Genomic DNA, 536,055 nt, shown 5'->3' on the forward strand with positions numbered 1-536,055 from the left:
GAGACTGATACACTGGCAGGGTCTGGGGGTCCCTGGGGGTCCACAGACATCGTTGTCATCCACCCAGAGATCTGTGGCCCGGCGGTGTGGGCAGGTGAGGGACAGTGGGCGGGGGCTGGCAGCCTTGTTCCCCCCCCCGCAGCAGCATCCCCCAGCTGCCCGGCAGCAGGAGGGGCGGGTGATGTCAGCAGGATACAAATAGCGGCGGCGCGGGTCCCCTCCCGACGCCTCCCGAGCTGCCGGCCGCTCGCCAGCCCCACTGCCTGCTCCCTGCTCCGGCCTCGCCGCCCCACGCCGCCGCCACCATGAGCCAGTCCTACTCCTCCAGCCAGCGGGTCTCATCCTACCGCCGCACCTTCGGTGGTGGCTCCCCGGTCTTCTCCCGCGCCTCCTTCGGGGGCAAGGGCAGCAGCGGCAGCTCCGTCACCTCCCGCGTCTACCAGGTGTCCCGCTCCTCAGCCGTCCCCAGCCTGTCCAGCTTCCGCGCCACCCGTGTGACACCCCTGCGCTCCTACCAAAGCGCCTACCAAGGTGCCGGCGAGCTGCTGGACTTCAGCCTGGCCGATGCCATGAACCAGGAGTTCCTCCAGACCCGTACCAACGAGAAGGTGGAGCTGCAGGAGCTCAATGACCGCTTCGCCAACTACATCGAGAAGGTGCGCTTCTTGGAGCAGCAGAATGCCCTCATGACGGCCGAGGTGAACCGCCTGCGGGGCAAGGAGCCCACCCGTGTGGCTGAGATGTATGAGGAGGAGCTGCGGGAGCTCCGGCGCCAGGTGGACCTGCTCACCAGCCAGCGGGCTCGTGTCGAGGTCGAGCGTGACAATCTGCTCGATGACCTGCAGAAGCTCAAGCAGAGGTGAGGAGGGGCTCCGGCATGTCCCTGTGGGCATCCATCTGTGCATCTCTGTCCCTAGGGATGGATGGTGGCAGAGCTCGCCCTGACAGCCCCTTGGGTGCTCACTGCTCTCCTTGTACCCCACTCTCAGAGTCCATCATGGTCCCGCTACCCTGTCCCCCTTTCCCTGTCTCCTGGGGTGGGAGAGCACCCCAGCTGTGTCTCTCTCACTGGCTGCACCCGCCTGCAGGGTACTTTGCAGGGTGCCAGGTCCTGGCATGGTGGCTGTAAGTTCTGGGAGAGAGAAGGGCACCTGAGACTCACTATGCCAGTGTGGGTGCTTCTTGATCCACAGTGTGGTGCAGGTGAGGCAGAACTGGCCCAGCAGTGTGGGGCAGGGCAAAGGAGATGCCCACAGCCTGGGCATCTCATCAGGGCACTCCAGCTGGCCACTGCTTGCCCTCGCCAGGTGCGCAGGCAGCATGCAGTGGGCAGGATGGCTCTGGCAGCAGGGGTGTTCCCCATGCCCTCCCTCACAGAGGAGCCGAGGACAGGCTGTGATGCCACGGGACCCCCAGAGTTGGGAGATCAGAGTGTCCCACTCCAGGGTCCCCATCCCTGCTCACACCAGGGAGGGCTGGCGAGCCCATCGGTGAGCTGAGCCCTGTGGGACAGACAGACAGATGGAGGCAGCTAGGCAGGCGGAAGAGAGGGGGAGGATGACCGGAGTGGGGGGGGTACTCCACCATCTCCGGACATCAAGGAGGGAGAGGAGGAAGCGGCCACACTTCCGCATGCCAGGGATGCTTCAGGACTGCCGTGGGTGTCCATGGTGCCCCGGAAGCAGCAGGGACCCCCCAAGGATGTTGTGGGTCTGGGTGGTGCCAGAGAGGGGGCTGGGGCCTGGCAGGATTAGCCACAGGGGCTGAGTGAGCCCCCAGGGACTGACCAGTGTGGGGGCACCAGGCAGCAGGGGCAGATGCTCAGGGACAGCCACTTGTTCTGATGCTGGTCTGCACCTTCCCTCCTGGCGCCTGTGCCCCGGGGACACCGAGTCCCCATCTCCTGGGGGTGACACAACCTGCTGCCTCCCCCCACGACCCCAGCCCCTTCCCCAGACAGCCAGCGCTGGGGTTCTGGTGGGGCAGAGCCCCTGATGCTGGGAGGCTGGGGGTGGGGGCATGGAGGATCTCTCAATGTCAGGGGAGGAGCAGGGCCAGAACAAACAGGTGTCAAGTTCCTGCCACCTTGTGTGCCAGCACTGTCCGGGGAACTCTGCCTCCTCCCCGCTGCCTTCCCCCTGACCGGCAAGCCTATGGCACTGCCCCTCCCCTGGCACAGCCCAGATCTCCAGCCCTGACCTTGGGCTCACACCCCAGCGATCCCTGCTCCATACCCCTGTCCCACAGCATCACTGAGACCTGCCTGTCCTGCTCTCCCTGGGACAGCTCAGCTGTTGGCCTTTCCTTGGGGCCCTGGTGCAGAATCCTGCATCCTGACCCCCCGGCTGCTGGCCACTCTCCCCTATAAGGGCCGGGGCAGCGTGCATGGCACCGAGCTGACCTCATGCCTTTGTGCTCTCTCCGGCGTTGACTATAATAGGGAATGGGAGGAAGAGCCCCTGGCCCCCCGCCAGCCCTCCTGCTGCCTGCCAGAATGCAGGACAATCCGCCGTCTTCCTACTGGGCCATGCTGGGCTCAGGGACAGCTCGGGGGGACATTGCCACTGGGGGACAGGGCTTCATCCAGAGCCCCCTAACCTCCCCTATCTGCCTGCAGGCTCCAAGAGGAGATCCAGCTGAAGGAGGAGGCTGAGAACAACCTAGCTGCTTTCAGAGCTGTGAGTACCCATCCCCCCCGTGCGGTGTGGGACTCCCACCTCCCCTTCCACCTCCATCTCCCCCCCGGCAGCCCAGCCCCAGCACCACGGCATGGCCCTGGGCACAGCTTTGCACCTTCCAACACCCGTGCCCTCACCCCACTCTTCACCACTACCCCTCACTCTGTGTTGCCCCAGGACGTGGACGCGGCCACACTGGCAAGAATCGACCTGGAAAGACGCATCGAGTCACTGCAGGAGGAGATCGCCTTCCTCAAGAAGGTGCACGAGGAGGTAGGTCAGGGGTGGCCTCCTTTTCCATAGGCACCCATGGAGCCAAGGGACAGAGCAGGTGCCCTAAGATGTCACTTTGTCCCCCCAGGAAATCCGGGAGCTGCAGGCTCAGCTGCAGGAGCAGCACATCCAGGTGGAGATGGACATCTCCAAGCCCGACCTGACAGCTGCGCTGCGGGACATCCGTGCTCAGTATGAGAGCATTGCTGCCAAGAACATCTCTGAGGCTGAGGAGTGGTACAAGTCCAAGGTGCAGGAGGTGTCAGGCTCTGGCCTGGCCCCGGCATGGGGGGTCCCAGCCATCCTGGTGGCCGTGCCCGCTGACCCTGGTCTCTCCCCAGGTGTCTGACCTGACGCAGGCGGCCAACAAGAACAATGACGCGCTGCGGCAGGCGAAACAGGAGATGATGGAGTACCGGCACCAGATCCAGTCCTACACCTGCGAGATCGATGCCCTCAAGGGCACGGTGAGCTGTGGGCAGTGTCAGGGGGACCCCCAGCTTCCCTGCGGGGATCTACTGCTCCAGGGCTGCTCAGGAACCTCTGGTACCTCTTTGTGGTGGGGGACTCTTCCCAGCTCTCTGAGTTGCTTCCATGGGGGGACTCATTGTTTCCATGGGGGGACTCATACCCCAAATTTGAGCTGCGCCTCCCCTAGTGGCAATCTGGGCCCCTGTGAAGTGTTTTGGCAGAGCCCCGGGGTCAAGGCGCAGATTGCAAAAGGTGCCCCAGCCTGGGAGGCTCCAGACAGGTGGGTGCAGGGCTCGGGGTGTCTGGTTGCAGGCTGGGAAGGTGATTGCAAACAAACAGGGCACAACAGTCCTGCTCTGGCACAGTCATGGTCACAGGAGCAGCCAGCAGCCACCAGTTGGCAGTGCCACCCTTGGGCAGTTGTCTGGTGCTCCTGAACCTCTCCGTGCCCTCCTGCTGGGGTAAGGTGGTTTTTCTGGGGGGCCTGGGCACTCAGACAGAGTGTGATGGGGTTGCCCAGCACCTGCCCAGCTTGCTCCTGCTAGACCCTGCTGCCCAGTGCTGGGCCGACGGAGGGTGATGGCCACCCGTCACGGTCCCACATCAGCTGGACCCAGCCCAGGGCTGACCACGGCTGTCCCCACATCCCTGGCTCTGCCCTAGGACCCGCCAGCATCCCCAGGTGACCCCTGGCCCCTCTGGGTCCCACACCTTGCTGAGCCCCCCTTTTTCCCCAGAACGACTCACTGATGCGCCAGATGCGGGAGATGGAGGAGCGCTTCGCCGGGGAGGCCGGTGGCTACCAGGACACCATTGCTCGGCTGGAGGAGGAGATCCGGCACCTGAAGGATGAGATGGCCCGGCACCTGCGCGAGTACCAGGACCTGCTCAATGTCAAGATGGCCCTGGATGTGGAGATCGCCACGTACCGCAAGCTGCTGGAGGGCGAGGAGAACCGGTGAGCAGCGGGGGGGACAGGACAAGGTGGGGGGACCAGAAGGGCCAGCTTTTTTGGGGGGCTCCCACCCCATGATCAGTTGCCCGAGGGTTGGGGCTGGCTGGCGCTGAGCTCTCCCCTCTGTGTCCCTGCAGGATCAGCATCCCCATGCACCAGACCTTCGCCTCCGCACTCAATTTCCGAGGTGAGCATCGCCCTGTGAGGAGGAGGATCTGGGATAAGACCCCAGGGGTCCCCAATGTGGGGGCAAATCTCCCTTCTGGGGGGCTGCAGCCAGGCTGGCAGATTAGGGACCCACGGGTGTCACACTGAGCCCCTGGTGTGGAGGCACTCGGTTGGGTGTTGTCATGAGCTGAGGGGGGGTTCAGCCAGAGCTCCTGAAGCCCCCCAGTGGTCCCAGACCCATGTCCCCACGGTCCCATCCCCTGTGTCCTCCCACCCACAGAGACCAGCCCAGAGCAGCGCGGCTCCGAGGTGCACACCAAAAAGACCGTGATGATCAAAACCATTGAAACCCGCGATGGGGAGGTGAGTGCAGAGTGGGACCAGGGGAGGGTGGTGGGGGCCGAGCACGGTGCCTGTCCCTGTGCTCGGGGCTCTGGTGCTGGCATGGCATGGTGTCTCACGGTGTCTCTCTCCCCACAGGTGGTGAGCGAGGCGACCCAGCAGCAGCATGAAGTGCTGTAGAGGAGGCTGCTCCGGCAGTCCACTGGCACCTTCTGTCCCTGCCTCCGTCCCGTTGCCAAGCCCCCTCCTGCCCCCCACCTCGGCCCCCAGTGCTCCCCTGGCACTGCCCGAGGGGTCCCCCCCGCGCAGCCGCCTCTGGGCCCCCCGCACCCCCGGGGCTCTCTCCTTTGGCTTCAAAAGGCTCGCTCTGCTTTCGCAGCTTCATAGCGGCAACGCCAGTGTCAGGATCAGGCCCGGGCCGGGGGGGCGGTGGGGCATGGGGACGAGGGAACAGGCAGGAGGGGCTGGGGGAGCAGGTGGTGGCCTAGGCCAGCTCCCCAGAGAGCCGGATGGTCCCAGCAGTGGGTTCTGGATCCCCCCTCAGCCCCCTCCCCGCACCGGGCACGGACTCAGGGTTCATCCCGCAGGAAAGGGCACCCGTCCCCCCGCGCCGGCACTGCTGGCCTCCCCGAAGCTCTGGGTGCATGGCGGCGATGCCAGGGATGGGGAGAAGCGGGGTCCGGGCCGAGTCCCCTGTTCTCCACCTGGCTCGGAGCCAGTGTGCTCCCAACCTGCATCCCTGCCCCGGCCCGGGGGGGCTGTGGCCCTGTGCTCCCCCGAGCTGCAGAGGCAGCTCCGTGGGGCAGAGGAGGGCAGCACCTGCCCCCCGCATCACAGGGACCCCCAGCAGCAGGAGGCTGCACGGGGCCAGGCTTGTGAGCCGAGAGGGTACCTGTAGGTGGACACAGGAGAGAGGAGGAGTGAGTGAGTGGGAGAGAGGGGGGAGAGAAGGAGACGAGCCGGAGAGAGGCCCGGGGGCCAGGGTAGGTGCCCCTACCCCTCGCCCCACTGCACCCCCACCCCACCGCGTCTACGTGACTCTTCAGGCGGCTGAAATAAACAGCGGAGCATCACCCCTTCTTCCCAGTGCATCTCTGGGGCAGGGATGGGATAGGGTGGTGGGGAGGCAACATCTGGGTGGCGCATCGCACAGGCCCCCAGGGCTGGGGTGGACGGGGAACCCAGCATCCCCCCGAGCCATCTCTTCCCTTGGCTGCTGGTTCCCTCCAAACCTGTGTATCCCTCACACTGAAGCATCCTGCTGCCTGTGGAGGTGGGTTTCCCCACTGAGTGAGGGAGCCCTGCTGGGGCTGGGGGCTGTGGCAGGTGAGCCCTGAGCAGGTTTGGAGGGGCTCTGGGTGACTGTCCCCTGTCACCCCCATACACCCAGGGTCCCACACCATGGCCCAGTGTCTCTCAGCCCCACAGCCACCCCCTTTTTGCCCTCACTTGGGCCAGCCCTGCCCCAGACCCACATCTGACCAGGACCTCTCTAAGCCCCTCCTCATCAACACCGACCTGCAAGCCAAGCCCCCCCTCATCCCAAATCTACCTCCTCCCCGGCACCCTGCAGGCATCAGCCCCACCACTCCATGCCTGCCCCCACCCAGTCTCAACCTCCAGCCTCAACCTGCCCCCTTCAACCACTCCTCCCCAACACATGTGCTCCCACTCCCTGTGGTCAGGGTGTGGGGGTCTTGGCTTTGTCTCCTTCATCCCAGCAATAGGGGATACAGCAGGGGAACCCAGGGTCGAGCATCCCACGAGGGAGAGAGATTCAGGGTTGCTCTGCCCCGGGGAGGCGTTGGAGGGTCTGCACCCCCCTGCCAGGCAGCAGAGCCCTGGGAGGGCAGTGGGCTTGGCAGGGGGTGCAGCTTTAGGGACAAAGCAGGTGCTGCTGCCAGTGGTGGGGATGGGGCTGAGGGGTCCCTGATGGAGAAGTCAGTGCGGTGAACCCAAATTTTGGCTGCGGGGCCGCCCAGTGCTGGGGGGAGGTGTCAAATCTCAAGGGCTGTCTCCAGCAGATGGCCCTGTGACATCGAAGACAGTCCCCACGGCTGCCCTGGGGAGGGACGACACCTCCCTCCTTGCCCGGCCCAGGCTGGCTGGGCCAGGGCTCTGCCCCTGGGGCTGGGGGGGGAACAGGCAGGGGACAGAGCAGCCCTTTGCCCACAGGGCAGCGCAGGCAGGGAAGAGCCCCCCAAGCCTCTCGCGGGCATGTCCTCCAGCCCCCAGAGACCCTGGTCTCTGCAGCCAGGCTATGAGTCTAGCAGGCCATCCCTCTCCGGTGTGCCCCAAGCCAGGGGGATCCTGGGATCTTCTCCTCGCTGGTGATGCTCCGCTGATGCTGGCGTCTTCAGGTTGGTGACAACGGGCTGTGCCAAAGCTGGCAGGGCTGGGCTGCAGCCGGGAAGCAGCATGCCCCGTGTCACTCGTGTCCTGCTCACCCAGATTTACAGCCCCCGGCGAGGGCGGCCAGGGCCAGGTGCCGAGATGTGTGCCATCGCGCCAGGAGCCGGGGAAGCCCTGCCTTGCCCGGGGGTGGCGAGGCAGCGTGTGGCACAGGCAGTCCCTGGTCGCTCACTGCCTGGGGTGCAGCATGTGGGAGCTGGCAGGGGGCATCCCAAACCCAAAAGTAGGGTGCTCCTGCTCCAAGCAGGGCTTGAATGGGGGGCTGGCCGGGAGCCATGCTGCCCAGGGCAGCAAGGCAGGGGCTCAGTGAAGAAATGGGGTTTCTCTCAATGACGGATTTGGGGTGAGCAAGGATGCAAGGATCCCCGTCTCTGCTGCCTGCTGGGGATGGGGCAAAGGGGCCCCGCGGGGCTGGCTCCTGCCCGGGGTCTCGCGTTGCAGGAAGCATGACGGTGTCCTTTCTCTCCACATGCCACCAGGGTCTCTCTGTCCCGATCCGGTGACACCGCCGGAGAAGGGGAAGGGGGGAGGAAGGCTGGGTCCCCCCCGAGCCTCACTGCTAATATGGAAAGGCGCTGGCCCCTTTCTATCTTTGCAAGTGGAGCCGGACTGCAGGGCTAGGGTGGCAGGCGCGGAGAGGGGGAGCCCGGCCAAGGAATGTGACATATCAGAGGCAGCTGCCACTTCGGGAGAGGGGGCAGAGGGAGCGCAGCTCGCCAGGGGCTGCGCGGGACGGGACGGGTGAGGGGGGGGACGCCACGGCCCCAGCGCTGGGACGGCTCAGCAAGCAGCCGGCACCCGCGGGACTCACACCCAGGCCGGCGGAGAAGCAGGTGCCGAGGCGCTGGGCGGGCTTGGGGTCGCAGCGGAGCATGGGGTGTGGGTGCTGCACTGCACCGGGTGCTCGGTGAGTGGCGGCTCAGCGAGCAGCAACTCGAGTGCCCGCCTAAAAATAGCCCCTCACTTGCCCACGGCGCTGCGACCTTCGGGGCTGCAGCCGGCGGGGGGGAGGCACCGAACCGGACGGCACCTGGGCCGGGGGCCGCCTCTGCCCCAGCACCCCTGGCAGGCACTCAGCACCCCCAGGCTGCAGGCAGGAGGAGAAGAGGGGCACGGCACTGCCAGCTCGGGTCGACGGGGGTCTCGGGCGTGGGCAGGGGATCTGTAGACCATGCATCGAGCACAGGGACGCGGCAGCATGAGTAGGGCCAGTGGGGAGCCCCGGGCAGCCCCGCCGAGCCCTGGCATCCCCCCGAAGCGTGCCAAGGTCACAACAGAGTCGGGGGTGCTCGAGGAGGGCCCGGCTTGCCCAGCGGCGCCGGTTTTTGCACGGAAGCTGAAGAATGCGGCAATCGGCACCGGCTGTGACATCCGGCTGCGGGTGGTGGTGGTGGGCAACCCCCGGCCCACCCTCCGCTGGTACCGAAACGAGGAGCTGCTGGCCCCACGCGAGGAGGAGTATGGCGCCCTCTGGATCCGGGACAGCAAGAAGGAGGATGCCGGCGTGTATACCTGCATCGCCGAGAACGAGCGGGGAGAGGCCATGACCAGCGCTGTGCTGGCCATCATTGACATGGAAGGTAAGGGTGGTGTGGCCACTGCCGCGGCTGCGCTGGCACAGCCATGGGCACGGGTTTGCCGAGGTTGGCAGCGGTGCTTTGCAGGCTCCCGCCACATGCCATGGGCAAGCCGGGCTGGGCTCGCTGCAGGCTGGGGTGCCCAGGGCCGGCAGCACCGGGGTGGATCTCTGGCCTGGAGCGAGCATGTGGCTGCAGTACCCGCTGCCAGGCCAGGCAGAGTGCCAGGGCCCAGCATGGAGGTGTCGGGAGCATGTGATGCCAAGCCTGCTCGGGGCAGGAGGAGAGAGAGAGATGCAGCTCGGGTGCGTGGCACCGGTGGTGCCACCCTCCGCAGCCACTGACACGGTCCTCGGTATCCCACAATGTCCCTGCACAAGCCACCCCCGTGCACTGGCTGCCCATGGACAGAGCTGCCTGTGGCATCGCCATCATAGCTGTACCAGGCACTGGGGCTGCACTGGGAGAACTGGGACCCTCTGTGGGGAGGAGCCTAACACTGCAGGAGGTGGGGCTGCCCAGTGGGTGGAGCCTGTGTCCTGCAGTGGGCGGGGGCTGATCGTTAATTAACCCAGAGCCCTGTAGCAGCCCCTCTGCTCATCCTCCCTGGGTGCAGCAGCTGGGTGTGCTCCTCTGGTGCACAGGGAGTGCATGAGGGCTGCTGTGGGCCATTCCATGGATGGGCCTCATCCTGCACAGGGTCCAGGCAGGTGTGGGGCTCAGTTGTCTGTGCCCCAGCAGGGATGCCATCTCCCTGGGGCACTGCAGGGAGCGTGTGGTGCTGGCTGGTGGCACCGCTCTGAGATGCGAGCTGTGCTGTCTGCATGGCGACAGTGAGGGTTGGGAGCGAGGGAGGCGGTGCTGAGCCCCGAGGCTCCGGGGAAGGAGCTTCACCAGGGGCTTTGCAGCACGGGAGGCGTGCTGGAGATGCTGCACCTTGAAGGGGAACTGGGTGGCAGTGGGGGACAGAAGGAACTTTCGCAGTGCTCAGGGGGAGCAATGGAGGAAGAGGAGTTACTCTGTGTGAGGCGGGAGGCTGGAGGAGCGGTGTTTGGAGGATGGAGGAAGGTTTATGTGCTGCTCATGGGCCTGGTGGAGCCAGGGAGAGCAGAGAAGTGTGCAGGAGGGGTCCTGCCCTGCTGTGGGTCTGTGCAGGGTCACTGTGCATCGTACCTTTGGGGACCGTGGCACTGCGCAGTCGGATGCATGATGCTGTGTGTGCAGAGTGGGAGACGTGCACTGCCCCAGGGGGTGGGAGCAGCCGGGGGACTGAGGCGAGGGGTGTGTGTGTCACCCTGCTCTCACACTGCGGTGTGCAGCTGCAGCTCTCCATAGCACCACCGGCCCAGGCCCCCCTGCCTCTGCCCAGCAGCACAGCACCTGATTTCCCCAGGTGCCCGTTCCCGTTGTGCTGACGCACTTGTCCCTGCTCCCGATTCCCAGCCACTGGCCCTCACTGCTGCCTTTCTGGAGCAGCTGAGGGAGGGATGGAGCAGCCAGGCTTGCCTAATGCCCGGGGTGAATGTCACCCTGCCCCAGGTGCTTAGCTGTGGGTGCACCGCCATTGAGAAAACAGCTGCCCAAAAAGCAGGCCCCAGGGCAGAGGTGCCTCTGGAGCTGCAAAGGCTCCGGGGCACTGGGCGAGGAGCGTGGCAGCCCCTGGTGTGGCTTTTCCCCTGCTCCGAGGCAAAAGGGACTCTGCAGTGTGCTACAACAGTGACCAGGGAGTACCATGTCCTGCCAGGTGCTGGAGATGGGTGCTGGTGTGGAGGTTATGGGATGTGGTGGGGGGTCCAGCCCTTCTGCCTGGCCCTGTTGCAGGGTGTTGGCACTCAGCGTGTTGTTCCCCCGAGGCCATTTTCTCCATGCTGGCAGCTGAGCGGTGAGATGGGTCATCATGTGAAATGGAGGAGCCATGCCACCGCTCTGCACCCGCCTGCCCTGACACCCTGCCAGGATGCGTGCTGTGACTCGCCAGCCTCCAGCATGGAGGCCCTGGCTGCTCAGGGGCTCCCCACACTCCCTGAAGAGATGCAGCTCTCCAGGGACTGTGGAAGTTCCACTGGTCGCTGTGCTGGGCGGGGACACCCCATCCTTGTTCCCTGGGGGGTCCTGTGAGCTGAGTCATCAGCCAGTTATGGGGCAAGGGGGATGTGTGCAAGGCCCCTGGGCTGGATGAGGTCTTTCTCTGGGCTCAGGGTCCCAGCCCCCCATGTTTGGAGGTATTGAGGTGCCCTTGTTCTATTTGCCTCTGCTGGATTGTGGTCTCCAGTGGGCACAGAGCCTGGTCCTCCACCTTCTCTTCACAGCGTGTGGGCCAGGATGTAGCTCTCTGTGGGGCCTGCATCAGCCCTCCCCAAGGTGGCTCAGGTCACTGCTGGTGGGGTGGGGGGGGCTCTGTGCTGCCCAGCTCCGTGCTCAGCCCCGGCAGCTCCTCCTGCACCAGCTCAGCATTCCCCCTTGCTCGCACGAGCCCGATTTAGCTCCTCTAATCCCTTGCCCTGAATCTGTCGCTCCACCCCACTAATGATTTTCTCCTGCTCTTCTCCCAGGTCCCTCGACCGCGTCAGTGCCCGGCGTGGGGAGCACACACGTGGGGCTGGCTGAGCAGCCAGACACAGGGTTTTCTGGGGGCCATCACCTCTGTCACACCATCCACACCATGTCACACCATCCCCACCATTGCACAGCGCTCTGCCCCTCTCCTGCTGCAGGTTCCTCCTCGTGCCCTGGTGGGGTGCATTGGCCCTTCTCACAGCAGCATTGGGCTGGTCCAGGGACTTCCCGGGTCCATCCAGTGACCCTCCAGACCCTTCCTGACAGCCCTGGTCCCCACCATGGCTTCGTCGTCCCCAGGCTTGCTACAGCCTGTATTACCTCTCAGCTGCATCTCCTGAATTTTTTCCCCATAAACTGGATTAAATCACCTCTTAAGAACCTGAGCTAATCTCCTAGAGCCCAGACCTCCCTCATCGTGCCAGGGTTGCTTGATCTTCCCCGTCAGGGCTGCCTCTTGTTTCAAGGTTGGATGTGTCTGTCTTGAGCTCTCAGCACAGGGTCTTGCTCCACTTGCCTCCACCTGCACTCAGCAATCAAACCGCCTTGGAACCTTTCCTCTGCCCAGAGAACAGCCTGCACCCGCCTGGATTTGGGGGCAGGGAAGGCAGCAGGGACTGCCTGTGTATGGCGGCCCTGCATGGCCCCTTCCCGTACAGCCCAGAGTTACAGTGGTACAAAGTGGGCATGCATTTATGGCTGGTGGTGCATGGCAATGGCACCCCGGTGGGGATGACTGTGCTGACAGTCTCCTCGGTGGCTCAGCACCTCTGGCCATTTAGCTGAGTGCCTAATTTTAGTCTCTTACTTCGCAGCGTTGTGCCCATGTTTAATGCCAACTGCCCCTTCCCTGTGGAGCCCCTGGAGCCCTGCTCAGGGACCGAACGGGACCTAAAACCTCCCTTTGCCATCTCCTCCCTCCCGTGGGACTCTCTTGGGCTGCCTCAGTTTCCCCTTGCTGTCCCTGGCTGTCCCCTCAGCCCCAGGGCACAGCAGCAGCTCAGAGGAGCCCAGGATGTGGCAAGGCTCCAGCCCAGGCTGCCGTGCCCCACCGTGGGGTGGGCACCATGCCCGGCTGTGCCAGCGCAGGGGCTGCCTCTGCAGAGCTGCTTGGCCGCTGCCACCCTGGGTGCTGGTCTCAGCAGGTGCAGGGACAGGTCCCCAGGGCTGGGCACTGTGGGGGGACAGGGCTGGACGTGGACCTCAGGATGCCCGCAGGCAGCGGGGCAGGCAGGTGGGCTGGCTGTGTGGCTGCTGGTCCCTGAGCACCGCCACATGCCCTGGGGCTGTGCCCATTGCCTGGGGCCAGGGGTGGCACCGGGACCAGCTCATGGACAGCTGCCAGAGACACGGGCTCCCAGCTCTGCTCCCAGCCACCTGGGCAGGGGGCTGGAGCATCGGCCACGCATGCTGGGTCCCCGTCCCGGGGTGCTGTGGACTGGGAGGGCTGTTCCCCAGCGAGCGGGGCGGCGGGTGCAGCTGTCCAGTCAGTCACCTCCACCCCTGCTCTCTCGCCCGCTGCCGGGGGGTTATTTTTGCTGAGGAATGTGCCGTCCCCTCGGATTCTGGCGGACTGCAGGGCTTGTGTTACAGGCAAGAGGCCGAGACCCGGGCCTGTGGGCGGGTAAATATAGCACTGCCGCTCAGGGCTGCGTGATGGGATGACAGCCTCTTCCTCCTCCCAAGGCTGCCCAGTGCTCCATGTGCCCCTCCTGACACAAAGTTGCTAGTTTGTGTCCTGGCATGGTGGCACTGGGAAGGGGCTAGCTACTTCTACCCTGCTGCCTGCACTGCCTGCTTATCCCCCTGCCCTCTGCATGCAGCCCCTCAGCCCCAGGTAGGGGGGATGCCAGGAGCGGGGCTGGCAGGGCTGGGACAAAATGCCTCTTGCCACCCTGCTCCGTGCCCAGGCACCCAGAGCCAAGGTCATATTGCTGTCCTGTGTCCCTGAGTCCTCCTCCTGCAGTGGGCACCGTGTGCTCGGGCATCCTTCTAGTGGCAGCAAGGGGAGGTGATGCAGGGCAGGGCACTTGGGTTGTCCCTAGCCCTCGGGAGAGGGGTCACAGCACAGCATTGCTCTTCCCCAGGGCCAGAAAACTGCTGCAGTGCTGTCCTGCCCCATGACAAGGGCCATCCCGCTGCATTTATTTCCCACTGGGGACAGGGCTGGGGATGATCCCCAACTCCCCAGGCTCCCAGCACATCCCTACCTCCCGCAGACAGTCCCCAGCAGCGTCAGGAGTCAAAAACACATGAAAGATTCATGCCCAGACCTCATCCTACCCGAGACGCTGCATGCACCCACTGCCATCAATTATTCAAGCCCCGAGACAAGGGGGCTGATGACTGGGGCCGGGTGGCTGGTGCTCAGCTGGTGCTGCGGTTGCAGGGGCAGAATCCATGCAGAGCTGTCGGGGAGGCCCAGCAAGGTGTGGGGAGCTGTGGATCGGAGCAGTGGAATTAATGCTGCATTTTGAGCAAGCGCTGCTACCTGCTTTGCTTGGGGCTGGTGTGTGTCCAGCAGGCGAAGCTGGAGCTGGGTGGCAACGGGGCCACCTGCTCTGGCTCTGCCCCTTGTCCATGCCATGGCCACATTGGCCCCTGTCCCCTGCCTTATGTCCCTGACCTGCAGAGGAGGAGGGCAGTGCCAGGGCTGCTCCTGGGCTAGGGCAGGACAGAGGGGCTGCCCTGGGTGCAGGCTGCTGTCACCTCCCACCGGACACCTGCAGGGAGTCTGGCTTTGCCCTTGCAGGGGGTTATTGCAGGTGCTGCTGCCTCTGGAAAAGACTTTCAGGCCCCACAGCAGGCGCAGCCCCTCGAAGGTGACCCAGCTGCTCCCAGGGTTGCAGCATCTCTGGGGCAGCCCAGAGCCACTCCTGGGATGGCCAAGCGGCAGAGCCACAGTCACAGGGAAGGGCTGTGTGCCTGGCCAGCTGCGAGCCGTGGCCGATAGGGCAACAGGCATGGCAGTCGGAGGATACCCAAATGACTGTGTTTCATCTGGGCACATGTGGTCCCTCCCTGGGGCTGTCCCTGCAGGTGCTGTGGTGGCAGCACACTTGCCCTGGCACCACCATGTGCCAAGCCCAAGCCCTGGTGCTCCTTCCCGGCATCCCTGACCAGGCTTTTATTCCAGTTGAGTCTGAAAAAAAGGCACAGGCTGTGCAGATTTGTGGCAGGGCCACAGGCATGTGCAGCCTGGGTGAGAGCACCTGGCAGGGAGACCCTGGGCACAGGGACCCTGGCAGACATGAGCCCCACAGCCCACCCCTTACCCAGCCCTGACTCAGGGGTACCCATCTCTGTCCCCACACAGGGCTGGGGGCCCCAGCAAAGTGCTCTAGCTCTGACAGGAGATTCCCTTAGTGCCAGCTCTGGCATTCGTGGGACTTGCCTGACGTGCGGGGTCTCCACGGAAACCCCGCAGCATCACTCGAATTGTGGGACTGTCAGAAATGTTGTATAAACAGCTCCTTTTGTACTGGGTAATTTGCAAGTTATTATGGAGCCATGAAAAGCCTCACGTTGGGAGTCATGGGCTGGGAAGGGAAGCTCAGAAAAGCTGCCAGAGCTGCCAAGCGTCATGGGGAGCGTGATGCCTGTGTGCAGCCCCACGTGGGGCAGCCGGCTCCCCAGGGGACAGGTGAGCAGCATGGGGACAAGTGCTGGGTGGGGAGGCCTCCAGCAGTGTCTCCACGGATGCTCTGCAGTGGGAGGGGGCAGCGCAGAAAGCCAGTGGGGCTGGGACCTTGGCAGCCTCTGCAGGAGCCTGGAAAGGGGATTGATGGGTGCCGTGGGGCTCAACGGCTTGGTGAACTGGTGATGCAGGACACCAAGAGCAGGGGGGGGCACAGCAGGCAGGAAAGGCCCTGCTGAGGCTGTGGGGCTGGGACTGCCCCTCCAGCTTATTTGCAATGTCACCCAGAGAACAGGGACAGGCTGGCAGAGCTGGGGACACTCGGCTGGGGAAGGTGTGCTGGGGTTATGCCAATACCCCGGGAGAACTAACAGGTCTTAATGGCCTTGACCAGCCTCACCGGGGTCCCCCACCCACAAATTCTGCCCACACCCCGGGAGCCCCATCGCAGCTCAGTCCCGGGCACCAAGTCCTGCCCTGAGCTGTGCCATGGGGCCTCACCCCAGCATGAGGGGATGTCTCGTGTGTGTCATGCAACACGGACAAGGACAATGGCCTACCTCCCCAGGTCAATCTTGTGCCCCACCAGCCACAAAGCCGTGATGCTAGCCCAGGGCTGAGCAGTCCAGCCCTGCCATCCCACATGGGTCCTGAGGCACCCGAGGGGCAGGGTGCAAGGTCTGTCTTAGGACACTGGGTGCCTGGGGCTGGAGGCTGTGTGGTTTGCCAGGGGGGCTCATGCCGTGGCATGAACAGTGCTGGGCCAGAGGGGTTGCTGTGAAAGACTGTGCCTGTATTAGCTCTCGTTTGTGTGCAGGCAGGTCAGCAGCGCTGAGACCCACACCTGTGTCTTGATAAGGGGACCCTTCTGCCTCGCTGGCGGCTGGAGGATGTGGGGGACTGAGTGGAGGCTGGCAGAATGCTGGTGAACCTGGATCCTGACTGGGCAGTGCCGTGGCACACCGCGGCTGTGCTGCTGCGTGCAGGGTTGTGGCAGAGGAACTGCCCTGTCTGGGGGCACTTTGGGGGCAGCATGTGGAGTGCAGTCGCTGGCGTGGTGCGGTGTGTTATTCTTGTCCCCGTCGGGGTGTGTGTGGAGCCGCGGTGGTGAGCTGTGCCCCACGTTGCTGAGCACGGGAGGGAAGAGCAGTCCCTGCCCCAGGCGGCAGGGCAGTATGGACCGATGACAGGGGACAGTGGTCCAGCCGCATTGCTGGGCAGGGGGCTGGCACCCCTGGGTGCTCTGGAGCCAAAGCCAGCAGGGGGGAGGACGTGTACCCGCCCCAGTCGCGCCCCCCCCCCTCCCCTCCCCGCGGCTGCCCTCGCCCCCCGCCACCTGTGCCCTGCCTGTCCCCCGCCGCTGTCACTGTGTGCCAGGGCTGGCGGGGAGGCGGAGGCGGAGGCAGGCGGGGGAAGGATGGAGGGAGGAGCACTCCAGTGATGCTTCATGCTCACAGCTCCAGCCCTCCCGGGAGCCCAACCTGGCGAGCCCCTTCCTCTCCCTCCGCCGTCCCCGGCTGCCGCCGGTGGAGGATGCTCGGAGCATCGCCGGCCCCCGCGGCGTGCTGACAGCGGGGACCCCGCCTGGAGCGGGCTGGCGTCCTGCCGGGCCTGAGCCGGTGTGACCGGGCCAGCGGGGCTCTGCAGAAGCATGAAGAAGATCTGGGTGAAGAAGCGTTTCCAGGTAAGGGCTCCGGGCTGCCGCGCCGGCGGGTGCCGGGAGGAGGGGGCAGTGCTGGGAGCAGGAGCGCATCGGGATGAGGATGAGGATGAGGTTGAGGATGTGGATAAGGATGGGGATGGGGATGGGGATGGGGATGGGGATGGGGATGGGGGGGTCCCTCTGGCCCTGCCGCTGCCGCCCGGGGCTCCCCAGGGCTTTGCCCATCACCGGCTCCAGCCCCGCTTGCAGAGCCACCAGCTGCCTGACTGTCCTCGCCAGCCCGGGCAGGAGGGGCAGAGGGCAGGTGCTCAGCACCGCCTGTGCCAGCAGCCAGGCTGGGACCCCCGCTGAGGGCTTCCCCCCACGCCACCCTCTCCCCTCTCTGCCCTCCGGAGCTGGGGCAGCAAATGGAGGCTGCTTCATGGCTCCCCCCAGCCCCGCTGCCGGTGGTCACGGAGCTGGAGACGAGGCTTTGCATGCGTCATCCCCTCCGCGTCAGGAGCATGCCTGGCACAGGCAAAGGCTCCTCCACGGGCCCCGCTGCACGCTCCGCCGCCGAGCGAGGAACAAGGACGTCACTTGGCCTCGGCGGGGGGTGGAGGATGGGGGGCATCTTTCCAGGAAGCCCCCCACCCCCGGCTCCCCCGGGGTGCACAAGTCCACCCCGCTGCTCCACCCAGCGTGGGCACGTAGCCTGCCTGCTGTCACCCTGCCTGGTGGACCAGCAGGGGCTGGGGAGAGGCTGTCACCCGCAGCCCCTTCCCAGGGGTGCAGGATGCGCGGGGAGACACAGGTCACCAGGGATACTGGGAGTCAGGTGTGGTGGGGGGTCCCTCCGGGGCCGGGTGGATGGCACTGCCTGGCTGTCCCAGCTGCCCTTGGGGACAGCAGGCCCAGGGGCTTGCCCGCATGGTGGGGCAGGGTCCTGCACTGCTGGCTGAGCACGGGGTGTATCAGGACACCCACAGTGGCTGTCCATCTGCACCAGGCAAGCCACCCACCGCTTCCCCACCTCACTCCATCCCTGCGCCCTGTCTGCCTGTCTCACACCAGTGGCACCAGTGCCATGTGGCTCCACATGCCAGGTGGTGGCAGGCTGCAAGGGCTGTGGTCCAAGGTCCCAGGAGCCCCTTCTTCCCCCTGACTCCCCTTGGCCCCATGGCCATGGTTAGGGACACCCTGTGCCAGGCCAGGGTGGGACCCCAGACCGGGCAGGGTGAATCTGTGCCTGGCACAGGGGAAGAGGCAGCGACAGGTCTCACCCAGGTGCTCTGGGGGCAGGACTGAAGCTGGTTGCTGATCCCAGCCAGCCCTTCTCCCCACCCCGGGCTGGGTGGGCACAGAGCAGGCTCCTGGGGCTCCCCCACCCCTTTTCCCAGGCTGAAAATGAAATCCAGGCAGGGAGCACACCTCCAATTCTTCAGCTGGCCCCTTTGCCCAGACCCCAACCCCACAGCAAGCCCCGAGCTGCTCCTGCCCCCTTTCCACCTCCTGGCTTGGGGGTGACCCTGCATCACCTAGCACTCACTCCCTGGCAAGCTGCAGGTGGGTGCTGTGCCCAAGGGGGGTCCAGGCTGCAGGGTGCCCTGCCTGTTGCAGGCAGAGGGGAGGGGGCTCAGCCACCCCATAGCTCTGGGAGATGGAACCCAGCCCAGGCCCGCTGGGTGCAGTCACCGTATTTGATGGGGAGCTGATGGCGCCAGTCCCTGGGGAAGCCACAGGAGCACCCGATAATGGCACTCAATTGCATTTTCATTTTTTAATGGGGGAATTATCCGCCGATGGTGCAGTTAATCACTCATCTATCTCTCGCTGGCCTGGAAGACGGGCTGCCAGCCAGAACCAGCATAGTCAGCCGAGGAGGGGAGGTGAAGCCTGGCTCAGCCTGAATACAAATGTGTCTCGTGCAGCCGCTGCCCTCCAGCCAGCACCGCATGCAGGCAGGGGGCTGGTGGGAGCCCCCAGGCGCTGCCCACGAGCAGGGGCTGCCGCTGCAGTGGCAGCAGCTTTGGGACATGAAAAATGAGCCTCCTGCCCTTCCAAGGGCAACTGACTGCTGGCCATGCTTGGCTGGCTCTCCCCGGGGGCTGGCTGTCTGTGACCCTGTTTGGGAGCTGTGGGGTGGCAGGAGAGCCTGGCAGAGCAAAGGGCTTCAAGAAAGCTGGATGTCTGGCCCTAGGCTCCATGCTGAGGAGACAGGGCATGGGGTGTCAGTGTCCTGGGGAGACCCCCAGCACCCAGACTGGCTGGAAAGGATGCTCAGCCCTGGCAGCCCAACCCTGCCTGTCTGCATGCCACATCCCCACTCCTACCTGCCCTGGAGATCACCCCATCCCTCTTTTCCTGGGAAACAGCATTGGTACAGGTCACCCTCAGCCAGTCCCTCCCTTGGCAAGCGGGTGCCCAGCTCTGGGCTGTGGCGCAGAGGGCAGCCAAGCTGGCAGGGAGCTCCTGGCAGCTCTGTCCCATGCTCAGGTCCCGCCTGCCTGCCCAGACAGCGCGGGCGAGCGCAGCTCCCACGCCTCCAGCCCCACACAGACGGGCCAGTCCCATGCCGCTTGTGCCAGGCAGCCTCTCTCGCAGCTGGCACAGCCTTGCCGGGGATGGGGGATGCTGTCCCCGTGCTGGGCCAGTGCCCGTGGTGGTGTCTGGGCCAGCACCTGGAAGACGCTTTGCTGGCCCAGTCCCCATGTTGGCACAGGTGGTGGCTTCGAAGGGGCTGCAGAGCATTTGGGCACCCACCTGGGCAAAGACCTTGCTGCAGGCGGTGCTGGCTGCAGGCAGCTGGGCTGCCCAGGGCCGTTGCTCCCTGGGCATGGGCTGTGGCACAGGGCTGGGGTGCACAGTGCCATCACCAAGGGGAGTGTGTGTGTGTGTGTGTGTGCACGCACAGGTGTGTGTGTGTGCGCGCATAGCTGGGCCTGTGCTACACGTGTCCACCTACACCCATCCATGTCTGTGTGCGCGGGGGTGTGTGCCTGGGGGTGTGTGAATGTGGGTACCCTGTGGGTGTGTGCCTGTGGGTACCCCGTGGGTGTGCAGCCGGGGGATGTGTGTGTGTGCGTGTGTGTGTGTGTGTGTGTGTGTGTGTGTGTGAGAGCAGTGCCGGGTGTGCCCTGCCAGCAGGAGGGTATGAGTGGCACCACGCATGTTGTGCCACTGTGTGTGTGAGCGACTGTGGATGTGAGCGGTGCCGCATGTGCCATGATGGGGTGTGTGCGTGCGTACGTGAGCAGGCACATGGCGCCGTGCCACGGGTAACGCTCTCTTCTCTTTTCCTTTGCAGAAGACCGGCCACTCACGGCGCTTCGGGCGCTTCACGCATGGTGCGTTGAGTTACCAGGACCCGGCTTCTCTCGCTGCCCCGAGTGTGCCGGGATGGGGTCCAGCCCCACCGCTGTGCTGAGGGGGCAGCGAGTGGAGGCTGGGCAGGGCTGGGCTGCATCTTGCCAGCCCCAAAACAGGGTCCCGGTCAGCTGGGGGCTCTCAGTGTCCCCCATGAGGCTGGGCTGCTCCTGTCCCTGCAGCTCCGGTTCCTCAGGGGCTGCCAGGCTGTCGTGACTGTGCTGGGGAGCGTGGTGCAGTGGCAGTGCATGGGGCAGCTGTCAGTGTGACGGACTGCAGAGGGGTGGTTTGGGGTGGGAGGGAGCAGCTTGACCCCCCACTACGCCATGACAGTGTGGTGGCGGGGAGCGGCAGTGGGGCAGAGGACACGTCCCTTGCCACAGGGGTCTGTTGTGGCAGCTTGCGAGGGTGGAAAGTCTGCCCCTCCCTGGCTGCACGGCGATGGCTTTCCTGGTATGGGATGTTAGGGTGATGCTGGTCTGGCCTGGCCACATCCTGCCCATTGGGAGGCTGGTGCCCTGCCCTCAGCACCCCTGCTTTATCAACCAGGGCTATGATGTGGGGCACGGCCGAATCATGAAGCACTTGCCACCGGTGGGGTAGGGGATGCACGTGTATGTGCCAGAGGGAGGGTGCTTGCAGCTGGGTGCTGCTGGGGGTGCTGGGGCATGGGCTGGGGGTCCAGCCCCAAGCTGTGGTGCCCTGCAGAGCACGAGGATGTGCGGGTGCTGCAGCAGTGAGGCCAGCCCGTGGGGCAGGTGCAGCAGCTCTGGGGACAGGAGGTGGCTGTCCTGCCAGGCAGGCTGTGGCTGTAGCACGGGGAGGGGATGGTGCCGTGCACTGCGCAGGTGGGATGGTGTGTGTGCAGAGAGGGTCTGTGTGCAGCACTGGAGATGTGCAGTGAACATGGGTGCAGAGTGGAGACGTGGTGGGGAAGTCTGGGGGTGCCAGACCTGTTTCCACACCCTGTGGGCGCCTCGCCTCTGACATGGGGCTGGGTAGGGCATGGGGTGCTTCTTGTGAGGTCCTGAGATGGGCAAACGCCCAGTCCTGGCCCCGTGCCTGGACCTAAAGCCCAGCACAGGGTGCCAGGCTCTCTGAGCTGGCATGGCCCACTGCAGTGCTGCCCCAGCAGGTCCCTGCCCTATGGCAGCATGGGGAGATGCTGGGGACAAGGTCCCTCCCTGCTGCCCCCCGCGTCTCCGCAGGCCGGGCCGATAACCGGGTGTTGATGTCTCTCTCTCTCTTGCTGCCCCTATGGAAGCGAAGTTTTCCGCTCCTGCAGGAAACAAAGCTACGGTAGGAAGACCCCTGCCCAAAGCCAGCTCTGTCCCCAGACTGGGCCCTGTGCCCCAGCCTGCCTCCCTGCCCCATCACCGCCGCTGTCCCCCTGCCCTGCCTCCCTGTCCCCACGCCGCCTCCACCAGCTGCGTTCCCACCGCTGGCACTGTCTCCCTTCCTCCCATCATCTAACGTTGCTCCCGCCCACTTTGCCTGCCTTCCCCTGCCTGCCCGTGCCCTGCTGGACTTTCCTACTCCCAGTCCTGCCTTTCCCTTCTGGCCGCTTGTCCCTGCAGGTCACAGTCATGGCCCCTGCCCTGGCGCTGCCTCCTCCCGGAGCTGCCCAGGCACTGCTCTCCTGCCCCTGGAGCCGGTGGGTCTGCAAGGGGAAGCACCAGCCTGGCCTGCTGTGCCTGTGTCCCCTCACTCCCTGCTCTCCCCCTCCCCCAGACTCGGAGACGGGCGAGGATGAGCCCAGTGACCCCCAGGTGACGCAGCGCAGTGAGCTCCAGGATGAGACGGCCTTCAGCACCCCCACGGGTGAGCAGGGGGCACCTGGCTGGCACCAAGCCCTGGCACTGGCTGCTGGGCATGGCCCCCAGCAAGGGCTCTGCTTTGGGGGTCTCCATGGCAGGGGGGAGCTGTGATCCACCCATACAAAGCAGGGAGGGCTTGGGGCAGCAGGGTGCTGCTTGGGACACCCTGGGACACCCCGGGACACCCCGTGACTCAGCCCTCTCTGAGCAGGGTGCTGGGCTGGTCCTCATGGGCACCTGGTGTTGGCTCACCCCTCTGCTTCCAGGTGGGTCCGACACCCTCGTGGACGCCTCCATGAACACGACGCCGACCTCGGTGCTGGCTCTGTCGCAGGCGGAGGAGCGCTCCAGCTGGTCGGGCAGCCAGCAGACCGTGGTGGAGAAGGAGACGGATGCCAGCCTCCCTGCACGGGGACCCTACCTCCGCCCTGCTGCCTGGCAGCAGCCGCAGGGAACCCCAAGGCAAGCAAACGCGCCGGCCCCGCGCGGCGCCGAGGTCCGGCACCTGGGCGTGGAGCCGCTGGTGCGGGCATCACGGGCTAATCTGGTGGGCACAAGCTGGGGGTCGGAGGATAGCCTTTCAGTGGCCAGCGACCCGTACGGCAGCGCCTTCAGCCTGTACCGAGGACGGGCGCTCTCGCTCCACGTGTAAGTAGCCGGGGGAAGCGCGTGGAGGGGACATTGCGCTGGGGCCATCTCCTTCCAACCCCCACAGCCATCTCCTCCCCTCCGCCCTTCTTTGCCTTCACCATGCCCGGATGAGGATCGGGGGCTCTGAGCAGTAGGCAGCCTGTTCCTGGTGACAAGGTGAGAGCAACCCAGGCCAGGGGGGGACAGGCCCTTCCGTGAAGTGGGGGATGTGGAGTGGCCTTTCTGCTGTGGCCAGGTTGGGGCTGGGGGTAACCCCTGTGCTGCTGCACGAGCTGCAGCATCCCACCCACAGGCTGTGCTGTGGGTGTCCCCCCGTCCTGCCCGGCTGCAGGAGCTCTGCGCAGCCCAGGGTGGGGGGACCTGGGGGTGTGTGGCAGCCTGAGGCACCCACTGGCAAGGCTCTGCCACCTGCAGTCCCCACCGCAGAGGGGTGGCATCAGGGGCCAGGGACATGCTGCCTTCCCAGGACCAGCTGATGTGCTCAGAGTCCCCGTCCCTCCCCACTGCCTTCGGACCCCATCCCCGCAGGCCTGCTCCTTCGACCTCCATCTTGCCCCTTTTTTTTGTTTGAGGCTGCTTGTTCCACCAGAACCTCATCTCCACCTTATGATTTCTGCACCACAATCGCCAAGCCCCGCCAGGGGCAGTGTGGGGGGGGTAGTACCTGCAGCAGCATGTGTGCAGGGAGGCCTTGTAGCTTCGGGGACCCTCTCTGCCTTGCAGAAGAACTGACCTGTGCCATGCTGCCTCGGCACACCAGGACACCCCAGCAAACTGGGGCACCCCGCAGACCCCAGTCCTGTCTGCATGGTGGCCCTGGGGAGGGGACTCACTGGGTATCCCAGCATCACTCTGCTGTCCCACATGAGTACGCCTGGGCAGGGGGACACCGCTGTGTCACAGGAGCTCAGGATCTCATCCAACCCAGCCATCTCCCAGTTGTCCCTGCGTAGCTGGATTCACTCGCCAGGGCCCCTTGAGGCTCTCTGGTCCCAGGGCTGCCCTGGCCACCTGCCCCTATTGCCGGGCCCCATTGGGCACCGTGGTGTGGGGCTGGGAGCAGGGATGCAGCCAGGCGGTGAGGGTGGGCTCTGAACTGTGATCCTCTGTCTCCCCTTGCAGCAGCATCCCCCAGGGGGGCTACCGGAGAGATGACCCCCAGAGTGGACCTGTCTCTCCAAAACCTGGCGCTGAGCCCCCGAGGTCCCCCGCTGCCCTGCCGCTGACTGCCAAACCACCCATCGTTCGCTCGCCGTCTCCTCGTGCTGGCCCATGCCTGCCGTCACCCGCTGGCGCGGCATCCCAGCCTGCTGCCCGTGGCCCTGGCGTCCCCTCCTTCACGCCCGTGACCCCCCGCAAGAAGTCGTCAGTGCCAGCTGAGTACCAGGACACTGTCCCCGAGGATTACGAGGAGAAGATCAAGAAGCCCAAGTCCTCGGCGTACTCACAGGGCAGCACGCAAGAGTCCCGTCCCCAGACACCCATGAGTGACGCCTCCGGCCGCATCTCCGTCCGGGCATCCCCCAAGCTGGTGCGCTCCGGCTCCAAGATCTTCGAGAGGCTGCAGTACTTTGAGGAGCGGCGGAGGAGCCTGGAGCAGGGGGACAGCTCCTTCCCTGCATACCCCTGCCTACCCTTGCGCAAGACGCGCTCCTTCGACCAGCCTGGCTCCGGCTCGCGCCGTGCCAGCGCACTGGGCGGCTCGCGGGAGGACGTGGGGGAAGGCGGCCGCTGGGAGCCGGGCGGCACGGCGGCCTGCCGGCGTCTGGCTTTCCGGCAGAAAGCCGCATCCTTCGACGAGCGAGGCAAGTTCGCTGGTCGTGTCTACGCAATAGAGCACAAGTTTGCGGAGGAGCTGAGCCGCATCAAGCGGACGGTCTCCAAGCAGCAGCTGCGGCGCTCCCAGGAGCTCTGCAAAGCCGGGCTGCCCCCGACACCCTCACCTCCAGCAGCCGGCGAGCCTGCCGGCCCCCGTGCCCCCTGCACCCCCTCCTCACAGGGCACCGGTGGGCGCAAGGCGCTGCCACCAAAGACCTTCCCGCCAGCAGAGAGCCCGCACGTCATCCAGCACCTGGCACTTTCCAGTGTGGCGCTGGTGGGACCCGACGGGGAGCCGGAGCCGGGGGGGCAGCGCGGGAGGAAAGCCCCGGCACGGGGCGGCACGGCAGCCAGTCAGTCCACCGAGGTGGAGGATGTGAGCGCCAGGAAGGGTCCACAGCAAGAAGGCACCGGGGAAGTGAAGAAGAAGGAGCAGTGGCCGTTAGCACAAGCCACCCCGCAGGGACGGGTGGCTCTTTTGCAGGCGGGGCCCGCTGAAGGCAGCCCGTGCCCGGACGGGGGCCCCGCCGGTGGAGCCCGTACCCCCGGGGCGGTGAACGAAGCCCTGGCCGCCCGGCTGGCTGTGCCCCACGGGCTGTACCGGCGGCCGGAGGCGCCCGTGGAGGTGCGGTTCCTGCCCTGGGCAAAGCCAGGAATGGAGCAGCAGGAGGCTCGCCTGGAGAGGAGCTGGGCAGGGCAGCACGGCCTGGGCAGGGAGGTGGAGAGAAGGCAGATGAAAGTGTCAGAGAAGAAAGAGAGTGGCCGGATGGCTCAAGAAGGCAGGAGCACTCGGAGCAAGGGGAAGGGGCGTCGAGCCAGGCCCACCTCTCCGGAGCTAGGTAGGGGCATGGCTGTCTGCCCTCCTGCAGGCACAGAGCTGGCCTGGCCAGCCCCTGAGTGAGACTGGGGACCCCCAACCTGCCCCTGGGAGGTGTGGGAAGCCCAGGCTGTACCAGAGAGCACAGGGGTGGGGCGGGGGGACACAGCTCTGGAGGTTGGGGATGTTGGCACCAACCAGTGCTGTAGGACAGACCAGCCTGGGTACCAGTTTGCTGGGCCTTGAGGTCATGATGCTTGCTGATGTCTCCGTCCCTCCTGCCTGGCACGGGAAGGATGCAGGGTGCTGACCTCTGGCACCCAGCCCTGGGCTGGTCTGGTCCCCCGGGGCACAGGACACCCATTGCAGCTTGGGTGCAATGTGGCTGGACTGTGCTCTGTGCTCCAGGCAGGATGTGCAGCCCAAGCATCCCCAGGGGATGCTGCAGTGTCTTGGCTGGGGGAGAGGTGCTCTGCCCATCCCAAGATGCAGGGGTGAGACCAGACTGTACCCAGTCCAGGAGATCCTTCCAGGCTCTGCTCTGGCCGGAGCAGTGCCAGACCCACGTGCCCAGGGCTCCTGGCGCAGCCCCAGGACCTTTGCTCGTGTGCTGGGGCCATGGGAGGGGAGGGAGCGGGGAGACTGATGCTGATGTGGCAGAGCAGAGCAGCCAGCACCCTGTGTGGGGCTGGGGCAGCTCGGAGCAGGGGCTGCAGTGGGCTGTACAACCCTCCTCCTTTCACACCCTGCTGTCGCCTCATCCCTTATGCTGTACAGGGATGTACAGCAGGCTGGACGCTCCCTGCCCCGTCCCGCTGCAGGCACTGTGCCATGGTGGCCCCTGATGTGGCCCTTTCCTCCACTGCATGGTCTGGGGACCTGCTGATGTTCCAGTGAGGGTGTGGGGCACGAGGTAGCAGGGGTGGGCAGTGGGCTGCGAAGCCCCTGCCTGCCTGCATCCAGCCTGGCGCGGCACAGGACCCGCTCGCTCCACCCTGCTGACAGCCACGGGGCCCGTCTCTCCCTGTCCAGAGTCCTCCGACGACTCCTATGTCTCAGCGGGTGAAGACCCCCTGGAAGCCCCCATCTTTGAGATCCCCATCCAGGACATGGCAGTGGCCGTGGGGGCGGAGGTGCTGCTCAAGTGCATTGTCACGGCCAACCCCCAGCCAGAAGGTGAGCGACCGCGGGGCTGGGGGCGTCAGGGGGTGCAAGTGTGGAAGAGGGGCTCCCTGCGTGTCCACATCCCACCCACTGAGCCGACTCTTGGGGCCACCTGTGCCATGCGGAGTGGGTCACGCAGCCCCAAGCTGGTGTCTCAGGGAGGTGATGTGTCCACCACGGGAGCACCCTTTTCACCCTGCCTCCCCCCAGGCAGGAGTGAAGACTTTGGGCACTGCCTGCCAGGGCAGGGTGCAGACAAGATGTCTGCTGTTTACCCTGTGCTGGGCTGGGCTGTTGGGAGAGCAGGAGAAGGGCTGCTGAGCACTGCACGGGCATGGGGGGGTGATGCTCTGGGCTGCTGTTGGGCCAGCTCAGGTGGTTCCTGGGGGCAGAGTCCCTGTGCCTGGCTCAGGGCCGATGGGGTCCGGGCATGATGTAGCCAGGATGTGGGCAGGGGCAGCTGAGCAGCCAGAGCCAGTACCAGCCTAGAGAGCTGGGAAGAAAGAAGCGAAGAGGCTTCGATTCCCTTCTCCAGCCTCCACTGGAGGACAGGACGATGCCAGGAATCAGAGAGGGGGCAGCCCCGCTCTCTCCATCAAGCTGTGGGAGCCAGGGGCTGCTCCCCATGGCAAAGGGGTCCCCCAGGCCAGGCAGAGGAGGGCCTGGCCTCACCAGGACCCTGCACAGACCCCCGGGGAAGCTTGGGCTCTCCTGCCCTCGAGTGACCCTCGCCTCTGCCGACAGTGTCCTGGAGGAAGGACGGGGTCCCGCTGCGGAGCAGCACGACGCGGCCCATCAAGGCGGAGGGCGAGCGTCATACCCTGCTGGTCAGGAGCGCCCGGGTAGCCGACGGTGGCCTCTACACCGTCACCGCGGCCAACGAGGTGGGAGCGACCTGCTGCAGTGCCATCCTCAGCGTGCGGCCCGGTGAGTGCCGGCGGCCGGCGGCGGGAGGGCGGCCGGCGGTGGGAGGGCCGGCGCGGCAGCAGGCTGGCTGCCAGCTCGGCCGCTGCTGTCACTGGGAAGAAAACGGCTTCCTTACCCTACAAGGCTCTGTCTGAACCAAAGCAGCTGACGTGATCCCGGCAAGCACAGAGGGATCCTGCCGTGGAGGGGGGGAGTGGGGTCAGGCTGTGAGCACCCCATGGCACCCAGCAAGCAGCCCACTGTCCGGCCTCCCCCACACCTGCCTGCGCCCCGTAGCCATGGGGATACCCCAGCCTGCCCTCCAACCTGCAAATTGTGGGGGTACCCCTGCCCTTCACCCCGCTAGCCGTGGGGATACTGCTGCCGCACAAACTATTAGCTGTGGGCATACCCAGCCTGCCCCCCCAGCTGCTAGCCGGGGGGCACCCAGCCTGCCCTCCGCCCTGCTGGCCGTGGGGACACCCAGCCCGCCGCAGCCCCACGGTGCTCCCCAAACCGAGGGTGTCCCTTGGGGAGCGTGCAGCGGCTCAGAGCCGCCCTGGGGGCTGGCAGCACCCAAAAATCCACCCGCTCCCTGGCGCAGCGGGGCTGCGCACCCCAGGGGCGGCCGCGGGCGGGCAGGGCCGGCCGGGGACACGGCGGCGGGGGGCCGGGAAGGGGCCCGGCAGCCCCCGGCCCGGCGACGGGCCCTCCCCCGCGCTGCTGGCCCAGCCCCGGGGGCCGGGCAGCGCTGGGGCGGGGAGGGCTCAGCGGGCCGGCGGCGCTGCGGGCGGGAGGCGAGCGCGGCCCCGGCCCCGGCCCCGGCCCCGGTAGCGGCAGCGGCGGCTCGACGGTGCGGCCCGGCCCGGCGCGGCTCGGCTCGGGGCGGGGGCTGCCGGGGCCGCGCCCCGCGGTGAGTGCGGGGGGGGGTGCGGGAGGGCGGGTGGCGGGGAGCCGGGGGTCGCCCCCCCCTCCAGCTCTCCGCCCTGGGGCTGCCCACGGGCATGGCGGGGGCGCGGTGGGGGGGGGCACAGCCCTCGCCCTGCACCGGGCAGCCCGCCCGCCTCCCCCCGGTAAGGGGAGGGGGGGTGAGGGCGCTCCGGCAGCCGGGCTGGAGGGGGGCCAGCACCCCCAGCGCGGCGGGGGGGTTCTGCCAGCACCCCGCGCCGCTCCCCACCCCCGGCTCCCGCCCGCTCCCCGCGGGTCCCCCATCCCCGCCGCGGGTGGGCTCCTCACCCACGGCGGCGGGTCCGGCCCCGCGGGGAGCGGGCAGGCGGCCGGGCGGGCTGCTGGGGGAGCGCAGCTGCCAATGTCACCTTCAGCCCTCGCCGGGTCGGGGCAGGGACAGCCATCCCGGGAATCCGGGCGGCTTAAGGATGGGAGCGCGGGCTGCTGCGTAAGAGCCACTTGAGCCCTGCTGTCGCCTTGCGGGATATCGCGTCCCCTTATCGTCCCGTGGAGTGCTTCTCACCCCCTCCCCCGGCGCGGCCCCGCACCCCTTCGCTGCTGGCTGCTGCCGAGCTGGGATGTGCCGTGGGATGGGTGTCCCCCGGCACCCCTGGGGTGCAGGGTTGTGGGGAGGGGTGCCCTGACCCACCTGCCCGGCTCTGGCTGCTGCCAGCTCCTTATCCAGCCTCTCCTGTGCTAGCCCCTGCCGTGGAGCGGCATGGCAACTTGGCACCCCCCCTCGGCCAGGCCAGCCCCATCACCTCCGACGAGGAGTACCTGAGCCCCCTGGAAGAGTTCCCCGAGTCCGGGACCCCCCAGCACCGACCAGCCATGAAGCTGCAGCCTAGAGCCGAGCACGGGGCTGCCCACGGCTCCCTGGAGAGCACCTTCAAGGCTGCACCCACCTTTGAGGTGAGCTGACAACCCACCCAGGACCTGGCAAAGAGGGAGCTGTGCCCTGTGACCACAGCCCTGTGGTCCCCAGTGCCAGGAGGTGCCAGGTCAGGCCTTCCTACCCCCTGATCTGGGGTGCTCCTGGCACCTAGGCTGCCTCCAACCCTCCAGCTCCCCTGGTACTCCAGGGCCGCTGTTGTGGCGGGGGACACACAGCCCTGGGTGCAGCGGTGGGGATGCGTGGCCCTGGGTGCAGGTGGGTGCTTGCTGCTCTCTGACCCCTGCTTCCCCAGGTGTCCCTGTCAGACCAGTCGGTGCTGGAGGGGCAGGATGTCAGCATGAGCGTTCGTGTCCGTGGGGAGCCCAAGCCCATCATTTACTGGTGAGTCCCGGTGCTCGCTGGGTCACAGCTGGGCAGGGAAGGAGGGGACAGGCACGGTGACTTTCCCATTTGGAGATAACCGGCTTGGACCTCTGGTCCTGAGCAGGGTTGGGGAGGAGAGGGGTCTTTTGGGGATAGTCAGGCTGAGTGTGCAGGGCTAGGTGTGACCATGCCACTCTGCCTGTGTCCCGAGCAGGCTGAGGAACCGTCAGCCGGTGAAGTACGGCCGCCGGCACCACGCGGAGGAGACGGAGGGGGCACGGGGGCTTTTCACACTGCACATCCTGGCGGCGGAGCGCACCGACACCGGCTTCTACACCTGCAAGGCCGTCAACGAGTATGGCACCAAGCAGTGCGAGGCCAAGCTGGAGGTCAGAGGTAAAGCTCCCTGAGCGCATCCTCCCCCCGGCCCTGAGGGGCCAGCTGGCTCCAGTGCCCTGCATGAGCTGTGTGGGGAAGGGGCCACTGCAGACCCCCCTTCGGCGGTGCTGCGAGAGAAGGGGAAGAGCGAGCCTGCCCTTCCCTGCTGCAGCGCAGGTGGGCACAGGCTGGGAGCAGGAAAGTGGAGCTGCATGCCTGGGGCTGCCCGCAGAGGCTGGCCCTGCAGCAGAAGGCAGGCTGCCTTGCTGCCCCGTCCAGATGTGCAGCCCCACGGCCCTGGGTTCCACCACCCAGCTGTGCCAGGGTCCCCACCGGCCTGACCCAGAGCCTGCTGCTCCTCACAGCCCAGCTTCACCCCACATCCCCCCATGCTGCCCCTGGCTGCGCAGGGAGGGCTTTTGCCCTTGGTGGCCCTGCAGGGGACATATCCCCCCTCCCTCCCTGCCCCAGGCAGCCTGCAAGCTGAGTGCCAGGCACAGGGTGGTTTGAAGAGGTCCCCCCTTGCCTGTTTCCAGCAATAGCCCATATGCATGGGACTGGGCTGTTCAGCCCCTTTCCCTTGCCGTCCCTCCCCAGCCCTGCTCTGGTCCTCGTAGGACCCCAATATGTGTGCAAATGGGGAGGGGAGGGTCCTTGGGACTGATAGCCAGGCTCTGTCTGGCATCCCCCAAGGCCAGGGAAGGAGCCTGCGGGGACGAGTGATGCTGCCTCCCTCCTCTTGCCCTTTGCTGTGTGTGCCCTGCTCCCCCCCAGCCCTCCCTGCTGACGGCTGCCTGAGCCCCCCGGGCTGCGCCCATCCCACCCCAGCCTTGGCTGCACTGCTTGTACCCTGCCGGGACCCCACTCCCAGCCTCCGGCAAAGCGCAGCGGCACAGGGGTGGGAGTGGGAGCCAGCCCCGCGCCCCACGGCCGGCAGGAGCTGGGCTACGGGGGTGACGGTCCAAGCCGCAGCCCTTCTTGGGGGGGCTCGGTGGGTGGCTCCGTGCCTTGGTGCGCACTCGCACCCCTCGTGCCGGTGCTGGCGTGTGCGTGCGTGCGTGCGTGCCGGCCCCCGTCGCTGCTGCACTAACCCTTCCGCTTGCTGACTGCGGTTTTTGTCTGTACGCAGGGGGAGTACGATAAGGGGGTGCATCTCTCAGAGCCGCGGCCGCGGGGCTCTTAGTTGGACACCTCTTAGGCAGTGGACCTCACCTTGTGTTATTACCTTCTGCTCCATCCACCGCCTCGTCCTGGACGCACCGCGGGGATGCGCGGGCCCTCGACTGCGGGCAGGGGCTCGCCGGATGGCCGGGGGAGGCGTAACCGAGGCGGGGTGGGGGGAGCGGCGGGGGAGCGCCAGGCACCCCCTCAGCCGGGCCAGGGCGGCCGTATGATGCTGTCTTGTCTCTTGCTCCGTCCGTTTGTCCCTGTCTGTGTGTCCTGGCTGCTCCTCTCCTTGCTACCCAGGGAAGGGGAGCAGGGAGCTGAGCCCACGGTCGCCACCGTGCCGGCCGGGGCTGTAGGGAAGGGGCTGCGGCACGGTGGCAGCTCTGCAACGGTCACCTCGGAGCATGGGGGACAGGAGACCCCGGGGACCCCCGCGGGGGGGCACCCTGCCCCAGCTGCAGGGGAGAGGGAGAGCATTGGCCCCTTTGGCTTCATGGCGGCCACTGGCCACCGTGAGACATCCCTCGCAGCCCCAGGGCTCGGGGTCTGCCCGGAGCACCCCCCAGCTCCGGGTCTCTTCTCTCCGGGGAGGGGGCTTGGTGGGGGGGCGGGCTACGAGGCCGTGACCCTTTTTTTTTGTAGCTCTAATAAAATCTGTTTGGTAAAGCGCTGTGTGGTGTGTTCCTGGCACGGACACCTCTCCTCACCCCCGGCCCCCTCCCCCGCTCAGCTCTGCTTTCCACATCCCGCCCCCCCCCGCCCCCTCCCGTCCTTCCCTGCTGCACTCCCTGCCCGCTGCACCGGGCCCCCTTCCCCGCATGGCCCCCTTGCCCCGCACGTCCCCCCCCCGCTCCATCCCCGCCACCTCTCATGGTTGCTTTTCAGTTGCTGAGACGCGTCTCTCTTTCTTTCTCTCTCTCCCCCCTTCCCGGGCAGCTCGCCCCGAGTGCCAGTCCCTGGCCATCGTGGTTCCCCTGCAGGACGTGGTGGTCGGGGCGGGGGAGCTGGCACTCTTTGAGTGCCTGGTGGCTGGCCCGCCAGACATGGACGTGGACTGGCTGTCCCGGGGCCGGCTGCTCCAGCCCGCCCTGCTCAAATGCAAGATGCATTTTGATGGGCGCAAGTGCAAGCTGCTGCTCACCTCTGTGCACGAGGACGACAGCGGGATCTACACCTGCAAGCTCAGCACCGCCAAAGGTAAGCGGCGGTCACGCAGCTCCCCGGGGCGGGTCTTGCTTGGGACTTGGGCCTATGGGGGTTGCTGGAGGTGGAGAGCCCCCCCTGCCCCTGGGTTTGGGGCTCTGGTCCCCCTGGGATGTGACTGAGTGCTGGAGGTGGGGACAGGGAGAGGTTGCTGCTCCAGGACCTGGGGAACTTCCCCCAGCTGGGAAAACTGGTGCGCATCAGTCCTCGGGCCTCAGCACCCTGAGCCCTGCAGCCCTGTCCCACCCCGCTCGGCTCCTCCACAGGCATGCATGCAGCTCCCAGAAATGTCAGGAGATGTGTTGGGACTGTGGCTGCGCTGGTGGGATGCAGCCTGGAGCCCAGCTATCCCTGATCCCTGGCTCCAGAGCCTCTGCACACCCAGTTCCAGTACCGACCTGTCTCTGCAGGCCTGGGAGGTGTCAGGGACAATGGGCAGGGGGTCAGGGTCACCCACCCTCTCCCACCAAGCCATCACTGGTGGCAGCTAAGGAACAGCAGCACCTGGCCTCTGTCCCATGGCGCTGACACCCTCCTGGGCCTGTGCATGCTGCACACAGCATCTGTCCCCCACAGCGGGACAGAAAGAAGGGTCCCTTTCCCATTTCCCAGCCTGCCCGGGCAGCCCCTCAGCAGTAACCCAGGCTGTGGTGGGAGCAGGGGACAGAAGCGTTCCCAGCACCCTGAGGCTGGTGCCCATGCATCCCTCCATGGCGGAGGCTGTATGCCTGCAGGGATTTGAGGGCAGCAGCAGATTTGGGTGCAGGGAGGTGAGGCTGTGCCTGAGCATGGTGTTAATCCCTACCCGGGGTGGGCAATGACACCATCAGTGCTAAGCAGTCCCTGCTGCACACCTCCTCATCTGGAGCACCCAGCCTGCGCCCATCCCCACGCTGCCCCTGGGTGCTGCATGTGCTGGTGCTTTCTGCTTCAGTATCACCCTGTCCCCAAGGGGCTAGGCCAGCCGTGATCCCCTGCCCTAGGGGGAGGACAGGGCATCTTCCCGCCCCACCTTGCTGCTGGCATCCGTACTGCTGTGAGGGGAGGGAAGAGGCACCCTGCTGCCAGCAGAGCCCCAGCCCTGGGCACAGGGACCTTGCAAACACTTGTACCCTGCCCCGTGCAGGGACAGAGCCTGGCACCCAGCGCCTCAGCCCCCACTGGCCTTCGGGTATACTCGGCTACAACCATGCTGGCTGCTGGGGCTGCAGCCGGGGGGGGTCGCAGGCTGCCTCCTGCCCTGCACACATGCGTGCTGTGGGGGGTCACCCCTACCCTCTCTCCTTTCAGATGAGCTGACCTGCAGCGCCCGGCTGACGGTGCAGCCCTCCGTGCAGCCACTCTTCACCCGAAAGCTGGAGGACGTGGACGTGGTGGAAGGACGGACAGCGCATTTCGACTGCATGATCAGTGGGACTCCCCCACCAGCGGTCACCTGGACCCATTTTGGTAACCCCCAAGCCCAGAGACCTTGCCCAGGGCCCTGCAGGGATACCTCTTCCCATCCCCTTGGGGGCTGCACCCAAGGGCTGGAAGAGGTGCTGGTGCTGATGCTGATGCTGGTGTGTGTCTCCATGCAGGCCAGCCAGTGCAGGAAGGGGAGAACATGCGGATTCAGCAGGAGGGGGGGCTGCACTCACTGGTCATCGTGCACGTGGGCCCCGAGGATGAGGGACAGTACGCGGTGACTGCCAGGAATGCCCACGGCCATGTGGAGTGCTCTGCTGAGCTCTACGTTGAGGAGCCACGGCCATCTGCTGCCTCCCAGATGTAAGAGTCGGGGAGTCTCTGGGATCTGTATCCCCCCTGCTTGCTCCTCCCCAGGATTTGGGGAACAATGGGCTTGTGCAAAGCCTGGGGTCAGGGCTGGGCTGGGGGCATCATTCTCCTGCCACGAGTGTGTGTGGGCTTTTGCAGCTCCAAGCTGGAGAAGATGCCATCCATCCCGGAGGAGCCAGAGCAGGTGGAGACAGAGGCAGAGTGCTTCACCATGCCTGATTTCCTGAAGCCGCTGCACAACCTGGACGTGGTGGAGTCGAAGGAGGCCGTGCTGGAGTGCCAGGTGGCCGGGCTGCCCTACCCCTCCATCACCTGGTTCCACAATGGCTCCCGCATCGACAGCACCGACGATCGCAAGATGATGCAGTGTAGGGCTCCCTGCCATCCTCCTCACCTTCTTGGGGTCCCACTGCCCTGCCCGCAGCACCCCAGGAGGAGGCATCACCCCCAAAACCTTCCCGTGAAGCAGGGAGGGGAGCTCTGCACCACTTGGCTGGCGGGGTCTTACCCATGTCCCCCTGTTCCTCCCCAGATAAGGATGTCCATCGCTTGGTGTTCACAGCTGTCAGTCACGCACATGCTGGCGTCTATAAAAGCGTCATCGCCAACAAAGTGGGGAAGGCCACGTGCTATGCACACCTCTATGTCACCGGTAAGCAGCAGCAGGTACCACTGGCGATGTGTGGCCACTCGCTGCCAGGCTGTGCCCCGGGGCAGTGGGTTCGTGGCCCTGTAGCGAGGTCCTAGGGTGATAGGATGTCAGGGCAGTTCAGGTTGGAGGGGACTTCAGGAGGTCTCTAATCCAACCTAAAAGCGGGGTCAGCTGGGCAGTCCTCACCTTGCAGGGTCAGGACCCATCCCTGCAGCCCCAGGTCCCACATGGGACTTGCTGGCAGCACCATCCCCATAGGGGCTGCCAGGCTGAGCCCCCGACGTCACTGGTCCCATCCATCCCCTCCAGCCTGTGTCTCCCGGGGCATAAGGCAGATGCCCTGAGGAGCTGTGGCAGTGGCCATGCTCACACCCCTGCCCACCTCCCCACGCAGATGTGGTGCCGACACCCCCAGACGGGCCCCCCACCGTGGCCTTGGTGACTGGCAGAGCCATCACGCTGACATGGAACAAGCCCAAGTGGCTGGACACCGCCATAGGTGAGGGGGCTGGGGATGGGCAGGGGCTGGGCAGGAGGTGGGCAATGCCGTGATGGGGTGCACAGACCAGCCCTATGCTGGAGGATCCACACAGACCCTGTCCCCCCTGCAGACCCCGACTCGGTGACCTATGTGGTGCAAATGCAAGTGCTGGGCACAACGCAGTGGCTGGTGCTGGTGGCTGGCGTGAGGGACACCACCTACACAGTGCACGGGCTCACCAAGGGTGCCCAGTACCTCTTCCGTGTCATCACCGCCACCCCCAAGACCAACAGCAAGCCGTCCCCACCTGTGGGGCCTGTGCAACTCCTGGACCGGGGTGAGAGGGGCAGCGGGGAGGGGATGGGCAGCTGGGGTGGAGGGGTCTCTGTCGCCGGTGGGGTAGTAAGCTGGCCAGGGCTGGGCGACGTGGGGTCCGGAGGTGGTGGTGATGATGCGTGTGGCAGGTCCCTACCTGGAAGAGGCCCCGGTCATCCTGGACAAGCCAGATGTGGTGTATGTGGTGGAGGGTCAGCCAGCCTCCATCACCATCACCATCAACCATGTGGAGGCCACCGTCACCTGGAAGAGGTAGGACATGGTGCTGTGCCAGTCGCCTGCCCCATGCCCAGCATCACCCCCCAGGGTGCACAAAGATGGACTCCTGCAACAGGTCCCCATGCAGCCCACGGTGGGTGGGGGGGTCCTTCCCTGGGGCTGGGCGTACACCCAAGGGTGATGTCCAGGGCTGTGAAGAGCTGAATGGGGCAGGGACTACTTTTGGGGGGGAATGCTGTCTGTGGGGTGCTAAGGGTTGTGAGCCATTCAGGAGGCAGAGCTAGCAATGGGGTGTGAGCGAGGGCTGCGGGGTGGGAGCCAGGGCCTGGGCTGTCTGTGGGTCAGGAGGTGGCCATGGGGCTGTAAGGGGGAGCTATCAGAGGGGCAGTGGGTGTGGGGCTGTCTGTGGGGCTGTGATGTGGCAGCTGGTGTGCCCACAGGGGCGGGCAGGTGCTGGGGGAGCAGGAGGGCATGTGTGAGATGATGATGCCGGATGACGACCAACACTGCCTGCGGCTGCTGCGTGCGGGCCGGGGGGCCGCGGGGCCGCTGGCCTGCGAGGTGAGCAACCGCCACGGCACTGCCTGCTGCACCCTCCGCCTCCACCTCGCAGGTAGGTGCCTCCGTGCCGGGGGGCCGTGCCCCTCTGCCAGGAGGTGGCATCGCCCTACGGTGCTCCAAGCCCATGTGCTGGGGGTGGGGGGGCATTACCCCTCAGGCTGGCACTGCTCCACAGTGCCCCATGCCCATGTGCCATGAGGGCACTGCCCCATAGCATGGCTCCATACTCTTAAGCCATGGGGACACTGCTCTATAGGGTGGCAACGCCCCACAGGACTGAAAACCCATGAACCGTGTGTTGATACTGCTGCCAGGTGTCTGATACCCGTATCTGACTTGGGTAGAAGTGTCCCATGTGCCTAGTGACCATGTGCATGGGGTGGCACTGCCCCATGGTATCCCCCAGCCATGTGCCATGGGTGGCACTGCTGCAGGGTGTCCTATACCCGTATATAATGGGGTGGCACTGCCCCACAGTACCCTGTGGCCAAGAGCAATGGGGGACACCTCCACAATGCCCCACAGAGGTGTCATGGGTGGCATTGCCCTACAGCACCCCACGTCCATATCTAAGGGGGAGATGCAACCCCACAGTGCCCCATGCCCATGTGCATGGCACTGCCCCATGGTGCCCCACACCAATGGGTGACTGCCCCACAGTGCTGCAGGCACATGCCGTTGGTGGCCTGCCCCATAGTGTCCTGCTCTCCTGTGCATTGGGGTGACACTGCCCCATGGTGCTCCATGCCCCTATACCATGGGCTGGCACTTCCTTGCAGTGCCCCACAGCCGTACACCCCATGCCAGTGGCAGGGGGGTGGCACTGCCCCATGGTGCCCCATGCCCTGTCTCTTGGCAGAGGCACCACGCTTTGAGTCCATCATGGAGGACATTGATGCCCAGGAAGGGGAGACGCCACGCTTCGCTGTGGTGGTGGAGGGGAAACCGCTGCCGGACATCATGTGGTACAAGGTGGGCTGGGACCCCCCCACCCCCTTCCTGACCCACAGCCCTCCCTGACCCACACCCTCCACTGCCGCACCTGGATCACTGCATTGGGCCTTTGGGGTTGGGTTCACTCCCAGTGATGCAGGATGTGCCCCATGTCCCATCCATGGGGAAGGTCAGGGGTGCTGGGAGCTGGTCAGGGATGGGACAAGACCACTCTGATGCCCCTGTCACCCCCAGGACGGGGAGCTGCTGGAGGAGAGCAGCCACCTGAGCTTCGTGTATGAAGACAATGAGTGCTCACTGGTGGTACTGGGCGCCGCTGAGCCCGACAGCGGCGTCTACACCTGCACGGCCAAGAACCTGGCCGGGGAGGTCTCCTGCAAGGCAGAGCTGGTGGTGCGGGCAGGTACGGCCGGCCAGCCCCCTGGCCCTGGGGGGCAGAGCCTGGGTGCCCAGCTTGCCCCCCGCCAGCGCTTTTCCTTCCCCCAGCCCAGCCCACTGTTGATGCCACCATGGAGGAGGAGGCGCTGCACAAGGCGCGACGCTTGACCGACTACTACGATGTGCATGAGGAGATCGGGAGGTATGGGGCCACCAGTGCGGTGGGCAGTGGGGCACCCCGGGCACCCCAGGGACAAGGGTGCTGGAGCCAAGCTGCACCCTGGGGCTCTGACTGGTGGGGACCAAGCCCCATGGTACACCAGATCCTGATGTGCTGGGGCTGCTATCAGCCGTTGATGGATGCTTTGGTGCCAGCTCAGGGTGGGGAGCCAGGGTGGCCGGAGCAAAGCCAGGCCTGAGGTCTCTCCATGGATGGTTCTGGAGAGCTGCCAGGGCTGCAGGCAACTCCCTGTGGAGTGGGCGCCTGCCCCAACTGCTCGGGGCAAGGGAGGTCTCTTGCTCGCCCACCTTCATATCCCCCCTTGCTCTTATTGCCGCATCACAGGGGGGCTTTCTCCTACCTGAGGAGGGTGACGGAGAAGAGCAGCCGGCTGGACTTTGCTGCCAAGTTTGTTCCTGGGAGGACCAAGGCCAAGCAGTCAGCACGGCGGGAGCTGCACATCCTCTCGCAGCTGGACCACGAGCGCATCGTTTTCTTCCATGACGCCTTTGAGAAGAAGAATGCTGTCATCATGGTCATGGAGCTGTATCCTCCAGGCTCTGCTCCGGGAGCGCAGGGGAGGAGGGGAGGCTTTTGTGGGGGCAGAGCAGGTACGGAGGATCTGGGTGCTCAGGAGGATTCAGGGCCCAGTGGGACATGGAGTTTCTGTGCTCCTTGACTGGGGCCCAGCTGTGCCGAGGAAGAGCTGCTGGACAGGATGGCAAGGAAGCCCTCAGTGTGCGAGTCTGAGGTGGGTGAAACCTGGGGAGGCAAAGTGATGGGGGAGGGAGGGAGCCTGAGAACACCAGGGTCTGTCCCAGCCCAGGGACATGCAACGCTCATTGTATCAGGCTACAAAGGGGGCTACAGCCCGCATCCGCCTCTGCACAGGGCCAGCGTGGGGCCAACCCATGCTCAGGGTGCCCCCCCCCCTCCCTCTGCTCTCTTGCAGGTCCGGTCCTACATGCGGCAGGTCCTGGAGGGGATCTGCTACCTGCACCAGCACAGCGTCCTGCACCTGGACATCAAAGTGAGTGCGGGGCTCTCTGGCCCCCTCCCACCCTGCATCTGCAGGGATGGGCTCCTGCCACACTGCAGGGGGCTCAGTCCTGCTACAGGGGACATCCCTTCCCTGGGGGGAGCCCCTGCCTCCTGCCAAGCTCCCCTCTGCCCCACGCTGTCCTGTAGCCAGAAAACCTCCTGATGGCGGATTCGAGCAGCGAGCAGGTCCGGATCTGTGACTTCGGCAATGCACAGGAGCTGACACCTGAGGAGCCGCAGTACTGCAAGTATGGCACCCCCGAGTTCGTGGGCCCTGAGATTGTCAACCAGAGCCCCGTCTCCAGCGTCACTGACATCTGGTAAGGGCAGCCCCAGAATGGACAGTGGGGTCCCCACTATGCCGGGAGGGACTGGGCACCCTGGAGGGCTTGTGCTGTGCTGTAACCACACTCTCCTCTCTGTAGGCCCGTGGGAGTCATCGCCTACCTCTGGTAAGTGCCCTAGTGGGCCCCCATGGGAGGGACATCCTTCCCACCCCCTTGCCAGTTGCAGTATTGGGTCTGTGGCCATGCACATCACTCCTTGCAAAATCAGCTTCCTCCCCGGCCACTCCTGCCTCTGCCCTCCCCATGGCACCGGCGCTGGGGTCCGGGGTGCCGTCCTCGGTCCCCTGTACTTGCCATGCTGTTTCCCATGTCCCCATGGCCCAATGACAGTGTCCCCTCCTTGGCAGCCTGACGGGGATCTCCCCCTTTGTGGGGGAGAATGACAAGACAACATTGATGAACATCCGCAACTACAACGTGGCCTTCGAGGAGAGGATGTTCCAGGGGCTCACCCGGGAAGCCAAGGGCTTCGTCATCAAAGTGCTGGTCAACGACAGGCTGTGAGTGTTGCGAGTTCCCTGTCCCCTGCCCCTCTGGTGTGACCCTTGTGTTTGAGGGAGAGTGGGGCCCCTGTGCATTGGGGTGCCCAAGGGCAGGCTGGCTGCACAGCCCTGCTGAGGTGCAGCACAGGCAGCCAGACTCTCCTGCCCTTCCCCGGGCTGGCCAAAGCCCCCCAGCCCAGGCGGTTGTCACCTGGTGGTGTTGGTTCACAGGAGACCCAATGCGGAGCAGACCCTGGAGCATCCCTGGTTCAAGGTGAGCCTGGGCAGGGACCCAGCACCCAGCGGCAGCGGGGTTCCGCTGAGCCTGCTGCAGGCTCTGTGGGACACCAATGTCCCCTTGCCCCACAGACGCTGGCCAAGGGGAAGGTCATCAGCACCGATCACCTAAAGCTCTTCCTCTCCCGTCGGAAATGGCAGGTGAAGGCAGGAGCTGGGGAGGGAGGGGGGCAGGCAGGGCTGTGTGCTGGGTGGGATGGGATGATGTGCACTGGGCAGGATGATGCCATGCCACCTGCCTGGGCCTGATCCAGCCCTCTCCACCGGCTGCAGCGCTCGCAGATCAGCTACAAGTGCAACATGGTGCTGCGGCCGATCCCGGAGCTGCTGGAGGACACGTCCAACCACCTCTCCATTGCTGTGCCCCGGCACCTCAAGGAGTCACCGGCACTGTCATCCTCCTCGGACTCAGACGACCTGGATGAGCTGCCCTTCATCCCCATGCCGCATCAGGTGGAGTTCTCTGGTTCCCGCATGTCACTCAATGAGATCCCCACAGATGATGAGGCCATTGGGCCATCCGAGGGGCCGTGGCTGGAGGGAGTCACTCCGGGGGATGTTTCTGCCATGGAGTGGCAGAGCCAGGGCACGGGAAAGCCCGGGGTGGCCCTGGGGAAGCGGCCAAGAGGCTCTGGGCCACGGCGGCCGTGCGTGGAGGCGGAGGCACCTGGATCTTCTGACGAAGAAGCCCCCGAAGCCCAGAAGTGGCCAGAGTACCCCCGCAAAGCCATGAGGAAAGGCTCCAGCCTGGAGTCCCCGGGGAGTGCCCGGCGGGGAGAACTGAAGAGAGGTGGCTCAGCTGACAGTGCCCTGCTGCTCCACCAGCCCAAGGGGACTGAGGAGGGGGCTGAGGTGGGCCGGGACCCCCGCCATGCCCTGGCCAAGGCGGCCTCCATGGAGCTGCCGCGGCGGAAGGGGGTCTGGGGGGAGGACGATCATGCCCAGCGCCTGGAGCTGATGCGCCAGCGGCTGCTGCGGGGCGGCCCTGGGGATGGCAAGGTCAGTGGCCTGCGGGGTCCCCTCCTGGAGACCCTGGGGGTTGGCCCCGACAAGAAAGTCCCGCGGCCGACCCGGCTGGAGCCGCCAGTGCCAGCAGTGCCACGGCTGGTGCGGGCAGCCTCCAGCGAGGCCACCTCACCACGCCTCCTCCCCCCTGAGCACCGGCTGCAGAAGAGCAGCTCTTTCAGCCATGGGGACGCCGAGCCTGTCGTCCGGCACCGCCGCTCCGGCGCACCCCTGGAGATCCCAGTGGCCTGCCTGGAGGCCCAGCGGCTCAAGGAGTCCCCCTCACTCTCTGCCCTCTCTGACACCCGGCCCCCAGCACCACTGGATGCCCCTGGCCCACCGACCGCCCCCGTGGCAGACATCACCATCCCTCGGGCCCTCGCCACCAAGGCTGCCCTAGGGAGGAGGCGCATCCCCGAGGAGCGTGGCCAGCTCGGGGCCGGTGCAGCTGCCACCATGGAGAAGAAGCCCATGGCCAGGGGACAGGAGGAGAAGACACCCACCAAGGCCGCTGGAGCCAGCAGGGAGGGGGCTGCCAGGATGGGAGCACCCACCCCACTGCAGCCCCTGGCTCCTGGCGCCCAAACCCCCAAAACATCTTCCTACGCCAAGGTCATGCAAGCCATGGGAGCCGTGCGAAGTGGGGAACCAGCCACAGAAGAAACCCCCCAATCCCCACTGGCCACTCCTGCTGAGCCTCCCGTGCCAGCACCAGCACTGACATCAAGGAGGGAGGTGAAGCCCACCGGCTCCTCCAGTTCCCTGCTCATCCAGGACATCGACTCGGAAGAGGTCTTTGAGGCCAAGTTCAAGCGGGGCCGGGAGTCATCGCTCAGCCGGGGGCTGAAGCTTCTCACCCGCTCCCGCTCTGAGGACCGGCACCTGGCCAGCCCCCCAGCCCCCGACGAGGGTATCTACCGTCCCACTCCAGCCGGCGTGCCCCTGGAGCTGCGCAGGGACCGGCCCACTGGGCTGGCGGCCAAGTCCAAGTCAGTGCAGGACCTGCACGAGGTGGAGAAGGACAGGGGCTTCCTCCGGAGGATGTCTGTGCTCCTCAGGCGGACCCCGCCTGCTGAAAGGAAGAAGAGCAGGGGGGAGGATGGAGGTGGTGAGACCCCATCCAGTGGGCGCCGCTTCTCCTGGAGCCTGGCTCTGGGCAGCTCCAAGGACCGGAGGGACTCGGAGAGCCTCAGGTCGGAGCCCGGGGGCGGTGGGGAGAGCGAGTCTCCTGTGGTGGCCGTGCGGAGGAAGATCAGTGCCACGGTGGAGCGGGTCTCTGCGCGGCTGCGCAGCCTGTCAGACGAGCGCCCAGAGGGTGAGGGGCCCAGGGAGCTCCGCCGCACTAGCTCTGAGGGGGAGAGCCTGAGGCCGGGCCCCCCCCCAGCACCCGCACCCTCCTCTGAGTCCCTGCGCTCCGAGGACAGCACTCGCTCCTCTGCCTCTGCCAAAGGTGAGTGACGAGGGGGGTCCTGCCAGCACCTGGTGGCCCAGCCACGCTGGGCACAGTGAGCATGGCCACTCTAGCTTGGCCCGGATTTCATCTGCCCTGGGTGCCTGCAGGTGGGGGTGAGAGCCAGAAGCGGTCCCGCTGGGAGCGCTGGGGGCTCTCGCGGAGCAAGAAGGAGAAGGTGGCCTCGCAGCCCAGCATCCCCTCCAGCCTGCTGCGGGAGGAGGGACCCATCACCGGCCGGCTGCACGCGCCCAGCGAGTCAGGTAGGTGCAGCCTGGGATGGGACGAAGGGTGCGCATCGCTGCCCCAGCCTGACCCCCGCTCTGTTTTCCAGATTTCCCCCCCATTTTCCACATCAAGCTGAAGGACCAGGTGCTGCTGGAGGGCGAGGCGCTGACCCTCTGCTGCCTGCCTGCCGGCAGCCCGACCCCCAGGATCCTCTGGATGAAAGGTGGGGGGGCTGCCTGCACTGCTTTGGCGGGTGGGTGCCAGGGGGGCACTGTAGCATCCCTCTCCTCTGTTCCCCCCCCTCAGACAAGAGGTCCCTGCAGCCGGACAATGCGTTGAACGTCGTCTCCTGCAAGGATGGCCGGCAGATGCTCACCATCGCCAAGGTCTCCAGGAAGGATGCGGGGCTGTATGAGTGTGCAGCTGCCAACGCCCTGGGCACGGCCATCAGCTCCTGCACGCTGGCTGTGGCACGTAAGGAGGCATGGGGGGGGACCTCGGGGGACGGCCTCGGGGACAGAGACCCAGGCAACGTACCCCGGGGCTGGGGACCGGTCGGAGCAGGTCACTTCAGCTCTGCTCTCCGCATCTGCAAGAGACTGGAACTTCTGAGGGGGGACAGTCTGGTTTTGCATGGGCACTTCCAATATCTCTGAGTCCACGTGTTGTGCTGCCCTCACGGCACAGCATCTCTGCCCTGCCCCTAGCCAGGCACCCAGCCCACCCTGCCTGTCCCCTTGCAGGGCTCCCCGGGCGGCCGGGCACCCCGGAGATCCCCCAGAAGTACAAGAACACGGTGCTGGTGCTGTGGAAGCCCGCGGAGAGCAAAGCCCCCTGCACCTACACGCTGGAGCGCAGGCTGGATGGTACGTGGGACTGCCCCCCGTCCTGCGAGAGCTGCAGCCAGAAAGATGGGCTCCCACGGGGACACCAAGCCAGGACAGAAGTGCCCAGTGTCTTTGCTGTCCCCTGGAGGGTTCAGTGGGGTCCCGGGTCAGGGGTGGGGGACAAGGGGGCTGCCCCTGGTCTGCCCTCGCCTCACCTTGCCCCCGCGCCGGCAGGGGAGCACGAGTGGAAGATTGTCAGCACCGGCATCGCCGACTGCTACTTCAACGTGACGGACCTGCCCCCTGGAAGCGCTGCCAAGTTTCGGGTGGCCTGTGTCAACAAGGCCGGGCAGGGCCCCTACAGCACCCCCTCAGGGAAGGTGCACCTCGAGGCGGCAGGTCAGTGAGCCCTGTCCCACGGGACATGGGGCAGCCGTGGAGCTGGCTGTGGGGGAGCAGACTCTGAGATGCACTGGGGGTCCTGGAATCCCAGGGGATCTTCCCCCCAGGGCTTTAGGGAATGGGGAGGTGCTTGCACCCCACTCCTGACTTACCCCTGCCTGGCTCATACCTCCCTTTGCTCCCTGCAGATGCCCAAGCTGCCCCAGCCAAGGACGTCATTGTCTCTGTCCCTGTCCCTGTCCCTGTCCCAGAGAAGGTGGCTTCCAGCCGGTCGACCCAGACACCCGTGGAGCAGCTGGAGCCACCGACCACAGGGGCCCCCCCCACCACACCACCCCCCAAGCACAAGGGAGAAGTGCAGAAGGCAGATGGGGCAGTGCAGGAGGATGTCTCCCCCGGGGTCCTCCAGCCCCCTGCGCCCTGTGAGGAGGGGTCACAGCCGGACCCTGATCTCCCACCCGACATCACCGTCTGCGTGCCCCCGGAGCTGATGTTCACCCCTCCTCGGACTGTCGCCTCGACCCACACAGACACCCCCATCCAGGGCTCTCCTGCACCCCCCACGGACACGTCCCCCCCACCCCAGGCTCCGTCTCCTTCCAAGTTCTCCCCCATTTCCCCAGTGTCGACCACCCCTGCCTCAGCCACCACGCTCTCTCCCACCTCCAACGCCGCACCCACGAGGAAGATGCCCCCCTACATGGTCACCTCCTTCGTTTCTATGCCCCCCACATCACCCCCTGTGCAGGAGCCCCCCCCCACTGCCCCATCCTCCAAGGAGCCCTCAGCCGAGAGCGGTGTCCCAGGGGTGAAAGACAGCACGGCGCTGCGGCAGGGCGTCCCCCAGAAGCCATACACCTTCCTGGATGAGAAGGCGAGGTGAGTAGCAGTGGGATGGGACGCTCTGCCAGGGGTGTCCCCCCCCAGCACCCCATGTGGGGGATGCCGAGCGCCTCCCTGTGCCGCAGGGGCCGTTTTGGGGTGATTCGGCTGTGCAAGGAGAACGCCACGGGGAAGCACTTCATGGCCAAGATCGTGCCCTATGAGGCAGAGCGGAAGCAGAGCGTGCTGCAGGAGTATGAGATCCTCAAGGCACTGCACCACGAGCGCATCATGGCCCTGCACGAGGCGTACATCACCCCCCGCTACCTGGTGCTCATCTGCGAGAACTGTGCTGGCAAGGAGATCCTCTACAGCATTGTGGACAGGTACAGGTGGGCACAGGGCTGCCAGGGACGGCTGCCAGCACAGGGCCACCCGCTCATGCCACTTGCCCTCAGGTTTCGCTACTCAGAGGATGACGTGGTGGGCTACGTGCTGCAGCTCCTGCAAGGCCTTGAGTACCTGCACAGCCGCCGCATCGTGCACCTCGACATCAAGCCGGACAACGTCGTTGTCTCAGGCATGAACGCCCTCAAGATTATCGATTTCGGCAGCGCCCAAACCTACAACCCCCTCGTGCTGCGGCAGCTGGGGCGACGTGTCGGCACCCTGGAGTACATGTGTGAGTGGGGCACCGGAGGTGTGGTGGCGTGGGGATGGGGACAGGGACAGATCTGGGGCACACTTGTGCCTGAAGTGTGCATGTGTGCCTGTGCACTGAGGGTCTTGGGAATGGGGAGGGGTTGAGGCGTCTTTGGGGAAGCTGGGGGGCGGGATTTGGGGTGCTGGGGGTGTCTGCTGAGGGTTTCTGTAGGGTTGCTGGGCTCAGCGGGAGAGTTTGGATGCTGTGGGGCAGTTGGGGTATCCTTGGAGATACTGGGCTCTGTCAGGGTATTGGGGTGTCAGGGCAGGTTGCTGGAGGGTGCAGTGGTGGGGTGCTGGGGATGCTCTGGGTGCTGTGAGTGCTGGAGATACTGCAGGTTTTGGAGGTGCTGGGAGTGATGCAGGTGCTGGCGATGCTGTGGGTGCTGGTGATGCTGTGGGTGCTGGGTCTGGGCCCCCAGCACATATGACAGACCTGCTCCCCTGCCTGCAGCACCAGAGGTGGTGAAGGGGGACCCGGTGGGCTCCGCAGCAGATGTCTGGGGCGTTGGCGTCCTCACCTACATCATGTAAGAGAAGGGGCTGGGGGGATGAGCACCCTGAGGTGTAGTCAGCCCCACCCAGGGCTCGGTGCCATGGGGGATGCCATGCTGGTGGTGGGCTGGGGGATGCTGTAGTCCTGCAGACTGGACACGGGGATGGAGACACCCTGGGCAGCTGTGGCTGTCCCAAACCAGGGATGGGTGGGCAGGGGGGTGCCGGGTGTCCTCCCACCGCTGCCCCCCAGCCTGTGCCACCTCCTCCACCCTCTCAGGCTCAGTGGGCGGTCGCCGTTCTTCGAACTGGACCCCATCGAGACAGAGAACCGCATCCTGGCAGGGCGCTTTGATGCCTTCAAGCTGTACCCCAACGTCTCGCAGAGTGCTGCCCTCTTCATCCGCAAGGTCCTCGCTGTCCACCCCTGGTGAGTGCCTGGCCCAGCCAGGGAGGACATGTGGTCCCAGACTGCGCCTGTGACTGGGCCAGGCGAGCAGCTCCCTGCCCCATGGGGCCCCTCCAGATATCATCAGTGGGGCCCTGGGGTCCTTCCCTGCTCCTGGAGAGGGCTGGAATCTCCTGAGCCCAGGGATCCATCTCTGTTCTTGGAGAGGGCTGGGACCCCCCGAATCTTGCAGGTCAGGGGCGGTGGCCAGGTTTTGGGGGGTGCAGTGGCAGTGGGCACCCCATGGCCCCTGACACAGAGCCACCCCTGCTCCAGGAGCCGCCCCACGGTGAAGGACTGCTTTGCCAACGCCTGGCTCCAGGATGCCTATTTGATGAAGCTGCGCCGCCAGACCCTGACCTTCACCACCAACCGCCTCAAAGAGTTCCTGGTGGAGCACCAGCGGCGCCGCGGCGAGGCCGTCACCAAACACAAGGTCTTACTCCGCTCCTACCATGGTGGCCAGCCGCCAGGGCCGCAGTAGCCAGTGTCTTGGCCATGGCCACAAGGGGCCGAGGAGCCAGAGGAACATTCCAGGGGCCGCGGGACAGGGCGGCCAAGGAGGAGCTGGGACACGCTGGGATGAGCCCACGGACCTCACACGCCGTTGCCAGGGATACTGGCGGCTGGCATCATTTTGGTGGTGCCGATGGAGAGGGGAGGTGCTGCCCCAGCCGGACCGGTGGTAGGGTCTGGCAGCGAGGAGGTGGCGGGAAACCTTGCTGCGAGGAACGGAGAAAGTGGCAGAGGGTCATGAGAAGGATGGGATGGGGACAGGGGAGTGGGAGAGCAGCCGCCAGCACGCCGGCCAGCCCTGGCCACACAGGTCCCGTCAGCCGTGTGCCTTATGCCACAGCCTGCAGCTGCCCCCAGCCATGGCACGGGGGTCCCTGCGCTCCCCCCAGTTTGCACGCCAGCACCTGAGGACTGAGGCTGCTCCAGCGGTTCCTGCAGAGAGGGGCCCGCTCACAGCCCCCCATGGCCTCCCGCCAGCCGGCACAGCCTGGTCCTCATGGCTGGGATCGGGGGCCACCAGCCCCCCACCTTCCGCTCCTCCCAGCCCCGGTCCTGGCAAGCGGGTCTGTGGCCCCAGGACTGACACCGGTGCCTTCCCCGGGGCTGTTGGCTGCGCCCCACGGTGGGGCAGGGGGGCTGGCTGGCACACCCCTCCTCTTTGCAGGGGGGCACCCACGTGCCACGCACACCTCCTGCGCCTGCTCAGGCCCACGCTGCTCACACTCTGCCCGCCCGGCTCTGGCCCTCGCCCTGTGCCCTGCCGCCAGCTCGCCCGTCTGTCCCCAGATCCCCCCCCTCCACCTCCCACCCGACCCCCCAGTGCCGTGGCATAGTCCCACAGGGCCCCTGCCGAGCCCTGCGCCCCCTCCTCGCCCCCTCCCTGGCTGGTGGCAGGATGCTCCCACACGCCGAGGCGCCCTGGGCGGGGGGACGGGGGCAGCGGTTGGGCACCCGCCTTCCAGCCACCGCTGTAGCGATAGGGCTTTATTTATTTTGACTTTGGGGAGAAGGCCTCTGTCCGTCCCCATCCCTGTCCCCTCCTCTCTGCCGGGCTCCGGAGTTGCCAGCGTCCCCACGGTTTGGAGCAAGCAACGTGCCAGAGCAGCAATAAAGACCCTGAGCAGCCGCTCCCGTCTCCGTGCCTCGAGGGGAGGGGAAGGGGGGGGTGGGCAGAGCTGCCACCGCGGGCTCGGCGCCTCAGGAGGGGCCTGTCCCAACACCCAGGGACACGAAGCCAGGAAGGCGCCCAGCTGGGGCCGGGCGGGAAGGAACCTGGAGAGCTGGGAGGGGAGGGGGGGGGGGGGTGCTGGGGGAGGCCCCTGCGCACGCGCAGCCTGTCGCCCTGCGGCGCGCCCCAGCAGGCAGCGCCCCGCCAGCGCTCGCGGGCACGCGCACGCGGCGGCTCCTTGCAGCGCCCCGCCCACCGCCCCGCCCCTGCAACGCGCGGGCGGGCACGCGCAGGCGCCTCCCGCCGCTCGGCGCCCCCTGGCGGTTGGGTCGGGCCCGGCAGCGCCGCCCGGCGGGTGCCGCGGGGAGGGGACGAGCCGCCCGGCGCGCTGACGTGTCCCGGCCACGTGTGCGGAAGCGGCGGCGGGCCCGGGCCGGGCTGCGGGGGCCGCCGGAGCGGAGCGGAGCGGAGCGGAGCCGCCATGCCGCTGAAGGCGGTGATCCTCATCGGGGGCCCGCAGAAGGGTAAGTGCGCCGCGCCCCGCCGGGCGTCCCGCCGGCGCCAGGCCCCGCCGACCCCCCGCTCTGCTCCGCAGGGACCCGGTTCCGGCCGCTGTCCTTCGAGGTGCCCAAGCCGCTCTTCCCCGTGGCCGGGGTGCCCATGGTGCAGCACCACATCGAGGCCTGCGCCAAGGTACTGGGGGGCCGGGGCTGGGGGGCCGCGGCCGGGCCAGGGCCACCCTCCCCACTCTGCCCCCTCCCTCCATCCCCCCCCAGGTGCCCGGCGTGAAGGAGATCCTGCTGATGGGCTTCTACCAGCCCCACGAGGCCCTCAGCCGCTTCCTGGTGTCGGCGCAGCAGGAGTTCAAGATCCCCATCAGGTGGGCAGGAACTCTTGCACCCCTGGGGTACCCTCGGCGGCACAGTTTGGCTCAGCCCCTCACCTGCCTCCACTGGGCTGGCAGCCCCCAGCCAGCACCTGGGCTGGCCCTGTCCCACCATGGCCTCCAGCGTTAGCTCTGCCAAATTTCCCTTGCCCTGGGCCCTGCCTTGGCTAGTTCCTGCTCCAAAGATGCCTCTCCAGCACAGCTCTGAGCTGCCATAGCTTTCCACCCCTCTGCCAAACATCTATGTGAGTCCTGTCGCTGTATGGCAGGATTATGTCTCTCCAGCCCCTGCCCGTCCATCCCTGCCCTGCTGCTGGTTGGTGTCAGCAGACACCCCCTTCTCTAAGCCCTCGCTTTTCCCTGCTTGGCTCACAGGTACCTCCAGGAGTATGCGGCGCTGGGCACGGGTGGTGGCATCTATCACTTCCGAGACCAGATCCTGTCAGGTGGTGCTGAGGCCTTCTTTGTCCTCAATGCGGACGTGTGCTCAGAGTTCCCCTTGCAGGAGATGCTGGAGTTTCGGCAGCAGCACGGGGATGCGCACAGCTTTGTCATTCTGGGTACCACAGTGAGTGGCAGTGCTGGGGAGCAGAGGAGCAGTGGTGCTCTGCCGTGGGCTTGTCGAGAAGCCAGTGGCTCCAGTGGTGGATGGGTCCCTGGGTGTGAGCTCCAGATCTCGTCTGCTCTGCTGCTCCACCATTGCTAACACATCCTTGTTCCGCAGGCCAACAGGACGCAGGCGCTGAATTACGGCTGTATCGTGGCAAACGCAGACACACAGGAGGTATTGAGGGCCTCAGGGAGCTGGGAGCAGTGTGGGCAGCAGGTGCTGCACTGTCCGTGTGGGCGCGTGTTGCCAGCCTGCCACAGAGGGTGTGACGCCGGGTGTGGGGGCTGCACCTCGGGACTCGCGTCTCTTCCTTCGCCTCCAGGTCCAGCACTACGTGGAGAAGCCCAGCACCTTTGTCAGTGAGATCATTAACTGTGGCATCTACCTGTTCACACCTGCCATCTTCCAGCACATCGGTGAGGTCTTCCAGAGGAACCAGCAGGAGCTAGTGCTGTGAGTGCCTCTCTCTGCCCCACGTCCCTCCCACCCCACTGCTTCCCAAGGCTGCAGCGGCACGCTCATCCTCCATTCTTTCTCTATCTTCTCTCCTCCTCTGCCATCACTCACTTGTTTCCTGGTCCTGCACCAGCTGTCCTTACCTTGGGTAAGTCTCCCTCTGTGTCTGCACTGGCTGCTCTCTGGTCTGGATCGTCCCTGGCAGTAACGCATGCTTTCCTCCCTGCTCCAGGCCACTCTGCAAGGCTGCTCTTTCCTCTGCTCCCCTCCTGGCCAGCTTGAGACTCCCCCTCTCCCGTCCTCTCCTCCCAACCCATCCTCATTCAGCTCGGGACAAGGGGCTGAGCAAGCCCATCACCTGGGAATGCTCTGCTCCCCCCTCCAGCTCTTTGCACCAGCCAGCCTGTCACCTGACATCTCTGCCACTACCCAAGCAAAAATCCAGCTGTACAGGGCTGTGTCACTCATATACCCACCTGGACTGGGTGGGGCTCTTGTACCATCAACTTCTGGCTCAGAGCTTATTTCAGCTGGCAGAGCCCCATCCCTCTGCTGCGCTGGGGCTCGGTGGGGCTGGGCAGGCCTAGCCTGACAGCTGGGGCTATCCCCACCTTTGGGGAGAAGTGCATGGCAAGGTAGGAGCCTAGGGTCGCCGGAGCCCCTGGATTTGAGGAGGGTAGCTGCTGAGATCCCTGGCTGAGACTGTGACTTGGGTGGGTGTCTAATGGGCCTCTCACTTGCAGAGAGGAGAGTTCCAATGGCTGGCAGCGTGCAGAAGTGATCCGGCTAGAGCAGGATGTTTTCACGGCGCTGGCTGGGAGCGGCAAACTCTACGTCTACAAAACTGATGGCTTCTGGAGCCAGATCAAGTCAGCAGGGTAAGGGCTGGGGCTAGAGCTGGTGCAGCAGGAGCATCAAGCAATCTGTACCGGGGATGGGAGAGGAATGTGCCCAGGCAGGGCCCTGGGGGTGGGGTTGCTGAATTCGGACCCTTCTCTGTCCTGGTAGTGCCAAAGAGGCAGTGACAGTCTTGCTTTTCCTCCCCCAGCTCTGCTATCTACGCCAGCCGCCTTTACCTGAACCAGTACAGCAAAAGCCACCCCGAGAGGCTGGCCCAGAACAAACCTGGAGGCCCTATCATCCGAGGTACCTCTTTGCCACCCCTCCCCACCTTGGGGGCTGCCTGGGGAGGCGGTGGGACCCACAGGCAGGACCTCCCCTGATCCGAGAGGCAGGTGCTCCTGTGAGCTGCCTCCCCTGACGCAGCTGCCTTGTGTTGCAGGGAATGTGTACATCCACCCCACGGCCTCCATCGACAGCACGGCAGTGGTGAGTGTGGGCCCAGGGGGCCCTGCGGCAGGGTGATGCTTGGGGGTGTTGAGGGTGCTGTTGCCCTCGACCTCATCACCTCCCTCTATCCTCACAGCTGGGCCCCAACGTCTCCATTGGGGAGGGGGTGACGGTGGGAGCTGGTGTGCGCGTGCGAGAGTCCATCGTCCTGCACGGCGCCTCACTCCATGTAAGTAAGGCTTGCCTGGAGGTGTGGCTGTCAACTCCTACCCCTTGCAAGGAGGCAGCAGCACCTTTCACTGCCCTCTCCTTGGCCCCAGGACCACACCTGTGTCCTCAATACCATCGTGGGCTGGGACAGCACCATCGGGCGCTGGGCCCGGGTTGAAGGAACGCCCAGTGACCCCAACCCCAACGATCCCTATGCCAAGATCGACAGTGAGACCCTTTTCCGGGACGGGCGCCTCACGCCATCCATCACAATCCTGGGTATGTCCCAGCTCCCCCCCAGCCACTGCAGCCCTGCCAGTGGGGCAGACTCTCTCCCTTCTTGCGAACCCCCTTGTGCTCTCCCCACAGGCTGCAGCGTCACTATCCCAGCTGAGGTAGTTATTCTCAACTCCATCGTCCTTCCTCACAAGGAGCTGAGCCGCAGCTACAAAAACCAGATTATCCTGTGAGTCAGTGGCTCGCTGGGTTGGGGGGCCCAGCACCAGCCACCCACTCCCTGCTGTGCCCCACAGCAAGAGCCTGTGCTGAGACTTCATCTCCTGGGAGGTTCCCAGCACCCCCAGGGGGTAAGGTGCAGGCCAGGAGCCCTGCAAGTGCCTGACTCCTATTCCAGAGATTAAAGCTGGTGAGCATCAGCCTCGCATGCTGCTTCTCTTGCAGCCCAGGGACCAGCCCTGGGACGGGGTGAAGGCTTCAGGAACAGCATGTGGCCCTGGCACTAGGCTGCACGCCTGTGCAGGGAGCCCTGGGCTGAGGCTGTTGAGGGAGCACTTGCTGCCTGCAGCATCTTGGGTCCAGCTTTGGGTCTTTCTCCAACAAAGGGCACTACCAGCACCATCTTGCCGCCCCTCACCAGGCTCTCCCTGCATCAGTTGCTGTCTGCAAGACCCTGGAAGGTCTTGGCCCATCTCAGAGACCAGGGAGCTTTGAATCTGCCTGTCCTGCAGCAGCAGCTGGTTGTGAGGATCCCAGTTCCAGCAGTGGGATTGCAACAGCACCGGGCTGTCCTAAGGGCACTGGCACACAGGGCTGGGTCGGACAGGCAGGCTGCTGGCCCTGGAGGGAGCTGCAAAAGCTCAGTATGAGCCAGGAGAGCTGTCAGCCCTGCCGAGCCTGCTCCTGTCAGGCTGAGACCTGCACAGGCTGCCTAGGCAGGGCTCAGGATGATGGCAGCGGGCCCCTGCCACCCCGGTGGGACAACAGCCTCCTCTGCACCAACATGGGTGCAGCTTGGAGGGGCTCACTGCATGTCTTCCCCTCTCACCAGCCACATCCCCAGGGCACCAGAGCAATCAACTTGCATGCAGGTGGCAGAGATCTACTGCCTCATTGTCTCAAAACAAAACATTTTTATTGAAGGCAGCTCCCTGCTGATCCTGGCACAGTCTGTTCTATGGTAACCAACATTGCCCTTTATCCACTTACCTCACCATCTTTGCCTCTGGTTTTGGAGCTCTCTGCTAAAGCCCTGCACTCCACTGAGGGCCCCATCACACCTCTTACCTTCAAGCAAGGCACTGCATTAGGGATTCTCCATCCATCCAGTACCACCCCAGCTCGATGGATTTGCAGCAAATCCTTGCTCCCAGCCCTGTGCCTTCCTGTGCCAGTTCTCCTGTGGTCCTGGGCGGGGATTAGCTGTTCCTTGGCTTTAAGCACATTAAACTACTTCAGTTTTGCCTCTGCCTTGGATGTGCTAATTTCCTTGCCGACTGGCAAACACCCTGTGCTGGGGGAAACTGAGCCAGAGTACTTGCTTGCAGGATTGTACATGAATTTTCTCGTATGTCCCACATCTGGCCTGGCTTTTAGTATGGACAAAGGTTTCTTGGCTGCTGGACGTGGCCCTAGGGCAGTTCTCAGCCCTGTTGTGTAATGCCCCTTTGCCTAAGCTCCCCTGGTAGTGGCTGTCCCTTGTGTAGAGTTATCTGGGGGACAAGCCCTTCCTGGGCTCTTGTGCCATTACAGCTTCATCCTGCTTCCCCCTCTTGGCAGGAGAGAGCTGTGCATCCCAGCCCTGCTTGGGCTTTGCAGCTCCAGCTCCGGGGCTGGAGGGGAGGAAGGAGTTAAAGGGGCCTCCGCTGAGGTGCCAGGAAGTCTGGAAACGCTTTAATAAGCTTGTCCTGCCCTGAGCAGCAGCAGCAGCTCTGATTACTTGAGGCCAACATCTGGGCTGAAAGAGGGGCCTCCCGCATCCTGGGCTCCAGGGCAGGGAGAGGAGGGCTCTGCCTGCCCTCCCCTCCCCAGCAAACGCAGGGGTTTTGGGGAGCACAGCTCACCCTTGCTGTCAGTACAGGTCTTGTCTGCCACTCAGCCAGGCTCTATCATGCCAGTCAGCCCCAAACCCTGGCACCCTGGCAGCAGCAGGGAGGGACAAACAGCAGCCACAGCCAACCTTGTTTTGCTGCAAAAAATTTAATACAAACCAGGCCTTAAGTACAGCGCTGGGACTGTGTCTCCACCCCTACAGCTGGGCAGAGCCAGCCCTGCTCCCCAGTCCCCAGGGAAGCAGAGCAGGGCTTGGAGCTGGGCACCACCAGCCCACGGGCAGCTGCCTGGTCCCGCAGGCTTTGCTCCTCTGGTGCCAGCTCCATGTCCCCGGGGACCCGCTGCCACAGGCTACACGGGAGAAGGGAAGAACCGGCCCACATTCCTCGGGGCTGGCCCCTGCCTGCATGGGGAGAGATGAGTCAGGGGTGCAAAGCGAGCTCCCCTGGGCCCCCCACCCACACCCGGCAGCACTCACAGGGGCCGGGTGGCTGTGCCCACGCAGCTCCGCAGGGTGCTGGGGAGGCAGCAGGTGCCAGCTGGGCTCAGCTGGCCCGGCTTGGGCTCCAGGGAGGTGATGGGGCGGAAGAGTGGCTCTGCAGGACAGAGTGGGGGACGCCTATCACACCCCAGCCCAGCTGCAGGCACCCAGGACCCGTCAGCAGCCACGGGGTAAGGGCAGGGAGGGGACCAGGGCTCCTGTGCCTCACCGTGTTCACCCCCCGGGGCTGGCATTGGCACCAAGTTCTCCTGCTCTGTCCCCAGGAAGCCTCTCCAGAAGTCAGGTGGCAGCGAGAGGAGCCGAGCCAGCACCTGGGCAGGGAGGGATGAAGGATGGGGATACTCACGACACCCGGGGTACACCCCGCACCTCAGGGACCCCCTCACCTTGCACTGCCGTGGCGTGTCCTCCATGATGGCGAGCGGCGTGGGGTTGGCCGAGCTGTGTCCCACCAGTGTGGGACCAAACACACGGGACAGGTTGAGGACATCCATCTTGCAGTCAGGGCTGTGCGACACCCTGGGAGGTGGGACGGTGTGAGCATGCTGCCCCCCGCCAAGGGCACCCCCATCCTCAGCCCAGCTTCCCTGCTCTGAGGCACAGAGCCAGGGCGAGGGACAGAGACCTGGGACATGGGGACAGACCCATAGGACCCTGTGCCAGGATGAGCCCCTCACCTGAGCAGGTGCAGCATGAGGAAGGCCAGGGTGTCCCTGTTGGCTGGGGGCAGCTTGCTCACCACGTGGCGCAGGGCTGTGCTGCAGGCAGCATCGTCCGGGATGTCTGTGGCAGCACCAGGGAGCAGTGTTAGGGGATGAGCAGCCCTTTCCCCCCGTGCCCCAATGCAGGACCCCCACTCACCAGCAGCCTGCAGGAAGGCAGGGTGGAGGCTGAAGGTGACCAGCGGCTCCTTGAGCCCCCGCAGAAAGTCCTTGAGCACCCCACACACCACATGGATGTCAGCCACGCTGCCGAGGGCGGGGAGCGTGCCCCCGGCCCGCAGCAGCCTCCGCTTCCACTCCCGCACCAGCTGCTCTGTGCCCGGCACCCGGTAGAGCCCTGTCTGGGGCACAGGGAGAGGGGCTCAGCCCCACAGGGACCATGGCATCGCCACCCCCACCGCCCTGGCCCCTACCTCTGTCAAGCCTCGTCTCTCCACCTCGGTCACACACTGCACCACCAGCGCGGGCACCAGGGGCGGCATGGGGGGAGCAAAGTCAGCCAGCACGCCCTGGGGAGGACAACATCGACCCACTCTGTGCCCGCACTCAGCCCTGCGGCCGGGGCGAGCAGAGTCCCAGCATCCCAGGACCGATAGCCCAGTGGCCCCACAGGGACATGGAGCAGCCCCCAAGCACCGCAGTGCCCCCCCCTTACCTCACGGGGCCAGGCGTGGTGGCGAGGCCGTGGTGTGCAGGGGCTGGGGCACTGCTCCCGGCACTTGGGGTGCAGCAGCAGCTGGCACTGGCGACACTTGATGGCAGCCTTCCCAAAGCGGATGCGGGAGCCGCAGGCACCGCATGGCTCAGGGCGGATCACCTGGAGAGGGGGAGCAGGGTCAGGGACCCCCTTCTTGCAGATACCCAGTACCACCCCTTCATCCCCCCCAAACCAGCCTCCACTGCCTCTATCCATCCCCTGGGCAGAGCTGGGCTGAGGGGGGATGGAGAAGAGCTTTGCCCCCCCAGACCCGATCCCCTGCCCAGCTCCTTTCTCCATAGCAGCCAAGAAGAAGGAGAGAGGTTGGGACACACACCGTTTTGGAGGTGAACTGGTGCTGGAGTGGTGGGAGGCCCTGTGGAGGCGAGGTGAAGGGGGTTGGTGCTGGCTGCCCCATGGAGCCAGCCTCAGTGTGGCTCTCCTGCCCCGGGGCACGGCAGCCCAGATCATCGCTGGTGCCCCACACTGTGGTCAGCTCTGCAGAGAGAGGAGGCAATGGAGGGGGCCCAAAAGGCAAATCACCCCAGCTCCTGGCTGGGATGTGGGGAAGCTTCCCATCTCCAGTGGCATTTGGCATGTCCAGATGACCACTGTACCCCCATGGTGAGGGCAAGCATCCCCCAGCAGATCCCCCCCCCTCCCCTGGGACAGCAGCACCCCGAGGCTGGTCTCACACCACCCACAAGCCCCCTCTTCAGCCCTTCCCATGACCTGCACGCATGGAGACACGATGTCCCTGGCGAGAGCGGCGTCGTGGCACCAGAGCAGTGGGCAGAAGGCTGCCAGCAGGGCCTGGGGCCTCGGCAGCAGCGGGCACAGGGGGGACACTCGCCTGCTGAGATTGGGGGTAGTGAGAACGTGCCTGGCTGCAGCCCCACAGTGCTCCAACATCTCCCCATGAGCTCTGCTCCACCTGCTCCCCATCCCTGCGGTTGGGCACAGCCAGGGATGCTGACACCATGGGTATGGGGAGATACAGGCACCCAGAGGGGACAGCTGAGCACCTCCAGACCCCAGAGCACCCTCAGGCCCGCAGGTGTGTGAGGACTGAAGGTTGTAGCATTGCCTTCTGGCACTGGGGCAGCCCATGCACCCCATCCCTGCCCAGGGAGCGCTGCAGTCCCTACTCACGGCATTGTGGGGTACCACGGAAGAACGGTGCCGCTTCGCCACCACCACGGGGCCAATCTGAGGGGCCAGGGACACGCGCTGGGGACAGAAAAGATGGGGTAAAGGGTAGGCAGGGACAGTCTTCCTGACTCTGCACCCCCCACCCCAGAGCACTCAAGCTAAGTGGTCTCAGCCCCACAAAAGGTGGGCACTGTGGGGACCCACAGGGACTCAGGCCCCGCCACCTGGGTCGGAGCCAGCCCTGGGGCTAGGGGAGGCCAGGCCAGGCCTGCAATGCAGAGGTGTGAGTGGAGCGGGGTGTGGGATGCCCGCACGTGGGGATGAATTATTGAGGAGACCTGCTGGGCCACGGTGGAGGGTAATGGAGTTTCTATTGATCGCGGGAGGTTTGCTGAGAGACAACGTTCCCAGCCCAGCATCAATAAATTAACCCCCCTGCCAGGCTCCTTGCAGCCTCCTGTGATGGGATGGAGAAGTATCTGGGCGCCCTAACCCTGCGTGGCCCAGGGCCAGCACCCCAGCCTGGGCTGCCGACCTGTGTGGGCAGAGGGTCCCAGGGGCACAGTGCAGGAGAGCAGAGCAGACCCGGGGGATCCTCACCCACGCAGGGGCATAGACCCCCCTCAGGACCAGCCCCCACAAGCTGCCACCTCCCAGCATTTCCCTCATACCTGCCTCTCCTGGGCTTTGCGCTTCAGGGTCCGCACCACCGTCATATCAACATCCTGAAAGGCAGTGGAGAGGCTGGAGTTGGCAGGACTGCACAGGGCTGGGGGCACCCCCAGCAACCATGCTCCAGCTCCGGCAGCAGCCCAGGGCATCCCGCCCCTAAACACGGCCATGCAAAGGGGCTGCCCCACTGCAGGAGCGGGGAAAACCTGCCCCATCACTGCTGGAGAGAAGGTGAACCCTGGGACTTGCAACAGGTCGTGCCTTACCACATCATCCTCTGTGCGGTCATAGCTGATGTCCGAGTGGGACAGGAGGGACTGGCAGGACTCATGCACTGCAGACGACCTGTGGAACGAGCTGGGGGTCAGCCCGGCTGGGGCAACCCACCCCCCAGCCAGCATCTACTTGTACAGCCACTCCTGAGAGCCCTGAGCTGGCACCTCTGCAGAGCCCAAGCATCCTTGTGCCCACCCAGCCCCTCGAGCCCAGCAGAGGTGAGGGGGAGAGGGGCACAGCCGAGTCCAGGGCTGCCCATGGGCTGGGACAAGGACCACCAGCCCTGCTCACCTCCTGCCCGGCGCCTGGGCCGCCCCGAGGCGCCGGCCGGCCAGGGCACTGAGGACAGAGCACTGCTCCCCACTCAGCACCCTGCTGCCCCACGGCTCCCGCATCAGGGACTCGAAGACCAGCTGAAGTTTGCGCTCCTGCAAGTGAAACAGGGTGGTGGTGAGCGGGCTGGGATCCCCGCAGCCAGCCCAAGGGGGTGCCCCTGTGGCCAGCCCCCACGACCTGCTTCTCCAGCTCAGCCTCTGCCCGGTGCCGCTTCTTCATCTCCACCTCCACCTGGTTCCGGGCGTGTTTGAGCTTCACCTCCAAGGCCGCCCGCTCGGCTTCCACACGGGCCAGCTGCTCCTGGGCCCGTCGCCCGTCCTGCTCCAGGCGGCAGCATCTCTGGCGTGTCGCCTCGAAGCACCGAGCGATCTGGATGTAGTCTGGGGGCAACACAAGTGGGTGGCCAGCCGGGATGGGGGGACCAGCCCCCAGCTCCCCCAGCCCCCACTGGGGGCAGAGCCGAGGGTCCAGGCTGTGCTCACCCACCTTCCTCCACGCTGCCGCCGAGCTCCAGCAGCTGCAGCGCCTGCTCCAGCCGAGCCAGGAGCCACCCGTAGCGCTGCCGCAGCATCCCGCCGCCCTGCGACGGGCCGGGACCCCCCCGCTCCTTCCCACCCCTCCCGGGGACCCCCCACAGCTCCCGCCCCACGCTCTTCGCCGGCCGCCGGGATCCGCCGCGCGCCCCCGGGACGGCGCAGGCTCCGGGGGCGAGGGGCCCTCCCGGCCGGCCTATGTGGGCCGGGGGCCGGGGTGGAGCCCGTCCCGGCTCCGCCTCCCGCCGCCACCGGGGTCCGACCCGCCGCCCCGACGGCTCCCGGCGCGGGGGAGCCCTCCCGGGAGCCTTGGGCGTAGGGTGCCCTGGGGTGCAGGGCAAGAGCCCGGGGTAGGATGAGGGTGCTGGGGGGGGGGGGTGGTGTGTCGCCTTTGGGGGTGGGCTGCCCAGGCACCGGGGGTACCTGATGAGAGCACCTGAGGCGTGCAGGCGCGGTGGGTGCGGGGTGTTCTGGGGGTGCAGGGGCGTCGGACGGGAGCACCGGGCGCGGGGTGCACTGGGGGGGTGCAGGGGTGCGGGAGGGGGCTGGCTCTCGGCACCGCGTCCCACAGCCCCGCTTCCCGGGAGCGGTGTGGGGGGGAGCCGGAGGAGCCGGCAGAGCCGGGGTCCTTGTCCGCTGCCCCCCCAGCCCTGCGCCCCGCATGCAAAGCGGCGGGCGGCGGGGGCCCCCGGCTGCCTGGGGCGGTGGGGACCCCCAGCACCGGGGCTCCCGGCCGGGGCCGTGTCCTGCAGATGGAGCCACCTCCCCGCCGCAAAGCCCAGCCGCTGCCCGGCGCTGCGGGGGGTGCTGTGCCCCTCGGGGTCCCCTGCCCAGGGGCTCCCGGGCCCCCCTCCCTGCCGTAGCCTCCTGGTCCTGGTGGCCCTGCGTTCCCGCCGGGGCGCCGGGCGGGGTTGCGGGGGGGCCCGGTGAACGGCAGCTCCCCCTCCTCGGTGCCTGTCCCGACCTGCTGCAAATACCGGGAATAGCAGCGGGGCTGGCGGCAGGGCTGGGCGTGCAAGCCCCTGCACACATACACACACACATCTCCCCTCCCACCCCCCCTCACCTGCCTTCACACCTCCCTGGCTGCCTCTGACCTGGAGAAGGGGTTTTGCACCCTGTGGGCATGCGACAGCAGGTCCCCCCCCCGGCACCCCGGTACCTCTCAGGGGTGGCTGTGGGTTCAACAGGCTCCTCTCCCCGTGCTGGTCCCACACGGGGCCCAGGCAGTGACAAGCAAGGGGCATGGGGGAGCACCCCCACATCCCAGGGATGTGTCTGAAGTGCTTGGTGAGAAAATAGCCTGGGTTCATCCTGGGCTATAGGGTCCAGGCAGCGCAGACCCCACCCCAAGGGCTGAACCTCATCGGGGTCACTGTGGGGCTGCGCGGTGCTGGGGACACTGGCCGCGATGCTGCCTGAGGGGGTGCTGCTGCCCTGGGCCCCAGGCAGTTCCCAAGGCAGGGTCCCCCCTGGGGACAGAGCCCACGGGGAGCTGGGACAGGCTGGCAGCACCCTGGCAGGGCTGAGCTCCATGCTGTGCCCGTGTACAGGGAGAAGAGGGTGTTTCTCAGAGAAGCTCCTTCCTCCCAAGGTTGAATATGAGTCAGGTTTTGGAGCGACTTTAATTACTGCTGGATCAATAGGCTCAGCATGGCCAAGGAAAATCCAATCACAGCCCTGGGGGCCTCCCTGCTCAGCCCTCGCTGCCTGCTCAGCCCTCCCTGTCTGCTCAGCCCTCCCTGCCTGCTCAGCCCTCTGCTGCCTGCTCAGCCCTTGCTGCCTGCTCAGCCCTCTGCTGCCTGCTCAGCCCTCCCTGCCTGCTCAGCCCTCTGCTGCCTGCTCAGCCCTCTGCTGCCTGCTCAGCCCTCCCTGCCTGCTCAGCCCTCCCTGCCTGCTCAGCCCTCCCTGCCTGCTCAGCCCTCTGCTGCCTGCTCAGCCCTTGCTGCCTGCTCAGCCCTCTGCTGCCTGCTCAGCCCTCCCTGCCTGCGAGGCACATGCTTCCCGGCTGTGGGTGCTCCCCAGCACGTGCCAGCCCTGAGAAGTGGGACCCCATCCTGCACATGGAGCCAGCACCTGCCTTGTTCAGCCCTAGCAGGGGACACGCATCCCCTGGGACAGGGCAGCAGCCTTGCAGGGCACAGCCAGTGGGTATGGGTACGGGGGACCCCGTGTACCCCTTCCCTCACCCGATGCATGGAGCAGGCCTGTGGTCTCCAGACCCACCCTGCACCCTGGGCACAAGCCCGGGAGCCCCCAGGAGGGCAAAGCAGCCCTGGCAGCCTGCAAGCAGCCCCCCTCATGCCCAGGGATGGGAGGGGGGAACTCACCACTCACCCTGTGCCCCCCCTGCCTACTACCCCCCTCCCAAGCCACCCCAGCTTGGCCAGGCGCTGCATAAATAGCTGTTTGTGTCTCCGCTTGGCCCCTGCGTGGGAAATAATATCGGCTGATGGAACATAATGCCCTGCTTCACATGTTCAATTTTATCATTTTCCGAGGCAGGCAATCTTCGTTTAAAGCTGAATGGGCTGGGGAATGTTAATGAAGCGCCGGCGCTGCTCTGCACCGCGCTTTATCTCTTCGAGAATAATTTGGGTGAGCTCGGAAATAGAGTTCCCAGTCCCAATTCAAGCGGCGGCAGCACCGCGTGCCGATAAAAGTGTAATTCCTGGCCGGCGAGTGGCCCTGAATACATGACAATTTAACCCTTGGGGCCCCACTGGGATGGTGCTTCCCGCAGCTGCCTGCTTGCCTGCATCAGGCCTGGCTGCTCTTCGTGCCCAGCACCAGCCTGAGCACTCAGCCCGGGCAGGATGGGGTCTATTGCTCCCTGTTGCCCAGGCCACGGAGCGAGGCGTGCAGCCCAGGGAGGAGAGATAAGAGGGCAGGAGCAGAGCAGGAGGAAGTCAGTCTCCCTGGACAGACAGGACCCCACAGGCAGATCTGCAGCACCGCCAGCCCATGGAGTGCCTGGGGATGGGGACTCTGCCAGGAGAGATCCAGGTATGCCCAGTCACCAGGGTCAGGGAGGGATAGGGAGAGGTGAGGAGCCAGGGAAGGGGGTAGGGCCTGGGCGAGGAGGCTGGAGGGAGGTGGGTTCAAGGCAGCAGCCCCACACATGAGCATCCTATCCTGGAGACTGGCCCAGCAGGGTGGGCACTCACAGGCTGAGGGCACAAGCCTGCCCCGATGCCTGAGTGAGAGGCTCCCCTGCGAAAAGCCCTGGGCCATGGTGCTGACTGAGGGGAGCGAGGCAAATTTACAGGAGGTGTTTGCTTTCTCCTTCCATGGAAGGAGAAATGCAGATTAGCAGGAGCAGGCAGCTTGGATCCCAAGGAGCAAGCCTTTGGTGGTCTGCCTGGTCCTGCTCTGAGCCTGGCCACAGGGCTGGCTCTAGCTCCCACCAGCCGTGCTCTGGCAGCGAGTCCCTGCACAGGGTGACCCTGGGGCTTTGCCCTCCCCATCCCGTGTGCAGCTCCCTTGGGCCCCAGACGCAGTGGACAGCACAGCACCCTCCAAGCAATGGTCCCCCATGTCCTAGACCACCTCACCCCGAAGATGCTGGGCAGGGGACACCGTGGCCTGGTGGGGGGTCAGCAGAGCCCCTCGGGCACCAGCCTGGGCCCCTCTGGTGGGTCACTGAGTGGGTACTGGGATGGACCCTTCCCCTGAGAATGAGCAGGGTGGGCAGGCTTCCAACACCGTTAATCAGGGCTGCGAGAGCCGGGATTAATGTGCACTCCAAGGCTCTCCAGTCCCAGCTGTGATCCAGCCCTCTGCTCTCAGCCAGAGCCGCCTCCACGCACTGAATTATCAGCCTGAGTAATTAAGTGGAGAGCTTTGTTTTAATGCAGACATCTGATGCCTTCGCACCGAGGAGCACAACAACTGTCGCGGGTGTTTATGCTCTGTGCAACACATCTGGCTCACAGGGACAAAATCCATCTCTGCTGCTGTGTGAGATTAAAGGGAACACAGCCTGGGTGTGGAGAGAGGAGGGACAGCTCGGCAGCCAGCATTGTGGGCAGGATTCGTCCTCAAGCATCACCCCACCAGCTCCCTGAACCCTGTCAGCAGGAGGCTGTGGTCCAGGGCTGCCCGGCAAAGCAGGCATCCCCTCCACTCCTCAGCACGCAAGGCAGCACAACATGCTGCAAGATGAGGGATAATTATGGGCTTGGAGATAAACAGAAATAGGGCAAAATAAAACATGGGTTTATCGGAGGTAGATGTTGCCTTGGCTCACCTGATACCTGCTGCTGATAAGGGAGCTGGCTTTTGGAGGAGGAGGGATGCAGATCTCAAACCAGCCGCTGTGCCACACAGAAAATTATTGCTTTGCACAGATTAGGGGATTAGCACCAGCGCGAGGAGCTGGAAAGAGGCTGGTGTGGGAAGGGGCCAGGCTGCAGGGAGAAAATATAGAGAGAAGGGGAGGGGCTGCTGATGGGACCACTGTACATGTGCCTCATTTAATAGCTTCCTCTGTCACCCCAAAAGTGGGGGGCATAGGGGGGATCTGCTGATGCCTCAAAAACACAGGTCTTCTCTCTCTGCTCAGCCCCCAAACCACTGGTGCTTTGCTTATCACACCCACTTGGGATGTCTGAATGGTCTCACGGATATTTGGAGCCTTTCTTATTGAGCAGCTTGGCTGGCCAGGTACCCGGGTGAGCTGTGCTTCCTTGAGCCCCTTCTCCACCATCTTCACCCAGCATCTTGCAGCTCCTGGGGACCCAGTGAATTTGTGGGCACTGCCAGCAGCAGGACTCCTTCACTCACTGCCCTGTGGCAGGGCTGTTTCCATGAGAGAGCCTGCCATCGCCTCCGGCACCTCCAGCCCCCGGCTCCTTGGCACTGGTGGACGGGGGAAGGGGCTGTTGGGGCTGAAGGGGATGGCAAGAGGGTCTCCTGGGTGAGGGGAAAGGAGACTCCAGCCGGGAGGGTAACTGCTGCACGTGGTGCTCCCAGTGTGAGCATCAAAGTAACCCCATCAGGAGAAAACGTTTTCAAGGAGAAATGCTTCAGCTAGTTTCCAGCAAAAACCCCACTGAGGGCTGCTCCCCCACTGAGAAAAATGTGCTGAAATTTGGCCTGGGACCTCTGACCCTGTGCTGATGTGGCCAAGGAGCAAATGCCGTTGCGGTTGAGCGAAGCCGCCTTGCCGAAGCTCATCTGGCTCCCCGTGGCGTTGAGCAGCCAGGACTGGCACAGGTCTGCTCCCCGGCAGGGCTGCCCGTGGGGACTGGGCACCAGGAGATGTTGCTCCTGGGCACAGTGACACTTGAGGGCCTTTGGCAGAATCTGGCAACAGAAATGGAGCTGGGGGAGTTCGGATGAGCGGCACAAAACCAGCCGGCTCTCAGGCAGCCAGGGGTAATTTGAGACTGGGAAATTTGAGCTGAAGCAGCAGGGGCTGCGCAGCCACCTCCGGGCAAGCAGGCTGATTTATTGCCTGTATGAGCCGAAATTGCCGCCCATGCTGGGCAGAGAGGCAGGACCAGATCCCCCGCCTGGAAATGCTCATGGCAGAAGATCAGAAGTGACGTGCAAAAGAGATGTACGGGAATGGCTTGAGATATCCCAGCCAGTCATGCCTGGCTGGGCATGACTGCTGTTCACGCTCAATGCCGCTTCCCAGCCAGAGCTCTGCAGGCAGAGCCCATGGCAGGAGCAGAAGAGCCCTGAAGCTGCAGGACAGCCCTAGGCACGTGGAAGTGGTGGCCCCGGCACTGGGCTGGCTACGGACATTGCCCAGACTGGGCATGGGGCTGCATCCAGTTCATCTGGATGCAACCCTGGTGCTCCCAGCACAGCCTGCCTGGGAGCTAGGTCACGGAACAGGAGCTGTTGTACTTTCACCTGGGGTGGGAGAAGAGGGGCTGTCCCCACTGGCACTGCATACAACGGTGTCACAGGATGCCACCATGTTCCTCTTGTACCCCGGGGACGCCCCATCACCCTCGCCTCCTTGACTGCACCCAGCCCAGGCAAAGAATGGCTGTCCCCGCCAACTGGAATTAATTCCCTGAGATGCTGTATCAAATGCTTTAATAAAATCCTGATATATCACACCTCTTGTCTCCTCTCCATCGATTCATTTAGCAATTTTACCCAAAAAAGGCAATCAAGTCGGACTGGGCAGATTTATTCTGTGTGAGCTCTGAGCACATCTTTATTGCTCCCCGTTCCCCTGCCCTTGAGGTCCTCAGAAGCATTTTTCTCTTAATATTTGTTCTATTATTTTACTAGGAATGAAGCTCTGTTGATGGGCAGTAATTGCCTGAACTGCCCTGCCTTCCCATGATGAAGATTGGTACCTTACTGGCGGCTGCCTCCAGCTTCCCTGCTCTCCTGTCCTTCTCTGGCAACATTATTGACTAGGAAAGTTCATTAACAAGCCCCTTAATGACCACAGCCATGCTAGCCCAGCCCACGACGCTAACCTCTCCCATGGTTTCCCTTGGTGGCTGCTTGCAGGAGGAGATGTTGCAGGATGCTTTCTACAGAGCTTCATGGGTGTCTGAGCTGCTTCTAAAACCCTGCTGACTCCCCTCGCCGGCAGATGCTGTCCCTGCATGGGCTCTCATCCTCGGTTTTGGGGATCAAACCCTCTGGGCAGGCTGTGTTGGCCAGGCAGTGCAGGGGAGGTCTAGGTCACTAGTGGTGGAGAGTTTTTGCGGGGTCCTGGGAGTATCCCTGAGGCTGCCTGGCCCCCCGGCAAGGCTCCCCCGTGACGGTGTTTGCTCTGCTGCCTGCCACCCCAGCGCCGGCAGCCTTGCAAGCCAGGCTGGCACCGAGCCAAGCACAATGCCGGGATTAGGCACTGCCTCCTGCAAATGAGTTGTTAATTATCATAATCTGGTAATTGAGAAAAATCTAATTATGCAAAGCTAATGGATTTAGAGATGTGCTGGGGAGCACAGGCCAGGGGAGCGCAGCTGGGCAGGGCCAGCATCGCCAGCCCATGGCTGCACACACCGCGGGGCCTTGCAGTGCCTTTTGCTCCACTCTGGGGCCCCGTTGGGCCAGGTCTGAGCATCCGCAGAGGAGAGCCCAGACCTATTGCTTGCATCCAGCCCCACCGGGCCTGGGCATCACCCTCTCCCTGTGCCCAGGGCATCCTCCTCTCTGATTTCCCCATCTTCCCTCCCAGGAGCTTCCTTCGTCTAGTGTGGGGAGCAGGCGGGGGGAATGCAGCCCCTCTCCCAAGTTTGGGCATCCTCCCTGATCTCGACCTGTCCTTCCCAGCCCCACAGACATGGCTCTTCTCTGTGTCACCACTCTGCCAGTGAAACAGCACTGCAGGATCTGCCCAGCCGGGTGCATGTGTGACAGGCCCCGTAGGGAAAGGCACTATCTTTTACTAGACCGACTGAGACGGTTCAGAAAGGGAGATGAGCTTTCGGGCACATGTGCTCAAAAGCAGCTGCTTTCCCCAGCTATATTGCTGGCTTCATAAAAGATTTTGCCTGTTCCTGCACACCTCGAGGGCAAGGGATGCTGAGCTGTGCCGGCCCCAGCACCATGACAGATCTCCTGGCCTCGAGGCAGTGCCATGCCAGAGAGCCTGGCAGCATCCCCACAGTGGCATGCAGGTGGTACCAGCACCTAGTGCACCCCTGGGGTTTGTGTCACTGCCCCCCGAGTGCCCTGCCACCCCCCACCCTCCCCCTGTGCTCACAGGAGCTGACCCCTGGCAGCTTTTGGGGGCGCAGAGGAGGTGCTTGAGCCCAAGTGTTCAGGAATTGTCACAAGAGTGACACTTGGCACCTTGGCTTCTTGGCCAGCCCAATGTCTCAGAGCTCTGCTACTGCAAGGCTAGTGCAGATCTTAGGGTCCCCCCACATCCTGGTGGCCAAAGAGCTGTTGCCCCCCAAGACACACTTGCCATGCACCTCTCCTGAGCCTGGGGCCATGCAGCCCTGCATGGGTGGCTCCTACATGCCCTGGCAGAGGGATGTGAGGAGTTTGCCCAGCTCTCCCTCCTTGGGAAGCCCACACTAAGTGCACTGAGGTGGTGGAAGTGAGCAGGACTCCAGCTAATTGCCTGCACACCCGGGGGACAAGCAGTGAGAGTGCCCTGAGCTTTCCAGGATGTTTCAGCCTCTGGCTCCGGTTCCTGCAGGATGCGGCGATCGCTAAGTGCGTCTGTGGTCTCAGCACTCAGCCAGTTTCCAACTCGGGGCAGGGTGCAGGCAGCACCACGCCACGCTGGTCCCGCCCCGGCACTGGCGCATGCTGCCTGCTGCACAGCCCAGCCTGCCTGCCCGTCGCCGTGCCGGTCATCCACTCCTCAAACCTCCCCCAGCACCTTCGGCTCAGTGCGGAGAGGCAGAGCCAGGCTGCAGCATGTGGCTGGAGGAAGCCCAGAGGGCTCCCCCACGCCCCTGGGGTCCCCCCAGGCCCTCAGCAGCCCTTCCCACAGGGGGCTGCCCCACTGGACACCCAGCATGCGATGCCCCGGCCCCACAGCAGCGCCCATGCAGCCTGGAGGAGTTTGCTGGCCGCTCCAGCCTCCACGGCATCCAGCACATCTTCCAGCACCAGCGCTACACTGTCCGCAACCTGCTGTGGCTGCTGGCCTTCCTGGGCTCGCTAGGCCTCCTCGTCCATGCCTATGCCAAGTGCATGGGCTTGTACTTCCAGTACCCCCACAACACCCAGCTGGAGGAGGAGACAGTGCGCAACAAGACCTTCCCCGCCGTCACGCTCTGCAACCTCAACCCTGTCCGCTTCTTGCAGCTCTCCGGCCACGACCTGTACTGGGCAGGGGAGATGCTGGGTCTCCTGGATGGGGCTGGCCGTCCTCTGGTGCCAGAGAGTGTGGAGGGGAGCAGGCTGGAGGCTCTGCTGGAGACGCTGGCCATGAGCGAGGAGGAGAAGAGCCGCCCCTTCGACTTGGAGGAGTTTTACGGGCGCGTGGGCCACCAGCTGGATCTGGGCGAGATGCTTGTCAGCTGCATGTTTGGTGACGAGGAGTGCAACAGCAGTGACTTCCAGACAGTGAGTGCCCAGTGGCAGGATGTCCCATCCTGGGGGACAGGGAGGGGTGGGTACAGCACCTGTGCCAGCACCCACAGTCCAGGGCACTGCTGGGGTGCTGACAAGGGGATCACAGGCCCCGGTGGCTGGGGATCAGGGAAGGGGAAAGCTGCCAGGGGCCGGTCTTTGCAGGCTGTATGGCTGCCTGGCTTGACGTGGGGTTTGTCAGGGCTGGGGTAGAGCCCTGTGCAGAGCAGGGGTGTGCTGGGCTCGGCTGCGCTGGGGATGCTCTGGCAGGGCTTGTGCCGTGAAGCCAGGTTGAGAGGCGCAGGAAAAGGGTGGGTTAGGGAGCCCAGCCCTGGGACTTGCCTAGCCTGGAACAGCCCCAGCAGAGGCAGGCTGTGACCGGCAGCCTTGCTCCAGCCCAACTGGGAAGCCTGGCTCCTTACCCCTCCCGTGGGCTCTGGGGGAGAGCCAGGGCTTTTGGAGGGAGGGAAGGTAAATCCCTGCCTGGAGGGCTTTGGAAGGGAGTGAAGCATATCCCATCCTAGCAGAGCGGGGGCCAGGGGATGGGTTGCATGCAGGCAGTAGCGTAAGTGATCAGAGAGACGCACAATCCTGCCCTTCCAGCCAGCATGGGGATATGTCTGTGGGCACTGGCACAGCGGGGTGGTGAGATCTACTGTTACGGGAGCCGAAAAAATTACAAAAGCTCATGAAAGTCCCAGTGATAGACATCATGCAAGTGCCCTGGCCTCAGCTGCTCAGCACAGGTTTTCATGATCCCAGCTTAGCCAAGGGTGACGGAGAGCCGCAGCCCTGGAGTAGGGGTCCAGTGAGCCACCCGTGCCCTGCTTGGATGGGGAGAGGCAATGCAGAGGAGCAGGGGCAGGCAGGGATGTGCAAGGACAGTGCTCCACGCCGGGAGCCAGCACCCCAGCCCTGCTGTGCCGCTGGCTGTCGGGCAGCCTGTGGGGCTGCCTATTCGTGCCTGCAGCCTCCCAGGGGCACCCAGTGGATGCCCACCGCTACCATGCTGGGCTCTCCAGGCTGGCAGCCGCTACTAGCTGGCAGATGCAGAGCTGCGAGTCGGGAGGGTCCCTAATTTAGCGTGACAGCTCCACTCATTGCACTAATGAGAACAAAACAGGGCTGCCGCACGGGCCCTGCGACCAGGTGTCAGGCAGCTGGTGGGTGGCCCAGCCGTGTGCCAGGAGAGTGTTGCCGGCAAGGGGGGACCTGCAGCTGCCTGCGTGGGCTAGCTCATGCAGGGCCATGGCCGCTGGCCAAAACAAGGCTCCTGCCACTGTGCCACCCTCCATCATCTCCCCATCAGCTGAGGAGCCCTCGGTGATCAGCCAGGTGCCACAGGGCTTAGGTGCATGTCACCCTGGTGTGCTGGAGCCAGACAGGCATTGCGTGGGGATGCAGGCAGGGCAGAGGCGATGCTCAAGTGGGAGCCACCACCTCCCCTTCTCTCCTCTTTGCTCCTGAGTCAACAGCTGAGGATTAAGGGGCTGTAAACAAGGGATCAATGGTGCTGATGGGAACATTTCCTGGTAATAGCTCTGGCCTGTAAAACAGAGCGCAGGGGGAGGAAGGGAAGGCTCTGCTTTCAGAGCTATTAACCCTTCCCACTTGCAGCCGTGCAGCTGGCTTCTTGGTGGTGAGGGCTTGGACTCGGGCTCTCTGGGGCCGGGCTGCATGCCCCAGGCCAGGCGAGGGCTGGGTGCTGTGTGGGGTAAAGGCTGTGCCCCGAGGGCAGCAGTGCCAGTGGCTCGAGGGGCTATTGCAGCCCTGGGGACTTGGGTAACCAGCTGTGGGCCAGGCTGCTGTGCCTGGGCTTGGGCAGGCACCCTGAGCAGAGCCGAGGCGATGTGCAGCAGCGTGCCTGGCCGCTGGGCACGCAGCAGGGTCAGCGTTTGTCGGCAGTGGGATGCTGAGCTGGTGATGCCGGAGGAGGCGTGCTGACCTGTGGCTGCAGGGCAGCTGGCCTGTGCTGCCCGGATGGCTGTGAAGAGGCAAGTGTCATCCCAAGGATTTGCTGCCAGCACTGACAGGAAATGTTAATGCCATCATAGAAGGATATTCAGCCCTGGTCCGTGGTGCATGGGAAGACAGAGGCTGCTGCGGGCAGATGGAGAGGTGGGAGCAGCCACTGCGGCATCTCCTGGTTCCTGAGCAGGGCAGAAAGTGCCTCCAATTCATCCCAGTAGCCCTGGGTGAAGAGGCTTCTTTCTGCTGGTTGCAGGGGAGGGTGCCCAGGTGCTTTTCCTTCACCTTCCTCAGGCACCCCCCAGGACACTTCTACCAGGGATCCCAGCCCTGCCTGCTCTTTTCACTGCCATCCCCCTGGGAGGAACGAGTACCCCAGCAGACTCCAGGCTCGGGCACCAGCCCTGCCCTGAGCTCACCCCCTGCCCATGTCACAGCTGCCCACCTCGTTGCCAGCCACCTTGCTGCCCACCTCCACGCACAGGCTGCCCTGAGGACACCACAGCCCTGGCACACGCACCTGGCTGTCTCATCACCCCATCATCGATGCCTGCGTGTGCCCTGCATGCACCCCTGCCTCAGCAGGACTCCCCATCACCGGTGCTGCCCCAGGATGCTGCCCTGTGGGCACACAGCCACACCGCAGCTTGCCCCACGCTGTCCCTACAGCCTGAGCAGGACAGCGGGAGGTGGGTGCCTGGCACTTGAGCAGATGCCTGCATCCCTCAGTGGACACAACCTGGACACGGTGCCCTCCACCCGCCCTGCTCAGGGCTGGCAGGTAAATGTCAGCCTATTTTTATCTGCTGCCCCATGGGGTGGCTGTTCCTTCCATTCGGATGAGGAGATGTACCTCCATTTTCCATCCCACTGGGGACCATGGTTATTCTCTCTGAAATTCACCTTCCCTGCTTCCTGGAGCCACCCTCCCCGGGGCTGGGCAGTGGGGGATCACAGACTAATCCTCCCAAAATGAGCCGGGCTGCAGTGGGCTCTCGCGTCATAGCGCAGCGGCTCCCAAGAGCATCACCTGCGGGCAGGGAGGGCCAGCTCCCCGCTCCAGGCTGGCAGGGGCTGCCTCCTGCCCGCGGCTCAGCTGGGCTGCATGGGGCCAGGCCGGCTGTGGAGGGTGGAGAAGGTGCTGGGGTGGAGAGGGGATGTGCCATGGGGTTTGCTTGGTGCTGACTCACTGTGGGGCTGGGGATATGGGACTTGGAGGACAACCCAGGCAACACTGAACAGCATCAGTGCATTGTGTAGCCAGCAGCACAGGTAGTGGGGCTGCAGTCGAAACACCCCCGTTGAGCACTGTCTGTGTAATTATACCTGTTTCCAGTGGTTTTCTCGGCCAGCGCAGTCCGAGGCACCGCCGAGGGGCTGGCGTGACGGCCACAGCCACGGCCACGCGCTGAGTGATGGTGTGTGTAATAGCAGGGCTGGCGGGTAATAGCAGCCTTGGAGTCCATCAATAACCCCACTCCCTGAAGGATGCCGCCCTCCCCTCTCTTGGCACAGCCGGCAATTAGTTACAGCAACGCTTGCCACTCTCCCCACCGCGCCGGCACCGGTAGCACCGGGGCTTTTGGCAGGACTGGGAGGTGGCTGCACAGGTCACCCAGGCACCATCACCTTCACTCCCACCTTTGTGCCTCAGACAAGAGCGGATATTTTAATGTTCTATTAATAGTTTTACCCCCTTAAATTATTGATCTGAATTTACAGCCAGAGCTGCCAGCTTAACAACAGGCTTTCTCAGGAATCAATCTGGGATCCTGCATAGGAGATTGAGGGCAGAGGGGAAGGAGGGGGGGGGTGCAGCCAGACAGGCTGAGGGCACAGCACAGGGCTGGGCATGGAGGGCAGCACGGCGTGGGGCTCCCCGGGCACCCCACTCACCTCCCGCCTCTGCTGAACTGTCTCAGGATGACGCTCTCAGTGCTTTTCCTCCATGGACGCCAAGCCCAGGCCCTTCCTTCCCAGCTGGCAGGCGCCAGCAGGCCTTGGGCAGCTGGCGGGGATGGCACCGCTATCTCTGCCGCCCAGCCGCTGCCTGCCTGCTCGCACCCAGATGCCTGTGGGAGCATCTGTGCTCAGGCTCACCTCCGTGAATTATTTAAAGCTTCCCCGAGTGCCACAGGAAGATAACGTCGGAACCGGGGATGGATGGGGAGCTGGGGATGCAGGGCAGCTGGTGGGCAGCTGCTCCTGCCTGCGCTTTGGGTCTGTGTCACCCCCGGACAGGTCTCTCTGCAGCCAGGCTGGCTTTGGGGATGGGGCTGACCCCTCCAGAGATGCTGACATGGGGCTGTGACCCTGGAGCTGGCGGGGGAGATGTGACTGGCACAGAAGAGGGGTGTGCTGCTCCTCCTGTGGGTACCCAGGACTGTCCCGAGGGTGCAGGTCATGCTGGGAGGCAGGGACCTGAGGCAGGCAGAGGCAGCAGGGCCAGGCAAGGTGCCCTGGTGTGGGGGTGGTGGGGAGGGTGGGAGGGGGCGCGCAGGTGGGGGAGCCCCAGGCCCTCTCGAGGCTGATTGCGGATCCGCCTGGCAGGGGATGCGGAACCTGCCGAAATAGCGGATTTAATTATCTCCGTGGAGCAGCGGGAAACCATCAAGCAGGGAGGCGGTGGCAGGTACACGGGACTGGGGTGTCTCAGAGGGGGGGCAGCAAGGGCTTGATCTAGCAGGGCTGTGCCCCCCACAGCCTCCAGCTCCACAGCAGCCACCCACTGCATCCATGGCAGGAGCCCCCTCCCACCTCCCCTGCAGGAGGGGCACATCCCCATGCTGCAGAGCAGTCCCCCCAAGTCTGGGTCCCCATGCAGTGCTGGGGACCCCCTCGGCCGTACACCCCCCCCTCCCCGACTCCAGCCCTGCTCAGTATGCTGCACGCTCCCTCTGGGCACTGGGCAGGAACTCTTCATTTCACACATCGTTTCCTGCTGCTGCTGCAGAGCCACCCGCAGTCCCATCCCCGTCCCCCCTCGGCTGTCCCCTATCCCCATCCCCTTGGCATCAGCCCCTCAGCTGGCCCCAGGACTGCTCACTGCATGGTGCTCTCCATGTGCCCTCAGCACTGCCCCTGGCCATCACACCCTGTCCCCTGGGCACCGTCCCTTTGTCACCACCTGCCATCCCCTTTACTCTCAGCACTAATCCCTGGCGCCATGCCCCATCCCCTCTGCGCTGTCCCCTTATCACTGCCTGCCACCCCTGTCCCCTTGGCTCCTCCAGTCCCCCCCACCCCCTTGGTCCCTCTCCTTGCCAAGCGGTGCTCCTCACCCCAAACTACCCCTGCCCGCTCTGCTCTGAGCCCCAGCTGGGGAAAACCCTGCTGTTCTCCCAAGAGATGGGCCCTGGGCATCCCAGCCAGCCTGGACTTGGGGTGCTCCTTGTTACCCTGGCTGCTGCAGCACAGAGGGGTGCCTGGACCCGCGGGTCCCCAGGTCTGGAAGAGTTAACAGGCTGGGCCAGCTTGCCCGCCTCACCAGGCAGGAGGGGCTGGTAGGTGAGGGAGCAGCGGGAGCAACCAGGAGTGATCAATACCGTGTGCTGGAGCCGCTCACAAATCGCAGCTTGGAACCATAAATCTCCCTCCCGTCACGGACGATGAGGATGAGAGGGGAGCTTATCTCCCGGCTGCGGCGCTGCCAGCTGCTCCTCCTACACGCGCCCGGCCACGCGCCACCATGGGACCACGCCAAGCCGGCTGGGAGCTGCAGCCTCCCGCCCTGCTGGGCACCCCACGGCCTCCACGGGGCGGCTGGTGGGTCCGTGGTGGGGAGGCTGGTGTCTCCCAGGCACGGGTATAGCTGGGCTGTGTCCATGAGGAACACCTTCGTGGGACCAGGCGTGTGGGTTCAGCCAAGGGCTGGAGGCTGGGGTGATGGGCTGGCTCTGGGCAAGACATCCCGGCCTGGCTGAAGCCACCCTGGCTCTCTCCAGCTGCTCCTGCCAGCTGCCTGGGATGAATCATACAGGGTGAGTGAGTCACCTGCCAGCCCCCACGGGCCACCTTGGCAGCAGTGCTCAGCAGAAGAATCCGTCGCTCTTCCTCACCCACCCCTCGACACAGGAGTGGGGCTGTCGCTGCTCGTCTTTCTGCAGTGGAAGAGCAGTGTGGGGGACATCCAAGGGCTTGGGGAGGGACAGACAGCACCAGGGACTCAGCAGGGTCCCCAAGAGTGACTCCAGTGCTCTGTGTGTCCCTTACCAAGCCAGATACCGGCTGACCCCCATCTGAGCACAAAATGCCCCAAGCAGGCTTGGACCACGGGCATGCAGCAAGCAGCCTGCCGCTGGTCTCTGGCTGGGATCAATTTAATCTGTCCAATCTGAGGAAATCCAGCTCAGCCAGTTCTGGAAAGCACCAGTGCCTGGAGCAGCAGACAGACAGGCAGGCAGGCAGGCAGGCAGGCAGTGTTCATGACCCCATCCCATGGCCCTGGCCAGCCTCCAGCTGCTCCAGTATGGCATGTCTGGTTGCTCGCTGGAGTTGAGGTGAGGCCAGGGTGGCTCTGGCTGCATCCAGCTCACCGCTGTCTCTGTGCCATCAGACTGCTGCCCAGAGCATCCCCCAGCTGAGCCAGCTAATGTCCCTGTGCCCAGGGGAGGGCACACATGCTGCTGCTTGCAGTGCTGTATTTGAGCCCAAGGGCTCCTGCCAGACAAAACCCAGCCCTGTGTAGGCAGCAATGGGCAGCAGTGCCCTGGCTAGGGGAGGACCAGGACCCATCACTGTCAAGGGCTGGCAGCTGCTGCCATTGTGCCTGAGAGACTGGGCTAGCGTGGGTGATGTGTCAGTAGGCCAGCATGGCACCAGCCATGAGCTGAGCCCCTGAAGCAGGCAGGGGGGATGCCGGGACCTTGTGCCTCCCCAGGATCTCCCAACAAAGCCCACTTGGGAGCAAAGGTCTGTGCAGTCAGCAGCTGAGCTGGGATTGATTTATTGATCTGGCATCCATTGGGGCAGGAGATGAGAGGGGCTCGGGCTTTGATCAGCCTCCCGCAGATGAGGCTGACATCAAAGACTGGTGCATGGGCAGCAGTGGCCTCTCTCTGGGACAGTGGGGAAATCCAGCCACTGTCCTGCTGGGCATGGCCTGGGCTGGGGACCTGGCTGCTCACAGGGACCTGGCGCTGGACTTCAGCAGTCAGAACTGGTACCCACATCCTTTCTGGTGGCACTGGGGAGGGGAAAGGGCTGGCAGGGGCCAGGGTATCCCTGGATGAAGCCGATCCCCAGGGAGGCAGCGGGTGCCATGGGGGTGGGCAGCCAGTCTCTCTCTCTGTGCTGCTGGCACTGGGGTGTCCGCCATCCCCAGGAGAAGCAGCAGACCAGGCTGCAGCTGCCTCCCAGAGGATGACGGGCAGTGGTGTGGGGCAGTGTGGGGTGGTGTGGGCCCCGTGGCTGTGCCTAGCTCTGCCCTGAAGGTGGAGGAGCAGGAGAGGTGAAGGGAGCAGGGCAGATGTTAGTGCAGCTGCTAAGCAGGGGTGACAGGTGGGATAAACGAGCCTGGGCTCTCCAGGGGCCAGTAAATTAGAATCAATAGGAAGCAGGAATAATTTATTTGTTTGATATCACCAGTTAATTAACTGGGCTGATGTGTGTGATGGGGAGTGGCAGGAACCCCTCCACCTGCTCAGCTGGTGCTTCTCCATGGGGGCTGGGAATGGCATGAGGGAGTCCCATCCCCATCAGCACAGCATCCGTCCCCACTCTCAGCAGTGGGGCAGGATGGGGACAGGAGGGAACGGCGTGTGAGAGCTCCCCACAATGGCCTGACCATAGGTGGCAGGGCACGAAGTGGGGAAGAGACATGCATGGGGACGCTGCGTGGCCAGAGGACCAGCAGTGTGCAGGGTCCCCAGCTCAGCATCCCCTGGGAGGCTGTGGGGAACAGGGCCTCGGGGCTGTGGGCACCGCCAGACCTCAGCTCCTGTACCTCCTGGCAGCTGCAGCACTGGTGTGGGCCACGTGCCCGCTCCACCAGCCGAGCGTGCCTCTGACCGGGGCCACCTCTGCGGGCTGCCTCCACCTCCTCCCACATCTGCTCTGTCCCCAGAGCAGCTGGTGGCCACTCCAGCAGGGCGCTCGTGCACGTGTCGCCCATGCTCTCAGCACGCGTTCTCAGCCCTGCTTCGCCTGTGTCCTGCCGGGCTCACACGTGTCCTTGGCAGCTCCAACAGAGCTGGCTGAAGACATGTCCCGAGGCAGCAGCACCTTGCTGGGGCACAGAGCCATCCCTGGACCCCCATCAGCGGGGTGCTAGGCTGTCCCTGCTCCACGGCCCTGCCTCGGCCCCCAAGCCCCAGGCAGCACCATCACCTCCCTCTGTTTTTTTTTTAAAGAATAACATTTCTGCTAAATACTTTAATCAGATTAGTAGCAGTGTGTCTGCAGTGCTGTTAAATCAATGCTCCCCAACACATCTCGGCGGCTAGAAATCAATTACTGTTTAAGCCGTGCCTTGGTCCCTGGCCTGCGATCAATATGGGAGATGTATTACTCTCCCGGAGTCTTTCCCACTAAAAACCTTTCATTTGTATAACAGGAGCTCAGGCAAAGTGCCGGTGCCCTCCCCTCCCACCTGCTCCCCAGGGACCAGGCAGCCCCATCCCAGCCCTGCTCTGGGCAGCTGCTGGGGTTTAGCTGGCTTGGGGCCTGGATGCCACTGGGTTAGGACAGTCCCTGCTCCATGGGGAGATGTGCAAGACTGGGCCAGCATGAAGGGGTCCCCCACACACTGGTGTGGCAGGTTAGAGACCCACAGGCAGGGGTGCCTGGAGACCCTGGGGCTGCCCAGCCCCTGCTCCAGTGTGGCTGTATCCCCTGCCTGCCCCAATGCCTGCTGCCCTGGCTTCTGCCCATCACTGCATCCCTGACCAGGGCACTGCCAGACCCAGGCACCCTACAAGGACGGTACCACTGCTGCCCCTCGTGCCCCTGCCCCAGAGCTTTGCCCCTCTGCAGCCCCCTCTCCCCACGGGGTTTTTTCCCCCCTCCTCCATCCTTGTCCCATAATTTGGAGAGTGAGCTCCATTATTCATGATAAGGATCTTTAATTAGCTGTGAATATTAATGACTTACTCTGTAATTAATCATGCTTTGCATGCTGGGGAGCAGGTAGCTCCCACCACCACCATGGTTAAGTATGGGTGGGGAGACCCGCTCCAGTGGCGGGGGCAGCCCTGGGGTCTCACCCCAAACCAGGTGAGAGGTGGGGCTGGGGGGAGGTTGCATGGGGTGCCGAGCTGTGACCCTGCATGTGGGGCAGGCGCTGCCAGCCTGTCCTACTGCTCTGGAGTCAGCACCCCCACCCACCCCATGTGACGATGGGGAGAAACTGGCCCTCCGTAAAGACACTGGCAGATTCCCAGTCACATGTCCAGCACCCAGGCCAGGACTGAGGGGTGCTGTGAGGCACAGTGGGGTGCTGCTCTCACCCTGCTACCTGCCCTGGTCCTGCTTCAAGAGCTGGGGGAAACCTGGGCTGTGCTGGAATCATATCCTCCTGCCCAGCTCCGGGGGTGCCTGCTGAGGGATGAGAAGTGACTTTCAAGGTGTCGTGTCCTCTTCTGTCAGTGCAGTGTGCTCCAGCAGGCTCCAGACTGGATCCTGCCTGGGGACTGCCAGGCCAAAGCACCTGCCTGCACAGGGCAGGTCTGCATTTGCCAAATCCCAGTCTCACCCCTACAGAGCTGCGGGTGCCCTGCCTGAAGCAGGCAGGCATCATCCTGCCTGCAGCTCCCTGCACTCTCTGCCGGCCTGCCTGCACACTTGGCTCCTGCTGGCAGGGAATCTGCATAGTCCCAGATCCTACCTGGTGGCTCTCACCTTTCCCTGCACTGAGGGGAAACTGAGGCACCAGGGCTGGCAGTGCAGGGAGAGCTCCCACGCTGGTGTCACATGCCTGTCCCCATCCTGGCACAACAGGGACATCCTGGGTGCCAGGTGGGAGTGCCAGGGCTGGGTGCCCCGGTGGCGGGTGGTGAGCTGAGGAGCCCGCTGCCTTCCAGAGTCCCCTGCCTGCCCGCGCCAAGCGCTCCCGAGAGGGCAGAGTTTGCTTAAACAGAGACAGATTTAACTATTTCCATTACAGCGAAATGATGAGGCCCATAAACTTTATGGCTCCGTGCGCGCGAGAGCGGCTCTAATGGCCTTCGCCATCTGGAGGAGACGGCTCCGTGGGGGACCCGCCGCCCGCCTGTCCGCCCGCCGCCAGGACCTGCGCGCCGAGCCAGCACCTTTCCGGCACCAGCACCGGCACAGGGCTGCCAGCACTGGCGGGTGGCCGATGCCGCTGGCTCTCCGGGCGGGTCCGGCTGTGTTTGACCCTGCTGTGATCCTGCCGTGGAACAGATGAGCTGGATGTGGAGGTGGCGGGGCTAACACTAGTATTTTTGGGGGTCCACAACCCTGCCTGCACCTACACCGCAGCGGGGTGATGGGAGAGCACCCCTGGGTGCCTCTTCCTCCCGCCTCTGTCCCACTGCTCTGCAGGGCCAGGCTGGGGGTAGGTATTCACTTTGGTCCTGCCTGCATCTCCAAATGCCGTGGCCTCCAGCACGCTCCTTCCCAGTTCTCCACCGGTGCCGTGCTGCAGGATCCGTCCCTGGCAGGAGCGGGCAGGGTGCCCGGTGAGGCCATGCTCTGCATGCCTGACCGCCCCTGAATAGCCCCTGCCTGATGCCTGCTGGCTGCTGATTGTGGCGGGGCCGCGGGGGGGCCGTGGGACACCAATTAGCCCCTACAAAGGGCTGCTGACGGTATCACTGCGATCCACGCAGGATGCTGCTGAGCTGGCGGTCCAGGCAGGGTGCTGAGGGCACAGCCCTCTCCTCTGGGTGGGTGGAGGGACGGACGGGTGCAGGTAAGGACATGCTAACCATCACCTCTGTGCTGCTAACCCTTGATTTTTGTGGCTCCCATGGCAGCACCCCCATGGCACAGAGCAGCCCCCCGTGACCATGGGCCAGGCTTGCCATGGGGGAGCAGGAGTGGTAGGTACGAGGCTACATGGCCACCGTCAGCCAGGGCAGGAGGGTGCTGGGGCTGCCAGCCCCGTGCTGTGAGTGAGGGCTGCTGGCACAGTGCTGCAGCAGAGGATTAGGTTTGGTGCAGGAGAGCCAGGCGAGATGCTTTGAAGTCTCATGAATATGAATCAGTGGCTTGGGGCGGGAGCAGAGGGTCTATGGCTAATCTCTCCCTTGCCATGGTGACAGGTATGACAAACAGCATGGGGGCCGGGAGGACAGGGTAGGGAGCAGAGAGGGGACAAGGGATGGGGCAGATCCAGAGAAGGGGGTGCTGGGGTGCTGTACCCGGGACTCTGCAGTGCACCCCGGGGAACCCCCATCCTTGTGCCCACCCCAGCTCGCCACCCCCCCACCCCGGCAGGGTGCTGTCCCCATGAATGCTGTCCCCAATAGATGCTGCCAGGCCCAGGGCAGAGGCAGTGGTGCAGGTGCTGGCAGTGTCTGGCTGGCACGGCACTGAGGGTGCCTGAGCCTGCCACCAGCGGCCAGGCAGGGAGTGCAGTGCAGGCAGCATGTGGCCCTGCGGGGCCAGCTGTGAGGGCAGCGTGCAGCCGCCTCGGCTCAGCCCTGCTGGGTGCTCAGGCAGGGGTGCAGGCACAGCAGGGGCTGGGGGACCACAGCTGGGGAAGGGACCCACCCCTGTCCCTGGCTCATCCCACCACCAGCCCAGCCCTGGATGAGCTGTTAGAGCCCCCACAGGGCCCGGCCGGGTCCCATCGATCCAGGCCCTGGTGCCATCTGCTCGGCAGTGCTGTGGCCCTGCCTGCTGTACGCTGGGCTCCATGGAGATGTCATGTTTGGGTCTGCTCCTCCTGTGACAGCCTGAAGCCCTCGGTGCTCTCCTAGGAGACAGTAACTAGAGCGGATGCTTGTTCCTAGCAGGACGTGACTGGGGCTTGCAGAAGAGTCTCAGAGATCAATTTGGAAGTTGTTTTGATACCGTCCTGGTTGCAGGATGGCAGTGGCAGCTGCTTGCTCAGCCCAGGGGACCGTGCATGGACAAGCACTGGCTGGCAATGCACAGTGGTGCTCAGTGAAGCTGTTTGGGCTCATACAAGCCACAGGACAGGCTGTCGACTTCACAGCCCCACGAAGACTGCAGGTGTTGGCAGTGAAGCTGCTGTTTGCTCCAAGGGGTGCCCGGAGCTGCTCTCGCTCCCAGCACCACAGCCCAGGATGCTGTGCCTCTGGGCTGGGGCAGAGTGGTGAGCAGGGAATGCCGTCCTGGTACAAAGTGCTTACTGAACGACAGGGAGGGGACAGCAAGGGCTGGAGCGATGTTGTGGCAGGAAGACAGACAAATGCAGAGCAGATGTTTAATTATCAGCACAGCATTCTTGGATCCTTGGAAATCTCTGCATCCAAATATAGATATTTTACGAGAGCATACGCTTCTGCTGAGAGCTGGAGCCGTAACACAGTGCCCAGAAGCCGGTTGCCCCAACTTCTCATGGACCATATATTGCCAGAGCTGGTGTGGTTTGCCTCTGCTGTGGATGGGGCACGCGTGGGGTGGGAGCTGGGCTGGAGACAGCCCCCAGGAACCATGTGCAGCTCTCGGGGATGAAGCTCTGCTGCAGGCTCGCAGCCCTGGAGTCACGGCCCTCCGTCCGTGCTGCTGCATCCCGCTCTGCAGGGACACGCTGAGATGCAGTGGCTGGCCCCCATGTCAAACAGGAGCCTGGCCAAGTACAGGGGCCCACAGGGACTAGAAACTCCCTTCTTACATTCATCACCTCTCACAGCTGGTCCCTACTGGCCCAGGCAACTTGTAGACATTTCTTAAAGTCCTTTGAGACCTTTGAGGTCTCTGTTTTATACTGTAAGAATTGCTGGGTGTAGGTATGCATGTCATCCCTGCGGACAGGCTGTTTCTCCTGTATCTCACATCCCTCCAGTGGCCCTTGGCTGTTCTCCAGCATGCCTGAGAGTGACCTGAGAGACCTCCATCAGCAGAGTGGTAGTTGGGGGAGGCACGGACAGGGCAGGCAGCAGAGCCACTCAGGGCTCTGGGCTGGCCCAAGATTGGCACACTGCTTGCCTCCTGGCTGCTGGAGGAGCTGGAAAGGCTACCTGCCCTGCCGTGGGCCACATGCCGCTGTAGGTCCCTTGAGCCTGGGATGTTCCGCAGGCCCCTCAAGACACCCCAGCTTGAGGCTGCAGCCAGACGTGGGGCTTGTCTCCAGCACAGAGCTCAGTGCCGTGTCTCTGCAGTAGCATCATTCAGGCAAGGGCTGGCTGAGGGCAGCCCCTGTCTCCCTGCCTGTGCGTGCAGGCACGGCGAACCCGGCTATGCTGAGTCAGCGACAGTGAGAAGAAGTGAGTCCTGGCTCGTCCTCACCCATGGGCAGGGGTGAAGGGCACCAGGGCAGAAAACCTTGAAGACCCCTCTCTGGCATCGTTGTGAGAGGTCTCTGCAACCCAGGGGAGCCCTCACGCCAGGGCTTTGCCCCAGGAGCAGGTTCGGCATGGGGGCACTGGGCTTCCCTGAATCCCCCACGCCGGTCCCGCAGAGCTGCTGGGGAGATGCCTGTGCTGAGGGAGGGATTTCCAAAGGCACATCAGGGATGCCAGTGGTCTCTCCCCAGCATGGCCAGCTCATCCCTGGCAGCCCAGCCTGCCTTCCCTACTCCACAGTCACTGTGTCCCCCGAGGCCATAAACATTTTGGATTCTGTGGCTCACCTGCTCAAATACCTTGCAGATTCAGGGCATGTTGTTGTCTTAAAATCTATCAGGTTTCCTGTCACCTCTTGGGGCCCATGAATCTGTGGGCTGGGACTGAAATGACCCTGTGGGGGAACAGCTCTGCGCATCCCGTGCAACACCTCCAGCTCCCAGCGCAGCTCCTCAGCCCACAGGTTTATAATTGCCCCAACCCATGAGAAACTGCTTCAGCCCCGCAGAGGGGAGAGCAGTCCCCGGCATGCTGGAACCGTCTACTCTTCCTCAGCTCAGTTGGAGCTCCCAGGGACATCCTGGGCATCGGGTACCACCTCCAGCCATGGCTGGTGCTGTGCCCTGGCTGCCAGCTCTGCCGACAGGCTCAGAGCTGGGGCAGGCAAAGGGCCTGTCACTTCTGCCAGCCTAATAAGCCAGGACTTAGAGGCCTGGCCATTTTTCTTGCTGCTGTCACGCCGCTTGGACACACTGGCTATATCCCTGCCCCACGGGAAGGGGGAATTAGTGATGCTGTGAGTGCCGGAGCCCCGCCGGGCAGCGGCAAACATGGGCTACACGTGCAGCCGACAGCCCCAAACCCTCATAAATCTCTCTCGTATGGCCCATGGCTCACCTAAGTAGATTTGATTTGTCAAATATTAAAATTAATTTAGGATTGAGTGTGGCCTGTGTGCGTGCCCTGCTCTCCTGCCTTCCCCCCGCCGCCACCTCTGCTCCTGCCCAATGCATCATCCCCAGCCCCGCGCTCTCACCCCAGCCGGGGCGCCGGGAGCCGGGATAAATCATCCTGCCGCCGCGCTCAAAGATGAGCCGATTGCTTGCTCGGTGGCAGGGGATCACAGGGGAAATCACACCGCGTGCCGCTCACTCCTTGCCGGGGGCGGGGGAGACGCCACGCTTAGGCAGAGATTTATTTATTTGCTTTTACTGGGCTGGGATTTTTTTTTTTTTTTTTCATCTCTCAAACGCCCACCAGGGAATTGCAGCCCCTGGAATATTAATGCCATGCAGGACGCTGGCTCGTTAAAATGTCACCTGGCTGTAATTTCTCCTGTGCTTATTATTCCCCGGGGAGCATGAGCTCCCATCCCTCCCTGCCCGCGGCAGTCCCGGCACGCGGGGCAGCCCTGCCCGTCCCCTTTGCTGCAGCACGAGCGCTGCTCCATCACGTCGCCCAAAATGTTCCTGGCCCTCTTCCACCACCGCAGAGGTGGGCTGCACCGCCTCCGGCATCTCCTGCTGAGCTGAGCCCCGGGGACCGATGCTGGGAGAGTGCCATCGGCCAGCACTAGCGTGGTGCAAACCCAGCCTGGCCAGTGCGAGGGACAAGGGGTGCCAGCTTGGGCAGGGAGGGGACGGGCAGGGGGTCAGCCAGCGGGCAGTGCCGGCATGGGCTGGGGGCAGGGTGGCACAGGGAACAGCTGCCTTAAGGAAACTTTGGCTCAGTTCCTGCAAATTAATGTTTTTTTCCCAAACAGTTTCCCGGCGCTAAGCGCGACGCGGGGAGCAATTATCTTTAGTGTCGATGTTATTACCATAAAAATTGCATTGAGGACTTTTCTCCTCCGATTAGAAAGTTAACGATCATCACTGCCTTCATTGTTCCCCGCACCGTGCTTGCTCTAATAAAGAGTCTGTGCACTTTACTTTTCACTTAGCATGAAAATTACCCAGCTGCTGCTGAGTGCGGCTGTGTAGCCCCCACGCTCACCTCCCAGTGACGGGCCCCTGGCACGTACCAGTGGGGAGCAGCCACCAGCACGCCGGGGATGGACAGGCTGACCAGTTGGCTTCCCCGTGCGGCGGGGGCCAGTGATCGGCTCGGGGTGGGGGATGCCAGCGTCGGGGCTGCCCACCCCACATGTGCGCATGGCAGTACCTAAGGGATGCCTTTCCACGTGTTCTCCTCCAGGGATGTGCTGTCAGCTGTCCCTGCCCATGCCCACCCACTGGACACCCCAGCCCCCTGAAACCCAAATCCATGGGGGATTGCCCCTGCTCCCCTCACCGAGAGCTTGGAGTGGCTGGGATGGGTCCAGCCTCGCTGCGGTGGCTGCACTCCCAGCCAGAGCCTCCGCCACGGCTCTCCGTCCACGGCCGAGCTGGGGGTCCCTCCTGGCCATGCTCCCGTTACCTCTCGTGGGCAGGGGTGAGCCCTGCTGCTGCCAGCTGCTTGCCTGCCCTGGCATGCAGGCAGCACAGCATCACTGCTCAGAGCGAGCCGGCGCTGTGCCTGCCTCTGGCCATCCAGGCTCCAGCACTCGCCGTCAGTCCCACCGCCTGTGATTTTCACAGAAAGTATTTGTATCATTTTGCTTGATATGAGCATAGCTCTTTAAATTCTCCAAGTGCTGTAAAAATCTTAGCTAATCTTCAGAGAGCTTTTTTTTTTCCGAAGCTCTTCATTACTCCCTAATTGTTCAAACTTCTCTTCTTTTCCTTCTGATTAAGAGCAGATTTTAAAAGTGCAGTTCAGTTTCTCAGCTATTTTCAAGTCAAATGGATTCCATCCCCCTCTCCATGTATTAATAACCTGTTCTCGTGCATCCCCCAGTGAGCCAGTAAAAGCCCTTCTGAGCAGAGACAAGGTGACAGCAGCACTCCGGAGGGAGCGATTGGAAGGGGGTTACAGCTTGGAGGGAAAGAGATCCATCCATCCAGCTATCTATCATCCACCCTGCTATCATCCATCTACTGGAGAAATAACATTTGCAATTCCGCTTTAGCTCTTCCTAATAATCATTAATATTTTTTTTTAACCTTCCCAACCGGTATCAGGAGAAGCGCTGCGGGGCTTGGGGGATGTGAGGGAAGGGGGGCTACGGAGGGGTAGTAGGATGGGTGCAGAGGCTGGTGTGTCTGCGTGCTGGTGTGCGGGATGGCTGCACTGCTGGGCAGCTGGATGAGGGGAAAGCAGGAGAACTCAGCACTGGTCCCCAGCATATCCCGCAGCAGGGTGGAGTGTGTACTGGGCTGGAGAAGTGTCTTTCTGAGGGGATTGCGGGATGCGGGGTCTCTGTGGGTGAAGAGCAGGTGCTGTGCCCCACACTCTGTCCCTGCCTGGTAGGGCGAGCCTGGTGCCAGTCCTGGGTACAAACGGTGCAGCGTGCTCACAGACAGCACCCAAGGGTGCAGCGTGCATCATCCCCTCACCATCCCCTGGGACCAGCCCCAAGGAGTCCCACTCGCTCCAGCTGGTAACACCAGACCCCCCCAGCAGAGCCCTGGCCCCCAGCCTGGATGGCCTGCCCAAGGAGACAGAACAGTGATGGATTGCAGCACTTACACATCTTCCCAGGGAGGAAATGCCAGGTCCTGCAGGGCTCCGTCACCTGTCGGCAGCGGGCAGGGCAGGACCGCGGCCATGCTGGGAGCAGGCGCTGATTTCCGATGAGTGATGCAGAGGGTGGGAGGGGGAATCCCAGTTGCCACTGCCCAGCCCAAGCGCTTCTTTCCTCTATTGGGCATCTTCCCTCTTTTTAGTTACCACCACACAACCCACCTCTGGCAGGGGCAACGGTCCCATAAAGTGCCTGTCTGGGGATGCCTGGAGGAGACCCCAGCACAGCCCAGAAGATGAGCCGCTGTGGTTAATGGTCCTGCTCTCCAGTGGGCTTCAGACCTGCCCCCAGGTTGGTTTGCACCATCTTCTAGCCACTTGCTGCTCTTAGACCATCACCTGCCAGTGTCAGTGATGATTAAAAGTTTTAGAGCTTGTGAGCCATCTCTTTGGTCACCAGGGTTCCTCAGAGCCAGGCTAAGAAACTCTGAGCTTTGGTGTCCTTCTGGATGGGCACGCAGCAGCCCTGAACCCTTGGCCACATCCACGGCAAGTCCAAGATGTCCCCTGTGTCCCACTGGAGAGATCTCTTCTTCAAAGGTCTCCTCATCCCTCTGAATGGCTCAGGTCACACATCATGGGCTGCCCAGGGAGGTGGTAGGGTCCCCATCCCTGGAAGTGTTTAAGAGTAGGGTCGACATAGCGCTGAGGGATATGGTGTAGTTGGGAACTGTTAATGTTGGGCTGATGGTTGGACTGGATGATCTTCAAAGTCTTTTCCAACCTAGACGATTCTGTGATTCTGTGATTCTGTGTGGGGCAACAACAGGGAGCTGATGGGGATGGGAGGTGGGAGAGCCAGCGGAGGAACCAGGGCCTGGCACCAGCACCTGGGAGAGGCTGCAGGCAGGGTTCCCCACACCAGGCTCAAACCTTCAGGAGATCCCAGCAGGGTCATGGATCTGGCTATGCCATGGGTGTCAGGATGCTGGTGGCCCAGGTGCGGGGAGAGCCGCTGTGTGCCGCCGTGCTGGTGTCCCCTCAGCTGGCCTGTCCCGGCAGATGGCAGCAGGGACACGTCACAGCCTGGCAGTGCAGGGGGACCTGCCTCACGCCCCGACCTTGGAATAATCTTCAGTAGGATTAAGAGCTTAAACATATCCGTGTAATTGCCAGGCCCCTGCTGAGCTGGAGAGAGTGTGAGTGCCAGCACGGGGAGGCAGTGCCCAGGCATGCCTCCCTCCCTCCCACTGCCTGCTGCTGTCTGCTGCCACCACTACTGCCACGGCCACCGCTGGGAGCCACCACCCTGACCATGGATGGCTAGGTGCAGGCAGGTGGCTCAAGAAGAGAGGGTGCTTGGCACGGAAAGGGATGGTGCCCAGGCACTGCCAGGGAATAAGCTCCGCAGTGGGTTCCAAAGAAGGATGCCAAGTGTGCAGAGCTCTGAGTGTGCTGCCCACACCTCCTCAGCATGGCCTCGGTCCTCCCAGGCACCCCTCTGGCACCCACCAGCTCTGCACCCAGGGAAGGACGTGAGGCTGCTCTTGTGTGTGCCTTGGGGAACAAGGGTGGTTGGCCAGGATGCCAGGGGCCTGGGAGGATGATCCAGAGGATTTTTTCCCCTGCCCGGGGGGAGCATGGTGCATGGCTGATGGTATCTGGATGTGTAGGGTGCTCAGTGTGGGTTTTCAGCACCCATCAGCAATCAGAAGACATTCAGGATTGGCAGAGGTGCCAGGGAGTCTCAGACACCCCTGAGAAGCACCCAGGTGCTGGGCTAGGGACCCCCAGAGCACCAGTGTGGCCCCTGCCCAGTCGTGACAGGGAGGGTGCCAGCACCCAGCCTGTCCGGCAGGCACGGAGTGGGGAGCTGCCATCCCAGCCCCCTCCCTGTCTGCCTAATGGTCCCTGACATTTAAATGAGATTTAGTGCTCAGCCCGATGCTGAATATTCATGAGCCCATGCGGCCCTGACAGCCCGGCTGGGGCTGCTCTCATGATTAATAATTTGTTTTTCCCTTTACTGTAAACCTCACCTGCACTCGCTGCTTGCTCTGGCACCACCAGCCCCGTCGCTGCCAGGGAGCACCCATGCCCTCGTCCAGTGGGTCCTTCACCTCCCTGCCCGCTGTGGGGCACTCACTGCAGGGCCGGGGAGCCCCCAGAGACCCAGCCAGGGGGGTGAGCGGCATCTGCCAAGCACCAGGAACCTCTCCATTGCTCCAAGTGGGCCAAGGCCTGTGCAAGGGGAGCCAGTGTCCTGACTGCTCCTCATCCAGAGACAGTCCTGGATGCCCGGCCTCTGCAAATGAGCCCTGGGTATCCTGCGTGGGCCACCACAGGGAGGGGTCTGCAGCCCACAACAGTGCTGTCCCTTGCCACCTCCCTGTGCCCTGATCTGGATGCCAACACAAGCCCATGGCGGTGGGTCCTGGAGTAATTCCAGTTGCCCCCAAATAGAGACACCCTGGAAAGATGCAACCAAGTCCCGCTGCTTGCATGCTGAACTCCATCTCTGCTGGCACCAGCCCAGGTGGTGCCGAGGCTGCCAGGCTCTCCCAGGTGGACAGGCAGCATCAGGCAGCCTCCCGCTGCAGCACAGCCACCAGTCCAGTGCCTGGGACCTGCTTTTGGTGCCATTTGCGTGGTTTGTGGCTGGTGCAGATGTTCCCACCGCAAACCCAGCATAGCAGTGCCCAGCCCTGCCTCGGACACCCTGCCCTCCCTTGCATCCATCCCCAAGATTGCTGCTCCCAGAACCCTCACTTCCCATCTCAGTGCCCTCTGGCTGCGGGACCAGCCCCGGGGAGGTCCCACATGACCTAGGGGAAACCGGGGTGCCAGGCTGCCATCTCCCCTCCAGCTCGGCAGCTTGGCTCCGGCAGCTCTGCGCAAATGGCATAAATATTCATGGCAAACCAAAGGAAATGTGACTGTCCCAGCTGATTACACGCGCCTGTCCTGAAGGCTGCGGCTGCTCCCCAGGTACTGCTGGTCAAGAGCCTGCCTCATGGCGAGGGGTGGCGAGGGCACCCCGTGCTGCCCACCTGCAGCGTGGCATGGGGCACGAAGCTGCTGGCACCCTGCACAGGACTGGAACAAGGGCTGGGGACATGCTTGGCCTCAGCCCTTCTGCAAGCTCAAACCAAGGATGAGGCTTTTCCAGAGAAGGTCCCAAGACATACCCAAAGCTTTCCCAGGGTGTCCCACCAGTCTTGCCACCAGGAACAGGGACTGTCCTGAGTGCAGCCATGGGATGCCCGTTCCCGGTGACACGTCACACCCCCTTTGGTGACCTGGCACGTTCAGCACTGCCTCTGTTCCCTGGTGCTTTGGGTAGATGTGGGCAGGGAGTGGGACAGAGCTCCCAGGAGGAGGCAGCCCAGCTGGGATCCCTGCACGCTGCAGAGATTAATCCCCTGCAGACCTGAGCAAGGTGCTGGGCTAATAGCCTGATTTATTCCTTCCCGTCTCTTCGGAGCACGCGAGGTTCCCCACTGTGTCCTGAACGACCTCATGCATAATACCATGCACAATCCTATTAACGCCGCCCCGCCACGCGCTCCCTGCTTAGCGCCGCCACTCGCCAATGCAATTTCCCCATGATATATGGGAAAAATAATTGAACTATATTTGAAAATATATTGAGAATTATGGCTCGCACCCAGCGGGATTTATAGGGACCATATTTCACAAAGCCACAGCCCTGCACACCAAGGTGCCCGGTGCTCCCAGGGAGAGACCCATGGACACGGCGGGTGCATGCCCAGGGCAGACAGGGGGGGAACAGGTCCCACCAGCGTCATGGGGTTCCGAGTGTGCCCGGGGCAGTCCGTGCAGGGCACAAGGGGGTCTGGCACAGCCCTGTGCCCTGGGAGCAGGGTGGGGGTGCCACGGGAGCAGACAGTGGGTGCAGCAGGCACAGAGCACCCAGCTGCACCGGGAGCTGAGCACCAGCAGCTGCAGCCATGGGTGCAGCCATGTGGGCACGACCACTGCCAGCCAGAGCTGGGCTGAGCTCAATCCCCTCCCAGCAGGAGGGAGGAAACGCTCCTGGCATCAGCTGCCAGCTCAGCTGCACGGCTCTGCTCGCCGTGCCAGGTGGCCAGTTAGCTGGTTGCTGGCGTCCCCTGGCCTGACACGGGGTGTCCCCTCGAGGGGCTGGTGGCTCCCCAGCCAGCTCAGCCCCTGCGCTGAAGAAGGCAGGGAAGGGACAGAGGGCTCTGTACAGAGCTTTGAAACCTGTGACCCTCCACAGCCACCTCTCTAGTCCCTTCAGCCCCAGCACTGCCCTGCCTCTGGCGTGGCATTTCCCTGCCTGGATCTGGATGCTCAATGTAGTGACATGGCTGGGTGCCCAGGGGCCACGTTCCTTCCCTCCTCATCCCCACCTCTGCCTCGCACACAGCCGCCCTGCTCCCTGCCCACATGCCCTGGGCACCCTTGCCCCAGCCCCCCCCCCCAGCCCAGGTTGCCATGCCAGGCACGTCCTCGGCACCGTGGGTGCCGCGGGGAACATTAATCTTTAATTTCCTGTCAAAGCCTCTCTCCAGAGAGAGCAGCGCCTGGCATGGGGGTGCAGCAGATGCCCGCTGTGATCGGGGGGGTAGGAGGCAGGCTGCCACGGGGCGCAGGGGGCTCAGCTGGGACACCCAGCCCTCTGCCATGTCCCACAGCTGCGTAACCCCACACCCGAGGCGGGCAGGGGAGCAGCAGCGGCAGATGTGTGCCTGCCTGCGGGGAGGAAGAGGAGAGAGGCAGCGATGCTGCCCAGATGGAGAAGCTCCCCCAGGGCCACCAGCTGCCTGGGCTGGGCAAGGAGCTCACCCTGGCAAGGAGCCAACCCTCTCCCTGGCCCTGGCTGACCTGGCTGCCCTCGTAGCTGCCCCTGCAAGTGGAGCACATGGGGATGGGGCATCTTTGTGAGCAGCTCCCAGGGCCATGGGGCCAGAGAGCCTTCGTCCCTGCGGCCCATTGAAGGGATCCCAGGGCATCGCTGTCTGGAGGAAACTCCCGGCGTGCCCTGGGGAAGGGGAGCTATAAATAGCCACCCGGCGCAGGGCGGAGGGGGACTGTTTGGGAAGCTGCTTTGTGATCAGGACAAAGAAGAGGCGTCTTTGCACTTGCTCTTCATTAGCTGCCTTCCTCTGGCTGGCCGGGCCAGGATGCGCTCGCATCGAACGACAGCAGGATGTAGCTGCCGGTGTCAAGGACGCGAACAATAAGGGCTTTAAATAGCAGCGCTGCCTTTGAAACCCGCTTGCCTGTGCCGTAGACTGAGCCCGGGAAAACTGTGCAGCACGAGAAGCTGGGGGATGCAGGAGCGGGGGTGCCTTTGTCCCCGGGAAGGGCCCCCCTGGTGACACAGCTGCTGCCCAAGGACAGGCAGTGCTGTGGCCAGGACACGCAGACCCCTGCCTGGGAGCAGCCCGGGATGCCTGGGCAGATCCACCCCAGCCCCTCTGGCAGCTCCCAGAGTGGCAGAATTCAAAGCTCCCCCTGCGCAGTCCCCGCAGCCCTGGGCATGCGGTTAATTAGCAGCACCTCCCCTCACTGCCAGAAAGGTGCCCTTTGGTTGCTGTCTGCTTTCCTCTCCCTCTGGCTCCAGGGCTCTGATCTCCTCCCTCCTTCCCACAGGAGCTGAAAGAGCCCAGGCAGGGGCTGTCGATGATGCCCCCCCCATGCTGGGCACAGAGGAACCTTTTCACCTCTGCCAGGATGAGTCAAACAGCCCCGCAGCGTCCGGCAGTGCTGGCAGGGATTTCGTGGCACATGAGATGGAGAAAGAAGGTGCCTGCTGTCTCAGGGAGCCCAGCTCTATGCTGTGCTGGGGCAGGACAGCCCCGGCCCTTACTTGGACATGGGGTTGGGTACCTGGGAGCTGCACATCAGGCTGATGGAGAGAGATCGGAGCCAGCGAGCCACGTGTGGGCACGTGCATGTGCACGGGGGGGCCCGGCTGCGCGTATTAGCAGGCCCTTAAATCAACACAGCACTTCAGACAGGAAGGAAATAGGCTTTGCCGACGGCAGGAGCGGCACTTGCTTTGTGCACATTACAGAACATCAGGAAAATGTCAAATTTACATAAAAATGATACAAACTCATTGGAAGAAACATGCATCCAATTATCGGCCCCAGTGCTGGCACGGCTCCGTAGCCAGAGGCTGGCCGGCCGGCTGGCTGCGAGGGACCCAGCTCTGGGGCACACATTTCATCTCTGGGTGTTTAACATCAAAGCAACAAACAGACCGGGCTCTGCTGGTCGTCCCACTCACCCGCTCCCTCCCGCCGGCCGCCCACCGTACCACAGTGCCCGGGCATGCCGGGTGCAGGGTCGGGGGTGGCAGTGCCTGGCCGCAGGTGGGTGGGGGCTTGCTCCTGCTTCTCCCAGGGCACAGTGGGGAAGGGGTCGAGCGGCTGCAGCACCCCCGTATGGCAGGATAATTGGGGGAAGGTGGGGGCATTGCTGAGCAGCCCGGAGTAGCAGGACTGGAGAGCTTGCTCGTGCAAAACCCTTTGGAGATTTTGCCAGCGCTGTCCCCGTGGCGTCTTCCCTCCCTGCTGCTGCCTTTCCTAGAGCAGGGCCGCTGGCATTCCCAGGGCTGAAAGAAGCCACATCTGACACGTCCCTCCTGCTGTGGTCGCACAGCCGAGCAGCATGGGCTGGGCACGACAGCCTATATTCACCCTGGGGCTGAAGGGAGCTGGACATGGGAACACGGGCAAGGGTGTCCCCTGTGAGTGCCCTCCAGCTGTGCCCGCTGCCTGCCCATGCTGGCATCCCACCTCGCTGCTCAGGATTGATGGCCCATCCTGCGGCCCCTTCCCAGCACGCTGAACGCTGCGTTTCTATCCCTGCCTCCCGCCGGGATTGATGTCTCACTGAGCGCAGGCAGCAGCCGTAACTCACTCCCAGGAGCGGGGCTCCCAGCTCGTTACTCACTGGGCACCGTCACCCCATGAGTTATGGCTCTGCCTCGCGCTGGGACACCTCAGCAGTGAGGGATCAGGGCGGGGGTGGACATGGCTGAGGCAGGGCTGTGACAGGGGACAAACCCCTCTCTCCAGCCATCCCATGGACTGGCAACCCCATCGCACCCACCTGCGACCTGCTGGCTGCCCCCATCCCTGGCAGCAGGGTGGGAAGTGGGCACTGGCAGCCCCCGAGGAGGGATGTCGGGGTGCTGGCTGGGGGCGGGGGGTGGCACGGCAGCTGGGATTCCCCGCGATGCTCCCGCCAGCTGGTGCCCAGGCTGCAGCGCGTGGGGGAGGCTGACGAGCTGTTAATTACAGGTGCTGCTTGGCTGGTGCAGCGCGTCTCTGCTGCTCGGCTGGCAGAGCCGTGCGGCGGGTGACACACTCCATGATAAATTGATATCCCGTTTAGCATCAATTTTCCCTTCTCTGGTGGCAGACAGCTGTGCTAATGGGATGGGACAAGTGAAAATGAAATAACAGGCCCTGAGCACACCGGCACGCGCCGCACCACCGGCCCTCCTGCACAGCTGTCGCTCCCTGAGAGACAGGCAGGACCCCACGCACCCTGGGGTGGGAGTGGGCCATGGGGCTGGCAGCCTGCAGGCAGGGCTGCCTTCATCCCCCCAGCAGCATGCTCAGTGCTGGCTGTAAGTGGCTTGCCAGGTTGCTGTTGCAGGCGTGGGGCAGGTTTGTGCCACACAGTGTGCCAGCGCCTGGTGCCGCCGCCGTCTGGTGTTTGCAGAGCACACGGCGCCTGCGGGGAGCTGCGCTCCACAGTGGGCTTTGAGGTGAGTGTGGGAAGAGGGCTGGTTGTGGTGTGCCCAGCTCTCAGTGGTCAGCATGGGGGTGCCTGATGTCTGCGTCCCTTTGGCGTTTGCAATGCATTTAGAAGGTGGTGCCTTGGCACGTTTCCTATTTATAGTGCAGCACATAACAACGAACCAGAGAAGCATTTGGTTGGCATTCAGTGCCCATGCTATGTTGGGTATTTGCAACGCACACAATGCCCGAGCTGATGTATGCAGCATCCACGGTGCCCACACCGCGTTTGACGTATGCAATAGCCCGTGGCACTCTGTACCCACGCTTGCACGCTCCTTTGGGCATGCTCAGCACCAGCTACACGCTTGTTATCAGGAGTGTATTTGTCAAATTGGTGCCTGCAGTGTGTTTGCGGTCATGGTGTGTGCAGCGCTTGATGCCCACGCTTTGCTTGATAATTGCAGAGTGCTCAGCACTTAATACCTGTGGCATCATTGTTATTTGCACAGTGCTCGCACTCAGCGTCGGCAGCGCTCAGCACATGCGGTGTGTTCGGGGTGCAGGACCCACCGCCACTGATGTTTGCAGCGCCTTCAGCACTTAGTGTCAGCTGTGGTTTCGTGTTTGCCAAGCGCTCAACAATCTCTGCAGGCAGCGTTTCATATTCAAGGTGTGCCCGATGCCTGTTAGATTTGGCATTTGCAGCGTAGTCAGTGCTCACACTCTGCGGTGTGCTCAGTGTCTTGGTCCCCGTGGTGTGATCAGTGTTCACGGCAGACTTCTGGCACTGCGGCCGGTGCTCAGCGCCAGTGCTGTGTGCAGTGCTTGCAGTGGGCTCAGCCTGCAGTGCCCACAGCGAGCTCCCGCTGCCCGCACGCTGCCCGCTCACTCCCACAGGTATGCCTGCTTGCTGCTTGCCCTGCATCCAGCCCCCAGTGCCGGATGCGCTGCTCGCTTGCTGCGTGCTTTGCGATCACAGCCCGTAGTGTGGTCGGTACAAGCTTCCTGATGCTTTTGCTATTTACAGAGCTTGCTGCACAGTGTTAGTGGAGCTTCTGCTATTTAGCCTGTCCTCGGTGCCAGATGCCAGCCCGCCTTGGACTAGCAGTGTGCTCTGTGTGCACTGCTAGCACCGGCTCTCACACTAGCAGTGCCATCAGCCTGTGGTTTCCCTGCCGAGGCTCACTTGGCAGCGCTCAGCACTCACAGCCCACCATGCATCCCATGCTCACAGCACAGTTTTCAGTGCCCGTGGCACACGTGGCACCGGCAGTGCCCTCAGTGCTTGGCATCAGCTGTCTGTTTGCAGGGAGCTGGCATTCGGTGCCTGAAGGCATCACATTTGCAATAGCCCAGCTCACATTTGGGGTCAATACTTCCAGGATGCTCGGCGGTCGGATGCTTTCCCTATTCACAGTGTGCTCAGGATGAAGCCCAGTGAGGTGTTGGACTTCTGCGGCGCGCTCCACACTTGGTGCCAGTGTTGTGCCCGGGGTTTGCAGCACACAGGACGCTGAAGGTGCCTGGTTCCGCAGTGCCTGGCACGGCACACGTGGCATGTTTGCTGTTAGCCATGTGCTCCGCAGCAGGCGGTACCCGCCGTGCCGTCAGCACTCATGGCCCATGCTGGGGCTGATTAATGTGGTGAGCTCGGCGACCAGCTGTGCGCCATACCCATGGTGCGCTCGGCCCCGGGGCCCACTGCTGGGCTGGATCCCAGCCCCAGGAGCTGGCCTCTGGGAACTTTCATTGGGACTTAACGGTGGCCTCCTCCAAATTCCAGCTTCACTGCAGACCTGGTCTGGCTGCCACCTCTCCACCAGCTGCCGAGGGGCAGGGGCAGTCCTGGCCTTGGCTCCCAGCCCCTTCGCCTGGCAGCCCAGGGAGGGCAGGCAGGGTGCCCCCGCCGCACGTGCCATTGGTGGCATTAAGGTTGAGGTTTTAATCACACAGATGTCAGGAAATGGGGAGCGATGGTTCCCATGGTAACGCTAACTCTGCCCCTTGCCCGCGGCGCGGCGGCTGTGCATGCACGGGGCCATCATGGGCACCATGTGGCTGAGCTATGGCTGCTCGGGGACCCATAACTTCCAATCTCCTGACTTGGGTGCATTTAAAACCTCAGCCCTATTGCTGCGCTGAGGCATCTCTGCTGGCTGTTTATGGCTCTGTTGTTTTTAGGAAAGGCAAGTGGGATGCAGGAGCTGCCTGGGCAAAGCGCTGCAGATGGGGCAGGAGGAGCGGTCCAGGGCTGGGAGGAGCAGAATGGCTCTGCCTGGGCACCAGGTGCCAGCGGCTGCAGGGCACGGGGCAGGACGGGGCCTGCGGGCACAGCCGAGCGTGAGGGAGCAGCTGAGCGATGTCTCTCAGAGCATGAAGAGCGGATCTGCATGCTCCGCTGGCTGGGCATGCTCCCATCCAGCTCCTTGCAGCCCTTGGGGCCGGGGCCAAGATGGAAGAGCTGTGGCGGGTGGGTGCCAGCCCTGCTGCCTGGTGCGGGTGCTGCTGGAGTGCCAGCATTACCTGTGCCCTGCACTGGGGCTACTCGCAGGCTGCCTAGAGAGCCTGGTGATGGGCTCCCCGCCACTGCTGTGCCAGGCCAGCCCTGCAGCATCCCACAGCCTCCTGCTCCCATGCCAGCGCAGGAGAGACCTGCTCCCTGGTTAAGGATCAGGGCTGTTCAGGATGGGATGGGGCTCTCATCCTCCCTGCGTGCTGTGGCAGTGCTGCACCCATCTGCACCCTGCCCCTCTGGCATGAGGCACAGCTCTGGGCATGTCCTCTTGGCTATGAGATGCCCTCCCAGATGTGCCAGCTGTGCCCGTACAGCTGTGTTCAGCAGCGCCCCTATCCATGCATGCAGCTGTGCGTGCCAACGTGCCAGTCCTGACGATGTGTGCCAGGGCTGGCACTGTCGAGGCAGGACGGGGATGCCCGGCCAGTGCTCGGGGGCTGCACACAGTGGCCAGGGCTCACCCCAGCAGGGAGCCCAGTGCCGTGGGGGCCTCCCACTGCTGGAAGTAAGGTGGTCCCCCAGGCTCAGCCCAGTTCATCCATCTGAGCATCCCTGCCCATGAGTCAGCAACTGCCAGTAGGCTGCCTTGGGGGCTCATGCTCCCCATAACTCCTTTTCCTCAGGAGATCTCCCAGCCTGGCCTATGACCAGGGAGGATTGTGGCCAAGGTGGGCTGCTGCCCTCCAGTCACTTTTGCTTGGCTGTCACTTGGGAGGGAAGAAAGCAGGGGATGCTCTGCTCACAGCAGGGCTGGAGGAGGCTTGACCATCTCCCGCAGCACTGGCTGGAGCATCTCACACCCCCAGTGCTGCCCTCCCTGCCTAACTGCTGCAGCTCCTGTAATGTATTCATCCCAGGGTGCCCCGGTGCAGCTGCAATATCATTATTGGAGTTTATTACACCATTAGCTTTAAAGTTTTATAAACCACCAGGCAGGTGACAAGTGGTGGAGGTGGGGGGGGGCTCACACTGCGGGCAGAGGGGCTGTGTGGGGATAGTGCTGGGGACTGTCCCAGCAGGGTGCTGAGCCCCATTTCCCTGCTGTGCTGGTGCTTTCACTAGTGGTGCAAGCCCAGTGGCACCCCAGGCACATGCCCTGCCGCTGAGCTGCTCGGCACAGCACGGCCACGTGCCAGCCTGCCCGGCTGCCCTCCTCAAGATGGCAGAGACCAGGGAAGATCAACCATCTGCAGCAATAAAAGGCTATAAAACCAAACGAGTGTCTCTGCACGCTGCAGCGATGGCTCCCAGGATGCTCTCCCCTTCCTAACAGCGCCGAGGGCAGGAGGGACCGCGCTCACCTCAGCGCCCCGTGCTCAGAGCTGGGGCTCCTGCTGCCACACAGCCAGTCTCCGGTCACGTCTGTGACGGCCTTTCCAGCCACAGGGGATGCGCTAAGGGCAGTGAGGCTATTTCTTTCATTCCTCCTGCTCAGGACTGGAGGGCAGCATTAGCCGAGCCTGACCTTCTGCCTGTTCACGGGCCAGCGAGCACTGCCAGACCCGAAGCCTGGAGATAGGTGCTGGGCTGAGCATCCTCGTGAAGGTGCTGAGCAGTCACTGTGCTGAAATGTGTGCCCATCCTGCTGGGAAGGGAGCTCTGCTTTGCCCTTCTCCATGGATTTGGGAGGCTTTTAGATGTGTTTTCTCTCAGTGAGGATGTTTGAGCAGTGCAATCAAGTGGCTGGCTCAGTTTGGGGGTGGTTTGTACTGACGAGGTCAGAGCAGAACACAAGTAGGGGATGCTGCTTGCTGCTGCTCCTCTTGCTTTCAGCCCAACAGAGTGGTGCAGCTCTGTGGCACGTCGGGTGTCTCAGAGACCAGGAGTGGGGGCTGCTGTGCACGGGTGGGCAGCCCTCAGCAGCTGCTGCCTGCTGCCTCTCCACGGGCACGGGGACAGGGGCTGGCTGGGATGGGGGCATGACTGAGCATCTCTGGATGAAGGAAGTCAGGAGGGCAACCAGCAAGTTCTCAGCTGCTCCCTGGGGTTAAATACCACAGAATCAGCCTGGGACCAGCACAGACCCTTTCTCCTATGAACCAGGCTGGGATCTGAACCATTATCCCATTGAGAGTCCATAGGATCTAACCCAGCTCTGACGCAGGCAGACATTGTCCTCTCAGCCACAGCGGATGCTCCTACACCCAGATCCTACTGAAACCCACTCCTTAAATTCCTGGAGGCAGGACCCCAAAAGCTGCATAAACCCAGCGTTTGTTTTTCTGGCAACAGCAAAAGGTGTCCAGGGCACCTTGTGTGAGCTTGTGCACACAGCTTACAAAAGAGATTTTGTAATTGAGGTTTTGCGCTTAATGAAGGAATAAATTGAATGGGAGTGTTGTCCTTAATTGGGGTGTTGCATTAATTAAGGTATTGCACTTAATTGGGGTAAAGCATTTAATAAGGTATTGTGTTTAATGGGGGTAGTTTACGTAAATGGGGTCAGTGCATTAATGGGGTGCTGCATTGTCGATACATCTGCCGGCCCTGGTAAACGTGTCATCTGCCACTGAGGGCTAAACTGGGGAGCCCAGCTCAGCCCAGCCACCGCCTGCCCAGGGGACTGGGGCCACCAGCAAGGCTGGTCTGTGGCACCACAGCTGCTGCCCTCCCCATCCCAGCACCATGTGGCTGGTGACGGTGTTTGTAGCGATGGCTCCTCTCCCTGCTCCGGTGCATACAGCTCCCTCCCGCCATTCCCAGCCCCGCTACTCCCCACAGCTGCAGGAGGACAGTCTGGAGGTTTTGGTGAGTGGGGTGCAAGCAGCATTACCACTCCCATGGCTGCCCCATGGCTGGCTCCATGACAGGCACTGGTGCCCGGCACGCTCATCACACCATCGCCAGCCCTGCTCTCCCGTAATTGGAGTGGACATCTTGTCATCCCACATCTCCCCACAGTCGAGGCGCTCGCCGCCCTCGCCATGGAGCCCAACCTGCCAGGCAGGCGCCGGCACCATGCCGGGGAAGCCAGGGGAGGAGTCTACGCTTGCTAACACGTCTGTTTGCAAGGGTGTCGGAGGATCCAACCAGCACGAGGCAGAGCCGGGCACTTCGGCCAGCTGGGCTCCGCAGTCACGTTTTCTTCAATTAGATCAAAATTAATGATTGCCCCAGATCCACTTCCCTCCAGGCACGGGGCTGTGGCCAGCACCGGCTTCAGAGTGTGTGAAGCTGGCGAGGAAGATGTGGCAGCCGGCTCACAGGCTTGGGCTGGCGGCAGAAGCGCCCAGCAAGCAGGATCCAGGTCCCGGCTAGCTTGGACTAGCAGGACACCAGGTGGGGGATGCCTGCTGGGGGTCTCCCCTCGGACAGGTCCCCGCTGCCTGCTTGGTGCTGTAACCATCCCATCACCTGTGTCCCCCACCTGCCCAGGCTGCCCCCACCATGGCACCCTTTGGTGCCTTGGGCTGATCCCCTGTGCCTGCACCAAGGAGCTGCAGCCCCCTCATGGCAGCAGCACAGCTCCAGTGCTGGAGTGTGGTGGGAGGTTGGGTGCTGGTAGAGCAAATAGTCAATTCATCATGGCAAGACAAGGAAATCTCAACCAAACCCTCACCCAGGACAGCCTGAAAATACAAACGGACGGGGTCTGTGTCTCAAAGGCATGAAACCATGGCAGGATCAGTCCCACCAAGCACCCCTCCAGGCTGTGGGCCAGCTTCTCCTACACGGAGGCTCCACCTAACCCCTGCTGCCTTCTACGGTGTGTCAGGGCCCTGATTCTCTAGAAAGCCCCCTCGTGTGCTCACAACAGTTATTTTGTCTACGGATGCAGTCTCTTAGTCTCCTCTGCTCTCGCCTAAACCCCCAGTGCCTCCAGCCGGTTTCCAGCACTGCTCTCTGTTATTGCCATCCTCTCTACTCTTTCCAATTAGTCTGGCTTTTTCTTGACGTTTGGTCCCGGACCAGGCACGGGGCTCCCGCTGAGGCCTCACCGCCAGCAAGTACTTCAGATGCCTTGAGAATGATGCTCCTCACGCAGCCCTGAGCAACGTCCTCCTTTCCACCGAGCTCAGTTCAGTTGCAGGGCAGCCAGACATCCCATATTACACTGGCAGATCCCATATCCCAAATGAACAAGGCTTCTCCTATTTTTTCATAGCTCCTGGCTGCTTTTCCAAGCAACTACCTGGCTGCCGGGCATCTGGAAGTGCAGCTTCTGCACACACAGATAACTGCACCTGCACAGTGCGTCCTGCCTGGGGGGTTCTGCGCGTCTTGTTTATTCACCTGGGACTGTCCTGAGTGTCCATGTTAAACTCAGACAAGCTGAAGCTTCTGCCCACTGCTGCACTGGGGCTCTGCCCTGACCTTCTGCTCACTCAGCAGCCGTGCCCTTCAGCCACTTGCCTTCTACTCGCTGGGCAGATTTGCTTCCCACCCCAGCCCAGCTCTTGGCACTTGTCCTTTTGAATTGGATCTGATTGTTTTCAGGCCATTTCTCCGATTTGTCAACATCATTTCGAATTCCAGTCCTGTCTTCCCTGGCGCTCGCAGCCTCCCCCCGTCATCTGGCGTAGCGCGTGGGCCCTGCGCCAAGCCCCCGCCGCTCAGCATCCCCCAGGGCTGTGAGGCGCAGGGGCAAAGAGGGGGGACCTCACTTTCCCAATCTGCCCATGAGCCCTCAGCTGGCTCTCCCATCTTGTCAGCTCGCTTGCGCGGTGGCTAGTGAAGTCAGCACTCCGGAGCCTGGGGCATTGGGCTGTTAGCATCGAACCCGAGGGCTGGATGTGGGAGCATCAGCAGGCACACAGGCTCTGCAACTGCTCGTGGTCAGGCAGAGGGGCAGCCAAGCCCTGCTGCACGCCGCAGAGTCCCTCTTCGTGGCCTCATGCCCCCTGTGAGCAGGCGTGACGTGCTCAGCCACAGGTGGGAGGCTCCGGTGCAGAACAGTGAGCCGCAGAGGTGCTGCCACTTGGCAGCACCAGCAGTTCCCAGCTGGTGCTGTGCTCGCTGCCTTGTCTGGTCCCAGGAGAAAGCAGTCCCTGAGCCCCGCTGTCTCCCCTCCTGGCCATGCTGTTTCCCTGCTCCCTGCCCCACCAGCCCCGTGTGTCTCCCAGCGTGCCCTCTCCCTGGGTGCTGGTAGCCGTGAAGTCACAGCCCTCCCTGCTCCGTGGCTGGCAGGAGTCCTGTCCTGCAGTCTCAGCTGGGGATGGGGCTTGTGCCTTGGGTGCTGCTCACTTGGGCATAGCTTGATCCCAGCCCAGCCTGGCTTCACTTCAGTCCCATGCCTTCGGTCATCCTGCAAGGCCATGAACCCCCAGCACCCACCTGCCCTTGTCGGGTGGCCAGGCAGGACCAGGGCACAGGAGGGGAGGAGAGGCAAGAGAGGAGGGAGGGGAGGACACATCTCTTTGGCCGCACAGCAGGGGACCATGCTGTGCGGAGGGGGCTGAGAGGTGTCCCCAGCCCAGGTGGCAGTTGCTAATGGAGCAAAAGATGGCCAGAGAGAGCAGAGGTCTGTGGTACCCATGGTGTGGGGGCACGGGCCATGCAGGGAGGTGACAGTCCTGCTCCCATACCACGGCTGTCCAGCACACAAAGGACACCAGGCTCCTGCCAGTCTCACACTCCTACAGATCTGTGCTTACGGGGTGGATGCTCCGTGCCCTCACACCTCTTACCACCACGGCCCTGCGAGATGCAGGCAGGGCCTCCGCACCAGGCTCTGCAGACCAAAGACCCAACACCGGCCATTGCCTTGCACTGCCCAACCTCGCCACAGCACCAGGCCCTTGCTGCCCACAGTCTTCACAGGGCCAAGCATCTCCCTGGCCCTGTGGAAGCAGCTCGGGGCTTGTGGCTGTGTGGCTTGGGGACACCCATGTGACACCAGTGCTTGGGCCAGCTGCCCAGCCCGCTCCCCACCGTGCCCCGAGCGGGGCATGCGAGGCTGGCACGTGCACGCAGCATCCCCTGGGCAGGGCAAGCGGGCGGCTGGGGCTGTGCGTGCTCCCTGCCGGAGGCAGCCTATCATGCCGTATTGACCTGCACGGAGGCAGGAACATGTGTGCCATGCACGGATCGATGGGAAGATTGAAGATGCATGTGCGCTTGCCGGACGACTGGGGAAAGCTTTGCCGTTGGCATCGGCAGCACAGTGAAGGTCACGCTGACCTGCGGCGCAGTCCCCGGGGAGAGGCGAGGCCTGTTGTCGAGCTCATGGGCAGCTGTCTCATCGCTTGTCCTCCGGGGACCCCGGCTTCCCGGCCAGGCACGCACCTCCTCAGCAGAGACACTTCTTCTGGTGGGGGGTGCCCACTGCTGGGCTTGTTCTGGAGGCAGGGAGATGGTGTTTCCCCCACTGCTCTGCTATGAGGCAGGGTCGCGGAAGGTTGCTTGACTTGTGGGTGTGGGGTCCAGCTCAGCCTTTCTAGCAGAGCTAACCCTCCATCACCAGCTGGGGAAACTGAGGCAGGAAGCCAGGCGAGATCACAACTTGCTGGCAGAAGGTGCTGTGCGTGGGGAGCAGCCAGACCCAGGCGCTGCGTGGCTCAGTGGTTGGTGCCGCAGGGTGAGCCCGTAACCGCCCCACAGCCCTGACCCCACTGAGCGATGCAGACAGCCCCACTGCTGCGGGCAGGATGGGCAGGAGGACACCCCGCTTCCCCCCTGCTGTGCATGGGGCAGTGCTGCCACGGGAGCTGGGTGCTGCGTGGGGCTGCGCACAGGGGCGGACACGAGTGTGCCGTGGAGGGAGCAGAGCCAGACCCGAGGAGATTCAGCGGGGCAGGAGGGGGTGAGGGTGACCCCGGCTCAGCCTTTCTAGCAGAGCCGGGCACTGCCTGCGGTGAACCCCCACTCCTTGTGCACTGCCGCGGGGAATCGCGGAGCCCAGCGCGCAGCACAAAGCGGGGTGGGGGGCAGAAGGGAAGCTGGGGGAGCCCAGCCCGGGCACCCCCGCAAGCGCGGCGGGGAAGGGGGCGGCGGACACGGGGGTGGGTGGCGGTGCTGCCGCCCTCCCGGCTCCGCGGCACGGAGGAGCACCCCGGGGGAGGTGCACCCCCGGCGCCCCGTGTTCAGCCCCGCTCCGGCGGCGGTGTGCCGGCCGGCTCTCCCGGCGGGGCCGGGAGCGGGACCGAGGGGTCTCGCCGCCCGCCGACTTGGGGCGCGGCGGGCCGTGGCAGGGAGGCGGTTAACGGCCAGGGAGCCGCCGAGGCAGGAGGAGTCCGCAGGCGGGCGAGCAGGAGGGGGCCGCCGGGCGAGCTGCCCGCAGGCTGCCCGCCCCCGCCGAGCCGCGCCGCGCCGCGCCGAGCCGCGCTCTGCCCCGGGGCGCACGGGCCGGCGGGGCACGGCGGGGCGCGGCGGCGAGCGCGGCGGCGGCGGCGGCGGCGGCGGCAGCGGGGGGCAGGCTCCGTGCCCCGCCCGCCTCGGCACGGCACGGCTCGGCACGGCTCGGCTCGGCTCGGCTCGGCGCGGCACGGCACGGCTCGGTTCCGCTGGGAACGGCTCGGCACGGCACGGCACGGCACGGCACGGCACGGCACGGCACGGCTCGGCACGGCTCGGTTCGGCTCGGCACGGCTCGGCACGGCTCCGGCAGCTCCCGAGCCATTCAAACAAGTGGCTCCGGCAGCACTTCGGAGCCGGGGCTGGGGAGAGGGCGCAGCGCGGCTCCCTGCCCCGGAGGCACCGGGGCCCTTCACACTGCCTCTTTTCTCTGGCGCTCGCTCTTTATTTGACGATGAAATAATGTTGACATGTCTTGAATTATTAAGTATTCCCTGGATTTTATTAGCACATGATGCCTAAATGCTGCCTGTATCTGCTGGGGTCTTAACCAGAGAGGAGCGAAGGAGAGAGGCAGAGAGACAGAGCGAGGGAGAGGAGAGAGAGGGGTTTTTGACAGCTGTATTTGTGCTGATAAGCGAAGGCACAAGGAGACGATCGACTAGTGAGACAAGAGGGAAGCGGCGGCTCGGAGCTGCTGAGAGGGGCTGCGCTTCCCTCCCGAGACGGCTCGGCCCTCCCGGCGCTGTGCTGGGGCTTGGGGGGGACCCGAGCCCCCTCCCAGTGCCTGGCCGGGCTCTCGGCCGGTGCCCGTGCCAGGAGGCAGCTCGCTGGCTGGGCACACCGGCCGCACGGGGCAGATGCCGATTGAGATCGTGTGTAAAATCAAATTTGCCGAGGAGGATGAGAAGCAGAAGGAGAAAGAAGAAGGGGATAAGGAGAGCCTGATCGAGGAGCCCGCCCGGCCTCGCTCCCGGGACCTGGCCGCCTTCGCCAGCGCCAGCACGCTGCACGGCCTGGGACACATCTGCCGGTCAGGGCGGCTGGGCGTGCGCCAGACCCTCTGGGCATTTGCCTTCCTGGCCTCGCTCGCCTTTTTCCTCTACCAGGCGGCCAAGTCAGCGCTGCTCTACCTGGAGCACCCCCACGTCATGGCCCTGGACGAGGAGGCCATCCGCGAGATGGTCTTCCCCGCCATCACCATCTGCAACATCAACCGCTACCGCCACTCGGCGCTCACCGACGCTGACATCTTCCACTTGGCCAACATGACCGGGCTGCCCCCCAAGGACCGGGACGGCCACAAGGCCACGGATCTGCTCTACCCCGACCCCGACATGGCCGACATCGTCAACCGCACCGGCCACCAGCTTGATGACATGCTCAAGAGCTGCAACTTCAGCGGCGAGAACTGCTCATCCCGTGATTTCACTGTGGTGAGTGCACGCCTGGCTCAGCTTCCCCGCGGGCCCCAGCTGGTGTGGGGGGCACCCACCCGGCCGCACCTCACGGGAGCAGGGCTCCCTGACTCACTCCGGCTGCTGAAGTTTGCATCTCTCTCTGTTTGAGTTTCCCTCCAAGTTTCACATGGAGAGAGAGAGAGGATCCTCCGTGGGAGCTCTTGGTTAGGGCTGTGCGCCGCAGGACCTTGCAGCCAGCAGGTCCGTGCCGGAGGGGTTCGCAGGCAGGAGCTGGGCAGGGGGAGCAGGGCTCAGTGGTCCCCAGGGCGAGTGTGCAGTGGGCAGGGGAGAAGCTGTGGTGTAGAGCCCAGCTCCAGCCTGCACTTCCCCCTGGGTGGAAGTGCTCTGTCACAGGGTGCTTTGTACAGCAAGAGTGGCTGGAGGCGGGGGGGGCAGAGACCCCTTTGCACATAGGGGAGCCTTCCTGCGTTTGGGGAGGTTTGTGCTGGGATGTGTGTGAATCTGGAGCCTGCCAGCGTTGCACACACACGTGTGCACACACAAATGCCGGCGGCTCCACTCCAGAGGCACAGCTACAGCTGGGCAAGCGGGGCGCTGCCCGGGGCTGCCCACTTGCTGCCCGGGGCTTGCGGGCAGGGCCTCCTCCCAGCAGTGCCCTGCCAGCCCAGGCAGCGAGCTCCCAGCCGGGTGCCACCAGCGTGCAGTTCTTGCTAATATTGAGCCTGGAATCACAAATCCCCGCTGTGGTTTGGGAAAATAAATGTGCTGAACGGGCGGAATACCTGATGGGACCCTTTTCAGACCGTAATGACTCTGGAAATGAGCCGCCTCTCTCCTACGGCTGCCAGGGGCTACTGCTCGGCTGGCTTGCTGCGCTCCCAGAAGCAGTGCTGCCAGCCGGAGCCCGCTCCACGCCGGGGAGGGGGATGCGATGCCAGGGCTGTGCAGCATGCTGGGGGGCGAGAGGAGGCTCTGTGGGGCTGGAAATGGCTGATGCAGCATGTCCTGTTTCACTTCATGCCCATCGGTACAATGTCTGCTTGCTGCGCAGGGTGATGCTGTTCCTGGGAAAGCACCCTTTTGGGGGGGCTTCCCTGTGCAGGGGGGTAGCGTGGGGCACTGCAGTGGGGTGGGAATGAGCAGGGAGCAGCGAGGGGGCAGCCCCACTCCTCTCGGGGTTTTGCTGGGCTCTGTGACTGCTCTACGCCAGCTGCCTGAGTTTGCCGGGGAGAAGTGTGGTTCAGCAGGACTGGGAGTGGGGAGCTCTGGGGCTGGACAGTCCTGCACATGGCTCGGCCACACTGGCTCCAGCTCCGGGGTCTGCCTGGGGGATCCTGCACAGCTTTGGCTTGCAGGGGAGGCAGCAAGCCCAGCCTTGTGCCGGGCAGTAGCTCGGCATGGCAATGGGATTTGGTGTGTGCTGAGCTGTGCTGTGAGGCTGGCAGGGCAGAGCTCAGGCGGATGGGGCTGGGTACAAGCTTCCCGCAGCGTGGACATGGTGTGTGGTGTGTGCCGTGCTGCGTGGCAGCAGAGGGTGACTGCCAGGACAGTCACCGGGACCTGGTTTCTCAGCGGGTGGCCATGCAGGACTAGCTGGCCTGCATGCCTCAGCTGCTTACAGGTCTGCCCTGGGGATGCCTGGGTAGCCGGGCTCTGCTGTGCTGGCACCCTGCCCTGGAGGAGGCTTCAGGCACGAGGATGGTTAGTGCTAGCTGACCCCCGGCCCGTGGTCCAAAGAAGGGGAGCTCAGAGCTCCCGCAGCCTCCACCTCTCTCTCTCTCCAGCTCAGCCTGGTCTTTGAGGCATCAGGGGCTGTCAGCAGAAAGGGGCATCCCTTTTATGCCTGAAGCTAAGGGGTGAACCTGGGTTAGGAGAGGCTGCAGGGCATGGGCATGGGGAAGGATGGGAGAAGATGTGACCTCTCTCTGCCGCATACCATGTCCCAAAGCCCTGCCAGGCAGCGGTGGGACTTGTCGAGGCTTCACACCGTTTGCAGCTGGAGCCTCCTACTCCCATTTCCTGAGCCAAATCGGTCCCTTGTGCCTCCTGGGAATGACTGAAACACAGTGTGAGCTGCTTGGCAGGCAGGGTGAGTCCCAGCTGTGATGTGTGGGCTTGGGTGCTCCTGTGTCTCCCAGCTGTGGCCCCGACACGGGAGCAGCCGGGCTGCCCTGCACCCAGCCGTCATGCGGCAGGCAGCTCCAGGCTTCAGTGGTCCCAGTCCTGTGTCCCCACGTCTGCCTTTATGTTCGGAAAGCTCTTGTACCCCCGCTGCAGTGGGTGGATACATGAGGCACAGCATGTCCTGGCAGTGATGGAGGGCTCCCAGACTGCAGCACATCCCTGTGGGGCAAATAACCCCTCCCAAGGCACCTAGCCCGTGGCGAGCAGCCCCTGGAGCAGAGGTCATGTCCCCAGGGATGCTGGAGAAGGGAAGGAGCTTTTCCTGCAGCCGTGCTTGCAGGAGTGCTGGAGTTCTTCCTTCCCTCTGGGCATGAGGTGGACTTATCCAGAGGCTGGAAGTTTTACAGCACTAGGGTGGCCAAGCTGTGGGGCCGCCGGCGGCTGGCTGCCTGCTCGGGAGCAGGAGCAGCGCGGAGGTTGGAGCGTGTCCCCCGCCGCTTGCAGCCTGTGCTCACACAATAAATAACTCGTGCGGATCCTTTAAGTAAGAGCTGCGAGTGGTAAATGATCTTCCCCTATTTAACGTCACAAATCCACGTTCTTTATGGGATAGCAAATTAAGAAACTATGGGGGAAAAAAAAATCCCCAGCGTAAGCATCTTCCGTGTAATAAAGCCCGGCCGGGCTGTAAATCTCCCGAGGCGGCAGGGACAGCCCTGAGCCGCAGCAAGGCTCCCCTGCAGCCCCGCTGACAAACGTGCCCCCTGTGTCGGCTGCCGGAGGGCTGTGACGGAGCCCCGGCAAAGCCTCTTCTGACCCCTCCGAGCTGTGCCGTGCTCCACAGCCCCCGGATCCCCGCTCTGCCCGGGGGCGCAGGGCCGGGCTGCCCCTGCTGCTGCCCGGTGCCCACCGGCACACTGGTTGATGCCTTGGTGAGGGCGGCGGGTGCGGAGCCCAGCCGCTGGGCGAGCGGAGCTGTGGTGCCGAGGGTGTGAAGCATGCAGCGCCGGCGTGGGAAATCAATAGCATTCTTTACGTGCCATTAAGCGGGAGGTTGGGAAGCGTCCCCATGGGGCTGGGGCTCAGCTGCGGCAGGTGGTTCATGCCAACCCTCACCCCTACGCCTGGCACCCCGCTACGGCCACAGCCCAAGGCCGGTGCTGGGCACTGTGGGAAGGGAGAGGCCTCCCAGCAGTGCTTTGGGGACAGAGGGGACAGGCAGCTGGGGTGTGCAGGGGTCTGGGGGCTGTGAGAGGAGGTGCATGGATGTGGTCCCCCCTGGCTGGCAGCACCATCCTGCCTGCTCGCCGACAGCGGCTGTGGCAGGAGGCTCCGCTCATGGCCGGGGGGGAGCCTTGTGCCTTTCTTAAAACCACGTCCCCTGTCAAAAGCCTTTTGTTTCTGATGTGTGGCTGCTGAAGCCAGTGCTGCCAGGGCTGGAGGTTGCGGGGGGAGCGGGGAGGTTGCTGAGAGCTGGCAGTGCCTCTCAGAGTTGGCACTGGCCCCAGCTCTCTGGGCAGGGCTTCCCGCCTGCCCAGGACGTGGGTGGTGCAGGGGGTCTCCCCAGAACCCCATGCAGACCCCTGAGAGGGAAGCCCCTGTGCTGAGACAGGGGGAGAATCCTTGGCTGGGGACACACGCACCCCGAGAGATCCTGGCTGGGGGGCAGGTGGCCAGGGGCAGCAGGCTGTCACCCCTGCCTCCTCCCAGCAAGGCTCTGCTGCCATCCTCACTGCAACCCGCACTGGTCCCGACGCGGGGACTCCCTCTGACCTTTCTGCCAGAACCGTACTTAATAAATGTCACATTTTCAGCCTATTCTCATGCTGGGCAAAAGAGCTGGACTCGCTTCTCACCTGCCCTGCTCTGCCTGATGCCTGCTCTGCTCCTGGCATTAACCCACCCCATTTCCCCTCTCCCCCTGTGCAGGGCTGAGTGTATCTTGGAGTGAGGGGGCTCACTGGTGTCCCCTCAGCTGCTCACTGGGCTCCAGGCACTGCAGGACCTGCCCTGGCTGGTTCACAGCGGGGCTCTGGGGCCAGGCAGTGTCATACAGGTCCCAACACATCATCCCCACTGGAGGGTGGCATGGCTGCAGCTGGGTTGGGTATCCTGCCATGGATGGCAGGGGCTGGCTGGGCTGGGGATGCTGTGTCAGTGCCCGGGAGAGCCTGGAGCATCCCTCGCTGATCCCATGCCTGTGAGCTGCTCAGCCAAGCCCAGCCGTGCCCATCTGGGTCACCACACTCCACTCACCGGACCCATGTCCTCCAGCCCCAGCCCAGTGCCTGAGCCACCTCCCTGGGGGCACACAACCCATCCGGAGCCCCCCATCCTCACAGCCTGGCCACCGTGCTTGTGCATCCCCAGGTCTGTGTCCCGGGTGGTGCAGACACACCGCAGGTTGGTCATGTTCCTGTCCAGAGCAGTGGCGGCAGCAGTTCTGGTGCCGTTACACATGAGCTTCACGGGCATGGCCCGAGGTGCTGCTTGTGCCAGAAAACGGGGGACTTTAATGCAATTCGTTGCCATTTAATTTTACACAATTCCTGCTGCTTAATCCACTGAGAAATGCTAATTTATACAATTCACGTCTAAAAATAAATGTCAGTCCAGCAGCTCCCAGCAGCGGGTAGCTGCTCCCACCAGCCCCCGCCAGAGCCTTGTGTGGGGACCCCAGCCCAGAGCCCACCCTGTTCCTGGTCAGCCGGGCTGCTGCTTCTCGCCCCATGGTGCCCGGGCTGCGGCAGCGTGTGGGTGGGTTTGGGGGTAATGAGGATTTGTGGTACTGTGGTGGGACGGTGAGGGGATGGCTGCACCTAGGGGTGTCACCGCAAAACCCCTCATCGTGGCGGGTCTCGGGGCACCATGGCAAGGTGACAGCAGGTGTCTTGGTGATCCAGCTGTCTTTTGGATGGGTGAGGGGCGTGGGACTCTTTGGGATTCCCACTCCCACATGGCTTCCTCCAGGAAAGACAGGCTCAGCCCTGCATGCGGTTGCACCCCAGGCGGCAGCTGGGGGTGGACAGAGCGAGAGGCAGGTCCCGGTGCGAAGGGCTGGTGTGGGGCCACCTGGGCTGTGTGTGAGCGGTCTGGCCATGGGTCGGGGCAGCCTCCGCCTGGCTGACAGGTATTAATTGGTCAGAAAGCAGCATTAATGAACGTGGGAGGGGAGGGGACCACGCACCCCTCCTGCCTGGGGAGTAGGAATGCATCATTAGGTCCCTAAGGAGGCTGCTCCGCAGGGGACAGGGAGGGGGTCGGATCCTGCGGGGAAGGGGACCGTGGCTGGGAGGAGCCTGTGCTCAGCTCCTCAGCCCCGTGGCTCTTGTCCCCGAGCATCCCCCTACCCTGCTGCCCTTCTCCCCAATCCCGCCGGCCCTTGCACCTCACCCCCGTGGCCTCCCCTCTCCCACACCTTTGTAGGCAGAGCCCCATGCCACCCCCATCCAGGTGGGGTGGCACTGGCACCAGCAGTGACACCAGGGAGGGGGTGCCGGGGCAGCGGGGTGGGCGGCGAGGGCTGTGGCTGTGGGTGCCGGCTCCCCACGGGAGGGGGCCGAGGCGGGAGAGCAGGGGGGTGCGGAGGCGACGCGGCGGGGGAGCGGAGATGCTGAAGGAGCCGGCGGCTTTCCCACCGTCTCCCTGATTGAGATCGGATCACCGTGAGCATAAAAAAGCTCTCTTCATAATTATATTTAATGAATTGACTTTAAAAGCTCTTACGCTCTTATCTGGGTAATTTAATATCACACACTTAATAAGCCTGTCTCCGATATGGGGGGGAGCCAGCGGCCAGGACGCCCGCGCCTGGTGTGGCTCCCCGGGGACGCGGGATGTGCCATGCAGCTGGTTCCACATGCCAGGCTGGGCAGATTGGGGGGCACTGCTGTCACCCGGGGCCAGGGCACCCATGGGTGCAGAGTGGGGTGGGAACCTTGGGTGACTGCGGGAGGGATGGGGCCAGTGGACCCATGGGGGCTTGGCCATGGGAGCGGGCACTTGCCAATGCGTGGGGCCACAGGGCTGTGGGGCCATGGGAGAGTGGAGCCACGGGGCTGTGGGGCTGACGGGGTGCTGGCTGGAGGGCAGGGAGTGTTCGTGGGCTGCACTGTGGCTGGCTGGAGAGGGGGTTCATGGGGTGCAGTGTGGCTGGCTGGGCATGGGGGCTCTGGGCATGGGGCAGGGCTGGCTGGGGTGCAGGCATGGTTTGCATGCTGCATGGCACTGTGGCTGGCAGGGCACTGCTGTGACCTTGTCCTTGATGCCAGCGTCACCCGTGGGGTGGCATTGGGGGCAGCCACGAGGCAGAGTGCACTGGGGGTGCTGGTGCCATGATGTGGTTGTCTCCACATGTCTCTGGCTTCGGCTGCCTGACTGCCTCGGGTAGCCAGCTGGGGTGGCATGGGGATAAACGAAGGTTTGTCACCACGAGCTCTGCCCCCCAGGCTCGGGGTGCCGGCTGCCTCCCTGCAGGCAGACATTGCTGCAGCCCTGGCAGGAGTTCCCAGCCCCCTGCCGCGACCCATCGGTGCGTGCAGGCGGACGCCTGTGGCGAGCCAGAGGGGCAGGCTCTGCTGTATGGAGCTGGGGGCCCAGGGGACAGCGGGAGCCTGTGTGTGGGCTGGGGCTGGGACCTGTGCTCCGTGGCCATGGGGGCAGCCCCCAGCATCCCCCGCACCAGGCGCTCGCTGGGCAGTGGGGTGGAAAGCCACCGACCGGGCTCGTGTCCCCTGCATGTCAGAGCCAGAGCTGCTGGGAGCTGGCCGGTCCCTCCAGCCTGGCACCACAACCCCAATCACCCTGTGCCCTTGCGTCCCTGATTCCCAAGTGATGGAAAATGGAGCGGCATCTCCCAGCATCCCTGCCTGCACTGCCCCAGGACCCATGTCAGGGACAGGGAGGGTGACAAGGGCAGGGTGCGTGGCGCTGGCCGGCAGCCAGCCATCCCCAGGCGCCGGGGTGCCTGGCAGTGCCGGGTGCCATGCCGGCACTCGGTGCCAAGGCCGGGCGGGCTGGAGGGAGATGCATGCCAAGGTGGCAGGGCGGGGGTACGAGGACACAGCTGCCACCTGGCCCCGCCAGGGGGTGGAGGACAACCCTGGGTGGAGTGGGGACCCCGGGCTCCCTGCCGCCGGCAGCATGGAGCACAGGGCAGCCGTGCCGGGTCTCCCTCCGCGGGGGAGCGGCTGGAGCAGGAGGTTTACGGAGCTGCACTAAGTGACGCAAATGGTTTGAAGCCCATAAAGAGAGACGGTTTTATGTAAGACGACTATATAAAGCTCTGCTGTTCTGCCATTGATGAGATATAGGCCTTTATTTATAGAAGGCAATGTTTGCGGTGCGAGCTCTGAAAGCCAGCCAGGGACCCGCAGATAGGGCGTCGAGTCATTTCACATGCAGCTGCCGTCGACACTGTTCACACATTAAAGAAAAAAATTAACAAGTTTGCAGCCAGTCAGGTGGAAAAAACAATAATTGTCGAAAACCGTATTTCCCCCTTTTTCCAATAACAAATAGCTGGAACGCTGCTGGGGAGGCTTGAGCTTGCTCTGGGAAAGGACCGGCTGAGGCTCTGTCTGGGCTGGGGGATGGAGCAGGCAGGGGGGAGGCAGCCAGGGGCAGGAGGAGGGCCCAGGCAGGGGATGCAGGAGCTGCTGCCAGCACCCAGGCGTCTGGCAGAGGGTGGACACCCTGCCTGGGCATTTATATGTCCAGGACGGGAGTAATAGCCTGTGGGCAGGGACGATGGTGCCGGCAGAGCAGCATGGTCATGTGGGGGCTGCGGGGGCAAACACCAGGGACTGAAGGTGCTCGCTGTGGACCAAGCCCCCCTCAGTTTTCCTGCCCAGTCCGGTGTTGCCTCTCCCTGCCTGTGCACACAGGGATGCTCTGAGGTTATTTCTTTGCCAGATGTGGCTGGGTTTTTACTGGAGAGCAAGCAGCGAGTCCCTGTGGTCAGAGTGCCCTGCCAAATTTTGTTTCATGCACGAAAGGAGGAAAAACTTCTCATGATTAATTGTGCAATAGGGGAGAACATGCATCTCTCTAACCTGCTCCTTGCCAGCCGCTGGCCTTTTCTCCCAGGCACTGCCTGACATGCAACCCCGGGAGGAGGCGGGGAGCTTGTCCCCAGGGCACGCTCCCTGCATGCACAACGCGGGTGAGAGGGCAGGAGGGTGCCAACACCTCCGCCACATCCTACCTCTGCAAGGGCCATGAAGGGGAGGAAAGCCAGCCAGGGCTGCACAGTGGGGGAGCAGTCAGGCTTCTGCTTGAGCAGCTCCTCTGCAGCTCCCCATGCCTTTCTGCGGGTGGCTGTCCCCTGCTTACGCTGCAAAACCTTCCCTCTGTGCTCTGAGCCGTGCCCCGGTGTGCTGCGCCAGCAGTGGTTACAGGCAGGGCGCTGCTGGCCCCATCTGCCCGCAGCTGCATCGACATGCCAGCAGCAAGCGGGAGGTGAGGATGCCCCGCCGCTGAGCCAGGGCACATGGCACCATGCAGTCGGTCTTGGCGGGGGGGGCGCTGGCCCTGCACCCTGACCTGCTGGGACTTGGGGCTCCTTCATGTTCCTGCCCTGTCCCTGGGAGACATCGCTGCCTGCACAGCCAGCCCTCCCCAGACACCCTCGTACAGGTGGGGAGGGTCCCTTGGTGGAGGCACCCCCAGTTTGCCGTGCCCCTCTCCAGGCACAGATGCAAGCTGGAACACGTATTGCACGTGAACGGCTGTTAAGCGCCAGCTAAGCTCGGCTGGAGTCAACAGGTTTTCTTCCAGCAGAACAAAAGGTTCCCTCCTGATTGCAGTGCTGGGAAGGCAAGCACAACACAGGAGAAAGGAGAGAGGCAGGAAAGCCAGAGGCTGGGAGGACCTGTGGGTGCCATGTCCCACGGGGGTCAGGGACTCCTCTTTGTGTTGGGGAGCTCAGCTGGGCTGGAGAGCCAGGCTAGCCCCTGCCCACGGTGGCTGGGCAGGCAGGGAGCAGGGGCTGGGGGGACACTCTGCTGGCCACCAGCCCCTCGGATGTGCAGGGCGGAAGGGAAGAGGAGGCATACGCCTCTTCAGAGCAGAGTCCCTGATTAATCACTAACTGCCGGCCCTCCAGCCAGCAGCTCATTAGCCGTTTAATTTCCCAGTGCCCGGCATGCTGGAGGGCTGTGTGGCTCTGATTGAGCCGGTCGCACTCATCTGGGCAGCTGCAATCAGGCTGTGGCCCTCCCGCCCCGGTCACAGGCACAGTTAGTGGCCATGTCCGCCGTGCCGGGGTGGGTGGGCAGCGGGTGCTGCAGGCGCTGTGGGTGCTGCGGTCAGGCATGGATGAGGCACATCGGTGACAGGGCTGCGGAGGGCTGGCGGGCAGCCCCCGGGGCAGGAGACATGCCCATGTCTCCTCCTGTATCCGGCTGTACCCCGGCTGTGCCTGGAGCGTCATGGTCCCCATGATGTCACCGGGCTGGGAGCGGCTGTCATCGGTGTCAGCGGCCGTGGCGAAGCGCTGCGCTCGGCTGCACAGGGTTATTTTGCCAGTCTGTCATCCCCGGGAGACAGTGGCCCTGGCACCCCGCACGTCCCCATGCTGTCCCGTCCTTCTGCCACCTGCACCCACAGGGTGGCAAAGCAAGGGCTGCAGGTGGTACCCGCGTCCCTGTCTGCACCCTGGTGTCCCTGACACTACCACAGGCTCTTTCTTGCCCCGGCTCTTCTTCCTCCCGGGCTGGGGCTCAGCCTGGGGGACCCCTCTGGGGATGGGCTGGGGGTGCTTACCTGGACTAGGGGAGCGGGACAGGAGCAGGGGGGAGCTGGGAGCCCCAGGAGAGCAGGCAGCAGCCGGGGATGCTGCCCATGGACCCCATACACCATCCTGGGCATGCAGAGGAGGGCACTGCCGTGCCTCTCAGCTGCAGGGGGGTGTCTGCAGCTCTGCCAACCCCCTTTGCCCTCCAAACCCTGCTGTGCCCTTCATTCCTGAGCTGCCATCCCCTCAATTTCTTCACAGCCCGAGGAGGGAGGGAGGGATTGCACAGCAGAGAGAAACATCTCCATCTGTCTTCAATGCTCCAGCGGCTGGAGCAGGGCAGGGTGGGAGCCTGCGGGTGTCCCCACTGCGGGGGGCAGTGGGGTGAGGAGGGATGGGGTGCATGTGGGGGCAAACCGGGGACCACTTTGGGGCTGTGACACCCACGGAGGAGGCAGGTCCGGCCCGGCATCTGCCACTGCTGCCCCCGGGAAAGGTATGGAGCAGCCTGCCTTCCTGGGCAGCACAGGACCGAGGGCACTATGCAAATCCAGATGAGATTGATGCAAGTATTAATTATGTCCCAGCAGCTCAGCTCCCACCCGGCCAGGCAGGGCACCGGGTGCTGTGACTGCTTGCACAGGACAGTTGGGTTTGCACTGGCAGTGTGTCCCCTGTGCATGTCCCCTGGGTCCCCAGCCTGCTCCGTCACCCCACTGTGCACCGTGCTGTGCCCTGCCAGGCCAGCACTGCTCTCCCAGCCCCATGGCACTGCCTGGCCTGGCGGGCAAAGCCATCACCGAGCAGGGAGGCGAGCAATCCGAGGCATGAGCAGCGTGAGCGCTGTCAAGCAGCCTGGCGTTCCTGACTCTGAGGTCCTGCTAATCAGAGAGTGTCTGCAATTACATGTGCTAATTACGGACAGAGGTTCACAGCAATTCCTGCCCTGCTGGCACAACGCTGATCACACCAGGGCACATTACTCCTGCATGAGGACAGGAGCAGATAACCAGGGCTGCTCAGCTGGCTCTTCCTGCCCAGCCCCATCCCATCCCATCCCATCCCATCCCATCCCATCCCATCCCATCCCATCCCATCCCATGCCATCCCATCCCATGCCATCCCATTGCCATCCTGTGCCCATTCCCATCCCATAACTATCCCATCCCCATTCCCATCCCACCCCATCCTATCCCCATCCCATACTGGACATGGGTCCAGCATGTGTGGTGCCATCCTTGGAGCCCCCACACCTGTGGCTGTGACAGCCACTCTGTCTCCGAGCACCTGGCTGATCACATCTTGGTGGAGTTGCTTTTCAGAGGGAGTTTTTCAGGCTCTGACCCCCTTGCGCAGCTGCCTCTCTGGCATCCTGTTTCCTTATCGCCTGACATGACCTTAGTTAACTCCCCCCGGTTGATAACACTCTGGACTTCTCCTCTAGGAGCTGTATTGCAGCATCATGTCCTGCCTCACCCACTCAGGGTCCGCTGCAGAGACTGCACAGGCAGCCTGGAGCGAGGCGGAGAGGGGACTGCGTGGTGCAGGCAGGGCAGGGCAGTGGTAGCTGGGGACACTGGGGTGACGTGGAGGGGATGGGGCAATACTGGAGGGGCTGGCTTGGTGCTGCATTGAGGATTGCAGGGGAGATGCTGACCAGGTGGAGATGGCTGTCCTGGTGCAGGGGTGGGCGTGAGGGCAGGAGGGGGACCTGTGCTGGTGCCCAGGGCAGGATGGCGTGGGCAGCAGTGCCCGTGGCAGCAACATCCATTCCAGGCAGGCAGAGGTGCTGCACAACAGCGTGGAAGGGGTCCTGGCTCTCCTCACACAGCTGCAGGCAGGGCACAGGGGCTGCTCGGTTGGGAGCCAGGCCGGGGGGCTCGGCAGGCTGAGCTGTCAGGGTCCTGCCACCCCAGGGGCTGCCAGCCTGCTTGGCCACCCCTCCACCGCCAGCCCAGGAGGATTGAAATGCTGGCACCAATTACTTTTGTAGCCACTTTATCTCTCATGCTTAGCAAATATTGGTGGAGGGGAGGTGATTCAATAGCGAGGTTTGCAGATGGGAATCTCGGCATGTGATCCTGCCGGCTTCGTGCCGTGCGGCAGTCGGCTGCCTCTGCCACAGCCACTGCTCGCAAGGGCTGAGCCTGGCTCGGGCACAGCCCGGGGCCAGCAGGGCTGCTCCCAGCACCTTCTCCCCACAGACTGGTTCCCAGCAAGGCACTGGTCTGAGCTTCACTTTGTTGCAGCTCATCTCTCATCCTCCGGCACAGGCAGCTTGGGCCTTGGAGCAGGGTCCCTGCTTGGGGGTCCTGTCGCTCAAATGCCACCAGACTTGTAAGCAGCTCTGCCCTGGCAGCATCCAGAGTGAGCCCTGCAAAAAGCAAAGGGTGCAAAATGCTCTCAGCTGGTCTCCTCCCAGCTTGCAGCCATGTAACCCTCCTCCCCACAGCTCCTAGTCCCTGTCTCAGGTGCTCAGCTCCCATCCCCAGGCCCCCAGCACAGGCAGCAGGTAGGATGCGGGCCAGTTGTTCCTGGGGCATGTTCTACGGACAGGGCGCAGTTTGTCCCTTCTGCTGATGCTGCCTGCAGATGCAGTGGGAATTGCATTTTCCTGAAGCTGGGCATTCAGTGGAGACCATGGGCATTATGGAAAGTGTGTACAGATACTGCTGCTCACAGCACGTGATGTATGGGCTGCTGCAGGCAGTGTACGGTCCTGGGAATGCAGCGCTGGCTACAAGCAGGGGGAAGGGGAGACAATCTGAAGGACAGAGGAGATGGGAGCTGCCAGTGCTGCTCCCCAGTGTGTGGGACGCAAAGGGGGCATGAGGAGGGGGAAGGAGTCCCCCAGCTGTAGGTGCAGATTGTCCCATCCCATCCCTGCCAGGACATGTCCCTGCTTCCATAGCAAACCCTGAGAGCCAGGAGGAGCTGGAGGGGGACTGGGGAGCTCCTGCAGATGCCGAGGACCAACACAAGGGCAATGTGGCCCAAGCATCAAGTAGAGGCAGACACCCCGGGAGTCCTGAGACCCCTCAGCCCACTGCTGCCCACGTGGCAGGCAGAGGATGGGGATACAGAGATAGGGGGACACGGGCTGTGAGGTTGTCCCTGCTCAATGGTGCCCATGCCTCCTCCCCTGTCTGGCAGCCCCAAGGAGGGACCCCCTGCCAGTGCCAGGGCACAGGGGCTCTGTCAATCAGCCCCTCCACCCGGGAGCACGCAGGCTGGGGAAAGCCAACCCCTATCATGTTTGTTCCATTGATTTAGCGCCGCGGAGAGGGTTTAATCAGCCTTTAGCCTGCACGCTCCAGCATTAAGAACAAATCCATTAGCCACGAGATAACCACAAAGGGTTGCGCTGAGGCTGGATGAGGTCCCAGCGCCTTCAAGATGCAAATTGGCAATCAAAGATCAAAGCCACGCAGCTCCCTAATCTCTACTAAAAGGGCTCAGCTATTAACGAGCCCTTTCCCGCTGGGCTGTGATCACCCCACTTCACTTGGGCCCCTGATGTGCTGGCAGGTTACACCATCACCCTGACCGGCCCCCCGGCCCCCTGAGTTGGCCCTGGGGCGGAGGGTGAAGCTAGGGCTCAGGCTGTTTGTTTGCATGTTGGTTTCTTTAGTTCTGATGTGCTGGAGTCAAATTCATGTTGGTGGAGAGAGAGGAGCCCCCAGCATCACTGGGGTTCAGCAGCTGGAGGGAAGGAGAAAGGGAAGAGGCGGGAGCCAGGATGGAGCAGGGTGTTGGGGGACCTGTGCTGGGCTTATGTGGTGACTTAGGGGATGGGGTGGGGGATGCTGGCAGGCAGCTCCCCCTCCCGCTGCTCAGGGATTTATCCTGGTTCAGCCCCTGCCTGGCTGCAGCAGGTGGCTCAGGGCAATCCCTGCTGGCCCCAGGGAAATCAGTGCTGGGGACCATGGTGGAAGGGTGGGCAGGCAGCAGGGTGTGGATGAGGGACCAGGGCAGAGCAGGGGGCTTTGGGGCTAAATTCCTCTTTTTGGAGTATTCCTGCATACCCCATGTCACCCTGGGGCAGGGAGTGCATGAGACCCTGTCTCCTGTAGCCTCCCTGCCAGCTCCCGTGTGGTGCTGGGGTCAGGCTGCAGGCTGGGGGGCTTTCCCCACTCCCTGCCCAGGCCATCCTGCCTGTGGTGGCTCCACGCACGGCTGCCACAGCAGCCCCGTGAGCCCTGGCCACCCTGCACCATGCAGGAGAGCTGCAAAGCTGCCGAGCTGTGACAGGAGCCGTGCTGTCAGCACCATCAGCAAATCTCTGGCAGCACAGATGTGTGCTCTCCTCAGCCTGGTCCAGGTCGGGGACCACCATTCCCCTGCATCCTGCTGAGATGGTGAGAGGCTGGGTGAGCACGCTGGGGCGGGTGGACAGGGGACCCATCAGCCCTGGCAGTGGGGAGCAGAAGGTCATGGGGAGCTCTCCTCCGTCCTGGGACCTGCTCTGTCGGTGGCCACTCAGTGAGGTGCTGCTCCTGGGTCTCATGGCACCCCCAGGCAGGCGACACAGCCTTGCAAGAGGAGCAGGCAGTGAGGTGCTGGCAGCACCTCAGCCAGGGTGACAATAAATCTTATCAGTGTAAACCCATCTGTAGGCAGCAGGATAACCCCTGTGAAAACCCAGCGAGTGTGGAGACTTCATCTGCACCGTGTCAGTGCTGTGGACTTACAGATAAATGCCAGGGCTGGAGGGACCATGTCTGTGCCGGCACCTGACAGCTCCCAGGAGATGGCCCCCCCTCCCCTCCTGCCCCCCTTTGCCCAGCGGCTGCAGGAGCTGCCAGGGCCAGGCTGGGAGTGACCCAGTGACATTGACCATGATGTGCCTGGTGGGATGAGCAGACGGAGCCTCTGGAGATGGTCTGGCACCCAGCAGGGGAACACCTGGATAGGTGAGGATGGAGGAAGGGGGACGAGGTGGCATTGCCCTGCCTGCTGTCCTGGCCCTGCTGTGTCCTACATGCACTGTCCCACGGAGCCCTGCATCCTCCATCCACCCATGGGGACTCGAGCATCGCGTGGGCTGGATGCCAGAGCATGTGTGTGGGGGCAACGACCAGGAAATGTGTGGCAGTGCCAGGCGTGAGCAGCACCAGGTGTGAGACAGCAGGCTCCGTGGGTGCAGCCTGTGTGCACATCCCTCCGTCTGCGCGTGTGTGTGTCCCCGTGCAGCCGCCCCGCTGCGGCTGGGCAGCAGGAGGGGACGTGCATGTGCCAGGCATGGGGGACGCGTGTATGCCAGGCGTGGGGAGCCGGCGTGTGCCAGGCGCGGGGAGCCGGCGTGTGCCTGCCAGCACAGCGGGCCTGGCGGAGGCTGCGGAACGAGGCGGGCTGGCAGCAGCGGGTGCCCCAGGCCAGCGCTCCCCAGCTCAGCTCTTACATCTCCTGGCGGTGCGGCCTGCGCAGCCGTGGGAGCAGCAATGAGATGGAGCAGCAGAAGGACGGCGAGATAAGGCTGCCTGCGCTGCCCCAGCAGATTAAACGCTGGGATTAAGCAGGCGGTGCCAGCTCTGCTGCCTTTTTATCTCACTGCTTCTCCCCTCTTATTCTCCCGCAGTCGATAGTGAACGGTCTCCGAGCTGTCAGCAAAGGAAATTGCTTGTTAACCCTTTGGGGACGGGCGGCGCAGCAGTCCCTGCACGGCTGCTTTCCAAGAGAAGTGGTCCCCAGGGCTGGCGCTGCCCAGAAAGCGCTGCCTGTGCTGGGCAGGAGGGCAGCAGGGACTGCGGTGCTGCGCGCTGCCTCCCCGCAGTGCCCCGGCATGTCAAGGGGAGTGGGGCAGGCCCGGTGGCGCCCAGGATCTGCTGCTGTCTCTCAGCCACCAGCATCCATCCAGCAGCGTGCAGAGGCACTGGTGTACCTGCAAGGCAGGGGACATCATGCAGTCCTGGGGTGCCCACAGGGTGACAGCAGCCAGGGAGCAGAGCTGCCTGAGCTCTACAAAGGAGCCCCGGGGACCTTGCATACCCCACTTTCAGGTATCCTTGATGTTCCCTGCTTTCTCCAGCCTGCAGGATGGATGGGCTCAGTGCTACATCTCTGCATCTAAACACAGGTCTGGGAATCCTTCCCTGGTCCTGGGGCCAAGTGGCATGGGCCAGCTGTGTCTGCACATGGTGCTGGGTCTCCTCCAGTTGCCAAGAGGAGCCCACTATCCAAAACCAGAATTACTGCTCTTTGTGTGTGTTTTGTTGGGTTTGCAGCAGAAAGGCTGAGCTGCAGCCCATCCCAGTGTTTATCGGTAGCGTGCTGTGCTGTGTGCCTGAGGGCAGCGTGCCCAGCGCAGGGGGTGTCTGATGATGGGAATCTGGCTGGAGAGAGCCGGCGGGTGCACAGAGTGATGGCAGGATTGCTGCTCAGCACAGTCCAAACCCAGGCCAGGCAGCATGTTAGCAGCTCAGCAAGCTCGCTCTGGCATGTTTGGGGGTGCAACTTTGGTGCACCTTTCCCATGGGGACCCTGAGCACCTCCTGGCTCTGCCCTGCAGTCTTCCCCATCTCCCTCCCGGGCGAGGCAGGAGGCAGAAACATGGGGCAGAAACCTCCTGCAGCCTCAGTACCTGACCCTCGTGCTTAGGGAGAGACTGGGGTAGGTAGGCAGCACGCTCAGTGTCTCAGAGAGTTTGCTGGCTGCCAACAGGCTGCAGTGGACTTCCCTGGCTCCTGCCCCCCTGCCTCTCTGCACCCCAGCACTGCATATTCTGTGATTCCCTTGGTGTTGGCTCCTTTACCTACCAGGTGACCCTTTTGGTGGGTGCTTTAAAGTGCTTAGTGCAGGCAAACCATATGAAAGCACACACTGCCGGGAGGTCTGCAGGGAGCAGGTTAGCCCCAGCCAGGGCAGTGGTCCTGACGTGGGTGGGATGCTGCCCCACAGCTGCTGTGGGATGGAGAGGGCAGAGTCAAGTGTCTGTGTGTGCCGGGGACCTCGCCGGAGCAGTGTGTGAGCCCTGTGCAGCCGGGGCTGAGGAAGCTGCTGGGGAGCTGGAGCAGATGCTGTGCCAGGCAGCCCGGCTGCGCAGGCAAGTAGAGCCTGAATCCGGAGAGGAAACCAGGAGCGATTGGCACGTGCAGGCTGGCAGGCTGGAGGCTGCGAGGGGATGGGATTGCTGTTTATAAATACATCAAGGGAGTAAACACAAGGGAGGGAAGAGAGCTATTTAAGCTAAGGGACAATGCTGGCACGAGAATAAATGGTACAAACTGGCCATGAATAAATTTAGATTGGAAATGAGAAGCTGAGTGAGATTCTGGGACGAATTCCCCCCAGGAGCAGCGGGAGGGGAATGCACAACTTTGCAATGGCACTTGCTCTGCTACTGGAGGAAGCTGTGTGCTGCGGTGCCTGCGCAGAGGGGCCAAGAGGTGAGCACCTGGGGTCCCTAGTCCCTTGCCTTTGTGTCGCTCTGGCTCTGTGTGGCACCAGCAGCACAGGCCCCTCTGACTCCTGCCTTGGCCGATGCAGGACTCCTGGCGTGATGGCTTGCAAGGGAGAGCTCCTTCCCTGGCACACGTGATGGGTGTGCTGTCACAGATGCTGCTTCTGAAAGCAGGATGGTCCCAATGTCCCCCTGCTTTACTGATGTTGCTGGCAGTGCTGGGGCAGATGTGTGGGGAAGGTGTCCTTGCCTGTGTGTGAGGTGCATCCCTCTGCCATGCATTGCATCCCCTTGATCCTGACCTGCCAGGAGCAGGGATGCCTGGTCTGGATCCTGCCCACTCCTGGGCAGCACTGGGCTTCACGCTGGCCCCAGTGCTGCAGCCAGGCAGTGACCTGCTCGCCCTGCCGGGCGCTGGGGCTCGGGTGCCTCCTGCCGCTCTGACCAGCTGGCAGCGCAGCCCGCAGCACAGCTGAGCACTTGTTATTCCGGCAGCGAGCCTGCTTGGCACGAGAGGGGCTCTGCCAGCCCCATGCACCCACATCTCTGCTGTTGGCTCAGGCCTGGCCAAGGGGGCTCAGCTGGCGCAGGCTGGCCTGTGGCACAGAGAGAGGCACATCTGCGGTGGCAGGAGGGGTCCCGGCCCCTCTGGGATGTGCTCGCAGCATCCCCCAGCCCTCCTGCAACCTCGCTGCTCTCCCTCCTCCTGAGGAAGTGGGTCTGGGTGCTGGGGAGGGTGCTCCAGAGCTTGGCCCTTCACAGGATGGGGAAAAGGAGCCCAGCCCAGCACAGGTGTGTCCCGCTCGGGGCCGAAGGTGCCCTGTTCCGCCGGGACTGAGGCTGCAGAGCCCTGTGCCCCACGGAGGTGGGAGCCCCGGCCCCACAAGCAGGGCTGCATCCCCCAGGAGCTGTCTTGGCAGCTCTGCGTGGGGCAGGGGGCTGCGCCGAGGGGCTGTCGGTGTGGGGGATGGTTGTGCTGCCGCTGGAGCTGGGGTTGAGCCAAACTGGCACCGTTCCCCAACCCCTGCTGGGAGCGGGGAAGGGAAATGGTGCGACGGTGCATGCGAGGGGACGTTTGCAGAGGCGAAAACATCCCACTGGCTCAGAAAATTGCTGCAGAATCGGGCTTGAAATGAGTTGAAATTGCTGAATCCAAGCGGATCTCATATCCCAGGCAGTTGCAATGCTGGCGTCAGCGCTGCAGCTTCCCTCCCGGGGCACCCAGGCGGGGCCTGTGGCCATGCCGTGCGGAGGGAGCAGACTTCTGGGGACGCGGTGGGGGGCTGCCATGGGGAGGGGGGGAGAGATGGGGAGGGGCTCCGGTAGAGCTGGGCTCCGGCCCGGATGGCCACAGCGGGGGGCAGGAGCAGAGAAGAGGGCAGCGTGTGTGTGTGTGTGTGTGTGTGTGTGTGTGATGTTGCCCCAGCTCTACCAGTGTTGCCCCAGTTTGGCTCCAGCTCCTGTTCTGTGTCTCCTGGCCAGGGGCATCCCTGTGCCTCCAGCCGCCTGCGCTCATTCAAGAAGCGTCATTTCCAATTTTGGAGGCTGCTTTCCTTTATACCACAGCCCTGCCCATGCTAACTTGCTCTCTGGGCTGGGGTACCTGGAGATCATCCTCAAGGTTACCCCTGGACTGGCATCCCCAGAGTGGGCAGCACTCCAATGTCTTCCTATTCCTGTTCCTATCCCCATCATGCCCCAGTGATGACTGTTCTCAGGAATGTCTCTATGTTGGGGTGCTTGCTCTGGATGCTGTGCCCATGCCCAGGGCCTGCCTGCCAGCTGAGTGTCAGAGCAGGGACATGGGAGCAGGGCTGGGGGTCCCAGCAGGGTTGTGGGAGCAGGGCTGGGTGTCCTGGGTGTGCAGGAGCAGGACCCGCTGGCGATGCATGTGCCACAGCTCATTCCCTCGCATGAAAACGTTTGGCTGGAAGCTTAGTGCGGCCTCTTGTCTCCTTGGAGCAATCAGGATTTGTCACTCCTTGCAATGTTTAATGTTGTCTTCCAGAGGCTAAATACCGTGGGGAGCCGTGTAAGCCACGGAAATACCTGCATGAGCTGGGATCAGCCAGAGCCTGGCACAGTGGACTGGCAGCAGCAGGGATGGGGGACTGGGAGTGTGTGGGGCTGGTCCTCACACCCCCAGTGCTCGCGGGTGGGCTGGTGCGAGCCACCGTGAGGATGCTGGGGGCCAGCACCTTGCTCCCATGGGGCTCCCTACTGCAGGGGGACAGAACAGCAAGCCCCAGGGTGTGGGGGAGTCTTGGGGGGTCCCGGAGCTGTGTGGATTGGCGAGGAGGATGCCAGGGTCTCTGGCAATCTCTGGCTGGGATCTGCCTGCTGAGGCACAAGCAGCTATTTCTGTCAAGGTCAGCGTGTCTCCACAGCAGAGAGCAGGGAAATGAGGAATCGTGTTGAGAAATTACCTCCCTAATGGGGTCTCCCCTGCACGTGAGCGCAGCGCGGGGATGCCGGTGTGTGGCAGCTGAGCGGGGAGACTGGCACACAGTGAGGGAATCCTGTCACCCCAGCCCTGAGACTGCAGCATCCATGGGTGCCTGGCAAGTGGAGCAGGATGCCCTGGGGCCTGTGCCCCAGGCACCATCCTGGCTAGACTCATGTGCTCCAGTCCTGCAAGGTGGTTTTCTGGGTCAGCTGCATGGAGGAAATCATGTCCCCAGTGCAGGCAGGCTGTCCTCTGCCCTTCCTCCTCCTCCTCCTCCTCACACACTCCCTGTTATCTAATTGGGTTTGTCATGCTGGAAAGGCAAAGCCCTTCAGGACTGTGCTGTGCTCTCGCCAGTGCAATTTCACAGCTGGCCCCAGCACCCTGGCAGCCGACAAGTGAGTAACTCTACTGGGTACCACAGGCACCCCTGCCCTCCCCACATGTCCCCGCAGCCCTGCCTGCCTGCCTAGGGCTGCAGGGGACCGGGAACAAGGCCATGGCCACTGCCGAACCTTCTCCTCCAGCTCTGCCCAACACTGGTCCCTGTCCCTGAGCTGTCTGTCCCCACGTGCCCCAGGCTCTGCATCCTGTCCTCATCCCTTGCCCTGCTCGAAGGTGATTGTGATGCTGCCCGGAGATGTCTGAACCAACACGAGATGGAAGCGTTCAGAGAAATGACATTTCCTCCAGCCTGGGAAGCTCATCCTCCGTTTAAAGAAAACTAATATAAAAGCTGCCCTGGTGTGCAAGGGGCTGATGCTATCAGGCTGGCAGCCTTCAGCTCTCGGAGCCACAATAAATCTCAGCGAGGAGCTGAGCCAGCTCGTGCAGCCCCACACAGATGTGCTGGCACAGGGAGGGGGGGGCCGAGCCTTGTCCCGGGGATGGTGCAGGGACACACAGGCTGGAGGGGACAGCTCAGTGTGGGGTGGGTGACCCACTGGTCTGGTCCCGAGGGTGCAGCGAGCAGGGAGCCCGCGGTGATGTTCCTGCACGCAGCAGCATCGTGCTCTGGGATGTGGGACCATGGGGATGGCGAGGGCTGCTCCACAGCCTGGACTTTGTGTCCCCGGGGAGCTGAGCTCTGTCCCGGGGGAGCGCTGCGGCCCCGCAGGAGCCTTCACCCCTCCAGCAAAGCAGGCAGCAGCGCTGGCACCCCGTGGGGGGTGGGATGGGGCCCGTCCTTCCCCCAGGGCCCGCCGTGCCGTGGGACCGGCTGCTCCCCACTGCTGCCCGGCCAGTGCTGCCGTCGGGGGGACTGGGATGCCGCGGCAGCCCCCCGCGCCGGGATTACGAGGGGAGCCAGGGAGCGCAGACGGGGGGGCGGAGCGGGGAGGGGGGCGCATCCTGCCTGGTCCGGCTCTGCCCCGGGCATGGCGAGGCCGGGCCAAGGGCTGCTGGGGGACCGGGGGGGGGGGGACGGGGGGGACGGGGCGGGGGGAACGGGGCACTGCCGCCCAAACGTGGGGCCTTGCTGCCCTCTGCCGGTACCCGGAGCCGCGGGGCCTCTCACCCGGCCGGGTCCCCGGGACGGCTGCGGAGCCGCGTCTGGCTCGGGCAGCAGGGCCGGCCCCACGGACGGCCCTGGGAGTCACTGCCGAGCCGAGCGGGAGCTGCCCGCTTTCCCGGCCCGCCCCCGTCACCAGCAGCGCGGCGGCCCTGGCTCGCCCCGGGGCTGCGGGGGCTGCGGGACCGCCCCCCCGGGGCCAGCCCACGCCTCGGTGGGGCTGGTGGCGAAGGCGGGTGCCCGGGAGCGGCGGCAGCGGGAGATGAGAGGCTGCCGGGGAGCGCGGTGCCGAGCTTTGAAGGAGCCCTGACAGGCTGTCGGGGCCCCGCCAGCCGCGCTGACAGCCCCGGTGCAGAGACACCCCCCCGCCGCCGCCGCTCTGATCACAGCCTCGCCCGTCACTTCAAAGCGCCCGCCGGGCTCAGGTGGGCTCCCACGCAGCCTCCCGCCCCACAGCCCCGCTTCTCCCGCCCCACAGGGCCCAGATCCACTGGGGTCCCCAGCTCCAGCGTGAGGGATGCCAGGGGACAGCATCGAGGACCAAGGTACATGTGGTCCCGAGCAGGAAGCAGTGGCTCCCCAGGCCTGGCACTGTTCTGCTTCTGTGGAGCAGGACCCCCAGCCCCAGAGCAGTGTGGTTGGGGACCTCAGGGATCCAGGCAGGGACCCAGGGGGGACAGCAGTGCCAGGGCTGGGGGCAATCTGGGGTCCACCATCCCTGGGTATGGGACTCACACAGGATGGCTGGGACAGGGCATTGCCATCTGGACACTGGTGCCCACCATACTGGGACACTGGGGGCTGCCAGTTCACCCTGCCTGGGGTAACACGACACACCCCCGCTGTCCCAGCCTGGCTCAGGGAGGAATTTTCCATTCCCGAATGGAGGTTGGGGGAAGGCGTGTGTTTGCAGCAGCCCCCTTCTCTCCCTCCCCTCGCCCGTCACCGGAGCAGCTCAGGAAGGCGCCTGCCACATCCGCCTCTGGCAAGGTGCAGAGCAAAAGCCTCCCGGGAGGGAGAGCTCCCTGGAGGGGACCAGGGACCCCAGGCAGGCTCAGGGGCAACCTGCACCCCACTTTTCAGAGAAGACGCCCTGCCTGCAGCCATGCCGCTGCCCCTTGCCTGCTGCCAGGACGGGGAAGCCCTGGCAGCAGCTCAGGATGGCAGCGCTGCCCCGCTCACCGTCGGCGTCCTGCGAGCCACCAGGATCCCAGGGCTGCACTACATGTGCACCCGACCACAGACCCGCCTGCGCCGCCTGCTCTGGAGCCTGGCCTTCCTGGCCTCCGCCGGGCTGCTGGCCACCGGCACCGCCGACCGCCTGCACCACCTGCTCTCACACCCCGTGCACACCCGGGCACGCCTCGCCCGGGCCCCGCAGCTCCGCTTCCCGGCTGTCACCCTCTGCAACCCCAACCGGGCACGCTTCCTGCACCTCACCAAGCCCGACCTCTACTCGGTGGGGCAGTGGTTGGGGCTGGCCCAGGAGAACCACTCGCTGGTGCCCGAGATGCTGGCCGTGCTGGGGGAGGACCGGCGCGCATGGCTGACGCGTCTCGCCAACTACTCGCGCTTCTTGCCGCCTCGCCGCTCTGAGCGCACCATGCAGAGCTTCTTCCACCGCCTGGGCCACCAGATCGAGGACATGCTGGTGGAGTGCCGCTTTGGGGGAGAGCGCTGTGGCCCCCAGCACTTCACCCCTGTGAGTCCCTGCCTGGCATGATTGCCCCATGGATGCTGGGAGTGATGCTTCACCCCTCCCCAGCAAGGGCAGCGTGGTGGGGAGAGGCTTAGATGAGCCCTTACAAGGGCCATGCAAGACTGTTTCCCCCTTCCAGCACCACCGTGGGGTTGGAAAGGGGTCCCTGGACCTCACCCGGCTTGCAGAATGCCTGCTCCCTCACCACCCCTTTCTCCATCCCCAGGTTTACACACGCTACGGTAAGTGCTACACCTTCAACGGGGACCGGAGGAACCCACGAGTGACCCGCCAGGGTGGCATGGGCAACGGGCTGGAGATCATGCTGGACATCCAGCAGGAAGAGTACCTGCCCATCTGGAGAGAGACCAGTGAGTGGGGCTGTGGTGTGGGCAGGGCACAGGCCAGGGGTGCTGCAATGGAGGGCTGCTGGGCAAACAGGGCATCCCGGGGAGGGCTATGGGGCAAGTGGGGCACCAGAGTGGTGCTGGGCCCCAGGGTGCAGGTGCTGGGTGGGTGCAGGTGTACAGACCCTCTGTCCTTCTCGCACAGACGAGACGTCATTTGAAGCTGGCATCCGGGTCCAGATCCACAGCCAGGACGAGCCGCCCTACATCCATCAGCTGGGCTTTGGTGTCTCGCCTGGCTTCCAGACCTTCGTGTCCTGCCAGGAGCAGCGGGTAAGGCAGGATGCCCCACAGCCCCTGGGGAGGTGCCCGCGGGTACCCAGGCTGGTGTGGCCCTGCAGCAATGCCCCTCTCACCCCGACAGCTCACTTACCTGCCGCAGCCGTGGGGGAACTGCCGGGCCAGTGTGCAGGGGGAGCAGACGCTGCCCGGCTATGACACCTACAGCATCGCTGCCTGCCGCCTGCAGTGCGAGAAGGAGGCTGTGGTGCGGAGCTGCCACTGCCGCATGGTCCACATGCCAGGTGAGGGGTGCGCAGGATGGTGTGGGGGCACCCCCCTGCCCCATCAGTCCTGCCCAGGGCTGCCCCGGCCCCCTACAGCCTGCACCCACAGGTCACCCTTGCCCCATCACTCTGCACCCATAGGTTCCCCCTGTCCATCCCTTTGCACCCAAGGGTCCCTCCTGCCCCCTCCCTCTGCACCCAGGGACCACCCCATCCTCTCCACACCTCAGCCTCTGTCCTACCCTCCTTACACCCCAGATCAGCCCCTTCCCTGTCTGCCTTGTACCCAAGGCCCACGCCTGCCCCATTGCCTTTGGGGAAGTGAGTTGAGGGTGAGGGGCAGAAGCGGGCCAGACTCCCAACCCCTGACCGGTTGCTTTTCCACAGGCAATGAGTCCATCTGCTCCCCCAACGTGTACATCGAGTGTGCTGACCACACGCTGGGTAGGTGCAGCAGCGGGTGGGAGGCTGGGGCCCAGCCGGGAGCCCCCAGGGAGGGGGCTGGGGGTGTGCACCCATGACGACGGGTGCATGCCCCCAGACGCAGCGGTGGAGGACAGCCAGGACCGCTGCAGCTGCCCCACGCCGTGCAACCTGACGCGCTACGGCAAGGAGATCTCCATGGTGCGCATCCCCAACAAGGGCTCGGCACGCTACCTGGCCCGCAAGTACAACAAGAACGAGACCTACATCCGGTGAGCTGTCAGTGCTGGGGTGTGCCCGGGGGGTGGGCAGGGGGCTGGGAACCTGGGGCTCCACACCCCACTTCTGGCAGCATGCAGGGAGCGGGTCCTGGCATGCATGGTCCCTGCAGCACCCACTGCCCAGGGGTGGCTGCCACTAGAGCATATCCCCCCTCCCAGCCTTCCTGCCAGCATCTCCCCACCCCACGGTCCCTCCTGGCCTGAGGCAGGACCCTTCCATTCACCACCACACCAGCCTGAATAACTCACAAGGGCCCCCAGAGTACCTGGGAGTGGAAGGCTGGGGTACAAGGGAGGATTGGGGAGCAGTGGGGGTGGGAGAGCCAGTGACCAGCCCTCCTTGCTGAATACTGTGGTGTCCCCCCACAGGGAGAACTTCCTGGTGCTGGACATCTTCTTCGAGGCACTCAACTACGAGGCCATTGAGCAGAAGAAAGCCTACGACCTTGCTGGGCTTCTCGGTGACTTCCCCCACCTCTCTGTGGGACCCTGAGGCGTGGAGCTCAGGGTCCCAGCCCTGGGAGGATGTGGGGCTGGTCGGGGAGGGACCACACAGAGCAGGAGCCAGCTAAAGGGCGGCATGCAGCTGGCTATCCCTGTCCCCCATGTCCCCTGCTCCCTCTGTCCTGCCGCCCCTGCCCCCGTGACCGCCCTGTCCCCCTCTGTCCAGTAGCCCTAGCACTGCCCGCAGCCCTGCTGGCCCACCCCAGGGTCCCAGCGGGCTGCACAGCATATCCCAGTGACGGTCTCCCCCTCCTCCTCCCCAGGGGACATCGGGGGGCAGATGGGCCTGTTCATCGGTGCCAGCATCCTCACCATCCTGGAGATCCTGGACTATGTCTATGAGGTGCGCTGAGCCTTCAGAGCTGTGTCTTGGCAGTGGGAATGGGTGAGGTGCAGAGCAGGAACTGGGGTTCCTGGGGAGGGGGTGCTGTGCATGGCCACCCCAGAGGGCTATTACAGCCCCCAAATCGGGGAACGGCCAGCAGGAGGCAGTGGGGGGAGGATGGGTCCCCCCAGCATCCCGTGGTGACCTGAGGACAGGGAGGGTGGCGGGCAGAGGTGCTGTCCCCACTGTCAGCCCTGCGTCCCCCAGGCAGGCAGGGGAGCTGGAGGCAGGTCCATGCAGACCAGGGTGCGCACACACGGGGTGCTGCCTGCATGTGGGTCTGGGGCTGACCCCCCCATCTGCACCCAGGTGATCCGGGACAGGGTGAGCCGGGTCCTGCGCCGCTCCAAGCCGCCCCTGAAGAAGCCGTCGGGCAGCATCGCCACGCTGGGACTGGAGGAGCTCAAGGACCAGGTACCCCCGTGGGCGTGGGCTGCCGGGGGCTGCGAGAACAGGGCCTGGGCAGCATCCACCCCTGCCCCTGGGGAAAGGGACCTCGTCCCAGACAGCATGGCTCCGCATTTGGTACCGTCAGGATGGGTGGCAAGGAGTTGCGTGCCCCCGGGGGGCGGGGGCGTCCTGGGGGCAGGTTGTGCTGGGCAGGGGGGTGGGGGGGACAGGGTGCATGGGGCCTGCACCCACCCCTCTGACTGCCATCCCTGCAGAGCCCCTGTGAGACGCTGGGCCGGCATGTGGAGGGCGCCTACAACGCGGGCATCCTGCCCAACCACCACCACCGCCACCACTACCCTCACCAGGGCGTCTTTGAGGACTTCGCCTGCTAGGCCAGCTCGAGACTGGGGGGGCAGCCCCCTGCCAACTCCCTCCCCACCATCCGCATGGAGAGGGACCACAGCACTGGGTGCGGCGGGCACAGGCCCCCGCCTCCCCCATCCCACTGCCAGGACTGGCCGCACCGTTCGCACTGCTGGAGCTGCCTCAGCGCCAGCACTGGCACCGGCACCGGAGAGGCCCCCCAACCCTTTTGCTCGTCCCCTCTGCTTGCCCCCAGCACGCGGGCTTGGCCCGTCTCAAGCACACGGTGTGGAGGGGGATGGGCAAGCTGGGGGGATTTCAGGGGGCAGGGGGGTGCGGGGAGATGCAGAGCATGCAGGAGGTAAGCTGGGGTTCCTGCAAGCCCCTCCAAGTCCTCCCCTGCTGACCCCTCCTGGGTGGGGCTCTCTGCCCTGCATGGTCCCCCCAGGAAAGAGACGTGCCTGGAACAGCTTCCCCCCTGCCCCAGGACCACCCCCCCCTTTCCTGCTGCAGGGCAGGGCAGCGTTGCAGGACACCCCTCTGAGCAGCATGGCCCCCCCGGCCAGCCCAGGGACACCCCACCTGCAGCCACACCTGCATGGCACCACCCTGACCCCTGGCACCACCACCACTGTGACACCCCCCCCGTCTGCCTGCCCTTCCCCAACCTCATGCAGCCTGCCAGGGCTGCAGCTCCCCCCTCATGGCTCTTCCCAGCCAGACCCCTGCACTGTGACACCCCCCACTCCAGTGTTGGCCCCAATAGCCCCCAGTCATTGCAGCACTGCAAACCTACTGCCTCCCGCCTCCTGCCCCCAGTCCACCGTGCCCCCCCCAGCCCTCCCTATCCTCTCCTTGCCCAGGTATTGCCCAAAGCGGCTCGTCCCTTGGTGCAGCCACCCAACACAGCCCAGGCGGCATGGCGGGGGGTCCTGCCCTCACTCCCCTGCCCATCGCCACTCTTTTGCACCATGCACGTACCCCTTACCACGCTCCCACCCCCCGGGTGCTGAGCACCCGCTGTGCCTCCCCCAGACTGTACATGGTTAGGAGGGTGCCCCGTGCCCAGCACCACCCGGACAGCCAGAGCCCAAACCGCAGGCTGGAGCCTCGGCCAGGACTGGCACCCACAGCCCTCCTGCCTGCCCTGAGATGGCAGGACCCACGGCAGGACCCATGGCAGGACCCACAGCACTCCCCCTGTCCAGTCTGACGTTGCCTCCTACCCCTCCACTGTAGCAGACACCAGCTCAGGGCAAACTGCCCCAGAATATCTCAGGAGGGGGTGCGGGCTGGCAAAGCCCCCCTCAACACACACACATGACAGAGAGGGGGACCCCAGGGCAGGAATTTGGGACCTCTGGGGGAGGCTGGGATTGAGCCAGGTGGCCCCTGGCCCTGCCAGTTTGGTCCCCATCCCTGGTGCTTGCAGACGGAACACGGCCATGTCGTGCTGTGGCCAAAGCCATAGATGCAGGAGGAGCCATCATCCTTGCAGCCCCCAAGGCCCCACACATGGGAGACGCAAGGCAGGGACCGGAGCACCAGCCTGGTGATGTGCCCAGCAGCCCCGGCTCTGGGTATGTGGGGCTCAACAGCCCCCCAGAATGTGCACCCACGTGGAAATGTGTTCCCCGTTGGTGCAAGCACCCAGCTGCGTGTGTCCCATGTCCCCCTGCATGGGGGGACACACAGCAAACCTCCCGGCAGGGCAGAGACAGCGGTGCCCCCCAGGGAGCCCCTCCAGAGCACCCCGTGTCAGGTCCCCATGGGATCCCCCCACACCCACCTGCAAGCAGGAGTGTCCCCAGAGGGGTGCCACGCGTTAGACCGGGGATGTGCCATGGCTGTGTCAGCCAGCCCTACACCAAGGTCTGTGGCGGGCGGCAGGGAGGTGCAGGATGTGGCTCCCTGCCAGCGGGAGCAGCGAGCCCCGGGTGGGGTGGGCACGGGCACCGTGGCAGGAGGGCCGGCACGAACGCTCTCGTGCTGGTGAACGTGAGAGATGTGTGTCACTGTTTTATAAATGTACAATTGCTCCCTAATAAAGAGGCACAAGTATGTCTGGAGCCGCCTGTGAGGGCTGGGGACAACAGGCAGGGCTGGGGGGGTGGGCAGAGAGGTGGGGAGCTGGTCCCACCCTGGGGGGAGGTGGAGGTTGGACTCAAGGAGCACTTTACAGCCCTGCACCCACATGCAGGTCACCGCGAGAGCCAGCATGCCGGGTCGCCTTGCCCGCTGCCCAGCTCTTTGAGCCTCAGCTTGCGGCAGAGGTGCAGCAGTTGCCAGCTGGGCACCAGCAGCGGGAACTGCCAGAGCCATACCCCAGCCCTCGAATGACTCCCTGGGGCAGAGCGGGCACCCCACCAGCACCCCACGGGGCTCTATCAGGTGGGGAGGATGGGATCCTGCCCCTCCAGAGGCTGCTGCAGGGTGAGGGGCAGATGGGAGAGCAGAAACGTGGGCTGGGGGTGCTTTGGGGGGTGCTCCACTGACCCTGTGCTGGAGCATCACCTCTGCCAACACCCAGGATCCCATGCAGGACCCACTGCCCTGTGAGTGCTCCCCCGTGGTACCCACGGCCCCTCCACTCCCATGCCTGTTACCAGCACCAGGCACAGTCCCTATCAGTTAAAGGTTGGTGCTTACACTGGCACTGCCCTCACACGGGGTCACCAGCACGGTGCCAGGAGCCGCCTGCTCCTCTGGCACCCGCTGTGGGTTGTGGGCCCCGTCCCTCGGCGGAGGGGCACGGTGCTGGTGAGATCCCAGGGCCACCATCAGCTGTCCCACAGTGAGACCTCCAGCAGGACCCCTATGAGTGCTGTGGGCAAGGGTGAAGGGGTGAAACCGAAACAGGGGAGGTGAAGGATGGGTGGAGGTAAAGGGGGGCCCCTCCTGGGGCTTTCCCCAGCAGAGGTGCTCCTCCAGCTCTTGCCTTCTCCAGACCCTTCTCCATCTGCCCCAGCCATCCTACAGCACAGAGAAACGGGACAAAGCAGGAGACAGGGGCTGGCCTCACCATGCAGGCTGCCAGCACCGGGCATCACAGGTTTCCCTCTAAACCAGTGAGGGCTGAAGATACCCAGGTTGGCTGGGTGCAGCTGGGACACAGGACCCCATCCCACAGCTCACACCATGCCCTGCAAGGGGAGCACTGGGGTTGGGTCCTAAAGGGAAAAGCAGGGAAATGGCTACATCCTCCACATATTTCATCACCTGGTAAGAGGATCAGGTCCTTTTTGGGGTCCTTTGGGATGAGGCTGTCCCTGCCACCAGGTCCTGGCCCATCTGTCCCTCGAGGATGCCCTGCCACAATGCCATCTTCATCCACACCAAGGCCGTGACTGGGAGATCATGCTGCCTCTTACTCTGCAGTGAAAATGTGTTGGAGGAGCTGAGAGGAGGAGAGCAGGATCGTGCGGCGAGCCCAGCGCACGGCGCTGCAGGTGCTGGAGGGCATGCTGAGGGAAGGACCGGGTCCTGATACAAAACCTGAAGGTCTTGGTGGTGCTGACTGGGGAGGGCGGGGAGGGCGAGGGCTGGGTGCAGTGTTATGCCATGCTCACCGAGATGCTGCTCTGGTGCCTCATCTCCCAGCTCCAGCAAGCAGCTTGCTGGAAAAAGCCCCACAAAGCCAGACCCTACGCCTACAAGAAAATAAAGGCAATTTTGGAGGAGCTGGACTGAAGCGTGGCCAAAGGAAACGCTGAGACTCATTTATGGCCCATCCCAGCTCCCCAAGGCTGCTGGCAAAGCAGCCTCAAGACAGGTCCTGGGAGCCCTGTAGTGGTGACCTTGCAAAGATTTAACATAAAATTATTTTTATCTGTTGCTCTCAGTGCCTCTGTTCTTTAATTTGGCAACTTCCCGGTGGCACATAGAGATGACACCTCCTGTAGGGTCTCCTACTGCCTCTAAACAGGATGGGCAGGTGAGGTGACCCCAGCATCCCCTCCTGCCTGCATCATGCCTGATGACCTGGTGCAGATGGCACAGAGCGGGCTGAGGAGGATCAGCGGGATGACCCAGATTTGGCACCCCAGGGCCAGCTCCAAACCCCAGCACTGTGGCCCCTGGGTGCCCCCTCCCATGCTGCACCCATCCAAGGGCCACTGGGGGTCCTGTCCTCCCCAGGGACAGGGCTGCTGCCACCCAGGGCTCGCCAGGCTGCAAAGTGACATCAGCCCAGCCCAGCGCTGCTTGAATCACCTGTAATGAGCCACATGAAATAGCTGGGGCATAATTAGAAGGGGATCTACTACAGTGAAACAGGCCCTTAATTTTAACAAGCACAGCTCTCTGGACAAATGCCAGGCACCTGACCGTGGCAGGACCCGCTGCACTGGCAACAGCTGCTGTCACCATAGAGGTGACAACCCTGGCAGACTCAGCTCCTGTGGGATACAGGGCTGGCTCCAAGGAGAGGGCACCAGGATGGAGCCACCGGTGAGGATCTCTTCTGCCCACAGGATGGGCATCTCCACTTCCCACCATGCCTCCACAGTCATGCACCACAATTACAGCTGTTCCCAGGGAAAAGCTGTGTTTCAAAGAAAACAAACCATCGGGCTGCGGAGCAGAGAGGCTGGAAGTGAGCCCTGAAGTGCGACGGGACACTGTCACCTCCTTCCCAAGCACTTCCTGCCCAGAAATGCTGGTGGTGACAGGCAACACCTGGAGAAAGGAGTGACCCTCAGCATGTCCTGATGAACTGAGCGCGCCAAGCTCGCTGCTTTGCTCCTGGTCATTTCCCCAAGACCCCTTTGCTGGGAAAACAGACCAGTGGTGCTCGTTGGTGGGGCCAGGCAGGGGACACACAGCCCTCGCTTTCCAGCGCTCAGCCCCTCACAGTGGGCAAGCAGGCTGGAAAAACCGAGGAGGCAATGAAAATCACAATTCAACCCAGCTGCCTGCCTCTCCCCCCCAGTCCCAGAGCTTTGGGTTCTTGCAGTCTCCCTGTGCTGGGGCTGTGTGTCCCTGCAGGGGAGTCCCCAGGCACAGCTGGGTGCGCTGACACCCCTGTGCAGGGAAATCCCCGCGGGCAGGCGCAGACCGGCAGCAGCCCTGCCTGCACTTACAGCTACCGTCTGTTTCTCTCTTCATGAAAAGGCTCTGATTTCCCTGAGCTTGGCCAGAAGAGCCCCTGGCCAAAACACCCCCACACCCTCCGGAAGGGCTTGGCAGCGCACTGGGCTGTGACCTGGGGCATTGGGCGCAGGCAAAGCCTGGCATCTCCCTGCCTGCCCCTCCTGCCTTTGCCTGCGGCCAGGAGGAAACATTTGCCAGGGTTGGGTTCTGCTCTGCGGCTGGCAGAGCTGCTCCTGCAGGACAGGCAGCGAGGCACCACTGGCCCTTCCCAATACAGGGACAAAAGGGCACTGTGCTTCCCCTTACCCTCCAGCACTCTCCTGGCACAGCCACGCTTCCCACACCCTCCCAAAGGTCAGCAACCGAGCTGATTAACATTGTCGGGACTGAAGTAACTCTGCTGTGGTGTTTAGCACAGCCAGAAGTGATCCAAGCAGGTCTAAAGGAGCAGGTTTTGCCTTCCCTGCTCACAGGCTCACTGCTGCATTTGCAGAGAGATGCCTGCATGACTGCACGGCAGAAAAATTTGTGGGGGGAGCAGAAGAGCAGAGCAGCAGCTTGGGTTTTCCCCTATTTAAGTCCCTTTCTTTGCCCTGTTGCAGGAAGTAGAGGGGAGGGGAAGCTCGCCCAGCCCCAGTGCACCCGGCCAGCTCCTCTCATGCTTTGCTCTGAACTGGCCCTTCATGCCTTCTTCCAAAAAAGTCCCCAAGAGGAACTTGCATTGCTCTTCTCAAATGTCATAGTGAGCCAGTAACGCCTTTAGAAAATTTTCTCGAGGGAAGCAGAAGTCTGTGGGCAGCAGACACGTGTTTTCTCCTGCCCCGTTGGGAAATTTGCCCTTTCACTGCTCTGACTGTACAACTGCGTCTGTGCAAAAATCCGTATGTCATATGGCAGTACCAGTCAAGCCTGAACAGGGATTGCAGAGTCCCTGTCTGCTCAGCTGCCCACGTCAGCACCCAGGGCTGCTCCTGCCTGCCTCTTTCAAGAGTGTCACCGTCCCGGTCCAGTGCCCTGCCTGCACCTGCCAACCCTGTGCAGGCAGGCAGGAGGCAAAGCGGAGTTGTGCCCATGTCCCCATCGTCACAGGTCTCTGCCGTTGCCCAGTGATCCCATTTACTTCAACCAGGCTCAGGAAGGTTGTTCTGGGCCCCAGCCAATCTGGCCAGCCCACTCCCATCACAGAATCCCTTCCCAAAGCTTTGATCATCCTTCCCCAGGGTTTCATCATGTTTTGATGCTGCAAATAACTGGCAAACACCAAAGCAGCTTCAAACCTTGCCAGCTCCTTATAAAAGAGAGCAATAACCATGCTGGGAGTGCCACAAGCACTGTCATTTGCTCGTACGTATGTCAGAGCAGGGGGAGCTTCAGTGGTGTTGATAGTGCAGAGCGTTAAGTATGCAAATAGATCTAACTCAGTCTGGGCAAACAGCAATGAAGAGGCAAGAGCAACTCTATCTAGACCATCTTGCAACAATTAAATGACAATTCTGCGTTTCTTTTTGCAGCCAGCTTGATTTGAAGCTGGTTTGCTTTATTACCATTTGGGTAATCTTCGAATGCCTAATCACATTCGACTCCTAGGTCTGCTTTTCAGAGGAGAAATGTATCTGTAATGCACCTGCATCCGCCTTGCTCCCTCTGTCCCAGATTCACATTTAAAGGGAATTAAGGATGTGCTTGGGGAAGATCAAAAATAGAAATACTCAGAGCAAGCTAACGGTTATCATCTGAAATATAATAAAATTATATTTATACATATAAGCTCCTACACCGTGGATATGAATACTGGAGCAGGAATACACGAATAAGGTATCTTTGGGGAAGGCATGCCACACAGCCCAGGGGCTTTCCGTGAGTTTTGCTGAGCACTAACAGCCTTAATAACTAACAGTGAGTAGGTTCAGTTAATTTTCTAGGGGATGTCTCTTTGATACATGTGTTTTGTGAACAAGTAAAACGTGATAACCAAAGGGCTGGTGAGAAGAGCACATGGGCCCATGAAAATCACACCGGGAGCAGGCAGCACAGGCAGGGGACACAGTGCCCACTTCTCATACTGCAAATAGGAGCTGTAGGTGGTGAAACAGTCCAGGGCAGCATCATGGTGCTCTGCGCAACCCAGAACTGAAAACCACAAGCTGCTGAGAAGCCCTGAGATGCAAAACAGCCCAGAAAAGGGTGAAACCAATGCAGAGAGGGCAGGTCCAGGCCTAATTATTTAACACAGTGCTTGGATGCAGTTTCTGGCCTGGGAGTTTCCTTCAGAGCTGATCCCAGATGCTGGAGGGCAGAGCTCACCCCACTTGGGCACCTGACCTCTGCTCTGACATGGGCCAGGGGTCCCCCATTACCCATGTAGAGCCCACGAAGGCTGTTATGGGGACAGAACAACTGGAACAACGCACAGCTGCACCAGCCCTTCACCATCTCCACCCGCAGCTGGGGCTGAGGATGGCTAGAAACCTGGTCAGTGGGACCACGAATTTATGGCACCAGGCGAGACAGGGGACTGCCCAAAGCTCAGCACGCTGGCACCAGGGCTTCCCGTGGCAAGGGGCTCAGCATCCTGCTGCACCACCAGTGACTGGTAGCAGGTAGCAACAGCAGGACAGCCCCAAGGGCACTAAGCATCAGAGGAGGTGCAGCACTCCTGCTGCAAGCCCCCAGGGGTTCAAGCTGGCATTTCCAAGTGTCTGCTTGGCCTAGTGCAAGCCAGCCTGTCCATAGCCAGTGGGCTCCCCTGGCCTCACTAAGGAGAGGCAGTCATCTCCCAGCTCAGGTAGAACACCCTGCAGGCAGCTTGAGGGAAGCAGCATCCCTTCGAGGAAGCAGTCCAGCCAGCTGCAGCCAGATTTTGTACAAGCATCCAGCACCTACCACCACACAGATCCCCAACGGGACACCCAGAGGTGCCCCAGGGAAGAATCACCCAGATCCACTGGTTCATGTCTCCATTTTATTACTGTAAATGCACCCCCCCCTCCTCTCCCCACTATTAAATACAAACCAGGAGCAGAGAGCGGCTCCTCAGTCGCCTTCTCCTTAGGAGATGCGCAGCCAAACCCTCTGCCATGCCCACCAGCGCCGGGCACTGCATCCCCCAACCCTGAGGGCAGCCCCGCAGTGGGGAGGGCTCCCACCTCTGTCAGGAGGCTCTCGTCCGAGGGCTGCGACCTCCGACGTCCTATCGATACTGCGAAGGCCAAAGCGGCCTGGGTCACGGTTCCCATGGGGAGCAGCTCACGGTATGTGAATACAGCAGGATTCCCTCTGGCACCCCCTGTGCCCCCACTGGCCCCAGGGGCCAAGTCCCCCCACCCTGACCAGCTGGGACTGCTCTAGCTCATTGCCAAGTGGCAAAACCCCGAAACCAACCTCTTTATTGCTCTTCTGGGGCAGGATGTGCCCCATCCCGCTGTCCTGTGGCGGGCGCAGGGATGCAGCCCTACCTGCACGACCGGGCCAACACTCCAAAGGAGCGAGGAGCACAGCCCTGTCCCGAGGTGCTGGGAGAACCACAACAGATCACCCCCAGCCCCGTGGCAGTAATGGCCCCGCAGCAGGCGGGCCTTGGGCTCTGTGTGCCTCCGGTCGAGGAGAGACAGCAAGGACAGGGCAGCCCATTGCCTCCCCGCTGGGCAGCGGGGCCAGGACGGAGGGATGGGGCTGGCAGCCAGCAGCTCTGGGGTGAGGAGCCAGGCCGAGCTCACAGCTCAGCCACTCCAACACCACCTTGCCCCAGGGTCTGCACAGCCACGGCTGCTCCGGAAGGACCTGTGCACCCCGCACTGGCAGACCCCGGCCTGGGCAGCCCCAGCGGGGCAAGTCATGAGCTCGGGCACCAGCTATCCCTGCAGGTGCCAGGAGGAGAAAGACAGATATGGGCAGCAGAAGAGGTGGGGTAGGCAGGCAGGCACGGCAGGGCCAGCCCCTCCGCACCCCGGGGTTCAGGTGCTGTTCCCCTGCTCCTGCTCGAAAAGCACCATAGCCAGCTGGGAGCGAGAGCCTACGCCCTCCAGACTGCTCTGCACACAGCGGTGGTAGATCTCCTCGCTGAGCCGGGGGTTGCAGGCCTGGTGCCGGTAGCGCTGCAGCAGGGCAGGCTCCACAGCCCGGAAGACATGGAGGTTGGAGTACTTGATGAACATGTCGTAGATGTCCAGGGTCTCCAGGATGTCCTCGTTCTCCTGCACGTCACCTGCCATGCGGGTGCGTGCTGCCATGTAGTCGGCGTTGTAGAAACAGGCTTCGTGGAAGACGTCGCGGTCGAAGCGCCCCGCGTCCCGCAGCAGGTCCAGCGTGGCAGGCGGTACCTGGTTGTGGTAAGCGATGGCAGGGTTGTAGCCCTGGAAGTGGATGGGGAAGAAGACCTGCCAGTTGTTGATGGTGTTCATCCGGCAGCGGTTCAGGAAGTCGACAGTGACCTCCGTCCCCACGCCAGCCACAAAGAAAAGCGTGTCCACAGGATGCTTCTTGGAGATGATGTCCATGACCTTGATCTGGGAGGGTGCATCTGTCTTAACACTGATCCATGGGATCTTCACCTCTGCATACTTGCGCTCATACTCGGTGATCTGGGCCTTCACGGCAGCGAAGATGTCATTCTGGGTGACCTGCTGGGCCTCGAAGGGGTCATAGATGAAGAGGAAGGTGAGCACCGCGTTCTCGCTGCTCTCAAAGGCGGCTGCCGCGTAGGCCTCCAAAAAGCGGGCAGCGTGGTCCCGGTCATGGGCCGTCAGCGGCAGGATGACGTTGATGCGGCTGGCCTCCGTCACGTAGGGCATGGGGATGATCTCCACCTCGCTGAGGGGCCGCACCAGGTGCACGCGCTTGGTGACGGAGCGGCTGTGCCCCTTCTGGGTGACCACCTCCACCTGGAGGTCCAGCGTGTACTCCATGCCACGCGTGGGGTCAAAGCGCCGGTACCCGTTCACCAGCTGCTGCTTGCGGACATGAAGCACCGGCTGGTACTTGCGGTTCAGCTCCTCCATGGCTGTGGCCACCACGTCGGCCACATCGGCCAGGTCCACACCGTGCAGCTCACACTTGGGGGAGCCATCCACACAGGCATAGACCTGCTCCTCCGTGAAGTAGTCCCAGCGCAGCACTTCGAAGCGGGTTTTGGGCTGGAAGGGGGGTGGGATGCCAACAGGCCACGTGGCACTGTGGTCCCCGTCAGCAGACAGGCTGCTGGCGTTCTGGATCTCCAGCTGCAAGAGGAGAGATGGAGTGAGAACCAAGGTGGGCACAGGTTGGTCTTCCAGCTCTGGGTGCAGGCAAGCTGACTCCTGATACTCTAAGAGATCAGCCCCTCCTGGCCCAAAGAGCAGAACACTCTGCCTTCAGCCTGACTCCTGTCAGGCACCTCAGGTTTCCTCCGAAGAGCACCCCAAATATAGCACACCACGTCCATCAGCAGGATCTGTGCCCTCTCCCACCCTGCCCAGCCTTTGCTGGCAGACCTCAGCACCCTGATGGCTCCATCACCCTGAGCCACCACCACAGCTCCAGGATCCATCCAGGTCCAAAGCTGCTCTCTAGCCAGCACCACTGCCCCTGCAGCCACACAGGCTCAGCTGATACCATCCCACAGCAGGTGCAGGTGAGAAACCCTCATATTAAAGCAGAGAGGTGACACAGAGTGGCCAGAAAGCCCACAGGGATGACAGGAGGAGCCCAGACCCTCCCAGCCAAGCCAGGTCTCACCTGGAGCTGCTGGATCTCCTGGTAGGTCCTCTCAAGCTCCACCTGTGCAAAGTACTTGTGCAGCCGGTACATCTGAAGGGGATCCAGCACAGGGTGGACAGTGAAGGCGCTCTGGAAACGGAGGTCAGTCTCCCGCTCAGGGTCCACGTTCTTCCCCAGCTCAAAATAGTGGTAACGCAGACCCTGTGCCAGCCAGGAGAGATGGGTCACAGCCAGCCCTGACCCATGCTCCCACCCCACAGGCTGTCAGCACCGCAAGCTCAAAGGATGACAGGGTGCAAGGGCTGGTCCCCCCAGGACGTGGGAGCCCACAGGGAGGGAGGCAGGCAAACACTCTGGGCCAGGATCAGGCTCTTGGAGGCTACCTCCACTGCAGGACCTACCTCGTGCTCCTCAGCACAGTTGACAGCTGTGTAGTCGATGATGCAGCGGCCCAGCCACTCGTCGGGCCGGGCGCTGAGGATGTCATTGCGACAGCTCTCCAGGTGCTGCTGCAGAAGCAGGAGGAGGCTGCGGGACAGCAAGTAGCCAAACCCCCCATAGCAGTAGCGTCCCTCGGTGTCCCCACCGATGAACTCCTCGGGGCGGCCCAGGTAGAGGTGGGTGTCGATGCTGAGGTGGGCGACCAGGCGGCTGATGCGGTGTGCCTCTGTGTAGGTATCGTCCTGCACCAGGAAGAACCAGTCGAAGTCGTTCACGTAGTGGTCCAGAAGGTATCTGACAGTCTGGTACATGTTCCAGATGGGCCGCTCGTCACTGTGTGTCACCACCGTCATGCCGTGAGGCACCTTGCGGCCCCGCGTGCCTGTGAAGTACACCAGGCGCTCCAGGCGGTGGGCCAGCGTGCGGTTGACAGCCACCCCCAGTGTGTTCAGTGTGCTCTTGGAGGTCAGCACACCCACGAAGAGCCGCTGCCGCATCCCCAGCTCCGTGCTGATGTACCGGGTCCTGCAGGAGGGAGAAAAGGTCAGGCCCTGGGACACTGCATCCCACCTCAGCCTGCACCCTCCCTATTCCACTCAATGGCACCAACCTCAAATCTTCTGCAGTAACTGCTCACAGCCACATGTGCAAGACATCACCCCAGTGCCACCAGCTGCCACTCTGCATGGGCCAGAGGCACACCAGAGCGCTCTGCTTAGGTTCCCCCCAACCTGAGACCATGGGGGACCCTCCCTTCCCACGAGTCGGCCAGTCCAGCTCAAACCAGAGGCTCGCAAAAGGCTGAGCACAGCTAGAAGAGGGAAAGAGGGCTGCACGCCCCAGCTCCAGCAGGGACACGACTCACCAGGCACCCCACCATGCTGACAGCCAGGACAGCTGCGCTGGGAAGCACCTTCCTGCCGCCCCTGCCAGACGCGCTGCTCCAGAGCGGGCAGGGAGGCAGGAGAGGCCGTGCTGCCCTCCCCGGGGAAGCCAGGCCCCGCTGGGGCAGCTGCAGCCAGCATGGGGCCAGCTGCATCCCCCTCCCCGCCACAGCCCCCAGCTGCCCCGCTCGCAATGACTTTCAGGTTTAATTCTCCCAGCCCGGCGCAGCGGCAGGAAGCGCCCCCCCCCCCCCGGCCCCCAGCCGCCGCCTGGCACACACTGGCCCCATTCAGCCCCCTCCACCCGCCCACCACCTCGCCGGGACAAGGAGCCCCTTTCACTGCCTGCTTCCCGTCATCCCGGGGACACCAGGACGGGCCGCAGCCGGCCCCAGAGCGGGCTGGAGTTTGCAGCGTTGGGTGGGGACGTGCCACCGCGGGAGGGGTCCCTGCCAGGGCAGGGCAGGGTGCCCGGCAGCACGTGCTGCAGCAGGCAACCTTTGCACAGCAGGCAGCAGCACGGCACGAGGCTCTTGCAGGCGGGGAAGTTGGGGGGAGGGGGGGGGTGGGTGAGGAGAAGGGGCGGGGGGGTAAGGAGAGGAGGAAGGGAAGCAGCAGGGAAAGGCGCTTGCAGGCAGAAGAATCCGGGTGCAGCCCTGGGTGGCTGCAGGGCGGGGGGGAAGCACATCGCCGGGTCACCTGTAAAGCCCCCCGCAGCAGCCCGGCAGGCAGGGGCAGGCAGGCAGCCCCCCCGCACCGTCCCGGCAGACGGAGGCCCAGACCCGGACACCCCGGGCTCGGCCGCAGCTACTCCCGTCTAAAGCCCGGTTAGTGCCGGCGGTCCCTCCTCCGCCCGCCGAGGCCCCGCTCCCCCAGCCCGGCCTGCCCACCCCCCCGCACCTGACGGCCTTCTTGGCGGCCCTGCCGGGGCTGGGCGGGCGGTAGGGCACGACGCGGGGCTCCCAGCTGTCGGCGCCCAGCCCGGCGGGGACGGCGTTGGGCCTGCGCGCCGCGTTGCCGTTGGTGTTGCCGGGGCCGGGGGGCGGCGCGGGGCCGCCGTCGGGGCGCGGGCGGGCGGCGGCGGAGCGCGGCGGCGGCCCGCAGGGCTCCTCCACCCAGGTGACGCTGAGCAGGCTGAGGGTGAAGCCCAGCGAGACGCCGATGGCCACCGGCCCGGCGGGCCGCAGCACCGACAGCACCAGCGACAGCCGCATGGCCGGGACGGGACCGGGGGCGGCTCCGGCTGCCGCTCCCGCTGGCGGCGCCGCCGTCCGACGTGTCACCCCCGGGCCCCGCCCCGCCGCGCGTCACCGCGGCCGGCCCGCCCCGGCCAATGGGCCGCGCTCCCGCCGCCGCGTCACGGGCACAGGGGCGGCGTGGGGGCGGGCCCAGGTTGCTAGGAGACCGCGCGGCCGCCCCCCCCCCCCGGGCCGCCCCTGCCGTGTGGGGCGGGGCCGTGGGGCGGGGCCGCGGGGCGGGGCGGGACGGGGCGTCGTTGCGGGGCGGCCCGGAGGCCGGTACCTGGCCGCGGCCGGGCCACGGTGTTCGGCGCTGCGGGGCGGCAGGGCAGCGCCCCCGGGCCTGGCTGCCCGCTCAGAACGCGCCCCCCGGCTCAGAAGGCAACACCTGCCCGCGCCGCGGCGGGGCTGGGACAGGGACGTGGAGGCTGAGCCGGCTTAAGGGCGGATTTCCCCGAGGGGTGGTGCCCGGGGCTGGGGCACAGCCGGCCCTTTGTTCTCGGGGCTGGGGGGACGCCGCGGGGCCGGGCCGGCACAGCCGCTGCGTCCCCTCCCGGGGACAACCCAACCCACGGCGCTGGTGAATTTGTCGTGTCCTGAAGCGCCATGTTGTCCTTCTCAAGTCACCACCCGGGGGGTCTTCCAGAAAGCGTGGGCAGCGGCGCGGGACTCTGCCTGGGTGTCCCCAGGAGGTGACTGGTGGTCGGGGATGGGGGGGAGGTCTGAGGCCAGGAGCCCCAAAGCACAGGCCACGGGCTGCAGAGCCCGGGTGCCAGGGGAGCAGGCGTGCAGGAAGGCGACCGGCAGCTGGAAGACCTCTGGATGCAGAGCCCTGGCAGAAGGAGGGCAGGCAGAGCAGCGGGACATCCCAGCGGCAGGGACCCTTGTCCTGTGGAGCAAAACGGGACCAAAGAGGTGGGCTCCTCCAGCTGGGGCCAGGTCACTGTCCCACCACGAGCTGTCTGCAGCACAGAGTCACTGGCCCACCAGCCGCTGGAGAGAGCCCCCGGCCAGAGAGAACTGGAGAACCAGCTCGGGGCAGAGTTTGCTGCGCACACGGAGCCTCCGGCGCAGCGCGGGAATGATCCAACCCAGAAGCTGCCAGGCCTGCAGCCCTACGTGGCCGCGCAGCGCCAGGCATTGCTGAATAAGGACAAGGAGGAGGATCTGGCCTTTCTGCCCGTTCCCAGTCCTTCTGCCCGTTCCCAGCCCGTGGCTCTGCTTCCAGCAGCCTCACAGCTATCAGGGCTCTCGAGTGCCTCTGGATTTACTCTGGGTGGTGGGGAGCCCATCGCACCCTCCCCATGGAACGCAGGCCGCCTGCCGCAGAGCACAGCAGGGCAGCAAGGGCAGGCGGGAGCCCGCTCGGCTCCAGGGTCCCTTTCATTTTCTGGAACAAAGCAGCCTGTTTTCATCAGGAAGTGGTTGGCAGCATCCCACCCCCCAGAGATACGGGACCATCATCCAAGCTCGGCTTGTTTTCATAGGCCTTTTTCTCCTGAATAGTCCAAGACAAGCAATAGGCAAAGGCGGTCACGTGGACGGCAGTTTAATGAGGAACATATAAAAACTGGAAACAGAGGGAACGTGATGGGACGAGGAGATGCCAGAAGGGAAAAGATGCAGAAGTAAGAAATGAGCAGAGATTTTCCATGGACAAAGGCCAAAAAGCAGGCGTGATCATAAACAACCAAAGTTGTGTGTTTGCAGAGAGAAATGTGTTAGGAATAGATGTGTTTGATTTCCTTTAGAGGTTGGAATATTTAATATTGGTCATCTTATACAAACCCAGATGACTTTACACGAGTAATAAGAGAGGTTTCATTCTGAAATGACCCTGTTGATCTGAGCTTGTATTTAGATGGACCAGAGAAAGTACTGAAGTTTTCAGAAGACTCTGAGCTCAGGAAAACTGCATGGAGATGAACTGTGGGCAGAGCAGATGCCTCCCTGGGGCTCGCCGAGGCAGTGGCCGAGCCCAGGGCCCCCGTGCCTGGCCCCAGGGGATCCCGCGGGTGAAGGAGCCTGCGGGCAGCAGCGCCGTTCCTCCGGCAGCCCCTTCCCAGCCCCCCGCCAGCTGCAGCTCCTGCCTTTGTCTCCCCGGCTTTGGCGTGGGGCTGGGAAGGGGCTGCCAGGGGAACGGCCGCTGCTGCCAAGAGACTTCTCCCTGCCAGGATTTCCCGGGGGTCTCTGGGCGCCGCAGCCGGGAGGTGCCAGCTCCAGCCAGCTCTGCCTCCGCAGAGCTCCGTGTCCTCCCGCCACCCGGCCGCTCGCCGGGCAGGGGTGGGCAGCCTCTCTAGGTGCCCCTTACACGCACGTTTGCCCCCAGGGAACGCAGGGCCGCAGTCCCCGTGGCCCTGGCGCAGGCCCCTTGCCCGCTGCACGGCCCTCTGCGCGCTCTGCCACCGCCACTGCCACCGGGCCCTGCCCCGCCCGGCCCTGCACAAGGCTCTCCCGCCACTTCCGCACCCCCGCGCCGCTCGTCCCCCGCACCCCGCGCCTCGGGGCCTGCAGCCCTCGTGGCTGCTGCTCGCCGAGCGCCTCACGCGCGGCCCGGCGGGCGGGCGCTGCGCCACGCTGCGCGCGCGGGCCCGTGTCGGTGGGCGGCCCGGTGCACGCCATGTCGCCCCGGCACACCCCCGGTGCACCCCTCGGCGCACGTGCCGCCCGACCGGGTTCACGCCCCACCGCGCGCCCCTCCCCCCACCTAAGCCCCGCCCCTCTCCCGTTAGGCCCCGCCCCCATAAGGCCCCGCCCCGGCCGGCCGGCGCGGTGACGCAGCGCGGTGACGTCAGGTGGAGCTGTCCGCTCAGCACCGCGCGGCGGGCCGCGCCGCCGGCATGCGCGGGGGCCGGGGCCGGGGCCGGGAGCGCCGGGCGCCGCGGGGCCGCCGCCGCTGCCGGGCCGGGAGTGCAGGTGGGAGCGGGCAGGGCGGGGCTGCGGGGGGCAGCACGTGGGGGTCCGGGAGGCGCGGGGGGGTGGGCGGAGCGCCGGGTCCCGCGGGGGAAGGGGTCGCGCACCGTGCTCCCGGCCTCCCCCCGGTGCCGGGGAGGAGAGCGCCGTGCCCGGGATGGGCGTGTGGGGCCCGGCGGAGCCCCCCCCCCCGGGACCCCCGCCCCGAACAAAGAGAGGGGCGGAGCGGCCCCGCGCCCCGGCGGCCTTTGCGGCCGTCGCTTAGCAACGCCGCGCCCGCCCCGCCGGCCCGGGGCCCGGCAGCCCGGCGGGGGGCAGCGGGGCCGGCCGGGGGGCGGCGGGGGTGGGGAGCGCAGCGGCGCGACCGTGCCCCGAGCGCTGTCCCCGGGCCCCCTCCACGCTGTGCCCTCCGGGGCAGGGAGGGGAGGGCGGGGGGCCCGGGGCAGGCCGCGGCGGGGAGCCCGGGGCTGCGGGGAGGGCGGCAGCAGGTGGGTAAGTCCCGGCGCCAATGAGCAGGCGCTGGGCTCCCCTAGCAACAGTGCCCGCGCCAATGGGCGCCGGGAGCTGCCTGCAACGCTGCCTGCAACGCTGCCTGCAACCCTGCCCGAGACGGGCTTTCACAGGCGACCCTTCCTCGCTGCCCTGGCCCGGACCTGGCGTGCGTTGAGGGGCAGAGAGCCGCATCTCGCTGCCCTCCCTGTGCTCTGCTGGCCGGGCCGTGCCGTGCCGTGCCGTGCCGTGCCGTGCCGTGCCCCATCCCCGGTCCCCTGGGCACGGCCGGCCGGCAGAGCTCTGCTTTCACCCCCCGCACGCAGCATCGCCCGTCCCCGCCGGGGCAGCTAGGGCCAGCGCGTCGTTCCTGGGCTCTGCGGTTAAAGTCCAATCCTGCTTAGCATCCCCCCGGGGGCTCAGGCAGGGCGGGCAGGGGCCCAGCGCTTGGCTGCCTGCTCCCTGCCAGCCTGCTTCCCCAGGATTAGGCACCGCGATCGGTTTTCCCCGGGGGGATTTACCCGGGCTGGTGTTTCCTTCCCCAGCCGCAGGGAGGGAGGGAGGGAGGAGGCCGGTGGCGAGGAAGAGGTGCCGGTGGGGCCCGGGCTGGGCAGCAGCGAGGTGCTGGGCAATAGGGAGCCGTGACTACAGCCTCTGCCCTCATCCCTGCCCCTTCTCGGTGCGCTGGTTTTGTGAGCTGTGCCGCCTGCATTTAACGTGGCGCTTGGACAGACTGGCACTGGCCCGGGGACAACCGGTGACAATAAACCCATCCTAAACCAACTGAGCCCAGAAAGGGACCAGGGGATGCTGGAACTGACTCCAGGTGGGAGCAGGCAGACGGCTGCTGTAATTAGGTTTAAGCTGGAGCTGGATCAGTCTTTGCGGGGGATTATGACCCCTCTGTCTGCATAGGCGCTGCGGGGGGCCCGGCGACTGCCTGCTCGGCATCCCGGCACGGCTGCGGCATTGCAGGTGAGCCCTTGGGTAAGGGACAGCACCAGCCAGGGCCGGTCCCCCTCTGGGCCCGTGAGTCGGCGTGGGAGAGCTGGATCCAGTGTGGGGGCCTGCTTTGCTTTTACAAGGACACTAGGAGATGAAGGAGGGATGAAAAATAGCCAGAAATATGATTAGAGGATTGGAGAAAATGCCTTGGAGTACAAGCTTTAAGAGCTCAATCTGTTTAGCCTATAAAAATAGAAGACTGAGGGGTGACTTAATTACCGAGCATAATTACTTCACAGTCAGAAAATACCAGGTAGTGGAAGTCTCCCTTTAATCGAGCAGGGAAAGGGCGCTGGAGAGCCAGGGGCAGGAAATTGAAGCCGCAGACAGGTTATAAAGCGCTGTGTCCCGACAGCAAAGCTCCCCGGGGTGCAGGCGGGCTCCCTGGGGATGGTGCATCCCTGCAGCCTCTCGCTGGGTGACGGTCTGTGCCCCCACAGCCCCCATGGGTGAGGCTGTTCCCCCATTCCCTTCCCACCCAGGTAGCGAGGGGCCAAAGCGGGTTTTCTGGTGGCTGGGTGCCGAGTGGTGGGCGTCGCTGTCGGGCGTGTGCCGGCGGTGCCTCCATCCCCCTTCTCTCTCTCTCACCAGCTGGGGCGGGTGCCGGGGAGCAGTTTTGCCGGCGAGCCATGGGGCAGGAGCGGAGATTTTGATGCCTTTCCCGGGAGTCCCCAGAGCCATGACTGCAACTGTGCAGACGCTGCGGTTCAAGCTGCTGCCGCATGAGCCGGACCAGGAGTGGGGGCACAGCTGCCAGCAGGAAATCGAGCGTCGCTACCAGGTGGTGCCCTCAGTGGTGTGTGCCATGTGCTGCCTCTTCGGCATCATCTACTGCTTCTTCGGTGAGCCAGGCCAGCCCGGTGGCTGGTGGGGCAAGTGGCGAGAAGGGCAGGGGGGAGCTGGAGGGGTGGTGGCCATCCACCCCCTGACTGCAGCGGTCTCTCCACAGGCTACCGCTGCTTCAAGGCCGTCATGTTCCTGACAGGGCTGATGTTCGGCTCCATCATCATCTTCATGCTGTGCTACAAGGAGCGGGTGCTGGACACACAGCTGAGCGTGGAGGCGTCGGTGGGCATCGGGCTGGGCATCGGGGTCCTGTGTGGGCTGGTCACCATGCTGGTGCGCAGCGTCGGCCTCTTCATGGTGGGGCTGCTCCTGGGGCTGCTGCTGGCGGTGGCCACGCTGGTGGTGATGGAGCAATTCTACCACCCGCCGACGGTGTGGATCCCCATCGCGCTGCTCCTGGGTGTGGGGATGCTCTTCGCCGTCCTCACCCTGCAGTGGCAGCGCTTCTTCACCACCCTCTCCACTGCCGTCTTCGGCAGCGCCATCATGACCGTTACTGTCGACTACTTCATCGAGCTCTTCCTCCTGGTGCAGTACATCTACGAGCGCATCAAGGTGGCCCCCGCTCGCCCCGTGTGTTGGTACAGCTGGGTCATCCTGGGCATCTGGCCGCTCCTCACCACACTGGGTGTCCTGGTCCAGTGGAAGGTCACGGCTGAGGGCTACTCCCACACAGAAGGTGTGTGAGGGCTGGGGGAAATGGACGTGGCACAGGGTGGGTGCAGGAGCTGGGGGGCCTAGGGACCGGGGTGGAGGGTTCCAGCACTTGGTGTGCATGCACAGATAAGGGGTTTGGGACTCTACGGGGGCACAGCACTCAAGGGGAGGCCTGGGTGTGCAAAGCTGGGGCTTGTTTGGGTGCGGGGCTGGTTCGGGTGCACTCCCCGGTGCTCACAGGCCCCTCTGCCCCGCAGTGATCATCAGCCGGCAGCAGCGCCGCGTACAGCTGATGCGCATCAAGCAGCGGGAGGACCGAAAGGAGAAGAAGAAGAAGCGGAGACCCCACCACCCGCCGCCCCACCAGCACAAAGCCCACCCACCCGAGCCTGCCTACCGCCGCAAGCCCAACCCCGTGCGTCGCTTCGATGGGGACGTGCTCTCCCCCGTGAGTCCCGCACCCAGGGTAGAGATCTCCCCCGGCCTCCACGGCCCTTCCTTCTCCATGTGGGTGGGCTGGGGCGCGGAGAGGCGAGAGGTGCCCAGGTGCCAGCTGGCATCCGAGGTCCTCGAGGGACAAGGCCAGGGCATCCCAGAGAGCAGACAACTTGGGAAGGGTTGAGCTGGGACGTGCCCACCATGGAGCACTTCAGCCTTTGCAAGCAAATGTAAACTGGTGGCCAAAAGCGCTTGCGGCCGCAGTAGAAATAGGCAGTGGGCAAGGTGCAAAGCGTGTGCCCAGGGAAGGCATGGGGCTGTGCACCCTGCTGCAGCCAGCCCCCAGAGGGCCCGACTGCTGGGTGGGTGGGATTGTGCAGGGCTGGTTCTGGGGGACTCCTGCAGAGGTTAGGGTGGGGTGGGATGGAGTGGGCCAGGAGCAGAGCCCCCCTGCGTGGGGTGGGATGGAGTGGGCCAGGAGCAGAGCCCCGCTCACTTTCTGTCCCCCCTCTCTCAAGCAGAGCTACATCCAGAGTTTCCGAGAGCGGCAGACGGGGCCGTCCCTGAACAGCCTCATCACCAGCTCCCACGCCGTGGTGGACCTGGACTATGACTGCAGCTCCACCGTGCCCCTCACCACGGGCTCCGGCCCCGCCGTGAGGGTATAAGCCAACCCAGTGACCTCGAGCAACACCAGCACCCCAGCCTGCTCCAACAGACCCCCTGGACAGGCGGGGCTGTGCCCTCGGCCCCGGGCGGCCACGTGCAGCTTGGGGCTGTGGATGGAGACCCTTTCTGGGGATGCATCAGACTTGGCTGGGCAAGCCCTGGCTGCCCGCGGGGCCCGGAGGTGCTGGGGGAGCCCTCCGGCAAGGACTCAGCCCAAGGACCAGGGACACCAGCACCCATGGACGTGCGGTGCGAGCGGCTCTGCTGGGGTGGGGAGTCCTCAAGCCCCCACTGCTGCTTGTTTCCCCACAGCCCAGGCACGCTCATCCTGCATCCCAACATTGCCCAACTGCCCATATTTCAGCCCCCCTTCCCCAAAAGCAGCACCCTGCGCCTGCCCCCCCCGCCCCCCCCACTGCACCCCCCAGCAACTCCCCAAGTGCCTGTGCCCCATGTTCCTTCCTCAAAGAGCAGGTCCCAGAGCTCTTGCCCCCCCAGGGACTCTCCCAAGCATGTGCGCCCCATCCCACCTTGGCCCTGAGAGCAGCTCTCAGGTAATGCTTCCTAAAACCTGCCTCCTCAGAAGGTCCTCCTGCCCTAGCCACCCTCCCTGCCCCCCCAGAGTGGCTCACCTCCCCTCCTTTTCCTGAGCTGGACCGGGGTGGTCCTGGGCCAGAGGCTGCCAGAGCCAGGTGGTTCCTGGGGTGATGCTGGCAAGTGGTGCCTGTCCAGCGGGAGCTGTGCTGGTGGGGTGCACCACGTGCATCCACCCCCGCCCCCAAATATTTTGATGGGAGACAGGACACTGGATCCAGCCTCTGGGCAGAGGCTGGGCTGCCTCAGGGACATGGGGACCCCTGCAACGTCAGAGGCCGTCGCTGTTTTGATGGCGACTGGATTTTATAGTAGCCAAGGGGGGGCCCTGGGGTCGGGCCGAGCCTCCAGCCGGGGCAGGGCAGGGCAGGAGCCCCTGCCCAGAGCACCGCTGCAGGCAGAGGCTCCTGCCTTGTATATATTTCTCTTGCTGTGATTTGTATTAATTTATTACGGAGTGACCCAGGACTTCCCCACGGCTAGGCAAGCAGGATGGTGGCAAGACTGGACCGGGGTGCCCCCCCTGCTTTGGGCCACCCCAGCCCAGCCCGGCTGGCCCTGCTGCCCCGGGAACTGCATGTTTCTGCCAGGCGCCCCCATCCCTGCAGCGCCGCGCCGCCGTCCCCCTTTTCAGTCTCTTTTGTAAATGTGCCAAACGCTGCTGAGGCCACGGCCGCACAGTAAAGAGCCTTTCGGAGCCCGGAGTGTGGGGCCAGGGGCTGCGCCGGGGGCAGGGGCGAGGGGGGGTCCCAAGGGCCGGGCTCCCTGGGCATGCTGAGTGGAATGCAGAGCGGTGCCAGCACCCCTTCTCCTAATGGTACCCCAGCAAAATGGGGTGGAAGAAGCCATGTCAGAAAAAAAAAAGCTGTTTAATGCAGAGCCCTGAGGCCGGAGCAGGCTGGGATTGGTGTCCGTACATCCCGGGGGAAGCATGTCCCCATATCCCAGCAGCGGCGTCCATCTGTCTGTGTGCATAGTGGCTCCTAGCTCCCTGCGGGGACAATGGGTGTCAGGGAGCGCGGCAACATCCTCGGAGCTGGTGGGGCACCCAAAAGGGGTGTCCCAGACAAGGGGGGCACAGACCCCTGATTCCATATCCAGGCTGCTCCCCCCACCCCAGCGCTCAGACCTTTGCAAGCAGTGAGGCATGGGGACAGGGCCCCGGTGTCCCTCCACTGCGAGGCATGGTGGCACCGCCAGCCCCCAGTGGTGCCCCCCGCCAGGTGCCCCCTCACCCTCCACAAGGAGCCGGGCAGTGGAGCGGTCATCGAAGGCGTCACAGGTGTAGGAGTCCTCGTCCTCGGGGCCCACACGGTGGATGATGAGCGTGCGGTAGCAGTCCAGATTGCAGATCTCGTACTTGTCACCGGCAAAGATCTCGGTGTCCCCGCGGAGCCAGCGCACCCGGCCCCGGGCGTGGGACACGGTGCACTCCAGCGTCGCCTTGTGCCGCGCCAGCACCGTCTTATCCCGCAGCGGCTTCACGATGCGAATGGGCAGCACTGGCGGGCGGAGGGGAGCCGTCGGCATCGTGGGGTGAGCGGGGTCCCGTCAGGACCCCACGAGCTGACCCCGGTGCACCCCAGTCCTGGTGCTGGAGCCCGACCAGCTCTTGCACCCCATGCTGGTACCTTCCACCCGCAGGCTGGCCTCCGAGGCAGCCACCCCAGCTGCGAAGCGGATGAGTCCCGCGTCCTCGGGACGCACGCCACAGAGCAGCAGGAAATGCCGGGTCCCTGCGGAGGGAGAGGCTGGCTCAAGGGGATGGTGATGGGCACCCATGGCAGGTGAGGGGGCAGAGACACCCCCCCTTTTGTTGACATAAACTACCCTTATGTGAAGTTGTCCCCTCCCGGCCCCAAACCAGGTGTGAGGCCGCCTGCACCCCCACCTTCTTGCCGTATCTTCACCGTGCTGGAGACCTTGATTTTCTCCCTGTCCCGGAACCACTCGCCCTTCACGTCCCCATGTGACGCCTCACAAGTGAAGACAGCATTGTCACCCTCCCGCACCTCGGCGTCCTGCAGGTCCTGCACGATGCGGACCTGGCGCTCTGTGGGCGAGGGGCAGGGTGCCAGGGTGACCAAGGGTGAGGGAGAGCAGGCGGCGCAGGCTTTGGGGTGCACATGCCCCCAGGAGCTGTGTGGCTGTACCCTGGACGTGCAGCATGGCGGAGGCCCGGCAGTCGACCGCATCGCAGGTGTAGATGCCGGCATCAGCCATCTCACAGCGGCTCAGCTGCAGGACGCGGCGCCGACCCGCTGAGTAGATGCGGCAGTTGGGTCCCGGCCGCAGCTCCTGCCCATCCTGCCCGGGGAGACTGTGCTCAGGGGTGCAAGCAGGCAGCACCCCACTGCTTTGCCCCCCATCTCCCCTGCCCCCAGCCCTGGCAAGGGAGGGCAGCAGCCAGGGGGCTAAGCAGGGAGGACACTGCTGGGTGCTGCTCAAGGGGATTGGGGTGAATCCTCACCTTGAACCACTTCACCTCCGCGCTGGGACGAGACAGCTCACACTCGAAGCTGGCAACCCCTGTCTCTGGGACCCCCAGGTCTCGCGGGACCCTCACCATAGTGACTGGAGGCTCTGAGGGGGAGGACACAGGGCAGGAAGGTTTGGAGGGGAAAGACATGGGCTTGGGGTGCAGGGATGGGGAGCTGTGTCTGGGACATCTCAGCATGGGGTTAGGGTGGCACTTCCTGGGGCACCACCATAGGCAAGCACTCATCACTGGTGTCCCAGCTGGCTCTGGACCCAGACCCTGGCCAGGGGTCCCCACCGCTCAGCTCACATCTCTTCCCTGGGGACAGGGGGACACCTGCCAGCATGTGCCCAGAGTGGCCCAGCTCAGCCCTGGCATCTGTCCCGGGACCAAATGGCTGCTGGATGGGCAGCACTAGTGCCATGTGTGCCCCTGAGCCTGTCTCAGCAACCATACCCCGCACAAGTAGGCGGGCGCTGCAGCGCAGGGTGTCAGCAGTGAAGGTGACGGTGCCTGAGTCCTCCAGCGACAGCCCCTCCAGTGTCAGGCTGTGCCCGCAGCCCATAGTGCTGATCCGGCACGTGCTGCTGGGCTTCACCCGGATGCCATCCCGCGTCCAGACCCCGGGCACACCAGGGTGAGACAGCTCCAGGTGGAAGGTGGCCGTCTCCTTCTCGAAGGTCTCCACATCTGCCAATGGTGTCTGGATCGACACCTTCCGGGCTGCAAGGGACCCGTGTGCATGAGCAGGTGTCTGCTCCACCTCAGAGACCCCGGCTCCCCAGTCTGTGCTTGCTGGAGCAATCCCCTAAATCCAGCCCTTTTTATCAGGCTTCCACCCCTGCCCATCCCCAACCGCAACACTCACCTCTCTGCTCAACCACCCCTTCCAGCCAAGTCCCATCTCTGCCCATGCTCCCTCCTCCAGCTGTCAGTGTAGTTGCAGCAGGCAGGTGCCTTCCCTGTTCCCATCCCCATCCATCACCATTCTCCTCCCCACCCCTCCCCATCCCTGTCCCCAGTGCAGTACTCACGCTCCACACAGAGCTTGGCCTGTGTGCGGTCGTGCAGGGTCTCGCAGCGGTAGGTGCCACGGTCAGCGGGGCCGAGGCAGCGGATGGTGAGGGTGCGCTGGCACCCCGACTCCTGCAGCTGGTACTTGCTGCCCGGCTGGAGGAGGATGCCCTGCTTCAGCCACTGCACCTCGGCGGCCTCGTGGCTCACTTCCACCTCCAGGCACACATCCCCCTGCTCCTCTGCCACCACGTCCCGCAGCTTCCGCATGAACAGCACCTGCGCCTCTGCACGGCCCGTGTGCCAGGTCAGTGGCTGGTCCTGGGGCTGTGCCCTGGGCTGTGCCCCAGCCGGCTCCTTCCCCCTCACCTTGCACGCTCAGCCGGGCTGTGCTCACCAGCCCCTCGGCATTGGCTGTCACAGTGCCCGCATCGCCTGGCTGGCACTGCCGGAGGGTAAGGCTGTGGCACAGCCCGCTCCTTGTCACCAGCAGCCGCTCGCCAGGGACCACGGGCTGGCCGTTCAGCTGCCAGGTCATGGCCACATCCTCAGGGGACACCAGGCACTTGAAGGTGGCATCCTCCCCTTCCAGCACCGTCAGGCTCTGCAGCTCTGTGATGATCTCCACCACCCTAGGGACTACAGCCAGGGCGTTGGGACACGGCACTGGGGACCCTCATCCTGCAGAGCCACTGAGCATCCCTGCACCCCCTGCCATCACTGTGCCCAGCTTCCCCACCACCCCCATGGCACAGGGGTCCCCAGGGTGGTGGCCAAGCCTTGGGCACAGCTCACCCTGCACCGTCAGCATCGCCAGCGTCTGGTCATCGTTGGACTCGCAGCAGTACTCGCCGGCATCCTCAGGCTCTACGCAGCTCAGCACCAGCGAGCGCTCTCGCCCCTCTGCCATCATCTGCCAGCGGGGGCCCGGTGCCAGCGCCCGCCCGTCCTTCCGCCACACCACGTCGCCCCGCGCCTTGCAGAGCTCGCACCACAGCACCGCCCGCTCGCCCTGCCGCACACGCACGTCCGACAGCCCACGCAGGAACTTCACCCGCAGCTCTGCACAGCCAAACCCCCCACGTTGGCACCCGCTGCTGCCGCGGGGGGGGTTCCCTGGGCACCCCCACTGCCCCCCCGCCGCCCACCTCGGACGCTCACGTCGAACTGCATCTGGTCGTGGGGGGAGAGGCAGGTGTAGGTGCCGGCGTCCTCCTTGGCCACGTTGCAGAGAATGAGGCTGTGCACGCGGCCATCCTGCCGCAGCTCACAGCGCTCCCCGGCCACTGCCGCCTGCTGTGGGCCCAGCCAGGTGATGTCGGCTCGCTCCGTGGAGGCAACAGCGGAGAGCACGGCACTGCCACCCTCCAGCACCAGCAGCTTCTCCCGCTCCTCCCGTTTGTTCACAAACAGCACGGGCGCCTCTGCACGGAGGGAGCACTGGGCTCAGCCATGCCCCTGCCGGTGGCACCGGCGTGGGATGGGGGCATGAAGCATCCCGGCATGGGGTCAGGGACTGTTCCTGCCCCCTGGCATGGGTGAGGGATGCCTCCAGGCTCACCTTTCACGTGCAGCATGAAATGCACCTCGTCATCACCAGCATCGCAAAGGAAGACGCCGCCGTCGCCCAGCTCTGCTTGCTTGATGGTGAGGCTGCGTGCAGGGCCCTCGCTGCACACCAGCAGCCGCCCACCCGAGTGCAGCATCTGTCCGTCCTTCTGCCACTGCACTGCTGCTGTCTCCGGGGATAGCCGGGCCACCAGCGTCACACTGTCCCCCTCCAGCACCTCCAGTGGGCTTTGTGCCTCCTCCTTGTTGACAATGCGCACAGGCCGAGCTGGGGGGTGCAGGGGACAAGGCAGGGCTCAGAGGTGTCCCTGCAGTGCGGGGCAGCACAGGGATGGGACTGCTGTGAGTGGAGAGGTGGTGATGCCCACAATGAGTCACCGTGGAGCAGGAGGGCTTCGGGAATGATGGTACATCCAGTTGTGGGATACTGTGAGTGGCTGGGGGTTGCTGTGAGAGTGGCTGGGGGTCACGGTGGGACCAGCCAGGGGTCCTGGTGGGGCAGGTGCACTGGCTGGTGGGGTCTGGCAGCTCAGGGTCCTCTTAGGGAAGGGGATCCAGGCAGAGATGGCGGCAGAGCCCATTGCTCCCGCATCCCTCCCTGCACAGGCAGCTCAGCTACTGGGTTGGGGGCCATTCATTTCAGTGGGTTCCCCATCCTGAGTGCCTGGCTGGTGAGCTGGGACACCTACCTGCACGAGGACCTCTCCCACCCTGCCCAGCCCTCTGTCTCCAGCTGATAAGGGTCCGGACTGAGCTCAGACCTTGGCAGCTGAAGCAGGAGGAGCGGCGCCTGGGAGCCGGCCAAAGCTAAATTTAACCAGCCCCTGGCTGGGGGAGGCGGGAGGGACGTGTCTCGCCATGACCCTGACATGTTCCTTTCTGACCAAGGGCTCCTGCAGGGTTGGGGACAGGGGTCCTGTCCTCTGACATGCTGCACCCTGGCCTCTGCCATCAGTGGGGTCACAGAGGTATCCCCTCCCCTCGCCCAGGGCTGTGCCATGATCCCACCATGCTGGGGCTCCCAGGGGCACTGAGTTCCTTCCAGCTCACCTGACACCTCCACGCTTGTCACCATGCGGTCACTGGCAGCATCGCAGATGTAGCACCCCGAGTCGCTGGGCTGCACCCCACAGACGGTGAGCTGCCGCAGCACCCCGCAGGCCTTGACCTGCACCCGCTCACCCGGCTGCACCTCCTGGCCATCCCGGAGCCAGCGCACGGTGGCATCAGGCCGGGAGAGCTCACAAGCCAGCACCAGATCCTCTCCGGCCACCAGGCAGTGATGCTCCACGGCGCCCGTGCTGCCCACGATGGTCACCGGTGGCTCTGGGACTGGAGACAGAGGCTGTCACCACAGGAGCAGCAACCTGTGCTGGGTGCTGCAATGGCCAGATCCTGTCCGGACCTCCTCTGGCTGCAGCTGGGCAGTGCAGGGGTGTCCACAGAGACCCTGCGTGGGTGCAGCCTGCTCCCTGCGTGTCCCCCACCAGCCTCCCCATGCTCGCTGACACCCAGCCCAGCCCCACACAAGTCTGGCAGCAGCCAGGGACCCACCTCAGTCCTCACCCCTCTGGCTGTCCCCCCCAGGACCTCCCGCTCACCTTCCACAGTGACGAAGAAGACGATGCTGTCATCACCTGTGTCGCACAGATACTCCCCAGCGTCCCTGCCTGTGGCACCCAGGACGACAAGGGAGCGGTGTGCGCCGTCCTCCTCCAGACGCACACGCCCCGTGTCCTGCAGCTTCTCTCCATCCTTGTACCACTTCACCTCCCTGTGGGCGTGCGAGAGTTGCACCTCCAGCACCAGGTCCTCCATAGCCCGGCAAAGCCGGCGGGTTGGCAGGACGTCTCTCTCCAGGATCCTGACCAGCGGATCTGCAGCACCCAACACCAACAGAGCTGGGGTCTCTGGGGTGCGTGCACCCAGTAACCCCCCCAGGCTCTCCCTCCAGCCTCTTGCTCACCTGACACTTGGACAGTGAAGGTCATTGTGTCATCGGCAGCGGTGCAGATGTATTTTCCGGAGTGCTCAGCTCGGGCCGTGGGGATGACCAGGCGGCGGTGGGCACCCTCCTCTTCCAGGACCAGGCTGCCCCCAGCCTCCAGCCTGATGCCCTCTTTGGCCCAGAACACTAGAGCGTCTGCGCGGGACAGCTCACAGTCCAGCGTCAACGTCTCCCCCGGGGACACTGTCACAACAGGGAGAGGTCTGCGGGGCTGCAGGATCCTCACCGGTGGCTCTGCAAGGACGGCATGGCTGTTATGCAAAGCAACACAGAGACAATGTGGCCCCGGGGATGCCCCTCCTGTCAGCCCCAGGTGAGCACCTGTGCTGGGTGACCCAGAGGGTGGGCACCCACTGGCTTCATCACCACGGAGAAGCCAGTCCCCCTCGCCCAGTCTGGGAAAGACCCCGTGGCTGGAGTGCCATCAGCACCTCCCTGCTCTGGGTCCCCACCAACCTGACACCTTGACGTCGAAGGAGACAGCCTCATCCTTGCTCTCGCAGATGTACTCGCCCGCATCCTCCGCGCTGCTCCTGGGGATGAGGAGGCAGCGCCAGGGCCCCTCCGCCAGCAGCAGCAGGTTGTCAGTCTCATCCACTTCCAGCCCATCCTTGAACCAGCGCACGGGAGCATCCGGCACGGAGAGCTCGCACCGCAGCTCCACGCGCCCTGGCACCTGCACTGGCAGCTCCAGTGAGCGCTGTGCAGGGTGCAGGATCCTCACTGGCGGCTCTGCCGGGGATGGGGAGGAAGGGTGTGAGACCTGCTCTCTGCACCGCTCCTGCCTCTCCTGTCCCTACTTACTGTCACCTGCGTCCCTGTCCCCATGGGGCTGCATGGATGCTACAGCCTCTCACCCCAGTGCAAAGGAGCAGGAGCTGCTGGAAGGCAGGGGCAGCAGTCCTGCAGTGCCAGCCCAGGATGGCTGGAGGGGGGCACCCACCAGCCCCTGGGTGATGCAGCTGCACACCCTCCTCCACGATGCTGAGGGCAGGGAGCAGGGCTGGGGACCCCATGGCACAAAGCCGGGGTAATGCTGCCCTTCACAGAACAACCCTGCTGTGCCACCAACCTGCCACCGAGAGGTGGTAGGAGACAGACGCATCCCCGGTGTCGCAGACGAACTCCCCCGTGTCCTGCGGCTGGGCACAGGGCAGCACCAGCCGGTGCTGGGGCCCCTCCTGCTCCAGCACCAGGCTCTTGTCTGCCTCCACCTCCTCCCCGTCCTTGTACCAGCGCACCGGGGCTGCCGGGTGGGACAACTGACACCACAGCTCCACGCGCTGCCCGGCCACATAGGTGTGGGGGGCCTCCTCGTTGGAGCTGACAATCCTCACCGGCGCCTCTGCCAGGGGACACATGGTGGGCCTCAGCCTCGGTGCTGGGTGAGCCCCACATGACGACAGGCACCCCCCGGACAACTCACCGCTCACGGTCACCCTGAAGTTGGTGGCATCATCCCGGGCATCGCAGGTGTACATCCCCGAGTGGGACGGTGCGGCTGTGAGGATGTGCAGCCTCTTCGAGCTTCCCTCTGAGCAGATGGTCAGGACCTCAGTTGGGACCACGGCCTCGCCATCCTTCAGCCAGTGGACAGGGGCATCTGGGGGGGACACCTGGCACTCCAGCAGCACGGGCAGCCCTGCCAGCACCTCCTGGAGCTGCTGTGCCTCAGGCACTGGGGCAATGTGGACCTGTGGGGCTGAGAGGACCAAGACCCTGTGTCACGTGGCCTCCATCCTACCTGCTCTGGGGGCCAGTGGCCAGAGTCATTCCAGCCCCGCAGTGCTGGTAGCTGAAAGGTGAGGGAGCACCAGGGCTGAGGTGGCATAACCCATGGGCAGGCAGCGTGGCTGTGCCCTGGGGTGTGGTGGGCCAGCATGGCACAGGGCTGTAGGAGGAGACAGAGCAGCTGACCTGCCCCTGCCTGCATCCCCCTCCAGCCCAGGGGCACGGGCAAGGAGCTGCTCACGAGGAGGCGAGGGGCAGCTGAGATGCTGCAGCTGCTGGTGGGATGGCAGCATGAACAGGTAGCTGGGGTAGAGGGAGAATGGTGAGAGGGACGTAGCTCTGCATTGCACCTACCTGCCACGGTGACGGTGTAGAAAGCAGAGTCCCCGCCGGCGTCGCAGACGAATTCCCCTGTGTCCTGCGGCCGGGCACAGGGCAGCACCAGCCGGTGCTGCAGCCCCTCCTGCTCCAGCACCAGGCTCTTGTCTGCCTCCACCTCCTCCCCGTCCTTGTACCAGCGCACCGGGGCTGCCAGGCGGGACAGCTGGCACCACAGCTCCACGCGCTGCCCGGCCACATAGGTGTGGGGGGCCTCCTCGTTGGAGCTGACGATCCTCACTGGTGCCTCTGCCAGGGATAATGTGGGGCTCAGCCAGGATGTAAAGACCAAAGCGGGTGATGGTGGCAGTCACAGCCTGGTGTGGAGCGGTGGCTTCACTGGCTCACTGGCTTTAAGGCTGGAAGGCATTACCTCATCCACATCCCACATAGCACAAGAGTCTGGGCTGCCCTGCCCTGGGTTCCCTCTTCTCCTCACCCATCACACCCAGGAGGGACACCTGGCTTTCAGCTGGCTGTAAATTGCTGCTGTGCCCTTGTGCCCATGGTACCTGCCCTGCTCTGCCCCAGGACGGAGCTGAGGGATGTGGAGTGGGGATGCAGGTAGGCAAACACCTCATTACCGAGCCCCAGCACTACTAATTGCCATCTGTGTTGCCAGCACCAGCCCCTGTGGCTGCCCTACCAGGGGGTGCCCGCCCCTCTGCCTGTATCCCCATTTCGGAGGCCACCACCAGGTCTCGGCTGGTGCTTCTATCTTGGCTCAGCCTGGCATTTGCTGACACTGCAATGTAGGCACATGGCTCGCTTGGGGCCAGCAGTCCCATCCCTCCAGCTCACCAGGACCCAGGACCGCATGCTAGATCGCAGTGCTCACTAAACACTGTTAATGGGTGACACACAAAATATGTGTCACTGCTCACAACCCCCCACTGACTTGAGTCAGATCTCTAAAGGCAGAGGGGCTCCCAGTACAAGCTTTAGGTGACCAGCCCTCCTCTCTCCTGGGAGAAGGTCAGGACGTGACCATACCTGCCACAGCCAACATCATCTGCCCAGCCACGCGTGTTGCAGCGGGCTGTAGCTGGGCTGGACTCTGCCATGGGTGGCTCTGGGAGGGCACAGGGCACACCTGGCACTGGAGCATGCCGGTGGCCGAGCAGCGATCTGCCCTTCTCACGGCCCACAGCTGCCCTGTGCTGGGTGTCTGGGCTGCAAACTTCCCAGACAGTTTCCAGCCGCGATGTCCAGGCTCAGCAGCGTACTGCAGCCCCGCAGCACGCGAGAGCGGCGCGGTGCCAGTTTGCAGAATTCAACCTGCACCACGCTGAGCCTGCATCCGCCCGGCTCCCTGATCAAATGCGCAGTGGCTGCCTGCCTCCCTGGGCCTGCTAAAAGCAATCACGTCGCTGAAGTGCAACTGGAGATGCTGAATGGCACCGAAGTGAGGAGGGGGGCGATGTGCCAGCCCTCAACGGGCAGCACCACTCTGTCCCCAGCCCCATCGCCAGCTGCGAGGGAGCCCCAGCGCTCGGCAGCTGCCGGAAAACGCAGAAGTGTGAGGGGGTGGCAGGGCTTGAGGCAGGCAGGCTCCGTGCCGCAACAGTCCATGGGGGATAGCTGGGATGCCTCGGGGAAGCCCAAGCGTGCCACACCAGTGCTGACTGCAGCAGCCAGCCTGGCACTCGTGCCAGAGAGGTGCCAGCCTGAGCCTCCTGGCACCCAGCCCCAGCCCCGCCAGTGACACTGATGGGCAAATCCTCTCTAAGACCCTTCTGCTGAAGCGATGCAAAGCTGCTCTGCCGAAAGGCTGAGCTTCAGCAGATGGTGTTCCCCTCTCCCACCCTAGGGAAGCCGAGCTCTCCATGCCCTTTACCCTCATGAGGCAGATGATGCTTCCTGCCTCTGTCCAAAGCCCACACTGCCTGTTCTTCCCACTGGTGATTTTGCCTTCATCACACAAAAACCTCTCCCTTTTTCACCCTCCCAGCAGTCACCACTTCACTGACTCTTCCAGCATCTCCCATCACTCATCCCATCTTCACTCCTACATCCTCCGCCATCAACTTTGGCCCTTTGCCACCTATTAACACTGTGGAGAGGCTTTACTGCTGTGGTCACGGAACCTTTTAACTGGGCTTTAGCTCTGCCCCTGGTCACCTTCCTGTGGTTGTGGAATTGTGGGTTTCAGGGCCAGCAACGGGAAGTCTTTCACTCACTTTCAGCTTTCATTATCCTCTGCCAGCCGGCAATGCCAGCAGCTGCTCCATGGCTGGGGCAGCCACTGCGGGACACCATCCCCCGCTCCCACCCGGCAAACACCACCCAACTGCCAGTCTCCAGGCAACCACTAATTTTCAGCTCAGCAATTAACACCCTCCCTCAGAGCCATGTCCAACCGCAAGTCACCCCATGCCATGTGCTGGGCCTACTATTTTTAGGACCTCAGAGAAGGGCTTGGTTACTGACCAGGGCAGAGGTCCGGCAAGCACCCAGGCATGGAGGTGCTGGGTGCCCTCGGGTGCTTGAGCATTTTGGACCAGCAGAGCGAACTGTCCCCTTTGCCAAACAGTCTGGGTGGTTTTACACACCAGAGCTGTCACAAAGACCCTGACCGACTGACTGACCTGCTGGTGAGGACCCAGCAAGAGCATCTCTGAGGAGCATCCTCAGAGCAGCAAATGACAGCAACGCTGACAGCTACACATGCTGTGACACCCTGCACCACCAAAGAAAGCCCCACAAGGTGTGACCCTGCCAGCCCTCCTGCATCACACCCACCTGCCACAGTGACAGTGTAGAACACAGAGTCCCCGCTGGCATCGCAGACGAATTCCCCCGTGTCCTGTGGCCGGGCACAGGGCAGCACCAGCCGGTGCCGCAGCCCCTCCTGCTCCAGCACCAGGCTCTTGTCTGCCTCCACCTCCTCCCCATCCTTGTACCAGCGCACCAGGGCCACTGGGCGGGACAGCTGGCACCACAGCTCCACGCGCTGCCCGGCCACATAGGTGTGGGGGGCCTCCTCGTTGGAGCTGACGATCCTCACCGGCGCCTCTGCCAGGGATGATGTGGGGCTCAGCACAGGCACCTGACTGACAGCAGCTTTCAGCCCCATCATGGAGGCAAGAAGAGGGGCAGGAGCACTGTCAGGAGGTGGGGTCCAGGCTCCTGCATTGGTCCCCAGCTCACCGGTCACCGTCACCACAAAGCTCACGGCATCATCCCCAGCATCACAGGTGTACATGCCAGTGTCCAGGGGCCCCGCCGAGCGGAGGAGCAGCCTCCGCACACAGCCCTCTGCCTGCACTGCAATAACGTCATCCAGGGGCACGGCCTCGCCATCCTTCAGCCAGCGGACGAGGGCACCCGGGGGGGACACATGGCACTCCAGCAGCACGGGCAGCCCTGCTGGCACCTCCCGGAGCCGCTCAGCCTCAGGCACTGGAGCAATGTGGACCTGTGGGGCTGAGAGACGTTGTGGAGGTGTGAGAAGCATCCTCCAGCATGAAAGCCCCCTCTGCTCTTCCCTCAGCAGGACCCCAGGGCGAGCTCCCTGCTCACCTTGCACGTGCAACGTGGCCGAGTCCCGCACCTCGCCAGACACAAAGGTGACCTGGGCGCCGCTGTCAGCCACCCGTGCTCCCCGGATCAGCAGTGAGTGCTCCATCCCACGGTGCCGCATGCTGCACCGTCCACACGCCTCCTCCTCCTCACCCAGCCTGGTACCATCGAGGAACCAGGTGCCATTCACCACGGCCGACAGCTCCAGGGAAAACCGTGCATCCTCGCCGTCCCGCACCCGCACATCCTGCAGACCCCTTTCCAGGCGAGCTGCCGGGGCTGGAGCACAGCTGGACTGAGCCCCGGTGGCACCGACCAGCAGTGTGCTGTGGCACAACATCCTGGCTGGCTCTGGGGAGAGCTGGCTCCCAGGTGGGGCACCCTCACCGAGATGCACGGAGCCAGGGAACTCCACGGGGCTGCTCCTGCCGTGTTCGTTGGCGGCACAGACGCGGAAGCAGTAGTCGGCCTCGCGGGGCACGCTGTCGCCCAGCACCCGCACGCGGCTGGGCAGGTCGGTGGCGAGACACTGCACCCACTCACCCTCCGCCGCCTCCCGCCGCTCCAGCAGGTAGCGGCTGGGGGGGCGGAGGTGGGCGTCAGGCGCGGGGCACCAGGCCAGTAGGGCTGCGTTGCTCTCCGCCACACTCATCTCGGCTGCCACTGGTGTGCTTGGGGGGTCACGCTTCACACCTGCAAGTCACAGCCCGTGTTGCCTGCCTGGGGACAGTAGTGAGGCTCCCGGCAGGGTGGCAGAAGGGCTGAGTGGGGCTACACAGCTTGTTTCTTTGGGAATCCTCTCTCTGATGGAGAGGATGGTCTTGCTCCCATGTAGCATGGTGCTGGTTACAGGGGTTTGTAAGTGCCAGAGAGGTTGGGGCCCTGCAGCCTTGCTAACTAAAAGCCCCCTTCCCCAAAAAGCCATCACAGCATCATGTCCCCAGTGTAGTGGGTGTCCATCCCATCTCTCCCCCTTGTCACCCACTGTGAATGGGCAGGACGGAGGACACAGAGCCCCTCCGAGCCTGGGGCTTACACTTGACTCGGAGCTGGGAGGACGTCTGTGACTCCCCAACAGTGAAGGAGATGATGCCCGCGTCCTGGCGGGTGACGTGCACCAGCACCAGGAGATGTGTCCTGCCAAAGCTCTTCAGCACAGTGCGGAGCGACTCCTGCAGCTGCAGCCCATCCCGGCTCCAGCAGGTCCCCTCCGCCGCCTCCCGCGTCTCCACACAGAAAACTGCATTCTCCCCCTCCATCACATCCAGCTTCCGTGGCAGCCGCTTCATGATCATCCCTACAGGAAGAGATGCATGACGGCTGGGGAGGGATGCTAGGGCACAGGGTGGGCTCCCTGCGCTGGGAGAGAGGAGGAGGAGGAGGTTGAGGAGGGGCAGCAGCAGGCACCACAGCCAAACGGTGGGAAAGCAGATGCAGAGGGCAGTGGGGAGCCTGGCAAGAAGGGGGATAGGAAGGCAAAGCCATGCCACCAGAGACCTGACCCCCACCTCGGACGGACACCTCAGCGATGCTGCGCCCCTTGTCCTTCATCTGGCAGAGGTAGATGCCGTCGTCATCGGTGCGGGCGTCGCGAATGGTCAGGCGCCGCACCACGCCTCGCTCTTCCATCACGTACTTGTGACTGGGCTGCAGCTCCCTGTCCTCCAGGTACCAGGCGGTGGGGATGGTCTCCAGCGGCACCTGGCACTCTAGCACAGCGTCCTCCCGCTCCGCCACCTCCACGTCTGCCAGCTGCACCTGGAACCGCAGCCGGTGCTCTGACACCGGGTGAGATGAGTGCTGAGAGCGTGCAGGGCACGGCACGCCCCGGCAGCCCTTTGTTCAGGGCATTCCCAGCTCGCAAAGACCGCTGAGGCCTTGGCCCTTCTCTGCCCTCCTCTCCTCGGCCTATATGGGACAGGCACTGCCCCAGGGAGGACATCCCCCAGAGCAGGGAGAACCAGGGCAGGGCCTGGGGAGACCCAGCAATGCCCCCAGCATCTCAGCAGGGAGTTTTGGAGGACACAGGAGCGTGCATGTCGGCATGCCACAGCAGGTATCTCAGCAGAGGGGAGCAGCGGGGTGCAGAGGGGGATGCACCAGGTGCCAGGTCACCCCAGCCGCAGGCTGTCCCCAGCTGGCAGGGTGGCTCTGGGGGACGGGGCTGCTGCCAGCACAGACAGTTGGAGCTGTGCCCTGCAGGGCTGCCCGCCAAAACCACTCAGCACTTCCAGGGGAATTTGTCACCAAGGCACTGTCACCCCTCCCCACTTGTGGCTGGACACCCGCAGCCCTCCAGAGACATCACCTCTCTGTTTGCAAGGAGAGAGGGGCACGGAGGGGGACACAGCTCCCAAGAGAGCCCAGCATCCCCTGCTTCCAGCCCGCAGCTCTGTCTGGAGGAACCTGGGGTCACCCCGGCTGCACAGGACAGGAGGGAGCCCAAGGATGCTAGGCTCACACACAGACGCATCACTGCCAGATGAAAAGCCTTGGACCCCCCCAGCGCCTGGCCGCCCCCAGCAGTGCTTGGGCACACTCCTACCTTTCACCTGGAGCTGCACTGCGCTGAGGGTCTGGCCGGCAGTGTTGGATGCAGTGCAGACGTACAGTCCCTGGTCCTGGGGTTTGCAGTACAGTACCTTGAGGATGAAGTAGCCCTCCCGGTCCTCGTAGACGAGGTGCCTGCGGCCGGGGGCGAGGGGCTCACCATCCTTCTGCCAGACGATCTCTGGCTTGGGCTTGCCAGTAACATAGCAGCGAAACTTGGCATGCTTCCCCACGCTCACGGCAAATGCCTTGGCCCCTGGCACCCTGGCCGGCACCACGCCATTGGGCACCCAGGTCTCCGGTCCTGCATGCCGTCCTGCTGCGTGCCGCCGCCGCTGCTGCCTCTCCGACAGCGGCTCGGGGCCATCAGCAGGAGAACCGTTGGGGAGCCCATCCAACAGTGCCCGGGATTCAACCAGGAGCACGGCAGCAGCCAGGGCCTCCCGGGAGCCACTGCGTGCCCGGCACACATACACCCCTCCGTCTGGGGGCCGGGCACCAAACAGCTTCAGGAAGTGCCAGTCCTCCGGCTCCTGTCCCACTGCAAAGTGGCTGGTCTCGAAGAGGTCAGAGAGCTTGTGCCCATCCTTCTCCCACTCCAGCACCGGGCAGGGCTGCCCAGACACCCTGCAGGCGAACATCACATCCTCCCCCCGGCACACCCGTGTGGATGAGGGGGCAACGAGGAAGGAAGGTGCTTCACTGCTTGAGCATCTCTCCTCCTCTTGGGGCTCCCCTGCCTCCACCTTGAGTGTGGCAGCAGCGTAGGTCTCACCAACACTGTTCTTGGCCTTGCAGATGTAGAGCCCGCTGTCCTGGGGGGTGGCGTGGGACACCAGCAGGCTGTACAGGTCCCCCTTGGCCTCCACATGGAAGCGGCCTGAGGGCTTGATCGGGGTCTTGTCCTTTTCCCAGAGGATGTTCGGCTGGGGGTCGCCTGTGATCTGGCAGCTCAGGACCGCGTCAGTGCCGCTTTGCACCGTGATGGCACGTGGGTAAGCCAGGAACCTGGGGGCTCCCCCGAATCCCTCCATCACCACCTCCCCGTGGTCACAGCAGGGGGCTGGCCGAAGCAGCAGTGGGGATCATCAGCCTGGGAGACGCACAGACCGAGCAGGGTGAAGATTCAGGGTTCAGCAGAGGGCCTGGCATGGAGCACCACAAGGAGGGACCCATGCCTGGAGCAAAGTCCCCAGCACAGACCCCATGTTGCAGGAGCATCACGCTCGCTCTGAGCACCCCAGCCCCATGGGATATGCTCCTGTCTCAGCCCAAATCACCCATTTCCCAGCTCAGTGGCAATAGGAGAGGTGACAAAAGGCAGCTCTTTACACCCCAAGGGGCTGGGGCACCCACAGCCTGACCCAGGGTTGCAAAGAGGACCCCAGGTCCAGGGGACCCCTGCCTAGATGGGGAGCGCAGGCAGCTGCTTGCTGGATGCTGGGGATGGGGGATGGTGGAGGCAGGACAGCCCCAGCCCGCCCCTTCCCCACCCGCGGGCATTCCTGCAGTATCGGGTGGTGGCAGAGCCGCATTCCGGCAGCATCTGGGCTGGCTCAGCCCCGGCAGGTGCTGATATGGGGCTGTCGCAGGCCCGAGGCACCCGGCTGGATCCCAACACTTCCTCCCAGGCTCAGAGGAGCAGGGGAGACCCCCCTGTGCCTGGCAGTCACTCCGCAGAGCCGTGTCCTGGGGCAAAGCAGGGCTCCCCCAGGAGCAGGATCCCCACTCCATAGAGTGAGACCATAGGCAGGATCCAGTCCTTGGGTATTGAAAGCCATGGCTGGAAATAAATCAGCCCCAGGGGACCAGAGGAAAGGCTGGGGAGACAGGCCCTGCTTCTGGAGGACATTGCCTCCATCCCCAGCACTGCAGGTAACCGTGCCTACCATCATGGGTAGGAGTGGGGCAGGGTGCCCTGTGCCTCCCCTGGGCGAGTGCACCCCAGCCTCGGCCCCACATCATGGCTGGGGCTGGGGCATCTCTGCCTCCCTCAGGTCGGGGGTAAGAGAAATGAATACTCCCTGAATGAGTCAGAGGGGACAGTGGGAGAGGGCTGGTCCCCAAGGAGTGGCAGTGACCGGGGCCAGCTTCTCCCAGACCCCTAACCCTGGGACGGTGCATCCATTCAGAACCACCTCCCTGGCCACACGCTCCCCTGACCCACGGGTCAGCCCGTGGCCCCTCCTGCAGACACACACAGCCCTGATGGTTCAGCTGCTCCACTGCCTTCTTCAACCACCCCCTTTCCAGATCGCCCTGCCCCATGCAGCCCACAGCCCAGTCCCCTGCCCCACACACGCACCTCGCTCTGCCGCCTCTCCCCCGTGTCTCCCAGTGCCGACTCACAGCTCCTGCTGCTTCCCCCAGCTCCGCTCCTGGGTGTCAGTGCGCAGGGACCAAACGTTACAAATGCCTGCAGCTGCTGTCCCCAAAAATACCCTCTGATGACACGCTGGGTTGATAAGACGGAGCCTGCTCCATTCAGCGCCTCGCCGGGGCAGGGCTGGCCTACCTATGTATAGCAGCCCGGCAGGAGCCACCCGGCCTGGAGTGGGCAGGCAGCATTCCCCCGCCAAAGATCTGGGGTGCTGCAAACCCGGCTGTGCCTCGGTGCTGGGTCAGCCAGCAGCAGGAGGCAACGCGCTGTCTGGGGTGCACAGCATGGGGTGCATGGTGTGGGGTGTGCAGTTCGGCATGCACAGCGTGGGCTGTGTGGCATGGGACACCAGGCTGCAGTGGGCTGGGACACACCACGCAGGACACGCTGCACGGGGTGGGATGTGCCACACTGGATGCTGCATCATGAGATGCACTGGAGGCTGCAGGGGATGGGACGGGCCATACAGGCCACGTTACGTGGGACACCGGGCTGTGGGAGGACTGGAGTGGGTGCGGAGGCTGCCCACTACCCCGCAGGGCAGGCAGGAGGGCTGGATGGGGGACGCCTGGCACTGTCACCACAGGCAGTGCTGGGAGGAAGGCCAGGACACGCTGAGTCCCCTTCAGCCTGTGCCCCTCCTGCAACTCCCACCCCAGGAGCCAGCCCATGGCCAGCCCGCCCAAACAGCACCCCAAGATCCTTCTCCTGGCACCACTGCGGGGTCTCCAGCTGGCCTGGCTCTGCCTCACCTCTTCTCCTCCCCTGAAGCTGGCCCAGACTTCCCCAGACCGAGGCAGCATAGGGACCTCTTGCTATCCCTCTTGCTTCATGTTCCCAGGACGTCACCAGCCTCCAGGCTGCCCTGGAGATGCCACAGACCCCCCACACCCCAGCCTGCCCTCCCCAGGGCCCCGTCCTCACATCCCAGCTGCCCTGTGACCCTGTGGCGACCCAGCCACCTCTGGCAGGTCCAGCCTGCCACCCTGAACACGCCCCCCATGCCAGGGCCTCGCTGGGCTCTGCACCCCACCAGGTCCCTGCCCAGATGTCCCTGCTGTGCACAGTTGCTGCCACCTGTCCCCCCAGAAGCCCCAAATCTGCAGCTCCTCTACCATGGGGGGCACCCAACACCAGCAGCTGCAAAGCTCTTTCATGGTGTCCCCTCCACCCCTGCCAGCACAGGAAAATCTTCATGGCAGCACCATGCCCACAGCTCAGCCTCCCCAGCCCCACATGCCCATCGCCCTCAGCAGCATCCCCCCTGCTGACACCCCCTTGCCCAGGCGCCGGTCCCCCCCCCAGACCACACTGTCCTTGCAGTCCTCGCATTCCAGACGTCTCAGCACTTTCACTGCCCAGAGATAATATTCACGGCGAGCAGACGTTTGCGTCAGTGTCAGATAGGTCTCAATGCCACCCTGCCCTAGGGGGAGCGCAGCAGGCAGACAGGCTGGGCAGGCAGGCAGGAGCCCGTGGCAGAGCCCCCCGAGCCGCCAGCCCGCTGCACACCCCATGGTCATGCTGCTCCTCCTGCACCTGCTGCCTGCCATGCTGCCCACCGCCGCCCTGGCCAGCTGCACTGGGGCTGGTGCTGATCGGCAGCTCATCCTGGCCAAGGTGCGGGCTCGGGTGCTGGAGCATCTGAGCCCTCCAGTTCTCCAGGAGGAGCCCCAGAAGGATGCAAGGAAGCTGCACCGGAGAGATGTCCTTGAAAATGCCGAAGTCGAGCCAGAGGAGCTGGAGGACACTTCCCAGGTGATCCTCTTCCCTTCCACAGGTGAGAACATCCTGGTGGGATGGAGAGGGCAGAGGGGTGAAGCTGGGTTGGGGGCTCGGGGCAACACTGATGCAGCAGGACAGAGGGGCTGCTGTGGTGGTCTGTGGGAGAAGAGAAAGAGGGTACACCAGGCTGGAGCACAGGTGACGTTTGGTGGAGAGCCAGGAGGTGGAAAGGTATGGCACGCAGGGACAGGCAGAGCAGCCCAGGACACAGGCAGGGAGAGAGACAGGCAGCACAAGAGGGTGCTGAGAGGCCAGGGAAATGGCTGGTCCAGGCAGGATGCGGAGAGATGGGGAGGACTGAGGAGCAGGCAGCATAGGACAGGGAGGGATGCTAGGGAATGGGGCTGGATACTGGGAAATGGGATGGGATACTAAGGGACAGGGCAGGATGCTGTGGGATGGGTCAGGATGCCCAGCTATGGGGCAGGACACTGGGAGATGGGGGCAGAATGCTGGGAGATGGGGGCAGAGTAATGGACCAGCTTAGGGCTCAGCTGTGGGGCACAGTGCAGTGGCTGCTGCATAGCACTAGTGATCAGCTCCCCCACACCCTGCCACAGCCCATGCCGGCAGCCGGGCACCCTGCCAGCACCCCAGGGACTCTGCAACATCCCATCTCCTACCCGGCATCAGGAACCCCCCTGGGTTTGGGCGCACACCCTGAGCATCTTTCCACCCTCCCCACAGATGTGCCCTGCGAGCCCACGCAGCCAGACAAGCTACTGGAGGAAGAAGGGATTTTCACCTACCTCTTCCAGCCCTCGGCACACACCCTGAGCCGTGTGGTGACCTCTGCCCAGCTCTGGTTTTACACCGGCCCCTCGGCTGTCCCCAACCACTCTGCCCCCGACGTGCTGACCCTGTCACCGCAGGGCCGCGTGCCGGTGACGGCCATGGTGGTGCGGACGCCCGAGCACTGGACAGTGTTTCACTTCGCCCCGGCACTGCTGCCCCAGCTCTCGCAGCCGCTCTTCGTGCTCTTGGTGCGCTGCCCTGGCTGCCCCTGCCTGGCTGAGGGGGACAAGATGCCCTTCTTGGTGGCCACCACCCGGGCCAAGGGCAGTGAGAGGGCTCGTCGCTCCGCCATGCCCTGGTCCCCCGCCGCCCTGAGCCTGCTGCAGCGCCCGTCCGAGGACCTGGCTGCCCACACTAACTGCCGCCGGGCGTCCCTCAACATCTCCTTCGAGGAGCTGGGCTGGGACAAGTGGATCGTGCATCCCAGCAGCTTCGTTTTCCAGTACTGCCACGGGAGCTGCGCTGAGGGCCACGGGCTGAGCCACCGCCTGGGCGTGCAGCTCTGCTGCGCTGCCCTGCCCGGCACCATGCGCTCCCTGCGCGTCCGCACCACCTCCGATGGCGGGTACTCCTTCAAGTACGAGACAGTGCCCAACATCCTGGCCCAGGACTGCACCTGCATCTAGGGCATCCCACACCCAGGCCCCAGACCATGATCCCCCCCAGGAGGAGTTGCTCACCCAGGAGACCCCCGGTCCCAAGCCACAGGGAGCAGAGGGGCCTGCCAGGGGGCGGTTTGGGCTGTGCCCACCCTCCCCTGCACAAGCCAGAGTTTCAGGCTGCCCTGGGGCAGCTGTCAGACCTGCCCCAGGGCCAGTCCTAGCCTGGAGTAAGCCAGGGCGTGGTGGGGCAGGGACAGGCACAGCCTCTGGCAGAGGCACCAACCCCCTGCTGAAGCCAGCCTGGTGTCTGCAACCAGTTCAGCCCCCATTTCTCTCCCCTTGCTGCCCTCCCCCAATTTCCACACACACCCCCTCCCACAAAAGACTGGGGTCCTGGTCCTGCTGCAGAGTGCAAGAGCCTCCCCGTGCTCCCAGGCAGGGATGGGGATGTGCCAGGGGAGGCCATGCCAGGACCTCTCACCGATGGCAGAGCTGGCAGCATGTGTGGAGCTGCAAGCGAGCCCTCTCCCGGCGGCACAGCCTGTTGGAAAGCTTAACGGGATGAGTGAAATAAACCTGTACCCTTTATTGAAACAGCCTGGAAATACCAGCTTCCATCAAAGGCAGTCACAGAGGTGGCATGCGGCTGTGAAGTGGGATGCGAGCTCCCTGGGGGCTTTTGGCCGGAGGAGGGAGAGAATGGCAAGCTGCAAGAGGCATCCAGCTCAGACCCGGGGTCCCAGAGAGGTGACTGGGGTGTGCTGGCCAAAATCAGCATGGTGTGGCTGGGTTTGATCCAGTCCTGGGGCTGGGGAGCACGGGGCAGAGCAGCATCCCTTCTGCTCCCAGTGCAGCGGGATGGGGAGGCACGGGAAACCCCTCACCAGGCCCCTTGCCGGGGACAGGACTGCACAGGAACACGGCCAGAGCGATCCTGCTGGGCCAGGCCGACCGAGGCTGCCCCGGCCACAGCTGCCTCCGCACAGCAGGAACGACTGAGTCACCACCGGCGAGCAGGGAGGTCCCAGGGCAGGCAAGTAGTGTTGCCCGCCCCAGCCCAGCTACGCAGGATTCCCTTCCCACCCCTTCCTCCCGAAGGACCGGGTGCAGCAGTTCAGTACAAAACGTCTCCAGTCTTTACTAATATAGATATTAAAAAAAAAAAAAAAAAAAGAAAAAACATGTGACAATCATTTCTGGGTAAAAAACAATGCTACAAAAATCCCCGTGTGACCCAGGCTGAGATGATGAGCAATGCCCCGCTGCCTCCCAGCTGAGCCCGGCTCAGGGCACCACATCCCCCCACCATGGGACCAGGGTCCGGCCCTGCACAGGGGGGGAATAGGCTTTGGTCCAAGGGCGGCCGGCCGGGAGCGGGGCGGAGGTGGCGGGAAGGACAGCCCCTGCCCTCTGCACAGACATTTCCGAGCAGGCCAGCCCCGCGACTTGCAACCCGTGCCAGGATGCTGCGCATGGCCCCGCCGGCCACACCGGCACTTTCCGGCAACGGTGCTGCCAGGACCCCTTCCGTCCCCTCCTCTTCAAGAGCAATGCCAGCCCAGCGCCCTGCCCCCTGGACCAGCCAGCCGGACCCCTGGGCTCGGCTCCCCTCAACCCCCACGCTGTGGGGACAATACCGGCATTGCCAGCATGGCCTGCACAGGCACAGCACCGGCTGGCACGGCGGCGGGTGGCAGTGGGCATGGAGGGCACGGAGAGGTGTGAGGAGAAGATGCTCTGGGAAACGGGTGCGGGAGAGGGAAAGGAGGTGAAATAGGAGATAGGGGGGCGCAGGCCCAGAGCAGAGATGGGGAGTGGAGTATAAAAATGCCAGGGTGCACATGCTGATGAGTTTATAAAAATGTACAAAAATAAGATATTCCCTTTCTAAAAATTAAGTAGGAATGTCCCCCAATGCCCCCATCCCTGCCGCTGCCCACCGGGACTGGGCTGCCCAACCAGCCCCGCCGGGCAGGCGTGCAGCACCTTCCGCCCATGTTTCCGGCAGGCTGCCTGTCCCACGGTGGCGGCGGCAGCCACACCAGCAGACACCGCCGTTGTCCCTGGTGGCACTCACAGCCCTGCAGGGAGCAAGAGTCAGGTTAGCACCTGTCCCAGGGCCTCCCCATGCCCCCACCCCAGCCCGCTGGATCTGTCCCCCTCCCTGGCTCACCCGTGGTCCGCTCGCAGGTGGCGGTCCCCTTCTCGTGGGCGAGGTTGAGGCGGTTCTGCTCGGCGGCGATGCTGTTGGCCTCGGGGCTGCTGCTGCAGGCAGGGCTGGGGGGCCGCAGGGGGGGCTGGAGGTGGAAGGCCACCTCCAGGTGCTCCTGGGCCAGGCGCAGGTGCTCACGCAGCCGGTCCAGCTCGTGCGCCGGGGGAGCCCCGGCCAGGGCGAAGCGCCCGGCTGCCGCCACCTGGCCCAGGCTCTCCCGGTAGTCCAGCTTGCCGTCAGGCAGCGGGGCTCGCGGTGGCTCCTTCTTCAGCGAGTGGTAGGTGGGGGGTGCGCTGGGGGCTTTCTTGGGGTACTGCGGCATGGGGCTGCCGCCAGCCGGCAGCGGGGGGCCATCGGACTGGCTCAGGGCATCCCGGATGCGCCCCACGCCGAGGTGCACAAGCTCGCAGAGGTTGAGGAAGAGGCAGAGCCCACTGACGGCGTACATGACGAGGAGGAAGATGGTCTTCTCAGTGGGGCGGGAGACAAAGCAGTCGACGGTGTGCGGGCAGGGGCTGCGGTTGCAGAGATAGGAGGGGGTCACCTCGAAGCGGTACAGCTGGTACTGCCCGAAGAGGAAAGCCGTCTCCAGCAGCGAGCGGCACAGCAAGTGCAGGACATAGGCACGCATCAGCCCGTTCTGCTTGATGCGGCGCCGGCCGTCGTGCTTCTCTCCACCCTCTGGGCCCTTCTCCTTCTCCACCTCAATCTCCTCAAAGATCATGGGGTCTTCTTCATTATCGTCCTCCGCCTCCTCGTAGTCCCGCCCGGCTCCCCGGCGCACCACCGGCATGCGTGCCTGCCGGGCTGCCGGTGTCCGGCGCCGCGAGGACTCGGGCATGCGGCCGATGTGGTGCATGGCGAAGCCCAGGTAGAGGACCGACGGTGTGGCCACCATGATGATCTGGAAGATCCAGAAGCGGACATGGGAGAGCGGGGCGAAGGCATCGTAGCAGACGTTCTCACAGCCCGGCTGCTGCGTGTTGCAAACAAACTTGCTCTGCTCGTCGTAGTAGATGGACTCGCCCCCCACAGCCGTGAGTACGATGCGGAAGACAATGAGCACGGTCAGCCAGATCTTGCCCACAAAGGTTGAGTGGTTGTTGATCTCCTCCAGGAGCCGCGTCAGGAAACTCCAGCTCATCCTGGCCAGGCAGTTGGCTCAAACCCTGAGGTGAAGGGGCAGGCAAATGGGCACTGAGCACATCTGTGTGTACCTCACCAGGATCCCCAAACCACCAGCTGCCGCTCCACCTCTGCCCCTCTCACTGTCCCAGCACTGACGTCCCTTCTCTTACCCACAGGTCCACAAACACAGCCCTGCGTGGGCAGTAACCTCCCCAAAACTACGTCCCCTGCCCAGCACCGCCTCCCTGCGTTCCCGCCTGCATCCTGCTCCCACCCTGCCATCAGCCAGGTGGGCAGAGGGGACCCGGGGAGTAGGGAAAAGGCCACATCTGGAGGAAGAGTCAGCACAGCCACAGCGAGGGTAAACACAGCAGCACAGGGCAGCGCCAGCTGGGGAGGACGAGAGGACAGGCGGGGGCCAGAACCGCCTCCTCCGCCCCCGGTGCCGCAACACCCGTTTGCCACCTGGTCCTGGGCATGTCTCCAACCAGCGTCTCACACTGTGCCAGCACCCACGCCCTCCCATGGGGGCCCACGGGCCCCTGGAGGAAGGCAACACACAGCAGCCCCTCTGGCCCGCTGTAGCTGCCAGCCCTGAGCCCCAGCCAAGGGGGGCTCCCCTGCGCAGCATCCCCCACCACATGCCCATGAGCCAGGGCCTCTGCACCCCACAGAGCTCTCTCTCGAGGACCAGCAGAGATGCAGCATCACTCTGCCCCACCAAACCTCTGTGCTGTGCCCTCCCTCCCGCGGGACCTCCACCCCCAATCCTTACAAGCCCCCGAAGCCTGCAGCGGCTGGTGCTCAGAGCACCCCACAGCCCGACAGCAAGGGCCGTCGAGGGGAGTGGAGCAGGAGGCAGGAGAGCGATGACGAGGGGCAGCGTGGGGCGGCCAAGGAATTGCACAAAGTCCCAGCAAAGCAGCTGACACCAGAGGTTGGGGAGGAAATTACGAGGACCAAGCCGCAGCTCCCGGCCAAAGGAGAAGACGTAAGAGGAGACACCCCACCGCCACCCCCAGTTTCAGCAGCTTGCGCATGAGCTGATGCAAGAGCAGCAGGTGGCAGGGCCACCCAGGGTGAGCAGAGGGGATGTGTCCCCCACAGAGCCCTCAGCCTCCCCCATGCCTCGCCTGCCCTCTGACCAGCCCTGTCCCATCACCTGTGGCCAGGGCACATCCCTGCAGACGATGGCTCCTGCTGCACTCACTCCACTACTGTCCAGAATCAGTGGATCTTTTTGGCTTAACTCAGTCTGCCTCCTGAGCAACCTCACCTAAGCAGAAAAGCCCCTCCAGCACAAACACCCGTGTGGAGAACATGCTGTTGCCAAGGGCCCGGTGCTCAGCAGAGCCAGTGGAGCCACAGGAGGTGGCACAGGCTGGTACCAGGGACCCAAACGCAGCCCATCAGGGCCACCATCCTCCTGTGGTCAAGCACCCTGCAAGGTCTCGCTGCTGCCCCGTCTCTGCGGTGCGAGGCCCTCTCCCCCTCATCCCACTGGAAGGAGGATGCTTTGTGTCTGCCTTTATCCGCAGCACACAGCACACCGCCCTGGGACGGGCTAGGGCAGGGGACGAGGCGAGGGGGGCAGGCAGAAGGGGGGCAGGCAGGAGGGCAGCAGGCAGGAGGGGGGCAGCCCTGGGAGCTGGCAAGCCCAGGAAAAGCGAAAGCACACACGTGGGCACTGCCATGGTGGCCAAGGAGAGGTGACACAGGGACAGACTGCAGCGTGGGTCAGGACCCGCAGCAGGCATGGCCGGGGCAGAACAAGGCTCCCCACACCCTTTTCCCCCCTGCCTGGGGCAGGGCCCCCCGCGGCAGGCTGCCAGAGCCCAGCTCTCTGCCGAGGGGGCCAAGCCACTCACCACCTCCTGGCCACACCACCAGTCAGGACCAGCACCACGTGCCTTGGCCAAAACCAGGACAGCCAGGCCCTGCACCTTCACCCCCACCCTACCAACTCCAGTTTCCCCTGCCCTGCCCAGGGACCCCATCTTCCCAGCCTCACCAGGGCCTCCTGCACCCCACCCTGGGGCTCGCCAGCCCCTTCCTGGCCAGAGCCCCCCTGTCCCGCTGGCCCCGGCCCGCCCACGCTGGGACCCACTGACCGCTGCCAGCCTGGGGATCCACCCCCCACCCCCAGCCTTCCGGGGGTCCCGGGCCCCACCGCCGCCAGCCCACCGGGGACCTCCAGCCCTGCTGACCCCAGCCTGCCCGAGATCCCCAGCCCCCCCCCGGTCCCCCCTCTCTCACCGCAGCCCACGCCTGCAGCTCCCACCCCGCAACCCCCCCGCCCCCCCCAGCCCTCCCGGGGTCCCGCCGCCTGCCCCAGCGACCCCCGACCCCCGCCGGGCCCCGGCCCCACTCACGGCGCGCCGGGACGAGCGGCTCCCGCCGGCGGCGGCGGCGGACAAAGCGGGGGGGGCGGCGCGCCGCCGCCTCCCGCCGAACAAAGGGGCCCGGGGCCGCCCCGCCCCGCGCCCGCCCGCCGGTGCGCACCGACCGCCCCGCACCGACCGGCGGCCACGCCACCCCGGTCCCGGTCCCGGTCCCGGTGACTCAGCCTCCGGGCTGGTCGCTGCCGCCCCCGGCCCCAGCCCCCTCCCCGCCCGCGGCTCGGGAGGCCGCGCAGGGCTGCGGGCAGGGGCCGGCCCCGGCCGAAACTGGCCCGAGCATCGCGTCTGTCGGCGACCTCGGGCGCGGCAAACCCCGCTTCCCAGGGCAGCCGCCCAAGCCCAGCCGTCGCCCGGAGGCTGCTCCCAGCCCCGGTAGCCCCATCCAGGCCTCGGTGGGCCGGCTCCCCACCGCCACCCTTTGCCCCCGGGAGCTCGGTAGCTCCCGGGACGCGGCTCCCGCCGAGGTACGAGGCTGAGGGTTCCCGCCTGCTGCAGGGAAACGCTGCGAAGCATCGGTGCGGCAGCAGCCCCGGGGACCCTGGCTCAGCCCGCGGGGAGCTGGGGGATAAGCAGCAGCACCTTTGGAAGGAGCAGCAATGAGCCTGGCCACAGCCTCCTGAACGATAACCTCCTGCCCCTCATTACACCAAATTCTTCCTCTCCCAGCGAAGAGAGTATGAAGAAGGATACCTGGTGGCACCAGGGGAGAGGTGGCCCCAGACATGGTGGGAACACGGAGCAAAATGTGTCTGTGTGGTGGGAACATGCTTCAAATCTTCTGAAGCCTCAGATGCTTCTCGTGCCACAGGCCAGGTCCCTGCAGCACCTCCAGATGTGCCCTTAGAGAGTCGCTACTGCTCATCCTGGGCAACAGCACCGCTCTCCCAAGGCCAGAGCAATGGCAGCGGTGGCGTTGAGTCACCACCCTGGTAGTCGTGGGCTGTCTCTGCCAGAGCACCCAGCCACTCACTTTCTGCACTGCTAAAATTGGCTCAGGGGGTTTTTGTTGGGGCTGAGTCCCTGTGCTGGGCCAACCACGCCTGTGATGTCCTGGGCAGAGCACCCTGTCCCTGTGCCCTTGTGGGACAGGAAAGGATGCCGGGCTGCCTTGCGCAACCCGAATCGCTGGGGGGAAGCTGGTGTCTGGGAAAGCTCGTGAAACGCTGTTTCTCCCCACCCAAACACGTGTTCCCTGCTGCAGTAGGGTTTCCATGAGCAGGCACCAGTGGGTGCAGCCCCTCTGCCCACCTCCTGCGGGCAGCAGCGGGGGCTGGCTACAGGCTGGGCAAGGAGCTGGGTGGGAGCCACGGCCACCACATCCGGTGTGGGTTTTTGGTTATTCTGGGCCTACTGAGTAACAGCAGCCCTGCCGCTTCCCCTGCTGCTTCCCTAAGTCAGTAAGAGCCACCACGGCACTGCTCTGGCACCCGCACAGCCCAGGCACAGGCTCGGGAGGGCAACTGGAGCCCCCCAGAGCAGTGCGCTGCACCCCAACATAAGAGCAGGTGTGTGCACAAGGGGGAAAGGCCCCCGCTTCGGGCTCTCTTGCTCAATCTTTCCTGCCCCCCCTGCTCACGCATGGGTCCCTCCCAGGTGACAGCTTCAACCGCATGGAAGGAGAGCTGCAGCAGAAGGAAGGGGATTTGACCTGGCCATGAAGAAACACCTTCTGTTGAATCCCGCCACCACGCATGTAACTGCAACATTAACGTTTCTGGAAGGGGAAATACGTATTGCAGACCCAGCAACAGATGCTCTAGGAGCAACTCCTGGGCACAGTCTCCATCCCAGGCCAGGGAAAACAGGCGGAGGTGGATACGGGGAGACAACAAGCTGAGCACAGAAACTCAAGCTTTTGGAAGGATGCAGGGAAGCGTCCAGGGCCAGGGAGGGAGCTTGGGGCTTTAGTCACGTGGCACCCACAGTGTGGCACGGAGAGGTGGGAGCAGAGCAGGGGGCTGCTGGCACGTGGGCCATGTCCCAGTGTGCTGGGGAGGACCTGCTGGACAGGGCAAGCAGCACACAGCCCATGTTGAACCTCCTGCTCTTGCCAGGCAGTTAAAGCAGCTTGGGCTTTTCTTTCCCTGCAGTCAACCACTAGTTTTCAAATGTTCTGAAGTCTTGCCTCCAGCCTGGCTTCACCCCCAGGCAGCCAAGAAGTTTGCCAGGGATAAGGGACCTATGTGACCCTTTGACTCTGGTGCTCAGCGCATTAAGAAAAAGCCCCTGTAGCAGCCTCACATTGAACTGGGGGCCGTGACCCGCTGAGGCACTGCAAACTGAGGCCATTGCACCCAGAATGAAGCCGCTTGTTGGGCCGGGGCCAGGTACAGCTGCTGCAGCAGCAGCAGTATTTTTGCGCAGCACAGCTCAGCCCCACGCCTGGGCTGCGGGGCAGAGCTTGCCTCGGGAGGCCAGGCCCAGAGGCTGGTGTTGGACCCACCATGGACAGGCATTGCTGATCTTTCCAGCATCCGGACATTGGCATCAGAGCCCTCCTGTTTCCCCTGCGATGGTGCCACGCATGTTCCCGGGCTCTACCCTCATCTTGAGCTTGCGACACCCAAGCGCCTGCAGCAGCATTGCCCTTTCAGCCTGGGGCAGAGGGCAAACCCACAACAGCTGGGAAAGGAAGGCAGCGGGCGAAGGGTGTTGCCCACCCTCATCCCTTCCCACATCAGCTGAGGCTGACAGAGCCCGGGCCCATTGTGAGCAGGAAGGATGTGCAAGACCAGCAGCCTTGCAGAGTCCAGCTCAGAGACGAGCTTTGCAGAGGAAATAGGAGCACGGTCACCAACTGCAATAAACCAGGATCAGCCCCAGACCACTAAGTCTGTGGGGCAGAGCCCAGAGCTGGAGTGAGTGTGCACAGCCTGGCAAGAGCAAGGGGAGCTGGTAATCGAGGACAGAGTGGGTGAGGTGGAGTGTAAGAGCAGGGATAACGAGAACATCCACTTCTGGGACAAGAGCTACAGCTCAGGAGGGACACGGCAAGAGCTCCCACAAGCAGTCCTTCTTCACTGCTCAGCCACGCCACAATGGAGGAACCTTCTGGGACTTGACTGCTGGACCCTGCCTTGGCTGCCAGAGACAGGGTGCCAGGGTGAGCATGGGGCCCAGCACAGCTCTCAATAGCAGCCTCATTGTCTGCTCTGGCCGCCTCTGCTTCCGGGGACAGTGGCAGCGTGGCAGATGGCAGGGCCGGGCACCCCAGGCATGTTTGCTGCGGGGTGGCGTGGACCCTGCCCAGCTGGCGCTCGGCAGTGGGGCAAGAAAGGGGTGAAGAAGGCAGCTCCACCCTCCCTGAGCGGGGCTGCAGGCAGGCAGGGCTGCAGGTGGGCAGCGGGAGCCCTCGGCAGCAAACACGCTCTTACCAGATTAAACTCGTCTGGCACTGGGACAGGAAGCAGACAGCTCTATTAGGGACTGTTTGTCCTGATACAGGACAGCACCAGGACTAGCTTAATAATGTTCTGATAACGTGCAGAGGCACACTCTGTCGCAGGAGCACAAAGGGCAATGACCGTCCTCTATAACCCAGGCCAAGAAAAGTCTGGAATAGCGTCAAAATAAAGCTCCCTTCCCTTCCCCCCTTCTTGATTATGTAGCACAGTGGGGGTACAGGCCACAGCCCTTGATCACCTCCCTTCTCCAGGGTCTCCTTCCCCATTCCTGGATGCTGACTTCTGCCAGCACCCTGGTACCACGTGGCCCTCAAGCCTAGCCTGTGGTGGCTGCTCTTCCCCTGCCAGCCAAGCTGGAGGGCAGCCCACAGGGCTGGGGTTTTGCACAGCCCCGGGCCACTGCTCTGTAAGCTGAGTGAGGAGCGTTGAAGCTGGCCAGGCAGGTCCATAAACCACAGGGAACGTGTGCCCTTTGCTGCTACATCTCCAGTCTCCTGGAGATGAGGCCAGCAGGGATACTCCGCTAGAAGTAAACAACCAGTTCCTCAAGTCACCCAGTTTGATTAGAAACAAGGCTTCATTAGTTAGACATAATGCAAGGGGGCTGACAGCTAACACGCAGGCTATGTATGCTCAAGGCAGTACTGCTTTAGAAGGCTGAGACGTAGGGTAGGAAGCACTGAAATGGCAAAACCTGTGACAAGCATCATTTTCGTTGAGGAGTTGAACAGCAAAGTAAGGCAGGGCTGGTATGTGCCCATGGGAAAGTGGTGGTAGCTTCAGGCTCACGGCAGTGGCCAGCCTGAAGCCTGAGCCCACGGCTGCCTGCAGCCTGTCTCCAGAGCCCTATAGCCACCCCAGGCCTGCACACCCCTCCAGCTACACACACCTTGAGAAGAGCCTGCTTCAGGCAGAGAAAGGCTGTGATTCAGACCAGCCTTGCTCTGTGCTAGCAGCTGAGCGCTGGAGCCAAGTGCACCCAGAAAAGGAGAGGGGAAAGAAGGGGAAAATCAAGAGTGTCTAAGAGCACAGCTGGAGGACTGCATGTTCAGGGTTGTGACAGGCGGAAGACATCTGCAGCTGGTTCAACAGATGTCACACCTTTCAAAAAAACCTGGCTCTCCTACGCAACCCCTGTTCCTGCACAGCCATCAGCTGGGGCTGCCTGCAGTGCTGGAGTGGAGGAGCCCTTGCACATACCCAGCTGATATAATGAGACCAGTTAATCCTGTCGTTACACCTAGTGCGAGGAGCCCCACAGCAAAGTGTTCATGATCACAAATTAACCACAAAGGGGTTAATCTGGTAACAAACAGGACAAAACCCTAAGGGGAAAGAAAGCAAGTGTTTCATGAAGCAGGAGAAGGTTGTGGCAGCCTCCTGTCAGTGGCCAGAGGAATGCAGAAGAGCAGGGAGCTGTTAAGCAGACCAAGAGGCTAGTGCTGAGCTGAGGGCACAGAAAAGCAAAGACAAGGTAAGGAGCAGAAGCAAACAAGTAGTCACTTCTGCAATAAAAACTGGGAGGAGCTTGAGAAGAGCTATGGCCAGACACACAGCTGAAACCTTTGGTTCTAGCTGTTATAAATGCTGAGGCAGAGCCGAAAATATCTTTTATAAATTTATTTGCAATAAGAACAAGTAGAAAAAATTTGGCACGCCGGGGGGCAGGGGGGGGCTTCCTGCTCTGCACCGACGAGCACCGGGTGGTGCTACGTCACTCTCTCTTACAGTCCTTTCTTCACATGCGCAGCAGGGTCCCTCAAACTTTCCTGGGCTTTCTGGTGTTGCTGGGGCTCCTGGCAGGGATTCCTCCAATCATATTTCACCTGCACAATCCGGTGTTGCTGGGGTCTTCTGACAGGGGTCCCGCCAGTAATTTTCCACCTGCTTAGCATCAGTCACTAAGTAAAAAAACCTCCAAACCCCTTTTAACAATAAAACTATGACAAATCTTCTTTAACTTATGTACATGGTAAACTCTTAACAAAGTCGTCATATTTTAACACGAATCACCACCATATTCTTCACATGGCAGTCCACACTTTGTCAGGCCCCTCAACACACACCCAGACACTGGCGTGGCAGAGCAAAGGTGCAGCTCAGCTAAGACGGTAAAAGCAATCTCCAGGGATGGGCTTCCTCAGGGGATCAGCTTACCCAGGAGAGACATCAACAAGCTGGTCCAATAACTCCAATTTTGACTCTTGCCCTTTATGAAAAACTCAGCTCTAGAAGATGAAGACAGAACTTACACAAGCTCCTTAAATGGCAAGATGAAGACAGAAAACCCTTACTGGTCTTTACTGGCTCAGCTCTCTCAGAGGCCTTCCCCCGGACAAAGTGCTAGGTGCTGGCAGCACTTCCACTGAGCTCACTCCCACTTGCGGTCTGAGATCTCTCCAAAGGAACGGAGAGCAGCAGCCATATGCCCATTTAGGAAGAGGGGAGAAAGTGGAATGCATTGTGACATCTGCCTCAAGACAGTATAGATCTTGTCAATCAAGTCTATAGAAGGCTAGATAAAAATATTGGCCACTGCGGGCCTTCAGCAATTCAACTGCTTCTGGAAGTGGCAAGAGAAAGTCTAATCGTACAGCAATTCCAAGAAAGCATGCAACAGCATGCTGTGAGGTGGCCTTCAGACCACTACAAAGTATGGAAACTGAACTTCCTGCTCTCCTAAGGCTATGAGGGTGACATAGCTGGGTTTGAGCAGGGAGGGAAACTTTATCTCATCTGTGCAGGTGAGACTGGAGCAGCGGGATGCTGCAGGACCCAGTCACTGCTGTTTTCTAGACGACAGAAACTGAAGCCACAGACACCAACTTTGGGTGTGTGGAAAGTCTGGATGTCATAGAGACTGCTGCAAAGAGCTGCCATACTCAGTATCCAAAGATAACAGGCATCAGGCCACTGAATGACAAATACATATCTTTAAAGAAATCAAGGTCACCTCAACACAACATAGAGGTTTTTGTCACTGATTTAGCAGTCAGAAAACTTGCCCCGAAACTGTGTTGAACACTCATAGCAAGACAAGAGACACTACTCTGGGAAAAGCAACCATCAGTAAAGGTCCCTGCTTGGGGTATCAGATCCCACCTGGCAGCACCTTAATGTAACAGGTCCATCTCTGCTCACCCCCACAGGGAGCTTCAGCTGCATCAAACACCACACGCAGCATCTCCACTCGCTCCTCACAGGGCAGGATGCAGAAACCCTGTGACACAGCGAGCCCAGGCCAGGCAGCAGCATTTTATGAGCTGCATTTAACTCTGTGCAGGAGAGGTTGGAACAAGGCAAAGCCTGGTACAGGGAAGAATGTAGAGGCAGGTACTCCCACCTCCGCAGCCACAGCAGCAACAGCTCCTGTGAGAGGCGTGTGCCTCTGAGGGCCTGTACAGCCAGGAAGCAACTTGCTGGGGCTGGAAGCCCACAGGATGCTCACCCGAGGGCAGCTGTCACAGGAGAACACCACCACCAGTACCTGCTGTCAGGCTAATCCTGTTTGGGCCTTGTTCCTTGGTTGCTGCTTGAGAGCCAGGCAGGTGGAGATTAGTCTAGCAACCCCTCAGCACCCACCCTGAACAGGACAGAGAGAATGGCTCAAACCGTATGAGATGCTGGGGAACCCTTGAGGCTGCTGCAAAGTATGCAAGACCTTACAAAGACATTACAGCAGTGCAAGAGGATGAAACAAGGAAAACATGACAATTCAATAAATATAAGCTTTTATTACAGTAGAAAATAGTAAAACTCATGTTAAAATAGACTCTTGCTTTTGGACTGCTCAGAAAAGCCTAAGCCTCTCTTTTACTTGCCAGTGCCCACCAGGGTCCTGACCCCTAAGCGATGAGCAACACATTTCTGTGCTAAGAGCCTCACAGCTCCTCCCTCCACAGTGACAGTGAAAGACTACAGCAGCAGACTGAGCCATGCCCCACCAGGCAGGCAGGTAAGGGCTCTCTCTGGGGTTATTAGTACAACGTGCCTCATCCCCTTGTGCAATCAGGCTCCTGTTTGAAGCAGGCAGCTTTAGGGAAGTCGTGGACAAGATGGAGGTGGAGGAAAAGAAAAAAAAAAAATCAGCAGCAGATAATGACAGCTGTTCCGAGACAGCTAGGAAGGCAGCAAATACACCTGCTAGAAAGACCACAGCACCCAGCTGCCTCTGGCCTGCTGTTTGCCTAGTACCACTGCATGTCCCACTGAACATGCTCTGGCCTGGCTCGTCTCCTCCTTCAGTGACACTCCATATGACCCTGAAGGAAACTAGCAGACACTGCCAAGTTAAAACTGTGTAGCTTATGCAGTATTACAGTGAACGCCCTCCATCTTCTCCTTCTGTGGCCAGCCCAGTGCAAGTGAGTGACTGTGCAGTCTGGTCCATTGTGTGCTCCCCTCCTCCTCACCAAAAAGGGCCAGGGGCAAGAGTAGAGTAGAGAAAGCAGAGGCCACAGGACAGCAAGGTCAGATGGGAGACACTTGTGCACCACTGCCAGCACAGCAGCACTCTTGACTCCAAGTCCTGCCTGCCTACAGCTGGCAAGCTCACTCCAGTCCCTCGTACACAGCCTTCCGCAGCTCAATCGAGAACATCTCCTCCCAGGGCCCGCGGATCCACTCCACCAGCTCCACCAGGAGCTGCGGGCACTCTGTGCGGATGTGCCAAGTGCTCTCCACCTTCAGCACCTGGGAGGGAGGAAAAAGAGGGAGGTGGATGAGCAGGGCCTAGCCTGAAAGGCACTGATCAGCCCTGAGCCGCTACTCCCCAGCGCAGTTGCCAGCTCCCCCCAATTGCTAAGTGACATCCTCCTCCCTCTCTGCTGCCAGCCCTAGAAGCATCCCTGCGTGACTTCTGTACAGCAGCAATTCGTTGTGCTCCCCTGCTCTGTGGTGTAAGGCCCTGGGTTAGGATGGGAGACTACAGCCCCAAGACATTCTTGGCAGGAACAGAATCTGAGCACAATCCAGCCCCCAGCATCTTGCGTGCCCCACGACCACCTCCTGCTTACCTCATCATAAAGCATCAGCTTGATGTCACACGGACAGAGGCGATAGGTTATGACATTGCTAATACTGCTGATCGGCTGCTTCTCCTTCAACTGGATGTTGCTCCTAGGAGGTGTTTCTGCCTCATGGTCTGCATCCAAGGAGGGCTGCACCTGCCACTGGTGATTCTCCTCCAGCAGAAACAGCATGCTTCGGGTGCTCAGCAGGGTCACAGGGAAAGCAGATGCCCCTAGAAGGATATGAGGGAATAGGAGAGGCTTTGCTGAGAGCCTGAGTCACCACAGAACCAGCTTTGCTTTTCATTCCTCCTCAGAGAAATCCTTTCCAGCAACAATAACTGGGTGAACAGCTTTATCCAGCTTCCTGACTGAGAAGGAGTCTCAGGGGAGAGGGTAGCGAAATGTGGCTGGGCTGGACCTGCTTATCCAAGCTCATTGCAGGAGCACGCATATGAAGAACCACCACCCAGCAAGACTTGTCCAGCCTATGTCCTCATGTGAGGCAGAAAAAGACACTCGAGTCCTTTGACCTCTTAAAGACTGCTTTACTACTCCTTAGCGAAAAGCCAGCAGCTCCAGCTAAAAGGCCGCCTTTTTTGGCCTGAATTCATCTGGCTGCAGATATCTGATGGTTGGAACAGAGAGCACACACATCAAGTTTAATACCAAGCTGGGATGCATCCTAAGTACAGCAGGAAGCAAAGTAGTTTTGATAAACGGTAGGGAGCACAATTATCATCCAGCTGATTTTAGGGGATGCAAATGAAAAGCACAAGAACTTGGGAATAAGTCAGACACACAGAAATAGGGAACCACGAGCAGAACTGGCTGAGGTCACAGGGGATCACAAGCTGCTACAGCAACATGTTGTTTTTCTTGTCACATCTCACTCTTGGGAATTAGCAGGAATATCAGAAATGGGATGTTTGATTAGTCCTGTCTACTTGGCAATGAGACCTCAGCTGGAACCGTGTCCAGTTTTGGGCACCATACTCTAAAAAAGGAGAAAACTAGAGTAAGAAAAATGCATTCTCTCCCCCACAAGCTGTTTGTTCAGCTTGAGGAGACCAATAAACATACTTCCCACAGATTCCTTCTGATTCTCGTTCTCTCATACCTCCCCAACGGCCAATGGTGAACAAGGGTGCAAGAGCAGTAACAAATTGATCACAGTGTGATTAACAGCTAGGTTGCTTTTGCCAGTGTCCCAAGCTAAGATGACACTGGAATTTTTCACTGAAGACTCAAGTGCCAGGTTTAGCACATTTGGCCCTCAGCAAGCCCTGGAACAGAATATGATGGGCTCCAGCAGGCTGCTCCTGTCCTACCTCATCTCGGGTTCCAGACACCTGCTTCTGTTTTCCCTAACAGAGGAGACTATCAGCTCCTCACACAAACCAGCTGTGTGTATGACCCCTCAGCTTTCCCTCAGTTCAGGGCAATGATCCAGCCCACAGATAATCTCCAGCTTCTCAGAAACCATTCTGAGTTGTCACCAAACCTGGTGTGCAAATCCAACTGTTCCCTAGAGCCTGGACTTCCAAAGAGAAAGGGGCTGGGAGACTCACTGGACATACAGGAAGAAGCATGCTGCTATCCTATATATCTCAACACTAAAAAAAGAGCGCTCACCCCTGCCCCGACCCCATCTCGAGCAATGGTCCAGCTCTTTTCCCACAGACTGTACACTAAAAACACAAGCATGTAAGCGAACTGCACAAGGTGGGGGACACCTGGCCACAGAGATCTCCTGTACCTTGGATCAGGTAGGCCAGCAGGTAGAAGAAACAAGTGTCATCTGCAGCTGCAGAATCTGTGGTCTTGATGTCCAGCAGAGGCCTGGAGGAGATACAACAGCGGGCTGATCAAGGAAGCACTCTCTTCTCAGTCTAGGTTTGCTGTGAGCTAGCTACTGTTCACTGTCCTCTTGGGGAAGAGAGGGACTCACCTCTTCCAGATGTTGCAGAATTCCTCTCTCTCCTGTTACTCTGCCTCCCACCTCACCAGCTAGGAACCAAATGCTTCTTGCAAGGGAAGAGGCTGCCCTATGCCTCCCACTTTTCCTCCCTCCATTATATTCTGCTCGGTCTCCTCCAGGAGAGCTGGAGTTGCCCTGTCTGGCTCAGTCCACGACAGCCCTTTGCCGGCTCACGCACTGTGCAGCAGGCACCTGAGCCAGCTGCCTTAAACCAGTAACAGGCCTGGCTGCCACTCCAGCGGTGCCTCCTCCTGTGCTCCTGTTTTGAGCACTACACTTCTAGGCACTGCTGGACAAGCAGACATCCTCTTCTATCCGAAACCCCAACCTCTCAGAGGCTGTTCTTACCATAGCCAGTGTTGTGGATTCATTTCCACAGTGGGGATTTCATTCACCTTACTCCTGTACTTAGCAGGCAGCTCTTGCATAAGATCTAAAGAGAAGGAGAAGGCAGATATCTTTTATTGCAAGCCCAAGGGCAGTACATAACAGCTGAGGATGGGTCTTTAGTCTACAGACAGGAACTGGAAGTTATGATGCCAGTGGGGTTCTCCCCCAGGTTTTTTCTGAGCTGTCAAGAAGTAAATTTCCAACACACATCCAACTACAGCTCTCCTGGTAGCTCTCCAAGAGCAAATCTTCCAAATTCTCTCCCCCCTTGCCCCCACTACAGCTCTACTCTTACATGTCAGGGTCTGCAGGAACTGGTCACAGCAGCTTTGGTTCCGGATTAGCAGATTGTAGGAGGCTTTTGGGTTCTCAAACTCCATTCGCAAGCTCTGGTGGCAGAGTCCCACTTCCAGATAGGAAATATCAGACAGGTAGTGAGAGTCATTCTTCTTCAGCCAGTCTGCAGGTTGTCCCCTAATCACAGAGCACAGCCCTCAGCTGCAGCAGGCTGCCCCATCTCCTCTCCCACATCAGACTGCAGCAGCGGGGTTTGCCAGAAGAGCCTCTGCATGTCACCACACCTCCAGGGTACGGGTGGCACTACCCAGCAATCACAGCCTTGCTGCAGGGTCTCACTTGCCACCATTCTCCTCACCTGATAGCCCCAGTGACTTCCAGCACATAAATCTTGAGATCAGAGGCAACCAGGATTGAGAGGAACTCTCCTTGTCGGCCAAACTTCACCATGACCACCTGGAACTCAGAGAGGGTGGGTCATAGCACTGGCCTGCCCCTTGCCAGCCCACCCATGGAAAGGACTGACTCAAAGCACTTCAGCTCCCTTCACACCCCACAGTCTTTGGGATGCCCACCCAGTGCAGAACTTGCAGGGTGGCAAAAAGGACAGCCAAGGAGCTGTAGAAGTGGTGCTGCAGGAGCTCACCTTGAGGAAGCACTGGAACTCCTCAGCATTCTCCTCAAAAACCTCCATATCCAGGTACAGCTTCAGGCGATGATCCACCGAATGGAAGTCCCTCGTGTTCAGGATGCCATTTACAGCTGAGGAGAGCAAAGGGCAGGGTTAGCACTCTGCCCACTGACCAGGCCCTGCCCAAACATGCAGACTGGCACCAGGGCAGCAGTGTCACCCCCTCTGCACACCTGCTTCCATCAAGTCTCTCCTCAAGACAAAGGGCCAAAGCCAGGGCTTTCTGGGCCACAGGACTCAATGTGGAGACATGAGGGGACTCCATCACTCCAGCACTTGCTTTTTCAGATGTACAAAGCTTTGGTCTAACCCATCTCCAACCTATGCTCAGTCACAGGAGGACACTGCCCTGCTGCCAGATTTCTGACAAAGTCAGAAAGAAATTTCTCATTTCAGTGGGCATCAGCTCAAGTCAGCTTTTTAAACTCTGACTTTGACTGTGATAAGGTTAAAGGGGACTGAGGAAGACACCAATAAAACTGCTTAAGAACATAATTAGGTTTGTCATGCAACTGTATAACCAAATAATTTATACAATAGCCACAATACTGCCCAAGCCTACACAATTCCCAGCATAGCCTGTTCTTCACCAGAAACACGACACTAATCAACTTATCCTCAGCAGGAATTTTTTCATGGGCTCAGTTTTAAATTGGGACTTTGAGATTTCACCCAAAACAAGAGACTGCTTTATTTCTCATACTTCCAAGTGTACAAGACTGGACATGGCAATCCTAAACACTGGTCCTATACCAACTCCTCTTCATAGGCACAGCAGTCTTGAAAGGCTGGCGGAAATCTCTACAGATCAAGAAGCAGATGCGTTCGCAAATCAGGACTAGACTGCAGTTGCAGTAGAGTCACTTGGTGGGCTGGACTAGACAACTCCCATAGCTCCTTTCCAACTTCAGTTATTCTCCAAATTACAAGCTGATGCCCAAGGAAAGGCAGTCTGCTACATCAGAAATCCAAGGCCCTTCACAAAAAGCATTTGTGGACCTCCTAGTAACTACTATCTTGCACAATAGCCCTCACACAGCCAGCACACAGCCTCTTCTTTTGGACAGGCTTTGTCATCTGAAGCTCACAAAGGCCACTAAGGAAAGCACAAGTAACGGTAGATCCCCTAACCAGAGCCCCCTACAAACACACCAGCCTCACACTGCACTTAAGCAAGAGAATAAATACAGAGAAATTGTGCATACTATTCTCCAAAGGTAATGCTCCAACTGGCAGCTCACTGGTGCCACAGGAACCCAGTGTGTCTGTAACTGAGCAGTGCAGCTCCCAGAACAAGACCCTATTACTCAGAGATTACTCAGAGGGATTAGGAGCTGACTCAGTTTTCCATACCTTCAGGCATGAGGACTCAGCAGAGAGAGGAATGAAAAACTCTGCTCACAAGAACCATGGTCACTGCTGCTCCTGCTTGATGACCCCCCTTCCCCATTAAACAGGAAGCAGTGCACCCTGTATGTGCCCAACACCAAGCTGTGCACACCCCTAAACCCTGCACAACTCCTACATACTCACAGGGACTGAGATTCCATGCTTCCTCGGACTCGGAGTTCAAAGAGAGCTGGGAAGGAGTGGGCCCGCGAGAAGCACTGTAATGGTAGCTCCCCATCAAGCTGCCCCCGTTGGTGTCTGTGTGGCTGAGGGACAAGTACTGGCTCTTCATGCCCAGCTCCTTCTTCCCACAGCCCCCATCTGAACTGCGGGAGCTGGAGTGGAGAGTGCCGTCATGCTCGCCACTCAGCTCCGGGGTCCTGGTGCTGTTGCTGGTATCCATCTCTGAGCTGTCCTCCCCGCCGATGTAGAACTTCCCGCCCGCACTGGCCAGGGCAGGTGATTCCTCTGGGACCTCCTGCTGGCTGCCTCCCTCCAGGATGGAGTCTGACAGGTCCTCACTCGTGCAATCGGGGCCAGGTGGCAAAGGTGTGCTGGAGCACACCTCTGAAGGCAGGATGACCACATGGTCACTGGAACAACTGGGACAGACTATGGGGTCACCAGCTGCTGCAGCATCTGTGGAAGATTTCGTCAAGGATAAAGAAAAACCAGAACAGCTCTCCCCCAACAGGATTTTGCTTTTTTCCCCCCTCTGCAAACCACAAACCCTTTCAAAGTAGACAATAATTATAGTCCAACTTGAGCAGCTTGTTGAGCAACTCTGTTCGGAATCATATCCTACACACCTCCTCTCACAAATCAATGAGAACTTTTGGATCAGTGCCAACATCCACTTGAAATAGCTCTGCTCAGATTTAGGGTGACCAGCATCTGCTATAGTTGCAACCAAAACTACATCAGAGCTTTGGCTCCTGACTTTCCTTCACTTCGTGTCCACAAGTGCCCACACAGCCTTTGAAGCCCAAGCTCACGACCAGTCAAGCCAACCTTCCTTAGCCACCTCTGTCGCCAGCGTGGTTTATCCTCCAGCCAGCCAAACCACAAGCACACAGTGTCCCTTCTCCAGCTGTCCTCATCCCTCCTGACCCCAATTCCTGATGCTCCCTTCACCCACACCACAGCAGACTCCCAGCTGGATCTTGGGACTCCCACTACCCTGGCAGGGGGAGAAAGTGTCCCGGGGTGGAAGAAAGTGCTGCAGCCAGCACAGCACCTCTGTCCTCACGGGCAGTACTTCGATCCCAGGATACTTCGTCAAATGAACAGCATCTTCTGAGCTAAGGCTGGGCACTCCCCACTTCAAATATACACTGAGATTTGAAAAACTCAGCAATCAGAAGATGCCTATTCAGCACTAGCCATGTCTCAGCCAAAATACCACATCTAGTTTCAGACACCCAAAGAAAAATGTGGACAAATGGGAAAGACTGAAAAGGACACCAGCAAGAATAACTGCATTGTATGAGATATGACTGACAAGGAAATTATCTAGGGAGTTCAGCTTATTTAGTCTAGAGGACAGAACACAGGGCTAGTCACGGGGGGAGAACAATGGCCCTCAAGTGCAAAGAAAGGAATAAATAATTCCCCATACGGGAAGCAAGAGTGGGCTTAAGCTCACAGCCAGGGAGACTTAGGTTAGGGTTCTGGTTGTTCTTCTGATGTCTAACAGCCGAAGTTTCACCTGAAATACTGGAGCCGATTTCCCAGAGGCCTCTGTTAGCAAAAGCCCTTTAGAACAAACTAGTCTCTGTGGCAGAGCTGACCCTGGTTTCAACAGGACAAGAGACTACATGACCTTTAAAGCCTCTCCCAGACCTCAGATTTCTGTGGACCATCTGCAGTTTCCAGCACCCCTGTGTTCTCCCAGACCCCAGGCCACCCACAACAAAGCTGCTGTTTGCTTAAGCTTAAAACAGGGGCTTTTCCTGCTAGTGAACAAGGCAGGCTCTTCCCAGTCCAAGTGAACCAAGTGAGAGTACATCCCACAACAGTTTTAATTCCAGTACAGCCAAGGCATCACCATCTCCTGTACATTCAATGCTCTGCACCACAGCTGCCATTCTGGCAGTCTGCCTGGGCATTAGCAAGCACCCTTTTTCTGGGCACTACATCCTACCTTGATTTGAGGCAACTAGGGTCTCCAGGATTTTGGTGTCTCCAACCTCTGAAGGATAGGGACCTTGATGCCAGGGAGCCAGGGACTGCAAAAACTCCTGCTTGCATTTCAGGCACTGGAGCTTCATGGATCCTTTTTCCTGGTCCTGATTTCGCTGATTCTCCTCAACAGCTGGTGACAACACTTCAAGGACACACTAGAAGTAGCAGCACAGGGAAAAGAGTGCTAGCAGGCAGCTATAACTGTCCTAATAAAAGCAAGCCTCTGACGCTAGCTAGTCTCCTTACATGCCTCATTACCGTATTTCAGACTGCAAGGGGTGCAGGGCCGTTTCCCAGCTAACAGAGTACAACAGCCAGTCTGTGCCAGACTTGCCAAGGGCACGGAGCTTCACTGCAGAAGACCAAGAGAACCTGTTTTTGCAGGTCTGTGCCTCATGCCTACATATTGACAGGCTCTCCCTAGAATTCTGGTCTCAAAGGTCCCATCTATTTGTGCCTTCTCTGTAACAACTTGTTTAAATGTACTTAAATAACAGTACCTCAAGAAAAATACTTGGATTTGAGACCAAAGTCCCTCCAGCAGGTGTGCAGACCAGAGCTGCCATAGCACTGACACTCTCACTGTCTAGAGGGCCAAGTACAGGCTAGCGCATCACTCAGCACCCAGGAAATGTTATGTTGCACATGCACAACAAGTAAGGATCGCTAACTTGACTACTAACTTTTCTCCCCAAGAGGGGGAAAACTGCAAGGCTTTCTCCTTGAGAGCACCCCTTATGCTCCAGGAACTCCACTGCCCATAGCGATGCTCACAGGGCTCTCCACAGGTCATCTGTGCAGCAGGATAAATCCTGAGCTTATAAGCCAGACATGGGCTGCCTCAGGGCAGCAGATGCGCGTGTGCTCTGAGAACAGGGGCCCTGTGCTGGCTGGAAGAACTCAGCCTCTTCCAGTAACACTGACCCCCTCCCCAGGCTTCCCCCTCGAGCCTTCCCTACCTGTAGACACTGCTCTGGGCAGTTGTCGAGCACCACATATTTGCGCTTCTGCCGGTCCTTACGAATGTAGCTGAAGTGCAAGGTGAGGACAGGGAAAACTCTCTCCAGGTCCTGCAGGAGACAGAAAACACCAGTTCTAGAAAGAGAGTGCAGCATCCAGTATACAGACTACATTTGTTTGCAACTGACTGAAACGTGGCTATATAAGCGCTTAATTTAGTAAGTCCTGAGTAGCTCTCCATAGCTGATAGTATTTGGGAGGCTGGTAAAATGGGAATAAATAAATAGATGAATAAATCAAAGTAAGTTCCTAAGTGCTGAAGACAACAGTAAGTTTCAAGGCCCAGTACAAAGCATCTCAAACAAAACACCTTTTCATAAAGGTATTTCAGAAGACTACCAAACCACAAACATTCAAGAGGTACAAGGGAAGGAAGAAAAGATGAGTTGGAGATTTTGGGGAAAACAGTATCAGAGAAGCCTGTGAACATGTCCGTGCACATACTGAATGTTAAAATCCCACCATGAGGAAAAAGAGATTTCCAAACTCCCTTTCTAAAGAACCACAAAAGCAAAATAGGGCTGGTAGTGCTAAAGCATGCACCTAGAGCAGATGGAAAACTGCCCACTGAGCTATGAGCAGCTTTCTAAACATGCTGGGCTCAGTGCTGCACTGCCTAAGAAAAAGTGCAATCCACAAACAGTCCTCCGATGCCAGGGTGATATCCCAGGGAGGAATGGATGGGAAAGAGGTCTGCATTTCATTTAGGCTCCTCTTGAGAAGTCTCTCATTCCTGCACACTGGAACGAGTCCAGCCATTCTTTTTAACTCCAGCTTTGGAACAGAATTGGTGCTGGCTTCTGCTGCATTATCACAGGTACTCTAAGCAATACGGATGCTGTTAGAAACACATTCTCAATCATTCAGGCTTTGCAGGAGCTAGGAAGAGACCTGCAGGGTACTGACAGAGGCCCAAATCCAGAATGCTGGCCCACACAGGGAGTAAGATGCCAAAGGCTCACACAGAAGCATGTAACTCACCATCCTCTTCCAGTTCATCTCGGAGGTCTCCACCTTCTGCAGGCATTTCAGCTCCAGCTTGTGGAGGACTCTGGCAGCCTTCAGTTCCACCTCAATCACATGCTTAGCTGTGACTCGCAGGAAGATCCAGTCTGGCTCGGGGTCCCCTTCACCTTCTATTTGGCTCACCAGTACTGGCTGGCAAAGGTCCACTGCCAAACAAGACACAGTATAGGGCAGGGCACACAGCAGGCCTTCAGGCCCGCTCAGCCCAAGTCCTTAGAACGCCCACAATACGGGGCAGCACAATAAAGCTTCAGCGATATCACATTTGATCCATCTATTCTATCATCACCCAATCCCTCCAACACAGCAGTGAAAGGACCTGTTTACCTTCTGGATTCTCCTCTTCTTCCTCCCCCAGCATTAGCTCATCTGCCTCCTCTTCTCCTCTCTGTTCTTCTTCCACAGGCTCATCCAGCTGTACTTCAGGCTCTTCCTCCTTCTCAGTACCATCCAAAGGAGGAGAGAATTCTTTCTGGGATACTTGGGGTCTTTCTTGCTCTGGGTCAGAGCTCTCACTCTGCAAGTCCATTGCAGCAGGTCTGCCTGTGATCTCATCTGCAGAACGGCTACGGCAGATGACAGGTACTTGGTCATGCTCCTCCAGGTGTCTCTTGTATTGCAGCCAGTCAACACCAAAGCGATCTCTGAAGCTGTCCAAGCGCTTCATCTCCTTCTGATGCTGTAGGACCAGGCCTGCAGAGAGAAAACCTGGGAAGTATGAAAACAGTCACCATGCCAGAGTACTCCTCTAACTGTGGGCAGCTCAGCTGCTGTGTTACTGAGGAAGAAAAGTCTCACCAGCAGAGAGTGGTAAAGCCCGAGGCTCATGTTCTGTGTCACTGGGCTCCGAAATGCTTGCTCTGCGCACTTTGACTTTTCCCTGGAACAAACAGGATAAGAATAGTTGGGAGGCACCAGAACAACCAAAACAGCATCTGATGAGCGACTCTGCCAAGCTGAAGGGTTCATAGCTGTTACAGTGCAGAAGCACACTACGAAACATTTGTCACAGTATATCAAGACTGATGTTAAGCCCAGCCCCTTCCTAACGTTAACACAGCAGCGTAGAGGCTCACTACCACACAGTCAGTACAAGACTACATCCCACTGCACAAGGCTCTCATGCTGAGGCAGCCCCTTCACCCAACATGCCAGCTCATGGTTCAGAAGCTATAGCAGTCTCAGACCTTGTTTTTCTTCCGAGGGAGCCTGACGGCCACATTCTCCACTGGGGACTGACTGTCACTGAAGTCTGCAGCACATGAACTGTCCAGAGCACTGCGGTCCAGTGCAGTCCTCTCTGAGGTAGAAGTGTGGATGGACTGTGACACACTTTGCACGGGTCTTGGAAGGTGCTAAAGCCAAAAGAAGAGAACGGTGCCTGCTGAGTGCAAAGGGGAGTCAAGGTAACCAAGCCACAACTCACGGTGACAACTTCCCTGCTCCTCAACCCAAACTTTCACCACCTCGGTCAAAGTGGGGACAACAGATCCTGCCTGGTTGACTGGATTGTTTATCACAACCACTCCAATTTAACTCAATCTCTGGCTTTCTTAAAAACAACAGATGGGAAACTGATAACTGTTTGTTTTGCTGACAGGTAATTCGAGTGTCAAGCACCATATAGTACCTGAAGAGGAAACAGGCAAGGCTCCAAGTTCCCCAAGGCTACATAGGACAGAGTAAGTTACACTGGCCAGTCCCAACAATAACTAGGAATCAGCATGGACTGAGCCAAAACGAACTCTGTCACAGAGTCAAGGCAAGCCCATACAGGTTTAATGGGACACATGACATGCAAAAACCTGTCAGAGTTCCCAGTCCCAAAGCCAGTAAGATCAGTTTACAGCAACTGTACTTACCATTAGGTCCGAGGAAGAGAGCGGCTCCCCATCCAAGAGGAACTGTAATTAGAGATCCATTTGCAATCAGATTCCACTTGGCTGGCATGTACTCAGGACAACATCTGCTGACTCCTATTCCCCTTCAGGCCACCCTAGGGTTGGGATCCCTGGCACAAGACTGCAAAGACTACCAGAAACAACCCTGTTCCTGCCTATCCATCACTCCTCTAGTTGCAGCTACTTGACCTAATAGCATATAAGGCCAGAAGGGACCATTGTGCTTTTCCTGTTACAGGCTTTACAACTCCCAGAAATGTATCCAAGACAGTTCACGGAAGAGATACAATAGATTATGCTGCTACAGTGCATGAATTGTTTTGAAAGGTACTCACTTTCACCTCAAAGCTTGTACCCTACTTCTAGCCTGAGCCTATCTAGCTTCCAGCAACTTGAGCTCAGTGAAAGCGTGTTCCAAGAAGCAGTTTGAAGACAATGAATCCAACCATTTGCCACTAACGTGAAGCTTTGGAACACCTCTGACCTTAGCAAGCAAGTTCACTTTGCTAAATTACTGTCTTTGCTGGTTTCTTTATTTAAAATCAGATTACCAAGAATTGACCTGAGCACCATAGTGCAAGGGAAATAGTGACGACACGCAGCTGAGAGCAGAGTGATGCTCTCATGCTCCTTTGACACAGCTGCCAAAGGAGCATGTAATTAGGCAAGGTGGGCCAGGACAGTGAGTTCCTTCTTCGCAAAGTCCAGCTACGTTGTCACTATCTAGCAGGAACAGAGTAAAGTTTGGGGACCATCAGTGAGAGAAACTGGTGAAGTAGACAGCGAAGACATATTAAGATCTGAGGTCTTGGAAACCTGAGATTAGTATTCAACTCTGTCTGCCCTGGCCAGCACACCACATAAAAATTTAAGGATAAACTACTCTACTTGAAAAAAAAAAAAAACCCAACACAAAACACTCACTACTGTTACACCACTGGAATAATTTTTTGGGTTTATGAAATTCTTTCCCCTCATTTTCCCCGGAGTGTCAGAACAGCCTACACCTTCAACAGCAGGGGCAGAAGGCACATGGCTAATACTCACATTGGAGGAGGCTGCCCTGGGGGACACATGTGCAAGGGTTGCAGATCGGTGGTTTTGATGGAACCATAATGGGTTTCCCTCTAAATGCAGCTGAGGGGGGGAAATCAAGAAATTGTTATTAGAAGCAATATTCTATGCCCTAACCTAACCTGCCTGCAGGCTCCAGGCTTTCTTGCTGAGAAATGTTGATAGAACAGTCCTTTGCAGGCTATATTCCTTCACAAGCACTACAGTGACTGCAGCTATCCTCCTTCAGACTTCTCTGAACACACAAATGCACAGCAGGATTAGGGGAGGATCTTTACTGAACTTGACAGTGTTAAAGTTGGACAGGTGGAGCAAGAAGGTGGTGATGAACATATGGAAAAAGGTTAGCTTGAGCAGGGGTCGCCAAAAATGAAGGCTGAAATACAGGTGTCTCTCCAAGGCTCTCCCATCAGCTTCCTTCATTAAAATTAAATGCTCAAGAGTTGAATTGATCTTTCAAACCTCTCTACTTACCACACAAGTCTCCACCTTGCACCCTCTGACCATGATACCTCTAATCTACCAACCCATCAAGCTTTGTGCTTACTTTTTTTACGTAGTGCAGAGTGGACAATGGTGCTAACTGGGCATGTTCCAGCAGCAGGTTATAGGCCACATCCAGGTGCTGCAGATTCACTAGCTGTTCAACGCCTGCAAACACAGCAAGAAGCCATCAGCATGCTACAAGATATAACTTGGGAATCTCTCATCTACTGCTTTCCCCCAAAATTGAACCCTAGTAAGAATAGCTGTCCCCAAGATTTCAGGCTTTGCTCCTCCTCAAGGAAGAGAGAAAGGCCTCAAACTCAGAAATGCTCCTCCCTTGTGGGCTCACCATTAATGCTGTCGAGTTCATTGTTGCGGAGGATCAGAGTCACCAGCTTGGATCGGCTGAAGATACCGAGGTTTGGCACCTTAGACAGGAAGTTATAAGCCAGATTGAGGTACTCTAGTTCTGTAAGTACCTGTTCAGAGAGAAGAGCAGCAGCAGATCAATTGGGACCTTAGCACAAAGCCTGACACTGGACTCAAGACAGGGCACTAACCCCTACCATTCTCTCCACCCCACCAATGTTGCCTCACAAATGGGTTTTCTCAAGGCTATTTCTGCAGCAAGACCTGGAGTGGTTTGTCTAGGGGCACTCAGCATGAGCTAACTGCCTTACAAAATTTGCTAGGAGCAGCCTTCTCCTTCCTCATCAACTTCAAAGGAGCACAGGAAGGGACTGGACACCCTGCCTCGGCAAAAGGACTGAACCATCAAAAGAAGCCCTTTCTTACCTTTCCAAAGGTGATGGTGAATGACACACTGTGAGCCCCACCAACTCCATCAAAAGCTGCTTCATTGCTTCTCTTAGAAGCAGATCTGGCCCGGCAGAGCACAGGTTTCAGTGCCATTCCCCAGAGATGCACATGCCACTGTGATGGACTACCACCTTTCTAAAGTAACTGACAGGAGACTTCTGAGAGCCAGAAGGAAATGCTACTGGCAGCCTGAACAAACCAAACAGCAAGTCTCTAAAGCCCCATGCCTGGCTACATAATTCCCACCTGCTGCAGAGATTACAGTGAAGCCTTCACCACAGTGGAGCACGCACTGCGTGTGCGACTGTATGTATAGTGTACACTGTACGTATGGCTGTATTTATCACTTGTCCACACTGGGGTGCCAAGTGATACATACAGGGATACATACAGCTAACTTTCCTGTCTTAGAGTGGATGAGGAACACTGCCTTCTCTGCCTCAGTGGCACAGGGGCTGCACACACAGGACAACAGTTTCAGGGCTGCAAGCACTAGCTCTAAATCACATGCCTGCTGGGCCACATCTCCAATTTCCTTTGTTATACTTCTAACAGGCACATGGTCAATGATTACAGCACTTCAGCAGTGACCTTTTCATACAAGGAAATGCAGGTGTTCAACCAAAGATACTCACCGTTAAATAGTGCTCACAATCCTGGATCTTGTTGTGACTCAAATCCAAGACTCTCAGAGCATTCAGTAATTGCTGAAGGACAAAAAGATACTAGATCAGATCCTACAAATGTCTCCAATGCAGCATAAAAACCCCATCCTGATGGGAGAGGCCAGCAAAATTAACACTGCCCACTCCCTCCCACCCAGACCTAGCAGCATCAGTAAAGGAGTGCCCAGTTGCTGGCCGCAATCATCTCCTCTATTCCCCTCAGTCACGCAGGGAGGATGCTCCACTCACCAGTGAGTCATCCAAGGCAGTGATCGAGTTATAGCTGAAGTTCACAGTCTGCAATTCCAACCACGGGAGAGCACAGCTCAGATCTCCACCACATGCTGAAATGATTTCCTAGGAAGAAGTGAGGAGCCATTCCTTGATGAGTACTAGCTGTTACACTAAGAGCAGATGAACACAGGAGAACAGCTAGTCTAGAACAAGGCTGGCAGACTGTGCCTTACAGACTCTGCCTTGCCTAGAGTGGCAGTGACTTTCATGTCACTAATTGAAGTATTTGGAGGTGGTGGTAATTCCACGCCTAGATATTTAGAAAGAAGGGGAGATGCTTTTGCTTCCTACACTCAAGCGGCAATAGTTAACCTAACATGTTACAATTTGTAGGCTCTGAACACTAAGCACAAAGATTCATGCTAACAAAACCTTTTTCAGACCTCCATCAAAGCAGGAATAAGATACACACACCTTGGCCAAACAACTCGTGCTCTGGCAGACCAAAGAAGCTCTCAAAGCACTCCCTACCAGCAGCCCCTGTTCCCCAGCAGGCAGCTGCTTCTGTGCCACAGACAGAAGCCCAGAGCTCCACGGCCAGCACAGCCCTCACTACTCAGTTCTGCACGTCTGGAGCTTGCCTCCATGTCACAGAAACCTGCTGGGCACCAGCGCAGATAAGACACTGGGGCACAGTGTTCCCTCTGACAATCAGCTCTAATTTAAGGCTGCTGAGGTACAATGAAATAAATCTCGATCAGCTGCAGGCCTCTGAATGTGGAAACAGCCAGACACACAGAACACTCAGACCTAGCTGATACGAATATTGGCTGGAGCCAGAAATTCTCAAGCAGCTAAAAAGGAGACTACAGAGCACACGTGTATCCAACCAGGGAATACTTCAACACTGTTTGAGTCAGGAGTAGGACCCCAGAACACAGAATGGAGAAAAAGCCACATACAACGTGGAATGATAAGATGGTTAACGCTGTTTCCTACATCTTCCCTGTGTGAAAGGCTGTAGTATCAAGACAGTCTTTCTCCTGCAATTTTCCCCACAAGCTGTATAGAGACACTCACCTCCAGTGTACTGATACATTTGCAACAGGTTAGAGATTCCAGCTGAGAATAGACAAATCGCAGTCCCAGGAGGCAGTGTGGAGGGACAGACCTCAACTGCAGCAGTGATGAGAGAGGAAGGACAACATACATCAAAATACTACAGTGTAGGAACAGCTGCCATCCCAGGCCCATCTCTGCAAGGGATCTCCCATTTCCCTGCTGGAGCCTCCCTCCCTAACACTCCAGCCTTTGCTCATATCCAAGCTTCACCCCAAGCAAGTGTTGCAAGAGTTCAGACTTAAGACTTCCAGGGAAGCCACAAGCGCCTACCCAGTTTTCATGAGTAGAGGCATTCTGCAACCACAAAACTAAGTCAAGAAAAGCCAAACAGCAAGACTCAAAGCCAGTTTTGCCTCCAGTACTTACTTCCAGATGCCGGAGGGACTTGAAAGGGAAGATCTTCACAGCAGATTGCAAAACACAGTTTGGAACATGAACGAGCTAGAGAAATCAGAAAAGAAGTCTCATGTCAAGCTCTATTTGTGCTGCAGTACCACCCTCCCAATACACTGACTGCAGCACCCTGAACACCAGTTTGGGTGTTCACTAACAAGCTCTCCCCCAATGCTGGTATCAGCACTGCCTCCTGGCACCATAGTTCAAGAGAGGTCAAAGAGAAAAGCATGTTAGTTAGCACAAGACCATGGTCTGCCGGACCATAGAGCTCCTCTTCTATTCCCCTGCCCACGTGCCTTCACCACTTTCAGAACCACAGGGAGGTCTGACAGCTGGATTCCTCACCAGTCACTACTAACAAATCTACTAAATAAAGACAATTCTAACTGCTGGAGCTATGTTTATCAAGCAGCCGAGCTGAACTAGCACGCTGGTGGGAGGTGTGCACAATCATTTCACCAGAATGGGTCAAATAAGGCAAATCACAAGCAGATACAATGCAAGACAGAGTTGGTCTCCAAGACACTGTTAACATTAGACCGAGGTACCTGCAAACCTCCTCTTTGCATTCTGTAGTGCAGCCACAGGCTCTTTCACCACAGGGTAGTTAGGCTGTGTTCACGTACCACAAAGCAGCTTATTAAATCCAGCTTCTTATGCTTTCTACGGACAGTGCATAAACAGTATTTCAGACAAAGTGAGTAATGAAGTAGTTAATGCTTCCACTGTGGACACCAGGGTACAACTGGAGGGACCATCTCCGCCAGCTACCTCCTTGTTCACGCAGAAGTGACTCATCAGGTGCAGAACAGACATCCGAAGGCCTCCTCACCACTACAGATTCCACAGTTACAGCCCTGGCAGCGATGAATCACTGCCCACTGCCTGCCAGCACTAATGCTGCATATTGAACAGGACCATTTGTAGGGGATGCTTGCACTGGGAAGCTCTGATGATCAGTTTTAGCGAAGTTTATTTCAGACGCCATCCTTGCTCTGTGTTCTGACCATCTCCTCTCCTTCCACTGTCTTAAGAATCTGATCAGGCGGTTACAAATTATTAGTTTCTCCAAGCAAATCAGTTACCACACCACAATGGGTAGCTTCCCCTTCTTTACAGGCTCGTTACAGAATAAGCCCATTTTTTGGTCAACACAAACACTCACCACAACACCCTCCTGACTGCAGCATCCCTCTCCGCCTCCTCCTGCCAGGGGACCTGTGTTTCTCCACAGGCTCTGGGCCCCGCTCCAATCTCCACCCTCAGCACACTGCTACAAAACCCTGTCAACAACATTCAGATAATCTCTCCAACCTGCCTCATACAGAAAACACTTTTAAAGACATCTCAGGCTGTAGTGCTCAGCCACAACACTTCCTGAGCGCCACTGTGGAACCCAAGAACAGCTGCTAATTTCCCTTCCCCTTTCAGGCCCATTTCACCTCTGCTACCCTCCTAGCAGTGCCCCAGTGCCACGTATAATCATGTGCAGCCTCGTAACACCTGCCACCTTTTAGAAAGCCCTCTGGAGAATCCCTAGCTCTGCACTTTTATCTTTATTACAGCCTTCTTAACGAGGACACATTACTAGCAATGTCCCATACTGTGAAACAGATCACCCAGAACCACTGCCCAGGCAGGAGCACATAAAACTCAGAAATGAGAAGCAGGAGGTCTCAGAGCAGTGGGTGTATACAACATCTAACTGCCCTGCTCAAACACTCCGGCTCTGCTGCCTTGCGCAGATCAATCATCACTCAGAGAGCACTCAGCTGCGCTCAGCTGCCAGATACTGCCTGAATTGCTCAAGCATTTCAGGAAATAATAATTTTCCCAACAATGTCAACACCCTACCAAGGTCAGAACGTAATTAACCCCTGCTGCCCCTGTTTTTAACTCTGAAAAACTTTCTGCTGAGTTGCAGAGCTGATCCTAGATGAAGTAGCTACACACTATCATGCTGAACTATGACTCCATGCAACAGCCCTGGGAAAGCTATCCAACCCACACAGCATGCATGTGAGACAGGGTCAACAGGCACCGAAGGGGGCCACTCTGAAGCAGGCAGCTGTGCCTGCCACCTCCACTGGCCGGCCTTGCAGTACCCCTGGCCCCTCACATCCCCAGCCACGGTAGGGCACGGACCTTCAGGGAGTGAGTCTTCTGCAGGACGTCGAAGAGGAACTGCGCCTGGAGGATGGCGGCGGTCTCGGCGGGGTGCGAGGGCAGGGCCACGAAGCCCCGGTTCTGGTTGCGGGAGCCCAGGTGCTGTTCGAAGACCTGCGTGAGGTGCTGCAGGGTGGGGGTGAGCAGCGTCAGCGTGCTGGAGCCGTCCAGGACGAGGTCCCCTGCAGGGAAGGGGAAGGGCGGGTCGGGCCGTGAGCGCTGCTGCCGCCACACCGGGGCCTTCACTCCGGCCCGGCTCGGCTCGGCCCGGCTCAGCCCGCCACTCACCCGCGTCCTGCAGCAGCCGCGCCAGGCCGCGCACCAGCGTCTCCGCCGCCGCCATCTGCAGGGGGAAGGAGGCCGAGGCGGCGGAGGCCGAGGTGACCGCAGCCCGGCCCGGCCCGCTTCAGCTCGGCTCGGCCCGCGCCGCCGCCGGCCCCTCGCACTTCCGCGTTACCACAGAGACGCGCCCTTCCGCCGGCCCAGCGAGGCGGCCGCTGCGGCTAGAGCGCCGCCGCTTACATCCGGTTGCCATGGAGCCCGCCCCAGCGTCCCCCTCCCGCCCGGCGGGGCCCGCGCCCCCCGGCCCCCGCCCCGCCGCCGCCGCCGCCCCGCGCCGCCGGGGGAGCGCCCCGCGCCGCCGCCCCGCAGCCCCACCGGTAAGCGGGGGCGGCCCGGGAGGGGCGGCGGGCGGCACGGAGCCGGGCGGGCGGTGGGCCCGCGCCACGGTCTGCGCAGGGCCGGCGGGAGGCCGGGGCCGCAGCGCCGCCCGCCGCCGCCGGCGCGGCACGTGTCGGGCGGAGCGCGGTGGCGGGGCCGGGGCGCGGCGCGGCGGCGGGCGGCTCTCCTTCTCCGGCCGGGCGAGGTACGGGCCGGGCGGGGGCTGAGGGGAGGTGGGGGGGGGCGGGTCCTGGCGTTTGCCCCCTCCACTGCTTCGGCTGCAGCAGCCCACGGGTCCCGCGGACACGCGTGGCGGGCGCCGCTGCCCCGCAGAGCTCGGGCAGCCCGCCTGGTCGCCCTCCCCCGGCCCCGTGTGCGGGGCACGGGGCGCTTCGGGTCTGCGGGGTGCTGCGCTGCGCGCGTCCGGGGCACGGCACGGCATGGCATGGTGCAGGGCGGTGCATGGCGCGGCGCACGGGCATGGCACGGCGCGGTGCCCGGTGCTGGGTGCTGCACGGCGCCGTGTGGTCCCGCCGGAGGGGTGGCACGGCACGGCACGGCACGGCATGGCGCGGTGCGTGGTGCAGTGCATCCCCAGTGCCTGCCTTCGTCCCTTCACTCCCCGGCTGTACGTGTGTCTGTGGGAGCTGTCCGTACGTCCGGTGGAGGGGTGTCTCCTTGTCGCTGTCTGGTGCTGGTACTTCGTACTGGAGTGGGTTTTGTTCCCGTGTGCTCGTGTGTGTGTGTGTCTGTTGGCTGTGCGAGCTCCATCCCGTCGGGTACCGCTGTGAAGGGAGAGTCAGGGAACGGAGCAGGTGCTCCAGACGTGATTGGCTGTGGTGGTTTAACCAGGCTAGTTCAGTAGAGTGTAGGATTCATGGAAATATCTAAACCTTATAAAATACTTCTGTATTCTTAGTTTCAGCGTAGCCATGTGGCAGAGAGATCCACAGGTTAAACCCTTCATGCCTGAAAACTTTGTGTGTTTACTGTCTTACGTGTTGCCTTTTCGTTCCGGTGTGTGCATCCCTGTTCCTCCACTGTGGTAGAGGAGAAGTAGGGGCTGCACAGCCCACTCCTGTTTCATTTGGCTTTGAGGCTATGACTGTCACAACAGCATCCAAAAGCTTCGGTGTATGCAGCAGCACCCCTCCTGCTCCTCTCCTCCATGGACAGGCTCATTAGTATGTCTTCTCAGGAAAATCTTCCCAGGCCTCTAATCCTTCCTTTTTGGGCTCTTCCCATCTGTGTCTATCAGCCAGAGTCTCTTCTCCCTCTCTATCCCCAAACCAGCTTTGCCCCTGTGGCTTTATCCCTATCTCAACATCCACTCCTTGTCTAGACACTCCACAGCTAAATTATTCTCAGCCCGATGGCCAGGGGATTAGGGAAGAGCTGAGGAGATGGATGTGGGGCCTGATGGCTGTTTCCACACAGCCCCTTGCCCACGCTGCTGGGGCAGCCTGCTGTGGCCCTCCCAGCTCATCTTGATCGTAAAGGGGCAGCGTGAACTGCTCACCTCTGCCCCTCGAAGACATGCCAGATGTGTTTGTTTTTCTCAGCCAGACAGGAAAGCTCCTGCACTGGCACTGTGTAGCAGCCTTTGGGGGTGAGGGGAGGCCCCGCTGGAGTCCCTGTTAGCAACATGTGGGAGATGCCGTAGCTGCCACCACTGCAGGGGCATGCCTGCTCGCTTTCCTTTAGCGTTTGTTTAGCCTAGATGGGTTGGTATGAGGGACGGTGGTTTAGATGAGCCAGTTCTGTTTACTGATGTGCTTGTGGAGAGAGCAGGGAGGTGTGAGTACTCACAGGTCGGCAGGCTGTGGATTTTTCTGGCCTCCCTTTGAATCTGGCCTGCTGGCATGACGCTTCTATTACAGAAAATTACTTCTAGTAGGAATGCTGAATCACGTACTCCCAACAACCAGGAGATACTGTAGGATGAAGGTATCATTCATTCAGTTTTCTTTAGTGTTGGGGTTTTTTTTCTTTCCCCTTTTGTCTTGTGTTCTTCTTATGGCAGCCCAGGCAGTGATGCCAGCAGGCTGGGTGCTTCAGCATGGTGCTCATTAGCAGAATTCTCCCCGATATTAATTTTAAGTCTCTTTGTGCAGGGCCGCCTGAAAAAAAATAATCTTTAGTCCTGTTTTACACCCTTGAGATCTTTCCAGACTGCTGGCTTGTCCCCTCCCCATTTTAGTAATTCCATATTGCACTAGACAAATTTAGCTCCTAACCTTTCTTTATAAATCAATCCCTCTGGCCTACTGGCATTTTTTTGTTGCTCTTCTCTGAACTGTGTCTATTGTGGGTAACAGAAAAGCCAGGCCAGATCCGAGTAGGTGTCCATCCAGCCTTTCTCCCAGAGGCTGCACAGAGTAAGGGGCAAGTGGCCTCTAGTGGCCAGCCATCAATTAATCCACCGAAAAGGAGCACCAGTGCTCCCAGGCCATGGGCCCTCCCTTCTCCAGAAGACAGGAGAGCCCATAGGGTTAGGATCGGAGAACGCGTCTCCCATCCTCTTCCCTCTCTCAGGCCCGAAGTGGCAGAGCCCTTCGGCAGCTCTGCCCCCAAGCCCCGCTGGCTCGGGGCACCCACGCACCACATCCCGCCTTTCACAGGGTGATGAACGGAAGATTGACAGAAACCCCGTGGGCACCTCGCTGTCCCTCTGAAATTTCAAAGCAAGTCCCAAGGGCTCTCTTACTTTACTGCTAGTACAACTGTCTTGCTTTTAGCTGTTCAGCGGTGTCATTAGAGTGACATATTTTCGGCATATTTCAGAATACACTGTTCTGGGGGGTAAAGAAAGATGAAGTGCTGGGTTGTCCCTCCCTTTTAACTTCATTTAGGCAGTCAGGCTGTAGTTTTAAACTCAGTGTAACATCTTGCAAAACTAGAGCCAGCAGAGTTCGTTGCATCCAGCTGTTCTCCTGGCCATGGGTTTCCTCCCGCCTGGAGCACGAATGCTCCTGAGAGGGAGCATGAATGCTCCTGCGAGCCTCTGCCTAGCTCCAGACAAACCTGAGCTTGTCCTGAAACAAAGCACATTGTTTCACAATGCAGTTTCCTTTGGAGGTCCCATAAGGCACATTAGTGGTACAGAGGTGGAGCTGAGCATTAGTGGGTTTTTTTGTTAAATTACCTTTACCATTTTGCTAGTTTTTAGTGATTCTGCTGCTACAGGAGCTGCCATCCGAAGCCCCATCATCATTTTATTTCCTGAAGTAGTAGTGCTTGCAACACATTTTTGCAGGCAGTCTGTAGCTGTGAATGTTATGTTCCTTACAAATACCCAATCCTTTCTTTAAGAGTCATGATGGTGTGACCCTGCAGGACTGCAGAGCCAGGTTCCCCTGCCAGCTCTTCCCACTGGAATAAAGCGTTCCCTGCCTTCTGTTTCAAATGTGCTGCTGTTTGCTTTCATGGAGTGATACCCTCTTCCAGAGTTAAATGCAAAGGAAATAAAAGCCATGTATTACCCTTTTCACTATCATGTCTCCTACTAAAAAGCAGCTCAGTCTCTGCTTACAGATGATTTCCAGACCTTTCTCCTTTTTTCTGTTTTCTTTCTCGGAACTCTTTTACTCTGTCTTTCTTGGAAAACAGGGTGTGAAGTTGAAGATTACAGCTTAAGATCTACAGAGTAGATTGGGTATTTTCATTCTTCTCTGTCCTGTTCCTTACAGGAAAAAAAAAAAAAAAAGCATTTGCTTTTTAGATGTCTCTCTTGGCAATATATTTCTCTTGAGCTGTTGTGGCCTCACTGAGGGATTCAGTTACTGAAGAGTCCAATGAGGCGTGTTTGAGGGGTTTCTTCCATTAAGTTTTGCCTTGTTCCTGGTAACTAGGAGGGTGGGTCAAGGGAGCATGTTTCATCAGTGGTCAGATTAGCTCCTCAAAAACTTGCCTTACAGATGGCTCTGGGATTTTTGGTTGGAATAAGCTCTTTGGGTAGGCACAGTAAGCAGAGACTGTAGTGGCACCTTTTGGAGATTTTCAAAGATAGAAGAGATGATGAAGTGGCCTTACTAGTATCACCTTTAGACCATCTGGTTTAGTGGTTTAGTGACCTGTCTTGAACAGTGGTCCATACTAGGTACTTCTGATGAGATAGTAAGAAATGCCTCAGCGTTTCACTGGAATACAACCTATAATACTACTTCCAAAGCTTTCATAGCTGGGGAATAGCTTGTTCTGAAAGATGGGTTTATTTTATCTTAATTTTGTTTGTCATAAATGTGACAACTTGTTACCCAGAGGATGGCCAAGCTATCCTCTGACTTTGCTGTTTTTTTCTCCTTGATGACATCACTGAAAAAAATGTTTTCTTTTGCCAGTTTTGAGTTCATTTGTATTCTACTCTTGTAGTTTTAACGAATGTCCCTTTTCTTGTTCTGTGAGATGAGAACACTTTGCTTATCCCTGTTTCCAAAGCACTGTACATGTGCTTACATCTTCTCTCCTTCTCTGTAGGAGTTCAGATGGGTTTTTGGAGGTCAGTATCTTCCCAATGCCAGTCTTTGTGCCAATCTCCAATTCTTCCTGGGGTGCAGCCCATGCTGAGCTCAGCCTGCGCTGTTGCTGTAGATGACATGACTACAGCTGTTTCTGTGTTAGTCTCCATCCCACTCCTTGTCAACTGTGGCACCTCATTGCCTTCTTCACTTGCAGTTGCATATTGAGCAGAGTGCTCCCTCGGGCTGCCCACAGGGTCTTCTGCATCCCTCAGCCACACCGGTGCAGACAGGGCACAGATCCGCAGTCTGAAGGTTGGCCTCTTTCCCTGTAACATGTGTTGTCTTGTGTTTGGTGTTTGAATGCTGAACTGTTTGTCCTTGTGCCATCTCTCTGGCCTGCACAGATCTCTCTGAGGTTCCTTCTGGCCAATTTGGGATCTGCCCAATTAGAGGTGGGTGGCACAGGACCACTCTGCTGCCTGCTCCTGGCATGCCCTCCCAGCACCCGATCTCCCCAACTTTATCTTTCCCCGGCGGTCAGTTACGCCTCAGCTTTGTGCAGATGTGCTGGTGGAGAGGTGGCTGAGCAGGAAGCCTTTCCTTCTCTATGTGTAGTTGCTGTCTCGGTCAGCCCCTGCACCCTCCACACAGCAGGTCGTTTGGAGGAGGACAGCGTCCTGCCTGCCCTTGAACTGTTGGAGCCAGTGCACAAAGCAGCGCGAGCTGGGCCATTCTTGCCCCCTCGCTGCTGTGTGCCAGGGGACAGGTCTGTCCTAGTGATGCCGGGCAGGTTCCCTCAGGGCCGGTGAGGTGACCTCTCTGGGTTAGGAGCCAGGGGGGTTGAGAGCAGTGGCCAGCAGTCTCCCACGACATTCCCTTGTCCTGCCCTCTCTCCACAGGTTATGCCACTCTCCAGGTTTGCTGGGTGCCTGCCGGTGAAAGAGAAGGGTTGATATTTTGCCCAGGCCCTTAGGTCCTGAACCAAAATGGCAGCTGGAGAGTCCCCTCCCATAGGAGATGTCTTCATCGACCTGCAGCAGGTGAGGTGGGAATCCAGCAGCAGCGGGGCTGTGTCTTTCCCGGGGACCATGCTCCTGCCAGGCTGAGTGTGGGACCCGCGTCCTCTCAGCCTGCTGCAGTAGGAGACATGGCCTGTCTGTTCACCAGGGACTGGCCTGTGCAAAGGGTGCCCCAAGGCTGCCCACGAGCCCACATCCACTCTTCATGCAGACATCAAACTGTGGTCCAGAAAAGGCCAGAAGTTACTCTGTGGGGTCCCTGTGCCTTCACATGCTGTTGGGTGGGGTAGGCAAGTAGCAGGAGGAGCTGGGCAGCTTGCAATTAGACTCTCCTCATTTAGTCTGAGCTTGGGACAGCCATGCTAAGGTGAGAGGAGAAGCAGTCTCACCCACAGATACAAAGCCATTCCCAGGGCACAGCTGGGAACAGCTGGGGGATGCGAGGAGAGGCACAACTCGGCTAAAGCCGCCTTGCTCCCTCTTTCTGCCCAGCACAGACAGATTTGTCACAGTTGGGCCTCCTTCTGTTTCCATGGAAACACGGGAGTCCACAACAGCTCCACTGGCATTTCGGCTATATTGACGGAAAATTTTACCAGCTGCAGCTGCTCGGGAGACAGAAAGGACAGAAGTCACCTGGCGATGCTCTTCTTGGAGCCTCTCCACCAGCAAAAGGCAGAGAAGCGCCCATAGCCTGAAACAGGAGGAGAATGGGCAGAAAAGCCTGAAGAAAACATGCCAAGGGGAATGGGGGGCCCCTAGGAGTGCAAAGGGGAGGTGGGAAGGCATAGGATGGTCACTGACCCAAGGGCAGCTCCCCAGAGCAGGGATGCTGTTTCACAGGGGGAATTACAAAGGAGGTCTAAGAAAGGGAGGGATGGCAGACTGGGCAAAGGGAAGGCCAGAGGGTGGCAGTTAGATGTGAGGAGAGAGAAATTCCAGCTAAACAAAAGCTACGTATCTCTTCTAGTAGGAAAGACAGGCACTGACATAGTCCCTTGATACCCACCACTCAAGGGAGATGTGATAGACCACTCAGGTATCTCTGCAGAGTGTGGCTTGGAGGCTTGATGATCTGTTCTGGCTCTTGGTTTTGAGTGGAGCTGTGCCTCTAAGTGAGAAACTATGACCCAGCCCTGTTGTGTGGAGCCTGCTGCTCCTCAGCAAGCCCAGCACCGTTTGCAGGGCAGGAGGATCCAGAGGGCTGTGGGGTTCTGCAGTGTTTGATTCTTGTCTGGGGATTTCTGTGCAGGGCAGAGATCGCGCAGAGAAAGCCTCTCCTGGTGCCGAGGACGATGAGGACTTGGATAAGACTTTGTCAATCGAGAGATTTGGGGACCTGATAAGCAAGTCAGCATCAAGCAATCTGGAGAAGCAAAGACGCAGCTACAGTGAGAGAGATTTTGAATGTATGTAGGTTTGAACTGTTGTACCCACTTCTACCCGTGTGCCAACCCTCGCTCAGCCCCACATGCTCTGTAGCCTTGTGCTGGGACCCTGCAGATCGTGTTAGCCTGCTATTTACTTCCTCCCTTCAGGGCATTCCCAAAGTGCTACGTACACGCAGTTTAGCACCAGTGCCCACGGCTTCTTCCCAGTCTGTTCCCTGTTTTCCCTGTCCTCGCAGGCGTAGCCACTGCCCAGCCCACACGGCAGCATAACTCAGCCCAGGGTGTTTGCTCACCTCCTCACCCAGCGTCGGGGACCTCTGCAGCCACTTCCCCCACATTGAAATTTCCAGTTTGAAACTATTTTTCTTCCATATGGCTGCAAAGAAACATTCAAATATGGCCAGAAGCCAGTCTGTCCTCCCCAGTCTGAAAGCAGATGGCTCCAGTGAGACATGACTGTGTATTCTAAATAGCAACCATGAAACCATTGGGCTTATCTGCTCAAAGAAAGGACTGCAAAATAAAAATGGGGTGTGAATTTAAAATGCTGTAGCTATCTCACCTGCGCTTCCATGATGAAGGCAACCAGTCTGCCCAACTCACTTTGGCTGTAACATGAGAGCATGCCCACAAGAGTGGCCATAAGCTATTAGCTGGTGTAGGGTGGGTCATTTTAGCTTGTAGTAACAGTAGTGAAGGGCAAGAAGAAGAGGCCCCCATCCAGCAGCCTGTGTGTGTGGCAGACAAGTAGCAACGGTTGGAAGAGTTTCCCACTCTCTGGCTCTCCACATTCAAATACTGCTTATTTTCCAGCTTAGCTTTGGTGAGATACAGCCTTGAGAACATTATGTTCCAAGTGCATCACCAGGCTGTTTTCTGCTTGGCCACTCATTTCCAATGGCTGTTGTAAAAGTTTGCTGGTAAAAGTCTATTACTGTAGTGCACCCTAGCTGCTACTTTCTGCTTGTGTCATTTCTCTACAGAGGCTTAATTCAAATAACTTTCCACCTGAGTACACAGTCACTTGCGCACACGGCTGCAAGGTGCTAATAGCTTTGCTGTGGGTTGAATACCTGTCCCGTGCCCGTAAGACTTACCTGCTCAGAAGCTCTGCCTGTGTGCACAGGTGCGCGGGTTGGCTTGGAGGACATGGACAGTCTGCTTGAGCATGCATGGCAGAAGCTTCTTTGAAAATTTGACTACAGATTTGTACTGTTTGGGTTTTTTTTTTTCCTTAATAGGAGAGTCCTTCTTTCTTTGTCAGAATCAAGCTTGTTTTCCTCTGAGCTCCTGAGGTATCCCAGTTATCCAGGACTACTGTCAACCGTGTTTATCAGAAGTTTTATGCAGTTTGTATTCTTAAAGCTGGAAGATCTGATTAGGTCATTAGACTTTGAAAGATAACATACCAGCCCACGGAGGTGAATGCTCTCCGGGTTGAGAAATGTTTCCTGCCCTATTCAAAGCCAGGAATTCCTAATATGTAGGCTTTTCCTTCTGGGTTCCCTATTCAAATTACTTTTTCCTATCTCTTGTATCAAGTTCACTGAGAAGTGTAATCAAACATCTGGGACACTGGTTTGGCAATAGCTTTCCATACAGGCAGGCAGTGCAAGGAAGGGAGCAGGGAAGGAAGACGGGGGCTGGACACACAGGAGTTACAGGAAAACAAGGAGGAAGAAGAGGGAGGCATGAAGCCTTCTGTGTTTGGGAGAGGTATGTTTTTCCCGCCTCCAGGCCACCTCTGTGGAGATGTGATCGGTTGGCAAGGAGGTCTGAGTGCAGGGGTGAAGACCAGTGCTCCCCTCTTCTGTGCCAGATTAACCACTTACCATCACTGCCCTTCCCTGCAGCCCAAGGTTTTGGTTTCCTTCTGATACAAATGTTTCTGTAAATGTTTCTGTCTTGGTCTGATGTGAACAAGCCAGAAGGGAAAGCTTTGTGCTGTAGAAGGAGCAACATGTGTCCAGTTGAGGCCTTCCTTGCTGCTTCTTACATTAGAAATTCATGCCTGACCTATCCGTGGCACACAGACCAGTGCTATGGGAGTGCAGCAGCAGGACAGGAGGGTCTTTCTGCCAAAACCAGCGAGTGAAATAGAGTACATGTAGTTAAGTCAAAGAAAAGAACACTTTGGAGGAAAAATTGTTGATAAAGAGCCCAAACTCTTTCCAATTTGCAGATGTCTGACCATTCCCAATCTCCTCTAATCTTGCCAGAAGCCTCGCTCCTGCTGAACAGGGGGGTGTGTGAAATATCCCTGCTGTTCCCAAGGGGGGAAACAAGGGAGAAAAGACTTGAGAAACCAAAGGAAAGGAAACATGACAGCAGAACAATGAACCTGCCTGGCTCTCCCAGGGAGAAGGTTACAGCTTCCATTGAAAATGTCCTTTGAAGGTAGTTTTCACTATAAACAGATTTTGCTGCCATGTCACAGGAAAGCTGGGAAGGAACCAAATCAAAACAGACTGGAAACAATTCCTCAGGAAGAGCTGCTGAGCAAAGCCCCCTTGCAAAGTGGCTGGTGCCCCCGTAATTTCAGCTGCTCTGGGTACAGCCCCAGGATCTGTGCGCCCTGCAGTCTGTCTATGGAAGGCTTTGTGCCTGCAGATAGACCTGGCAGAAATGGCTTTCCTCTCTCTCGCAGGGAGATGTTGAGCTTACCCTGTTCCCTGCCTGGTGCATTATCGTTGTTTTTGAGTGAAGGCTCAGAAATGCCATTAATTTCTTCTCACTATGTAATTCCCACGACACCCAGGTCAAGCCTGTATGAATTTCTCTTTGTAGATTAGTTTAAAGAAAAGTCCTTCTGCCCTGTTTTTTACCCTGGTTTTTAAAAGACAGCCTCCTAATTGAACCTGCATTTCAGAGGCTGGTAGATGCAAGCCCTCACAGTACCTGGGATGTGGACTTAGGTTGCATCTGCACTAAAAGGCTTGGTCTGTGGTTCCTGTGGGTATGCAGGAGGGACTTTCTGTCAAAGGCTGGGGGATAAATAAGGCGCATCTATTTAACTCAAAGAACACTATGCAGGAAAGAAATCATAGAATCATGGAATCATTTAGGTTGGAAAAGACCTTTTAAGATCATCGAGTCCAACTATAAACCTAACACTAAGTCTACCACTAAGCCATGTCCCTAGAATGTTTGTGAAGGGCCCAAATCATGCCTGTTTGAGATGCAGGAAATGTTTCCCCATGCTTAGGAAGGAAGGGTATGGTGCCTCTGGCAGGTCACTACAGCTCTGCATAGCTGCGTGAATGTCTTTCAGCAACACTGGGAGAGGAGTACTATCTTTCCCAGGGCAGCGGAGCTGTGTTGGGATGGTTTGGCACTGCAGGAAGGCTGCCTCGCCAGCCACCCCAGGCTGGACACAGCCTGCCGCATCACTGAAAGAGCTTTGCTATGTCCCTGCGGGCTGGTGGCTCTCCTTGCCCTTCCTGGCCCTTGATCTCCAGACCATGCTGTTTCCTGGAGGGGCGCCTGGCAGGTTCCTCCCAGCCTCTTCCTGCCCCTGACTCTCTTTTTCTCTCTCAGTCCACCGCCAAACCTCGCACCACATCCATCATCCCCTTTCCACTCACCTCCCTTCTGCCCTCAAGTTCCAAAAGAGGCCCCCCCGCACCAGCCGGAGGAAAAAAAGAAGGAGGAAAAAGAAGAAAACCTCGGTACCCCCCTCGGAGGTCACCCCCACCATCCAAGAAGAGGACGAGGAGGGGGGAGAAGAGGAGGAAGAAGAAGAAGAAGAAGAAGAGGAAGAAGGAGAATCTGAGGCAGAGGAGGCCCAGGAGAAAGAGATCTCTGCAGAGTCTGAGGGCGAAGCTCGTGGGAAAGACACGTCCCCTAAGCTGGAGCCCCCAAGCAAACCAAAGGCAAGGCTAGGATATCCCCGCCTGGATGGGGCCTGGAAATGGGGGAGGTGGAGGAAGAGCCAATGCCAGGAGGGTGCCAGGGTGCATGGTCAAGGGAGCGTGCTGCTCAGGGGGAAGAGGTTGAAGCTGTGCAATATTGCGGGAAGAGTGGTTTTCTTGCTGCCTAGCAGAGATGGGCACTGGAGGACAGTGAGAGATAAGCCATTGACTGGGGTGGATGCCAGGGAGGGCGTGCATGACCATTTTGGGGGTGTAAGACCCATGGGAGAAGATCAGTGTGTCTGTTCTTAGGGTGTATAGGATATGGAGGTGCTCAGTATGGCCAGTTGCAGGGTATGGGGCACATGGGGGAAGTTGGTGTGGCCCATTCTAGCAGGTGGGGACATGGGGAGGATCTGCGTGTCAGGGATTGGGGCGAAGGCTGCCCGCCCCGACTCTTGCTGTCAGGACTGTTGTCTCTGCAGTTCACCATCGGCAGTGATGAGGAGGAGTCTGGCAGCGCTCTGGCCCCCGCGCAGTTCCACGTGGAGGAGGAGTGTGGCATCCTGTCCCCCGTGCCACGCTTCACCGACCTGCTGCAGGACAAGGGCTCTGCCTCCCTCCGCAGGTAGGCGAGCAGTCCAAGCTGCCTGCTGCTCTCCCCGGCACGGGGTCGGCACACAGACCATGTCCCCAGGGGTAGTGTCTGTGCCCAGCCTGAACTTGCCTGCTGAGCCAGAGGGAACATGGGGACTGGAGGGAGAGCGGCTGTGAGCAACATGACTACTTTCCAGTGGGACAGTCACTCCTTGGGACTCCTGTGACCTCCTTGGGTCCGTGGGATCCCCAGGGTGTGGGTTTGGGGGCACAGGGTTGCACACCTGGAGTACCCTTCCTCCCAGCTAAGTTGCGCTGTTGTGCTGACCTGCAGGCTGGGAAGCCCCAGGAGGCTTAGCCAAGTCAGGGGACCATGAGGCCATTGACTCAGAGCTGGGTCCCCAACACTGACCACTAGCTGATCCCACTCTGCAGTGGGGGAGAGGACGAGCAGAAGGGGCAACCTTTGTGTTTTGGGATAGTTGACTCCTGGCTCTGGGTCAGGGCTGGGCCGAGGGACCTCAGCCCCTGAGAGGGGCCAGCACTCATCCTCATTCGCCCCATTTGCTACCATCGGTCTCTTTGGTTCCTACAGCCTCCCTGGGCCTCGGGAACGTCTGTCTCGCGGGTGGGAGAAGCGCAAGCCCTGGGGCCAGGTGGCGAGTGGACAACGGGTTACCTATGACTTGAAGGAGAGGATGTGCATCGGCAGCATGACCACACTGGAGAGTGCAGCATACCAGCGTGTCCCCACGGACGAGGCTGAGGCCCAGATGCTGGCGTCCGCTGACTTGGACGGCATGAAAAGTGAGGCTTTGTGACACTACCTGTGTTACTAGTGTGCATGTCCCTTGCTTCTCTCTGCTTTGCCGTCTTCCTTAGCAGCTCCAGGCATGGTCTTTAGCCTGCCGTAGGACGTGATCCTTACCTCCCTGTCCCCCAGCCCCAGCTTTTCCAGCCCTGGCTCCTCTCTGTCAGCTTTGCAATGTCCACAGTGCCAGTCCCCATGTTTCCAGCACCTCTGCTCACACCCACCCCACAAATTCTTGCTCCTCCACCCACCCCACTGCCCTCTCTGGTTCAGGGCTCCCTGCATTTCCCTGAGACTCAGCTCTCTCCTCTCCTGACACACTTTCCCAGCAATCAGCCCTCTGTGCAACACGCCAGCTCTGGCATCACAGAAAACCTGAGGTGAGGAGCCTCCCCTCTCCTCTGCTCTCTGGGTGGAGAGGCAGCTGCCCCCTCCGGAGCGCCTCGGAGGGGGACTGCCCCTGTGCGAGGCTGAGGGCAGACAGAAGAGACGTCATGGAAATGCACTCTCCGGGCCCCAGGACATGGAGAATTCAATAGGTTGCTCTGCAGGCTGGAGAGGGAGGGAGACACCAGAGGGGAGCGAGGGAGAGAAGCGGTGCTGCACGCACAGCCCAGCTGTCCCTGGGCCACGGGCTCTGCATCCCCAGGCATCTGGCACGAGACCCCGTGGCAGAGCAAGGACCCTGCTCCTGAGGAGCTGGTGGGGCAGCCCCCCACGGAAGCATCCCTGGGTGGAGCCAGCCTTCCCGGGACTTCGTCAGTCCCCAGGGGCTGCTGCAGCCGGCACCTTCATGCCCCGGGAGGAGAGGAGCACGGCACCGGGGCTGGGCCCGGGACTGCGGTGAAGCCCCTCCAGGGGGGCAGCCTGGCTACCCCATCCCCTCCTCTGAAGGCAAGTGGCTCATAGCACCTGACCCCTGACCTTCACAAGGACAAAATGACAACCCTTCAAGAGGGAGAGGAGGCAGCAAATGGATTGGACGGGGGCAGCAGCCCGGAGGTAGTGATAAGCACCCGCATTCGTAACTCGCTCGGCTATGAAGACTTTGATGAATTTGCTTTTAATTTTGAAGACTATGATTTATGGGAGGCCATCAGAAACCATCTGGGCTACCCAGGCGGGGAGCTCACCTGTAAGTACCGAAGCAGTGACCCCACGGTTGCAGCTGTAGAGCAGAACCCCCAGCTAAAGTGCGTATCCCTCACCCTGTGCTTGCTGTCTGCACCCTCTCCGTGTCAGGTTGGTCTCCTGGTTTAGAGGAGGTACGGTCTGCCCCACCGTGAGTCTGGGGACACTGGAGGAGCTGCCCGGTGTCTGTGTGTCTGTCCAAGGTCTTTGTACAGATCTGTGTCATAGTGCTGAGGTGCTTCCCTGTGTGCATCTCGCTCGAGCAGCTCTGGAGGCAGCTGCATCTTGCTGTTTGTGCTTATCAGGATATGGCCCATGCTGTGGCCAGAGAAAAAGCAGCTGCTCCGAGGTGTGTATAAGGAGAGACATTTACCCTTCCATCTGTGGCACAAGGTGACAGTGTGCTGCTGCTCTGCTGGAATTCGAGCCGAGCTGCGGATCCGACAGCAGAGGTGGGTATCAGGTTCTCGGCTCTGCACCGTAGCCTAATGCCCAGAGGAAAAAACAGCCTAGTCCCTGTGTCTGCAGGCTTGACCGTGGCTGTGAAACTAGCTAATGGCAAGGCTGGCTGGTGTGCCGGGAAGGGAGAAAAGAGGAAGGAAGTGAGAGTGGGAAAAGCAGGGAAGGAGAGAATAGGAATCCTGAGAGCAAAGAACGTCTTTCTATTCTCCGCATCTGTTTCCGTACCCCTGCATCCCTTGTGGAGAGCTGGATCTCTGAGCCGTCCCAGGGACTGTGCAGAAACTGGAGCCTCGCTCCCACCTCATGCAGGCAGCCCTTCCTTGGCAGGTGGTGGTAACTCACAGTTAAAAGGCAGCTTTTTGTGTCACCTTGGGAGTGACACTCTTCATAGCCATAGCTCTGTGGTGGTTGCCCAAAAGTCCTTGTCCGGATCACATGTTAATTTTTCAAGGGATTTTAGGAGTGCATACGGGAGGGTGATGTGGTCCCAAAACTAGCCTGCTTACCAGCTTTGCACGCAGGAGTGGGGAGGCCAAGTGCTTGCAACAGAGACTCAGGATGCCTTGGTTCAGCTTCTGGCTCTGCCACAGCCTCTTGGTGTGATCTCGGGCAAAACACTTAACTTTCCATGCCTCCCAGTCCCAGCATCATGTTCGCTTTCTCAGCTGGCCCATCTTTACAAGCCTTCAGGGGAAAAATGTCTGCCTATGTGCTTCTGCAGAGACCAGCAAGCGGGGATTTGCTTCTGACTGGGTCTGCTACTTGTTACTATAAATTGATAGACAGTATAATAGCAGCAAAGTTCAAAATAGCAGCCTGGAGCAAATTGGCTCCATCAACTGCCCTGAACTGAGCAAACTGTACATTAAAAGTGTGAGAAATTGCCCCAAGTTCACCTGGGAAAGGATGGCTATTCTTGGGAAGGTAGAAGGGGCAGATCGTTTCTGCAAGGTGTGATACGTGTCACTTATAAAGTGGGGAGATTTGGCTTGCTAGCAGTTAACACTTTCATTGATTGCTACAGCTAATGCTGCAGGTGCTTGAAATAGGATGCGCTGTACAGTCAACTCTTAATTATTTCTGCACAATGAATCCACACTGTGGTTTAATCCTGCAGAGAGATATGACAGAGGCAGAGATGGCAGAGACACCAGAGTCAGTTCTGTGCAGAGCCAGCTCATGTCCAGCCTGTGCCACTTGCCCAGCTATTTACTCCATGGCAGTACCTCTTCCAGGACCAACTTGGATCCAGGAGGAATTTAGTAGCTTTTGAGCAGAGTAGAGTCCTTGTTGGACCTGAGCTGGTCTCCTTGTACTCCTTTTAGTGTTTGGAGCATGGGGAGTGCTGTGCAGGAACACCTGGATGGCAGCAGGGATGGGGTCCAGCTGTCCTATCACATTGAACTCAGCATCAGCCGGGAGAGATGTGCACTCTGTGCAGGGCAAGGCAGTAGCTTTCTCCAGAAGCTAGCATAGGGTTCTGACTTACTGCATGTCAGTTAGCATTTTGTTTAGTCTGATTTTAAATATTTCAGGAGATGGGGTTTCCATCTTTTTTTTCTTGCTATAATTTAACCATTGGGGTACATGGGAAGTGTGCACCATCCCTGTGATGCCAGGCTAGTTTTTCTCTAGTACTGATACAAATATTCTCATGCCTCTTTCTGGGCTTCCTGCTTGTGGACAGAGGGTAATGAAAGGAGAGAAGCAGGAGCTAACACATGAATTGAAGGCAATTGCCCACTGAGTTGGACTGACTAGCACAGGCACTCTGGGGGAAGACTTTAACCAGTGCAAAGTCATATTTGTCATCTTCAGATTTAAACTGGTGGAAGAGGAACTTGGTCATCCCAAGAAATCTGACTGTGGAAGCCAACATAGCACGAAGATCTTCTGGAGGAGACTGTAGGAGATGTTGTGTGGGAGGGTGACATACAACCAGTTCATTATAGTGGAGCCACCATAGGAATCACTCTCTGTCCTCCGATGTTGTCACTATCTCATGCTCTGCTCCTGGGGAGCACTGGAGAGGAGGTACAGCAAGAGCTGTCCTTGGCTGCTCCATCTCACCCTGAGGAGTTTGGCTTCAAGCAAGGAGGGCAGAGCTATGCCATGGGCACATCACCCTTTGGTCTCAGTTCAAGATCCTGTCCTGAGTAAGGACCCCAGACTTAGGTGCTCACTTAACCTTGACTTCCATTTGGGAGAAGCACCAATCTGATGGGATACAGAAAGGCTCTCTGCAGAGCAGTCTGGAGCACCTCAGCTGGGCTCTGCATGAGACCCCAAAGCCCGTGGACTTTCCCTAAATTAAGCCCATGTGTCCACCCTGCTCCTATGAGTTGTCTCCCCCAGCTGGCATCTCAGTGGCCACAAGCATGGGAGAGCAGCAAAGTGGATCACTCCTTAGTCTTCTGTAGGGCTCTAGAGGTGTGCCTTCACTGGCTTGCTCTGAGCCTGGAGCACTCCGGCTCCTGTCCCTGTCACCAAGCGTGGGAGTCACTGGAGATGCTGGCAGGAAACTTGTCCCCTTTCATCTTATCTGTCCTCCTGCCATTTGGTGTCTGAGACTGAACGCCTGTGTGTGTTTTCTAGGGCTGTTGCTGAAGAGCACTGTGTAGCAGGTTGTCATTGCCACGGGGGAGACTTGCTGTGCTCTGGGTGAGCACTCTGTCTTACTGGGCAGAGTGTCCTCTGGCCATGGGCTTCCAGGGACATGGTGAGAATGAGTCCCAGGGTGCGTGGGAGAATCAGAAGCTGCAGGGATTGGAGCAAAGGTGCCAGATACCAAGATTATCTGCCTGGGGGACTGTTTTATGCACAAACCCACACCAAGTGCGATGAAGCAGCTGCTGTGCGTGCAGGAACTGACAAATCCATGCAAAAGTTCGAGGAAGCCCCACACGTGCCCGGGTCCCAGAAACGTTCATAGTGGTGGACAGTTATTGGCTCCTATCGACATTGCAGTGCAGTAAGTGGAGCAGGGAGGAGTCCAGCTGTCAGTGGGACGTGCATCAGCAGACAGCCAATGGGGTAAAATGCCCTGAGGCTCAGTATTGATTCATTTTATATTAAATTTAATGACCCAGATTTCCAAGGAGCCAAGCCATGTTATGCATGGACTGATGTTGGGGGTGTCTTTCCGTGCCAGAGATGGACAGATATTTTCCTGCAATGTCAAAGAGACACCTGGCCTTCAAACCCAGTGCTTTTTGCTACCTCTCATGCCCTGAGAGCTGCAGGTGTTGAAGCTGAGTGCAGAAAGGTATGTGGAGTCTGAACATTCATCCCAGCCAATGGAGAGCTGCCCTTGGTCCCCCACGGAGAAGATCTCGGCTTTGCCTTACAAGCAGGGCCAACAAGCCTCAATGGACCAAAGCTGGGCAAAACCCCTGACTGTGATCTACCTGGGGAAGCCTGGCCATCCTGGAGCTGGGCTGTGAGGCTTTCCCCATCCCCATGGGCTGTCTGTGCCGAGGAAGATACACGTGCTCTGTCTGGTTAGTGTCCAGGGAAACTACCCTCCGTGGCAGGCTGTTGCCCTGGTGCTGTTTCTCTGGCATTGCAAAAGGGGCTGGCATGGTTGTGGCCAGGTTTTGGTGGGCACTGGCTAGCCAACAGTAGCTTGGTGGTGGGTCTGTAATGCAGCCTCAACAACTTCTCTGGAGGCTTCTGGAGGCTTTGATTCAGCCAGCCAAACTCTGTAACACAGACCTTTCAGAGGGCGTTACAGCGGCACTGCGGATCATCTAGAAACAGCAATCGCTGGAGTTAACTGCCCAGCCTCCATGCCAGTCCCGGGCTGCACTGTTATCCTACAGTCTCATCGCACAATTAAATAAAACAGTCATTGATATTTCCATGTATCTCCCAGACCAGCAGCTAAATATCCTTCCCCTTCACTGCCCTTTATGCTTGCTGAGCACCAGGCCTTCCTCCAGTGGGAGAAATAAGCCCCAGCCAGGTGCCTGCCTGCACTATCTGGGTGCAGGGCTGTGCAGACAAGGCTTCAGGTTGCTTTTTGTTGAGGGAGTATGGGGCGGGGTTCATGCGCCACTGTTCAGGTAGCATGAATAAAAGCTTTTGCAATGATGCTCCAGTGTATGCACAGCCTGGGAGGAAGTGTTCGTCTTGAAGGAATTAGCTCACAAATGTGTGGAAGAGCTGAAAGAGGCAGATGAGTCAGGAAGGATCTTCAAAGGTCTGGAGGATGATGGTGAGTGCTCCAGCTGCCAGGGCTTTGCTAGCATAAGCTAGTGAGAGAAGGGTGGGCTTGAATGTGTTTCCCTGCCAGACAGTGTGTTTTCACTAGACAAACTGGTGTTCTTATTTCCTTTCCCATGTCTTCAGGCCACCGTTTTGAAGATAACCCTGGTGTGAGGAGGCATCTGATGAAAAAACCGTCTCGGAGTCAGATCACCAGGACAAGCAAAAAATTAGCATCAACTCCATCTGTCAAGAAAAAGAAGAAGAAGAAGAAGTTGGATAGAAAGCCCCATGAGGTATCCATGTGCTGTCCTCCCACACTTGTTCAGAAGCCATAAATCAGGACCAGAAACAGGCATTTTATAAAGTGATAAATATGGTTTCAATATCATTAATTCTTTACATGACCTTGGGGGTGACATTTCAAGCTCTTATCTGTCACCATGAGGGCTGAAAATACACTTTTTTCAACAAAAGAGGAGATTTCTTTGAAATCACAAAGCTTTGACTTTAGGAAAGATGTTAAAAAGTCACAGAAATGATAGTGCTGTTGTGGAAGTTGGCAGCACAGTAATGTCATCATCTCTGGTAAGTGTGGGAAATTTTGGGGGAAACCAAGAAACAGGCAGAGGACAAAATTGTCACAGTTTGGTAGAAAGGGATGCAACATCGCATCATTCTCTCTCCTCTGCCCACGCCATCTGACTTGGAGCTTCCTGGTGCTCCATGTGCTGATGGAAGCTGCTGCCGTGCTGCCAGTGATATTTGTCCTGGCTGCCTCTGTTCACTAAACCTCTGGCTAACTAAGGCAGGCTTGCTCAGGCAGCACTTTAGACCAAGTGGTACCTTGAGAACAAACCTGAGGTTTTCCGCGTATTGCTGATAGAGCTGTATGCATCAGGGGAAGTCTCATGTCCTCATAATTCACACTAGGTGTTTGTGGAGCTGAATGAGCTGGTGGTGGATAAGAACCAGGAGATGCACTGGAGGGAGACGGCCCGCTGGATCAAGTTTGAGGAGGATGTGGAGGAGGACACAGCAAGGTGGGGGAAACCCCATGTGGCTTCACTGTCCTTCCGCAGCCTGTTGGAGCTCAGGAAGACGATTGCGCATGGTGAGTCAGGAACCATAGGCCAGGGTTTGTGTCTTGCTCTGGGACAGGTTTTGCTGGACAGCTTCTGTCGCTGTTTGGCCCCTCGATAGAGATACGCCAACAGTGTCTGTGTCCAGTCTCCATGTAGGGTCTGTGAAGACAGACCATCCTGCAGCCAGTTTGCCAGGGTTTGCATTAGCCCAAGGGTGCCTGTGTTGGTTCCTTGCTCTGCTTTGCTGCTCCTGGGCACGTGACAGCTGCAACACCCAGAATTGCCTGGGCCAGCAGGTCTTGGACCCATCTTTGGTGTGAAAAGGCAAGTTTGATCGAGTGGGAGACTGAAATGAGAGGAAGATACCAGAGCTACCAGTGCATCTTGGAGCTTTTGTATTCTCTTGGGACAAGGGTTTACACAGAGGACATAGGACACTGGGGGCATTTCTCAGCTGAGAGAATCTACCCTAACCAAAGCCTGGCTCCTGGTGGGACAGCTGAGTCCCCAGAGTGTGTGTGTGGTGGGGAGCATTGCACACTAGGAGCAGGGCTCTTCCCCTCCTGCTGGCAGGTGCCGTCCTCCTTGACCTGGAGCAGACCACTCTGCCTGGCATTGCTCACCTCATGGTGGAGACCATGATCATCTCTGACCAGATCAGAGCAGAAGACCGAGCCAATGTGCTGCGTGCCCTGCTGCTGAAGCACAGGTGGGTGGCATGTGGCTGAGGGCTGCCAGGGCTCAGGGATTATCTGCGAGCCCCAGGTGGCAAGGGAGATGGGTCCCCTCATGGCCACCACTCTCCCCCTCAGCCACCCCAATGATGAGAAAGAGGGCTTCTTCCCGAGGAACCACTCCAGCTCCAGCATGAACTCCATCGTGGGGAACCACCACCACAACCACACCACTGACACTTGCGTGCCCCTCATGGGGGAAGAGCGCATTGAGATGGCCGACCCCAAGGCCAATGAGACCGAATGCAAGGAGGTGAGGGTGACGTGGGGGGTTACTGCTTCTTTTTCTACATCCTGGGGACAACTGTTGGCTGGTGGCAGCCCTTGGTGCCCACCTCTGAGTCCCTTCATGGGGGGCCTTGTACTTGCAAGGGCTAAGATCCCCTGGATCACCTGGGGCACTGGAAATCAGGTTGCTGCATTATGATTTCGGGACCTAATTTTAGCCTCGCACTGTATGCAGATGTCTGCTTGAGCATGCAATGGCAGCAGCAGCCCTGGCGCTTGCAGGGTGGCCTTTGCTGAGGGTGCCTTGCCTGTGAAGCAGGGTGTTGGGAATGCAGCCAAGGAAAGCCCAGCTGCAGATATGCCAGCAGGGTGCAAGGCTGTGGAGGGAGGCAAAAGGCATGGGGACTTCATCCTTACTTTTTTGTGTTCTTCCCTGGCAGAAAAACCTGCATCTCCATAACACTGAGGGCCACCGTAAATACCTGAAGCTAATGGAGAAGATCCCTGAAGATGCGGAGGCCACAGTGGTCCTCGTGGGTAAGAGGCAGCGTGTAGAGTTCCCCAGCACCAAAAGAGACTAGTGCAGATCCTGGTCTGGCCCCAGCTGTCTGTGCCCTCCCTTCTGAGGGATATTTGGTCATCTTGTACATGTTCCCAAAGTTCAGCTGGGGAGGGAGCCTTGTACACTCTCTCCTTTAGTGATGGTGCATGTTTTCTTTGTCTGTGGTAAATGTACAGGGGTGCCAGAGTAGCTCTTTTTCTAAATTAAGAAAGAGGTTGATAGACTGCTGCTGGGAGCTGGGGCCCAACTTAGAGGACAAAGGCCCACCAGGCTCACCAGAACATCCTATTTTGCAGCTCAGAAGTGGGTAAGTGGTGCCTGAGGGACTGATGGCCAGGCACTGACTGCTGTCAGGCCTCACGCTGTCCTCTAACCATCACTACCCTCCATCTAGCCTCTTCACACCTCACCAGCGGCTGGGCCCTGCCCCTGGCCAGTGTTGGTTGCTGGCTGTGTGTGCCAGGGAGCTTTGAGTTTATGGAAGCAGGGCCTGACTGGTGGCAAGCGCTGCCAGGAGATATTTCTCTGTATGAGAGGGCTGTGAGCAGCAGGCTTGGGCAAGCTTGGTGCCTTCTGACCACAAGAGTAGTCTTCAGCACTTTGCTGACATTAACATCTTAGCAAACGTAGCTACACTACAAGCAAAGTAGATGTCATTGCCTATCCAGTAGATGAAAAGCTCAGGCGAAGAGGCTTGACAGATCAGCCAAGCTGATGCTTAACCACAATGAGGCCAAATCGGCTTTATAAATGCACTTTGAATACTCAGATAACTAAACACTGGCCATTTCTGAGGTAAGGCTGTCTTGGGATTCGCTTGGCCATCAGATGGCCCAGATTTGCCAGTCTAACACAGAACACAGCTCTTTGCTGGATGCAGATGGCAGGAAGATCAGTCATAATGCCAGAGAAATACAAGTATTCAATAAACATTTGTGTTCGATATGGGAAGGAAGCGGCTGGTGTGCCGGAGAATGCGGGAGTACTTCCCAATCTGTTAGGAACTGAGGAGGCTGCCAAGCATTGATGAGATGCAGACATTGTAAAACAAACTGTGCAGTTTGCACCTATGAATCTTTAGAGAACTGGCTCATTTTCATCTGAAAAAAAGTTAGGAATACAGGGAACATACAAGAAAAACAGAAGAAAGCTCATAGCATCAGTGCTCAAGAAGGGAAGGACAGTGATCCAGTACCTATAGGTTGTTTAACCTGATATCCTTCCTGGCCAACATAATGGCAGAGCTAATATGGGATTCAATTAATAAGGAGCTAAAGGATAAGAATGTAATTATTGCCAAGCAGTGAGGTTTATGGGAAATAGGTCATGCCAAGCAAACTTGACTTCATTCCTTGATGAGATTAGAAGTTTGTTTGATAAAAGTAACATGTAAGAGACTTCCTTCCATAAGGCAGTGGCTTAGTGGAAAACAACCCTCTGATTTAAAATTAGGCCCTTATAGCGTAAGTAGAGCCTGTATGTAAGAGATTAAGAATGAGCCAACTGGGAGCTAAAGAAAGTAGCACTGCTTGGGAATGATTAGTGAACAGGGCACTTGGATCAGTCCTCGGCACGAAGCTCAATGCTGTGTCAGTGGTCTGGAGACAAGTACAGGACTGCAGGGCTTGTGGGAACCCCCAAAATCCCTTTTCCACTGTTAAAGGCAGCCCAGTACAGCTCACCCCAGTGATTCACTCTGCTCAAAACATTGCCTCCTGGTAGGTTGTGTGCAGTTCCTGGAGCAGCCAACTATGGCCTTTGTCCGACTAAATGAGGCCGTCTTCCTGGAATCTGTCTTGGAGGTCCCGATTCCTGTCAGATTCATCTTTGTGCTGCTGGGACCGAGCCAGGCCAACATGGACTACCATGAAATTGGCCGCTCAATCTCCACCCTCATGTCCGACAAGGTGAGGAGCTGACGGGCGGTGATGCTGACACAGGTGAGGAAGCTTTGGTAGCTCCTCAGAAGTCAGTCCTGGGACAAGAGTGCTGAGAGATGCTGTGCCAAGGCCTAGGTGGAGCAGGCAGACATGAGTACCTGGGATTTTTAAGAGTAGCCTGGCTTGACCAAAGTAGGATGCTCCAGTACAGAGGGAAGAGTAGGACAGACACTTGCTGGGACAGAGAGTGCTAGGCTGGGTGAAGAAGGGGGCCATATGTAAAAGCAGGAGCAAAGGACTGCCCGAGGTTAGAGGAGCTGTGTTCAGTTGACGTTTCACAGGAGGGAAGGCTGAGCAGTGCCGGTGACAATGATGCCTGGCCCAGGCCACACTGACAGAAAGACTCAGCAGTGCCTGGGGACTGTTGTCAGGTGTCTGGATGAAGCTTTCTAGCTGAGTCCCATGGCTGGGGCATCCATGCAGAGGAGCATGTCCATGCGGGAGAAGAGATGAGGAGGCAGGAAGGTTTTTCTGCCAAGCGTGTGCACTGCTAGAAGTTCCCCATCTGCCTAGATGGCAGGAAAGTGAAATTCATTATCCTGGTAAGGAATGAAAGGCAAAGAAAAGACAATCTGAGTGTCTGCTGCACACATCCAGGACAGGAGAATCGGAGGTTCACAGGGTCCTCCTGGCTGGTGCCATGTGAATAGAACTGAGTAACAAACCTACCTGTCCTGCCACCAGTGCACAATTCTCCCTGAACTGGCGACTAAAAGGTCCACTCAGAGCAGGTGGCTTGTGGGCAACAAGGGCTCTCAGCTGAAAGATTCTTTCCCAGGAGCTGCACAGGGCTCAGCTGAGACAATGTTTTTAGCCATAAGAGGTGTAGTGCCATAATGCAGCTTCAGCACTGTGTTTGTGGGCTGATCTCACTCATCTGAGCCTTTGCTTCTCTTGCCGGAAGAGGGGAGCCAGCTGCCACAGCCGGGGCTGGCTGTAGCAAGGTTACACAGTGGCTGGCGCCATCAGGAGTGTACGGTATTGTTTACAGTTTGAAGCTGTGGCTCCAGGGAGTCTGTGTGCTGCAGGGACCTTAACTGTGCCCTACCTGCTTCACAGGCTGTTCACTTGTTATTTTCCTCCAGCCCTTTCTCTGCAGGCACATTCCAGAGGCAATGCAGCACTTCCACCCATTTTCCAGCACCTCACTGACTATCTGCAGTAGTGCCGTTCCCTCATGGTGTCTTTGGAGTCTTTCCTTGTCATCTTGCCTTTGCTGTCAGCAGTATCTCCCCTTCTCTGCCTGGTTTCCATTGCATGGCTTCCCTCATGCTGTAGACTCCTATTTTTCCTCCCTCTCCCATGTGGAGATGACCAAGAGGCTCTTAGGCTCCCTGCTCATGTCCTGGTGTGCTTTACCTGTGGTGCTTTAGGGCTTCACCAGCTTCTCCCTCAAAACAAACCCAACACCAAACTAGGAGGTCTGTTGCAGAGTCCTGATTTTGAGCTGCAGGGACAGGAAAAGTCTTTCATCTCTGGTGCCTGGCTTCTGGTACATCCCTGAGCTGGGCTCTGAACACGAGCCCTGCAGGACCGAGCAATGGCATGCAGAGCTTGGAAGGAGAAGGATCTTGGCCTGATGCAGCCACAGTGATCTGGTGTGAACAGAGGCACAGGCTGGCCAGCTGCAGCACCTAGCCTAGGGAAAGAGAGGCACCAGGCTATCTGGGAAGCACAGATCTGATTTTGATTGATGGAGGGGTCCCATGAGAGGCACCCTGTGGTCTGGCAGAGCGTGCAGCTGGCAGAGATGCTGCAGGAGCACAGTCCTGGGCAAGAACAGTGGGGTTGGGGGAGAAAAGCAGGAGCAAGGAGGTAACTGGAAAGGATGGGTAGGGAAGGGAGGAGAAACATGGGACTAGGTGAGGGGCATTGGATAGAAGGACAGGGAGGAGTGATGCAAGAGTATGGGACACAGAGTGGCTGTAGTGAGACAAGCAGTGGGCCAAAGGAGTGGGGTGTTACTGTATGGTCACAGCAAACATCATGTTTCCAGGCTGTAGGTAGCTGGGTGCAGTCTTGGTCTGAGCCTTCTCCCTCTCTCTCTTTCTCTGCCCCTCCCAGCACTTCCATGAGGCTGCGTACATGGCAGATGACCGTCAAGACCTCCTCAACGCAATCAATGAGTTCTTGGACTGCAGCATTGTCATCCCCCCGTCAGAGGTGGAGGGGAAAGACTTGCTTAAGTCCATTGCTACCTTCCAGAAGTTGCTGCTGAGGAAGAGGAAGGAGAGGGAGCAGAAGTCCATGAAGGAGGGGGCTGTCCAGGAAGCCAAAGGTCTCTCCACTCACATTTGGGCAAAAGAGTTTGTTCCTAGTGCCCTGCGTGCCCCAGTGGGCCCTCCCCTCACAGAGCCTGGCAGAGGGGTGAGCGGGGCCTGGCTCCTGCAGTGGGCAGCAGGGAGGGGGGCAAGGGGAGGCAGGACAGTGGCTGTGGGCAGCTCTGGCAGTTGGGGGCAGCTGGAGGCAGTGGGATGTGCAGTCACAGGTTAGCGCTGCTGGAGGAAGGTCTCCATGGGGTGTGGGTGAGAGGGACAGCCCAAGGGCAGACCTGCATTCCCCTGCTCAAGCCCTGCCCTCCGTGCACCTCCAGAGCTGTGTGAAGTGAAAGCTGAGGAAGAAGAGGAGGAAGCTGAGGACGACCCTTTGAAGCGGACCGGGATATTTTTTGGAGGTCTGGTTCGGGACATAAAGCGCAGGTACCCCAAATACCTCAGTGACATCAGAGACGCCTTGCACAGCCAGTGTCTCGCGGCCGTTCTCTTCATCTACTTTGCTGCTCTCTCTCCTGCCATCACCTTCGGGGGACTCCTAGGTAATGGGACTGCTTTCTGGTCTGCTCTTTGCACGCTGGGACACTGGCTGTGTCTGTGTGGTGCTGTGCTGGGGTGGGCTTCGGTGCTGCTCGCTCGGGGAGAGCGGCAGTGCTGTGCCTCAGCTGCTGCCTTGTCCCCTCCCTGCCGCTTGGCCTCTCCAGCCTCGGCTCCCTGGGCTCCCTCTGTGCTCCCTGCCCAATGCAGGGGACCTCTGACTGATGGGATGGGGACCTGCCTCCTCCGTCTGGAGCTGTGTCTGCAGCCTGCCTGCCTGCGGTGACGGTGCCTGTGTCCGGGCTATAACACTCACACATTGTTCTCTTCCCCAGGAGAGAAAACTGAGGGTCTCATGGGGGTCTCCGAGCTGATAATCTCCACCTCGGTTTTAGGAATCCTATTCTCCCTGCTTGGAGCCCAGCCACTTCTGGTCATTGGCTTCTCAGGGCCTCTGCTGGTGTTTGAAGAAGCTTTTTACAAGGTACATGTGAGGCAGTGTCTGTGCTTGGCACCTGCTCGCTCTGCCCTTGCACTAGAGAGGGCAGCTGGCATTCCTCAGCTCTCCAAAAGGTCTTTGGTCGTGTGGACTCTTGGGTCCTGCCAGGCTGCTCTCAGCTTGGCCGGGGCTGGCCCTGGCTCTGCTGACCCTTTGCAGGTCATGCCATAGGGACTTCTGCCTCCTGTTGCCGTATCCTGTGGGCTGACCCCCTTGAGGTGTGACAGTGGTAACAGCACTCCTCTACCTGCTGACCTGAGAGGGGAGCATCCCCCAGCCCTGTGCTGCAGTCCATCCTGGCACAATGAGCACTTGTAGCTGCATCCTAAAATACTGCTCCATAAGACTTGCTTGTTCTTGGGGCTTCCTTTGAAGACCATTTCACAACTTTTACCTGTGTCCAGGTTTCCTTGTATGGGAACCCAACAACGTTCAGTGTTCCATCCATTTGGGATGTCCCACGTACATTACTCCTACCTCTCAGGATGAGCCCAAGGGTGTGTGCAGAGATATCCTGATCAGCCAGGATGGACATGTTTCTTTCTCAAGTAGCATGACCTCTTCACTGTTAAAAACATCCCTGTGTCACCCTACCTCCAAGCAGTGGGTCTAATCCTTCTCCTTTTTTCTGACTCCTAGCATGTCTGGGCTTTTAAAGCATGTGTTTTCCTACAGCTAGATTTTCACCTTGGTGTGTCAAGAGTTTGGAGCTGGTGATACCATTGCACAGTGGGAATGTCTCTGCTCTGCTTTGACCTCACTTCTCACTGACTACTTTTGCTTTGCCCAGTCACCGTGTACGAAGGTGTACCTCTGCCCCATGTGAGGGCACTGTCTGTGGTGGTACCAAGGAAGGCTGCAAAGCAGGGGGATGTGATTTGTGCTGGAAGTAGCTGGTGTTGCTGTGTGTGGATGAGCAGAGGCAGTGGGGATGGTCTGTTCTGTGATGACAGCCTGGGGGCTTTTTGACACACATACAACTGTCTGTGTGCTCAGGGCACTGTCTGGGATCATGCCTCAGCTAACGTAGCCTTTATGCGGCAGTGCATGGGGAGAGGTGTGTTTGCGTAATGGCACCTCCATATGGGCAGGATGGGGAGCGTTGTGCATGGGATAGCTTCAGCGGAGAGTGAAGGAGGTATTGTTACAATGACTGGAGGGGTAAAGACCTGCTTGATGTGAGCTGGGCGGTGTTAATGCGAAGTCTGAAACTTTACCTGTGACTCCAGCCCTGAATTCACCGTCTCTGCTGGATACCTGAGCAGATGTAGATGCTTTTTCCAGGAGAGTCTTTGATCTTAATGGGGAGTAAATGTGGGAGGCAGCCTGAGGAGCCATGAGTAAATCCCTTCCCTTTCCATTTCAGTTCTGCCAGACACAAGGCATTGAATATCTGACAGGCAGAGTCTGGATTGGTTTGTGGCTCATCGTCTTCATCTTTATTATCGTGGCAGCTGAGGGAAGCTTCTTGGTGCGCTACATCTCGCCCTTCACCCAGGAGATCTTTGCTTTCCTCATTTCCCTCATCTTTATCTACGAGACCTTCTACAAACTGTACAAGGTGAACCTTCCCCAGGAGACGGGCTGCCGCATCTCTCGGTCCCCCAGAAACCTACTGCTTTAGCATACAGGAGGCAGGGGATCAGGGCCAGCTCAGCCACAGCTTTCCTAGGCGGTCTGCAGAGCAGTTCTTTGCTGGCCTCTCATGCCCCAGCCCAGCTGACCCCTGTGCCACCACAGAGGCTGGCAGGATGAGCCCTAACATCTGTCTCCCCTTCTCTTCCTGCAGGAGGCATTAAAGAGGGGCCACTTTTCTCTCCCCAGCCCTCTCCAGCTGGGTAGGTTGCGAGGCGAGGTGACGGATGCTGGGATTGTCCATGCCCACCATCTACCGCCCTCACCGCTCCACAGAGCAGGACACCTCCGCTTCCCCCTGCCCCCAGTAGTGACAGTGCCCCCTGCCCCTCCTTGCGGTGACAGTGCCCGCTGCTTCTCTCACCTGCCCAGGTGTTTGCAGAACATCCCCTGCTGAAGGTCTACCCACCAAATGCGCAGAGTGGCCTCAATGCCAGCATGCTCTCCGCGGATGCGATGTCCCTGGGAATCAGGATGCAGCCCAACACTGCTCTCCTCTCCCTCATCCTCATGCTGGGCACCTTCTTCATTGCCTTCTTTATGCGCAAGTTCAAGAACAGCCGTTTCTTAGGAGGAAAGGTGAGAAGTTTGTGGGACCCAGATGTTAAGGACAAGGGATGTGCCAAACAAGTAACACTTCTTGCTACAGACTTTGTTCTCCAGAGCATTTGGACCATCCCCCAAAGAAACACCAGCAATCCCTTAAATACCATGCAGAAGGGATGGTAGCCTGACCTAGGCTGCAGACCAGAGCTGGCTGTTGATGATGCTATCTGCACTGTCCTGCTCCAGTGAACTTTGCTGAAAAGTCCTCTGGGCCTTGGGAAAGCTCCTCTGGCTGGATACAAGTCTGTTAAACTAGAATATAGGGGGAAGAGCTTACGACTTGTTCCCTTTGGACATCTCTGTACATGCAGAGCCTCTGTGTAATATCTGGAGCACCATCTGAATAGGCCAGTAGGAGCAATCACCCAGTCACTTAAGAGCGGCTGGAGGACTGTGTGCTATGTGGGCAGTGGATGTGCAGCCCCGTGGGTCAGGGCTGGGTGCCCTTGCCCTGCTCATCAGCAGTGCTCGGGTTTGCAGTGGTGCTTGGCCCCATCTGGGGCTTCATTTTGCCGCAGGCTCCCCGTAGCAGGGTGGGCACATGGAGCTGGCCCGTTCCATTTGCCAGCGAGGGTGTTTGTTCCACAGGCTCGGCGGATCATCGGAGACTTCGGGATCCCCATCTCCATCCTGGTTATGGTGCTGGTGGATTACACCATCACTGACACATACACGCAGGTAGGCACCAGTGTCGACCTCAGAACCCCTCCTGCAGCCCCACGGTGATCCCTGTGGCACCGTGGCCTTCTCAGGGCAACAGAGGGTTTGTAGTTCCTGCCTCTTTAGTCATAACAGCGCAAAGCAAACAGAGATGCTCCCTTGCCTTCACTCCCACACTGAAGGGAACTCTAAGGGTCTTGCTGAGACTGAGACCAGAGCTACAGGGACTGGAGTGCCCTGGTATCTATCCCTCTGGTATTCCAGCTATTAGTAGGGGAGGCTTTAGGGGACCAAAAAGATTCAGTGCAGTTAATTCCTTGTTTGTAACTAAAAACTTGCAGTCAATCAACAAGACATAAACTGGTTATGCACACCAAAGGAGGTGGCATATAGAGTGGTTTCAGTGGGGTACTTGTCATGGGTTTAGTACTTAATATGTTTATACTCTCCTTGGTTATAGGCTACTAAATATTTTGATCACTTTATCTGAAACACAATGATCTCTTTCCTAGTTTATGCACAAACTTAAATGTTGTCAAACAAACCCAACTCACAGGTTTCCTTTCCACCCCCCCCCCCTCTCCTTTTTAGCAGATGTGTAGTTATATCTTTTTGTTTTGGTATTTTTTTCAACTAACATCAGCGAGAGGGTGAAAGGTAGTTCCTGTTCAGCATGCAAGCTTTTTATCAAGACAGCCCAAGGGTTAACAGAATCCAAATGCATTTTTATTCATTTAAATTTCAATGAAAAATCTGGTTTTATCAGGCGTTAGTAAAATCATGCACTTTGTTACATCCTTTTCATACCCTTCTACACTTCTGCAATTAATATCAAAAGCATGATCATTTAAGTATTAGCTCAGCATATGTACAGAGCTTTCCGAGAAAACGGTAGTTACTTACATGGCTTAGCTCGAGTACAAGCATTCCAGGAATATTATTCATACTTATGCTGATTAACATAAATGCAAATCATAAACTCTCCCTGCAGTGCTCACGCAGGCAGATAGCAAGAACTGCTGTAGAGCAGCACAGAGCCGAGAGTTCAAATGCTGGTGAATGCAGGGTTGAGAGGGATGATGTACAGCTAGGAGTCTGTGTGGTCTCTGATGGGAGCACAAACATGATAATCTCTCTCTGAACATGATCAGGGTGAGGTTATTTTCAGAGAATGTGGCCACTTCTGGGGTCCACACTGCAAAAATATCACTGAAAAATATTTCAGAAAAGTCTTGGAAAGTCTGGAAAGCCACCTCAGAGAAGGGTAGGCAGTTCAGAACACTTGATTTGTCCAAGCAGAGGTCAAGGAGCATTTTAACCATGGTCTGTAAGCACTGACATGGGGGTGAGGTTGCTGAGGGAAGATATTTCCTTGGTCTCTTGGACAAAAACCAAGGGAATTCCAGTAGCTGAAAGGAAATGAGACAGGCCCATGGTAGGGACATGGGATTTTTTTCAGTGAAGGGGATTATCCATGAGAAAGTCCTGCTCGGGTCAGGGTGGCTGTGTCATCATGTGAGGCATTCAGATCAGGAAGGCCAGGAGGGTCAAGGCTAGTCCTGTGTGAGGCTGTGGGTACGTGTGTATGGATAAGTAACTGCTGGATTTTGCGGCTACACCACCAGAAGCTGAATGTCCCCTCTGGCCTGTCGGTCACATCTCCTCACAAGCGTGGCTGGTTTATTCACCCAATGGGCAGCAGTGGGACCTTTCCAATGTGGATGATGTTTGCCTCTGCCATTCCTGCCCTCCTGGTCTTCATTCTTATCTTCATGGAGACACAGATCACGACGTGAGTACCTCCCCCACCAACACCAACCATCACTAACCCCTGGGCAGGCAAGGATGGGATGGGTGCTCGTGCCATTCGTGTGGAGATGCACCTAGCATCCCAGCAGGACACCAAGGGCAGAATCCTGGCCATTTCAGACTGTACCTTCTTGGGTTCTCCCATTGTCTCTTGGCTCCACTCCTGGCATACAGTGTGGTGGAGACCTGCCTCAGCCAAGCACAGGAAGAAACCTCTAACCAGAGGCTGACAGCCACCATCCCTCTCCTCAGCCATCTCCTTGTTGTCCCCATGTGTGCTCTCTCCAGGGGATTGAACATGGTCCCCAGCCATAGTGCTGTCCCTGGGCACTGGGATGGGCCTGGCACTGACCCAGGTTCTTTTTCCTTCCAGGCTGATTGTAAGCAAGAAGGAGAGAAAGCTGCTAAAAGGCTCTGGCTTCCACCTGGACCTGCTGCTCATTGGCACTATGGGGGGACTTTGTGCACTCTTCGGGCTGCCCTGGCTGACCGCAGCAACGGTGCGCTCCGTCACCCACGTCAATGCCCTGACAGTCATGAGCAAGGCCATCGCACCAGGAGAGAAGCCCAAGATTGAGGAGGTGAAGGAGCAGCGTGTGACTGGAGTGCTCATTGCTACCCTCGTCGGTGAGCCTCTGCTCGGGTGAAAGAGGGGGGAGGTCAGGGCAGACCACTTGAATCTCCTGGCAGCATCCGTGCCCCACGGGCCAGCCTGCACCCCGCTCGCTGCAGGACTGCCCCCACCTACACTCAGCTCTTCTCTGGCAGCCTTTGGTACCCTCCATGGTCAGTCCATCTTTGCAACCTTTTCAGCTCAAGACCCTCTTGAGCTTCCTTTCCCTTGCACCCTGGGACAGACAGAGAGGAAGCGGGAGAGGGACGGGGGCCGAGGTGCCTTGCGAAGGGGCTGGCATGGGACACACCATGCCCTGAGCTCTGTCTGTGCAGGTCTGTCCATTGTGATGGGGAACATGCTGCGGCAGATCCCGCTAGCTGTGCTCTTCGGCATCTTCCTCTACATGGGCGTTACTTCGCTCACTGGCATCCAGCTCTACGAGCGGCTACTCCTGATCTTCATGCCATCCAAGCACCACCCTGACCACATCTATGTTGTCAAGGTGAGCGAAGGCAGGTTGTGGGGAACCAGGTAATGAGGAGCAGAGAAAGAAGAGGCAGGTGAGGGGAGGATGGTGCTTTGCTAGAGCGATGCTTAGCTTGGTGACCCGCCTTGGCTGCAAGTTTGTGCCGAGAAGTGTAAGCCATGCACAGAGGTGATACCACGCTAGGTTAGTGTGCTGATAGGCTGCACACAGGAGTGTATTGCCAGGATATTCATAGAACCATAGAATGGTTTGGGTTGGAAGGGGCCTTAATGATCATCTAGTTCCAACCCCCTGCCATGGGCAGGGACACCTTCCACTAGACCAGGTTGCTCAAAGCCCCGTCCAACCTGGCCTTGAATAATTCCAGAGAGAGTGCAGGCACAGCTTCTCTGGGCAACCTGCTCCAGTGCCTCACCATCCTCACAGTGATGAATTTCTTCCTTATATCTAATCTAAATCTACCCTCTGTCAGTTTAAACTTCCTATTGTATGGATGGACTGTTCATAGGAGTGATGCATGGCTTGAGTGGGGGTAGGGACGCTGCTGTGCCAGCGGGGGTATGCTGCTGGGTTGCAGAGAGGCTGATGCGTTATGAAGTTCTGCCTTGCTGTTGGGTACAGGCAGGTAGAGCGTGCAGCAGTGTTGCATAACTGTATGCTCTGCAGAAGGGTTATGTTTTGCCAGTTGGGTCTTCATTAATCTGTGTGGAAAGATAATGTGTTCTTAGACTGGAATTACCTCCCTAGGTGAAGACCTGGAGAATGAATCTCTTTACCTGCATTCAACTGGCCTGCATTGTGCTGCTCTGGGTGGTAAAATCTACGGTGGCATCCCTGGCCTTCCCCTTCGTCCTGATCATGACAGTGCCATTGCGACGCTTCGTGCTGCCCCGCTTCTTCCATGACAGGGAGCTCAAAGCGGTAAGCAGATAACTGTTCTCACGGTCTAGCTTGCAACACTGGAGTGAGGTTGGGGAGATTTGGCAGGCTGAAAGGCTGGGAGATCCTGGGCTGGCAAAGCCTTGGCTTTCCCTGTTGTTGTCTGGGGGATCTTTGTTCAACAGCAGTAGGTGGGATGCAGCTTGTAGCCCTGGGAGTGGTGTGGGATGATGGATGGGCACCCTAGGGCAAGGAGACAGGATCCTACCACACAGAGGCCTGGAATAAGGACTTCCCCTTCCATCTTCCTCCCCATTTGTGGCTCATTCATCAAGAGACACCCCATTTCCCAACTGAGACAGCAGCAAGGACAGCCCAGCAGCACACCAGAGCCTGTGACTGCTTGGCACAAGAGCACGTAGCCACAGTGCCAGGGTGCTGGCAGCTCCTCTGCTGCTGTCGACATCCTGAACTCCTCTTGGAGAGCAGCCTGGAGCAGCACCCAGAAGCAGGTGCTGCCAGCAGGGGAGGAGGGAGGAGCTGCTGTGCTCCACCAAAGCCCCAATGATGGGGCACTGTCAACAAGAACACTTATAGGAAAGGGTATCAGGCTGGAGATGCATGCATGGGCATGAGGGGCAAAAAAAAAGGAGCCTGTTGGGAGCGGAAGGAGGGAGAGCTTTGCTCTTTCCAGCGCAGCCCAGTTGCCTGGTTCGCTGCGTGCTGATCCCTCCATGCCAGGCTTGACCCTGCGCTGGGGGTGGCTGTGGCCTTCAGAGCCCGGTCTCTGCCTCTCCCCAGTTGGACTCGGAGGATGCGGAGCCAAACTTTGACGAGGACGGCCGGGATGAGTACAACGAGCTGCACATGCCTGTGTGAGCTGGAAGCTGTCCTCCCAGCTCATGGGACAGGCCACTCATGCCTGCTCATCCCTGCCAAGGACTAACTGGAGACTTGCCATGAGTCACGCGATCTCTTGCCTGGACCAACAAATGGCTGTTCCATAGCCCCGCAGGAGGCAGCCCTGGCTCCTGCTGCTCCATCGCTCGCTCAGCAGAGGCTGTGAGTCTCTCTCCTCTTGGACCTGGTGGGCTGGGAGATACCTCTCACATCCCGAAGCTGTGTGGGTCCCGAGTGCCCGTGGGTCAGGGGTCTGCCCCCTCCCTGCTGGAGGCAGCCTGTGCCTGGTCTCCAGGTGGTGAAGGGGAGCCATACCAGCTGGTGCCACTGTGTCCCCCTCCACTACCATGGAGCTCGGGTGTCTCAGCATCATGTGCCACCAAGTGGTCACAAGGATGGGCTGGATACTGCCTGCGGATGGCCAGTGGGCTTCTCCTGGGCCAGCAGCCTCCTTGCTTGGCTGGTGGATGCCTTGCTCCTGCTCCCTCTGCCCACTTCCAGGAGTGCTCACGCTGGGCCTGTGCCACAGCCCTTGGCCCACGGGGCTGCTGCAGCCTGGCAGATGGGCAAGGAGGGACCAGCACCCTGGCACTGTCCTCCAGACCATCATCTGTCCAGCCATCCTCCCACAGGACTGTTTTCAGCTCTTGCTCGGCATGGGGGAGGCTGTTTGCTTCCTCCCAATTTTCCCAACAGAAAACCGCACAGGGAGGCAAGGCTGGGGACAAGCAGGTATCCTGAAGCCCCGAGTGCCTGCCCTCCTGTGGAGACTAAGAGGATTCCTGTGCCATTCTGCACCTCCACAGAGGTTGCAGGGGTAAAAACTTAACACAGAGCTGCATCCCAGTTCCTGATCTCCACGTTCCTGTCCCTGAGAACAAATGATATTTAAGAAGCTATACAAGAGATGTAGTGCTGGAGCACAAAACAGTCCTTTGGGTCCCCACCCTTTCCCTGTGCAGTGATCCACTGGACTCCCTGCAGCCCTACAAGGAGGTCACTGAAACCCCCAGCCCCAATTCTGCTGCCATACCAGGGTGACCTTTTACATCCAGGGGTGCCGTCCAAGTAGGAAGGAGCAGCATTCAGCGTGCCCAGCACTCAGCCCCCATCACCTCTGGGCAGCTCCGAACACCTTTCTGCCTGGCTGGGCTGTCCCCGGGCTCTCCCCAGGCCAGCAGCCCTTGTTCAGAGCTGCCTCAGAAACTGCTGATGGTGCCCTTGCTGCCTGCGGCAGCTCTGAGGGTAGTGCCAGAGGAGATGGGCACCCAAGCCTCTCCCTGATGGTCAGAGCCAGAGTGGCCTTCTTGGAGGAGGCTGGGATGCTCGCTTTACCATTGGATTTGGGACAAGCCGCTGCCCCAGTTCCCACTTATCAGCCTGGCTCCTGCGAGAGATGGTGGGTGCTTCATTACTGGGAGGGTCCAACGCCTTCCCCGGGAGGCTGCAGAAATATCCCACCAGAGAGAGAAACCTCCCCACGCGGCAGGTTCCTGCCCCACAGCCTGGCCCCACCACAGGGCCTGGGGCAGAGAGACGAGTGTCTCTGTGTGTCTGTGGCTGTGTGTGTCCTGTCCTCCCCATGTAGTGTAGGAGGCCTGTTGTCGCTGTGCATTGTGACTCCTCTGACTGTAGTGGAAACAGCTACACCAATAAACTCTTCACAGGAACCGTGTCTGGCTCTCCGCTTTTGTTAATTGGTAATAAATTAAACTGATTGAAATTGCTTGACACAAAACTGTTTCTTGCCCGCAACAGCAGCCCACGAGGGAGAAAGCCCCAGCCAGAGTGGAGACTGTCACCGTGTCACCCACTACCAGCACAGAGGTGGGCTCTCCACCACCATCCCCAAGCAGGCTGCTTACTGTGGGCCCAGCTGGAGCCGCCATGCTGGCTGCTAGAAACAGGAGGCTGAGGCCCATATTTAACCAGAAATGTGTACTCATGCCTGCTTGTGTCCATAGACACACGCATGCGTGTGCCTGCGTGCTCAGCAGTGCTCAGTGCTCATCTCCTTACCCAGCCTGTAGCCACATGCCGAACAGCAGGGTCACGGGCTGAGCGTGGAGAAAACATCTCATTAAACACACGTTCTCTCCACGCTTTCTTCCCAGGCAGGAGCCAAGCCAGGTCCCCGTGAGCTGCTGGCTGCCAACCCTGTGATGGGCTGGATGTCCTCCAGGCGTGCTCTCTGGGTGCTGCTGCTGGCCGTAGGTGGTGGTCCCACCTCCCGTGGTCAGGGCCACTGGCTGCTCCTGGGGCTGGCCGCTGCCATGGGGCATGTGACAGAGGGCTGAGCCTGCCCGGGCGCAGGGGTGGTGGCCATCCTGCTTCTGAGCTGGGCCCTCTGTGAGACGGGCAGTGCCTGGCCTTTCAGCATCCTCTCCAGGTCCTGGCAGCGCTGCTGAACCTGCAGGAGAGGAGGCAGCATGAGTGGCCATCTCCTGAGCATCCAGGTGGCCTGGATGGGAGCATCCACGAATGTTTCCCACAGGCTGCTCCACCACATTAAGAAACACTCCCTCTCCCATTCCCCACTCCACGGCTCTCCTTCCTTACATCTGAATGCCCAGGGCTGTCCAATGGACCATCAGTTTGGACTGGAGAGGTTATGGCTCTACCCAGTCTCACAAGATCCATGTCCAGCCCTTTCCGTGCAGCTCCCCAGCCCATGGCAGTGCCTCCGCTCTCACCCTGGGATGCAGGGCAGGGAGCGCAAGCAGAGACAACACATGCCCCTTACCGCATCGATCCTCCGGACGAGGATGGGCCTGACCTCCAGCTCCAGCAGCCAGTCGGCCTCCAGGATGCTGTGGTGGTACTCCTCCAGCTCCAGGCTCTTCTGCAGCTCCTCAGCCAGGGCAGCCTGGTGCCAGCGACCTCCCATACCCATAGCTGGGCTTTGCCAGGGCTGTGCCAGCTCCATCCCCTCGCCCCGCTGCTGCAGGCGCAGGACTTGGATGCGCCGGGTGACACAACAGACCTGGGCATGCAGGGCGGCCGCCCTCTCCCCACGGTGCAGCAGGGCCAGCAGCTCCTCTTGGCTCTCCCGCAGCTGGGCTCGCAGCACCCTGGCACTGCTGCCTGTGCCTGAGGGCTGCAGCGGGACCAAGAGGTCGGGCAAGCCCAGGGGAGAGCTGGGCTGCTGGGGGGCCCTGCCATGCAGTGGGGGCTGCACAGTGCTGGGAGCCTGTGGCTGCTGTGGCTGTGATGGTGATGGTGGCAGGGAGAGGCTGTACCTGCTGCGGTGGAGACGGACCCACTGCCGGGCGAGCTCTGCCATGGCCAAGCTCTGGTGAAAGACATCAGGGACCAGCCGCAAGACCTTCACAACGGGCCCCACACCAGCAAAGCCATGCAGGTCATGCAGGCTCCAGGGGCTGAAGACCCGCTCGCTGAGGGGCCCCCCTTGCAGCAGCAGCCCCCAGTTACGCCGGTGGGCGAAGAGCTGTGTGGCCAGGCGCGGGATGGATGCCGGGGGGGACTGCTGGTTGGGGTGGGCAGCTGGCTCCTCGTGCATGTACAAGTTCTCACAGAGTGGGACCACCACTCTGGCGTCGAACCTCTCCTTCAGCATGCTCAGGTGCTGCAGGTATGAGGCCAGCCAGCCCACATAGCTGGACACGTCAGGGCTGGCTGAGCTGGGCCAGCACTGGGCAAGCCTCTGCAGGTGCTGCCAGCTCTCCACCTGCCCCGAGGGGCTCTGCGGCAGCACCAGCAGCAGCACCTGGTACAACCTGCGCAGGTCGAAGCCCTGCTGGCACCGCTGCACGTGCCTCACGAAGGCGCTGATCTCCCCTTCGAGGGCAGAGTAGAGGGCTTCCATGAGTGACCACGGCGATGGAGAGGAGGCAGACAGGATTGCAGCTCACCCACACGGTCCTGGGCCCTGGATGTGCTGGGAAATGCACTGCACCACAATGCTGCAGGCAGGATTGCTGCAGGGGCTCTGGTCTTGGTCACGTGTGTGGGCTCAGCCAGCAGACCATGCTACCAAAGGCTGGCGTGCTGCTTCGAGGGATGAGACATCTGGCCAGCTCAGATGAGTTAGTCCTGGTTGCTCTGCTGGAGAGGAGACAGTGGGTGGGTGGGGAGGAGGGCAAGAGGGATGGACTGGGGTGGGAGCAGTGAGGGAGCTGCAAGGGGTGAGCCCAGTGGGGTACCCTCACTTTTGTGGGACCAGAGGAGGAGGGAGAGCCTGCTGGGTACTGCCACACCAGGAGCATACTGAACCACGAAATGCCAGTGCCAGTGCAGTGCGGGGAGAAGAGTGGAGAGGCTGCCTGCAGCCCCAGGGAATGCTGATGTGGGTGGTGGAGAATACTCTGGGTGCCCACAGCCCCCCAGCTGCCTGGGGGATGCTCTGGGATGGGGCAAGTGTCCTCCTGCTCCCTGGAAGGGGACTTGGTCATGCCAGACCAGGACTGCACTCTGAGCAGCAGTTTCTCCCACCTCTTTGACATTTGAGAAGAGGTTTATCTTTACAAAAGTAAGCAGCCACCCTTGTCTCTCTGGAGAACTAAAAATAGGAGGTCTGTTCCCAAAACTATCAACTGTATTATTTTAAACCATTGCATGTTTAGGTAAACTATTTGGGTTTCTGTTTCTGCCACCTGGGTTCAAGTACACTCAGGCTATCTTCTTCAGCTATTTTTATTCTCCACAGCCAGGAGGGGCTGGCACATCTCTGTTGTGAGATACCACTGGCACCCATTCACATGGCTGTACTGCTGGGAAGTCAAGGAAATTGCTGGCTAAGACCATTCCCAAGACAAAACTGGGAATCAGTGCCCCTGGCAAGGTTTCCACTTTCCCCTGTATATCTGGAAGTCCTTACCTGGGCTTTGGTGTTTGCTTTTCAGGCACTCAGACTTCACTAAAATAAATTTTAAAATGCTTTTTCCTCTGCCCCATGAGGAGGGATTTGAAAGCCCTACACTTGGCGGGGGGGGCAGGTAAAAATGGCAGGAGGCAGCAGCATGGCACACTCCTCACACTGTGGCAGGGGCAAGCGCCTTTGAATTGGCCTTCCCCAGCAAGTGTCTGCAAGTGGCTCTGTTTAAACATGAGTTGCACGTTTGGGGAGAGCAGAGCTGATGCTAAGAGGGAAGACACCTGTGCGTGAAGCCCCAGAGACCAGCTAAAGAGCAGCCCCAGCTCATGGCTCCCAGGGTCCGGGTCGCTGTTGCAGATGCTGAGGACCGCCAGTGAGTACTGCCGAGCACCGGTGACCCCGCACATCCCTGCCGTGGCTCCAGCCCCACACTCCCTGCCCCTTCTGCCCTCCATCCACCTCCCCTCTGTGCCACTCAAAAGAAGGGACTCACCAGTCCCAGGAGAAGCACCAGGGAGAGGAGAAAGGGCTGAGCTGGGCCCTGCTGCCTGCCAGGGGAGGAACCTGCCCTCCTCGGGGTCGAACACAAACCTTTCTCCCCATGGGAACGGCAGGTTCGGACATGTCCCTCACACCAGAGCCAGCCTGTCCCAGAGACAGTTGCCAGCCTCACGGGCATTGCCACGGAGCTACAGGGCAGAGATGCAACTCCCTCCAGCACTTTGCCCTCGCACAGGTCTTTGCAAAGGATGCTTCTCTTGCAGGGTTGCCTGACTCCTGGGCACAGGCTTGGATAGCACATTTCTTCAATACAAGTGAGTACTTCTGTGCACGACCCTGAATTTGTCCCAAAGGCTTGTCTGGCCTTGGCAAGAGAGAGACTCCTTAACCTTGGGCGGTTGGCTGCCTGCCTGCTGCCTTGTACTCCTGCCCTGCCCCTCCCAGTGCACCGTCCTTGCAGGGCTCTTCAGCCCTCCAGCTCGCTGAGGTGCCTGTGCTAGGACTGCTTCCCAAAGGGACTCTCAGGAGAAGTAAATAGTCTCTTGAGGGAGTGAGAAGGGGAAATGGGAGCAAATTCTCTGTTAGAAACCTCTGACAGGGACAGCATCTCTGGAACAGGAGTCTGACACCAACACTTCCCCTTCCACCTCCCCCCGGCTGCCCATGGGAATGGGACCCTTGACCATGGTGTTTCAGCTTGCTCAGTGAGCAAGTGCTGCCTGCTCAGAGAGCTGGCTGGGGCTGTGCCCAGCCCTCCTGCCTGGCGCCAGGACCCCATAGGGAGGGAGCCAGGGGGCCCCGGCCAGGAGCAATTCCATGAGGACAGCGCTGGGACACTTCTCCTCTGCCTGTGCAAGGTTCCCCGGTCCGGGTGCATGCTTTTGGCTGGGGTGCACCTACCCACAAGCTGCCATGTCTTGCTGTGCAGAGGGGGCTCACATGAGCTCCCCTGAAGAGAGGGGCAATGCTGCTGTAAGGTCAGGATGGGGAAGGCTCAGCCTGAGCTCTGAAATGTGACTGCCAAAGTTTCTTCCCTACAAGGAGCAGCAGGGAGGTGGGCTGGCACCCATCAGTGTCCTGCCTCTCTCAGAGGGGGCCATGCAGGGCACAAGGAGAAATGCTGAGCACCTGTGCTGCACAGCATCCCCCATCGCTTCTGCCACATTGCTCTGTGTCCTCCTGGGCCATGGGCCGCCAGATGTGACCTTGCCGCTGAACAGGACAGAAGAGTAATCCTTCTCTTGTGACTTCTGCAGAGAGGGGGGACCTTGCAGTCTCTGTGGCAGGAGCCCAGCTGGATGATTGCCTTCATCTATCAGCCCAGTGTCCCTGGAGGATGTCCCCCTCTCCAGCACGCAGGGTACAGCAACGTCACCGGCAGTGGGAGAGGCTGGTGAGCTGTCAGCTCCTGCTGTGACAGGCTCTCATCCTCAGCAAGGACAGATGGCCTGATGCTGGTTCCTGGTGCTCTGAACTGGGGCTGCACTTGCTTTTCAGCCCTGAAATGGACCTTGAAACCGGGTGTTCTGGCAGACAGGAGGTGTTAGCACAGCCTCGCCTGCTCCTTGGGTTCGCTAACCCAGTAGCCCAGCATTGCAGGTTGTCTCCTGGGGACTTATAAGGAACATGTACACCAAAACAGGGCAGGGATTGGCATCCATTTGACTGCAGGTGCACAGTGAGGAGAAGAGCTCTCCCTTTAACATAGAAATGATTTTGCTGAAGCTGCACAGGTGAGATCAGGAAGAGGAAATGCACTGAGCTCCAGCTACCAGCACCGATCAGCAGACCTTGGCCACGGCCAGGCGTGGTGATATGACACCATTTAAACTCCTCACTTGCTTGTCTGGGTTTATCATGCAGCCGGAGACAAAGACAAGAAAGATGCTTGTGTCTGGTAGAACAGCCCAGTCTGGGAAACGCCTGCACTACAGCTGGCTGACACACTTTCTACAGCATGAATCCTGCAGTAATGGTATCTGTGAGCAAAGCCCTGCTTATACACTCAGTTGAGCAGAATCCGCAAGGCTGTTTGTAACAGAGCCATCTGTGACCTCCACAGCATCATGCCGTTAATAGCAAGCCTTGGTCTGGGTCAAACAAAAGCAGGGCAGGCTTAATAGGAGAGGAAATTAGGTGGATGCGCTTGGCTGGCCTCATCCCCGCATGTTCCTACTGTAATTATAGCCTTGTGCAGCTCAGCTCTCTTCTTTCTCAGCGATCTCACCGCCAGGACTGCATTGCTCATGACCGAGGTGTAAAAGCCACACACGGATATGTTTTGGCCCCAGGCAAACCTGTGGCAACATGAAGGGAGCAGTGGCAGGTAACCTCGGCTCATTGCTGCCAGGAACTGGATGTGTGGCCAGGGATATGGCAGGGAAGGGAGGGAAGGATTGGGCTAGGGGAACAAGATCGGGACCACTATCTACAGAGAAAGCTGGAGATACCTGATCATGGGTTTGATCCATCCGGCATGGCCAAGTGCAGATGGGGCTGGTAGAAAGACACAGCTAGTGCTGGCCTGTGATGCAGCTTGGGAGGATGCTTCAGAGGTCAAGGGGTGGCTGGAGTGACAGTGGGGTCGATGTTGCCGGCATCCACCCTCTGGGCCCATTGACTCCAGCTCTCTGTTCTTGTGCTTAGGCTGAAAATGAAGAAGACATCCTGTTTTCCTGACCTATGGAGAAAGGGCAGGCCTGGAGGGCATTCCTGTGCCTGGATGGGATAAAAACCTTTTCCCACTGAGGTCAGACTACGCAGGGGTGCAGCCACCCTCGGCTCTGTAATGTGCAAAGGCAGCGGTCTGTGCTCAGTAAGATGGGCTCACTGCCGATGGTGGCCGAAGTGAAACCGGAGCCAGTGGAGTGCCCAGGACAGATAAACACCCCCCACCTCGTGTTGTCCCCCTTGCAAGGAGAGCTCCCACTCACACTCCTGCTCTCTGGGGGAGCAGGTGCTGCAGTGCTTGGTGTGACCCTGTGAAAGTCTCTTCAGGCGGCCTTAATCACATTCCTCAGGAGCAGGGACACATCTGGTACAAACATGATACTGTCCCCAAGGAGCCTGGGCTAATTCCTGCTGCAGAGCCCCAGAGCAGCCCCGGGCAGGGAGAGCTTTGGTGTGGCTTTGATCACTGCCATCCACAACTTGCATGGAACCGGGCTGGTTTGTGAGCAGCGGGGCAGGAGGAGAGGTCCACAGCTTTGTGCTGAGTTCGGGCAGTCCAAGCCTGAGCTGGCCTGGCCAGGCCCTGCCTGGATCTGAGCTGTGGCTGGGCTCCCTGCAGGCTGGGAACAGGAGGAGGGAGGGAACTGCCCTTTTCAAGAATCAATTTTTAGGCCAATTTCAAGCAATTGTGAAACTGGAGTGGGGAGGGGGCCAGAGCTGAGGGTTCAGTGAGTGCCTTGCTGTGTTTCTCCTTCCCCTTGCACACGTACAGCCTGCGTTGGGAGAGTGCCTTGTTGTCTGGTGGTCTGACAGGGTCAGGCCACTCCTACAAGGGAATATGCTTGACTTTTGGTCGCTGCTTCTCAGCAGTTTTCCCCCTTTGGAGAACCCTTTTCTGGCTGCCCTGTGCTTTGGGCAAGGAGGGATTTGGTAGCCCTGGCAAAGCAGCAGGGCCTGGCAGTGGGGTGTGCGATGGTGGCGATGCATGGCAGAGCACAGATGCCTTCCTCCTGCATCTGTGCCTCCCCATGCCTCTGGCTGGGTCCAAGGTATCCTGCCTCTGCTGCTCGCTCTCCCGAGTGAGATCATCCCAGGGATGACAGCAGAGGAGATCAGTTCCCCACCCTACAAGCTGAGCCCTGCTCTGATAAGCCATTGGGGAGGTGGCACCTACGGCCAAAGTGTCACAGCTTGTTCCTTCGCAGGCAATGGGAGAGCAAGCCTGGCAGATGCTCACCGCCCGCAGCAGGGGCACGCTGGCCTGCCCGCCTCCCAGCAGTATGCCAGACCCGTGGCAGAAGAGGAAATGAGGATATTGTCTGGTGTCCAGGATGAATTCCTGCCTTGGCTTGTTCCTGCCAGTCCTCCACCGACCTTCCCTCGGTGTGGAAAGCCCAGCAGGAAGCTGACTCACTGTCTGCTGCTGCTACAGCTGGGTGCGGGGCTCTGCTGCCTGCAGCACCGGAGGGTTGCTCCTTTCACGGATGCAGGAATAGCTCATTGCTCAGACCCCCTGGCACCCACCCTCCCTGGCTCTCCTCTGTCAGAGCCCGTCTCTCTGCTGACAAGCAGAGGAGAACAGCAGTGGCACCCTGGTTTCTGTGCCTGCCTTTCTGCAGCTGGGCTGGCAGGAGGTCTGGGAGCTCACTGGGTTTCCGGCACTGCTGCTACAGAATCACAGAATCGTCTAGGTTGGAAAGGACCTTGAAGATCATCTAGTCCAACCGTTAACCTAACACTGACAGCTCCCAACTACACCATATCCCTCAGCACTATGTCGACCCTACTCTTAAACACCTCCAGGGATGGGGATTCCACCACCTCCCTGGGCAGCCCATTCCAACGCCTAACAACCCGTTCTGTAAAGAAATGCTTCCTAATATCCAGTCTAAACCTTCCTTGGCGCAACCTGAGGCCATTACCTCTTGTCCTATCGCTTGTTACTTGGTTAAAGAAACTCATCCCCAGCTCTCTGCAACCTCCTTTCAGACAGCTGTAGAGGGCGATGAGGTCTCCCCTCAGCCTCCTCTTCTCCAGACTAAACAACCCCAGTTCCCTCAGCCGCTCCTCGTACAACACGTGCTCCAGACCCTGCACCAGCTTCGTTGCCCTTCTTTGGACACACTCGAGTAATTCAATGTCCTTTTTGTAGTGAGGGGCCCAAAACTGAACACAGTAATCGAGGTGCGGCCTCACCAGTGCTGAGTACAGGGGTAAGATCACTTCCCTGTCCCTGCTGGCCAGACTATTTCTGATACAAGCCAGGATGCCATTGGCCTTCTTGGCCACCTGGGCACACTGCTGGCTCATGTTCAGCTGGCTGTCAATCAACAGCCCCAGGTCCCTCTCTGACTGGCAGCTCTCCAGACACTCCTCCCCAAGCCTGTAGTGCTGCTGGGGGTTGTTGTGCTGTTGAACATGTGGGCAGTGCTGCTGATCCAGGTTCGGGGCAGGAGGCAGCCTTCAGGTGGAGAGGGATGCTGATGGGCTAGAGAGAGGTCCCAGGCTTGTCCTCAGTGGTGGGGTCCCTGCCAGCCCTCGTTGACTGCTTTGTGTTCATCATGTCACTGATGTGGCACCCCGGAACTGCTGGGGTGCAGAGATGAGGTGCCAGACACATGGTGGTGGCAGCGTCCAGGTGGCCAGCGATGGCAAGTCAGCACCCGCCTGCTTATCAAAGCTCTGTGAAGAAGCAGATGGTGGTAGCCACCCCTTCCCAGCGAGCAGCGCCTAAATAGATTTAGGAGACAGTTCAGACATCCCTGGTTCCAGCTGGGCTGTATGAATGTAGGACTAACAATTTAATCCTGTAACAGAAAGGAGGAAATATCAGGCACAAGTTTCTTATCAAGATTCTTGCCACCTTTCCCACCAGGCTGATGGAGCACAGGGCTTACAGCATCAGTCACTTCGTTTGGGGAATCCAGCATTTACTGCCTGGATGCATTGGAAAGCTACTTTGTTCTAAGGAGAGGGTCAAGCCACCTTCTTCTTCCCTCTTAGAAGGTGTCACTCAACACTAGTTTAATACTAAAAACTTTGTCTTTTGAAAGATTGGTTCCTCACCTAACCCTGGGCTTTCCAAGCCCTGTTAGCCCCCTGGCTCAGAGCTGGAGGGAGGTCTGCCAGGCTGGAACAGCGGCCGCTCCCTTACAGCCCAGCAATACATGTGCTGCACCACTGTCACCATGCTGAAAACTGCAGCAGTTATGGGCTTAGAAATTTCTTCCATGGTGTGTGCGGAAATCTTTTCTCCCGTGTGTGCCTGGTAAAAGGAAAGGGAGCTCATGAGGACCCTGGCCTGGGAAGCAAGGGTAAGGCCCCGAGTTTATGATGAGTGCATTTGGGTTGCTTGGTGTGTTTGCTGGGAATAGGTTTTCTGCTAGCGTGCCACTTCATTGTCAGATCTCCCTTGCCATACAGCTGTGAGGGTCATGCCTTGATGGGTCACACAGCCCTGGATGACAGGAACCATGGCCGAAGTTTCTCCACTGGAGAAGTCTGGGAGGGGACATCTGGTGCTGGACAGCCAAAATGGTCTGAAGAAGCAGCGATAGCAGAGGATGAACTGTTCCTCCCGCAGGGAAAAGGCTGGCCATGTCAGAAACAGCCTGATGACAAACGCGTGGCTGCAGAGAGGACTGTCAAGGACACATCGCTGTTGAGTTGATCTAATCCCCTTCACTAACAGGGTAATTGGCTTTGCGGGTAGAAGTATTAGATGTGAGATAAGGACTGTAGTGAGGCTTCTGGCGCCGTCTTGCATGATGTTTTCATAAAACAGGGAAAGTGGTGTAGATTAAGCTAATCCAGCACAAGTACAAAAGGGGCTGGATAGTCATGCTCAGGATAGCTCTCAGTGACTTGGTATCAAACGGAAAGACACACTGACAGTGACTCACATATTAGGAAACCCTACCAAAGGGTCCAGATAGTGAAGGTGGAAGAGTCTGGTGGGAGTGGTCATCACAGGTCAGACAGTGGCCTAGGTGTGGCTCTGTCTTGTGTCAGAGGTTGGACAAGATACTGTCATCTCTCTCAGAATCCTCTCTGAGTTTTAAGTAGTTAAAAAAGCACATTATTGACAAAAACAACAAATCCAAAAAAACTTGTGTGTGAATCCCCCCCCTCTGTTAAATCTCCTTTCTTTCAGAATAAAGAAATAATTTCTCACTGCAAGAAACACCCTTGCAGTGTAAGCACTTGTGGACTATGATCCAGCCACACTTTTTTGACAGACTTCACCCAGCCTCTTGCTCTATGCCAGCTGTTGCAGATCTCAGAGAAATCATTTTGAAGGTCTATCAGGATTCTTGTTAACGGCCTCTCTCCCTTTGTGGCACTATGACGACCTGCTGAGAGGACCCCAGCCCCGACATGTTTGCTATTCCAGTGACACCAGTGCTTCTTCCAAAGCCCTCACTTGGCCGCTATGGCTGTACAGAGGGGGTCCCCGCTGCATGGCCGTGGGTGCCACCGGCCGCTCGGGCTCAGCCGGCGCCCCCCGCACCCCAAACCCTTTCCAGCATCCCCCTCCCGAGATGCTGGCTGCTCCCCAGCCGGCGTGGCCAGCTCCCCCGCTCCCCGGCACGCGCCGAGCCGCAGCGGCCGCGCTCCCCGCGCCCCGGAGCGGGGCGGAGCGGGGCGGAGCGGGGCGGCCCGGCCGCTCCCCGCTGCCCGCCGGGGCGGAGCCAGCGCGGCGCGGGGCCGGCGAGCCGTGGTGCCTGCCCGGCCGCGGCGATGCGGCGCTGAGAGCCGGCCGGCAGCGCTCCGTGCGGGGCCAGATCGCCGATGGACGCCTCCCTCTGCCAGGTGGGCAGCGGCGGGGACCGGGGCGGCGGCGGCGGCGGGACTGCCCGGCCCTGCCCGGGGGCTGGGGGCGGCGGGGGCCGCCGGCCGGCAGGGTCAGGTCCCGCGGTGGGACGAGCATCGGGGGGTGCCGGGTGCGCCCCCGGAGCCGCGGGATGCTGCGCGCCCGCCGCCCCCTCGCCCGGGCGGTCCCGGCTGCACTTTTTTCTTGAGCGCTGAGGTGCGGGGGGTTTTGTCGCCGAGCGCTCGCCAGGCCCGGCGCGGCACCGGGCAGCCCCTGGTGAGGAGCCGAACGGGTAACGGGAGGCCGGACCCGGGCGGTGTGCGGTGCCAGCCGTTCCGGCTGAGGGCTGCTTGCGGGAGGAGAGGATTTGTCGCATGATAGTCATGGCTGCCCGGAGACGGCTCGCACGCTGCTTTAACCCCCCGGGGCGACCGAAGGGTCCGGAGCCCGCTCCTGCCCCTGTGCTTGCCGCAGCTCGGCCCGCCGCACGTGGCACCGGGCCCGCCCCGGGCCGGTGAGCAGCCGGGAAGCGTCGCCGCAGCCCCCGGTCCCGCGGGGCCTCTGCCCAGTCACCTTCACGCTGGCGGGCGGAGCGGGGCTGCTCCGGGGCCAGGCTCAGACCTGTTAGACCAGGGCGCTGGGCCCGCGCCTGCCTGCAGTGCCCTGTCCTCGGGGGGTTACAGCAGCCGTGTGGGGCGTTGCGCTGCCCGGGGCGGGGGGGAAAGCCATGTGTAGCCTTAACGCAACGTGGCCGGGTGCTGTGCGCACCCCAGATCCCCCGAAATTCTGCCTCCTTCCTTGCCTGAGTGCACACAGGTTTCCAGCCCAGCCTGATGCTGCCTTTGGTTGTCAGGGGCAAGCGGGTGCAAAGCTGGGGCTGCCCTTCCTGGCCCCGTGGGCGACAGTGGGTGTCCATGACACTGGCACTGGGCATGGCACGCACAGTGGGGTGACCGGGCCATCCTGAGGTCTGCAGCTGAGCTCTGAAAGCCTCCTGTTTGGGGCCAGGGGCATCAGACATCGCCCGCCCTCCAACCCCTGATTGCTTTCCAAGCCATTAAACCCAGTGTCTGGCCCTTGCCTTGTCCTGGGTGCGGTGAGGGAACTGGCAGCCCCCCCAGAGCAGCCGGTTGTCGGTGGGCTGGAGCAGCTGATGGGCTGGGGCCTGCCCCCTCCCCGGCGAAGCACTTTCTTTATCAGAACAGATGTTTTCCCAGGTCTGGCCCTGGTGAGGAAGGAGTGGCTGCCCCGGGGGCTGTGGGGCTGGGGCTGCCCAGCGGCATGCGCAGCACATTGCCCAGGATCCTTTCAGCCATTAACTGATTAACCTGCTGCTCCTGGAAGCCTGGGCCGCCTGTATCTAATCAGATGGAGGCCAGGGTTTCCCAAAGGGCCATTTCACCAGAGCCTTTATGCCCACCCCTCTGTCACGAGGAACCTCCTGGCCTCTTGCAACAGGAGTAGCCACCGATGAGCCTGAAGCGCCTGACGGGAATGGGAGGCTGGAGAGGGGATGCCCAGAGGTGCGTGTCTCAGCAAGTAGCACCCAGCAGAGAACTGCCTGCTTTGTCCAGCTTTACTTGTCCAGGCGTGATTCTGCCATTATCTGGAGAAACAGGGATTTCCAGGGAAGGGCTGAGCAGCAGTCCTGAAGCTGGAACTTCTATGAGTCTTAAATAAATCTCTTGTAAATCACAGGCTTAAACCCTGGTGAAGCAAGGTGGCCAAGGCTGGAGAGCCAGGGTGAGCGTGCGTGGGAAAGCATCAAGCTTTGCGTTGCAGGAAAGGCAGTGGGGGTAGGAGAGAGGGAACGTGGCTTCCCTGGAGCGGGAATGTTTGGCATTTGCTGCACCCTGGCCACTCTTCCTCCTTCTCCATGGGGGGTTCTTGGTGGGAGGGCAACGCCTGAGCAGAAGGGAGTTGCTCTTTCTGCAGCAGCAGAAGCCAAGCTTGTCCCAGGGGATGCATGTCATCCCTTACAATGAATAGCTTAAACCCCAGCGTGTTGTTGGTCTTGCCTTAGCAGGCTCCCATGCTGTGCTTGCAGCGTTTAGATACCACACTGAGCGATGTGGTCGGTGTCTGAGGTTAGGTGGGGATGCCATGGGTCTTTCCAGATTCCCCGGTTCCTCCCTTGGCATGCTGGAGACTAAAGGAGTTCCTATTCTTTGAAGTTTATCATAGATAAATGGTTTAGTGATGGGTTCAACCTACTTATCGTCCTGGCTCTGCCAAGGGGAGAATAGTTCTGGCCGGTTGTGCCAGCTTGACACTGCTGAAGGGCTTCCCATGTGCCGTGTCCTCCTCTGACTGCTGACCCTGGGGACAGTGAGCTGGCGGGGGGCGTGCTGCCGATGCTCTTCCCCTGCGGCATCCCAAGTGGGCCAGATTAGGACGCCTTCATCCTCCGCAAGTGGTACAGCACAAAGCTGTGTGCCTCTGCCATCTGAGGTCTGGTGTGCAGCATGGCTCAGAGATGTGACGGATGACGCCTTTGCTCCAGCCGGGTACGAGCTGAGGAGCTGAGACAGTGTGTGCGCTGCCGTCTCCTTTCTTGGCTGCTGCAGCGAGTCCTGTGCCCAGACAGGGAGGAGGGGCTCTGGAGGCCAGGGCTGTGGCGCGGTGACGGATGATAGTTTCCCTGCGTGTCTAGAGTGTGGGCAGGATGTGGGGTGACACAGAGGATGTGACTCGCTCTCCAATTCCCCCCGAGGAGCAGGAATGTCACGGCCAGGGTTAAAGGAGGCACTTCTCCCATCCTGTCCCTCTCTGCTCGCCAGTTGGAGTGACCATTCGGCATGGCCCCACGGTCAGCCTGCACTGAGCAGCAGCATCCAGTGAAGTCACAGATGCTGTTCTCCTTCTGCTCATGTGCCACTGGCCTAGAAATGCTGGCATTTTAAGGGCTGAACAGTTTCTCTCCTTGCTCTTTTGGTGAAATGCAATGCTTTTCATCTGTGTTGTAAAATAAATCCCTCAGAGTTCTTAAGCTTTCTGACAAGACAGGGGGGATCCTGTGCTCATGTCCTGCACGGCTGTGGTGGTCTGAGCTGTCCTCTGTACAGCTGGCCTGGTCTTCACTTACTGTCCCCCATCCTCCCCTGACTACAGCCCTTCTCTTCTTTGTGGCTTGGGACATCTGCCATGGAGGTGGGGAGAGGAGCCACCTCCCCCAGAGACACATGCAGACCTGGGGGGAGCCTCAAGTCCATGTCAAGTCCAAGTCAAGTCCATGGAGGAGTACAAGGGCTACCTGAGTTGCCACGATGCATGCATCTGAACTGCTTTCTTGGCCCCAAATTGAGGTGGGGAGCAAGCAGCTCTGCCAGGTCTCTTTTGCTCTGGCTGCTGCGCGGGTGTGCTGACTGCTTGATGCAACTGGGAAGTGTCTGAGTACTCCACAAAGCCACGGGCTGGTCTGCAGAATGTGGCCCTTTGCTGGCCATGTGATACTTAACTGTACACACTGTCCTCCAGGTGTCTGATGGCTCCTTACTGCTGGTGTAAACTCATGTGTGTAAACATTTGCAGACAGAGTATGTGGGTAAGGAGAAGAACTGAAGGGACTTGTCTGTGAATGCATTTTTGCAGTGTGGAGCCTGCCTTATTCATGGGTGCAGCAAGTACAGTACTAGTCTGATTTTTGGTTGCACATGCGATTCTCACCAGCTTTGAGCTCTTGGTTGAAGCTGCCTGGCTGCATCTTTCAGAGATCAGTGTCCCCAGGGAGCCCAACTTGTGCTGGGTGGGGAGAGCTCGTACATGGCACGCTGGGTCAGGTTTCTCAACAGCTTGGTTTGCCCTCCCCACGCTCCCTGCCGTTGGGAGAAGGTGGAGTTCCTGTGAGAGAGAGGACCGTGGCCGGATGTCCTGGAGAATCCTTCCAGAGACTCTTGTCTGAGACAAGGGAAATGGTTCAGCTAACTTGGGTGATGCTGACCGTGAGTGATGTGCTGTCTTTCCAGATAACGGTGAGCTGAGTGCCCATGTGTTAACAACCGTTGGCTTAGGAAAATGCCATCTTGGAAAGAAATGCTGTCTTGGAAAGAAATGGTAGATAGAGTGTCATCTTCAGCAGTGAGGCTGCTCCATGAAGGAGTATTCCCACCAAGCTTCTCTCCTCCCCTGAGGAACATGTGCTTTGATGACCTTCCCTGGTGACCTCCTCTTAGTTTATGGAGAATATTGTGACCTCTTAGAAAAGAGGATCCGGAGAGATTGGAAAGAGACAGAGAAATGCTGACTATTACATCTGTGCTGTGTATGTAATGCTCTCTGTGTCGATACCAAACAGAGCAATCTCTGTTTAATTAGTCTGCATAGTTCAGCTAGAGAGAAGTACCACTGTCCTTGAAGATATCCATGGAGCTAGCATGGATGTTCCTACATGCAGAATCCTCCATCCCAGCTGCATCTCCCCCAAACCGTTCAGAGCCATAAAAAGGCAGGTGTAGGGCAAAAGGGCCTGGCTGCACTGTTCTGGAGAAGCAATTGTGGGGAAGAAAGCTCTTGTGCCAGAGGTGACATGAAGAAGTGTCTGGCAGAAGAGAGGGAGTCCTGTTAGCTTCCTCCTTAGGGCATTCATCTGGAGCCAGGCTGCGTGAGCTACAGCCTTGTCAGATCCTGTCAGCGGGGCAAGGGTGGGCTGGCGTGGGCACTGGATGGGAGCCCCCACATGAAGAGAGGCCGTGTCTCCCTGGGCCATCCTGCAGCTGCTCCATTGCTGTCTCCAAAACCACCTCGGACAGCTCTGGTTTCACTTCTTGCCTCACTTTTTTTTTTTAAACATAATAATCACAAATGTTTTGCAATTTCTTATTTCCCATTTTGCTTTAAGGAGAATGTGCGAGCTATTTAAATGTGATCATTAAGACTGAAACTTCTGCAAGTCTGCGTTTCCTGGTTATCCTCCAGTTACCCTAAGTTCTGTGGTTCTGTCTCCTCATTTCCATCTGAGATTGCACACAGTTCAGCGGTGCTGTAGGGCTGAGTCCCAGGAAAGCCACCTACGGAGGCCCTGTCTGCCACGCACTGCTTGGCACAGTGTCCGGGCGACTCTTGGGTCCTGTCATTGTACATGCAACAATTATCATAGCAATGGAACCAGGGGCAGGGCCTCTTGTAGATGCAGTGATCAGTGTATTTGATGAGAAGATAGAAATTTGGGTTAGGACCAGGGCTGTCTATTAGTCCTGTTTATTCCTGCTACTTGCATCCTGAGCCAATGATTAAGGTTTGGCTGAATCACACTTTCTGGAAAGGCTTCTTATTTCTGGAGGATCCCCCGCTTTTTGCAGTTTCTTCAAGTGGTTACACAACCTTGGTTTAAAATAAATCCTGCTTCATTTCTAAAGTGTCTGGCATCTCCATCCGGTTTTGGGTCCTACTTTTCTTCTGCTTCATGAGAGTTGTTTCGTCCCAAATAACTTCTCTGTCTGCAAGAAATTATTCTCTGGCACCAGGTCTCCTCTGGGTTGCTGACAAAGGTGAGACAGCAGGTAGCAGAGCTGTGGTGTCAGTACTGCTGGCAGCAGCGTCCTCGCAGCAGGGTTTGGTTAGTTGAGTATGCAGGGACTGAGGTGAGGTTTGTAGCCCATGCTGGGCCACATGCTGCTGTGGTCCCCCTGCTATCAGTGTCTGGGTTAGATAGCACAGCCCGAGCTCTGGCAAATCTACATAATGACATTAACATTTTCACAAGAACTTTTGCATTACAAGGGATCTTTCTGAATAGCAAAAATGAGGGGTTTTTTATTTTCTCCATAAGGCTTCTTTCTCACACCTCAAAGCATAAGTAAGCAGTAAACTTCCTTACTCCTGTTTATACATCCCAGACATGCATCAGCTTTTGTTGCAACCAAATGTCCTGGCAGTTTCTGTTTAGCAACTTTTAGTTCTCTTTGGCTCTGTGACTTTCCAGAAGACATTCCTCCGTTTGAAGTGCTCCTTGCAGTCCTCCTCCCCTGAAGTTGACCTTTCAGTTTGGCTGTATTTTAATCCCATTTTGTTCAAACAAGCAGGCTGTGGAATCCACACTGCTCTGATGGTCTCATCCTTGTGGGTACTTACTGATCTACCAGATGTTGGCATCTGCTAGTACTGTCAGTACTACTTTTGATTTTTGGTTCTTGATGAGAACCCAGAATAGTACTGACCCTTTCTCTGCAGAGTTTTGTTAGATAGTTCCTCAACTAGTCATGATTTTCCCCATTCATTGAGATCCCTTTGCTGCTCTTTGCTCCTCAAGGGCTGACTTTTATCAGAATACTGTGTTCTGTATGATCAATGCCATGAAAATCTCTTACTGTCTTATTTATCTCTTACACTTGAATGCAAAGAATGAAGAAGTCTTTTCGACTGGTCGTCTTTCCACATGTTGACTGGCACTGGACAATGATAAAAGCTAGAGTACCTTTAAGTTGGAAAAGCTGAGGGCTGTATTTTCCCTGGGATTGTCTAAGCAACCCATGGTTACTTGGGATAATCCTGCCATTGGCCTCATTTAGGCTGTGACCCTTTCAATGTCTTGGAATTTCCTCAGCATTTCCAGGCTTATCAAAAATGAATGTCAGCTGGTGAGAAACTTTACTGGACAGATCTCTGGGAACTCTTGGACCTGTTGATTTTTAAAATGTTTTATGTCCTTTCCATTTACTAATATATGGGAAAGCACTTCAGCATCTCAGTGTGATGCAAGAGGGGTGCTTTCCAGGAGTGTTTATTAAAAACTTCTGCATTTCTCCATTGTTATTCACAGTGCTGCCATCCCTGTCTAGTAGTTGGATGCTGCTACTAGCACACGTCTTTGTCCCCAGTGGTTTTAGAAGAGAAAATAGTGAAACATGGGCTCTATTGTCTTTACTGTTCCCTAACTTCTTACTTGGTCTGTTTCCCGCTTTTTCCCCACTTTCACTCTTTCAGATTGGCTGACAGTGCATCCCAGCTCAGAGGCATTCCACTTGCTTTCTGTGTGGTGTTTGATGGAAGAACACTGAGGACGATCAAACACCAAGGAAATGTCTCATGTGAAGAGTTTAAAAACCCTGAGAATACTTTATTGGTGAAATGACAAATAGGGAGAGACATGGCAAAAGAGCAGAAAATAACGGATGAGACAGAAAAGGTGGATTGGATTCCTCTGTTCCTCCACCTCTGACTGTGAGAAAAAGGGATTTTGTGCTTCATAGCGATGAGACTGATTGATTAAAAAGTGTACATTTCCATATAACGTGTGAGTAGATGGTAGAACTCCACATGGCAGGGAATTATTGAAGTCAAGGATGTGGCAAGATGCAAAAAGGTATTGGACATAATCCCAAATTATGTGTAATAAACATCGCAGAAGAAGTACTGTTTCAGGGCTGTCATCTGAGATTTTGACAAAACACATTGTATAGTGGCTGCTCGGAGGCAGAATGGTGGAGCTGGTGTCTCTGTGATAGACTGCTGTATCCTCGTGACTTCCTGAGGCCCTGAGCTCTCCTCTGTGGACCTTGAATGCCGCTCAGCTGACCATCAGCCCAGCCTCAGCCTTGAAGCCATTGGCCGAATTTGAGAGAGCGAGGGGAGCTGCAAGGAAGCTGCCTCACTATGTATTTGGTGGCAAGAGGGAGAGGAGACCCAAAGCAATATCCAAGGTGAGGGCAGGGCAGGGATAGGATGGGATAGCTCTTCACTTGCTCTGTTTGGAGCCACTAGCTGGTCAGTGAAAGTTTTTCTAGGGCTAGGCTGGCCTTTTGCACATGCCATGTTGCTTCCTTCCTTTCAGGACTACAGAGAACATGTGGGAAAGCCAGGGTTGCTGTGATGTGTCAGGGATTTCAGAGACAGGGATTACACATCTGTAGATACCAATGTGAGTAATATGCCCTAGGGAGTGACTTGTTTTAATTCAGATTTTAGGTGGGGAATTGCTCGTAGAGGAGGCATGGAAGCGGTGCATACATTTTCAAGGCTGGTGAGATGTTCCCAGGTGGTTGCAAACTCCGTAGGACTGTTGCTTCAGCTGAGGAGGGCAGTGACTCCACTGCCCATGGTGGAATTGCAGGGGGCAGCTTATCTTAAGGTGAGACTTGGACAGAGTTTGCAGTGAAGCCTGGAAGGATGCACACCTGCCTTCTCTCTGCAAACCTTGTGCTTATGGCAAAGGGCAGCCTTGAAGCATGGGAAAACAGCTGGGGGGTCACTCCCTCCACTCTCATAGCGAGGAACTGGTGTCGTTGTTGTAGTGGGTAGTTGCTCCTTTGAGAAGAGCAAGAATTACCTTCAAGGACCAGGCATTTCCTGGGGGATATCTGAAGTTGGGAGATGTGCAGCAGCCAAACTGGAGGAGGAGAGAGGAACAGAACAGATGGGAGGGGGAGGCAAAAGAGGGGTGGGAAGCAGTGCACATACATCAGTGACCAGAAGTGACAAACCGCTCTTAGATTAGACAATTTAAAATGCACAAACCTTTTCCTGATACTGCTATTCTGCAGAGCTGCTGGCAGACTGAGGGCTTTGCTTCTTAATTAGTAAGGAATGGGACTGCTAATTGGCAGAACTAGTCTGAGTCATGGACTAAGCCTGGGCTGCAGCTCTGGAGCAGCAGGACCCACGGTTGTAGCTTTGTGCTCAGCTCCATGAGCTGTGCTGCCTAGGCTCAGTGGCTACTGTATGGGAATCATGGCTCCTTCCTGGGTGAAATCCAGTCCCTTCTTGCTCTACAGCATGTCATCCTTGTGCCTTGCAAGAAGTAGACTTTTGTTTCTGTTATCCTGATTGCTGTTGCAGGTATTGTCTCTCTTGCAGCAGCTCCATGTTGGCTGCTGCCAGCTCAGCTGTTCTTGCTTCTGCCTCTCTCCTTACCTGTGGCCTCCTGGGCTGCCCCCTCCCTTCCAGCAGCTGGTCCAGGTCTTGCTGATCAGATATAACCCAGGGACTGGCTGTATGACTTCATTTCAGACTGACATCAGAAAAACAGCAAGGTTGCTTTCTTTCCCATAAGGGTCTAGGGTGTCAGGGACTCCCGCTCCCCACCAATTTTGTATCCATTAGCTAACTCTCTCTATATCTATCACTTATTCATGATCATCTAGATCAATCTGTTGAAAAGTGCATTTATTGAAACCTGATCCTGGCTTTGTCTGGATTGCACAAGGGCCTTTCTAGCCCAATCTCTGTTGCGTGGTTTACAACCACAAAGCCCATTGAGGCTGGGAAGAGAGCTGGCTTAGCACAATGCTGATTCCAAGCCTAGGAGCATATGGATCCTTTGCCAGGAAAAACACAAGGCTTGGATGCCTAATACCCACTGAACAGTCTTAGTGTGCTAGGAGGACAAAGGTATGTATATACACAATACTTACAGCTGAAAAACTTACAGCACCAGCAGCAATTTTTGACTTGGACTTACAGTCCCTGCCCCTTGCTGAATGGCTGCAACAGTGATCAGGGTTAGTTACCCAAACCAAGGTACTGCAAGAGTCTCTTGTAGTATTGTGTTTTCAGGTTGATCTAGAGCCTGATAACTATGTTCATTCACAAGGAAAGCATGCCAAAAACATCCCATAATGGGAACAGAGTGGAGAATGGTGTGCGTGTTTCATACAGAGGAAGGTGTCTTCCAACCAAACCCACTTTTCCTCTCTGAATCACTCAGGGAAAATTGATGCACCCATCATGGTTGTAGCCCCTGCCAAGCGTGTTACTCTTGGCTGTTGTGCAGGTTTGTGCACAAGGAGGAACGGGGCATGTGAGTGCTGTCAGAGAGAGGCAGCACTGCTAACTGTCTCCTCAAATCCTGTACAGCTGGGGCAGCTCATTCTTGCTTGCACTTGGGAAGAAGCCATTTCCAGAAAAGAGGAGGTCCTGGGGAAACATGAAGATTCAAGGGTAGTCCAGGCTACACACATAAGAGGAAAGCAGGCTATGATGACTCGTTTCTGAAGTGTGGTACTGTTGCAGAGCAGTGGCTTGCTCATGTCAACCCCTGAATGTGTCTCCTGCTGGGCTGGGAGATTGTGGAGAGGCAAAGGCACCTCTCCACAGAGACCTGCAGGGTAGGTACAGAGATCTGCATCTCAACTTCTGGCACTCTCTTTGCCTTCAGTAGTTGGATAGCTGATGAGGAGGGTGCACCCACTGGTAGCTACATGCTCTGCTTTAATGCTTGGGTGCTTTGCTTCTGCTGTCAGGGTTGTGCACTGCTTGTCTGCCTCTACGCCCCTTCCCTGGGGTACAGTGTACAAGATCTCTCTTATCCTTTCCCTGCAGACACAGCATACTGCATCTGCTGAGATGCAGATACAGGCGTGTGAATGCAAGAGATAACTCCTGGTATCAGTCACTCAGAAAAGGCACAGAAAGCCAAAGAAATCTGTGACTTCAATTGATTTCTTGCTATCATGGATACCAGGGAATGTTATTTATTTCCAAGTCTAGGACCCCAAAGTGCCAGGTGTTATGTGAACAGAGAAATATGACATCTTAGAGTTTACTCTCCACAGTGGAAGACAGCATGGTGTGAGAGTGAGGCAGTACTGATGAAATACGGCTCTTGGTATGCCAGCAACTTTATTTTCTAAATTATAACCCCATGTCATGGGATCAGTTTTCAGGATTGTGCTTTGCTATGCGCTTTGTGGCAAGGCCAGTTCGTGGACAGATCATCACTGAGGCCATAGGAATGAGTATGCTGGTCTCCGAGAGTTCATTTAACACCCAAGTGACCTACCCTTGATACAGGAACTTTGGTACATTACTACTTCTTTCTTTCAGTACCTGCTGGTTTTGCTCCACTTAAAACCAAAACAACTCCCCTAATAAACTCCTAGTTAAAAGAAGAATTGGAAGGGAATGTGCTATTCGCATAATATAAGGGGCTTAAGTTAACTGTATCATCAGTATTCAGCCAGCTTTATTCAGTGGAAAGTGGTTACACAAAATCATCACTTTGTTGTTCCTTAGCTGTGTGTTAAGGTGTTTTCTTCAAATCAGTGATAGCTTGTGGCCTCATTTTGTTAAACTGTTTTGTCTCTGGATGTGGGTGAGACCACCTATATCCCAGTTTGAAAATTGAAGGGGTTTTTACCCTTGTGCTAGGAGAGCAGGGGTTTTCCCATTGTCTGTGGTGCCTGCAGGAGCTGGGACCCCCCAGAGCTGGCAGGTCACTGCTCTGCAGTGCTGCGCTGTGCTCTGCTTTGCTGCCCTTGCTTCTCCCATGGAAGTTCAGCCTTGCTGCCTGGCAGTTCTTGGGAGTTTTCCGCTCAATTTAATCTTATCAACTGATCAATGAAATGTGTGGTATTGGGGGAGAGGGGAGTGATGTGGGGGCAGTCTTTCTGGTGTCACCATCTGTTTCTGTATTTAGTCAAGGCTCCTTGGGGAATTTCATGTTTAGAAAAAAGGGCTGATGGAAGGAGATGCACTAAAACAAACTCAGCCTTTCAGGAAATGGGGACTATGCTGGGCAGAAGTTAAAATAATTATTTGCTCTGTGGTTCCTATTCTGGCTGTCTGAGCATGATGTTCCTTTTGGAAACAACATAAATGGGTGCAGCTATTCTACGGGGCAGAGGCAATTGCTGTTGTAAAAACAGCTACAGCATCAAAGGAAACTGAGTAAGTAGTTCTGGGCAGCTGAAATACCACAGTGCCTGGGAGTTACATCGTGTTGCTTTCTGCTCCTTAGCATCACACAGAAGGATCTGCCATAAGTCTGTAGGAAATGGGGCAGTATTGTACAAAAGAACTAGGTCTGCTTTTGGGAGTATTTTTACTACTTTTACACATGGACTTCTGCTGGGAAAGAGGTCTGGGTCAGTCTGGACTTTCTGATAATTTCTAGGTGTTAAAGATACCAGAGGGATCTTATTGTCCATCTCCCCACTTTTTCACTCTAAACGGTACCTAATAAATAACAGTGTTCATGCCCGTGGAGTGTCTCTTGTGTGTCAGATTATCAACTGCCTCTATCTCCAAACTAATTTTTGAGTTCAGGGAGTGGAAAGTGTGTGTAACCTGGATCCTCCTGCTCTGTGGGGACAAACCATGGAGGGCTCTGTGAGCATGGCACACTCCTAATGCTGGGGGGCGCATTGTGTGTGCGCCATGGGTTACTGGTGTCTGGAGGCATTGAAATGCACTGTTGGGAATGAGTGTTTATGGTAAGTGCATTAGAAAATGTTTTCTTTCATCCCACTGTTGGGAACTCCACGCACAACTTTGCTGTTTTCTGACTCTTTGCTCTTGATACCGTGATAGTAGTAGGGGCCTTTGGTGAAAATAGCATAAAGATTTTCTACTACCGTGTGTTGCTGTTCACATGTTTAAGCGGCATAGTCAGAATGTGATTTGGGAAATGGATGTTTTTTCTCAACAGCAATGTCTTGTCCGGATGCCTCAGGACACTTTGTCTCAAGCATCAAGAGTTTCAGAAAATGTAAGAGGATGTCATGAAGACCTCTGTATAGTTCCTCAAAATCTGTATTCAGTGCATTGCTTACCAGCTCTCTGGGATCTTGAAACTTGAATCTGCAACATAAGAAGGCACTTCTTTGTATTACTATTGCTCACTAGCCATGAGGGTGATCTTTGCACACCATCCTTGGATTTAGGTACTGATCAGATGCACTGGTGCTTTTCATTCACTTGGTTAGGGGAAATTAATCTGCCTCCTGTGGAAACTCTAGAGCAGAACACAGCAGCAAAGCTAGAATTATGTAGGTCTTTTTTAATGTCATTACAACCAGTTCCTTTATTCTGAGGACTGGAGGTTGGCCAATAGGTGTATCTTTTACAATAAGGAAAATCCAGGCTACTAAAGTGTTTAAAGTGACTAAAGTAATTTAAAAAAGCCCACCTAAACTAAAATAAATCATTAAAAATAGAATTAGTGTTCCACGTTCTGTATAATGTTATATAGAAATACTGTTGCATCTCTTCAAACATAATAAACCTATAAGCAAAGAGCTAATGGTGCTGACGGGTTTAAGAGGATAGGAAGGGCTTTTGTAATCAATAACTTAGGGGCAGAAAACAAATTAGGAAGAAAGCAGGTCTGTGAATCGATGAAAAGCAGTATGGCCTTGATGTTACTCAACAGTTTAGCACTTTGGCTTTTTCTCAGTACTTACCTAAGCAGAGTTTATGTGATTTCTATGGGAAGACATGGAACAGATTAGTTTGCAATAACTGAAATGTGGTGTGATGTTATGCCTAATTCTGCATAATTGCAGGTCATGCTCTATGATTTGCCTTTGTGCTCCTGCTCTTTCCCTTGTACTAAGTCCCAAAGTCAGGCAGGGCAGAAGAGGTCAATCCAGGAAACTGATTTTCCCAGCACTTTTTTGGTAGGTGAGGTATGAGATCTGCTTGCCCTGCAGATCCCTGCATATGTGTTACCAGAAGTCTGCCTTTGTGCTCAGGATTGTCTTGACAGACACTGAGCAATTTAAGATGTAGTGTGTGTGAAACTATATATACAGCAGGGCTATTATATATACATCAGAGTGTATATAAATCAGTGTATATACACATCAGAGAAACTTTCATGTCATGTCATTTACCCAAGGAAACTCTTGCAAGAGAGAAAAACAAAAGTCTGTGAAGTCTACTTAGCTGTTGCTGATGACTTCTGGAAGCATTTTGACTTACAGTGATGTGTGGGTGTATGACACTGTAAACATGCTTTATTTACATTTTCTATTATTATTATAGCATGACTTTTAATGACTGGCTACTCTAAGTTTGAAAATATTTAGACAGTCGAACCCACTCTTCTGTGTGTTTGTATCTTTCTGTGACTCTTCCTGTAAAAATTGATGTTTTCTTATGTTGGTTTCCACATGAAGCTGATTAAAACTACTTTTTCTTCCTCTCATGTTACTTTAAAAAAGTCAAAACCAGTTTCCCTGAAAAGGTAAGTGGGACTTGCTTAAAAATTTTAAGCAGCTGTGGCTTGAAAGCAGCCTCTGAATACCGCAGTTTCCCCCAGGTGCAGATCTTGCAGGCTCCAGTTCTTTCTAACGGGAGATCTTCTGTTTTTTGCAGGGTGCCAGGGTATGGCTGCGGGAGCAGGACCAGCTGCAGCCATGCACTGTTGTCTCATGTGCCGATGGGAACGTGCTCTTCACCTCAGATTATGGCATGGTAAGCAAAGTTTGCATGAGGCTGTAACCTATGCCAAGTTGCAAGATGGACTTCTTGGTCTTGCATGACCTTCATGCTAAAAGGAAATTTATCAATTGAGATGCTGCAATTCTGCCTGAAAATTGACCTGGCTGTGTTACAAACCATGCCAAAGGTCTAACGATGGTTAAAAAGAGAAGATTGATCTCTTTCTGCTGTTCATTTGTCTGCCCACCTCACTTTTCTTAGTTTTTCTTGTGCCATCTTTGAAGGAGTTGCACTAAGAACCTAGCAAAACCATTATATTGGCAAAATGCTCCTAGGAAGGAGGCAGCTCCACCAACTAAGCAGCCCTTTCTGCCGGGATGTGCTTCTTGCAAGCCGCGCTGCTGTAAGGGCTGTTGTGCTCACCACTGTCTGCTTCAGCAGCTTCCGCCATCAGCCCTTTGGGTCAGGGGCACATGGAAGTGAGCTGCCCGTGTCAGTTGGCAGTGTAAATGCAGCAGCTGTGCATAGGACAGCTCAACAAGGTAGCTGAGATCCTCGGAGAGTAATGCTTGCTTTCCTGCCTTATTTCCAGCCCTGTGTTCCTTGTGGTTCCCTGGCATGCCTGCTGCAGTGCTTGTGGAGTAATATTGGTAGGAAGGGACCTCTGGGGATCATCCAAGTCCTCAGTGAGTCAGCTTAGCTCCCTAACCCTGGGAAAACTATTCACTGCCTTCACTGAGGTTCTTAGTGAGTCAAACTGATGCCTGGATCAGGATGGGGAAATGGACAGGAACGTGCCTTCCAGCAGCAAGCAATTAGATCTGCTCAGCTGCTTTGGTGAAGAGTGCTCTGCAGGCAGCTTCTTTGTTACAGAAAATTAAACAGGTTTTCTGTCAGTCTCTTACCTGGCAAACAAAGGAGGGCACAGGGGGAAAGCAGATTTAGGACTTCAGCTTGTGGAGAGTCAGTGGTAGGATTGTCATACTTTTTAGTCTTGCTTTGAAAAGGCTAGATTTCAAATCATCATTCCTTTTTAAAGAGCCTGATTTATTTCTCAAACTCACCTAGCAGACACATAGGTTTTTTCATCTGGTTACTGCGGTCTCTCAAATCCTCTCTTGAGGAGCTGCCTTGCGTTGGGAGCGCTGGGTAGTCACTAACTCATTTTAAGAGATCACAGGGGCATTTGTCACAGGTAATGCAGCAGCCAGCGGAGTGTCAACAAATGGTGAGTATTTCTGTGACTCTCCCAGACTTGCTCCTGTCTCTTCTGATATGCTGCTGTGGCCTTGGAAAATCCTCTAAACCCACCTGGCACCTCTGAAAGGATCCCACCATAGAGCCAGTTGAGTGGGTCCACCCCACCGCCAGCCTGTGTCTGTGCTAGAAAAAGTGCACAGGATAATGCTGGGTGGAGTCACAGGTCTAAAAAAAGCTGGATTTGGGTTTTTTCCTCCATGAAGGAAGAAACCACTAGGGTGAAGGAGCATGTGCTTTATGACTTATGCAGAAAAAAGCACATGGTGGTCATTAAAGGGCTTTCTTTATTCAGTGCCCTCCATGATGGCTGTCCTATGTGCGTCCTTCACCTGCCCCCTTCATTGCTTGATAACTGTAGGAAGGACTGGCTGTCTTACCCCAAGTGAAAACTCAGATGAAAACATCTGCATGTTACTTTGGGTTGGATGGGCCACTTGATCCCTCTGATTTTAGGATCCCTAAATCTACTGTCCTCATGTTTGCTGTGGCCCAGCATCCCTGCAGCTCTTGCAGCTCTGAGGTAAGGCAGCCAGTCATGCTTCAGAGTTTTTGCCATTTGTTTTCACTTCCTTAAAAACACCTCAAGCAACAATCCATCAGAAATGTGACTTCCTGGGAGGAAAGAAGGAGCCGACACTTATGAAACACAAGATTGAAAACCACAGTACAGACAGACCAGCTGGATGCTTTATGGATAAACATAACTTAGATGCTGGGTGGGAGCTTTGCTCACATGCTCAGGGTTGCACTAATGGATGGATTTGAGGTTGAGGAGGAATCATTTCTCCCCTGCTCAACCTGGCTTGGTTGGCAATCCTCATATTGGCTTGTCTGCCAGCCAGTTTTTGCTTTATTCCTGCCCATTGCAGGCACTTGGAGAGAGTCCTGGTCATTTTGTTTTGACTATGGGCTAAATTTGAGACAATCAGTTCATCACTGGGGAGAAAGTAGAAATCTTTGGCTCTGTTGTGAGGTGCCTGTGTGGTATTTAGTGGCTTGTTTTAGTTAGACTGAAAGCTGATGGTTTTTCTTCCCAAGTAATAAAGATCTGCTTATTAATGCCTGTAAATTTCTGTTTAAGTATTAACTTATTGGAAAGGATATTTCAGAGGCAGCTCTGCTGAAAGATCAGTTTTTCTGTCTTCTCACTTGCTTCAGGCAAAATCAGCCATCATATTCAGCTCAGTAGTGCAAGCTTCTGGAGCCAGACTGGCTCACCTTAACTGGACAGGATGATGAGGAGGATGTTCCTCCAAACTGCTCTCCTCACACATTGCTGGAGGGGTCCAGAAGTGAGCAGTGAGGTAACAAGAACCTTTTTACTGGGATGGCTGGAGGTGAGAAAGGGCCTGGCTGGCCTGCATCAGTGCAGCACCCTGCAAGCTCTAAGAGTTGAAGGGCCATCATGTCTCAGTCACGTTTGTATCTCACCTCAGAGCTCCTCAGGGAAAGCCCCTTTGACACAATCTTGGGAACAGAAAAGCATCACATGTTTATCTCCAGGAGCCTGGGTGATCCCTTCAGCCTGTTGGTGATACAGAGACTGGAAACTTGTCTCCACTCTGGAGGGCAGAGGACAGATTAAAAGTCAACTCTCTCCCAGTGCCAGGGAAGGCCTAGAACCTGTCCCGCATGCCACAAGTGCCTTCCAGAGGCACCGAGACCTCACCTCACAAATCTCAGTGGGGCTGGAGGTCCCAGCCTCTGCCTGAGGACAGGTGAGCTGCTAGGGCTGCAGTGATGGGCAAGGGTGTTCAGTGAACCTCCCTAGCCTCAGGGACAGACAGCTGTCACCTTAGCTGAAGCCAAGATGTCAATGTGGCATACTCCAGGGAGTATATTTCACCTGTGCAGTGTTTCTGTCCAGAGAGTACCAGAACCAATGCTCCTAATCCACCTTTGCTGCAGTCCTGCTGGAGCACCTGCTTAACTCTTTGAGGACCTTGGACCAGATTTTTTTTTTAGAGAGGAATGATTGAATAACCTGAGTCAAGCAGCTCAAGACAGGTTTAACAGGTGATCATCTAATCCCTACTAATCATTTAGTATATATATTTAGGGCCCCTCCCCTGTTGCTCCTCAGGGTCCCATTTTCTCCTGTGTTGTCTACAAGAGCAAGTAAACAAGCTCTGACCCATCAGAGTTATTTTTCATGCATAGCAGCCTCTTGGCACAGGTGATGACAACTGCCTGGTTTCTTTTGGGACACTTGTCCACTCAGCTTTTTCCCTGGATGTTTTCTTAATGTTTCTCTTCTGGCCCAAATGGCCACAAGTGCTGACAATGCAGTGGTAAATGAGTAAGTGCCAGGCAGATGTAAGAAAGGATCACATCATACCATTATGGACTTGTTCCCTTCCAAAATTTGTCCAGGTCAGCAGAGAAGAGAGATCCAGAGTGGTATGCTGCCTCATGGTTTGAAAATGCTGTAGTGGTTTTGCTCCTGACAGAGTCCAGTTCATGTTGTGCATCTGCAGCTTGTACTCCTCCATGAATTTAGTTTTCCCATTCTCCCTTCCTGCTCCCTCAGTTCTCTTGTGGAAATGCCTAAGGCCTCTTCTCTGAAGAAGAAAAAAAAATGGATGTGTTTTTTTTGGGCCATGCTTGCAGAGTGGGGATCCTGCTGCTGGCAGAGTCATAGCTCTCTGATACCTAGGTGCAGAACTGGTGCAGAGAAGACCAGAGAGGCTTGGAGGGAGCCTGTGTGCTGGCTGGAGTGGGCTTTGTTCTACACTGTTCATGAACTATGCATTTTTGAAAGCCTCCTGGCTGGTGAGAACATTGAGCTGTGGGGCAGTTTCCCAGTGGAAGAGACTAAGTCCTTTCACATCAGGTGTGACTGGGCAGACCTGGAGCAAACACGTCTGGGGCAATGAGCCCACTTCTCGTCCCCAGCTCCCTCCAGGAACAGAGCTGCTGTTTCAATTGTGCAGGCTTCTGCAGGTATCACAGGGATCTCGTAAAGGGATCCCATGCCAGGTTATTCTTTCCCTGCACTGGCAAGGGTGCAGGCTCAGAGCTGAGAAGGGGTGTTTGCTTGGCACCTGCAATGTGCTGCAGCAGTGAGCGCCCGGCGAAGGACTCACACGGGTGGCTCACTGCAGGGGGCAGGGTGACCTCATTCTGTCTTCAGCCTGCAGCTGCATGGCTGGCCTCACCCTAGCAGTTATGGCAGCCTGAGGACTCCAAGAAAGCAGGCAGGTGAAACCAGTTAGATCAGTGCTATAGATCATGGTTCATTCTCTGTGGAATCCATCAGTTTCTTGCTGGCACCTGGGAAGGCTGACAAGCAGGGATGGAAATGAGTTAGAGACCAGAGCCCCAGAAGGGAAGGAAAAGCCCAGGTTTCTTTGGAAGGGTTGCTGTGGGCCAGTTTGCTTCTCCAGGCTGCCTGTATGAAGTCTCCTATCTGTCTATCTTGGGTCTTACCATCTAGCGCAGCTTGGGATGCTGGGTGGGAGATGGCATATGGTTGAATCCAACAGTGGGAAGCAACTGAAATAACTTTTGTGAAATGCCAGCATCGTGCTTGAGGAGGAGGAAAGGAGGGCTGGGATGTGGCTGTGGTGGAGGGGAATAGTCACATAGTCTCAGCTGTGTTGAAACAGGGTGAAGAAGATGACCTGATAGCTGAAGAGTGGGTTATTGAGGAGGAGGAAGCTCTAGCAGGAAGAAGGCAGCAACTGAGGCAAGAAGAGTGCGATTGCATTGAAAGAGAAGTGGGTACTTCCCAGAGCAGTGCTAGAAGTTAATAGCTGTCACCGGACAAAGATTTTGAAAGCTGCATTATATGCATACATGCCATCAAGCACAAAGGATGTCACTACTTTATTTGGTTTCTCATCTGCTTTGCTTTCCTTCGCTCTTGACATAGTAACCTCTCCCAGACACTTTGGCTGCTCCTATGGAGAGTGCAGGGCCAAACCTGGAATGTGAGTAAGCTTTGCCTCAACCTCCCCGCAGTCAGAGACATGATCCTACCTGTGTTTTTGTGAAAGACTGTTCCTGGTCTCCTGGGAGCAGCTGCTGTCATTATTCATAGTCATGAGTGCAGTGTGTAATACCTGTCCAGCCTAGTGCAACTGGAGGCTGGTCCCCTGCTCCTCCTAACTGGATTTCAGTAACAATCAAGTAACCTTGCATTGATCTGTCCCTGTCAGTAGTGAAGGTGGGAGATTGACTCTGTAGCAAAAGAAGGGAGTTTACTGTATGGTTTCTGGCCAGAGAGCTCAAATAGGTAGGAACAGGAATGAAAGAATGACTCTAAAAATAGGGAGCAGATCTGTGCCTTATTGACTTCCTTTTCCAGTGCTGAGGTATAAAGCTCTGGAAAGGGGCATGTTTCTGGTAGGAAATCAGAGCATGGGCCCAGGTGTCATGAGCTTAGTTGTCCTTCTCCCCATTCTTCCAGGTATTCCAGTACCCCAAGGCCTCCCTTTCCAGAGAAAAAGTCTTGCCAATGCACCAGACCAGCGTTGATGGGGTAGAAGACATGTCCATGCTGGGAGATCTGCATGAAGCTGCCATCCTGCTTAACCTGCACCAGCGCTACCAACAGGGTAACATCTATGTAAGTGCTGAATCGGGGCCACATCCCTTCTGGCTAATGATTTTTGTTTAGCTTCAGGACTGCCACTTTGTATGTGAAATACTGTTTCCTGAGCATCGTTTCATGTGGATGGAAATGGAGGTTTTTTTCTGCCTTTGCAGCTCCATCAGCCCTCTGAGATCCTACCCCTACCAGAGGGGCCTCTCTGCATCTGTGGAATAACTTCAAAACATGAACGTTCACCTCTAGGCTCCGTGGTAATTGTGCAGCTCTGTATCCTCCATGAACATCCATGTTTTACAAGGTGGCATTTACATTCCCCAGATTCCCCATTATTGCTGTTCAGAGGTTTATATGGCCAAGCAGACTGGAAAGTGCCGTGTACACGGGTTGTTGCTGAGTATCCCTCCTGATCCAGATAAAGCTACTGCTTGACAAAACGAGGAAAGCAAACCTGTTGCCTAATTCTTCTGCTTTTACATACAGTTGTGCCTTTTTTGAGTTGCTCTGCTCTCCTTGCACAGATGAATACTCAAAGCATCTCCTGATTTTCCTCTTGGGTGTTCAGGAAGGAGGCAAGTGTCAGGAAAGGCACTTGTGAGGGAAAGCACACCTGGAAGGAGGCATCCCTGGAGTGCTGGGAGGGCAGTGTGCTCTGCTGAGACTTGGAGAGGACGAGGAGGATATATTACAAAGACTGCCTTACCTTGCTTTGCTCTTACCTTGCTTGTCCATGCTATGTGCACCCAGAGTTTTTCAGATTATGACAGGAAAAATGTAAATCTCTGTGTTGCATAGCAACTGTTACCTAGGCAACCAAACCATATGCACCTGTATTCCAGGAAATGATCAATAAAGTGACCCTGTTTCTGAACCATCTCCTGCACTGGGGTGCAGAGGAGACTGCAAATTCTGGTTTTTGTTGCTGTAGACCCCCTTGCCTGTTGTCTGTCAACACAGCCTTGTGACCCTGTGGCAGTACCCACGTGGACACACTCTTTTGATGGCCCTTGTCCTTGCTGCTCTTCCTGACCTGTGTTTTACACATGCTATGTGTTTATGCAGCTCTGCCCATTTGAGTATATTCCTCCTGTTTCCTCTTCCTCACACTTTGAGATGAGGCAGGTTTCTCTCCCTTTTCAGCCTGTGCCTTGCAATAGAAATGCCACAACACCAGCACTGTGACAGTGTCACAGCAGCCGTATCTCCTTCAGCCTTTCCTCTAGCTCTGATCTGTCATTCCTTCTCCTGTTCAGCATTAGTTCTGTGCTTTCTCCACCTGTGTGTAAAAGTGTTAAAGTTTAAATATGATGTCATTTTTTGCTGGTGCATAGTGCATGAATGTCAGCTGTGCATCTCAGATCTGAATTTTTTGAAGATCTATGAAGGGGCTTGACTTCTGTAACATGCTTAGCACTGGGAAGAACCCCTCAGTGAAGGACTGTAAGCCTCTCCTTGAGTGGGACTGTGTCTGCGTATATGTTTGCACAATGCCTGACCTGGACAACACCAAACTTGTACAAGTGCTGTTTTGCATTTCTGCAGTGCAGACATTAATATTGCAGTTATCTTATCACTGACTATTAGGTTTTGCCATAGCCCAACTGCATATAGTTTTCAGTTAAGCAGAAATTGAGAATGTCAGCTGTAGTGCCACCTAATGACTTGCAGTGATCTGTGAATACCATGCATGTTACAGGGCTTGAGTTCATTTAATATCATCCTCAATGGTCTCCACAGATAAGAGTGTAGTAGGCTAAGGTTGCAGATGAAGCTGTACTGAGAGGAGTTATGCCTATCAGTCAGGGCCAAAAATATTTGGAAGGAAGTAAGAGAGATCAGAAACAGATGAGACATACCACAATTTTCTGGAAAACAAATTCACCCAAAGGAATGGGCAACCTGGAATACTGGTAAGTAGTATTAAAAATAATAATAAAAATAATGAGAGGATGGAAAACTGAGAATGTGAAGTGGACAACTGCTGTGAAAAAGGACAGTGCAGTTCTGAGCTGTATGTCTGGAGGCATCCTGCCATGAGCTCCTGAAGGGGATTCTTTCTGGTCAGGGACTGTAGGTAGCAGTATATCTACACTGGTGGGGGTACCAATAATTAATGTGCTACAGGAATACTGACAATCTCAACAGTATCTTTTGTTTTCCTAAGAAATACTGTTCCAGCTCTACCAAATTGCTTAAGGAAATTATGTGACCACAGCAACAGCCTGAAGCTTTTAAGAGTGCATCTTCCCCTTTCATTCCTTCAATTCCTGTATATCCCTTAATAAAAGAAGTGGCTGGAGAGTTGCCAGTCAGAGAGGGACCTGGGGCTGTTGATTGACAGCCGGCTGAACATGAGCCAGCAGTGTGCCCAGGTGGCCAAGAAGGCCAATGGCATCCTGGCTTGTATCAGAAATAGCGTGGCCAGCAGGGACAGGGAAGTGATCTTACCCCTGTACTCAGCACTGGTGAGGCCGCACCTCGATTACTGTGTTCAGTTTTGGGCCCCTCACTACAAAAAGGACATTGAATTACTCGAGCGTGTCCAAAGAAGGGCAGCAAAGCTGGTGAAGGGTCTGGAGGACAGGTCTTATGAGGAGCAGCTGAGGGAACTGGGGTTGTTTAGTCTGGAGAAGAGGAGGCTGAGGGGAGACCTCATCGCCCTCTACAACTACCTGAAAGGAGGTTGCAGAGAGCTGGGGATGAGTCTCTTTAACCAAGTAACAAGCGATAGGACAAGAGGGAATGGCCTCAGGTTGCGCCAAGGAAGGTTTAGACTGGATATCAGGAAGCATTTCTTTACAGAACGGGTTGTTAGGCGTTGGAATGGGCTGCCCAGGGAGGTAGTGGAGTCCCTATCCCTGGAGGTGTTTAAGAGTAGGGTCAACATAGCGCTGAGGGATATGGTGTAGTTGGGAACTGTCAGTGTTAGGTTAATGGTTGGACTAGATGATCTTCAAGGTCCTTTCCAACCTAGACGATTCTGTGATTCTGAAAAGTAGACCCAACATAATGTGAGTGATTATAAATGAGTCAGGGGCTGTACTGCCACATTTTGTGCTGTCCCTAGCTCTGTCATATCTAACCACCCAAGTAGGATACATTGTCTTGAGAAGCAGACATGCCATGCATGGCTTGTCCCGCTCTGCAGAGTTCTCTGGGGATGATCACTCCTTGCTAATAGAGTGGCTGGTTTGTACATGGTTGATGCACAGATGCCACTGCTGTTAAAAATTGTGGATAGAAATTGTAAGGGACTACAGGTGATGACGAGACTGCAACTGGGAGATGGAAAAGTTTCCTAGAAATGCTTTTGAAAGAGATGGCTGTAGTGGAAGAAGTTCTGGAAAGGACTGCAGTGGGAGCTCTGTTCCTTGAGAGAGCTGAAACTAGAGTGGGAAATGTGAAATGAAACATCTGAGGGGAAAAAATTCTGTGAAGGTCTGGGAGAACTGTTAGGATGGACATCTCTGTCTTGTAGCCTCTGGACAATGTCTGTTGCTCAACTGCTTGTACAATGCTTTTTCCTGATCCATGTTTTCTCTTTCAGTGCTTTCCTATTTCCTCCCACCTGTCTTGCCAAATATCATCTGCTTGCTTATTGCTTTCATCACCAATGAATTATATTTCTGCCCACCAAGGTCCATGTCAGAGAGTCGTCAGGACTTGTTCCATGCTAGCCTGTTCATACTGATAATGCAATTAGGCCTAGGTGAATGGTTTTTTTCCCCTAATGATCTCTGACTGCTGCTTTAATACATGAGTCTTAAATTTTGTGACTACAGCATCTTATCAGTCCAGCTTCTGCCTTCAGAGCTTGGCATTGCAGTATGGCCCCAGATTTCATTTGGCAGGGAGAAAGCCTGTGTCTTTCTTGTCACCAAGTGTTACATTTACAGCTTCTCCAATGGATGCATGCAAATCCTTCTGTATGTATGTGGTGACGTTTTGGAAATAAAACTAGATGTTGTCCCTGGCCGCAAAGCTTGGCACCTATTGCAGCAATCTAAGTGTTTCCTCTGTCACCCCTGCTGAGAATGGGTATTCCTGGAGTAGAGCAGCCCAAGATGTCCCTGTGAAGGAGGCCACCGCACCAGCAGCAGGATTTAAGATGGATGTTGACCATATTACAAAGCCACTGTTAGGAGAGAGGCGTCACCACTGCTCTAAACTACAGCTCTGAGAATAACTGGGTTTGAGCTGGTTGGCTGAACCAAAAAAGTCATGCCCCAAAAACCAAATTTTATTTCCTTCTGACTTCACAAAGGAATATGTTTGAAATTCAATATTAGACTTTGGGTATTTTATTTTAAAGCTTACTAAATCTTTTCTTGAACTGTGAGATTTTCAAAATAAATATTTTCAAAATAAAATGTTTAGAAAACATAGAAATATTTTGACCTGAAATCCTGAGCTTCATCTTCAGCTGTCAATTTTGATTTGGCTTAACAAATGATTTAAACTGCTCCAAACAGCATTTTTCAGCAGAAGAAGAATGATACACTTTAGTGGCTCTTTGCATATGTGTGTGTGTCTGTGTCCCACTTCTTTGTTCAGGAGGTGCTTGAACACTGCCAAGCCCCCTCCATGTAAGACTGTGGATATAGGGGCATTGAAGGTATCTCCTGGTACTCCTTCAGTCCTGGCTCTGCTTTTCAGCTTCAAGCACAGTGCAGAGTAGCTGGGGATGAAGATAGCTTCATGTTTTTAAATTGTGTAAGCTTAATTTAGCAAAGACAACAGACTAAGAACATTTTATTGTAAAGCAGCAAAATTCAAACTTCCCCATCCATACCCATTTGTGCAGCCCCTGCCCTGGGGTTTGACATTCTTTGCCAAATTGGGGAGCTCCCTGTTAAAGCCCAACTTCCTTACTTAGGCTTTCTCCCTTCACCATGAGTTATTTCAGGGTCTGGGTTTGTCGTGATTTTTTTTTTTTTTTCAGGAGCTTTATTTCCTTGCTGTGTTTTGTTTTCTCCCCCTAGACAAACATTGGTTCCATCTTGGCATCAGTAAATCCCTACAAACCCATCCCTGGTCTGTACAGTGTGGATGCCATAGACCTGTACAGACAGCACCGCCTGGGTGAGCTGCCTCCCCATATCTTCGCCACCGCTAACGAGTGCTACTGCTGCTTGTGGAAGCGTCATGACAGCCAGTGTGTTCTGATAAGGTTAGAAATGAGAGAACCGGCTACTCCCTGACTGCATTACATGCCTTGCTCCTGCTGCTCTGTTTGCGATGACATCTGCCTAAATATTCATGCCATCCTCCCTACCCTTTGCCTGATCCCTGCTTGCCACAGTGGAGATGCCACATGATTATTCCTGGAGATCACTTCTCTGCTGTGGGTGGGATGGTCATTAGCTATGTCTGTCCTGGATTTGTGAATGAAATGTATGTTTTTTCTTAACAGCGGAGAAAGTGGAGCTGGAAAGACTGAGAGCACCAAGTTGCTGCTGAAATTTCTGTCAGCCATGAGCCAGACCTCCCTCGCGGCCCCTGCATCTGAGAAGAGCACTCGTGTGGAAGAAGCCATCCTGGAAAGCAGGTACGGTCACCCTCATGGGCACCGGCGTGCTGGGGCAGCCTGCCTTTGGCGGGGGCTCTGCCTTCTGGGCAGTCAGGCTGCGGATGGAGCCAAACCTCAGTGGACGGAGCCAAACCTCAGCAGTGAGGATCATGCAGCTGAACGGTGTCATGTCAGGGGAACGCAGAGGTCACCATCTCCCTGGGACACCTCACACTGGCTGCTGTCCCAGCTGCCCATGGCTGAATTAGGCTTCTTTCCAATAGCAGTACAGGGTGCTCATGGCAGACGGAGAATTAATGCTCTAGCCAAGGCTGGGATTTCTCCTTCCTTCAGTAACTCATCCCCTGTGCCCGCCCAGCTGCACCTTTGAGCTCACCCGCACATCACTGCGCTGTCCCTCCTTCCAGCTCTATGTCTCTTGTGGCAGTGACTGGAGGGGACATGGATAACGTCCCTCGCTGGCTGTTCCACATTGTCTGTGTCTCCCACAGCTCTCTGTTGTGGCTGTGCTCGTGATGAGTCTCCATCACACTCTGACTCCTGGTTTCCTCCTTTAGCCCCTGCTCTCCCCTGGCCTCTGTGTTTCAGGCCACTGGTATGTCTTGCCCTCAGAGGACCTGTGGGTTGCCTTGCAGCTCTCTTGCTGTCCAGACAGGTGATTTCACAGAGAAGCATCCATGGGAGCTGTAAGGGGCACAAGCAAGGAGGTTTGCTTGGGGCTGTGGCAGGGCCCGTGTGGGAGGAGGCCCTGGGCTGATCAGAGCTGGTCTTAGCTGGAGGTGGCACCAGGGAGTAACCACCACCCACCAAAACCTTGCCAAGGTGTCAGGCAGGCAGGGAAGCGCATGGAGCCCAGATCAGATGTGTTTTGAAAAGAAACTAGCAGCCATGAGGGCATAGAGATGCGCTCTGTGGCAGATCCTTCATGCCGAAGGAGGTCCTGACACTCCTGAGGGACCGTGGCCCACGGGTGACCCACACTGGAAGAGGGACACCAAGGAAAAAAGTGTCAGGAAAACCTGAAGAAGCAAAGTGCAGCTGAGGAAAGAAAACCAGTAAGAGGCAACGTGCAGCAGAGAAAATGGGGAAGCAAAGAGCAGCAGAAAGAAACAGTTATGTGTGTGACCCCAGCCTCCTGTGCTGCCTGCTGCTTTGCGGGGGGGTGGAGTTGCGAGAGACTGTAACCTGAGGTAAAAATGGAAGCTGCGGCTAAGAAAAGGAGAACAATAAGTGTTTGACTTTCAGGTAAGCCTTGGGAGGATGGAGGAAAGATGTTTACTTAAGTGTCTGTTATTGTTCATGTCCTCCTTTTTCTTAACTCCTGAATTCTATTTAATGAATTAAATTTTAAAAAAATTTCCCAACACAAGACTGTCTTGCCTGTGACTGGAGGACCTTGCTGGGGATCTTGCAGTTTGGTACTGTCAAGGGTGAGGCTGCAGGTTGGGCCCAGTTTGAGCCTGTGATAGTTACAGAAACATTCAGAGTAGTAAATCAGATGTCTGCAACAGGATCTAGTTGTGTAATAAGCTGGAATCCTTTGAACCATCTGTGTAAAAGTGACTCTCATGAAAGAGGCATATTTCAGGGCCCAGAGAGTAGAGAGAAGGAATGTTTCCTGGAAGACAGTGACACAAAAAAGTTACTAGTAACTGTGGTGAAAATAGCCTAAGCAGACGTGCAGCTCTAATGTGGCAGCTGCAAGAGCATTGCAGTTTTTAGGATCCTTATAAGCAGAGCAGCACTGAGCAGAGGGTTGCTGCCTTTGGACCTGGTGCTCAAGAGACCATTGTTGGATGATTTATTCTTTGCAGGTGTGCAGATTTTACCAGGGACATTGGCAAATTGGAAAAAGCTCTTGAGTGCAATACAGTCATGACTCGAGATCTGCAAAATCTGCTTTAAGGCAAGAAGCTTAGAAGGCTCAAACCTGCTTAGTGGTTAAGCAGTAACTTGCCTGTGATCCAGAAAGCTTACGATAGTTGGTAGGTGATTCCTGAGTGTGCAAGATCCCACAGCTGTGAGGTGAATTGGAGTAAGGCTTGCAACCCATTTTGTGTACATCTCTAGTGCTACATGAGCTATTGCAATGAGAGTGCAAGAGAATTTGGTTTGTCACCTTTCCCTGAAGAGGAGAAGCTGAAAACCTGTCCCAGGGCCAGAAGCCGCTGCCACGCCTAACAAGACTGCTTCATATGTCTGCAGCTCAGCTTCACTTGCTCTGTCACTGGCCCTCCTTGGGTTAGCTCATGGTGAATTTTCATCCTTGCACCCCAGCACATACCCAGGAACAATGCTGGATTCTTTCTCCATTTCAGACAGCATTATAAACAAAGCTGTTACATCAGCTTTCTATCATTTGCTTGTGTGTTGTAATGTTCATGCTGGGTATATTTCTCAGAAATCAGGCTCTTAAAACTCCCTTGGCACTGTTGATTTGGTCTGTTTTCCATCTTGAAAATATCCATCAGTCCATTAAAAATTCTGCTAACTTTTGTCTCACTTCTTTTTCTTGCTTGCTTCACTCTGAAGCTCCCTTCTTCATGTTGGATGCCACTGCTGACAGCACAGCCACCTTCCCTGTTCATCCCTCTAATCTTTGAATCTTCTTTTTTACCTTTGGCTATGCATCTGAACCCTAGAGCTGCATATGTTGCAATATTTCTAAAATCAAGGCTTCACTTTCTGCTGCTCTGCTGAAACTGATTCCCATCGTTTTGAGTCCTGCAACACACCCTGTCCACGTCCAGCCAAGCAGCCAGCATCACTTTCCTGATGCACTGCTCTGCCTCACACAGTTCACTGCTGCATCAAATGCCACGTTGTGATGTGCCCACTGGTGCAGGCAGTTGGCTTGGCCCAGGCACCTGCCCTCACGCCTGGCTGTATCAGCTCACCCACACCTCTGCCTTGCAGCTGCTGCCAGCCTCAGCACCCATGTGCCTGTTCCCTCCCCCATCCCTGAAAGACTTCTGCACTCACGTGCGTGAGCCCATTGCCAAACTAAACTATAAAAATACTTCCTTGTGCTTTGCTTATCTAATTTAACATGATTTAGAGCCATGAAGATTGGCTGGCTGGTTACAGCACTCTCACTGCAACTGTGGTGGTCATATAACATAACCCTGTCCTCCCTTTTTCTGGTTATCCCCATTAATTTTTGTTGATTCATGGCGTTGGTGTGTTCAGTGGGATATTCCTGTGCAATGTCCTTATTTACATACTTGTTTCACAGGTGTGGGTCTTGGGAGTTCAGATTCTCCAGGGCAAGGAACTTACCTCCTGATCTGTGCACAGAGATTTCTATGACTGGGATTTCTATGGTTGCAATGAGTTATAACAGACTGATTTAATTTCTTGCTCTTGTTTATTTAAAGGGATATTTTCAAGAGGTAAATTAGGAAAATACTGTCTGAAGTTTTCTGAAGGTTGTTGGGCCTTTTCCACAACCACTTAACTAACACTTGCAAGGCCTGAAGCTTTCAGCAAACTCCAGTAGTATCTGTGGTTGTGATTATTTGTCATGTTGTTATTATTAACTTGTGAATAATCCTGTATCTGCCCCTCTCTCCAGTGGGACCACACAGTAAATTGATAGAGATGTTTAAAAAGCCAGTATTTCTCAGGGTAATAATGGCAATAATTTTTGTTAAAAACTCTGTATGTTTTAAAATTAGACATAACCACATACAGGCTGTTCTTGTAGCATCTCCATGTCTCCTTGCTTGTCAGGCCTTCAGATTATTTTAGAATTGACTAAATTGCAAAAATTAATATTTTAATCCTGGATTCAACATGTCAGTTTGAATGGTTTAGGCTTTTCCTTTGTACTGTTCTGTGGAGCAAGAACCAAGTTGCATTTTAACTCACCATTTTCCATGTTGTATGAACCTCCTGAAGACAGGAAGGTGACCAAGAGGTGAAATTATTCAATTCATCACCCATCTGAAGTTTGGTGATAGACATTTTTGCACCATTTTTTTCCCTGAAGTGAATGATGTGACTCTATAGATTTGAAAACTTCATTCTAAGAGTATGTGTATAGTCCCTCTACATGGAAACCATGTGGCTTGTATCAACCTAAGCAAGATTTAAGTAACAAGGGCTTGTGTGTTCCAGTATCAAATTTCAGTACCAAACAAATCAGTTTAATATTAGGTTTGTTTGTTAGTTTGAAAATGTTTGCCTGTAATTTTAAGAGATGGCTTATACTGTCTTCTCTTTCAAAGGTAGAAGCAGGAGCAAAGAAGTATGTGGTTTAAAGCTACAGAGTGTTTGCCCTATATGTCTGATACTTCTGAAAATCCTGAAAAAAATACAAACCCATTTCATGGGATGCTGCTGTATTAAGCACACAACCTGGCAGGGTCTTGCCACCTTTCATTTCCTGAAGCCACATTGGTGAGGAATGCCCTCAACAGCACGAACAGCAGCTGCCCATACTGATTGGGACTGATTTAATTAACTCCAATCCCAAAGGTTTAAAATTTATCTAGCAACATGTTAAATTGCTCTTGCCTCTTTTCTTGCCCTTGAGTTCCTCCTGCTTGTCCAGTCTCGTGCCGTAACAAACAAATCTCACGTGGCAGTGCGCACTGTGCAAGTGGCAAAACGCTGGGCACGCACTTTATTTTAATGGTATCCCATCACCAATAATGTCTTCATTGCCTTGTTTCTGCAGCCCTATTCTGGAGGCCTTTGGAAATGCCAAGACAGTTTATAACAACAACTCCAGCCGCTTTGGCAAGTTCATCCAGCTGCACTTCTCTCAACATGGACACATCCAGGGAGGCCGAGTAACTGATTGTATCCTTTTCTTCAGTGGACCAGAAATGGATGGAGTAAGTGAAGATGAGGAGGAGCTCAGAGTGGGTCAGGAAATCCCTCATTATGGTTTCTCAAAGCCAGTTTATAACTGGGCAAATTTGCAACTTAAAGGGGGAAGAAATGTTTATTTTGTGGCTCTGCAGCACCTACCTCTGAAAACCTTTTGTCTAGGTACTATATTAGGTAGGGACATAGTTTGACTCTTCACTTTGGCAATCACAAAACTTGATACTTAAATCCTAGAATTTGCTACCTAGGAAGATCCCTCATGTTGACTGCATCCTGTTTTTCCCAGAAGATTGTTCCCTTATGTTAGCTCTGCCAATGAATTCATGGTTTAGAAAAGTGAGACCAAGCTAAGAATCAATATATTCTGCACAATATTTGAATGCAGAGGAGAATAGGAATTCAGAGGGCCAAATATGACTCCCTGTTTTGGGCTGCCCATCTCCAGTAGTCCTTGTAACTCTAATCATAGAATCATAGAATGTCTCCAGGTGGAAGGGACCTGAAAGGATTGTTGAGTCCAACTACCTGAAACTAAATCATATGACTAAGAGCGTTGTCCAGATGCTTCTTGAACTCTGACAGGCTCAGTGCCGTGACCACTTCCCTGGGGAGCCTGTTCCAGTGACAAGAAGAACAGGGGAGACTAGGTATAGTCAAATCATGTTGTGCTGTGACCACTTTCTTCCCTGTATGTCCACGTACCCCTCTCCCAAAAGCTTTGACATATGTTTTGTCTATAGGAGGCAGCTAAAGCTGCCCTGGCTACATTTCTTGATGTTGCTATTCAAAGCTGCTGATGACTGCAAATCACACCAATTTCCACTGGAGTAGCAGTCAGATGAATTTACTACTGTTGTAAATAAGAGACTTGGATTGTTTAGTCTCTGCTCTTTGTGCTGTCGGTAGATTAAAGATAGCAGTCTCTTGCAGAAGCAATGAAAACTGATGCAAGACTTGCTGTGTGCAATACAGATTTTCAGATTAGAGTGGCCTCTCTAATCTTTCTAGGTGTCCCTAATGTGACTCATCCTTTATTAGGTTACTTCACCATTGTGCAGGTCCTATGCTCTATCTGACTCTGCCCTTCTAAGTAACTCCTTGGACATGGAGTAGAGAGGAGAATCCGAGATAGTGTTTTTGACCACTTTCCAAAGTGTCAATTATTTAATGATTTGTTGCTTGTTACAGGGTTCATCCCAATGTGTCTAGAAGATTCTTTGCCAGTCATCAGGAGATCTGTGCATATGTCATTTGAATGTTTTCTCCTTAACATGCTGTTCAGATTTACTGGAAAAGGTAGGCATCACCTCTACTGACTGCTGGGTGAGCCCTCTCCTCATAGCATGGTGGGGCAGTGCCAGATCTCCTCCTGGACGATGCTGCCTCCGTCACAGCACACAGACATTAGCTCTTTAGGTGCTCCTACTGCAACTGTCCCAACTGAGGAAGAGGATGGTGGAGGAACAATGTTTATTCTATATTTGTCAAAGCCTGTTCTCCTCTTTGATAAAGTCCGGGCATTACAGAGAGACTCCAAGAAAAAGCTGTTTACCAAGGGGAAAGGGAGAGAGAACAAGTACCTGGAAACTCATTTCCATAGAGAGGAATATGGGGGTACAACTCCAAATGGAGAGATCTCTGCTCCAATGTAGTTTACTTTGGACTCAGGAACTCACAGAGGAGCAGGGCCAGAACTGACAAGGTTCAGTTTGTCCATGCACGTACTCTCTAAGTGAGTTCAGGGAAGTCTGTACATGTTCAGTTGCACAGCCACACATGTCAAGATCTTGATGTAGCACTTATTTAGACAACACCATCACTGAAGTGGAAGAAGCCCCTCTTATGCTGGCCCTGGAACTTTTACCTGTATCCTGGTCCTCTCTTTGCCTTTGCAACCACAAGTGCAATCTCTTTCTACTGGCTACTCCTGTATTCTTTGTTTCAGAACAGAGTGGTACACCAGAACCCTGGAGAGAGGAATTACCACATCTTTTATGCTCTGCTGGCTGGTGTGAGTGGGGAGCAGAAAGGTAATTTTATTTTCTGGGATATGGCTCTGTCCTTTTTCCCGTCCAGCATGTGAAGCAGGTGTAAGTCAGTTGGAGCATGGATATTTCAGGTACTTGATATATAACTTTTTCTTGAAGGCCATATGGTTTCCATTTCATTGGAAACAGAAAGGGGGATTGAGAGAAGAAGGCTGAGGATGACAGAAATGCTATATGAGAAAAGACACTTCAGGCATTCTGAGCTGGAGGGAAAAGTCTGTGCAAAGTGATGAGGTAATGAAACTGGCTAGAGGAAAAGGAAGGGTGAAGAGTCTTGATTCAGATGCTGATGGGAACTGTTCAAGGAGTTCAAAGGTTGGACTGACAGACATACTTTTACAACAGACCTTCAGTATGGGTAACAGGAGAGACAAGAATTAGAAAGACCAGCAATGTAGAGGAAGGACTAGAGTCAAAACATCTCTAGTATCTAAACAAAGGGTTTATAGCTCTGTACATGTGGAAGGGAGAGGTGGGTCTGGAAGAGAGCATACAAAGAAAGCTGCAGGCTGTAGAAGGATCCTCTGTGTAATGCAGCACCACCTTAACAACATTTGTGTGTACCTGCCCTGGGCACTGCTGAGCATTGATGGTCTTGCTGAAGAGGTCAAATAGGCAGGCAGGAACATATTACAGTTGCACTCTGGTTTTGAGGGGCTGGGGAATTTCTTTATGCCTTTGTTCTGTGTGTTAGAATGATCAAATCGAATAATTGGGCCTGACACAGAGTGGAAAGGAGTAGGGCTTCAGCTCTAGAGAGTTCATGCAGGAATGGCCACATAGGTCAATTCACAGAATCCATCTAAAACAAAGGAAAATAGTGGGGATCATGGTTATCAGCAAGTACTTAGGGAAAGCATACAAAACAGATTATTTTCTTCAGCAGATTCCTGCTATTCTTCCCCATCTCCCTTTCCAAGCTGGTGTCTCAGGCTGCTTCCCTTCCCTCATCTGTAATGTGTTTCTGGCTCTTGATCATTCTTGTCTCCTTTCTTCACAGATCTTTTAGTTCTTCTGTATCCTTTTTGAAATGGGGAGTGAAACCTGCAGATAGTATTTAAGATGTGGTTGTGCTACAGTTGATATGTACAAAGACCTAATTCTGGTTTTATGTTTAGTTCTGTGTTCCTTCTAGAACTGAAGGAACTGAACTGTTCAGTTTATGACTGCTGCTCAGCTCTAAGATGATGTCTTCAGAAAGCTTGCTGTGACTCTGAACTCTGTCTCAAGTGGTGATGCCTAATTTAGAGGTCATTACTGTATGTGTGTACTTCAGATGATTTTTCTGTACACTTTGTGAGATTGAATTTCATCTTCTGTTTTATTTTGTTTTGCTGAGTCAATTCAGTTCTGAAATAGTCTTCTGTGACTCTGCAGCTTGGGATTTGACTGTTCTAAATCATTTTGCATACCATCTGCAAGCTTTACTACCGCACACCCTCCTCTTCCCCTTCCCCAGTGCATTCACTGTCTAGGTGTGGCTTTTGAGGGATATGGAATCTATTCAGATAAACTCTCCGTATGGTAAACATACACACTGTTTTGGGGGACCACGACCATAGAATGAAAAGGCTGATTGCTAAATAAATTGTCTTTCTCCTCCCTGCCTCTTTTTCCTCTGTTGCAGAGAGCCTCTCCCTCTCCGAGCCAGAGACTTATCGCTACTTGAATCAGTCTGGTTGTGTGAGTGATGAGAACCTGAATGACGTAGAGATGTTCAGTAAGGTCATGGTGAGTCCTGTCCTAACTCTCCTGAACTTCTGGGCACAATCTCATAGACTAAATGTGCTGCAGAGTGTAGATCTCACAGGCAGAATTTATTTGCTCTAAGCCAAAATTTGGTGTTTGATGAGTCTGAAACTCAGCTCTACCTGTTCATGGTAAAAACAAGGCTTGAAGCGTGGTTTTAGTGTAGAGAAATGGGGAAATTTGGGAAACAGTCAAGGATGAATAATAATTTAGAATGACGGAGACTTTGGGGAGCATGAATGCACCCCCCCACCCCATAATGTTTCCTGAGAGCCATTTAGATGGCCTGATGCCGGAAACCTCACACTGACTATTAGAAGGGGAACAGTTTGGTCTGAAGGCAGTGTTCTCCAGAAATATTCTGGTAAAGTTGTATCACCTGTGCAAATGGCGCGTTCTGAAATAGCACACAGATTTCAATAGACATCTGTAACTTTACCAGAGGTTATGGGTTTAGCAGGATGAATATGCAATTCACGTTTTGTTTGGTAAGTGGTTATTGGCCTGAGGGCTCTAATAATGTAGGTGAAACCAGATAGGCAAGGTGAGAGGAGTCAGTTTAGGATTTCAATAGCTTCTGCTTAGGTGTGATTGAAGGGAAGGAAATGTCTCCTGTGCAGCAGAGGTTTCAGTGGCAACATGGCGTTTATACTTCAGCTGAGGAGATGCCTGGAGGAAAGAAGGGAACTAGAACCCTGCAGGGCTCCAGTGACAGGGCGAATGCATGAAAACTAGGTCCTACCTCTCAAAGTCAATTTATGCCCCAAGAGCCCTAGCTCATGTGCATGCACTAAGACAGAGGGAATGTGCCATACTTCCTTGTCATCTGGTAACCTGTTTCTAACCTTTCAGCAGTTAACGCTGAAAGCCTGGTTTTAAATCTTGCTGCATAAATCTATTCTAAGCTAGAGTAGGGAGTTACATGGATCAGAGTAAATTAAGTACATTATATGGATCTGTCCTTCAGGGAAGACAAAAAGGCAGAATGTGGAAGCAGTTCAGTGACATCTGTAACCTGTACTGCCAGTGTTCAGGGAAGGATTTCCTCACACAGGCACAGACAAACACATTCTTCCTGTGACAGACAGGCAATGGCATCAGCAAAGTCCAACTTGAGGACAGGGCAAATGCCCTCCTGCCTTAGATGGGGAGAGGGTAAATGAAGGAGAGAATGGGAGACATTGAAGATCACTGACAGATGTATAACTGAGAGAGGGGCTGTGCCATCCTGTTTCACTTTGATTCATGATGACTATAATTCTGTTTTACGTCTTATATGGGCTGGGCATGAGTGTGGTGGTTGCATTGTACTGTGCCTGTATGTATAGCCAACATTAGCTGTATGGTTTTGCATAGACTGCCATGAAGGTGGTGGACTTCAGCACTGAAGAAATCAGAGACATCTTCAAACTTCTTTCTGGCACACTTCATCTGGGAAACGTTGAATTCATGACAGCTGGTGGGGCCCAGGTTACAACAAAAGCAGGTAAGTGGGACCCCAGCAATTTAGTAGACCATGCAAAGCCCAGTAAGGCCCCCAGTAAAGCTCTCCATCGTTCTTCCTCCCTCTGCTATGCTGACCTGCAGTGCCTTTGCAAGCAGGTTCCTTGCCGTTTAATCCTGCAAAAGCATTGCCACAGGATGCATAGCTCCAGAGCACCGGTATAATTTAGTTGGGCTGTGGCCCTGTGATCCATTTGTTCTCCTGGATCCTCTCAGACCGAGTCCACGGTCTCACAGTTTCTCTTTTGCATTGAAAGAGCAGGAAGAAATAGGAACAGGGAAGAGTTTAAGATAAAAGTAGTCTGTTACAGACTTTCCCACATCTTCCTTTGAAGCATCTGTTAGTGTGCACTGTTACAGTTATCCAATCTGAGCTGGTCTGGTAAAGTGAATCCCTAAACAGACAAAAGCAATAATTATATACTACAAGTGCTTCAAGTCTTAAGTTAATTGCCTCTCTCCTTGACATCCAAGTTTAGCAATCCCATGCTCAGACTGCACTATTGTGCCTTTAGGAAAACGTAGCTTCTCATTCAATAAATATTTTGCTGGTGCTGAGCTTTACACAGTGCTCTGGTCTTCCTGTTGTCAGCAGAAAGGCTGACTTAGGAGTGTCTGTGGCACATAACGGGTGCTGACCCTGACTCAAACTGGATGTGTGAGCTTGCAGCTTTGGGTATGCCAAAGAGAATTAAGTAAAGGGGGTGTGTTTTATGCTGGGGCTTAGTCACTTGCCTTGTAGGAATCCCTGGGATTTCCTCACTGAGCTGCAGAATATGGATCCCCCCATTAGTGATGGGGATCCATGCAGAAGAAAAAAGTGTGTCCTCCTTTGTTATTAGTGCTGAACATTGCCAGTGACCTCCTGGGCTTAGACTCCTTTCAGCTTTCTGAAGTACTGACACAGAGGTCCATGATTCTGCGTGGGGAAGAGATCAGCTCCCCTCTCACTGTGGAGCAGGTAAGTGTCCTAGTGTATACTACTGCTTCTGCCACTTCTACATTTCCAGGCCCTCTGTCTCCCTCTTGTATCATCCATTCAAGTTTAGGGTTTCCTGTTACACCCCCTAGGTGCTCAGCTGTGTCCTCAAGTATTTCGCCCTCGTTGGTAGTTCAGATCCCCATGTTGACTCTGCTTTTTAGGCTTTACGGGGGAGTTCACTTGCAAATGGCAATGCACAATGCTGGTTTTAAGTCACCTTCACTCACCAGGAATTGGTCATGCTTGTGTCATGCGGAAGGTACATCAGATGCTTTGTGGTAATTGCATGTATGCATGCTTTTACCTTGCAGAACTCCCAAGTTAACGCTGCATTTACTGGAAGATAAAAGCTTGCACAAAGTTACCACAAAACATCCAGCAGATGGTAGGTTGTTACCCCACAGTAGCTTCTTTGTGTATCCATACAACTGCAAAGGAGGACCAAATAAACTGATAGGTAGTTTTCATCTGCTGAACCTGTACTGTGTGCTGGAGCCCATCCTGCTTATCTCTTACATTTCTATGTGTTTCATTACAGTGTTGTGCTTACTAACTTTGATTTGTGGTGTTGCTGATCACTTGAGGGCACTCTTGGTGTTTTAGGTCAATGAACAGATAACTGTAGAAAATCTGTTAGTAATAAAATGCAAGACACTGGGAAACAAGGAATAATATTACTAGGATGGAAGAAGCATTATGTTATAGTAAAATGAACGTCTATAATGGAAATCTTGTGCTGGCATGGACTGCAGAAGGTTATCAATCCAACCCCTATGTTGGCAGAGAAACCAGAGTTACTAGGCTCCCTCTGACGGATGTCTGTCTAACTTTCCTTCGGATTTCCCATGGAAGGAATTTCACAGCCTCCTTAAGTATCCTGCTGTAGCTGCAGTGGAATCTGGAGCTGAAAAGATTTTCCTCATATTTAGATTACCATTGACATCCCAGCTGCCCACCTTATAAGCTTCTGCTTCTGTGAAGTTTTTCACGTGGTGTTCTCTTTTCTAAGCTAAACAATCCAGTTCCTTCAATGTTTCCTTGTAAGTAATTTTCTAAATCTCTTCTTCTTTCTCTGTTTTCCCACATCTTTCAAGAAGTGGAGTGTCTCTAACTGGACACCGTATTCAAGCTGAAGTCTCAGCAGCGGTCATTGCAGCCGAGTAGTCACTTCTTTTCTTACTGTGAACACACCTGCTAATATATCACAAGCTAAGCTTTGCCTTTAAGAAATGGTATCTTTTCATAGTCTGTGACCTTTCTTTGCAATGAAATAGTGTGAAAATTATTTTTCATCCTATAGTCTGTGATAGATATCCTCAGTGCCACAGTTTCTCTTGTCAGCTGTCCATGCTAAATAAGCCACGTCTTTCTATATCAGTGCATAAGGATGGATAACAAATAACACCAGAGACACTCCATGCAGTCCAGAACAATTGTACGCAAGTACGCAGTTGTAGGATTTACAAGAGTCTCCCTGAACAGAGCTTTCTCTGATAGTATAGCAATTCCTGACATTTGTGCATGTTGGATCCCACATGTACTTCTTGCAGCCCAGTGAAGTACTAAGACTGCAAGAAAATTCTTATAACAAGTGGATGGTACTACTTAGCTGTCTTCACTAGGTGAGCCTGTTGCACTGAACACTGGGCCTGTAAAGACTTGTTCCAGCTTAAGCCCTCATGTACTGTGCCCACCTATCCCACTTCTTGCTGCGGGGGATCCCTGCAAGGGATTTCTCATTGTGTAATGGGCTCATTACCCATCTGAGCTTTGACATTTCAGTGGGCTGAATGGATGAACTGGCATGAAGGCGGGCAAAGCTGGGAGGATGAAAGGAGCCTTTGAGAATCTCATTTGAGCCATATTGTGGGGAAAACAGCTTTGCTTACAGCGGGATGGGGAGGTCCTGTTCCTGGAAAATGAGTCTAACTTACTGTGTAGCCAGAGACATTACAGAGGCATGGCCTTGAGGGCATTCTCAGTCCCAACTAATAAGACAGATCATCTGATGGAGAGGAGGAGTACCCAGAGAAGGCACGTGTGCCCATGCTTTGAAATGTTCTGATCTGTGGAAAAGGGAGGTTGCTGTGTGTCCTCAGCCTTGGGCTGCTGGAGAGGGGATACTACCCAGGAACAGAAAGGAGGAAAATAATAGTGATATTGGGTGAAAAGAAAGATCTTGCAGGCTGGGCCTCAGGAGCTTGCTGAGAGGGGCTGAGAGTATTCAGAAGCAGTTGGCCTGTGCCATTAGCAAAGCACAACAGGAGAGGTCATGTTATTCAGGCTTGCAAAATTGAAGAGGATGAGGATACATTTAGAAGATCTCTGTCATTGCTGGTCAGGCCTACTGTAGGAATTACCCTGGTGTCACGGCTAAGACAAACAACCTGTAATTGATCCAGATACTGCAGTTTATTTATAAAATGACAAGATTATAGGTTTTACCCTACTTGATTATTTCATATACTTGCTCACTCATCCCTCAGCATTACGTTCATTAGATGTCAACTTCTTTTCCCAGTTGGGAGATTGCTGCTTGTCCAGGAGGGTCAGGCCGAAAGTTGTGTTGGTTCATGTTGTATACCTTCTTGCAGTTACCAGTCTTGGGAACTACCAGCTGAGGTCCTTGGGCATACCCTGACACTTGTCTCCACATGTCTCTCATCTCCAGGATCTTTCCCCACTTCCAGCGTCTTTCTTCCAGTCAAGATCTTTGCTGTCTTCTTTTCTGGCCCCTTTTTCTACTCTCTGGGATCATGTCTTCTTTTGGGGAACTTTTATTTTAGGCCTCTTCTTCTTTCCAGAACTCTAAGCCTTGGTTTCCCAGTCTAAATAGTGTATGTGCAGAAGGACAGCGTGCGATCAGCCTCTTAATTCGTGGTTCTGACTCATGTCTCTTTATTAATTGGAGGATTTTGGGTGTGCCACTTTTGTTTAGTCCAAGTTTTATCAAAATTTACAACCAGCCCATTCCTGTTACAGCTATCGAGTAGCATGCTTTCACTTGAGATTTCAAAAGTTCGATTTCAGACATTCATCCACACACTTACTTACACCCAATTAACTACCTGTTAGTGATCACAATTTATTTTTTCCACCTATGACACTTGGTTGTGGTCACTGCATGGGATGTTGGGTCAGCTCCAGAAAGGTCTCTCAACCCATGCTCTTCTGTGTCATGTGTCCTGGCTGTTGGTCAGCCTACCTGGCTTCCAGTAAGATAATGCTGTTTGCAGGAAAGTTTTGGAGGGGAGATTTTGAGGGTAACTTGGTGACAGAATACTCTATTAAATCCTGTCCTACCAGTTTTTGAAAAACTGAGTGGACACCCATTTGACAGCTCCACTAGGAGTACTAAACTGAGATACCTTGCCTGTCACTGCAAATTTTGGCTCAGGTGATACAAATGACTGTTGCGGGCATAGTAATGAGGTATTTTGCCACCTTCCCTGCCCCAGCACTTGTTTCAAAAGATGTCAGTGATTTTGCTACTTACTTCAACCTCTCAAGTCCAGTTACTCAAAGGTATATACTCATGGTATATCTGTGTGTGGCTGGGCTATTTGCAAACTTGAATATTGACTGCACGTATAAATACTGCACCATACACAACCAGTACAGAGGCTGAGACATCTGAAGAGGAGTGGAGGAACCTGAAGTCCCATAGAGATTTATGGTGCCCCTTGTGCCTCTTCTCCTTGTGACTGACTTTTTCTCTCTGTATTTACAGGCAGCTGACTCCAGAGACTCCCTCTCTATGGCGCTCTATTCTCAGTGTTTTTCATGGCTCATTAGCAAGATTAATACGAAGATCAAAGGCAAGGAAAACTTTAAGTCTGTGGGCATCCTGGATATTTTTGGCTTCGAGAACTTTCAGGTCAGGATTTTGTCTTTTTGCAGAGTGGGTTGGTTTTGGAGATGTTGGTGCATATAGGAAAGAATTTTGGTTGGTTTGTATCCTGTTTAGGTTAGCATAGGGCATTCTGGAATTTCTCCACTGTCACTTCCCCCGAAAGCATCAAGATATATTTAGCTGCCCATTTCTGCCACCTGTATTCATGTAGGCTGATGTTCAAGGTCTGGTTTGTGACACAGACCATAAGTAGATGTGCTGTGATAGGTAATACTGAATTTTTGACTTGTATACGAATTAAATGTCCAACTTCTATGTGCACATTGTTTGTTTACATCTGGTTTGCCTTGTGTTAAGAATCCTGTGTGTAATGCTTCTGACTGCAGCTGATGAGAGATGTATGTTGAACAGCCATATAGTGACTGCTCAGATATATCAGAGAAAGCCCAGTGACCTAACACTTAGGGATTATATTTCTTTCTTCCTAAGAAGAAGAGAAATGTGATTGTCTTTAGCATCCTTTACTACCATTTAGGCCTACTGAATTAACCTTGCATGAGCTACAAAAGCTGTTCTCCTAGTGGACCTTCCCATACTGTCCTCCTCAGGTCCATCTAACACCCCTTGCCTCTGTGCTCTCTTGGCTTCATTCCAGCCCTGTCATCTTCCCCATTACTGTTATAGATTCCTTTAGAGCCCAGGGACAAGAATGTTAAGTTTTACAATTTTTGTTTCTTCTTACAGGTGAATCGTTTTGAGCAGTTTAACATTAACTATGCAAATGAGAAACTCCAGGAATATTTCAACAAACACATCTTCTCCTTGGAGCAGCTGGAGTACAACAGGTGACAAACAGAGGGAGGGGAGCCCTATTGCTTTCATGGGTGGTAGAATGGAGGGCATCATTCCTCCTTTCTGCTGTCCAGTCCCTACTGCTATGGCAGAAGAGGCAGCTGGACCTTAGTGCAACTTTGACTGTAGATGTGTCTCTGTAAGCACTGTCCATGTGCTTTGCCAGCATAGGTCACTTGTCTCCAAGCAAAAGCTCTCTCCTTTGTAGTATTTAGAAAGTCCAGATTCCCTTCTATCTCAGCTGAATGGGAAGATCTTGGGCTTTAACCCATCAGAACACGTGTTCACTGGCCTTATTACTGACTTCAGTAATCGTTTACCTAAGGTAGTGGTGGTGTTATGCAGATGGAATCTTGGTGTGCAGAAGGAAAGTCCCTAAAGATAGATGGTTAGATATCCAACAGCTCTTTCTGTTCTAGAGATTCCTATGCTGTGAAAAGGGCTCTTTTCCTTAGCAAGATTTAAATCAGGCTGTTTCCTGAGCTTAGAGAGCACGGGACCTTCTGCACAGCTGTTTCTCTTCTGTGGGCTTCATATTGGATTGTGTTTTGTGAAGTACCTGGGATGCTCTAGAGTATTTCTGCTTCTAGAGAAGGCTGCTAGACAAATACTTCAGTTCTTGCTCTGAAACAGAAGCCTTTATGTTTGTGAATGAAGCAATTGAATAGGGTCAGTGAGGGCAAATGAGAGCAGCCTTGTAAAGGGAGACAGTTGAATAGGCGATTCATGAAATTCTGAAGATTACAAAACTGCAAGGCTATTTACGCACTCGCTTCTCAGGCCAATTTCACCATTGCAGGAAGCTTGTGTTAAGAATGGTATCATCATGACAAAAGACTTTTTCCTGATGGTTACATAGGAGTTTAAGTTCTGTGGCTGAACTTTGGAAAGAATAAGAGAATCTTATTATTGACTACTCATCAAGTTATTCTAGGGGGATGTGCTCAAAGTGAATCTACCAGCTCTGCTTCCTTAGGTTTAGTAAGTAGCTCCGTGTATTTCATCATTCGATTAGGCCAGGGGTCTGTGGCACTAGAGACAACTTGATTCATTTGTGATTTGATTTGTTTCAGAAAATGCCACTCCCTTCAATTCTGGAAGGTCTTCTTGCTCTTAGGAGGAATCCAAGAGGTCTTTTTGTAAAAATATATGGCCTCTCTGACAGCCATTGTTGCAAAAATCTGAAACACTGTGAAATAGTATTTCTTGTCATTAAGTGGATAAGATATCCCGCTGTGGGGGATAGATAGTTCTTTCCATGCTTCAGAAATTATTCCAGTTCATTGTTTCCAGCTGTTGCCCACAGGTTTCTGAATGCTTTGAAGCTGAAAGTATGAAGCCTAGGCTGAAGGGTTTATATACAACACCTTCACTATCTTCAAAATGCTAGCCTTCACCTGAAAGTTGTTTGTATCAGAATGTCAGCAAGTAGCTTCACACATAGCCTGTAGTCTTCCTTAGATTCCTGAGCAAAAGTTATTCCCAGGCTTCTCTGGATTCTGAAAACAGAAACAGCCTGTATTATGGAAGTGTAAGAAGGTGGTAAGAGGGAGAAAAACATGTTCAGCACAGATTTACAGAATTTCATGGATGATTTTCAAGGCATGCTTATCGCACTGCTGTACCTACATCAGCTCCCATTCTGAAAGATTCAGGGACACCCTGTAGGTCCCCTGCATGTCAGGCCAAAGCTTATCTGTGTCATCCTTCATAACTCTCCCTGAAAAGTTGCTTCTGTCTCTTCTTCTGGTGGACCTATGAATTGTGGTTCAGTCTTCTGGCAGATGTGCTTCAAGCCTGCTTTCCAGATTGGTGGGTCAGGCAGTTGACTCTTGAAGCTGTGTAGCAAACTCCATCATCATCACCACTTGGGCTGATGGTCATGACTCCTGAAAGCGCAACTGAGAGCAACTACAATTTCTTAGTGCTTGGTGTGGAAATTGCTCAGTGACTACAAGATGAGCATCAGTCCAAATCACTGATATGGATAAGAAGGGCTGTCTCCTACTTCCATCTCCTTGTGTTACCAGTGCATTGTGTGTCCTATTCTTTTTCCTCAGCCATGGCAAAGCCTAATTCCTGCAAATCATCTTGAGTCCTGGGGCAGCTGCCATGCTCAGCTACTTCTGTTCTCCTATTCCTCAGGGCACTGGATCTTGCATTTCACATATTTGTTCTGTTTGTTCTTGACTGTCAGGGAAGGGATAAACTGGGAAGCCATTGACTGGATGGATAATGCAGAGTGCCTGGACCTTATCGAGAAGGTAAGCACTTATCTGTGACAGTTTCCAGGGATCACAGTGGGTCCTTCTGATTGTCTTGAGACCTTCCCTGGGATTTTCTGGTTTTAAAAACAGGTAGTTGCTTAGATTCTCTTCCCATCGTGACCTGGCAAAAGTATGAGCTGTTATAGCCATAGTCCTAGCTCAGGAAAGCAGATCTCTGCTCATTGTTGAGAGTAAGCTTAGGGAGGGTGTCATAGTTGTAGATAAGGAGCAGTGTTTAAGTAAAACCTTAATGTGAATTTTCTATAAATAATCTCAATTTATATTCTGCTTGCTGAATGCATTGACTGGCCAGAACTCTGCTTTCATCTCAAGCTTTGCGGGGTATAACTCAGAGGTTATTGTTCAGTGTGCTCCAGTGCAGATCTCCAGTTCTTGGTGCTGTGTAGTTAGAGCTTTTGCTGACTGTAAAAGCCCGTCTCTTGTTTGGCTGTAGAAACTGGGTCTACTGGCTTTGGTGAATGAAGAGAGTCGATTCCCCAAAGGCACAGACAACACCCTTCTGGAAAAACTTCACAGCCAGCATATGGTAAGTAAGAAAATAACCTGGCAGGCAAATGATCAGTATGTTAGTCCCATTAGCATTTCAAAACCAAAAGTGAAGGCTTTGTTGATGTAAAATATGTGCTTTGTGCAGGAAATTTAAAATGCTTTAGGCCCAAACCTGTGAGTGTTTAGTAAGGCTGGACTGAACAAAAGTAATATGTGAAGAAACCTGAAAATGGTCTCTTGTGCACACAGAGAGACAGAGTGTGCATTCTGCAGGCTGTGGGTAGAGGAGATTTGAATTTGTAGCATGGGATGGAGGTCAGATTCTGCTGGTCTGCGACGGGACACGAGGCAGCACCCCAGGCACAGGATGCGGCTGCACAGCATGCATGGGTTTCTCCTGCCAGCTGACTCACAGGAGTCTGGCTCCAGAGCATGTCAAATCTCTGTCTCCTGGGGATGGGGACAGCTTTTGCCTCATGACTTTTAATGAAAGCTCTCTTATTGTTCCTAATTAATTAAATTTTTCCTCCTCTTTCTTGTATGCTGAACACAGGAGTAGAAGGGCTTTTTCATGCAGGTCAGAAAGTTATCCTGCAGACACAAAAACCACAGTGAGATCACTGTAGCAATCTCTTACCCTGTCTCTGGCACAGCCAACATTCTGTTCTTCTTAATAGTAAATAGACTGAAAACAAAGCAAATTAAACCCTGTAGCAGGGACTGATGGTATAATTTACTACTTTAGTAAGAACATTGTCAGCTAATATTTCTTAGTCCTCTAATTCAGGCTTCATCCAAGCCTGAAAACATACAAATGTGTATCCTTTATCTGACTTTTTTTTTTTAAATTGGCATAGATGCAGATATTCTCATTTTTCATATTTGCATCTAACCCTGCTAGTAATACTCATGACTAGAAATTGGACACAATAGCAATGACTTCTAGTTGGCTACTTGCATGTAGTTTTGTGGAAATATTTCCTTTCTTTAGGCTTAAATTGATGCCTTCAATTTAGTTCACTGCGGCTTTTCCTTGTATTACAGATCAAGGTATATGAGAATGCCTGTTTTACCTCTTCTATTGTTGTTGGTATTTTGTTAACTTTTAATATAGAACTTACGAATATTTTTAACACATTACTTCTTTTGAATTTTCTTTCTGAACTGTCCCAACCTCTTCAGTTTGTCTCCAAATGGTGAAATTCCTCTTTCTTTCTGATGTTTGTCTCTGAATTCCTCTACATCTTTTCTCTATTCTTTTCTGAGATAAATAATCAGACCAGAATGCAGTTCCCTTGGTAAGAAGGTACCTGTGGTTTATTGTAAAGCAGCATGAGATTGTCAGTATTATTTTGCATTTCCTTATGTCCCACAACATTTTGGTTGCTATTTTTGGTGATTTCTGTGCATTGAGTAGCCTTTTCATTAAGCTGTTCATAGTGTCACCTCTGTCTGCTTTGAGGGGATAGCAGTTAACGTGGAACCCTAGGGAGCTTATGAGAGATGGAAGAGGCTGAGGAGCTGAAATGCAGGGAGGAATGATGAAATAGATAGTGCTCTAGGGTTTGCATTTTTTGAAGGCGAAAGTGTTTTTTGTATTAGTTAAAGTCTCTAGTGCTGGCTGGAAGAGCACTGGAAGGCATCCAGCCAGCATTGCTGGAAAGCCTGAAGGACATTCTAAGAGAACAAGCCCTCTTCTCTGTGTTTTCTGTGGATTGCAGTAGGCTTAAGGAGGAAAAGCATAGAGCTGGGATTTAAGAGAATATGACCTCTGATACAACTGGGGAGAGGAGCAATAGGGGAGATGGAAGAAGGAACCAGAAGTGTTGTAGGCATGGATGAAATATAAGGGATTGGTAGAAAGGAAAGGAGAGGAAGGTGCCAATCCACATGAGAGAGTCAGTAGCAGCCATGTTTGGAGTGGAGGAGAAGGAAATTTGTGGCTGGAAAAAGATGACTGTATTGGAGAAAGGGAACAGCAAAGAAATGGGGTCAATACGAAAAGGAAAAAAGGCAATGAAAAAGTTTTCAACAGCACTAACAAATTATCAGGGTCAGAAGCCATCCACGCAACACTGCTAAGAGAACTTGAAAGAGCTGAATTAGTAATAGTATTGTGCAACATCTTAAAATTTTCTTAGTACTTGTATCTGAAAAGGTGGGAAATTATTTTAATTTTTAGAGGGTATTCTAGGAAATTATAGGCCTGTAATCTTTACTATTGGGTAAATTCACAGAATGTAAGTGGTCAGTTACCTCAACGGAGGGAGGCCTGTAAGACTCTGTCTCATACGAGCACTGAGGTGGCAGTTTTCTGATGATTCATGGAGCAAGGCTGGACTGAGAGGGGCCTTATAAGACTGACTAGGTTATAAAATGAAGATAAAAAGCAGTGTAGATAAATGTTAAATGGTGTGCCTGAAGGAAAATAGTCCCAGTTTCACATTTGAAATGATGGGCCCTGAGCTGATTGCTGCTCTTCAGGAACAAGACCCAGACAAGGGCTGTGATGGATAGTTCCAGGGAAACATCAGCACAGTGCTCGGTAGTAATAAAGAGCCCAGATCAAGTATTAGAAATTCCTAGGAAAGAAACAGAATAAAAGCAGAAAACATTGTTATGGTACTGTATAATCCATGGATCACCTGCACCTTGAACAGTGTACACCACTGGGCCCCTCCACTCAAGAAGGGGTTATATCAGATCTGGTAAACAACAGGTCTGGGACAGCTTCAGTGTTAAGGAAAACTATGTTGAAGGGACACTGCAATGTGGAGAAAAGATGATTTAGGGAGGATGTGATGGGTTTAAAAGTCACACATGGACCATAGAAGACAAATGGCACTAATGGGAGCAAGGCTTAAAACCAACCAGCTGTAGTTCCCTGTGCGGTTGGTTGAGAGCCTCCTGCAAAAGAACACTCTGGATGAAAGAAGTCTGCATGGGTTCAGGTGTGGAATGGATATGTATTTCAAAGACAAATCCACTTGGGGTTACTAGTTAGGAAGACCTTATGAAGATAACTGGAGTTTGAGAGAGTATTAGGATGAAAGTATCATTTACTTGCCTTGTTCTTATTCCACCCTACATAGCCACTGCTTGAGGCAGAATACTCAGCTGGATGGACTGTTGGTCTCAAGCAGCGTGGTGTTCTTACGTAGTTAACAGTTTTTACAGAACAAAGAAAGGAGGGGAAAAATGAGAGAGTAGAACAGCTAGTAAGAGAATGGAAAAATGAATATTGAAAAAAGGGAAGAGAGGAGCAAAGAAAGATGAGATACAGAGGAAGACAGGAGGTTGTTATATTTCCTTTGACAAAGAAAAGATGTGTAGGTGTTCTGCAAAGCTGCCATCTTCCCTGCATCCTGATCCTGTGTCCTGCACCACATGGTTTGTGTGGAGCCCAGTCTCCTCAGGTGTCAGACACGAAAGAATTAACATTTCATCCATGGCATGCCTGCCCAGCCTTGATTCTGCAAGCCCTTGCTCATATGAGGAATGCCTTGAAGGGGCTGGATTTTTCCATCTTATTGGAATATATTTGTAATGTAGCTGCAGATAGCTGCAGCAGATGTGGCCAGGCTCTGCAACAGCTCAGGTTCTTGCCCATCCCAGCCTTGTCATAGTCATGGCAGAGTTTCTGACTGAGCCTATTTATTCTTACACTGGCATTATAAGAATTTCTTTTCTTATATCTCTTTTTCTTTCATTTCAGAGCAACCACTACTATGTGAAGCCTCGGGTAACAGACCATCAGTTTGGCATAAGACATTATGCTGGGGAGGTAGGTGTTCATGGTGAGATGCTTGGTGTATCTTGGGCTTGAGGTCCTGGATTTTAGATTCCAAAATCAAGAATATCTCTCAGAGCTATGTTCTTCTGCACAGTGGGAGTGTGATGGGCTTAAAATAGCGTGTCATTCTCCAGTACTATATTCTCCAGCTTGGACATTTGTTTGAGTTTCTCAAGTAACTTTTGGTTTGGGGGATAAACTCCTCCTTACTTCTGTTATTCATGTTGTCTTTTCTTGGACATTCACAAACCAACAAGACCCATAGTAAATGTCACAAGGAAAAATTTGACTTTCAGGAAGGAGAAAATGCTAAATGCCTGTTACAAAAAGGAAAAGGAGTTCAAGCCTTCAAGGTTAACTGCTGCGTTTTGTTGTGGAGAGATATGGAGCAGATGGAGATGTGTCAAAGGAGGGCACCTGCACGCTACAGAAAGGGCTAATCTTGTCCTAGAATCATATCTGCTGAGCACTAGTGGCTGGGAGGTCAGGGTACTGGGTGGTATAGTTAGTATATCCTGAAGTGAATGGTGTACCTCACACCTTGCGGAGGATTTCCCCACACACACACCCCAGGCAGATCTCTGCAGCTGTTTCACTTGGCTCCTGTTTTTGAGGAGTTTTTGTGGTTTTTTTAAATTGATGGCTAAAAGCCACTTTCTTGCCGGTAACTGCAGAGCTCTGGAGCTCTTTGACCCCAAAAATTCAGATCTTGGCACATGCCTGCAGCGTTCCTGTGTAGCTCTGCTGGAGGTCTTGTATATTGGCATGTTAATGTAGAAGTGCTTAATGATTTATATGGCACTGTTCTAGTGGCTCTGTCTGCATTGCAGGTGCTATATGATGTGAGAGGCTTTCTGGAGAAGAACAGAGACACCTTTCGAGATGACATTTTAAACATGCTGAAAGACAGCAGGTATGCCTCCCTTATGCTTGTGAGTAGGCCACATCTGTTGGGTTGGACTAAGCCACGTTCATGTAATAACAGACCAAGGAAAGCGGTTGCTTTTGTCTGAGCATCAGGCATAATTCTTTATCATTCTTCTCTTTGTTCTTAAGTGTCTTGGCACAAGAAAGGAGAGCTGGAGAAGTCAGATGAGGCACAGATTTAATCAGTACTCTTGTTGTCCCAGTTTTGAAAAGAGCTATAAAAGCATGACACAAATCCCTCCAGTCAATGCTGGTTTTCTCCCTCCTCTCTTCTCCCCTTCCTCCTCTTCCTCTTACCTCCCTGTTCCAACAATGGCAAATTTGCCCCTGAATGCATCAAGGCTCTTTACCATGCTGTCAAATGCCAGTCTTTGTACAGAGGCTGCTTGTTTTCCAGGCTGCTTGTTAGTGGAGAGCTTCCGTCCTTATCCTGAGCCAGACTGAGCCCTTGCTGTGGGACTGGACATGGCCCCTAATATTATACCCCAGTGCTGCAACATGACCCTAGAGAAATGAGCTGACTTTGACCTTGAGCAAGGTCTGGAAGACAGAGGTGGGGCCTAGTAGAAGGAGAGAGGCATTTAATAATATGGTGGACCCTAGAAGTTTTGAGTAGCAACTCTACTACATGCCTCTTAACACAGTCCATATGGAACCTTTGGGCTCCAGCATGATGACACTGTTTCCGAACTGCATCTTCTCTGAAGCCTGCTGCGGAGTCTTCACTGTGAGCAGCCCTGAGTCAACCTGAGGGAGCTGAGAGTATGAGCTGCTCATAGCTGCCTTACTTGGACAGTGGCATCTGGGGAACTTTTTACACAGGGCTTAAAGCCAGAATTGTGGTCATCATTACAGAATCACAGAATCAGCTAGGTTGGAAAAGACCTTGAAGATCGTCTAGTCCAACCATTAACCTAACACTGCCAGTTCCCATCTACACCGTATCTCTCAGCGCTATGTCAACCCTACTCTTAAACACATCCAGGGATGGGGACTCCACCACCTTCCTGGGCAGCCCATTCCAACGCCTAACTACCCGTTCTGTAAAGAAATACTTCCTGACATCTAGTCTAAACCTTCCCTGGCACAACTTGAGGCCATTCCCTCTTGTCTGTCGCTTGTTACTTGGTTAAAGAGGCTCATCCCCAGCTCTCTGCAACCTCCTTTCAGACAGCTGTAGAGGGCGATGAGGTCTCCCCTCAGCCTTGTCTTCTCCAGACTAAACAACCCCAGTTCCCTCAGCCGCTCCTTGTACAACATGTGCTCCAGACCCTTCACCAGCTTCATTGCCCTTCTCTGGACACACTCAAGTAATTCAATGTCCTTTTTGTAGTGAGGGGCCCAAAACTGAACACAGTAATCGAGGTGCGGCCTCACCAGTACCGAGTACAGGGGTAAGATCACTTCCCTGTCCCTGCTGGCCACGCTATTTCTGATACAGGCCAGGATGCCATTGGCCTTCTTGGCCACCTGGGCACACTGCTGGCTCATGTTCAGCCGGCTGTCAATCAACACCCCCAGGTCCCTCTCTGACTGGCAGCTCTCCAGCCACTCCTCCCCAAGCCTGTAGCGCTGCTGGGGGTTGTTGTGGCCGAAGTGCAGCACCCGGCATTTGGCCTTATTGAACCTCATACAGTTGGCCTTAGCCCATCGCTCCAGCCTGTCCAGGTCTCTCTGCAGAGCCTCCCTACCCTCGAGCAGATCAACACTCCCACCCAGCTTGGTGTCGTCTGCAAACTTACTGAGGGTGCAGCATAATGTCCAGCATAATGGAAGGACTTAGGGTTTTTCAACAAGCCAGAAAGGGAAATTCTGCTAGAAGCAGTCATAACAATAAACTGGCACAAGCAGTGCTGGAGAACTTTGCAACTTTGTAAGAACCAACACCCCTGTCTAAGGAGTGGCAAAATGATGGAAGATTCCCCAGAGCTGACCTACACTGAGGGTAGTTGTAGGAGTCCTCTGGCAACAGAAGGGCTGCGGTTGCAATTGCATGAGGATGTCATGGGAGCTAGGTTGGGAGGTGTGTGACAGCACACAGTCTAGCTGGAGTACATTCAAGGTAGTTTCACCTGGGGGCATAGAGCTCGAGGGAAGTGTCCTAGCCAGTGCAGAATGGAGATATTCCTATGTGTAATATCCTGCTTGACAGTGTGAGATGGGGTTTCTGGCTTTGCAGCCGAGTGTGGCATACAGGGCAACCCACAGGGTCTGGGCGGCCACATGGAAAGTATTCATTTCCTCACTGAGGTGCCCAGCTGAACTGCCTCCTGCAGCCACATTCCAGCACAGCAGGAATAAAAATGAGGTGTTTCACACTGGGACAGGTCAGTCGCTGAGAATGAGAGCCATCTTCTCACAGCTGGTGGGTGTCTTGTATCTTCTTTAATTCTTTTCTTCTCCCTTAGGCTGGATTTCATCTATGACCTTTTTGAAAGAGTCTGCAGTCGTTGCAGTGAAGAGACACTGAAGATGGGCACCCAGAGGCGCAGACCGACTGTCAGTTCCCAGTTCAGGGTAGGATGTTTTCCAAGAGAGCAGCAGGCTTCCAGGGAGGAGCAGATGGGTAAACCAAGGCCTGCAGCCAAGAGGAGTCATTCATCCTTGTTTTGTGTCCAGCACTGAAAATGTGCAGGAATGTTGTAGTGCTAAAAAAAGACAGTGCCACCACCCCAAGGGTTTCTGTCTGGTGTAAAATGTGAGATGCTAAGACTGAGCAGGGTGGCAGAGGAAAGAACACTTTGCTAAGTATATGAAGTTCTTGAGGTTCTTTGATCTTTCATGTTGGTTTGGTGTTTCAGCTAAGTGTATGTGTCCTTTTTAGGCCACATCTTTTACAAGTATAGTGGCAATTTCAGTGAAACCTTATTGGGGGGACCTTGCAGGTATGAATCTCACCCCCCTAGATTGTCTGCAAATGTTAGTTTCACAGTTTTAGTTTCCTATATTTAAAGTTTGAGAGACTTGTAAAAATAACTCATACCATCTAGTCAGCTCTGAGAACAAGGATGGCCATGTAAACAGTGTTAAACTAACTGTGTGGGTATGTTTTGGACAGGAAAGGATCTCCTGGGTTATTGAAGTTTTGATAGGCAGAGTCAAAGGACATTAGGAATCAGAGGGCTGCATGAAGATCCTATTGCATCAAATATAGCCTGTTTCCCTCCTGTAGTGACTGATCCTTTGGGTTTTGTCTTGCTTTTCAGGATTCTCTCCATTCCCTGATGGCTACGCTTAGTACTTCCAACCCGTTCTTCATTCGCTGCATCAAACCAAATACCGAAAAGGCAAGTCTGTCTCGTATGCATGTGACACAGGCCTTCATGAGCACTCACTTGCACAAATGCCTGACAGGTGCCTCTGTCAGGGTCCAAACTGAGGATAAGAGCAGTTCCCCCTCACCTCCCCTTTTTCCTTCTAGTTTTTTCATAGTTCAGGAAAAATACACCCTCCTCCTGGTAATCAGATGAAAAGGCTGCATGCTGAGTATGATATGATACAGCCATTCCCACCTTTCTGTGCTTATGAAGCCTGGAAGGTGAACCAGGCTTGTGCAGAGCCCAGAGCCATGGTAGATGAAGCAATCACTCCTGTTTGTGGTGCCTGTAGACAATTTGTTCTGGAATGCAGGGCTTGTGCGGTAGGAAGCGTCTCCTGCAGATCCCTGGCTCTGAGGCAGAGGAGCTGGACGCTTCATGAGCAAGTCACAGTGCTTAGAGACAGGCTGACTCTCGCTTGTATTGTGAACTGTGATGGGAGGATATGCTGCTAACTAGATTGGGTGGGGAGCTCTGAACCGAAAGTTTTCTTTGTGTGTTTTGAAACCGTGTCTGATATGGCAGAGGAAAGCCTGCTGGGGGTTTTATGCCAGGAAAGGATTTTGCAGTTTGTCTCTGGTTTGACTAGAGAGAGACTGCAAAGAGAACTGAGTCAAGAGTTCTGCATTTTGTATGTGTTAATGCATTGTACCATTGCTTTACTGCTGTGATCCAACTACGACAGCAGTCTGCAGGCTGTTTTTTTCCCAGATCTGCCCAACTCCCTTTTGTCCTTTTTTCTGCACCATGCAGTGTTGTGAGGTTGCTTTCCCCTTGATCCAGACTTCCCTCTTTTCACCTGGCATGCCCAAATATGCAGGGTTGACTTTCTACAGAGAAGTGGATCTACAACCTTTGACTGTCTGTGCTCAGAGAAACAGCCACTGTTAAGTCAGCAAAGAAGTAATACCAAGATCAACATTTATTCTATCTCTCTCCTTATTTGTTTTTGAATCTGGATCATTATGTAGGCGCCAAACCTCTTCAATCCAGATGTGGTGCTAAATCAGCTCCGTTATTCAGGGATGCTGGAGACAGTGAAAGTTCGGAGAGCAGGTTTCCCTATACGGCGCCTTTTCCAGGACTTTCTCAGCAGGTAATTGCTATCATTGTACCACATGCTGTAACAGCCCCAAGGTATACAATTCTATATATTTGTTCCCTCTATAACTGCTCTTACTGATATGGATCATTTGTGGGATGCTTTTCTAACCATGCCTTTATTGCCCATATCACAGACTGATTTGGAAGATCTTTTGCAGACTTGCCTCTAGGGTAGAAGTCAGAATGGAAAAATAGCCAGACAGTCCATTTTTAATTTTTTTTTTGTAGCTTTGCCACAGATTTGCTTGTGTGATACTGTGAAACCCAGCTGGTCATAATCTGTAAAAAGAAAATATCATACGTAAAACCTTTGATCTGGCAGGCTGAAGAAAATTTTAATGGACAGTATAGTTGATGGTTAATATTGGCAAGAGTGATTACTTCTTTTCATTAGCTGCATCGAAAGGATTTCTTGAAGTTTAAGGCTAGAAGGGACACTGAACATTGCTTCCTTTGTCTCTTGGAGCGTTAAATGCCAACCCTATGCTGAACAAAATAACTTGTGTCTGATGAAAGCACATGTTTCAGAAAGACAGTTGTTCTTTACTGAAAAATGCTGTTGAGTTTGTATTTTATTACTGGGATTGCAACAATAATTGCCAGTGTGGTAGGAACAGATAAAGGTTGGGGGATGGAAATTTCCAAATTGGAAGACAAACATGAAGAAGGGAGGTCTCAGAGGAAGAAGGACTAATGGGAGGAGGATAATTAGAGTTAAGAGATTGGTGCAGGGGTGCAGGTTACTGTCATACATAATCTCATGAGATTTTGTTTGATTCTTAGGTACAAGATGCTTGTGAAGGGACCAAGTTTCTCAGACAACAGCAAAGCTGTATGTGCAGGCTTTCTTCAGACCTATGACTGCAGCAAGAAAGAATGGCAGCTGGGTAAAACCAAGGTACTTCACTGTTGTGGGGCAGGGTATGGCTTTGTTCCAGCTGCAAGGGGATGCGATTGCATCTGGTGAGATTCAAGCCAGTAGAAAGGGCAAAGTAGTGATGACATTGGACTATGCCATTGACCCGTACCATCTCAAATATCTTCCATATTACGTAACTAGAGATGTAGAAAGCTTTTTGATTTTGTCTAAACTCTTTCTCATTGACCAAGCCAGATTGATTTTGTCATGTCTGATCCAATTTAAGGGTCCAAGGAGAACAATCATGGGTGTCATTGTACGCAGCTGCAATGTGTGCCATTAACTCATGCCTCTTTTGCCAGATATTTCGCTCTGCTTGGCTAACCAAAATTCTTGCAGGAGGCAATGAGCTGCTACCCTGTATATATCTAAACTGGGAATAAGTACCTAGATCACCAGATGTGTGATAGCCTTCTGCTATGGAAACTCAGCTGATGGTTTGTGCAGTTAGCCCAGATGCTAGCATACATTTTCTAGGAAAAGGTATCCAAATGCTTCTCCCCACGTGCATAATTCAGATTTTGCTTGTTTTGGTGAATGTTTAACACTCCTCTCTCGCCTGGTATAGTCTGGATTTTGTTTCGTTTTGTTTTGGTTTGTTTTTTTTCTCCAGGCATCCAACTGGAAATGTACCCTTATCTTTCATTTAACGGGGAGGGAGCTGGGTGTTTCAGCCTGAATTTTTTCAAGCCTAGAGACAGCTTCACACAGAAATAGATGTGAGCATTGTGAGGTGTATTGCCATAGAAATCTGGGAGTGGGAAACTGTCTCTATCACAACTTTCCACATACTCCAGTAAATTCTTCAAAGAATATTCCAAGATGGGTGGTGTCCAGTGCAGACAGCATTTCTGAGTAGTGGGTATGCAGTTCATATCCAGAGCAGATGGTGGTCCATCTAAGTAACTTTTCTTGCATTTTTTGCCCTTAAGCCTTCAAAAAAGTAGTTCAGAATATTTCCAGGGTCACAATGGAACTGGAAGTGATTCTAGTGAATATTCACATTTAATTTGTCCAGGAGATCAGATAATGATATTTGTTGCTTTGAGCAATGATTTCTTAATGAGTGGATAGACTATAATGTTTCTTAGAGAGCGAGATCTCTCTCTCCTCTTATTAGAGGAGTAGTGGTAGCCCAGTTGGTAGTCTGGGCTATGAGCTCTGTGTGACAACCAAGGAAACCACTGGCTACTGCAGTGGGAAGGAGGTGTGTTAACCTGAAGTTCCTAAGGCCTTCCTTCACATGCCTCTGCTGATGTTCACGAAAGAAGGTTTTATCACTTAGCCATATTTCTGCTCTATGACTAAAGTGTTCCCCATCTTTGATTTGGGAATCTGGTGTCTCATCACTGGTCCCTGCAAACCAGGAACCATTTCAGTCATTCTTGTCCCTAGATAACCCACACTGCTTGGGCGGCTGCCAGTCTCACAGAATTTTAGTGTTAAAGCCTGTGTGGAGTGTGTGTGCGTGTGTTGCAGAGCTGCTTGTGCCTGGGAAGCTTTAGAAAGGGATGGTTAGAACTGGTAAACATGGAGTTTGAACTTTCTTCCTAGCATGACAAGAGATGGAAGATTGCTGGGCTACAGCAAGGGCAGCAGGGAAATGCACGTGAGGACCAAACTCACATGCACATACTCACCTTTTAGAGTGTAAATGGTTATAAGATATTTAGCTGAAGTCCAGGGACTACAACAGACTGATGACAAGCAGGAAATCCAGGCTGCTTTGAGCCCCTCGCAGCAATAGAATCCCTTTTCTCTTCAGTCCTCATGTATCCTGAAGGGCTGAGTATGTCTGTCTGTTTTCACTTGCTCCTTGACCTGCACAAACAAATTCTTTTGGAAAAACAATATAGGTGGTAAATTGTGGCAAACAAAATGTGTTTGTATTTTTCCAAAACACTGGATGAGGTCTAATGTAATTTTTTTGAACAATTCTGTCCTATAAACTGAAACTTGGCTAAAGAGCTGTATGTGGCATGTTGGTAAACAGCAGTGTCTCTGCTAGGGCACTGGTTGGTGACGGGTCTGAATATTGTGGGAAGAAAGAAATGACTAAGAATGGCAATCTTTGTATCTCTATTTCTTTATGTCTGAGAAGGAAAACTGAAAGGAGTTGGGAAGCAGTTGAGCCATCATGTTTGGTTGTAGAAGTTATTTTATATTCAACATGGTTGGGATTAGAGATCTCTGTCCTGGTAGAGGAGAGCAGTTCTATTGATTCTAAAGAATATATTACTCCAAGACTGTCCTGGTCTGTTCCACCCTTGCTGCTATGCTGAATGGCTGCTCAGCCCCTGGCTGCTCCAAGGTTGCCATTGCCCTGCCATTTCATTCTTCAGATGAGTTGCTTGACGTTCTTTCCCATGCTCAGATGGTAGCAAAGCCATTTCATTGCTCCCTTGGAGACCCCTCTTGCAACTCTGCTTTGTGACAGTGCCTCCAGAAAGCCTGTCCCTAGGAAAGCAGATGCCAAGGTGAGGCCGTGCAAAGTAGTGGTGCTTCCTGGTGGTCCCTTCCCTGCTGCCTGTATCCAGCTGTTCTGTCTTGGTTCTGGATTACAGACTGCTTTGTCTGCATTTGTGTTTTAGCTGGTGATAGGTAACACAGGCCTGGAATACTTGGGTTGATGAATAAAAGAGCCCTTATTTTTCCAGAGGCTTTCAGGTAAGGGTGAAGTGAAGCTACCAGCTAAGGGGCACAGAGTATAGGTCAGTCCTGGAGAGGAGGTTCCCTGTCTGCCCTTGCTGCCACTTTTGCTGTACAGGTGCAGCTCTGGGTACCCACATCGCAATTCCCAGAAATAACCTTGGCTTATGGAGTCAGGAGTAGCTACTGAAAAAGGTGTGACAGGCCAATGGGGATGTAACCTAGGAAGAAGTATAAGGGGTGGGTGAAGAGCAAGGCTTATAGAAGGGGGAATACTTCCTGCAAAATGAATGGAAGGATAATTATATCCCTAGCAATTGTTTGGAGGAGGAAGGAAAAGACTCTGTGAATTAGTGCAGGGGATTGTGAAGCTTGGGAAAGGAAATGGAGGAGGAAGGGCAGGATGATCTTTGTGTTTTTCATTAAGAATAGAGCAGCTGCTGTGCTGGCAATTGTCAAATTAATGTTTATATGAGGTATTAATATATATAAGGCAGGTTTTATCCGGTGGCATGGCAGAGATGAGGGCTTGGATGCAAACAAGCAGTGTGACGATGGAAGAGCTTGTGCTAAGGTGCCCTTGTCTTCACTGGGGATGTGCTGGGATGGAGCAGCAGCTTCGGTGCTCCTTTCCTCAGTGCACCTGCACCTTCTGCCATACTTGCCCATACCCACAACACAGATTTCCACGGCTGTTTAACACACCAATCCTTGCTTTTTGAAAGCATTCATTTCCACATTTTAAACTACTGTTTTGCAGGGCCTGTTTGAAGGAGAAGGTTTCTGTGGACTATTTGGCATCCAGGTCACAGTGACCCACTTCCTGCTTTCCCAGTGTTGTCTCCAAGAATCATATGATTCCACTTATGTACACATGGGTACACACGCAGTTACTTTTGTGTCTGCTGATCTACACGTAACCTTAACATGTTCACTGTTGCACCCAACGGTGCACACAGGCATTGAGGTTGTGTGAAGAACACTGTGGTGCTGCACTGTGGTTTAAAACTTGGCCAGTGTCTAATATGAGCAGATATGATAGAAATAACCTTGTATGTTTTGTCCAATCATTCCTTCCTCAGATGAAAGTGATCTCATGTTTTCAAAAAGTGACTATGAATTATGACAAAGAAACGGCTACCTTCCAAGTTATTTCCACAAGGCATCAAAAATATTTCTGGGTTTGAATGCATTTTCCTCTTCCTTGTCATCTATGGGAGTCTAAAAAAACCCCTCAAAATGCCAATAGCTTATAACTAGATATTGGTATGTTCTTTGAGATTAACCCCTTACTCTCAAGCATATATAGAAAACCCTATAGGATTAGGGTTGGGTCTTGTTGAACACTACAATGCTCTGAAGTTTTGGGTTTTTTCCCCCTCCTTACTGGCACAGCAAAGTCTGTGCTTGGTAGGGAAGTACTGATGGACTGAGTATTTTTGCAATTTGATGAAGAGAAGGGATGGAGACAGTGTTTTGCTGGTTGCATTCCTGGAATGGGTGACTGCTGCTTGGTTCTGGAATGTAATGGAAAGAGCAATCCCTGCTTCAAAGAAGTCCTTAAAAGACTGTTGAGTTGACAGAGGGAGTGGATGTACCAGTTGCAGGGAAGGATGCCAGCTTCATGGTTGGCAGTACCTTGATAATGAACCTTCTTTTAAGGCTACCTATGATTACTTAGTCATTACAAAGCAGCTCATTTCTTAAGGCCATCTTAATGACAATGGCTCCCCAGGAGAAATTCGAGTCCAGGGAAGCCACTGGCTATGGGTACTAACTCAGGGAGAGGTTTCAGTACTTGGTGGTCATTGCAGGGGGAAAAAAGAACCTAAATAAGTGATGAGGCCAAAAGCAGTGATGAAAGGGAAGGTATACAGAGACATAAGGGCAGGTGAGTGGGGAGGGGAAGAGTTTGTGCAGAACACTGTTCAAATCTCTGAACATCCCTCTGGCCTCAGCATAGCCACATGGATCCAGTAAATTTGTAAGGGGTTTTTACTGATTAATGTAGTTCTGCAGACTGATGAGTGTCAGCTCACAGCCTGTGTTCATGGCAGTGCTTTAACAAGTGGGTCAGCGCTTGCCTAGCGTAGTCCATTCTGCTGCTGGCCCTGGCAGGGATTTAGCCAATGTCAGGCAGCAGGTCACACGAGCATGGCCATATGGCAGTTGCTGCTGTGACTGCAGCTTCTAAGGACATACCTTAGCCAACTTATTCTAGGCTGGGTACTGCTAGCAGCGTACCCACAGTGCTGTGGACCTCCATGCAGGCTGCAGTCCATCTCAAAGAGCAAAGCATTTATTTCAGCAATTTGTGCTGAACCCTGTGCTAACATAATGCAAGCCAGCTGCTTTAAAGTAGCTCAGATATGTCAGCACAATACCTGTAAACATGCCCTTATCTTGCTTGTATCTCAGTCCTTTTGTCTCTAAGATAGCGCTGTCATCCCTCACACAAGCATTTAGCACTGAGCAGAGGTTTGAAATACGGGTGATGGAAGATGCTTGAGAATTAAAATACTGGACACTGAAGTGCAACCAGTAATACTTGGAGACCTCTCCCATGGGGGCTGAGTTCCCCCCAATGCATGGCTGCACTGCTGAACCTCTTCAGCGTGAAAGCATCTCTGCTTCAAAGTTCCTGGAGGCTGGTGGAGGGTTTCAGCTCCCGTGGACTGAGGGTACGCTCAGTTTTGCACTTCGAGAGGGCTTTTAGCTTTCCAACTGTCTTCCATTATTAGCACTGCTGTTAAGATTGCTTCCTGGACTCTAGAAATCGAAATGCTCCTCCCTTTCCTTGAAATGCGGAGGAGTTTTTTTGCAAAATATTTAATCACACACGTAGGTATCAGTGCCTGCTGCAGGGAGGTACTGGATTGTGCAGGGAAAGCTGTCAGCTGGGAAAGAGTTAATCACAGGCGCAAGCCCAGGCTCTCCTCCTCCTCCCTCCTCTTTCCCTCCTTCCTCTGCTCCCTCCCTCTCTCTCTTTTAAGTCTTGACCACAGAGTGAGGGAGGCGGGGGTTGGGCACCGAGTTCGGCTCTTGTCGCTGCTGCAAAACTTTTTCCCGGTGCTGTGAGTGCGGGCACCCGGGGCGAGGCGCCGGGGCTGGCGCGCTGGGCACGGGGCGCGCTCTGCGCTGCTCGCCCGGGGATGAAACCTCCCGGCTTTCCCGGGGACTGACTTCTTTCCTCTCTTTGTGTTTATTGAAACTCCTCCCCGTGGCGTCAGGTTTTCCTGAAGGAAGCTCTTGAGCAGAAGCTGGAGAAGGATCGGGAAGAGGAGTTGAGGAAAGCAGCTATAGTCATCCGGGCCCACGTCTTGGGCTACATGGCAAGGTCAGTGCTGGGGGCTGCCCCACCATCCCTGTGCTTGGGTGCCTGGGTTGCCCCGAACCCCTGCTTTGCTCTAGTCCCCTTGCATCCCTCCCTTCTTCCCCTTCTGTATTGTAAGGGAGAGTTGCAGTATCTGCCCTCCCTGCTGGCATCAGTCCTGCTGAAACCTTTCTCCACCTTTGCCACCTCTTCTTCAGTTCTGTGCACGCTTGCACTCTCCCTCAACCCTGCTCAACAGGCTTCTGGAAGGACCTCTGTACCCATGGCTTGCCTCCGATGACACCTTTTCCTTGCCTTCAGGGCTCTCCTGGCTGGGCCCCACCTACGCTTTGGGTCCCCTCCTTTTCCTTATACCTGTCAACTCTGTTTTCTGCTCCCCCTGCAAATTGCTTCTTCCTCACTTGCAGCTCTGGCTTTGCTCACCCTCTTTCCTCGCCCTGCCTGTTTGCCTCGTGATCTCCCTCTCCTTTTAATTAACTCTTCAGAATTGGTTTTTGGCCAGCTTTGCACCAGTAATCTCCTCTTGCCGCTCCCTTTTGCACCTGACCAGAGGAGGGTTGGGAGAACCAACTGCAGACAAACTGCCCCTCCTTTGCCCCTCGCAGTCCGTGTAACAGCTGACTCCTTAATGGCTGTGGCATGCAGAGTTAATCCCAGTAAGATGCTCTTTCCTGGCTGGTCTCTGCTCCAGACACCTGTCAGTCAGGGGTGTGAGGAGGTGAAATCCCTGGCCAGCAGAGCTGTTCCAGGAGGCACTCTTCTTACAGCTCCAGTTACACCAGGTAGCTCATTTTGTGTTGGGAGATGTGTGCAAGGGTTGTACCCTGCCTTGCCAGCATGGAGTATCAGCAAAACACATATGTGGTCTCAGGGGCTTTTATTCATTTATTTATTTCCCTCTAGGAAAACAAATGAGCTAGCTCTATTGTTTGTACATGAGGTTGCAAGTTCTTTGTGTCAGGGCCTCTACTCTATTTTACTTTGTGTCTAGCATTTGGAGAGGAGGGTAGGGATTAGCACAGGAAAATTGATTTTCTGGGAAATATCACTGCAGGCAAACTGGATTACTGCTTTTCTGAGTGCCTGGGAAGGTAGCTGCTGCCCTCAGGGCTGTGATGGAGACAATGTTGCAATAGTGTTCCTTTTAGCTAGAAACAATGTGATCTTCCAGTCTCCACAGATCTGAATTGCTGCTCCCACATGTTGCTCTTCTGAGTCTCATCCTTTAAGAACAAGCTGTGCTTCTGCAGCCAGAGTGGAAATCCTCACAAGCAGCTGGAGGTAGCTGGACTTTGCAGGAGAGGAGAGCAGGGAGTGAGAAAAGGTAGGGAGGGAGACTGGAAAACTTTTCTGTGAAGAGTTTCCAGTTGCACTGCACCTGTATTGGAGAAGGTCCAGCAAGAGGGAGCTCATCTGGGCAGGTGCTGCTGGTCTGTGCAGAGTTGGACAGAGGTCAGGAGTACCAGTGTGCGCTGCTTTAAGCTTGATACCATTTCTGTTAGTTTTGCAAGGACAAGTGTATTTAAATTCATTTGGTCTCATGCAAAGTAGGTTGGCGAAGAACGGTACATACACCCCAGGAAGGATTTTCCTGTTTTTTCCCCCTTTGTGAACTTGTTCTGTGAGCCTGGAGAACCAGTCCTAAGGGTGAGAATGTTTTATTTGCTCTCATTCCCTGCAGCCTAGTATCTGACTGATCACTAAAACGTGAGACAAGAAAATCAAGCCCATTCAAATGACCCATTTTTGTAGCTAATCTGTGGTACTCTGAGCTGCAGGTAACAGCTTCACCAGCTAAAATACACATAACTGTTCCCAGGCTTGCAGGATCCATGTACAAATTCGGCCGTGTCCCTGGATTCTGCAAGATCTTATTGCTCAGGGGAAGAAGACAGTAGGAAATGACTTCATGGCTCTGTGTTCTCTAGTCCTTGGAGGCGTAACTGCTAACTACAGCTCATGGACGGAATAATTAACTAAATTCCAAACGCAGCATTGGAGCTTTGCAGCCTCCCTGCCTTCTCTTGTGGTATATGGTGAGGATGTCTCCCAACTCCTTGGCATGGGCTGCAGGTTGAATTTCTTTGGACAGTGTAAGAGGGTGAGTGGAAGGCTGAACAAGGGGAATGAAATTCACGGCCTGTGTGCAGCAATTCCAGCTGAAGGGCGTCTTCAAGCTTGGCTGCGGTCATGAGGAATGAGGGGGCACTTCAGCCTGGCAGATTAGCAGGCAGAGCTGGCCTGTAGCTGGGCAGGGCTTGGCACATGTTGCACTAGAGAGAGTTTCTGGCAGATGCATTTTGTAAAAGTCAGAGTGCCCTTTTTGATGCACTTATATCTGCCTTGGCAGAGAGTGTGTGTGCAGCTGTTCACACCCCATGTGCAGGGCACAGGGAGGACAGTGGGATCAGGGGTGAGGGGACTGCAGCCTAGGAGCAATTAATCTAAAACCTCCCACTTCTTATCACCTCTTCCCTTTCCTCCTCTTTTCTCTGTGCTTCCTCCCTTTGACTTAATACTTACGGAAAAGAGCATGACCTCTGCACACTACTGCTATTAGCATCCCTCCCCTGATTTTCTTGACTAGACTGACGTATCTGATGTGCAGGGAGGTGGCAAGCTGTCAGCATGGGTCCCTGTTGCCATTTGAAGGGGATTTGATTGCCAGGAAGGGGATTTTGAGGTGTGTCTTTTCCTCAGGGGGTTGCAGAAGGTCTGTGGGAAGGATATGTGAGAATACTGTGCTATTTCCAGCACGCTTTCTAGGAGTGTAAGACCTCACAGGATTACTGTAGCCTGCTGGCCCAAGATCCTGTGTAACAGCCACATAGAATTTCCCTCTGCAAATTCTGGTTTGGAGTGAAGAAGGTTTTGATTTGAATAGTACCAATGATCATTTCCCTACAGCAAGGTATTAAGGTGTCTAAATATATTCAGTAACTTTAAAAAAATCTCCACTTATTTCCAGCCTGAATAGACTTCAGCTTCAGGTCAATTAAATCTTGTTATGTCCCCTGGTGAATAAGTAGAAATGCCACTCAGAAATGTGAGTACTTTGAGTGGGATCAAGCCTTTCCTTAGCTTTGTCTTTCTTAAGGTCATAGAACAAGTGCTCTCTTTCTATAAGCCAGAATTTCTGTTTCCAATCCTGCTTCCTCAGAAACCACTTGAGGGTCCGACACTGTTGCTGAAATGGAGGTGCTAACACTGAACACGGGATAAAAGCAGCAGTGCAGTCCCCCTCTGTGCAGTATTTCTCCTTGAAGGTATAAGAGTCCCAGTAGTATATTTTTCTATAGCATTGTGATGGGAGTTTGCCTCCACCTAATGATCCCTGTGTCCCCAAAATCCTTCTGTGACTTTGCTGCTTCCTAACATAGTCCCACATAGGTGTGTTTGGCCTTTGATTCTTCAATACAAGACCTTATGTTTGGCTCTTTTGGATTGTTTAATGTTTGCTTCAATCTAGTTTACAAACTGATCCAGATTACGGTGTAATAATAACTCTTTTGTTACTTGCCCAGGTTGTGTATCATGTACGAACTTCTACCAGTGACTTTTTTTTCAGGTCCTTGATAAAAATAGTCTGTAATGCAGAGGCAAGAACTGACTTTTCTAGAATGTCACTAGACTACAGAAATACTGAATGACGATTTTCTTCTTTTGGGGCCCTACCATATTTTTTGGTTTCAAAGTGCTGCAAAGTTGATTTTGATATCATTGTTTAAGCAAAATGTTGTGCAATATAAGTATATGTTTATGGGAGCCTGTTACAACGTTACATTCAGCAATCAATATTGTGGTATCGCTGTGTTTTCCCCCAAACAATATGAGATCAATGTGACCAGATCTTTTTTTGTCCTGTTTTTGCTTTTCCTGGAGTAATCTGCTTTTGGGCACTTAAAAGATGGGGCAATATGGGACTTTGTTCTCATATAGTAAGGCCATTTGTATGTTTCTATTATAATAAATCCCCACAGAGTGATTACGCTAATTGCACAGTGAATGTGTGTATGTGCAATGCAGGGAGACTTTGGGCCAGTGGACCTTCTCTTTCCACGTGCCAAATATCTGTCCTTTATCCTCTGAGGATCTTCGTGAAAGTAGGTGCCGACAGAAACAGACCAGTGGTAGATATAGGAGTGAGAAAAGTGAGGAGAATATGATTTATGGGTAGTGGCAGTAGAGGAACAGAAATTGTGTCATTGCTGAGCAATATTTTTCCAAATTAATTTTTCTGTGGATGTAGTAAGGTTGGTCAATGTACCAGGGCATGAGAAATGCAAAGCATGTATTACTTCATGGTGCATTAAGTGTCTGGTTCTGTTTTTAGGAAGAAGTATCAAAAGGTGCTAGCCAGTGTTGTTATAATCCAAAAGAACTACCGAGCATACTTCTGGAAGAAGAGCCTGCTGCGACTGAAGGCCTCTGCAGTCACCCTGCAGAAGCACTGGCGTGGCCGCCTGGCTCGCAGCCTCTACCAGCACCTGCTGCAGCAGGAACTCAGGCGGAAGCAGGAAGCGGAGGAGAGAAGGAAGCAAGAAGAGGAAGAACAGATCAGAAGAGAGGAAGAGGAAAGACAATGGCAAGAAGAGGAGGAGCGTAGGAGGAAACAGGAAGAGGAAGAGGTGAAGGAAAGGTACAAGATGGTATCTTGCACTCATAGTTCCCTGGCACTAAAGCTGCTGAGGTGTAAAAGTGGGTCTGAGGCACTGGTGTGATGGTAACACAGCAGTTGCATGAGACAGTGTCCCAGTGCCGGGAGGCAGAGTTGGGGTGGGCTGTGGGCAGCTTAGAATAGAAAAACAGCGTGGAAAAGGAGTGTCCTGCTTCCTTTAGGAAAGCTAATTCCTGGTGCATTTTTGCCTCTATTTAGTGTTTTTCTGCTTTGGAATGTACATGAAAGGAGGCAGTTTTCAGTAACTTGGCAGAAATGCATAGTTTTCTCATTGCCTTTGCAGTGGTAAAGGAAGTTTTATGCAGTCTTCCAATATCTGGAGGGATTAGCAGTGTGAGAAGGTGACAGTATCATGGGTCTTGGTGTGTTCAGTAAGCTGGGTCAGAGAGCAAGATGGGCAGCACACCTGTGCTGCTCCTGCAGTTCTTACACTCATGAGAATACACATGCTCTCTCTGTTCCTGCTGCTGTGTATCTCTCATCAGGGATATGGATGTGTTAAGAGATCAGGAGGGGAAAGGAAAAGCTAGTGTGACAAAAAGAGGCAATCTTGAGCAGTGACAGAACCCCTATTGAGAATCCTGCACCTCATGCATCATTTACTGTTCACTCCATGGTTACTTACATCCTATTCAAACTGTGTGTCTCTCTTGATAATCTTTTATTTTAAGAAGCACAGAACTTCGACTGTGAGATTATTATATAAATTTGAACAAATAATCCTGTGACATTTTAAGTTTTTGATAAATAGTTGGCTATGTTTCTTATAGGCTTTTGTTACATACTTGTCCTGAAGTTGGATCTTGGCAGACCAAAATGTGTGACAAGCATCACAAAATTCTAAAGTTAGAAGCATGTCACAAGGAAAAGAGATGGCCTGCAGTTTCACTGGGGACAGTAGGGTGATGTATCTGCTGGGACAAGACATGGAGTCAGTGACACCAGTGATGAACAGTTTGGTCAAGGAATTTGTTGAACAACACTAAAGGCTCCATTTTATCAACGTGTCAATTTTCAACAACAGCCTCATCAGCAACACGAAGCTGTGCAAGTTCAGAATGTCACTAACAGATTTGCAGATATCAAATGCTACAGACACTCTGTCAGGTCTAAAGTCCCCATTGTACCAAGTAGAGCTTGTCCCTACCTAGCTTTAGATAAAAGGACCTATTTAGCTTATTCGTTCTAGCGTGTTTCTGCCCCTGCCCTTTAGTTCCCAGCCCATGAAAGGTATGTTGAACCCAGCATCATTGTAAAGAAGCGTCAGTGTTTCTGGGAGTCGGGTGAACTACTCATTTTGCTTTCATGTTCTACTTGATGTCAAATGGCTTCATTCAGAGTGAGTAGCCAAAAAGGCAGTAGCAGACCAACTTGGCTAATTCCTGAACTTCCATTTGACCTCAGAAATGAGGTGGAAGTCCACAGAAATTGCAAATCAGCTAATCTACTGACAACAAGTGAAAAAAACCCAACACACATGCAGAGACAAAATTAGAAGGACCAAGATGCAACCTGAGCTGTAACAAACTAAAAGTTGACATGCAGTTATTGTGCATAAACTGTTAGTAAAAGGGAGACATGGAGCAATTTGGTCTATTGTTCAACAGGAAGAAAAAATTACAATGTTGAGAAGGCTGAGGTATTTGATCCTATTTTTATTTGTCTTCCCCAAAAGGCTTAACTGTTGGACACTAAATACAGTTAGCACAGATGTGCAAGAATTCAGAACCTACCAGGGAAATAAAAGGTTAGAGAATGCTCAGATAAATCAGATTACAGAGAAGTAATTTGGACTTGGGGAAATTAATGTTTGGGTACTTCAAGAACTGGCTGAAGCAGTTTGAATCAGTAGCTATTCTTTCTCCTCCTTTGTGGATAGCAATGGAGTTTCTATAAAACTGGAAAATTTCAGACATAATGACCCCTTTTTAAAATGGGAAGGGAAGAATGAGGGAATTATGGACCAGTCAGCCTAACCTCAGTTTCAGGAGGATAACTGGAACAAATAATCAAACAGTTGTAAATGCTTGATAAAGGAGTTAAGAACCAACGTGGATTTCTGAAAAACAAAGAGCATTAAAATGACCTGTTTCCTTCTGTGTTAGCTTATGACATGCCTCATATGGATAGGGAAAAGCCACAGAGGGTAGGTAACTTGGCTTTGGGTAGGCAGAGGGTAAGTAAGGGCTTTGACATGTTACGACAATACTCGTAAGACACTATAGGGAATGTAGTTCGGAAAAAAGTACATGAAGCAAGAGTAGGATTTGTGTTTTTGACTGCATTGTATTACTGCACTTTAATGAGTAAACAGTAGTAGTTTCTTGTTAAATAGGAGGGAACCTTGAATGGGATTCTTCCATGGTCTGTGCTGGATATGGTACTAGTGCACAGTGAGTTGGATAAGGAGATACGAATATTCTTACTAAATTTGCAGATAAAACCATCTGGTGAGGGACTGTAAGTATATAGCTAGACAGGATTACAATTCAAATAATTCTGGCAAATTAAAGAAATGGTCTGAAAAACATAGGATAACTTTCAATACAGACATATGCAGATCTACAGTTAGGAATAATCAAATGCACAGAGAGAGAAGGAGGGATGCCTGCTTCAACAGCAGGAAGAAGGTCTGGAGGCTAAGTTGAGCATTAGTCACCAGTGTCATGCTGTGTGAGAGGAGAAAGCAAATGCTGTCTATAAACAGGATTGTTTCTATAAGATGTGGAGGTTGATTCTTCTGTTCCGCTTGGCACTGGTAAGGCTTCAGTTGGAGTACTGTCCCTAGTTTTGGGTATCACATTTCAGGAAGAGTGTGGATCAGTTGGAGATGGATGGAAAATATCAGAGGTCTAAAAAATGTGAGGAACAGTTACAGGAATTAGTGTGTAGATTGTAGGTGGTATTTGTGATTTGTTTTAAAATGGCCCTGCTTCTTGAACAGAGCTTCTTCTCTTTAAGGCAGTTGTTTAACTCATGACTACTGTTAGAGAGCTTTCAGTAGACTTGGAACCATCTGGATCTCACTTATGTCAGCTTTCATTTATAAACATTTCCCTGATTTTTTTCTTTTTTTTTTTTTTTTTTGAGAGAGAGTGCGGAAGAGTGAGAGCTTTAAGGACTTTGTGACTTGCAGCTGCAATTTAGAATTTGGCCGGGAAAAGCTGCAGGGCCTGGGAAATAAATATTGTTGCCCTCCTGTTCTGCTTGAATTATAGATTTGAAAGCTACCACTGCCAGTCTGAATTGAGCTGCACATTGGTTGCTACAGGCAGACTCTTCCATCCAGCCACATCCTATTGCTGCTCCCTATGTGGGACCCTGACATTTGTCTGTCTACTCTTTGAATTGCTTGTAGCGTGCTTGATATGGAGAAACTGGCCACAGTGACAGCTTTCCCTTGGAGTACAGCCTTTTTGATCTGGGTGGAGATGCAGCACCATGGGATAATTTTTTTCCTCTACTCATGTTTACTAACAAACTCTGACTCTTACAGCCTTTACTAGTAAACTAGGTTTTGCATGCCACTGAGAAGTTATGCAATCTGGAGCACCCAGGTCTTCAGAATCAAAAGTTCTCAGCTTAGTCATCTAACAAAGTACAAAAATTTCATAACTTTTTGGGGGCTTTAATACAGTAAAAGCAAAACAAAACATAAATTTAATGCTTGTATTGCAATAATTCTGTTCTGTTTAAAAAAAAACCAAATACAGTTTCCTGATATCTGTAAATTATGTATGTACAATTTCATTTAACATCCATGGGTGTATAGTACTTCAGAAGATCCTGTTTACATTTATCATGGGTCTAAACTGATCTCTTTCTGTCACTGTTTCCACTGTCCTCCTTAGTGTGTTCCAACTAATCCAGTTTCCTGATTGATCTGAAAGTTAAGTGCATGGGGAAAATCTGTTGTATCCACAAAGGTCATGCCAACCACAGAGAATTGGATTTTTACTAAATTACAAAAGCTTTTAAATCAGTCTTACAACAGGTACCTTATTTTAACCTTATCCATGGAGGGATGATGTGTCCATGTAATTCTGAAACCCTCATGTGGGAGAACCGGATCTATCTCTGACTATCATGTCTTGTTTTTTAACAGAGAAAAGGAGCAACTGAATGTGCTACTCCAGGTGGCTCAGGTAAGTTTAAGTTACTCTTTTCACATGTTTTCTCTTGAGTATCTGTGAAGGGTCCTTCATTGCCTGTGCTTTGCCTGGAGTTAATATTGCTATTGTGGCAACATTATTTAAAAAATGGGCTTTGTTCACTCAAAACCTGCAGGTGTTTGGCTTTGGCAGAGGTGCATAGAGTTAACAAGGTAGGGTTTTTTCCAAGGCACATGTACCAGCTTGCATAGTCCCTATTTGAAAATTTCTGTCTTGAACATGGGGCATCCTTTTTTATCTCCGCTGCTTGAGTTTATTACATGACCTTGTGATACGCTACACTGTAACAGTCTGTTTTGCTGGACTGTTGCCTGTAACAGCCAAAATAAAAGTGCAGCAGGCTGCTGTCATGGCTAAAGTAACCCCCTTGTAACTGATCTAATTATTGGTACTTGATATATCAAAGAACAGACCACCTACCCTGAGGTGTGTGTAAACAGCTGTGTATCTTCCTATTTCTTTTCCCAGAACACTTGTTCCCCAGTTTCAGGCCATCTCTGTTCAGGAGAGATGACACATTAGAGTATAGAAATGCATTTGTCCACAAGAATCAAGTAGAGAACAAGCAACAGGGTAACTGTAAAGGAAACAAGGATTGTGGCTTAAATGGGCCAGTTCATTGGCTGCATTGTCATACTCCTATCAGGAAGTACATGAAATCCTTTTGGAATTTATTTTTGCTTTTTCTTGTGTGTGTATGTTTTCAACATTCTCTGTGGAGGGGAGAGCGGCTTTATCTTATAGCTAAACATCAGTGAAAGTTATCAGTATCTTCTGTCTTCTAATTATTGTGTACTTGCTAGAAATTTCCTGTTAACTTCAGTGTGGAGAATAGAGGAAGACAGAGTCTTCAGCAGCCAGCCGTCATCCATCCAGTGATGCTAAAGAATGCCAAGAAATTCCGGGTGGAGTTTTGGTGGGGTGAGGTTGGAGTGGATACAGTCCTGCTTCATTGCATATATCCTTTCCAGACCTAGATTCTGATGGTCAGACTCCCAACTCAGGAAGCAATGAAATCCCCAAATCTTTTAATGAATTTCTGGGAAATCTTCAGCTCTTAAGCAGGCTATGCATATATGTATTTGTATATAGTTGCTTTCCCCTATATGTGTGTATGTGTGTGAGATAGTTCAAAAAGAGAGGACGGACTTTCAGAATGTTTTTTCCGAGTTGTTGTGTACAAAAAGCTGTAATATGAGCAGCAGAGAGGCTCTTCTAAAAATTCACTGATTCCAGTGAGCTTCTTTGTATGAAACAGAAAGGAGGTAGGCTGCAGGAAAAAAGGAGGTACCCGCAGATTCAGTAGTTCTACACTTAGCTTTTGGATGGTTGCAAGATGCTTCGAGTCATCTTTTTGCAGACAGGAAGTACAAGGCAAGCACAGGAGATAGGAAGAATGAGAGATCTAGGCAAGGAACACATATAGTCTGAAGAAACTGCTTTAACACTATTATAAATTCTTTAAGGTGGAAGCAGTAAAGACTGAGGAGGTAGATATTCCCCTGCAAGAAGAAGAGAGACGTCAGATGGAGGAGATCTTAAGACTGGAGAAGGAGATTGAGAAGTTGCAGCAACAGAAGGAGGATCACATGTCTATCATCTGTGAAAACACCAGGAATGAAATCAATCGGCAACGGGAAGAAGAGATCCAGAGGCTGGAAAAGGAGGCATCTAGAGTTGCCCAGGAGTTCTTGGAGCTGCTGGATTTTGGCAATCTGGATGAAAGTGTGCAGAATTTAGAGCGCTCACTTTCTAGTGAGGGGACACTCAACATTGACTGCAGCCTGGTGGCACCACTGGCTGAAGAAGAGGTGGATGAGGGTTTCCATGCTGATGATGAAGGACGGCCAACTTCCAGTCTGGTGGTCTTGAATCAGCATGGCACAAGAAACAATGATAACTACTCAGAGGAAGTTGTGGACACAAGCCTTTCACTTCTCCAAAGGGAAGTGAGAGAGGTTGTCCCTGCTCCAGGACAACCAGTGGAAAGAACCACTAGCCCCAAGGAGCAGAGTGCCCTATCTGACCCAGCAGAAAGCATGTACAGCACTGTCTCTGAGAAGCAGAGGAGTAACAGTGGAGAGGTGGGAGAGCCGATTTACACTTCCCCCCCAGATGTGGAATCTGACTATGACCATGAGGAGTTTGATGGCTGTGGAGATGCAGGTAGTGCCTCAGCTGAGCCTCTGAATGGTGAGGAAGGTCTGAGACACTCCCATGGTACCAGCCTGGACTCCAACCGTGGCAGCCTGGACTCGGTAAGAATCCTGCCCTTCACCTTTCCAGTCATTAGTGTGACTTCGGTGATATTTGTAACATCCTTCTCTTGTTACTGTATGCCTGCTTGCTCTCTGTATTGTTACTAATATATAGTAACATTTCATGTTATAAATATTACATGAAATACTAATATATCATATATATTATTTAATATATATTATGCATGAAATTACTAATATATAGTAACGTTACATCCATAATAATCTTGAAAAAAAGGGACGTTCATAGATAGGCTGAAGGCCAGAGAGCTTGTCCAGTGTCTACTGGTACACAAGCGAGCACGTATGTACCTAGGCTATTTTAGATTGTTTTCATCACCACATACTAAGGTAACACCCTTTAGGAAGACTGAAAGCAGGGAACTAGTATCTTGTAGATATATGTTCTGCCTTAGAGAGGTTTCACAGAAGTAGCCTGAGCTTCCAGTGGACACTCACAAAACAGAAAGGGAAAGGCTGGGGTTTGATTTATTTCCATCACTAAAGATTCTCTTTTCTAGTCCTGTTACTGTTCACAGTCAAGGGTTTCTTTTCAGCCGCTATGTATGAATTAAGCTATTTTAAGGCTAGAAAAAATTACTGTGCTCATCCGGGCTGCGTCCCAGTGCACACTACCAAGACCACTGAACCTTTTCATTCCTACTGCAGGGACAATGACAGGGTAGTAAAGCTGGGCTATTAGTCTCGCCTTTGAAGCATCTCAGTTTAGATCCCACAGTAGGCTCTGGACTCCTTAGTGCCCTCAGGCTAGCTGCTTGATAATGCGACAATAAATCCCTTCACAGAACAGGATGTCAGATAAGCCCACATGAGATTGTGAGGAGTTCAGGTGTGAAGCCAATGACAGCCATAAAAATACTTCAGATAAATGATGTCCCTGAGAATAGTGACTTGAACTACAAAATACCTTTTAGAAAAGGAATTTTTTTTTTTTTAAGGAATTCAGTTTACTACTTTGCTGTTCTTTTCAAATGGCAGATTGTGACCCTTCTTAAAAAGTTGCATGACTTTTCCTGTTTGCATTTCCCTAATGTCAGCCATCAGAGTTTTTTATGATGTGATCTGCTTCAGTAAAGTTATCTTCTCGGTGGGCAGGTACTCACAGATCACTGTCAGGTAATCTTCAAGTCATGAATCAGTCTGTCACAGCTTAGGCCGGTTTTTACCATTCTTCTTAAAATGTAAATAGAAGTGGAGGGTTTTATTTGGCTCCTCAGTGACTAAGACTCATGAAAAATCCAGCTGATACTATGTCATGGCATGAGCCACAGGAAGAGATAATTGCAGCTGGGTCAAGATCCCATCAGTAGCTGCTGATCCACGAGTACCTGCTTTTTGAAACTTAATGGCAAGAGAGGAAGAATAAATGAGTAGACCAGGAATGAAATAAAAGAGGAGTTCAGAGGGGTCACAGGGAGAGGACAGAAGAAGAAAATGAAAAGAACATTCATTTGAGGAAGGAAAAGGTCTGAGGAGCTGCCTTCATTAGTATTAAATTAATAAAGCTGATCAAAGGAAGTTGTATTTGAGGTAAAGGAAATGATAGGGTAATTTGGGATTTCGTGTGTGAAGTACTTTCCTATGGCTGAGGGCCATTATCTAGTTGGAGAATGGGGATGAGTAAATACAGTACTACTATTTCAGTAATTTAACTCTTTGTTTTTAGGGTTCATTTATCCTGGAACATGCTTTTTTTCCTAATCAACCCAAAGCAAGGCATTTCCTTGCTGGGGTTAGATCAGTCTGCCGGAAAAATCAGAAAGCTTCTCCAAAATGAAAGATTTTCTCTTAATCCCATTAAATTAGATTTTGGACTGTGGGCTCTGCCTTGAAGCAGGGAGGTTTGTTACTGCAGGTAACAGGAGTTTTCTAGCCATGTCCACTGCCAAATGTCATTCTCCTTTCTGGTATGAAAATTCCATGCTCTGGAGACTCTTGCTTTAGGCATTAATGGATAAGCTGTCAAACCTCTAGTTTCACTGTATTGCTTTTTTTTGGTAAAGGGAGTATGTGTAGTTTTGCACCTTCTGATCATGTGACTTCTCTAGCCTTGTTAATTTGCTCCAGTCCTCCTGTGGCCATTAGAACCCAAGTAGCCTGTATTTCTTCTTTTCCTTTTAGTTTCTGGACAGTGAAGAGGAAGTGGATGTTTACATTGATACAGATGAAGAGTTTTGTAATGGACGAGTCACTATATTCAATGGCTCGGGACCACCCTATTTTCACAGCTATCTCTACATGAAAGGTAAGCAGCTTTAGCCAAAATCATGGAAGAATGGAATCCAGGAAACCCTCTTTCCTCTTCTGTTTCTCCAAAATCATCATCTTCATCTGCTCTTAGTTCTCTGTTTACTCTCTTTTTGTTTTTTCCCTCCTTCTTCTTTTATTTAAAACAAGCAAGTAAAAGCAAGACCTGGGAGGTGGATGTCAGGGAATTAGACTGGATATCTTTGCCTCCAAGACCTAATTGTACCCAGCTGGTATGGGCTTAAATGACTCATTCTGAACTACAAAAGTGAAGACAGTACGAAAATATTTGAGTAGTGCATATATTTCTATATTTTGTGTTTGTTTCACTAGTTTCTTCTGGTTTTTCTCTGTCCAGACTTAAACATAACCTTGTTTCTCGTCTTCGGCTCCTTTGTTTCATGTAGGAACTGAAGTGGCAACTGCATGCCCATGAAGCAGGATCAGAATGGAAACGTGGCCCTTGTTGCATGTCTGATGAAATCTTGCTCCCTTGCTTTGCAGGAGGTCTTATGAACCCATGGAGGCGGCGCTGGTGTGTTCTGAAGAACGAGGCCTTCATGTGGTTCCGCACCAAGCAAGAGGCACTGAAGTCAGGCTGGCTCTATAAAAAAGGTGGAGGCATGTCAACGCTTTCACGCCGCAACTGGAAACGCCGTTGGTTTGTGCTTCGAGAATCCAAGCTGATGTACTTTGAGAATGATAGTGAGGAAAAGCTGAAGGGGACAATTGATATCAGAAGGGCAAAGTGAGTGAAGAAATAAATCCTTTTGATGTCTAGTATTCAGTCTCTCAATCAATAATGAAGTGTCCAGTGCTGCCAGTTCATTGGCCTGTGTATCCCCCATAGGGCTAGGAGAATCAGAAACATGAGGGAAGGAAAAGACAATTAGAGCTTCTAGTTTTACTCTGGAGGGAGTCTGGTAAGAACTTGATAGTTCTTTTTCCAGTCTTGCATTTCATAATCTGGCAGAAGCTCTTTCCAAGCCATGGATGGAGCCAGACCAGGAGGGGCTAATTAAGTACATACCCCATGCATTCTCCCCTACCCTGACTCCATCTGTTTCCTGGCTTCTCCAGGCATTTCACAGAGGTGGTATGAAGCTCACAGCAGGATTTGAATTTGGCAGCATGTACTATGCCTTTTCCTGAGTCCTGAACGCTCTTTTTGCTGCCATAGCCAATTCCTCAGCTCCTGCTGTAAGAGAGACTAGTCACCTGTTAGCATTATGTGGACCTGCAAAGTGCCAAAAAGAGTGGCACACCCCACTTTGTAAACAGCCCTCTATATCAACCTCCCTGTTATCTCTTCTTCCATATAGTCTGCTGGTGTCTTGGAAGAAAATCCATTTAATGCCTTAAACTTTGCTTTTCTGGTAGATTAACTGTATTCATCTTTGTAAGGGGACCCTAAAAGTCTTAATGTGTATTAGAGGAATTTTGTATTTCTGTCAGAGTTACAAGCCATCTGAACCAGTGATTTCTCTTCTGTATGGTGATGGTAAGATGTGAAAAAGGTGAAAGGTTTTCAGTTTTGGCTCTTGTGATTTGCTGTGTTCCAGGGAGATTGTGGACATTCATGAAAAGGAGAATGCCTTGGACATTGTGACAGAAGACAGAGTTTATCACATTGTCGCAGAGTCACCAGAAGATGCCAGGTATAAGAGGGAGTTTTGTTAGGTTTGTTCATTCAGTGCAGGTCTGACCCAGCTACTCATGGGAGAGTCTGGGAAACATAATCACTTCACTTCTGCTGGAGAAAAGAGGGGATTCATTCCAGAGTGTTGTTTTGTCCTCACTGAGAGGTACCACACCTACTCTGGGGACTCCCTGTTGCAGCTACTGAGATGGTGCTTCAGCCTATCAGTCAGTCACAGGACTGCCACCTTCTTTTGTGGCTGTGAGCATGCCGAATTCAAGGGTTACTTCAGGAGACACAAAAAACCTTAATATAAACTGGAACATCTAATAGCTGATTTATTTATTAAATGGAATCTTGAATCAAACAAAAAGTCTATTCATGTTGTCTGTAAATGATTGCGAGAGCAGCTGGGTTTTATCCAGGAGACAGAGAAAAGGCTGCAGCTTATCGGAGTCTGTAGTGTCATCTGATAAAATCTTCCCAGTGCAAAGCAAACAAATGACTCATGTCCTTCCTTCTTGGCGTCCTGGCCAGGCAGTGGGAATCAGTTGTTTAAGGGCAGGTTGGACAACCTGTTCTGGCTATGTAAAGCCAAGCTAAGAGGTTACTGTCCCTAGCTGCTCGTGTCTTCCCAATTTTCTGACTCTTACCAAGGCTTCTGTTCTCTCAGCCCAGCCAGTGTAACTGTTTCTCTGATCTACTTTAATCTGATTCTGTGGAGTTATTTAGGGTCTGTTATTATTTCATTTGGGTGTAGGGAGAGGAAAGGGGAAAGTGTTTGGACACGAATTAACAGAAATAGACTAAAGAACAGCCACCTGACCAAGAAACAGACGAATTCAAGGGACAGTAGCTGAAGAAACAATAACTTCTTAACCCAGAACTTCCACAACTGGAATAGGCATGCCCTAAGATAACATTGCAGAATTTCTAGGACAAGTGTAAAGCAAATGTGGCCTCTGTCAATGCCACTTCAGTCTCTGTTCTGAGGGAGAAGAAAGCACCAGCACTTTCAGTAGCAAAGGGCAGATTAGCAGATGTCATAGAGGATCCAATTTGAGAATCCTCCACGAAGTCTAGATGTTTGCTGATCTCGCTGGAAGCTGCAGATAAGAATCTGCTTGTTCTGCAACAGAGATTAGCCTCCGGATATGTCTGTAATGAGAAGCCCTTTCACAGACAAATCACTTAATTCTAAATTAACTTGTGAAAAACCCCCTGATTAATTGACAGACATACAACTTTCAAGCTTATGAGCAGATCAGAGAGAGACTAGTTAAGAAGGCTCCCAGGTATCTCTGGGACTCTAGTCCAAGAAGATTCCCAGCTGACCATGTCTTTACAACTGCTGTATGTTCTTTTCAGTCTGTTGACATGCTCCCTGGTAAGGCCACGGCCTGCTTACAGTTCCTTGAATAGCAAGTAGAAAACTGGATTTTGCAGGAGCAGCTGTCAGTGGGTTGGAGAACGTGCACAGAATTTTCATGGATAAATAATGAGGAAGGGAGACATTAGAATTTGGTATGATAAGCCCAAGAGATATTTTGTAGCATAGTCCTCAGGAAATTGTGAATGAAGAAATTTTCCCACTGGCAGCTTTCCAGGTTCCTTGATCATGTTGTAGAGATAGTTTTCACTGCCCAAATCTTAACTTTGAGTCTGCTTCGATTGCCAGCGGTTGGTTTAATGTCCTGAGCCGAGTACACAGCGCTACAGCACAGCAGCTGAGGGAAATGCAAGATGAACAGGCCAATCCAAAGAATGCTGTGGTGAGTTACTGTGCAACCAGTCTGTGGGCTTGCTTAGAGCCCTCTGGGTTTAACTATTTTGTGCATGTTTTTCCAGCACATGCAGTGTTGTAGTTCATGAGCAGTATTCAAAAGTTGGACAGTTATTATAAAGAAACAGCAAAGCTCATAGAAAAGAGGGTAAGCAGTGGGGAACATGGTGGTGGTGGTGGGTGACTCAGCTTGATCACCAGTAGCTCTCTTTGGTTTGAGGGGGACTGCCTCATGCAGATAAAATGTCTTTGAATGGGATTATGGGACTAGTCTGGGTCACAATTATTCCAGACAGAAGATACACATTTGGGAAGAACAATGTATTTATGTGTTTTGCCAGTACTGAGATACTAGCAAAGGTTATTTCAGACCTTCATAATGCTCTCTGGAAATCTGTAGCTCTTTTTCCTCCAGTCCTGTGGAGCCCTTGCACATTTCTCATGCTGTTTAGGGAGCAAAGATGACTCACTCGTGCCTTTCTCATACATTCATTTCTACTCAAGCTATTGGAATTCAGAAGAATGTTTTCAGTTTCAATCCTATTCATGAAGGAGAATGTCTAATTTAAGATGCAAGTAATTCCTGTTATCTGTGTCTTTCTCACTGTACAGGGAACCCTGGATGTTGGGCTTATTGACTCTGTGTGTGCCTCAGACAATCCTGATAGGTAGGTACAGCAACCTGACCATCTCTTAGATCAGAAACTCTCTAATATATTTTTGTGGGTAGGTCCAGGTTTTCTCTGGGGTTTGCATTTGTTTAAACTCACAAGATGTATCTCCAAAGAAATAAACAAAACTGAAGTCTTTAGCTTGTTTCAAGCTATGTCGCTCCACAGGCATGAAGTTCACACATGTATTTTCTTTGAAGTGAAAGTTTCTCCTTTCCCTCTTAAAGTGGAAATGGCACAATCTCAATGTCAAGAAATTATAGTCTTACCTTTTATTAACACTGAACAAAAATGTCCAGCAAAAGCAGCACTGCCAGTTTTTCAACAGAGTAATTTTGAGTTAATCTTGTAAATTGAGGGGAAAGAAACAGCATTGTGGAAGAATAATGGATGATTTTAGAAATCTGTACTCTTCTTGAAATATTTGCAATGCAACAGAGCACAGACCTTTAGTTCACAGATTGGATAGTTTCAGAGAAGATATTATGGGACATTTCATATCACTTTATTTTCACATTTAATTATTTCCCACAGTGTTAACAGGTTCAGCCAGGGCAAAGATTCTTACTACAGTGCTGAAGTAAAATGTTAGCTATTAAGTTATTTATCTCTGTGGTCTGTTTTTTTTTCTCACACAGGTTGCCAGGACTTCAGAGTTACTAGTTTAGAAAATGCATATCTCAGTAGTGAACTAAGATTTCATTGATCAAAATGTTTTAGCCAGTTCTCAGCCTGGGCTCCTCATAGTTAATCTGTGTACCAGTAAAAAACGAGGCACAAATAATAAGCTGAACAGTCAAAATTTGTTCATGCATCTGCTGAGGTACAGTCTTCTGGGGTATCAATGTTTGAATCAACATTAAACAAATTCCGAGGAGAATGCTTATTTTTCAACCAAAGTTTTTATGCAGCTTATTTTTATTTTCTTATTATTTTTATCTTCTATCTTCTGTTTACACAATGGCCAGACAGTTGCTTGATTTGCACCTTTTACCTTTTGCTTCATACTTGCATTCTACATTTCAGTTTCTCTGTTTTCTCATAGAAATCCATGTTTGCTTTCAAAGCTTTCTGAGTCTATCCTCTTGAAACTGGTCGTATTTTTATTTCTCCATTTTCCTGTAAATCATCAGTTCTGTGCAGAATTGTGAATATTCTTTTGGTAGGACATATTTGTCTGTTGCAAGAGAAGGACAAAGTTATCTAGGAGCAACATAACAGTTTTTCCTCTGTTTTGGCAGGATCAGCTCATCCTTTTCAAAACCAATCTCAAACCTATTTTAGTTGACCCTGCTGGGATCTACGTTTGCTACTGCATCACTGGTTTTAATAAGTATGAGGAGAATGGCTGTACGAGATCAGCCCAGTGGTACTAACACTAGCTCAGTCCAGTCAGAGGGTGGAACAAAGTCCTTTGCTTATGAACCCAGGACATTTTACAGCTGGTCATTAGCTAATTAATATTTTCTAGTCTTTGGAAATAGCTTTTGAAAGATGATTAATTCCATTTATCTGGTCTCTGCATTCATCAGTGTGCAGACCAACTGCACAGGAGAGGCTCTTAAGTGTTTCTACACTTCTCTGTAGTTTATATTCAGAGAATCTTCCTGCATTGATTATGGGAAGGTAGAGGACATGGCTTTGGGTGTGCTGTGTGTTGAGATATTTGTATAGTTATGACTAATTTTAATGCTTTTGTTTTCTGGCAGACCAAATTCTTTCGTGATCATCACAGCAAATCGAGTGATTCACTGCAACAGTGACACCCCTGAGGAGATGCATCACTGGATCTCCCTGCTGCAGAAACCGAAAGGCGAATCTAAGGTTGATGGCCAGGAATTCCTTGTGAGAGGTAAAAGGAAATGCATGCAATTATGACACGTGAAACTTAATCTTCCGTTTACAATCCGAGGGGGAGGTTTGATTGCAGCTAATCCAATCTAGGGTTTAGCTGCTCCACAAACACAATCATTCTTAGCCCCTCTCCACCTTCCTGCCCACTGCTTGCCACATCCTGTGTTGTGCTGGCTCTGGCTCTTACTTGATTCCCTGTCAGGTGGGTTCAGAAAGCTAAAGCTAGAAAAAAATAAGTACTTCTTTATACATTTAGTTTTCTGATGTTAGTTCCATAGCCTATTTCAGCATGTTCAGCAAATGCCATCAGGGAATAGGAGGGAACATGGCTGCTGTTTAGGAGCAGCTGGCTTAAACTGACTATAACATGACACTGCAGCTTTTGTTTTCAGAAAGCTCTGTTCCTTCTGACACCTGTCATGTAGAGAGGGAGGGAGATCTTTGTGGGATTGCTGCTGTCCACAGCTACACAAACTAACCTGATTATAATAGACACAGTGAGGTGAGAATAATTCTCTGAGGCTGAGCAAAAGATTTAAATTATGTCTCTAGTTAGAGCTCAGTTGGAGATGGAGGAGCTGATGCATGACACATACTACAAAATATTCCCCCATTTGTCTCAAATATTTTTAAATTTCCTTAGTACTTTCAGTTCATTACACAGTCTTAAATGTATGAAGACACTCCTGATCCAATCTGTGGAAAGCAAGTACATGAGCAGATTGCCTTACATTTTCCAGGAAGTATATTTGAGGGACTAAAGGTCTGAGAGTGGTCATGGCAAGGCAGGAGGACAAGAAGAAAAGGGTCACCAAAAAGTGGTGTAAGCTTTCCATTCTAGTCTTAAATTCAAGGAGATTGATATAAAGCAGATCAAACAACAGTCTGAGTACCTTCAGTTCAAAATACTTAACTCCAAGGCAACACTTTCTTTTCTCATATTGTTTATCAGTTAAAGAAAAAAAGGAATGCTCCCTTGAAAAGTCAGTGTATGCTATACACGTCACAGTAAGATGTCTGTGTGACAGTGGTGTAGGCACGAAGGCATATATTTGGGAAGGTCTGTCTCTTTATTTTCTCTGTATGTGGAACCTCTGACTTCAGTCCCACATGCTTTGAACTTTCTGCCTTGTGGGTGGACATTGCTTTTTACAGCTCTGAATAAAAGATTGTCTTTCTGACAGCTTTAGCAATGCAGACTGTAATTTTTTCTTTAAATTTTGTTTTCTTTTTCTTTTTTTTTTCTTTTGTGAGAAGTCTAGAATGGGAGATAAATTATTTTTCCTGACCATGGGAGGAAGAAATGCATGTAATGCTTACAGAACTTTCTACTAGAAGACATGTATCACCAAACCTCTTCCATCGAGGTTTGCATAGGCATTTGTAATCTCTTTGGAAGAATGAATTGTAAATTATTTATTCAGATGTTGTGACTTGTGAGGGAAGCATCCTGAATAGAGAATGCCCTCATGGTGATGGCAAACTAAACTACAGATCGTTGATAAAAAAGTACATGGGTCTGAAGGATGGAACAGCTGTGTGGAAAATTTTGGGCTAATTTCTTACAGTGACTGTGCAGGATACTGCTATAGCCAGTAAAGCAGAGCTGGTAGTCCCAGCGTGAGTTTTTTGCAGAGAGGTGGAGTTCTGGTCCCAGAGTAAGAGAGCCACCAGGCAAGAGACAAGATTGCTCTGGTGGTGAAATCATTGACATGTTTGTGCTCCTGTGCTAGGCTGGCTTCATAAAGAGGTTCAGAGCAGCAACAAGATGTCATCTCTGAAGATGAAGAAACGCTGGTTTGTTCTGACAAACACTGCCCTCGATTACTACAAGTCATCTGAGCGCACAGCTGCCAAGCTTGGCACACTTGTGCTCAATAGCCTCTGCTCCGTGGTGCAGCCCGATGAGAGGGTCTTCAAAGACACAGGTAAGAGGAAGAAAGCAGTAATGGGCAGACTGTCCATGTGTGGAGTTGCCTGAAGAGGTGATGGTGCAGGAATGTAATGGTGTGTCATGTTGAGAAGGTAGTCTTGGTGTTAGTTGAGGCTCTGTGTCTGGCTGCAAACATCTTCCTGCACAGAAGCTGTAAAGGACTTGCAAAGGGCCAGAGAGTAGTTTGCAATTGACGGTAGGTCCCTTACACCTGATGGAGATACACGGTGCTGATGTTTTTTCACTGAGTAGTGTCACAGTTTATCTGTTTCCCAAATAGGGAAAGGGGTATGAGTTCTTGTAGTTGACATTGTAATTATCACTACATCTCCCTAAGTGTCACTTTGTAGCATGACCTACATTTGTCTCCGGGCTCAATGTTATTCTCTTAAATAACAGCAATGGCATACACAGTTAAGTCTTTTTTGTAGCATCTCTCAACTTGTTAGAAACAAAAGATGACATGGGTCTGTGCTGGCTTTCTGTGCAGCGTGACAGTTCTGGGAAGGTAGGATCTGGCATGATCCTCCGTTGCTTGCCTTAAGAGTTTGGGAGGGAACTCAAGTTATGCGGTGAAGGGTGAATCCTCCTGACAAAGAAGGTGAACCTTAGAACAAGACTTGAAATACTGGACATTTGAGTAGTGGAGTTATTTGTGATTTTTTAAAAGGGCTGGAAGCATTTAGTAAAATGAGATGAGAGGAAATTTATTCTGCTCACTCACAAGAAATTGTCCATGTTTTTGAACTCAACAGATGTCTAGGGCTGCCTTTAGCAGAGTGAATTGTCATTGTCCTGACGTGTTCTCAGTTTATGCCAAACACATTATTCTTAAAAGTTATGAGGATTGATTTGGCAATCTGACTGGATGCTGTGTGTAGAGTGGTCATTTTCTGAGTGATTAATAGCACAGTGTAGCCCAAACGCTGTCTGTGAAAGTGAGCTGCCTGATTGGCAGGGAAGTATTCCTGTTACACTGGAAGGTACTTGTATCTTGGAAAGCTGTCTTTGTACCAAAACTTGGATTGGGACCTTCCTGCTGATCAATATGTTTTGGGAATGGGGGATATTAATGTCTACCTAGTCAATTTTAACCAGACATACCATATGTTGTTATCAAAACAGCAAGGGTTTTCCTCAGCCACGTGCTACAGACAAAAAGAGAATCATAGAATCATTTAGGTTGGAAAAGACCTTCACGATCATCGAGTCCAACTGTTAACCTAACACTGCCAAGTCCACCACTAAACCATGTCCCTAAGCACTGCATTTACACATCTTTTAAATACCTTCAGGGATAGTTGATTTCACTACTTCCCTGGGCAGCCTGTTCCAATGCTTGACAGCCCTTTCAGTCAAGAAATTTTTCCTAATACCCAGTACAAACCTCCCCTGGTGTCACTTCAGGCCATTTCCTCTCATCCTGTCACTTGCTACTTGGGAGAAGAGACTGACACCCACCTCGCTACAGCCTTTTTTCAGGTAGTTGTAGAGAGCGATGAGGTCTCCCCAGAGCCTCTTTTTCTCCAGACTAAACAACCCCAGTTCCCTCAGCCGCTCCTCATAAGACATGTGCTCCAGACCCTTCACCAGCCTCGTTGCTCCTCTCTAGACACCCTCCAGCACTTTCTTGTAGTGAAGGGCCCAAAACTGAACACGGTATTCGAGGTGCGGTCTCACCAGTGCCGAGTGAAGGGGGATGATCCCTTCCCTGTCCCTGCTGGCCACGCTATTTCTGATATAACCAGGATGCTACTGGCCTTCTTGGCCACCTGGGCACACTGCTGGCTTATAATCAGCCAGCTGTTGACCAACACCCCCAGGTCCTTCTCCTCTAGGCAGCTTTCCAGCCACTCTTCCCCAAGCCCGTGGCGTTGCATGGGGTTGTTGTGACCCAAGTGCAGGACCCAGCACTGAGCCTTGTTGAACCTACACAGTTGGCCTCTGTCCATCGATCCAGCCTGTCAAGATCCCTCTGTAGACCCTTCCTCCCCTCAAGCAGATCAACGCTCCTGCCCAACTTGGTGTCATCTGCAAAGTTACTGAGGGTGCACTTGATCCCCTCATCCAAATCCTTGATAAAGATATTAAACAGAACTGGGAACACCACTTGTGACCGGCCGCCAACTGGATTTAACTCCATTCACTCTCTGGGCCTGGCCATCCAGCCAGTCTTTGGCTGGTGAAGTGTACACCCATCCAAGCCATGAGCAGCCAATTTCTCCAGGAGAATGCTGTGGGAAACAGTGTCAAAGACTTTACTAAAGGCTAGGCAGACAACATCCACAGGCTTTTGCTCATCCACTAAGCGGGTGACCTTGTCATAGGATTCAAGCAGGTTAGTCAAGCTGAACCTGCCTTTCATAAACCCATGCTGACTGGCCCTGATTGCCTGGTTGTCCTGTACATGTACATACAGTGCATGATGGCACTGAAGATGATCTGCTCCATAACCTTCCGCAGCACTGAGGTCAGACTGACAGGCCTGTAGTTCCCTGGATCCTCCTCCGAGCCCTTCTTGTAGATAGGCGTCACCTTTGTTAACCTTCAGTCAGCTGTAACATGGAAGCAAGTTTCACCTTCCAGCTTCTCTGTTTCTCCACAGGCTATTGGAACATCATTGTCCATGGGCGAAAGCACTCCTACAGACTGTACACGAAGCTGTTGAATGAAGCTATGCGTTGGGCCTCTGCCATTCAAGGTGTCATTGACAGCAAAGTTCCCATAGAAACACCTACACAGCAACTCATTCGTGACATCAGGGTAGGTGGCAGCATGCTAATTCCCAAGTGAGTTGGGAGCAGCCAGATCATCACTGGCCTTACCCAGTAATTGCTGAGAATGTGGCAAGAAACAGGGTTGCTGTCTAAGGGGGGGGGGGGGGGGGAAGAAAAGTGAAAAAGAAATGTAAATGTGCAACTAAATAATCAAACCTTATGTGAATTTTAGTTTGAATTAGCATGTTAACTGATCTGCATAAGTCTAGGCTACAGCTGTGTGCAATTACAAATTTTGCAGATCCCTGCTTCATCCTTTCCCCTCCTAAGCATCCTCCGGACACAAATATAAAAATTTCCATTTCTACCAAGTATATGACTTTACTGTACCCTGAAGTCCTCTTTGTATCTTAGGCTTGTGTGGTTAAATAGCAGAGTAAACGGTGGAAAGAAAACGTCCTTCAAAATAGCAGAAATTGTGCCACTGCAGCAAATTAAACGTAGAATCATATTAGAAGACACATGAAAGCATATTTCAGAAGAAATGTATATGTAAACATATATGCTGCGATGAGCTCTATGCTAGATGCAATTAGGTAGTAACTATTCAGGAAGAAAGAGCTGGGAGTGATTATGGAGAATCTTGGAAAACTTAAGCTCAGGGCTCAAGGACAAATGGAATATTAAGTATTGTTAGGGAAGGATTATAGGACAAAATGTGGGAGAATGTGATGCCAGTGTGTATGATAGTCATAGGCCCAGATTTTGAACACCATGTGCATATTGCTTGTCCATTCTGTAAACACATGTAGTACAACCAGGCAAATTCAGGGAGGACAGGCTCATTATTACATACTAAACATGGTGGATCTGTGGTCAGAAAGTCCATTAACCATTTACTGCTGAAAGCTTGAAGGATATACCAGGGAGGAATCATGCATGCATACCTGTTACATGCCTGCATTAGGTATCAGCCACAAGCCACATTTGAAGTCAAGACCCTGTGCTTGGTGACCTTTGGTATGACCCAGCATGGCTATTCTTATGTTTAATTTTCAGAAATAACGTACAGAGTAATTTTTATATGTAAATTTTGCTTTCGTCACCTAGTCCGTCTGTGGACCTCCAGAGACTTAGATAGATAAAGGTGGTTGAGCTTGAACCTAGATGTGTAAGGACATGTGAAGGAATGTCCTTATTTGAGGATATTTTTTTTTTTTTCCCAGGAAAACAGCACAAACTTTGAAGTAGTGGAACAGACATACAGGAGGAACCCAATCTTGAGATATACCCAGCACCCCTTGCATTCCCCGTTGCTCCCACTACCATATGGAGATGTTAATGTCAACTGTAAGTATTTTACCCATGCGACAGACTCTGCTCACATTTTGAGGATCAGTGTGAAGCCTGAGCACCACAAAAGTGGTCTGTAAGCTCACTCTATGCAGGTGAAGTCCATTTGGGGCAGTGTAACCTACAGGGTTCAGAGAGGGAGCAGTCCCTTTCTCTACGTTGAATGTATTCTGTGTCAATTGTCTCGTATCTTTGGAACACTGAATCTTAAAGTAAACGAGGTCAGATAGTTTATTATCCATCTGGGGGATGTCAACCTGTCATCCTTGAGCTGCAACTGGGTTGCGAATGGCTCCAATGGAAATTCTACAGCAGGATTACATCACGCAACTGGCAGTGGGATAGTATTTATACAGAAGCTGCTGTAAAACCAGACTAAACGAATCCTTTCTTCAAATGCTTCAGGAACATGAAAGAGCTAGACTGTTTGATAGGCCACCAGAAAAATGAAGGGATTTGCTGATGATTCCAGGCTGATACTAAAACTGAACACCGCTGCTGAAGACCTATAGAAGAATATCTAACGTGGAGTTACTGGGCCACAAAATCTTTTCAGAAATTAATTCCAATCTGGATATGCAAAGCAAACAGTCTGCCACGTAGGTAGTGATCTAGTTCTGCTTGGGAAAGTGAACACAAATTTACATAGCTTTATGAAAATGTCAACTCTTGTGCTGAGCAGAGAAACAAAACAGCTAATGCAAGGTTTTGAAAGCTTAGAAAAGGAAAAAGAAAGTCTTTGTGCAGCTGTATTGATTTTTCATGCACCTGCATCTTGAATACAGGATGCAGTTTGGCCTTCCACATCTTAACAAAGGTACAGGAGGAGTAAAAACCTACCCAAAGATGATCAAAGGCATAGAAAGACTTGTCTACAATTAAAAGACTAAATAGAACAGGACTCTTCAGCCTCAAAAAAAAGTTTTTAGGGCTAGAGGACTGTCATGCGGAAAGTAAAAGGTGGATAACTGCTCCCTGTCTCTCATGATACAAGGGTCAAATTAAGTGGCAGATTATAAGCACAGAAAAAACAAACTCTGAAATACAGAAAAACTACAGAGCAAGTACTTACGCTGTGGAACTTACTGCTACAGGGCTGTGTATTTGTATTGTATGATGAATGCATGGCCACTGGGGAAGCAATGGCTGTATAGGAGATTCAGAAGGACCTCCAGCCCCAGAGATGTGCAAAGGAGAATGCAAGCCTGCAGCACTATGGTATTATCACATACTTCTCAGCAATTCAAAGCAGACATTTAAGTGCTTAAAAAAACTTAACCAGTCTTGGTGTAGGCATTTTAAATCTAAATGATAGGTAAAAGCTGCATCTGTGGTACAGCAGTTTGTATTGGCTCAGGGGTCAAAGCTAATACGGGCACAACACAGAATTTTGGAAGTACACTAGCCAGGCTTCAGTGTCTGCGTTCAGGCACCTAAAGCCTTAACTGCATTAGTGACCCTCTGCTTCATAGCTGCTCTCAGGTGAGGAGGCAGTTTACACAGAGATGACTTTCTGCCACCGCTTCACCTGTGTCTGCAGATGAGGTGCCTAAACCTGTCTCTTGGCACCTCATCTGCAGACACTGAAGCTAGAACTACATTTCAGTGCTAGTTTCCCTTAAAAACATTACTCTGCTTTTCTGCACAGTATATCCAAAAATGCATTTGCAGTGGAGGCAAGCTAGATGTTGGCAAATACTAATTAAAGCTCCATTTGCACATTTAAAGGGGAAGCATTAATGAATTTTGAGTATAAATTTAAGATCAAGAGATGAGCTAACGCTCAGGTTGCTGTTCTTCTGTGGCAGACTAGTACAGTCGCTCGTAGTTTTGCTGGGCCAGTAGAAAATGAGGGAGATGCTCACCTCTTGTCACCTTTGTGGTCGTTCCCCAGTGCAACAGGAGAAGGGTTACAGCAGCTTACAGGACGAAGCAGTGAAGATCTTTAACTCCCTTCAGGAAATTGAGACAGTGTCTGACCCCATACCCATTATCCAAGGCATTCTGCAGACCTGCCATGATTTAAAGCCCCTTCGTGATGAAGTGTACTGTCAGCTCATCAAACAAACTAATCACATGCCGCATCCCAACAGTACTGGGAACCTGCACCACTGGCAGCTGATGTCGTGCATGAGCTGCACTTTTCTGCCCAGTAGAGGAATCTTGCGCTACCTCAAGTTCCACCTTAGAAGGTAAACATCCTTCGCATTCGCAGTCCATTTCCCTTCTCTCTGCTTATCTTCCACTGCCTGTTGTAGTTATCTGTCTCGCCCTCCTCCTGTGCAAACATCTTCCTGTGGTGTTGCAGCCTCCTACCTTTGTGCACAATTCTTGTTACCAGTTGTCCTGTTGTATTCAAACTCCCCCCTTGCCACCCATCTGTTGTGTCGAAAGGATGTGGAAAGTAAGGCTACCCAAACAGAATACTGTAAGACTCTGTTAAAGTGGATTTACTGCTGATGACCTACTGCTTGCTAATGTCCCTATAAACATTCTCAGCCTGCAGGAAAGGTGAGGACCATACTTTCATATACGTACTAATGTACATACGAAATACGTACTACCTTGCAGCTGCCACAGGCAAAATGTGTACTGTGGAGTAGTAGATATACTGTAAATCAAATTTATAATTTTTCAATATTTGCTTAACTAAGCACATAACACTCACAATTTGTATTTCTAATCTGCTTTAACCTCCAATTTTCATGAACTAAATCGTTTACATTTCTTCCCAATTCATCTTCAGCATCTAATGCAGTTTTTCAGAGCAGTCTGCATTGGGGCTGAGCTGCAGCCATGTAGCCTCACTCCATTCATTAATGATGAGAAAGATCAATAAAATCTATTTGATTCCTTCCAAGCTAGGAAAGAGTGAGCTAAAATTTGTGCCAATACACCAAATAACTACATCCAGGGCCTGGTTCTAAGACATGCTGAGGAATACTCCCATGTTGCCATTTCATGTTTTTATCACTGGAGTTGCAGATAATGTTATACTTAGAACTGATCGCCTTGGAGGGAAGAGAATCATTTACAAGCACTTTCTATATTCTTGATTCTGAAAAATACTGTAAAAGTGGCTCAAGCACAGCCAGCAAATTAAAAAGCAATTAAGAATAAATGAAAAAAAAAATTACATTTTATTTCATTGGTTTTAATCTCAATTTTGTAAATTGAGATAGTAAATCCTACTATCTTCAGCTGGTACTAAACTCCTGAAAGTTTGAACTGCTTATTTCATACATTGCTGAGAAATGCCACTGAAGTGACTTTGGAATGACTAATAAAAACAGGTTGTATGGTTTAGAAAAGTGGGCTCGTTCTTCCTGTGGTTACACTTGACATCACTATCTCTACAGAACTCTCTACGCAGTAGTCCCAAGTTACATGGTAATGTGCATGCTTTCTGGTTCACTGTGTAATGGGTTTTTTTGCTCCTCTTTACAATTAGGGTAAAAGACCTCTTTCCAGGCTCAGAAATAGACAGGTATGCGCAATTCATAAGTGACTCCCTGAAGAGAACAAAGACAAGGGAGTTTGTGCCCTCCCAGGATGAAATACAGGCTCTTCTCACCCGTGAAGAAATGACCACGACAGTGTACTGCCATGGCGGTGGCTCCTGTAAAATAACCATCAATTCCCACACAAGCGCTGGGGAGGTAATGCATTAGTAGCATTAACCAGATATAAGCACATCTCCATGTCGCGATATTGGGTCTGTTGAAGGGACTCCTTTTTCCCATTCATCTCCAATTTCTCATTATTTTTTTCTTAATTACATGTTTTTTGCTGTATCCACAAAGTCTGTAGGGGAAACTCAGCTTATTATGCAGGTTCAGAATTATGCAAGGCCTATGCCTGGACTGTAGAATATCACTTGCCAATTGTGTTGCAGAATCTAAACACTTTTGGTGTTCTGCCTGTTGGAAAGGTAATAATTCTGAAGACGTGCAAAACACAGTTTTCTGGACATGTTGAAATTCCAGTTCATAATGTAATCCTTCTGGAAGGGATATTCTACCAGTAACTTAATCGTTAGCAAGTCAGAAGCAAGATTCCAGGATATAGTAGGCATGTCCGTGAAAACATTAGTGCTAAACAGAGGTAAAAATAGTAGTAAAGAGTGGAATTGTTACTAGAGCTAACGAGAATATTATAATCTAAATCCATTATGTGCTTGTATCTTGTGCAGAGTTCTAATTCCTGGCTCTTCAAAAGGGTAGTGAAGATTGAAAAGGTTCAGAGAAAAACAGCAAGGATGATCAAATATAAGTAGTGACTTCCTTACAGGCGATGATCTTTTAGGGTTAGAATTCTTTAACCTGAAAATGAGATAACTAAGGGAGAAATGTGATGGAGATCTATGAAGTGATGAGTGTCTGAAGAGGTACTGATTCTTCATTGCGAAAGTGTGTGTAACACCCACTCTGTGATCTGTCTCTCTCTGATTTTGCAGGTGGTTGAAAAGCTGATCCGAGGTTTAGCAATGGAGGACAGCCGTAATATGTTTGCGCTCTTTGAACATAATCAGCAGGTGGACCGTGCTGTTGAGAGTCGGGTGATTGTGGCTGATATCTTGGCCAAGTTTGAGAGGTAGAAGAATGTTTCATAAAACCTTTAACTCCTAGTGGGTGTAACACTGGGTTAAGTGATAGTACAGTCAGGTAGTTTTATCCAAAGCAGCTGCAGTGATTTAACAGTTCACTCTGGCTTGAACTTCCCTTTGGTAAGGTTCAAGTGCTCTTTCTCACTGTGTAGAAAACCACGTTCACATCTATTTCGGTGACAAGCATTCTTTATCAGGCTTGTCAGGACAAAATTAGTAGTGCCTTTATCAAAGAGTCAATTTACATCATAATAGCTATGTCGGAAGGGAGAGCAAAGATTTGGGCATAGAAATACAGCTTTAATTTCTTACTGTCGACTGTGATTTTGTGGCCAGACTTACAAAGAAAGCAATAAATTGTGAAAGAAGCTGGCAATGCCATTGTCTATTTTATATCTGTTCTAAAGACAAAAATAAAATAGTTCCGAATGGTGGCAAGGCTGCTGCTTTTCATAGACACAAGATTACATGGAAACAGTATCTTGAAGATGGGCAATACTTTGTGTCCTGCCCCCAACTCTTGCGTTTATCTAGAACCGTTGATCTGATTTTCTGATCAAGGCTATCTGATAAAAACTTTGGGTTTTTTGGAATCAAAATTTTGTGTGACTCAGAAGAAGAAATGGAAGTTACCAGAAAAGTCTGCTGCACTGAGATTGTCCTGGTAAATTAAGTAGTTCTGTATGCTGTTTCAAAAATCCAGGGGAACCTTCATATTATGAGTTGCACTGTGGACATCCCAATACTGTGGTGCTTCTGGTTAATTTTTTTCCCCCCTCTCATTCTCTTTCCTATCTTACAGACTTGCTGGCTCTGAAGAGGAAGAGGAGGAAGGACAGTGGCAGCTGTATTTTAAGCTTTATTGCTTCTTGGATATTGAGAATGTTCCCAAAGACGGGGTGGAGTTTGCCTTCATGTTTGAACAGGTAAGCTCACTCTGGGAGAATAATTTGATTTCCAGGGTGCCAGAAGCACACAAGAGTATACAGAAAACTGGCTTACCTTTGCATTACAATTGGGTATGCTGGTTGGAATAGAAGAATTTAGTGTGTTGGATTTTTGCCTGGAATCTACCAAGCAGATATACTGCAAAGTTCTCTAGAGAATCAGAGTATTAGAACAAAAGCAAGAAAAATGAACAAGGGCTTCAAAAAACTGGAAGAGCGATGATAATAAAATGCCTTTAAATGATATAGAAATTTGGATAATGATTCAAGAAGAATCATTAAAAATAGCTGCTTGCAGAACATAGGTGTAAAGAAAACAGGAAAATCTAGCTATCTGCATATGAGCTTACAAGAACGTCTTTGGGGTGTTTCAGGATTTGACTAAAAAAACCCCTGTCTATCTTTTGGGCAATTTCTTTTGATTAACAGAGAGACACTAGAAGAGTACTACAGAAAAAGGAAAAGATAATGTAGTTGGCAATATTTATCTGCTGAGTAATCTGTTTTAAAGTCACTATACTCCATAGCACAATGATGCTGGTTAGGCCAGAGATCACACTGGTATGAAATAACCTTGCAGTTAGGGATGCAAAACTGAACTGCCTGGAGTACCCAGCTGTGTGATTCGTCCCATCTTTATTACTTCTAATGAACACTTTGATCTTGCCTCAGAAAATTATAGCTGTTGAAAATTAATTAATTAATATGTGTTAAAAGAGGTCAATGTCACAAAGACTGAAACCCGCTGATAGTCAAATGAATGCGTGTACATCACACAGACAATGGTTTCCTAAGAGAGCTTTCTTGAAATGAAGATTAAGTATTGTTAACTACAGAATGCTTAGGAAACAGTCAGGAGCAAGACATCATGGTACTCTGAGGAAACTCAGTTGTACCAAACTCCCTGTTGACACGGCTTTCAGTCTACATAGCTTTCACTAGCAAAGGGTGGTGGAAGAGAGAGGTAACAGTAGGAGAGTAGATGTTATCCAGACATTAGATGGATGTAGCAAAAAAACCCCATAAGTATATTTCACAGAAAAACGCACAGGGAAGCAAGAAGAGGAAGCAAGAAGATTAGGGGGGACATCAGGTGAAAGAGGAAGAGTTGGGAGGTGCTGTTGTACAATGAGACTGAGGTTAAGCGTCTTGAGTTTATTATATCCAACTCTCTGCTGTTGAGAATCACCTGGCAGGTCGAGGGAGGTGATTCTCCCCCTCTGCTCTGCTCTCTTGAGACCCCACCTGGAGCACTGTGTCCAGCTCTGGGGTCGCCAGTATAAGAAGGACATGGACCTGCTCAAGTGGGTGCAGAGGAGGCCACGAAGATGCTCGGGGGGGCTGTAGCACCTCCCCTGGGAGGACAGGCTGAGAGAGTTGGGGTTGTTCAGCCTGGAGAAGAGAAGGCTCCAGGGAGACCTTATAGCAGCCTTCCAGTACTTAAAGGGGGCTACAGGAAAGATGAGGAGGGACTCTTTATCAGGGATTCTGGTGATAGGATGAGGGGTAATGGTTTTAAACTGTCAGAGGGTAGATTTAGATGAGATAAAGGAAGAAATTCTTTACTGTGAGGGTGGTGAGGCACTGGAACAGGTTGTTCTGAGAAGCTGTGGCTGCCCCCTCCCTGGAAGTGTTCAAGGCCAGGTTGGACGGAGCTTTGACGAACCTGGTCTAGTGGAAGGTGTCCCTGTCCATGGCAGGGGGGTTGGAACTAGATGGTCTTTAAGGTCCCTTCCAACCCAAACCATTCTATGACAATCTCCCACACATGAGCTGTGGCTGGTGCAGCACAAAACAAATGCCAGTCTTTCCGATCTGTTCCAGACCTAAAAAGTCCTCATTGTAAGACTTCCAGTACAGGATAGGAGCCCCTCAGAGATCTCCGTCCTGTCCAGGCTTGCAGAAAGAGGTGTTCCTCCCCACATCAACCAGTTGTAGACTTTGACTTCTTTATTATAATGTCTGCTCTGACTTCCTGAATTATGTCTTTCCCTCTGGGAATGGCTTTCTTGCTGGGATGGGCAAATGCCGTAGGATTCTGTACACGGACCCAGCGGTGAATAAAGTGTGCTGCTTCTTTCTAATGAGTTTGGGGGATTTTTTGTTTGTTTGTAGGCTCATGAAAGCCTCATAGATGGTCATTTTCCTGCACCAGAGGACACTCTGCAGCGCCTAGCAGCTCTACGGCTGCAGTATCTTCATGGAGATTATTCTAAAATAAGTTGGACCCTTGATGGAATCTACCCAGTTAACAGACTAAAATCCAAAATACTCCACTCAACAAAGAGCAGCGGCACTACCAGTCATACTCTGGAGAGGAGACGGACCAGCTTCCTTGAAGGGACATTGAAACGTAGCTTCAAGACAGGCTCTGTAAAGAAGCAGAAGGTAGAAGAGGAGCAGATGATGGAGATGTGGGTAAAGGAGGAGCTTTCAGCTGCTCGGGCAAGCATAGCACAGAAATGGACCAAGCTGCAGGGACTCTCTCAGCATCAGGCCATGGTGAAATACATGTCCATTGTAAAGGAGTGGCCAGGTTACGGGTCAACCCTCTTTGATGTTGAGGTGAGCGATGTATAAACTCATGTAACTACTGCCAAGGAGAGGGGTCAGTCTGGAGAACAGATACAGCTGTGTGTATTACATTGCTCAGCGGCAGAAGGACATTTCAGGAACAGGCTACATTTTGCCTTAGTAAGCTTAGGTTAAGTCTGCAGTACCACATACCCAAAGAGCTGTGATGCAGAGCGCACAGAGCAAGCAAGCTGGTGTGTCTTGGTAAATGGAGGGATACAATGGATTCCCACTTCATTAGAAGAGCAGTAGAATTTGGGAAGTTTTTTTGGGTTTAAGAAGGTGGTGGCTAGTGAAAGCAAAAATAAAATTAAACTATTGTCCTTAGCGGCAAAAAGTGCAATCCTGTTCTGCAGCAGTACAACAGGAACTGCTCAGACTGGGTCACTTAGACCACTGCACTTAGCCTGCTAGAGTAGGAACCCACAGTTTCAGTTTTATCAGTTTTGTTGCTGCCTAGATGGATTACCTTGGGAAGTTGCTTGCACTCACTATATTATCTGTAAAATAAGTGGAATATTGACTTCCTAAATCACTTTAACATCTGATGAGAGTTGTTAGGTATTACAGTTATTTAGTACTCAACTAGTGTTTGACTCACAGCCATGTCACTTCTAAATCGTTGAAGCAGGACTGCCTACAAGATTCCTCTTGCAGACATGCTAATTTTTCTATTGGGGTGAAGAGTTGAAGTGTCCTATAGGAGCCAGAAATGGAGGGCTTTTCCTTGAATCAAAGATGATTTGATCCTCCACTGCATTTATGCAAATTTCATGTTTCTCTTTCTGCAGTGCAAGGAGGGTGGATTTCCAAATGATCTTTGGCTTGGAGTCAGCACAGAGAATGTGTCTGTCTACAAACGAGGGGATCCTAAACCACTAGAAACTTTCCAGTATGAGCACATCGTTTTCTTTGGAGCACCACAGCCTAACACCTTCAAAATTACAGTGGATGAGAGAGAAATGTTCTTTGAAACATCCCAGGTATGTGAAAGGACAAGACTTGTTGTATGTGCAGTTTTACTAGCACTTCAGTAATGCTCTAATTTCCAAGGACTAGACAAGTTTGTATGCAAGAACTCTTGCTGAATGGACTGGAGAGCCAAAAAATGAAGGGAGTGTAAGCTTCAAGTGCCATGGTACCTCTTCTTGAATACAGGTATAAACAGGAAAAAAAAAGATGCTGGTTAGAAAGTGAAGAAGGTTGAATGGTCTTCCAGTGCATTGGGAATTTCCAATTTCGGGTGCTTATGAGTGTGCTTGGTTTTTTCATTCCCTTCCAGTATATGAATGGAGAGTTCACAAACTAACAGAAAAAGTTTAGTAGCATTAAAGTTGCTTTTCTTTGAGCTACAAGCTTTTTAAGTGCTGCTACTATAGAGCACAAACTTGCCAAGCTTTTCTCTCCTTACTGTCATGTTCACATTTAGTATTATGTGCAAAATTTTTTAGTGCCATGATGTTGGACAAGGGGAATCTTTTTCTGCAAAATGTCTGGTATGCCTCAATGGAATTAGGTTTTTAATGTGCTTATCCTCTGTTATTGTGTTCTCTCTCTAGGTGGGCGAGATAATAAAGATCATGAAAGCATACATCAACATGATAGTGAAGAAACGCTGCAGCGTCAAATCAGCCACCAGTGTGGACAGTCATGCTAGCATCTGGACTAGGTGATATGAATGAACTGCCACAGGAGAGAGGCAATTGTTTAGTGATTGGTATTTGCAACTTGCCAGCACAAGTGTAGCAAAGATGTTTTTTTAAGAACCCCACTTGACTGACTACTGTATTAAAAAACTGAAGTGACATCTACAGTACCATAGGATTTGCACCTCTGCCCAAAGACATTAAACAGTAACAACTGTTGTTAAATATTAATGACCCAAAACCTGTTTTCCCCTTGCTTGTTTGATGAACAATGTACCTTAAAGAAGCAAAGTCAGAAGCATCCTCCTTCTCCTGCGTGTCCTCTCTGCTGCTTTCACAATTATCTGTCATACTGGCAGAAAAATTCACAAGAATCATTTCTGCACTACAGGAGACAGACGTAAGCTTCCTTATGAATTTCCAACATGCAAACATCTGGGATTATGGGATCGCAGCATGGTTTGCTAAAAGAATATTTGTTTTTTATTTATTTGGCAAGCAATTCTAAAATACAACTCACTGGGTTTTTTCTCGGGATATACTAATGATCTGATCTGGTCTTAAAAGAAAATGCCTTTGTGTAATTGAAGCCAAGTGGTCCAACTAAGAGGTCAAACCCTACATGAGAGAGCATTAAACAAACAAAACCACCCAAGATGATGCTTTACCTTTCAATAGAAGTTCACAGGTACATGACTATAAAAAGCGGCACTTTAAGTTAAGATTCTAAATAGGATACATAGGAGAAAATCTTGGGACTAGCACCACTGAAATAGATCATCAGGTGCCATTCCAGGTACATTCCAAGCAGCACCTGTTGCCTGAAAATTAATGACTGCCTTTTCCTTGTACAGCCCGGGAGGTGAGATTGATTTAGTTGGATTTCCAGAAGAGCTGCTCTTCACAAACTCCAGGTTTTAGATGGAGGTCAGGGGTTTTTATGGTGAGCAGCCTGCCTGCATTAAGTTCCATCTTTCTCTATATGGGATTTTGGGATGACTGGGATCCCTGAACTTCAGTTTTAAGTGAACTGTTTCCTACTGAGTGAAGAGGTGCCTAGATAAGTTGAGGCAAGAATTTCACTTCCTCTGTCCTACTGTAAGCAGATGCCAAACCCTTCATCCTCATCCAAATTAATTGGAACTGCTCCCATCCCTGAATCCCTAAATCCTCTTGCAGTCTCCTTCTCCTCTAGGTCCCTAGTCATCAGCAGAACTTGAAAACAACGCTGTTTTGCCAAAACAATTGCTTCTTGGAGGTTTTTATAGCTACTTGCAATTTGAAGAAGCAGAATTATTTTTTCTTCTCAGTGAAAGATGACAGTCATCTTCAGTCTCTTGACTTCAGAAACTTGATTTCATTGTTTAAAACAATATTCAATATCAGTCACATCATAAATTAGTTGCACTAGCAATCAAGAAACCTGGTGGCTAGCCATTTGCTATGACCCTTGTCTAGTCTTGGGATCCCAGAATGCAAAGTTTCTGAATGAAACTGAAGAGCTGTATGTAATGTGGGCCTTGTTCCACGTTTAAAATCAGGTGTCTCCATTTCTGAAGAAGTGGCAGCTCAGGCCTGTCAGCTATGAAATAGAAATTTCATAGAAAAGAAAACTAGGAGTCCGTATGCAACAGGTTCCATTCCAATTCATCATCAAATTGTGCCATGACACTACTACTGTGTTGCAGAACACTGTAGTTCTGAGGTTGACAGTACAAGAAAAAACACTGTACATAATCTGTGCTTCTCTCTCATTTCCACTGCACTGCAGCATGTGCAAACATTGTCCACCTGCCACACCACCAGCCTGAGAGGATAGCCACTGCTGTGTATCATACATTCAACTGGAGTTTTGCCTTAAATAGCTTTACTGAAGGATCCTACAAACATCCCCTTTTTGTCACAAAGAATAAGAAGATGACCAGGTCACGAGAGAGAACAGGAATGCAGAGGCAACCTGAGAAGCAACACTTTGCATTGGTCTGTGCACTGACTAGATCTCTTTATGTATCAGAGTAGCCTTGATTATCCCTGACCTAACTCTGCACTAGCTCTGTGTTCTGGCTCTTGGGTTGCTGCAGGCAGCTTGAACCCACTTGGAAATGTAACTCCCATTACTATTTGTTGTAATTTTGCTCATTTCTATTACAGAATTCCTTCTGCTGTCTTTTTTAATTTGTAACTGGCTTTACAAGATGAAAGTTTAATAAATTATTGGATTGCACAGGCTGTATTCACTCACAGACATTGTGTGCTTATGTTAAGACATTTACTCGGAGATCTTGTAAGTGAAAAGTAGGCATCATCGGCATGAGGAGACAACAGCCCTTCTTCTCATTTTACCTTTGTGGCACATTACAGAAAATGGCACTACACTAGGGAAGGTTTGTTTCCCGCTTCTGCCTCTCACTCTGGGTCTGAGTCACACCACTGGTCAATGGGAGATGTCCCACGCGAGTTCAGGGGACGGGTTCCGAGACAGTCACTGTGGTGAAAGCATGGCATTGTCTCCAAAGGCCCAATCTGCAGGATCGGCTCCATCCCTGCTCTTTGGCACCTTCAAAATCACTAATAACAGAAAAATCACTTCACACTGCTCACACAATAGCATGGCCCAGACATGGCGCTCACCTCAGAGCACAGGTCACTGAAGTGGTGAATCTGGGCAGGGGGCAGCTGAGCTGTCAGTGACGCTGACAGACTGTCCTCTAGCAGCCAGAAGTTCCCGCAATCCACGCACAGGTATGGACACCAAGCAGTGATGCATAATCTCCTGTTAATATGTGCTCATCTAGCCCTTGGTCGGGTGCTCCGACGCCCTTGGGACCCTGGAGATGTGTCTATGCAATTTCATCTCCAACTGTTACAGATTTTTAGTTTCTCCATCCCTATCACCTTGCATAGTGTTTCCAGGTCTTTATTTGAGCCTGGAACTGCTTCTGCTTACTTCAGCAGTTGCTTTTCTTTCCTCAGCTGTTACATTCCTTTCTGCATACTTCCAAAAACACCCTGTCTCTGCCTCCTTTCTGCTTAGGAAGCCTTAAGTCACACACTGGCAGCTACCGCTTGTTTGGATGGAGGAGGCTATCAAAGCCAAACACAGGCTGCTTGGCCTACGCCTCTCTCCCGACTAGCCAGCCCTCTTGTGGTAAAGCACCTCTTGGTCACATCAGGGACTGGCATGGTGTGTATCCTCCACTCACAGCCTGCTGGGCTGCCACTAACTGAAGTGGAATTTTTTTCTTGGTGGCAAACACAGAGGCCAACCCTGATTGCCATGGATTAAAGCAGGAGCTAGCTAGCCAGTCTCCCTTCTTTGTAGCTGTTGAATTTTGAACTCCACTTGCTTCATCCAATACATCACTATCATGACAACAAACATGCAGCGCTGCAGGTGCAGCATGACAACATGCACAAATCCATTGCAGTGAATAACCACCCAAGGTGATGACTGACTCAGCATTCTCTCACTCCCTTTCTAGTTCAGTTTTATCACCCTGTCAGTGTGATGTGCAGTCCCTTCTGGCCTCCACCCCAGTATTTCTCTAATAGTTAATTCAAGTCTGCATGTTCTAACATTTATTTTATATGACACTGTTTCATGCCAATGGGTGTTAGAGTTAGCCTTTGGAACAGGGTACAATTTATAATTAGTACCTACACAGTAAACATGAAATGGTTTATACACAGAATCACAGCAGCCCCTGGTAAGTGATACACAAGCACATGTATCTAGTTATTAAACCAGTTTGACTGTAAACTTCAACTGTTTGTTTACACCTTGTTCTAAAACACACAGCCTCTCCCTATGTAGGCTGTATGTTGTGTCATTAGTCTCTGCATTGACTTCAAAATCACATGCTCCCCTTGGGCATTTAAGCAAATCCCTCACAGATGAATGCCAGCCCCCACTGTAAAATCTGAACTCCTAAATCTGTGGATTGCAAATTTGCTAAGCTCTTGTCCACATTTTATCCCAGGGATTCCTAATGCTACAGCTGGATATACACTTTGGCCGTGTGCCACTGACAATAGAGAGGTGATCGTGGAGAACTCGAGTGCCAGTAAATTCGCTTAACTCTACCCGCCTGTTCCCTGCTGCTCTTCAGGCATGGTTGCACACTGCCCAGCCTTTTCAACCCCAGCGGGAGGACTCCATCTCATGCTGCACCTGGACTCTGCACCAGTGTTTAGGTCTGGATGCAACCAAGAACAAATGGATTATGTTGGGCGTTCCTGGCCCTTGCCGGCCGTGCGCTGCACCTGCTGCCCTGTGGCTCAGGCAGCCTGGCCGGCTGCAGAGTACAGCTGGCTGGTGGGGAGCCCAGCTCCACCTCCTGCCACACTGCACCCAGGGACAGTCTGTGGCCTCCCGCAGCCCTCAGACGCTGTCCCCCAGTCCAGCGGTGCCTCAGGCCTTCCTCAAAATGCTGTGATGGCTCAGGATTACCAGTACAAACACTTTCCTGTAAAAGCAAACACCTGTAAATCCTAAGTGAGTCTTAATGAAATAGTCACAGCCTGTCAGTATAAACTCAACTGGTTCTGTAATGGATTAGGCATTGGGCAGAGTTTTTGCAAGTCTACTAATGAAGCACACACGTTCACAGGCACAACTTACCTGTCTCTTCTTTCTCCTGTTGCAGTGTAAGGCAAAGTGAAGGCAATTCAGATGTCCCTGGTTGTGCCTTGTCGGGGTGTGCCCATGGGCACAGCAGTGTTTAAACCAGGAGTCTTCTCCTTCCAGCTCCCCTGGGATGGCTACATCTTGGTAAATCCTCCTCTCCGAGCAAAGCGATGCAGAGGAAGGCTTGTGATTAAGCACTCGGCAGCAGAGCTGGTGCTGCAAGGTGAGGCTGGTGTGGGGTATAAGTGCACTCAATCTGTGTGGTAGGAGAAGCCCTGGTTGAAGGAGGGCAGGTGTGGAGGGAGTTCCCTGGGGCTGGAAGAGGGGAGTATTGGCTGTTGCCCACAGCAAACTCGTTGTTGTGCTTCGAGTGCTTGGGCTGGGCTCAAGAGAGCTGCTCCCTCCCTGGCTGCCGTAGGTTTATTGCACCCAGAGGAGGGGAACAGACTCACCCCTGTCAGGGCTGTGGTGTCCTGGTATCACGGGATGTTCTGGCTGTCCACTCTGGCCCTTTCCCAGCACCCTGTGCCCATGTTGTGGGGCTGTTGGCAGTGCTCATCCCACACCTTTCAGGCTTGTGGCTGTACTCGGCTGGCTGTGGCTCTTTAGGAAGTGGTGCTCTCTGGTCTCCTTTCCCAGCAGCTTGCGTGGGTGTAAGGCTGCCTTGTTGGCTCTTGTGTCTGTGGTGGCACGTTCATCATTTGGTGGCTTAATAGTCAGTGCTGAAAAGCTGGTATGAGACCAAACAGGTACAAAGCAGGGGACAACACAAGATGGAAGCTTCAGGAATGCAGCCCTTTTCCTCAAAGCAGCTCACAATCCAAGCCCTGGGTAAATGCACCCTCCTATTATCCACATACACGTATAATTCACACTCTCACCTGACACAAGATGCTCTTTAAATACCCAGATCACGTTTATGAAAATAAAGACATTTCAATGAAACAGAAAGCAGTTTGGTTGCTAATGGGGGTGACATTTGATCATGCATATTTGTGAAATCATCTCAACCAACTACTTTGTAAGTTTAATTTGAATATGCATACAAGGCTCGCTATTTTTTATGAAGTATAAGCACCACACTTTTATACAATTATCTGTTAAAGGGGAACTATAACACATAACATTTGAAAAAAGAAGTTTTATAGACAGTAGTAGTACTCTTACTATCCATATGAGTGTCCTGAGATACAGTGTACAGAAAAAGATCTTTGTTCTCATTTATTCTAACAAAAAATGTGCACATAAGGGGCCAGCATAATGAAGAAAGCACATTTTGCAATAATTATTTTGTATCACTAAAATTCCACTTTCTTAAAAGCCACCTTGGAGTAAATTATTCTATTTATGCTGAAAAGGAGCAAAGCTAACAAACAACTGTTGTTCTGTTTATAATTATAGTCCCTTCTGCATTGGCAAATAGAAATCCAGAAGGACTTACAGTCTGTGTTGCATTACTGTGTAATCACAATAAAAACCTCATCTGGTATCCTCCCCTACCCCCTCAAATCTGTTAAAAATCTTAGTTACTGGCAGATATTATGATAGCGTGCACAGAAGTTTTCAGTGTGAAAATACCTTAAAGGAATAAAACCAAGATAACAGCATTTTATAATGGCATTTATGCTATGCACCATTTGAAAGTTAATTTGCTATCAACAGAAAATTACCTTTTCTAGTACTTTGTCAATTCTCATCTTAAAACTCTTCAGAACTAAACGGGAAAGGTCCATTAGAGTGCCAATTGAATTTTTCTCTCCAGTAGCTAATCTCCTGTTTTTCCTAAGCTTGGTTCTTTAATATTGCTCATAGTTCTCGCTTTAAAACTGTGAAGTCTGTTTAATTTGGTCAATAAGAACTTTATGTACTTGTTGACAACAGAATGAATTTGACTTTTATGAACCCGGGTGTTACATATCCCACTGTGCTCCATACACACCCCAACAGCAGATGCATAAAGGGACCAAATTGTAATTCTGTTAGCAACAAAAATTGTAATGTTTGGTCTTTGTTTATTTGCAGCCACACCAAAAAAAAAAATCACTGACAGGCCATGCGATTTACTTCTTCCTTTCAAAAATGTTTGGATGTACAACATATGTCCAGAGCAATGAGCAGATGGTGCATTTGGTTTAAAGGAAAAAAATTACAAGAAATACAACAAATGCATCAGGCCCAAACAGCGCTCACCACGCATAAGCACTTGTGGTTGATTTCTATGTCAATTAAGTTATTGATGCAGAAACAGTGTTAAAATAAAAATGCTGACTGGTCTAGTGGCAGATGTGGATTAACCTCTCCATGACTTCAGAGTCTTCAGAGACTGGGCAAAATTCAGGAAGAGGAACCAGAACCCATGTTGCTCCACTTGCTGTGGGAGGAGCACATTCCCACAGGAGTGAGCTCTGCCCTAACAAGAGGGAGACCAATGAGAGAGTCACACACCAAAGTTGTAAGCGTGAAAAAACCTTTGTACATTTACCTGAAGCTGTGCGTTTTTTGTTTAGAGATATCACAGTCCAGCAGACAGTGTCTGAGGTGCAGGAAATTTAGGATGTCTTCCCAATGCCATTACTCTGGCACCTGGGAGAAGCACTTCATTTCTGTGCTCCTATTTCCCTGCTCATCATCTTCAGTTTTTAGATTAACATTTCTGAAGCAATGACCTTGTTCGTCGTCCTGCAGAATAGGATGTTTCTCCCAGCAAGCACACCAGGCCATTACTGTAGCTAGAAATAACACTGCCCTTTGACCAGCAATCGCAGATTTTGGAGACCTGGAATTCAGAGTTCAGATGACACTTAAAATGAATACATCTCGTGCTTGAATTGCAAATGTTACGTGGCTGGAAGTAATTTAACTTTGCTCATATTTTACAAGGAGTTATGTTGGGAGCCCTTATAAACTGCTTTGGAATTAATTTGGGCCACAAGGTGCTAATGAACTACACCCTGATTAAAAAAAGGGCACCAAGGAATGTTCTCTTTCTCTCTAAGCCCAGAAGCAGCTTGATAAAAGCTAGGTATAACCATGTTCCATGATAAAGTACGCTTTCAACTGCAAAAAGAAAGTTATTGGCATTCTTTTTATACATCAAAGGTTTTTATTACCTCTAAAGTTTTCTTTTGGTAACACTTATCTGCTTTAATTGTGATCACAGCCCCTGTGCTATGTGCTTTTTTATCCAGTGATAAATGAGCTGTACCTTTGCTCTGATAACTGCTTTCACAGAAATAAAACCAGTGTAAGCAGTTTAGTGTTTTATTTAACTTTATTCTTTCAATAACAATATTGCTAAATAATCTTTCTGTGTATTTCAAATAAAGTGGGTTATTCACCTGCACTAAGGCAGTTGTGCTTACTCAAAAAACAATTACCAGTGATTAGACAACTTAGCTATGATGAAACAAACAATGGGCCTTAAAAAATTATTTACATCATTCATAAGAATAAAATATACAATTTTTTTATAAAAAGTATATATTCATGTGTGTTGGAGAATTAGGATTTTACTACTAATTTCCATTTTCCATTTCCAATTTCAACCTAAAAATGCTCGAAGTATAAACATCTATAAAACTAGTAAATCTCACATGACAATTTGTAAATAGTTTTCCCCAATTACTACTGTTAGAAAAGGACAATAACCAACACTTTTTTTTAAGTCCATTAAGTTAGAAGTCATTTGACAAAGCACTTAGGCATATAAGCTAAAACAGAAGATGACAGGAACCAGGCTTTGTTACGTCTCAAACACTTCTCATACCAGAGTAAGTTTAAGGAGGGGGGTAAGGGTTATTTTCATTACATAGTAACTAGCATCATAACTACTTTTTCTACAAGGTTACCTCAAGAAAGAAAATGTCCACAATTGTGCCCAAAGTACCGAATAAACAACAAAAGTGCTTACTTCTTTGATCAGCAAACTAACACAATGGTTCCTTTACCGTGCCCCTTCAGGCTGCTGTTTTAACAGGCTACAAGAAATTCTCTATTTCTCAATACAAATGATAAACACTTGCTTATCAAAATAGTGCAAACAGGAACAAAGAAAAGTGCTGTCAACATAAGTAAACTGCAGGGGGGAAAAAAGGCAGTTGAACATCATGACCTCGCACTGTTGCTTCAGAGAAATCAGTAGTTCTTTTCTCAGCACATCAGACCAAATGTGTTTCTATTTACCGCATCATACCACTGTTACGTGGGCAATGGATCTCATCTTTTACATATCCTCCTTCATAAAAGTAAATGCACCTGTTCTTCGTATTATGCATTAAAAAAACCTCTAAAGACTTTTTCAAAACATTAATTGATCAAATCGTTAGAGTAATTAACATATACAATTCTGTCTTCCCTTTTTCCCTTTATAGCTTTCTTTGGAGTGCATAGAAAAGGCCACAGTGACACATCACATACAAAAATCAAGTTTAAGTTTTATGTAAAATACTCAAGTATTTTTAGCATTTATGTACACAAGTTTATTTACCAAACATTCTTTCTCACTCTTTCCTTAGCTGTATCTTCATCTTGTTTCTTGGACAGATGACATATTTCACCTATAAAGTCAGGCATTTAATCTTAGTACTAGGGGAAGTAAATGCCAGGAGGATCTCATTACAGAACAAGGAACACTGTCACTGCAACACTCCTGTCCTTGGGTGTCACACTGCAACACATCATAAAATGGAGCATGTCTTTTCTGTGTTCTGGTCTACAAGAGAATCACTTAAGTCTAATTTCAGAGTAGTAAGATAGATGTGATATGTTTTTCTCTAAATACTACTCCAAGTGCAGATTTTTTACTCTTGTTCAATTAATGCTTAGCTCCAGATACTGATTATCTCTGTAATCATTCCTGCTATTTCTGCTTTCAAAACTTTGTGAAAAGAAACTGAACATTTACTTAAAAAGCAGTTATGTCACAGGATAAAACATAATATTCATGCCTTTGCTTTTAAAGGGCTAAGGCTTTTATTGTATCTTGAGTTCTGCTTGTGTTTGCAGTTAGCCCTTAATGAGTATTTTTCTTAGCCCCACTACCACCTTCAGGGAGTAAGAATAGTGATCTGCTGGCTGCCACAGTCTCAGGCTTCAAATATTCTATGTTTATTTAATTTACTCCAAGACAGCATGGCTTTAGCACAAGGTATTCCCCATAACTCTTTATTCAAAATGTACATTCTACATTCTAAGGAAGATTCTTCTCTCACCACTACAACATAATTTGTGTGTCTTTTTGGGGAAAAAAAAAAAAACATAACGTGATCTTTCTCCACTATAACAAGAAAATTTAAATTCTAGTTGGATGGGAATGAATACTTAGCTGTCTGGTAACTCTCTTCTCCCCTGCTATATCAAAATTTATAACCACTTATTACAAAAGTTGCTTCTACATGGTAACCCAATGCTAGCAGCAAAACCCTTATAGCATATCAAAATGGTACATCATTTGGCATGAAGTTATTGACGGATAATTGTACAAAGTTACAGAATTCATGTAGCAATTTTAAGTGCATTTGTTAAAGTGATGTTGCATAAAGTACTGTTGGCATTAATTATTCCATTAAAAATTCTTTCCAGTAAAGAGAGAAAATACTGTAAATTTAAAAATATCACAGAACTCTAGAAACCTTGCACCTTAAATGGCTGAGGCCAAATGTAAATAATTACCATTGACTTGAATAAAAATTGCACTTGTATAAAAGAACAAAATTTAGCTCCCATTAATAACCTTCTTATTACTTTTCCAAAAAGAAGTAATAAAACATCAATAGTTCATTCCTTATGGCTTCACACAGTGAAGTTCATGCTCAATTGCCCAGAAGGAACAGTTTCTCAATAGCTATCTTTTGTGAACACGTCATCAGTTTCATCATCATTCATCCCTCTTTGATAGCGTACTGAAGAGAAGGCACTCCAGTGAAGACGCTTCTTTTTATAGAGATACCATACTAATCCGACAATGAAGACTAAGATAATTAGCAGGGCAAATGCTACAGCCACCCCGGTATGATTAGAACCTGTAACAGAACAAAACATGAATAGTCATTCTTTAAAAGAGTTTTGGTAAGAATATCTGGTCATGGGGGTTGATGCTTAGGTACCTATACACTAATAGTGCATGCATTTAGCTGAAGTTAAGGCAAGCTGCTTCATCACAGTAATAGTCTTCACTTCATCACATGGGCAGTTAGGTTCCCATATGAACCAGCATCTATTAGCTTACTTTTGATGATTCTGTTGTTAATTTCCTAATCATATTCAGGTCAGAAGGGACCTCTGAAGGTCAAAAAAACCCTATTAGTAAATGCTGTATTCATCCCAAGGTTTGTATACTTCAGAAATGTAATGAGACCCTGGAGTCTCTTGGAGTGGAAGGGAATTATGCTTCCCTTGGACTGGAAAGATCTTGTTGAGGTCTACCCTAGCAGCATGAAGTTAAATCTATTCCTGCATTTCCACTTCAGTGAGAACGTATACAAAAGCAGAAGATTCCACTGCTTCTCAGGAACTTGCTTGCTTAATGCTCAGGCAACTGCTTGCTTTCCTGTACAGAGCAGAGTATGAGGATGTAACATGAGACCCGAGTCTTTTTCTGGAGCTGTGGGGTACCATTTTCAGAAGCCTCCTCAAGACTGAAAACACAAATCTCTAGTACCTCAAGGCCAAAACCACAAATCTCCAGTACCCCAGCATCTCTTACAAGCAGAAGCCTTTCTGTTCCCACCTACACAGACTCACCCATGAGATACCCTATGGTATGAAGCGATAGCAACTACTCTACGCTCACTTTTAAGTGGAAATTTCAGTTCTCTCCCTTACCCTCTAAGTGGATAGTGAGAGCCAGAAGTAAATTCCTAGAGAATTTATTCCTGAATGCAGTTCTATGGCAAAACAGCAACAGAAAGCTCTTGCTTAGGCAGAGGTACTTCACAGGTTCTTTTGTGAATTGCACTTCCGTTATTCCAATACAGACTTTCCTCACGAAAAAAAGAAAATCCTAAATATAGTCACTACAAAATTAAGTTTCTGCTAAAATCAATGCTTCCGTACCTAAAGGAGCCTTACAAACCACTCTGCTTTGACTACGGCTGCAGTCAACTTTGGACCATGTGCCAGTTGTGGACAGGATAACACTGCATTTTTCATTGACTTCTGCAGTTTTATTTTCCCAGTTGACATAATTAACTGATGAGCCATCAAGCCAGTTCAGGGACTGATCTGTTGGGAAAAAGTTTGCTTACTTTAGATCACCAAAACATGCTATAATGCTACACAGTGTCATTCACAATCTATTGATTTCTTTGTGTTGCTAAAAGAAACAGGGCTGATTATCTATCCTGTATATTAAAAGTAATACATATGAACACATCACTTTTAGCCACACCTCTTCTCCAGACCTTTAACATTTGATGCGTTTGCAGCTGAACCATTAGGCATCAATGACGGTATCAGGGAAAATTAATTTCAGTGACTCCTGATTATCTTAAGTGTGCAACAGGAAGAGACTTAAGCTACAATGAAGTCCAAAGGGCTTTCTAACGCTAAATAAGGGATTCCAACCTCAGTCAGAAGTTACTGTAGGCTATCAACACTACAAAACTGTATTCTTATTTGAGGATTTATGTATTTTTATTTACCACATGATACATGGTTGCTACTTACCCTTAGAGATCTGAGTCAGGCCAAGCCATACGTTCTTGGTGATGAGATCATTTTCCTTTATGTGTGTGCTCACAAATGCATTTTCCTCTGCATCCCCTATAGTCAGAAGGGTTGCTGAAGGATCTGAGGGGAAGAGGAAACTTCAGAGATTTTTCATGGTGCTTGTACAGTGAGTTTTCTGTGGGAACAATTACTATGGGAAAAGATTTGCTGATCTGGGCTTGTCAAATTAGTTTGAAGTAAGCTGCAGAATAAAGATGTAATCTCCCATTCCCTAAAATACAGCATGTTACACAAGGCAGCTTCAGATGACTGGTTATTCAAGCACAAAATACAATGGGAGTAAACTTACTGCAGCTGTGGACTACATACATGGAAGATATCAAAAGGTATGCCACATTCAGAATTACTAGTCTTGTCCAAGTAATAAACCCTTTTCAAAAATATAGTTGAACAAAAGCTCAGCATTTTGCTAAGTTAATTTCTAAATCAATCCCTTATCGTGCCTCAGGTTTTTATACACAGTGTTACAGCAATTAAAGAGTAAGAGGGAGGAAAGGGTATACCAGAGACAGGCTCAAGAGCATACCCATTCTTTACAAGTATATGCAAATATAAGCCAGAAGCTTAATTTAGAGAAAGATCACTTTCTCTTTCAATTACCAGGCCAGGTAGGACTCAATAGAAAACTGCATCCAGGACTGGGAGTACTTACACCTTTTCTTTTCATCCCACATAGTGAGTTCAACTTCACATCATAATTCAATAAAAGAAAGTTATGACAGTCACTAGCTTCTAAGCTAAGAAGGTGATTAAAAATTCCATACACAAGACTGCTTATTATCATCTTCCACAACACAATTCCCCACATAGCTTATCAAAGAAGAATATCCTTTAATTTGATGTAAAATTAAGGTGGTTTTAGTGATATTATGTGCCTTTATAATATTTATAAAGTACATGCTTTGAACCATTTGATAGGTTAGCAAGCTCCCTATTAGCAGCAGCTAAAGCAAGGATATAATAAGAAAACACTGCTAACAGCACTAACTTTATTTATAATAAAGTTAATTGTACGCAAATGAAATAGTTTCCTCCGAACCATAAGCCTTAAATTTCTGAATCCTCTATCAATGGCTACTGGCATTTTACTTGCAGATATCTGTGTGCCAAACAATCTGTCAGCACACTGCAGTGTTTTATCAAGAACCTTTATCAGATGTTCAAAGATAAAGATTGCTGTTACTTTTCCTAAAGTAAAGCAGCATAAAAGCTGAAGTATAACCGGTGTAGGTTTTTGGTTGTTGGGTTTTATTTCTTTTTGAATAGTGGACTAATTACAAGTTGCAATGTGATAAAGAATCTACACATACTCAGTTTCTGGCAGACTTTCTTAGCATCTTCCACATTATATACTGAAAAATTGTAGAACGCCATGTCAAATGCGTAACAATGATCCTTATACTGTATCCATTGTAGGGTACCACTGATCTGCGGGCATCCTGAGGCTTTGCTCACTTGCTTTGGCTGTAACTGTCTGTCTGCAAAGACAAAGAAATTGATATTATTTTTGCTGCAGAAGTTTGTCCACAGTCTCTCTGTAGTAACATGACAGTCAGTATTAACAAGGGCTACTTCTCCTACCAACAACCATGATTCAATTAGCTTACATTCCTTCTTTGTGTGTCATAGATGAATTTATTTGAAAACAAGCATAAGACAAGTCCCAAAGGCCTGGGAGCCATTTATTCTTGCCTTTTAGGGGGTTTTGGAGCTTATTGTATGTGTTTGATAAAGATTTTAATTCAGAAAAAGATACATACAGTTTGATATTCATATCACAGGTGATCAAAAAAGTGACCAGGATTGTTTTAGATTTTCACCACTGGAATGGAGAGAATTGATCTTCCTTAAGTACTAAAAAGTGTTTTATTGCTCCTGATAGACAACTCTTCTTAAAGAGGGAATTGTGTAGTATTTCAGCCTTCATTTCTAGTTCTAAATACAACACGTAAAGATAGAATACATAAGACAACTACACAAAACATTAAAAATAACACTTACTGTTTGGAGGGCTATAGCAAATGGCACCTTCAGCAACGTTTGTACATTTCGTACGGTTCCAAGATCCTTTAGTATCCAACAGAACACAGTTCTCGGTAGTATTTGAGTTTTCTAATTCCCAAGGATAGTAGTCAAAGTCACTTCCATCTGACCATTCAAAATTAGCTTTACTTCCCTAAATAAAGAAAAAACGCACAACTTTTACACCACAGCATACGGTTGTGGTTTAAATCTTGTCAGTCATTAGTAAGTCATGTAGCAATATTTATCCCTTGTAGAGTGATAGATTACAGTGCAGGTGGCCTCATTTTCTAAATCCATACTAAATAAATGTGCAACATAGTTTGCATTTTTCAATCAATTCTTAACATAGAAATCCTGATTATTTGTGGGAACTGAAAAAGTGCAGCATGTTTGTAAGCTTAAACCTGCAGTGTGCCTTGTTTTATTCTATGGGGAACATTTTACTTAATTTCATCCTGCTGTTTCGTTTCAGTCTGCCTTCCTTGCTATGAACATTATTAGTTATGCTGCAAACTGCTAAACTGTTGAGATGGTCTCAGTGAGTAAAGCTGGGCATCTCAGGAATGGTTTCAGTGCTAGCTCCTACTTCAGATGCACCGCTAAAACCCATGGCAATGAAGAGTCAGTTGTGAGAAGCGGAGGGACCCATTCAGACCAAAGGGCAGGCAGAGGTAGCAAAGGTATGCACAGCAATCACAGACCTCTGCAGAGGGGTACTCCTGCTGATTAAATACTGTGACCAGGTCTGGCGATTACTGTGGGGAGCAGGGTCAGGGCCAGGGCCACAGGCTTTCAGCTCCCAGGTTAAGCAGGCAGAGGAGGAGGAGGAGGAAGACCTGCAGCTGCCTCTTGCTGTGCCTCCTGGGAGAAGGGACACATAATGTGCTGGAGAGCCAGTTCCTGAACTGCCTCAGAGAGCCTGCCTTGACCTGGACTAAACAGGCTCCATACAGCTTTGATTGCATTTGCTAATGGAATCTGATTCTACAATAAAATCTGCAGCCTCTGAAGGTAGCTTTGCAAACCGCATTTCCTTGTGCTGCAAGGAATGATGTGGGACCATTTAATTATTTTAAAATGTCAAAAGATTTGGAAAAATATTTTAGTGTGGCTACGTATACTAAAATTTAATATACTTTAACATATGTTACACAGGGCTGAAAAAGTAGAATAGAGATTTCAAGAAACTGGAAAAAAGTATCAGAATATATTTCATATCCTGTGCAGAAACTTATTTACAAGCTCTGTTACTGATGTCACCAATGGTATATACTTACATCATGAATGGACAACCCAAGCCACAGTGGATAGCCATCTTGCTTGACAATATCATCTAGGAATAACTGTTGCGATTCACTGTGTACACTTGCTAAATCACTCCTATTTTGTTTGCATTCTCTCAACGCCTCATACCACGTTAACTTTTTCTGAAGGATCCTGTATGTTCTGTTTCCATGTGGAATAGACTGAGGCAATGGAGGCTTGTGCTGTTGGGGTCCTATTTCAAAGAATAAGACGATAAGTTTGTGCACTTCATTCGTGTTACTAGGAACATACAGAAAGCATTAATATCCATCTATATCAATGTAACTCAAGCATTAGTACAAGCCACTTACAGCAAGAAAGTTATCTTTTGCTACTTCGAGCACTGTGAGCAGTTGATGGAGGAGTACAGCAAACACATTCCTTCTGATCAGGATATTACAGGAGTGATGCACAGACTGACCATATAACCCCCTAAGCCCATGACAGCTATGCCACGCATTTCACTGGGACCAAAACCAAAGCCTTATACAGCAGGGACTGCAGACTTAAAATTATGACCCTCATCCAACATTGCAATACTACACATAAATATTCTCTACTACTTACCCCTTTCGATTTTACAGGCGAGAATACTGTACACATTATAGTGATGAACATGCCAACTTTGAGAATAATTATAAATATCCCAAAACCCATCAAGATTTACACCAGCAAAAAAACTGTTCTTCTTTATGTTAGGTCTTCCCAGCCTCCAGTTATTGTAAGTCAGATGAGTTTCATCATACCACTTAAGAACTTTATCTGTGGAAAACATTGTGTATTTATTAAAACGTTGGTATAATGTGTACAAATACCATTCAAGTTTGAATATATTAATGACATTAACAGATATTCACTCTGGAAAAAATGCAGTGATACTCTAAGTTACTGTAAACGCTAAATATGTTAGCATTACTCATCCAGGCCCTTTTAAATCCTGCTTTCCAGGGAAATCAAATCTAGACTAAACAGAACATGCTGGATCCAATTATCCCTCAAACAGGAAGCAAATTCTGTTATTTTATTCTAGAAGTAGAAATATCAAGCATTATTATAGATTTGCAGTTTTACTTTAGTTGTATATCGAAACGTGCAAGAAATATGCTTAATGCTGCAAGCTTTGTCTCCAATCCAGTTATTAAGAAAAAAAACCTTAAATCTTACCACTGTCATCATAAATCACACCCAGCCAGACCCACATAGCCAGACCACTGAATGAATGAAGCTGCTCAGTAACAAAGTTATTCTCTTCTTCATCTCGAACACTCAGAACAAATGCTTCTGGGTCTGTTGAAAATTTTTTTAAAATTACTTTCTTACAAAGTCACCTTTCAATTACAAAATAAATATTTTTCTTCTGTGATTGTTAATAATTATTACAGACAGATCAAGAATATGTAAAGCCTAGACCTTTGTAACACAATAACTAAATGAACAGTGTGAAAACAATTTTCAAAGGTATTATCAACAGTGCTTCCGCTGGCTTTGTGGATAAGTGAAAGACATCAGCTCCAGAGATTTTTGTGGGTCCTACTGTCACTTCAAGTTGTATGTAGTAAAAATACTCTGCAGAGAACATAAAAATATCAGCAATCTTTCATAATTTTCTGGAACTGTTCAGTGGAGAAACAGTATTAGGAAAAAGACTGAACTGAAATCAATTCACAAAAAATAAAATAGTTTCTGGAAAGATGCAGGTCTGAAGTGCCATGAGCAATGGTTTAATATAAGAGGGAAGCTGTTCCTAGGCTTACACTTTGTTTAGGATGGACAGGAAAAGCCCACACGCTTTTCTGAATTGGACTAGTCTCAGTCTGTTTACCTAAGTGTTCCACACAGCAACGAAGGGAAAAAAACCCCATGAAGTGAATGTGACTGTAAAGCCAGAATGTTGCCAAGGGGATAACAATTACCCAGCCTGTTTAAAATTTGCATATTATAAAGAGAAAAAACACCCAACTAAAACCTTCCAATTTTTTCAGAGATCTCAGAATTTAATAGTTCCTAGCCATCTCTGTCTCCAACAATCCTACCCATGCTCTAACACTTTTTATCAGTGGTGCAAGGGCAAACAGCATTAGGCAGTGCAACGCTAATGCACATTTCCAAATGCTACAACCTTTCTCAGTGCTGCTGTCACTCTAAGACAGTGACTCAGATCTAAAACTCATCTCCCTCAAGCTGATATAAGTCCATAAATACCTGTAATATGACAAAGTACTTACTCATTTTCTTGCATAAATGATGAGCTTCTTGAGACTTCAGTTCTCTCCATCTATTTTTTGTTATCATAAAAGTGTAACAGTTGTTTCTAAATGATATCCATGGTGTATTTTTAATCTTATGTGGGCACTTAACTTGTGTAACTTGTTCTTTTTCAATCTTCTCTAAGGAAAGAAAAGACGACATTCAGGACGTGACTTATTAATAACAATACTTAACCTGACACACCACAAACCACATTCAGGTACCATTTAAAAACATGCAAGACAAATTTAAGTGCCATCCTCTAAATGTGTAATACATTATTGCTTTCAGTTTCCTCATGCTGGTGACTTTTTTAAAGTAACAAACCAGCAGTAAGCATTATCAAAGAATACGGATGCTTACAACTTTTCACAATTGTGGTGTTATGTAGGTTTAAGAATAAAATTCCTACATAAAAGTGCTAAGTGTGGGCCAATAACTAAAATCTCTTATTGCCTCTTGTATGAAGGCAGATGACCATAACAATTAAGCTACTCCTTAGATGGCAACACATGAGAGTTCTGTGGTTTTATCTAATACTCAAGGAGTGAGAAGGACTCTTCCTCCAGTTGCTTAGATTGCAAGCTCAAAATAGTTAAGGATGTCATAATGCCAAGTATACACTTTACTGTGACTCAGTATGTACAACAATGGCTTAACTGTGTCCCCTCACAGGAAAAAAACAAAACAAATTATAATGGTCGCACAGGGAAGAAATCTGTGATGATCTCTCAGACAGATCTTTTTCATTCTTCAGAAAAGGGCTGTGACACATATGTATCCCCCCTAAAAGAATCTATACCTGTCTTGTTCCAATCGGTATCTATTTAGAAGGGTTTTGTGAACTGCGAATTACTTTACTCCTTTCAATTCAGTGTCTACCTGCTATCTTCCTTCTCCCTGTAGTCATGTACCCCCTCCCTGTTTAAACTTCCATGTCTGAAGAGATTTCAGGAGGTTCAATATTAAGAGGTAAATAGTACAGAAGTAATGAATCTTCTTCCACATGCAAGTGAGGGAGATTAATATGCAACAATCTTACAGAAGCAGTGCAAAGGTAGAATCAGTTGGCAATATGAAGGGTACAGTCTGGCCCAATGCACCCATGCCAAATTCATTTGATAGGTGCATGCCCCCATATTTGAAATGTGTTTCTTTTTTTCCTGGCATGCAAATTAGCCTGTCTGAGGAAATGTAAATTAAAAAAAAAGTTGTAATTTTGAAGTTACAATCTGGAATTATCAAATATGCTTCATAATGAAACAAAATCCAGCTTTTATAAATATTATGCTAGGATACATACTTTCTGATGCATAGCAAATAGCACCTCGATTTTCAGAGGAGCAGTCAGAAGTTTTCCAGAAGCCATCAGTATCCAAAAACACACATTCTTCGTTTGTTTCTTCATCATCTTCAGACCAGCGACTAAAACTAACATGTTTCCCATCCAGCCAGCCATAATGTTTTCCACCCTAGAATTGTATAAATAAAAGGGATGAGCTACATAGTAAAAAATATTAGGTACAGAAAATGATATATTTACATTGGCTAGACATTTACAGTGTCTCTGGTGAGAACTAAGTGTTCCACTGCCCTCACAATCTGATCTGCTGTTCACGATATAACAAGCTCTGTTATTTTAAGTTTTGCAGTTGCAAAAATATGAATTAGCTGAAGTGGATGCAAATTACCAAATGGTGATATTTAACTACTATGCTTATGGAGGAAGGCCTGGCAATGAGATGTCCAAATTGCATCATTTGCACCTGCAAATCAGTGGTGGATACAATTATCTGGACTTGGAAAACTGGTAATATCTGAGAATAAGGCCCAGTCTCAGTTACCACACACTGAGTTGAAGGCAATCTATTAAATACTTAACTGATTTAATAAATCAGATGTGTTCCTGCCCTGGAGAATGCAGGAGCAGTAAGAAAAAACCCACATACAACAAGCATACCATCCTTTAAGAATCTTACATTTAAAAGTTTTCTTCAGGAAATCCCCCTGCTGCTTTGTAATTTAATTTATCTTGTATCTTTCTTTTGTGCCTATGATTCCAGCACTGGAGTAACAAGTTCTGTTGACCAGTTTCATTATCGTTTCCTTTTATGTGACTTTTTAATTGTGCCCAAATAACAAAGTGTTGCAACAGTGAAAAGCCAGTGCATGCCTGAGTTGCATGCAGCAAAATGAATCATTTGATCTTTGCTTACAGATAAAAATTCAAAAGAGGAGGGAAAATAGCTTGTTCTGGTTTCCCCATCTTCACTAAGATTAAATGCCTGTTTCCTTTTAAAAATATTCTCCATAAACCATATACTTAAATTTCTATTTCCCCCCCCCCCTTACGTTGCCTAGAATACTCAGTAGCCCATTACTGACATAGGAAGATCATAACACCACAGATGTGGAGTTAGCACCATTAAGCTCTGTAGGTAAGGCACTTCTCAAATTTTAACTTTTTTCTTGCAATCATCTCAAGACTCGTATGCTTGACAAAAAAGTTAAACCCTGCAATCAAGTCCAAGGCATTTCATTAATAGCTGAAAAAGCTCTCAATCCACAATGAAGATCTTCAAGAGGTCCTCTGGCTAATAAAAGCAAATCAGTACCTCCTGCATTGACTTTTTCAAAGACAAAAACAAATCGAATAAAAAAGGAAATCCCACTAACCTGTCTCAGGCACGTCTCCCTCTAACTCAAAACACAGGCACAAATAACATTAAGTAACAATAGAGTCTAAGTTAAACTTTAGAAATGTATCTCCAGAAGCATTCAATGAATCATGCTGGATTTTATTTGCCACTTCTAGTTGCTCCCTTTTAAACCAGGTTTTGGGTGGTCTTTCTAGAGTGGTACTGTAAACAGTGGCGATGATATTAAATGGAAACACTAATTACCCATTCGTTAACAAAAGAGACAAAGCTGATTCAGCTATCTATGTAGCTGCCACTCTACAATATATCCTTCTGTCCTATAATCTTTTAAAAGAATTGTCTCCTCATCATCAATCCATACAGTGGAGTTCAACAACTATGTAACTTTAAGAACTGAAGATTTAGAACATTAATCTTGGGACCCTCCAGGTGGTTATCCCTAAATGAAAACAGTTACCCCAGAAATTAATTTTTCATTGTATTCCTTTATTCCAGTTTCTAGTTCACAGAACTCTAAAAATTACCTTAAGCCACAGTCTGAGGGGAAAACAAAACTTACATCTCTGCTGAAGAGTCCAATCCACAGCGGGTAATTATGAAGGGCAGCTTGAACAGCAAGAAAAGCCTGCTGGAACTGATCTGTGATGCTAACCAGCTGCATCTTGTTATTTATGCATGCAGCCATTGCATCATTCCAGGACAAATTTTTTGGAATTACCATGTATTCAACATTTTGATAGCTCAATGTTTCATTAAGGACTTGTTCTGTCTGGTTATCAGCAGCTCCTATATGTAAGAAATAAATTCAGTTATTAGATGGCTCAACACTGGAATGCATTTTAAAGTCACAATTTCTCTGCAACAAACAGAAAAACCTGTTTGAATTCCCCCAGGAAAAAAAATATTCTTCAGCAGTAGATTAGGCTAATAATTATAGTTAGAAGCAAATATCTTTGACTCTTTAGATAGAAAATATATATATATATATATATATTTTCTAAAAAAAAAAAAAAGGATTATTTTCAGCCAGTCTATTTTTATACATCTTTCTCTCAACTTAGGTTCACATCTTCTTATATTTGCTATTTTTAGCTAACTGCTAAATAATTTTAACTCAATAAATAGAATTCTTAACATATTCTATAACTTTAAATACATGAATGGGAGAGAGCAACTGCTCTCTGCTGCAATATAGCAACAGCTAAACTTGACTCATTTATCTCTGTGGAGCCTGTGGATTTATATTTATGCAAATCTAATGGGCCACGAAACTTGTCTATGCAGATCTTAGTACAGCAGTCTCAGAATTCCTTATTGTCACCCATAGGTGTAGGGTAAATTGATTTTGCCTCCACTAATTGCAGAAAATCCACCTTGCATAGGGAGGGGTATAATTCAGCATTCAGTGTTTAGAGCACAAATAGTACCAGTTATCAGCATCATACTTGAAGGCATACAGCTCAGCGATGCATAGCAACTACAGTTAATAAAAGATGCAAACATTCCCATGAACGGTAAGTTAAAGCATGCAAACCTAGTAACCCCAAATTTTTATGCACAACCAAAAATAGATTGGTTCTCCAAAAGGGAGAAAACCCCTGACATTTAAAATATCTCAAGCAGAAAAAGGCTCACAGGGTGGGGGGGAAAATCACTATCAACAGGATATAAATGGCTGATTGAGAGGCTGATAGGGCCATTTTCCAAAACACAGGAAGACAGAACTATAATATTAATTTCATATTTACAGCTTTCAATACATCAGAAAAGTGACAAGGCTGAAAACAGATTGTTTCAAGCAGTTTGCATCTGCTGCCAAATGCTTTCACTTAGTAAACAGCTACAAAAAAGAACCATGGAACCAAGGGTGCCATCACACATCAAGGGGTACCAAATTGGAAACAAGGTAGTAAGGAAGATGTCCATTTCTGAAGGAAGTAATTGCCAATGATTAACGTCTCAAGAAGTTCTGCAAATCACAATCATGCCAAGATTTCCATGGAACATGAACCTTCTTTTTCCCCAGGATAAAGCCCTAGGCAACCTGGATTCTCTCACAGCTGTCCCTGCAACTTGCTGAGGACCCTTCCAACCTGAATTACTCTTAGATCCCTAATACAATGATGATAAAAGACCAGACCGTACCAGGACACATTCTCTGGCAGTCCATAAACCTCTCATTACACTTTCTATAGCTGTGGCAAGGAAGAAGTGCTTAGTATTTTAGTCAGACCAGACTAATAATCTATTGATCTACACCGATATACTGTTAACCTCCTATTAATAAAAATCCTCTTTTTGAATTTTTATAACTAACATCTCTTCCATCCAGACTTCTAATCTGGACACTTGGAATTTCTGAAGTATTTGGCACTGAAATAAAGATTTTTTTTATTTTTGTATTAAATGCAAGGCAGGGGGGAGGAATCTCTTTGCCTATTTGAGAATTAAGAGGGTGGGCATATTCTTGGGTGTTTTGCACACCTGTGGTTTTTTTTTTTTTTAGAAGATAGCATGACTTAAAAGGATTATTTACATAGAGGAACGTACTCAGAAGTGGGTGTGCTGAACATCAGCCCTTAGCAGTAATTAAATGTGTATAATAGCTATATGTGTTTGATCTGATTCCAGTAATTGGTATCGACCAACCCACGTGGCTATATCAGAATATTATTTTTAGTTCAGATTAAGAAAACCCACTCACGCCAACGGATCTGTATGAAGCTAGGGAAAGCTGCATCAATCCAAATCGTCACTCTCCATGTATGCCCTCAAGTTTGCTCCGGGGAGACTGTTTTCAACGTTAAGAGTATATGATACCTCATATTCTGATAGTGCTAAAAAACACAGGATATGTTTAAGGGGGATGGAAATGTTGTGAGATTCCTCCCCAGGGCTTCTCACTTCCACAGTTCTGAAGAGGAAAAAGGAGTCCCTTGTTCCATCCCTTGATGTACATGACCTCTTATACCCACAGAACACTAAAGCCCCATCTGCTGAAGTATGGTTACATTGAAACCACACAGAATTTCTCAGGAAAACAGATTCCATCTGAACTGGGCTATGAAAAATGAAAGGGAAACTTCTGAATGGCTGATAAAATAGGTCCCAGATCATCCTCCACACTCTGCTTTTCCAAAATTTACCTGCTCAGTCTCTACAAGAATCTCGCTCTTCAAGTGCAACAATTTACATGCATTAAAAGGTCTCCTGGCACACACATCTTAACTGCAAACTCTGGCTGTAATTTAATTTGACTTTTCAGACTTACCTATAGGCCGCTGGCATATACCTAAGAAGTGCCTGTCAGCACAAGCAGTGAAATTCCATGTTCCAACATACTGTGATTTGGGATCATTGAGGATTACACCGCACTGATTGTTAAATTCTTCATCAAAAAGCTGAAAACCAGAAATACACTTATCAGACTCAAACAGGGCATAAACATAGTAGCGTAGAGAAGGTGAAGTAATACAAGGCTAGGAGAACCCGAGCTGTCTGAACTTGTTTAGGAAGTTTCAAAGGAGTGGTACAATACAGCTTACCTATTTTACAAACACTACCAAGTGCCTGGACTCAGAAAAAATTCATAAGTTAAATACAGGGGAGAATATTAAATGCTTAAAATAAATCTCGTTTGTAGGTGTGATTCTATTACATTTATTACGTTTCACCTTGGGTAGAGCAGTAAGCAAAATACCAATGTATAATGGTTTACAGATGCATTCTAAGTATAACTGAACCAAGAGTTATTGATGACATCTTTTTGATGACTGGTTTTTTTTCATGTAGTCTTTAAATTGCAAATAGAAGTTCCGGAAGAGTCATTAAATGGTTGTTTCAGCTTTTTGCCTTCACCTTCCAGTGTTCCATATCTCAGTTCAGAAGTTGTCAACCAAATAAAGGTAAACAGAACTAAATTACTGCCAGTCACTTTGTTTGCCAATTAAAACCACTAACTGGGGGATTTGGTCTGTAACATATTTTTTGGCTTTTTTTTTTTTTTTTTTTTTTTTTATACAGTCAATATTCCAAATTTTATTACTCCATAGTCAAAAAAAGGCAGAAGCCAGAACTTACGTCCAGTGGAATTTTCCTTAATCTTCCTGTCAGGAGTGGGTGAAAGTTGCTATACAACAGTCTACTCTCATCTATCCATTTGTTTTCCCTTGTGCTGAACAGAAACTGCAAACCAATCCAAATATCTTTTGGCATACCAGGAAGCAAGGATGTTATATAATCTGTTGGGCAGAACAGTAAATGTACATATTGTGGTTCAGAAAACAACAGTAAACATCTGAGAAAAAAACTTCACATAAACAAGATAATGCAATCCGTTTGTATTAACTTCATTTTCCCAGCCCTTTATGATTGCCAAATGCTTATCATCCCTTCCTTCTAGAACATCTTTCATGTTGATTTTATCTGAAAGAAGACTATTGGTATTTGTCCCCCAAATTCTCAGCTGCGGAGCAGGCAGTGGATTTAAACTGTTTCTCTGCCCACTGCTTTGTATTATTGCACTTCCATCCAAATTTCAAAGGCTGTTTTTCCACAGGTCTGCAAGATCTCCTATTGTCTCCCTGCAGAGATAACAGAAGAGCTCCCTCCTCCCCTCTCTGAATTGACAGAGGAAGTCTTATCTCCCATCTTCCTCTCCTACCAATGTATACCATAAATCAGAACCACTTCTTGGATTCTGGCAGAGTTTGCCCACCCCATCATCATAGAAAGCAGGACAGGACAAAGGAAGTCAGGTTTAGTTGAAAAAAAAATTCAGCCATGAAAACCTTACATCAGACCCTTCTTAGTGAGCATTCTGGCAGGAAACAATGGGATTTGGTAACCCCCCAGGCACCAAAGCATTCACTGAGCTTGTCTAGATTAGGAAGACAAATTGAAGCTATATAATTAGCTACTGCTGTCTTGTCTTAACTATTGGCCACATGCCAGACTAGCTGCAGCCTATTTTCTGAGCAAAGCCATTGAAGATTTACATGTCAGGGCTAGCCAGTCACCTAATGCCACTGGGAAGAGTAGAAGCAGCCTACAGAAAGAGGCATGTTTCTTTAAGACAATCGGGCCTTCTTTCCAGCTAGGCAGCCTCCACCATAGGGGGGAAAGAAAAACAAACAAAAAATAGTAACAAAACATTTCCATATGCACCAAAACAGACAAAACATCCTGCTATGTAACATTTCAGAATGGCTATGCTTTTGCAATCTTAAAAGCATTCAAAAACTCTCAGGTTGCAGACATGTATATTCCTGTATGGTTACAGGCCTATTCCTCCCCAATAACAGCATTTAAAAAATTACCATTCACCTGCTGCCTGCAGGTACACTAATGGCCTCCCTAGTCCACTCTCCACATTCCACTTGGCAAGAGGTTATTTGCTTATAAAGAAAATACACACTGTGCACATTGCAGAATTCAGATATGCCTGCAGAGAACTGTTAGTTATCCACAAGAATATAAATACAGCTGTCTCATTCAGCAGTTTACTGCTAACCATTACTTGCAGTGATGCGAATGCATTTCTTCCTCACTACATTTACCTCAATGACTCTAGTTGATGAGACAGGTGAGAGGCAGGTCCCAAAGGTGGAACAACTCTGTGTTTTGCAGCCCCCTGCCTTCTGCCCTCCTATCAGTGTCCTGGAGAGCCTGCAGGTGGTCGGTTTAGATACACTGCTGTATTAAGCTGCTCAGCACACTTAGACATTGTGTTTGCCATCTCGTTCCCACACAGACAGCTGAGCTCGTCTCGGAAGCAGGTCCTAAGGTGGTTTTCACAGCGCAAAGTCTACAGTCTCAGTTAGGTTTCAGCTTGCAAAGCAAAACATGGGAATGCAGTGGTGACCCTTCTATCCTCAACCCTTAATGCAAGGTTTTATAATTTTTTCTTTTTATTACAGGTTAAGATCATACAGAGAAGCTGCTCTTCAAACTGGCTCAAATGCTTGCTGACTGCATTTCCATGTTATGTTTCCAGTGATGCAAACAACAAGACAGCATGTTTTTAACTGGTCTTGGATTTTTAGAATGCTCCCAGTATGCCTGTAGATAACCAAGTGATTTTATGCTCAAGTTCTTAAGCAGAACTGTACTGAATTTGGAAGAGAAGCTGTATACTAAAAGTGTCCCCAGTTCACCATCGTACCTTGCTCAGCTTGATTTGAGATAGATGGAAGAGAGCCTCCAAAAGTTACACACTTCTCATTAGCTGCATTAAATGTTAAATATTCGGGTTTCATCTTTAGAAAACACTGAAAAAAAAATAATGAAACTGATTTTCATCATACCTTCCCAAGAAATACCTTTCGTCATTGCTTCCTAAGAAATAACTCATAAGAAAAGGTTCTTACACCAACCCTAAAAACTCACTTTTCATTTCCTGCGATAACATAATTATTTTTCTCAGAAAGCAAAGGAAATGATACTAGCTGCTTGCATTTATTAATAGATTCAACAGAATAGCTAAATATAAAATGATCCCACTGACTAACTCCTCATTCACTCAGGATTAGAATTCAGTAATTTTTAATTGGCTGCATAAGGATCATGTACTCTTTTAAGAATAAGAATTCACACGTGAACTCTCAAGTCAGATAGGGTTGGGCCAGGAACCTGTACTGTAATGCATTACATTTTGGGAGAAACTACATGGGAACTCAAAAGCTATATTCTGCAGTGATGTGACGTAAATTTGCAAACCTTGACACAATGTAACGTGCAGATCTGATGCATGCTCCTTCTTATGTACAGAATAATGTTGGGCCAAATAAGAGGAATCAGCCTCACTAAGACTTCAGATGACTACCTTAAAACATAGTCTTGAAATATACCATAGTATGGCTTCTGACCTGCTGGTTCATTCTTAAAAGCTGCTTCTAATTCTTAAGTGAGTTAAGTCCTTAAGGCAACTTAGGAAGCAGAGTGTCTGCCAGCTTGCTGCCTGCCTATGTTTAATCAGTGAGAGAATCAAGACACTTCTGCCACAGAAACCTCATCCTTTCCCTTTCTAATCCTTCTCTTGCTTCAAAGCAGAGCCCAAGATTAGACAATACAACCAACATTCTTGGACTTAAATATGGGGTGATGGGAAAGCAAAAATCCTGAAAATTACTGCTTTGAAATTAAGAAACCATCAATCCTGAATAAAGGACAGAGAAGCAGGGGAGATGATTTTAATCACTACACATAGTTTTCAAAAGCCACCTCCCAGTCCATTCCTGAGTACAGGGGCTACTTCCTCACCTCTTTCAGCAGGGCACTCCAGCTTACTGGACTATGAAAAAAAGGTAAGGATGATCGATCTTAGTACCTTATTCCGGAACTGATGCCAACCTTTACGGCAACCTCCTCTGACTGGACGGTAACTGGGATCATGTTTCTCCAGTAAGGAGGCATTATTTTTTTCACAGATGAAGGGCAGTTTCACATTACAGTTAACTGGGTAGTCTGCAAAAATGGAAGTTTTAAAAAACAGTTACGGTAATGTCTATCATGCTCCAAGTGCCATCCATACTTTATGACATGGCAAAGACCAATCTGAAGTCCTTTACAGTGCAACCACAATGAAGTACTATGCAATCTAAAGCATTAAAAAGTAACAGCAGAGCAAAAGACAAACGTAAATTATTTATATCAGACAGTAATACAACATTCCTAAAGATCCAGAGTCTGATCTCTTACTTCCAGTAATAACATTTCATATAGGCAGAGACAACTTCAAAACAGAAAAAACATGAAGTAAGAAGACTTTGAATATGAGGACTAATCTCATATTCTGGCATAGAGGGCATGTGACCTAAAGGTCATTAAACCAAAAGGAATCCTTTAACATCTGCATGGAGAGCATCTGGCATATACTGCTTTACTTGACTCCTACAGTAACTGGACTGGTTTCCTAAACAAGACCAATTTTTGGTAATGGGAATGAAAACGGGTCAGCAGCATGCAACAGAATTGGGAAAATGTGCTTTAAAGTGGAAACGGTAGTAGTCGGGAGGAACTGTTTGTTCTCCAGGGGATATACATTTTCCCCAATATAAAACAATGTTGAAAAAAGGAAGTAAGAAGCTTCAAGTACCACCAGGTGGCATTTCCATTACTTTGTGTACCTCTTCCAGTATGACTCCACTACTCAATGAAATCTGCATCTCCAGATGCATATGCAGTTGCAAGTATCCAGTCAAGCTCCTCTAACTAACACAACTCTAAGACTTAATTTCCAGAACTCAGCATATGTAGCATAAACAAAAAAGGTAACAACCAAAACAAGATTTGACCTCATTAATTTATGTCAGTCAATCAAAAAATTGTCATCTGAATTTGGGTTTGCCTCTGGTCATCAAGAAATATTACCATGGCTTCTACCATGAGGAAGAAATGAATGATTCAAAATTCAATCAGATTACCACCAAGAAGCCATTCACTCCTAACTCAATTTGCATTCAATATAAGAGTTTGGGCTGAACAGTAATTACTTTTTTTTTTAAAAAATATAATGACAGACAGGGGTGAAAAAATAAAACCAGCCATACCTCTATACCAGTTCTTTCTAGAAACGTACCAGCAGTCTCTCAGGAATCGATCATGGAAGCGTGAAAATAACTGTAAACTGGATATAAACATTTCAGAGTCAATCTCCAATACAGTGTGATCTTCAAAAGGAAACTGATAGCAACAGAGCCAGTGCAAACGAAAATTTGGGCTGGTAACTGTTTCTAGGAGATGCCCTACAACACTGGAAGGACAGAGCAGGGAAAAACTAGACGAGGAACAAATACGTGGTAGGTTCAGTAATTATGTACCATGCCCAAATTAATTTTGTTGAGATGTGCAGAATGAGGGTAGGAGGTTATTTATCACCATACTGCAATCGCAGGACACTGACAGGACAAGTGAGGAGAATGAGCAGTAACCTGTTTTATTTTCACAGTAGTGTACTGCTATAGTATTTTGGAAAGGGAAGAATTTTCCTTGTAAGAAGCCCATGATCCTTTGCTGCAGCCATGAATGGCATGATGCAAGGTTTGCTGTGAGCCATTTCTGCTCTACAGGGCTATACTATAAGCCCTCCAAGATTTTGGCATTAACTAACTGGAAGAGTGATGTCTTGAACCAACGCCCCATTCCCTGACCTTAGGTATTTCTCAGATATCCTCAGAGCCAATAGGCAAGGTTTTTTTCAGAATCTTTTTTTTTGTTTCAATTCCCCAATTAACAGAACATAGAAGTGGGTTCAAAAATCCAATAAAAGCATTTTAAAGATCAATGGAATACATTAGCTACTAGGACCACAGATTTCAAGGATTCACATAACAAGACTAAGATGTCAAAGCCCAACAGCCTCAAAACTAGAGGCTCCGATAGCATACAAGAAATGGATTATGAATTCAGTTATTACTAAATTATTATGAATTAAAATTTTTTGTTGATGCTTGTAATGGGAATAGCACTCAGAATTTAGCAGCTAATTAAAGTATTTCAACAATATTTTGAAATATACACACTTTCTAATTGTACACCCATACTGTCTTAACCACTGTTTGCTTTGTCTGAGCACCACACAGTTCTACTGTCTCTGGTTTAGGTACTCTATGGTCTAAGCTTAGCATGGCAAGAATAGGTGCAGGTACATGTGAACAAAAGTGGAGAACAGCAGTCACTGAATAACGCTGTATTTTTTTCTAGCTTAGTTCAAATTATTTATCTTACTTCTTTGCAATGGTACAGAAGAAGTAACATTTACAAATTTGGGGATAAAATATTTTCCTTAGAAACTATTCTAGTTAACCATATTCCTAAAAAGCACATCAAAAAAGCTTACAATAAAGCATCCCATAATTATTCTACATACGGTGAATGATAGCTGTAGCCATAATCAATAAACTTCAGCCACCACTTCTGTTCGCTGTTTGATAACTGTGAAATAAAGAACAAACCCCCCATTATTTTACAACCCATAGAGAAAAAGCTTCAGACTCTACCAGAATAAATCAATGACAAAATTAATTTTGATTTAAAACGTTTTTAAAATGTGCAGGAATTACTATTCTTCAGCAATAGGAAAGGATACAGTTTGAGACTGATATGCCAAGTAGACAGACCCCTGCACCTATTAGGAAAAAAACAGCCCATATTTTCCACTGTGCTAGATAAACCTACAGGAAATTTCGCAGCACTGTCTTAAATGTGTTCTAGATAGATCACTCCAACAAAATTCATAGCAGGAACTCTACCAGACAACCTGGACATAGCTGCAAGCTGCCTAAAGCTGATGTGGTTCCATGTGACCACAGGTGTAGCAGGTCATAACCCTTGATTTCTCCCACCTTGTAATTTCTCCTTCCAAGTAACTTCTTGTCAGGATAAATTTCATGAAGAGAGCTTGCAAGCTGCTAATTTCCCAAAGTATTGTCTCACAAGCAATAACACTGAAGAAAGGTACTAACAGAGGTGCTGAAACTTGAAATGTTTTGGTAAGATTCCTTAAAAGAATGTACTCACATGCTATGAACACCACAAACCCCTTTCAGTAAAGGCTATCAGACTATCATGCATTTCTAATTAAATCCCCTCATCAGGGGAAAAATTATGTGCTGTCCCATGCATAAAATTAAGAACTGGCACAATTGTTAGTGAAGTATTTGCAGACAATGGGATGCTTACATGGTGGTCCTCTTATGACACTTTCTCTCCATTTGGAGGTGAGTTGGGTTTTTTTCACATTCTTAAGGTTACTTTTAAATTTAAAAATTCTTTTGCAAGACTGACAAAAATAATTCTCTTTCAAGTCATCTTTTCCTTTTAAGTACAATTAAAAGAAAGAAATTAAAGATTAACATCATCTTACATTGGAAAAACTGGCAAGAAAATTTCCCTATAGTGGAAAGTATCTGTTAGACAGATTATAACTCCTTACCTTTTCTATTTGAGACAGTATTGTCCTGAGTTTTGGATAAGACTCCACAGAGGCTAAGTCACTATCATTTTTTTGACAGTAGAAAATAGCCTCCTGGAAGCTCAGGTTTTTATCTGGTACAAACCACAGCTCTGCTCCATCAACAACAAGTGGGGCTCCATGAATTCCAATTTCATCTATGCAGAAGAAATACCACACACATAAGAAATCCATTCTGAAAAACTCATCCTTTCTTTTTCTGAATGTAGTAAGAAATTTCAGTTTGACACTGGGAAGAGCCAACATTCCTTCTTGCACTCTGAGCTCTGTCCGAACCAAATCCTATCAGTCATGATCTTTGCTGGCATCAAACAGGTATTACAGTAGTAATATAACAAAACTAATAAAAGATATAGAGTATTAACAACTATATACACATCGTGGAAGAATATGCAGAAAGTCCATTTACCTGGTATATACCACTCAGGTGTCTTTGGAGTGCTACCTGTCCAGAGGAAAAAAAGGAATAGTTACTTCAAGTTCACCTTCTAACAAGACTGTGGTCACCAATAATGGAAGTAATGGATCATACTCATGCTTCTTAGTGTACATGATGGAAAAAATAAAAGGAAAAGGATGTCATACACAGGTTTAACAGTTTAAAACAAGCTGATGTAAAACTAACGGGAGTTTTGCATACCTCAGTCTTAAATAGCTGTGGGTTTTTTTCTCCCAAGCAGAACACAAGCATCAGAATAATGTATCTGCCCATACCTCCCCACAACAAGAAAGTTTCAACCCCTGAAATGCCTTTTAATGAACAACCAAAACGTAAAAGCCTACTGGATTACAGTATGTTTCATATTGCATGGGAAAACCTGGATCTGTGCAGATATGCCATCCCATTCTTTTGTACTCCCACTCCTCTGTCTCACTACAATGAGGAGCTAGTACACCAGTTTTACCAGAAGGTGGCTAATTCACCTAAGGTTGAAGCAAACTGTACACCCAAGATGTCTGTGGTCATATAGCTACAAATACCACTAAGAAAGATTGAATAAAGTCCACAAATGCTGCAACTTGGTGGCTTATATCACCTCGCTTAATAAGCCACTTCTTGCTTCATGGGACAAGGAAGAGTATGAGAGCAGTGATACTGCATCTTCCTCACGGCCATTTTCTGATATAGCTTTGAATATTCTAAGTGCATGTCTGTTCATATGGACATAGGCAAGACAACTCACGTACTGTCCTCTTAACAGTTCAGAGAGGAAATGATAAAATACTGTTTGCAAAGTTTTTGTTATTAGATAATAATGACAACTTAGTGGTAATAAACTTTTATATGAATAAATGGATGTAACTGCAGTTTACCTTTTGTTATCTGGCAGACCCATTCAAGTTTAGCTTCACAGTCAAAAGGCCTAAAGTAGAATTCCAGGTCCCTGCCTTCATGGAAGTAAAATCTCCAAAATGATCTCCGTGAAAACTGAGAGGTCTGTATAGAAGTAGAAACAGAGAACTGAGTTAGTATGGCACAGGCCTCTGAAATGTGAAATGAAATTGTATTAAAAATGTACCTTGGCAAAGTCAGTATATTTTACTGTGGTAGTAGTCCCACAACTTATTTTGCAAAAAATGAGCACATACAACTGTGTCTCTTCAACTATAACTCTCCAGGCTAGCCAAGCTTGTGAAGCAATCAGGTAAAGGGCTTAAGGTCAGCCTACATACAAAAGTCTCTTCTTGCAGTGTTGTTTATTTGGTTTTTTGAAGTGCACAGGATCTCACCAATGCTTATTATTGGATTACCTGTTGCAACTTGTTGCCCTGAAATGATTCTAATTTGTGTTCAAAAGAAGAAACCATCTGAACCGGCACAGAAATAGTTTTTCTTATTTAAGATTATTTCTTACAATCAAGCTTAAAAACTGACTTCACTCTTACTGATCTCTCCAATAAGGAGAATTTATCATTTCGTGGAAGAACATGTCTATACCTAGCAGGTAGGGGAGGGAAGTTACTATATTCACACTGTCCCCTTCAAACTCCTCTTCTCTTATTTAAAATTTTTAGTATCTTAATGCTGACAGCTTTTTGGCCTGGGGTCATGAACACAGAAAAGAATGAGGGGAAATGGCTATGAATTGAAGCAAAGAGTGGCAACTACGTTTTCCTTCCATAAATCCTAAAAGCAAAGGTGATTCTAATTAGGTTAAAAGAAGGGGTGGTATAGGAATGATCTTATAAAAAGTCAGGTGATGCTTCACAAAAGTTAAAGGCCATTTTAAAACTCATGCCATCAAGACTAAATTAAGCAATGAAGAACACAATTGGGAATTAAGCAGAGGCCTGACATTTTGAATTAGAAACTGACATAGCACTTACAGTCTATTTCACAAGCAAACAAGGAAATACACACAATAAACAAACACATGCTCTATCCTGGCTACTGTGTTCCCTTACTTTAGGTTTCAAACATTTTCTTAATTTGCAGTTCAGAAAAACTAATCTAGATTTTAAAAGATACTGGTAGGGTTCTGTTTGCTTCTTTATTTTAGACTCCACATTACATCCTTAAGTACGTGTAATATACAAGAGATACATAGTATTGCATTATGCAATAGAGAATAGTGTTGTTACTAAAATATTTGTAGTTCAAAAGAAGTCTTATGAAAGGTTATCATTAGCACAGCGCTTGGCTCATAAAAAACTGCTTGAATAAAGGAAAACTGATAATAGGTGTAGACTGATAAAGGGAACACTAGCAACTTTTTCACTATACAAAGAAAACATCTCAGAAGTCAACCTAAATTCAATATATGGGTGGCAAAAGTGTTTTTTCCAAGTATTTCCATGTAAACATATGCATGCTATTATTAATAACCTTGAAACTAACCTTTAATGCAGCACAGTCTCTTGTATCGTATTCATCTTCCAGATAATCGAGTGGCATAACAACACTAGTAACCTACAGGACAAAAGAATCATTACTTTATGTCTATTTTTGCTACAGTAATCCCCAGAGATAACTATTCAAACCTGGGATCCCACTATGTCTATCACTGTTAAAATATTTGTTAAATGGCAGTTACTGGATCGGTTTTAAGTCTGCGTACCTGTTATTACGGGGGGTGGGGAGAGGGAAGGAACTCACAATTTCAGGCAAATAAATCAATTACAGTGAGGATGATATTTTTTGAGAAGTCTGACATATCAAGGAGATAAAGTGATAAACCCTCCCCTCCGTTGTGTCATGAAGACATCTTGTTCTCTCCACCAGCTCTTAGATGTTTACTACTACATTTCTATTAAAATATTTTAATTCAATAGAGACAGAAATAAGGTTAACCTTATTAAAGATATGTTTTTAATTGGAAGTCTGCCTAGATGGCAGCTCTTAATTGCACAATCTTCTTCTGAATTATTCATCTGTTGAAGGATCTGCCATATTTTAATTACAATATTTATCAATTTACTTTCAATCCAGTCCAAGCTGAAACAAATCAGGACATGATGTTTCTTCATTAAAAGTTAACTTACGGGTTTATCATCACTCCATTGCCAGGTTCCCAAAGAATCTGGACTCCTCTTATTCATTCCAATCCATACCCATCTGTCATTGCTGTAAATAAACAAGAGAAAGTCTTAAGCCAAGTATGTATCAGCTCATTTAATGGAAAGACTGACCTATGTCACGGCATTACTTAGGATCAAGTAAACCAAAGGTTTACTACTGCAAGTTGTAGCAGTTCAAAGAGAAAATGGGTGTAATGGCTAGGACCTCTTCTGCACTTTTTTTTTTTTTTTGAGATCTGTAGGCTGTCTTTCCCTAACCACAGAGAAAACTAACTAAATCAGATAATTCCTTTGTTCACTGCATCACCACTTCATCAGTTGTTACTTGATATAAAGGTCTCTTCTACACTTTTCTTCACACACACACACACAGTGTTTATTTAGCTTGCTTCTCTTTCTCTTATCCATTTCAGGTCATCTACACCATCAGCTCAAATACACCCTTCCTCAAATCACACGAAAACTTACACAAAATAACTGGCTTCATACTTCCCTTAAGTTTGTCAGTGATATAATCAAACCAAGCATGGGCACATATTTCAATTATGCACCTTCACAAAAGAGGAACAGACATAAATGAGCACGTAACACCACTGACTCTCAATGCTTGCATAAAAGAATGGCAATAGAAATTTTACTTCACTTTACAGGATTACAGTCAGAACTGTGGGTTTTTTTTCCTAGATTCTACTTCTTCATTTTTCATAAGCAGGAGACACTTAAATTCAAAATTTCAGCTATGTTCCAAGATAGAAAGTTGCACCAGAAAATGGGTTTACAATGTAAATACTTAAACTTGCACTAACAGCCTTTACTATTGCTCATGAATCTAAAGATACTGTAACAAAATGAAATATGTGCTAGTCAAACTGCAAGGTTAGTTTTGTACTGCAACCTCTACTTCTCAAAGTATCAATTTTGTGCTGGGTACTGAAGTTTATGATAATTCACTCCAATCCACTACCCTACCCAAGAAAGGCAACAGACACTTTTCTGAATGATGGTATCAGTTGGAAGCAGCAGAAGGGAGTAAGCCCACGAGTCTTCTATGAAATCACAGACTACCTGGAACCCTACTGCAACAGAGCTGTGGAAAAGGCACTCGCATCAGGCGGTCTGACAGTGACAGTAAAGTATTGATGCCACAGTACAGGGCTCTTGTAAAACTGTATCAGGAATGCTATTCCATAAGTTCATGTTGTACCAAATACAGAAAAGGAATACAGGATATTTGAGGAAATGAGAGTTTAGGTTACTAACAAGAATTAAGGATTTTCTTGTCTAGTCTTGACAAAGAAAGAAAGAAAGAAAGGAAAAGGATATTAGAATATATTAGGAGACTAAACCCCCAAGAAGAGGAGCTATTTGAGCAAAAAAGACATCGTGTCTGAAGGAACTACAACTCAGGAATAAATTTAGGCTAAAAATTGGAGAGATGTCTGACCAGCAGAGGTCAGAGTTTGGAAAAGGCTCCCAAAAACGTAGTGCTGACAAACTGGAAGCGATTTTAAGACAGAACTTGGAAAGTTTATGAAAATAACTTTATTACACAGAGGGATGGACTCAGAACCAGGCTTACCCGCATAAGCAATGTTATGAAATCATGGGCAATGTTAAATTCTTTGGTAAGCCTGTGCCACTACCTTTCCACACATATCACCATAAAGGTGCTAAATTAAGCCTGAAATGGATGACAGTGCAGTATCAACACACAAAAACTTAGCCCAGAGTATGCGGCCTAAGTACATGAAATCCAAGAAGGCAACAGCATTTTGTTTGATAGGGTTCCCATTAGGAAGAAAAGCATCAGCCACTAACAAATCTTTTTTTTTTTTTTTTTTTTCCTCCCCTCAACTCCAGTATTAATTTTCTGACATTGGTGTGATAGTGTGATCACACTAGTGTGATCTTATCATACTGAATAGTCTTTAGCCTTTTAATGATATCAGTAAAGAGCCTTTAAAGAGCCTAAATGCCCCATATCACTCCAGAGGGAAAACTGTGAGCCAAACATTCACAGCTGTCAAGCAGCTAAGTGGCTTTTGGCAATTTGCCTTTAGGATTTTATTTTTCTGTGATTGTTCTTTCCAATTATGAATCAGACATTGCTTAACCCTCCCCTACTAATCGTCACCTACAGGCTTAATGCAGTTTAAGCAATTGATCATCACAGAGGAATATCTATTAAAAAGAAAACTTGAGACACTCATTTCAAAAGGATCTGCAGTAATTACCTGAGAAACTAGAGCAATTTTTCTAAGTCTTTCAACTTGTATTTGGCTTTTATGTAATAACTAAATTTAAAAAAATTAAAAAGTGTGCCAGGTCAAGAATTTCTCCAGTTCATATCCAGTTTAAAATTACTGGCCTGCAAACATAACAATGTTTTCCAGCTGACTGGATATTTACACATTAATGTACATCTTTTTGCTTCTTTTGGAACTGTTCAGAAACGACCCCAAATAATTCAGTAATTGCTACACTATCCTTGATAGCACTTTTAAGCTTAAGCAAAGCCTTTTGATAGCTGTCTGAAATTATACTATCATCATCTCATCACAGAAAAGAATTGTGCCAACTATTTAAGACAAATATGAATTAAGACTATCTATTGCAATGAAGCTTGCAGCAAGGAATTTGCTTGTACTTTAGATATGTCTCCTCATTGCAAAGCGTTTAAAATTCATCATATGGACTGGTATCACAGTGGATTTATCAGTGCCAGAGTATTCTTTGAGCTAATTTCCTGGAACCACTTCTAAAACCTAGATTACCCTGAATTTTAACCTAAAATATAGGTGTAATTTGTGCTTTACAATGGACTCCACGCTGATTAATAATGAAAGACCCTAAATCTCCAGCAATCCCTGCAGAATACCAGTGGCTTTTCTCTCACACAGAACTAAAACTTCACAGAGGTTAATGTTGTGCAGAAGTGCATAAATAGAGTTTAGATCAATGTGAAGGGGGTATTAATCAGTAATTTTTCTGCCCCTTATGTCAGCTCCAACACAAGATTAAGAGCTTAAGAAAAGTTATTGTGGCTTGTAGTTCAACCTAGTTCTTGACAAGAGGTAACACATGTATATTTGGGCCAACTCCCTAATGGTGCAAACTAAGGCACCATTTAATCTTAGGCAGTGCTGGCCTAAAAGTATATATGAAGCCCATTTGACGCCCTGCTCTGCCCTCTGTAACAGGCTACTGCCACTAGCTGAATCCCCATCCTGCTAATCACCTACTCTTTAGTGGAAGAAAAGAGAAGCTGTATTAATGCAATTACTACATCTTGCATCTTAGCTTTATTGCTGTTTTAGCCAGTGTGTTGACAATAAGATCAGTTTTTTCTTGCAAACTCGAGTGTTAGTGAGGCTTTCTAGATTCAGAACAATTACAGCAGCAGCACTGTGCATATAAAAGGCAACTGATTTCTTTCCAGTAAGGTGTCCTCATTGAAATGTTATTTCTAACCAATTCAAGTTGTTACTCTCCTTGTGTCCAGTGTCACTGCCAGCTGTAAACTGCAAAATGCTCACAAAAACAGTCCTAAAAGAATGGAGTAACTGAACCAGATCTGTTCTGCCTGTATCATGTCCCTCAGAGTGGAAAGAGGTTATCTCCTATTTCTTCCAGACAGGGGAAGGTTGGCAGGCAAATTTTATTTTCCTTTCCAATGGCAATCGCCCGACTTGGCTGGAGCAATTCTAGCTCTTATTTGCCTCTAAGGTGGAATCCGAGTAAAGAACAGAATGGACTAGGCAAGCTGCCCTTTTCCTGGTGAACCAAACTGACTTTTGCTAACATTTAAAAACAAACAGTTCTCAATGAGTCACCAGACAACTGTGCAAGGGGAAAAAACCCGAAACCAAAAAAGCCAAGGTGTGGCTCCTTCCCCAAGCTGAAATGAGTGTGCTGAATGAATAGTTTAGGTCAGAGTTTGCACTCAGTAAACGCAGGGAACACAGACAAACTGCATGCCAGCACACTCCAGCTGCTAATCACATCTAACATTATCTTAGGATGATTTCTCCCAGATAGCTAAATTAATTGTTCTTGGTGAAATAATTCACTTGGTTTCATCTCTCCTTCTTCAAATGAGCTTATTTTCAGACAAGCTATGCTTGACTCTTGATCTCCAAAATACTCTACATAATCACCATCTCTGAGTAATTAAAAAACATAACTTAAACACTTCATTATGTTATCTAAACAAATAAACATTATTTAAAAGACTTTGGGCAATATCAAATATGTAGTACTTCTGTTCAGGAAGCTCTGCAATGCTCAAAAAGGTGTTAACCCAGATGAAAATTGGATTATATTTGACACATGCAGTTACCACAACACTGACTGCAAAGTCAATTTCTACTGGGCTCAATATATATTGCCCCTTATTCACATACTGGGTTAATATATTGCCCCTTATTTAAGTTGTGGTAGAATAATACTGAAGTACTGGGCTTTTCCTTCTTCTAGGCTTAGTTCAAGTTTTCTGAAATACGGGAACAGCAGTAGCTGTTCACCTGACTTTCTGGAAAGACAGAAAAAGTCTCCACCTTTAAACTCCTAACAAAAAATGGCCATTAACTTAATTAATACCTCAGACAGTCTGCAAGCTGAAAAGTAGTTCGAAGTACTTGTAGGAAAATAAGTTACTTCTCTATTCATGTTTCATAGTAGATTAGGTACACTAAAACAAAATTTGTAGTTGCAAAAGAGTATAACAACATCTATAGCTAAAAATAATTTGTGCACGAATTTTTATTTCAGGGACTTTAGTCACTAGCGAAGGAATCACAAGAGGCTTTTATACAAGCTAAACCATCTATATATAGAGCATACAAGTTTGTTTTTGTCTCTTATTCATATAAACATTGAGTAATTTTCATGACTTGTGTACTTCTAAAAAAAGTTCAGTGGATTTTCAAGAAGGCATCTCTTCAGTCATCAAGTTTTAAAATTTAATCGCAGTGCTGTACGTTGGCAGCTTCTGAAATAATCCTGATTTAGTTTCTTGATGAAAAAATTTATATCATATAACTGGCAGCATTTGAGTTTAAGCTGGCAAAAGTTCTGAAAAAACAGGCTGCCAATCAAAAAAAAAAAATTACGCAAGGATCTGACATCACACCAATGCCTAATAAAGCTTTGCAGTGACAGTTCCTTTGATTAAGAATAGAGCCTTAGACTCATAAATAATGTAGCATTTAATTTGTTGATACCAGAAGACTCAACACACCCATCTAATGCCCATATAGTGTTATTGCAGTTATGCCAAATGGGATCCGTGCCAACCAGATTGCTGGACACTACATTATTCACATTTTCAAAAGATAGCACCCAGTTTAGTCAGGAAGCATTTCATGAATAAAGATGAGACCTATCTGAAAAACTGAAATAATAACTCATCTCTAAAGAATGTAGCAGTAAAGAATAGGAACAACTATCATCTAGTTGTGCCAAAATTCAACATAAAGAAGGAAACATAACAACACAGACTTAAATTCATGTAATGGAAGATGCTCAAAGCAAGTTTCTCTTTTCCTGTGCTCCCTCTAGCAGTGTGAAACATTTGCCCAAGCTGTACTCCCTTGACATTTTCCAGGAAGGCAGTGACATGACCAGCAGTTCAAATGCCACATCTATCTGTTTTTACTGTGGGAAACACAGTCAACACACACTATCTCATACTTGCCATTTGGGGTCAGCAGCAGCATTTGCAATCTACTGCAGAATGCGACCGAAATCAAAATTCTAGTGCATGGCTAGTTTGTTACCTGATTATTTTTCTCAGGATAGAATGAAGTGCCTTGATTTCTTCTGAGTGACTAAAACTAGGCAGATGGCCTCCGAGTGCTTCACAGAATCTTTCTGCCTCTTCCCAGGTCCTGGTTCGCAGCACTCTTTCACTGTGGAAGAACTTCACAACAGCCAAACATCAGAGTAGAAGATGACACAAGTGACAGCATTCCTAAAACACTCCTGTACTACTCAAATACGGCCACCCTAGGTAGGAATGAGTAACTGGTATTTTCATAGAGAGATTGACTTCTTAACAATTATTTTATTTTTTTCAGTTTGTTTGACAACAGCCAGACTCTGAAGTTTAGCTGACAAAATTTGTTTCAAACGCAACATATTTCATACGGCAGACGTTCTCTGTTTTTCTTTACCAGAAAGATTTTAGAAAACAACACCCAACTCATTCCAAAACTCCAAGCCAAATCATAGGTTTTAAGGGATGTTGTCCTTTCAAATTCATGAACTGCAAAGCCCAATGTTCACTGAAACCAGGGCCATTTGGGTGCCGCAGGTGAAGAAGGTTCTTTGGCACACACTTTGCTACCTGTATGTATCAGAGTTGCATATTTGGCTCATACACCTCAGCTAACATGTCCACTTGATCCCCTTGACTTCAGTTCAAGCCAATTCCCATCAGCGGGATCTCTGCACAGACATGCTGCACTTGGTCAGCAAGAGTTTTGGAAAAACTGCCAGGGCCAGCTGTCACATCCCATCAGCTATGGGACAGCCATGCTGCATATCAGCTAGACCCACCCCTGCGGGATCCCTGCCCACAGTCTTGTTATTCAAGCTGGGTTTCCCCACTTTGCTACATGAGCTGTTTACAAGACACAGTTCATTGCAGACACTGAGTCCAGAAATAATGAATAAACAACCCAAAAAACAGCCACAGTCTTAACTTGATTTGATTGTTAATAGGAGGGGAAAAACCTGCATTTCTAACTACAAACTTTTTAAGCCATTCCAGCTAACAGTATGGCTGCTTACTTCCACTAGTTACTTCAAAAACAGTAAAATACAATTGAGGCTGCTTTTTTTGATAAAGTTTGATATCCACATTCAAACTAGAGAAAAGTCCACCTCTCCTATCTATACTCTTAGAGCACAGAAAGGAAAAGGACAAGTGAAGACGATGCAAAGCACTCTCCTTCTCTGTTCAGGTATCTCTGCATGCCAGATGATGGCAGGCAGGCTAGATACAGACACGGCACCCTCTGTCAGCACCAGGCTCCTGAGATGGCAGCACAGGGCAAATACTGACGTCAGTATTTGCCGCCTCACTGATGTGCAAAGCTAGCCACAGAAAGAGCAGGGAGAGGCACGCTGCATCTTTCAGGAGTTGGCAGAGGATGATGCATGAGAACATCTGGAGGCAGTCAACCTGAATCAACATGAATGCCTCCTCCCAGTGTAAAACATCTTTGAAATACCCTTCAGAGCAGCTATAAACCACAAAACGGCTAAGCACACACTTGCTGCAAGAGAGTAATGAATGATTAACATCTAATAGGAATAACATTTTACCTTGTAGCAGGCAAGGCCGGATCCATTGTGCCACCCAGGGGGACAGGGATCAGTTGGCTTTGGGAGCACTTCTGGCTCCTTGGGCAGCCCGATATATTTTTTGCAGACAGAAAATGCTTTAGTGGTTTTACAGTCCTTAGTTTCCCACTTTCCAAGAGACTTTCCACTGGGCATGGCCACACATCCTCCTGAAAACGCTAAGATTTAAGCCACCAAAGACATATTTAAAACTATTGGCTGGTTTCCCAAAAAATCCATAGATTTCTGAATGACTGTTCTATTTCATGCTTGGAGTTCTGTAACAGTGTACTCCAATGCTTGCTCATTTACATATTTAATTGTTAAACTTACCTGGTTGCAAGGAATTCCAGTTAGTGTATGTCACAGCTTCAGTTTTTTCCCCATCCACTGTACCCCAGGAATATATTCCTGATTGGCTAATATCCTGCAAACCGGTCCAGAAGTATTTTTCTTCAACTTTTGTATGTTTTCTAATTAGACTGTTTATAAATTCTTGCTCAAATCTGAAAATTCACAGATTAATTTGAGTCCATATTTGAAAGATATCTGAAACTATTGAGACAATTTGAAAACCAGGCATATTATTACATGAGTTAATCCAAGTGGTTGTCCAGGCAGTCCCATATTCAACATGGAGTCAACAGGCTGGAAACTCACATACTTCTAAGAAGGTTTTAGACTGTAGGTTTACCATTGTCACACCATGGAAAACACGGTTTGCTAGTTCTCTGCAAAAGCAATTCTATCTCTATTTTGGGTTTATAAACCACTAATTAGCATACAGAAGTTTTAATCTCTGACTATATCTCCAAGATCGTACTGTAAAGCATGCCCATAAATTACAGAGATGTGTTTTACCTGTTCATCACTGTAAGATTGCATTGTGCTCCAAATGAAACTTCCGTTCTATAAATCTTGTAACAGTAGTTTCCATGTCTCTCCCATCCCTAGTTAGAGAACCAAAACCACGTTTATACGTAACAACCTAATTTAGGCATTATCTACAGAAGAAAAGAAATCATTGCTAACATTGGTTGGTGCCCACAACCTGGCACAGCATATACAAGAAAGAAATGCAGTGCATCACATACAAGGTCCAGTACCATCAACTCTCAGATTCACAGTTCTAAGAAATAATGCAACCACGGGAATAAAATACACCACTGTTTTAGCTCAACTGTGCAGAGTCTTCTGACTGCTATGTGCATTTAGAGAGAGAAACACAAGGGCGACAGCCTAGTCCTAATCAAAACAATAGGAGTTTTCATGCTGTTCCACCAACGCCAGGATTCAAACAGAGGAATAATAAGAGGGCATTACTAGTGTTTCTTTACTTCTCCAAAAAAAATTTTATACTGAAAATGTGTGATCTTACAAAATTTCTCTATTATTTAAATCTTTCCCCCTGTACGTACAGTGACATTTCAAGGAACATTAATGTATTTCCTCTTTGCTAGCCTATCAATGCCACCGGTGTCTAAACAGCACAGAAAGCTGTAACTCTACATGTTAGCAGTCTCTGAACAGACAGAATAAAAATACCCCAAGGTTGAGCAGAAAGAAAGATAAGGGGTAAACATGTTTCCTGTTGCAGGCAACATGCCACACAAAACTGAACCAAAGAACTCTGAAGTAGCTAATACCATCCCAAGATTGTTCAAAACAGAAAAGACTTTTCAAGCCTTATTTATGCTGTAACATGTTATACTGTAAAAAAAACCCCTCCAAACAAAAAAGCAAAACAACCAAAAAACCCCCCACACCTTTATTCAAGTCTAACAAAAATGAGAGCAAAGTGAACAGAAACCTAATCTCAATCATCAATCTCTGTGTATCTTTACGTTGCAAAGTGCTTATCCTAAAACATACTTAAAGCAAAAACCACAGAACAAATGGTGTTAGCAATAATCTAGTAAAAGCCTTTTTTTTTTCCTTCAAACAAATAAATAAACCACATCTCCTGGGTCCAAGCTCATAATACTTTCATCAATAAACAGAGTGGTAATACAACCAGAGCCTGCTTAGGAGAATCTGAAATTTGGCTCATGCTATATAAATGTCCTTTTTCAGCTACAATGTTCCATTGATTTTATTGTACAGGCAAGAATGAAATGGGAAGTAGAGGAAATAAGTGATTTTATGGAGGTTTCTGAACCAAGAAAAAGAAATACGGACTTCCTATTACCTCTTCCAAGGAACAACTTTTATCTGATTTTGTTTCATTCAAAATCTCTCCTTGTTTCTTGCACACATATTTCAATTTTTCTTCACAGGATTTGACTCTCCATTGTCCCAACTGTGAAAAGGAAAGGGGGGGAGAAAAAAAAAAAAAGTATTTAAAATTCTGAAATCTTTCAGTTTCCATAGTGCAGGGTCTGAGTTTTCGTAAGGGGAAAAGCCAAAATGCCTCTAGCAAAAATACTGGGGGTGTGCTACCCTGGATTATACACATAGGTACATGTTTGGAAGGAAGACAGAAAGCTGAGAAATGCGGAGATGGGAGGATTCTGGATCACATCTGAAAAGGGAAGAAAAGTCCAGGGTGATGCCTGCTCTTGAAGCACCCCTTGCTTCTCCTCTCCCTCTCCTTCTCCCAGGTATTTCACTAGCCCTCCTCAGATAGGGTGGCCCAAACTGGTCCTAGAGATGACTGAACCCAGCTTTGCCTTTCAGTAGTTCGGCCCACCTCCCTTCTAGTTCTCTGCCAAGAATATGGTAACCCAAAATGCAGAGTGACAAGGACAACTGGTTGGCCAACAACAGTGGCGATCTCAGAGCTGTGAGCATTGCCTCCACTCTTTGCAGTACACACCTACCAAGTGTCAGCTAAATAATTTTAAGAAACTTGCTTGTAGAAAAATTATCTGTGTTTTAAAGATTATTCCAGAAATAAAACCAGTTATCCACTTTACGTCCCTCCTTTACTTTCACACACATCAATGTTGCCTCTACTGTGATGGAAAAAAAACCTAAAAAAACCCAACACTGTATTCCTACCTCGCCTGAATATGACACACAGTTAGGGGTGCTGTTAAAAGGAACTTTTGGTTCATTCTGATCCCAATACGTAAAAACCACAGCTGAGTGATCTGACCATTTGAACAAGGTTGGTACATCTTCATTCCTGAGACCCATCCACATTTCTTCTTTAGCATCTGTAATTTAAAATTAGGACAACACTGTAGTTTCAAAATAATATTCAAACGAATTGGAAAGGAACGTGAAATCAGCAAAATTAGGTTTTCATCACTATACTGCACAGCACAAATACCGCAAATTTTTTTTTCTTACGGTGAGAAAGGGGATTTGCAACAAGTACAATGTATTTTTGTTATCTAGTTTCTTAACTTATATTCATGAATATGAGTAATTTTCATAGAGAAGGTAACAAACAGAAAAAACACTCCAGAAATAATGAACACAAGCAAAAAAAGCTCAACCAAATTTTTAGAGTGCAGACAAAAACATAAGACCAAAGAGTACAGATAACATTTAGTCCAGTGACCCAGTAGTCAAAATATTGACCTGACTGTCTACCATTCTCTTTGAATAAGAAAATTAAGCGGAAGGTATTAGGTAACTAGAAATAGGTTAGGGCCAGCAAATAAATAAATAAATAGATTATATCAAACCAAAACAAGAGCTAACATAGGTCTTGGGTCTGAACAGCAACATTCACCACTAGCCTGGGTACAAGCTCAGCATTAGCACCTTCATTTAAAAGTTAGGGATTATGACAATCATATGCTAGAACATGGAAAGTGGTTTGTAATTTATGGTGTGCAGCACTTGAACTTGACCTTTACCAGTATCCCAACTCACCATTATGAAGCTTTGTAACAACCAGTTCGACATCTGCTAATGAGTGTACGCTGATGAGGTTACTCTTATTTGCTTTGCACAACTTGTCTGCTGCACTCCAAGGCGCCTGGTTATTTATCAGCATGTAGCAAAAACCATTGTGGGGAAGCCAGCCCGAATCACAGCGAGTATCCAAGTGCCTCCAAAACTCTAATAGTGAAGAGAAATGGAATTAAAGGCCTTTGTTTTACATTGGCTAGTGCAATGTGTTGGCATTTTCTTCATGTTTTAGAACTGGCAGCACCTTGAAAACCAGCCAGAATGCAGCCATCAGAATGTGTTCACATCTCTTCAGGGCTAACGCTTTAAGAAGGGGTCACAGTTTAGTCAAGAAAATAGACTTGACTGAGCAGCACTATGGGGATTCATAGTATTTTGGGGCCATGAAGTAGGCAGAAGGAAAAAGATGTTAGTGGGAGTGAAAGTAGAAAGCAGGAACGCATTACGTTAAGCTGGTCTCAGTGTAGGCGAAAGGTTCAGAAGTAACTGTAAGCAAGATTTCAAAAGCAATTAAAGGCAAATCAAATTACTTCATTACAGGACAGCAGCTTCAAAAAAGGTGGCTTGTTTTGTTCTAGCAGGGGTTTGCACTTTTACAGAGCGTTGTTATCTATATGCAGTATCATGCATAAGAGCAATTCTGAATAGCTCGCAATGAAACAAATGCTTATTTTTTTTTCTTCTGAAAACTAAGATATTCAAGAATTCAAACTGGTTTTAATGCATGCTGAAAAAAGATATATATTAATAGCCTTTCTAGTTCAAAACACACTATAAAATACTGGTAACAACTCCAAATACCCCACTGAGGAGTCAGAGAACAGATAGGGATGGTTAATTGACAACTAGTTTTCAAGGGATCATTTAAAAATTTGAACCAGTTTAGTTAAATTTAAACTGCTTACTATTTTTTTCCCCTCAAAGGCACACAAATCTCCTGATGGAGCTGGAGAGAATGTGCCTTAGCCAGAGACACTCCATGACACTTTCCACCTCCACAACACTGCTTCATCCCTCTTAACCCCCACTCCTCCCCCTCATCCAAGGACAATCATCTTCCAGTAGAAGTTTTCCCACAACAGCCCCACAAACATGAGCTCTGGAAACTGGTAAGGCCAAAGCACACATGGAAGAACAGGCTGTGGATGTAGGAAGGGTTAGACGTCCAGGTGTAGGTAAATGGCCAAAAGCATGGAAGCAGTTACATGTCAGAGCTGGACACTGTAAAAACTGAAGGGCTATATATGTGTGTGTGTAGGGAGGACAGAATAAATTTCTTGTAAGAGATGTTATGGATCCAGTAAAGATTACACACTGGACAAGCTACCAACTCTTGCAGCTGGGCTTGATTTCAAAGGATAGTAAGATCACTTAACTACTTCTATTTGAATTCAACAGAGTTTGATCCAACCCCCAGGTAGGTCCCATTTTATGTCAATACACACCAAGAGTGAGATAAACAGGCTTAAAGCAGAGACGGAAAGGTTCGAGGGGCAACTGCCAGTTCCAGACTTTCAGTAGCACATGAAAGAATGCACAAGCCATGGATGAAAATGTGATGAAAAGGGCAGGACTGTGCTGGGAAATACTTTACGTGTGAATGAGAAAGCTGCAAAAAATGAAAGCTGTTTGTGATGCATCATCTTGACACTGAAGATACAGAGTTTGCTTCTGCTCTGCTAAAAAACCCAAAGCTGTCGTGAAAGTGTTTTGGCAGACATGCCTAAGAAGGCTTGGGGAGGGAAAAAAAAGACTCCATAAGTGAATATTACACTGATTTAACATACAAAAAACAAAAATGCAAGCTGTCCTACCTGGGAGGCTTGAAACTTCATTGAGTGACTTCTTGCAAATATATGGAAGTGGAGTCCCACAATGGTAACTCTGCCACTGACCTGAGGCAGCATTCATCACCACACAGCTAGTCCCATCCAGTGGGGACAAACTCTGCATATCTAAGGTTAGGAATAAATAAAAAAAAATAGAAGAGCACAGGTTATCGAACAGTCAGGTAGTGACTGCTTGTTTTCCTATTGCTTTTCAATACAAGAAATACTTTGCACGATACAGCACCTTGTATTTGAAGAACATCACTGGCTTTGAATGAAGGCACCTGTCCTATCATAGGTCCCACAGAAAGTTTTTTGTAAGAGAGAATGTTTCAGAATCAAGGAATCTGGACTTCCTTTCCAATGTTTAATCATAGAACCAGGAGGAATGTTCTATTTACAATACAACAAACCCTTGGCTGAGCACTTTCCCAGACTAGAAATATCTCAGGGGAGAACCCTTTTTGCAGTCCTCAGTTTCCTTTGGCAGCCCCTTTCCAGCCCCACTCCAAACACAGCTCTGCACATTTTCTCTCAACACTAACCATAACCCTCACCTTAACAGAAACCTGAGACAAGGCTCCAAATTAAAAATATCAGAGGACAACTCTTTTTTGCAGTCCCCAGCTTCCCTTGGAGACCCTTTCCAATGGTACTTTTTGTCTTTCTCTTTATTTAAGCCCCAATGCAAACCCAAGCTGTGTGCTACACAGAGCACTCCAGCCCGCCCTGCACTGGGTTTGTACAGTCTCACATAGAAAAGGCTCAGGGTGGATCTTAGTTCTTCATGGGAGAGTACAACGGAGACAGGGCCAGGCTCTTTTCAGAGGTGTACAGTGAAAGGACAAGAAGTAATGAGCAGAACTTGCAGCTAGCAAAATTCCTGTTAGATATCAGTAAGTATTTTTCACAAGAGGGGTAGACATTAGTATGTGTGCCATGACTACGGACTACATTATGCCCCTGTAACTTAGGACAGTCTAGTCTCCAGATCTGCATTACAGTCCTACAGTGTCATCACAGTACCAGAAGAAGGTGCAGCCAGTAGTACAAACAGCAGAAAAGTCCTTAACCTTTCCAAAAGACAGACCACATTTGGAAAATCTCACAGATATTTCTTAGTAAAGCTTTCTAAGAAGGAACAGAAACCACTTCTTATCTTTTCACAGAATTCAAGTCGCAGCATTATTCTAGAAACTGAAGGAAAAAGAGAATTCTGCTTTAAAAAGGTCAAATTCAGCTTGAAGGACAGAACAATATTAGCTTCAGTATTCTCAGTTATTACTCCTCCAGGATTCTCATATATACACATCCACGGCATATTTGTGAGAATATTACAAGTACATGCTGAAAATTCCAAAGCAACAAGACTCTCACCAATTCTACTAGGAACTTGGGAGTAATTAAAAAAGGGTTTTCAGAAGCTTTATACTTCTTTCATCTTCACCTCAAAACAAATTTAAGCATCCTTGAAGTTTAAAAACACAAGTTAGGCTTCTAAGTAATGTCAGTCCTTGCACATACATCAGTAATTGTAATATTTGAGGGAAGTCAATGCCATTCTTTCAGTGTGAGGAGAAATTTAGCAGCTGGGGAAGCTGTAGATTCTTTACTAAAATGGACCTCAAAGATGCTACTTAAATTTTACATTTTTAGAGATTTATTACCTAATAAACCATAAACATAGAACAAGTACAGAAAGATTCACTGGATAGGAGGAAAAGATGCTTCTGAACTTTTAGCACAAATGGAACAACAAAGATTGTTTTGATGAAGTCTGATAGAGAAGGGTAAAAAAAATACTCAGTATAGCAAATATTCTTAATGCCACCAGAAACATCATTACCTGGATGCCAGTTGAGAAAATTCAAAGGTTTGTGATCTGACCACTGCCAACCACCAGAAACGTCCAGTTGATTTAAGCCAATCCAAAAGATCTCAGCAACATCATCCTTAGCTGGAAATATATTTATTAGTTTTTTAAAAGAAAACAATTAGTATAAAATGCTCATCCTTTATTGGTCTCCTTTAAACTAAAAAGGAGATCTAAAATGCTGTCTTCACTTCATGTTAATTTGTCAAGATTTCCTAATACTCGCATGTAAATAATTACACCTACCTTGTATGTAACTTAATTCAGATGCATCTTGGATGCTAAGTAAATCTCCTCCTTGCCTTTGACATGAAATATAAGCTTCCTTCCAAGAAAGAGAAGACTGTGTATTAAACTGGTAGCAACTTTCAGATCCCGGATCACGTTCCCAGATATCATGACAACCATCCTCTGTTTAAAGGAAGCAGAAGGTACTTGTAACTACAACTATACTGTAGTTACTGAAACATCATGAAAGTTTCAAAAGAAAAATTGTAATACTGAAGGTCTATTGATTTTTATATTGGTAATCTCATATACTGCAGAGTAAGTGTATGCCAACTGTCTTGTCAGCACCGCAGTAGAAAAGGGACCTTCTTTTACCCAGTTTAACAACAACATGGTACACCAAGGTGGAGCAGTACATATGTCAAGTGACAGAACACTTTTAGGACATATATTTAGAAACCCAACATGCCTGGTTGTAAGCAGATGCCCCATTTTCCATCGTGAGTATAATCTTCAGATGTGGCGCACCATTTCCCACCCGTATGTGTTTCATCCTGAATGCAGTCATGATGCCACGTCTTATTATACAGAAAGGGGAACTCACAGGGTTTTCCATAGGAGTTCCCATCTTTGGTATAAACCTCTGCAGGAAAAAAAATAATGAAAGAAGTAGATGCAAGTTGTCTAGGGGAGGAAAGGACAGCAAATCAATGTTACTGCTTATACAGACGTAGCTAACTTAAAAGCATGCAAATCGCACTTGTGGTCTTAAAATGCTGTATCTTGTAGTTACAGATAATATACAGCAATGTCAGAACTGAAAGAAATGAGAGGAAAATATTTTTCGGTACTTTTGTTTTTTTTTTCTCTGAGTGGGGCATAACAGAGCAAAATATTGTTTCCCCCTACCTGGTAAGTTAGAGATAAATACATTGTCCTGTTGCACAGAGTACTACAGAACAAGGCTCTAGGAATCAACACATATAGGAGAGGGAAAACATTTCAAACTGGAGCCTACTGGCCCCTTCAGACTGCCCACTTTGAATAATTCAAGTACAAAGAAAATTCTGCTCTTAAATATGGTAAAGCAAGTTTTCACCACTTATTCCAGCAAGCATGAGATTTCAGATGAGACTGACTTCCATGGCAAGCGGACAGACTACCAGACCAGAGCAAACGGATGGCTCCTGACAGTCCAACAGGCTGTGAGCTAGCAGCATGCATGGAGTTGGACTGTACAGCCTACTAGCAAAGAAAATATCCTCAAGCCCTGCTAACAGCAAAATTCTTATCACTGTGAAAAGGACAGTGTCAGGTCTGATAGAAGGTGGTTGATATTTCATAATTAAATAGGCTCTTAATAAAATATGGGGGGAGAGATTTAAACATGCTCAGAAAGCCACCTAATAATACAGCTTCTGCAGTTGTGCATCTCTATCTTTTATTGAAAATGGTTAAAGTTCCATACTTGAATATCAACATCTCTCTACAACAAAACATTCTATTGCTTTACTGATCAGTCTTTTCATATAATTAACTTTAAGAATTTATTGGCATAGACATACAGCAAAAAGCCCTTAACAAAAAAAAAATCCTCCAAACCCCCCTGCAAACTTACCATGGTAAGGATATCGACATATATCATCAGAGGAACTGTTGCTTCTCCACTGGTCTGTTGCATTTATGGTTGCAGTTACGTAGGTAGCCTTGACAGTCACTTTGTACTGAGATGCACCAAGGACAGAAGCATCAGCACATCGCCACCACAGCATTAGTTCTGAGTTACAATCAACCATTTTCAGGCGAGACAGCGATTTGGTGAATATATCAAGTCCCAGGCACTGCTTGGACCCCAAATGAAAGAGGCGATTTTGGGATACCCATTTCCATAAAGCTTCACTTGTCTCCTTGCAGTCACCTATGACTATCCGTGAGTTTTTAACTTGTATGCACTTGTTCAGTGTGTCATGGCGAATGGTAAAAGCATCATTGCCTGTAAAAGAACAAAAAAATATCCACATACGGATATAATTCAATATCACTTTCACAGGAAGTTCATTTTTAAAAGTGTAATCACATTCTGAGACATATTAACAGAAAAGTACAGCAACTGCTGTTTGTGCATTATACTATCTCTTTTGTATAAGCCATGTTAAGTACATTTTCCTGCTCTTTAGTGAGTATTCTTTACTTCTGGGGGGAAAAAAAAGATCTCTTTCAAAGTTGTTATAAAATGAGAGGAGATAAAATGAGTCTGTTTTCTAAGTCCAGTCCTATCAATGAAAATTCTTCCTTTAACACGTACTGATTGGATCAACCTCTGATTAGTTTGCAGGCTTACTGGGTAAAGAATCTTGCCTTCATGCCTATCTGCAAATGCAGTAACACACAGCAGATACCATAAAGTATAACTAATAATCTCCCCTTAGTAAGCACTTTCTTATTTTAACTGTGTATCATATATGACACACAGCATGATAGGCTCATATGTGAACCAGCTTGCGGATGCAACTGCAGCATTACTAAAATAAGTGGAACTGCTTTTGGAAGAGTTTTAGAAAGAATATTCTACCAAAGATGCTGTCATACAAAGATTAGGAGTATCATTTTCAAAATGAAACAAGAACCCTAGTTTCACTTTCAGCTGTGACGTAGCTTGTCATTAAAAAAAAAACAGATACGGATCGCCCTGATACAAGCTGACACCTCTGCCAGAACAAGAACATCTCCGTGACAAGTGGCAGTAGGTTTAAGCTAACCAAGAAAAAAATGCCCCAGAACTATTTCTATGCCACAATAAAGATGGCCCCACAGTATAACACTCACTTCCCAGGCTGAAATGGACCTTGGCTGTCCCAGACCCACAAGGCTAATTACTCTGCTGTTTAAATAAGGAATCTGCTGAGTAGTGTTCTGTATTTAATAGTAATGCACTGTCAATCACATTCCTACAGCGTTTTTTTAAATATGACTTAATAATAGGTTTGGCTGAAGAGCAAGGAAAATATTCAGTGATGTTATGCAGTGAATTTTACCACTACTTCCCAGTATACTCGTGAATTTTCCACTGTGTAAGTGCCAAATAGTATCTAAATAGTACTGAGCTGGTCAAACCGTGAAGAAGAATCTCTAAGTCAGCCACCTACTGGAGTGACTTCTCCTAAAGAGCACATTTCAACCAAGTGCCTCTTTCATCCTATTAAATAAGTAAGACATTTTAACAACCAAACCTGCTTTTGTGGTATCTTTTTACCCTTTGCTTTTTCAACACTAGATCTGCTTTTTGCCTTTTATTCTCCCCTCCAGACTTTCTTCTTCTTTTCAGTGTCTTGTAACATGTCTTGTAACATTCAGCCTCTTCTCGTATCTTCCCTTTCCTTGTTCTTCTTTCACTTCTTCCCATGCAACCCTCATTCTGACACCAAGAAGAAAACCATTTTTTAAAGTTTCCTCAGAAAAATTGCTGATGTTGTCTCACCAAATCTCTCTGTACAGCGATTTATTAATACCGGTGCTCAATTACTCCAGTTCAACACTCTGGCCGTGAAGTTTTACCTGACATCTTGCTACAAAACTGAGCCTGTTACTGCTAAAGGCTATCAAAGTATGCGAGGCGCAACTATTTAGCAGAGAGCTCAACTCGTCTCCCGGCAGCTCTCACCAAGCTAGCGGCTTTGCCTTGCAAGAATTTGCTCAACGTGAAACTTTTCCACCTGCTTTCCGAAAGGCTGGCCGAGCTTCCTTCCTCTCCCTCTCTGCGCATAAAGCAGCAAATAAAAATGACGGCTTGACGCCCTGCAGGGGACCTGCCCGAGTTCGGGTTATTTCTGCTCTGGAGGGAACAGGCCAAAGGCCCGCCCGGCTCCGCGCCGCCGGCCTGGCGCTGCCCCGGCTGGGGGCGGCCCCCGGCACCGCGGGCACCGGGAACGTGGCACCCGCGGGCGGCGGGGCAGCGGCTGCTTTCGCGACGCCCCAGGCGAAGCGCACGCTCCGGGAGGGAGTTGTGGGTTGTTGGTTTGTTTTTTTTTTTTTCCTCCCTTCTTCGCTCCTCCTCGTAAGTTTCCCACGTTGTTTCCACGCAGTTGGACTTTGTCACCCAGCGCAACGCCCGGAGGTGCCGGGAACCGTCAGGGCGGAAGGCCCGTCAGCGCGCCGCCTTCCCTCCTTTTCTGCGGGGCAGAAAACGGCCTTCCGCGCCCCTCGCTCCGCAGCGCACCCGCGCAGCGCCTTCCCCCGCCCCTCTCTCCTCGAAAGGTGGGCGCCCGGCTTACCTGAGGGGTCCCGACGGGCCGCGCAGCAGACGAGAAGGCAGGCGAGGCCACAGGCGGCCCAGTGGAGCCCCGCCGCCCGCGCCATCCTCCCGCGGCGCGCAGGCTGCGCGGAGCGGGCGCGCGGCCGGGCTCGCTCTGCCGGAGCGTCGCGCCCGCCGCCGGCTGGCCGGGGCGGCGAGCGGCCGGCCGGATTGGCCCGCCCCGCGGAGCGTCACTTGTTGCCAGGAGAAGAGCGGCCCCGGGTTTGCCGTGAGGTTTGGGGCGGGGCCGAGCCTGGGCGGTGGCCGGGCGTGAGGGGTCGGGGCGGCGGGGAAGGGCCGGTCGCGGCTGCCCCGGCGGGAGAGGGGTTACAGCTGAGGGAAGCGAGACACAGGAAAGGGAAGGGCAGTCGCAAGTGCAAAAGTAGAAGGGGAGAAAGCATGGGGGAAATGAAGGGACAACGAGGAGAAGGGGAAAAAAAAGGACGAAAAGTGAGGGGGAAAAAGGAAGGAGGAAAAAAATGAGGAAACACGAGGAAAAATGAAGAAAAAATAGAAAAGCAGACCTAATTATGGCATGGTACTTAAAGTTAAAACTAAATAAAAAGTTTTTAGAAGTTCAGTTGGGAAAGAAAGGGAGAGCCTAAGTGCTAAAAGCGAAGAAAAGGCAAAAAGTGAAGAGCGTATAAAACAATAAATAATAGCAGACACTGAAGTAAAATACCTTACAATGGATCAAATAATACATTTCTAAACGTTACCCTGTGATCCTCACCCCCATAGTGTGCTGCCCAGGCGCAGCATGAGGGCCACGACACTGTCCCCGAGGCCAGGGGCTGTGGGGCGGGTGGCCGTCCCCACAGGGCAGGGGCTGGGGGTTGCTGCCCTGCTGGGAGGCGGCCAAGGGGGCCTGGTGTCACCATAGGGTCCCTCTGTGCCACAGCAGCTCTTGCGTTGGGGAGCGGCTGGTAGCAGGCAGCCGGTGTGGGGCCACGGCCCTCGCCACCATGGGAGCATCAGGGACCCCACAGCCAGGCCTCGAAGCCCCCTCTTCCATCCCTGTTACAGACCTGCCTCTGTGTATTTGTCCATAGGGGCTAACTGGACCTTTGCAAAGCTGAAGAGGGAACAGAAGCGGGATGGGCATCCTTGTCATACTTTCTAAGGGTTTTCTGGTAATTAGCAGCTAAAATTGCAGTTGTCTGATCCGTTTCTGACAGGGAAGGGGGAGGAGGGGTTGAGATTGGAAGAGTTGAAATAACCATTGCTGAGAAAATTATGATGCTGGGTGCAGGAAGTTACAGAAACCAAAAATGAAAACACAAAAACGTGGAGAACCAGTTGTCCTGAAAGAGAAGAAAGAAGGGAAACTGACAGAAACTATGTAAGATAAAATCGTGTCTGTTTATAGCTGAGTGTTGGGTGATTTGGTGCTGACCTGGAAAAGCTGTATAGCTTGAACCCCAGCTGTGCAACAAAGCGCTTGCAAAGTCACAAGAAAAAAAATTTTTGGCTAGAAAAATCTATTTTGATTAGACTTGGAGGAGCCGTCATTCAGGTAAAGGTATACTAGATTTTCGTAAGGATGGGAAGTGCAGTGTGCAGTCTGTTTTATGCGTTTCGAATGTGCCCATCATGTCGGAATCTGGTCACCCGGGGAACGAAGGAGTTGAGGGTGTGCCGCACTGGGAATTGGGCGGAAAGACAGTGAACAAAACCAGGCATCTGTAAGTGAGCAAATGTTCTCTCCTGCTGGAAACCGCAGAGCAAGACCTGGCTGCCAAGGCAGGAGCTATTTGAAAAATCAGAAGTCAGGTTCAGGCAGAGAGGGGTCTGTAGCTACAGCAAAGCCAAAGCTGTGCTACTGGGAAGACTTCATTTTCTAGAAGAGCAAAGCTTTAAAGTCTCCATGCAGAGAGTGGGAGGCAGAAATTCCCCACTGGTGAGCCTGATACAAAAGCAAGCTATTGAAACTAAAATTAAATATGTGGTGGGATGGTGTGTCTCTTTTTAAATAAAACATCATAACAAGAAGCAGTAGGTGTGAACCCTGCACCTCCATGAACCTTTCCAAATGCGTGCTATTTTCAATGTAATAACTGACTGTCTCAGTTTTGGTATGGAGGGTAGTAAAGAGTTTAACTTTGAAACTAATAGCATGCAGTGCATATTTACTGAACATACACCAGCAACTCTGAAATTAACAGCACCCTATTTACCGAAGATGTATCAGCAAATATGTATATTAATTGAGGGGAGTATCTTAACATATATAACATATGCTCTCCAATATGCACTTCCATTCTGAGGTCCTTTTTTGTTCCTCTGTTTATAAAATGCCATGCTGGTTAACACAGGATCAGACTCTGATCCTGACTCAAAAATTAAAGAATGCCCAAGGATAGGAAAGGTCGCTGTTTACCCGTGCCTCTTAGTTTCGGTTTTGTGTGCATGTGCGTGCCCTGCACTTAAACTCTGTCATACATTAATGTGAGAGGAGATACGCAATGTACAGCTCTGGTGAGTCCACCAAAATACATCCCTTCCCTCTGCCCCCAGCAAGGCAGCAGACAGGTAAGAGTACATAGACTCACACCTGTGCATCTGTTTGGTTAAAGTGCTTTATGGACAAAACAAGGTGTCAGTGGTTTGATTACAGAAGTTTAAAAAATAGGAAGTTATTGAAAATCACATGTAAACAGCAGTTTTGCTGGGTTTTATATCAAGAGCATTTAAAAAATAAAGCCTAAACACAAATACTTACTTTTTTGGTATGTTGTTTCTTTCTTTTTTTTGTCTTCTACTAAGATAAAATAAGTTGTAGTACAATGTTTTGTGGTCTGTGGAAATGATCAACTAAAAGCTAATAGGCAAATTATGGTTGTTAACCCTTCAGTGGGCTTGCACAGTATCTCAGTGGCTAACCAAACATGGTGCGCTCTGATGCCGTTGCAGTCCCCCGCTAAGGCAAAGGATTGTCAGTCTACTTGGCAGCCTGTGCAGGGCCAAACCTGATCTCTGCAGGACACACTGACGCACAGACCAGTGCTACAGGAATTAGAAGGGTCTGGGCACTGGAAAATATCCTTTGAGAATCTCGTATCCCAAGAGCTCAACCAGAAATCCACACAAACTACCCAGAAAAGCCAGCCCCCATGTCCATTTCAAGACTACCAGTTGCCACCAGTAATTTCCAGGCTTCCTCATCTGAGTAGAGTCAACACGTTTCTATTCCCCTGAAGAGCTGGTGCACATCAACATTTATACAACTGGTATCTGTTTCTGATATTAGTTCTACATAACACTGCTACATGCAGTTGGAGAGTAGAACTTGGAAAGTCATCTCGCTCCTCTCCCCCACATGGTACAGCATCTTTCTTGTCCTCAAAAAGGTGAAAAGTTCCCACACATCTCTTCCTTGTGGAGCTAGCTTTCAAAGGCAGTATCTCAAACAGCCTTTTCTCTGCTGAATTTGCTGATCCTCTGACCTAAGCAATCTCTGCTGTGGAAGACTCTTGGCCTCCTCTTGTCATTCATGTTTTAATTATGCCAGATTTTAAGATGGACAATTAAAAATAATTCTTTGAGGTAGATGGTTGTAAAAGGAGCAATCACTCTGCAAACAAAACCAAACCAACCAACCAGTATTTTGGAAAGAACAGTGCAGGAAAAAAATCAAAATAAGTGTATGTCATATGATAACCTGTGGAACCTTAATACAGTTTTCTGTTAGTGAAAAAGTGGGTTTGTACCAAAGCTTATCAAAATTATAACAGTGCCGAAGCCTACTTCTTAAAGGATTTATCCTAGCTTTATCAATGACGCTTCTGCATTTAATGTGAGCTGCGCAGCAGCATTACTCACAGCATAATCGGTGAAGAATTTCTGTATTGCAAATCACAAATGTTATCACGTCCCCATGAATACCTACAGCTCATTGCAAAGCAACACTAATAACAGAGCAAACTTCAACCATGCCTACAGAGATAACCAAATACAGAATTTCAGATACAGGAGGGACCCTACCACAGAGCTGACAGTAATGCACAGCAGCCTTTTCTCTTGCTTCCAAGCAGATTACTTTGCATTTCCAGTCAAAAAAGCCTTTTGAGGTGCCAACACCATGACTAAGAGACTTGTATTTCTAACAGGAGTCTTTCTTGCTCATCAACAGATAATTTCTTTGCTTTTATGCCCATATGTTTGTAACAATAGCATTACCTGCAGAAAGTGTCAACACCTGTCTATCCATAAATCTCCACCCCATCTCTCCTCTGCTCACCACATGAAATAGATATTTTGCATGAGCAACCTTCCTCCCTCTTTTACAATCAACACATTGTAATCCAGTTTTTCTGGCTAGGTTGAGCGCATCCACATGCCAGTGAGCACAAAGGGAATGCTGGAAAAGGATTTGCTACTTCCAGCATCTCCCAAGAGTGGAAAGAAGCTCTGGAAATGGTAATTTGTGCTCTTCTCTGCTCCCCCCAGCAGTGACTTTGAAACTGTGATGTCTGAACAGAGAACACTAGTTGTTTATTACTTTTTCCAGCTTGCAACATTGGTGCTTGCAATACTCAGAGCCTTACAGAAAAAAAAAAAAAAAAAAAGAAAAAAAAAACCCAAACCAAACAAACCAAACCAAAAGCAAGCAAGCAATCAACCAAAAAAACCAACAACCAAACAAATGAGGGCTTACAACAGTTGCAGGAACAGAGTTATTTCCTGAGGCAGAAGACTTTCTCTGAGAAAGTCATGGTGCCCGTAAAGCAGCCAGCAGACAAAGATTTCAGTCCTATCTAGACTCTGCTGCGAAGTTTAATATTGGAACATGGCTCTGGTTTGAGTAAAGTGCCTGCTAACCATTTAAAATATCAGCCCTGGACATGTTTAAAGTTAAAGTTTAATGGAAGAGAAAACTGGACAATTGCAACTTTTACCATAAGCATGGCTAAAAGCCAAACGATTCTTTTTTGACATATACACAAATTCAGTTGGATTGAATTAATCACATACATGGCCATGAAAAAAAATCACTGAACTTCAAAGGGGAAATGACAAGCATCCAGCAACTGATTTGGATACAGAGAGATCATATACAGAGAGGTCATTAAGCAATAACTTTGACTTGGTTTTGCATTAACTCCACCTGGATGTTCATGCATTTACTTTGTTTGCTGGCTTGCTTTTTTAACTGGATGTTGAGGACTTAATTATCTTTATAGAATATTTTTCTTTTAGCAAAAAGGGAACACAAAGGAAAATGGCTTTTCTATGTTGTTGCTTTAGATTTCCTGTTTCAGAGGCAGCAGCCTAACCTTTTAGCGCATTATGAAACCGTCATATTGCACAGTAAACTTGAGATGAAATCACACACTCTCAGATGAATTTTTATGTATTTCTTACATCTCTTTAACAATATCTATATGAATCTTTGGCACAAGTTCCAAGGGTTTGAGTTATTTCTTTGCATTTGAAGGGTTTATTATTGTTAGGGATCCTTACATTTGACTCTCCTAAAGTGTCATCATTCATAATAAATAGGTTAGATGTTATTATAGCATTTTAGAGACTGTTCTGTTTCTCCCACTGCACAGAAACATGGTAGGTAACTTCCAGAAATAATAAAAGGAATTACAAACCTTTATTCTAATACCAATCTCCTTTTTTACTTAAGTGTGACAGTGCCAACTTCTGTAGTGCTGCCTCTGGCTCTGTCCTGCTGCATATTCAAACTCAGATGAGACAAGGCATACTGAAATACTAGAAACAGGTTTGAGAAATATGACAAAGAAAGGAGTGTGGACACATCCACTCTGCATCTTTGTCTGTTGATCACAGGAAATATCTTTCTCTGGGTGTTGGTTTGGCTTTGACTCCTGCTGGGATCTCTGCATGCTCCTGGAACAACAACAAAATAATACAAGCAGTACTTTAACATTCAGACAACTGCTTAAAATCATAAAAGTGGTAAATGATATGCTTTTGTAGCACTTTAAAAAAGGGTCTCTGACACCTGTACTGTGCAATTTTAATGGAAATTGTGCCTCGGTAGTAGCAAAAAGAGTAGTAGCTCTACTGGCAGTGTTAATATGCTCAATCTCCTCAAAAGCTGTTTTCTGTTCTCACTGTGCCAGTGTAGGATTATTACTCAAATTATGACTGTAGGAGCTAGGAACTCAGATGATATTTTGTACCCCATTACATTTGTTGAAAAAAATGTAGTTTGGAGGAATGGTTTAAAAAAACATGAGTTATAATTTGAGAAATATTTTTAAACAAATAAAAATTAATTCAGGTGGAAGAGTTTTTAAATTTAAATGAAAAAGTTTTTTTTTCTTTTTTAAACATGCAAAGCAGAACAATTCCCTAAAAGTGCTGGGGAAGAGCCTGTGGTTTTGAGTGTCATGTGATGTTCTGGAGGCAAAATTCAGCTTGTTGAAGGGAAGATGAAGATAAGACCCTCTCCAACTGCACTCTCCAAAACGCCCCCACTGCCTTATTGTGTGACCAGAAAGGGGCAAACTTTCAATGTGCAGCTGAGAGGATGGTATAAAGAGCAAAATTTCAGATTGGTCTGGAGTTGGGAGCACTTCTGAGATAAAAAGAGCCTGTGTGGAAAGGGTGGACTCATTGGGGGCTGAACTGCTGGCAACCTTTAAAAGGTTGTGATTGATTTAAGCTATTAACTAAAGAACAGCAGGTGTGGGGAATTCACCATTCAGTATGCCATCAGCAAAGGCTTAGAAATTGCACCTTTTTGAGTGCAGGAGAGGCCAGAGATCAGAAATAAGGAATGGAAAACAAACAGAGTACCTTTCAAATGGGACATGAAGAAGGAAACAAACACTGCAACAACACATACTTTCACACGAATGCTAAAAATCCAGTGAATAAATTGAGGGAAATCAAATGCCTAGTTCTATGCGAAGACAACGACATGGTAGACACGTGTAGGACATAGCAGTATCAGAACATAAAAAATACAGAAAAGATAAGAGTCACTTCTGCTGGTGATGGGGTAGTAAAATTTGCTAGTGAGATCTTATAACAAATCAGATGAACAAAGTAGGGACACAGCAGGTGACACAGAATCCGCATGGACCAAAATGCCAGCTTTAAGCGTATGTAGTAGTGAGTCTGCAGACTGCCTGCCTGACCAGAAGGACAGAGAGGGTATGCTGAGAGAGATCCAATGGGCAAAGAGGGTGGGAAATACATCAAAACTGTGCTACAGGTAAGCCTCGTGTTGTCTGGACGCTACAGCATTGGAATATAACACAGACTACATTAGGCTCCATCAATACTGCTTCACAGAGCAGTTGGACAGGGAAGCCACAGAAGAGATGCAGCCCTTCATTTGGTCCTCATTAATGTGCAAGATCTTGTCCTACATCTTCAGCTCACGTTTGCTGTTCCTGTGTTTATATGCAAAATTCTCACAGGGTTGGCAAAGGCCAAGCATTCACAGCAGTTGCACCCAGTTGCAAAAGGGACAGAGACATAGAAATGAGAAAGCTTGTGAAGAGGAAACAGAAAGGAGCAGCTAGGAACAGTAAATTCTTACCAGTGGAGCTGAATTTCCTGAAGGATGCACAGCACAGCATCAGTGTATGCCATCTACATAGCCATCTACAAGCCTTGAGGACTGGTAAAAGAAAGTGGGCACAGATAAACTCACCACAGGGTAGATTATTAGAAACAAGAAGTTGAAGTCATCTCCAAATGAAAATCAAGGAAGGGGTTGTAAACCAACACATTAAAGGAAAGCACAGTGAAAGAACAATAAAAAAGTGTGAGGAGAAGCTAGCAAAAGGAATCCAAGCTAATATTAATTCTTTCCTTAGACACATCAAGACCAAGAAGTCCACTGTAGTCTGACAGATCAAATGACAACTGCAGAGTAAGAAAGAGGAGAGGCCAAAACATTTCCAGAGAAGCTAAATGATGTATTTGCATGTGTTCACTGGAATATGCAGATGATCCCCATACTTGAACCCTTCTTTCTGAGGGAGTTGGCAGAGACTATGCCTGAAAGAGTGCTAACTGGGAAAGGCTGTAATCCAAAGTATGCAGAGTAACAAATCCCCAGGCACCCAAGCTTTCTAAGGGAGGTGGATAAGAAATAGCAGATCTGCTAATGGATCTGCTTTTCTCTTCAGGCTTTCTCTGTGCCCAGACACTGAAGGGTGGCAATGTGACACCAATCTCTAAAAAAGGTTCCGGGGGAAATGGAGGGACTGGATGGGCAGTAGTAACGGCTGGCAAGCCTAACATCAGTGCCAGGCAAAGCAATAGAAACTGCGATAAAGGATAAAATTAGTGTGTACCTGGATAAATATGATCTATTTGGGCAGTGCCAACACATCTTCTCTAAATTTAGTATTTACCATCTAGGCCTTTAGACAGTTTTTTGACAAGATCAGCAAGCATGCAGACAAGAATGATCTGGCTGATATGGTCCACCAGTAGTTTCTTGATCTGGATGAAAATCAGTAGGCACTCCTAACTGCAACTCGCTGTTCACATATTTCTATTGATTTGAAGGGGTTTTGTTGTAAAGAAATTATTTGTACCTTACTCTTATTATTTCTGAGAGTGAGACTGAAATAGCTTTTGTTATTACCCACAGCTTACATGAAGCTGGGACTTGAACAAGAACTACCTGTCTGTGACTCAACACTCACACAACTTGAGATAAAGTTTGTGGGTGGACAGTGCATACAAATGAGTTTATAGAACTTCTCTCTGTGCTTGACACCATGGGTAACTCAGGGAGAGAGTATGAGAGTACTGCTGTCAGCTTTTCATCACTGCACAAGTACTGCTGGTGAGCTGGTTTCATGTGCTTGATGCAGAATATAAGAGGGAGAATGTGGAAGATGAAGATAGTACAGAACAGCATAGATCCCTTATGACTCAGATCTGCAGTGCTCTGCACATGCACTAACCATTAATAAGCTTCTAGACAAAACTTCAGAGTAGATTTTAAGCTATAAAGTCTTCAGGATTTGGTCGCCAGAGATCATCTCTGTGTATAACATACTCCCATTGTAGAGATCATCTGTCATCTCCAAGCCGAACTTGTTCCTGGCCTTGGATTTTGAACCCACTCTCTTTTCTTTGCTGAGGCTGTCAAGCAGTAAGCCTGCTCTTTATGGTATCTTGTGGAAGACTTACTCTACAACATTGCATGAGTACCTCTAGTTACATTTTTAAATGAAAAAAATGAAAAAGGAAAAAGATAGTAATACTATATAATCACTAAAATAACTAAACAGTACTATCACTTCTTGATTTGTATACATCTTTATTTTCAATATACCTAAATAAGTCACAAAATTCTAAAAAAAAAAAAATAACAAAAAGGTTATAGTAGTAAAGAAAATGCAACTGCATGTAGAGTTCTAGTTAGCAATCTATTTAATTCATGCTTAATTAAATACCCTATTTCTTTAAGGAGAACATCTACATTTATTTTTCTTTTTTTGGGGCAATAAAACGCCCATAGTACTAAACCATCAATTGTTACATATATTCTATTAAACAGCAGCACTTCACTCTATAAAGTCCCTAAGTTTCTTAAGGTTTGTGTGTGTTTCACAGTGCTGAAAGAGTTTGGCCATGCAGACTAACCTGGGGCTGGATCTATCACAGGCAGTATTTAAATGCCCCAGTAGGAACCTGTGGCCCATATTTAGGTCCCATGGGCATGCACAAACTTTGGAAACATCAGAAATCTCTTTACAGCCAGTGACCCTGAAAGAAATACTCAGATGCTCTTGAAATGAATCCAAGTAACTAAGTCAAAGAATCACAGGATCTCTAGAGATCATCTAAGTGCATCCGCCTGCATAGAGCAGTGTCAGCTAGAGCAGGTTGCCCAGGGCTGTATCTAGTTGCATTTTGAACGCCTCCACAGATGGAGAGTCCACAACCTCTCTGGGAAATCTTCTCCCATGTTTGACCACTATCACAGTAAAAAACCTTTTCCTTCTGTTTAAAAATAATTTCCTGTATGTCAGTTTGTGCCTGTTGCTTCTTGTCCCTTCACTGAATGCCACTGAGAAGAGTCTGGCTCCATCTTCTTTACTCTCACCAACTTTAGGTATTTAGATACATTGATAAGATCTCCCTGAGCCTTCTCTCCTCCAGCTCTCAGCCACTCCTCATATATCAAATGCTCCGGTCCCTTAATCATGTTTGTGGCTCTTTGCTGGATTCGTTCCAGTAAATCCATATCTTTTCTGCACTGGAAACTCCAGAACTGGATCCAGCACTCCAGATGTTCTCACCAGTGCTGAGTAGGGGAAAATGATCACCCGTCACAACCTGCTGACAACAATCCTCCTAATGCAGTCCAGGATACTGTGGGCCACCTTTGCCACAAGGGCATATTGCTGGCTCATGTTCAAACTGGTGTTCACCAGGACTCCCAGGTCCTTTTCTGTAAAGCTACTTTCCAGGCGGTTGGACCCCAGCCCATAGTAATGTGTGGGGACATTACTTAACAGGTGCGGGATCTGGCATTTCCCTTTGTTAAACTCCATGAGATTCCTCTTGGCCGATCTCTCCACTTTGTTGAGATCCCTCTGAATGGCAGCAGAATCATCTGATGTATCAGCCACTCCTCCCAGTCTCCAACTCACTGCAAAATTGCTGAGAGTGCACTCTGTCCCATCATCCAGGATCATTAATGAGGATGTGAAACAGTATTGGCCCCAGTATTGACCCCAGGAGTACATCATTAGTGACTGGCCCCCAGCTGGACTTTGTGCCATTGATTATAATCTTTTGAGGCTGGCATTTCATTCAATTTTCAATCCACCTCACTGTCCACTTGTCTAGTCAGCAGTTTGTTAATGAGGAGACTATGACAGTCAGTGATGAAAGCCTTGCTAAAGTTAAGATGATTAACATCCTCTGCTCTCTATTCATCCACCAAGCTAGTCATTTCACCACAGAAGGCTATCAGGTCAGTCAGGCATGATTTTCCCTTCATAAATCCATATCGATGACTCCAAATCATCTTCATGTCCTTAATATATTTGGAAATGCTTTCCAGAATGATTTTCTCCATCACCTTCCTGCGTATCAAGGTGAGGCTGACTGGCCCATAGTTCCCCACATCCTCTCTCCTTTTCTTCTTGAAGCTAGCATGACATTTGCATTGAACTTCCAGTCCTCCTCTGGTTACTGTGACCTTTCAAAGATACTTGAGACTGGCCTTGGAGTGACATCTACCAGCTCCCTCAGCACTTGTGGATACAGCCCATTGGTCTCATGGGCTTGTTTGTGACCTATTTCTTTAAATGTTTCATCTTCTCTACTGAGGGTGTCTCCATCCCTTCAGATGCTCCCACTGGTCTCAGGGGCCTGGGATACCTGAAAGCAAATCTTCCTAGTAAAGACAGAGATGAAGAAGGCATTGAGTACCTCTGCCTTTCCCATGTCCTTTGTTACCACCACCCCACTCAGCAGCAGGCCCGCATTTTCCCTAGTCTTCCTTTTGCTGCTGATACACTTGCAGAAGTCTTGACAGTGCAGAGCTATTTAGCTACTCACTTTTCTCTAAACTTTGTCAATAGACTGGTCCACTAGGAAAGTTCCCAGACAGAGAAAGAGAAGATGCTGTTGTACCTTTTTTAATAAATATATGAACAGTTTGGGCATCTTTACTATGAAAGGCTCAAATGCAATCCCTTTTTCTAAGAGGAACCTGAACCCACGTTAATCCAGATTAATTCAGTAACTACCAGGCTGAAGCAAGTTCTCAGTGTCTCCTTTTGTGCTGATCTACTTTATTCAAAGCACAGAAATATTTATTAGAGCACAAAGTGGAATTCAGGTCTCCCTCTTCCCTTCCCCCACAAATGAGTACTGTTACTACTGGAGTACGGTCTTACTCATATTCTCATTGTGACCTTTTGAATGTTCACTTATTGGTATAAAGTCTGACAGTTACACTATGTTCCCCTTCTGAATCTAGCCCTTGACTTGACAACCTGAAGTCTTCAGAAAGACAAAGTGGTAAAAGTATATTGATTTTAACTTTAACTCAGGCATGGATGCAAAATGCAATTGTAATCCTACCTTAAAAATAGAATGATCAAACCACTAACTTCAGAAGTGAATCCTTATGGCAACAATAACCGTATTCGTTAAACCTAGCATTTATCTTTAACCTTTACTCCCACACACTTTTATAGCCACAAGCCCTGCCGGAGAGGACATGGCAGACACGGCAAAGTAGGAACAAGGAAAAGGGAAGCCAAGAGTCTTGACTTTAAAAGCAAAAGTTAGTGGAGACTCCAAGTCAGAGTATATTTTATTCATCTAACAAAACATGTTTAAACACAAACATTGGACATAAAAAGAAAGCATGAGCAAACACAAACATAGTGCTGGAGATCACTTTAAACAGAAGTTGTCTTCATTTAGTTTATTTTTATAAACAATACCATGGATTTTGAGAGATTGCTAACGCTGTAATATAACACTGTAACAATGCTGTAATGAAACAAGTTTGGGATGGTAATCTCATGTTTTTAACCCAATACATAACTGAAAATAGACTTGGTTTATCCATTTCATTACATTGTCATTTTAGCTCCTTCCTGTTACTGCTATTAGCCTGAATTGAGAACAAAAGTTACTTCAAGTTTAGTTGGAAAAAGGAACTTTGGAAATTAAATTTTACCAATAATTTTCTGGCAAAACATGTATCTGTCTGGCCTCAGAAGCAGGCTGGAAACAGTGACGGAATGAGGTACTTCACACTGTTCCTGCAAAGGGATTTCCCCTTAGTAACAATGTGTTGTTTTTGCAACTTGCGTGGTACTTGGCAGTCATTCTCCCTAGAAGACCGCCGAAGAATAATTTCTTTTCCCCATTTTATACATGGAATACTCAAAGCAAAGAGCAGGTGAGTTGGACAAGATGACATAGTGATAGTAGTAAAGCCAGGAAACAGCCTGGATCTCCCCAGCTCCCAGCATCAGCCAAATCTTTTTGCATGTACCTGCCACCAAACAGCACAAGAGTGAAATGCACAGCTTTTCCTTTCTCTTTGCCCAGTTTTTCTCTGAAACAGAGAAATAAAGACTGGTTGATTCATGGACTCAATGACTGACCATTCCTCTGACATCATTTAGCTACTTGTTTGTTACTAGTATTGTAACTGCCTAAGGAAAGAAACAGCAGTGCATGCCCACACATCTTGAATATTCCACCTCTTGGATTTGTTTGCTTGGTTGGAGGCTTGCTTTATTCTCACAAGGACAGATGAAAGCAGCAGGACCCACAATCTAAGGCATCTCATACAACTGGCACTTCACCAGCAGAAGTGAGGGTTGGGTCCCTTTTGCATTAATTCCTGTACAAATGTGTGCATTTCCCCTCTAATCTTGAAGTGTCTGGTAACATTTGAAGACTCTCATTCATGGTCACTCTGGGATGCTTGAGTTTAATGCTTTCTGTCAAAAATACTATAAGTGTTCACTTTACATAACCAGTTGCAATTTAAATCACTCCTGGGAGGGACAAGGGACTGGTGCAGCATTCTGGAAACAGCACACTCCAGTCCATCATTTTTAATAGCTGTCAGTACACACACACGAGTTATATCAAAGCAACTAAAGACAGCTGCAAATAATCAGAGAACGGACAACTTCAGAAGGTACTTTGCTAGTTGTTGTATTGCCTACTGGACAGGACTTCAGCTAAGATCGTAATACCACCTACAGCATTAAAAAGTCAAAAAGATTGCATATCTCTGATATTACATTAATTGTCAAGCAATTCAACTTTAAAAGCTTGCCTAACAATAGTAAGATTTTTCTCTAACAATCTGACACCTAAAATGACTACACAGTGAATTATGGGGAAGAAAACAAAAATCAGTTCAGCATCCCACATGATCTATTTGTTTTAAACAATAATGCATTCTGCTACATCTATTTTGGCACTTACTTGCTAACAGCAGATGTCTCTGTGCTGCAACCAATGTATCAAGCAAGAAAAGAGCTCCAATGTTAAGCAAATGGTGAAAATTGTTCCTAAATTTCTTTTCTTCTCCCATCTTTATTTTTTTTTTTTAACCAGGATACTTTTTTCCTTTAATCTCCTTTTTCTGTTTCCATTTCATGCTATAATTATAGCTAAGCCTGGCCAGAAGTTAAACACCGAACTGCACTGGAATTTGGTGTAGTGCCCATATCTAACTCTTCATATCTTCTAATCCTAAAACACCTGAAATGAGGGAAAAATACCTGCACATACTATATAGTCATCTCTCTGAACAGGTTATAGAGGAAGGATTAGAGCATCCAGGTAGAGTGAGATATAAATATGTCACAGCAGAGCCTACTGCCCAAAGACGATTATGCTTTTTCCCCCTCCTTTTGTTATTTATATTTTTACATTAGGTATTTGAATATTTATCACAGTAGCTTTTGAATAATATTTTCTAAGGCACAGTATTCAGTTTGATGCTCCTGTCCTCTTTACAGCTTTGAAAATCCTCCCTTTCCTTATTGCAAAGTGGTCAAGAGGCTGACAACAGTCTTTTTTGCCCCTCTATGATTTATATCACAATAAATGTATAACTTTTCATCATTCCCTAAAGTCATTCCTTAAAGTTAGACTTATTTCAGCCTCAGGACTGCTGAATCATACTACAGGAAGAAAATGAGTCTAAGAATGAATTGTTATCCGTCTTGAGAAATTGTCTCCTTCCTTTCTGCTAAAAATACAAGCCGCAGTGTAAGTATTTCTCTTCCAAAGAGATCTACATGAATTTTTATATTTTCCCAGAATCTTTCATAGCACATTTTCAACTCAATCTCTTCCCTAGAGGGTTAATAATTAGCAAACTGACGTCCCCAGCTGGTTTTGTTCAAAGTGCTGTCATCCTCCTGAATTCAGTCAACATCTATCAGAAACAAAGACGTCAAACAAAACATATTAGGCTTCAGTATTCTCTTGTGAAGTTTTGGCCTCCAGCCAGAAAATTTTGTTATTTTCTATGTAAGCTTTATTTTTCTTTCCCTGACCAGCAGTTAGTATGGATCAAAAGAACCACTGCTTTAAAAGGCAATCATAAAAATAATAAACACTAGCACTGACATAGCACTGTGCACCTTAGGTTAAGTCTTGCATCTGTTTTGGCTGTCCTTGTATTTGGGAACACGCTCCAATGTGGGCTTTCTGTGACTCCAGCTTTTTTCAGCATCCCATGAATGTCCTCTGTCTCCAGAGGGAGACAGAAAACCTTCTAGCTGTGTTAGAGCTCTGTTTAAATATCATTTCCAGAAACTTTGAAGAATGTCCATGTCAGAATTCATTTTCTTCTTTTTGGTGTTGTTATCCAAATGGATTAAATGCATCCAATTTCAAAAAGGAAATTTTTAATGATTTTGTGGTCCTGGTAGAACTAGGGTCAACCATTCCTGCCCTTTCTCACAGCTTATATAGCTTTGCTTTGAATGTCATGGGCTTTACAGTCTATCCAGCAGCTCTTGAACCAGATTTAGCCACAGATACACCCCAGCAGACCCACATGGAACTAGGGACAGATATTTGTAAGTCTGCCAAAAGCTTCCCTGTGAATCAGTCATATCTCAGTGCTTTGAACCAAGCAGTTGCTGTGCTTAAGTAAGTTGCTGTTTCCCCTAACATGTTACAAAAGAGGAAGAAAGGGGAGCCTGGGACATCAGTGCCTCCCACGCAAAAGTGAGGGCTGCAGCTTCCCCCAGCAGGCTGTCCCCACCTGGGGTCCAGCTCCAGACCTGCTGAGGCAACTGGACCACTCAAAGGTACATCACAGACACATCTTCAAACTACAACCCAAGTAAACAGATCATCAGACATCCCACCACCTGGGTCTGTGACTTCTCTGAGAGAAAACAAAACCAAAACTACAGAGAGTAAAATGAAAGAAGAAAAAAAAAGGTTTCTTTTCTGCATGCATCCTTTTATTTTTCAGCTCTTCATATAGTGACTCTGTGCCTTCACTTCCTTTACCCTGGATATGGATTTTAGGTACCCAGAGCAGATTGGGTGCCCTGTGTCCCACTGGCTCCTGTAGTAAATGAATTGGATGATTCAGGTTTACTCATTTCAGAATTGTCTCTTTCTATCCTGAGGCAGACCACAAATTTAACCTGAAGTGCTTCCCATATCCCAGTCGCATGAAATTTGTGTCCACAGAGATCTTAAATTCTGGCTGTTGAACAGTTGTGTGGGTCAGAAGGCTAGAAGCTAGGTTTGGGCTAGAAGGCAGTGGGATGATGCATCAGCAGTGCCACAAACACATACCAATATTTTTAGATCAGGCTTACTCATCTTTACCCAGACTGAGCTGAAAGGGCCATCCAGCAGTGTTGTGTACCTATTCCCCAGCAGTGGTGGTGGATTGATTTGTTTATTTCAAAATCACAGTTAGCCAATTTAACAGCGCCCACTGCCATTGAAAGTGACCCTACCACTTATGTTGGCTGCTTATTGTTCAGCCCAGCTCTTCCCATGGTTATCTATCATATATTTCCTGCTGTGGTTTCAGTCAGTTACTTCTTGTTCTAGTCTTCCCAACTAGTAGGAATAACTGATCCTTGTTCTCTTTTTACTTTTGCTTTCACCAGTGATCAGCTCTTCCTTTCATCTTTCCTTCCATGAGGGTTTGCTTTGTGCTGCATGAGAGTGAGTGGGCAAGCAACTGGTAAGAGCAGCTCAGACTCACCCAACTTCCACTTTACATTCTTTCAATCAGGCAAGAATAAAGCAAATTCATATATAAATAATGACAGTTAAAATCCAAATCATCAACCCAGACTAGATTCTGGAAGGTCAGTAGAGGATTGACGGTCAAGGACAAGATGGAGAAAGGAGCCCACATCAGCTTTCCTTCCCTATTCCATAACTTAACTGCACTGGCACACCTAGACATGTGGTGTGTACGTTCCAGGGGTGCTGTGTTCAGTGGGCAAGGCACTCCAGGAGCCTGCGGTGATAAAACCAACATCAGCTGTGTTCCTGGGTATGGTGTGTGGGGAAGAGCCACTCTGCTATTTATACTACAACTATTTTAAAGGGTAAAGTAGCTGCTGTTTCTGTAGGTATTCTATTAATCTGTTCTTTCCAGATGGAAAGCCTCCTGGAGCTGTTCTGATGCATATCCATATTTAACTGAATGGTACCTTATGTTTTTTATAGCCATCAATGTGTCCTATATGTACAACTCCATCTTCAATATTTGCTTCTGAAACAACATTTAAAGCAATTCAATATGCCTCTCAACATCATTTTCATCCTACAGGACAACATAGGAAGCAGCAGAAACATTACCTTCTTACCTTTTCAGAAAGAATCCTTCCGATATTCTTGAATATTAAATACTAGAAAATATAGTCATGTAAGCATTTAGGTAGGTGTCAGATTTCAGATACACAATAGGTAAGCCTGCTAGCATCAGGAGAAACTAGTACAGATAAAGCAGAATTATGCGTAAGCTGTGCTAGGACCATAACAAATGAAGCCTTACATGACTTAGAGTGTTCTTTTACTTTATGTTAAAAGTTTATGTACTCCAGCTCATTGACAGTGTCCAATGTTAGGGATTTTGCTTGCATACCTGAATGAACCTGAAAGCATCAAGCTCTGGGATGGAGTCCAAAACCCAGCATCAGTGAAGCCACGCAGCCCAAAGCTGCTGATGAGGTAGAGTCTGTCTTTTATCAGCTCCGTGCTAGCTTGCTTTTGGCTTCCAACAAGGGCTTTCCAGCGGCTTCTCAGCTGTAATGCATACAAAGTTTGTGTCAGGAAGAAGTGGCAAAGCAGATTTAATCAGGTTATGACTGGGTTCAAAGGCCTAAGATCATGTTTTAGAACAAATGACCTGAATAAATAGCTTCACAAGAGAAATATACTTGATGGGCTAATTTTCAGTATTCACTAAAAAACTAAAAGACAAAATACAGAGGATTTTTTGTACAGCATAAATAGAAACTTTTCATTTCTTAAGGTGAATATCTATTTATAAAAATCTGAAAAGATACAGGGATAGTTTTGTTTTTCTGAAGTATGGTCTGAGACATTGACCCAGCTGTTGCATTCTACCAGTCAACCCAGTGGTGGTAGATGGCCTTCAAGCACCCAGTGACTGCCACCATTAGCTGCAGGCTGGTCGTCTCCATGGAAAGCAGGTTGTTAGTTAGGCCTTTACGTGTGTGATTCAGAGAAAGTCTTCCCTATTTTCCTGTGCTAGCACGCAGAGGATAATAACTTTTAGCCCACTACACATTTCAAGATTTATCTTGTATCTACAAGTTTAGCTGTTGTTCTCACTGAAACTGTTTTGAAACATTTATTTCTGAGAACCGCAGCGGAGATTTAGTCTGTAGGCTGAGGTTAAGAAAAGAGTACGATTTGTTACAACAGCAACAAGCCACCAAACAAAAATAAGCATCAGAAATAAAGGAAATGGTAGTAGAAGCATTTTTGCTATTATCTAGCTGTGCACTTTTGGAAACGACTGCAGCTGAGAATCACTTTAGTGGTTATAAATTACCATGGTGTTACTCGCAAGCACTGTGGCAGGCTGGGTCTAGTACGCTTCCTTAGACAACTGCAGTTGCTTCGTCACAGGAGAATCAGGAAAGTCTAGAAGAGCTGCAGTATAAGGAAACAAGATTATAAAAACTAACACTTTGAAGTGAGCTTTATTACAAAATTATCCTCAATGCCCTTTTTTATGGTTAAGTTTCTAAGATCAGAATCCAGATCATGGTCATCCTCCATAAAGATAATGCATATAGAAAGGGATCAGCAACTCTGCCACTCTGAGAAGCTTACAGAATAAACCAAGAGGGGGAGAAATCTGCTTTCAACAGTGCTGTGGAATGACTCCTTATGCAATGGATGTCTAAAATGACTAATAATTTTAATTTCTATGTCTTCATTTTACTTTTCCCATGTAAATTAGTAAGAAATGCTTGCATTGATACAGTCAAGAAACAAAACATTAAACCAAATCCATTTACAGTAAAGAGACCTGGCTGGAACATTTTCAGTGAATTACCTTTCTATCAAAGTGATCAGAACCAAAACATACCACAAAGATATATTTACTTATTTCCTTAATACTCAGGAACCCAAGTGGATTTTCCCATGAGTCACCAAATAAAAGAAAAACCCACAGACCAATGTAAGGACTTGTACTATCCCACTCCGAGCATTTCAATGCATCCAATTAAAGCTGTTGAGAATGAACACCGGGACTTGGAAAGCTGTAGTAACACAGCTTGGTAATGTTGCCATGGCTAAAAACTGACACTGATACTTGCAGTCCTGCAACTTGGGAGTTTGGATATTCATTTAATTAAACTTCTAAAAGATCCAGAGAAAATCCCTCTGATTTTTTCTCTTGTACAGCTCATTTTGTCAGCTCTGTGTGCACCACTACCATCTACTGGCCAAACCGAGACTGACTGTGTTTCCAAGCACCAAGATCAACCTTACATCATACCATCTCAGAACAGCATAAAGCCTGTGAGTTTGCTCCTGGCAGTTACTTACACGAGGGCTGCATCAGATTCTAACAGATCAGCGGTGGCCTGTAGGGGTTTAAAAATCAACATTCCACTGATTATCAAAGGAAATATTATAATATTATTATAGTTCAAGAAGCAGCCTCCTCCTTTTTTTTTTTTTTTTTTTTTTTTTTTGAGCTGAGGATTTAGAGCCCAGTTGCTGAATGTGTCCAATTTAGCTTTTAACTAAAAAATTCTGCTTATATATAAATGCAGGGAGTAAGGGTATGCCAGGGCTTTCATTACAGTGTGTTTATTACTACAAGAGACTGAAGATGCCTGTTACTACACTAAGGGAGGGGCAACATGATGAAAGAAAAAAGTAGGGGCTAAATTAAACAGGAATTTGTGCTATGGTGCCCTGGGAACCAGATCTGGTCAAGTCTTGCAAAGCGTGCAAAAACCTTCTTTTTCCCTACACTCCCTCTGGACTGTAATGCACAGATTTCAAGCAGCCCCACAGCTCCTCTCTTGTCGTGACCCAGCCACAAAAGTCTGTGTGTGCGCGAAGGCAGGGCAAGAGAGGAGAGCAGAAGGGAGGAGGATGCCTGTGCAAGGAAGGTGCACTGCACCCAGGAGAGGCACAGCTGGAAAGGGCTTCGCTTAGGAGTGCTTCTGCCACAAGCCTTTGCTCTGCCCGTTCATGCTGGACATCTCCAGCATACGTATGTTCCCGTTACATCCCAGCTGGATGGGAGTCTGTGACAGCTGCATCAGGCATCTCTTTCCCTCAGAGACATGCTGCAAGGACTGCTAAAAGGACCAGGAGGCAAATTTCCTCCTGGAATAGAGTCTGCAAAAATAAGCACATGGATTTTTTTCCAAACCCTAATATCTGGTAGACCAGGTTTGTCATATGTTGGTGTGAATGTATCTATCTATGGTGGGGAAACTCTTCCATCTCCCAAGCAAGGGAGTGGCATGAAAACATCTAACACTTTCAATAAACACATTCAAAGAAGCTGGCATGGCAGAGGAAAACGCAGCATTTATTTGCCTGCTCAGGCTCTGGTGAACCCTGTTCTTGGACACAGAAATTACTTCAGTGCTACCATGGAAGCTACCACATGTGTGAAGACAGTCTGCAGAGCTCAGGTCTAGGTCCAGTGATGTAGCCAGAAAGGAGGCTGGTGCAAGCAGCTCCTCTTCGACCAGGATGACCTGGTGTGAAGCCTGGGCACTGCTGTTACGAGACACTAAATCCTGGCATCTAATTAAAGCTGGGAAAAGATTCAAGAAAAATTACAACACAGAAGATTATTATTCACGCTTTAATTTTCCAGTTGAAATAATACAGTGAACCTCACTGCCAATATCATCAAGGTCAGCAGTAGAAACATAGTCACCACAAACTCTGATCAGGAACAGTATAGGAGACCTCTGATTAAGGCAAAACAAGCAAAAGCTATGGTAACAAAATCCAGAACAAGGACTAGAAAGCAATCAATAATTACATTCTTGAGTGAATAATACCTGCAATTATAAAAGCTAAATGATGAAAGATTTAAAAAGAAATATTTAAGGGTCTGTTCCCTCAGAACCATTTCAAAGTAGGAAGAAAACACTGCTTGAACTACTTTTCCCCTAGTGCAAGATCATCTACACCAGAGTCAATGTTAATTAACTATTTTGAGATTAGGGTTATTTATTATACCACCGCCCTTCAAATATATTTAAATGATTACAACATACCTCAGAGAAAATGGATAAAAAGCCTATGTCAAGTTTTGTGAAAAAATGGACACCTTCATTAACCACATCAAAATCTGACAAAAGTCTGCGTAACTAGGTAACAGCACTGCAGCCTGATAAATGTATGTCCTTGAAGATGACACAGCTTACTCTTGCAAACAAAAACCATCCTGCAAGCCATTGTGCTTGCTGTAAGATGGCAGCAATTACACACTTGTCAGTGAATGTGAAGGGGATTTGTTGGTTTAAGTTCCTCCAACTGTGGTTTAAATAGGTGAAATTCTGATGGGGAAGGGAGAGATGGTCACAACCTTCTTTTGGTGATAAAGAAGCTATCACAGTTCATACATATAAACAGCAGATTATCTGACAATTGTACTCAAAAGTTGCAGTCCACATATTCTAGTAGTGGGCTTCACATAAAAACAGTCCCATAGATAAATCTAGAGGACTAAAACCAAACTTTTAAAATGTTACCAAAGACTAATGTATGGAGTCAAACTATTAGACAAAATACACACAGAAAAGCTATTTATATTTTATATGATGGAAAAATCTCAGATTAAGATCTTGTGATAGCTACGCCCATAGAAGTTATCAAAAACATTAAGTTGAAAATGATATTGGGATCAAAACTATCTGCAGCCTCTTTGATAACATTTTTGAACAGTTCTGTAAACCAGCACAGAAATATTCTATGTACTGAATAACTTTTTAAAACATTCCTATACATAATTATGGCATGAACAGGCAACTTTTGTTTCTAGAATTGGCCATGTGAAATCTAACTAAAAGGCAGTCATACATTCCTGTGCACGTGCACAAATACTATGTAAAAACATTTCAGTTGGCCTTGGCTGCTTACTTAATTCTGAGGAACGTACCTCCATCTTAGGGTTCTTGCAAAATTGTTAGAATGAGTCATCTTAAAACAAACCAACCAACTAACCCAACAATAAACACAGCCCTTCGCAGCAGCTTTGAGAGACGACTGAAGGTGCAGTAAATCCGTTCTGTAGTAACTTATCATGACTTATCATTAGTTTTTCTGTGCTGCAGTAAAAATAAAAAATAAAATCCCCCCCAACCTTACAGGTATTTTCAGAGGTGTGGCTGGAGGACTGGGTAGGGTGGTGGGAATCCCACGGAGAGTAAGCGTTGCTGTCCTGGGACACTGCAACTGAGGTAGTGCAGAGACCTGAGCTGGGTCCTTCACAACCACCAGCCTGCAGAACAACTGGTCAGTGAAATTTGTCTCCTTCGTTAGCACCTTAGTACAAACACTGAAAGTGAAAAGTGTCCTTTGGAGGGTCTGCTACATGGGGTTATAGGACTACAGCACCATTTGGGAAGAGCAATGTGGCTCCCCCATATATTGTCCCTAGCTTTTGAGAGCAGGGTCTCAGAAGAGATTACATGAATACTGCTTGCAGAAATACTGTAGGTGAACAGTAAAGCAATTTATTACCATAACTTTAGCAAGATTTGTAACAGGTTTCTTCTTCAGATATTGCCCAAAAATATCTTTAAAAGAGGTTGATGGGATTCAATTTCTGAAATAACCTAGGTGAGAGATCACATAGTTAAATCTTTCAACAGGATGCTGGAAGCATCTCAGATGAATATATTAACTTCAGGATGACAAAATCCATATGCCATTATATCTCTAGACTAATTTATTTTATAACATGAACTAGACATCACGGGCCAAATTACCAAAACTCTGGCACTCCCAAGTCAAAAGTGACTTCATCTCTTTGCAAGCTTGGAAATCCACCTGGCAAGAATCCACTGTCTGAAAAATAACTGTTCATTTTGCAGAAGGAATGGCTATTAAGAAAAAAATCTACCCCATAATGCTTGGAATATGTTTCAGAGTTCCTAAATTCAAGGCCAAATTTTAATGCTGGCTCATGAGCAGATTCTGAAACATTTAAAAACAAAACACAAAAGCCCAAACATTCCTTAAGGAAAAAGTTGCGTGAAAAGGCACGCTGCTCTGGGGCCTTGGACACGACTGCTCCACGTGAGCAGTTGAAGGTTTATGGTGTGGGAGTATTTTTCAGTTCCGAGCTTGTCCCAGAGGAGCCAATTTCTCTGCAGTTTTGCCATGAATCTTCACCTCATCCTGCCACAAAGCAAAAGTGCTCCAAGGTAGGGAGCTCCTACAGCATTCATATGGATGGCTGTGAGGGTTTCCACTGTACATGGATGCCCAGGGGACTCCCAAGAAGGAGAAAACCACTGTAGATCATGGAGTGTCAGATGGAAGATATGACTGTTTAGTTCTTATCAATTAATTGTTGTCACTTGTCTCAAAATCAGAAATGAGGATGCTTTCTTCCAAAGCAGGAACATCAGTGTTAATCTGTGGCAAATAAGCGTTTCTGACCCACAGTATCCTGCGGAAGAGACGGTTATTCTGTTTGTACAGGCACCACAGAAAAAGGGAAATGGCAGCCAGCATCACCAACGTCATAAGAACAGCCAGAGCTACAAGCGCATGGTATGATGCTGAAAGGGAAGGACAGAAATTGTTATGAAGCAAATATAGCTATAATTATAGATAATTCTAAACACAAACATATAGATGTTTTATGGAAAACATCTTATTACTCCTTATATGTTACACATTTCAAATTACAGGTTTAACAGTGAAAAAGTTACCTCACAAAATATCAGCTCAAAATGTGTTATTACTCCTTATAAAAAAAAATAAGAAAGTACAGAAAGAACTTACCTTTTTCAGAGGGTTCTGTTGCATCGATATCTGAAATAGAACCCAGAACTGTCATAAAATTACCCACAGAGCTAACAGAAGTTACTATATATACTCACTGTAAAACTGAAACTGAGAAGACAACCTACTTAAAACCATACAAGAGCAGGCTGTTCTTTGTTGAATTTGACTCATGTCAATAGGATTCCAACTGGCCAAGTTAAACATGACCTAATCTGTTATCTAACATCCCTTCAATTCTGTGAAATATATTAACTGACATTTGTGCAAGGATAAGCATCAGTATTTATCCACTTTTTAAAGTGTAAATGTATCAGCAGAACCATGCATCTGTAGATTAATCTAGTTACTGGGTCCAACAGCAACTCGGACATTTTGGGTGGGCTCTGGAAACACTTCAGCTGTCTTACAGACCTGTGTTCGTACTGACGTGGTGTCTGTGCAGCTCTCGCAGGCTGCGCCTGCCCGTCCTATGGGGTCTGTGGAGGTCAGCCTGATGCTCTGCACATGGCTTACCCGTACAACAGAAAGTCTACCGCAGCCAGCAATCCTGCAACAGCTGTGCAGGTTCCTCAAAAGGAAGTTACCCTGGCTGGTTGGGGTTTTTTTATGGGTATTTTTTTCTAATACCAAAGGACAGAATTATTTAAATGAAGACTAAGAGCAAGTAAGCAAGCAACAAGGAACATGTAAAACAATGGTTATAAGGACACAACTGCCTTCTTTTATGGAAGCACATACCTGCATCCATTTTACATACAAATCCCTTTTTTTCTCTGCATGGAGATAATTGCCAGACTCCATCTGTGGTCCTCAGGCTGATACAGAAATTCCCTTTGAGATGATCAAATTCAGGCTCCCTGATGCCCCAGTTTGAATAATTTAAGGGAGAACCATCAAACCAGGAGATTGTCTCATCTAAGGGCAGAAGTTATATATCATTATAAAATATCATAATATTTTGATAAATATCTCTATTTCAGTTGGACTTACCCTCACATAAAAAGAAATATACCGTATTATGGAATGCCAAGATTTTGTGTGTTTGGCCACTATATTACTTTTTTTTTTCCTTGAAGGATTTAAAAACATCCTATGTAGTTGATACAGAAGACAGCCTGTAGTGCTTCTTTAAGAAGAAAATAAAGGCATTCGCATGCATGCATACATACTGAGTATTCAGAATACCAATAAGTAAAGATTACAGAAAGCTTGACTGGCTTACTACATCATGAACAGGTAATAAGCAGCAAAAAAAGGCTCAAAAGAAAACAGTGTTTTGGAAGATGGTTATGCTAGCATTAAAATAACCAAAATCCAAACCAGATTCTTAAATGCAGTTCTCTTCCACCCAAAACTTACTGTCTGTAACAAGCAGGTTGTTCAACCAAACCATTTGCACAGAATAACCAAAACTGTGCAATTCTTCCAAAATGAACGCATTTTCATCTTCATCTTGAATAGTTAGAAGATTTGATCCTACAAATTAAACACAGAACAAATCTTCAACAATCTGTGCCATTAAAATGTCACATTGAATTTCAAAAAGTTAATATTACAAGCCTTAATTGAAAAGCTTGAAAAGTCTGGTTATACATTATAAGTTCTTAAATTTGCAATTAATGTGAAAATGCTCAGGCTGATATAAAACTGTTCTCACATGATTTTAAAACAAGTCTGAAGGGGAAAAAATTCATTTTGTGTGTTATTCCAGAAATCAATATTTTCACATGGAAAGGAACATTTTTTGATGTATGTTGCCTCCAATTTCATAGTTGGCTTATGAGCTCCACTATCATTATCTTGAACTAGAGAAAACACATGCCATGATTTCAGTCATTTCAGAAAATGTGTTTTTTTAAGATATCACGATGACATTCTGTAGCTACAAAATAATCACTTACCTTGATTTTTGCAGACTTCATATGCAGTATCAAAACTTGTCCCCTGCAGAACTGTGGAAAAGCTGTAGCAACTGTTTTTGAATTTGATCCAGGGAACAGTTTTTTCTGAACATAAGCCTTTATAGGCAGTGAGTTTCTTTTCTGTGATAGAAATAACAGCACAGCTTTATTGTCACAACAACATACATATTAATATAACATTCCACACGTTGTTTTGGGGTAATGCTAATAAGCATGTTATTGCATCACGCCTCTGTTTTTCAAAGTGAAAATCTAGTGGTTGTATATCTTTGTATTGGAAGAGTAAAGCTGGTTTTATATCTGATCAAGAACCTTGTTGTATTGCAACAGCAATATCAGGATAATCTAACCAGTACTGATGTGCAGAGGAAGTTATGAGCAACCTACAGGCACATCAAGGCACTCCGGGCTGCCCAGCGTCTCCCAGAGCACTAGGGATTTCCAAGGACTGCAAAACTTCTCTCCACTAAGCTGCAAAGATAACTTATACCAAATACTGTGGCACAGAGGAGAGTTTCCCATCGGAAAGCAGCAGCCAGCTTCTCCGGCATGCAACGTGCTGCAGCACAGAGTCCCTCTGACTCAGGGCAACTCTACAAGCTCACTTTGCGATACTCAGCATCACTTTTTGGCAGTGCTGAAGATTCAGCTACATTACCTATGGTCTCACATGCATCCTACTTTGCTACAAAACACATTTTTTAAAAATTAAGTAAACCTTGGGCTATATGTGATTATATAGCTTGACAAACAAATAAGAAAGTTAGTCAGCTTCATTACAAAAACCATGTAAAGAATAATTTTTTGTCTTGAAGGATTCCAAAACAACTTTCTTCCCAACAGATTCAAAAGCTATAATCTGTAGGCAATCCCCTGGTGATCAATACCATTGAATAGGAACTATTTTGAGAACTGGATGCTGCCAAAGACTCTCCAGTCCTGGACTGAATGGCGTTCCAGACCTGAATTCTGGATTCAAATGAAGCTGAGGTAATTGACAGAGCATTGCAGGAAACACAACATATTTTAGGAGACAGGAAAATATTCCGATCTTTAAAAAACCTTGCAAAATCTTTTATGTGCAATCAGTGGTGACCCTAATTTTTCACTTTGCTCTAAATGCTTCCCTTCTCCCATCCCCCAGTTAATTGCAGAAAACTGAATTTATTTCCCTTTGAGCAAAGTTATTAGCAATCATCATTTTTCACAGATAATATAGTGTTCACTGAAGAGACAGAGTAATTAATTTTCCTGTTTCTTTTCTATTATGGAAGTTCTCTTTCCATTCTCTTACAGACCAGACCTGATGGCCAATATTTTATGGGGAACAAATGGTTTCACAAATAGAAGATACAGCAAGGAAACGTCAGTTTTGAATAATTCTATCATCATTGCTTAACCTCAAACCAATTAATTTCCTTTCATATACTTCCACTGTCAATACACATATTTTGCAGCTGCAAATTTTTAATATAAAACTTCACTTTGACTTACTAGGTGGCTTATGGCAAACTGCTCCTTGCAGAAGTCGTTCACAGTTAGCACTTTTCCAGTGCCCCGAAGTATCAATGTAAACACAGCTACCAAAGGCCTGGGACTCGTCGTCTTCCCAGAAGGTAAACAAAGACTTCGTCCCATCTGACCATTCAAAGTTAAGCCCATTCTGCCAAAACAAATTTCAAATTATCTTTCTGATATGCTTTAGCACCATACAAGTTCATCTTCTGGGGGCATCCTCAACAGATATTACAGAATGTCTTTTATGTCTCTTGAAGGCTGGGGAGATCCAGAAGGATCTACAAAAGACAGATCCAAGGATCCTCCCAGCTTACTTCTGGGAGACCACAAACTACATCTAATCTGCTGTTTTCAGCAAGCAAGTGGTTATTTGGGCCATTGAGCAACTATAAATGAAACAACATAATTTCAGTGTTGACAATACAAGAGAGTTTTTGTGTGTTTGAAAATGTTTTCTACAGCTTTTAGTTTTCAGCACTCATTGCACCAAACTGGCTCTCATTAGATTCATACATTACGTTACAAAGAAATTGTTAGGGCTCAAGCTTTCTAGGGTTTCATTTCCAGATGCAAACTCCCGTGACTTCAAATGAATGACACAGCTGATTAGCTTGTTACTGGAAAAACTCCTTTGCAGCATCATGTTCATAGCTAGGGAGTCCACTACGTACATCCGAAGTGAACAGCCCAATCCAGTGGTTGTACCCCAGCCGATTCACAATGACCGTGAGGAAAGCTTGGTGATACTGGTCTGTAATGCTGACCAACTCTGCGCCGTTTGCCATGCAGGTTTTTAAAGCTGAAGACCATGTAAAATTCCCACTTATTAGTTTATACATTCTGTTTCCATATTCTAAAGTTTCTGGCACAGAGTACATTTCAGATGCATTGATGACATGTCTGGATGTGTCTGTTACAAACAGAAAGAAAGGCTTTATTTATTTTTTAAAACAGACAACAGATAGCAGAACACCTCCTAAAAAAATCAGAGCAATCCTTGAAAACAAATCTAAAAATTGCAAACTCTTTGGTTTCAGGAAGACACTGTGAACTTTCAAAAGAGAAAGATGATGATTACTAGAACAGTATCTGAAATTCCATCACAGCACAGAACTCATCACAGCAGTGAATGAGTTTAATGTGTAACAAAGAAAAAGAAAACCTGATGGAGTTAGTTCCACTGACTGGATCTTTGAAGGTCAGTAAGGAATCACCTGGGATCTGGGCATATCCCAAATGTCCAATGGCAGTGGGCTGCAGAGTGCCCTTATCCCAAATACCTTGCATGTAATTTAGATTACCTCTTTTTTTGACCCGTTATTTTAAATGATTTCCAAGATCAGTTTACAGCACAAAGCCTGGCGTCACAAATAATTGTACTGGCACAAGCAAGAGGATGACAACCTGTGGGTCATGGTGCAAGTAAGTGCTTGAGAGCTTCCTGAGCTCATCTTTACTATCCATGAGTCAATGTAGAGAAGATCACAGCACTGGCACTTAAAGAGAAATCCCCTGTGCATGGAGACTTAAATCTCTTTTTGATGATAAACTAACACAGCACTGTCCAAAAAAAATGAAAGAAAGAAGCAGACTTTTTAGATTTAAGAAATAGTATCCCATGAGAAAAAAATCAGGAGACAGACCATTCTCAGCCTAGGCTGTGATGCTGCTGTGCTCACTTTTCTACAGCAGGCAAATGCCTTTGCTAACGTGCATGGATACCTACAGTATACTTTAAACAAGACTATTAAAATAAAGCATTGCCTCAGTTTTAATCCTGTTTGTCAGTTTGGATTAACTACTTCTGTCTGTAAAACTTCTCTGTGATTACAGAATGAAGTGGTTCCTTTGCTACAAGGTGGAGTGTTTTTAGACTTGGTTCCCTTTATGACTAAGAAAGGAGTGTTAACAAGCATCTTAAAATAGTAAATTAATTTATTATTTCTCATTCACAAATAATTTAAAATTAGAAATTTCTAAGCAAGAAAAAGTTCTGCTCTTGAGCTAACTGAATCGCTCTCTTTTGTTCCAGCTTTCAGTGTGTGTCACTGCTTAAAAAAAGACAGGAAATGCAGTAAAATGATGACACAATCCTAACTCAAGCATCACTAAGAGATCAGAGCCCAGTTCAGATCTCCTGCCGGTTTATTTCATTTTAGCCTCCTACAGAAAATAATTCAAAAAAGGGGAGACAGGGTGTGGACAGAATGGCAGAAGCAAAGCACCAGCTCATCTTTCCAGGAATTGACACATTTGTTTGGACATTTGAGCAAATTCAGCAGTTCACTACTGCCAGCAAGACTCTGTCTCGGTTCTCCTTTCCTTGCTTCTCTGCTCTTCCAGCTGCATATTCCCATGCACAGGTCTGGTGTTTGCCTGACCCTGTACTAAGCCAATGCAGCCTGGAAAAGCTGCACAAAATGACATCAATTAAGGGGAAAAAAGGAGACAGGAAAGTTTTCTGCTGAATTAGCAAGCTGAACTGCCTGATGGTTTGGGAGAGTGCCATGGGTGTCACACTGGGGAGGCAGGACTGGTCCCTTCACCTCCAGGAACACTCTGTTGTGCCTGGGGCCGGTGGGCAGCACTGAGCACAGGGCACAGTGTGTCCTCCCCATCCCCACCACACTTCGGCGGGGGCCCATGGGGCACTCTCACATTCACCCATCCGGGAAAGGTGGGGAGGGTCCTGAGCACCCACTGCAGCCCCAGTCACCCCCAGGCATCCTGCAGCCCGGCCACCCTAAAGCAAGGGTTTGCCTTCCTGCCTTTTAACGCCTTTTCCATCTGTCTGAAGCAGCAGCAAGGAGTTAAAATACAAACGTTTGGGAGGTAAACAAAATAAACCAGCAGGAAAATGCGTTTGTTTATTTTTCCTACACTACATGCAGGATTACTCTACACTCCCTGCAACTGTAGTTCATAATAAAGTATGTCAAATAGGGCTATGGTTTGCTAGAGCCACATGTGAGCACTGCCCAAAGCTTGTATTTGTTTATTCTACTTCTCAACTCGCTTTCCCCTGCCTCCCAGGGAGCCAGCAGGAGAGGGTTGTCTCTTTAAACCCAGGGCTTAACTAAGAGGTGATACATGAAGTTGAGCCATATAAAACAACCCCCACAGTAAGTACAGCACCCATGGACACTCCTTACAGGCTCAGATTACAGCCCTCCCTTTGCTTTAGGGTTAATAATTTGCTGTTGGTCTATTTTGGTAACATGCTCTGGCAGCTTCCCCTGAGACAGGGCTCCAAAGCGGCCCCAGCACCCTGGGGAAGCCAGTGGCTCCCGACCCAAGAGGCAATGCTGGAATGTGGCTTGAGGAAACCAAACGACACATGTTCCCCACAAAAGCTTTGTGCTTCTGGCAAGGGATCTTTATAGTAACAGAATTAGAGAAGCATGAAAAGAAAAGCCAAACTCTATTTGATCGGCAGGTTGATCTGCACTGTTCACAGAAATAAATTTTCAAAAGTCTATTCTGATCTAATATTGCAAGTCCCACTGACCTTCCCCCCCGCCTTCCCAAATCATATTTTCATCAAAATTACCCTCAGTTTTGCCTTTTGTAATTCCATGTGGTTACTCTGCTGCCATGCAGAAAATATGAAATTTCATCTCTATTCCTGATTCTAAGATACGCAACAGAAAGCTCAAAGTTAGGAAGAAAGTTACAGAACGTTTTATTAGAAATTACTTCTACATCATAGCTATTGATTTATTAAATAGTGTAGAGCTAGTCTGTCTAAATATCCAACTATCTTAGAAATCTTTTGTTCCTGGTTTTATAGACACCTACAACAAGCTGCTTCTAGATGAAAATAAAGTAAGATGAATTCAATATAGTAGGAAAAGAGAACAGAAGCAAAGCAAAACAAAACCTTACCCTGAGTCTTTTGGCAGACAAACCCATAATTTTTCTGACAGTTTTCTAAGTACCATTTTCCCGTAAAATAAAAATTAGGGTTATTTGATACCAATGTACACAGTGGAAGTTGTTCTTGAATGTTTGCATTGTTATAGCGCTGTCTCTGCAATCAACACAGAACCTTATATTAATTAAAAAAGACACTGTGTAAAAAAAATGTACAATTATTACGTTAAATTGAGTATAATAATTATGTGAAATTCACTATTATAAATATTTAGTTAGAACAACGAACACTTCCCCATAAATACAATTTGCAACAATAACCTCGTAATAAAATAGTCACAAGCTTTTGCTGAACAAACTAAAATGCTAAACCCAATATGGACTAATGTGGTGTAAAACAATATACTAAAATACAAAATTCATAATCTTATCCCTCAACTTTGCTCAGCCCCTGCATATGATACTAACCATATAATTCAAACTTTGGTGCTTAAAAGCAATTGCAAGAGAATGCGACTATAGCCACAAATTATGTAAATAGCTGTCTCAATAGTGCCTTTTTTGCTACCTCTAGTTATGCCCATAAATCTGTGCCCACGGTTGTTTGAAGTTGCAGAAATTAAGAGAAGGCTAAATTGCTGTAACAAGTTAGGCCTTGTCTTTGTGGCAGTCATGATTTTTAAGGCTAAAACAGCTTCCCACTGTCCTTAAACTCCCTGGAAATACTCACATGCACTACTTCAACTGGAGACCAGTTGGAATACCCCGGAGGATTTTCATTTAGCCATTTTTCATAGTCATCACTCTGGAAACCTATCCAAACACTAGTTTTCCATCCAAATAGATTCATTGTTATGAAAGCTGGAAAATGATGTAGGAATAAAATATAATTAACTGGTAACCACTTAGGGATAGATGAAGTCTCTTCCAACGCACGAAAGCACTGAAAAATGTAATTACTAATCAATGACATTACATAGTTACCAGAAAGTAAGAACATGAACAGCATTTCAGTGTCATCTAACTATAAACTCAGTTAAATTGATTAACTTCAGTTGGGCTAGTCCATTAACTAGTAAGTCTTCCAGAAATGTTCACAGTAGCTTGAACAACTTAAGTATTAGTTCAGGGTATTGTCCCATTGAGAAAGCTTTTCTCAGTTGTACTTGAAAATAATATTTCTCAACTAAAGATAGCCTGTGAGATTCGTCCCACCTCCAAATAAGTGGTTTTACAAATGTATGAAATTCAACCACAGATTTTTATGAATAGGGATTATAAATATTTCTGAATGTGCTGGCATTTATTTTTCTGACAGTTCCAGCCTAGTGCTATGCTTATGTGCTATACTATAGATTTTAAGTACCATTAAAGGATAAAATTGAGATTGCTTTTATAACAGTGTGACATTGCATTCATAAGATAGAAATTCTGAAACGCAATTTTTTAATGGGTATTCCATTATTTTTTTTGTATTTCTAATGCATGGTGGTAAGCACAAAAGAAATTACAATTACTCCTCAAAACGTATCTGTCACATAACTCAGTGAATATTTGAGTCTTTACATTTTGAGAAATTGGGAAAGAGAAACACTGATTTGTTTAAAGCAGTGGAACCACGAGTAGGATCTGAACGATCTTTTTTCCTAAAACTGTATCCAAGATGAAACTTTACTACAGCATCCTAATGAAGACAAAAATTTATTTATTTAACAATATTTTCAGTACTCTACCTTGTTCCAGTTCATCTTCAAGGGAAGCAAGTGACCCATCATAGCTACTGCAGAACTCTTGTGCAGAGTACCAGTTTCTCAGATGCTCTGGATCCTTCGGAATTTGTATCAAAAAGCACTGTTGAAAATTTAAAAAAAACTTGTTTTGTTTTTTCTTCAGTTTACAACTATTTATCAACCACTAAGAGTGATCACTAAAAATTTCACACACTCTTACTGAATATTAAATATTTCATTAGTTTCTGTCCTGCAATGGACCTCTCCAGTATGCTTGGTATCAGTTTTTAGCTATGATCAGGCTTGGATTCAAAACGGTTGTTTAAAGGCAAACACAATCTTGTTTCTGTAGTCACTGCAGTTCAGCACTGGGATAAATCTGGCCACCTCAATGCACGCTGCTATTAAGGAATGTATGTATTTCAGAGAAGCCTGATGGAATGATTGCCTTTTGACCTTCAAATGCAAGTAGACTTTGGTTTATAATTATCTTTGATGAACCCTATTTAAAACTGCATCTGTTGGAGAATGGCAGCAGTTAGGGATCTATTTAATACAACAAGGGGTCAGAGATCTGTTTTGAGACCATAAAAGACTTGGAATTGTCATAAATGGAAAAGAGAGGATGGAACAGGCTTTTTACAGCAAATGCACAGATACATTTAGATAGCTTTTGCATATATGAGTATTCACTTCCTTGAACTAACGCAAAATTTTTGACACCTTATTAAGACAACTTCTGTGTCCACAGCTACTTAATAGCTGTAAACCTTTGCATCACTGTGGCAGCAGTTATAAACCTAAAGGCCTTGCTTTCAAAAAGGAAGAAAATCTTCAAATATTGAAAAATCCTTAAGAAGTCCAATTTCTGTCATAAATATGGACAGCATTTTGAATAACCAAGCAGCAGAAAAAAATGTTTTACTTTGAATCCAAAGTGCAACCAGCCTTTGGGACATATGCCTTGTTGGTTCTGATCTTTTGGAATCTCTTTCTCTATTTTCCATGCAAGTTTACGTTTACAAATACAGGGAAGAGTCACAGTACAGTTTTCATCACCCCAGAGTCCTGTGTAAAAAGAAAAAAATCACAGCTGAGTATTGGCTTGAGAACTGGAAACTGTTTTTTTTCTTAGCTAACTTAGATATTGTTAAGAAGGGTATCCTTTAGTGGTTGAGTAAGATGAGATGCTACATCAAATACATTTGGACATATTTCATTACAGTGGATCTGATGGTCAATGGGGCTTATACTTTTATTCCCAGTTTGATTTTAAGTTAAAGCACTTCCTCTACACTGAGTCACATAACATATGACTGTATCATCATGTATTTAAAAAAATATTAGTTATGCAAAAATAAGGAAAGGTATAGAAATAATGCCTTCCAGATAAAATAGTTTGACTTCCTTACACTGAAAATTTTTGGCAAGATCCAGGTACTGACATAAAATGCTGACCTGCTTAGGAAGAAAATACATTTTTCAGTGTAGTCAACAAGTTGTTGACCAGCTCCCATCTGGGAGATGCCCCCCTGGCCTGGGGGGAGGGTGGGCATCTCTTCCTTTTATCTGATACTAACTATAGTAACACCAAACTCAAGCATTCTGAAAGTTATGAATCAAACCCCCAAAATTATGTGTGGAAAAAAAAAGGTTTTTACATCTTTTCAGTTTTGGCTTTTGAGGCTGATTATAAGAGTGCAGATGGATTAATTTTTTTTAGCTCTTGCCACAAATACAAAGCTGGATATTTTTTCTTTCCATGCAACCTGACATGTTTACTTTAGCATGTGACTTGCAGATCTTCAGAAAACAGAGACTGTGAGATGGCAGAAATCACTGGAACCAGCAGCACTGTATTTTTTTAATTACTGTAGTAAAATATAGAGCTATGTGATGATGTAAAGGCTAGCAGTAAAACCATGGTACCCAAAAATCCCTCAGCAGATTGGCTATGGGATCAAAAATAAGCTGGAGACCTGAGTATTTAAAGTTATAAACTGTTTTTCTATCAGCACATAAGTGCAGGAAAAATTGTTGCTTAGTCCATCTGGCTCATTTGGTTATGAGAAAACTGACTGTGAAAACCAGCAATGCATTAACATTTTTGCTGTGCCATATAACAGATTCTTAAGTAAAACTAAAGTATCAGTATCATTGGAATCTTTGTATTTTGACATTGGAGAACTGGAACTATTAATATACTTTAAATCCTACAATGTAGTATCTGACCATAGTAATGATATTTCACTATTCTTTTCTTAACCATAACAGCAGTTATTCAAATTATAACCATATAACAGGACTTTAATATGGATTGCATTTCTTGAGAGCAATTAAAAAAAATATAACCCCTTTGGCCAACAACAACATCAAATCACAACTCCTGCAGCAAAAAGAAATATAAAATAAACCTGTTTGCGATGAAATGAAGCCACATCTTTTTCCTGGTTTGTGCAGATCTCTTTCCCTCCCCTCATTCCAGTTCTGGTATGTTACTGGTGATTCATCTCTCCAGCTGCACAGAAATGTTAAGAGTGTAGTTACACTTTTTCCTATCCTTACCTAAAAATACACCCTCCATGAAAAGCGTTTCTAAGGAGATACAAGGTAGAAAGTGCCCCTTTATTAGCTAAGAGTTAAAAAAAACAGACAATCAACAAAACCAAGGTTGATATTAATGTCTTTGGCTTGTACCTTTTATAACCCTTTTGGAAGAAATACTGTAACATGGAGAAAAATTAAGGGTAATATATTCTGAATTAGATTTACATGAGAACTGAAGTTATCTCTTGAATATCCCACTCAGTCATAAAACCATTTTAGCCCGTCAGGCTGAACAGCAGCCTGTAAACAGGGCATGCCAAGTACAGCTCACAACAGCTGAAGTGTAGTTATTCTTACCGAAATTCATCACTGAGGTTTTCTGCGTGCAATCCAATCCACCAGTGAACATCACTATTCGATAGCTATAAAAAAAATGTTTTGCCATATATTTATCTGTTGTTGCCCTCTTATCAAAGCATTAACAAACTCCTAAAGTCAGACTCTATTCAGAGAAATAGTATCTCCATTGGGTTCCGATGGTAAAAACAGGTACTAAATCCTGCCCATATTAATTTATGTCACTTCAGTAAGGTTATTCAAGTTAGTAGAGCATGATTTAGCCCCCAGTTTTCACTGGACTCCTCATTTCACTGGACTGCTCATTTGCAGAGATGATTCTGCAGATTCTGAAATGTTACTGACTTCTTTAGCTAAATAGGGCTTCAGGGAGAGACGTGGGAAATGAAGACATCAAGAGAATTATTTCTAAAGTAAAATGTCTTTCAGATTCTACCTGGAGCAACAGGCAGCCAGATATTCCAAAAGATGCAGCAGAAAACAGTCAGTTACTGCCTGAGGGTTTATTTTTTCAAAGGGATAGTTTTGTTACCTTCTTAATTTTATTTTGAATAAAGGCTTGTTCACCAGAAGAATTTATTGTTGCCACTCCACTGCGAAGCCAGCCACAGACAAACTCATAGGTTTCCCAGTCCGTAGGACTGACATGGAAAAGATATTCTGCTCCTTGATAATATGACCACGGCAGTTCTAGAAAACAAGCAAAAGAGTCAGTGGTGTGCAGGGGTAAAAACTCACTTCAAGTCTCATTCTCTGTGACTCCCATGTCCCACCTTCAGCCATGTGTCAGAGGACATATATGCCACAGCTAACAGCAGGACCATATTTAACATACCAATATATGAAAAAAATAAAAAAAATGCACTATGAGTAAAATTTTTAATATTCTATCCTGTGATACTGCAGTAACATTAAGAGAGTTGCCCAGCCTTTGCAAAAAGGCAGTTTTAGTGTGATGGAGAGTTTATCAAACTCCTATATCTAACCAAAACCGTATCTGATGTTTCAGTGTTCCTAAACAAAACAGTGGCAGATTTTGATCTTTAGCAACAAGTTCCTACAGAGTTCCTTAATGTAAATTTTTAACTTAGAACATTTTAGTTATTTTATTTTTACCAATGGATTAAATTGTATTTCCAAGTTATAATGTTTCAAGATGTGAAAAAAGAAAATGTTTTCATACCAGCTATGTACCAATTTGGATTCTTTGGTTTAACACCTGCAAAAATACAGAAATAAATTAAAACATTGCTGATTAAGAATGAAAAGAGGTATTTCACTGAAATTGCTTTCTCCACATGGTAAGGATTTAATTAAAATCATGAATAATATTGCTATTCTTGTTCAGGGACAAAAAGAAAAGGAGTTAAGCAAGGAAAAAATAAAATAATTGCCACACTTACTAAACAACATTTTCAGTAACCTTTATAAACAAGAACTTTGATTGACTCCTGCTAACTAACTGTTAATCACTGCTGTTCATTTTTAATCTGACTGCACATATTAGACCTGTTAACTGGCCAACAAACCCTAATGGCCACATATAGCTTTGCCATGATTTCATACAGAAGACCAATGAGGAGAACTCCAGTTGTGGCTAAAGGAAAGGCTTTTAGATATTTCTTTCCTTGTCCCTCCTGAATTGCAAGTAATGGGTATAATAGACAACGTATATTAATTAACATTTCACCTTTTGGTATTTTGCATATCCATTCACGCTTTTCATTGCAGTGTGCTGGAAAGACCGTTCTATTTACTTTGAACACACCGCAGTTTCTTGAGTCATCTTCAACATACTTGCTCTCCAAAAACGAAGATACCACCTGAAACCAACACATTTGTTATCTTTCACCAACAATCCAAGATGAAGCATTTCAAAATCTCATTATAGAGAAAAATGAAGGATTTGGAGATGTGTGTATGGTAAGAACATCATAAGCAACAACTAGAGGACCACCTAAATTATGGTGGTAAAATCCAAATCTGCGATCATGTCCATAATTGTGTTCTCTCAATGTCCTGTTCGACTTTCCTATAATTTTTACAAAGAAGGAGTCTGATATAACTGAATACCTATGAAACCTAAGAATTTTTTGACATGATTAGTGGTATTTGCTCGCATCTAACAGCCTTTGCTTTGGTTCAACATGTTGCATGATTGAACTTTGCACTCACATTCTGAAATTACTTAAATAACAATGGCAGAGCTGGCACTGTTCTTTAAGGCTGAAAACCAATTACTGTTTAAAAAACAACCCTTCTTCAGTTGTTCAGTGTTTAAATCCCAGGTACTAACCATTAGTGTGGTACATGGTACCAGCTTCTTTAAGGATGCAAAATCAAAAGTGGTATTAAAAAAGGGAAGACTTATCTCTGAATGCAGGCATGAACCTAACAGTCATAGAACAAATAAAGCATATAAGCACAGCTCTAAGGCTTTCCAATGTGTCTATGTGCATATACATAAATGCAGATAAATACACACACACACACACACACACACGTGTTCACTCTGCATGTGCCTGGTCCTGGGCTAAATGCAACGTGCTTTACAGGAAAGCACACATCTGCAAAACTTTATAATTCTACAAACTCCTTTCACAGTTGCACAGTCCTTTTGCACATGCTCCTATTTTGATAGTAGAGTACTATTAATCCTATTATAACAATTACTTTAAGTGAAGTATGTGGACACGAAAACCAAACAGTATTTCTAGCCAGTGTCTGCTCACAAGGCTTATTTTTGTGAACTTATGCTCAAATATGACTTGAAAGGTTACTGGGTTACTGAAATATGTAGTATACAGATAGTTACAGGTGTTCTGTCAGACCACTGCCATGTCCCTCCAGAAAGTGGGTTTCTTTTATTAAATCCAATCCAAAACTGCCTTTCTTCTGTCCTATGATGGAAACAAAGAAAATAACACTTCTCACACACTTTTTCCTTAGCTATTTCACAGATTATTTTTTAAATAGTGCAAATATCCATATTCACTTCCTCTTGAATTCAATATATCATTCTGGAATACATTTCTTCACTTTTTAGTATCTTTGATCTAAACTCTGATTTTCGTACTAAACCATGAAATTATAACTTTCAAGATGAAAACATTTAAAATAGGAATAAATCGCCAAACTTCCATTTCAGCGGAGAACGTTAACTCACAAGAATGTCACCTTGACATTAACAGTGCTCAGTATCTACTATAGAGATCATCTTCAAAAAGAATCACATTAGTGTTGCTAATACACTTCTTTTCACCCGTTTCTAAGTTCATGTTAGTCAAGAGTAGAGACTTCTTCAGCCACCAGTAAAGAGAATGGAGGAACCTAAATTGTAGATTATTTTACATATTTGTATGATTAAGATAAATCTTGTTGGTGTTAAAAAATATATTTACCTATCAAAAATTGTATATAATAAATTGTTTAAAAATGTCTCTTCATAGATATGGCTAAAACTAGCAAGATGTGCTCCAAAATCTTGGCATAATGCTTCAGCTTCATCCCATGTTCTTCTCATCAGAACTTTCTCATTGTGAAATATCTGCAATAAAATAAACACTGCCATAAATGTAGTTGATTTTGGATAGCAGTTGTCTCAGAAACCCATAAAAATCAAATATTATTTGCAGTTTTTCCTACAACAAAGCCATGTATATTCCTAGTATAGTTCTGATTCAAGTCTTAAGACTTTCACTCACTTAAAATGTAGTGAAGGGTGGTAACAACTGATTTTTGTTTGTCAAATAAAAGAAATAATGCTTTATCAAAAATATTTTAGGAACAGCGTATTCCTAAGCCGATGTAGAATCAGAAAAATTCAGAGCAAGTTTGTCATATACCTTGTAGCAGTTGAGCAGATTAGCTTCTGACTCCCATCCAAAATAGCAGGAACTCAAATGTTTTTGAAAAGTAAGTTCAGGTTCTTCATAGGAATTGATTTTTTGCTTGCACAATGACATTGCTTTGAAATTCTTACAGCTTTTCACCTCCCAGTAACCAACAGGGTGCTGCCCTCGCATAGCCACACATCCTCCAGAATGACCTAGACATGGAAGTAAGTGTTGAGTATCAGAATAAAGCATTTGAATTTTGTGAATTTTTGGTGAAGTAACTGTTTTATTGGCATCAGGTTCTAGATAAAACCCCCATGAACTTACAAAAGTACCAAATTCTCTTGTCAGCAACCAGTTTATAAGCCTGTCTTGGCTAACCTGAGCTTGTAAAATAAACCATGATGAAGGATTCCTCTCACAAAATGCAAGAGATGAAATGCAATATAAAACAGTACTTTTGCAAACTGCAGTAGTAAAGCAATAAATGTAAAGAGGCAATTCAGAGGCAATTAGTGAAATGGAACGTCTTTATTATTATGTCTCTATTCTCAGGTATTGCAAAGGTTTACACTTCAAAGGAGAAACTACTTCATTTTCTCATTTTTGTTTTCTTGGAATGTTTTCCTTTGGATTAACATAAAACAAACAAAATCAAGCAAGCAAACCAAGTATCAGCAAACAAAAGGGGAAGTAGAAGAAACTTCCACACAGTGCTCTTATTGCTGGAAATGTATCTAAGACAAACTCTCCCCTCTTTTTGCATATAAAATACAAAATTACAAACAGTGACTGCTACTGACTAAAATTCATTACTTCACTGGGGTCTTTTGCAGGGAGTCTTGGGAAGCCCTGATGGCCTCCCTGAAAAGGCCATAAAGAAATGTATGAAAAACATCTCACAGAAAAAGAAAGTATATTTTTTTCCTGATTCAGTCTTTTCCTAGTGACTGCTGCTGAAAAGGAGATCACCTCCAATTCTGCAACTCACAAATTTTTGTATCACTTTGTCCTCCCGACAGATGATGGAGAAAATGTTAATTTTAAACTGGGGGATGGGAAGAATGATGTCCAGCATCCTGTCACAACCAGGGAGCCTGCGATAAAGGCACCCAGGTGAGAAACGAGGAAGGAAGCTCCAGCTTCTCCACAACATCCAACTGATCTAACTAAACCCATGGTAGGAAGTTACAGAGTCAACAGAAAATGTACACTTCTCTCTCTACAATCTTGCCCAGGCAGGGAGGAAAGGACCAGGACTCTTCAGTCACTGCTAAACCACTGGTAGCAGGGGGAAGAGAGCGCATTGCCCCCCTCCGAGCCATTTCTCTTTTTTTATCAGCATGTTACTCACGTGGCTGGTACTTGTTCCAGTTTGTGTAGCTCACAGAGCGATTCTTCCCTGCTGCACTTAGCCAAAAGTACTCTCCTGTGTTGTTAAGGTCTTGTAATCCTATCCAAAAATAAGTTCTCTCAGATTTTACCATGTTACGGATCATGCTGTTGATAAAAACCTGTTCAAACCTTAATAAAATAATCAGGACAAAAAGCTTATTAGAATAAAATAGGTCAACTGGTATTTCAGTGAATAGCTCTAATGAAATGATTTAAATTATGTGAGAAGAGAAAAATATATGAGGCACTTAATTTGCTTTATAGAATGTTGTGGTGAACTTCAGACATGAGTCTGCAGTATAAACTATAATTTTTCCCTCTTTTACTTTTTTTTTTTTTTACCCCCCAGCATTTGGGCGCATAGGAAAAACAGTAGATTAAGATTTTATAAGTTCATTGCTTATACTAGAAGATGTAAAGACAGAATATATTAATGATGCACAGTAAAAATAAGACACTCCTTGTATGAAGGAGAAAAAACAGTGGGGTCTGAAAAAGCTACAGAAGAAAGAAAAGAAAAAGGTTTGCACAGAAGTATCCTATTAGAACTGGACACACAAAACAGCACTGACAAACCAGAGCTGAAGGGCTCAAAGCACCAGCTGACCTGACTACAGAAGGAATCACTTTTTCCTTCTTCAATTTCCTCATTGAAGTTATGCAAGAGTTTTACACCTTTTTGCAATTAATAATTGTCACGTATGGTAACCCACTTAAATGCAACTTATTCAGATACAATTGGTATAGCAACATACAAAAATACTTCATTTTATGAGCACATTTAATCAGCTTCCTATGAAAACATACAGCAAAGTAAATTCCCAGTTTGATAGAGTTATATGACTTCCTGGTTTCACAGATTGTGAAAAGAATGGCTAAATACCATAAAGATGACATTAATGTTAAAAACAGAATGTATCTGTAACACTGAGAGTGACTGAGGACCTTTATTTAATTTTCATTTCCTCTGCATGTTCTCTTTTTATATCGACACTCCTTTCTCTACAACCTACTTTTTAATGAATATTTTAGGATCAATACACTGAAAAGTTTTTGCATTTTTCACACCAGAACAACAAACCTCAGCAGTAATTAAAAAAAAGAAGCTAAATTAACAACTAACTTCCTTTGCCCCTCCAACATTGGAACTGGGAACTAATATAATAAACAGTGATGGCTACACCCAGCAAAAATCAAATAAAAAGACATAAGCAGGAAAAGACAGAAGATGTGCTTCCAGTGGTGTAGCGTGCCCTCAGCTCCCGGTGATGTTTGAGGTGCAAATGCTCAGCTGCAAGAATTTGTCCTTTATCCTCCCCGTAAGGATCACTGTCGTACTGCAGTACAGTGCTGTACGAATTGTGCACAATCCTGAAACCACCTGGCAGGCCGGATTCCCAGTCGACATAAATCCTTATGTGGGGTAGCCTTTCTCTTCCTAAAATTTCTAGCTATCATTTGTCTGATTGCTGGTTGTTACAGTACTTCCCCCGTCCTAAAGGGAAGGGAGATTTCCTCCTTAAGTTTTTCTTTTTTACAATAAATACGTAGAGGTTAAAGTGTGTATGTAATATATCTATCAGTATGGCATGAATTTTAATGGGAATACAACATATAGGGTAAATCACAAAGAGAGCACAGAAAACCCAAGCATCTGGACATCTGCAGAGGAGAAAGCCTTTGCTGAAGCTGGAATACAGGTAAATAGGAACAAAGCAAGGGAAGACAGACCTCAAATGCTTTCAAACTTTTACTCTCTCCACCTATTTGCTGAGAACTCACGTCAAATGCATACATAAATAGAAACATTTATAAAACATTATTTGATTTTGATTAAAATTTTATGTATTTTGATTATAAAAATTAAATATATTTTCATTTTTCAATATAGTTTCCAAATACACTAATAATTTTCTTAAATATGTTACATACCTCTGTAGAAAGCATTTTGTTTAGATTCCTGCATGCTCACGTGTGTGCACATGGTTCTATGTGTTTATTAGCCTAAGATTGTTTTTTACTAAATTTATTTTCAATCAAAAAATACAGCAAAGCGCACCATTGATTTTAGCCAATGTTAGTAATTTTGCTCGCCTCTCACGCAAATATTATTTCATAATGGTAATATCTTTTACCATGCAACACTTTCTAAAGTTAGAATAGGTCTTGTTAGAGGTATCTTCACACTGTCTAATAGGATTAACTACCTGTTTGTTACTGATACAAGTGCAGATGGGCAGAAATAACCACTGGAAGCATGTTCAAAACTTCGAGGGGTACTGTCGATTTTGTAACAATATCCACCATGTCTTTCCCATCCCTTAAAAGAAATGAACATTATTTTATAGATTATTATTATTATATAGTTAAAAACTTGTTCCCCTTTTGTACTTTCTGTCTGATCACCACTGACATCCCTATAGCCCTTTTCCTTTTGACCGTGGTTCAAGAGTAGTTACCCTCAAGGTCACTGAAAATGTGCATAAATTTAACAAAAGTTTAAAGTTTAAATCCTTAAATTGTGCAAAAACTGGCTTAACACACACACGGTAACATCTTTAATGGGTGTGGCAAAAATGTGGGCAACAGTTAAAGCACTCTTCCCAGATACTACTTTTGTTTCAATTTTATACATCGAATATTGTTTTACTGAGTGTGTTTTGGGGAGGTATGCCAGGCCCCTCAGCCAGCCATCTCTCTGGCATGAAGCGTGTAGTAGCACTTGTTGGTTTCCACCTGTGGTAACTCATTGCTGATATCTAATACCTAAAGTGCAAGGTAAACACTGCCATGTCAGATTCAGTTAAGCTGTTATAAAAAAGGATTACTGCTGCCCTTTGTCTTCCACTGTAAACAGAAATATTTATTCCAGAAATTGCTGGCCTTTCATACAGCAATGCACTCTAGTTATTTACCATTTCTTAGCTCCCTTTCTCATTTTCAAATAGAACTTCCAAATAAAAAATAATTTTAAAAAAATTGAAATTAACAAATCATCCTACTCTAATAATGCAGAATTAAAATGACACATTTACATGGTTTATCAGATGAGCCTGAACACTGAGTCAGTGGTCAGCCTGCCTCCTTTCTTCTTATTATTAATCTTTTATTTCTTATTATTCATCTCCAGATGTCCAGAAGATGCTACCAGGACTGGTGTGAATTCTGCCTGTGTGAGTTCACACAGTGTACCTGCCTGGTCATCTTGCTAGAGTGTTTTAAATAATCAAGAGAATAAAGACATAATAAACCATCTCTGTCTAAGCTTGAAGACACACACAGACAGGAGAATCGGCCAATCTCACTTTGCCTCTTCCATGAGGGAGGTGCTGCTTGCCAGCACAACAGGGAGCAAACACAGCACCCAGGCAGGCACCATCAAACACTGCTTGATGGTGACATTAACAGCAAATGGAGAAAAAAGGGGAAACAGATAAGTTCTTTTTCTGATGTCTGTCCTCAGGTACAATAAAATGCACAAGAAGATGCTGCAGACCTATTCAGGATAGCAATCAAACATTATGTGCATCCTTCAGCCCTGCTGAATCTGGGGAGGCAAATTTCAGCTTCTAGTCAGGAGTGTGTTTGCTGTCAGGGTAGCTGACAGCTCTACTGCTTTCTACATTCATCCCCCTTCAGTGCCTGGAAGACAGCTGGGCACAGCCCTTTGTATGGTATGAGAGCACAGAAGCAAAATGAGCTGCAGTATCAATTTCTGTGGTTTCACCTGAGAAAAACACATATGCATTGCTCAGACGCTGGCTTTGCAAACAAAAATAAACTGGGTTGAGGCTCTTCCCTGTCCCTGCACCAATGAGCTGGGACTTCCCCACAGGAAAAAAGCATTGGCAGGTGCTGAGGGCTCTGCAGTGCCTGGGGACCCAGCAGGCTCCCGTCAGTCCTCTGCGGGACACAGCAATGCTGTTTTCACTTTGATGTGTGCTTAAACTCAGGGGGCTGGGAGAGGGCTAAGTATTGACCAAAAATCCTCTATGGGGATGCAGGTAAGAGACAGCAAATGTCTAGTTTCCTCCAACTGGAATTCTTGAGTGATAAATGCACTGGTTCAAACGTAGCAAACACAGTCATCCTAACCCCTTGGAAATTTTTATCTGGAGCAAATGGCATGGCATAATCTTCCTCTTAAAGCTTTCTTGGTGCCTAAACACTGGAGTAAAGTAATTTGACACTAATCTTTACTTTAAAAAAAATAACAAAGTTGTGGAGTAACTGGAGGCTGGTAAGCTTGCATTGAGGGCAAGCACAGATTGGGAAATTCCAGACCTAAAAGGCTGAGTAATTGGTCAATAAAATGGCAGATAGCATTCTGTACAGATAAATATGAAGTGATGCACATGGGGACCTCACCTGCATCCCTTAATCATTTCATGTATGAAGTGAGGGACAGCTATCTCACTCCCACCACACAGGAACAAGATTTTTATGATGGTTAAGTTGCATGAAACATCAGCTTAGTCAAAAAGTCAAACTGGACCTTAAGAATTCTGAGGAGAGAGAACAGAGAAGGTTACTCTGTCCTTTTAAATTCACTTTTTGCCATTTTCTGGAGTTCTGACCCCCAGTCACAGAAAAGGATATTAGAAAAGAAGAGCATCAAGGATGATGAAATGTATGGAGCTGCTTCCACATAAGCAGTAACTAGAGCAGGCTGGGACTCTTCAGCCTGGAAAAAGGAGTTGCCTTAGGGAGGGTATGACACAGGTTTACAAAATGCCATGAAGGTGGGCGACTATTTCAGTACAAGACCTTGGGGATGACAAAAAAAGCTAAGCTGGCAGGAGGATGGTTCAACAGGGAAAGAAGATGGCATTTTTTTCATTCAAAGGGTAATAGATTTATCGATGTCCTCACTAAGTAATGTTGCGAATGCAAAGAGTTCACACGAGTTCAAGGGGAAAAAGTACGAGCACTTGGGAGGGAATACCAAATGTGGGCTGTTAGATACACTAGCGCTTAAAAGGCTCAGGAAATCCCCTCAATGTTTGGGAGTCAAGGGAAAACTGGGGGAAGCATTATCCATATTTGCTGTGTCCAGCTCTTCCCCAAACATCACTTGCAGCCACCTGTGGGAGGCAAAACATGAGGCCAAATGGACCCTTCTTCTGAGCAGCTGCCCTTCTGCTCTTTACAAGGTTTTGTAGCCTTAATAGCAATTCACTTCTTAAAAGCACAATTCTCTCCCGTTACAACACCCATAAAGACAAATCCTTGATTTAGTACTATACTGTTATCTTTTGATGCACAAATTAAAGTGTGGAGGACCAGAGAAAGTCACCAGTACAAATACAGTCAGTTCTGCACACAGAAACCTCCAACTCGATTATCAAGCAGCTGACAGCTCCACAACCTGCTTCAAAAGCTGGCTGAAAGAAAATGTTTAAAACTGTTATTTCAGTGTTGGGGAAATCTGCCCAGAGAATCTGACCTTTGCAATAAAATATTTATTCTCAGTAATAGCCTGCTGACTAGGAGAAAAGAATAGTTGACCTGGCTCAGGGAAGAAAGTGCTTAGCACTCTTCATGTCTTAAGATGACAGAAGCGTAGAAAAAAAAGAGCTCAGGTTTCTGGTAACTTGATATGGACATATAGCAAAAACTGCAATCAGCAAAACCACAGAAAATGTTAAAGACCAGTTCATCTGATGCACAAGTCATAAAATCAACATGAGATGAAAGCTCAGTGAAAATATATAAGACTATAAAGCTTTAGAAAAGCAAACAACTGTGCCTGAGGCCAAAGCTCCCTGAGAATCTACCAGCAATCCAACACGAATAACAGTACGAGGTTAACGAAGCAGAAGATCAAATGTGGGGAACATCAATGGGTAATCTGTACATTTAAGGTAAGTCAGCAACAGAAAAATGGGAAAAAAAAGGTAAATCTGTATGAAATAAAGACTTAGCCCTGGAAAATGAGGCCAATAACTACCAACAACCTATACACTGAATGTTAAAAGAAAGTGAGTTGTCAAGACAAAATGTCTGAAATCAAATGGAGCTTTGAGTAAGCTTAGTACTGACTTCTTTTGATTAAATGAATGTAACTTTTTTCACATCAGAAAAAAAAGGACCTATTGAAACCAAGGGACTATAACAGGATTCAGCATATGTTTTTACAGGCTGTGAAACATCAGCAAGCAGAAATTTATCTTGAGTAAGAAGTTTGCCAGAGCAGACCGAACTACCTGTGAACAGTGACTCAATCTACACTAATAACACAGAGAATTCTTGAGTGATGAAATACATTGGTCTAAATGAAATGAATGCAGTTACTCCAAATTTTTGGAAATGTTAAGATGGAACCAAGCAGTAACTTCTGCCTCCATAATGGTATGACCAGAACACTGGATCTGACCACTACATGTCTGGGGAAAGACTGCATGTGACTTCAAACAGTCCAACTTTCTTACAGTTCAACAGAACTGGTTGTGCTTCCTGTCTTCTCAAGAAAAATGACAGGAAATTAAAAAAGGAAGACAATGAGTTCAAGAGTAAAGCAAATTAGAGAAGACAGATTTTTGTTGATAGAAAAAGAGGTTCACAAAACTCCTCCAGAATTTTGAATAAAACACAGTCTACAAGTTTGCTATTTTCACACCACGAAAAGGAACCGATGGCAAATAAAATCACACTTTAACACATTACCTTTTACTACCAGAATGCAGAGCCTAAAAGCCTGAAAACCTATTGCAATGTCCTATTTAGATAGCTGTGCTCCTTCCCATTTGTGTTTGAAAGCAAAAGGAATGCTAATGTACAAGTGGAAGAGTTCACTCTCCATCACAATGAAACTGATTGTTTTTCACCCCGACATTCCATTTCAATGTATGAAAACCATGTGTGGGATGAGGCATCATATAACAGCCATTGTTTGCACAGATGGTGGACAAAAGGGTTTTCACTTTTGATCTAGAAAGAAATAGGAACTTGGGTCACAACCGCTGACAACGCAACAGGCAATGAAAGGCATCTTGGGATGAATTTTAATCTTACATTAAAATTCAGTTTACATACTTTTAAGGCAAACAGTGAGATTTTTCCTAGCAACACATGCATGTCTTTCATATGAAAAGCATTACCTATTTACATCCATATGTTTCATAGCTACATTTAGAGGTTTCCTATATAATTCTGTTTTATTAGTAAGGCTCTAAAACAAGCAAAAACCACAAAACCCCTTACCTCAGGACAACTTGATTCCAGATCAGGAGAGACATTGTTAAATTCCCCTGCTTTTTTGCAAATGTAGAAAGATCTGTCTTCACATTTTTTAACCTTCCAATGTCCCTCCTAAGGGATAAAAAGAAGTATATCCTGTACATACTCATATTCTCATGCATATCTATACACACATTAGAATACACTCCCTCCTCCTATTTTAACTTTTTAGTAAAAACAAGTAATTGTTCTCACTCCATTTACTTATCCTTGGATGGACCATTTATTTCTATCAACACTGTCAGCAGGACTTTTCAAATCAATCATACCTATTTCTTTTTGAATTACTCTTTGGGATGTAATGTATCCTAATTAACTAAAACTATGGCCACGCCAGAGCACCTACTTTTCAGAATAGATAGGAACTTTCTTCCTTATAGTTCTTTGTAAGATTAATCTTTATATTTGAACAGTCCTTTCTCAAAGATATTACAAAGTTTGTATGCTATAATTTTCAGACATCTAAAAATACTAAAGATTTTATCTTGAATCTCTATTTCCTTTGTATTTTACATTTTCATTTGTTTATTTACACCTGCAAACTGAGTAAAATACGGTTTTGCGTATCTAAAAACCACAATTTTACCAAAGTCCTATCTTACGAGTCCAACGGGAACCCACTTTTCCAGATCACTGTAATAGTCTTGGCTTTCCCATGAGTTAAAGATTGCAACCTGGACCCACTAGTGGAGAGAGACAACAGAAACTCTTTTTGATACAGTTTTCTCACTTAGACAAAAACACACTTTACCAAAAAAAAATGGATTATAGTGCTACTTACATAAGTCATGTATTAGTGAATTTAAGTACTGTTAACTGTGAAAGTAAAGTAAATTTATGACCAAATTACAAAAAAATTGTCAGTGCCATGAATACCAGTAAGACAGGACATAGTGTTATTTGAACATTACTCCCAGTTTTACAACACCTGACTGATTTGGGGTCAATCTTACTGCTGTCAACTTCTATAATTTTATGTAGATCTAGACTACTATCTGGTTTTGAAAGATTCAAATTTATAAATATTGACAGCAAGATAAAATAGGCACAGCTGACAGTTTTTCAAAACATGAATTTGAAGCTTTTAAGACCAGAACTGATGCATCATAAATTATGATATACACTATTTGGATTTTAAAGTACTTTGTCTTTATCAGAATATCTTCTCACATTTGTTCTCTTCCATTTGGCAAGCTTTACGTATGTAACATTTTTAGTGTATATAAGCTCCAAATCTATGATAAATTTTTTATGCATCACTGCAAAATGTATTGGTTCCTAAAGGCTACATTGCATTTATCATAACATGCATATATTACAAATCAAAAACCGAAGTCATACTACAGGTCATGGTTTAAAAAAGTATACACAATGAGAAAATAAATTATTATGAGCTAGAATAAAAGTGTCTGTCTAATTCTTTCAAAAAGAAAAGGAAACTTACAGGTCCTTGTGCTGAAACACAGAGTTGTCCTGTTCTTTGAAAGGTGTTAGGTTCCTGGCTGTGCCAGTCAGAGAACTTTACTGGGGTGCTATCTGACCACTCAAAGCTAATGGGGGTGTTATTACTGTATAACCCAATCCATGTTTCAGTTACATTTTCTGTAAAAGAATAAGTGAGTTCAGATTTTAACAGTGAAGAAATAATACCTGTTGTTCCTGTAACATCAACACCACCATTAAAAATGTGTTTTTCAGGAAAAAAAAAAAAAGCGCTGTATAAACTTTAGGAAAGCTTACTGATAAGATAATGTTCTACTACCCTTGAAGACTAAATTGTTTAAAAAAATAGATCAACTATGTGATAACATGCTTTGAAATCCTGAAAAATACAAATCAAAAGCATATGAACTTTTTTGAAGTGCTTGGGGCAGAAAGCCTGACATGGAAGGGAAGGTTTCTTCTCATGACTTTCCATGGCACACTCAGCTTTAGGTTTCTCCAAGTGATGTTTTTGAGTTCCAGTGACAGCACAGTTGTAGCCACAGTGGCTGGCAAACACAGGAAAGACAAGGCTTGCAGTTTGATGTAATGTCTTACTTGACCAGCTACTACAGCCAGAAAAGTAAACAGGCTTTCAGGCATATAAGCCCTTCTGAAGGGAAGCCTGAAGCAGGTCTGAAATAGAAGCAGCAGGCTTTGAAGCTGAATACAAGCTGAGAACAATTACATCTATCCATTACAGCATCTCTGGAAATAATGTATTTGGTATCTATGGAGGGTGTTAATAGAGGTGAGGAAGATGATACAGTGGTTAAGAGAAAGACAGACAGGACAGCAAAGAGGATGGGTGGCAGGAGGGATGATAATGGGGGACGATGTCCAGTAAATCCAGTGTAACACACCATCCTGCAACTACAGCTGATGAGAGAGTAGATAAAACATGTCACTGTGCCCCAGCTCTGGGAAGCTCAAACTTACAGCCAAACTGAGCAGCTCTGCCAGCACACTGATGTCAGCTGGAGGCACAAAATATTCACTTTTCTTTGCTGCTGTTATGACAACAAAAGTCTTGGCATTGCTGCACTAAAAAGCTTTTGTTCATTAAGTTCCTTGTCTAATTATGCTACCTCTTAGGACAATGTGGACTAGCAGAACTCTTGATACACCCTGCTGCCATCAAAGAGGACTCTGCCAACATACTAGCAGCAGCAACTCTGCAGTGTGGACAAGGCCAGCTTGAAAGCAAGATACTCTGAATTGTTGCTTCTAAGCTTGCACAAGGATGATCGCTGAATATTTTGCAACAGTTTGCAAGGAGCCAGCCAAGAACAGGAAAGAACAAAAGCCAGCATGTTTACTGTGGCCTCACTTCCTATGCTTTGTTGATTCATTTCTTTATTTTAAGTATGATTATTAGAGAAGGTGATGCTATACATTGTTAAGTCTCCTAGAAGGGGTGTGCAACATGCTTTCTTTTTTGTAGACATCGTTTGGGTGTGCTATGTAATATGGTGCTTAAGTGGCTAACAGTGTTGAAGGGCTGCACAAAGAGCAACACAAAACACTTCAAGAAACACTGTATACTTTAAATTAACTCCCAAAACTCACCACTTTCAAGCAAGTTAAGGAGCAGCTCTGCATCTGCCATGGAGGATATACTAATGAGCCCACTATTATCACTTTGGCATGAGATAAAAGCATCGTTCCAGCTCTTCTCCTCTTTATGAAGTCTGTAGCAGTTGCGATTGTGTGGGTACCAGCCAGTGTCACAACGAGTGGCATAATACTTCCATGTATCTTTAAATTAAGCACACAAAGTTTGTGTATATTAGATAGAATTGCCAAGGTTATGCTATGTTCATAACACATTCAGACCTATTTTTTTATCTTCAAATGCTGAAAACAGAGTCATCCAAGATGACTTAAGGAGGCCAAAACACATGCTCTATGGAACATCACCTACCAAGCAACCTGAAATTTCTCCCACTTTATTTTATGATTCAACCATTTGGGCTGCTGGACCAGTGCAAACACATTAATGGATCTGTTATTCGGTTTAAAATATGTTGTATCTCCCTTATTACCTCTGAACCTGATTCAAAGCCAGCTAAAGCATTTTCAGATGCATTACCTACAAAATGTTTGGGTAAGTCCTTTTTCATTATCTGAAACAAGTAGGGAAACTTTCTTTTCAGTTATCAGGAAGAAGTTGAATCTATGTAAGCTGTTCTTATCAAAACAAAAACTAATGTTCTAATAAACTCAATTCTGTGTTTAACTTTCCCCAGAACAGGAGTCTGAGGTATTCTGTGTACTATATATCCTATACTCATTATACTTTATACTCATTATACTTTATTTATACTTTAAAAAAATATACGTACAATGCTTTTTTTGTACATCAGAAGTACAACATGACATAAAAATAACTGCAAATTTTGAGCTGCATTTATACAACTTTCTTCTCTGTGGGCCATTTGTTAATTCTATTTGAAGCTGAAAGCCTATTTTTAAACTCAGAAGCATGGCTCTATTGTAATATAAAGAGAGTGAGCATTCTGTAAGCCTCTGATCATGTAAGAAAACAGTTAAATGCTATGTATATTAAAATTATTTGTTAGTTTTAAGACTCTCAACATGTTTTCCAGGGCTGCATTTAAACAGAAGAAAGTGTTATTACATCAGTTAAAGTAAACTGTAGTCAAATTAAATGAGCAAACCCATACATTTAGTCCAGCTAACTCTGTTCTGCTGACTTTATAGTCAGGTGGCTTCCTCTTGTTCTCCTTCCATACCCACAAACAGGATACAGTAACATAGACAGACTTACCCAATGTTTCATGCTCTGTCTTATTTAAATATTTTTTGCATATAAAAGGTAATCCAGATTCACATAAATAACTTTGCCAGCCATACTTCAATTTTGAATTAATCACTGCACAATGATTTTCTCTAAAATGGTCATCAGAGACACCTGCAAACACATTTTTGAGAAGCACAAAATTACAAAAAAACAGTTCTTACTTGTAAAATGGTGTTGAAAGGCTCTCTCCATCTTATTGAATGAATGTGTAAACTTAAACTTCTAGTAATATTACACTAATAGTATAGACAGCTGAATATTGACCACGATTTATACATGTGTGGCAATCTCTCCTTGGCTGTGGCTATCAGATGAGAGGCTGAATTAAGCTCTAGTGCCTGTGTTATATCTGCTGGTGGACAGACTTCAAAATGTAGCAAACCAAGTCACAAAGCTCATGTTAATGTGCTAATGTTAATTACAGCATGTTAATGTGAACAAACTGAAATTCCTTTCCTTCATGAAACCAGCTAGAGCATAGCTTTTATATATGCAACTGAAATCTTAAAAAAACACCTTTGAAAGTAAATGATGAAAGGGCTAGATCATTAATGCTTTGAAAAGATCCAACTCAGTTGATGCTACAACCCTAGAAGGGGCTTTTAGTTCATGAATATGAGTAAATATTTCTGAAAAAAAAAAAAAAAAAAAAAAAAAAAAGAGGTACACTTGTTCACTTGATTCACTTTCCAAAGGTAGCTGTAGGAACAGCAGTCTTGTATCAAGCTGCAGCTACAGAGAGCATATAATTACACTGCTACAACATAGCCAAAAGGAACATCAAGTACTTGCTCTCCAGTTCACAAACACTAGCGGTGCTCCATCTGACCACTGCCAGCCAGCATCCTCCTCCAGGCGATTCAGGCCCATCCACAGCATCATGTCTGTGGTGTTTAACTGCCCTGAAACAGAAAAAATAAACAAAGTAACACTTCATGCTTTCCCCATGTTTTAAAATATCTACAGGTATAGCTCTGCTGTCCTGGCTTGTTACAATAGGAATAAAACAAAACTTCAACTCAGTCTCCTGAAAGTTCAGACTGCTTTTGCTGTCCTTAGAAAAAGTCTATTACTTTGTTAACCAACACAAAGATGAAAAGGAATAAACTCAAAAGTCTGCACCCTTCAAAAGCTACTCATCCTGCAAACCCTTCCTGCAGAAGTTGTTGCTGACCTCAAAGTTAAATCTAGAACAAACAGCTACATAAACACTAGCCTGCTTCAGCTTTCTGTAAGCCAAACAACTTTCAGTCCCTTCACAGCCTGCAGGCATATCAAAAAACTAGTGAAATAATTTTAATTACTTCCTGTTAGCTTACATCCTGCAATTGAAAATCAGCAATAATGGGAAGCAACAGGCAAGAAACCCGAGGCAGCTTTTCACATCACAGCTCTACCACCCGTTCCTCCACTCAGTCCTCTCCACACATGCTAAAATACCAACAAGAGCCATGCTGTGGGAAGGCTCTTGTCTGAGATTTGTCTGAGATGCTTGCTGCACAGGGGAAAGCAAAAGGCTTGTCACAGAAGGAACACCATCCATTTATGAAAACAGAGATGGCATTTTTCCCATACAGGACATTTACTTCAAGCCTGCAGAAATGTTATTCACATTTGGTGAAGTCCAGCTTGCAAAGAAAACTTAACAGGAGAAAGGGAGGCCAAGGTACATTGCAAAGAAGGTAAATATTTGTATAATTCTCCAAAGAAAACAAACACACTCCATAACCACAGCTGCAAGAATGAATGGGAATCTCTGTGGGGAGGGAAAATTAAGACAATTACACTCTCACATAACACATACCACCACTTCTGCACTCAGGTTATCAAGGTGGTAACTTACCTTCACCTTTGTTTTTTCAAACAGCTCTACTGAGGTGTGTTACGTGACGAAGCCTCACAAGCAGCAATGGGAGAGACATCATACAGAGTATTAAGCTCCAAAGCTTACCCCTTTTTCACAGGTAAAGAGGAAATCTAACTATAGGTTTCCTACAAGGTCCCCAGAGAAATGTCTACTCACTGCTTAAGTTACTTATGTAGTTCTGCTCTTCAGGGTCGGTGACACTCAGCAGGTCTCCTCCTTGCAGCTGACAGGCAGCCCGTGCCTCACGCCAGGTCAGCACAGATGCAAGGTTGAACTGGTAGCAAAGGTGTGTGTTGGGATTCTTCTTCCAAAAAACGTCACAGCCACTCTCTGCTCAAAAACAGACTCATCACCAACAGCCCAAGATTATAAACTAATCAGAAATATAACACCTTGAACAATTCAATTAATGACAGTAGCATCCCAATGGAGGAACGATTATGAACTCCTTTCATGATCCTTTGTTAAAGAACATATGGAAATATGGCACTAATGGAAAAAAATGTTGCTCCATATTTCATACAGTTCATAAAATACTCAGGAGCTGATCTGCAGCTGGTGGTGATTTTCACAGGTATCATGAAGCCATGAGAGCTAAGTTTTAATTTATACCAGCTGACCATTTGTTCCCAAAGCTGAATGTTGAAATATTCAGACTATGAACACCTCGCCCAACTTGTGAAGGAGCAGTCACTGGATCTCCTTCTATCTTGTACTCAAGAGAATAAACGCACTATAATTACAAAGTATAAGCAAGGCTGAAAATACCATCTATTATAATGGTTGCCCAGAAATCCCCATTACAAAGACACATTTACAGCTGGTTTTAAGATGCTTTGGAACAGAGATCTGAAATGTAGCTTGAGCAGGAAGGGTTTTCCAAACCACTTCTGCTGATAGAAGATACTATTTTGCTTATTTATGCAAGAAGCTGAAATATTCAGGAAGATTATACATCCAAAATCTTTCCGATAGCAAGTATTTTTAAAGCTATTGCTTCTAAGTGTTTTAAGGCCAAGATGTGTCCAAGTGCACAGAAGAAAAGGAATGTGCAAGATGTAATTCAGTCAAAAGCAGAACGTGACTTTCCAAGAACAACCCTTACTTTACATGCTTCAGAGAGGCTCCCTATATATCACTGGCACAGAGGACAGAGAGGTTTAGCTGCAGGGTAAGGTCAATGGGTTGCACAGAGTAACATCCTTTTGCTCACCCCCTGTAGTTTGGCTTTTGGGATGAGGACTTGTGTCTCCAAAGGCCAAACATGATAAATTATGATAAAATTTGCTAAAGTCTTCTTTTGTGTTTTTTAAAGAGACTTTCCCCTCTAACAGAAGGGAAGTAACCCAAAACAGAGTGCACCCTAGAATTACTAATTAAGAGTAAAGATACTCTTAGGGGGTGAGGAGAGAGAGAAGACAAGGAATATCTTACCAGCATTTGGGCAAAACCCCCATTTTTCATCTTGTTCATAGTGAGTTGTTGTGGCACACCAGTCAAATTCTTTTCCATCTCTGGTACACTCATAATACCACTTGTTGTTATATTTAAATGGAAAAATGCATGGGAAACCGAAAGAATTTCCCAGCAAGGTGTATGTTTCTGGGATAAATAAAACACAGAGGTTAAAAGAATGCAGACCACAGAAATTTCTTCACCCACATATTTCATCATTCCTGGTTTTAGTGGCAATGATAAAAATAAAATGTCTAAAGTTATTTTCTAATTTTAATTTATACTTGATAACACAACATTACAAGTATGAGCAGCATAACTGCAGTGAACAGAATTTGGAAACAATACTTTATGAAATTTGTCACCATGAAACAAGGCACATTCTCACAACTTACTACAATTGGGGAAAAAAACCCCAACCAAACAAAAACAAACCCCTGAACAATTAACATATGAAATCTGCACTTATATTTCAGAACAACTACATAAAACAATAGTTAGCACAATAAATACATGTTCAGATGCAAAGTCTACATATTTTTGTGAGTCTATGACAGATGAGCAATTTAGCATTATTTCCCCTGCTCCTCAAACTTCTTATAAAGTGGATTTGTACTGTTTTTTTCCATTCTCTTTGTCATTCAATGGGGAAGCAAATGTGAAAGACAAAGGAATATTAAATGTGCTTTTAAAAATAAGTTTTCATACCATGGGGAATAATAATTTAGCTAAAGAACTGATGTTACGTACATCTGTTATTAGAATCAATTAATGCCTTATAAAATATTTAAAATATTTTCCTATTGTACTTTGAGTACCAAAATATTGAGAGAATCCAGTGCAACTGAAAGCTGTAAAAGCTTTACCTCAGCGAGTGTCTCCTTAACCTCAGAGCTTCTACAAAAGGTCAAAGAACCACAATCACACTTAGAATGAAATTGTTTGTCAAAGATCCCATGTTGATAGCCTAAAGATCAAAGTCCTTCAACTACAGAATCAGTACATACTGCCAGGTTCCTAGAGGTTTCTAGAGTTAATGGCTGGCTATGCACAAATAAAAAAGCAGTTTACACATTGTAAATCCTCTTTAAAGCCTTCTGATATGAACAGATGATACAAAGAACATGGGTTAAAAAAAAAAAAATCAGGATTGCTTCTCTCTCTGCCTGCTACCATGCTGCTACCTACGGAGGTGCAAGGCACTATCTCAGTCCTGGCAAGAAACCAAATTCGACAGTTACAGACCTCTCACCACAGTTATATACTTTCTTTCTTTGAAGGTAGAGAAGCCCACCCCAACCTAGTGGACTAACAGGCTGGCTTGCATTTGCACGTCCATAAGCTAAGGCAGAAGGAGGAAAATAGAAATTGGAGGTGAAAGATTTTGCCAATGCAATTACTTACTTTGGTCCTGAAACTAGACTAGAAGTGCCTGCCTAAAGCTGATCCTCTTCTCCCATGTGTTGCAGTACTAGGACTAAACCAGGTCTACTTTCATCTCACTATATGTACATAGCAAATGTGCAAGACTTTTTGTGGGTTTAAATATTTTCTGCCTGGTCTTAAGTATAAACTCCACTAGTTTTTAAAGAAGAGGTTGGATGCTATAGTGCTTTCCCAGTTATCACAGATCCCAAAGGGAGGACTTTGGTGACAGCAGAGACCAAGCCCAGCTACACCTACACAGGAAGCCACTGAGACCAGATCTGCAACCCAAACACCCAGTTTAAATGGGGAGAATCAACAGCTCCAGTCTGAGACATGCTGTGCAAACATTAGGTCTTTCCTTCTACAGAAATGCCGAGGAAGGGGCCAAGGTACAGTCTGTCTGTTGACGCTTGTAGTCAATGGGTTTATCTTAGTCCTTATACCTGGAAAACTGTTCAGGTCTGCAGACCTGGATCTTGACGTATATTCCTATGCCTCCACTAGCTGTACAGCAGGATTATTCAAAAGCCTGATCCCTGCTCCAAAGTTTGGCACATTCAGAGTCCCAGTGCTGAACGTTGCAAACATTCGGTTCACGCACACTGAGATCACAGACTGATTTTCAGTGACAAGAATTCCAAGTCCTTCGTTATGTCTCTTTGGGTTTACCTGATAATGAAAGCTGCAGGACAGGCAACAGCAAATCCTTAGTTTCCCTTTTTATTTTATAGAGGATTTGAAATGAGCATTTCCTGGTTTGCAAGGATACTGGTGCTTTTTTGGGTCCATATAACAAATAAGGAAAAAAATCCATTGTGTGGTATGCTCACCTCCACCATTGCATATAAAAAATCCCAACTTTGAGTCCCAAATCACAATAGAGGCTGGGAGGGAACATAAGCACTTGACCTTTCTTCAAAACAACTTTTGAAAACTTTTCCCATCTACTTTTCTATGTCAAAAATTTATTTTTACCTTGAAATGGGTGTTCACAAAGATCTTCATCATAGGACATATACTGTTTCCACTGAGAAGTAGATTTTTTTTTGGCCACAATACGTTTGCTGTTTTCAACTGCTAACTTGTACTCTGATACACCAACTAATGCTTTTCCATCACAATTCCACCATAATGAGTATTGAGTTGAATCACATTCAAGCATGCTTAATGGCTGTTCTGGTCTACTGATGTTCAGTCCTAGACAGGTACTTCTGCCTATGTTGAAAAGACGGCGATTGGATACCCACTTCCATAACATGTCTTTTGAGAGTCGACCACAGTCTTCCAGAACAAGGCCAACTGTATCCACTTTAATGCACAAGTTAGAGTCTTCACTTTGGATAATAAATATCCTTTTATCTGTAAGGGGGGGAAAAAAAAAGTTTCAGTCTGTAGAATACTGCAATTGATCAAACAGTATCAGAAGACAAACATTTTAGTTGGAGCTATTTAGGAAGAAAACTGAAAATACCCATCAGAATAACTGGCACTACAAAAAATAAGAGTACTGCACTAAATTTACTGCCAGCTGAGTTTTTAACATGTGGACCACTTGCAAGTTCACAAAAATAAGGCTAGGTAGTATTTCTCAAGTTGCATATCCACAAAAAAGGTGCGCCTAAAAACATCAGTCATGTTCAAAGGAAAAAACCACTGGTCACCAAGAAATACCCAGTACAGGTTTAAATGTTACAAGAAGTCATACTGTATATTGTAAAATAATTCTCGGGGAGGGGATTGGAGGGTGCTGTTAAAATTAAAGTTAAAAAGTTCAAGGCTGACATTGCCATAATCTCTGCCATATTCATTCTTCACTCTCTGCAACTACAGAGGCAGAAAGTAAATATTTTGCATTGTAAATAGTATACATAAATGGTAGTATTTATCTATACCATGAGAGCTGGTGGCCAAGAGTTAAAGTATGCCTTCCCTATTGGACACATATTGTTCAACCATACATGACTACTCTAGATCACAGCAGATGTTGTGGGGTTAGCTGACATCCTGGATTTCTTGGAATCATGCAGAAATTCACTGAACTATGTGACATCACATTGTAAGTATGTGAAAAAAACTCAGCTGTTTAATGTCTTGGGAGCAAATGTTTAGCTGAGCATATAGACTGAAAAAAATTAGGGCAGCTGAGGAACTGGAAATCAGCAAAATATAAACCTATAACAGCTCAGCTATTTCACTCACTCTGAAATTCAATGGTAATTAACCCATGGAGTTCCTCTCACATTATAGGCAAGATATTTATTTTAAGCCTTGGGAGATTATGCATTGAAAACCTGAGCAGCACTTCTATTTTGCCTTGAAATTTTGCAGTGATGATTTCTGCCACGTGTACTTTCTAGCTGCTGTAATTCACTACACCTAACATACTGAAGCAGTAAGTAAAATAAAAAAAACCCCTCTCAAACTGACATAGCCCACATCTAAAGTATGAGATGCAAAGGTTCATCCAGATGGGTTTAGTACATATGGTTTAGGTGTAGCTCTAGAAAAGAAAGATTTTCCAAGCAGCAGTGGGACAGTGTAGTAGCTTGAGACAGCCAGGAGCAAGGACAAACCATTCTGACTGGCAGCAGGTGAGAATCAGCCTGTTATATGTAACTGCATCTCCCATGCACCTGGCAGCTGTCCTACATTAAGTCCTTAACTGTCTGGGGCAGAGCAAGGTTCCTTTAATCCATGGTATCTCTACAGCTGTGAGGTGTCTGAGCTCACTGAAAAGCCATCAGACAACACTCTGTGACAGACACCCAGCTTGGCCCTTTCCTTTTGAGTTTTCTGTGAAGTTGTGCAGTTTGTGCCAGCTTCATCTTTCTTATCCAGCCCAAGCCGACACAGGCAACACAGGCGTCTATATCTACATGGCCAGAAAGGGCTTCTGCCTCTCATGCTAGGGTATGTCTTTCCCACAGCAGTCTTATCTTGGTTGACCAAGAAAATACACTGCTAATTTGCTAGATAAGTGGAAGCTGGGATGTTAGCACCAGTAAACACTGATTAATGAGGTTAATTCACCATAATACTGGGATTCACACTTAAATAAACTTCTTATGCAAAGTCCTAATCTACCTCCACCTTCACAGCACACAGCAGCTCCCCTGCAGCAGCTTCCTGGGGGTGGGGGGAGCAACACCACAACCCAAAGATGAAGGATTTTCAACCTTTGAATGGCTTTATCTGTAAGGCTCTTAAGAGTTGCAATGACTGCTGAGAAAAGATAAGGGTCTTACACAGTCTACACAAATAACCCAGCTGGATGATCTATGTGAATAATACCATGCTTCCCCTTTTCCTTCTGCAGCAACTTATGCCTAGAGTGGCCAGACCATAATTCTTGAGCCATGCAGCCCCCTCCTGAATGTGGTTTCCACTCCCTGACTGAAAATGCAATTGGCAAGAGGGCTGTGCTGGCCTGAGGACTGCCAGGTGAGTGCCACCTCAAGGCAGAAGTAAGACATGAGAGATGGCAAGTCCAGTGCCAGCTCCATGGCCCCAGCTCAGCCCTCTCCTCAAGTGGGGCAGGGTGACAACTGGAGCAATACCAAGCCTTGGAAATGCCTCACAGACTCCTCTCAGCGTGCAAAGCTACACTGTCCATTGATTGTACAGGTGCTCTCACAGAGAGGTTTTGTCACAAAGCTCCTGGGTCAGGGAGGATTCTGTGCCCAAAATCCTGCAGATGAAGAGCTGCAAGGGGCTCTATGAACTTGCAAGCCCCAGAGAACCCAAAGATAAAAGGAGATAGCCTATGCTTTAGGAACTGAGAGGGTGGAGGGAGGCCATTGGAAACATCCCACTTCTCCTACATCCAGGCCCCTCCATGTAAGGACAAGGTGACAAGAAACAAACTCCCAGAAGCAAAGCCTCAAGCTGACATGAAGCCACAGATGAAGAGCCAACAGCTCGCCCGTACCTCCAAGCTCCTGTTTACTTAGGTTTAACACAGCTACAGTGAATAAACAGCTGTAACAAAACTAGGAGAACAAGTTATCTTCCTTTCCTTCCTCCTCACCTCCCACTTCCTTCCCCCAAAAAAGCAGCGAGAATCGCTTATGTAGTAGTAGAGAAAAATAACTGAGATTTATTGTAAATGAGAGAAAAATAATCTAATTTTCCTCCAGATGCAACGAAAGCAATGGACAGCGGAATAATAAGCGGTGAGAACGCAAAGGGCGCCAGGCGCAGGCAGCAGGGCAGGCTCGCAGGGGGTCGGTGCCTGCCCTCGGCCCCTCGCACCTCCGAAGCCCCTCACCCCGGAGACCCTCACCCTGCCCAAACCCTCCAGCCCGGGGCCGGCCTGACCCCAGCCGGAGACTCGCCCCCGCCATGACACGAACCGGCCGCCCACAGCGCTCAGAGCCGCCGGGCAGACCCCGAAGCGGGAGGCCCGCGGGGTCCCCCCCGCTGCAAGCCCCGCAAGGAGGGACGGGGCTGGGCAGCGCCCGGGGCGGGGGGGCGAGAACAGCTCAGCCCGGCGCGGAGCGGGGACACCGACGGCCCCCCCCGACCCGCCGCGGGGTCCCCCGGGGTGCGCGCCCCGCGCCGCCGCCCCCCCGCCTTCCCTCCCTGCCTCCCCGGGCCGCCCCCCGGAGGCGTCACTCACTCCGAAGGGAGGGCACCTCGTCCCGGCTGAGGGCGGCGGCGCCCCGCGCCGGGCCGCGGCCGCCGAGCAGCAGGCAGCACGCCAGCAGCCGCAGCCGCACGCCCAGCATCGCCGCGGCACTGCGCCCACCCGCTCCGCTCCGCGGGACCGGCCAGCCGAGCCCGGCCCCGGGGAGGGCAGAGGAGCGATCCCACCCCGGCGGCGCCCCGCGGCGGGGAGGGAGGGAGGAGAGGGGAGGGGAGGAGGGGCGGCCCGGCCCGGGGGGTGGGGGAGGCCCCCGGGCTCCCTCCGTGCGGCGGCGGGAGGCGGGAGGGGCGCGGGGGAGGCCGCGGAAGTCACGCTGGAGCCGCCCGCCCCCGCCCGCCTCCCCGGGAGCGAGGACGCCGCCGGAGGCCGCTCGGCAGGGCTGGAAACGCCGCTCCTGCAGCTCGGGCCGTCTGCCCGAGTCAGCGCTGTGGATTCAAGCGGACGGAAGGCTCCGTATTAACCTTGTTTTCCATCTGAAAACACTTTCTCACGCCTGCACTGCAGGTACTTTTGTCCTAAAAAGAACCACGAAACACAGAGACACCAGAGGTGGGAGACCGGTGATAGCACGGCCCGTGTTCACGGGGTCGCTGCTCTGCGCCTGAGCATCCCCGCTTTTACAGACCCCACTCAGAGACTTGGTGTTTTAGCTAGGTCAGCTTCTCAGCTCGAAGTCATTTTACATCTTGGCGTGAGGAAAAATAATTGCCTTCTCTCATTTTGTTCATCCCTGTCTTCAGTTGAATATTTGTCGGAGCAGCCCCACTTGGTTTGAGTTTCAGTCTTAGGGAAGCTATGAATGGAGGAGGGAAAGTCGAAAGCAGAACCTCCGGGTTAGAGAGAGTAGTTTTACTGGAATCAGCAGGACAGTTTCTTTTTAATCTGCATAAGCATGTTTCTGCATTGTTCTTTATGCATAGCAGACAAGTATATAAATATATATAAATGCATACATAAATGTATAAAAATAAATGTTCAGCATAACTGAATTGAGCCTCTGTTCCCCCATGTCCACCTCAATCATGATACAAGGATGGAAACAGAAACAGACAAGTTTATAACTATGTATAAATATATATAACAGACAAGTATATAAATATATATAATTGTGTACATAAATGTATAAAAATAAATGTTCAGCATAAGTGAACTGAGCCTCTGTTCCCCCATGTCCACCTCAGTCATGATACAAAGATGGAAACAGAAACCTCTGGGCATGGGGGGAGCTTCTCACTGGTAGTTTGGTAAAAGAAGGAATTGAGAAGCAAGTGAAGCCAAACACTTAGCAAGAAGCAGATAACTGGAGGGTTTTCTCCCAGTTTAACAGATGATAAAAATGTCTGGCAGAGAACAAACAGCAGGAAACATTGCTGAACAAGCTGTTCTAGAAGTGACCTGACTTTGCAAAACAGAAGGGTTGTAACTCTTAAGGAACTGTAATGTACCTCAGGAAAACTGCAGCTTTCAGGGAATTTCAGATTTTGAGAGAGAAGCTTGTTAATGAGCCGTTTATGAAAATCTGGCCACTCAGAACTATCTACATGCCTTCAGCAGTGTTTGGCCACTGCTTTGAGTACCGAGCTCCAGAAAGGGACTCTTGTGCTCCAGAACCTGTTTCTGGGTCACACTGAGAGATCATGCTGTTTAAAAATAAAGGTGCCAGGGAGCAAAAATGAGGCTGCTCTGGGCTGTGGGAAGGAGCCCTGCCTCAGGTGGGTTTTTCTGCTCCTGTCAGTAAGATCAAAGTACACACGTTCTGATTACAGATTCCTAATAATGAACACATCAACAATGGTTTTGTAAATAGTTTATCAAAAGCAACTTGGCAATTTAATAATTCTTTGTAGTTTCCCTTGTTCCTTTTTTTTTCTTTGTTATTCGGATCTTCCTCTTGACTAAACAGTTTTTTACTGTCTTGAATCTATTCTGCTCTTCATAAACTGGTAAATCCTTTCTAGTGCAGCTGCAGTTATACTGGCCTAGGTATTTATAACTAAGCTATACCTAGTTAATTACAGTAATAAGACATCTTTGCTGGCATAGTGTCTTGTAAAACCAACAAGGCTGACAACATTTTCTGAAGTAAACTTGATGATTTAGTTTATATTATCTTGCACATTAAATTGTATAACTTTCCAATTTTATTAATTCGTTTGTTTGTTTGAAGCTTTACCTGTCTTCCTTCAGGGCATTTGCTGTAGTGATTTGGCTCCTTTATTTCGCTTTCTGTCTGGAACCCACTTTTTGTAAATATTTTTGTCTTCATTTCTCTATCGATGATCTGTTCTCTTTCTTTTTGTGTATACTTGGACCCATATATATATGTATGCACTTGTCTGAGCTGATCTGCCTTTGCTATTTAGGTACTCTACACAGATGTTCAATCCAAGTTTGTATTCATCTTCCCTTTCAATTAAAAGTTTTCCTGTTTACTCCAAACACAGAACTACTCTCATTTATCAGCTCTGCCACTCCATTTACACTTGGCTACAGGCACTGCTTCCACCTTCCCTACCTCCCCTGACAGGTCCCAGCCACGCCCAGCAACACCCTTTTCCTTTTGGCAGCTCTACCTGTGTGTTTCTGTTACACTACTCCGTCCTCCCATGCTCCCTGGAAATCATTACGCCTGCCAGGCTCTGCAGTTTCGGTCCCCACCAGCCCACATCAGGTAAGACGGCCCTTTGGGACAGCTTATACTGGCCACTTTCGGGTTAACTGAAATCCCTAGCTGCAAACTGACAGTTTAATGTTCACTAGGCAGTATGTGTTGGGTTTTTTTTTTTTTCCTAAAGGTGACTCTAAGTTTTTTTTGTTAACTGTTCATAGCTTTAGGCTAGAAACTTCTTTTTCCAAAGTGAAAAACTCCCCTATAAGGGTGACACCAATAGCATTAATACAGCCTTATGCTTCTAAAACTCTGCTAGACAGCTACTGTTCCTGCATGGGCATGAAGTGGAGAGAGTAACTACCCTTGTGGCTGATACTGTTCCACCGAGCCACTCCCTGGTGAATCCTCACCTTTCCCAGCTCTCTGTCCATCCTCTCCCAGTAAATGTTCACTTGACACAAATCTAGAATAGCTTGTTATAATATAGATGCTTGAATATTGGGTAGAAGTTTTACTGTTACTATAAATCTAGCATGTCAGACTGGCTGTTGATTGGCAGTAGTATCAAATTCAATAGTAGACAAACATTCATGTAATCCCACCCGATGTAACATTAAGCGAAAAAATCCAATACCGCAATACTTGGATTAAACCAAAACTGGCTAATGGGTCCAGAGCTGCCTCTGGCCTGTCCCCATTAGCTTCTCAAAGCCTGTCTTTGCCTTATCCTTTCCCTTTGAGATCCTTGGCACAACCATACCTGCTATGTCACTCATCCTTCCATATAACACAGTCATTTTTTTGCCATTCTTGTCCTTTTCTTATGAAGGTTCCCTTTCCACGCTTACTCAATACAGTGCTGCGTACAAAATCTGCCCACCTTACCTATATTTTTTCCATATTCAAAGCTTTTAAGCAAATCTTAATTTCACTAGTATGTACACATTAATACTATGAGTTTCACATAATTTTAACTACCTGCAGCTAAAGCAAAAATACACATGCTTACAAATTATACGCACAAATGTCTCTCAGCCGTGGGGCCAGCAGGATATGGGTAAAATAGAGGGTGAAAAGAGTTCTTTGCAGCACCCTAAATGTGCTAACATCCTCTCTTGCACACCCTAATGGGAAGGATACTACCATGTTGTGCAGGGAAGGAGTCTTGGATTTTCCCTTGATTGCCATTTACTGAACTCCTGAGAAAAAACAGTGTTAGGTCAGGACTTTGGATGGGTAGAGCAAAACTAAATCACACTGGCACCGTATAAAGGGAAATTACAAGCAAAGAGCAAATATTCAGTAGAACTCTATTTTTGTCTGCAGTCTTCATACAGCTTTTAACTACTACTGCTCCTAGCTGCCTCATGTCTGAATTTGTTGGCCTAGACAATCTATGCCTAAAGATATTTTCCAAAGTTCCCCTATGCCTGTTAACTAGCTCAGGTTTATAGAGCTCAGATCCATAACATACAGCTGATCCACTGGTTAAAGCATTTCAAGAATTTGTCACACAACTGATCTTAGTGTTTAACTTTAAAATTTAAACTCTGGTAAAGTAGCTAATTTGTTGCTTAAATTTTAAGCATTTATGCACTTATAAGTACTTTAAGCCTTTGTATATGCCCACCTACAGCTATAAGGTAACTGAGACATGTAAGTACTTTGCTACCCTACAGTCAGCATGCTTAAAACATACATGTTTACCATCAAGGGAGCCTTACATTGTTAGTACTATTATAGTGAAACCAATAGTAGAATAAGACAATGTTTGCAAAGATTTGCTACAAAAGAGTAGTTAGTGTGTTCCCAAGAAAAGCTATTAATATTGGACTGTAGATTTGTTTACTAAACAAACCTATGACTCATTGTACTTAATACAAGAAATTACACACACTGTGATCTACAAATGTTATACTTTTTAAACAAACCAACAAAGCCATCATTTAATTGCTTAGCAGACATTTTAGAATAAATATAAATCCCATAAAACTTTCACAACTTTTGTTTCATGGTTTAAATGCACCTGAGAGACCGGTAGTTTTCTTTGTGTTTCTTAATCATATGCAAACAGGTTTGTAGGCAAAACCATTCTGGATTTGTTTGGTCAGATGTGTCTTCTACGCTGTGCTAACCAATTCCTTAAGCACAACCCCTCTTCATTTTGTCAGATCAAAGCTTCATAAATCAGGGTAATAGGGAATAATCAGGTTATGGGAGTGGACATTGATTCTGACAGTGATCATCAAGGAAACTTTTTATCAGCTCCAGGAAAAGTGATGCTTTCAAGCACAAGTCCTTCAGTCAGTGTGTTTCCTCCACATCCGCATGCCCACGCTGCCCCACCAGCCAGCAGTGGCAGTTTGGCAGCAGAGCTGCAAGGCAGCACAACAGGAGTCCAAGCCTGCAGTTGCTGGTCTCCAGCGGCCACCACCAAAACACCTCTTGCCAGGTTCTATTGCCTCTCTGTGCGTCCTGCTGCTTTAATGGTGTCTGAAACAGGAACGCATCCGTGAGCTGGACTTGGCTTCAGTATAAACTGGAGTGGACAGAAGTGAGGGTTGGGTGTAGTCTTAAGCTTTATCATTTACTAAGAGACTAAGAACAACGACTTAGGAAGGATAGACAACCTCCATCAATGTACCATCAATCTAGTCAGCAAAAAAACTTGACTGGGTGTAACAGTCATAACAAGGATATATGCTTGCAGAAATTCTAGGGCATAATGTGTACCCGGTGCTGACATGACTTCACAGGTTGGGAGAGGGTGTGCCTTTGCACCTTGTAGACTCCTTCTCAGAAGAGCTGAGCTTTTTTTCCAGCCATGCATACACGTTTAGACTCAGAAATCCTACAGCTAATAGAAACATTTACTGTGCTCATTAGAGAATATGCACACAGAGAAATCCAAAGCAATTTTGCCTCTTTAACCATTTTCTTCTCAGGTGGAATAATTTTTGCGTTAGATACCTTACTTTGTATTCAATAAAAATGCATAGATATTTATTTTTTTGTTATCTTCAATATTTTGTTTTGTGGTAAATCATATATATATATATATATATATGAATATATACAGCCAGTCTCATATCTAAGGGTTTAAGAAAGTCTGGAAGCCAGAGCTCCCACTGGCTTCACATAGTGGTAGTATCTGTCTTCATTACTTATATAACTATATTTTATATTATATCCACACACATACGTATGGGTAGGCACCAGGGAACCACCTGTTAAAATTTCTGTTCTCTTCTCTGAATTTTATGCTTGTAAAATAACAGAAAAAAAACAAAAATATTTTTCCTTAGCATCTTTCCATGCCCAAATTGAAAATTTGTTAACAAGTACAAGACATAAAGTTAGATTGATAAAACCAAATGATCTCTAGTCACTGCTCATTTCAGGTAGAAGGAGAGTAACATTTGCTGGTGGATTGTTCCTGTGAAGGAACTAGACATGTTTGTGAGAATAGCATCGTTTCTCTGCAAAGAAATTCTGTTTACTTTCTCAAGGCTGAGTTTATCACCAGATGCAAATATCCAGTCAAAAAACTCAAATGTTTTAATTACAATAGAGTAGATGCTCTGACTGTGAGTCACTGAAAAGCTCTAACAACTTTCTAACCAGTGGGAATGTCTTGCCACCAATACTATTAAACCAGTCGGGCCAGGTATCTTGGCCTTTGATATGGAGAAAGGCAGGAAAATTCCCAGCTATTTGTCTTTCTCTTCCTTTATCTTCTTAGAATCTCAACATGAAAGAACTCAAAATTTAATCTAAATTAACAAAATTGGTGACTGTACAACAAATCACATAAACTGAATTAAACATGTTCAGACACTCTTGTCCTTACTTTGGAATAAAGAATGATTAGATTAAGACCAGTCCAATTCAAATTGAACATTGACTACATAGCTTTCATGTGGATTACCCAGCCCACAATAAATTCCTAGATGTATTTTGGAATGAATTTCCTGAGTGCCACTAGTGGACAAACCCTAAGGGACAGTCTTTCCACAAGCTCTTTTGGGATGCTGACTAATCACCCACAGTAAATACTGTGTTCAGTGAGAAGGCTCGCTCTTTGATAAAGTTCTGTATCTGCCAGATTCAGAGAGCATCAGAGGAGGAATCCAAAACCTGTAGTCTATGGGAGGGAGATATTAAACTGGTTCTTGCAGCTGCTGTCCCAGCCAGCTTGAAGCAGTAGCTGCAAGTACTCTTGGAGGAATATGAGCGGTACAGACCACTGTATCTTTGAAAAGGCAAATTCTCTTGCTTGACCATGGTTCATTTGATTGTCACCTTGTGTGGTGGCTCATAACACATTACCACAGAGGACTTCTCTTCCTGCAGACACTGGGGGGGGGGGGGGGGGAAGTGTGTCAAAAGTTTTTGTAATGATTCATTGATTTTAAGGATTTCTAGGGCTCTTTGCCTGAACTGTTCTTTCCCTGGTTTGATATATTTTTGGGCTTAATTTCTCTATCACCTTTGAGACTATTGGGGATTTTCTGTTGGTTTTTGTTTGGTTTGCTTTTCCTGTTTGGTTTGGGGTGGGAGTTTTTTTGTTTTCCTTTTTTCTTTTTTTTAGTCTGTCCTTTTTCAAATCTACTGTAACCTAAAATAGAAGCAAACTGAGAGCTTGTTACATGGTAATTCTACTATAATTATAGGTCTGATTTTTAAGTCAGTCGAGAGTTTTAGAGAAAGCAAGTTTTAACCTATCACCTGAGAAGATCAAGTACAATTTGCCTTTGAACTAGTTATTAACTTTGAAGCCTGAAGTTGGTGATACACACTTTTCCAAACACAGGTAACATCCAATTGCTGAACACTAAATAGAAATTTCCTGTTTCTTCATACATAAAGACCTTCAGTTTATTTACACTCCTACTATTCTAAATGTGGAAACAGTAATGAAAAAAAACACTGTTGAGAAAAGTTACCCTGTGGAAAAATGGCTTTTTCAAAAAACACATCATGCCTTGAGAACTTCATCTCTCTGAATGTCGTGAAACTGTTTTAAATGTTCTAATTGTAAGTCTAAACTGTAGCGTAAATAGCGTGAGGAAGGGAGAGGTTGCAATGAAAATCAGGTTTTGGTTGTCTCTGCTTTTGAATGACGACTGGTAGAAGAGAGAGACTGAGCCAGCTTCAAGAAACAAAGTTCTCACCTACCAACATCTTTGAAAAGCCAAAGCCTTTATATTTATCTACAGTACCTGTCATTTCTGTGCTTTTATTGCTATCTGTCAATATTAGCTGATACATAAGTCAGTGAAAACATAGAGGAAAAGTTTCTAGTCATGAACAATTCCTAAAAATAAACAAAACCAAAAAAGTATAGGCTTTTGGGCTAGAATACATTCTAAAATACATGCCATGAGTATACATTATACAATTGTATTAGTTTCAGTTTTCACAGTCCACTGTGAAGTGCAAGAGAATATGATCTTATTGTGTGTCTGAAGAATACAATAGACTTTAAATACAGTTCTGTCAAGGGTGCAAAGGAATGTTCTCTTCCTCAGAGCAGGAAGTCAGAAGACATCAAAATACAAGACTTTTCATTAGAGGAAAAAAAAGGATTAAAGAGATTAAAGAGAAAATATGCACTTTGCCTTGTAGTTCCAAAAAGATATTACTACTGTTACACTTACAGAACGGATGGATCTTTAGCTTTAAGCAAGTTGTGCGGTTTAGGAATCACTGTATTAAAGACCACCATATGTAATCAATCAGAGTTCCAGAAATAGGTTGCTTACAGCGTTCATCCGTTAACTCATTTCCTTGAAAAGCAAAAGGATCACAAATAGAAGAAAATCCAGACGTTAAATCTCATGTGCTGTCTTAAAAAAGGAGGGAGAGGAGTTATAAAATAAGCTCTAGACTATGCCAAAGCATGAGAAATTTGCTAAGATTCATCAAACTATGTGAAAACAATGATAAAGACACTTGTCAAAATGGAAAATGAAGAAAGAACAATAAAAGTATATTAAAAAATGCATTCAGTTTTACAATCTTTATTCAAGGTTAAACACCTTTTCTACAGAAACAAGTTGAGGCATTTACCTGTGTCTTTTAAACAGACTAAGATAAAAATTGTCTATTTTTTTAACTTTTAGATTGTGTGTGATAAGTTTTGTGGGGCAATAACTCCCCTATGCCCACTGCAAAACAAACTTGAACTTCCGTATAGAGGCAGACAAAAAATGGAGAGTATTGCACTTGGCATCCGAGTCTTGTATCCCGGACTCATTACCCACTAGTTATATTACAAAACAAAGTTGAATGCAATCTGGACATATACAATACAGGTTAACATGGAACTTTTATAAATCAAATGAAAAATTTTCCATTTAACATACAATACTGAAGTTACCATTCTACAGGGTGTAAAAGATACACAAATACCATCAAATTGCTAATGATTATTCTTTTATTCAGTTTAACTCTTCAGTGAATAGAAGTATTACTATTAAAAAATGTTTTGGCCACTCTCAAGGTCCAGCCTCAGGTCAAAACGATATTCATGAAAACAGCAGAAAGACTTTTTCATCCCACTCACCACACAGAAACCCACTCATAATTTGGTAAAGGAAAAAAAAAAAAAAAAAAAAAAATGAACTTTGGTACAAATGCTACAGGATAAAAATAATATAGTTAATTAGAAAAGATGAACACCACTGTTGTTTTTAGGGTGAATGCCAAGTAAGATCTTGAAAGTTCTTGAAATCTGGGGGTTTAGTCAAAATTTACGATCTAAATTAATGCTGTTAAAAGGATGGCTTGTATGAATGAGCCTAGTTCTTTGATACCCTTCAATAACAGAGACTTTCCTCACAAAGCTCTTCTATTTTCTCTCTTTTGATGAATTCTTAATTATTTGAATGATTTCCATCCTGACGATTTTGAAGGTGCACAAAACAATTATAGTACAGTCAGTCACAGCAGGGAAATTTCAAAACATACTGCCTGATTTCTGCACATCTTTGATAATTTGGAGAGATTGCTAGGAGGAGTAATTGGACTGTAGCCATTGTCTACACACCAAATTGGATCTTTGCTGATGATCAGAAGATGCAAGTGATGGGAAAAGAGCGAGTAGCTTTGTGAAATGAAATCTCCTATAGGAACAGGGAATGTAGACCACCACGTGTTTGATATGAAATGCAAACACCACTTTGTTAATAACATTTGAATATCGAAATGTATTTCAATATTGAAATGGGTCACCTACAGAAGAAGGGCTTTCAACCCTCATATTGAGCAGCAGAATCAGCCTTCTCAGAAACAGAACTTAAAAGGTATTTAATAAACAGTATAGATTTTTATTCCTTTAAAAGTAATAAAAATATTTTAATTTCTTTCAGAGAAAGTTTCTCATTTGATGTCTTCTTTATGGAAAACAAAAGAGTAACAGATAATTTACATGGGCTAAATCCAGATTTCCTTAGTCCCTTAGGCAATCCTGACTCAAGCGGAATCTGAGACAGAATCCAGCGGCCAGCTTTGCCTCCCATGCATTTATCCCTGTGCCAGGTAAACAGGATTTGGTCTCACATGTAACTTGCACTGACATCTATGGGAGTCTAGTGGCTGGAAGGGCCTCAGATACAAGCCTGTGTCTGTGCACAGTTTCCACGATGAGATATGTGGGAATACTGAAGAGTACAGATGTAAACCTGTGATTAATCTGTTCCTGTTTAATGACAGCCATCATTTCCTTCACACTGCAGTAATTTTGTATTTAATATGTGGTTATAGAAACACCTTCTCTCCAAAGGCATCTGATACTGTTTATTTTTCTTTGCACAGAAATATATACTATAGGTTCTAATCCACTAATAGACAATATTAACCAGTTTGCGTAAACAAGACAATCTTTGTAAACCAAAAATAATAGTTTCACTGAAACTAGATCCTCATCTGTAGCCATTGACTCCAGTAGGCTTTGGATCAGGCCCTAAAACAGGCATGGGTCAGAGCTAGTTAATAAATCAGTCTCGCATCCAGAAACTGTAGAGGATATAGAGACTGAAGTTGCACAGACTTTGTAAATATTTATTACAAAATGGGCATCGAGTTTTTTAGATCAAATATATGATTTACCATGGGGAATGTACTTATTTGTCTGTGACTGTGTTGATGTACCTTTGATTTCTAAGTCTTTTGCAAGTACATTTATATGTACATTTTGACCATCTGTTCCAGAGTACTAAAAAATACAGACGAAAAGTGATATTAAAAAGTAAAGTACATTATTATTAGCTTAAAATAGTGCAATGTCATTGTTTATGCCAGCATGTTAGCTGATTTTGTTGTGGTTTTTTTTTTTTTAGCTAGTGCTATGCGTGATAACAGCATTACAATTTAAGAATTTATGGCAAGTCATTAGTAAGTAGCTAAAACTGAGATTTAAAAATTGTTGTTAATATCATGGAAATGAATATGAGGTGGAATCCATAGATCTATTTGTTGCTTAGTTTGAAAAAAAAGCCAAACCCAACAAATGGCCCAAAAGAGCTGAATACATTATTTCACACATGAATAAATGGTTTGACTGATGGGCATTGAAAGAACCTCACAATTTTGGATACATCAACAAAAGAGCACTGTCTTTGTGTGCTATACTGAGTCTTTGTGCATGAACTTTTCCTGCGTGTAAAGGGCTCCTGCAACAGTTCATGTGATGGTCCAGCATACAAGGTTTATTCTGAGTCCCTGAACAGGATGTAAATGGTGAAATGGGGTTCTGGTAATCTTCTGGTTTAAAGTTTCTCTATAGGGGTCTCTAATTTACAAATGTTTCTCTTTTGCTCTGGATCCTCTCTACTAGAATTTAAAGGGGGAAAAAAAAAAAAAAAAAAGCAGTCTATGCCTGGAACGGTAAACAACTCTGCAAGTGAATAAGGACTTGATTTAGTTTTCCCTGAGACAAACCCAGGGTCTGGGTTCTTAAAGAACATCAAACATCACCAAGGACAAGAGAAGAGGGAAACAGGGCAAGAAATAAGAATTAGAAAGGAGATGTTTCTGTATACTTTAGATACACAGAAGATAGGCAATAATGCTACTTGTTTCTGATGAAAAATTATTCAGTCACACAGGTGGTAGGAGGCACCTCTAACCTCAATAGTTTAAGCAGCATTCATGGAAAAAATATCTTTTAAAATGTAAACCAGCCCACCAAATAGACTGGTACAAATACATTCCTAAACAAAAATATATGGGATGTGTGTATGAACAAAGTAGTGTATAGCCCATTGTATATAGCTAATTTCACAAAAATAGGCTTACATATGATAATTTTTAATTCTCAGTATCAAGGAGAAAATTAAAAATATTCATTATGCTATTTTTTTAAGATGGGGTTTTAATGTTAAAAGGGTTTTTTTCCATATTTCTACTAACTTTTGCCACTAATTTGTTATCTATAGTTTTCCCAACACAAGATATATTTTCTCTAACAGAATGATTATACCACTGCAACGTGCAAACAAATATCACATAACCAGCTGAGAAGAAACAAGTGTTTTTAGATTTCCTGCCAGTAAAACTAAGTTTGTAGTGTCAGAGGTGCTAGTAGGAATCTGCAGCCATTGCCCCTTTTTGCTTTTCTTGGTTCTTGTAAGTTACATTTTTAAAAGTGGTTGTTGAGCCTCTGTACAGTGGATTTGTTTCCTAAAAAAACAAACAAAAACAGAAGAGATGGGAGTCATGCAATATTTAATTCATCTCCCCATTGCTTCAGCTGCAAGCAGATGTAGCTGCACACCACTGCCTTGAGCATACAGCTTTAGCAAAGGGATCATTTTGGCCCATGATTCCTGACCCAGCATTATGATTCAGGTTGTACATGCACCAGTGAGTATCACTCTGCTTCCCAGTGTGCAGAAGAAGATGACTTGTACTCTACTTCCTGAGAAACTCGGGCCAGACATCTGCCTGGCCCAGCAATGTGTTCCCAACAGCAGGCAATGCAGGCTGCCCGTGGAAAAGGTGACACACGTTTCACAAACCTCCTGGGTCAGAGGGGATGTCCTCCTTCTATGGGTTTCTCTACAGACATTCTGAATCCATGCAAACTTTTACCATCCAGAATATCTTTGGAAATAAATCATATGCCCTAAGTAGGTGTTGTGTAATGATGTCTTTTGGTTTCTTTGGAGCCTGCTATCTCATCATGCTTGTATGGGAAAGTCAGTGAACAAATGTCCCATCTTCAGTTTTCCCGGTCATAATTTTATAGACAAGTGACACACCCTCCTCCTGCTATTTCTTCTCCCTAGTAAGGATTTCTGGTCTATTTTTGTACAGAAGTTATTTTGCACCTTTAATCATTTCCAAAAAGCCTTCAGCAGCTCACTTATGTTCCAAGCCACTGAAATTCAGACTGGTCTGTATGAGGCAGCACAAACCAGTCTAGGGTCAGGAATGTGCTTCACTTCGTATCTGCCTCCTAGATTAAAGTAATGTACATCATCAAACAATGCTTTATCAAATATGTCTGATATGTGTATCAAATGTTATGGCTGGACCATTGTAAAAGCATAGTGTCTCAGCAGTGACATGTGAGTTGTCACGGTCCTCTTGCTTGAGCCACACAGACTACCACCCACTGGGAGAAGGGCAAGTACCACCTGGGATTTTAATCCTGGCTTCTCATCATTCACTTCCTATCATTTCCTCTTGTGACAGAAAAGAAAATTAAAATGCTTCTACCAAGTGTATCCTTCTCTCTCTCTTACCATATGTAGCCTCCCAAAGGATTAAGAAAACATTCTCAGGTGGCCTTGCCTGTAAGTAACTGGTTTTTGCCATCTCAAAAGCTGAAAGGCCAGCAGTGTCCATTCTTGCAGAAATGTTGCAATCCCAGGGTTTTGTACGAGAATGGAGCCGGGTGAATGGCAGCATATTGCCTGCCTTCCTGACAGCCACTAGAAATGCTTACTCAACATGCTTTTTTCCAAAGAGTCTCAGAAGTCTTAAAGCTTTTGCAGAAGAGCAAAAAAGTCAAGGGCAGAAAGGAAAGAAGAAAAGGGAACATGTGGTATAAACTTGCATTACACATCCACAAGCTATAGATAGAAGTTAGGCCTGAATTTCTCTGGCCTTTTACCTATATTTTGGATAGCTTACATTCATTGCTCCTCTGTGTGTGGGCTCTCATCATGACAGAGGCCATCAATAATCTCTTTCCTAAAATGGACTCTAGTTTCTGGGAAGAGGGACACACCTCTGATAATTACATAGGCAGCACACAAATTTGCTAAAACTAATCAAAGGCAAGGTATTAATTAAAAAACAACTAATAAAAAAATGTTACCTACACGCTTTTACACATGGAAGAAATTAAATCAGGAGACCAAACTCTAGCTACTTTTCGTCCCTAAAAAATTGTAATTTTACTTTCTAGAATAATAAATGTAGTGAAAACCTACCAGTAATATCTATCACTTTAAAAGAACAAAACCAAGACACAGAATTTTAAAGACAGTTGTGCATCATGCAACCGACTTAAAGAACTTCATATAAACTCAATGCATTTAACGTACCGTTTGCCATTTAACTTTTGATTTTTCTGCTTCAAACTTGGCCACCTCTTTCCGGTCTTGAACTGACACCAGTAATTTCCATATACAAAGTAAAACAATGCCAATGAGAAGGATAGCAAGGGTGACACCCACTATTATCATTGGGATATTTGGAAGCTGTGGGCAATCTGCAGAAACAAAACCAATTATGACTGCGGATATCCAATCAATAAATTTTAAGCAATTAAAAACACCCAAGAGGCATGCTTAGCTTCTCATATGTTGTGAGCTGTGCATGCCTTTTTCTTCAAGTCTATGTTATTTTCCTCCTGCTAGCTTGCTAAAGGGTTTGTGAAACTGGCTGAAAAATATTGCATTAAAATGTTAAAAAAATTAACTGATCACTTCTTCCACTGCTCTTTTACCGTGTCGATTAGCAGCTGCTGGATACAGACACAGATTCTGAAGAAAAGAGTTAGAAAATTATTTGCAGATCTGTATCAATATAATTCTAAAAAACAGGGCTGAGTTGACAAGATTATGAATGTTACAGTGTTACGGCTGAAGCTCTACTTCAATTAATTGATATTCAGCATGTTGCAGAGGAAAAGATTCTAGCAAGATCTGTATCAAGCTAAAGTCACCAATGATCTTGAGAAAATAGAGGAAACTACATTTCACTCATGAAAACAATGAGAAAAAAAATCCATTAGACTTGCTGAAAACATTGAAATGAAGAATTTGAAGGAATTTTGCATTTCAAGTTCTGTCATAAATTTTATCATACAATATTTCAGAGAGTCAAAATTGAAACTGAAGTTTTTGCTTCACCAAAACACAAAAGTTTGATTAATTTATTAATTATTATTAATATTTATAAGATTATTAATTATTAATAATCAAAAAGTTTGATTAATTTATTACTAGAAAGTATTGCTCATGGAAGTTGGTGAATGCTATTATTTTACAAAATTTTCTGCTGAACCATGGTTTAAGGACATTGAAAAATTCATTTCAGTCTGGTTTGAGCAGTAGTTTAGTTCTGCAGTTACTGGTGCCATCTTGATTTCCATTCCATAAATGAAATCAATTTCTAGAGCATTTCTGAAGGTTTCATCTCAGGTCACATTCACATGCATTGCAGCCACCACAGCACAATAGCTTCAAGGCCCAGGAGCAGGACAGCAGATGACAACAAAACTGGTTATTGTAGCATTGTGGGAGGACCACAACATGGCATTTAATGAACTGTGCCTTCCCTAAGATACTTCTTTCACTTTTTTTTTTTTTGTTTTAGATCTACTTAAAATGCATGGTAGATGTATTTAATAAAGAGAAAAATCTTACACTTATATTCCTAAGTCTTAAGGACGTAGTTTACAAAGGGATGTGCATCTTTAGTACTAGCTTTGCTACAACTATCTTTGCTGTAATAGTAACCTACACAAAACCAGACTACTGTTCTTACGGTAGAAGCTGCTTTTTTGCACAGTGAAATCACTTTCATTCTCACATATATGCTAGAGAAAGGCTACACAGAGGGTTAATAAATGCCATTTCTGCCAACAAAACAAGGTTACAAATCTGCATTAGCTTTCCCTAAAACGTAACTAACATTTAGTACTGGGACACTGGGTGTGTCAAAAAAAGAATAATCATTTTTATTGCCTTGAGGCTGAACTGTTTCACAGCTGAAAAGTGGTGTCTGTGTTCTCTCCTGCCCTACATGATTAGGAGCTTTAATGAAAAATCAGTAGTGAAACAACAGTAAATAAAGAAGTAATGTTAAATGAAAGGATATAAAGAGGTCTGTTGAATACCTGTTATTGATGCAAATTAATGATAAACTAAAGCTTAATGATACCGCAACATTAAACGTAATTGTAAATATATTTTAGAATTTCATCAGGTATACCCAATCAGATAGTCTTTTGGATATTTTTCCATCTATGAAATATATGTAATTTCAAAGTGAATTATAGTTTTCTCATATAATGCAAATGACATTTGGTATCATCATCTTAGAACTGCAAAGGACTGGAGAAAAATTAACTTACTCTTGCAGCCCAGGGATCATTCTGTCCATCTTAAATGAAATGCCAAGTATTTATTTTACTACCGCATTAAATAAGTACCTGAGGAGGTGCTCTTTTGGCTAGGCAGAGGAGAGCTACAAACACAAGGAGGTGCAGTGCTGCTTAAAAGAGCTCAGGTTCTAGATAGCTCACCCTGCCTGTGTTTTTAAATCAGATTTCACGTAGAAAAAGCAAAATTCACTGCTTACCTTTCTGTTCTATGCTGTGAATGACCGTCCTTCCCTGTTCATCCATAGCTAGTAGAAATATGGTTATACATTCATTTTCCCTCTGCAAAGAGCAGGGAATGGATTTATCCTCTGAATAATCTGCAGGGGGAGGGAAAAAAGTAATTCATCAGATCAAAGGAAATTTAACATGTAATAAGAAGAGAGACTGCTGGCATCATGTTTGTCACAGCCTCATCTGTGGATGGTAAAGAGTGAAAGATGAAAGCAGAAATACCCTCAGAATTTCTACTAAATTTAATGATCTTCCTTCTAAACCCAAGGTTTGTTTTATTTCTGATTTTTCACTTACATTTCTGAAGAACTGATCCAGGTATTGTCAATCTGCACTGACCATCTAATGCACCTTATTAATCTAGTGTACTGTGAATGTCAATGAATTGGAAGTGCTTCCAAGTTGCTTAACCACCAGCTGTCTAGGAAATATAATAGTCCCCAGTTATAGGACAAAGTAAACAGTATGTTCTCTTTGGTTTACAGCTACTCTTTCTGTGTCTAGATTATGTTTCAGAAGTAGATATGCATACATCAAACAGCAATGGATACTCTTAGAAGGGGTGTTGTTTAATTCTTCCACAATAGCCCTCTCAAAGAATAGTGTGTCCAGTACTGCCACAGCAGTAAATATAGATTAAAAACAGAAAGCTGTGATTCTGGGGTATTTGTAATGTGATTCCAGGGGAAGCAGATAAAAAATGTCTGCCCCCATTTATTTGTCTCTTCATTTAATGTAGATCTGCACAAAAACTTAATCCTTTTTGTTTTCCAGATGATTCCTAACTGGAAAACCTTTTCTGCTGAGAAAAGTTCATTCAAAGGGAACAGGGAGACAGGAGGAAGCTGACTGTGAGGACAATATAAAGCAAATAAAATGATTGAAAGCTGAGACTACAGATCCAGAGCCAGAAATGAAGTAATTTGGAGCATAACCGTTATATAATATTTTTACAGAGCAAAAATATCTGACCTTATAACTTATGCCACATCTGGGGCTGGACGCCATTATGTTTCCATATAACCCGTGATTTGAATAGCATTGGAAATCTAGGTATGCTTTTCAATACATTTTTAGAAAAACTTCTTAGGTTTTATTTTTAGAGGTTAAAAAGAAAACAGTAAACGGCTCAAAATTTCTTTAAAAATTATTGTCACCCTCCATTATTTCTTACCCATTCAAAACTTACTGAAATTTCATGAGCAACTGTACCAAAAATCTTAAGTCCTCAAACTTTAATATGAGGAGTAGTGAAATATAAAGTAGGAATCAAACAGGAATATAGATTTTAAAGAAACCTGTGGTACATAAAGAAATAAATGCTCGCTTTTTTCTTTTTTTTTTCATATTGCTTATTATCATAAGGTTTGGTCTTATAGAAAACACTATTAAACACCATAGAAAATACAAAAGTATAAACAGTTGACTACCCTACAGTTCTTTTCTCTGCTTGTTATAAAAAGAGAATCACATCTGGTTGGATTTTAATGAAAACATGGTCTTGATTTGTGATAATCTTGTATTTAACCTGTTGCCTGTCCTTGGTGATAGAGCAATGTGATATCTATCAAGGTGACAGGCAGACAAGACTTGCTGATTTAACAAGATTTGGTTTTGTTACCAGGGCCACAAACTGCAGACTGAATGTACTGAATTAATGGCACTCATTGCCAGGTCACACTTCCAGTAAGGCTGTCACAAGTTTTGCAATATTTGTTGTTTCCCAACTCTTTTAAGCAAGCAGATCCAAAGAATATTAGCCTGGGTTTGTGGGGGTTTTTTGTGGGGGTTTTTTGTTGTTTTTTTTTTTTTTTACAAAAGAAAAAAAAAAGGAGGAAAAGGCTAGTTGTTAGCTATCCTGAAGGTAGAGAAAAACTTGCGGTCATATTCCAGATATCATCCAGAAGGCAGTAACTGAAAATATATTATTTTTAAATTGTAGTTTTTAATTTAATGTTATTAATTTGAGACCAAAGGGAGCAGAAATCTGATTATGTGCAAGGATGTAGAAATGAAAGCAAAGATGCCAGTTCAAGCTATTCAGAGCCCAGCTTATGCTTAGTATTTTTATTTCTTTGATGTTATTTTTAGGATGAGGGATCACTAGGAGAGACTACTGCATAGATTACTTTCAGTTCATTGTACAAAAATTTGCCTAGGCAGATAAACTCCTGTAATTTACACCTGTGTAATTTTCTGTGTTCTGCAGTGAATCATCATGCTTTTCCCACTTCTGCCTGCAGCTTAATTCCTTTAATTTCAATGGTATTTGAAATCACTGGAGTGACACTGGAAGAATTGGGTAACAGTGGCAAGCTGGAGCCTCTAAATGCAAAAGACTGTTTCCTAACAGATCCTTAGATAAAAGATTCAACAAAATTCTGACTATAGATTTAAATGTCATTATGCCATTTCTTGTTTGTCTTTTGCTCAATAAACTGCTTTTTTTGAACAGTTTCATCTCACTTGAGACAGAACAGAGCAGCGTTGATATAGAGGATTATTCAGGCTGCAGCATCCACTTTGTTGTTACACTGGGAATTTGTGTGGTGTCAATGCTGTGGGGTAGGAAAAACTCAGTTTCTCCAAGGAAAGTGTAACTGTCCCTGTTGGGTTTGTGGCAGGAGCAGCCTGGTGCCCTGTGGTTGGGGTGATGGCAGGAGCCACCAAGGAACTGCGGTTCCTCCTGGATAATGAGTAGAGCAACAAGGGCTCATCTTACAGCCATCTGGCAAAGGGGGGATTAGACTGATATAATATTCAAATATTAAAAATTGATGAAAATAAAACTAGATGCCTGCCATGGAGATAAGCCCAGTAAATGTGAAGCCACCAGCACCTCCAAGAGCTGCTGTGCCATCCTGTGCCCTGCTGGGTCCCCAGGCAGAGAGGCCACCCATGCCAGCCACACTGGTGACCCTGCTGCTGGGGATCAGGAAGAGAAACACCCAGCACCCGCAGAGCCGAAGCAGAGGAGCAGAAAAGCACAGCTCAGAGGCTAAAATAGGCATTCCCAGGAAACAAGAAAATGTAAAGCCTAAGCTTTTTTTATTGCTCCACAGTTCCAGTCATTGTGTTGCAACATACACATGCAAAAGAGAAAGTAAATCTCTGAAGTGCTAATATTTTATTTAACCTAGAGCTATTTCTAGTTTTCAAAAAGCCTTGGAGCATTAAAAAACCTGAAATATAAACCAGGCAGGAGTATGCTACCATGTGAAGTTGCTCAATAGTATATATTAAATATTATGTGGTGGTCTAGTTATACCACTTTCAAAATTTTTTTTTCTTTAGGTAATACAGTTTTGATGTTAGGATTTTTTTTTTTTAATGATTACTTTGAATATTATTTTTGTCCTCCCAGGACTTCTTAATGAGGCTACCTCCATGCTAAAACAAATCCTTTGAGCTATTACACAAGCATTTAAGAAGAAACACAGTATGCAACAGCTTCTTTTCTTTTTTTTTTTTTTTGAGGGGTTAGGATGGGAACAGTTATCCAGCCTTCACTGCAGCAGTTGCTGTAACTGCTGCAAATAAATTTTAAATCTAAAGAAGCAGCTGACAGTCCCAATCAGTGAAGCACAGGACGTGAAAAAAAGGAAATAAACAGGAAGAGGAGATGATGCTGTTATGCTCATATTCCTGTGACCTCTATGTACGTGAACAGAGCCATAAAAATGACTGTTTCTGCTCTTGATTAGTATTAATTATATTTGAAAATAGAATGTCTTATACATTCCTAGCTACAAATATCTGCCATCTGGCAATAGCTTGCTAATAGTTTACTAACTACAGTTAGTTTGCTAACTACAGAGATACAATAAAAGTGCCTATATGTTTTTGAAGCTTGCAAAGACATTTTATATTTATAAACAAATACTGATGTCTAGAAAGGCAAAGCATGATAATAATTTTAATAACAATACAAAATTAGAATTAGTTTTCCTTACAAGGGCAATATTTGCAATTTTTGAATTCTGTATTATGGAGTAGTGTAATCAAAAAAAAAAAAGATGTAGCTTTGTTGGAAAGATGTACATCAGTGAAATTTCTGCATGCATGCAGCTCCAGATGGGCTTCCAACTGTTTACAGACACAAACCTTAGATGTGCATACAGCATTCTGGATTGTCATCCTAATTCTTATATTTGTCTTATTTCATGCTTATGGTACATCTGTGATGTGGATATAATGTACCTATGTCCTGCCTCACCTAACAATTGCATTTTGCCACGTGATTTGGACTAGGGTTGCCATTAGAATAAATACAGACTGCCTACTGAACAGACAAGCACCTTCCTCTACAGAAAAGAAAAAGATGCACTATTTCAAGTTACATTTTTCCTAAGAGTACTATTTTATTCAAGGTTAATTCCTATTTCAGAAATTCCCACCGATGAAGGGCAGTTTTGAATTAAAGTGAGCAACTGAAAGATGTGCTTAGCCTTTAGACTACTAGAAATGTCTTTGCCACAGATTAAAGGGCTGTGTCTAGTTGCCAACTGTAACCAAGAGTCTGCATAAGGACTGGAATCAGGTTTTCCATTTGTGTGGTAAAAGAAGCCACACTGGAACTCATGGTACGGGCGTGACAAACTCAGGGGCTTTCATCAGCCACTGATTTGCAGGGACTGGTATTTATTAAATTCTATACTTTCTTACATAAACTGATTAGAAAGTAGGCATGATCCAGTGAGTTAATTAACCTGGAAGGGTAATACCAGCCCTGATCTGCATTTCCTACTCTACCACAGAAGAACCACAGACAGACGGCAATTGCCTTATAAGCCTTAATATAATTCCACAGCAGAAAAACAAGGCTACTTTCAAATATAAAATTACTGAAAGTGGAAACTATCACTAATTTCACACACATAGAAATGGAAGACTGAGTATACAAACCCTTTGTGGTGCTGACAGTGGCATCAACCAATTTGCATTTTTCACTGCATTCTCCCAGTGACTTGTCATCAGAAGTCAAGTGACATTCCACACAGCTCCTGCGCAAAATAATTCAGCAGCTCATCAATCTCTGCCTGTCGCAAAGCAATAATACAAAAGCCAGTACGTATGCATCTGCATTTTAAAAAGAAGCTAAACAAAAGGTCTTGTGCTATGGATACAGTAGTTCTCAGAAATATGATAGGTATTGCCACCAAAAAAAAGCCTAACCAAAAAAAAAAAAAACCCCACCTGAATAAAGGTATTGTGGATATGCTCTCTCTTGTCCTCTTTTCTCTCACAGCTTATTAGCTACCAGACAGAACCCCAGGCAACATTATTCATGTAGGTCTATCAAAGACATGAGGTTACTCACATATAAGATTCATTTTCAAAAATAAATATTCTGAACTAAGCTCACACTAAATACCAGCCAAAGGAACGTCTATCAGATGAACAATATCTGAAATTGACTTCAGAGAGATCAAGCTGGGGCACCAACTCTAAGTATTCCTTTGTTGAAAGTCTATTGAATAATGTATTAAAACACTATTCAGGTGTCTCAGCAGATGTCTCTTGAATGTGATTACTTGTCTCAGGAATCACTTACTTACATCCTAATTATACTAATGCAATTTATTGGGAAATTATTTACTTTATTTAATGGTGGAATGACTGAAATATTATTTAAAAACACAGAGTCTAAACCAATTTCTTTAGAAGTCTCTGAAAATCTTCCAAGAAATTCAATGAAGATTTTAATAAATCCAGAGTTTCTTCATGGAAAAAGGAAACAATGAACAGGCTTCATATATGAAAATTTTTGATGCAAAATGTATCTTGCTGATTCTTCACAAATAGCTTCAGCCAGATTGAGGGGCTGAGACTCTGGGAAGCAGCCTGAAGGAACGACTGCTTAAAGAAAAGAGAACTGCAACAAAACATCCCCCAAAAACCTGGCCATCTCCTGTTGCATTGAGTTACATATATCCATGGGAATATGCTGAGGCTGCTGAGATTATCTTCACAGGATGAAGATGACCTTATCACTCGCTCTGGAGATGGCAAATAGTAAAAGCAAGCAGGTAATGGGATAGCCTCTATCTCATGGAGACAAATTCAGTGTTGTTGGTGTTTTTGTCATATTTGCCATGTTTCTCATACTACCACTCTTTTTCTCAGCTGCCGAGCCATTGATCTCCATCCCCTCTGACCTGGTCTTTCAGCTCTCTTGGTTATCCTACCCAGGTATTCCCAACGTTCTCTCTCTTTTGGCTTTCCCTGCCCTGCGTTTCAGCAAGGGAAGACACTGAAACAGAGAGAAAAGATCCAACACTGCATACAATATACATGTTTAAATAGGCTAATGTAATGCCCATCATGTAACTTTATATTTCTTATTCTCTGCCAAATTGGGCAGAACAAAGCAGCAGTATTGTCCCTTGTGTTTAGAGCAGTTGCACGCAGAAGTTCTCTTTACTTAAATCTTTTAACAAACAGATAGGCTCGCTTTTGTAGGTCAAATTTGGCACTAACATAAATGACGATTTAATCAATGCCATAGAATACCTTCTTATCTCAGATACAGTGTAGGCTGCAACAGCAGGCATGAAAATACAGTGGCAGAACGCTGGTATGGAAGAGATATGGGCCTCAACTCTAAATAAGTAGACGTGACATCATCACGAAACATTAATGTAACTTACGCTCAGCAAGCAAAGCCGGGGTCATTAATAACATATATTCTGTGAAGCCTAATTCAACTTCTAGTTTAAATTTCTACTTAAGACTGCTCATTCTGGACTGGCTTTAGCCCTGCAAGAACTCACATAATACAAGCATAAGTATGGGTGTACTTAGAGTGGTCAGCTTTATGTCATACATATTTTTGGTTGCTTTTCCTATCGTGCACTGTAGCATACACCCCGCATCACAGCAGGAAAGCTACATAAATTTTGTATGCTCAGTGAACAGAAGACATTTCACCATTTACAATCAATTTATCATCAGCTTATACACAACATACAGCTATCCACTGATTTCATCCCCAGACTATGACCTAGTTTATCATAGTTAGGCCTCTTTAATTCAGGCAAGCTTAACTGAATTTGGACTATGAATTTGCACATGTATAAAGCTTGAGCAGACAGCATGACCTTATTAATTCATATGCATGAGAATGGTAATACAAATGCCAATTTTTTTTTTTTTTTGAGTCCTCATTTTTGCTGTAGCAGCTATGCTGGAATGTTTTCATTCTGTACTGTGGACTGGAAGGAGGTTCATCTGTTTTTGTCTGATGTTATCATATAGGGCCACCACCATTCTCATTAGTTGTACAGCCAGGGACAGCAGTGGAAGCATGATCCTTTACTTGTGCTGCTTGAAGGTGATTGAATTGTTTTCCATAAAGTTCTTTTGTACAAGAGTAATGCTGATAAATTGTTGATGTATGAGTTACAACCAACCCTCTCAAAGGGCAAAGAAGCTCTTGGGTTCTGATCTGTAAATCCAATTTACAATAGTCAGCACACTGCTGAGGGAGTATAGGAAATAGAGACCTGGATGACACAAAACATCAGAGATGTAAAACAACACATTACCGCCTGGAACTGCAAGGGTCACCGCAGAGAGGGCATTTTTCACATGTTTGGCCTGAAGCTGCTGGATGGGTGCAAGCACATGACCCACAGATGCATTCGCCTCTCCCACTGCACAGTGTCCCATCCTCAGCAATGCAGGCGCTGGTGTCAGTTGTGCAATTACAGTATTCACCAGTCCATCCACTGTGGCACATGCATTCCCCACAGTCACAGTCACCATTGCCTGGAAAAACATGTATTACACTTCAAATCAGTCTCTTAATAAGAATCTGAATGATGGCCTTTAAAATCATTCTCCTTAATAGCAGATATTCTCCTCTCTCCAACTCTTCTCACTCTTAAACATCTTTCTTCCTCCCCCAGAATTTTCAGTTTTAAGCCAGAGGATCAAATTTTCGCTTAGACTGGCTGTAAGCCAGTGCAGCTCCATTCTCTTCACTGGAGTCCTCCACACAGATCTTATCTCCTGACAGTGCACAACCTAATGGGTAAATCCTCTTTCATTTATAGCAGCATAATTTCAGCCTATCTATTCAGCACAATCTCATTGCTGGCTCCTGCCAGTTTGATGCTATTCCCATTGTTTCAATAGAATAACTTCTGATTTATAATGGTATGGCCCAGGAAAAAAATTATAAATACAAGTTCTCAAATTCTGATTGTATCTTACGAAGTTAAACTAAGAATGATTGAGGTTACTGGGTTAAAATTATAAAAATATCGGAATTATCCTAAAAGAGATTAATTAAGATTGCTATGCTTTAATAATTATGTCAGAGTGAAACTGTACACTGGCTAACACCGAAGTATGTCAAAATACTTATCTAAACTTTCTTGGAGCTACAATCATCTACAGCCATTGAAAGTCTGACCCAGTGTGATGCTAGCTGATATGCTCCAATAAAGCCATGCCAATTTAGATTAGCTATGGTTAAAGGTGTCTCATTTTTAAAGTCAAAAGCAAGGTAAAAATTTTCCCTTGTTTTAAGTCTAAACATCATTCAGAAATATTAAATTACACTTTATACAGAATTGATTGCAACTGAATATATAATGAAAATATAGATTCACAAGCTCATAACTAAGAGCAAGACAAAGCTCTAAAATGCAGACGCTAAAAATAGCGTCAAGGAACTGTACCTCCACACTGGAGCCCTCTGTGTCTCACACACGAGAAGTCATCGCATTCACAGCGCGGCCCATACACCTTTCCGTACGGGGATGGGTGGCAAACACACTGCCCGCAGTAGCAGTCGCCTCTCCCGCTGCAGGAGTTCTGCTCTGCCGAACCCTTGCAGGAGCTGGTGCCCAGGGAGCTCTCGTCACATTCGCAGCGTGGCCCCACATACCCCGAGCTGCAGACACACACCCCGCACTCGAACGATCCTTTCCCTTTGTTGCATTTTGGGCTGTTCATCTCCGCCTTTGCCTGACAGTTACAGCTGCACTGGGGATGAATTTCCATTTCCAGCGTGTCGCTGAGCCCCACTGGTTTTATCACAATATGCCTTCTGTTTTTTTCACAAGAGGAGAGACTTACAGTCACATTGAAAGAGACCTGGAAGGGAAAATGGTGACAGCTCAGAGCTGCAGCACACGTAGCTCTGCAGGGTGCTCTGGAAGCACGTGCAGAGGACAGAACATGAGGGTTGTAGATACCACCTACTTTTCTGTAACTTGTTTAGAAGAAGATAATTTAATAAAGAGCAAACTCTCTACCTTGGTGTCCTAAATTCTCTGGACTCATGTCTATTGAGAACTTGTTCTTTACTTACTGTGTCTCCCACTTTCACATGAGAACATTTTCTCTGATGTGGAAAAAAGGTCTCATTGTTACAGATGGCTGTGAAAGAGAGATTGAGCCCTTCTGTCTCTCCCAAGATCTCCAGCTCGACCTCGGACCTCAGCTCCTTAAAGGAAAAAGGCGTGAGAAGAATGAAGCCGTAGCACTGCCAAATGCTGCTAATGCTCCACGTCTCTGTAACATGGACTGTAATTTATCACAGGAGTAAAATCGTGGGTTTGGCAGTTTATTTACAGACTTCTCTATTGCAAGAAAAATGGGGAACAAGCAAAACAAAGCAAGTGCTGACAGAACTGACTTTCAGTGGAAAGCAATGGCTGTATCATTTTAATATCTACTACCACGGGGCTTATTTCCTGCCCTTGCAGGAGAATAAATTCGATGTTTTATTAAATCATCTTTCATCACTAAGCGCTCTGCTGACTGACAGGTTTTTCTTTCGCTCTGGTCTTACTGAGGAATGGATTTGTGTCCCTGGTTGCATTGCTAGCACTGGGCTTTTCCTGATTAGCCAGCCTATGTCAATATTGCTCCCTCTTTATCTCTTCCGGTAGAATCAAACCTCACAATCTCTCTCAGGGCAGGGCAGACTCCCAGTTCAGTTTTGCTTCAGTGTGAGGCCTCGGTGAGTTAGCCTGATGTTTCCAGGACCAGAGCCAGAGGCAAGCCCCACAGAGAGCTCCCACAGCCAGGGGGCTCACTCCCTTCCTTTCTTCTCCTGATGGAAATTCCTTCTTCATGAGCTGTCAGTGCTCTTTCAAGTTGTATTCAACAACATTCTCATTTCTTAATGATTTGCTCAATCAAACTTTTGTTTCTTAAGTGAAAAACTTACTTCCTGAACTCTTTCATAACAGGCTTTTATATTTAACTCTCTAAAATATTTTATAGCAATTTTGCTTATACAACTTAACCTTAATCCAAAGCCCATAGCAGACCATGGGGAAATTCCCTATGACTTCATTGGACTGTGGATCCACTAAATGGAAATTTTTCAAAAGTACCTTAGCAATTGCTGAGCAAAACTCCCACTGACTTGGTTTTGTGCTCTTACAAGCTTAATTGCTTTTCAAAATACCCCCTGCACTTCAATCAGAGCATGAGGAGCTTGCTGAACTTACTTCAGTGAGTCATTCTAGTAAAGGCATCGGGATGACTCACTGGAGTAAAGGTCTGGTGGGGTAAAACAAGCTAAAAGTAGAATAGGTATAAGCCTGCATTAAAAACAGCTCCCTGTCCTTTGTACATGTCCTGGATTCCCTGGAAATTTCTCTTAGGTTTGTGTCTGGTGGGGTTTTTTAACGACTTTTCATTTGGAAAACCTTGTCAGTAAACCAAAGCAACACATGTCATGCAAGACACATTCACATACTACACAGAGCTCTTTCCAGCACGCAGCCAGAGCAGTAAAGCTGTGCCCTGGGCATCAGGTTGGTAATGTTGGTAGTTCTAAATAGGTCCAATTTTCCCTTTACATTTGTTTTAGAGTTAGGTGTTTATGTTGCTATTGAAACAACGCATAGAGTCTTAGGTAACAATTTGTTTGCAACAGATGGGCTCTCACAAAAGTACCAAATATATCAAACCTCTAGATAAAACTCTGAACATTGATATGTGCTCATGTTACGGGAAATAGCACCAAATATTCCCTCTTCCACCAGCTGCAAAACTACGAGGCTCAAATAGAGTGCAACTGTGAGAGAAAATTTAATGCTGCTGAACACCAAGTCACAATACTTTGAATCCTGGTGTCTGTACTGGATCATTTGAACATGCCTTGCTGTTGTAAGAGGTCAAAATATGCACCTTATGCCACTGAAAATGAATGCATAAACTGAGACAAACTCCAGTTTCTTATATCTCAATATCTGTGAGGACTTTTAATGGTGGTCATAGTTTGGGGATAAATAGTGGACAGTTTAGTGAGCTTTAAGCCATTCACAGAGAAACATCTGTGGTTCAAAAAATTTTCTGAATGAAACAAAAGACAAAGCAGTGTTACAAACTTGTGCCTTTGTGTTACCTGTCTTTTAAATATATCATTAGTCTGGTCTTATTTTCCTGTAAGTGAAAGGACCAAGCAGTAAAAAAAAAAAAAAAAAAAAAAAAAAGTGGAATTTTTCTGAAATTTTAAAATCCTGGGGTGACTTTAATCAAACGGCCTGGTATCTGCCACAATGCGTTTTAGCCTACAGCTCTGCAATACAAAGTTATGCAGAATTCAATGTTAAACAAAGCGGGCAGAAATATGCTTACAGAAGAAAATGAATCATTCTTGGAAAGAACATGAGAACTCTTTGTAACAAATATTTTGACAGCTCAGACTTTCTTAACTTGCTTACTTCCTCTCTGAAGCTTTTAGATAGCCACACATGGTGAACAGTACTAGCAAACCTTGTGTTTGTGCAGCAAGCAAAGACTTGAAAGCACTTTCAAAACATTAAAAGATTTAGCCTAACTCTATTCTTGGGGTGCAAATAGTTATTTATTCCTTTTTTGTGGGTAAAGAAACACAGACACCAGGCATTGAATTACACTGCTGGGAGTATGATGAAAAGTCTGTGACAAAAATGGAATTAGATCTTCTGTTTTGCATGTGATTTTTAACCACAGGTCTACCCTCATTTTCCCCTTCCCAGTCCATAAAAATTCAGATGTCCTCACTTATGCCAAAAAAGGTGGTTTTCAGTGTTTCCTGCTTGGAAGATTTTCAATCATGAAGCAATAGTATTGTTAACCTTTAAGGTTAAGTGTAATAAAATGGGCTCCAGGAAATTTTGAGTGTGACATGTTGCTACTTGTATACTCTGTATATCTTGAAATATATGTGGGATTTTAAGAACCTATGAGCAACTCCGGCGCATGGTCCAGACATGCTGTACCTGAACAAGGACAACGTGAGGAGTCATGGCCCGAAGGCAGGAGCGCCATTCCTGCAGTCACCTTCCTGCCTCTACAGGAGGTGAGCGAGCACAGAACTCAGACCCCCTCCAAACCCTGCCCCCAGAACGGCTGAAACAAGGACCACTCAAAACAGCGCAGGAGCTGCACCGAGGTCACCTCTGACAGTGGTGGGAGATGATCTGCTCAAAGCATGCAGCAGCTAAAAAGCCAACAATGTCCCAGAGATCACGAGCAAGGATGCTGAGAACAAGACAGCGTGCATCTTTTTGCCTCTGTATAAACCTTGGTGTGCCTTGTCTTGTGTACTGCAAGCTCTTCTGGTCTCCGCATCTCAGGAAGGACTCATTGGAGTCAGGGAAGGTAAAGAGAAGATCACCCAAAGTCACCAAGGGGATGAAGCAGCTGAGGAGAGACTTAGAAGGGTGGGATTGTCCAATTTGAAGATAAGATTGGAGGGGTGGAAGGTGTCAATGAAGAAATGTTATGAAATCATGAAGACATGAAGATAAGGTGAATGCAGAGCTGTTATACACCAAACCTGTGACACCAGAATTAAGGTGCACTCAGTGATACTTTAAAATGGGAAAAAGAAAAATATATCTTGAAGTAGTGCAACTGGACTTTTTTTTGCCACAGAAGGCAATGGGCACTGAAAATATCAGCAGGTTTGAAAAGGAGAGTAGAAAAAGTGGACAATAGGTGCATAGGCAGACACTGAGGGGAAGAGGCAAGGATGCACTCTCCACCTTTCCAGTGTTCCAGCAAGGCAGAAGGTGCCATGACACTGCAATAGAGGAAGCACTGTTCTGCACTTAATGTGACAGCAAAGGTACCAGGACACAGCACTGGTACAATTATTTTATGCTTTTTCCATTACTTACTGGACAACAAAATGGTATTTCAGTGTTAAATGTAGGAACCTCTGTCTGTACATTAGAGTGCCAGCCTCAAGAAATCCTGGTGGGGACCAGACGTGACTAACAACAGGTTGGACTCCAGAAGTGAAATCCTGGTGCCACTGGATGTTTAGCAATAGCTTTCCTCATATAAAAATTCCCCCCCCCCTATTTACTACAATCTGTAGATTCCCAAGAATAATCTTAAAGTTCTTTGCTTATTAATTTTCCATAGGACAGAGAATCTTCTGGTATTCTGTATTTAATTTAAAAAATCACAATTCACCAATTGTATTACTTTTATAAGAGTTAGAAGAATTCGGTTTGCCTTCCTATCATCAAGAACAAACTAATTTTGGGCATAATGATGATCATCTCATTCAGGTGACAGGAGGAAGAGCAGAAAAAAATAAGGAAAGAAACAGAAGGTATTTGCAAAGAGTTATTTGGCACTGTAGCCAACTGGTAGAGCAGGTTTTTAATAAAAAGGGACTGAGATGGAAAGAGAAATCTATGGTATATCATCATATATGTAAATTAATATATCTGTGTAAAGACATGTAAAACTGTCTAGAAACATTCCCCTGACAGAAAAGAGCCAGGCAGCCAGGTTACATTGTACAAACAAAGCTCTGAAGAGCAGCACTGTGTTTGTGTTCCTGTCATCTTTACAGTATTTTTTGCTATTGTCTAAACAAACCTATTCAAGTGTTGGTATTATCTAAACAAACCCATTTTGGCTCCTGTGTTCTTCTTTTTAAAAACCTCAGAACAGCCTCACAGGGGCAGCATCAAATTGCTAAAGCAGAGAAGAGCACTAAGCACAGGGTAGTGCTTTTTTCCCCAAATATTCCTGCAGCAATTGTACATCTGCTCTGGTGACAGCTACCAATGAGAAGTTGAATCCCTGTCGAGGTATTGAACAGGGAGACCTGAATACTTATATTAAAGAAGGCTTAAGAGTAGGTGTGAAATACAGGACTATGAAGAAGGCAAGACAGATGAGACACTGATGTGAATTTAACATTCCAGCAGAACTAAGGAATGACAGAAGGTTATAGGAATTTTGTTTCTGTGCTCACTTAATCCTCAGAGTGAACACTTTTCCTGTTAAGGTCAGCATCTAAGCATAAAAAAGGATGGTCTTTGCTTCTTTTTATGCACTGATTACAAGATACTTGTTTTTAGCAAACTGTGATCTAATTTTGAAAAAGTAGACATGCAGGAAGAAAATACATTATAACCATCTTACCTGATATGCAGCAATGATCAGCTGGAGAATATTTCCAGAATCCTTCTGTAGTCGTCCAACAGTAGCTCCAGGAATAAGCTTTGCATAGTTCTGAAAATATAAAAAAGACAAAGACTAGGTGACAAGGAGCTACCATCTGAAAAAAATCCCCCAAATATATTGAAGCCAACTAAAATAAATAATAGTGACATTTTCAAGGACCCTTGTAGACTCAATTACACACATCCTGTTGAAAAAGCCCTATGGAGAAGAGCTAATTTCAGTGAAAATTAATGGGACATATGTTGCTAAAACACCTTTGATACTACGGTATTTTTCAGCTCTATTTTTTCAAATTTAGAAGGAAAATATATTCTATCAACAGTTGTGTTTTTCTCTAATAAAAATAACCAAAAGTAGATTCAGCTGCTCTATGTTGGTACTATTCAAGAGTCTTGAATTCTACATCCACTAACAGCAGTCACTTTTTTATCTTTGCAAGCAACTGAGCATCTTGAATTCTGATTAGTGAGGGCACAGAAGTTAAGAAGTTTAAACTAAGGGTTACAAGAACTTTGAACAAAGGCCCTTAAAAAACTACTGGTTTATGTTTGATGTAACACCCCACATGTATCCTAGTAGTCTTTGGCTGTGATTTATTGTATGTTGACTTTATGTTAATAATACAGTGCCTATTTAACAATTTATTTCAGTGATAATTTTTCTTTTCTTTTTGCAATAAATTGCATTGTGACACTAACATGACATCTAGCAGCTAGATTTTAAATATGCTCTGTTAAAATTTATCTTGCCTGATTATTAACTACCTGAACTTCTCTTGCTTGTACCTATGCTTTTGGAAAACAATAAGTGTTCATCATTTAAAAAAAACAGATTGTAGCATTCATTTTCTTTTGCAATTTATCATATCAATGCTGTTATTTTAATTAAAAAGAATTCCAGAGAGCTATTAATAAACATAGATTATTTGATACTCTTATAGCCCTGTTATACTTTACATTTCCAAAAGCCCTGTGATTACTTTATATATTATGTATGGAATACTTATCATTCATTAGATTTCTAAAGTACTATTGTAAATCACTGGGATTAACTGTATTTTATGTTACAGCTGGTGACTTTGCATTCCTGACTACTGTGATTAGTGCTCTCTCAAGGATCCTTAGAATACTAAAACTCTGCATTTTGTACACGTGGACCCTTTGGGAGATAATTATAAGAAAAGGTGATAAACCTGGAATTTAAACTGTAGCACCCTTTAATCTGTGGTATGCAAAACAAACAGCAGGGATATACTGTTCTGAAGACTTCGTTTTATCTTTCCCCTTTGAAGAAAATTTTTCTGCATGGTGATACAAGGATGACGTTGCAAGCTCAGTCTAAGTGTGTATCTCCAGTCCATTGGTTAAACCCTACCTTGTAGCAAATACTTCTGTTTAACTATTAACAGGGTGAGACAGACTGATGTTTTTAGAGTGTTACTATTGTAAAACATCCAAAGGATGCCATGGAATTTAGTCTTTTAACAAATATTCATTAAATGGTGAACTGCCATTTTGTAGACATACTCTCATGTTAGTGAAATTTGAGAATTATATATCTGAGTTCAGTGGGGTTATGTCTAACTTTTAGCAGTGTGATAGAAGAATTTTCATCATAAATAGAGTGTCATGACAAATTTATAAAAATCATTTGAAATTCTGTACAAGTACGGAGACTGGAGTATTTTTAGTTCAATTTTCAGCAGTGAAATGGAGTCTGAAAAACCCAATTTTCAAGCTGTATTCTCCTGTGATATAAAAAGAAATAATTTGTCCAAAAAAGACCACTTTCTGTTTCAAAAGAAGTGCTGCTTAGTCAGGATTAAAGAGGGAGTCTTTTTCCTTATCTAAGTTTGAATACATTTTTAAAGAATTCTGCTTGAAAACAAATAATATCAACAATAATAACTACTTCATGAAGCCTTTTATATACCAAATAGGATTTACACAGTCAAAATATCATTATTATTGCCATATTCACAGATTAGAGTGAATAGCTTTTATAGTGTAAAAACATTCCCTGCTGCTTTGGTAAGACTCAGCTGAGACTAATGATGCAAAAAGTTAGTCATATATGAACATATTTTAAAAGACCTTTTTTTTGGGGGTGGCAAACCCTTTTTATAAATAATCTCAAATTATCGGGGCTCAGTGTAAGAAACTTCGTCCTGTCTCTGGCATTTAATTTTGAGTGGCCTTATAAATGTTTCCGTGTGACTGCTTTCAAAGTTCTTGTGGTCAGGGAGACCATCAGACCTAAACCTTCCCCCTCGTTTAGATTGCTGTGCAATAGCTGTTTGGTTCCATGGAAGGATCAAAACTAACACCAGCTATGTTACAAGCATATGTATTCTGTGCTTGTGCAATCCATAATATTTGTGTGTTAGAAAATTCAGTTGAAGAGGATCAAGAATATTAAATGACTGAATTATTTTGGGCTAAATTTTTGGGGATTATACAGGGCTAGAAATATAAAATATATATTTGACAGTCTGAACACTGCACTTAAGACTAATGGAATCTATCAAGTCTATTTAAAGAGGTGCTTTCTAAATCCTCACAGTCATTTTAATGTATGTTTGTCCCTAAGAACTGGATTATAAATAGCAATGATCAGTTTTGGGGTCTGACATAATTACATGCTGAGTTCAAGTAGATTTGAGATGAGATATTTGGGGAGAGGTTTTCCACCTCAAACAATAATTAACTTTGTGAGGGTTTTCTGAGGGAGATTGCAGAATCTCCATCACTGCGGCTTTTTAAAAGAAGTAAAACACCAAGACAAGAGTGGTTTAATGGTGGTGCCCAAGTGCCAGTTTAGGGTCCTCTCCCAGGTCTTCCAGGCTACCTGAGCAGTGCCCTTAAGACAAGAATAACTCTCATTGCCTTGCTTTGCTCTTTTTACATTCTTAAGCATGGATACTTGGTTATTTACATTTCTATTAAAAATTTGACTCAGATGAAAACATGACACCATTTTCCTCGTTACAGGTCCTACATATACTCTTGAAAGTATACTGTGGTGTGGAAAAACTGCACTGTGAGACATATATGATTTCTGTACTTGCTTTGACTAATTTTCCACATTGCCTACAGGATAGAAAGCAGACCATACAACTACAGCTATCCAAATAAGTGACAGAAAGCAGCATTAAAAGATGAAAGCAGCAGATAGAATATATTGAATGGGATTACTATATACCCTACAAGATACAAAATAGTCGTACTTTTTTTCCTAACAAAGAAAGTAGCAAGAAGAAACCATTCTCCAGTTAGGTTAACAATGGCTTGCATTTTTTTGTTAGCTATAAATCTTTGTTTAGTGTTCCCAGTGAACAAAAGGTGACATTTGATAACTTTGATACTGGTATAACACTGACACAGGGATACTGAAATAGAAACCCCCTGATAAGAACACTGTTGGCCAACTCTGAGGGTGACCACCAGCAATTTCCAAGGGAAAATATAATGCCATCAGTAAGAGAAAAGTTTCTTTAGACAAAATAAGGCTCTGTAAATCGAAGAGATACTTCCAAACTATCTCCTAGAACAGCCCTTATTCATGCAGCTCCTATTAAAATCAGGAAGATTTCACTTGTCATTAATTAGGCCCCTATTAAGAAATTGTTGAGCAATAATGAGGTGTAGTAAAAGTTTTTAAATGTACAAATTTTAACTTATCTATGCTGTGACTATAGAATCCCACTGCACTTGTAATTGACTTCTAGTATTGTTGATCTAAATTTTCACGCTTCAGCTCTGTATTCAGTGCAGTCTTTAAAAAAGCCAGGCAGTCAATGCTCCAAGATGCAGAGGGGTTCCTTCATTGTCAAGACTGTAATCTGAGAATTTATGAAAGACATGACTCTTGTAATTTTTGTTAAACACCTGGAATATTAGTCTTTCTGAAGACAACACTACAACTGGAATCAGTTGCAGAAGCACGGGGGAGTCTTCCCTGGGTTACACAGAGGATATAGAAATAGAAAACTATCATGCTGGTGAGCACCTCAAGGACTCATCCGCTCTCTCCACTGTAACATAGGACCTTCTTCCCTACTCTTTCTTTCCTATTTTCCATGTGGGTATCACACCAGAGAAGCACCTTTCTTCTCATTCCTTTACTTTTGGCTTTTAATGAGGAATGTTGTGTGAAGGTTTTTCTTTTTGAAAGACAAGCTTCTTGTATCAGCAGGATGACCCTTATTGATTCCCTCTCAACCAACCTGAATAAATCTGGAGGCACAATTTCTCTCCCCTTGTCCCCCTTTAAACAGCAGTATGTGGCCAGGCAGACAAGCTTAAACTGCAAAAGTCCTTATTATCCTCACTGAATTCTTATCTAGAATTTTTTTTTGCATGTGAAGATTTCTTCCCAGCAGCAGAACCGGGCAGAAAAAGAAATAAGAATTGCCAACATTCCTTCTTATTTTATCTTAGAGGGCTTTTGTTCACATTCAATGCAAAAAGCAGTTAAGCAGCCATTGGTGGCTTTGCCTCAGCTCACAGCTGGAATATCCAATAGGCCAAAAGCAGCACGGGGCTTCGGGAAGGTTTATATTATTGGAGGCTGAAAACAGGTGCCTGTACAGATGACTGATGGAGCTGCAGGTATGAATGATATTCAATTTATTAAAAATATGGATTTTACATATCTGTAATGACTGCTCCTCTGCTCTCCCCTCTCTCCTGACTCCCATTTCCCATGACATGGCTTCACAGAGCAGGAAATTACTTCACAGAACAGGATTCTGCGAGTCCTAATGTCAAAAATTCCTGTAATGAAGTGTTTTTCTTCAGTAGACATGAGGAATGACACATGACGGAAGAGGACTTTGTCCATCATGTTTTGTAGTTTTAATCTTGCTGTTAATTTCCTATTTGCCTCATTGGAAAGAGACAAAAAAGCAAAGAAAAATTAATAAAACTCTCAGGTCAGCTGAAAAAAAAAAAACCATGATCTCAGAGTTGAGCGTGAAGACAACTGCATTTTTCAGAAAATATTCCTGTCTTATAAAAGTAAGAAAAGGCTCAACTATCCTTCTCTATCCTTATAAAACACAAAAGGCTAATCATGATTATGCTGAGTAGTTTAGCAATGCTTAGTTTGACAATCCTTGACTTAAAAAAATTAGTGTGATTCAACTTGAAATCCAATTTAAGAGTTATCTGAGAACATCAAAATTAATACATGAAGCAGCACTTCCTAAGTAAAAGAGACTTCCTCTGATCTAAAATTTCCTAGCTATTTTTATTACATAAATACCTTGTAGAATTCAGTGCTTAGTACTAGAATTATTGTATCAGCTGTGAAAAAGGGTGAACTTTAAAACAAATACTGGCAAACGGAACATTTTAGTTTGCTCACCTCATATATGTGAACTTGCTCATTTGTTACAGCAAAAATTAACAGAACATTGTTTTGCACAAGTTTGTCGACTAATTGTCCAATTGTGGGATACTCCTGCAAACAAACGGAAGAGAGCCACATCAATCCATTTTTCATGTGCATCCAGTTGCTAATTATCTCCCATGAAACACACATTCAAATGATCATAATTAACACTGTACTCTCTGCATAGTATAAACTATAATTAGGTACTACATCTATTAAAAAAAAAATAGTGTATATAATTTACTCGTGCTGTTTTTAAGGAAACCCCTCTGAGAAAAGTACAGTGGCAGCCTCCATACTGGGACACTTGCATCAGTAGCACCTGTGAGATATATATATATATATATATCTATCTGTAAAAAACCCAAAGAATAACACTGCACCAGAGCAACTGGGTATTTGTCCTCCACTGAACACCATAGTGCATATATTCAGTATTTTTGAAGACTGAATGTTAAGCTGGTAAATTCTCGTACATGAACAGTGTCCTACAAATTCCTGAAGTTCTCCTGAGTTCACACCCTTACAGGGAACATGATTAATGCAAATTTTGTCTTCCCTGCAGAAGGAAATACTAGTCAGCCCCATTCCATGTGTTTTCCGGGTTAGCAGGAATAAATTTGTGCTTTCTTTTTTCCCAGTTATAATCTATACTAACTCCATACAAACACACTCTTCTCTTTTTACTGAAAAGTGGAAATGTACAAATAAAATAGATTACATTAAATATCTGGATTCCCCAAATTTTACACTTTTCAGTGATAAAGGTATACTTTCATTAGGTTTCTAATTTGCTCATGTTAGTCTTTAAATTTCCAGAATGCAAGAGCTGTACAAAATTCATAGTAAATTACCAGAACAGTTGACATGGAATATTCGTTATTGTGGTCCAAATGACAGTTCCCATCATTAGGAATAACAATTCCTGCCAGTTTACTGTCCATCCCAAAATGGGAATCAGCATCACTCACAAACACCAGCAAATGTAGAGAATCATTCCTCCATCCAATTTTTTCCTGTCATTTAAAATAGATTAGTTTAGCAGGCTGTATTGCACTCAGAGTATAGAAAAGCAGCAAAAGATTTGGAGAATGGCACCTCAAGATAAATGAACAGAACCACTTTCAAGGGAGTGTCAAAAACATCACAACATCTCCTAAGGGATGATGTTCATTTCATTGTCTTTGGCTAACATTTTGTCTTCCCATTCCTGTGTTTAATAACATGGGCTGGCCATGTTCATGTCAATCTGCTTACTACTCTAAACATAGTTAATCAAAAATATTTAAAGAAAAAACAATTAAAAAAACAGACCCGGTAATGATACAGTTGTTTTGTTTTTTATCCCTGCCAATTAAAAAGAAACACTAAAATATTGCAATATGCATGTTTTACTTGATACAGCCAAAAGTATTTTCACACAAATCTATTAAGGTTCTTGGACTGCATAAAAAAAATCTCAAAAAATAATTATCTGCTGCTTTGAAATACAATCATATAATACTAGAAGCGGTCATATACAGAATAACTAATACTATACCTAGAAGTTTCAATTACCTTGCAAACAGCTGCCTGCATAATTGCATCAAATCCTCCCTCTGGAGTGTCTATATTAGCAGAGATTCGCTGTCCTTTCACAATTTCATTGAATTTTTCAGCATCATTTGTTAGTGACAAAACATGTTTGTATCCAAAGGTGGGTAAGCACTCATATGGTACACTTCTACAAGATAAGTGAGACAGTTTATGGATAATGCAGAGTGAAAAATCACTACAATAGCTACTTTGCAGGCCTGTCTGGATTAGGTTTTGGTCATGTATCTCTCTTCTGTGTTTGAGGTAGATCTACTGAAAAACTGAGATAATCAAAGAGCATCCAAGTGAGGTGGGCAATGTGGACAGGTCTGCATAAAGCCTGGGAAGTGCCTCCTAGAGCATAGTAATTCAGCCAGTTAACGACGTGCAGTCCTTGCCGTGCTCCTGGCTGTGCCTTATTTTCATTCTCAGAAGCACATTAGGATCTGTAGTCCCTTAATGACATTCAGAGAGCACCACCAAGCTGCTGCAGTCCTGCTTCAGGCTGCAGAGCACAGCGTCGACTCCACGTAGGTTAGGAAAGGGCTAGGGCAGCCTGGGTTTGGGGGATGCTAGATCTTAAGGGAAAAAAAATGAAAACAACATTGATGGGTAAAGGAAACTGCTATTCTGTGCTGAGTTTGAGTTTGCACCTGCTTAGTATAGCAATGTCATAAAATTCTCATATATATGTATATTCCTGCAAATTAAAGAAAAATAGATAATTGTTCTGCATACCTGTTTGTTAACCCATTAAGCACATCTGTAACTAGCAGCAAAAGCTAAAAAGCAGAATCACTCCCAGATTCCTGTCTCCAAAAAACATAAGACTCACAGAATAATGATCAGAGCATGAAACTAAAAGAAACCCATCTTGTTTTCCAAACTGACTCATTTACAGCTGGAAGAGGGCAGAGGTTGCAGTGAGGTTGCTGAATTGAATTTTATCCTAAAGATTGATATTATGACTTAATGCTGGCATGCAAACAGATGTAGGTATTTTCCCTGCCTACCTGCAAGGGTTGTTTATTTCTGCAGCTGTAGTTTTGATAAATGGTGAAACTGGTTTTTCAACAAAAGATCCAAACCCCAGTCTGAAGTTGCTTGTCAGTTTTGACATTTCTTTAGAAAGAGTTGAACCCAGTTCTTTGATTGTATTCAGATCATCATCCATGGAGGCTGAAAGATCCATGAGGTAATAGAGATCAATTGGATAATCTTCAGTTTGGTGAACCTTGATCTGTATTGTTTCTTCATGTCCTATTAAGGTCATGGGAAAGTGGGATACATATTAACACTTCTACACAGAAGTTATGAGCAATGCCAATTTCTTCATAAACTTATACCTATGGTGAAAGTTATCTAGTATTTTAAATCACCAGTAGAATTAAAAAATAACTTCAAAAATTCTCTGTCAACAAAAAACTCAAATGGGGGTCTGAAAAATTTAAAGAAGTTCTAGTGGTTTTTTTCTAAACTGTTCTTCAGTAAAGTGATAAGCATAGATTTACAACTGATATAATTTGAAAAAATATGAGAACATCACTTCAGCAGTATGCAGCTTTAGAAAATTTCGATATGAAGCTAATTAAAATTAAAGGTGGTACTTGTGGGACATACCATGTACTTTAGAAACTCAGAGAAAACCAGAGTGTACCCATAGGTTTTATTCTCAGTTTCAAACCTGTGATGTAACCTAAATGGGTGTCTCTTATGTTTCTTTATTCCAAATTTTCTCCGGGAAAAAATCACATCTCAGGGACGCCAAAGTAGGTCTGGAGTGTTTCCATAAATGTCACTGGTACCTTGTAAATCCTCAAAGCAAGGCTTTATGCTGCCTCTGAGATACACTGTTTGCCAGACCTGCAGGGGAGAGGCACAGAGGCAGGGCTGGGGAGGTGCTGGGGGTTTTCATTCTCTCCCTGCCACCTCAATGGCAAGAGAATAGAAGAACTAAAAAAAAATGCTTATTTTTATGATGTACCCAGCACTTCTGAAAGTATTTTGAACTCAGTTGAACCTAGTTTTCATCTGATGAGTCAACAGATAATTTTTGTCTCAACAGAGGATTATCTTTATTCTATCAAGATTTTTTTTAGACCATTCAGTCTGAGAAGCTTCAATATATCACCTTGGCTGAAAAAAAAAATCCCACATCTATGAACTGAGTGGCTTACCTGGTCGCAGCCTGAGAGTTAATTTTTGAGGAGAAATCTGTGTGACATCAGAAGTGTTCTGGGTTGCTACAGTTAGGGGCTTGTTTCTGTGAATTTCTACTTCTGAAATGGGAAATTCAATCAAATTCAACTGGCATCCTTTTGACAAAAGGTTTTCTGGGGTATCACACCTCCCATGAATTCCATCAGAGTCTGTGTAATTCTAAAGCAAACAGGAGAAGGAATGGATGAGTTAAATGTATTTACCGACCAGCCACCAGCACCTGGCTGACAAAAGGTCAATCCAATGCAGGGAACAGAAACAAAGGTGCAAGTTAGTGCAAACTAGTGCAGAAAGAGATCTAGGTGGCACAGAAATCTAAATTTGCCCTTCATGGATCATGTCACACAGGTGTATAATTAATGTAACTTATACTGATTTGGTATCCTGGGAGAAACTGCTCTATTGTTGGGGAATGGGAATTGTGCCACTCACTGCATTTGGCTTCTCGCAGTACTGGGAATGGTAACACAAAGGCCCTATGAGCCCCTGGTTTTTCTATTACAGGATTACGCTGCAAATTCGTCAGTCTTTCCTAAACAGTTTTGAACTGCTGATGGAACAACAGCGTTTAATAACAGAAGAGGTCTCGCAGATAATAAATTCCTACAAATTTTGTGACAAACTGATGGTGGGATACCCAGTCTTCACTGTTTTTTCCTGACCTACCCTTTCCCCTCAACACTCATTTAATATGTTCACTGAAGCAGATAGCAAGTCCTTGTTGCTCTGCCTGGTGCTCAACAAGCACCACAGCCTCCCTCCCTCGCTCCCCAGTGCCAGCGGGGCACCCAGCGTGCCCATGTCTATCTGGGTACGTTTAGCCCAATGTCCTACTTGACCTTCTCCTGTCCGAAGGAAATCACAAGCTTGTCAATATCAGTTGGATAACTCGCAGTTTATTTTTGTTACTCATTTCAAGGCACTTGATATGCATTCCTTTCCACAACACTGCTGCAGGGTAGGTACTATCCCCGTGTAGCGGTGAAGTTAAAGGCTAGTTTTACAAAGAGGCTTCTGTGCCTTATTACCATTTCCTAGAGCTATGTCTAGAGTTTAGATCCTCAAAATCAGTCAGCTGCCTCCTGAACTGGAAACTGCTCTGGCCTGCAAGACCTTTTGACCAAAACCTGGGCAATGCCCAGCACAACTGACACCAAAACATTCAATTCCTGCCTGATGGTCATGGGCCCATACCGTGGGGCCATTCTGGATGTGGGCAAGCAACCTGGGGTTCAGCCATTAAGCCACAAATATTCTCTGAATTCAGTCACTGAAAAACTTTCCATCCAAAGCAAAACAAATTTACTTTAAACCTACTAAAACCAGAACTGGGACCCTTCTTTCCACCAAGATGTCACACTTCATGCTTGAAAATTATCAAGGATCTTATATATTTTGGTGGAAGCAACGTTGAGACACCTGATGGGAACAGAGGTTTATTATTCTTCCGACCGAATCTATGTCTTTGCTCAGGCAAAACTCTTGCCAACTGCTTCCTGAATACAGGACGCATAAAAATCATGTACCATTATAAAACTTTCACAGGGAGATCCATATCATCTCCTTTAGTTACACACTTTGATTTGCTGGCTTTTCAAAACACATGTGAAGAGGCAAACTCATATTTCAAATACAAGGTGTGTTTTTATCCTACAGAAAACAGTGGTTTCTTTAGAGGCACTTGTGTTTACTCTGACGCTAAAGCTTCTACATCTTTTGCACTGTTGATGTGTGTTCTCTAGGAAACAAGTGAATGAGCCTGTGAACAAAGAAAAAAATCATGTTCACTACTCTGAAGTTTTCAATAGTTCCACAGCTGGGTCTTTTTTTAAACCAATAAATTGTGTTTCATTTTTGTTTTCTGAAAATACATGGCAGTAGTCAAAATTATGTGATCAGATTTCATTTCAAGAAAATCCTGTTTTGATTGTTAAGTACAAACATAAAAACTATTGCAAACACACCAATGTGGGTGAGGTTTTTTTCCCATGGTAACATTTTTTGCAAACTGCTGTATTATTTTTAGCAAACTTATTTTTTTTAAAAAGTGCTGTTTGGTCTCTGTCAGCTACTGCATAAAGCAGTATGTTAGTCCCATCATAGGTATCATTTTACTATTCAGAAAAGCAAGACATACTTTTAACAGCAAATGTGTAAACCAGAACTATCATGAAAGAGACTTATTCCTCTATTATTTCTGGGAAGTTTTTAATTGCTGACTATCTTGTTAACATTAATGAACTAAAACCTGGAATATTTACTGTGAAATAGGGAGATATTCTTTATCACCATTTACAGGTGAAAGTTTTAAAAGCAGAGATGTTAAGTCTTGCCCGGGGTTACACAGAAAGTCTGCAACAGGTATATGTGAAACAGATACAGATTTTTTTTTAAGCCCAATTTTTTAGAAGAAACACTTACACCTATAGCACACTAATTATAAAACTGACACTACCATCATACTTAAAATTAACCACAGATTAATAATTTGTATATGCAAACTGACTGGACCACCTTCTGTTTACACTGTCTGTCTTGGCATGTAATATGTAAGATGCAGTCTCGTCTCTGACTTGATGTCTGGTGCTTCATCATCAGTGCTGTGGGTGAATCAGCCCTGAGGCTGATGACCTGAGCCACTCTAATAGCAGTTCTCTTTCTGCTTAGATGAGGAAGGTTGTTTTTTTTTTAAAAAAAAAAAAAAAAAAGACAACAATGAATAATAAACCATAAAGTCTAGATTGAATTCCACTTTTGATCCCTAGGAGGGCTTCACCAAGCACTGCATGCATTACAAAACCACAGGCTGACCCAATTAAGTCAATACTTCATCAGGCAAAGCTACTACAAACACTTCAAGTCTTACTTTGAAATTTTTTTGGTATCATTTACTCTACCTCTTGAAAACACCAAGCACAGTGTGGTCCGGAAAGCAAACAATCTTCACAAGTCACTGTGCTTTCCTGAGAACAGGTTCCTAAATTTAAATCCAAGAAGATAAAAGACTATTAACATGTGTTTAATCATTCAATTTATGAAGAATCTTATCATTTAGTGAACACGGGAAGTGAAAAATGCACACATTTATCCAGACTTGGAATTATTGATAAAATTCCTGCATAATGGTATTTCTATTGGTAGAAGATTAACTCTCTAATGAAAATTAAAAAACCACAGTTGCTGGCAATTAACATACTTACTTTTGCATGCTTTATGGATGGCATTCACTGAGAATGTTGCTTGTTTTCTCCAGTGCACCTGATAAAGTGTTACATGTGTTTCTGGTACGGTGCAAATAAGACATTTCCAACATAACCAGGAATATTAAAAGAACAGATTTATGTTCACTCTATATGCTTAAAATTGCTTCACTCGGGTCTGTAGAAACTTGATATGATTTTAATTTATTGTGCAAGTACCAGTGAAACACTCAGTCACATGTATAATATTAAGTTTCTCAGTGGATCAAACAGTGATTAGTATAACCAAAATTGCTCAAATGCCCATCTCTTTCATACATGTTGTGCTATGTAATGACTATATAAATCATAGCTGAATTTGCAGGGTCTGTCAGCAGTCTGTCAAAAAAAAAAGTCATTAAACAGAAAGGAATGATTAAATACAGAAGACAGAAAGCTATTTCATATCAACTTCAAGCAAGAAACAATGCAAAAATGGTTTTGAAATGGATCTCCCTACCTCTGAGCCTTACCTTGCACATAGTTATTCCTTTGCAGAAATAGGAAACAGAGGCAAAGCAATTCAATCCCCATTCGTTTTCAGTGCTGGCTGCGTGACAAAAAAATATTAGCATGTTAATTATCGTCCGCATAAAAGTAGAATGTCGTAAAAAACATATATTCCTGGAGGGTGTTTTCAGATGTCACCTACACTGGATTGTGAGGAAACTTCAACCCTACTGGGACAGACCATAAATAAAAGTGAAAACAAGGGCTACCTGGGCAGGTAAAGCAGACAAGCTGTGCATAAAGTAACGTGAACATGGTTATCACTTCCTTGTTTTCCTGGACTCCTTATAAGGTATAAGGGGAAAATTCATTCAGGTGAAGATTTCTGTCAATCCCAGTCACTCTGGGTCCTAGAGCAACCCAGCCAAGAGAGCGGGTTTTCCTGTGTACAGCAGCTCTTAAAAGGGTCCTCTAAAATAATGTCTTTAATTGTTCCCTGAGGGAGTGTGTTAGGTAGATGGATCATTACAATTGCTAAGTGAGTATACCTGGACAGATGTAAAAATCCCATTTTTTCAGATTTCATGATGTGGAGGGAAACTTGTAAAGGCAACTGCAAAAAAAACCAAAAAGCAATCACTTACTATAATTGAGAACCTGGCTTCAGTAATTCAAGATACAGAGTACATTTATTAACATTGCAACCTGAAAAGGAAATGTTACAGTTGTGGATTTTTGAAATATGTAGAAGTAGGAATAATTACATTCCCAGTTCTGCAACTGACTTGGAAAAAAAATCATGTCAGCTTTAACTCTGTGTAATAAGTGGCCAAATATTCTACAGCACAGATACAACAATATAACAAGTTATTGCTATCTCTTTTCCCTGTTCCCAGTCTGGAATGAAGGCAAAATATGCATTTCTTACAACCTTATTAAAAGGAAATAAAATTTCTTATTTGCAGATTTCATCTCTTCCCACCTTTTATGCTCTGCTATTGTCTGTTTTGAAAATCATTTGTTCAGGACAAGCCCTCTCTTATCATAAAGGTTTACAACAGACTCTACACAGTGCAGCACAAAATTATAATTTTATCAGTTGTGTTGCTGGCCTGAAAATATATATCCTTTTTTTCCTTTTTTCCTACAGTCAGAAATCCTACCCCAGTTAGCTCATATGGACTAGGTTGCTCTCATCAAGCAAGGATCAGACCTCCCTTTTCAGACTGGTGGTAGCTGCAATCTTAGGGCAGAATGTGACAGTAGGGATGGGTCTATACTAGTTAAACTCAACATGCCTGGAAACATTCCTGGGCTTTGAGGCCAACTGGCACAGAAAGACCAGAGTTTACGCTTGCAAATTGCCTATTGGGACCATTCTAGCAACCAAATTGTGCCCAGAAATTGTTTGCAGAGACTGTTAATTGGAAGAGGTCAAATTCATGCCAGGGAGCATTTTAACAGTTTAATAGCATAGACAGTCTCATACTAGTGCCTGGAAATATTCCCAGGCACATCCCATTTTACTAGTGTTTACACAGCCTATGTGTAGCTTCATAGCAGCTCAAACTGGATTACGTCAAGCCTACCTTTGTTCTGCCCTTGTGTTCCCACCCCTGCACTCCTTCCAGGAGTCATGTCCAAACAAACAGTGCACTGATTCAAAATGATCCAATTAAAATCCAATCACCTTCCATGGAGAAGGTGGGGAGCTACTTTTCACCTGGGTGGGCCCCTTGAACCGTGTGGCTGCCCAGTCCAGAGTGGGAGCCCAGGTCACAGGAGGGAGCAGGAAAAACAGACAGAGTTGGCAGGAAAGATGGGAATATGTTAGGCTGAATTTAGCCCAGCTTAGGCTGTTGTGGAACCGTATCTTAACATTTCTATTTATAACAATATTCCTAAGTCTCCTTCAACTGCTTTCTATACCTTGGAGTGTCCTTTATAAGGCACAGAAATTTCCTGTGGCATGAAAAAAGCATCGATTAGATTATGTTCCCTCAGCTGGTGAAGATGTAACTCTGTGAGGACACTGTACTCTATGTAAGGTCAAAAAGAAGTGGAGTCAACCAAAAATGTTTGCTCATACTAAGAAAAAAATCCTCCTATAAGTGCCATCAAAAACATTTTATTTCCCTGTTTCTAATTTAAATTTGTGTATGTGTCCTTTAATATTGTCGCTACGTCTACAGCCTCGTGGAGCTCCAACACCCAGTGCTTTTGCTTTCAATATACAAGGTCACTTTGTAGCTCTTACTAGGCCCTGGTAATATAACAACATATCAAAGCATGTGCTCAAAGGACTTGGTGGCAGTCCTTCAGCCACCAAAAGGTACCAGACACAAGCAGTGTCCCAGATTAAGGACCAGCCAGATGAACAGCTGGCAATCAACAAATGCTTATTCTTAGATTCAAGGTATCAGACTTTTTAGTGTAGAGAGAATGAATAATACAGCCTACATAAAATTTACAAATTCTGTTTGAGATTATCAGTTCCCCATTTGCTTGTGTGGTAATATTTTATATAGGTGTTGGCAAGGACAGCATGACTGGAGGTGAAGTGCCTGCCTCCGAATGGGATGGCTGCCAAAGACGAAGTCTTGCCTGAATAAAATAAATAAGTTTCTGCAAATTATTAAGAACAGACATACCCAGAGTGTCTGGAGTGAGCAGAGAATGAAAAGAAAGTAGCAGAACAAACAACAACAAAAACATCAGGAAAAAAAAAGAGAGAAAATTCAAGGTTGGTTTTGATTTTTAAAAATTCACACAATGAGAAGCTCACAAGGCTGGACAGAGTGGGAATAAAGAATTCTCTGATAGAGGCACAGGAAGTTAAAAGAGGTCTGGGAAGGGAGACATCATGTACCAAGAGTACATCTTGGGCAAGGGAAGAAAAGCTAGGCTGGAAGCTGACAGATGATTCTTGTTTTGAAACATCACCAAATACCTTGTGTAATATCTAAAGGTATGTTGACCAGGAAATATCTCTACTAATTTAATGCTTTATTGGCTTTAACTATCACACATGCTAGAAGAGCAGAATTGCAATCTGGAGTAGCCACGTTGTTGTGCGGAGGGTGCGTAAAAGCCTTTGGGGTCCTGGCATTGCATGGTTTGACAGCAAGGTTCCCCTTCTTTATAAGGTTTGTAAGACAGAGTCTTGTTTTGTTCACTCAAATTAGAGGCATCAATTCAATGAGATATAACAAAAAAGTATTTTATAGTACAGACAGAATGCAATTATTATTGTTTTCATCAGCCACTACATATTCATTTTGGAGCAAATTCTGGTCTCAGTTAAATCAGGGTTACAGATATATAATGACACATCAGAACAGAAAACAGATATTTATCTTTCAGTATGGGCAATGCTGAGCAATGCAAGTCTGTGGTTCTTTGAAAGATAATAAAATTTGTATAGGATGAAATCTTTAGTGCATTTCCTCCCCATACCTGGCACTTACAATACTTGAAGACAGCACAGAAAGATATTCTGTCCATCCAATCAACTTCTAACAAATTCACTGGCAGGTAACAAACATTGAATATCAAGGTACAGAAAGAAACAAAGAAAGCTAATGCTGGGGACAGGGAATAAGAAATAAACTAAAAACGATTAGACTCAAGTTACAGTTCATTGTAATAGTGGTCTTTTTTTCTCTAGAACAATGGTGTATCTTTTCTGGCACACTGAGCTGAATCCACAAGTCAGCTTGGGGATGGGTCTGTAAATGTTCCAGAATGGGAAGTGTTTGCCTACAGAAGCATGCCTCGCGATTGGCTCATTCAAATCTAAAAATTACTTCATTATAGAAAAAATGCCAGCCTCTTCTGCAACTAGGGTATGAGCTGATGTAGCATAATTACACATACAGAGAGACCAGCCCAAGCAAAACCAACAATTAGTTCCTTCTGTGCTAGACAAAACCTGGAATAGGAGGCCTGTTAGCTCCAGTGAAAGCTGATCAGTCACCATAAGAGATCAGTATGTCCCAAGCTCATCAGAGCAAGGAAAATCTCTTTTAATTAGAAGCTGGAGGGCTATCCCTATGGAGGAGAAATTCTTGTTAGTGATCTCTCAGCCTTACACACAGCCCAAGTCTTCATTTCCAATGCTCTTCTCATACACACTCTCACCCTGAAAGCCTGGAAAAATACAAAGAATTTAGTCTGAATGTCGCACAGGCTGAGATGGTTCTCAGAATATTTACAGAGGTGGGGGGAAGGTTCTACTGCACTTCAGAAAACATTTCTCTCTTCTTGACCTTCATCAGAGAGTTTTGTGGGACTGGAAGCAGTGAGGTGGGGCGTCCCTTCTCTCCACCACATACAGTTGACATTCACCTCCTCAATGCATCTATAAGAGGTAAAGGGCTTCACTCCTTAGGTCAGAGGCAGGTTGCTTTGCATTTGAAACATCTGGTGACTTTGTTCTCTCCCTGGCTGGTTTCCAAACCAAATCTGTCTAGAAAGCCCCTGATGATCTCTAACAGGGAATCAAAGTAGACTTTAAAAGCTTCCATCAAACTTTTTAACCCAAAAGATAGCGACTGAAGAATATACAAAAGTCTACAGAACGAGCGGTTAAAATACTTTTCTCCCGAAAACAACATATGTTCTGTAGCTGCACAGACAAGTGCTTCCGGACTCTTCGGCCAGCAGAAATGGAAGGCATTTTCTTTGGAAAAAGTCTACACAGAAATATATCCCTCAGCAGCCTGACAGACCCAGTTTCAAAGAACAGCAATGACAGATGTTTCAGAGGATGGCTGTCAATTAGCTAAGCAATGAAGCCTGGAAAAAAGTTTCCAAGCTTGACACTTAGATTCATCTCTAAGGAACTAGAGGTGATTTGAGTAGCCACACAGCAGTATGAATGTCCTACAAACAGGAGAAACCAGCACAGACAGAAACCACACACAAATACTGTGGTGATACTGTCCTGTCTCTATCTTTGCTGCAGCATAGGTCCTGGTAATACTTTAGGGAGAGCTGGCAAAAACATTTAAAGAGGAAGCAACAATCCCTAACGAACAGTTGTATTTAATGGGGAAGTTCGCAGTCATGATGCAGTCATGACTAATCAGTAATTTAAATTTTTTTTTACTTGAAATTTTTTCTAGATATAAAACAATAGTATCACCTATTTAATAACCATGTAAAATAAATGCATCTGGATTTATACATTTTAAATGCCAGTTGTTACTATTTGCTATCTTTCTTTGTTAATCAGCATGGTGAGAGATGGGTATTGCTCCAACAGAAAATGGCATCAATCCAGAGAAACTGCTGTAAGCTTTTGGGTCCTGTATAAATGACACAGAGCCTGCTGTGAGCAAAGATCACAGAATCATTCAGGTTGGAAAAGACCCTTGGGATCATCGAGTCCAACCATAAAGATCTGAATGTACAAGCCACTTCAGCTCCGATGTTTTGGGGTGTACTAATATCATACCCTGTTGGGGGGCTTAGGACCAAACTACAGCTGTGCAGGGTAAGCCACAGAGCCCACCTGAGATGCAGGAAGGTGTGTGGAAAAGCAAAGGCCTCTCTTACTCCTCTCCAGGTGTTGTTTGCAAGCATGGCTACGCATGATGGAGAGTGGCTTTAGAACATGAAAGGTGTCTGTAGCTCCTTCCAGTGGGTTGCAGGAGCCGAAAAGCCACACAGAGGAAAGGCATTGTTCCCCTCCAGCTCTGAGCAAAGTGGGATGTTGGGGATTCATGACTCAGGCCATGATTCATGTTCTGGTCTCCTCTTGTTTCAGGAGGAGTGCACTGCTGTTAGACGAGGGCAGAGAGTGAAGTCAACAACTTACCTCTGAACAAACAGAGAGAAAGAGGAGGAAGAAGGAGGAATTGCTCACCAACTGTGCAATGAACAGCAGGCAGGCAACCCAGGGTGTTTTCCAACTCATATTTACCTTGCCCACAGCTCTGACCCGGCTGGCTCCAGCTGAGGGCGTGAGTAAACCTTTGTCCTCAGTTTCCTTTGCATGGGTGAGCACCCTGAAAGATTTGCTTTTCAGATTTGAAAACACTCTCACACTCGAAGTAAAATAATCAAACCTCTGAACTGCAGAAGGGTTCAGGTAGAACTGGTAGGAAGATCACGCGGCATTCAAGCAGAACTGCCAGCCAGCCCACGGCACTCAAACCACGCCAGGGATTTCCACACAGCGTATTGAATCTGACCTCAGTTTCTGTTTACTTTTTGCAGTTACATGGTACACCTTGTTCTCGCTATGCTATAAAAGCCTGGCACTGGGGCACCAGAGCAAGCACCTCCATTCAGTGCTGGTGCAAGGCTGAACATGCTGGTGGTGGGAACCGCACTGAGCACTGACTCCACAACACCTCAGACCTCCTGCACCTCAGCTGAAGAGCTTTCTGTAACTTACTCCCTTCAGATTAATGCTAAATGCAAACTGGACCTGCTGTCCCCATTACAGAAGGGCCAAAGGCAGTCCTGAGAGAGGCAGGTTGCAGCAGCACCAAGAGAAATGTGAAGCTTTACCCCAGTCCTGCAGGAGGCTGGGCCAGGTAACAACACAGAGGACTTGCTTTTGAAAGAGCCGGTAGTAAACACAATGTATTCAGGCCTGATTTGTCCAGATGTAAATTCTAAACTACTGAGCTGGGATTAAGTAACTTGTAAAATGTGATTCCACTCTGCTCTTACACACAGAAAATAAATTTATCTTATAGTTGATCTTGCTGTACTTAGACCTACAGAAGTCCAGTGCTTTGCTGAAACACAGGGTTTGAACGCGGTTAACCTAGAATAACCAAACCAGATAAGAATGTTTAGCTCAGCACCCAAACAGCTGCTAAAAACTGAGGAAAATGGGCTCAGGCGCTGCCTGAAACCAGCTACATTTCTGAAGCTTTCCAGGAGCTATTCTGAACTTGGCCAGCATGGTTTCTATTTACAGACACACACCGTTCTGGCCACTCACTCCTGCCAGTGGGTACAGGCTCTTTCTGGGAAAAGAGGATTTAGATTTTTCAGGAGCTCTTTGTGCAGAGTGCTGCCATCTCATGGCTACTCCGCTATGCTGGAGTAAAGAAGTGACTATAAAATTTAGAGGTATAAAGGTCTTCTGATACTAACTGCCCTACTACCTTTTACCAATATTTTGCCTTCCTACATATATAAGAACCTTTGGAGATGTTCATATCTTTGTTAAACAATTTTGACATTTATATTATATTAGAGTTATAATTTTTTGTTAGCACGCATTATTTCAAATTCCTGTGTCATCTGTTACAGTAAACAGAACATTACTTCTAGAGTCTTTGTTATAAGCTCAGTTACATAATTCTGAAATGTCAGAAATTGTTCCTGATATCTGCACACCTTGCCTTATTGCTATGTACATGTTTCTTATGAAAATAGTAGGAAGAAAATTTAAACCAACAGTGTCTGCTCACATTTACACAGAAACATTGGAGAAACAACCTTATATAGAATGACTAGTGCTTTTACAATTCTTCTTAAAGAACTGGTAAGAACTGTTGGTATTATATATCTAAAACCATGCAAGACTAAGAACATGTATATAGAACCATCGCTAAAGAAAAATAAAATCAACTAAATCAATTCCAAGTATTTTGGCTAAGTAACACCAAAAGGATAAGGCAGGGCAGATTTTCCCTGACAATGTTTTGTAGGAGTTCAAAATGATTGATCATGTAAATACTGTCAATAATATTTGATCCACTGATACCTTATGCAATCATATGCTCTCCTATGTTTGCAACTGCGTTGCTGTGTTTTGGCTGGACACTTAGCACACAGAATTACCATCACTTTAAATCAATTTTTTAAAAATTTAATTCTTATCATTTTGTAGCACATCAATGTCACAGGAGGCCAGAGTCATGCTTTCTATCTGAACCAATAGATTAACAGAAATTTCAAAATATACTATTGCCACAATAGTACAAAGCAGAGAACACAAGACTGCAAAGGACTTCATGGGTTGTGAAGATGTGCCCTTTCACCTTACACAGCTGTGTTAATAAACTTATGAAAAATCCATCATAAGACTACTCATACCGTTTAGTCTCTGGCAGAGAGGCAAATAGAAAGTGGCTCTACTCACCTTTATGGTATATGCAAGAACTAGGTGAATTCTGTGTTATCCAATTTGCAAGCAAGTTCCATTTTACTATGATACCCTCACCTACAGTGGTTTGTTTCTGTCACTCTTATTAGAAGACTGTTTCAGAGACTTCACTGTTCTCATGGCTGGAAATGTCTTCAGCTCCAGCCTGGATGGACTAACTTTCAATTTATATCCATTTGTTTTAATGACAACATTGTCTGGTAACTTAAATAACTTCTTTCCTTTCCTAGTATTTGCCCTGCCCTTCTTTCCCCTCCCCTTGATTTATTTATAGATAGCAATTGTATATCCCTCATTCTTTGTTTTGTCCAGGGCTACTTCTCTGCATTTCTTTCAATGTTCCTTCCTAATTATGGGTGACAGACTGCTCACAGTACTCCAGAAGAGCTTTGACCAGTGCCTCCTACAATGGTGTCCGTACCTACATTTCCCTCCTTAAGTGTCCTGCATTGTATCTAAGGCTGATCAGTTTTGCCTTTTCCATGGCTCCATCCCAGCTCTCTCAGCATCCTTCCACGACTTAGACATTATGGTCTTTCTCTTGCCCAACTGATAAGCCACAATTTATAACAGAAATAATTCCCACCTCAGTTTGTGTGTGATCTGGCACTTGTACTATTAAATACCTCCCCACATCTCCAGCTCTCAAGTTTCCCCACAATGTGTATATTTTTCTCCTCTGACCATGCCACTTTTAGCAGCAATGAAAATATTAATACTTCCAGAAACTAGCTGAAACTATGATGCTTGAAAATCTCTACCCAACCTTTAGGTAGCCCAATAATTCCCTTTCCAGAACAGATGGTATCATATATACTTTTCCTTAGTCATTATACATTGTATTGAACATTTATTGCTTTCAATCTATTTTCTCCATTTTCTCTCCACACCCTTATTTATTCTTTCTTGCAGAAATGTGCACAAAATTTCCATATTACTAAGGTCAGATTAATGGAACTGTAGATGTGAGGTCACTTTTTCCTCTGCTCTTGTCTCTCCTTTGTTTTGGCAGATCTTTTAAGAAAAACTTGCTCCTGCAATTGAAATGTAATTTGCTCATTCTTTCAGCATTTTAAGATGGATAACAGACATCTTTACACTATGGTCCTACTAGACTCTGGATTTACTTTTCAAGTTTGTAAATGTTAACTTTTATTTCTACAGATTCTTCCCATCCTGATTAGATTTTCTTTCATGATCTATACCATCCTCTTCACAAAAAAGAAGAAAAATTATTTATTTGGTTTGGGCAGTATCTACACAGTCTTTAATTTCTACCCCATCCTTGCCACGTACCAGATCTCCTTTTATCTGTGTGGTGGTAGAAGACACTTTCAGTCTTTCAAATACAGATGGTAGGTCTGTAAACTTGACAAATCTGACTGCATCCTCTGCTACTTGGTTCCCAAGATATCGTTTTCATTGATGATCTGTTATGGTGGAGTTTTCTTTCCATATGACTTTCATTCTCTTTGCCTGACCCTAATATCTTTTTTTTTTGAAGGATTTATAAATCCAGTAAGGTGCTAACACCCTTCACACGCTACTTACAGTGCAAAGTACAGATTTTTTATATATTATTTAAATTAAAGAAATTCTAATACTCAGATTTGGACCTTCATGCACTTGACATCACTAACTAGCTTCTTTAGGTACAACACTTCAGAAGGACAAATTTTGAGAAACTAATGAACAGGCCTATTCTTGTTTATTCTTTCACTTATTTTCAGTTTAATCAAGTTGGGATAACTTTAGCTAGGTTATTTTCTACAACCAGCTGCTTTATGTCATCACTACCTAACAAAGCCCACCTAGAATAGCATCATGGTAGTCCAGTGACTGCTTAGTGATGAAATCTGCCAGCTATTACACCCTGGAATAACTGGCTCTAACGCTGTCAGTAACATTTGCTTTATACTCTATTTCTGAGCAGTTAAAATCTCCTGCAATGAGACAATGCTTGGAAGTTTCCCTTTTGTGCTTGTAGTCATCTGTGTTAGATATACATGTAACAGTTCCTTAGTGGTCCTTCAGAAGACCTTTAGTTTGACAGATTCCATTCTGCCCATGTAATCTCTCTCTGCCTCTGTCAGTGACTTCACTGTTACCTCTGTACCTCTGTATTTGTGTTTTTCTTAACAGTCTACATGTTGGTTTAAGTGCATTTCAGTCATAGATTACCCATCCACCATAATTCACTATTCTTGGGAGATTTGGGGTCATCCTAGGTACTGCAGTTCTAGCCTGCCTCTGCACGCAATTTTTCTACACAAACATCTCAGCTCATCATCTATGAAAATATGCTAATTTTTCTAATTACGTTGCTCGCATCCCTTTAATTCCTGACATCCAGGCTATTCACATCACATTCCCACCCTTGTCAGTACTGATTCTTCCTGTCCATTTTGCTCCCATCGGATATTTCTTTCTCCCCCATATATTCACCCCTTTCTGCTTTTCAGAACCAGGCATGAAAGTTACTTAAAAGTGTCGCCCAAACTTCCCTTCTGTTTCCTAGCTTACAATCCTTTTACTGATTACGCTGATATATAAATATATATTGTTATCATGTATTATTTTGTAGTATGCTATATGATGCAATCATGTTATACTATATTGATATCAATTACAGCAATCTTCGTTCCAGAAAATTAATACCACATTTGCTCCGATGGAGTTAATCTAGTTTGTGTAAAAAATCCTCTTTCCTCTCAAAAGTTAAATGACTTTCAACACTCCTCATAACATCAATTCTTAAGACATCTGCTGCTCTTCATTATCTTGCATGCTTTAACACACCCTCTTGAGGAATGAAACACTGCAGTGGGAGCTTTTCCTTCGGGACAAACCTACTCACACAGATTTCCCCTGATTTGTGTTCTTAGTACTCCCTCCTTCAGTCTTTTATCCTACAGTGTGAGTCGGCACAAAGTTATATTTCATCCCAGACATGATTGCATTGCCACAGATGCTAAAATGGCTTCTGTTTTATAAATGGAATAAACAATAAAATCACACACACATACTGTGTGTGCATCTGCTTGGAATACAATCATTTTAGCTTGAAATTATGCTGCAATAGCACTGCTGACTTTACATTTATGGGACAGTTTTAAAATAGCTTCAGTTAAAATAAGTGTATTTTTGAATGAAAGAGATAAAGTAAAAGCTTGAAATAGCTATGAACTTGAGTAGCTGTGTGAGATGTCTCATCAGTTCTCCTGAAGATATTTTAGTCATTGGGAGTTAATCATTACCTGAAACTACATGAAAAACCTATTCAAAGCCAGTGTTGTGTTACGGAAGAAATGCAGACACTGAGTCACAGCTGTCAGTTATTCATTATACTTCAGTCATTTATGATCTGATTCTTTCCAACATTATTCTTGCTTTTGGTTTACAGTAAGATACTGATCTGGTGCATGAGACTCTCAATTAGAGCAAGACCCTGCCCACCCCTAACAGGAGAGGTGTTTGGGTGTCTAACTTCCATAAGGTCACTACAAAATCTAAAAACTGTATCAAAAATATACATAAGGGTAAAGAGGTTAAGAAGTTAACATTGATTTGGAAGAGACAGGTGAATGTCTTTTGCATCAGAGAATGACAGCTCTGCTCAGTAATGTCCAAGAGCAACAGGAGAGACCAAGGAAGAATTCAAACAGGTCAAACACTGGTGCTATGGTTGCATGCCAAGCCATGAGTGTGGTTATAAGCAAACCTCCAGGGAACGGCAAACACAGGTCTTGGGCCAACATGTTTTCTATAGACACAGTCAAGAGCAAAGTGGTTCCTAACTTGGGCACATCAGATGCTTACTGCTACCCAGAAGAAATCTGGGCCAGAAAACAGTCAATCCAACATATCGTTTATTCATTTTATTTTTCATCTGTCTTTCTGGACTTTGAAGCTTGGGAAGTTCCTCTCTTGTTCTGTAGGTGTGAACTTTCTTGCATGTAGGAAAAACATGAACCCCCTCTTCTACCTGTGTCATGTTAACTTGAAGATAAAAGGGGATGAGTACATGACCTACAAGCCAAAATCATGGTAACAATTCCAAACAAGATTATGAAATAAATAGTTCCAGCAGTGGACTGAATATGCTAATGTCATCTTGTAGAAAGTGCATTTTTATAATTTTTTTCATGGTGTCATCATTTTCTATCTCATTTTGGGAAAGTTAATCAACATTTATGGTTTTAAACATATACAAAAGCAAACAAAACCACTGCAGTTATTTATTCAGACTGTGCTGACACACAACTACTCATGATGCCTGAGCGGTCACATTACTGATAAAAACATCCATTTTTACTAGGCCTCCTACATCATCAATTTGCTCACATCAAGTAATAAAGCCTATTTTTCCTTCATCTTGAACTGATATTTATGTTCTTATGTGTTACCACCTGATTCATCATTACCACTTTCACAGGAGCATTTTTCTTTTCTTCCCCTGGTGCTTCAAAAACCCCCTCTTAGGTTTATTTGTTATGCTTGTGTGTTGAGCAATGATAGTTTGATTTAGCTTGTGCTTCTGAACTTACATACTAACAAATCTTTCAAGACTTGGCCTTTTGCTTACATTCTTCTAAGTTCACAGTCTTCATAGTACATTGTTTTCTTTATGATGCTGGTACTGTGCTTCTTCTGTTGTTATAGTGATCCTTGAGGAAGACTGTTCCTTGGAAGAAATTGCTCCTCTCTTGCAACCAGAACTGGACCAGGCTCAGGGTCAGACAGAGCATCAAAAGCTCCAACATGGGCAGGCCTCCTGGCTGAAGAAATTCCTTAGTGCAGCTCTTGTGGGTCTGTTTATAATGTCAACTAATACTCTGAATAACAGCACAGGCATCACAGAGGCCTTGATTTGATTCTACAAGGACAGCAGGTAAATATTGCCAGAAAAATAACAGTCCAGTGTCGGGAACAGGGGATTTCTAAATCTGAGCCTGAAAGCCTGGGTGGAAGACAGCCAAGCACAGGAGATGTGGAAGCCAGGAAAAGGTCAGAGAGGGAGCAAAGCTTGCTGAAGCTGATTTTAAACAACCATTTGAAGTATTTGCTGTGGTTTTAATATCCATTTCTACTGGATGAGATGAATTGCTGCTAGCATGGCACTGTGGGACTGAAGGGGGCAAGAAGCATCTAGGGTTGATAACGATCATCATTACAAGTAGGTTTTCTACCCTGGGGAGAGATGGCAGCATTTGCAATCCTATCCTCTAGGCAGTTCTGCTAAGGGAAGAAAACCCAATCTCTGTATGACCTTAATAAGACACCTCTGCAGATACAGCCAGGAGGTTTTATCGTACGAACGCAGTTCCTAGGTAGTCTGGTAGGGTCTCATTTCAGGAGCAGCTAGCACTAAATGAAACCTCATTTTGATCAGTCTCTACCTCCCAGCTGACAAGCCTGCAGATGGCTGAGTATTGCCTTGTCACAGCCTTCAGGCTGTCTAGGTGCCAGCAATGGGAAACAAAGGAGAAACCTGGCCTCAGGTTTGCACCTCTGTACCCATGCACTCGGATGAGAGTTTTGGGTACCATTGAGAAGCTGACCAGGTCACAGAAGTTGGATTTAAGAGGCATATTCCTATCTTCCTAAACTTTCAAAATTAAATGTTGTTAATGACAGGACAGGCATCTTATGAATTTCCTCAAGCCCCTTCACTCTTAACAGATAGTGTGAATGTTTTAATTAAAACTTTGACAGAGAAGTAGATCAGGACTACTGTATCATTTTCCTTTCATGGCATGCTTCAGCAAGCTGATGCAGATTGCTAGGTCGATGAGATATATCAATATTGTAAGACACACCATGTGTCAGGCCGAACACATTAAAGGCTGATGTTAAATTTTAACATAGGTCATGAATCACTCAAACTTATTCAGCCATCCAGAATTAATATGAAAAGCATGAGTAACAAGGGATTTTTTTGGTTTGTTTCTATATAAGCAGAAGAATGAGGCACCTGAACAAAAGTTCATACGAGACAACAACTTTAACTCTACTCATGCAGAAATGGTTCAGACATTTAGATCACGATGCAGAAAAAGTCTACTTTTGCATTTTGCCAAAGACCTCACTGTAGCTTTCTGAGAACTAAAATTTTGACAACTTGATTTGGGGGAAGCCTGTTAACACCACCAAGTCTGCTAAAAAATCTGCATATGTAAACAAACAAAAAAAAATCCCTTTTAAAAAAAGTTGTCCCCCTCATCTCCCAAAGAGAGAACAGGTAATGTTCAAATTGAATGCTACTTAGTTATTTTCTTTTTGACCATTTATCGGTATTGTTAGCTAAAGTTTCTTACAAAGGTGTTCAACTGTAAAATTATTTTGGGTTAGGTCTCAGCCACACAACTCGGTCACTAAAGTGACTTACTGCATTCAGTAGTCCTTGACTTTGCTGGCACTAACAAGGACTGTATGCCCTACAAATCATAATAAGTATTTACATGATCTTACATACTTTGGACAATATGTTGGCATGAGTCATCATTCTTTATCTGTCTTTATTTTTGCTGATTTTGTTTCTTTCATAGCTCACCTCTGTCTAGACCAACATGCAACTCCTTATAAACACAAGCTTAATCATACCTAAACATGCAAGCTTAGCTGGGCAAATAGGTGATGTTCTCTAACACTTCTCATCAGATTAAGTTTCCCTTTCTATTTCAGTAGTATGGAAATATTTTGTTCTCAGAAAAAAAAGTTTTATTTTTTCCTCCTTATTGTAGGATGTGCACTGATGAAATATCTGATGATGACGTTCATTGTAGACTATTGTTAAAAGTACTTGCTGCAATAGGATTACTCATTCACTTTCTGCACATTTTTGGTAAGCCTGTGGTACCTCAGTACCTGTGTCTGTCACTGGGGACAGCACAAAAGCACTCACTGAGCTCTACAGCTCTGCCAGAAGGAAGAGGACTGATTTTTGACATCCTGAATAGCAATAGCTCTAGAGTGAAAGACCATTGTTCCAAAATGGCACAATCATCAGAGGTGGTGGCACAGCAAATGAAGCGCTGAGAGCATTGCAACCAGAGACGTAAGTAACAGGTCTATTCATAGCAGTGCTTTTCCCCAGGGGATGGCGTCTTGCAAGTGACTTCATTAACTGCTGACAGCAGACAGACTGTGCTGCTCTGGGAGCGAAAGGGAAACACTCATCAGATGGCCCCAGCCACAACTGAGGAAACGCACAGAAGAGATAGCTGGCAAGTGTGGTGCCTTCCTCACTGTTCAGAAGTTAGTCACATCCCTAAATGTAATGCTTTATTCCTTTTCTTTCAGTAGGGCAATCTTCTTGTGTACAGACTTGCTGTTTGCACAAAGGGCGCTGCTGGCGATTCAACGCGCCTTGGAAGCTTCCCAGGCTGTGGAAGGTGGGGTCTGAATTCCAGATCAGTTGCTAATTGTAAGGAAAACCCCTAAATAGCTTGTCATTTAACAGTCAGGAGAAGACACCTACCAAACCTTGTTACCTGTCATTCAGTGGTGTGCTTGACCTCTCCCACAGCGTGCAATAAAACTTTCCTCACTGCGTGGCCAGCAAGACATGTGCTCTCTTCGATGTCTCCAGCACATTTACTCACAGAAAAGGGGTCATACAGCCCAAATGACCTATATCGTTAGCGCCAGGGATCCTCACTCCCTCCACAAGCTTAAGAACATCCATCCCTACCAAACTGACTTCTCAATGCTCAAAAGATCATACTAACAGCTAAACAGTTGATAGCTGAAACACAAGGTCTTCTACACGCAATTACTTCCTACTTTACTCCAAAAATATACAGAAAAACACATCGCCTTACCTGTCATTCCCCAGTACACTTGAGCATTTTTCGGGTGCCGAGCAGACTCTTCAATATTACAGCCGTCCATGTGCCACAGCTCAGCTTTCTGCTGGATCACAGGGAGCTTCTCTTTCTCCGCATGGCAGCTGCATTGCTCCTTGCCAGCCCTGAAAGCCAAGCCTCCTTTTTTAAAAACACACCACCATTCTGCTCCTTCTAACTTTGGTTTTCTGTGTGAATATTCCAGGCTCACCAGGTATCTGTGTTTCAAACATTAATACCTTGATTATTGGCTTTTTTAGCAGGTTTTCTACTTTCTAAACCCTATCTCCTCTAGACAGTTAAAAGAAAACTGGCCTAAAATGCCATTAGTCAAAAGTCCTATTCTTCCCAGAGGAAACACTAATAGTCCTTCATAACCAAGCAGGCTATTTATAGGCATGGTGACAGTGTGTCTAACCCCACAGTACAATGAGTATGAGGCAGTCCACATGAGACATGATGATAGAGGTTGTTCATAAAATCAAAACTGGAATTCATGTGCTGTACGTCAATAGTGATTTAAGCAACCACTTTCTTTCCCCACTCCAGAGGGAAGAAATAAAAGCCCTCTTAGCACAGGGACACATAGCACAATGTCACTGGAATAATTAATCCATTATTTTAAAGAGTAGTGTTGAAGCTATTCTGATATATAAGAGTTTTATATTCATTATAATCCTAATCCACCCTCTTTCTGCAATGCAGTGCTTCTGCTTGCTTTCTGCCCAGGTCACACGCACTTTCTGAAGGTGCTTCTTCCCCATAAACTGCATTGCAGGTTCATCTTAACAGACATAAAACTAGGTTCTTTGATCTGAATAGCAAAATACAATTAGTTTGGGATAAACAACAGACAAATCCCAAAGCCCCAGACAAAACCAGAAAAGGCAGGGAGGCAGAATTACCTTGGGAATGAGTAGGGAAGCATCAGTACCAGGTGGGCTACAAGTCAGAGCAGCAGACAGCTATAACACCTCCTTCTAAGGTACTAAGTGGGAAGCTGGGCATAAAGAGCAGAAGTATGCCTGTGTATACACAGGCAGGAAACAAGAAACTGGGGAGCACTGTAAGGAAAGGGAAAGCACACAGAAATCAGTCAGGGCTGAGATGAGGATCTAATGTAAGGTTAGAGATGCGCTTAGTGGAGGATTGGGAAAAACCTGAGAAGAGGAAGGGAAAGGGCATCATTTGGAGTAGGGCTGGGAGCTGCGGTGCCTGAGGCATCCTGCAGTAGCACAGTGGGGTTGGCAACCCACTGGCCCCTTCCCCATGGCCAGGCTGCCCTGCTACAGAGGCAGAGGAGCCCAGTTCAGAACCCATGGGCCTCAGCCCTAACTGGGGACCCCTCACCACCCATACTGCCACTTTCCCTATACCTACAGCAATAAATAATGCCACCACTCTATCTCTGCAAGTCCCAAGTAGGAAGACAACAACCAGTTCACGCTCCATCCCTTGTCACATCCACCTCACCCTGCCTGGGGCACAGCCCTTTGGGCTGATGCACACAGGCTGGGAGGCAAAGGGGCCCTGCACTGACTCTCCCTGTGCTGCAAGCACACGGGGTGTGCTGCTGCAGAATAAACACCCTGTATTGTTCTCTCCCCCTCCCTGCCTTCAAAGAAATTAAATCCCTCAGCAAACTTCACTCACCTTGCATCTGTGGGTGACTCCTACCAGCAAGCCGGTGGCACAGCTCCTGTAACAGCTACGGAGTCCCACCGAGGGTGGGTGATGTGGGGTGCTGCAGAGCACCTCCACAAAGCTCTGTCCCACTCCAGCTCTGCTCAGCCTGTCCCTGTCCTGAGCTGCCCTCAGATGGGGCCAGCTGAGCTGCAATGTGGCACTTGGTCAGGACCATACCTGGAGAGCAGGTCCCAGGGAGGTACGCTGTGAGAACCACTGGAGGTTACTTCTTTAATGTCAGTGTCACTCACACCTGCATCTTCTTTTTGACAGAAAGCTGCCTTGGGTTAGAGATGGCTCTGTGTTCAGTCTGGCCTGTGCTGGGATGTGAAAGGACAGTGGTGGAAGGCAATTTCCTCTGAAAGAATCCAAGCTGTGGAGGTGTTTCAGAGGGGAAGGAGAAGGGGAACAAACAACAAGCACGAGAGAGAGAGAGAGAGAGAAGCTCTCTCTCTTCAGAGAGCTGGGCATGGACCCAAAGTGGAATTGATAGGAGAGGCAGTAAGGTCAGAGTAGGAATAGTAGGCTACACTCTAAGAGAAGAGTCCCTTAGAATTGGATGGAAAAAACTAGCAGAGGACAAATTTTGCTCCAAAGGAACAGTAATACTAGCTGCCCCCTATAAACCCACATCATGGCTTTTCACTGATATGTCCCTGGAAGCTAATTAGGGCCTAAAGTTGTAAATTGGCAGTTGATTAGGAGAACATGGGTGTGGAAGGACACAGCAAGGAAGCCCACCATGCTCTCCAGCCAGGAGTTGCATGGGGTGGGAGGCATTTTCCTGCTCTCCCCCATTTCTGGCTGTCAGTTGCAATTAGTCAGATACCATGAGTCATAAATTACCCTGGCAAGCTGTGTCCAGTGCACAGGGTCACCGAGCAGCCTGTCCGCAATGTGCCGAAAGCACAAACTGCTGGCAGCAGCCAGGAAGCGTGTGACAGGGGGAAGGAGGGGGTTCTGAGCTGTCCCGCCGGACACGAGTGAGACCCAGTGTGTCGCAGCACTGGAGACCTCCCCTGACCTCGCACAAACCCAGCAGCCCAGCTCCATGTGACAGGTGCTGATATGCATTTATAGAATACAAATCATAAAGACCATTTTCCTGGACTTTTACCATCAATGTAGTCCTAGGACTGTGACACACTAGGGAATTCTATTACATGTCCTAAAAAATGAAATTTAAATGTATACAGAATGACCTTCTAATAATAATTGGCGATAAAGCTTCTCTAATGAACTTCTGGTACATGGTCTGTACAGTGGAAAAGTACAATATACCATTAAGATAATTTTAGCATACAACTACTGTTAATTTGTCAAAAGATATTGGACCAAAACCTGTAAATACCAGGTAATTTATTAGATCTTGCAGGTTTTTTTGCTTGTTTTTAGTATTTTTATTTACTTACGTAAGTGTAGTCTCTTCCTAAGTGCTGCTTGCCAAATCCTCCTGTCAGTAGACTGTTTCTAGCTACATTTTTAGCACATTAGTCTCTCAATTTCTTTTCTAATCTGATGATTCAAGGAGGACAGGTATGCAAACTCTGACCAGTCAGGATGCCAGACACATGCTGGCAAGGACAGAATATCCTAATTTCTCATTAGTTTTCCTATGGGGCCCACACACATGCAACTCAGGTTGACAGTACGTTGTTGTGGCACCTACCTTCTGTGCACCAATTTAATACCAAGGTTGCTGCATATGGTAACCGTGAGCTGTACTTGTCCCGTGGGTGGCATCTGCTTTCTCTTTTTGGAGGAAACATTATATAAACAATGAAGTAAGCTGAATTTAGACTTTGATACCTAGACTTGCATCTAATTGGCAGGACTGAATCAAGATTAAAAGAGCAATGGACATTATCAGAATTAGTATGATTAATGGCTCTGGGGAAATAATTTTTAAAGCTGTCTCATTAGCAGTACCTGAAAATGAATTCAAGCGTTTTTTGAATTATATAAAAAATTCACAAGAAAAGAGAAAGACAGTCCTTCCAATAGAGATGGTTGGATTTTGCTTTTGATTCCTGGAGGAATATCTTGCTAATAACTAGAACTGAGTTTGTCCTTAGATATGTACCCGAGGGAAAAAGTTGTCTGCAATGGCAGCAACTCATTACCATAATTTTTCTTTTTTCTTCATACAGGCACAGAATCAAGAGATTAATTTCCTTCTTAAATAAAGATCTGAGGCTAGATTCATCCCATATATAATTCTGTAACTTGTGATCCTGTTGATTGATTATATTTCTTCAATAATCCACAAGGATCAAGAATCATGGAAAATTTGAAGGGAAAGAGGATGTTTGTTAAACACAACTACATGTGCCTTGATGCACAAACAATAAGTAAGACAAGAAAATATTTTTCCTGTAATAAAATGCAGCCCCCTCCCCCCCATTCCCAGAAATTAACTCCTTTTCTTCAGAGCAAACACTTATTGGTAATATACGCTTCCCTGAACTAGGTAAAGTTTGCTGCTGCAAGAACAGTGGTGGTAAACCAGAGGATCTAACATGCAATGAACAAATTTCATGTAAAATTATTTTTGACAAGTTCAGTGAAACCAAATGCTGTCACCACTTATGACAGTCCACCTCACTGATCGTATTGAATTTGCCTAGACACATCCCTGAGAGCAAAAACTGCAGCTGCTTGGCATAAAAACTCTAGATATAGAAGCCCAACAAACTCCCATGGGAGAACTTCATCAGAGCATGGAGGATAAACTTATGTATACCCCTGCTATGCAAAATTAAGTAATAGAAGTACCTGAATATTTTATGGGACAAATTCTTCTGATGCATATTTATTCAAGATGGCCAGAAATCTCAGGTCTCTGTGCCTGAAGATATTTATATAACCTGTGGCTAAAACTTTGGGTGAAACTAGTGCTAAATTAAGTATTATATCACTTTAGATCATTATGTGCAAATATTGCTCATATGTAATTTGTAGATATAAAAGATGCTGGAGGTGGTGATGGAAGTAGTTTATGTGTTATTACTTCAATTACAGTACTACCTCAACCAGAAACAGAACTTTGTGGTAGAAATTGCACAAACATCATCAGATACAACTCATACCCGGAAACGCAACACAGGTAAATTAATTCCACAGCAATAACAGTAAATTCTGGGGTGCATACCGTGCATGGATGTTGCTAGAAAATTGGCATAGCAATGGGGATGGACTCAAAGCATGATGGAGTCTGCAGCACAAGAAAGTATAGACTGAGGAGGGACTTCGTGATGCTACAAGAGTGAATGAGCTTCGCTTCTGCTCTTTGGTAAGGGGACTGCTAACCACTGGGCTGGGGAGAAATGCAGGCACTGTTCAGGGTCTGCCCCAGACTGAGTACAGTGTCGTAAATTACTATTCAGAACAGAATCTGGTATTAAATATATGTAGCTTTATTTTATCGGACATAAGCCTGAGTGAAGGGAAATGTTATGCAGTATTAATAGTCTCAAAGTATTAATAAGGAAATTTTAGATCAGTCAAACTATGATTTTCGTAATTATTAAAACAGTTAACTACTGTACCCTGCAGTGAACAATTACAGGTGTTGTGTGGGACTGAATTCTTAGAAGACATCACAGATCATTATAGTACAACTTTACAATTGCCTTTTTTAAACATTCTTAATGCAGTAAAATGTCTGAAAAAGCCAGAATGGGTTTTAGGCTGCATAAATGGACTATGACCTTCATTCGTGTTTAAAAAATAAAAGATATTAAAATAATGCATAGTTACAGCAAACCTAACAAAAGAGCTAAACTTCAAGCATACTATTTTCATAGCCAAATCAATTTCTGAAAAGCCTTACAAAGTAAAGGATATGCCAGTAAAACTTTCATGTTATTTATACAAATTATCAAAATAAATGAGCACTCATAAAACGTATCTATATTTCAGAATGAATTATGCTCTCTTTTGCAGACAGCATCAATATTTTATCAAGAAACTTGTTGGAACAACAGAGTAATTGTTTATAAATAATTTTTTAATTCATCAGTTGCATGTATTTTTTGTATTCTTAGCTGCAAATTACAGTGATAATAGGAACAGACCTAGAATATGTGCTATGAAACCTTTAACCACGCATTGCACTACTTACCATTCAGGACAGACCTTTCAATTCAGAAAGTGCTGAATGCATTACCAGGCCCCATTCTCCAAAACCTCTGCTAGACATATCATTTGTCTCTGGTGTGGTAATAAAGAGATTCCTGGCATTCTGGTATTAAGAAACCAGAAGTAATATATTAGTTTACTTTTCCTCTGCTACTTAAAAATGAACACATATGATAGAGCACATAGCTTGGAAGACTATGAAGATAGTATCCTATTGAATGACAGACTGTCTGGTTGATTTACATGAAATACCAAGTGCTCGTATGAGAAAAGGTTAAAATTAGATTGACGAGCAAATGTGCTACCAGACTGCTGGCTGACAAATGGCAAAGTTATGCCAACGTATTACTTATTCTGGAGGCGCCCAAGAAGCAAGCAGGAGGATAGTAATTCATGTGCTAGAATACATTCACGTTTAGCATAAACAAAGAGTCCTCAGGGTCTGCAACAGGAACATATTAGCTATATGTAGTTTATGTCAACAAATAAGTCAATGGAACAATTTCATTATTAGATATGGAATCTGAATGACTTGTGTTTTCTTAAGGCAAGAGTGGGCTGCTCTCCTGTCATTTAAATTAGTTCAGAATAATGCCCCGTTGAATGACTACATTGTTCTTCTAATAAATTGACTATTGTGCTACATCCTCCTTCCTCCTACCAGTCACACAATGAAAATACAGATTAGTCATGTAGCTTTTCACAGTGGTTCTTAGATTATAGTCTAATTGCTTCTTGGTCACTGTAGAGAGTAGTCTAGTTCAGCGGTGGTAACCCCTTTGTCTTTCTCCTTTCTTTTCAGCAAGTTCTGCTGAGATCCATGCAGTCAGCTAGACTAAACTCATTCACTAAGAAGTGTGACCTAAGGAAAAATTTTAACTTGCCCAACTGAAGGCATTTTGGTTCTTAACATTCAGCAGTGAATACGCATCACAAACTGATCTTTCTGCTCTGGGCACTCAGCAGATCTGAAAATAAAGTTCTGTGAGAGATGGGTGCTAAAATCAATACATCAGAGATGCAGGACACTTCTGTAAGCATTAGCTTTAATGATTAGCAGCTGGATAATGGTGCTAATGAATAATAAACAGACAGATGTGTCTCAATTTTGTCTACAAACTAGAAATACCATTCTGAAAGAGATAGAAACAAGTTAAATTACTGACAGCTGCTATTTTTTAACTCATCCTATACAGCTTTACTAGTTACTACTTAAAATTAAAAAAGCTTTATGAAGCAGACAACACAAAACTGTTTCTTTCTCCCTTTGGAGTTAATGGAAGTTCTGCTGCTTACTCCTGTTGAATTACAGGTTGGCTATTTAGTGAATTTTTCAATATGTGAACATGAGTTAAATAGGAATTTACAGAGCAGACAATATGGGCTTGAACCTGCTCTTCATTGGAACAACTTTTTGACATTTTGTTAATATGAAACTACACTAAAGATTTAACAGACCCAAACCCATTTGCCAACCTGTTTCTTTAGGGAAAAGTGTTCTTATTCCCTTTCAAATCGCCCTGACAGACAGCATGTTAGGGGAGGGAGCTAATTGTCCCCATTAGTCATCACCTTGTCAGGATGACTGGCAGTCAGTAGCCTTCAGGCTTCCTTGTAAAGCTAAAGCTAGCTAAGATCTTCTTAAGTCTGGACTGGAGAGGCACCTCTAGACCCGCTGCCCCTCACTGACACCTGAAAAGCTGGTCCAATATTTTATGCCAGGTCTTTAAGATGTCTGGTAGTTTCTTCTTCTTCCAAAACTACTGTCAAGTAGCAGGGGATGGAAAAAAAGGGAATTCAAGGTTTGAATCATAGCAGGGTCTCTTTCTAGCCTCCTCCCCCTGCAATATTATTCTTGCAAGTGATTGATGACCAGAGATATGCAGGAAAAATTTGTTACTATCTAAAATAATCCACTAGGGTGCAAAATAGCTGCTATAAAAAGAGTAGCCATTTCTGGAAAAATCTCTGCTTTTTAAAGCTATGGTATATTGAATGGAATTTACCATCAGAGCCTTCACAAGTAGCTGTTGGAAGCAGTTATTAAAGTAGGTATTAGGCTAGATTCAGATCTTGTACAAACATTTGTAGCTCCCGTGAGTACAATCACACTGACAGGCTGGTTTCAGTCCTTTAGGCAAGAGAGAGGCAAAAAAGTGAGAGACGCTAGCAGAGCATCTGCTAGTTAGATCAAAAAAAGTCTGTCTTGTTGGCAGAGCTATTGTCCTTTGGTCACACCAATCCTAATTTGAGTCCTGCTTGCAGCAGCATATAAAACCTGTGACAAACATAGTCATGCTGACTTTGAGGTGGATGCCAAAAGAAGATAATCACAAGTACTCAAGACTGCAAAGAAAAAAAACAGAGAAGGAAATATTTCAGGTCTGCAATTTGAAAAAAAAAAATAATATTTTGGATTTGTGTCTTTTTCTCCCCAGTCCTCATTCAATATAAAAAGCAATCCTCAACAATTGCAAACACACGCCTGGATCAGATCCTTTTCCAGAAATTCAAGTCTGTGTCTGTGCACTGTTTAGCTTAAGGCTAGGGCGTATGCAAAACAGAGAAATACTTTATATTTCCAGACTTACGACTATTTTTATTCATAACTGCCTATGAACTGTCCTACTTGTTCTGGTTGCTCTTCGGGTCTTATTGTGCCCGATAAAGCAATTTGGCCTGGTCCAGAAGCAATTAATCTAATTACTTTGAAGAGTGACAAAATCCCCAGCAGGGATTAACAAATGCTTCTTGTAGTCCACATCTAAGAGCAAGATTGTGTAGGTCAGAGTCGCTGGCCTTGCCTGGAGCGCTGAAGATGCAGTATAAGGCTGAGTGTCCAGCAGGACCAGAGGTGAACACAGCTGTCTGAAATACATAGGCAAGCTGATTCCCCTTGGCCAAAAGATATGCTACAAAAAGCTTCTGAGACTTGAAGCACTGACACCCTCAGTGGGTTATAATTAACTTATTCATTAGATTCAAGCTGTACTACAGATAGAGACAAGGCAGCAAAAATAACTATTTCTGTTGTAGTCCCCTCCCACCTTCCCCATCTGTATTAGTAATCTGGATAGATACATAAGAAGTCACCTTTAATGACCACTGAAAGGTCTTCTTGAATGAACTTTGCAAAAATGAGCAGCCTTTTCTATATCACCCCAAATACTTTGCATAGTTTTGTTTTGTAGTATAGATTCTTCATTTAGCCCCCAAGATACCAATTTATTTTGAGGACTTTACTTCCTGAAAAGGTATTAGTTTCTTTTACACTGTGTTTTGAATGAATACATTTTCAATTGTATTGGTTCTTACAAAGATATAATAATAATAAAAAGGATGCTCCCAAGAGTATATGCAAATAGACTGGCTTTGAGTTAATGTGAAAAAGGTTTCTCGGTCTGGTCTTGGTTTAATCTTTGCAGTCTGCTGGACTTCTCCAGAATTCCCTTGCTGTTTGGCTCCTCTTGTGTTCGTCTGTCACATACAAGCTACTTGTCAATTCTCCCTGACCCTGCCTGGAGCACTTGTGGTTTTGGTGATGTTGTGGTTTTGATTAGATTCATTTTTCTCTTGTTTTTATTTTTTCTTCCTTGCCTGCTATGCAGTGAAGGCACCCTTATGCATTTCATTAACCAAAAGAAAATTACGGCTTTTTTTTCCTCTGATAAAGCCAACACTACTGCTGTCTGAATGACGAGTAAAAACACATTATTAGAAATGTGAGTACTTGCATTGTATTGGCAAAGGCAGGGTGAGGTTTTGGTTTTAATAATAGGTAACTATAAATGCACCATAATTACATGCTATGAATGGGAGTTCACCTTTTTTGATTATTTCAGCTTATTACAAAGATGCCCTCTGGTGGCTGCAAGATAGGTTATTTAAGCTCCTAGGCAAGAAAAGCAGCGGTGGGACAGCTGGGGTGCAGGGGTCCCTCTCAGTCTGTCCCCCTGCCTGCACTAGAAGCCAAAGGCAGCACAGTGCCCCTCTGAGCCCAGGGCTTTGCACCGCTCACTCACCTGTGTGAGTCCAGTTTAAAAAGGACAGGTCCCAATGGTTGGGTTTGCTGATGAGCCCAACGCTGCTTAGGAAATTAATTGCAGCCTTGAAACAGGGCAGCACCATGCATTGCAGGGCTGATCAGATGATCACCACCTCGAATAGATGAGCTGTGCATACTTACTGTAACACATGCAGTGGTTTGTCCTGAATTGTTTTCCCGGAGATGACTGGCTAGTTTCATCTGCAAAATATTTTCAGGAGAGGAATTCCTGGAACTGCTTCTTCTTTTTTTTTTTTTTTTTTTTTTAATAGCTAAAATTTGGATTTTCATCACTTCAAAATTCACCCTAGGATGGAGGGTAAAGTTTTGTTGTTTCTAGAGATGCCACAGTGAAGATGGAGCTTGACCACTCTCTTAAATACAAATATAGTTTACTAAGAAACAACTTCAACCCCAAGGGTTTCCACTCTCGTACACAAGCTTACTTCCCTACTGCTGTCTTTGTTCAGTAACTTCTGTGGTTCAAGAGCTCATGACACAGCAACTGCACAAGTGGCAATGGGTATTTTACTAGGTGAAACCTGCACCTTCCCACTCACGTGTGAACCCTCTCCCTACCGACAGCTGGAACTTGTTGAACTATGGAAAGCGAGCAGAGCAGGGCTGAAAGGTCACAAACTTACAATATATGCAGCTGCTAACTTCTGGAGCATTTTATTCTACCAAGCTACACCAGCCCCTCAAAGCTGTTTGAAACCTAGTTTTCACTCTGTTCTGCCAAAGACAGCAATACTTGGAGCTCTTCGAATACCCACTCCTCCAGCTGTACTTAAGTGGTTTTCTCGACATAAGGAAGATCTGGAGTATGTTACTCCCACACTGCAGCCTCTGCTCCCTCCACAGTCCCAGGGCTGTGTATCAAGGCCCAGCTTCAGTCCTGCCCAGCTGCGTAACCTTGCCTCAGGCTGCTGAAAAAAGGCTGTGAGAAAGTCTGTAGAGAGGTAAGAAAGGTAAAATTACAGACAGAGGTACAGCTGTTGGGACAGGATTGGCAGTAGCTCAAGGATTCAGAAGGGAAAGCAGTAACATGGAAAGGTATAAAATCTAAAGGAAGAAAAGAGCAAGGCTATTCAGGAAGCATCAGGTTGGTTTGCTGGGGCAAGTCATCCGTGCCGGAGCACTGTCGGAGCTTGGCAGGATGGAAACGCAGCAACGCTGAGTCTGCTCCACTGAGCTTCAGGGACTGGCCCTTCCCCTCCTGCCCATGGCCTGCCTGGCCAGCAAAGCCACCCCAGGTACCATGCTGGGTGAGCTTACTCATGCTTACCTTAATGGCTCATAATATCCTACCTTTCTTTTCTGTGGGCTAGTCAATGAATAACTGCTTTATGCTCCTAGTTACATATATTCTGCTTAAAGATTATCTTTGAGACTGGCTAAAGAGACCTGAAAAAAAATGATACAAAAGCAAGGCTGTATGAAATATTTTTTACATTCTCTGGAAGGCAAAGCAGGGTGTTTTCTCATTGGTGAAAAAGTACTTCCCACTGGGGAAAGACTGAAGCTCACAAAAGAAAAGTCATGTTCTATTTGTGCTTGCAAAAAGCTAAAACTATTTACCAAAACATAAAGCTAAAACTATTTACCAAAACATCCTATTAACTAGTAAATTTTTTCTTGGCCTTCTTTTAAACCATTGTTTTATTTTATTACCCTTAAGTGCTTCACAGATACTGTTTAAAAACATCAGCCCTGTGTGTGAATTTCAGGCGGTGAAAATACTGGGGAAAATTCCTACTGCAGGTGACTTATTTAGGATCAGCAGTGTATACATGCAGAAATCATTTTCCAAATGTTTTTTCCCTTGGTAACACTAGCATGCTAAGTTCTAAAACAATAAAGCTACTTAGCTGCCTAAGCAGTTTGATCTGAACACCCGTAGTGTGCATGTAGAAAGTCTTTAGGGTGCCACATACCTTTAAGTTCTCCAAAAATCTCTTTCTATCCCAGTGAAGCTGTTGAAAGAGATCACATTATTCAGCTGAAGGGAGACAGATGAAACACAGCAGAATTCAGAGTACCACTGATGAAAGTACTGAGCGAGGGGATACTGTTGAAAAAAGGTGAGATAACTTAAACAGTTAAAGCTTGCCTGTTGACAAGCTGTCTTTTCTTGGACATGGAAAAAATATCCAGTAGTATTTTCTTGTGATATGATTTCTTCTTTACTACAGAAATAGGCTGCACAGGTTTCTCAGATGGTAGATGCAGTTAGAGCTGTCCTGAAAAGGAAAGACTGACTCATTCCACATGCAGGCTTTTCTTTTACACACTCCCTCTGGTCACTGCACTGTACATCTTTGCTGTTCCAACATCAGCTCAGCTTTTCTTAGTAGCTGGAGGAGAAGTTGCCAAACAGAATAGGTTTTGTATATCCTAACCCCTATTCTGGATAGAATTAATGGACCAAGTCTGAAAGCCAAAAACCTCAGATTTGTTTGGGTTAATCAATGCCAGAATTTGTTGGCTAGGGAACGATACAGCTGATCTTTCACAGTTGAAAGAGTATGTCAGTGTTGCAAGTGTTTGGAAGGTAACAGCATACATGTCTTAAATGCCACCAAATAACACATTGGCTTTCACAGTAAGACACGGCTGGACAGGATAGGATTGAGTATCTTATTCCAATGCATGTGAAAGTTTGCAAATAATTTTGGAGTGGTTGATCAAAGCAAAAGGAACAAGTGCAGTGAAGTGTGCACAGGAGGAATAGGAGTACAAACTCATATAAATATTCTGGCACATGAAATGTATTTCTCATATGATGTTAGCTGTTTCTGCAGAAAGTGAGGTGGCACAGTTTTAGTCAATCAAGTTCATCTGGTATGGTGGAGGTACCATAGCATAAATTAAACCTAGAAGGGGAGAGTAAAACAGCACTTTTTTTTTTTTTTTCCTGAGATAATCTGACAAGAGTACCAGGAAAGTGCTTTAGACTACTCTGGCTTACTCCACAAATATTCTAGCCCAATATATGAAAACAGTCATTAGCAGAGCTCAGCTATCAACAGTACTTTGTTACACTGCAGTTAATGCACTGCTTGCACTTGTCTTGCTCCTGCCCAGTTCAGCTAATTTAGAAAACAGAGGAAGATAAAAGATTTTGTTCAACACCTAAAGAAAGGTTACTTCCTAATCACTAACAACAAACAAAAAATAGGGTCTGTGCATAATCTTGCATGAAATATTTCTATCAGTGTAAAACCATTCCCCATGAACATGATGCTATCAGTATCTGTTAACAGATAAAACATTTTATTAGCAGCATGTTTGCAAATACGGTTCAAAACAAATTGTATGCAGCAGGATGGAGTCAGCATTTGAACAAGCCAGTTGGTAATGAGTTTTATTATATATAATAAAAGTATATTACATAAAGACATTACATTATTGCAGATTGCCTGATAGAAATGATACACACAACCTTATTATATCAGGCAAAAGCTGCTAATCTGAAAGCATTCATTCTTATCAAATATATTTGGAGTTATGGTAAGAGAGCTAAGTTTATCACGGGGCTAATTAGAAAAGCAAATAGCAAAAAGGCTTTCCAGCCTGCATATTCTGAGTCTGTTACATATAGCTTTTGTAAGGTTGCATTCATACTTAACTCAGAAGAACTGCTTATTAATCTGAGATTAATTCAGTATGGTGCTGAACAGGAATAATGTAACGAAACCCTTTAAAAGTTTTCTGTATTCATCTTCTCATCCACTGCATTTTAGACAGGTAACATACTGGGCCTGTATTTAAATTACCACAAAATGGTAAAAATGGCTTTTCTTCAGTTACAGGAGTCTAACTGTGTTTAGTGGCATACAGAATGAAGTTTTTTTCTCTTCATTAATAGTAAGAGCCATCATTGTCAAGGATGTCTTTATTGCATAAACTAATGTAAATCAAGTTTCCTAACCTCTAGGTGAGTCCCTTTCGCTAGCTCCACTAGAAACACATTTATGTTCAGCATCTTGGATTAGTATTGTGTGACCAAAGGCTTGAGCTGAGCACTGCCTGCAGCATGACCTCAGCTAGCCCACCCAGCAGGCTGCCTGGCCTGTCGCAGGGTTGGTGGAGCCCTTGGGACATGTCAAAACCAGGTGTATAATGTGAAGGACTGTCTCCCAAGGGGAAGAGCGTTCTCCAGGGTGGCACAGCCTGCGGTGAGCGCACCTCCCCTTTGCCTATCCAGCACTGGTGGCAAGGTGCAGGGGCCCACTGGATCACCCAGGCACTGCTCTCTGCCACTAGGTGCACCCTTGGGTG

At 50.3% G+C, this 536,055-nt stretch overlaps 16 protein-coding genes across 41 annotated transcripts; 8 read left to right on the forward strand and 8 right to left on the reverse strand.

Moving 5' to 3' along the window:
- Nucleotides 1-218: 218 nt before the first annotated feature.
- Nucleotides 219-5,958, forward strand: DES (desmin). The gene is made up of 9 exons (XM_074828919.1): nucleotides 219-859; nucleotides 2,618-2,678; nucleotides 2,856-2,951; nucleotides 3,040-3,201; nucleotides 3,293-3,418; nucleotides 4,160-4,380; nucleotides 4,515-4,564; nucleotides 4,826-4,908; nucleotides 5,026-5,958. The coding sequence occupies exons 1-9, from the start codon at nucleotides 306-308 to the stop codon at nucleotides 5,065-5,067; spliced, it is 1,395 nt and encodes a 464-aa protein (XP_074685020.1). The 5' UTR covers nucleotides 219-305; the 3' UTR covers nucleotides 5,068-5,958.
- Nucleotides 5,959-8,070: 2,112 nt separating this feature from the next.
- Nucleotides 8,071-47,972, forward strand: SPEG (striated muscle enriched protein kinase). Of its 5 annotated transcripts, XM_074828923.1 has the most exons (43): nucleotides 16,302-16,753; nucleotides 20,019-20,058; nucleotides 21,347-21,376; nucleotides 21,809-21,898; nucleotides 22,161-22,542; nucleotides 23,668-25,202; nucleotides 26,213-26,356; nucleotides 27,089-27,271; nucleotides 28,899-29,110; nucleotides 29,386-29,474; nucleotides 29,671-29,852; nucleotides 31,938-32,198; nucleotides 33,495-33,653; nucleotides 33,785-33,974; nucleotides 34,122-34,351; nucleotides 34,516-34,635; nucleotides 35,030-35,134; nucleotides 35,247-35,453; nucleotides 35,581-35,704; nucleotides 36,112-36,284; nucleotides 37,092-37,204; nucleotides 37,421-37,589; nucleotides 37,673-37,766; nucleotides 38,130-38,330; nucleotides 38,475-38,535; nucleotides 38,737-38,814; nucleotides 38,973-39,145; nucleotides 39,251-39,277; nucleotides 39,520-39,672; nucleotides 39,886-39,928; nucleotides 40,024-40,092; nucleotides 40,225-42,406; nucleotides 42,517-42,669; nucleotides 42,741-42,857; nucleotides 42,941-43,108; nucleotides 43,378-43,500; nucleotides 43,696-43,860; nucleotides 44,052-44,742; nucleotides 44,832-45,071; nucleotides 45,144-45,367; nucleotides 45,842-45,917; nucleotides 46,163-46,312; nucleotides 46,607-47,972. In XM_074828923.1, the coding sequence occupies exons 1-43, from the start codon at nucleotides 16,721-16,723 to the stop codon at nucleotides 46,812-46,814; spliced, it is 10,167 nt and encodes a 3,388-aa protein (XP_074685024.1). In that variant the 5' UTR covers nucleotides 16,302-16,720; the 3' UTR covers nucleotides 46,815-47,972. The 5 variants fall into 5 exon arrangements, with proteins under 5 accessions (XP_074685021.1, XP_074685022.1, XP_074685023.1 ...); XM_074828920.1 differs by lacking the exons at nucleotides 16,302-16,753; nucleotides 20,019-20,058; nucleotides 21,347-21,376 and adding an exon at nucleotides 8,071-8,879; XM_074828921.1 differs by lacking the exons at nucleotides 16,302-16,753; nucleotides 20,019-20,058; nucleotides 21,347-21,376 and adding an exon at nucleotides 8,072-8,879 and having other exon boundaries at nucleotides 22,161-22,356.
- Nucleotides 47,973-48,421: 449 nt separating this feature from the next.
- On the forward strand, nucleotides 48,422-53,173 carry GMPPA (GDP-mannose pyrophosphorylase A). Of its 2 annotated transcripts, XM_074828925.1 has the most exons (12): nucleotides 48,422-48,538; nucleotides 48,610-48,707; nucleotides 48,791-48,894; nucleotides 49,276-49,468; nucleotides 49,625-49,684; nucleotides 49,833-49,963; nucleotides 50,710-50,844; nucleotides 51,015-51,112; nucleotides 51,249-51,295; nucleotides 51,393-51,485; nucleotides 51,577-51,745; nucleotides 51,836-53,173. In XM_074828925.1, the coding sequence occupies exons 1-12, from the start codon at nucleotides 48,496-48,498 to the stop codon at nucleotides 51,934-51,936; spliced, it is 1,272 nt and encodes a 423-aa protein (XP_074685026.1). In that variant the 5' UTR covers nucleotides 48,422-48,495; the 3' UTR covers nucleotides 51,937-53,173. The 2 variants fall into 2 exon arrangements, with proteins under 2 accessions (XP_074685026.1, XP_074685027.1); XM_074828926.1 differs by lacking the exon at nucleotides 48,610-48,707 and having other exon boundaries at nucleotides 48,452-48,538.
- A 933-nt stretch (nucleotides 53,174-54,106) lies between these two features.
- LOC141924940 (rac GTPase-activating protein 1-like) lies at nucleotides 54,107-58,683 on the reverse strand. Its single transcript, XM_074828272.1, has 16 exons — nucleotides 58,599-58,683; nucleotides 58,290-58,492; nucleotides 58,068-58,204; nucleotides 57,767-57,845; nucleotides 57,500-57,553; nucleotides 56,829-56,906; nucleotides 56,409-56,529; nucleotides 56,014-56,231; nucleotides 55,635-55,796; nucleotides 55,393-55,488; nucleotides 55,119-55,320; nucleotides 54,935-55,040; nucleotides 54,644-54,776; nucleotides 54,466-54,568; nucleotides 54,234-54,351; nucleotides 54,107-54,158 (listed from the first exon to the last, which is right to left on the reverse strand). Exons 1-16 carry the CDS (start codon nucleotides 58,681-58,683, stop codon nucleotides 54,107-54,109), a joined length of 1,947 nt encoding a protein of 648 aa, XP_074684373.1.
- Nucleotides 58,684-102,241: 43,558 nt separating this feature from the next.
- On the forward strand, nucleotides 102,242-131,777 carry ASIC4 (acid sensing ion channel subunit family member 4). The gene is made up of 10 exons (XM_074828928.1): nucleotides 102,242-103,556; nucleotides 126,681-126,825; nucleotides 127,007-127,134; nucleotides 127,226-127,385; nucleotides 127,755-127,811; nucleotides 127,909-128,062; nucleotides 128,441-128,532; nucleotides 128,839-128,918; nucleotides 129,270-129,374; nucleotides 129,626-131,777. The coding sequence occupies exons 1-10, from the start codon at nucleotides 102,981-102,983 to the stop codon at nucleotides 129,743-129,745; spliced, it is 1,617 nt and encodes a 538-aa protein (XP_074685029.1). The 5' UTR covers nucleotides 102,242-102,980; the 3' UTR covers nucleotides 129,746-131,777.
- A 5,984-nt stretch (nucleotides 131,778-137,761) lies between these two features.
- CHPF (chondroitin polymerizing factor) lies at nucleotides 137,762-143,074 on the reverse strand. Of its 2 annotated transcripts, none has more exons than XM_074828929.1 (4): nucleotides 142,727-143,074; nucleotides 140,903-141,467; nucleotides 140,520-140,702; nucleotides 137,762-140,023 (listed from the first exon to the last, which is right to left on the reverse strand). In XM_074828929.1, the coding sequence occupies exons 1-4, from the start codon at nucleotides 143,038-143,040 to the stop codon at nucleotides 138,761-138,763; spliced, it is 2,325 nt and encodes a 774-aa protein (XP_074685030.1). In that variant the 5' UTR covers nucleotides 143,041-143,074; the 3' UTR covers nucleotides 137,762-138,760. The 2 variants fall into 2 exon arrangements, with proteins under 2 accessions (XP_074685030.1, XP_074685031.1); XM_074828930.1 differs by lacking the exon at nucleotides 142,727-143,074 and adding an exon at nucleotides 141,808-141,823.
- A 2,818-nt stretch (nucleotides 143,075-145,892) lies between these two features.
- On the forward strand, nucleotides 145,893-151,372 carry TMEM198 (transmembrane protein 198). Of its 5 annotated transcripts, none has more exons than XM_074828938.1 (5): nucleotides 145,893-145,980; nucleotides 148,063-148,313; nucleotides 148,421-148,996; nucleotides 149,232-149,440; nucleotides 149,934-151,372. In XM_074828938.1, exons 2-5 carry the CDS (start codon nucleotides 148,124-148,126, stop codon nucleotides 150,078-150,080), a joined length of 1,122 nt encoding a protein of 373 aa, XP_074685039.1. In that variant the 5' UTR covers nucleotides 145,893-145,980; nucleotides 148,063-148,123; the 3' UTR covers nucleotides 150,081-151,372. The 5 variants fall into 5 exon arrangements, with proteins under 5 accessions (XP_074685039.1, XP_074685040.1, XP_074685035.1 ...); XM_074828939.1 differs by lacking the exon at nucleotides 145,893-145,980 and adding an exon at nucleotides 147,389-147,441; XM_074828934.1 differs by lacking the exon at nucleotides 145,893-145,980 and having other exon boundaries at nucleotides 147,828-148,313.
- Nucleotides 151,373-151,525: 153 nt separating this feature from the next.
- On the reverse strand, nucleotides 151,526-168,325 carry OBSL1 (obscurin like cytoskeletal adaptor 1). 3 transcript variants are annotated; one of them, XM_074828932.1, is made up of 27 exons: nucleotides 168,232-168,325; nucleotides 165,922-167,019; nucleotides 164,885-165,154; nucleotides 164,413-164,673; nucleotides 163,764-164,069; nucleotides 163,377-163,655; nucleotides 163,005-163,280; nucleotides 162,597-162,869; nucleotides 159,831-160,103; nucleotides 159,172-159,447; nucleotides 158,818-159,090; nucleotides 158,202-158,477; nucleotides 157,704-157,979; nucleotides 157,339-157,614; nucleotides 156,788-157,069; nucleotides 155,730-156,005; nucleotides 155,317-155,592; nucleotides 154,964-155,230; nucleotides 154,538-154,807; nucleotides 154,189-154,455; nucleotides 153,611-153,877; nucleotides 153,146-153,258; nucleotides 152,829-152,982; nucleotides 152,567-152,728; nucleotides 152,307-152,411; nucleotides 151,911-152,177; nucleotides 151,526-151,666 (listed from the first exon to the last, which is right to left on the reverse strand). In XM_074828932.1, the coding sequence occupies exons 2-27, from the start codon at nucleotides 166,958-166,960 to the stop codon at nucleotides 151,659-151,661; spliced, it is 7,068 nt and encodes a 2,355-aa protein (XP_074685033.1). In that variant the 5' UTR covers nucleotides 166,961-167,019; nucleotides 168,232-168,325; the 3' UTR covers nucleotides 151,526-151,658. The 3 variants fall into 3 exon arrangements, with proteins under 3 accessions (XP_074685033.1, XP_074685032.1, XP_074685034.1); XM_074828931.1 differs by having other exon boundaries at nucleotides 162,597-163,280; XM_074828933.1 differs by lacking the exon at nucleotides 158,818-159,090 and having other exon boundaries at nucleotides 162,597-163,280.
- Nucleotides 168,326-169,764: 1,439 nt separating this feature from the next.
- On the forward strand, nucleotides 169,765-172,785 carry INHA (inhibin subunit alpha). The gene is made up of 2 exons (XM_074828942.1): nucleotides 169,765-170,086; nucleotides 170,779-172,785. Exons 1-2 carry the CDS (start codon nucleotides 169,822-169,824, stop codon nucleotides 171,510-171,512), a joined length of 999 nt encoding a protein of 332 aa, XP_074685043.1. The 5' UTR covers nucleotides 169,765-169,821; the 3' UTR covers nucleotides 171,513-172,785.
- A 541-nt stretch (nucleotides 172,786-173,326) lies between these two features.
- LOC141925207 (gap junction gamma-1 protein-like) lies at nucleotides 173,327-177,417 on the reverse strand. Of its 2 annotated transcripts, none has more exons than XM_074828940.1 (3): nucleotides 177,201-177,417; nucleotides 173,662-174,869; nucleotides 173,327-173,569 (listed from the first exon to the last, which is right to left on the reverse strand). In XM_074828940.1, the coding sequence occupies exons 2-3, from the start codon at nucleotides 174,842-174,844 to the stop codon at nucleotides 173,562-173,564; spliced, it is 1,191 nt and encodes a 396-aa protein (XP_074685041.1). In that variant the 5' UTR covers nucleotides 174,845-174,869; nucleotides 177,201-177,417; the 3' UTR covers nucleotides 173,327-173,561. The 2 variants fall into 2 exon arrangements, with proteins under 2 accessions (XP_074685041.1, XP_074685042.1); XM_074828941.1 differs by lacking the exon at nucleotides 177,201-177,417 and adding an exon at nucleotides 175,991-176,389.
- Nucleotides 177,418-184,345: 6,928 nt separating this feature from the next.
- Nucleotides 184,346-203,953, reverse strand: STK11IP (serine/threonine kinase 11 interacting protein). 5 transcript variants are annotated; one of them, XM_074828944.1, is made up of 24 exons: nucleotides 203,770-203,953; nucleotides 203,461-203,663; nucleotides 201,286-201,360; nucleotides 200,878-200,973; nucleotides 199,813-199,920; nucleotides 199,534-199,605; nucleotides 198,429-198,558; nucleotides 198,141-198,244; nucleotides 197,567-197,656; nucleotides 196,481-196,522; nucleotides 195,806-195,973; nucleotides 195,417-195,498; nucleotides 194,946-195,311; nucleotides 194,574-194,764; nucleotides 193,532-193,642; nucleotides 192,532-192,727; nucleotides 190,533-191,027; nucleotides 188,955-189,070; nucleotides 188,667-188,764; nucleotides 188,307-188,485; nucleotides 187,970-188,054; nucleotides 187,400-187,482; nucleotides 185,647-185,873; nucleotides 184,346-185,323 (listed from the first exon to the last, which is right to left on the reverse strand). In XM_074828944.1, the coding sequence occupies exons 1-24, from the start codon at nucleotides 203,822-203,824 to the stop codon at nucleotides 185,183-185,185; spliced, it is 3,513 nt and encodes a 1,170-aa protein (XP_074685045.1). In that variant the 5' UTR covers nucleotides 203,825-203,953; the 3' UTR covers nucleotides 184,346-185,182. The 5 variants fall into 5 exon arrangements, 4 of the variants coding, with proteins under 4 accessions (XP_074685045.1, XP_074685044.1, XP_074685048.1 ...); XM_074828943.1 differs by having other exon boundaries at nucleotides 194,946-195,326; XM_074828947.1 differs by lacking the exons at nucleotides 184,346-185,323; nucleotides 185,647-185,873 and adding an exon at nucleotides 185,883-186,637.
- Nucleotides 203,954-204,268: 315 nt separating this feature from the next.
- Nucleotides 204,269-239,194, forward strand: SLC4A3 (solute carrier family 4 member 3). The gene is made up of 23 exons (XM_074828948.1): nucleotides 204,269-204,346; nucleotides 209,501-209,641; nucleotides 210,873-211,029; nucleotides 214,549-214,883; nucleotides 215,348-215,490; nucleotides 216,055-216,266; nucleotides 222,214-222,365; nucleotides 223,003-223,183; nucleotides 223,728-223,863; nucleotides 223,967-224,141; nucleotides 224,557-224,653; nucleotides 226,401-226,585; nucleotides 228,683-228,896; nucleotides 229,212-229,433; nucleotides 229,764-229,912; nucleotides 231,294-231,488; nucleotides 231,935-232,141; nucleotides 232,757-232,846; nucleotides 234,454-234,620; nucleotides 235,011-235,264; nucleotides 235,586-235,755; nucleotides 236,488-236,661; nucleotides 237,421-239,194. The coding sequence occupies exons 2-23, from the start codon at nucleotides 209,588-209,590 to the stop codon at nucleotides 237,496-237,498; spliced, it is 3,747 nt and encodes a 1,248-aa protein (XP_074685049.1). The 5' UTR covers nucleotides 204,269-204,346; nucleotides 209,501-209,587; the 3' UTR covers nucleotides 237,499-239,194.
- Nucleotides 239,195-250,234: 11,040 nt separating this feature from the next.
- Nucleotides 250,235-347,742, forward strand: LOC141925211 (unconventional myosin-X-like). The gene is made up of 41 exons (XM_074828949.1): nucleotides 250,235-250,336; nucleotides 264,369-264,467; nucleotides 270,106-270,264; nucleotides 275,229-275,416; nucleotides 275,660-275,794; nucleotides 280,458-280,582; nucleotides 281,895-281,908; nucleotides 282,558-282,642; nucleotides 284,288-284,391; nucleotides 285,766-285,895; nucleotides 286,755-286,873; nucleotides 290,625-290,771; nucleotides 291,492-291,592; nucleotides 293,797-293,863; nucleotides 294,321-294,413; nucleotides 298,092-298,160; nucleotides 299,000-299,082; nucleotides 301,505-301,613; nucleotides 302,303-302,383; nucleotides 303,385-303,509; nucleotides 304,301-304,415; nucleotides 310,316-310,422; nucleotides 314,753-315,058; nucleotides 319,203-319,242; nucleotides 320,736-321,527; nucleotides 323,670-323,793; nucleotides 324,300-324,543; nucleotides 325,358-325,453; nucleotides 327,113-327,206; nucleotides 327,830-327,885; nucleotides 329,598-329,740; nucleotides 331,476-331,670; nucleotides 334,281-334,438; nucleotides 335,619-335,742; nucleotides 337,640-337,937; nucleotides 339,197-339,404; nucleotides 340,202-340,338; nucleotides 341,154-341,277; nucleotides 343,414-343,863; nucleotides 344,664-344,855; nucleotides 345,432-347,742. The coding sequence occupies exons 1-41, from the start codon at nucleotides 250,316-250,318 to the stop codon at nucleotides 345,543-345,545; spliced, it is 6,171 nt and encodes a 2,056-aa protein (XP_074685050.1). The 5' UTR covers nucleotides 250,235-250,315; the 3' UTR covers nucleotides 345,546-347,742.
- Nucleotides 347,743-353,397: 5,655 nt separating this feature from the next.
- LY75 (lymphocyte antigen 75) lies at nucleotides 353,398-400,157 on the reverse strand. The gene is made up of 35 exons (XM_074828950.1): nucleotides 400,014-400,157; nucleotides 397,361-397,735; nucleotides 396,212-396,385; nucleotides 395,761-395,925; nucleotides 395,488-395,598; nucleotides 393,627-393,767; nucleotides 391,774-391,962; nucleotides 390,949-391,106; nucleotides 390,137-390,247; nucleotides 388,810-388,898; nucleotides 388,282-388,454; nucleotides 387,931-388,127; nucleotides 386,379-386,521; nucleotides 380,566-380,647; nucleotides 379,922-379,993; nucleotides 378,397-378,520; nucleotides 377,492-377,527; nucleotides 377,044-377,219; nucleotides 375,979-376,043; nucleotides 374,660-374,736; nucleotides 373,438-373,574; nucleotides 372,274-372,379; nucleotides 370,191-370,351; nucleotides 369,382-369,511; nucleotides 366,670-366,896; nucleotides 364,754-364,922; nucleotides 363,429-363,590; nucleotides 362,368-362,490; nucleotides 361,771-361,965; nucleotides 361,176-361,396; nucleotides 359,875-360,049; nucleotides 359,184-359,351; nucleotides 357,811-357,933; nucleotides 357,199-357,366; nucleotides 353,398-356,165 (listed from the first exon to the last, which is right to left on the reverse strand). The coding sequence occupies exons 1-35, from the start codon at nucleotides 400,096-400,098 to the stop codon at nucleotides 355,981-355,983; spliced, it is 5,193 nt and encodes a 1,730-aa protein (XP_074685051.1). The 5' UTR covers nucleotides 400,099-400,157; the 3' UTR covers nucleotides 353,398-355,980.
- A 20,677-nt stretch (nucleotides 400,158-420,834) lies between these two features.
- Nucleotides 420,835-462,273, reverse strand: PLA2R1 (phospholipase A2 receptor 1). Of its 3 annotated transcripts, none has more exons than XM_074828951.1 (30): nucleotides 462,104-462,271; nucleotides 458,461-458,844; nucleotides 456,037-456,204; nucleotides 454,759-454,932; nucleotides 453,524-453,637; nucleotides 452,703-452,846; nucleotides 451,481-451,669; nucleotides 449,874-450,031; nucleotides 448,394-448,501; nucleotides 443,398-443,510; nucleotides 441,150-441,319; nucleotides 439,805-440,007; nucleotides 439,361-439,506; nucleotides 438,775-438,859; nucleotides 437,650-437,782; nucleotides 437,143-437,178; nucleotides 436,492-436,649; nucleotides 435,960-436,024; nucleotides 435,470-435,573; nucleotides 433,981-434,123; nucleotides 433,059-433,176; nucleotides 432,056-432,186; nucleotides 431,338-431,482; nucleotides 428,124-428,362; nucleotides 427,429-427,597; nucleotides 425,914-426,054; nucleotides 425,372-425,488; nucleotides 424,751-424,927; nucleotides 424,010-424,057; nucleotides 420,835-423,783 (listed from the first exon to the last, which is right to left on the reverse strand). In XM_074828951.1, the coding sequence occupies exons 1-30, from the start codon at nucleotides 462,210-462,212 to the stop codon at nucleotides 423,566-423,568; spliced, it is 4,407 nt and encodes a 1,468-aa protein (XP_074685052.1). In that variant the 5' UTR covers nucleotides 462,213-462,271; the 3' UTR covers nucleotides 420,835-423,565. The 3 variants fall into 3 exon arrangements, with proteins under 3 accessions (XP_074685052.1, XP_074685053.1, XP_074685054.1); XM_074828952.1 differs by having other exon boundaries at nucleotides 424,010-424,039; nucleotides 462,104-462,270; XM_074828953.1 differs by lacking the exons at nucleotides 431,338-431,482; nucleotides 432,056-432,186 and having other exon boundaries at nucleotides 462,104-462,273.
- Nucleotides 462,274-469,964: 7,691 nt separating this feature from the next.
- ITGB6 (integrin subunit beta 6) lies at nucleotides 469,965-523,962 on the reverse strand. 7 transcript variants are annotated; one of them, XM_074828957.1, is made up of 19 exons: nucleotides 523,554-523,962; nucleotides 522,806-522,964; nucleotides 521,877-522,118; nucleotides 506,468-506,532; nucleotides 505,943-506,019; nucleotides 505,128-505,207; nucleotides 502,188-502,389; nucleotides 501,024-501,270; nucleotides 499,993-500,158; nucleotides 499,290-499,451; nucleotides 498,409-498,504; nucleotides 493,000-493,089; nucleotides 487,919-488,053; nucleotides 487,284-487,701; nucleotides 486,144-486,366; nucleotides 483,502-483,599; nucleotides 478,563-478,682; nucleotides 476,300-476,466; nucleotides 469,965-470,590 (listed from the first exon to the last, which is right to left on the reverse strand). In XM_074828957.1, the coding sequence occupies exons 5-19, from the start codon at nucleotides 506,001-506,003 to the stop codon at nucleotides 470,573-470,575; spliced, it is 2,283 nt and encodes a 760-aa protein (XP_074685058.1). In that variant the 5' UTR covers nucleotides 506,004-506,019; nucleotides 506,468-506,532; nucleotides 521,877-522,118; nucleotides 522,806-522,964; nucleotides 523,554-523,962; the 3' UTR covers nucleotides 469,965-470,572. The 7 variants fall into 7 exon arrangements, with proteins under 7 accessions (XP_074685058.1, XP_074685056.1, XP_074685055.1 ...); XM_074828955.1 differs by lacking the exon at nucleotides 469,965-470,590 and adding an exon at nucleotides 470,749-474,425 and having other exon boundaries at nucleotides 521,877-522,025; XM_074828954.1 differs by lacking the exon at nucleotides 469,965-470,590 and adding an exon at nucleotides 470,749-474,425.
- Between the last annotated feature and the right edge of the window lie 12,093 nt (nucleotides 523,963-536,055).

This window comes from Strix aluco, chromosome 6, assembly GCF_031877795.1.
Source record: "Strix aluco isolate bStrAlu1 chromosome 6, bStrAlu1.hap1, whole genome shotgun sequence".
Lineage (NCBI taxonomy): Eukaryota > Metazoa > Chordata > Aves > Strigiformes > Strigidae > Strix > Strix aluco.

Excerpts from the sequence above, each read along its gene's own strand:
- GMPPA (XM_074828925.1), top strand. The coding sequence starts at position 48,496 with ATGCCGCTGAAGGCGGTGATCCTCATCGGGGGCCCGCAGAAGG. Across the intron at positions 50,845-51,014 it reads AGCCAGATCAAGTCAGCAGG|CTCTGCTATCTACGCCAGCC; the intron begins GTAAGGGCTGGG and ends TTCCTCCCCCAG. Across the intron at positions 51,486-51,576 it reads TGCACGGCGCCTCACTCCAT|GACCACACCTGTGTCCTCAA; the intron begins GTAAGTAAGGCT and ends CCTTGGCCCCAG.
- SLC4A3 (XM_074828948.1), top strand. The coding sequence starts at position 209,588 with ATGGCAGCTGGAGAGTCCCCTCCCATAGGAGATGTCTTCATCGACCTG. Across the intron at positions 223,864-223,966 it reads GCCCTGCTGCTGAAGCACAG|CCACCCCAATGATGAGAAAG; the intron begins GTGGGTGGCATG and ends TCTCCCCCTCAG. Across the intron at positions 224,654-226,400 it reads GGCCACAGTGGTCCTCGTGG|GTTGTGTGCAGTTCCTGGAG; the intron begins GTAAGAGGCAGC and ends GCCTCCTGGTAG.
- DES (XM_074828919.1), top strand. The coding sequence starts at position 306 with ATGAGCCAGTCCTACTCCTCCAGCCAGCGGGTCTCATCCTACCGCCGC. Across the intron at positions 4,565-4,825 it reads CTCCGCACTCAATTTCCGAG|AGACCAGCCCAGAGCAGCGC; the intron begins GTGAGCATCGCC and ends TCCCACCCACAG. Across the intron at positions 4,909-5,025 it reads TTGAAACCCGCGATGGGGAG|GTGGTGAGCGAGGCGACCCA; the intron begins GTGAGTGCAGAG and ends CTCTCCCCACAG.
- ITGB6 (XM_074828955.1), bottom strand. The coding sequence starts at position 506,003 with ATGGGGATTGAATTGCTTTGCCTCTGTTTCCTATTTCTGCAAAGGAAT. Across the intron at positions 505,208-505,942 it reads AAGGAATAACTATGTGCAAG|GAACCTGTTCTCAGGAAAGC; the intron begins GTAAGGCTCAGA and ends ATTTAAATTTAG. Across the intron at positions 493,090-498,408 it reads AGCAAGTTCACATATATGAG|AACTATGCAAAGCTTATTCC; the intron begins GTGAGCAAACTA and ends TTATATTTTCAG.
- INHA (XM_074828942.1), top strand. The coding sequence starts at position 169,822 with ATGGTCATGCTGCTCCTCCTGCACCTGCTGCCTGCCATGCTGCCCACC. Across the intron at positions 170,087-170,778 it reads GATCCTCTTCCCTTCCACAG|ATGTGCCCTGCGAGCCCACG; the intron begins GTGAGAACATCC and ends CCCTCCCCACAG.
- LOC141924940 (XM_074828272.1), bottom strand. The coding sequence starts at position 58,683 with ATGCTGCGGCAGCGCTACGGGTGGCTCCTGGCTCGGCTGGAGCAGGCG. Across the intron at positions 58,493-58,598 it reads CGGCGGCAGCGTGGAGGAAG|ACTACATCCAGATCGCTCGG; the intron begins GTGGGTGAGCAC and ends TGTTGCCCCCAG. Across the intron at positions 54,159-54,233 it reads GGCACAGCCACCCGGCCCCT|GCAGGGGCCAGCCCCGAGGA; the intron begins GTGAGTGCTGCC and ends CTCCCCATGCAG.
- OBSL1 (XM_074828931.1), bottom strand. The coding sequence starts at position 166,960 with ATGGAGGGATTCGGGGGAGCCCCCAGGTTCCTGGCTTACCCACGTGCC. Across the intron at positions 164,070-164,412 it reads CTCCCAGCTCCGAGTCAAGT|GTGTGAAGCGTGACCCCCCA; the intron begins GTAAGCCCCAGG and ends TGTGACTTGCAG. Across the intron at positions 154,808-154,963 it reads GGCGATGCTGACGGTGCAGG|TCCCTAGGGTGGTGGAGATC; the intron begins GTGAGCTGTGCC and ends CCCTGGCTGTAG.
- LOC141925207 (XM_074828940.1), bottom strand. The coding sequence starts at position 174,844 with ATGAGCTGGAGTTTCCTGACGCGGCTCCTGGAGGAGATCAACAACCAC.
- SPEG (XM_074828920.1), top strand. The coding sequence starts at position 8,471 with ATGCATCGAGCACAGGGACGCGGCAGCATGAGTAGGGCCAGTGGGGAG. Across the intron at positions 43,501-43,695 it reads GCTGGAGCGCAGGCTGGATG|GGGAGCACGAGTGGAAGATT; the intron begins GTACGTGGGACT and ends CCGCGCCGGCAG. Across the intron at positions 45,072-45,143 it reads CTCTACAGCATTGTGGACAG|GTTTCGCTACTCAGAGGATG; the intron begins GTACAGGTGGGC and ends ACTTGCCCTCAG.
- CHPF (XM_074828929.1), bottom strand. The coding sequence starts at position 143,040 with ATGCGGCTGTCGCTGGTGCTGTCGGTGCTGCGGCCCGCCGGGCCGGTG. Across the intron at positions 141,468-142,726 it reads GCCGCCAAGAAGGCCGTCAG|GACCCGGTACATCAGCACGG; the intron begins GTGCGGGGGGGT and ends TCCCTCCTGCAG. Across the intron at positions 140,024-140,519 it reads AGGAGATCCAGCAGCTCCAG|CTGGAGATCCAGAACGCCAG; the intron begins GTGAGACCTGGC and ends CTCCTCTTGCAG.
- LY75 (XM_074828950.1), bottom strand. The coding sequence starts at position 400,098 with ATGGCGCGGGCGGCGGGGCTCCACTGGGCCGCCTGTGGCCTCGCCTGC. Across the intron at positions 378,521-379,921 it reads GAGACTGTGCTGCATTAAAG|ACCTCTCAGTTTTCACGGAG; the intron begins GTTAGTTTCAAG and ends ACTTCTATACAG. Across the intron at positions 369,512-370,190 it reads TAAGGAAAATTCCACTGGAC|CTTTTTGATGAAGAATTTAA; the intron begins GTAAGTTCTGGC and ends TCTGGTTTTCAG.
- TMEM198 (XM_074828934.1), top strand. The coding sequence starts at position 147,917 with ATGGGTGAGGCTGTTCCCCCATTCCCTTCCCACCCAGGTAGCGAGGGG. Across the intron at positions 148,997-149,231 it reads GGGCTACTCCCACACAGAAG|TGATCATCAGCCGGCAGCAG; the intron begins GTGTGTGAGGGC and ends TCTGCCCCGCAG. Across the intron at positions 149,441-149,933 it reads CCGTGAGTCCCGCACCCAGG|AGCTACATCCAGAGTTTCCG; the intron begins GTAGAGATCTCC and ends TCTCTCAAGCAG.
- ASIC4 (XM_074828928.1), top strand. The coding sequence starts at position 102,981 with ATGCCGATTGAGATCGTGTGTAAAATCAAATTTGCCGAGGAGGATGAG. Across the intron at positions 126,826-127,006 it reads GCCCATCTGGAGAGAGACCA|ACGAGACGTCATTTGAAGCT; the intron begins GTGAGTGGGGCT and ends CTTCTCGCACAG. Across the intron at positions 128,919-129,269 it reads TCCTGGACTATGTCTATGAG|GTGATCCGGGACAGGGTGAG; the intron begins GTGCGCTGAGCC and ends ATCTGCACCCAG.
- STK11IP (XM_074828943.1), bottom strand. The coding sequence starts at position 203,824 with ATGGCGGCGGCGGAGACGCTGGTGCGCGGCCTGGCGCGGCTGCTGCAG. Across the intron at positions 199,921-200,877 it reads AATGTATCAGTACACTGGAG|GAAATCATTTCAGCATGTGG; the intron begins GTGAGTGTCTCT and ends ACTTCTTCCTAG. Across the intron at positions 194,765-194,945 it reads AGAAGAGGAGAATCCAGAAG|TGGACCTTTGCCAGCCAGTA; the intron begins GTAAACAGGTCC and ends CTTGTTTGGCAG.
- LOC141925211 (XM_074828949.1), top strand. The coding sequence starts at position 250,316 with ATGGACGCCTCCCTCTGCCAG. Across the intron at positions 304,416-310,315 it reads GGCAGCTGGGTAAAACCAAG|GTTTTCCTGAAGGAAGCTCT; the intron begins GTACTTCACTGT and ends CCGTGGCGTCAG. Across the intron at positions 331,671-334,280 it reads GAGGGTCTTCAAAGACACAG|GCTATTGGAACATCATTGTC; the intron begins GTAAGAGGAAGA and ends GTTTCTCCACAG.
- PLA2R1 (XM_074828951.1), bottom strand. The coding sequence starts at position 462,212 with ATGCTGGGCGTGCGGCTGCGGCTGCTGGCGTGCTGCCTGCTGCTCGGC. Across the intron at positions 438,860-439,360 it reads TTATATACAATTTTTGATAG|GACAGAAGAAAGGCAGTTTT; the intron begins GTAAATATATTT and ends TTTCCATCATAG. Across the intron at positions 437,783-438,774 it reads AGTGGTCTGACAGAACACCT|GTGGTATCTTCGTTTTTGGA; the intron begins GTAACTATCTGT and ends TGTTGGTTTCAG.